General features: G+C 30.4%; 2 protein-coding genes across 6 annotated transcripts in view; one reads left to right on the top strand and one right to left on the bottom strand.

Moving 5' to 3' along the window:
* Window positions 1-56,414: 56,414 nt before the first annotated feature.
* LOC142323234 (homeobox protein cut-like) lies at window positions 56,415-349,892 on the top strand. Of its 2 annotated transcripts, XM_075362598.1 has the most exons (12): window positions 56,415-58,191; window positions 203,407-203,562; window positions 296,957-297,138; window positions 307,858-308,024; window positions 319,498-320,193; window positions 334,462-334,622; window positions 337,363-337,529; window positions 338,807-339,192; window positions 342,369-342,628; window positions 343,370-343,628; window positions 346,771-347,321; window positions 348,535-349,892. In XM_075362598.1, exons 1-12 carry the CDS (start codon window positions 58,111-58,113, stop codon window positions 349,672-349,674), a joined length of 4,206 nt encoding a protein of 1,401 aa, XP_075218713.1. In that variant the 5' UTR covers window positions 56,415-58,110; the 3' UTR covers window positions 349,675-349,892. The 2 variants fall into 2 exon arrangements, with proteins under 2 accessions (XP_075218713.1, XP_075218714.1); XM_075362599.1 differs by lacking the exons at window positions 56,415-58,191; window positions 203,407-203,562; window positions 296,957-297,138; window positions 307,858-308,024 and adding an exon at window positions 314,860-315,121.
* Window positions 349,893-408,975: 59,083 nt separating this feature from the next.
* Window positions 408,976-576,716, bottom strand: part of Lnk (SH2B adapter-like protein Lnk) — a 174,623-nt gene continuing 6,882 nt past the window's right edge. Inside the window, exons 2-8 of one of the 4 annotated variants that reach the window (XM_075362603.1) lie at window positions 494,582-494,683; window positions 473,755-473,882; window positions 466,942-467,171; window positions 465,698-465,912; window positions 455,300-455,584; window positions 449,606-449,730; window positions 408,976-412,636 (exon numbers count right to left, since the gene is read on the bottom strand). In XM_075362603.1, the coding sequence (XP_075218718.1) occupies window positions 449,725-449,730; window positions 455,300-455,584; window positions 465,698-465,912; window positions 466,942-467,171; window positions 473,755-473,882; window positions 494,582-494,683 (966 nt within the window). In that variant the 3' untranslated portion in view covers window positions 408,976-412,636; window positions 449,606-449,724. Of the gene's footprint in view, window positions 412,637-449,605; window positions 449,731-455,299; window positions 455,585-465,697; window positions 465,916-466,941; window positions 467,172-473,703; window positions 473,883-494,581; window positions 494,684-576,716 lie in introns of all 4 variants that reach the window. The other 3 variants (XM_075362602.1, XM_075362601.1, XM_075362600.1) reach the window with 3 other exon arrangements.

Consider the following 576,716-nt stretch of genomic DNA (forward strand, 5'->3'; position numbering starts at 1 on the left):
ACTTAATAACTGAGCAATCAAGATCAGAAGGATGTTCCAAAACAACAGTGCAAAACTGTGTACTTTATGATAAATAAGCATTATACTAGTGTCATATATATATATATATATAAACAGAGAGAGAGAGAGAGAAAGAGACGCACACAAAAACTAATTAACACTACTATCTGGATATTTGTTAAAAATAGATGAATTTGAATATTCTTCGACGTGATTACTCTATTTAAATAACATTTATCTATTGTGCATTTATATGTGACTTGTTTACGTGAAGACTATGCCAATTTACTTTACGTTCTATTATAACTATTACTATTTACAACAAAAAAGGAAGTTTCCAAAATTGATTAAAATTGTTAAGAGCGAACGACTAGTAAATGAAAATTTACTGTGAGGAAGATGGATTCGGTGGAAAATTCAGCCAAATATCTAGAATCAACACGTTAATGAAACTTTGAAGTAATTACTTGTTTAATTATATTAAAACTCTCCTCGGAAATTTATTTCAAATATAATGTACTCTTCAAAGGTCACTTGGGTCAGGCAAGTATCGGAGAAATTGTTGTCTAGTTTTCTTGTTCTTTATATCCTATTTTCTTAATCTTTCTTCAACACTGTTTCTCCTACTCATTTTCTCTCAATTTTCCTTCTGTTTAGTATATCCGATCCCCTCCTTTCATCACTTCTCTCGACTTTTTTCTTTCTCTCTTTACTTCTCCACCATCCACATAAAATTTCCTCCTCCGTCCCCTTCTCAGACTTTTTATTACTCATGAAAACTATTAAAGAAATTTTTCACTTAAAATACCTGAAACTGGCAATTGTAAATTTTGATCAGACCAATTATACTGTATCTGTCTTTTAGGCGTGATCGTCCTAGATAAGCCTGATAGTCATCAGCCTAATATTGTGATCTAAGAGAACGAAAGAGTTCCTTGATAAGTTTGGAGTTGCCCACTTCCCCGCCAGTATAATACAACTGGGATTCACATCTCGGCGTGAAAAAGTGCGGACCCGGTTACACGGAACTAAACCCGTTTCGGGGAAAAATTCCTGGATAAAACAAAAGGGTGAGCGGTATGAAAAACTTTCTACACAAAGTACGGAGCTCGATAGACAAATGAACCTGCAAAGAGACAGAGATTTACATTCAGGCACCCTCTTTTTAGTAGAGGTGTTTTTACCCATAAAGCGAGCTGTACGTTACCGATTGAGAATTAAAATAAAAATTGAATAAAATAAAATAAAGCAATAAGATGTAGAATAAATTTGAATACAAATAGAGATAGATTTCGCGTTAACCGGCTCAAATGCATGCTGTAACTATAAAAATATTTATCGGTTTTCCTTCAGATACTAGACCCATCTGAGAACGCGTTCACTGAGAAACGCCCTCTCTCGTTCGCAAAATCGTCTAGCGTGTAGAACTACCCGACGAAACTATAAACCATTCGGTTGGACCCACACTAGAGAGAAACACAGATAATACATACACAGTTACGATTTTTAAAAACGTTTTCAAGGAAGGAAATCTGATATTGAACACGTTATTTTGTATCCGTTAAAATTTGAAGTAAATAGTCTTGCGGCATAAAAATATAATTTTCATTCTTGTCACAATTTATTGTTATATATATTCAAATACATAAAATCTTTTCCTTTTCTGATGACGAATAATAATATAATAATATAATATTTTCTTCACTTACTGATTTATCATAAAAATGAATGATTTTTATATACACAGAAACATTTATATCATGTAAATATACCTACTTACTAAAAGTGTTTACTGATAAAGACCTGCTGACCTCAAAAAAATAAATCATAATCTTGTTTGTACAGTTACATTGATCCATAATTATAATAATAAAAAAAAAAAAAAAAACAATCAGAACAGTAATAAACTGCATCTTTCTTTTTTGCAATTTTGCAGATAAAACAGTCAATCGAATTATTACTTAAATTATGTACAGAAATAAAGGAAAGATAATCATAGTTTGCATGCAAAGTTCAATAATTGGTAAAACAATATCAACGTATTATACGAATTTTTACTTTTTTCGTTTAATTTCCGTGCTGTACAAAAAAAACAAAATAAAAACATATATAATAATAAACAGTAATGAAAAGAAATATATAATATACGTGCAATCATTTTATTTTTAAACGATTTAAAAACCAATGAGTTTTTCTTAACTTAAACGACTTAACTTATTATTATAGATTTTATCTTAAATTATTTACAAAAAAGCTGTATATATATTTTTTTTTTCGTAACCCGCCACTACAGGACAATATTTAGTAGTTAATTCCTGGCTGATTTCCTTTTCTTCCAGCTCTCCTTAATTTTCAAACTATGTTGTTCCTTTCTTGCGATCATTTTTTACTGCTACACTATCCGGTTCCTTATTGAAAACCTTCAAAAACTTAGATCTTCTAAATGTGTCTCTTTCACTTATATAGGTTAGATTTATTCCTGCAATCATGAGATCTTCTTTCATCTGTATGAGACACTTAATATTCGTTTTGGTTCTATCACTTAATTGGCAAATCCTCTTCGTTAATCGGTTTTCATCCATTCTAGCCAAGTGAGCGTAGAAGGTCGATCTTCTTTTTCGAATGGCATCTGTGAGTCTGTTTAAAGGGGGGTAAATTTCTTCGATTTTCCGTAACCTCCAATCTCATCAGTTTTCGGTTGTGCGTAATTCCTTGCTGATTTCCTTTTCTTCCAGCTCTCCTTAATTTTCAAACTATGTTGTTCCTTTCTTGCGATCATTTTTTACTGCTGCACTATCCGGTTCCTTATTGAAAACCTTCAAAAACTTAGATCTTCTAAATGTGTCTCTTTCACTTATATAGGTTAGATTTATTCCTGCAATCATGAGATCTTCTTTCATCTGTATGAGACACTTAATATTCGTTTTGGTTCTATCACTTAATTGGCAAATCCTCTTCGTTAATCGGTTTTCATCCATTCTAGCCAAGTGAGCGTAGAAGGTCGATCTTCTTTTTCGAATGGCATCTGTGAGTCTGTTTAAAGGGGGGTAAATTTCTTCGATTTTCCGTAACCTCCAATCTCATCAGTTTTCGGTTGTGCGTAATTCCTTGCTGATTTCCTTTTCTTCCAGCTCTCCTTAATTTTCAAACTATGTTGTTCCTTTCTTGCGATCATTTTTTACTGCTGCACTATCCGGTTCCTTATTGAAAACCTTCAAAAACTTAGATCTTCTAAATGTGTCTCTTTCACTTATATAGGTTAGATTTATTCCTGCAATCATGAGATCTTCTTTCATCTGTATGAGACACTTAATATTCGTTTTTGTTCTATCACTCTTCTCGAAAATCCTCTTCGTTAATCGGTTTTCATCCATTCTAGCCAAGTGAGCGTAGAAGGTCGATCTTCTTTTTCGAATGGCATCTGTGAGTCTGTTTAAAGGGGGGTAAATTTCTTCGATTTTCCGTAACCTCCAATCTCATCAGTTTTCGGTTGTGCGTAATTCCTTGCTGATTTCCTTTTCTTCCAGCTCTCCTTAATTTTCAAACTATGTTGTTCCTTTCTTGCGATCATTTTTTACTGCTACACTATCCGGTTCCTTATTGAAAACCTTCAAAAACTTAGATCTTCTAAATGTGTCTCTTTCACTTATATAGGTTAGATTTATTCCTGCAATCATGAGATCTTCTTTCATCTGTATGAGACACTTAATATTCGTTTTGGTTCTATCACTCTTCTCGAAAATCCTCTTCGTTAATCGGTTTTCATCCATTCTAGCCAAGTGAGCGTAGAAGGTCGATCTTCTTTTTCGAATGGCATCTGTGAGTCTGTTTAAAGGGGGGTAAATTTCTTCGATTTTCCGTAACCTCCAATCTCATCAGTTTTCGGTTGTGCGATTATATTTCTTAGAATTTTTCTTTCAGTCAACCTCAATTTATCAATCTCTCCTCGGTTTAGATTACACACCGTAGTATACAGCACCGCATGTCTAACTATTGTGGTGTAATATCGAATCTTTCCCGTTCTTGATATCCTCTTTTTATAATAAGTCCTAAGAGGCCTTTTGTAGTTTATTTATTCTAGCCTTGTATACATCTCCATCTAATCCATACGGTTGTATTACTTTTCCAAGATATTTGAATTTCCCTATCTTTCTAATTCTTCCAAGGTTTGTTAATAAATAATTTGGTGAACGCCTAATGTTGGTCGCACACTCAGTTTTATCGATTGATTAGCTTCGATTTTTTTTTTTTTTTAGTCGTCTTCATCAAGATGTTCAATCCTCAGCCGTTTTTATGTACTCTGTTACGATTGCAAAATCATCTGCAAAAGCAACACAATTTATGTTCAGATTCTTTAGCATATGCTAATTAAACTTTTCTAATTTTCTTTTCTTTGCAGATTTTCCTGTACTCCCAAATGACCTTTGCCAAGACCATGAACAGAAGCAGGGACAGGCTATCTCTTTGCTTTACATTTATCTAAATGTTGAACGGCTGCGAGATTTCTTCTTTGAACTTAATTTTTTATAGTTTTCCTGTTAGAGTTACCGTTACAAGATTTAATATTTTATCATCTGTATTAAATTCTCCGAGTATGTTTAACAATGATGTTCTGTCGATGGAATCACATGCCTTCATAAAATCTACAAATAAGATCGATATAATTTTACTTGCAGTATTATATTTTCCAACTACCGATTTCAGGTTAAAGGTCTTTTCGGCGCAAGACCTACTTTTCGTAAAACCCCCTTGATATTCTCCTATGCATAAGTCCATTTGTTTTTCTAATCTGGTGAGAAAGGCTTACGATAGGATTTTACATGTAACAGGTAAGAGTGAAATTTCACGGTAGTTACTGATATCCTTCTTGTACCCTTTTTTATGAAGCGGATGAATTAAAGCGATCTTCCACTCCTTTGACAATTCCTTCTTCTCCAATATTCCCATGATATTCATGTTAAGCGCTTGAATAGTATTTTTTTTTTTTTATTTAATTTTTATGGGCATCGACTGCTAAGGTCATTAGCCCTCGTCACAACCTTTAAAAGAAACTACTATCACCATCTGGATCGACGTATGTAAGGGTGTAAAGGGCCCTTACATTTTATTTAAAAGCACAAACTACACAAAACATTTAAGACATAAAGACAAGGACAATCACAAACACTTACGGGGTGTAAAGGGCCCCAATATTAAAATTTGAGATAGGTTCCCAAAAGACCATTAAATTAAAATTAAATTAAAACTTATCCTACCATATCTTTCTTTCTTTCTTCTACGAGTCTCATTTATAGTTTGTTTAAGCACCCTCGGGGCGACCAGAACCGCCGTTGAGCAGTATATCAGTCGCGCCAGGGTGCCGTGGCAGTTGAATCCTTCTTATAGACAGGCTATAGGCATGCACAGCGTACACCCACAGCCTCGCGCGCTCAATCCACCCTTGAGGGTCCCCCATACCATCATCGGACACACCCCGACTCACTGCTCTTGAATGCAGGTGAGCCAAAATGGCCTAGGCAAGAGGGCTACCTCCCGTCACTATACGTGCCACGTTTCAAGACTCCCTTATGTATATATGCATACGTTTAAAATTAAAATTAAACTTATCAATACCATTTTTTCTTTATATATATATATAAACTACCGCTTAGAGTTTCTCACAGCTTAAACTTTCATTTTTATAGACTTTTAAGAAGTCCACTGGCGTGTAAAAATGCAACTATATTTTCTTCATTTCCATTATCCAGATCAGCAGTAATATTATTTCTAAAACGGAACCTCTTTTTGAGGTCCTCATATATGGTACACTCTCCTATAAGATGCTTGATTGTCAGTGTTTTATTACAAACACCGCACATTGGTCTCACTTCGCCGGTTAACAAATATAAATTTGTTAATCGCGTATGACCGATTCTAAGTCTGGTCACCGCTACTTGTTCACGGCGAGTCAACTTATAGTCGCTTTTCCATTTATAAGGAGAAGATTTTACTGTGTTTAATTTTGTATTTAATCTCCTCCATTCAGCATTCTACTTGTTTTTTACTATGTTTGTTAGACGGTTTTTAACATCTGCCACTCTTACAGGAAATGCATCCAAAACATCGCAGACTGTTGCCTTTCTGGCAGCTTCGTCTGCGATTTCATTACCTGTAATACCAGCATGCCCCGGAGTCCATACAAATACGCATCGCTGTCCTCGTTTTAGTACGTATAAAATGGACAGGATGTTTGCAATTAGGACATCCTTAATGTTCTTGTTCCGAATTGCGACGAGTGCACTTAATGAATCGGAACATATTAGCACTCTCTCTTCGCAATAGTGTTCAGTGTAGCGAAGAGCTTGCTGAATTGCAGTGAGTTCTGCCGTGTAGACACTGGCCACATCTGGCAGTCTCCAAAAGTGGGCTTCTTCATTTACATATATCGAACATCCAACATCATGTTCGGTTTTAGAACCGTCAGTATAAATTCTAATATGTTCTTCGTATCTACTGACGGTTGCCAAAAATTCCTGCTGGATGATCACTGCTGGTTTCTTTTTTATTTCTCCTTGATAGAGATCCAAACTTGTATTAACCGCTGGCAAGAGCCATGGCGGTAATTCTCTAGTAGAAATTGCCAATGTATCTGGAATGGAAACTTCATATTTATTTCTTAATTCGTGGTACCTAATTCCGGCTGGTCTGGAATAGGTAGCACGACGTTCGTATAATGCAGCCACGGGATGATTCGTAAACAATTTATTATTTATATGAGCAGGGAAAGCCCATATATTTGCTGCATATCTTAACAAGAGGATCTCTCTTCTATAATGTAGTGGCATTATTCCGGCTTCAGACATCAGACTAGCCGCCGGACTTGTGCGGAAAGCACCTGTTGCGTATCTTATTCCGCTATTATGAACTACGTCTAACTTTCTTAAGTGCGACTTTCTAGCGGATGAATATACGATACATCCGTAGTCTAGTTTAGATTGAACCAATGCTTTATACAATCTCAATAATGTCTCTTTTTCTGAGCCCCAATTTAAGTTCGATAAACATTTTATAATGTTTAGGGCTCTTTTGCATCTATCACTCAAGTCCTGTATATGTAATCCCCATGTAAGGGATTTATCCAATACTAGTCCTAAATACCTTACGCTGTCTTTATATTGTATTGGATTATCATCAATTGTCAACGCAGGACTTTGATGAGGAATTCTCTTCCTACAAAAGTGTACACAGCACGTTTTTTCTGGTGAGAATTGGAATTGAATAGTATTTTCATCTGCATTCTTCCATATTTCAACCACCACGGAATCTTCTCCGCAAGCTTTATTATTTTTCAGATCTTTAATTATTTAAATTATTTATATAATTATAATTTTCACTTACCAACATTCATTAATAGTAAGTATCTTCGAGCGCTTTCGGAGATTATTACTCCATCCTCAGGAACAATGATGTAATATTTATTATATATATTTACTTCACATATCAATAATTGTAATAAAATAAATATAACAATTGGTCATCAAAGTAGTAAAATAAAGTCAACGTTATCCGTCATGTCAGTAAGAAGGTCACAATTGTTATGTTTATTAGTACGAAACGGTTTAACCAACCTACGATTCAAAATTATTGTTTAATATTTGAAAAAAAAAATAATTTTCAAAATTCGTTTGTTCATTTATCAGTGTTTTATTATTTAAGTATATATAATATTTTTCTAAAGTATTTGTTTTATGAAGATTATTAGCATATTCAAGAATTTTAATAATATTATTTGGATTGTAATTGTGATATGTCTGGCAAAATTGGATCGTTCTATGTTTTCTTTATTTATACAATTAATGTATTCATTAATTCTAATCAAAAAAGATCGATTAGTCATCCTGATATACACCAGATCGCAGTTTGCACATTTAAAATTGTATACTCTCTGTTTATCCAAATTAAATTTATTTTTATGTTTTATTATTCTTGTAGGATCTCTTATTTATATATTTTGTTATTTGTTGTGTATGCAGTTTTTAATTCACACGATTTAAATATTTTATTGGATTTCTTGTAATTTATATTGTATTCAATTTTAGCATATTCATTTCCGTTATTGTTATTTGTTAGTTTTATACTATCTTTTATATAAATTTTATTTTAATATATAATTTATTTATTAGGTTTTCGTTGTATCCATTATTTATAGCTATATATTTGATATTAATTCATCGCTTAATTTTATATTGTTATGTTTTAAATATTTTATAGCCCTATACGAGTATATTAATGAGTTAAACGTTGCCATATTCTGATTCCAAGGATGAAACGAATTATAATGAACTATGGTGTCCTATTTAGTAGGTTTTCTGTATATGTCGATATCTAGTTTATTATTATTGTAATTTTTGTATCTAAAAATGCTATTGTTGTTTTCTCGACTTAAGGTGAATTTGATGTCATTATTTAAAGAGTATATTATATTTTTCCGCAGTAGCTTATTAAATTTCCCGTTCATAGTAGAATATTTAGTATTCAAAAATTTGTTAATGTTACAGTCAATTATATACTTCGCAAAAATCACATAACCCAACTTAAAAATTAAATCCGCGTGTAAAATGTATAGCTGTGTATTTAAGTTTTTTTTTAATATATATAATGCTTTTATTTCGGTCTTTAACCATTGTATTTCGCATTTCTTTAATTATTTGCTTAACTTCTCCCAGATCCGGTGACATCGAGTCCGGCTGATGCCGTTCTAGTAATATTTCTGAAAATCTGTTCTTTGGTTCCTCACAATTGAGCAAGCTCTCAAAATATTTTGCCAAAAATTCACAATTTTCCCTATCGTTGATCGTAAGTTCACCCCATTCTCTCTGCGAAAGCAAAGTCTTAGGGAGGGTGTTTTTTGTCAACTTTTGCTTAAACAATTTATGAAATTTGTAGTGTTATTCCTTTGAAACCTTTTATCTATCTTGTCTAAAAGTCCCACCTCAAAATGCTTTTTGCCTTTCTTAACCTTTTGCAAGTCGCTTTTCTTTGCTGCTGGAATTTTACAAGGTTTACTTCAGTGTTATTTGCATTCAAATTTTTCCACAGACGTAATCCTTCTGCAACAGCATCATCACACAGCTTATTCCACCAAATATGATTCTATTTCTTCGGTGAATATGCTACAGCTCGTGCAGCTTCAACAAGTTTTAACTTGAGTTCTTGTCAGTTTTCAGTTTTAAGGTCCCTAAGTTTTTCTTTGAATTCCTGTTTGTTATCACGTAATTACTGATTATCTATTCTTTGCGTTCTGTTTCGTGTCACCTTTCTGTTATTTTTGGGTAAAACAATCAGTTTGATTGCGGTGAGATAATGATCAGAATCAACATGGAATCTTTGTTTCACTTTAAGGTTCATCATTTCTCTTATGCTTATTTTCAAAATGGCTACATAATCTATTTAGAATTCACTATGTCTTTCATACGGAGACTTGGATGTCGACATGTTTACATCTTTCTAGGGGATCGTTTAAAATATGTTTGAGGTCTTCAGACTGACATAAGGAGATTAATCTTCCACCGTTTTTATCGGTTCTTTTATGTGCTGTATAGTTGCTTACTTCTTTCTCTTCCTTGTTTCTGTTCCAATCTGTGCATTGAAATCAGTTACGAAAATCTAAATATTATTCTGGGGAACCCGATTCATTTCTGCTTCTAAGAAGTTAACAAATTCTTCCCTTTTTGTAAGTTTCTCCTACTGTCCTCATTTATAGGAATATATGCATTGATGTAAGTGAATGTCTTGTTAGCACAATTTAGAGTCAGAAGAGAGAGACTTTCTGATGGCGATTTAAAATCTACAACTGTACGGTTTACCAGAAAAGTTGTTCCTAAGCGAGACATATTCTTCATTATCATCTTACCGGGTTTATCTTTATAGATCCTGAAATTCCTGAAGATTCCTGAAATATATAAGTAGTATTGATCATTACATAATTTATTTTATTTAGATCACACGTCATACAGAAGAAGACTGCACTCTTGTTCCATGGAAAGAACGAGAACTGATTTCGAATATGTTTTTCGTAAGTTAAAAGTAATTTTTTGGGGGTGTCATGAAGTAAAATAAAATGCTCAATTTTAGAGCGTACAATAGAAAGCAACACGCACGTTGTAGGGATAAAAAAACGTGTTTGCAATATTTTAAAATTACTGAAAACTAAACGATTCGTTTTGAAATTAATGAAACTTTCCTTCCAAAGGCTTTAGGCGCTAATTTTCGATATCTTCCTCGGTAAACCCTCCGGTAGCTCTTTAGTCAATGGCACTTTTCTTCAAAAACCGTGAGCATGTAGTCGAATAATGTATTCGATCTGTGTAATGTTTGTTTGTTTAACAGATAGTTTTCATTAAAATTTCTGTTTTGTAAATTTCATATTGTTCGAGTGTGTTGAGATCTTGTTTTTGTTCTATATGCAAAATCTGCTAGTCGGATTAATATAATTTTATTCGTGTTGTGTTTATAAGGTGATTGAAAATTCAGTTCTGTTGATGCGTACAGTACCTGTACCGTATTTCCTCCTTGTAACTGTAGGTGAGTGTGCGTCCATCCTGTCGGATGCAGTATTTAGTGCGATCGCTGCAGTTAAAATTTTTATGTCCCTGTGTTGATGTATTATTTAATGTGTTATTTATTCGAAATTAGTATGATCTTGATTATTATTTTTGTTGTCATATTTTGTCGAAAACGACAAAATTGTTTTCTGAAAACGTTAGAAATGTTTCATGACTTTCGATCTTTTCGTATATTTACCATCCTTACGGGCTTTTGATTTTTTCTGCATTTTATGTAGGTTGTCGTCTGCGAGTTTGTGAATAGATACAAAGTAGAACTTACATATACGAGGAACACACACAAGAACTACAGGCAACAGAATTAGAAAACACATACGAAAACATTAATTATAGAAATGCAAATTTGACATACAGCACGTAAAAACCAAAATGTTAACACGCTTGAATACATAAAATTTGCAAACGCATAGATTTAGAGAAAATAACGAGTTAAAAGGGAAAACTTAACAAACACATAATACATTATTTGTCTACATACTTAAGGGAGTTTTCAAACCGTTTTAAGACTGTCGTCATTAACAACAACAACTTCACTGTAGAAGAAGCTGCATAATTATATTCAAAAGGCGTTTGAAAATGGAAGTAAAAAAAGTTTCATTAATTTTAAAACGAGTAGTTAGAAATTTAATAATTTTAAAGTGTTTCTACCTTTCTCTATGCTCTTCAATAGGAAAATTTTAAAGGATTATATTTAATTACAAATCCTTAGTTACTTATATTTAAAACAATAAGCCGTTTTAGGCAGATTATCTTTTAATTTAGTTAGTATAATAATACAAGAAAAGGTTTGTTTGTGGAAATCTATAAAATAAAATTTCTTGAATGTAAGTCGTCTTTTGTAGGACCAAAAACATTATATTGAGAAATTATCATACAACAACGGTACAGAACATTTTTTATATAGAGTGTAAACCAGTTTATAAATGAAAAATAATTTTTTCACCTTTCCAATTATTGTAACGTAGATACACGGGTTTAAAATAAGATTTAAATTTCTGACTCGGTTCCGAGTTAGCAGAATCTGAAATCTAAAAATAAATAAATAAATATTCAAAGATCGATTATAAACATGAAAATGATGGTGAAACAGCTAAATTTTGCCTTTTAATTTAATTAATAATTAATAAGAAGGGAGGAAAATCACCATCTTCCTTCTGTTACTTGATTGACATTCCTCTATAGGATTCTCACTCATTATTCTGATAGGTCATCGTTTCTGAGTGAGATAATAGGAAGATGTAATTTTAATCAGAGAAGGGAAATGGTTAATTATGCATATTTTAGACTACATTGCATGATTTTGTAAGTTAAAGAAACCCGGTTGGAATCTTTGATACGTAAAATATTATTCAAATATTATTACTTTACGGTAGGAGGGTTCAGTGAGATATGTAAAAGGAAGATCTGGAATGTTGGATCCTTACCTCCAACATTCCTCCCACCATCAATCGTTCCCGTATCACTTTCAATATTTTCTATAATTTTTAGTAGTTATTTCAATTTTACGTTATTTGATCGACGGGTTTTGTTATTCAATATAAATATTCTAACAAGTACAACATGGCGTTAGTAATTTGTCCGAAGGTTTCTAGCTAGGTCGAACATTTCAGTGATGTAAACAGTTACGATAAAAAATTTACAGATTAGCTTTTGTGTACGTTTAGCTTTTTGTGAAAGTCAAGAGTAGAGACTGTCGATTTTATGCGGTTTTCTTGAAATATATCTCAGTTCCAGAAAGATTATAGGTAAATACACGTTACGCTTACACCCTAATAATGAAAGGGCAGGATAACGAAAAGGTAAACCCTCTTTAACCAGTTTTATTGTATGATCAGGTCGACTGTTCCTGATAAGTGAATCAGAACGATTAAATTTCACTGATAGCGTAGGAATACAATCTGAATTACAAATAAATATGATTTTAACTAGATCTATACCTCGGTCATGCGGCGTAGTAGCCGTTAAAACGAAAGTTAATGACGCTGACTGTTATAATTAAAAATGCATTTACTTAATTTTAAAATAAATGAGAATTACAGTAAAAAGGTTAGCTTTACCTGTGCTACATTTTATAAACGCTGCACGACATAAATTATATTTATTAGTTATTTTAACTAATTCTTTAAAAATTCACATAAGTATTCAAAATGGGATATAATATTTATTGTCTTTAATAATTATATATGTAGGAAATATATCCTATTAAATGGATTTAAATATATATAAATATATTTATAATGTGTGTATGTATATATATATATATATATATATATATATATTTATATATATATACACATATATTTCCTTTCCGACGTTTTTGTAATTAAGTATATATTGCAATATTTTTATAAGTTTTGTTTTCTTTTTTGTATAAATGCGGTTTGGTTTCTATTATTATTTGCTTTTTGAAGAAGTATTATGTTCCAAACAGAAAAATGTGTGTGGAGCGTAACCGAACGTAGACTCGTTTATTTACGGCTGACTGACGCTGGTATAATTATTTTTAATTATTAATTTTATACAGCGGCAATTAGATTTGTATATTCTTTACTCGATAATTTTGAAAACGGTCCGAATTAATTTATTTTTAGGCGCATACGCGACTCACACAGCCTGACGGTCACGGGTTGCAGGCTTAGGAAAACCAAATAATAAAGTGAGTTGTAAGTTGGACTCGGTCACGGATCTGTAAGCAATTGAATTGATAATTAGGAGCGGGTAATTGGTGGCAAGGAAGTAACCTTGGGCGGTGGAGCGTGGACAACCGAACTGAACTGACTGAATACTGACTGACTGGCCGAATGAACAGAACTCGAGACCCCGATTTACGTTCTCTTCCCACTCGATCGATCATTAACGATAATACAAACAGATTCCCATAAAATTTCACTTTTATGTTATACGTAAGGCTTATTTACATCGACAATATCATCGGTAATAATATGTGCTAAAAGAAATATTACGTAACGCAATAAACTTTTACAATAACATTTAGTCTGAATACTACTTTTGCTTTCGTATCTATCTATATATTCTATTAAATGAAATCATGCGCCTTAAAAAACAGTCGTATAAGAAATTAATATAATTCGGTTCGATCCTAAGTGATAACCGTGCTAAGTACAATAGGGATCGGTAATACTAAAATTAAGTGATTGATTTATAATTGATAAACTGAAATCGAATCATATTTATTAGACTCGTTTGTGAAGGCATTTTAAAATAATAATAATAATCTTAAATCCTAAATGATCACAGTAATCAAGAACTTTACTGGTGAGGAAAAATTAAATAAAAACATATATATTTTAAAACCTTTCATTCTTACCTACCTTTAAATTTTTTGTTTAGAAATTTCTGTTGTAATGGATGTTTGTCGATAGGAAAAACGAATAGTGTAATCTTTTCTGTTTGTTTTGTAGAATTGAAAAAAGTAAAAAGAGTCGTACGATTTTTGTAATATTTTTGTTTTAGCGGCCTTGATATTTGAAATAATTCGATAACTTTTCGTTTACTCACGAAATGTTTTACAAAGATTTTTATATCTGACGATACCGTATATCATGTTCTTAGAAAAAGAATATTAATTCGCAATTTAAAAATATAAACATAATGCGGTAATTTAAAAACAATCGGAAATCAACCGTTTTTCCTTTATGCGCGTTAAATAGTTACAACATACGTTTGAAACAGTCTAAATTGAGCGACTCCATAGGAACTTCGGCCGTTTAAGAAGAAAGCTGCACAAGCATTTCGAATGTCGCGTAACGGTTTAGAAAAGCATAAAAAAACATTAAAATCTATTTAAAAGGACCTCAGTGTTAGCAATTTTTTCGATTTTCCTACTTGTATACTGATATTTAATGTTACATTTCCTTTTTTGGTTATAAATAGAGCAAATATTTCAGCATTGGAAATTTTATCCTCTTGACAGAAAATAAAACACATTTCTAAAAATAAGTTTGTCCTGTACCAACTTAATTAAAGAATCTAAACAAAGGTTCAGTATATTTTGGTGGAATAAATAAAACCGTTATGAATTTGACGGAACGCATAGGCGATATTATGTGAACAAGTAATATCTCAAATCGATATCGACAGGGAACCTTTCAATAAAAGTAGAAAAATGAAGAAATAAAAAACGTTTAAAAAATCGATGAGTGATAATTTTATTGAAAAATGTTAATCGTTAAACTTTCAGAAGTTCTTGTAAACGTATTTTCCTTATGTTGGTCTGATCGTTTGTGTAGTCGTACGATAAGAAATGTTTTCATTTTCAGGGTCGGTAATTCATTCTAATGAGACCAACAATAATTACCTCCTCATCCGTTTTATGTAGTAATACTACGTACATACTAACTGGTTTTATAATACACAGTACGAAATACGTTCATTATACAAACAATTCATTCTTAAATTACTGTGGTCAACCGATGACGTAATAGTGTTTGACTCAAATAAATTTTGTTTTTCTTTTCTTCTGTAATATGTTAAATTTTTAGGAAAGATGCCAGGTTTAGAGTACAAACGGTTTTTTATTTTGTTTTTGTTCTACTCTTTTGCGTCTTTGTTTCATAATAATGTATTTTTTAGTTAGAATCGTAGAATCGATTGAACAATGTAATATATAGAATAAAAAAGTAAAATAAAAAAATACAAAAGTAATGTGTAAAATAAAACACAAATATTTATATCGATTAAAATATGTTTGGTTATTATTAAATAAATGTAAAAATATGGAAAATAAGTATTATTTACTCTTTTCAAATTATTAGAGGATTTCAATTATTTACAGTGATCTTTATATTTTCGGATTATTGATCTCGGACAACCGTCAGTGAATCCGGTTCGACCGTTAAGTCATATTACTCTCAACTAGATGAATTCTGAAACGGTTCCAATAGTTTACATACAATTATTAAAATATTTAACAGCAGATTTATCAAAATCGAATTAAAGATAACATTCGGTATATTTATACCTGAAAATAGCAATGCGGTCTTCAAGACTGACTAGCGTCTAATGTCAGGTCTCTAAAACATTTGCGACTGCGCATTTGAGTCAGATACCGAATTCCATAAACATAATGAAAACTAAATAGAAAATCTATTACAAAAAATCTAGGCGATCTGGACGTATTTTCAATTTGTTTTTTCCGTAATATATTCCTAATATCACACGGTTGTATTGTAATGTTAATCGTGTATTCAAAATATTTTACTAGAAAATTTAGGTAAATTTACATTTATTAAAAAATAAAACATTTTCCTATATTCAATACATCCTTTGATCGTGCACATTACTAGTATTTTTATCTCAATTATCTGCATATTTTATTTCTGTTTATTCAAGTTGCTTGGGTTTTGCTTTTGGGTTTCTAGGAAGCGGCTGTTTCATAAGATCATTGAGTTTTGTACACCTATCCGCATTTTAGATCAAAGTTGAACTGAAAAATGTGAAATAGAATAAGTTTTTAAAAAAATTTTTTTTTCTATCCCGTTTAAATTTAATTAAGTCGGCGCCAAATTAAAAACAGACAAATACCAACCCGTAATTTGTCCCATCTTCAAAAATAAAAAGAAAACGAAATTGAAAAATTATTATTTTTAAATTTGTGTCATTTAATGTTGTTTTATTTCTTAGTTATTATGCACTCGTAGTATATGATTCCTTATGTTGACTTTGGGAATTAAATAAATACCCCGATCAAAAATCTGAATCTTTTGGAACGCGTAATAAAGCCTTATTTTAAAATCTTGTTTTTTTATGACTTTTATAAAGTGCAAGGTCATAATTTTTATTAGTAAGCATAGTTGATTTTCATTTCATAACTGAAATATTTTTTTTACTATTTTATTCCTACGTATATGATATGTACGTACGATATTCGTACATATGTAGGATATGTACGAATATAAAAAAATATTTTTATTATTTTATTTACCGGTGATTGTGATGGTAAACAATTAGCTCTGTCGCTTAAATATTTTTAAAAACCGTTTTAAAATTTAATTCCGCAATAAAATATAATATTCTGATGAAGCATCAAAAAAAATTATTGATTTTAATAAATTTTTCATTGTTAAGGAGAATAATAAATTTTATTCATATTAATAAACATTTAAAAAATTATTGCCTAAAATTTATTGCCTAATAAATTTCTGTACGAAAACTTGGAATCCTTAATCGATACTATGAAAAAGAAGCGAATTTCTTTCTGTGCACCCTTGTTAAGATTACCGCAGGATAGGATTACTAAGAGAATTATCGATCGATTTTGGTTTTTTAAAAATCCGCCATTACGGATCAAATAAATTAAAGAAGACATGCAAGAATTAAATTTGACTTACGAAGATTTACTTAATAAATCCGAAAAATTAAAATTTGTTATTAAAAATCTGAATACCGACTTTAAAGTAAGAACTTTTAATTATACAAAAAGGGTTTATTCAGAAGAGGATCGTAAAGCAAGATCATTAAAACTTACTAAATATTGGGAGAAAGTAAAAGCTAAGAACTTAAAAGCCAAAAGATCGGCAAAAAAGACTTGGAAGAATTATTCTGACAACAGAATAATAATAATAATAGTCCTTTGCGGCCTTAAAGTAAAAAAAATTTAAAAAACTTTTCCCAATATTAATTTAAAGCTCTTCTTTAGCTAATATTCTACAAATATTGAAAAAAGCGATTTCATATTCATACCCTAAAACGAGTGTATTCGTACTCACAGATACCGACTCTAAGATACCGATTCTCCGGAAAGCACCCAGGAATGATACGGGATCACCACCAACCGGTTTTTTTTTGTTGAAAACTAATCGTTTTAAAGAAAATCTAGTGTTAGAACATCCCACGATTACAAACATTTGCCCCTAGATGATTATCATAATAAAACTGAGAAAAAAGAATATCGATTTTGGATTATTAATGTCAATGCCGCAGAATTTTCTGATATTCTATCATTATAATGTATTTAAAGAAGTCAGAAAGCCGAGTTAAGGTCATGACTCTGCTGATAATGATAAAAATACGTAATAATGCTTAGTAATGACGATTATGATAATTTTTATGGGAGTAATTGTAAAAATAATTATTATTTTATTATAACATTAATGCAACGGGGAATTTTACAGTACTTATGAAGTATAATAATTTCGAAACAAAATTTATTAATTATATGTATTTGTAATATCTAATGACAATAATATCTCTTATCCGGTCCGATTTCTAACAAATCTTTTATTAAATTTGTGCTCTTATTACGACTACTGTTGTAGATAACCTACATTAAGTAAACTGAGCATGCTAAAATAAAACATCATTAATTCGGATTTACTCGATTTTAAACGTCTTTTGTTCTTAAGTTTTGTCGATATTTCTTTTCTCTGAATTTTTTTATTAAATTCTTTGGTTGTTAAGTCCGTTAAATAGATTAAACAGGTCTCTGATATAACTAAAAATATAGAAACCATTTATGAATGTCACTGTATGAAATAAGGTGAGGATTGAAAAAAAAGCAAACAGCGAAAAAAGTTTGGCGAAGACGACAAAAGAAGTATTTCTCAAAGCGCAGAATGATATACAGGATGGTTTTTTATCAGTTATTTAACTAATTTTGATATTATTTGCTATCCTACGATAACATTTTCAACTTAAAAAAAATATTATATCGATATTCTAGTCCCACATTTACTATTTTTACATCCTGCATCAACTTATTACATTTATTGCTATATTAGGTGCTTCATGCAGAAAAAAATTACTGCTATAACCACTTAAAAAAATATACTATAGACAATATCTCGGACCGCTGCTGAGAAAATTAGTCGGCTAATAATTTTCATTCGTCGGTTATCGAATATCGCTCTCACTCACACGTAATATTTAATTGTATATACGTTCATTTGCCATAAACAATCTTCAAATTTACTTATCGATATCGGTTGCTTTTCTTTGTTCTATATATTTTCAGTTTTACTTACCAAAACCAAGCCAACAGTTGTTAGAATTTCTGTAATGAAAATCGTAAACTCATCTACCCTGAGGCTGGTCCATTCCACTATGTCCGCCTCCGTTCTCTTCTACGTATAGCTTTATTCTTGAGTTCTTGGTAACTTGTATCTCCTTTTAAATATAATCGTATAATTATTACTTCTTCCCGATCTCTCTTTTTTGCGACTTCACTGATCCTTCTGATATCGATTCTCAACTCCTGTTACGTCCCAGGCGGTTTGCTTTAATAATCTGAATCGTTCCGATTTAACTTCTATGTCGCTTATCTTTCATTACTCGCTTTGTCCGTTTTATTTTCTTTAATCTATTCCATCCTCTCGTTTCAAATATTTGCATTCTGCGTTTTTCCTCTTTCTTAGCGCTCAGGTTTCATATACGTATAGAAATACACTATCAAAGTAACAATTCGTAAGAAGCTTCTTCAATTCTAACTCTAACTTACTATATAAAAAGTATTTCGTTTTATTAACCGTTTCCGTAACCGTTGTTATTTTAGTTTTCATTTCATTTTACTTTTTCCGTTTTCTTTTTACATGAAATCTAATTATATATGCTGTTTTACATGTTTGATTCGTCCTTCTTTCGTGCAGATACTCGTCGGTTTACTCTCTCCTATCCTCGTTATTTCTGGTTCCTTAACAATCGTTGCCGTTAGATATTCTATCGTAATAGCCTGTTGAATAATCTGTGCTTCATCTCCTAAAACCACGTCGTCCGCGAACCTTAAACGAGTTATTCTCCTTCCGCAAAAAGCGATTCCTTCACCCTTTTTTGGAACATATCTTCAACTTACGTACTAAACAAGGCCGGAACCGTGACAGACACCGCTCTTGCTTTGCTCCTCTTCCTGGGATTAACCGATAGTTTTGTGCGGCTTCATAACTGATCGTCAAAATAGTCATTACTTGGAAAAAGGCAGAAAATGAGAAACGATAGTTATTACACGGTTAATAAGTATTTATGTTATTCCTGTATAAGGTTTTTTGCTCGTTTTTCTTGGGCGTAAGGTCGTGTTAGGTTATAAAATAGCCAAAAAGCAGACCGTTCTTTGGTTTTCCTTCAGTAAATTAAAGACATTTTAATTTTTTCAGCAGGAAAGCGTTCGGGAAACATTATAATACCAGCGTCGATTTTTTACCTTACTTATAAAGGGTTTTATTAAGTTTTAAATTCATCGGCGAGATATAACAGGATTAATAAAATTGATCGTTTATTTTACTACATTCTTTGAAAAAATCAGTCGCATTCTGCTTTGTACATGTAATTAAGTACATTACATTTACTTAATTAAATGTAAGTTTTCGTATCCTTTTAATTTTCTTTCATCCATTTAAATAAACGATATTTAGGAATAACAGCGATATAAGCTGATAACAATACATGACATCTATATTCTTTCTTTTATGTAATAATTTGCAGAGAATTATTATTCAACCTGAATCAGTGTGATGATATGTCGTCCCGTTGAAATTATTAATTGCGTGTTAAAAATCATTTCAATTCCTAAACGTATAATTTTATTTACTTGCGTTCTTAAAGAAAACGACTGAAATGTAATAATCATAATAAAGTTAATTATTACACATACCTTTTTACTTAATACCCGATATGTTGATTCACGCACGGTATGAGTTTCCGGGATGGATGGACGTAACTAATACGCATAAAAAAGTATATAATCTTAAATTATTACCTTATATGATTTCTTCTTTTATTTTTTTATTTATTTATATATTTTTTTGTTAATTAGATCCATTACAGACCTTGAAAATTATATCCATTGTCTTCATTGAAAAATTATTGCAGGAACTTTTAGATTTATACCTATCAACTTGACTATCAAGAATAAGAATTGTTATTTAGGCCTTGAATACTTATTTTTCTGTTTGTTCCTTTAATATTTTATGAATTGTTTCTTTCTTTTATCTCTGTTTTCTTTATTTAATTTTTCACTTAAGTTAATAAAGCGATTTGAGCTATGGGTTTACATAAAAAAGCGTCGTTTACGAAATATAGTTAAATAGTGAAAAAATTTGAACCTGTTTGTTTTTATAAAATTTAAATATAGTACGTCAAAGCTATATCAATACTAGTTGCTATAGAAAATTTTTACTCTAAGATCGGCTCAATTTTATATAAGCTTAAAAATGCTCAAACCTTAGATAAATACATCTTTCCCACAGTTTTCTTTTTTTATTTCCAATCTCTTTACGTTTTACTAGTTTAAAAAAAAAATGGTATCTGTCTATAACCTCGCACCCAAAATGAACTATTTGTTTCAGTAAAGAACAATAAGCATTAATAAACAGAAAATAAATTAAGCATATTTATGTATAAAACAATTCACTAGTCGCTTTCCAGATAACTTGAAATATCATCCTATTAAATTCTGGCAAAACAATGATCGAATTCTATTCTCAGCGATACTGCTGTAGTGCTGTTAGCGCTGCTCATTTAAAAGCGGTTAAAAAATCCGTATAATATGCAGTCATATCGTATATTAGACTTGTATTATGTTTGTTCCTCTAGTATTATCTTCTTTTCAAATTTTAGTGAGCTTGTAAACTTCGTAATGAGTGCATTTTAGTCGATAAATTTTACTTGCTACATCTGTAAAATCTGCACGTTGTGGTAAATAGTTAAATATTTCTCCATGTATACCCCGTTTCCCCGAGGTTGTTCATAAAGATCGATTACATTGTTTTGTATTTTTTTTTTTTTTTTTTGTTACAGTAAATGTGCGTCCGGTTTCTCCGATATAGTATTAGTATAGTTATTACTGTTTAACTTGAATACTTCTAGGTATTACAACGTTAACGGTGTGTTCTTTATTTTCATTTTGGATCTTGTGTACTTGAATACGGTTTTGAGATCAACACAATAATGTTCTGTTTTGCCATTTACTTAGAAATTTTTTATATCTTTTTAATGAACATCATTTTTTATAATCTATGAATTAAAAATGCGTCCCTTAGCCTTTTCGACTGCTTCAAACCTATTATTTTTTTTTTTTTGTTATTTAAGGAATTTTTTTACGTAAAAATAAATTAATAATAAATAATAGATCCGAAACATCTGCATGATATCTTGAGTATCCTCCAGCTATTTTATTAGACCGACTGAATTACATAGATATGTTGGGATACGAGTCGATTGCAATAATCTATATCATTAAAAATTTATTCCTGTTTAAATTTAAATACAACATTTTATGGAATATGTTTTTACATAATTTAATCGGTTTAATTTCAAAGTAATGATTTTATTTGCGCTTAATAAACTTTCAATCGATTAATCAAGCAAAAGTAGATTCATTTATTTTACTTCGTTTGTTGATCGGCTGGAAATCGTTACCTAATTCTATAATAATGTCGTCGATATAATTTTCTTAAAATCGTATTGGTCGACTAAATTATATCGGTATCAGAAATACTAAATTCTTACTTAAGAACTCTCTTGAGGAGAATGGATTTTTATAGCTATCGAAAAGTACGCCTGTCGCTAAAGTGGAAAGCTAGAATTTCAATCGATAGTTATTCCGTATAACTATCATAATTAATTTTTATAGAATTATACGGCATACGAATTCCTCAGTAAAAGTCTCCGAACGGTAAGGTTGTAGATTTCTAGGTTAACATAAAAGAAGAATGCAGCTTCAGTCGAGTACGGTAACCAATTCGAAGCGATAAAATCCGCCAGCAAAATGACAGGGAGAGCCGAAAATGTTACTCGAGCCATGTCTTCCTCTTGATCGTAGTGTGACGCTGTTGAAAGTTTACTTTTAGAAAGATTTATGCAATTTTACATTTAGTTGTCTCATAAGCAGTGTTCTGACAATTCCACTGCGCGAAAGACAAGAGTTATGACTTTGTACAACATTTCTACCGTAATTAAACGGTAACGGATAAGCCATTATTTCTATAAACAGCCGTGTTTATGGCGTATTAATCGTTTTAAAAGTTGATAACACATATTATTTCACTTCTGCAGTTCTCTTAAAGTACTTGAACATCTTATTCAGTCTATCTAAAGTCCAAAAGTTAAATAACGATTTTCGTTAGAGCTCACTAGATTCAGTGAAATACACCGAAAGTACCAAATATTAGTTCAGTTTTATAATTCGACATGATATATAAGCTGAGGTAAAGGAATTACCTCGTAAAACATTTTATAGCAGTTCTTTAGTTTCTGGAAGAAAATCGAGATTTTTAAGGTACGCGTTTCAACTCTTTGACGCAAAATCACAAAGGTTCTCTGGTCAAATTCATACCTCGCTACCTGGAGGCGCTGAATCTCTTATGGAGTCGTTCAAGTCGTTCCACGATTTTTACATTTTGGTAATCCTTTGCACGATGCGTTTTGGAGATGTGACATCTTCGATACGCAACAGTGTAGACTATGCACATTTTTAATTATCTTAATCTGCCCCGTGGGCCAGTCGCTACAAAATAAGCGTGGCGGTCGGGGTAAAGCCCCAGAAAAGCCGGGGCACGTAATTCCCTTTCGAATAACAGACTGTAAATCGTAAAGGGCAGAGTAGAGTATTTAGAAAATAATACTATGATGCACAATAAAGATAATCTCTCTGGCACTGAGGACGTGTTAGACGACAAATGAAACGGTCGTAAAAATTAGAAATAACATTTTGTTTGTTGTTTGCAATATTTCCTAGAAGAGTATAAATAAATCGTCTAAACCATCTTAAGGAACGTGAAACATTTCAAAATGTATGTATAGGCTATACACTTATTACCAAGCAAAACATAAATAAATTAATTACGTATTTTAAAGTAGTAGCGAGCGGCTATTTTATTAGTCACCGCCCACCACGCTGCTTAACGTCCCTCTGATCCTTTAAAAGTTATATATGTACATAATAACATTACATAACTGATCAAAAGACCGCTTGTTGTAGATATGTCGAGTGGATAAGACATACTTTGTCTTACAAAAATAAATATTATAAACGATGTCAAAAAGTGCGTCTAATATTAAAATGAAATGAGACGTGCACCGAGATTGGACCTTTTCTTTGTGCGTTGCAGCTGTGATCGTTTGTATAAATAGGTCTTCCATTCCCCACTTATACTAAAAACTAGTAGGTTATAGCGCTTTATGTGTCTCGTCCCTCATTTTACCCACAAATTAAACTTAAATGTGTACTGATAAAATATGTTTAATTCAGTTTAATATTATTATTACTTTTTTCGATACGATTAAAATTTAAGTGAAATAATAATAAATTACAGCGAAATAAATAAATTACAGCGTGATTATTTACGTACTTTAAAATATTGATTTTTACAAAATTTTATTGCTTTACTGAAATGAGGTTTTAAAAATATTATTATTATAAAATGAAATAAAAAACTGTTATATAATTACTATGTTGTAGTTTGTAGCCCACACATAGAACCGCTTTAAAATTAGCTTAGGAAAAAATTTGTTTTTAGAATATTTTTTTGAGAATTCATTTAAACAAAAACTAAAGTTATTGAACTAACTGATGTTATGTAGCTTTAAAATTATATGTAATAGAAACAAGTGTGAAAGCTATGTTTATTTTATATAACAAACGTTTTTTTTTTACTAGTTAAGCACATTTATTACTAATTACAAAAATAATTTAAAATCTGCATTATTTTACAAGGTAAAATTATCTAATTGTATTTATAATTTTTTTGGTTTTAAATTATAGCGGGTTAAACTTAAGAGTGTTTTCGTTATCCATTAACAGTACAAGTAATTAACGTTAATTTTATTTTAAAAAGCTTTATTATATCCACACTAAATCGTTAACATTAAAAATTTAATTAAATTAATAAAATATATAAAAATAGTAAATACAATACAGACTTTCTAAGATTACGTCTTATAATTACATTTTATTTTAGCAATTTTTCTTAAAGGCCTTAAAATTTGCTTCATGAAAGTAATTACGGACTGGTAATCGACATACATAGCATGCTAGACAAACTTATTATAACGGATATCAAAAAACTTAGAAAAGAAAAATCACAAAATTCCGTAATAATTTATTTTATATACGTAGAATTATCACTTTAAATTTCACTGAAAAATAGCTTTAGTCAAGAAATTTATGTGTATGTGTGTATATATTTTAACATGAGTCGAAATGAAGAGAAAATTGACTAGATGAAAAAGGATGTTTTTTCTTTACGTTAATATTTTGTATTCCGTTGTCACCATAAGTTAAGGATTCTACGTTTTCAATATTTTCAATTCGTCTGTTCATGGAACTGTTTTGTGTTCCATGTACAGCTATATCGAATTACTTTAAATTTCTCCTTGAATACTAAAACTCAGAAATACGGAAATATAGGTGGCTCAGCATCTGAACTGTGCTTCTAACAAGGTATGAATTTTTTTTTACTATTCATCAGCAAAATTGTTTTTGTTAGTGGCATTATTAGATTTTAACGAAAATCGTATTAATTCTGAATTATGTCATGACCTTCAAGATTAATTTAAGATCATTAATTTTTTGTAGCGATAATAAAATAATAATCGGTTGTTATTTAATGTATTTAACTGAAGAAAAATAAATCACTTTCACAAAATGGTCGTACATACTGGTTCAGGCATTTCTTGATCCTAAATTTAAACTTTCACTCCTAGCGATTCTACCCTATGGATATTTAGAGAAGAGTATTCCTAAACTTTTTCCATCGTGTTAAAAACTAAAGCTCTGTCCTTTTGGATTTTATGGAAATATAGAATAGCTCTGATCACTTAACTCCCAAAATTTTAATTGATATTAAAATATTATTAATAAAAACGGTGGAACTGATGGATTTCACAGTATTTACTCTTCATCACCCTGTACTATTTGCCCGCATAATGCTCCCAGCATTCATTACGGTAATTTTATTTTTTATTTTTTTATTTACAAGTGTAAAGTACTCTTAATCCTAGCCTTAATACCCTTAACACCGATCTTTTGTTCACTATTCTTTAGTGATTCGATATTCGTTTTGTTTTTTGTTTTTATTTATTTAAAGCCGTTGGAAAGATAAAATTCAATTAAATATTGTTCCTCAGTGTAATATTTCTCTACATCTTTTTGTAATTTCTAAGGACTTCATTTTAAGGTTTTCAATAGAGGTTGAACATGTTTCAAAACTACCTTTGTGGATGAAACTTTTTTGGATTATCTTATAGAGAATTCTTTTATTATTCAGTATCATGCGGTTCCCTTACAATCAAAACGAAGGAAATGTCAAAAGAATCTAAATCTCGGAGGAAATTAATTTGTCCCGTTTAAATTTACTGAATCGTTTAAAAGGTGTCATTAATATCATGAACATAATAAACCTACGAAACGACATATGAAGTACTAATATTCTTAGCTGTTACATTTGCTTTATTCGATAAACCGCATTTCAAACCCGCTGATTAGTTGAAAAGTTCACTGCACCGTTGACCAACTGTTATTACATTTCTGTGATGTTATAGGACCCGAGTTCAAGTGTCAATCGTATTACTTCGGTCGATTAGATTTAATTAATGACACTTTCTCGATATCGGTCGATTTCAGTCTGGACTAGACAATAGTCAAATTGCTAAGACCCTAAAAAAAACAAGTTTAGGTATATTTCAATAAAACTGACTTTTTTACATCTGGCTTTATTGTTATATCTAAAACAAAATTAACATGTATTTTACACCCATACAAATACGTGCATTGAAAGAATGTAGAGTAGTACGAAAAATGTACAATTGCGACTTCATTCCATTATTAATTATATCCTCTTTGGGGGATTTGATTGACTAATTTTGTAAATAAAATATAAGTGAATAAAGACATCTGGCAACTTATAATAAAAATATTGTTATTATTTATTTTTAATGCCGTCATTATCTGACTTATAATAATCATAATGATTAGAATTTTCCCACATCTATAATAAAAATGTACAAAACCATTTGCTTAGATTTACTAATAAATTAACGGTTGGTTATATAAACTGTCTATTCTCACTGTTTAATACTTTTATTAAAATTGTTATTAACTTAAAAAATAAAATAAAACAATACACGTAGAAGTTTATTCTTTTTTAAAAAGTACAATTGAATAATACGGTTGTGTAATAATTGTGGGTAAGTTAATAATTTATTGTGTTTGTATGAATAGGTTTTTTTAGGATGCATATCACTGTTTGAGATATATAATAAATTTATAGCATTAATATAGTAGTTTGCTGCTTAGTGGAGTTCATTAATTTCTGGTTATTCACCGATTCGTAGACTATGAAAGGAACGAATCCTTTACCCTAGTTTTCAAAATATGGAAAACCAGAACTGCAAGTTATGGATTCTGAGAAATGAAATGGTTTCTAATAAATTTTATTCCTATAATCTGTGATTATGTAAGCTGTTAGTTACGTTTCATAGCTAGAGATAATCTCATAAGCCATTATTTTTTTGAGTTCGGGGTACGTAGGTATATAACGGCATACTATATCGATTACCAAAAAAAGGGCGTAACAACAAATAATACTTATGGAAAATATTAGTGATTATGTTAATTATACTTGCGCAAAACGTAAAATGATTAATAATAAAGAACTTTTTAATAAGCAGCACGCATCTAGCACATCTCTTTTAAATTTTCCTTTGTTATACAAACTACAAAATAAAAATTGCTTCCTTACGTTTGGTATGAATATTCGCATTAAAATTTTTCGCTAGTTATTTTTTATCGACTGTACTGTCTTTTCAAAGTATAATCCCATATATATATTTTTTTAATTCTTTTTATAAATAGACTTAAGATATCTGGCCGATGACGATGTTTAAAACGGAGTTGAAGGCTTATAAAGGACTTGCGAGTAAAAATAATGACAATTTATATTTTACCTAAATGACACGGTCGTATTTTTTTTTTAATAAAAAAAAAAATACAAAAACATAAAAACACAATTTATAAAAATATTTCCTAATTATATAAAATAATTATAAATTAAAAAAAAAAAAAATATATATATATATATATATATTTGTTCATTCGTTTTCTTTTAACATCAATTAAGACAATTAGATCCATTATTATTATATACCGGTTTTTAGCAAAAAATAATAAAGTGATGGTCACCTTATTCAGTTTATTATCTTCTTTACATCTTAAGTATTCTGATTTACAACCGGCAAAATCAGTGTTCTTTTATTAGATTTTATGAAAAAAAAAGTCAATTATTAATCTATGGAAATTTTTGGCATACCTAGGGTTCAAACGTAGATTCTTTCTGATAATATTCGGTGGCGTCTCTGCTCGGATCATCAGTAAATCAAGTGTGTAGTCTTCTACAGTCTCAGGTCAACCGTTCCTGAGATGTGGGGTTAATTTAAACCCAACCACCAAAAACACCGGTATCCACGATCTAGTATTCAAGTCCGTATAAAAGTAACTAACTGCCTTTACTAGGATTTGATACTTGGAACTCTCGACTTGGAAATTAGCTGATTTTCTAAGACGCGTTCACCACTAGACCAACCGATGGGTCCTATCGGTATTGCGCAGAGGAAGCCCACGTTCCAACACTCCTTTTGAATACTGTTTACTTGTTTGAACAGGCTATTTAACGGAAATCGGTTAGAAACGGGTTTAGTACATTACACAGATACCGGTACAGTTGAATATGTACCCTATAACCGTATCATATCTTCGTATGATATATCTGGAACGTTTATTCGTCTTGACCTATTACTAGATAAACTGTAAACCCACCACGTAATTTGGTTTAGATATGAATACGAAACGGTTAAACTTTTTTTTTTTTTTTTTTTTTAATTTAGCAGCCTTTTGAATAAAATAGTCGCTTTAAGAGATACTTATATTATTATAGTAATAAATGATCGAATGAGATACTAGGCGAATTTATTTTTTGAGACGTATCGTATTGTTACTGTTTAAGTTATACGCTTTATAATCTACTATCTAAAAGAAATTTTGAAGCAGTATTTTTATTTCAATTACCCGATACGTGATAAATGTGGGGCAGAATTTTTTATGGAAAATTCCAGTAATTATATAAAATAATTACAAATTAAATATATATATATATATATATATATATATATATTTGTTCATTCGTTTTCTTTTAACATCAATTAAGACAATTAGATCCATTATTATTATATACCGGTTTTTAGCAAAAAATAATAAAGTGATGGTCACCTTATTCAGTTTATTAAATAATTATTTTTATTGAATCCGACAAAAAAAAATATTACATCAAAAGCGGGTCAACAATATTACAGCCGAATACTTTCCAAGAGACTGACAGACAGATAGAATCACACTTTCGCTTACAAAGATAAACTTTACGTTTTAATACGATGTAAAATTTTTAATTTTCATAACCCTTCGTTCCAGACGACCTGACATGAGACACAAATCGCTCAAAAAAAAAGCTTAGCTATTCTCTAGAGCAGCGGTTCCCAAACATTTCCGAGTCGCGACGGGCGCCCTTTCCGAGTCGCGGCCTCCTTTTTCAATTAAAATTTTCCATGCGTCCTACTCTAAATAAAAGTATGAAACTACTCGTAAGTAAGAGATAAAAATAAATAAAACTTGTGTATCTTCATTATTTTTTTTACTTTATTAACATTAAATTAATAATTATAAGTAGCCGCTGGTCCCCCGGGGCGCCGCGAAGCATAGTTTGGAAATCACTGCTCTAGAGTAACAAACATTCCGTTCAGGTTTACTGAAGAAATGGAGAGGGAAGTGGTTTCGCTATCTTTTTCGGCAAAAACTGAATGTATTGCGTCATATCTATCCACCGAGCCTATCGAAACGCAGAAAATTCAGCAGCAACACCTAAGTTCATCGCAGAGGTCAGACGTATTAGTAACATCACACTCACAGAAAGAAATTTTGACCGGTTTATCTTGTAACTCAGATGCTTTACGTAGCAGCTACAAGAAAGACCGGAGCAGAGATACTTTAATTTCTGTGTGAATGAATACATTATTTATACGTTGCTCTTTATTCACCGCATCTGTTCTGTTCACTGAGCAAAGGAAAATATTGGATACCTAAATTATATTTTTCGGCTTTAATCTTTACTTTTTCCCCCCGAATATAGGGTTTCCTCTTAGCAAAAAAGAAGATTTCTTCCAATTAGATTAACTTTATTATATTTAATTTAACTCGGTTTTTTTAAATTTATTTTGTTTGACAAATACAAGGATATATATTTTGTTAAATTAGCATATTTATTTATATATACACACCTATATGCTGTTTTGATCGAACGAATCAATATTTAAAAAGAAAAAATTAAATTAGATCGAAATACTAACTGAAAAATTAGAATAAACTTCCAAACGTTTGTTCCAGCCGGCTGGATACAGGAAATAAAGCCTTTGGTAAGACAGGTGTAAGCGATGAAGAATGAATAAGGAGATATGAAGAGAACGTAAAGAAAAGGGAGAGGAGGTGAAGCGTTATTAAAATACGATACTGAAGGAAAACCATGAGCCTATCAGACGAAGCAGAAACAATGGTGAGAATACGCCAAGAATTAAAGCAAATATTTCACATTGATCTTTGTCCAGGCTATAACCTACTGGCTTCAGTGAGCGGTGCTGTCCGGCCTTCTACTGGTACCTTATCGTATCTAGTCGTTAATTAACTTCCACTTTTATCAAAAGACCGCAATAAAGAGAGAACAAGAGAGATAGTGTGCGCGCGTGTGTGTACGAGCGCACTTTACATACGCAAATGATAATAAAATTTATATAATCAAAATCGCATGTGAAACGTATATTTTCTACTAAATTCGATTTAATACTAATTATCGCCTCTTCGAATTAACTCTGGATTAAACCGTATCATTCACGTAATCGAATTACTATAATAAATACCTCTTTAACTAAATAAAGATATTTAAAAAAAATTACAAAATATTACACTCACTAATGTACTTGTGTAATCGGGCTCTATTACAAAAACAAGAAAGCATAGAATAAAAAGTTACCGTGTCATTATTGAAAGCGTTAATTACGAAAAACTTGTTTTTTAACCGGTTAAATTTAATAGTACCCAAATATTCAGTTAATTTCTTTATTATATGATCTTAAATAAATTAAGCAAACTAATCGATTATAATAAAAAAAACCTTAAGCGTTATTTTCATAACACTTAGTACAAATAGAGGCTTCGATAAAAGAAAAAAAAAATTAATTAATATATAAGTGCCGAGTATAATAAATTTAAAACAAAATTAGACCCGGTTCTATTTTGTTTGAAGAGTGAAAAACCTGTTGCGATACAAATTTAAAATCAGGATCGTACTTATTTTTCCCATTTATATCCCTTATATAGGTACAATCCGACAAAAAAATGCATCATTGAAATTCTACGATGCAATTGTATCACTGAAGTTTATGTATACGATTGACCCGCAAAGCCTCGTTACTCAAAACAATCTTGTCTATTGTTCATTCTCAGTCACAAGTGCAGATTCGGACTGTAATAAATTTATGTTTCCTTGTAGTAGATAGTCATCTGCACATCCGGTAAAATGATGGGAATCTTTTTTTTTTTTTTTGATAGAAGCTTAGTATTTTTTTTTTTTTTTTTTTTTTTTAATAAAAGAAATTAATCTTTTTTAAAAATAATCGTCGATATAGCGCTCAATTTTATACCATTATTTGGCTTTAGGGAAAAGATATTATCAAGTTCTTCCTTCTTTCCTTCGCGAGGGATCACCGCTACCAAAACTCTTCTGCTTCTTTTCGCTTACTACGTTTCCCTGTTTTTATTACAGGAATAGCTTACTACGATTCATGTTATTAAAAAGAAACGATCGGTTCCTTTATTTCTGATAAATTTAATCCACAAATTAAACCTATGATAAAATTTTCCAGCGATACACAAAGGTTGTATATCGTTTAGATATATAGATGCCCTTCCTACTAATTATAAGTAATATTTTGATTTAAACGAATAAAGATTAATATATTTTCAGAAATTCAAGTCCCATAAATATATATTTATTTGCTGTAATTTCCATAAAAAGATTTTAAGGATCGCCTGGATAACTCATCTCGATATGATATTTAGTAATAAACCGTATTACGTAATTAAATCCTTGGGTAAAATAATGAAATTTAACACACAAAACAGGTCGATTATTCACATGAACCTTTTCGTGGAATGTGCCGATTAATGGTTTTGGAGATTTGCAAAAACGTCTTTTTTTTATTACAAACATTTGTAGATGGCGAGCAGCGAACTGATTTTTTTCAAATCAATTTATAGAATATAATTTTTTTAACGGGTGTTTTTACCACTCTCATCACGAAAACTTAAGGTCGTATCACAAGTTAGAAGACTGCGTTAAATCTTTAATTTCGCTGAAAAATGTTAGTAGTTTGGGCAAATAATTTTTCAAAGGAAACTGTTTCAGAGTACCTGAATCGTTTACAAATTTAAATTATTAACGACACAGTAAACTTATTCTGGATTTTTTTATTATCTGTTTGAGACTATTTATTGCAAGAACTTTTCACAACCGTGACTGTTTTTTCCCCTATTACGTAAAATTAACTCTGCAATAGTTACCGTATTTGGATATGCGAGTGTGTGTATGTATGTACATATTTATTTATAAAATAGCGAGCAGATTACTACATTTGTTATAGATTTGGGATTATAAATTAAGTGTTATAATTTTAAACGTTATTCAAATTCATAATGTTAATTGTGTAATCGTAGTATAAATGTGATTTTTACCAAGTTACCGATTTGATCATTAGGTCGAAGAGGACATAATTTAACGACTGAAAATTAAATAAATAAACGTAAGGTAGCGCTTCTTTGAATGTTAACATCTTGAGTACTTACGGTAATTCTATTCATCATCGCGATTCATTTCGACCCTTAAGAAATTAGCTTTGGAAGCGCAATCATTTACTGGAAATTCGGTCGAAATTATAAGTGAGAATACTTTTTTTATTTTTTATTCGTTTGGATGAGAGCAGCTAAAAAGGATTTTCGGTTTGGTTGTACTACTACTTTTGTTGGGGTTAGAAAAGCTCAAAACCTAGTAACCTTTTGAATTTTAGCATTTTTATTTATTCTCTGTTCCTCTTTCTGCACCTAATTTTTTCGGTCGAGTTTCTTATCCGTTTCACCTTTTCCTTTGAGCTCCTTGCTCTCGATATTCTTTGATCGAACGCAGGAATCTATGACAAGTTCTAGCGATTTAAGCCGATGCCATATTTTATGGCATTCACCGTCGTTAAGTCTTAAATAATGCATATATCGTAAAAACGATTAAGAATAGAAATAAATATTTAAATTATTATTTTTAATTTTCCCTCTGATTACCGAAGTGCGTTCGGAAGGTTTCCGTGCACTGGAATTAAGGAAGTATAATGACGAAACTTTCTTAATTATTACTTTGTATTTTTATTTCATTATTTTACCGAAATGGATATTACAGTAACTGTAATAGTTTATAAAAGAAGTTGAAAATGACTTCCTCAAACATCAGTACAACACTGCCCACGTTTCATTTTGTTTTCAAACAGTTTAACTAGCTGATATACTGGAATGTCTCGAACGTATGCTGTTATTGCAGTTTTAATCTTGTCAATCATGTCTGGTCTGTTGTGAGACACAACTTGTTTTGCTGCTCCCAGTAAAATGCAATCTGGGGGAGTCAGATCGAACGATCGTGCAGGCCATAAACCCCTCGAAATGATTCGTTCACCGAAGAAATTTCTTTAAAAAATCATTGACCTGTTAGCTAAGTGCGCTGTGACGCATCTTGTTTGAACCGACCGAGATTGATTTCCATTTCTGTTAACTGACTGTTGATGTTTGTTAAAACCGCACAATAATGATTACTATTATTTGTATTTTCAAAAAAAGATTGGACACAATGCGCGTTTTACTCACAGCGACTCAGACTCCAGTTTTCGCTTTGTGTAAAGATTGTTTGTGTAGTTCACGGGGGTCAATTGTCGACCACAGTCGTGTATTTTGTTAGTTAATCCTCCTACATGAAACCACGCTTCATCTGTAAAAAACGTAATATCAAGGATACCTTCGGAACTTTGGTCGATAAAACCTTTAAACTTTTGACGATAATTTATTATTTTGGCATGATCTAGTTCTTCAACTCTCATTACTTTGTAGGGGAAAAGTTTCGATTGTTTTCTTACAGCTTTGTGAAGTAGCACAGCCGGATCTTGCTGCTATGCTAACTTACCCGTCGACTTTAATGAACTTTCGTCCATAGCATCTGAAACGTCAAGCAACTTCTGTTCGTTAAGTTAGGTGGTCTTCCACTTCGATCAGCGTCTTCAGCAAAGCCTGTTGCCCGAAATCTTTTAATAAGAATTCAAACCGTACTGCGGGGAGGAAAGGAGTATTTGGAAACTTATCAGAAAACTAGTGCTTCACTAAAAATCAGTAAACTTTTTACCATCACGAAAGACCTGTTCAACGAAAAAAGTGCGTTACTCTACCGAAAGAACCGTTACGTTTCTCGCAACTATTGATTCCGATAAACGAAACGAAGCACATTCAGTCACAACTCAACAACTGACGTCTTGATTATTACTGAGCAAAGCCCTACAAACCCACTGGGCAACCGACCTAACGCCAAAAGAAGAGAATGCACCACATAATTCTAAAGCATACTACACATCGACTTTCCGAACGCACTCTATTTATTTATTTTTTTATTAAATTTACCTTAATCGGTAGAAAAAAATACATAATGCAATTTTGAAATTTTGTTTATTCGTCCATTCTGTATCGATTGTTTTTTGAGTCAGAGTTTCTTTTATTAAAATTAACTGTCTTTTTTTGCGATATCTCATTCTTAAATATTCTTAGATTTGCGTGTAATGGTGTATTGATAGCGAAATGAGTAGTAAGTAAACGGTGATTAAATTAAAAGCGCGAGCTCGATATCGAAACCGCGATCTTCAGTATATCGGTAGGTAGTCTTTCTAGATTGCGCACCCCTGCGTTACCGTGAAAACTGTTTATTTAATTTTCATTTCCTATAATAATATTCACTTATTTAATATTCATTCCTTTTTGTAGAGGTATCGATAGGTGATACAAAATAATTAATAGATTTAAAGATTAAAATTTAAAAAAATTAAAATGATATAAAAATATTTGTAGCAGTTAAATGCACATGTGCGTGTGCACATAATATTTATACACAGATGAATTTTTCCTTCTTTTTGTAACACTAATAATAAGAATTCTAGTTTAAAACATGCAATGAGTTACACTCTATTTTTATGTGTTTTCATAATACGAATAGCTTTTTTTTACAATTTCCCGTTGCGTAAGAGAATTTAATGGCTGTAACTGCGAACTGTACTTCAGTAATTAATATATACTTTGTTTATTTGTATATATCCACATATATATATATATATATATATATATATATATAGCTCAATGCCTACAAATATTTTATATATACAAAATAGCTATATCATCCGGCTTTATTCTTCCTATCAATTGTTAAGTAACAGACAAATATTTGAATATTTTTCAGGGATAATTGAGTTTTGATTTAATTATTTTCTCAAGTATTTATACTTTTTATCGGCGTTATTACACAGAAAATAGTCACCAGGTTGTTTAATCGCTCAAACATGAAATTATTAACTCAATTATAACTTACACCGACCGGTTAATATATATTAATAGCTTAGCATTTTCGAAGGTTAGTTGCCATCTGTAGAGCACTGTCGAAGTAAAATGTTATAAAAAAAGAAAATAATCGTAAAAACTAAAGAAAGCTAATTAAAAAGAGTTTGCATTTTAATCCATCGTCTTCTGAAGTAAAAGTAAATTTTGAATCGGCAATAATAAATACATTTTTAATGATATAAACATATTTACATTAATTACATTTAATTATAACAGGTCAACTGTAAACTTTAAGAAAAAAATCCACATAAAGATGAATAAAGGAAAAATGAAATTTTTATTACTTGTGGAAGTTATAAATAATATAAAAACCCTTTTTAAAACTCAACATATACATATATATATATATATATATGTATATAAACATGGCTCTAAACGTTATTAATAAAATACAGATTTTACATAAACAAAAGGGTTACGAATGAATTTATATGAAAATGTATTTCATAACAGCTTTATTTTTTAATTTATTTTTTAAAAAAATTAATACAAATACACAATTCATAATATGAATACATAATATCAACGTATAAAACATAATAATACAGAATATTCATAATATCAATACATAAAATACAAATAACATAGATACTTGAGTAATTTCGAACAAGATATAAAATAATCCATAAAAATTTGAAATAGTTGGGAAAATGTATTTAAAAATTGATTACATTATATAATAGAAAAAAAAAATAGACCGTTCGCTTTAATTTATATTCGTATAGTGTCTCGAGAACCAAGTAACCTACAATTAATAGAATTATCTGTAAAACGAGTTTTACAGATTTCATTAGATAGAAATGTTAAACTATTTTCCCTAAATAAGTTGCCTTATGTTAAATTAATTAGAAAATTACTCCCGTAATAAGGGCGAATCCGCGTTAACAGGAAAGATTGAACTTCTCCTCTTGAAGTATTGTTTGAAAGTATTCTTTACAGTTATATTACTCCAGGTTTGAAAATAAAGATTAAATCAAAATATTAGTCGGAAAACTATAATCGATTAATTAAAATAAACGTATAATAAGATACAATTATTATTAAATAAAGATGAGGGTTTAACAAATGACATGCTAGTCAATACAAAAAAATAGGCCGAAGCGAAAGGGAAAATAACGTAAAATTAATTATTGTTCTTATTAACGATCTTTAATTAATTAATTAGTTTTATCAAAGATTAATTTTAAAATTTATTTAAAATAATTTTAATTTAACTCAGAATATCAAAAAATTAACGTATAATTAACATCTTTAAAAGGGCCTATGATTGTATATACCGACCATCCATGCTGAATATTCTGAGAAACCTGGGCCTTCACCCTAAACTCGTAAACATGATAAAATTAACTTTAACCAATACCCAGTCCAGAGTGAAATTCAGAGGTGAACTCTCTCAACCCTTCTACATAAAAACTGGATTGAGGCAAGGAGACGGCCTCTCACCACTCCTTTTTAACTGCGCCCTCGAATTTGTCATGAGAAAATGGTATGAAATAAATCCCAAAAATATAAAAATGGGTACTAAGAAAAACTCCATCACACTAAATTGCCTAGGATTTGCAGATGACCTCGCTCTTTTAGCAAATAATATTCAAGAAGCCAAAACACAAATCATGAGCCTTCAAAACCTACCACAAAAGATAGGGCTTCATATATCTTTCGAAAAAACTGAACTAATGGCCATAGATCCTCTGGTAATAGAGTACATTACGGTAAACAATCAGAAAATTAAAATAGTAAAACAATTTAAATATCTAGGGGAAATAATAACTTATAATTTAAATGAAAAAGTAACATGGCAAAACAGGACAAATAAAATGATTAAATCCCAAAAATTAACTTGGTCAACATATAACAAAAAATGCCTTTCTGCTAAAACAAAACTTAAACATTATAAAACTGTAGTACAGCCAGAAGTCACATACGGAAGCGAGACCCTTTTCAAAATCACTCAGAAAAACCGAATTGAAAAAATTCTGAAAATAGAGAGGAGAATTGTCAGAACGTGTATCAATAAAAAACACCAAAAAGAAGGCCAATGGTGGATTGTGCCAAATGAGGTGGTGTATCGAGAAATAGAGCCTGTTACTGATACTATGCGGAAAAAAAGAATCTCTTTCTTCGGTCATCTCATAAGGACACCGGAAACAAGACTGTCAAGAAATATCATTGAAAAGCTCTGGTTCCAAAAGCTAGAAGTAGGATGGATCAAAGAAATTAGAGAAGATATGAAAGAATTGGGAATTTCCCTGACCGACCTACAGAATAAAACTGGAAAAATTACAAAGCTAAAAGATAAAAGCATTAGATTTAAACAAAAGACAGACAAACGACAAAACGAAGAGAGTGTTTACGGATGAAGAAAAGAAAGCAACTGAACGGATGAAGAAATACTGGGCAGCTCGAAAGAGTAAAATAACACGCTTTTCTCAGAAAAGATCCAACTAAAATTGACTTAAGTGGTCCCATGTTGGCCGTAAAAGCATAATAATAATAATTAACATCTAGTCTGCTTTTATATTTAGCTCGATCACTTTGTTAGAATAATGAACAAACTAAATGCCGATCCAGATATTACGGGTAGCCATGGAAAGCTCTTTGAAATTTAAAAATAAAATGGACATTAAGAAATAAATCGACTCATATATTAACTAATATACAATATATATTAGAAATAAATCGAGTTTCATATATTAGAATATACTTATTCATAATAGGCTTCGCTATTTAATACGCTAGAAATGTTGTAACCGAATAATTTGATATTTTAAAATGATAAAATAAAATTTAAAAAACATACTATTAAATGAATAAAAGACTTTCAAATAGCAATTTTTGTAGGTTTAAATGATTATTATATTTTCTTATACTTCGGTGAACCTTAACTCTTAGTGATTTCACGTAACAATCACGAGTCTATTTTCAGGTTAAAGTGTTTATTAGTTTTAATCGGGCTTTGAATGGCGCTACAGATTAATATGAACATTTTCCTCCCGATGCAGTGAGCATCCTTCTTCCCACACTCTTACTACGATGTAGCCGACACTTCCTTCTAGTCACAAATGTAACTTATAATACCCGCCTCTATCGCTCTCTCTCGCAGTACCTCGCTTCGTCTTATTATCTTTTTCATCATTACATCTCCTTGACCCCCGTTTTACAAAATTATAAATTAATCAACCTACTAATAAAAATGATACTCTTTTTACTTGTAATTTTGAAAGAAAATGTTCTCTTATCTCACAGCAATGCTTGACAGATTCGATTCCTAATAAATATTAAAATATTTATTAGAAATTATGATTTAAAGAAAAATTAATAAGAAGAAAAAATTAACAAATCGAGGTAGTTTTGGTAAACTTTTTTTTAAATTCTAACTCTGTATGCGCGGTTAAAAAACAACGTGAAAATATAAAATGTTCTAGTATGCACGCAGTTTACCGAACAAAATCATTTGGATTCACCTCATAATAAATAAAATGAGCTGCGGAATCGGTTGCTAAAATGTCCTGTCTGTATTTAAGGTCATCTCTAGTCCTATCATTTTCAAAACAGTACTATTTTTTTATAGTAACGGAAATTATTGTTTGGAAAAAAGAAAAGGGTAAAATATGTCTTTTATTACACTAAAAAAAACTGACAAATACTGATCGTCGAGTAAAGAATAAAAATATTAGAAAAGTTACCCCTCCCCCTGATGCAGTGCGGCTGTGTTCATTGTATTATATTTTATTCGAAAAAAAGAAAATTTTAACAATAAAATACATAAATCTAGAAAAAAATTTTTTTTAAATATTCAACGTACATATTATAAATAGATTGTATCGAAATAATTAAAATTTTGGTTGCTAGCAGGAAAAAGTCTGAAAGCAGAAATATAAACTAAAATTATGAACGAAATAATAAACCCAAATATAAACTAAACATAATAAAAATAAAAAAAACAAATTATATAAAACCGAGTAATTTTCTCTCATCACAAAGATATAAAAAATATATTAAGAATTTAAATTTTTTATTTAAGACTGAGTGACTCAGCAAAATGTGTAAATACAATATGTATATAAAATTTCGAAAAATAATATTATATCTGAAAATAGTCTGATTACAACAATAAATACACGTTTCTTGTTGTTTTGAATAGTAATTTTGTTTTACATTTTACGGTCGTATAACTATCTACTGCGAAAGATATTAAAACATTAATACTTGCATTTTCGGACATTTAATACCGGTGAGCCCAGAAATACAGAAATCTTTATCCTCACACACACGCACGCACGCATACACACATACACACACACATATATATATATATATATATGTGTGTGTGTGTGTATGTGTGTTTTTATCTGTTTTGATTAATACATCCGCAGCAGTTTTCTTTACAAATCATGCAAGCGAATATGAAAACTTTTTGTATTACAAAAATTGATTCTACGAAATTGTTTAAAAAGTAGAATTTAATAGTAAGAAAAATTGACGAAATATTATACCTCAAAGTAAGTTAAATTGAAAATTTAGTTCGTTCGTATTTTTTATTGAAGAAAACACTATTGTGAGATTTTATTAGAAGTATTATTTTTGTATTTCATAAAAATTCACCCCTTCCTTAAAAATTTAAAACCTAAAATATGAATAAAATTGTTTATAAACCCATCGATTTTTACATATTTTGAAATGACAAAATAAATGATTAATATAGGTCTTACAAGGTTAGAATAGTATCCGAACTGAGGTCCATCGCACACATCAGGAGAATACTCTTAATTTTTTTAATATAGTAATTTTTTTTTGCTCAAATGATTTAAATATTATAATTTGAAATTTCATTTTATGATGTTACATATATGATAATTTAAGACAGGATTTTTATTTTATTACTTCAGCTCAGGATCAGTTTCTGCAAATTAAGCAAAAATATTTACCTTTTAACAAACCGATTAAACAAGTTACTTTCTTTGATCCTAAAATGAGGAAATTAAATAAGATAAAAAAAACTAGGTCGGATTAAAAGGATAAATTATTTTTATTTTACCCGATAAATACATCAACTTCACGTCAGACCTTTTGTACATCCACCTGATAAGAAACACAATTCCTGGTGCTCCGTAAAAAAAAAAAACTTCTCGCAGTAAACCGTACAAATACGGAACAATTGATAAATTCCGCGGGAGAAAAAGGATCAAGTATAAAAAAAAGAGGTGGATGTGGATGGCGACAAAGAGGCGATTTATCCGAAGACGAATCACGAAACGAGATAAACGACTCCAACTAATAGAACTGCAGGCTCCCTCCCCGGCAGTAGGCTTCAATTTCTATCGATTCTTCGAGAAATCGAACATCTTTACTCAGGATCACACTAGCGCGTTACACCGATAGACTATTATGCGTAGATTGACTTAAATGTACGCTACAAAACGTTTTTTCCTTCGGATACAAAAGGAAGAGCATACAGTATAAATAGGTCAAGCTTAGGATTCCTTATGGAAGACCTTCGTTGGTTTTCACAATTGTGGGAGTATAGATGTAATAATAATTTTTAATTTATGAATTTTTTTTACGGTTTAAGCTCTTTGCAATTAAGTCCATCACATCTGTGCAACATTCGCTTTATCGTAATTATTTATACTCCTGATATAAAGCGATTATAGCCTCTGGTTTATATCTGTACAGGATTTTATGTTAGTTTTATCTTTTTCTCCATGTTGTGTATTCATAAGAGATTTTTTTAAATAATGGAAAAAAAAGTTATATTAGGGTTTTAGTGTCCGTGTAAGTTTAACCTCAATTTAACATTAAATAATTGATTTTTAAATAGCGGAAAAACAAAAAAGGAGATAAAAGATGTAGTACAAATCAACAACTACTTTTTTCTTCGATGTAAGGATGCAGTAATTGCCCCTTCCAGTATCTTATTACTGTGGAATGATATCTCTGAATAGCACTGAGGAATCGATCCTAATACTTAACCTATCGAACGCGATAAAAGGAAACTTGTGCCTGAAACGTCGAATAGGCTACCAAACGGATTAATTTATTTCTTACTTAAGGCGTTATAATACCTGGTTTATTATTAAAAAAGTACTCTACTTTCCTGTAATCAATCGTAAACGTATTCGCTTACTTCGCTAAAACAGCGATCACCTGGAAATATTATTAATAAGATGTTAAACGTAAAATGACGGTCGAATTAACCAACCGGAATAAATAAAAAAAGAGCAAAGGGTTTCTCAATTATGCGTTTACTTACTTACGCCCGCGCTCGCGTATGTGTGTTATTCGAAGTTAACTTTCGAAGACTATTCGAACTAGAAGGATGTATGTAACTGTACATTTTTCCAAGAGTTTGCCCCTTCATCTAGAAAGGTTATCTATCAGACAATCGGCTTTACACATTTATAATGATTTCACCATTTCCATTGAAAACATGATTCTATGTTATAAAAATGAGAAAAACTTCATCGATTTTGATAATTACGGAAATTTTAATGCGACTTAAAATCTAATCTCTATCTCAACGATAAGGGTAAAAACTGTTTTTATATTTACAAAAGCTTGTCAAAAGAAAACTCATAAATTAAATAAATTTAAAAATAAATCCAAATTTGATAAACCATCCTAAAAATTAAGAACATATTTTTTCGACTTTTATTTTAATTTTACTTTTAGATGCTGTACCGAATTAAAGATAATCATTATTTTATTCCTTTTAATCCTTGATTAAATGGTTATTAATTAAAGAGCGTTTTTTTTCAAAAAGTTTAAACTTAAAATATTGTAAATATATAACTTTTCAGTTTTTCTACGCGGTTTTTTGTTTTATATTCTTTAGTTTAGGGTTCAAAGAATGTTTCCGTATGTAAAATTTCGTTTACAAGAAACTCAAAAGGCAAGAAACCTGCACCTTCATAAAAATAAGAAAAGGAATGCAGAGAAACGACCTGGAGATATTTAATGATAGTGATCATTAATGCTCATTTGGATCACAAGAGCATGTACTATGTGATAGGCTATTACCCAACTTCTTTTCTTCAATTTTTGTGTGAATCTTTGTTTGGTTTTTTAAATTTCAAAATGATATCAGATCATTTATTATTAAGCAAGAAGAATCGATACCAAGCAACTACACGACCAAAAATTTCAAGTCGTAGGTGCAGCGACGTATATATATATATACATATAGTCTTATTAGAAAACTAGTTATACTATCTGAAAACATATAACTAGTAAAGATTTATACAATGTTAGTATTTATTAATAAAAAATAAAGAACTATCTTCATCTAGTGATTGAATGATTATCTCGTCAATGACCTAGTGACGAAAATATTTGGATTATTTAATTGAATTTCGGGGTAAGGTTGTATTTTTCTGATTATTTATAATTGATATGCTGTGTACATTTCTTTAGCAGAAAAAACTAAAAAAAACTTTAGCGAAAAAACGTTTTTGCATAATTTCAGTTTTTATTTCAGTCTATCTTGATCGTTTAATAAACCGAGTTCTAACGCTTACAGGTTAGATTTAAAAATTTGACGTTCCGTTATTTTTTTAATGTAATTAATTTATCTTACCCTAATAGCTACATATTTGAATTATATTTTTACAGAAATTTAGGCTACCCGAACAAATAAAAGTTTACACTGATGATGGGGTGCTGCACCCAGAAACTCGTAGAATATTTCCACGAACTCTTTCCGGTAAGACCAGTCAGTTTACAATAAATAAATTAGGTTTACGAGTAATTATTATACAGTTTTTTTGTATTATTTTCATATTTTGTACGAATTAAAAATATTACCGTCTGTATTCTGTTTATTAAAATAACAGAAAAAGGTTTTCGAAGGGAGGGGAGTAGATAATTTATGAACTATACGCTCTAGGATAAAGTAGAATAAAACACAGTAGAAGCTGTTGTAAAGTAAGGCCGCATTGAGAATTCACGTTTTCTTCGGAACGGAATATTGTACGGGAGACCCCTTAATATGTAAATAGAAACCAATATATCGCCGTTTGGCATTTATGAATGCCTTAAAATTCTATTTTGTTGCGTGATTTCTTGTACGTAGACTCACGTGTGTCTGTGTGTGCGTTGTATGTGTCGATTGTTGTTTCTCGTTCTACTTATCGTATTATGCTCCTGTATTATCTTTACCTAACGTCGGAATAAAAGACATAATTGCCCCTCCAGTATTAAATACGTTTTCGTTCTCTATCGTGTACTCTCTGTAACTATCTTTCTCATTCTCATGCTACTTAACTATCTCCCTCTCACTTCTAATAAGCGAACACAGTAGACCACCGCCCCTATTATTCTTTCTCTCCGATCCTTTCCTTTGTCAATACCCTCTCTTGTAACGTATAGTAGATTTCATCAATATCGGGTTTTATCACAAATCATAAACTTTTTATTACCTAATATACAATATATATAATAATGTTTTCTATACCCCTATTTATAAACATTACTATTTTTTTTTACTTTATCAAATCGGAATATTGCATACTATTATTATTATTATTATTATTTTTACTGATTATATGAGATCATATTTTATGATTCTTTAAATCTATTTGTTTATATTCTTTTAAGCGCTATTCCTATTTCGGTTTTATTTTTTACGTATTATTTTTACTCTTAAAATATTTGAAGAAGCTAAGTAGGGAAGGAATGTTTAAACCAAACCCATTAGTAATTCGATGAATGAGATAAGATATTAGTAAGAACAAATTTCACTCATCCACCTGGATTCAAACTTGACACATTTAGTTTACAAGTCGTTATTTACATTCGGATTTAATCGCAGTAAATGTTTTTCCATATCGTCAGAATGAAACAATCATTCGACCGAAAGTCACCGCCATCGATTTCCTTAGTTTTTTTTTCCAACTCTTGCTTCCTTATGCTATTACAGATAGTTACTGCTATTTGTGCATATAGACACTGCTAAGCGTTACAAAAGAAAAAGGTTTTTTTTGAAGAAACGTTACGTCATGTTAAACACTCGATGCAAAGAATTTAATTATTTACCGAATTACAACTTGGTCTTTAACCCGTAACTGTGAACACAAATTTATTCTAAGAAAACCTACAGGAATTTCTTTCAAGCGATTCATAAGGCAAAACTCTTCAGACAGGCTTTTTCTTGCACGACACATACTGTAGTTTTGCCATCACCATATTCGGAAAGCAAAACGTTTTAAGTTAACTTCTGACGTGAATATGTTTCAGACATCCAATAGTCTGAATTTTACACGCGCAGCGTGTGTGTTTTTATGAGTTTTTTTTACTCTTTACTGTTGTTGACTATATAAGCTGTGGGGAAGTATTTTTACCCACAAAAAAATTAATACATACGATTACTGTTGTCAATGGTTTTTTAATTTCTCTCAGTTCCAAAATATAAAAAACCTTTGTCCTTTTGTTAAAAGTGTAAGCAGGGATTTTATCATGTTTTCTATTGACGATGACTTTATTTTATTTAATAAAAAAAATATCATTTGCTAACACGACTGCAGCAATCGATGAAATTAAGATAATATTTAGGTACTGAATATCGCTTCATGAACTTGAAAAATAAAAATCCAAAATATTTCCTCACTTATTGTTATATTTCTCAGTATTCAACGATAAGTTGTTTTATGGTCACGAAGCGCAAGTGACGGCATTCGCAAAATAATTGAAGTGGTTACAGTTTGTGGTATTTCTGGTGAAAGTAGACCAGTAATGGTTTAGTACAAAATTTAAAGGAACGCATTTGCTTTTGGTAAAAGACTCCAAAACCCAGTTAAAAAATAATTTTGCACGCGTATGGTATTTTGCACGGACGAGTGTTGGATTCTATGTTTTTTTTTGGTTTGTCAAATTTTAGGAACATTTTGAACTAAAAATGTTGAAATTTTTCCCGTACATAATGATTTTAGATTTTTATTTTTTGATTAACTGGATGAAAAATAATGATATATTTTGAAGTAGGATAGACGTAGGTATTCAAACCTTTAATAATGAGTTTTTATTAATTAAAAGATAGTTTCATTAATTTTTTTTTTTAATTTTAATTTTAGAAAATGCAAATCGACTATTCAACTTATAGCTCTTTCTACCTATCGGCTTTTTATCATTATTTTTAATGATCACGCGTTGTCAGAGAGATAGTAGATTTCACTTTCTGTCAGAAGGGTAGAAATAGTTTTTTATTTCAAACAATTTATTACCAGTATTCCAAAATATTGTCATTCGAGGAGTTTTTAACTATATTTCATCGCGTCATACGATAGAAAGGTATGCACATTCTTTATTTTTCCTTATACTTTTATAAAAATTCAATACGCAATTTTTTTTTTAAATTATTTTTCATTAAATAAATAATCGTACATTTTTGTTATCCAAAGAGATAGATTAAAATTTAATCTCTATGAGATAGCGTAAAAAGTTTACGACTCAGGATCTTTATCTGAAAGTAAGAATACAATGAAATCACTAATTGAACGATTATCGTAACGATTTATTGAACGATTATCAATTTGTACAACATTTTTATACAAAAAGGTTATTTTAAAGATAAATAAAAATAGTTTCTTAAAATAGGCGAATTAAAAGCTTTGTCGCCCTAAAAATAATAATGCAATTCAGTATTTCATTGCTTTAATTTAATTCATTGTTAGATACATCTGATTAATTTTTTTTTCTAAATGATGATTTAACCGTATAAATTTTACTGATCATTATTTTACTATTTATTGACATTATTGCTTATTATATTTTTTCTTTTTAAAATATTTTATTATTTAACCTCACATTTTAACTATATTTTATTATTATAAACTCTTATCTCATTTTTATAACGATAAAAAGAGATGTATACTGTAAAAGTTGTAACGGTTTATAAAATTTTAGTGGTGTGATAACTTGTTAAAAACTTTTTATAATGTTTTTTTTTTTGTGAAGAAAAAACAACTTGTTTAAGTGAATCTGTCTTTCATTGTAAAATTTAATATTTTGTATTAGTTATTTAACTGAAATTAGAAGAAAAGATAAAATCCTCTTCAATTCATTATTGTTATACGGAGTTTTACAACAGGCTCCTCTTGTAATTTCATAGTAAATTTAAGGTGTAGTGCTTTTAGTACTGATATTATAACCCTTTATTGAGAATATGTTGCACACTTGGATATATTTAATTAATTATTTTTTTGCGTTTTGATTGAAAATCGTAAAGAAAAAAGCTTATAAAGGATCAAAAAATATCCTTAACGTAAAAAGAAGTCGGGCGATTAATACGCCTTATTACGTATTACAAATATAATCTGGAAAAAGTAAAAGAATCGTTTAAATGGCTTTTATATTCCTAAAAATTACAGTTTAGTAAAACGTTTCAGATTTGGATTTTTCATAAATCATTGCTTTTATTCCTTAATCGACATGATAAATAACAGCCATCAAAAATAGTTAAAAAAGAATACAATCTCGGCTCATTTAATTGTCGATCATCAATAAATACAAACATATTAGTATAAAAATAATGTCTTAGGCGACATATCCGAAAATGTTGTAAGCTATCTAACGATACGAGTAATGTCTCTCCTGTAATAGGTATAATAATTCTTTAACGAGCATCTTATGCCAGGATCACTAAGGAAAATGAGGGTAGGGCTGTTCTCCATTGCATTCATCGATGAGCAGGACATACACGGTTTCGCACCTCCACGCTAAGACCACCGAAACGTTTGAGATTTTCAGCTTTACAAGCGACACTTTTACTCCTTTTATCACAGTTAATGGCTGCGTAATGAATATCTTGAATCTCAGAGAAAGCGCCTGTGCCCGGTGACTCCTCTTATAGCCGAAGTACTTCATACCCGTCACAACCATAAGAAAGACTGGGACGGACGATGCTAAGCGACAAATTAATGTACCCTTCTGTCAGAAAACAATGTTGTATACATTGGCCAAGTAAGGAAAAAGTAAAAGCATATACAACAATTTTTATTTATTTATTCGATTTTAATCATTTTTAAACGATTATAGAGCATTATATTTTTTATTTGATTCCGACAACCGTTAAGCAATATATATATTGTTATACTATTCTTTCTTTAATGATATCTAGTTTAACTTTTAATTTTTTTTTATAGGTTTAATTGCAATAGTTTTCGTAAAACATTTGGAAAAATATCAAAGATTGGCGCTGCCTCAGTTTAAAATAAACAAACAAATTAATATATTAAATTGGGACAATAACTCTTAAATCTTGTAATATGTTCTCGATTCAGTACTACTAAGATTGGGATGATTAATTCTTACATCGCCTTCAAATTATTATTTTTTCTTTTCTTATAGGCCTAAGCCTACACTATATCCACTTCGTTTTGTCCTAAAACATGTAATTAGATATTACTTTCAGGCTGATGAAAATGTATTTTAAAAAGGTGAAGCGTTGAAAAACCTCTACAAGATTAATTTACAGTTAAAGCACGTTTTTCTGATACACGGTCTCTTTTTTTCAGGTTATTTTTTATCAATCGGATAGGAAATAAGTAAATTTGTAGAATGTTTTTCTTATTTATCTTGTGAATGTTTGATGCACTTTTGCGGTCCTTTAGGGTAATTTTTTAACCTCCTTCACTCATCGTTATATAAAAATTGTAGAATTTATCGTATTCCATGTACATGCACATTATATCCGAATGACTGTTTCCCTACGTCAAGTCAAATGATTTTTAAAAAACCAATACCAAAACTTCGAGTGTTAAATCCAATTCATACCGGTTCATTTTATTTTCTTCTTTTTGCGGTAATGTTTATTCTGTTTCATATTTTTTTACTTTCGTTTTCTTATATTTGTTTTTGATCGTAGATACCTTTGGATGTTTCCGATGGATTTCACCAATCATTTTTGTGGGTTGTTTTCTATTATACCTTTTTTTCTAAATTTCTCATTCAAGGTCGTTCGGCAAAGTTTATCGTGTTATCTAATTTTTGAAATTCTCTTGAACCGCTGTTTCAAAAGCCTCTACTTTTTGGTTTCCTAGCTTCTCTATTATTCATCTTTCACTTTCATAAAACTAACTACACCCATAAAAATATGACATAAACGTTTTAAAATGCAAATACATGCAATAAATTATCATTATACATCTCGATAATTTAGCATCATATCAGATATATCGATATAATAACATGCTCTGATAAGTAAAGCTATTCAAAGTTTAAGAATAATATTCGATCGTAATCACAGCTTATCCTGAAATAAGCGATATCTCTTAAAATATCACCTAATATGTTTCGCATACTTCACTAAAATATGCGCTAAATTTCTAAAACGTTTGAAGAAATTAAAGGAAAGATAAATTTTGAAAATTTAGATTTTAACAAAGATTCAAAATGTACATCTTTAGAAGTTTAATAGAAAGGTCAAATTCTTTTTTGTGCCTCAAGTATTTAAATAAATTATCTTAAAACGAACACTGACACGCTCTCTCCGATCCCTTGTAATATTTTAGCTATCGAGGGTTATTCTTTTATCTACTACTTCCTTGTGTCCGTTTATTTACAGCATCGTTGTATATATTATTCTTCGTAAAACTGAAAAACTAATTTCCTTTTAAAAAATTTGGCACGGTGTACTGTGCGGTTAGCAGCGCCATTTCCTATTTGCTGGTTGTAGGTTTGCATTCCTGTTCTACTCGACTTAATTTTACCAGGTTTCATTTTGGTTTAAGAACGTGAAAAAAATCTCGATTTCTTATACCTGTTTCAAAGTATTCGAATTTAACAAATTAAACTTGACAAAACCTATGAAATAAATTGACAGAATATTTTATCGTTCAAATTTTCACGATAGAATTATCACGATAATATATACTCATTATTTGATAAATACTTAACACAAACGATTTAATATCCATAATTTTTTTAATATCTACTATTTTACCCTCGTTCATCCTTAATAACGCTACAATTCCACGACAAAGCCTATAACAATTTTATTTATATTCCATGCTCTCATACTATCATACTATCGATAGACAGATAACGGTCGTCTATAAATAATATTTAGTGAATTAGTATAACCTTTATTTTTAAAATGCCTTCATTTCAAATGGAAATTTCGCAAAAAAGTGCAAATTCAATTTCAATATACCCGTTGTCGTTTGCAATTCTAAATTATCGTTAACCTGTAATCAATTCTCTCTAAATTATTGTAAAGTCATCAGCTCTTTTTTTGTCAAAAACCAAAAAACAATACCTATTTTATTTAAAATCAAAATTGACAATCGTTATTACCTATCGATTTAGAAGTATATTTTTTAAATTAGAAATATAGAAAATAATGCGACGTCGAATTTTTACTAAATCGATCCGGTTAAAAAAATGACCAAATTCTATCTTAAAGAATTGCTATAAAAGTGAATAACCTGCTTCATTAATGTTCAAAATATAAAATTCGACTTTTTTATATTCTTATAGTATAATTGGATGGCTTCGGATCATCCAAATTTTTTATTTATTATTTTCTTTATTAACCACTTTTAAAGGATATAATTTTTAGCAATGCAAAGTTACAGGGGCACTCCTCGTGGTCGTATATAAAAATAGAAAATAATTCATGCGATAACAAATTTGTTACCGGTTTTTTTTTCTTAGAATTACCGAGCGTTAACGAGTACGATTCCATATTAGATAGTAAAATGTATAAGCTAAAAAGTAGAAAAAAACACTTGGTCGGTGATTTTTATATTAGTTTTATTTATTTATCGGGTAAAAAGATTGATAATATTTTAAACTTGCATCTTTAATAGAATCTTTCATCCTTCGGGAAATTTAGAAATTGATGGGGCGTTGCGATGTGGGAAACTGTAGAAAACAAAATCAGATTCTTATAAGAATATCTGTTACCATTTCCCGGAACGATTGCATAGGTAACTGTGCGTTAGAAAATCGTCGAACTATTTAACTAATTACTGCAGCAAATAATTCGTGGTCTTATTAGAAACACCGAAAAGCGATTAGTTCCGAGTCGTTTATTTTACGTTTGGGGTTATACAGTAAGAAGTAAGAACTGTAATCTCAATAATATAATAAATCTAATACTGACGCTTACATACACGACTATTTTAGAAATTTAATTTGCTATCCTTATTCAAAGTTATGTCGGCAGCGACCGAAACAGTTTCAACAAAAATTTTACCGTGTCTTAATATGAATATATCTTCAGTTTATTTTATTATATTTAATTTTCCCAATAATTTTTCTCTAGGCAGAACCCTTTTTGATGTTTTTTCACTCTGCATATAATTCAAAGAAAAAATACAAAGACCGATATTAAATCACGTACAGTTTTTCTTCATTAATACTTATGTATAATCTCTCTCTCTCTTTCTACTTTCCTCTCTTACTCCTACCTCTCTCTTTATTCGTAAATTTATTCGAATGCCTTTCGTAGTAACAATGATGAACCGTATCAAGAAAAACTGTATTATAATAAAAATAAGCGATCGATTTATATTTAGTTATTTTAAACCGGTTTTATTAATATAATTAATGCAATTTTAACGAAAGCCTTAGTTAAATCTAATTTAAGAACTTCGAATAATTTAATTAATAGGTGTCGGGACGGGCCATTGGGCGAAACCCATTCTACAGTAATAGCAAAAATTAGTCGTAAAACGATACATAAACTAGATTGAGCGTAACCCTGTTATAGTGTATCGTTTGTTTTTATTATAATTTAATAAAGCGATGAACAAAATCCATAAAATCGTAAAAAATCTTCGCACATACGAATTTGTAATATTTTTTAACGAATAATGAAGCGATGAATCAAAATAGACTTTTCCGGAATCAACGTTTAACTAAAATACAAATCTCCTGCTATCAGCAGTAGGCTTTTCATATTAAATACAAAAAAAAAATAATAATAATAATATAAACATCCTAATTTTTTAATGGCAGGTTACATTAAATAAATAAGTTGAGCGGCCTTCTGGAAGGATAAAATTGAAGACAAAGAAATTTGTAAGACATATTAAAAAGAAGGTAAATACCACTTCGATGAAATTTATGAAAGAGATTAATTATTCGTCAGTCTGTGGTATTAAGATGATTTGTGTATATTAAAGAATGTGGAGGATGGGGTTAAGATTTTATAGTAAAACTCTCTTTAAATTAAACAAAAAAAATTATATATACACATACACATTGACAGAGAGAGAGAGAATGAGAGGGATAGAGAGGGAGAGAGGCGGGAAGACAGATAAAGTTTCCATTATAAAATATTGCTCCTTTTGTTTGTAAACTGCATATATGCGATTTTGTGTAGGCGTGTTCTATGTAAGAATGGTATTTTAAGTTTTCATAGAAGCTACATGAATTTAGCTAATAAATAAGAAAACTGATTTATAAAATTTTGCATTTTTTTTTTGTTTTTTACTAATAATGTAAATCTATTTTATTTAATTCTTTTATCTTCTGGTAGGAGTATTTATGTGCTTAAACAAACTTTAAGCGTACTCTGATTTCAATATAGTAATAATAGGGGCTAATAACCATAGCAGTCGATGCCTATAAAGATTCAAAAAATAAATAAATAAATAAAGTTCAGTGGATTTTAACTACTAAATAATTATTAGTGCTCGTAATATGTGATTATTTTAACAACATTAATTAAGTTATATTTTAATTTTTCAGCATTATTACTATTTAAATATGGTAAATTTATCCCGCTACGCTCTTCTGAATGGATATTTTTAAGTAAAAAACATGAAAATGATAAAATGTTTCAATACTGTGTATTCTGTTTTATAATACTTATAGATGATAATTGTAAAAAAATTAAAATTTAAATGGGTTCATTTTAGATTTTATGGTATTACTTCGTCTTGCTTATATTTAAATCAAACCAAAAGCGGTTACCTGAACGACAAAAATTAAATAAAAGGAAGTACGGTTTAAATATACGTAAGGGATATGGAGACTGACTTTAGTAGTCAGAGGATCAAAGGAAAAGGTTAACAACAATTTAGAAGGAATATGAAGAAGAGGAAGACGGAATTAAAATCCAGCTTAATACACGTCCTATATCTACAAACCGTATTGCTAGAGTTTTTTAAACAGAAAAGAAATCCGCTGTTAGCAAACACAGATTTACGAATTAGAAAGTAATTCTTTAAAACAATCGTCTGAAGTCTAGTCGTTTATGATAGCAAACACATGGACAATAGGAAGGCTAAAACGTTTAAAATAGCTATTGAAATGTGTTACAGAAATGTGTTCAAATTAGGGGTATCGATTGAACACGAAATGAAGAGATTTTAAGACGAACTGGAAGAGAGAGTGGTTGTGGTAGAATTTTACAAGATCGATGAAACGTGTATTAAGACACCTACGTTTATGAATTCGTTTCTAGAAGAAAAATTAAAGGGTATAAAAATAATTACAGAAGTGCGTGAAACCATTCGACTAAAACATAAAAAATGGTATAGTTAATCAAGGTTGGTTGAAAGAAGTCAATTCAATTTTTTTTGTTTTTATTTTAATTAAGATTTAATTTTTCCCATTTCAAATCGATAAAAGTGTGTGTGTGTGTCTTAAAAACTAATAAGTAAACATTAATGGGAAGTAAACGAACCGACGGGAAGTATCGTTTCAGTACTTAATTCAAACATACAATTTATTTTTATAAGCTCTAAAAAAATTTTGAAATTTTACGCAAAATTTATAATTTTTTTGGGTGTGGTAACTGAAGAGTTTTTTATCCTTTCCGCTTTATTATATGATATGATACTGTTGATAAAAAAATTCAAAGTTTGTTTTCATCAACAAATTGATAAATAAAATAAAATTATTAGGCTATCGTAGATTCTAATTTAATTTGTTGGGCTAGATTAAATTAGACGTTTGTAGGTATATCGATTTCATTTTAGTTTAAGATAATAGTAAACAAATTTAAAAATAGTTTAAAAATTCATTTAAATTACGAACTGACAAAAGTATCGAAGGTAAAATATATAATCTTGCTTAACCAAATGTCGTTTCTAAAATTCGTTTAAAAGATTGAAAATGTTTTTTTTTTTTTTATATCGATTCAGTTAAAAATAAATTTTTAATTAATCCCGCTATAAAAATAACAGATTTTTACAAGTTACTTTCAGTCAGTGACTACATGTTTTCGACTACATTTTGTTTTCGTAAAACAATTAGATTTTTCTTATTTTTATTTTCCTTGTATGGAACGTAATATTAACAAGTATTTTAGCAAATATATTTATTGTTTAGAATACGTCTATCCTAAAATGAAACAATCAAACTAATTTATCGTTTGACAATTTTATTTTTTCATATATTATCATAATTCTTATTCGAATATTTTAAGATTGCACTTCTTAGATGTGCAATTTTTTTCGCTCGAAGATAAAATAAAAATAAAAATCAAAACAGTCGTTTTATTGTTTTTTTAATATTATTATTATTATTATAATTTGTTAATATAGTTATTTTTCCTTTTATTATAAAATATTTTTTGGACTATCTATTAATAATTTATATGTATATGTACTATAAGTAATATTTTTAATATTTATTTCAATATTTAATATTATTTAATGTTTAATTTTTAATATTCTTGTACTATAATGTTTTTTTATTGGTATATTATAATCGTTATTTTTGTTTTTATTATAATATACGTGATGTATGTATTATTTATTTTTTTATTTTATATTAAAATATGTAATCTGTAATACCTAAGAACAGTCTAAATTTAGATGTGTACAGGTACTAAAAGTTATCTTTACGAAAACTTTTTTTTTTAAATTAATTAAAGCTTAAAATATTGAGTTTTTTTACTGAAATCTATTTTTTACTTTATAAATTAATCTCATATTTAATTTTTATTTATATTGTATTAGTTTCTGACGCCAGCTTAACTAAGTATTTGATAGAATTTTAACTATTTACTAAGGATAATTTTCATTGTATTTTTTTGTGTTGCACTGTGTAAATAACTTATATTCAAATTATGTAAATACGGGAACCTGTTGATAAAACTTATGTCTTAGCGGGACCCTATATTGTACAATTATATGAAAATATATAAATAAATAAATAAAAATTATTATTTATTATTAATATACATTATAATTATAATTAATATACATTATATTATTATTATTATTATTATTATCATCATCATCTATTTTTTGTTTCTTTAACAAGCACAAGATGGTGATTTTGGTGTTTTAGGAACCTGAGTGTGAAAATAAGAACAAACTGAACCAAATTTAAAATAACGGAAATATTTTTAATTTACATTTGAATGTAAATTTGTTCTAACAAATTAATAGTTGTCATAATATTTATTATAATGATAGTATATTTATTAATATTAATAACAATAATAATAATTAACAATAGTAAAATAACCATCAAAAATTAAGATGTCATTTTAATTTCTCAAACGGTCGTTAAAAATGTACTCGAAAATAATTTTTTGGATACGTAAAAACTAATGAATTAGCTTTGGTTTATTATTGCATATATTAATTTTTAATAAAGCAGAGGAAAATATTGTATTTCAATAGCACCTATATAATATTGTAATTTAATATTTTTAAAATAACATTTCAATTAACTTAATTTACTAAACTAACTAATTTTAATTTAATCTATATTTAAACATTTTTAAAAAGCTTGCCTGTGTTTTAATTTACGGATTTAAATCGATTTAATTATATTAAGTTAAAAATAATTTTTAAGTTAATTTCTTTAATTTTTTTTTAAATTATTAGTTTGTTTGATTGTGCTAATTTAAAATAATTAACGTAAGCTATTTGTTCTTAAATTGCAGCAGGTCCGAAAAAACGTAGATTACATATTTAACATTTATTCTAATAAAATAAATAATTATTCATCGGCGAGGCGTAAATGAAATATATCTACAAGTAAATAAAGAAAAGAAATGGAATTTATAAACGCATTTGTACGCTATTTATGTATCTATATCTTATAACTTTTCGTTCTATGCAATATAAATAGGCCAGGAATAAAATTTCAAAAATAAAAATCATTCAGCGATTTCGTACTTTCAGACACAGATAAGCCTGCCTTGCCTTTTATTAACTGCGTTAGGTTTAGTACTTTTTCCTGATTTTTTGCCCTCTGTACATTAAGAAAAAAGTAGAAGTAACAGTATTTGAAAACGTTTAATTTTTACTGAAACGGTAGTGTTGTAAAATATTCTTTTACGCTATTAAAATACGTAATAAGAAAGTCCCTGGGTGATAAAGAACTGTTGTTGTACAGCGTTGTTACTATTACCTTCTTTCGTAAAAGCGGAATTATATTACGTATTTACGCTCAAGTACTTAACACGTGTTAATAGTTATAATTTAGTTAACCGTTAAGATTTGTTATTATCTGTTCGTCCATGTATTGTTACCGACCTAGCGGACCGGTCGAACGATGATTATACGGGCACAAGTTACTTTTTTAAAGCAAAATAGGAAGGAGACCCGGTTAGTAGTTTTGTGCAGGAAGTTTGATGGATTTTTTTTCGACCGTTAAGAAGACAGTGGACACGTGCTTGCTGCGCCACTGGCCGGAGGAGGAGTGTCTGCAGTCCGCGCCAGCGCCGCAGCCTGCGCACCAGGAAAGAACGGGTTAAATGGCCGTGTGTAGAAACGATAGAGAAAGGGTTGGATGCTGGGAGACAGAGAGAGCAAGAGGTGACGATTCGGTGAAGAGAGATAGCGATGACGGGCGGTAGGGAGGGGTAGAAAAACGAGAGAAGAAATCGTAAAAATGTGGCGAAGCGCGCAGATCGTCCCGTGTCAAGTCCGAAAATTTCGCGTCGCAGAGTTTGCGCGAAGTTCGATTTTTTCCCTCTCCTCCCGCACGATCGCCTGCAGATCCGCTCTCCTTCCGTTCCTTAATCCAGAGCCCCCACCCTCCTATCGATACCAGAGAGGGGATCGCGTTTGAAGGTTGCTCCGCTAGAGCGCAGCTGAGTACGGGGCTACGCGCGCCCGCGATGTGTTTCAACCTCAGACCGGCAGTCAGTCACTGCGAAGCGCGTTTAAGGTGCAGGTCGCTGTGCCGCCCCCTGTCGTCACCGCCTCCACTAGTACCTACCGCCGCACCGTCACTGATCGACCGCCTCTGTTCTCTCCGGCATGGAGATGTTCGAATGTAGACGGTCTTATTTCGATTACAAATCAACATTTTAGTGTCAAAAATTGACCGGTGTGATCAGTAGTATTTATTACTGATAATATAAGTATCGATTCGTTCGCATAAAAAGTTGTAACTTTTAACCGTCGATAATATACAACATTTTTTCTTAGTTTATAATATTTTTAAAAACATTTCTGTGATAATTTGCAATTTTTTTGTAGTAAAGCGACAGTTATAGGTAAAATTTACGTTTGTTTTTATTTAAATATAATTTTATCGTAAGAAACTCGGGGACAGAGAAGAAATCCGTTTTTATCAAGAGAGAGGAAATTATTAATACAATCAAAAAGTTTAATTATATACAAATATTTAAGTGTCGATATAAATATTACTTAAAAAATTTAATAAAAATTTTTATCGATTTTTTTTATAGCAGAACGAAAATAATTTCAACACAGTTACAGTTTTAATTTTTTTTTAATATTAGGTATAAAAATATTTTACTGAAAATTTTTATGAATGTAATACTTGTAGTCAAAGACTTATTCTGCAATTCATATTGTGTGTTAATGAATTTGATTATAAAAAATACGGTGCAAAAAGCGTTGTCATCTTCTACAAATCAGTGAAGATTTACCACGTTAATAATCGGCGTAAGAAGAACACGGCCAACGAATCTTCAAGAAAAGTTTTAACATTAGCGGCGTTACACCAACGAAAATTAATTAACTGTGGTTCATGAACGATTTATTATAAATTGTTTTACGCAAGTATAAAAGAGTAATTACTTCTTTGTGGGGCCTTTATACCCGTTACTGTGCGTTTGAAGTCGGACTTGAATAAAAGTTTTTACGATTCGATGTCTACTGTTACTTTCAGTGTTGTTTAAATATTTCACGTCGCAAAGGCTGTCATAACTACTTATCAATTTTATATATTTAGAGACGGCTTTTTATCATAATCGAGGTACGCTGTATAAATTAATTATTAATTCCATTATAAAACGAATTTTCATTTTATATATTTATTCACACCTATTAATAACAGTCTTTATTAGGTTATCCAAAAGACTAAAAACTTTTCTGTTGGATTCTAAGTCCTTACAAATTAAGCGGTATTCTGATTAATTACACAGAATTTTTTAATTTCTCTTTCATTCGATGATTTTCCAACTGTTTCTGTGAAAAAAGCTTTTCAATTTTTTATCGATTTCGGATTTCAAAATATCGTTTCGAGTCGTAGCTTTAAATTTAATAGGGAATTTTTTCTTAATTATTCTCGATAATAATATTTGTAACTTTTCGATTTAATATAAAGTTTTTTTTCCAATTTTATAATCTATCACCGATATTAATCGAACCAATCGGTCGCCTTGATAATGGACCAATCGCACAGTCGCTCCGCCCCGAACGATAAGATATCATAAAAAAAATATGAAGAACAGTGCCCTCGGGCTGATATGGCTTAACTGCTTTGAATACTATCTTTACTGTCGCTTCAGCTGCTACCGCCGCTGTAGCTACTACTTCAGCCGTCGAATTTTCCGTCTTCGAATATCGGCCGCTGACTAAGGACAATGGACACTGAATAAGTTAAGTGATGGATATCCAAGCCATGCAGTCCATGGACTGGTTATTCAAGAAAGAACGTATCTACCTGTTGGCGCAATTTTGGCAGCAGGTGAGTCGGAATCAGCATTTTCATTTATTTTTAAATAGAAAAAGAAATAAATTTAAAAAAATGTTTGTGCACATTAAGTTATGTTTAAAAAATCGGTGACGCTAACTGTTACTTAATTGTAACAAAACGACCGATTATGAGATATTTACAAGAAATTTTACTACTACCCTCTTATCAGTAAATTGTTGTTTTATTTTTTTTTTTTAATTAAAAAAACAAAATCGAACGCGAATCAGTGCTAGAACTCACCTGCTTCTAAATGCCAAAAATTCTATTTCGTACTTAATTCAACATTCTTCATATATATAAAAAAATAACTTCGGTTTTCGTTATTACCTAAGGCTTCTTCAATTGTGATGTGATTACTTAAAAGTTTTGTGCGAGAAACTTGATGAGAATTTTTTTTTAAATACTTCGGAAGAGTAACAAGTGAAGTTAAGTAGGCAACTTCTGTTTGATATGAACTTACATTAAAAAAAAAATCATGTTTTTTTTGTTTTGTAATTACGAACGGTACACATATTTTTATGAAGAGAGCCTATAGGAATTATCGGCAATATAAGTGAAAACATCACTTCGCACTTCAAGGAAGGATGATCACATATTTATTACATCAAAATATACGTAATATACATATATTTTACTTATTTATAGTATTATATTTTTTATATTATTTCATTCAGTAATACATTTTAAAATAAAGTATTTTTCAAGTAAATTAAAGTTTTTGAATTTCTGTAATTTTTACATATATAAATATTTTTTTTTAAATTATTAAAGTTTTAAAATCTTTTATTAAAGAAAATGATTTAATTTAAAAAATGACACAAAAAAGATATCGACCGCACGGATGAAAGTCTGGAAGAAGATCTTTTAATACATTTTTACTAAAGATAATTAATTAATTAGATGTGTCTGTTTTAAAATTTTGTATATATATTTTTTTAATATTTAATAATCTTTTAAATTATTTAATTTTAAAATTTATAAATATTTTTCTATAAAAAAATAACAATAAATATGACAAGATATGTGAAGCGGATTTTCAAACCGGATCTTCAATGAAAATATCAACGTTTGGATTATGGAATCATTGTTATTGAAGAACAGAGAATAAAGTACGAGATAGCGTAATTGGCTGTATGAATTTGCAGTGTAATCGTTACTAAATAATTATTACAATTACAAAAATAAATGCTGTAATCATAATTAAGAATCAAAGATTATAATTTACATATAATTTCTACTCTGTGAAACTTGCACTGATGTCTTTTTAATAAAATGAATTTATAAAAAAAAATAACTTGAATTGGAAATGATATAAATTGAAATAATTCTATTAAGAAAATTCTTTAAAGAAAAAACAAACTATGTTTATTTACCGAAGAGGGTGTTTAAAAATATAAAGTTTAGAAATAAACTTCATTTGTTATCGTGTACGAGAACATTTAAAGAAGGGTCCGTACACCAGCCTCGTCAAATTCCGGTAAATTTGTAGTTTCGTCGTTCCATCAAGAGGATTTTGTTACTAATTCAAAAAAAAAAATATTACATACGTACATTTATAATAAATAAAAGAAAAGCGGATCGTAAAAAAGAATAGGCCGACAGAAGAACTTTTATAAATTATTTGAAAAAAATAAAATTATGGATATGGAAAAATATAAACAAAAAACGGAGAAACACAAAAATACAAAAATAAATGGCCTTTTATTTCTCTATCGAATGGCTTTCTTTTTGTTTCATACATTTGGTTTTATTGTGTAAGTATTTTACCGCAATGTTATATATTTATTTTTTTAGGTCTTGTTTTAGTTTTAGCGTTAGACAATTATTTTTATTATTGTTATTATTAACATTGTTTGTAATTTTATTTTTTTCTCACTCTTTTGTCAAGTGTTAGAGAGTACGCGATATGCTTAGTAAAAGGCCGTGCTCTTTTAAAAATAACTGATTGTGAACTTTGCTGTAGAATGAAATAATAGGCCTTTTATTATGTATCGATCCTATTAACTTAATATGATATTCTATAACAACAAATATCGTACCCGATTTTTTCATTCGATAATAAAAAAAAATAAAATAAATAAAAACTATTTCGGATATAATTTTTTTTTTAATTATCACTTGCTTTGCGTGCAACAAATAAATTTCACACCGCTAAACAATTTTTATCTATTACTTCTACATAAAAAATTTTGTAATTTTATATAACGATACGAGTAATTCGTTCGTTAAAAGTATTTAATTTTTTAAAATTCAATCGAAGAGGATATTAACGAAATAAACTGTCATTTCCACACTATTTATTTTAATTTAATGTGAAAGTAACCGATAAAAATTTATACTGTTATCCTTTATCTCGATTTATAAAATTTATTTTGTACAGCTATTGAAATAATAAAGTCACGACCAATATTTTTCTAACCCCTCGATTACAAATGACGAAAATTGAAAATATTTATTAAATTGTTAATTATTATCAATTAATTTTAGCGTACATAATGTGCACAACATTCTTTCGCATGCATGTCGATTAGTTAATTTTTTTTATTGTTACTATTTCTTGTTTTAAGGTAGTTTATATTCTAGGAATTTATAATTATTATATATATATATATATAGCGTATTTCTCTTTTAATTAAAAGTATAGGGGTATTTATAATTAATATATATTATACCGTATTTCTTTTTTAATTAAAAGTATAGGGGTATTTATATATTTTTTTGTTATGTGTAGTTATTTTAACGGTTTATTGTTTTATCGTATATTTTTTAAGTGTACTGCATACAATAGATTAAAAATTAGTTAACTAATATGGTACATTATTCTGAGAAAAACTTTTTTTATGAAATATAAAACTTTTTAAAAAAATAGATCAATAATTACCGATCTAAAGTTTAGTTTCAGAAGTTTATTTCCATAAATTATACAAATTTTTTTTAATCGTATTAAATAAAAATAAATTTAGTTAATTTTGTAATATTTCTGGTATCTTTTGTTAATTAGTCTTTTGTTTAAAACGAATTAAGCGCGTAAGTAAACCTGTACATGTAAGTATTAATTAATAATTTATTTTTGGAAATAAAATATAATTTTATCAAAAATTTGCAATTTATTGGGTATTTATTTATATTTACTTAAATTTTATCGTCAGTTACGATATAAAACACACACACATATATTAATACTAATAAATATTATTAATACTAATAATAATAATAATAATATATATATATTGTTTTTATAAAAAAAATTATGGTTTTAAATGTATATTAATTAACAATATTTTATTAATTTGTTTATTTTAAATTTAATATGTTAGGCCTATTACTGTATAACAATATAATTTTAATAATACAATCACTACAAATATTTTTATTATTATTATGATTATTATTGTGATTGTGATTATTGTTGTTGTTATTATTATTTGGCAACTTACACTTGATGGTCTGTAAAATCTAGAAGAATCTATGTTCGGTGATACACATTAAGCACAATCTTTCATTTTAGAATAATAATTTCATATCATTTAATTAAATTCGATGTTTTTTTTGTTTTTTTTTTATTATTTTTCTGCTTTATAAAATTAATCGGCATAATAACAAATCTTTTTTCATGAAAAAATAATTTTAAACATATCGGTAATTTGTATGTAATTGAAAAGATGTAAAATAATTACCTCCTTCAAAAAAAATAATAAACAAAAAAGTGAACAATGTGTTGGAATTGTGTTTTCTAACAAAGCAACAAATATACGATGTTCGACTGCCTGTAAATGACATGAAAGGAAAACATACAATTAAAAACATATACCAGAATATTATCCCTAATAGCTTTTAGCGACATAGTTTGTACTTATTAAATATTGTTGAGATAATTAAACGTAATTGTAATAACATAATTCAAAATGAAGTCGTAGGTGGTTTCTTAAAAATAAAAACAATTTGATTTTTGTTGTATTACTTAAATTATTTGTTTATTTTTATTTTTTTATTTACATTAAATAAAGTAAGCTTCTTAGTCGCCTAAATAATTTTAATTATTCTCTTATAATTCATTCTAATCTTCTATTTTTACTATTTAAAAAATTATATAACTCCTTACTGTAAGCGTCTTACAATCAGTTTCATTTAAATATAATCTATAAATTATTTAATTGCTAATAGGTTTTTGTAAATATAAGTACACACACACACTACGAGAGTTAGTTTTAAATCTATACTAAATTTTTACTGAAGGTTTAAAAAGATCAAATCAAAAACTAGATATTAAAATAAAAGATAGTTTAAATATATTACTATATGTTCTCTTACCTTTTATAGAGCCGATTATCTAGTTGGTTTCTTTTCTTTTAATTACAATTCGATTTTAATCGTATCGCATAATGTTAATTTTAAAACATGTTAACATAAGTTATCTTATTATCGGTTATGCGAGGTCATGCTTATAAGTCATCTACATTTTTCTTTTTATATCGTATGATTAAAACATTTCTCGTCAGTTTTCTTCACTCTAATTTAAATATATATTATCTTTATTTAGGAAATTCTAAAAAAAATTAAGTTACGATTTTTTTCCTTAATAAATCACGTTTTGTAGAGTTTTACATCTATAAAAAATAAGGCGAGATAATGTTTGTTTACGTTTATCGAAAAATTTTTTCACGCGCGGTTATCTGTATCGGAAAGTATTATAAGCTTAATGTGTTTATTTGCGATCGAAACTTAGCAAGCGACGGCGTATCAAATCGACGGTAACTTTTTCAAAAGCGATTCGTCCGTTTAATTTTAATGAGAATATTAAAAAAATATCTTAAACCGACTTCATAAAATTAAAATTTATAGCAATATGCGATTATCGTAAAAAATTGTTTTATTTTTATATTTGTTTCTTACGTTATCGATAAATTGTTTTTCGGATAACGATGAAAGTATGAATACGAATAAATATGTTTTACGGGGTCTTAAAATAACGAAAGATACAATAATAAACGATAAATTTGTCGATAACTATTTCTAAACCTCCACAAAAAAATTACAGATCTCAAATCGTAAAGTATTACGAATTTTTAAGATTTTCCTTTTACAAACAAATTATTTTATTTAATTTAAAATGTTTGAGTGCTTTAAGGGGTGTGATCAATTGTGCGATACAAGTACCTAAATAGTTATAATAATCAGAGAGAATAATGCAAATATTATACTAGTCGTTTTAAACTTTTAAAATATCAAATTCATTTAACACAAACTATAAAAAAAGTAATTATTTAAAATGTATACCTAGAAAAACGTAATTTCAAGTATTTTTATCAAATCTTTCTACGTTAATCTTTTGTCATTTTAGGTTTTTAACTAAAAACGTAATTTTTTACGATCTATTGTTTAATTCAACCGGGCTTATTTTCATATTTTGAAGTACAGATTGAACATTAAGTTCATGTACCGCACAAATAATAATACATTATTATTTTTATTTTAACTTATCTAATTTTACCGTTTAATTTTTTTATAAATGGCTGCACGGTATATTTATTTCAATAATTTATTTTCTTAATTATTAAATAAGGATATATTTACACAGCCCAATCTTATAAAGAAGTTCCATAAAATGTTTATTTCTCAATTTTTAACTGATAGATTTCTAAATGTCAGTTAATTATAAGATTTTTATTAATAAATAATATAATATAAACACAAATAGACTACATTGCTCTATTAACTTTTTTCTTTTTTTATGAAGTTTCACTACATTAATAATTATTGATTGATTTTAAAAGTTAACTTCCCCAGTTTTTTAATGATTATTAATCGTTTTGATTCGATTCTATTTTGAGCTTCCTATCCGCAAAACAATTTATTAATTGATTTAGTTTATAATATTTTTTGTTTTTTATTAGTTAACCGTAAAATATGACAAATTATTATTATTATAATTATTATTATTAATTATTCGCTTACTCTACTACTTTTTTTTTTGTTTTTCTGGCATTTTAGACCATTATAAATAGATTACGTTGCAATTGTTTGTATAACAACATTTTTTTTTTGAATTTGTAATGAATTTAGTTATTCATGAATAATATGCTTGTGCGTGCGCGCGTGTGTGTAAAATAGCTGCATAATAAGGAAATCTAATTCATCATTTTTCATTCATTTACTATTGTGTGTGTGTGTGTGTGTGTGTGTGTGTTTGTTTGTGTGTGTGTGTATGTGTGTGTGTTTTTGGCCTATATATATTGGCTGTGTATTTTAGATGCAAATTTTTTTACATTGTTTTACTTGCAGTAATATAAATGTGTTAATTTTTTAATTTACTTCAATTTTTTAAAATTGAATTAAAATATTTTTAAAGGTTAGCAAATTAATATAGGCTACTTATTTTATCGAACTATAACCACCTTTTATTTAGTTGAAAATTTGTAGCTACGAATGAAAATTAGTTCGCTTAAAAATGTAAAATTTAAAAAAATAGTAGACGGTTTTTATAGTAATTCAAATAAATAATTCGTTTTAATGCAAAAATGCTACATAGATTTTTCCGTTTATGTAAATCCCATCCCAAAATTAGATTTTTCTAACATTAAATAAAAAGTAAAAAAGTTATGTTTTTGAACCTTTAAGTAAAAATAAAATTTTATTTACTGTTAAACCGTTAATTAAAGTGGCTTACTGTTTTTAAAACAAACGATACGATAAATTTATGTAAAAGAAATAAAAATTAAATAATAAAATCGAATTTAAAACTTTTTCGATATAATTTGTAAGTTTAAAAAATAATAATATTTTCGTAATCTAATACAAATCATTTTTATAAATAAATTTATAAAAATGTAAGAACTTAAATAAGCTTTTAATAAGCTTCAACGAGCTGCGTTTTACATAAAATGGTCATATATTTGAAATGTGTGTGTGCGCGCGCGCGTGCTCGTGTGTGTACAGAAATTAATATATATTAAAAAAGTAATATTTATGTACATATATATTCATAAAAGATTAGAAATTTTATACTTATATTTTTGAAAAGTTAGACCTTTGTAATTTGCTGGTAAGATATTAAAAAAAACTGACATACCTTATCGATAGAATTGTAGCATAAAACACAGAATGTACTTTGATGCAAAAAAAAGAAGAAATTATGCTAACATTATCATAAAAGATTTTTTTTATATCTTTTTATTGAATTTTCTTAATTATTTTTTTTAATTTTTTTGTCGGCTTAAAACGATTAATGTAATTAGTTTATTTTGTTATATTTCTTTAACGTATATATGTGCTTTAAAGGATTATACAAAAGCATAAAAGTTAGGAAAAAATGATATTATATTAATTCTCATTTTCACGGGAAATTTTGATTGTTTTAATAAATCAAAAAATATGTTTTAATTAATAAAAACACAACAGCAGAACCAACACAATTTTTACCTCAATTCAATACGATTATAATTATATTTTACAGTCTATAAACATAAATATGTCTTGAATAAGTTATAATTTACTTCATTCGGCGGCGAAAAACTATGATAAATTAAACATTACCTTTGAAACCGGATTACGAGCAAATTTAGACAAAATATTTTAAGCCTAACATGTAACCAATATTTCTGGTTATTTATTGTTAATTTTATTATTATTTTAATATTACTTTAGTAATTTTGTAAGCGTAAATCAGTTTATTTTAATTTTATTTATGTATTCTTTTACTATTTCACAAACTTTTAGCTGAAGTTAATTTATACGATTTATATTTTAACGTATTTTATTTTTAATTATTATATAAAATTAAACGTTTTTATTACGTTTTATTATTATAATACAAGAAGATTGCATAAAAAACTATCATTCCGGATAACGTAATTTATCCTGTAACTAAATAATTAACGCCATTCCATCTCCAAAATAGATAACAAGTTCTAACAAACAAAGAGGGAAAAATTATAAAGGAATTATTTATCTTATAAAAATATATAAATAACACATTAACATCTCCGCCGCGGCTTCGCCCGCACTTGCGTTTCTTCGTGACGGGGCTGTTAGTGGTTAGCAAGTAAGTTATAAATGTATAAAACAATTTATGTTTTTTACCCCTTAAATTATAAAAATTCAAAACCACGAAAATTGTTTTTAGATATTTATCTTATGAGTATTTGCAAGCCCAGATCGAGTGAATATCTCGTTTAGTATAATCGGAAACGGGGAGAATTTGCAATCGTTGATCGAAATTGTTTTACCTTTCCTCACCACTATAAAGTTCGAATTTCAAAAAATCTAGAAATTTACTTTTAGATATTCGCAAGAAAATTATACACACCAAAATCAAGTTGATATCTTCATTTGTTATCGAGAAATTAAAAAAAAACAAAAACAAAATAGTAAAATTCTTTATTCCATTTTAACCCTTTAAACTAAGAAGAATGTGTACACAAATTTTCATAAATTTATCTTCATTAGTTTTTGATGGGCATCGATAATGAAATGAATTACTTACGACTTCCTCTTTATAATGCTCGATATATATAATATACTCAAATTAAAATTGCGAAAAACAAATTGTAAATGTTCATAATTGGAATGTATAAGAAATAGAATGTAATTAGAAATTTTACTAGAACATTCCATACACATAGTCTTTTCAAGAGATAAGGAAGTAATATAATTTATCAATTGTTTATCAGTTGCCACAAAAAATTCTAGAATGGTTGAAACAAACCCGTTTCTTTTACCATAATCCATGTATTTTTTCACGATACAATATCGATATTATCGTTCAAATAATTAATTTTTTACTGTAAATATCCTAAATATATCGTCAATATTTAACAAAAAATAAAAATTAATCGTGTAATTTAAAGAAATGAAAAATCTATCGGAAAATAAACAGTTCATATTTTAAAGGGAAGAGGAAGGAATTTAACTGTTTTTGATAAAAGAAAAATTTTACGATATAATTTAAAATATATATACTTTCATTTCGACAAAGTACCGTTATATTTTTTGCTAAAATCCCGAAAAACTGTTACTTTAACTTTCTTTTTTAAGGAAAATATTTTTGACCAGTATAGGAAAAATAATTTAATAAAAGTAATAAAATGAGTAATTAAAATAAATATACCGTTTTAATTAAATAATTTTTAATGAACTAATTTTCTTATTTTAAAAATTTTATACTGTAATAAAATATTTAGGTTTTATTAGCCGAATTTTATTTATTTATGTACAACAAAAAAACCTTGACCGATTAAAATAACATTTTTTTTTACCTACCGTATATGTTAACACCGCTTATTTTTATCCTATTTAAAAAAAAAATGTGCTTTGAGAAGCGCTTAAATTTTAGTATTAATAAATTTACTATAAACCGATGATGATATTTTAAACTTACCTCGTTTAATTATATCTAGTTAAAATTTTTATAACCGATAAAAAAATTACACGATGATTTCATCGGAAGGCCGAGTCAAAGGGAGAAGATTTCAAAATTAAACCGTATGTTAAATTAGTTCTTGTAGTATTATCGCTTTATCGTTAAAGGAAAAGCTATCGATTTAAAAACATATATAATAGTGAAGGTGGAAAAATATATGGGAATATAATAGTTTTCTTTTTTTTGGCACCGGAGTAACGGAAATTGAAAGAAAATTCGTATTTGTCGTTTATTCTTAATTTACCGATCGGCATTTCTTTCATTCGGTATCGATTTCAATATTTTTAGTAATAATTACTTATTTTTAAAATTTTACGGTTTTATTTTTAAATCGCAGACCTTTTCTTTTTTATAAGTTAAATACTTTTTTACTTTAATTCTAAGTTCCAAATTTTTATCGAATAGATTAAACAGCGGTTTCTAACGTACAAACAAAAAGTTAACGGCTGAAGCCATAAGTAGGTAAATCGAATATACTTTTAAAACCGAATATTTTGTCTAGTAGCCGCAGTTTAAAACACTTTATTACCTTTTTTCGTAGAAAATATAAGCGACTAGTACGCTTAAACCAAATGTAATTTGTGAGCGATAAACTTAAAGATATATTTATGCAAGCGTGTAAATGCTTGCGCGTGCGCGCTACTATATACTAACGCATATACATAATATATATAACATATTAATTTTAGTTTTATTTTCGATATTAAGCGATTAATAAATTTCAGTTTCGTTCTTTAACAACAAAATCTGTTTATGGATTTATTTTCTTACGATTGGACAATGTCCAAAGGTGTATCGATGCGCTTAAAATAACAATATTTTACTGACGCTCGGCAAACTAGCTTAATATTCACAAACACACACGAACACAAGTCGACTCAAAGAATATTCATTTTGCAACATTTATAGGAATTATATAAAATCTACCGGTCATACTTAGAAATCAGTTAGTCCGTATAATATTTTGAATACAATAATCTATTGAATATTTTAAATTAATTTTTTTTTATAATTTTTTAAATAATGAATATTAGGATACGCAGGGCGATCGTTTCGTTCGTTAAACTTTCTTAGAAATAATGTATAATATCTTCAAGTTATCTTTTAAAAGATCTGTTTACGTATAATGTATATAGCTTAATCCCGTTTTGGTAAATTATAATTCATGACAACGTCATTCCTTTTTTCCTGAAAAACGTATAAAAAATGTTAATTACTGTAGTGTTTTTTTTTTTACATTTAAAACGGTACGATTTATGTTTTATATTTATCTGTCACAAACAGCTTTGTACAGTTTAGTTGTCATTCATAAAGTCGCAAGAAGTATTAGAATACAAAAGACAGCCGATAGTAACCGATAATCTTTCTTTTATTGTTTGGTTGATTTGCTTTTTTTCTTTCAAAAAGAAAAATAGTTCTTGATCCTACGTTTAAATTTGATGTATTCCATAATTACAATCAATGTATTTCGTTTACAATCGATCTTATTATTATTTTTTGTCAATACATCGTACGTATTTGAGGTTGGCTCGTTTCACATTTACTTTAAAATTAATAATTTTATAGGTTTCGCTGCAACTTTTACGTAGGCTACATATTTCAATAATCTTACTTTTACATCTGTTTTTTTTAGTTTTATATATATATATATATATATATATATATATATATATATATATATATACTCATTATCGAAAAAATAAACCCCTTTAAAAAATGTTAATCCTAACTGACCGTTAGGGAAGTTTTACGATTGAAAAATTCAGATTATTAAAAAAGCTTTATAAATCACATAAAGAAATTGTTTTCAAATTTACTACTCATTATTATTTTTTTTTTAAAGTAAATTAATTATTAAGTAGAGTGTCGATTGTTATTAAAATTTAACTTTTATACATTCTACATAAAAACGGATTTTATCACTAATTCCTATTTTATCCTTAATGTAGTGAATAAAATTTAATTGTCATTTTAATATTTAATGACAAGAAACATTTTTAAGATGGTATTTAACCGATCTGAACGATCGGCAAGAGATTAGTTTATATTCAAATTAGTAGATTTGAATTGTATTTGTTCCTTTCTTTCCTGATTTTTATTTTAACCTTCCTGATTAATTAACATTATTTCTAAATATTAGTTAATAATAATAGTAATAGTATGGTTAATAGACTCTCTGGAAAATACACCATATGAATGCGCTTGGTATAAAAATAATGTAGGTATGATACGGTGATTGTAAATTAAAAATCTCCTATTAATCAGCCACGGATAGCGAAACCAATTTTACTTTATTTGAAATAAAATATAGATAAATAAATATATGTTTATATATAAGTCTACAAGTTTATGTAGGTATATAAGTATCAATTTTATTTTAAATAAAAATATACATATATATTTTTTTTATTTTTAAAAAAATTCAACTTATAAGCCTACGCTTTCCTTTGTTATTAGAGTTACATTCCAGATTTATTTAAATGTACTTAGTAGAAGTAAATAAATAATCAGTTATTAAATCGCTTAAGGAACAAAGTGTATTTAATTACTGGAGATACTCATTCTCTATTAAAATTTATTTTTCGGTTCAGCCTCTCCGGCAATCTAGTCACATTGAAGAGGAATTTTTTTGGGGGAAATATGGATTGAATAACCGATAAAAAAAATGTTTCCAACATTCAATATTTATCCTTATGCTTGCTATTAAATTAAGTAGACGATTGCTGTTTAAAAGAATAAAATGTTATACTTTATATCGGTGAACGTTGTATAAAAATAATTTTTTAATGTACAAATGAGCTGAGATATGAAGGATTATTTTTTTACTTCAGAAGTCGGCCTGCAGGTAAATCAGAATACGTGTAAATTATTCAGTTCTTGATTCTTTAGTAGACAATAACCCGTTATTCGTTAATCTTGTATTTTTGAAAAAGTTTTATTCGGAGGGGGCTAACGTTCGTTCACGAGAGATCAATTCGAATAAACTTAAGAGCTTCTTCCCTTACTTCGTTATTTTTCAGTAACTAAAGGCTAAAAGTGTCATAATAAGCTCTTTATACAAAATCGTAATAAGAATTATAATTAATTTTTAAAGAAAGAAACTGTTTGAAGAAAGACGGGGAAGTTACATAAATTTGATTCTCTCTGATTTAAATTTTATTCCACCCAGATTTAAATTTAATGGAGCTCTTTTCGTTATCGTCCTCCTTGTGGGGGAACAAATAAGCCTTAAATGACAAAGATCACAAACCCGTTACTTAAAAATCATAAATCTCATTTCGATTAAAAAATATGCATAATTTTCTTACTCATTTAAGTGACAAGTAGCGTAAATTACAACGAAAGATTATTCTATTTTTGATTCGTACGTTAAATCAAAATTATTATTTTTTTTAGGAATTAATTACATTTCAGTTATATTAGTTTTTAATTGATTAATTTTTTTTTTATGTAATTGCAATTCGTTGTGTAACAATTAGCGGAGTCAATAATTTGCGGGTATAATTTCGTAATAATATACTAATTAGGTTAAAATAATAGAGTGTGTTAAAAACATTATTTTATAATTAAATTTATTTTATAAAATTAAGAAATTAGAAATATTGCGGTATTAATTAATAAATAATTTTTGTATACCGTTAATTCCATTGCAAAACAATGAAGTGTAATAAATTAGAGAAAGAAAGGAAAAGTGTGAGAAACAAAGATAGTAAGTATAACGGGGTAAAAAAAAAAACAAATTAATAAAAATAATTGTACAATGTTAACCGGTATTAGACTTTGTTATTTACTCCGAAAACGGACTTGAATTAGGGTGAAAGCGACAACACTTTTTTTAAGGCCATTTTATCGGGGTTGGCGTCAGTTTCATGAAATGCCACCAGAGCGTGCCACGTACTGGTTTTCACCCCACGACCGACCCTCTCTACTATTATAACTAAAACATCTTCCACCACCTTATTTCATAGTATTTCACAATGCACTTTATTCTTTATTTCTCTCTTATTATTTATTTATTTTTCCTTCTTCAATTTCTAATACCGAAAGTTTATTTTATTATTTCATCTCTACTTTTCTCATCTTTATACAAAATTTATAAATATCGTCAAACATTTCTTTGTAACTTTTTAATTTAATTGCATTTTTCAGACTATAACGTTTAAAAAATAAGATTTAACATTACAATTCTGTTATTTACAATTTAGAGTTAAATTATTTCGCAAAAAAAAATTAAAATAATTTGCATGAAATTGTCCTAAATAGACTTAAGCTCATGATATAGTTTTCATTATCTTTGAAGTCAACAGCCACTGGTTCGTTTATTGTATTACTTTAACCACTATTCTTCTATATTCGTTTGTTTATCTCATTTTTTTATATGCTATATTTGTTTTCAAAGAAAAATTTAGAAAACTTAAAGTAAAATAAATATTACTAAATAATATACGCGCCCACACTATTTTACTAAATATAAATTTAATATTTCGTAAAATTTGCATCTTAGCGATTGTAAATGAGAAGATGTAAATAATTGTGCATAGGCCAGCCGGTTTTGATGGATTATTTTGTGCATTTTAGTAAATTTAATGCATAATTTTATTTTTTAGTTTCAATACTTAATTTTATTTGAAAAATAATACATATTTTGAATTTAGATAACAGAAACACCAATTGCTAATTAAAACATATTTAATAACCGAGATGTAAATGTGATTTGCCTAAATGAATAATTTGAATTATCACAATTTCAAAGAGCTGCAAAAAATATAACGTTAAATTGAATACTAGATGAAAAAATACACATATATATATATATATATATATATATATAATAATAATGAAGCCTTGTGTTGAATAACTTTCTTAATTAATCTTCCTCCATTTTCATATTAATTGCTCTGACTAACCACTTGTTATATTTTTAAATTAGCTTATTAATGACAAAAAAATTAATAATTTTTTTTCTTTTCTGGTTAAATAATATATTGTAATATGACAGATAAAGGAAACTTTTAAAGTTGTGTATTAATAATCGTTAATAAAATAATTTTAATTTAAACATTGATTATAGGAAATTTCCATACTTGATCGCATTAATAATGATAAACAATATTTTACTGCTTTTCAAGGTCGTAAATTAAATTTTATTACGAACTCCCAGCAATGAAAATTTACTTTTCTTTTACCTAAATCTCAATACAATCGATTTATATCACTACGTTAAGAGTTACGAGGAACTAGATAGATTTTAGAACCGAGCCCACCGGGTCGGTCTAGTCGTGAACGCATCTTCCCATATCAGCTGATTTGGAAGTCGAGAGTTGTAGCGTTTAAGTCCTCGTAACGTCAGCTATTTTTATACGGATTTGAATGCTAGATCGTGGATACCGTTTTCTTCTGCGATTGGGTTTCAATTAACCACACATCTCAGGAACGGTCGAACTGTGACTGTACAAGACTACACTTCATTTACACTCATACATATCATCCTCATTCATCTTCTGAAGTAATATCTGAACGGTGATTCCCAGAGGCTAACAGGAAAAAGAAACGAAAAAAAGATTTTAGAAACGACTTTTTTCTTTTTCTTTTTAAATATAATCCTAAAAGATAATAGACCGTATTTTAATAAAATTCTCTAGATTATAACAAACTTTGTTTTAATTCGATGAAAATTGCACTTAATTTAAATGTTCTGGCTAAGTAAGCGTTAACTGGTACATTTATTTTTACAAAACCTGTAGATTTTTATCGGAATATGTTGCTTATTAAATCACTATTAACAAGTAATTATTTATTCTTTTAAGTAGGTATTTAGACGTTTACATAACACTCAGATATAATCTCGAGGTTTCCTTATTTATTTAAAGTATATTAGATGGGACGTATTAAAGACGATGAAAATTATATTTACCGAAAAATTACATTAAAAAAGAATCTAAAATCTGTAAATTAGTGTCCTTACTTTTAACGCTGCACAACTATTTCTGAATAAATACAGGTTCCATTATTACTTGAAGATCCATAATTATCGGGTAAATTTGAAAGATTTAAATACTAAATACCTTTCGACTTGAAATGATCAACCTTTTAATTTGAATTTCGCATCTAAATCTGTTTATCCTTTAGAAAGTTATACGGGTAAAGAAAAACAGATAAACAAAATCACACCCTAAAATCTTTCAAGGGTTTTCCCGCTACGTTTTCCTTTCAAGTGGAAAGATAAATACGGTACCTAACTTAATTTTTTAAAGGAACGTTTCCTTATTATTTGTTTATACCATCAAAATTATTTAGGCTTATTTATTTATTATTTTCTTTATATTAATTTTTTTTTCAAAGGTGTTTATTTCTGTAAGTAAATGATTTAATGGATCGCATATTTTCGTCAATAAATATGTTTTTCATTCGAATATGCAAAAATTAATAACAAAAGTTATTTAAAATTCTGATTATACTTTTCATAAATCGTATAACAATATGACTAAACATAGCACAATATTTTTACGCTTACTCTAAGAATAAAGGTTTTAATTACGAGTACATAACCCTGTACTGAGGTAACGCGAAAGCGTCTCCCATACAAAAAAAAAAAAAAATACGAGTAATGCGGCCTTATGATTAACTGAGTTAAATTGTCACAGTAGGGCTGAATGTCACCTACGTATTACGTATTATATTCGGCTCGGTACAGAAGGAAATGGAAAACTACTACACCCCTCATTTTTATTCATAATCTATACCAAGTAATCCCAATAATATGCATGCTATTCTTAAAAATAGATTTGTAGTTTACGAGAGTAAATTGATTTTTTCGGATTTTAGGAGAGCTGACATGTGGATAGTCAATATTACATTGCACGATTTAATTTTACGGCGAGCAAAATGTATGTCTTAATAATTTATTTGCATCATGTTTTTAATTATTTAAGTTACATCCTAAAATTTATTTTCACACTTTACTTTTCGGGTAAAATTTCAATTCTATCTAAAAAGTTGTTACTTTTAATACGCTTGTTAAAACTGGCTTGACTGTTCTTAATTAAAAAAAAAATATATTTTTAAAACTTGTAGTTTAACGCGTAATTAGAATCAAAGAAATTAGTTATCTTAAGACTGTATTTGCATTATCAAAAAGTTATTAAAATAACTTTTTATAACATTTTTTTTCTTTTCTGCAATATACGTATAAACCGACCTGTACCTGTAATTTAATAAGTTTACATTATTTAATCGCCGAATTTTTTTTCAGTATGTTTCATTTATAAGTTGCGGTAAACTTTTCTGGCTTTTTATATTAATGCAAAATACTGCTATTTTTTTTATAAAACTTTAACAGGGATCTATATTTTCTAAATTTAATGACTAGTATGATATCAAATTACTAATTCCGGAGGAAGAGAGGTGCGAGAAAAGAAATTAAGTTTTATTAATAACGTATAAATAATTGCCGACTAACTTAAGTAGATATTTTAAATGCGCTTTTTTTCATCCTTTTTTTTTCTTTTTCTTGTTTAGCCTCCGGTAACTACCGTTTAGATAATACTTCAGAGGATGATATGTATGAGTGTGAATTAAGTGTAGTCTTCTACATTCTCAGTTCGACCGTTCCTGAGATGTGTTTTTTTTCATCCTGACAACGGTAAGCATCACGGTAGTTCTGCGATGCAACACCGAGGTTGGATATCAGAAAAAAATTTAGTTACTTTTAATTAAATTTGAATGCCCGTATTACTGGCCTAAAGTATAGTACTGTTAGTACTGTATAGTATAATACTCTAGTACTGTGGCAGTACTGTATAGTACTGTCTTTTTAGAAGTTCAATTAAGTTGAAGTTCTGATCCGGAACGTTCTTCGGGTCGATCTGCCAGTTGTATGAATGTTTGTGACAAGTGTGTCATAATAATTTTATTAAATAAAATATTTTGGTTTAAAGTTCAATTTTATCGAAATATTTGAGTTTTACTTATGTTTCCGTATATTTAGTTCTTCTGAATTTCTTAATAATTTTTTTTAAATTTTATTTTAACCGACATATTAAGAAATGTTGATAATAATTACATAAAATTTGGGTAAGTAGAACTTGAATTTTATTTTACCAACCAGCCATTTTATACGTGTTCATATTTAAAATATAAATGATATAAATATATGTATGTATTTATATATATATATATATATATATATATATATATATATATGTATGTATGTGTGTGTGTGTGTGTGTGTGTGTGTGTGTGTGTGTGTGTGTGTGTGTTTTATCATTTAATTATTAATATTGATCCTTTATCAACTAAATTATGGTATTAGAAGTCAACGAATTTCCGATATTATTATTATAATCAAAGCGAATGTGAATTGCTTTGATGATTACTTGATACTTCAGCGGGACATTTATGAAGAACAGAAATAGGCGTCAGACAATTGAATGAGAATACATTTTGAAAAGACGGTTGTCATTACATTTTCCAGGAAAACTGTGACTGTGAAATACTACTGTACAATATGTAACAAAACGATCCGTCGTGTTGTTAGCGTTTTTGATCTGGGCTTTACCTTGATTCAAAGATATATTTCTCAAAACACAAACATAATATCATTTATAAGGCTAAAAGAAACGTAGGATTGCTTTTCTAGGCGGCTAGAAACTTATAAAGTATTAAGACCATATTGCATTTTTATTAAGCACACAGACCGATTTTGGAGTGTTGCTCGGCGGTGTGGAACAACGATGTAGACTACTTGTGTAAACCCACCGGGTTGATCTAGTGGTGAACCGTCTTCCCAAATCAGCTGATTTGGAAGTCGAGAGTTCCAGCGTTCAAGTCCTAGTAAAGCCAGCTATTTTTACACGGACTTGTGTACTACATCGTGGATACCGTTGTTCTTTGGCGGTCGGATTTCAATTAACTACACTTCTCAGGTATGGTTGAACTGAGAATGTACAAGACTACACTTCATTCACACTCATACATATCATCCTCATTCATCCTCTGAAGTATTATCTAAACGGTAGTTACCGGAGGCTAAACAGGAAAAAGAAAGAAAGACTACTTGTGTAAACAGGTAGAGGCGGTACAAAAAATATTCTTGTTTTATTTGCATTTCTGCGGTCTAGTCTTGAATCACGACTCATATGATGATGATTGCAGGCGTCTTGAGATTGTATCTTTGAACAGAAAGAAAATTCAGGCTATTGTGTTCCTGCTTTAGGCAATCAACAGTTATGTAGAGGTGAATTTGACTTTGCCGGGTTACAGAGTACCGTACGTTGCCGGTAAGTGACATAACTTATTGAAATATATGTTGCGGTCTTCACTGTCAACGATATTAATGCGCTTAAATGGCCTTAATTTAATTGATGAGAGGTCTGAAGTTGATGATTTTAGCGTGAAGTTATATGCTTTCAAGAATTTTGTCTGTTCATTTTTAAATGAATAGAGTGCGTTAGGGTTCAATGCTGTGTGCGGGGGACAGCTGCCGTTCTGGCCAGCCGGCCGTTGAACCGAGTAGGTGGTCAGTGTAGGGGCGGTGGACTCCCTTGTGTCGGAAGGTTTTAAGTTAAATATGTCGCTAGCACTTAGTAAGATACTTTGCGACCTCTCCAGTTATGACGACGTTGCTTTTAAAGTTAGAGATTAATACTTACATCTATCATTATTAAATTTTTATTTGAAACACCTCCTTGAAAATATATTTTAACTGCATGTTCTGTTAACGAGCTAATTTTTGTTTTTGATTACGCGTTTAAATTTTACGATTTTTTACATGTTTAATTGTTAGGCACTAGATGTTAGGTTTTGCGTATTTAGAGCTTCTGGGATTTCTTTATTTATATTCCTCCCGACCCAAGTTCAGTTAGGTAAGTGCGATACATTAAGGTATTTCTTGACTGTTCTACCGCATTTCTGCTCGTTGTCGGGTCATCCCGCTTCCCTGCTTACAGTAGGTTTCGTCATGGCGGTTGAGATGCTATAGTGGGAGAGAGAGGCCTTCGGCCAAAAAAAAAAATTATTATTACGATCATCATTATTATTTTTATTAGGGTGACTATTTTTTTTAAAGGGCTATATTAGTTTCGACTAGAAAAAACATCGCTGAACTTTATAAGATATGTTCGGTTACTCTTCTTTTGATGGTTTAATTTTGGCATCGACATACTATGTTCTGTAACCGCCCTAAAATGCAGGAGGGAATGACTCAAGTGAGACGGATAGGAGTGAGTAAAGTGCGAGTGAGAAAGTGGCAGGGCATTTGGAGGTGTGGGGGGGGGCGAGAAGCCGATTAATAATGACAAATTGGCGAGACTGTAATATTCGCGTACGTTTCGTATTCGTTTACCCTCTTTTCTGCCTTAGAAAGAACTGAACCAAAAGTATCAACACTTTCTTGTTAAACGTTATACTATTATATTATTATTAATAATTAAGTGAGTCGCATTAAAATAAAGTTATTTTAAAATTAAATACCGAATTCAGGGTAATTTAACCCTTGCTATAAAACCGTTTGTTTTAGTATCAGGATATATTTCCATTCTTAATATAATATTTTGGAAACGCATATGGTGCGTGCATAGCTATTTTAGGTAATTTTTAAAGATAGTAATAATGTTAATTTTAATCCCTCGGCTTATTTATAGAATAATAATTGCCGAACGACTATTAACATTAAATATTCGTCCTGAGGGTAATTCATTTATAATACCGCAATTACCGAGTGAAAAGTGATAATTTTAAAAGTACGGTAAAAATATAATAAGATAGTTCTTCCTTCGTTTTATTTCAATGCTGTCATTTGTATGACTGATTTTTACGATTTAAAAAGCATATGTATAGATTATTACAGTGCTTCGCTTTAGGTTATATGATGAATGATATTATGTCATGGCGACTAGATCGACGGCAGGCGGTGTAATTTCACTGATTTCTAGTCTTTTTCTTCTTTTTTATTTTCTGATTCGCAGTTAGAACTACATCAGTCACTAACTGACCTTCCTAAAAAATTCACAATTATAATCATACAGCCTACACGTCCAAACGCATATAAGCGATAGACTCTACGAGTTTATCTGTATGATTGAAACTCAGATCGGGTTCATTGAAAGGCCAACACCCCTAATTCTAAAGTAGCTTATAATTCTGTACTATTAAATCATCCGATATATTTTTTTAATACTGATGCTATTGCTACTATTACTAGTACTATTATTGTTATTAATACTATTATTTTGTAAAATAATACTCATTTTTAAGCTTATTTTCTTTTCTAATAATTTTCTAATAAAAAAATTCTAATAAAACGACATTAAAATATCGTTTTACGTTTTTTTCTTTTCATATACTTTTTTAGGAAAATATAAGTAAACTGTACCGGAATTTGTGTTTAACTAACGAAGGCTGATTGTGTATTACACTGCATTTTGCGGTTAAAAATTGTAAAGAATTAATAATAATTATAATTTTAAAAAAAGGACCTGTATTAAAAATTCAGTCAAAGGTTTATATATAAGTTAAACATCTCAAACTGTGATTGTAATATTCATGTCTATACGCTTAACACTACAATTGTCTTTGAAAATGTTTTGATGTAATAAAAAATATTTTGGTTCAGTTTCTCATTAAAATCTATTAATATATTTAACAGTCGTCGTAATTTATTTATTTATAGTTATAGATTTATTAGAATTTTAGATATACATGTATATATTATTTGTATTTTAAAACAGAAAAATGATTTCTTTTTCATATGTAGTCGGCCGTAATTTTCCTTGTCTATAACTTGGTCGAGACCGCATAGTTTTACTGTTTTAGTCGATAATATGGATTCTTTAAACTTTTACGGTTAGCGTTAACTTATTCGAAATATTATAATTTTACTTAATTTTTTTTCGGCTCCTGGTCGGTGTGTACTTTACTCCGAAATACAGTTCTATTCGCACATCGCAGCAAGCTTACAAAGGATAAAAGGTCTAACTACCTTTTTGTATACGGGGTACAGTACTTTCGAGTGCAGTAGAGGTTTGCCTAGAAACATTAAAATTTCGTGCGGCTAATATTAATAGAAGATTGCATATTAAGTTAAACATTATAGTTTATATGTACCGCTACCGGAAAGGCCATAATACGGTTTACTGCAATTAGATATTCTACGTAGGTGAGATCCATATATGTAAATGTTACTTCAACCAATTTTGATCGTTTAGTATGATTATTTTAATTTTTTTATCGTTTATAATAATAATACATACGAATGACTTCTAAACAAGATTTATAGAACGGAAGCCGATATTGTGAAACGCTGTCTTACTTAAAATATTATTTTATATAAAGTATTATTTTTCTAAAAATATAATTTTGTGACAATCGGCTGTAATTTTGTGACAATCGGCTGAAAGGTCAAGACATTTAATATTCTACTTAATAAATAAGAAAATTAAGATTTTATCGAGTTGTACGTACAGTTTTTCAGAAACTCGACTACAAAATTTTGTAAACTTGCGGTAGTGATTATAACTTAAAAAAAGGAAAATAATTCCAAATATAACGTTGATTTCTTAAGTTTTCACAATAATTTGTCCTCAACCTTTTGTTTTTCAAACTCACCGCTTCCATCCGTTTCTCTTCTTTTCGTCTGATTTCCTGCTTTTGATTAATTTGTATTTATAACATCGGTGCGAGTGTTAAAAGCGTACGAATACACCGCAAAACAGTCACTGTGCGGTTAACGATTAATACGGAATAAATTATGCATTTACTGCAGCGTTAGATGCGAGTTTAATATCGTCATCGTATTTGTAGAGACTAGAGTATACACTTTACGAGTAGCGTACATTTTTTGCTCGCTGTAGGGTAATTCGTGCTCCGCGTACGTGTTATGTATCGACAATTGTAAAAGCGTAAAATTTACTCGACGTATTACTTTTCCGAGTTCAGCTTCTTCATTAGAAACCCAGACTACAGTATATTCTATTTAGCGCGTACTGTTATATCACTCCTGAAATAACACTCGTTTCTAATCTTTTGTAGCTCTTTCCCGTTTAACAGAGCCTCGCTTCCCCAACCGAATTTCTTGTTACGCCGACCGACTTCTATTCCTGCATACGAAAATATACACATTTCTATCGAAGGTAAATACTATCGGTAGAGTTAACCTTCTAATTAAACCTTATAGACATATAAAAGGCATATACGATGTAAATTGTATGTAGTCTAATTAAATGCGTTTACGTTTGCGATTTAGATTTTACGGTCAGGCTCGCTTTCTTAAATTTTACGTATTAATATCTTTCTTATTAATAATATCTTAATATAGGTATCGCATATTTTAGTCGGTGTATTTATTTTTAATCCCGTATTTTAAAAATCGTAAGAAAGCCGAAAATAAGAATCTACGTTTATTAAAAATAAATGTACGAACGATCGGTTATTAAGAAATAAATCGTATTTAATGAAATATTTTAATGTCAAAAGGAACAAGATGGGCGTTAACATTAGTCCTACGCAGGAAAGTCTTGCACCGACATTTGGCATAATTCCTCGAGCCGATCGTACGTCTATAGTCATCCAATTTTATTCGGTTAAAAAGAAGAAAAAAATAAACTAAATTAACGAACTTATTTAATTTTATGTGCTTACTATTTTAGTTTTTTTTTTTTTTTTGTAATAGTATTCTTTTTATGGACACTGTCCAAATTAATTAAAATAACTTTTACGGCAGTACAAATTATTCATAAAGGGTTTGTTTATATTTAAAAGAGCGAATAAAATAAAAAAAAAGAAAGATTAAAAGAAATCTATCAGTAAAATGTTTAAAGAAAAAATATAAACCGACTAACAAAAAGAATAACCTATTTGACTTAGACCGTACCGATACGGCTCGTGTTGTCGATTTGTCACCGAGGCTATGCGATGCGGTGGTACGTATGTTGTTATATTATAGGCCCCTAGGTGCGATGGAAGCTGGAGCAGTTATTTAAAATTTGGAGGAGAGATTAGAAACAGGTGTTCCGTATATACATCACGCTTCACGGATCGTCCGTGCTACGTACGTACACGAGCAGCGGCTCATTTTAATGGCTATACAGTCAATAGCAAACACCGACACTAATACCTACAATTGTGGAACGATTTAAACGGATTTTTATTTTCGCGTCCGCTTCCGATTAACAGGCGGACAAATAATAACGATTTACATTCTTGTTCGATATTCATTTTCCCCCTTATGTTAATCTCGATCTTTCGTAAAAGGTAATAATTTTTTTTAAATCCTTAATCGATTTAATTTTTAGCTAACGCATTTGATTATTACGAAATAGCTGATTATGCAGATCGCAGGTTACGGTGTACAGAAAATAAATTATAAACGATTCTTTTTTATAAATCAAATGTAATAAATAGGTGAAGGAGTCGACTAACAAATTATTCAGAGTAAAAGTACATACAGAAGAAGATCTATTATCCAATATCTTTTTAATGAGGTTATTTTATTTTTTTAATTTACAAAAAAAAAATTAACGATAAATAAAAAACGATAGGTTAATTGTTGTAAAATAATGAAATTACGATAATTATCACAATATCGCAACAGTATCATCCTATTGAGGTTACGCGGTCAGATTTATACCTCACGAGAAAAACGTTTTATGTGCAGATGAAATTAGATTTTCCTAACATCAGTACTACGATGCGCCCCATAGTATAAGTTAAAAAGATTTCAAATAATCGACTGCGATGATAATAAAGTTTACGATACGATTCGCTCTACGATATTACCATCTTGTAATAAGGGTGGAAGGACAAATCAGTTTTATAATTATTCTTTAAATAGTCTTTAATCTTTATTTCATTTTTCAAGATCTATCTTTCTGTTTGAAATAATAGCTTGAAGGTGTACTAACATCACAGTGTTTGTGACAGAAGAAAGTTATTTTTTACTGCGGTATTAAACCTGATAAAGTACTTATTAACAGAAATATCTATAATAAGTGATACAGAAAGTGCAAAAAGATAATTCATTGGACATTAAGCGCTGTGTTTCGTCCTACAGATTGAATTCGTTAACTGGTCTCACAAGGCTTAAATTTAAATAAGAAAAAATTGAAAACTACACGATAATGTCACTTTATTCACGATAGTTTTCCGTAATGAAAACGTTCATATTTTGTATCTTTTACGTCATCGCATCAACTCTCTGTAATGCAGAATAATGATTTACCTGCCGGTATTTTTTTTTTCTATCCGTAAAAAATATGGCTACTTTCAAATAAAATGAATCTCGATTCATTTTATTTGAAAGCAGACTCCATTCCTAAGTAAAAAATCAGTAGATTAATCGTCCCCTAAGCATTAAAAATCTTGTTTGATAGTTTTTTTTTATGAAAACCATACTAAACTATTCGATCTTAACTCGTGGAATCACAGACTGAACTGATATCTTCCAAACACAGTCTTCTACATTGACCTCTGTAAAGGGGAGAAACAAAACACTTCCTGAGATAAATACCTAGAATTACCTGACTTTTTTATCCGAATTCGTTTCCTTATAAATGTGATTTCTTTATTTATTTTCTTTTAAGTAGATAAAGAAGATGAATAAAACGAGAGATAAATGAGGGTTAATTATTTAATTTATATCGCATGGAATTTCAACAAAATCTCACTTTGAATAATTGTGACTTCGGTGTAGAGGTTCTGATAAAGCAGTTTCTACTTTGCTTTAATTCCATATTAATAGAAGGAAATACTCGTCCGTTCACAAGTACGTTTTATTAAATATCTGCATCTTAATATTAATTATTTATTTTTTTAAACCGTGTGTGTATAATTTCTTTCGATTCGACCTATAAAAATCTAGCCGATATTCAATATCACCTACGATTTCATAGAATTTACAATATGTTTCATTAAACTATTACCAAATCAAATTAAATTTATTATAGAAAGTTTTTAAAAGTTTTAATAAATCTAAACAAACTTTAATAGATTTCTTTTACTAAATTATTTGTAACTAATTTTTTAATCGGTGTTGCTTCATAAATTTATGAATATAATTTTATTTTTAAATCGATAAAATCAATTGATGATAATTAAAATTAATAAAATATTGATTTCAATATTACATTGAATATGGATTTACAAACTGATAAAAAAAGCGGTAACCCGGGGTATCTTTAATCTCATGTTTTTTTTTTTTGGTTTTATTTTCCTTCAGGGTTATGAGCATCGACTACTTTGGTCATTAGCCCTTTTCACAAAAAAAAAAAAAAAAAAACAGAAAAAAAGACAAATTCTTTCACACTGACATTAAATTGATGACTTAAAAATCATTCCTGATAAAAAAATATTATAAACTCTTAAAACTTTGATTTCTAAACATACCAGTTTTGTTTATCTCCTAGGCTTTCCTTTCGGTTATCCTTTCTTTTATTTTTTCTCGAATCGTCTTACAGCCTCACCTTGTGATGACAGGGTGCCTGAGGCCTTGGACATGGTATCTTATTCCTTTTCAGATGTCAGTGATGTTCTGCAGCCGGCAGAAGGTGATGCCGAACTAAATGAACCGGTGAATCTTGATCCACTCTCCGATGACAAATTTGGGGCGGCAGAAGCACTCGCCCTCTCCTTAGGTGTCCTGTGGGATATTGGAGGTTCCATAACTTCGTGTTATACAGCCTCTGTATCCGGTGTTTTCTGTTACTTGCACTTGCATCGGACCGATCTCAAACGTTTTTGCACTCTTGCCACACCTTCCTTCGCCTTATAACTGGTCGAAGGAAAGATGTTTTTGGCTTTTTCAGATGTCTCCTTATCTTTACGGACAATCCGTACGTGGTTGCATCTTCACGGGTTTTCCTCATTCTTTTCCTTGAGCAGGTTCGATCCTAGTGTTTATGAGTTTCTCAATCATGGGGTTGCAAGACTTGGCCCAAGAGCAGAAATTAACTGCACTAAGTTAAATTTATCATAGTCCTTCCGAGCAATCATCTTAAGCTTGTGCATCGGAAAGACGACGTCCGCAGTTACTTGTTTAATATGGTTGCTAAAGAGCAACGTTTCATCAAACAAAACACCTACTACTTATGAAATCTAACTCGACTGATTACACAGCGTTTATATTTAATGTAGGGGTTTCAACTGTACGATAATTTGTCTGCGCCTTCGGAAGCATATACTTCGTCTTGGGCACAGAAATCTTTAAATTTTAATTGTCCATCCAGCCCTCTCCAGCTGACAAGGCCGAGGTCATACTCTCGAAGACGCTTTGGTATACCATGTACAAATCACGACCCGACAGCCCGTAATCCTTTCGAACAATCCTCTTAATCTTGTGCATCGTAGAGACCACGTCCGCCGCTACTTGCCTAATGTTGTTGCCAATCAGCAACTCGGCTGATTACCCAATCTTTATACATAATATGGAGGTTACGATTGTATTTGTCTGCACCCTTGAGAAGCATACGCTTCGTCTTGGGCACAGAAATCTTTAAATTTTGCATTTCCTTCCAGTCCTCTACAATTGACAAAGCCGCCTGCGCCCGGTCTTCTAGCTGTGGTCGTGAATTACCACGAACTAACAGGAGACAGTCATCGGCGAAAGCCTGGGCCGTGACCCCTTCTGAGAATGTCAATCCCAGAAATCTGTCGAATACCAGGTTCCACAGCAAGGGACCGAGAACAGAACCCTGCGTGCTTACCCTGGTGACGGATTTTTCCACTACTAGTTGCGCATCCTTCAACAGAGCCGTGCGGTTAGAGAACTAGTCATATACCACGGCCTGAAGGGCTACGGAAACACTACGGAAAGTTGGAACGCCGTAAATTCCAACTCATAGAGGACAGAACTCCAACACAAGGAAGGAAATGCTGCCTCTATGTCAATAAAAATTGCCAAAACATGTTTACAGTCGGTGCTTTCCACCTCGGCAAGTGAATTTAAGATTCAATCCTCGGTGCCAACCCTTTCATGAAGCCATATTGGCCTCGATTTGGAAAAAAGTTCATATCTATGTTTTCTCAAAGCCGTTCCACAACCATTCTTTCAATCAACTTGCCGATTACTGGCAAGAGGCTGATTGGTCGATAACTGCCGACCTCACTCGGATCCTTTTTCTGATTTTGAGCATCCTCACCAAAGCCACCTTCCAACAAGTTGGAAAGCAACCCCAGCTAAGACACCCCGAGAACAGCCTGCCAAGCGGCTATCTTATGACATGCAGCAGACAAAACATATCGGGGTTATGCTGTTCAATCCCCGGTGGCTTACTCAGCTGGTCAATTCCCGGTGTCTTTCTCAGTGCCATTCGAGTAACCACTCGGTCTATATCTATGGAATCCACAGCACGTGCAATGGCTTGAACGGCTGTTAATGCAAACTTTACACGGATCGCGTTCATGAGTTTCCACTCCACACACATAGACTTCTTGTCTTTCAAATCGGATAGCAGTGTGTTCGAAATGTTGCCACTTAAAACATCGCATAAGTTGCGGAATGAATGCGCGTACATCTAGACGATATTTGGTAGCACTTATTTCCTCAGGCAGATTAGGTCTGCTGAAGGATAACTCATGCGGCGCATAAGGAATTACCACGACACTTCTCCACATGGTTAATCTGCGGGATTGAGTCATTGGTTGACATGATATTTCATACACTATTTCTTCTTTGGTAAAATTAAGAAGATTACGGCAAACGACAAGTTCTTTTTGATGAGTTAAGAGTACTATGTGCATAAGCAGACACTGGGAAGTCACCAATCAAATTGAACGTTTTGACTTTGCCTGTCGTTTACGGTTTCGATGTATAAACCATTGAAAGTCATGCAAATTTCCTGAACAGGACCACCAGCGCAATTTGTTATCTTTTGAGAAATTAAGAATGGGCTGACCTTTTGGAAGTTTTCATTCTCTCTCCTAATCCCTAGATGGCTTGGGTTGGGCGCATTGTGGCTAAAGAAAGCTTGTCGACTGCTCAAATCTTTTCTAATTCTGTCAGTATCTTTACTACGTTTCCTCTTCACTTCCAGAGAATTGGCTGTTTCTAAAAGAGGGTGTTTACGTGCACCCTCTGTCACGTTGAGTTGTTCAAGATTTTGCATGGCAAAATGGGATTTTGCATGTAGCAAGGCTAGCCACCGGTTACACCCCCACTCCAGGGCTACTAATCATGGAGGTCCGACCCGGCACTCCGGTGGAACCGGCATATGTCCTGGCAGAGAGCGGACACGCAATCTCTGCACTGACTCCAGGTCCCTATTCACTGAAGCTTTCAAGACTCCCATGCACCAGCATACATGGGCACCTTAGCTACATCCTTGCCATCGCGGGAGGCATGTGTACGACGGAAGGGTTTCCGTTACTCCTGTAATAAAATCGATCCTGTCCACCACATCGCCAACTCTAAATGAGGTATAAGTCTATTTCCAAAACATTTTCAATGTACATGATCTGGAGGTGACCGCAAAACCTAATTCAACAAGGTGGAAACACGTTAAAAATGATCACATTTCCGAGGAAAATACTCGAAGTCCCGTTAGGCAGCTATATGTATTGTACGTATGTACATTCGTTGCCGCCCTGGACGTAAAACGTAGGTGGTGTGTTCCGGACGTGGAGATTATCTCTACCTCAAGGCTTTTCCTGTTATTGCTGGATATCTCCATGAATCCGCAATAAAAAAGTTATTTTCATTTATATTTTTTTCTTTCGCGGCAAAAATAAGCTTTTTTATTTCAAAAATTTTATCGATAGAAATATTTTAAATTTAATCAACGTCTTGATTAAATTTAAAATGTACCGGACAATTACGCACTTTAATTTGATAAAATATGTACGGTATATTTATAATCTATTTCTACAATTCCATTTATAAGGTACCATTAAATTCTACATCTACGAATACAAGTACGACGATGTTATATCTGGAATAATTACAAAATAACCGATACTTTCTGGAACAAAAAAACACACATATGTGTTTGTGTGGTGCCCCTCCCTCGAGTTATTATAAGAGAAATTATCAATTTCATAGTAAAACAAAATACCTATCACCCTATTCTGAAATGTTATAAAATACTGATATGAACGTTATGAAAGTACGGTAACAACTATGCGAGAAAAAAAAGAACATCATTACTCTAATAGTAAGCGACTACCAATGTTGATGAACATCAATTGTAGATTTACTATTTAACATGTATCACAATCAAAACCTTATCAGAGATAAATCAGTAGTGCTGCATTTGTGTAAATCACATGACCTAATAAAATCGCTGAAAAGTGTGGGTAAAAGTGGAGAATTAAGAATTTCTTAAATGTGGAAAAAAATAAACATATACATAAAAGTTCAAATTCATCACTTCAAAAAAGAAAACTATCAATTTTTAAAAACAGATTTATTGTAATTTTGAAATGGAATTTTAGAATATATACGAGGAGTGTCAAATAACTGTTAAACTTTTAAAAAAAAGTAATTTTTAATAAGCTGATTCAATCGACCTACTAATTGTAATCCCTGTTGACTGATATCAGGTAAATTTTTATTTTTATTTTTTTAAATCTGGAAGATTTTTTCAATAAGTAATCCAAAGTTCTAGTATAACGGAAAAGCGAAAGGAACTTTGCGCAAGCACGTTATTTACGGTGATTCTATTCGTATATGGCCAACTACAGAGGATTTTAGGTTCATTTTCTAATAGTTGTTTAAGAAAAATAAATTATTTCTTATTTTCTGTATTACGACATAAAAGTTCGGAATTTAAGTTTAATAAACTTTTCACTTTAGTTAAATTACAGAGAGTTACAATCGATATAAAAAACAAAATTGACAACAAATTATCGACGGCTTAAGTTAACGTACTATCAAATTTAACTCCTCGTGTTAATCCGACTTATCAACCGACATTCAAAGAGAATTTCTAATTATAATTCCTATAATTATCTTTCTATAACAGAAAAATAGTTATAAACCGATACGAAACAGTGCATCAAATAAATATACCACCGATGGGACGAGTATGCAAACTATCGGGCCCGGTTATTTAGGAATGCGTTTAGAATTTTGAAAGGTTTTCTTGAGTATTTAAATTATTTAAAATTTTTTTCCTTGTGTACGAACCAACATAAAAAACAAAATAATAATGTCAACAGATTTGTTTTGTTTAATAAAAACGGAGAACTGTTTTCCTCCTCTGTATAAAGTACACATAATAAAAGTATAATATAATACATTGTATAATAGCAATCGACGTTTTATAATGACTTCACCGTCGGTAAAACGTGAACCGTTTACAAAGCGCGAATAAAAATTGTTTATACGATATAGGTCATGATTTATTTTTTATAACGATGAAAAATAAGGAATATACCTATAGGAAAGGATAAACGTAGATTAGGTGGTCTTACTCGAGTTCATAGTGAAGTAGTTTCACTCTATGCAGTATTGGAGTCGGATCATTTGATGTAACGAGGAGAGAATAGAGGCATTTTTATGAGTAAATAAAACCAAGGTTACCATTAGTTGTTAGTTATTAATAACGCTTATATTTAAGTGTTATTAAGTACACAATACTTAGGTATAAATTTTAATATTTTATCACTATTTGTTTAAAAATATTTTTTTCTTTAACAAAAACAAAGGTTTTTATTTCTTTTATGAGAGTTTATACGTTAATGTTAGCTGTATGGAGGAATTTAATTACATATTAATTTATTGTTTCTTGGCTTTATAAAGATTTAACCGTATTATTTCAAAATTGTATACGCTTGTACTAAATAAATATTTTCTTACTATTTTTTAATCGTTGACCTTCGTTATCAAATGATATTAACATGTTTCTTTGATGTACTAAAGACGCTTTTGTTAATCGATTGACAGATTTCTGGCTGTGATTCCATAGCTTACTATAGCCGTCCGTTTAATTTGAATTAGCGTCCTTTCTACATCATCGTTAACGATTAACTTTGCATCTAGTATTCGTTCGACCGATTATATTTAATAAACATTCCGCATGACGATTAAGGGATTAAAAAATCTCTAATGACCCATAAACGTTTTGAAAAGCACATGTTACGGTATAAAGAACAGATAGATCGTATAGAAGAAGACCGGGCGGTAAACTTTTAACATCGGATAGACGTTCTGGTCTTTTATGATGAGTGCGAGTTTATTTGAGAAATCAGAGAAAATAAACGAGAACAACTCGTGTCGGGATCGGTTAGATTGCATAGAGAAAGACGGGAAGAAAATAGGTACAGATATATAATAAAATATTATTTCATAATATAATGGAGGGTGGAAACGGGAACGGGGAGTGTAAGCGAGAGGGAAAGACGTACAGATGGAGAGAGAAATAGATAAACTCATTTGAATATTCGAATTGACTTTGTCTGATGAGAATCGAACTAACCGGCGGACCGCAGAAATTTCTCAAAAGGCATACAGACACACACACACACACACACACATATATATATATAAATATATATATAATAATAATATACACATACACACACACACACACACACACACACACTCACTCATACACATACAAAACACGCACTCGTACGTACAAAACGCAACCCTTCTGCTTCTCCTTGCCCCGCACTCCCATATCAGCAGCCACAAAACTCATTCAGTTCTCTTCGCTGATGAATTTTCGAACCATCTCTAAAATATAGATCTGTTCTCCGAGAGAATGTCTGTATATATGAGCGTGTGTGTATGTGTGTGTGTATGAGACGAAGGGGTTTGGGATGATGAAAGGGTTGAGAAGGAGAGTGAACGGAAAATGGGGGGGTATTGAGCCTTAGAAAATGAGGCCTGATGAGAAATATCAGAGGGTTTGAAAACGTGGAGGGAGGGTAATCAATAATATCTCCTGTACACAATACCATGAGATGAAACATTATATATAGCTTTGATTTTCTCTTTTGCATCTATTCCCGTCTTCCTCCGATTCCTTGACTTCCCCCTTCCCTACATCAACCCCCCCTCGCCGTCATACACAGTCGGTCTCCGTCCCCTAACCCTTCAAATTTCACAGTCGCATCAATATTCAGCCCGACTTGGGCTGCTTGCTTCTATACGACTGCAGATAGATACAGAAACAATCCCTCGGCGCGAGCCTCACCACGCTAAAGAGCGTTCATTACTAATCACCATAAAGTCAGCCATCTTTGATTTTAGATAAATGCTCAGCGATGGTATTTTGCGCGTAATTCTGAAAGGAGAACACTTTCTGCACATCTATACAAATACGAGAAGGGCGGGCGGGTTTAGGTTAGGTTATTCAATAAACCCGCTACGCCACCATCCTTTTATCTGACTACCGGATTGGAAATTCGGTTTTTCAATTACGACGACTGACGGTCTCTTTTCAAAACATCTGTTCGACTTTCAGTCAATCACCTTGGAAAAATTAACGTTAATACTTGAGGTTCAAATCGATTCGCTGTTAATAGCTTATTAGTGTAAGATTAAATTATAATTAAAGAATACGTTTAACCTCTGTTATTCACTCCGGACGAATTAATTTTCAGTGATATCCAATACATTCCTATTATAAATATTGTTTTCATCGCTTATTAAATAATTTATTAAAAGTTAAAATAACGATTTTATAAGCGTTCAAGATGTAAGCGTTTAAGTGTTCTCCGTTTAGATTCCATTAATTCCCACTATCTGTAGTTAATACTACGTCCCTGAACTATTTTGTGTACAACATTCTGTCGTAGAATACTATAAATTGTTAACGTAATATCCTTAAACTTGATCAAAGGAATCGTCCCTAAAGTACGTCACAGATTATTTCCAGCTACGGATCCTGCTCACCGTAACTATTTCTAACTAGGACATCGCACCAAAAAAACTCCACCTGAAATAAACAATTAAAAGTTTTAAAAAAATATTATTAAAGTTCGTAAATTACTATCGAAAAATATACCGATCGTAAATTCAGGATTGTTTTTTTACCTGAAACTTCAATAATGGAATTTCTTATTAAAAAAATAATTATAATTATCGACAAACAGGGGTTTTTGTAATTATCTTTAGGTAAACTAATATTTCCATAATCTAAAATCATTATGTTACTGATTACATTTACTTAAAACTGTTCACTTATTAAATTAAAGGACAGAGTTGGAAGCTGTTTATATGCCGGGTCCACTTCTGTAGTATTAACTTATAGAGCATGTAGTTTATACGATGTTTGACTTAATGTTACAATGAAGAGAAAACTCATCAAAATTTTAACTACGAGTATTTAGCCCAAAATAATTTGCGTATGTTGTATTTATTTTTAGATACAAAATATTAAAATATGAATATTAATTCACGATAATTGCATTATAAAATAATTTAAAACGGTTTATTAAAATTACGTACTTTGATCTTATTTTTACTTTTAATTTTTTCAGTATAATCTTCATAATGCACTTTTTAATGAGTCACCGTTAGTAACTAGGTTACACTACAGTTTTACTTAGTCCTACAAGAAATATCAAATCATTTCCTTCCCTTTCTTCAAAATATTGTGCTCATTACCCATTACTATACAGAAAATATAATTTATATATATTACCATAATATAATTTATTACATGATATTGCTTTAATTTTTTTTTTTTATCGTAAGGAAGATTTATTTCTCAAGGCATGGGTTTCTCTTTTTTCTATACATTAAAGTGGTGATCTAAAATTACTTAAATACTGAATAAATAAAATCATAACTTTGTCAGGTAAATGCTAATAAACCGTTTGCAAGTACGTAAAAATCTAAAACTTTATATTAAAAATTTTTAATATTTTAAAACCTATTTTTCGGCGTTTTCTACTTACTATTCTTCTTTTTATTCTCGTTAAGCACTTCTTTGTATTGAAAAAAAAGTTTTCAAAATAAATGACTGTTGTTTACAATTGTTCTTTTTGTTTTTACAGTTAAATACATCATTAACTTATAGAGCATGTATTAAAAGTAGAAGTTAATTATCGTCTTTTTTAATTATAGCCTGTTTTCTTTTTTTTGTGCAAATTGAGTTTTTCTTATAACGTTTCCTTACAACCCAGACCGGGTTGACAAGAAACTTTACATGAAAACGGAAAGTGTTTCTTCATTATTTTATTATTTTTTTTATAAAATAATTACTTTTGTTATTTTTTTCAAAAATGTCGTAAAATATTAATACACAGTTTATCTAAATAATTCAATTGGCCCAAACTAAATACATTTCTTCTACAAATAAATATTTATATTTTTAATAATTAAATGTCATTTAAAGAATATGCTTTGACGTATTATCTGTATAAAATATTTATAATTTATAATAAATTTCTTCGCAAACAATTGGATAATAACATTTATTATTGTAGTAAAAACAAGATCATTTTATGTTTTGTGTCAGTAAAACAAGAAAATCTCTCATTTCAGTTGATGTTAAAGCCTAAACAACACAAGTGTATTCCCGTTCTATTGTGGGTGGAAACACCCACCACCCTCTGTTTTAGCGGGAGAACTTGCAAAATCTGCGGTTTCTCGAATACTCAATAGATATGATGTACATGAATACATTGCTTTAATTTATGTATTTACACAATTCTTACGTTCTTATTAATATTTTTCAATAAACTCTGTATTTTCTACTTTTCTACGTATTTATTTAACAATTTAATAACAGTTCATTTGAAACTTAACAACTTAATATTGATTTTATATGCAGCTGTCGTAAACGGTTTAACCATGTTGCTTCTTGAATTTTTCTATTTTAAAAAATTACAATCTTTTTGTTGGATTTTTTATTTATTTATTGCTTAATTTTGCATTTGGTTTCATGAGACAAGTTGTGGTGATTTCCTAATAATGAAGGAAATAAATGAGTAAATCAATTTATACATATATGGGGATGATATATATATAATCATATATATATATATATATATATATATGATTATATATATATCATCCCCACAAAAAAATCAACAAATTGTAATATTAAGTTAATAACAGTAATAATAATTGGTTTTGGGTCGTCTGAAAGTTTCAAGCGTTCTTAAGAGATAGCTCTCTCTCTCTCTCTCTCTCTCTCTCTCTCTGTCTATGTGCACGCACGTGACTGTGTGTGCTCTAGTTAAACAGATATTTACTGGTTCAGTACTATTATGAAAGCTAAACAATAAAATTTGTAGAAATTCCGGTATTATTTAGAATTCTCGACTCGAAGACTTCAAAAAGATTTATTTAATCAAACTCTTCCGCAGATAATTCTCAAAAAAATTCAACTTATGTTTAATTTAGTGTTTTTTTTTCTTCTTTGTTTAATATAAAATGAACTGGATGAAGACCATCGATTGATTTTTCTGATGAATTCCATTTCACTTAGAACTTAACCGACAACCCTAACAGATGTGATTTTTTCGACTATCATCAGAAAACCAATAAAAAGAATGATGCATGAAATTCCAAGTCGCCCAAATATCATCGATATTCTATAATTTCATTTACGGTACGTTTCGAAAGCGATACTACACCGGATTAGAAACGATCTATTGTGACACTGTAGCCTTCACCACCGTTACACTATTACAGTTTGTATTATACGATACGGTTACTGTATTCCGTTTTCATTATTTATTATTTTCTACAAATTTTCCGAATTTCTCATTTATGATTTTATTTTAAGGCAAAATCTTATCTTTATTGCGTTATAGTTTAAATCATTTTAAAACATAATACAATATTCATTAGTCCCGTTACTCATCAGAAAAAAATATTTCTGAATATGATTCAATGGAATAGTTCTGTAATATGTTAGTGAGTATTTTTAGTGATGTGTCAAACAAATCGTATGATGTTGATAATAGTTAACAGACGTTCATGCTGGTATCTGACCGGAAATATTGATAATTTTTTCTCGTCATTTTTGATCGTACACAATTGTACAGAACTGCATTTTTATCACTGTAAATAACCGACTTATTTTATTAATAAATTATTATATTACATATCGGTTAATACAGAAATAATAGAACATGAAATTACGAAAAAGAAAGCAATCAATCGTACGGTTATAACAGTTCAATTAAATATAGTGAATAGGTTTTCATTAATTCTGTCCTATTTAAAAAAATGTATTTTAACAGTCGTTACAGAAGTTTTGCGGTACATATAATAAAAATAAATTATTCTTCAGAAAAGTTATAGTTAGACAGATCCAAACATTTATGTTCGTTCTGCGTCTAAATGTCGTATTCAATTCGGTTTATAAACTACTGTTGAAAAATAACAACATCGTCTCTGAGATAATAAAGACAACCGATCAGAAAAAACACTGATGTAAGGTAGACATATGTATACGCTGAGATCGGTTATCGTTACAATTTTTACTTAATGCATATTATAATTCGAGTGCGATTTGTATTCCAGTTTAAAGAGAAACATTTATAGGTAAGTATATAAAATTTATTACAAAAACCGATTCTATTATAATGCTACTAGTCTCGTGTCTTATAACCTAAAAGAGAAAAAATAAACCCTTTATTTAAAACTAGTATTTCTAAAAATAGTATTTTTCATCTCACCTAACTCAAAGAGTACTTCATTAGCACTCTTTTGGCGAGTCCGTGCGTGAAGCAGTTCACATATTCACTCGCTTTTTTAAAAATTCTGTTCGACTGTTACCGCTAATAATATTTTAATTTTTAATTAACCTTTGACGTAACACCCTGAAAAAGTAATGCATTTTCCCTGCAATAAATACGTCCTTGATAAAATTTACTAGTATAAATACTCGTTACAAAAAAAGGGTTACGCTTCTGAGATAATCTAGTTTTAATATTTCTAGGTGCTTAAAAATACGGGAAAAAAATTTTTATTTCACGCGATAACGAATATATTTCACTATTCAAAATGCGTACGATGTGTTTATGACAAAAATGCAGTCTAAATTTTATAAATTTCAATAAATTCTGGAAAGAGAACCTTTTCTATCGACAAATTATTTTTAAAGATTTTTTGTTAAATTTCGATCTTCATATTTTTTAAGGGAGATTGTTATCGATAGCAGTAACGCTATCGGTTTAAAAATTATCTCTTCAGAAGGTTTTGTATTCATTGGCAGTTTGCGGTCCATTGATGTGAAAATATTTAAACCTAGGTTAAAAAATCTGTATGTACGCACGAGCGTCAATCTTTATTTCCCGGTATGTCTTAGGAACGGTGTAACCTAAGATCGTGAAACTCAGCGGGGTAAATCGAGTAAAAGAGGAATTTTTTCTATTAAATGTATTAATAAATAATATAAGGGTGGAAAGCTATCGATAGAATACTGTATTTTAAAGAAATTTATAAAAACTTTATCGTTCCGATAATCACTATAACTAATAATCCCTACCTCTAAAATTTTTGTTTTTCGATAATTCAATCTCTATCGATTACAATTATTTTATTATTATTCCCTAAATCAGGGTGTATCAGTATATCTACCGTTGCCAGACATTTAAATGGTAATATACCACGCTATTAAAAGTTTAAATTCTATGAATTTTTTATTTTAGTTATTTCTAATGAAATAATAACTTATTACTTTTCCTACCTCTCCGCTTCATAAAGGTTTATCGGCCGTTATCATTTAAGGAATTTTCCAAAGGTGATAGCAATCCCACCTCTAAAAACAGAGTTCAAGATATTGTATTTAATATTTTGTTGATTCGATCCGTGTATTGTAGATTAATTTTACTTTTTTCCAAACAATACATCATAAAAGTTGAAATTTTTAAAACTTGATCGTAGATTAAGACCGGGTAATCTTTTAAATATGAAAAAATGAGTGCATTCACACAAAATACTTCAAGTTAAGGTTTTTTCTCTAAGTTTTATGATTAAATTATTAAAATAAAAAAATTTACCACTTTTTAGTTCAGGACTAATTTTAAAAAGCGTTCTACAACTTTTTTTCTAAACTACTTTGCTTTAGTTTAACAATGTCGTACGGGTTACAAAGATTTTCAGTTTTATAGCTATGGATAAAATTAACCTCTATGGAGATTGTAAAAAGTTCAATAAAATCGTCGCTTGCTCTTATTACCGATCAAAGTAGTAAAGTCTTAAAATTTTACTTCTTCGATGATAATATTTTACTACGTCCGACAGCTGAAGCTTTTGAATTTTGCTTTTAACAGATTAATTTTATTAGTAATGTTTTTTAAACTCGTTGAAGAAGTTGCAGTATACAGAGAGCAAATTTTTAGTTTTTTTTTTTTCGAGTTTCCCACATAAAAAATAAGCTGCCGTTATAAAACTATTACATGGTTTACAAAAAATATCGAACTGTAAAAAACAATTTATTACAGATGACATAACGTTTAAAAATGTATAATTTATTTATTTCTTTATATTAAAAAAGAGACGTTTATGGTATTTTCATAGAATTAAAAAAGTTAATTTCATACCTTACAAATCGAAGCCTGAAATCGCTAGATTATCGTCTAAAGTCATTAAAATAGTTACAGGAAACATTAAAAAACGTTAATAATCTTACGGAAAAAAATTGTACTTGTTATTTTTTCGAGATACATTTATGTTACTTATTTTAAATAATTCAGTATCTAAAAAGATTAATTTTAAAAATATTTTTTAATGTAGTTGATTATATTCAACCCGTAGACTACTAACTAATGCCTTTTAGCGCCGCCTAAGGGTCGGTGTGGTAATTTCTAGTGGGATGAAGTGTTCATTGATTATACTGTAATTAGAATTATTTTTTAATAAACAAAAAACTTTAGAAAAGAAATAAAAGTTATTACATAGATATTTTTGATATCTGATATAAAAATATATTTTATGAATTAAGTTTGTTCACGAAAGCGCGACATTCGCTAAGATTGTATTCTATATTTCATAACCTGTAATTTCTTGCACAAATAACAATAATCATCTTATTATTATTATTATAAAGAGTGAATAAAAATTATGTCGAAATATATTTTCAACAGACTGCAGATTAGCTACAGCACTACTAATAGTTGTATGCTAGTTGCTGCAATATATAAAAATAATTAAGATGGAAACGAATTAATTAAATTGTTGGAGTATTTCTTTTTAATTAATTTCAATTTATAATTATATTAACCTGCTATAACAATGATTAAAGGTAACAATAGTTGTAGTTATAGTTAGTATATTAAACAAAAGTGTTACGGGAAACATTCACTAACTAATAATACGTTCAAATATAAATTTCAATTCTCATTTAATCGTTGATATAATACACACACGCGCACACACAACTAGTTGAACTACCCGGTGTTCCTCTGAGTATCAGGTCTTCTTTATTATTCGAAAGTTAACATCAATCAAAATTCCTCAAAAAAAATATTTCCGTGGTAAATATTTCAAATTTTATTTGGTTTAGTTTTAAACTAATTGTATTATTAAGGCTTTAATGCTATAAATTACCATAACCGTAACTTTTTTTGACGTTATAACACCGCAACAGTTCGCTCACAAAAATGGGGCAGAGCCATTTCTAAACACGTTATGTTTATTATTGGTGTGAATAAAAGATCATCGTACCAGGCTTACTCTGGATAGCGAAAATGTTTTTCGATGCCTAAAGAATAAAGTTTTTGTTTTCAGACGGGCCTATATTATCTCGTTCTATCTAAATAAACCTAATTCACCGTTGTACCTACGTCACATTCCGTTTCATTACCTTCACTTTGTTCTGATCTATTTCTAAATTGAATTTTTCTTCTATCAGAGAATCCATTCATTTCCGTTATGATCCCGCAGTAGTTAATTTTTATATTCATTCTATAATCGGTTTCATGCAGCAAAAGGAAAAGGGACTGTTATTACATAAGACAGATTTTTTTTTAACGATTATTAAGGTCGTTTACTAGGAACTATTTTTTTTAAATATTCAAGGATTTTGCGTAAGACAATTTCGTTATTAATTTCTTTTACGTAAATAGACTTGATACCTTAAAATTTTTAAATTATTAAACCGATACACTTTGTTGAGATCTTTCCCAATAAAATTGTTAGTTGCTTAATTTAAACATACATTTTATGTATCGAAAAAACCAGAGAAAATCGGATTAAAGAAAATTAAGTAGTGGTAAAAGTGTAATATTTTTAAAATAATAGTTTTTTAATCGTTTATTTCGATAGCTCTTAAAACTTAAATAAAAACATAAAGTTTTTACCAGAGTATAAGCAAAACAATTATCATACATATTTTTCTTTTTTTTCTTTTTAACCTTACTCAATTTTATAACAGTTTATTGAAAATCGACAGGCTCTATGAAATGTAAATAGTCAACAACTAAAATTACATCAGATTTAGTCATAGATTTATTATTACACTAATTTTTTTTATCAGTTACGGTCACTTTAAATTCAGTTAAATTTTTCATTAAGTTTCAGAATTCTTACCGGCATCTTTAATAACGCTTAGAAGTTATAGCTCTACGATTTATAAGCTTAATTAGATGTAAAATTTCCAACTGTCAAACTTATACAGTCCCATTTAAGCCCAAACGCTTGCTAATAATAATGATCGCCGATTATCTACGATATCATCTTTAGTTTCATTATTCATTAAATAGTAATCTAATTATGAAAATATCTTTATTGAATAATTCAATTATACTTTTGACGTTTGGTCATCGGTTTCGCTATCGGATAAAAAAATTTACTCAGAACTGTTATTTCAAGATATTTTCTGCTTCCACATCTCTAGATACATTTTTTACCGGGCACATTATAATTATAGTCTTCTCGTACAGTCTTCGCCTCCTAAATATTTCTTGCGATGCGTATCCACTGAGTTTCCGCATTATTTTACCGAAAATTTTCCACAAGTTTTCGTTTTCCTCTGTTTCGCTTCAAAATCTTTTGGTCGCAATTATTTTATGAGTGCGTAGGAGTTTTCAGCGGATTTTTATAACGATAAAATAGATTAGATGGCGACAGTGTATGCCTTTTTTCATTATTTTTGACGATAAACTTATAGGTTTAAAATAGTTTACGAAAACGAAAACATTTCTCGATAATATACATGACATTACTTTATTTTCATTGTTATAAAAATTAACTTCCCTTCCAAATAATAGTATTACATATTAATTCGTATAAACGCATGAATGGTTGTCACAAGTTTGCATTTTTATAGTAGCCATTAGTTTATTTAATGAATGATTTTATATTCGTGTAATATGCATGTCGTATATGTATTTATAAAATTACAGTAGTCTTGCTTTTATTATTTTACTTATTTGTGTGTTTTGTATCTTAATAATCAAAATCTAGCATACCGATTTCAATCGATTTTTCATTAACAGAATTATTTTTTTATTATAACATATCAAAAATATCGTGAAATTTTTTAATAATTAACGTATTTCTTCCATTAAAAGTAATTAAAGAAATGTTCTTACTCGGCTGCATTTTAATAAAAAAATTACCGATCTACTATATAAAATTTTCAACAATCTAATTTTATATATTTTCTGAAATACGGACGTATCTGTCGATAAACCCTTTTTTATTCACATATTTTCTTGCTCGAAACACATTCTAAAAAATAAATAGACGTAAAATTTATAAAACTGGAATTAATATTTTTTTTTTTAGTTTTTTTTTTTTGGAAACAGTTTTGAAATCGTATCGTACTGCTCTGTTGGAATACAGAGATCGAGAATACATAATTTACATTTTATCACTTGGAAAATCTTTTAAATAAATAAATAATTTACATAAAATTTGTAATGGTTTTTTCAAAGAAAGATGTTTATCGTTACCCAGAATTCCATTGTTTTTTTTTTATTTTTTATTTTTTTAATAAAGATTTTACATCTGAACTGATTATTGAGAAAAGTTTTTGAATGATTCAGTAACTTTTTTTTAGCACGATATATTTTTGTCCTAAGAAAGGATAAAAACAAAATACAGATAACTTATTTTGCAACGATAGTCATTTACCTCGTTTCTTCGACTAATATATTTTTATGATAACAAATATAAAAAAAGAAAGGTTAGACACGTATCGAGAAAGTATAACTTCTTCTTATTATTCGATTACCTATATAAACTCATAGTAGATAGCTTCAAATCTTGAGTTAAGACAAAAGAAGTTATATCGAACAAGGAACACTCCGGAGGCGATTTTCAATCTCAGATTTACTTCGGGCATAATCTTATTCAAGGTACATACGACATATTCCATAGTAAAAGACGCTATCTTAATATTCCCAGCTTGATTCTAACACTCATCGACGACAGACCAGAACGGGTTACATTAGCGTTTCGGGGGTGAATAAAAAAGCTTTATGTTAAAAACGTCACAGGATTTTGTACCTATTCAGGCGTGCAAAATACAGTAATAGGCACGATCATGAAAATGATGTTATGATCTGAGGAGCATAAAAAAGTATAACGTTTAAAATTTGTCGGTTATAAAACAAAAGTCCTTTCAGGTAAACCAAAACTGATCACGGGTACTGACGGAGTACCATCGTCAGCCACACGGACTACATGGTATTAATACATTTTTTTGAACAGATTGTTCTGAAAACTTTGCTATCGTACGAGTATAAAGTCCCTCCCACCTCTTTTTCTAAAATGACAGTCGATCTGATAAAGCTATTTAAATATTCATTTAATTTATTTTCAATGTCGTATACGAATGCTAATTATGTGTACAAACACTAAAAGTTTGATTTGATAATAAATTATTAGTGTATTATAAAAACGGTACCGGTTTCTTCTTAGTATTCGACTAATTTTATTAAACAGCGGTTGAGACTATCGCGTTAAACGTACATGTTTTAAATTTGAATCGGTTAGGTTTTAATTTTTATATAAAACAGTTACTTGTAGAAGGTTAACACGGACTAACTATTATAATAAGGAAAATTGAAAGATTAACTTACAGAAATCAGCTTCTTGAAACGATCAGTGGTTAGCCTAAATTTACATCGATAAGAAATTAATAGCATTTAGGTGAACATTTAAATAGCACATACAAAGGCGTTAGTTGCTTCGTTTACCGTCGTAAGCTCAAATAAAATCTAAGATCGATTCGTTAAAATATTATATATTATTTTCTTTTATAAATGAAACTTTAAAAATGTAACGGTTACATTAATCCGCTTATAACCCGAGAAAACTTAGAAATTTAGTCGGTTTGAACAGGTGCATATTGAATTTTTACGATCGGCACTGCTTTCTTGGTAATAGGCTTACACGATAATAAGATAATATTAACTTCAAATATGTGTAGAAGAGAGTGCCTACTGTAAATAACGACGATTATTTGAGGAATGAGGTATCACTTTTCCGAATGTCCTATTTTAAATGAATGAATCTCCTTTCAGAATTAAGGAGGGATTGTTTCATTAACTCGGTGTTCGCCCGGGTGGTTTTCCTAAGGTGCATTTACTTTCATAATACAATTACAGTAGCTTTAGCGGTAAGAAAGGTACTGTATGCCTGTATGCTCCAACAATTTAGCTATGTTTCCGAGCACAGATATCTTCCCCTCCCGATCCTACTCTCTTCACACATCTTCGTACTCTCTCTCTTGCCCTTCCTCTTTCTCTTTCTCTATTCCGAGTAACTCCTTATGTAGAAAGTTTAATTACTGCTCGAGTAGACAGGAACGGATTCTTACACGATACAGATTAGAGGTTTATCACAGACGGTAGGGTTCCACCCGCAGGAGTGACTAATATTGTCACTCTTAAAAGTATCGGTAACGATTGTTAAATAACCGGTAATAACTTCAATACTATGCCGGAATATTTTAAATGTCACGCTAAATTTTATCGGACTGAAAATTTTGTCCTCGGTTCGTTACGTTAATGTCTTCTTATTTTAATTAATTTAATCTATAAAACAGAAAATAATTCCTGAAAAAAATATTTTAGATAAAATAAATAATATGTAAATATAATAATACGTAGTAAGTATAAAAATACGTTTTAAATAAGTTTTTAAAGATGAAATAATATTTTTACTATCGAAGAAATCTACAAACATGAGATACGAATATTGAGGCCATGACCCGTAGATAAAACTTAGTTTAAAAAAATAAATATTTAAAAGTAGGTACTAAGTATTTAGTAGTAGTATTTTTTTAGGAAAATTATGATGTAAATATTTAGATCTCATTATCGTAAAATTAATTCAGAAGGTTACTCGAAAATAAAAATATCCTGTTCAAAGATAAAATTTAGAAAAACAGTATTTGACTTTTCAATTTTCCTCGTAACTCTTTATATTCTTTGAATTACGAACACGCAAAGAGGATCTTTTAAATAAAATTATACTCATAAAAGTTTTTAAAACTACTGAAAATTAGGGAAAGAGGTTTAGCAGATAGTAAAGTAGCAGGAATGTGTATGAACTTTAAGCAAAATCTGCAGCTTCCAGATAATGTCCGTCCAAAAGATATTCTGTATGTGTCAGTTGACGCATATAGAAAAAATTCACGATATAAAAATCAAGAAAACCAAATTTTATATATATATACATCATGAGGGTCTGGCAAAGAAAGGCCCAAATTAAATATACTCATTTTTTGTTAATTTGTTTATGTTCTTGATGTAAACGTGAGACATCTTCATGTTTTTTTGTTTTTTTTTTGGATGTTGCGCAGGACAGAACAAAAACAACGTTGTTGTGAGGCTTTTCCTTGCTTAATAAAAATAGGGCTATATGACAGCATCCATCATTACTTTCTTATACGAGGCCGTTCGTACCTTCCATGCGACTGGGACTTTATTATCATCAAAAAGAAAATTAAAAAACCTGATAGGATTTTTACAATGAAGCTATATTCAGAACTAATGTTACAATAAACGGCAGTTAATGTCAAGTTCCAAGTAGAATTTGTAGAAAGTGAAAAAGTAAAGAATTTTAAACTACGGTGACCTCAATTTTATAAAAAGACTGTTGTATCGACTGATCAAGGAATATTCCAAGAAAAAAGAAAAAAAAATTCAACATTTGAAGTTTGTATGGAGCTAACATATTCTACAAAACGTACGGGTAAAGTTATTACTAAAACTATTATCGATGGACTTAATGAACCCGATGGACTTGAAAAACCGCTCGCCGGCTTTCCAGAACTTCCAAAAATCTGAATTTACCCGCAAAATTGTGTACCGACAAACACAAAAGAAATTAGTTATCTCAAAAACTCAAAGATTATATTCTTGCAAACACTTTTAATGAATTTTATTCAAAATTTACGACTGGCCAACTATCGATAGGGAAGATAAAAAAGATGTGTAGTAAACAATGATGAAGGAACACGTATAGTAAATTGTCAGTAGTGTTATAACATTATATACGTATGGTTCAAAATAAATATTGTTTCAAATAAAAATGTTTGTACTTATTATAACTTTTATAAATTGTAGAAAATTTTTGAAATTATGCAATGTATATATCTAACCATCATATTAAGTCTTACGCCAGTCATTTGAGCAACAATACATCTCCAACGGTTTTTTTTATTTTTACGCGTGAATTTTAAGTAAATATTTTTTTTCTCCTTAAACAGTTACCAGACCCTGCATAGGTGCATTTCAAAAGTTATATATGAATACTACTTGTAATATCTTAATAAAAAAGTTTTTTAAGTTTTCTGAAAATTTACGTTTTTGGAGATAAGCTGTTCTCAAATTACTGATTCGACTATTTTTTTACCCGATAACTATACTAATCTTTTGTAGTTTAATTATTTCATCTGATTATGAGTAATATGTTACACATACTTTTTTTTATGAAATAGAATTTTTTTATTATACATAACCGCTATTTTTTTTTTTAAAGATGAAAAATAAAATAATATAGAGTAATTTTATCGCTATTACTATATAAAAACAAACAGTTTTAATTCAATACGTATACTCCGCACTCTCTTTAGTGACTTAATTTAAACGTATGAGTTTAATACGTATTAAAAATATTATTTTCCGACAATAGATAAACATTCTTACACACCGTTAATTTTAATCCGTCGACTTAAATATGCAAAAATAAATGTATTGTAATAATAAACACTTTAACAAGTCGGCTTTGAATGTATATTTTTTACTGCTCGTGATAACTTTAAAATTTGTCTAATAGTTTAAATTTATTTATATTACACTTTTAATCAACAGAAGCTGACTAACCTTTATTTTACATTGTGAAAACACAATGAAATAATGACGCTAAATTCAGCTATAAAAAGCAGAGTAAGTAGAGAAAAGAAAATCATTGCTTTCGGGTAAGGTGTTACCGTTTATGATTTATTTGTCATAGAAGGAAATTCGTTGAAAAATAAATTTTTAGAACGAATAGTGCATATCATGAACAGTTTGTACAGCTCACAACCAGTTAAGTGAATACTGAGCCGAATAGTGAATACCGAAGTGAACGTAAGTGAATACAGAGTTGGATAAATACACTCGGTTCGAGAATATATTACATCTTCAAATTCTGTATTGTAAAATGACATCGTTGTATTGTAGCGATGAAAGTTATTACGACTTTGAGTATGAGTTTGTAGAATATTAAATAATAATTGTGTGTTTCTTAGTAGAAACGTAAAATTAAAACAAACCGTTATAGTGTGTTGTTTTTTTTTTTTATAGATGATCGATTCTTCGTGTAAGCTTTAACTTGTGTTTAGCGAATTTAAAATATCTTTGCTGACCGGGTATCGAACTCACAGCTGAGACTCTACCGATCTACCATGAAGGCGCCATACATTTATTAATGTAACATATATCGTGTTTTTTTTATTCAGTAGTCGTTCTGATTACGACCAAACATCTCATAATCATAAGTTGTGGGATGGACAGCATAATAATTTATTCTGTTCACTGTTAAATCGAAACAAAAAATCGGATAAAATAGCCTTTCAACACATCGGTGATTGTTTGAAATGCGACTCCAAAACCGTTAAAAAATATTAATGACAAGATTACATAAATCAATTAGTCTAATAGTTTAAAGTCTAATCAGCCTAATAATCTAATCTTATTGTCTGATAATTTAAATTTATTTATATTACTCATAATTTCAACAAAATCCGCTTAATTTTTATTTTACATTGTGAAGACCTAATGAAATAATGACGCTAAATTCAGCGATAAAAAAGCAGAGTAATTAGAGAAAAGAAATCATTGCTTTCGAGTAGGGTGTTACCGTTGCATTCTTCACTGTACATAAATATACTGTCAAGAATGCGATTTTTCTCTTCTATTAGCTTCTTCCCACTTTACAATCCACTTCTCTGACTTAAGATTATGTATTATAATAGTTCATATAGAAAAAATAATAAATATAATATAAAAGTAAAACGTTTTAAATTTGTAAAGAGATCTCAAATATTATTTAAATTTAGGCCATTTTTTTCTTGTAATTACACATTTTACTTACTTGTATGTACATGTTTTGTATGTGTGTGTGTGTTTGTGCGCGCGCGCGCGCGCGCGCGCGTGTGTGTTTACGAGTATGTGAATCTGTGAATGTTTGTGTTTCTTTATAATGTCATTCACTTTTATTTAAAACAATAATTTCCTCTGTTTATCATATCTAATATAATTTAATGCTTTATAATAAATAATAGTAAATAAAATAAAAATTATGAAATATTTATCAGATAACTAAAATCTAAAAAAAAAAAAAAAAAAACACCTACATGATTTACTTATACATTCATATTACCTACGGGGTGTGTATATGTCATTTTGTGTATTTTAATCTGTGTGAAAGAAATAAAGACTATATATAAATGTTAAAGATATATTCTAGTTTGTTATTTAATATAAAAAAATAATAAATATGCAAATTATGCTACTTTATAGCGTTGAATAAATTATACATATATTAATAATGTTAAGCAAATAAAAATATAGATTGTACTTTATATATAAATATATAGACACACGCACACACATTAATGGTGTATATGTAACTATTTATTACATTGAATTTATAGAATGTATATGTACTATAAGCGATATTTATTTTAAGCGATAGGCTATAATTTTTTATTAAAACTCGTCTACCTGACGATATTAAATCTGTAATTTTAAAATATTCAAATATTAAAGTTTTGTTTATGTATAACCAGAGTTTTCAAAACTTTTTTCATGAAACCTTTACTTTTCATTCGGAAAGAGTTACGTTCCATTTGAAAATTATACTATTACTCGGTTCCGGTTTACCAAATTTGAATCGATAAGTTGTGATATAGTAGAAGAAATATTTTGGAATTACTAAACGAGCGGCGTTTTCCCGTAATATAAAAGTAGAAAATAATTAGTACCTGTTCACTCAAAAACGTAGGATCGGATAACTTGTAAAAAAAATTATTTGACAAGATATTTTTTCTTTATATTCTTAACAAAAATAAATCTTTTTTTTATTGTTAATCCACTTTATTTACCCCTATTTCGTACGTGTATGTTTTCAAGTGTCTATTTAAGTGTTTGCATAAGTCAATCGCCGGTAGCTTTTAGACTTGTTTTGTTATCGGTATTATTTATTATAAACCCGTAATAAGTTAAAAATATCACCGAAAGTATTATAAAAATCCAAATATCAGTCCGTGTTTTTTTACTTCCCCCGGTAACCCGATGTGCAGCAGTTAGTTTCTTTCGACACTGACCGACTACTGACCGATTATACTAATCTTACACTAATAATTACCCTCTCTTATAAACTAGTCATAACTAGATTTAAAATATATTATTACCACCATATAAATTTAATAGAGTAATAATAACGGCATCTATTTTAATCACAAACCCAAAATCTGCTTTTATGGAAACAGGAAGCAACAAGTGGAAATAATCTGATAAAACATTGATTGCAGGCGAGAGGTGTATTTTATTATTATTTTCCAAGAGAATTTACCCTGTAATGTAAGATTTCAACATGATGATAGTTTATGGTTAATCGGCTTACTCTTCTACACACACGCGCGCGCGCGTACAGATAATAAATTAGGTGTTAGGTTTGTTTTTTGCCTTAAAAATTCAGTTTGTAACTTAGCATAAAAATTAACAAAAAAATAATTTTCTTATGAGATTTAATAAAATATATTACGATATATTTTTTAAAATCTCATAAGAAAATTATTTTAAAGTAATGACTTCAAACATAATGCGTTAAAACCAACTTGTGTAGTAATGACTTGTCTGTAGAAGTTTTTTTTTTTTTTTATTTACTTACCGAATACTGAAAACTCACGGGCATCTATATGTTGTTATCCTCAATCGCAGTAAAAAATAATTACGGCAAGAAACAGAGTTTCTTTTTATTTTAAAATTTTCAGAAGTTTTATTGTTTTAGTTAAGTAAAAGATCATTAAGCCTATATTCTTTCTTTAACCTGTCCTTTTATTTTCTAGTTTACCCCCGTGTGTTACATCATCTCAACAAACGTTTTAAATTCTTCGTTATTATATTTTATTTCTTTTCATATTCGTAATTTTTACTGACCGTTATGTATTTCCTTCTTCCGATTCCCCCTAACCACCCGCGTCATATCTTCAGGATACCTTTTAAAATATAATTTGTCTTCTTCCACGATTGAAAATAAAATACTATTAAATTTAAACGATTATAGTTTAAAGAATACCGATGAATCGAAATTATACTTTTGTTCAAATAAAAAAAAAATTATTCAAGATTTTTTAACCGTAAATATGTAAAGAACGTATTCGATAAAAAGTTATAAGATCTGATAATATTAATTCTACTGTTTCTAAATGTTAATCTATAATAAACTATTTAGGGATAATTTGTTGAGTGTGCGCGTACGCGGAAATGTGTGCGAGTTGTTAGTGTATGAGGTTTGATGTTTGTGGAATATTTTAGGTGAGGTTAGATATATCTATTGTCTTTAAATACTGTACGCCTTGACAAGTGAATGCAACCTTTGGTTTTAATTAAAGACAGCAGATACACAATGCCGTATTAATATTTAATAACATACGCCAATCACTGTTAAGTTATTGTACTTTGAAATGATTAACACCGAACAAGATGCCTTGTATTTACTTGTATGTATATCGCTCGAGCTTGTACTTCCAACTCCAGGCTCTATATTTAATAGTGCATGTCGTTCGATAAATGAGACCTCCTCCCGCTCCTCCTCCTCCTCCAGCTCCTCTCCAAATTGCTCTCTGTCACTCACTTTTACCCCTCTTCTCACACTACTCTATCTAACTCTGTCTCTTTCTCTAACTGTTTATCTCTTCCTCGCAAAAGTACAAACTTTTACTGTAACGATGAATATTAAATTGAAATCAAAATCGAAAATAAACAAAGAGATTCGAGAAGCAAAAAGCGATATTATCGAATCAAAATCAACCTAGATTAAGTACTTACACTTAAATAATTAATTATTAACTAATAATGGATGAAGCCGTCACGTGATGAAAATTCATTATAACAAAAGAAAATAATAATATTGTAGAGAAAATTGTTACACCTTAGATTAATGGAAGCTATGAATGTTTGTTATATATATATATCTATATTATCTGAACCAGATATATATATATATATATATATATATATATATATTGACTGATAATATAGATTGTCAGTCACACGGATAATAAAATACCATTTTAGGTAATACATCATCCAGATCCTCATGAACGATATCATCATCAATCGAAAATCCATTAGGCCGGTTCTGCGACGGTGCAGAACCCTAATTTACTAGGTTCAAAGTAAAAGCTTTTGTTACTTTTCCAAATCGTCTTGTGTTTATAACGTAAATTAATCCTTGAATCTTTAGATAACGGAGATCTTTTTGGGGCCGACCTAAATATCGATAAAATATTTCAGGACAGAGATCTCCTTGGGAAACTAATATACATAAATGAAACACAAAAAAAGTTTGGCATAAGTTTTTATATAGATTTAGTTGTTTTTCATGTCGTATCAAAGCTTTTATCATAAAAAGTAAGGAGTTAAAGATATAGCGGGAAGATCTACGTTTGTAACGGTGCCAGTTTTACCGATCTTAGACACCTTTAGCCATCGACAAAGAATGTAGGTTAGCCAAATAAGCCTGAGTGCTTCCGTACATATTCTCATTAATTCAAACTTAAGAGCATCTTGATATCACCGTGATGTGAAAAAAGAATTGGTTCTTTATAAACATTTATCGAATATACAAACAAAACCAAAGAGTGAAATTCAAAGCGCTCGGCTCGGTAAGACACAAAACAGTAAAAAATCAGCAAAAAAAATAAAAAATCACGCGTCTAGACACTGCAAATAAGACCGCGTCTAGATTTTATAACATAAAATAAAGGTTTTACATAGTGCAAGGGAACCGGTAAAAATTTATATACGCTAGAATGTTACGGTACCCCCTTTATTCAGAGGCACATTTAGTTTCTACACTGCGATAATAAAGCGATGCCTCTGGAAGAACCTTAGAACCTTGAGCTACCATTAGGCCATCCTTTTTTCTTACGTAACATTTGACTCTTATCTGGGTATGCCTAATTTAGGTTCTTGTTTCCTAAAATTTACTTTATAACTTGAAAAATGCATTTTTTTGAAAACTTTCAATTTCAAATAAAATACGAGTAGCATTGAATCATTTGAAAATGTAAAAAATAATCTATGGAGTTATAAGAAGTATATGTTAGCTTTATTTTATTAACACTGATTTTGAATGGATTGTTATACGAATGGGATATACATCGATGTGTACACCCTCCAATTAATATTCCTAACAGTAATTTTTTTCAAATTATTAATGAAAATTTTCGTTAAATTATAAAAATATGTGAATAAATGTTTACATATTATTTACAAAAGAAAACACGGAAAGAATCGTAAATTTTAAAGATTTTACACGTTACATTAAATTTTTTGTGTATACATGTTGAGTGGAGTATAAAAATTTTGGTATGTATATATTTAATAGGTATTTATCTAAATAAAACACAGTTGGTAAAAATACATGAAGTTTATATCTACTTTGCTTAAATAGGCCCAAATCTTTTGTCAGCAACGTAGTAAAATAATTAAAAGAAACTTATTTTATTTAGATTATATTTACAAAATATTTATGTAATAAAGTTAATAAGTTACTTAATAAGACTAAAAAACAGACAGACAAATTGATGGAAGATATCATATATATATATATATATATATATATATATATATATATATATCTTTTAAACTTGATAATTTAGCTCAAAGAAACGACGCACTAACCTTTCTACTTAATACTTTTCTTACTCGTTGAAATATCTTTGTTTTCAAGAACTTTTGAACGTTTAATTTTCAAATAGTTTCGTGGGTTTTAGTACTCGAGTGGGAATACTTTGAAATCTAATAAATATGTTAAAAACATAATGAGTTTAAGACCGTAAATTACTATTACTTATTATTTATAAATTATAATTAACATTATGCATATAAAATATTAATTTAAAACAATCTAATCGTGTACCTGCATTGAAAAATGTATATTTAAAAAAATTCCTTAGTTATCCCTCTGCTATCATAAAATCTACTTATTCGCTGACCTATAATTATAAATAGGCGTATATTTTATTATACGTTACAGTCTAAATATATGTATACCGTAAAGCAAAAATCATCGTAAAAAAATTGAAAACTATGAAAATATTATTTTTAACCTTTTCCTCTCCCTCTAAACGTTTTTTGATTTTATGCCTAGAGATTTTTTCTGAATTTAAAAAATGTTTTTGTGGCTTAATTTTTTCTCATATAATTTAATTAATTTATTACTTCTCCCTTAATCAAAATCATACTAGATTGAAGATATGAATCATCGTAGGATATTAAGTATCTCTCAAGGCCCCCCATCTCATTAAATTAAAAAACTATAATACTACAATATTTGGGCTATTTTTTTCTCAAAATATACATTCATTACCTTTACGATAAATTAAGAAATGTAATGATATCCGACAGGATAGTTCTATGGTTCATATGTATTCGATCAACATACTTGGAAGTGTTCATTCAGAAACCGTAATTATTTTATTGAAAGAAATGTTTTTAAATATATTTTATAAGTACCAATTAATATCAGGTTATAGATTTAATCGATTCATTTTTCATGGTAAATACCTTGCGTATATATAATATAAATCGTGCTTTATAATATTTATTTATCAAAAATGAAAATATAACACGTTGTTAGATATATAAAATAGAAGTTAAAAAATTGTTTCAGCTTATATGGAATCTTTCTTAGGTAGAATTTTTTTTTTGTAATTACACATTTCCACACTTAAAGCATATCCGCTTGACTGATGCTGATTGTTTATATATTTTTATACATTTAATAGAAATAATAAATCTAAAACAATACTAAACTATAATTCAATAACACAAATATTCACGAAATATAATAGCATAAATAAACAAGACGCAGCAGCTCGGTTTACTGTAAAATCAAGCTTTAAGTACAAACTAAGAAAATACTAAATTAAAATTTTATCCTTGAAGCGAGATAGAATATGTTAAATTACGTATTTAATAATAAATTCAAACAAAAATATTATCAAAAAAGATATTTGGTTTTAAATTTGAAAGAAAGAGATCTTGACAACTTCCCTCATAAAAGGTTTAAACAAAAAAAAACTTTTTGAGTAAAAGCAATGCATTCACTTAATTATTAACCGTCAGAAAAAGATATATTAATTTGCTGCTTAAATTACCTCTCCTAGTGTTTATTACGGCCGTGATACATCGTATAGTTTTACAATAACAAGTAAACCGGCACCGGTCATAGCTCCTGTCTCGTAGAACAATGACGTTCCGTATACAGCCAAATTCCTGCGGTAGAGTGGAGGTGTCATTTATAGGGCTAAATATCACTTACGTTTCTGTAGGATCGAATGCTGATAAGCGACAGTGTATTCGAGTTGGTGAAAAGGGTAACGGGAAACCGCTTCGCTCCTCGTTTTCCGAATAAATAAATATACCGAGAGATTCTTCTTATTCTTCTTAAAAATAGCTTTGACATTTTTAGGGCTGCCTTGCCTCACGTATCGCGTCACTCGCTACTGTTAGTGTTATGGCACTCGACATAAGACATAAAGAGAGTACCGAACGTAGTACTAGTGACAAACGATAAATGCGTTTACCTTAAGGTACTCGTGGCGTTAAGTGTTAATTATCTGCGAAGAAAATTTTACATTATGAAATCCATTCGTGTAAACTTGCTTCGTAGAGGTTTATATCACAAGGGTTTACCCTAAGAAAAAATTTATATTTTGCCATTATTTGTTTTTTTAATTGCCTACAGACATTCAAAATATATTAAATATAACGTAAAAATATGTTTTAGTTTAACGATAATCGTACATAAGAGTGTATTATAGATATAAAGTTATGAAAAAAAAATTTTTTACTAAAAATAATTGAGAAATAAGTTCTTTTACTTACCCGTGAAAGAAATGCCGTAATACATATCGATGAAATGAACTGATCTGCGTATACTGTTTGTAACAAGCGGATGAAGCATATAGTTATCTAATATAGTAACATTTGTTATTACTACATGCGCAACATACTGTCACCTTATATAAAATTTAACTGCATAGAAAGATTACTTCAGGATTTTTTTGTAAATAAAATGTTTTAGGGAGTTATGATGTTTTGAAACACCACACAGAAGAGGTTTGTTTAATACGATTTATACAAACATCAAACAATATCTTAAATATAATATAACGATTTTCCTTTGCTAAACATTTAAACGAACACATAGACCGCTGGAACTTGTAGTTATACGTATGTAGAAATAAAAAACCCATTTAGAGTAGCAATTAATTATTAAATCAAGCGGTAAATCCTCTCTTAGTGCATATTTGAGACAGTGTTTGAAAACTTGCGACCCACGTGACCGGGTCTCCCATCTCGGGTTATTTTAAGGCACAAACCTAGTGAGTCAGATGACACTTTACTAAATTAACGTCATGTGTGGCTGTTCCCTCCGCTTCCCCGCTCATCTACACCCCTCGTCACACTGTTTCCCCTTGTCGTACCCTGTTCTATCCTTTCCCTCCTCTTTCCACCCACCAGACGTTGCTCTCTTCATCTACATCACCGATGTATTTTCGATATGCCTCTCCTTCTTCGATGTCTCGGCACCGAACGACGAAAAAAGAACAGGACCGTTCGCTGTGGGTGGAATACAAGTCATTCGGAAATCGAATTTCGTCTGTTAACGACATTTTATTTTTGTTTTGTCTGCCGTCAAGGGAACGTAGAAAGAAAAATAATAATACTAAAAATAATAATCCGCGCTGTCGAATTAACTTTTTTAAAAGATTCTTTAAAACGTTTACTTAACCGAATTTAATTAGTTATAACTTACACCGTCACGAAAACAATATTATCAAATTAATATAGAAATAAAAAATTAAAAACGGTGACCGCAAAGAGAAAACATGTTTTTGTTTTTAATCTTAATCGCAATATCTGTCACGCCGTTTTCTATTATTATTTTTATTGAAATAAAGACAATAAGTCTTATATGAAATTAAAAAAAGTTACAGCTTATAATCGAAAATAATTAAAATAACTAATAAAAATTATTTTAAACATACCCGTTTTTGTCACATCATTTTTCCACTTTATTAAATTGTTTTCTTACCGTATTATTTAAGATTTTCAGCAGAGCAAAAAATATTTTTTGTTTATATATTTCAAAATAAAGTTCTGTGTAATAAAAAAAAAAATATTTAATCGTTAGATAATAAAGTAAACTTTTAGAAAAAATTAGTTTCAAATCTTAAATACTCATATATCCATAAGGTAAGAACTTATGAAGTACATTATTTGCAAAGGTTTAATAGAACAAAAAAGTGTAAATTTCCAACCGACTTTACATTATTTGAAGCTTAATTTTGTAATGAACCTTGTTCATTTTTTGGTTATTTAAATCATTTGTTACTCATTACTGATTTGACTGTTTAGCAGTTGATTGTTTTTCTAGAAGTGATTCCTATACCATTACCGAAGAAGTTTTTGCGAAAATTATTGTTGTTATTTATGAAGATACGAAGGTTTTGATTTCGCTTAAAATTCTTGTAAGAGATCGTAGAATCGTACAACAATATTTTTTTTTAGAGAATCACACCCGTATTAACTTGAAATCGCGTAGAGTTAAGACATTTACCGTTTAAAACATTTCAAGGAAGAAAAAAGTAAACATATTTTTAATTTTAATAACATGTTCCCTACGAGTTGAATTTTTTATTTTTACAATGAAAGTATAACATTAGCATTATTTTTTGATCCGTCTTTCAAATTCGTATCTTTACATGCAATTGCACGTTTCAAGTCCCACACCGGGTTAAAATTGTTCACTCGTGTCCAATTTGTCGTACACTGTCGGCCGATAATAATCAGTATAGAACTATTGTTTATTTATCACCTACTGATGAGGATTATTTTATAATTTACGACAAAGTAAAAACAAGTGGCAACAATTTTAACTCGATGAGAACTATAATCTCAAACCACCCAATTATATATAATTAAAGAGGTAGCAAAACAGTAAAAAATAAATAAAATTAGTATTTATTTTCTATTGTACAAATGAAACGATGCTATAATAAATTAAGCTAGCTAATAATACTCAAGAAATCTCTCTAATTTTTTTTTTTTTTTACCAAAATCGAGAATACGTTTTGCACTTCAAAACTAAAAATAGTCGACACAAAATTTACGATTTAAAACATCACTGGTTTTTTTCATCGTAATTTTTGAACAAATCGTAAATAATTTTTTTTTTCACTTAATATTTCAGCTCTACTTTTTTTTAAATTCAACATGTTATACGAATCAAATTTTTTAATCAAAATCTTTTTCAAGATCAAAATATTCTACGTACTTTGTTTCTGCAACCTACTTTCATAAAGAAATCGACGTCACTCCAATTTTTAGTTTTATCTGCTGAAGAAATTTTACTAATGAAGTAATCTGACAGCCACAATGATGTTATATATATATACATATATATATATATATATATATAAAACATTAAGTATTACTTTTATAAAAAGAATAAATAAATAAAAATAATAACTGTGTTATTTGTGTCTATGTAAACGGGAATAAGTGTTACTATTCTGTAAGAATGTGAAGTATGGGGCTGTGGTACATATTAATACTTGTACTTTCGTTCGGAATTCGTAACGTGAATGTGACATTAAAGAAACGCATGGTATTTCTTGTTTAAGTCGAACTAATTTTAATAGTAATTTTTTCTTATATCACACTTCATCGAGTCAGGAAATTAAAAGTAATGAATCAAATAAATGATGCAGAAAATCATTTAAAAAATATATTAAAGGAAAAAGATAAGTTTAATTGATGACCATTATTTTTAAACTATAGGATAAAACATTTAAAACGATTTTAGATGAAAATATTTTTAAAATTAGATTGCAATGAATTTCAGAATACATTCTGAACAATCATTGATTTTTATTTCATCGATAGTAATTTATTATTATTTAGAAGAAATTAATTGATAAAATATTTTATAAATAACGCAAAACTTGAATCGATCAACCGTCATCAGAATTCTTTTTTTGATTAAGCTTCAGTGTAACATATAACTCGGTAAAAAATAAAACTATCCGTGCAGTTTAAAGTACAGTATACAGTTTCTGAATTTAAAAACCTACAAAATAAATTTTTAAATATTGTTGATATAACTAACCAGGCCGCCTTTTTAATTATTTAATAAACCGTTAACTAGCTAGTTTGTTTATTTATTGCCTCGGAAACCTAGTCATTTTTCTCTGAAAACTATGATAAAGTCACGGTTCTCTTATTTGGTTTCAAGTTACTTCTTATAAACCTATTTAAAAATGTTATTTTCAGATAGACTTAAACGGTCAGACATGTGTCTTCTAGAATCCCAGTCGTAAATATCGTGGAAACCTATCGTGTATAGTCTGTTTCTAGACTATAACTAACATAAGTAGAGGTATTGATGTGATAATATTTACACGTGTTACTCTGGACGCATCGAATGCACAAAATTCGACAGACTATACACTGTCGGAAAGTAGACGCAAATTATAAAGGAGAAAAATGTTTGTTAATATTTTCAGCCGCCTCGCTATTATAATCGATATCTAAAATTTTATGAACTAGGACCAACTCAACAGAACTAGTTCTGTTTTTATTGTTATCTATACCGACCCGTATATCCGAACACAGACATCCGTTAAGCAGAGACAGCCTGCAACTAAAATTTACTTAGAAATAAAATCAAATTAACTATTTAAAATACAATAACTTATGATATAAATTAATGAGAAATGTAAAAAAAAAGTTGTAGAAGTATATGTATAATACTTTATATATATATAAATATATATACTTTATATTATATATAGTATATGAATAACAATTTTTTTTTTATGCTTGTAATGGTCGTAATTTTTGTACCTATTTTTAGTGTCTGAGACGATTTCCACAAAATTATTGAAAAACAAAAAAAAAATATCAGTTAAATATTCAAGCATTTATTTTATGGTTTAAACAGCTTTAAATTACCGGCTACCACAGTTTTAAAAATATTGATTTCAAAAAGTTTCATTTTGATGAAATATCTCATTCTCACTACAAGAATTATAAAAAAAAACGATATAAACAATTGATACACGAGTGAAAATATAGATTTCATCTACAAAAATAAGAATAGTTCCTGGTTCTCTTACAAAATCAACGTATTACATTTAGAGGGAGGTTTTGGACCATTCAGAATTGAGTGCCTTCTTGTTTTAAATAAATCATTATCGTGAAATTGTTTATGATGATAAAGTTATAAAGCAAATCTACGTGTTCGTGGCTAAAAACTTAGAATTTACAAACTAATGAGCGAGTCAAAATTATATTTCAGTAACATTAACACAGTTTCTGTTTAGCGAGCGATATTAAATCTTAAATTTATAAATTCATCCCCTGTCAGATTATCGTCGGTCCCCGGCGATAGGACCAATGAAATACAAAATTACGATAGTGTGTTACTGGGTTTTAAAATGTTGATAAAAGCACGATCAAATGGAAAATTACTCTTCGGAATAAAGACGCATTTATTATTCCGGGATCAATATCCAATATTTTTATCTAAACGCTACGTTAGAATACGCATAAAATCATTGACACCGAGATGTTCAATGTAAACTACAGCACTAAATACCTGTTTCTTAACAATTTATAAGTTTCAGCAAAAAAAACTTGCAAACTTACATATTACACGTAAAAATAAAATTCTCAGTCTACTAGCTACTTAATTTAAAAAGTTCTTTATTCTAAGCGGTTCTGTAGAGATCAACAACCTTTAAATGAATATCATTTTTTATTACCGATTGAGATGATAAACATACCTGGCTATATTTTAACTATTAACTGTGATTTTAATTATATTTTCATATTTTCTGAGAATATAGATTCTATGTAAAATTGTTTATATTAAAAAATAAGAAAAAAGTAATAAATTAAGCAATAAGAAAACTGAGAATTTTATTTTTATAAATAGTTACAGTGCTGCTAGGATGCAGTTTGCTGCATTATTTGTTAAAAATTTTACAAAAAAAAAGTACGTGGTTTTTTTTTAAGATAGATAGATAGAGGGAGTGAGAGGGAGAGAGAATGAGGAGAGAAGCTGTGTGTGTGTGTGTGTGTGTGTGTGTGTGTGCGCGCGTGTGGTTTTTTTTCTTTTAATTAATATCCGTTATCTATTCAAAGCTTTTATATACGTATTTACGTCCTACTATTCTAACCAATACTGGTTTTATTCACGTAGAACTAACTCTATTCGTATGTTTCGTGACATGTTTTTCGACCGGTTCTGTAGACTAAAAAGCCGAGTTTTTCACTCCTTTATTAAATATTACATCATTTGATTTGATTACAATATTTGAAAATTTATTTTAATCCGTAGTTTTTTTTTATTTCATTGATACGACGATGTAATTAAACTACAAAAATTTATTTATTTTTTTTTTACTTGTGATCAGAAAAAGTAATCCGTAGTAGAATATGTTAAATGCGTCATTTAAATAACTAAAACGAGATTAATAAATTAGGTTTATTTAAAATAGCACTTAATCAATAGAAAGATGTAGACATAGTCGGTATGGATTTCTTTCAGAAGAAACGGTAACGTAATTTTTATGTTAGTTTTTTTTTTTAACAACTTAGTCTCCTTCAGACTGTGATCAACCTCCTCCCCCTTTTCTCCTCAACCGCCGCTTCATCCTCTCCTTCGCACCGCACTAACTGTTATTCACCCCTCCTCCGTTTCAACAGACACATTGGGATTTTGTTAATGACAAGCATCTGGACCCGAATAGAAAACAAATCCATATGCTCCTGTACGTGTAATGTTTGTGTGTGTTTTCGTGTGTACGTCTATAACAGTCGTCTTGCATTCATAATTTTTGACACTTAGTTTATATTTTCTAGTTATCTTTATTACCTGTGAACCCTGAGTATTTTTATAATTTCCCGAATAATGTTAAACGGAAAAAATATTTGTATATCGTATTTTATACTTTTCAGAATTATTTCTTTTCACGATTTATTTAGTTCGTATAGGCTGTAAGAAAGCGTATAAATTTAATAACATGTTAAAATTCAATAATTTTCTTTTATGAAATAAGATAGTTTTTTACTATGTTTGAAATTAAATTATTAATAAATAAATAGACATATTAAAAAAAAAACATTACTAAACCGATTTTTTTGTTATAGGAATTTATTTTAAACAAGAATTTTAGTAAAACTTTAAAGACATTTGTCAGCAAAACGTTTAATAAATTTACATTCAGCTAGTTAAATACGACGGTAGTTATTGTTTTCCACATTTTCTAACAAAGTTTGCGTTAATTCACATTTATATTCTTTAATGTTTTAGTAAAAATAAGGGTTTAATTCGTGTAAAGAAAGTATTACGAATAGTATTTTGACATCTTTGAAAATTTAAATTTAATTAAAAATTGATACTAAATCTAATAAATAGTGTATAACCGGGTCAATCGCTTAACCGAATTCAAAACTACTTAGTTATTTAACTATCACTTTACAAAACGTTTTGGGGAAAAATAAAAATACTTTTTTGCGGAAAAAAGTAATAGGTTTAAAGGTATGACAAAATGCATTAACAATCTAAAATTATTAAAAATTAGGTTCGGATTTTTTTCAAATTATAAGGACTCACAACTAAAAGCCTTTCAAAGTAAATTATTAGAGGTTTTTGAAGAATTACTCCGTAAATTTTGAAAATTAATCGTTTGACATTTTATTAGGTTTTAACATACAAGTATATCGTTTTAAACTCAAATTATATGCAAATCTAATTTGCGCTGAATTTACGCCATTTTATAAAATTTAATGTTTATTAAAGAAAAGAACCCTATAACATTCTTTATGCGACATTCTCATTACAAATAAGACAGGAAATCTTCTGCGATTATTTCTACATAGTATCAGTAATGTTTAATATATGACACAGTTACAATTCGTCGATAGTAGCGAATAATTTATCAGAGCATCCGATTCGAATTTACCCTAAACATTGACATTTATTCCTTTACATATATATTCTAGTAAAACGTTTTTAAAAAATATTAACTGATTTTTAATTCATTATGCAATACTCAAGTATAAATAACAAATATATATATATATATATTTTTATGTGTATTTGTACGTAGCTTATATAAATTAAGCAATAAAAGTTACAGTCTATTACATTATTAATGGTTAATTAAGGACTTAAATCTTAAACTTAGTTAAAAGTGAGTCATATTTCATTAGAATTTCAGAGTTGTTTGTTCGTAAAATTAATTACCAGCTGGGAAATGGCCCGTAATTTCTTCTTCTTAAAATTAAAGTAAACTTCCTTGAGGTTAAATTACACAAATTACACAGTTGTTTTGTAATCTATTTATCTTTGACAAATTTACCATTAGATATAGGCTATTTATAATACTAAAAATACTTCATTTTTTTGGAAATATCAAATCCTCCAAAAAGTATACGTAGTTTCCACATTTATTTTTTCTTGGCCAAACGTTAAGAAGAAATATTTTAGGATATAACAAACGTATTATTTAAGTAAAATTTTAACTATTTTTACTTCCCTTGCACTGATTTTACAAATTAATAAAACAGAAAATGTAGTAATAGAAATCTGTTAGAAATTCTTAAATGATTCTCCTTAAACGATATGAGCGATAGTATATTCTCTGTAGAATTTCTCAGTAATTTCTCCATAGAATTTAATTCATAAGTAAAATTAAAAAGTTTCCAAAAACTAGAAATAAATAAAGCGATTACATTGCTAGAAAGTTATATAATTAGAAAGGTGGTTTTTGTTGCTCTCCAACAACGATGGATAAAACTTAAAAAATTACAGATAACGTATGATAACGTATTCATAACGTATGAAAAGTAGGTGCAAAGAAAAATATTTTTGCTTTATATAGTCCACGTATTTACCGATTTTTAGTCTGTAAATAGGCTTTCATCTTCTTTTATAGAACTTATTGGTTGGCATTATTCCCACCACCACCTCTCTCAGTCATCCCTAAAGCATTAGACCGAATATCCGTGCCACAAACGGCTACAGGGCATCAAAACGGTTTAGTGGCCAATATCCTAATTAGCTTCTAGAGCTTACCTAACTGCGTGAGCAGAATAAGGGTGGTGTCCTATACCATTCACATGCGTGTCCAACCGTCCACTTTTCATATATTACTAAAATAGGTAGGCGCACCCCGTCTATGTACTAAAATATATAACTTGTCAATAAACTAAAATTTATTCTGTCAAGGACAACAATTTCCTGCCACGCCTAGGTCGCTGAGTGCCAGCAAGTACCTGTCCACCATATTATAGCGCTTGGAGCTATGTTTGAGCGACGGCCAACCATTTCTTGAGCAAGCGGTATGAGTCCTACATCTCTTAAACTACTGAACCTCCCACACGGTTCGAAAATGCGACACACGCCACATTGACTCCGCTTAAGAGTGGTCAATTTTCCCCTTGACCTCTAAGTTCCAGAATGGCCTGAGTTCTGCCCCCCTCCCAAGAGCTGGGAAATCGAACATCAAGTGTTCGTTCGACTGGACCTTCCTGCAGACGAACAGCTACCAGGCGGAACCGAAACAAATATCGGTTCATATTTGCGTGATTGGAAAGCCCCGTTGACCTTAAAAATGACCTACAGGCGTACCCTCCCCCTAGTCCTGTATAAATCTATAAAAACCTACTATTAGTCGTGGCGTGCCATTCATGCTGCCATGCTTCCATCGCGAGGTTGTAAAGCCTCCTCCGCGGCGGGAGATGAGCAACTTTCGAAATTTAGAACTGGTACATTGCAATCACTCTTCCGCTCCGGTTCAGGCCCGGCTCGAAACTGCATCACAAATACCCCGGCCTCTCTACCACTTTGAAATTTCTACATGCCCGCCCGAACTTTCACCATTAAATCGACTGGCAGAACCTTTCCCAATACGGTGGTAGCCTTGTAGGAGGCTGTTTAAAACACACCAGTGCATACGATTAAGGCTCTGTGCTGGGGTCTTCTTAAATTTTGAATAAGTGCTCGATTTCTTTCCAACCTACGCACCAAACCGACGCAGCATAAGAGGTCATACTTTCGAAGAACACCATCTACCAAAGACGGCCCGACAGTCCGTAATCCTTCCGAGCAATCCTCCTAAGCTTGTGCATCAACGTCCGCCGTTACTTGTCTAATGTGGTTGTTAAACAGCAACTTCTCGTCAAACAAAATACCTAGGTACTTATGAACTCTAACTCGGCTGATTACACAGCCTTTATACTTACTATGGAGGTTACGACGGTACGATAATTTGTCTGCACCCTTGAGAAGCATACACATCGTCTTGGGCATATTAAATTTTAAATGTCAATCCAGCCCTCTGCGATTGACAAAGCCGCCTGCGCCCAGTCTTCTAGCTGTGGTCGTGAATTACCACGAACTAATAGGAGATAGTCATCGGCGAAAGCCTGGGTCGTGACTCCTTCTGAGAATGTCAATCCCAGAAATCCGACGAATACCAGATTCCACAGCAAAGGACTGTTAACGGAACCCCGCGAGCTTCCCCTGGTGACGGAGTATTCCACAACTAGGTGCGCACGCTTAAATAGAGCCGTATGGGAGAGAAATAGTCACATACCACGGCCTGTAGGACTACGGGAAGATTTCGGCGTTCCAATTCGGTCGGAACTGCAACATAAGGAACGAAATGCTGACTCTATGTCAATAAAAATGCCAAAACATATTTACAGTCGGTGCTTTCCACCTTGGCAAGAGCATTTACGATGCAATTCTTGGTGCCAACCCCTTTCATGAGGCCGTACTGCCCTAGATTCAGCAAACCGTTCATATCGATGTTTTCTCAGAGCCGTTCCACAACCAGCCTTTCAAACAAGTTGCCGATTACCGACAAGAGGCTGGTGGATCGATAACTGCCGACTTCACCCTGATCCTTTCCTGATTTTAAGAGCACTGTCACCAAAGCCACCTTCCAACAAGTCGGAAAGCAGCCCCAGCTAAGGCATCCCGAGAACAGCCTGCCAAGTGGCCCTCTTATGACAGGCAACAGATGATAAAATATATCTCGGTCAAGCTGGTCAATCCCTGGTGCCTTTCTCAGCACCACTCGAGAAACCACTCGGTCTATATGTATGCCAGGGAAAGGTTCTCACTTGCCCTGACGCCGACTTCTGCTTCACCCTCTGGAGCATCAGGAAACAAAATATTCAGGAACGCCTGGTAAGTTGCCACAGATGTTATTGTGTGGTTCCGACCACCAAACCCGCATCGAACACTGGACAGCATGTGCAATGGCTTTGGCCAGTAACATTACTTAGCAAGCTTACAGGGGGCGGGGGGGTGCGTTGCAACTCGCGCATAGAGTCTGGCCAAAATTTGAGTTTGGCTTCCTTTATAACATGAACGTACTCACTATGGGGGCGCCGGTAGATTCGCAGACCCTCAGCGCGCACGTCATCAACGATAATCCCCGTTACGGGGCGACGCTGGTATCTTCTACGCGCGGTTCTAGCTCTTGTCGCAGCATGCTCAGGTCAGATGACCACTACTTCTTCTCGGGTTCTCGCCTGCGTCTAACAGACGGCTCCCCGGAAGCGGAGAAAGCGGAGCCGCACACTCGCGCGGCAGCCTGTCCCGATCCAGATCCCTTAGGTTATAGTAACCCGAATCTGGAGCTCTTAGACCGCTTCCGTTAGCGATCTCATATGTTATAAGCCTACGATCACTCACACCGGCCTCAGGCCAGACAGTCCAACTACTTGTACTCCAAAGTAGATCGCCCGTCACCAAGGTGACGTCCATGTAACTTTTCCCCAGTTCGGAAGAGAAAGTCGGCGGTTATTCTGCTTCGTTATACAAGTAGAAGTTCCTGACTTCAACGAACCGTGCGAGACCAGCGCCTCTGGGGTCAGTGAGTGGTGAACCCCAGGCGGAAGACTTGGCGTTAGAGTTCAGAGCAACCAGCACTCTGGTGCCTATTAGACCGTCCAAACCGTCCCAACTTCGCCAGCAGATCGTCGAGACTCCGTCCAAGCTGGAAGTATCCCGATACTAGAACGACGTCGAGCGTACCCCTCGTGACTCGCACGATGGTGTCACATGCACTATATTTAATATAAATCACACTTTTTATATGAACTTATAAAGTTAATACGAAATAAGTTTGTTATTATAATATAAGTTTGTTAATTTAATATAAGTTTGTTTCATAATGTAATATTATTGTATCTCTTTCTTTTTTGAAAATTTTATCGATCGCAGGATTAACCGTTATAAAATAGAAAATAGGCTATATACATAACGCGCGCGCGCGCACGCGCGTGTGTATACATAAACAACCCTTCGAATTAAAAAACCCGTTTAGATAAAAGAAATATTCGATCAGAACGATCGTTTTCTTCATCTACCTTCCTGTTAACTACTCGTACTCCGGTTCAACAGCTTAGGGGAGTTATTTTTTTATCAGATAGGGTATAGAAAAGAAAAAAGATTATCTAATCAAATATTATGTATTTCCGGATCTATGTTGTGATTATTTTCCGTTTTTCCGAAAAAAAGGTTGTTAGGATTATAATTAAGACTAGTACTTGTTTATTGATATAAGATGTGAAAAAAAAATGAGAAGAAAAATACAGAACAAAAAAGTAAAAAGAAAAGACCTCCATAAGGCCCATTAATTGTAAAATGAAATTTTCTATAGTGCCAAATGTAATATTTATAATGATAAAATTTTGTAAACTAGACTTTTACAAAAATCATATTTTGTTCCAAAAATAATATACGTTAAGAATTTTTACATGACTAAAAAGTTAACACCGTGTAACTCTATTATGTTAACGGCTACTTACACTTTCATTATAATACTTTTACAACACGAAATTTTATTCGAATCGTTTATCTCCCCCCCCCCCCTCCTAGACAAACAAATTATTGAAAATTATATGAGTAACCTTTTAAAATCCCTATATTACAGCGATAGTAATTAATCGTTCGTACGTACTGCGGTTACAAGATATGGTTTTGATTTTCAATAGTTATATTATGCAGCATTTTTACACTAGTGCAGTAATTATAATTTTCTATATTATACAATAAGCTAAGTTATTCCAAAAAGTTATAAGACACTGTATAAAAATACGCCCGCAGAGATATCTGGTCCGTCGTCTTTTACGGTACGCGTATTGGTAGACACTGATTAGACACACATTTGTTTCACAGTTCTGTTCGCAGTGTTTCTTTAGAATCGTCCCCGTTTACTGGTCGAGCAAAATCATGCAGTAATTATTAATGAGACATCGGACCAGAAACAAAGATCGCTATATGAATTTTGGCCGAGGAGTATGAAATAATTGACAACCTTTCATTTAATAATTCACGGCGTTTAATTTTATATTTTTTACACCTTTATCCTACTCTTTATCGACCTCATTTTTCAGATAAAATACGAGCTTCAGCCATATCCTGGCATCATAGCTCTAGAACTATGCTGCAAGAAGAAAGTATAGTAATCAGCTAAAATAAGGGTACGGGTTTTTTTTCTTTTCTCGAGGTTTCATGACCCAGGGTCCCCAAAAAACAAAAACAAAAAATAGGGGGTAATATTTGAACGTACGTATGTACATGAGTTGGCGTGTTTGAAGCTAAATAGAATTTGAATGGATGAATCGATTTTGATAAACTTTTTGAACAGAGACTCGTGTACTCGATTTTTGGTAAACTTTTAGGTCAATATCTCAATGGGGTTGGATAGAAAATATTTTGGGGAAAATTTTCTCAAACTTTTCAAACACAAACAGCTTTTGTATTAAGCTCAGAACCTGCATAATAATCAGTACGTGATGTAATATTATTATAACTCTTACGTTTATATGAATATTATCAAATAAATATAATTTTAACAATTTAAAAAAAATTTCAAAATTCCCCTTTCACCAAAAACTGAAAAGGTATCTTTTTATTTATTGTATATTTTTTAACTAATTTTTTTTTTTGTGTTTCTAGGAATAGTTAGTAGTAGTGCGAGTGACAAAAAAAATATATTTTGGGGAGAAAAATCGGGGTGTGAGGGGGCCGATCAAAAGTTTAAAAATAAGGTTTTTTTTTAATATTTAAAATTTTTTTTTTGTTTATTTATGTTTTTAATATCTTTATAATAATCTTTTGTCATAATTCACTATCCCAAAGAAAGACATTTTGGAGGTGAGGAGCAAAAAAAGTAAAAAATTAACGACTGTGAATTTTTTAAAACTTTTTTCACGTATCATTTATTCTTTCACTATATAATAAAATACAACCGATGCCAGGAAAGTATAACGACTTTGTTGTCGCCTTTTTTTTTTAATTAATGCTTTTGATTGTTACGATCACGATCCATCGTGGCCTCGACGTCAATTTTCTTACTCATTTAGATGCCGTTGTACATCAAAGCTTTTCGACTACTGCGTTTACTCAGATGCTGAAAAAAATAGTAAGATATGTTTTTGAAAAAATCGAGTAAATATTAAACGTAACAAAATTTTAAGAGAACAATATTCCTTTTATTAATATGTATTTTAACGGTTTACAGATAAGTAAGGATTTCGCCTAAATGAATAAATAAAAACTAAAGTTGAAGACTGATTTAAGGACCTTTATGAATATGTTAGTGCAGTTTTTACCACAATCCTCGCATATAAAACCTCAAACGTTTGAAATATAATAAAAATGCAGTTAATTATTTTCCTAATTATTATGTCGGTTAAAAAAAAACTTTATTTCCGAGTATAAATTTTCAAGCAAAATCGTTAGTAAGATCGATTCTTTCTATTAAACGTTTATTAAATAAATATCTAGCGATAGACGACAATATATGTCGATAAAAAGTATCTAAAAAATGAATATTCGATTAACTAAATAATGATTCAACGTTTTACGTCAGTTAATTAATTTACGATCGGATCTCCCATAGTAACCGTAGCCTACAAAGATTAAAAAAATCAAACACTGGAAAGTTTTAGTTTATTTTTAATTGATTTTTCTGTATTTTTTAAATAGAGAATGCTAATAAAAACAATGATGTTTGACTTACGGTTTGCTTTTATAAGTTTTAACGTTTCCCTCTTCTAAAAGGTATATGATTATTAAATGATAGATTGCAATACTTTAAAGTGAAGTTATGTATAAAATATGTCTGCTTAAGAAGTAATAAATCTTTCCTCGTTCTTTTTTGTAACTTTCATCATACGTATATTACAAAAGAAATAATAGTTAAATATTGTTAAATTAAATTTGTGAAATCTAATCTAGTTATCCGAAAAGCACCACCATATATATTTTACAAGAAGAAAAACTTTCTTTATAAACCGCGAATAAAGTACATTCGTAGTTATAATTTCTGTTTACAGTAAATTGTATATATGCGTTTAAGAACTCCGATTTACCTAAACTTCTAGGCGTTATCGAGTGAAAAGCATACAAATAATATTCTTACTAAAATATCTTTACCGTTCAAATTAAAAGGATGGAATTTTAGCGTTTATATATTACATATTTAGTATCGTAGCAAACATATACATATAAAGCTTTTGTACTCGATAAAGCTTAGGAGTTTAGGGCAGACGTCGTACATTTTTAAACGATGTATTTTATGTTATGCGAGTGTTTGTGGTTTTTTTTTTAATCTATTTCTTAGTCACCTTAATGGTAAATAAAGACCGCATTTTCAAATAAGGTCCTTATTAAAAATATTTGGAAAATTACAGTTATTATACAGCGAACTACACTCCGTAGTAAATTTTATTTTATATAATTTCAAAATCCTTGACAGGAACAGAATCAAAAACAAGCGACCTATTATAACCTTACTAACATTACTTTTTTTATAATTATATTATTTTCCCATTTTAACGTAAATGACACGATTTTAATTTTAGGTCTAATTGTAATTTAATAACGATTTTATTTCAAATATTAATTTGCTAAGAATTCTTGTCGGTCGGAAAAAATTTAACAGGATCAGGGGAAGTATACGCCGTCCCGGTACAGAATTTATTATTTGACAGAATACATTGCTCTCCCGTTTAGGCTGCAATTTTATTAACAGCATTCGGACCGTATCGGATGTATTCAACAGTCGCGTACTACAAGTGTAGGTCGTTTCTGCCTTTCCGTTTAACTAACAGAGGGGATGGCGCACTCTTACGTAACTACCGTATCGTTTAACATCGCAGTTATCGGTCGAGAGACGGGTTGAACTTCACCGTCGACAAGCTTTATTTACGAGATAAATTCGTTTAGAAAGCGATCGTCTTCTTCTTTCCAAAATATTATCGATTACTTACAACGACCGATCGCATTAACCGAATTTCAGTTTGATAACAACCCAGTTACCATTGTCATACGACTTATATCTCGCGTGTAATCTGTCAACTCGTTGCTAGAACAGGCCTACATGTATATTTCTGATATAAATATATTATTGTTTAAAATACTTACACGTACGGTATACTTATTCGTAGTAATTATTATTTTATCAATTTCTGTTAAACGCACATGTAAATTAACAATTTTATTATTTCTTAGAATCCCAGTGGATTTCAATTATCTACGTTCTAAGAGAGTGTTAATTCTTTTTATTCTATCGTACTCTATACTTACGCTCACGCGTGCACAATTATCCGTAAATACACAAACTTATAATTTTAACGCTCACGACGTATCTCTTTTGCGTTTATGTAAGTCTATCTGTTATGCAATTGTAGCATAGATAACTTTTACGTGATGATATTTAGTCGTAGACGGGGATTAGAAATTCATTAATCGTTTAGCAATGAAAGTTAAGAACTTTCCTGGAAGGCAAGAAAATTTATATTTTATTACGGCTAATGCAATCGAAAAGTTTTATTAGAAAAAATGCGATCGTGTGTCGTTTGTTTTTTCTATTCCTGCTTGCAAAAACAGGTAAAAAAAAAAATCTAATAAAATTTGTTTTGTGCACTTATATTAACATACAAATATCCTTTTTCAAAGTCGTTATACCGAAAACGATTTTAAAAAATCTTCAAATTGAAAAGGCCATTATGGTACGTAAATCAAGTCCACATAATTTGCAAACATTTGAAATTTGTTTTCTGACCGGGATCTCTAAGTCTTACTTTTGAGTTTATTTATTTAAATCACAAATAGAGATTAAATATACGTAAAAATACGTATTTTTCTTTCTTTATTTTAAAATTTTAATTGGATATAATAGAAGTTAAAGCAAATTGTTAACGATCGATTTGACGATGGACAAAATTGAAATATTAAATAATTTAGAATGCATAATCCCACCGAGTTGGGAAGTTTTTAATCGGTAGTCTGATTATAAATATTCTTTTAATAGTCGTCTGTAATTTAATTCACAAGTTAATTATACAATGTGACGGGAGCGCATAGAAACGGTAAATATATATGCATGAGGTTGTATTTACACCGATCGAGAAAAATACATAGATCGAGATGGAGTGTAAAAGATCCTGTTTATTCTTATTACACTTACAAAACAAAGGATAGTTATTTTTACGAGAAATAACTCATTTTTATGTTTTAATAAAACTGTAATCGTATAAGTGCTAGTCTACTTATGCATTTACGTGTGCGTGCGTTTGTCTTAAAAAAAATACTTAAATACTTCGTGTAGAAACTAGAGAAATGTACATTATATCTATAAACTGTAGCTGATGTTTATGAAGTATGTGTGTATTTTATATTTTTTTTTCTACACATATTTGACGCGCAGGCAAATACACACACAAAATGTATGTACACGCAAATTTTCTTTCGATTGTAGAATCGAAAGAAAAATCTCGGTGACTGGAAAAAAGAGTGTAAAAATACTTCGCGATGATATAATTATTTTTACCTTTTAAAAACGTACATTTAACCTTATCTCACCAAGCAGATGTTTACACAGCAAGTGAACTAAGATATTAATTTAAATCCCCGTTTTTGTGATCCGTCATCCGTTTTTTAATTCCGTTATTAACCGGACGAATGACAACTCATCTGATAAATTAAATTTTTTAAGACGTCGAGTACCATCCTTTTTTCTTGCGGGTAAAAGAAAAGGAAACGACAATAATAATGGTTTTAATTTAACCTTCAAGTTGATCGGCTGGAAAAAAAGAAAAACAAATTTATTTGTTATCAATTTTAGCAGATCGGTGGAAGGCTTTTCTCCGTGTTTTTATTTCCGTGTGCGCGTATACTGTATAATAAGATTTGTATTCCAGACAATGGTACAAGCTTAAATTTCACATTTAGGGGCTCCACGTCTTTTTTCTTTTAAAAGATAAATTAATTAGGCTATATCTTACGATTAAACTAAGCCCTGTATCGTCAATATTCATATCGTGAATCTTTGTTTCACAGTACAAATTTTACCCTTCGTTCGATTTACTTAATCGCTAAACTTAAATGTTTTAATAGATAACCCGATGACATCTTTCTTCTTTTTATAAGAATTATATACCGGGTTCTTTTTCTCTAATTCATCTTAGAATCACATTTTCGTCAGGCTTATTGTGTTTCTGGTTCTCGTACCGTCCAAGTTTCACCGTATTAAAGGTATATACTATACGGTCGTTTTCAAAATGTGTTTCTTTCTTGTTCTACAATTGGTACTAGTAGACTTGTTTTTTGCTCGAACGGTTTACCTTTGATATAAGGTATTTCTTATATCGTTTCTTCTTTGTAATCTCGCTGCTAAATAAAAAATTTATCGGGTTCCGGTATTATATTACGCTCCCTTATATTATATTAGCGTAGCGATGCGGCGAACCGTCGCCCATCGTGTCAACACTAAAATCAGCCTTCCGAGTGACTCCCGGGATAATCAGTTTCCCCTCTATCCAGTGCTGAGGGCCTCTAATAGGGCGGAGGAACGGATAGAGGATCAGAGAACTCTCTTGCCTTCGGTATGTGATATACCTAAAGGCGGATGAACCGCTAGATGGTCGACGGCTTGAGAATGTGGATGGCGACTAGATACCACCGCATTATAATCCCTCGGGATATTCTATAAGAGTCATTACGATGGTGCTTCATGTAAAATATTCGGGTGGTAAAATATTCTCTCGATCGGATCTCGGAGAGGGGAATTCAATGAAGCGTGTTAGTAATGAACAGAGAAAAAAGTAATGGGAAAAACGAAAAAGGAAGCTAAGAGAATGAGAAATGGAACTTGGAATGTTCACAATCTTTTATAGGAAGGGAAATTTGAAAGTGTAAAGCAGGAGATGAAAAAAAATAGTTTTGACTTTCTTTGTATACGCAAGGTAAAATTTTGGATAGAGGGTAGTGGAGAGTTTGAAAGTGGAGAATATCAGTGTTATTCTGGACAGAAGCGTGGAAGTCTGGGAGTTGCATTTATAGTTAGGGAAACTTCTTCAAAGTTTCCCTAACAACAATAAAATAACGGGTAGAAATAAAGGACATTATGTTGATTCAAGTTTACATGACAATAAGCCAACACCCTAATGAAGAAGTATTTAGAGGTGTGCTATATAATATATATCAAGAAGTCATGTAAAGGGAAAGAGGAATACGTTTTTTATTGTTATGGGTGATCGGGCTGCAACGGTCGGAGAAGGAGAGGAAAAAGGTGTTGTTGGAAATCATTGACTTGGTGAAAGGAATGAAAGAAGAGATAGATTAGTGGACTTTTGTAAAGAAAACTCTTTGACAGTTAGAAGTACTCGCTGAGAATCACAAAAGTAAAGGGTATACTTGGCCTTCTCCATTTGAGGTAATGAAGTATCAAATTGGCTACAGATTAATACAGAATGGGTACAGAAATTGTCTTAAAAATACAAAAGGGCATCCAGAAGCTGATGTTAACTCGGACCATAACCGGTTGTGGCTGACGTACTCGTGGAATTAAAAAGAGTTTTGAGGGGTAAGGTGGCCGCATAGTTTAATATGGAAGCTCTCAAGGAGGAATCACAAGCTAGAGAATTGGAAAGAATGTTCATAAATTATTGGCAGAGAGGGAGTTATACCGCGGATTTGGATGGAAAATGGATCAAGATGAAAGAATGTGTTGCAAGGGCTGGTAGAGAGGTAATTAGGGTTTAAGAAAAGTAGTAGAACAAAGAAAGAATGGATTACTGAAGCCACGGTACAGAAGATGAAGAAATAAGGAAATGAAAAAATGTACACCGCGATGAAGGGAGAAAAAAGTGTAAGTGATTAAATTATGAGTTAAGGAAGGAACTTGAGAAGGCAAAAGAGAACTGGATGAGAAACAAGTGTGATAAGGTAGAACAGTTGGAGAGAGAAGGAACATTTGACATAATGTACTGAGAGACAATGTAGATATGTTTTCAAGGAAAAGGAATTGTATTAAGGATGGAAATCGAAAATAAAGATGCGACAATAGCCAGGGATTCTCAAGAAGTACTGCGAAGATGAAAATAATACATAGATGGGTTGTATGATCTTGAACACGGACCCAATGAAGTTAGAATAGAGGAAAAACCAAGAGTATGTGAAAAAGTAAAAGGCTATCATATTCTGGAGGTGGAAGTGGAAAACGCTTTACAAGAAATTAAGAACAGAAAAACCTGTGGGCGTGATAAATTACCGGTAGAAATTTTAAAAGGTTTGAGAAGTAATGGAAGAAAGGAAGTTGTACATTTCTGTAGAGATTTATGAGAAAGGTAAATAGCCAAGAGAATTCATATCAACTACGATGATACCGATTGAGAAGGAAAATATGCAATCAAGTGTGAGGAATTCAGAACTATATATTTGTTGTCCCATTCAGCTAAGTGTTTTTGAGGGTTATAAACAGAAGGACATCTAGCAGACTTTCCAAATTTATTGCTGAAGAACAGTTTGATTTTCAGAAGGAAACGAGTTTACGAAATGTTATTGGATTAGTGAAAGGTATATTGAGAAAGGAAGAGATGTGTATATAGTTTCGTAGATCTTCAAAAGACTTTTGACCGAGTACAGTGAGATAAACTAATAACCGTTCTAAAAAATAAAGATGTTGAGTGAAGGAAAGAAAGGTAGTAAGTAGTTTGAACCTTGAACAAGAAGTGAAAGTTCGAGTAGGAAATGACTTAACGGAGGAATGCAAGATTGGAAGGTGCTAGACAGGAATGCTGTCTTTCACCTACCCTGTTTAAAATTTACTTTGAGGAGATCATGGCGTTGGCGTAGATCAGAACTATGCTAAGTCCAAAACTCATTTTTTTTCAGGAGAGCTCAAGTAGGCTACTTCTGCACAAAGAAAATTAGTGTTCTTTTATAGAATACTTTTGTTTTTTTACAAAAATAGCTTCTTTGTTGAATATTGGTCTTAGAATAGTTCTGCACTCAAAAGGTATGCAACCAAAGAATATTTTCACGGAATATCTCTAAACTGAAAATTTTGGGCTTAGCGTTGTTCTGATCCAAGCCAACGATTAAGAAAGTGCATGAAAGGAAGTGGTGCGTGATATGTTGGAAAAGAGAGTAGAAGGCATCAGATTTGCCGATGACACGGCAATATTATTGCTAGCAAAAAATATCAAGACACTTACAAGAATGCTGGAGAACTTTCGGAGAGTGTGCAAGGATTTTGGTACGAAAATCAATAGTAAGAAAACCAAATGTATGACAATCGGCAAGGATAAGAAAATTATGTTAGTTCTTTTGTAGTTCTTTTCGTGTAAGAAAAGAATGCTAGAAAGATAAGAAATTGAACAGGAGGAATGGAGTCATTTAAATATCTTGGAAGCATTTTCTGTAATGATATGGGACGCACAAAAGAAATAAAAACTAGAATTTCAATCGCCAAAGAAGCTTTCAATAGAAACAGAAGCTTATTTTTCAGTAAGCTCGATAAACATCTGAGGAAAAGACTTGCCAAATGTTTTGTATAGAGCATAACATTAAACGGAGAGGAGAAGTGGAATTTATGCTAGGAAGATAAGAAAAGATTAAAAACGTTCGAAACGTGGATTTGGAGGTGACGGAAAAGATAATGCGGACAGAAAAAATTAGTAATGATGAGATGTTAAAGAGAGTGGGAGAGAGCAGATCACTACTGCAGACTTTGAGACGCTGGAATGTACATGTGTTACGGAAGGACTGTTTTGTAAAGATTTTCTTAGAGAGTACAGAGAAAGGGAGAGGAAGTCGAAGACGGAAACCGCTTCATGATATTAAGGAAGAAAGAAGTTACGTTCGTACAAAAAGGTTAACTGAAAATAGAAAAGAATGGAGAGCCGATGCTGTGTAAGGACCTGCTAAATAGCAGAAAATCGAAGTTATCTTATACATTCAACATATTTCATCACCTTTTCACTTACGTTTCATCATTTTTATATTATTCTTATTTGTTTTAATACAGAATTTATGTTCTAGCAATGAGTTAGTACGGTTCCGTTTAAAATTAGTTCTGGTTTAACCTTAAAATACGGTATCAAAAATTTTTTTTTTTTAAATTGTTAATTCTCTCTTTCTTTGTTTTTTTCCTTTCGATGATTTCTAATACTTGTATTATTTAAGTCCTTTCTGAAGTAAAGCTTATCTTCCTTGACTATTTTGACATCGGATACCAATTCTAATATAAATTTTCTAGACACTCGTATTTCTTTAAACCGATCCGGTAATATAACTCAATTTGCTATACCATTTTTACGATAGCTCTCGGTAATTCTTTCAATAAAATTAAATAATAAATCTCTCTTTTAACTCTTAAACGTTTTACATCTACACGACTTATGACATAAAGGTTAAATTTTAAAACGTTCGTTAATACAAAAAAAAAATATCGACACAATTATAATTATGAACTCAGATACGACGAGTCAGCCGGCGATTGAGAAAGTTGTATTTTAAATACTCTAAGAAGAAATCTTTGCATTTCTAGTAATGCAAAATATTTTTTTCTTTTTTCAAATTTTCAGGAGACAAATTCATATATTTGTATTTTTATGTGACTTCTAGAAGAAAAACCGCCTCTTCTTAAAGAAAAAAAAAAGATTTTTATCTTCTTCGTATCGGTAAAATTATACTCCAGTTGCGATAATTACTCTCTCTTCAAACTTCTAGTGAAATAATCATTAACATTATTTAATTTATTACTGTTTATACCTTAAAACTGGATTTTTTTCATTTATTTTCTTTAATTAATAAAATCGTAAAAAAGTTGATATTTTTTATTTTATTTTAATGTTATTTAATTTTTATTTAATATGTATACTTAATATACAACGGTTCTTCCTTTAACAATATTTTTTTTTCTTTCTTTCTAGTAAATTTTCCTTTATTTAATTGTTTCAAAATTTCCAACAGGATTGGACTCAATGACAAGAGAACGTTCTGAAGTTGGATATTCTACTCCGGCTATTGTGTTACATACTGAAGCGGATGATTATCTACAGAAATCAACAACAAAGTGGTTATTTATATTGAACCCAGCACATCCCGGTTGAAAAAGAACACAAGAATATTAAGCTACAACAATTTACTCGGTAAAAATAAAGATTTAATATAAATTTAAATAGGCTAGGATTATCAAAAATGAAAAAGTTTTCTTTTTTTTATAGCTTAAACGAAAAACTCATTTTTAGTCTTAACGATTTTATCCATTTCAACGTTGTTAATATTTTGGTTACTATAGATTTATTTTGAATTTTATAAAGATTTTATATATTTCAATTTTTTTAACTTTTCAAAGTTATATTTTCTAATAGAAAATATAGCGGTCGTAATATTACTCTATTGTAGGTTGTTATGAACATTTTCTTAATTTCTTACAAATTTCAGTCGTTTAAAAAAAAATTTAATTTTTAAGACTTCAGAAGTCGAATGCATGTAAAAAAATACAGTTTAGTCCGTTTTTATTTAGCGTCCTTCCCGGGCATATTAATAGTTCCGGAACTGGGTTTTTAGGTTGTCTATCGTAAAATTTGGTACTGCTTAAAGAAAGATTGATTTTTCGTCTCCTCCTCTCTGGCTCTTTGCTAGATATTCATTTAAGAGTAGTTTAGTATCCGTTTTTGAGTTTTTAAGATGCTAAAATATCTGAAGCGGACTATACATTTTACCGACTCAAAACTACCTTGTCCGATGAAGTTTAGGATTACTATTTTATTTATTTACTTTGGAAATAGCGCCAATGAAATATTTACGGTTTTTCCATTCGCCGTTTTTGGTGAAAACATAAGTCATAAGTATTTTGGATTTGCAGGAAGGACTTTCTAGAACATTCAATTTCTAAAAACCGTCGTCGATATAAAGATAGATATTGTGAACAACATCTAAAGAAAATCTTGATCGATCGATAGTTTTAAACCGATTTAATCCTTTGAAACAATAGTTTGTAACATACGGTAGAAGTCTCTATAATGGTTATTGCATTACCTACTTGTTGGTATTCGTCGTTTTTTTATTTGGGAAATAGGTGGATATTCTCATATTTTTTAAATTCTCCTACCGATGCGATTCTTTTTAATCAGTACTTTTTCCCGTAATTTGATGAAAATCAATATCTTCTGATAATCTCCCAAATAAATAACTCCATTCTTGATACAATAAAACCAGAAGACGTGTAAAATATCTTATAGGTATTTGTTTGTTTTTTTTTTTACAGAAAAGTCGGTGAAATGTGTGTGATTATTATCATAAATAAAATTTTTCATCAAAGATATTTAAAAAAAAAAAAAAAAAACGGTTTTTTTTAAACGCAGGCTTGGGTTATCTTAAATCATCTTGTATACGGTCGACTATGATGCTATGACTTGTAGTTCTACCTGGCTCACTGCTACACTTCTCTATTTCTTAGCGGTTACATTCTTCTCTTAATATGGATCCAGCCGATCCAGCGATCGCTGGATCGGCTCTATCTCCCTAAGTATTATGAACCGGACGAGAATCTGCTGCTGCCCGAAAGCAAAATTATATGTAGTCGCGGGACTTGAAGCATTCCTTCTGGTAGGTTTCAATCGTTTTTCGTGAATGAGGTTAGATCGCCGCTTTCTCACAATCCATCCCGTTTTCTTTATTCTTATCCGTTCTTATTTGGTGTGTCTTAAGGGTTCTGGCCCGTTAAATCCATACGAAAAAAGTGAAGACCTGTAGAATTACCGCATCATTTGTATTTGTACCGTCCTATGTGGAAAGCGGTCCTGTGTACGGACCCGTCTAGGGACTCTATTCTGGTGCAGAATGCCTTATGGGCCGATGAATCGAGGGCAAGATAAGCGATACGATGTAATGAATACTTATATAAACAGTAAAAGATCGGGAACTAAAATAAGACTACTCTTGATTTATTATTTTTATTATGAGGCGAGTAAGTTTCAAACTCATCGACTAAGAAAACGACACGACTATAATATAACCTTAGGATAAATCTATATTATACTTACTAGATGCTTTTTAAACTCGACTTAATAATGAGATATAAAAAGAATATTAATTAAATAAATTATACTTTCTGGATGATGGTCGCGTCAAACAATAATCTTGATGATGTATTCCTCTTCTAATACGAGTATAACTTCAGTTTATTAGACTACACCTCACTCTGTATGTTGTAGATAGACCGAACTAATTAATAATAAAACAAAAGCGTTCTTTGAAAAGCGGCAATAAAACGGTAAAACGACCCTTTATAGAAAGTAGTAGCCTATAAGAAAACTCTCAACACAAATTGTAAATGATTGTAAGACATCCGTTTTGTCTACGACTTACGCTCGTGGTCTCTCTGTCAGTCGGTCGTTTTACTGCAGCCGGTCATATTATAGTCAAACAGTTTTAACTACTCTCTTCTATCTATCGGGCCACACGCAACACAACAACGTTATATCCCCGATTTCCTTCTAGACATAGCTTATAGGCTTACACCAAAGCGAACCCATATGCCACTCGACTATTAAACTGTGTGTATTACGCTCTATTCATTCGTTCCGATGTTTAGTACGGTCTATTAATTTGAGGAAATTATATTTCATAAAATCTTTTAACGGACTCTTTTTATTTATTTCAACTTCTTTTTTTCGTTATTCATTAAGACCTCTAATTTATAAGAGTGTGTAATATAGATAAAAATAAATCGCTCGGATCGAAAAGGAACTTTTCTATTAAACAAATAAAAGCTTTATTCAGATCAGTACACAATTATAGATTAAACAGATCACTCGTGGGCTTAGATGAGCAATATTTCCAGGATTACAAATAGGAACGCGGCTTCGACATCTGCCTTGAACTGATCCAAGGCTAACCGTGGAAAACTCTCGTGTTCGTAGCGATAAAATCAATATAAATGTAAAACAGGAGGGGTTGTGGTCTATATTGATATATAAAAATAATAATTATTTAAAATAACGTGATAAATAACGGGACGTATTAAATAAAATTTATACAAAATAAAATAACAATCTGTAAAGTATTAATCAATAAATATTCGAGTTCGTTCATAAAAGGCACAAAAACTCAGATTTACCTGATTAGTGTCGTTTAAAAACCATCAACAGAATAATATTATTTCTTTTTATGTTTTTATACGTAACTTTAATCACATTTGTCTGAAAAACGTTAGGTAATTTATTAAAAACGTTAAAAGTGTAACAAGTGCCTTCGCCGTCGACCGAAATACTACGCTGTGTAACGCAAAAATAGTTCTGGTATCGGGTATGAAAGAAGTAAACATTATTTTTTTCAGGAATAAATGACGGTCGAGTTCGGATAAGGTTGCGAATTCATGGATATAGACCTTTAGAAACTTGTCGGAGTTTTTAATTTACTAAATATCGGTCCTTACGTATCGTATTTTTAACGGTACCAAAAGTGCGATAACCAACCTTATATCCTGAAATATGTCTTCAAAGTAGTTCCGGATGTAATATCAGTCGATATTTTAGACGGAATTATACGTAGGCGAAGTAATTATATAATACGTATTCTTTTTCGAATCAAAAATCTTTGTTTTACACAGTTTTATGAAACCCTTAAAACAGAGACGGTTATTTTATTTGTTACCCGGCAAAATTACAAGTAACGGACAATGTAAGAAATACATTGAAATTAAAACGGTCAAGGAAAGCTTTCATTTGGAAAAAAAATTTGCTAGAACGAAGAATAACTTTAGAAAATAAAACGAAAGTTTTGAGAGTACCTGTTGCCTAGTGTTCTGTAGAAGTGAAATACGAGTGACAGGGAAAATCTTCAAGCTATAAAGACAAATATTGAGGCTTTCAATAAATGGCGGTTTAGAAGAATATCGATAATTATTTCGGTTTACAAAAGAGACGGAATGAATGCATTTTAAGATGTACTGTAGAAAATAGAAACTTTTATAGTATTTTCAAAACATGAAAGACTCGACCGGTAGAGAAATGTAGGCTGTATAAACTGTAGAAGTCAATAGTTAATACTAAAATAACAAATAATCTATGATCTAGGGTATTTAACAATCTGAAAACGGTTTACAGATTATAAATAAAGTAAGACAGGTATGAATGGAGAAAATATAGTCGAGTGACTTCGATTCGGTGTTTGTGTTGAGTGTATACGCAAATGATAATTTGACGGCTAATTTTTTGCCCTGTTCCTACGATCCGGAACCAAATCCTTAAATTTTTCGATTAAGAAATCATTCTTACCACCGTTTGTAGGATAATTATAAAACTCCATACCTAATTATGTATCAGATACTTCAATTTCCTTATTTTACAAGTTTTATCTATTTAATTTTTTTCTAAGCCTTTTAAACATTTCAATATTTTTTACCTGATAGGTTTAATATATCATCGGTTCACTTCTTTTAACACACGATTCCAACAGTTGTTCATCCCGGTCACAGTCAACGTCCATACCGTTACTTCATAAGGCAAAGCTAAAAAGGTAAATATATGTTCCTTAGTTCAGTCGTCAGCTTCTCAAAACATGTTAGTAAAGACGTGAGTCTTTACAAAGACTCACGGCTCTTTACAAGACTCACCAAGACTCGTTCGAAAATAATCGTCGTACTACCCGACGATTATTTTCGAACCGTCGATCCGACAGTAGGTTCAAAGAGCAGTCGAAGAGCTCTTACATCGACAGATTTCTCCCGTAATCGAGATATATGAATTTCTTCATCTCTCGATCTTTAAATTTTCCCAGAATCATCTTCATATTATGTCATATTATTTTTTAAATGTTAAGTACAATAATGGTATTTAATTGCCAGTGTAATCAGTGTATTTTTTTATCGTTATATGACTAATTGTCTTTTGCTTCATCGATCGCTTCGCATGTAACCGGAAGACGGTACTATTAAGACGGTAAATACAAATACAATATATTTATCGGTTCCAGAAAAAAATAGATGTTAGATATTATTTTAATATTTACGATAGTTTATTTATTATTCATTTTTCAGCCTACATCAAAATTAAGTAAAAAAGAATGATGTATGGGAAGATACGAGTATAATTATATTTTAAGTGAACGATCGACTGAGAAATAAAATAAGAATACTTTGATTTACTTCTTTTACTAGATAGTAAACAACAAATAACGTGATTTTCCGTTTTATCATGACCTAGACGGCCAGATTACACTGATTACTTCGTATCAAAATAGGAATAGGTTTAATGAAAAAAATATCTGCAGTACATAGGCGTACAATACCTTCTGATTATTTTTCTTTACCAACAATTTTTATAATATCGATATCGATCGGTTGATCGATGCTTTAACATACTCACTATTATAATGCACAGAAGTACATTATCATAATCGTGTTATCTCAAATAACATTATTAATCAGACCCTTTTACTGGACTGTAAAAGCTTGTATTGATAGTGGCTAAATTCACAGTTACCCATGTATTCCGGTTCTTCCGTCTTCATATATAATATATATATTTTTTTTTTTACCATTTTATGTCACGGATAACTAAAAACGTAACGTGTAGTTATATCACTATTGAAGAATAAATTTTGAAAATCGATAACGTATATAAGCAGAAAAAAGATAATCATTATCCCGGTGAATGAAAAATAAAAAACACAGATGAACATGTTAAAGCCTAACAATTATTATAACGATCGATTCCAAAATTCCTGTAAAATATAACGTTTATGAAGCTCTTAAATACGAATATCAATGAAAAATATTTTTAAGATTAAAGGAAATGTACTTATCTTTTTATAATTTCTGTAGAGTTATCAATTATTCGATCCGTTCTATACTATTCGCTGTCTTTTTGTGTTGTATGTTGATGGTTTTGTATTTTGCATACGGCTTCTTAAAAAATATTACCGTGATGTTTTTTTATTTCAACCGTTTAATTATTAGAGATTTTGTAGTTTCTGATTAATACTTATTACAAGATGAAATACTATAAACTGAACCGTACTTAAAAGTGGCAAAAAAGGCCTAAATCAAAGGGAATTTTTAGTATTTTCTACCACGGATTATCAACACTGTTTTCTCAGATAATATTTAGTCACGGCTGTTAGTATTTTTATTCACTAGCTATTACATTATCTGTAAAAAAAGCATAATATTATAATTAGAATAACATTAACGATTCGGTCGAGGGCTTTAAAATATAGACTCTCTTTATGTAGAATCATTAAAAAAATATAAAAATTTGATTTATAAAGAAAATTTGATTTATAACGTTATTAAATTTGATTTATAATGTTACTATGGTTGATTTAATACGTTATTTAAGTTATTTGTTTTATCGTTAGAAGGATAAATTGATATAACATTGCATATTTACTACTGTTATTACAGTCAAATAATTTCGTTCATAATTTGTATAGTTATAATTTGCGGTTCGACATAATAAACGAAATCGAATTAACAATTTGGAAAAAGGTTTTTGTGCTTTATTTAGTAGTGTTAGTTGTTTTTATTTATACTGTTTACTTTTTTCGTTCTTTAGCCGGTCGAATATCTGATGGTAAGGGGTATAATATTCAGAGGGAGAGGTACTGTAGTTTGATAAAGAAGAAAGAACGAGTGTCGGGTAAAGAGAGATGTAGAGTAGGTAAACGACAGAGACGGCTAGCGGGCCGACAAGTGTTAGTACGAGTACGAGACGGTAAGGAGAGGTGAACGCGTATAGAGACAGGACAGGTTTTGATCGCCGGGCTATCTGTATACTGGAGTTTTCATTGTAATAAGTTACGGCAGCGGGAAGGCGTGGCTATATTCTAGTGGGGGAAACGGGTCGCGCCTCGCCGGGCCCTGCATTTTTATACGTTATATCGAACCCCACCCACTTTTATAGATATCCTTTTACTTGTTATTTTGCTTCTTCTTGGTCCTCATCGTCTTCTTCTTCATCTCCTACTTCTTCTTCTTCTTCGTCCCGCATACTTTCATAGATGAAACCGGGAATGAATTTTATCACCCCTCCTTACTTTTCTGTTTATCCATACCATCACACACCGATACACAGTGACACATTTACTCGCACGTATATTTAACACAAAGAATTCTTTCTAGACTATCTATTTACTTTTTTTTAGTGTTTTTACTTTTTTTTTTATTCTTACGTCCTCAATCTCTTTCTCTTTTTTTTATTCCGTCCTTTTTCATAAACCTCTATGTATCGTACACCTCTTATCCCGTTCGTATTTGTACTTTTTCTACTCGTCGATTGAACTTAAATCATCTGTATTTTCCGATCTGCTATCTGTCGTATTACATGTTCGTAGTTTATTTTATTCGTTTCCTATTCCGTACTTCTCGTTCCGCATTTTATATGTGTGGAACACATTTACGAACACAACATAACATTGTTTGTGCTGTACTGTTTGTGGATAAAGGTGTGCACAAAACGGATATAATATTTGCACTCCTGTGAATCTACACATATCGATGGCTTTATGATATTTTTTTGTTGTTTATTTATATACCTAACTACTTCTATTATTTAATTTTTTTAAATTTATTTCTTATTATTTTATTTACATGAACGTAAAACAATTGAGGTAAATATCGCATAGGTCACGAACCGCTTACTCTGAGATCGACGATGTTCATTGTATAACCAATCCGTGCGGTATATAGAGTGTTCCTTGTAGAACAGAATATCAATTGTTCGATTCGGTTCTGGTTTGCTAATAGCAACAGTTTATTACCCGGTTCGATGAAAAAAGTGACAGGAAACCGCTTCGCTCCTCATTTTTTTTTACTTTCACCTATTCACTTTTAATTTTTTTGCCCGTCACGGTATCCTTGTTATACTTGAAAACATAACCATTTTTAGGAACAACTGTTTTTCACGGATAGCCTTTTTTTTTTCTTTTTTTTATTTCACTTATCAGACAATCGATAGAGGTCAGACTTACTAAATAAAAATACCGTTTGCTTCTTTAGTTATAAAATGAATAAATAAATCGTTCAATTAATTTGCCTAGTTAACTAAAAAAGTATAATGAAAATTGAATGTGTTTTATAGCCTGGACATAAAAAAATAAACTCTGCTAATAAATGTAGTACAGTACAACATTATTTTCCTATTTATAAACTGGACTCTTATAATTTTAAAATTTTTTAAGTAATTATTTTTTTATTCGGACGTTTAGTGTAGAATGTTATTAAAGTTATTTTTTTATCGAACAGATTTTAATCATTTTAAAACATCATGTGGGAAATGTTTTCTGTAAATTTTTAGACGCTTACTAATTCGGTCGGTGAATTTCAGCCCTTTGACGTTAGTTTTCTTTTATACATCAATATTATCACAAAATTCAAAATTATTAGCAAAGAAATAGGCGATCGATTTTTCGGTCTAGAATTTTATCAGGGAAAAAATAAATGCGTTATCGTTTTTAATTTTTTTTTCTTCTGACGATTAAAAATTAATACGAAACTTAGATGATCGTTAACCAAAAATAATAATTAGCGTATAATTTAAAATTATTCTGTCGTCTCGACCAAGAGACAATTTAAAAGATTTGGTTTTTAGTGGCAGTGATTTTTTTGAATCCGGTATACTCGACAGTATATTATATATAACATTTTTAAATTCGATACACATATAACTGTGTTAACAACAAAAAGTATCCGGGGATGTTTCGATCGAGGTCTCAAAAATTGAGTTTTTGTAAAATATTAATTACCTTCAGTAATTTCATCAATTGGTTATTCTTTAATATGTAAATTGTTACAATTATAAATAATAATTTTATACTACATAAGCGTATAGATGTCAGAAATTGAATGTTAAATTTTTTAAAAAGTATTAAACATTCATTTTATAGAAAAAAATGTTATCTTTTCGATAAATGTTAATTTATTCCATATTTACTGTTTTGAAATATATAACTTAGAATGCAATGTTTTACTTTATATTTTTAACAATGTCTTCTTTTTTTATTGTTTTATTTCAATTCTATAACCCGAACGAAATAATCGCGTTCCTAATAATAAACATTGATTAGATTTTTAATGTGGACTAAAAATAGTTATAACTTTAACTAAAAGAAAAAAGTAATAAAATAAGTTAAATTTCAATCGGCTTGATTTTAATTCAGTAATGCTTACCCTGCTGTTTATAAATTAAATATAGGGAAAAATTTAGAATATCGGAAAAGTATAAAAGTAGATTAAAAAAAATTTAACTATCAATATTATTAATATTTTTTTAAACATCATTCGATAAAAGTTTACCTTTCTATTATTTACCCGGATCTAATGGGAACACTAAAAACAATTCAAACCATATTTACATATTTACACGATTCTGAATGGTTAAAATAAGTAAAAAATTGACATTATAAAAATCGTTCTAAAATATCCTGAAGATTTACTACGTTTAATATAATATATGCAAATATTCCTGAAATAAAAGTTTAAAAAATATCCTATACAAATTACTGCGAAATTAAACAAACGGTAATGAAATTAATTTCACGATTAAACCGTGGAATTAAACAAACGGTACGTAGCCTGTGTGCGAATGCGTATGTAGAAGTATATCTCATGAAAGCGAGGATGCGCAGAGAAAACATACTGTAAATTTGACACGTCTATTTGAATCCTGAATTCTGATCGATTCATAGGGTAAATGAGAATTATCAAAATTCAAGTAATATCTTAAGAGGGTAGATTAAGTTACAATAGAGGTTATCCGATGTCAGAGGTTAATACACACACAACAGCGGGTAGTTTAATAGGGCGGCAATCATCGCTCCACACGACCGGTGGATTTCAGATAGCGGCATGTATGTTACGTAGACTTAGCAACGATTCAACTACTAAACGCTCGTAAGCCGCACCAATTAGACCCTCACAAGCGCACAAACAGGGTGGGTGGGTCGGTTATATTGTATTGTATACACATATTCAATCTCAATGTGTGTGTGTGTGAGTGTGTGTGTGTGTGTGCGTGTGTGTGTGTGTGTATACACCTTTACCTACCTTTGGAGTCGCCACTCCTCTCCTCTGTCTGTTCAAATTAGTATCAGCACAATCACATATTCATCTATCTTTACTTTGTGCTAGACGTAATTATATGTTATACGTTTGTCAGCGTAATTAATATTTAACAGTATTTAAGGATTAAATTTATTAATTTACATTGACAAATTTACTAATACATGATTTTGTATTTGTAAAAAATATTATATAAGATTTGAAATAATCAAAATATTGTAATAATACTTACAAAACTGTAAACCGCCCGGTACCTTACATAACGTATAAATTGAAACCGTAATAAAAAATATACTTACGTAATAAATGTGTATAATTAATTGTGGTATTTCCTATTCTTCATTCCTTTCAGTTCCTAAACAAATATTTAATATCGGTATATCTATTATATCCTACATCTTGAATTATCCCATCGATATGTTGTTTTCTTTGTGTTCGCTTGCGGTTTTTAGCGAAACAACTAAACCCGGATTTCTTAATATGCGATCCACAAGCCTATTTTGTATTTTTACATACTTCTGCTACGACACGTTTTCTCCTCTCTATTTGTCTAAAGACCTCTTTATTTCGTACTTCACCGTTTAAGATCCGGAGGGATCTTAAACGTTCTTCTACCTAACAACTCGTTACAAAATCTCCTCCTATCTAGTCGGCCGATTTTCTGTGATTTGCTAACTCCGACGTTGTCGTTAAAAATGTCTTTCTAATTCCTATATGTATAATTTATACTAGCAGAATTATTTTTCCATTAAAGAGATCTTTCCTTACGCGTTTTAATTTATTTTTATGACGTCTAACTCCGTCAAACATTTTGAAATATTACAACCTAAATAATAAAATTCTGCTACTTCTGGCGTTTAATGAACACCCTCATCCGATATTTATGTATACTTTCGGTCGTATTTCAATTATTTTTATTTGTATTTATTTTATATTGAATTTCTCTCTAACGATGATTTTTTAGGTAGTGGTAATAGGGACAGGCATCACTCTGCCCCTACATCCTATTTTATCCCTTACGATATATAGAACAAACTACACGAATAATAATTAAGAGTCACCGATCGGTCTCCTTTAATTTAAATAAATTAAGAGCGTAATAATCCTTAGAATTAGAAAAATTTAACAAACAAGATTACCGTTTGGAAAAATGAATTTACAAATTTTTAATGCTACTCTTGGTTTTAGAAGCGTTTTATTTTTATAAAATAAAATAAATAGAATTTAAATCGATAGTTTTGTGAACGTATCGCTTATTTTTCCACCGTAACCTTTTTGATACTCGTTAAAAGTAATAACAATCGTCCTTGAAATATCTTTCCGCCCCTTCTATTTACAATATAGGCTCTACGCAACCCCATGTAATTATGTAGAGGCAGCAAAATAATGTAATTTATGTTATTCGTGCCGTTTATGCCGTTCGTTAATGTACTCGTTCTTGTTTTTGTCGAGTTCATCAAATAGTAGGATTTTATTTCTACAATTTAAAAAATTTTTATCCGTGTATATTTTGCGCCAAAAAACCGTGACGTTTTTCTCTTCGCTTTAGGGCAAACATATACCGGTAATCAGTGGTGAGATAAGGTGGCTACGTTTAAAATCTATAAGACGGATTTTTACCCGTGGTTTCAGCCACCGGTCGAAAAAAAACTGTTCGGCCACGTTTTGTCAGCCGGCCGAAAAGTGAGTGAATCGATATTTCAATGAAAAATGCAGAATGATTTTATCACATTCGAGATTAAGTACTAATATTTATCTTAAAAAAGTTTCTTTGTCATTTATTCAGGTGGATTATAAAAATAATCGATGATAAATAACCGTTATAAAATATTCAATTACCTGTTTCTCAGAAAGCATTATGCAAGAACTATCTGCTTCTTTCATCGGTTTTAGGAAATTCACTGATACGGTATTTCTGTCAAAATATTGTCAAGAAAATAATTAAAGGATTAATAAATAATTATGATAACGACTGCAGTCTAAATAATCTTTACAAACGTTTTCCAGCGTATATATAGAACTTATATATATCTACTATATTTGAACTAATTTTGAGCTCGATTTTAATTCATTTTTCACCGAAACATATATTTCAAACGTCCTATTATAATACATAAATTCAATTATAAGTGCATAATATTTCCTCAAGATATATATATATATATATATATATATATCGTTTTTTTAATTTAAAAGTTAATAATTTAAGCACTTTTCTCTTGATCGTAAAAATCTTTTTTTGCGACGGATGAATTGAAAAGAAAATCACATTATAAACAGTTATTTAAATTTATTAATTTTATCTCTCGCTTAATCGATTTCTAAAAGCTATTAGGCCTCGTTAAGTTTAAAAAGAAAGAGATTCTTTATTTCCAACTATTAAATATTAACTCTAATTATTATATAGAACACGTAAATTTATTAATTATTCATAATACAGGACTAAAATCTAAGAATATTTAAGCGTAATTAATAAGCAAAGTAATAGAGAGATATAAACCAGGCATTTGGGCGAATGTATTTACACACGGGCACGTGTGTGTTTATGAACGTATATTGGAAAACAAACAAGTTTGTCTTGTTCACAAGCACGTATTTTAGGTATCTATTCTATCATGAATATGCAAAGTCGAACGCTGTCCTGACAACGTTGTTGATTCGTCGAATCGTTACACTATAATATATTATTAAATAAACAAGATCAGACATAATAAAGTTAATTTTAAATTTCGTACAAAACCTGACTGTAAATAAATAAATTGATAAAATTATTACGAAATAATAGTAATAATAATAAATAAAAAGACAATAAGAATGTTATGAAATTCGTGTATGTTTTTACATTAATTTATTTATGCGCTGTTGAAAGACATTTTGTTACTTTACAAAATTATTATTATTAATAAACGCCTACATAGGTAACGGAACACACGTTTAAGAATACCGTATAGCAAACCAGGACTACAATAATTGTAAAGCTCGTGTAGACAGACGCACTTTATCAGAATAGTATTAGTGGATTAATTTTCTCTTTGTCGATTCGTGTATGCGAATAAAAGATATAAAGGTAAAAATGGAAGATCCAGAATAAAATCATTAAATGAGTGCGGTGGTTATTTCAAGTGTCACGCGTCACTATAAACAAAAGAACGCCTTATTAGGATCGAGGTTTCGAAAGGACGTGCACAATTTCCCCTTTTCTTTCCGCTAAACTAACCCCCTCGACTTAATACTCGGCTACGCGACAGAAAAGCATAATAATAGCTGAAAATAAAATGAAGGAAACGAAAAAAATAAATAAATAAAAGAAAAACAATGAGAACTGTCAGTCGGATTAGATGCATGAATAACTCGTATCGGTGAGATGTAGTCAAGAGGCGGTTCTCTGACTGGCCGGTCGCGTAGTAGAGCAGTGCTGGTGTGTGGTATCGGTTCACAGTTTCGATACTCGCAGGCGCACGTCCGTACGGCACGGCGCCCTCTACGACCGGACCTAACCCTTCCAACTGCTTATACCGAACGCGTTACCTGCAATTAATCCGGAAGAAGTTTTAGTATTCACTCCATCTTACTTGTACTATAACAACCGAACCTTCCTTTCATCCCTTAAAACGATGCTCGTTGTCTTGCCTAATAAGTTATTACTACGAGAAAATACTTAATTTTACTTACGATACTTTTCTAAGTAAATTTATTTATCTTTTTTATTTAATACTATAATATAGTTAATTAATCGAGTTGATTAAATAACTCTTTTTAATCGATTGGCTTTTTATTAAAAAAATAAAAATATTCGATTCGAAAATGCGCAGCCTTTTCTCCTTAACATTTTTGTTCAACGCGATACGGAAAAAATCTTATATTTTAAAATACGCTCATTTTAATATTTCTACAACTACAATTTTTAAATTTAATAACCGGTCTTCTACTTTCATTTATTTATTTATTTTCTAGACATCCAAAATATTTTTTATTTATTACTTTTTCGGTTATCGATCCTCGTCAGTATGGTAACGTATCGTTTTAAATTCGAGGATAGCGGTTTATTTTGTAACATTTCAGACTTCATCTTTTCATGAGTACCACAAATACAAACACTTACTCTGATTCTCTATTACTCTGTTACCCTTTTGATTGGCTCTTAATTTTTCCGGTTTATGTGTTTTTTTTTTACGAGGAAACCTTTTCGTAAAAAGTTATTTTTATAAAAGAATGCACTATATCTTTATACAGGCCGTAATATGTTAAATTTTTTCTTCTTTTCCAGTCTTTAATTTTCTGATCGACGAATGATTCTACACACGTTTCCTTCATTAGATATTCCTTTTCATTACCGTGTATTTAATTTTACTGAATACGGGTATTGATATTCCTGTCGACACGTATCGGTTCTATCGATGCGTACACGGGTAATTTATTGATATTCCTGTCTATACGTATCGGTTCTAGAGATGCATACACCGGTTAAAATCGTGAACGGACCGAAAAGACCGATGTAGTAGTTGGTTAGTGCTAGTCGTATGAAAATTGTTTTATTTCATCAGACACCGTATTCCGTGTATGCCGAAAGCTACTACCTATTACCTTTGTGGAAACTCTAGTGCAGATATGAGCAGCTTTCTGTTCTCAAATTTTCAATTATTTGTTCGGTAATTTTTCCTAGATTTTCTTCACCGGTTTCCTTCTATTATAGACACAAATATTAAGGCTTAACGGTTATGAAGCTTTTGGTTCTAATCTACTTCTTGTCCACACTTTTTTTTTGTACAGCGCTAAATTTCATATCGACTCGTAGAACTTTTATCTTTATCATCAGGTTTAGTTTCTTTGACGTCTCATAATATTGTTTCTTCAAAAACAATTATATTTAATGCTATTTAACATTTCATCATCTAAAAACTTTTAATTCGATAAAAGTATTACGAGTCGTGTAAAGTTTTACGATTTAAAAATTAAAGCGATAAAATTAATTTCAAGTAATTTTTAATTTTAGAAATTCTCCTTTATCGTGTCTCGTATTGAAACTATCGAATTTTTTTCAGTTATTCGTGTCAAACACTATACGTAGGTCAGATTTTATCTTCTTATGGTACGAGAATTATCCTTTATTTAGGAAACGGTGAATAGTAAAGAACTTGATTTAACGTACATGAAATATAAACTACGTATATATACGTGTATTTTTACGTAAACCTACTGAATTAAAACAAAAAGAAGTAGAAGCTACTATATGATTGTTTTTCCCCAAATATGTTATTTTTTTCACAAGCATGTATAAACAATATTTTAAATGACTAAAATTTAAAGGGGAAAACAGAGAATTTTTTTATCGGCTATTATTGTTAAGATTCGAACGGAAACAGTGAAGATGTGAGAACAGAAGCAGTCATTATGATCAACATCAGTAGTGATATTCACTGACGTTACAGCAATAAAAGGAAAGAAACTTTAATGACTTTTTGATGTCTTATTATGTTTTTTCATCAGAGCGGATCCCTTATTCGTCCCATTAGGTACGTCAAGCCTACGGAGAACATTATCAGCTAACATTGTATTTTGTATAGACTACTAATATTATTATTATTTTTTTATTATTATTATTATTTATTACTGTTGGTACTATTGTAGGCTTTAGGCTATCGCAGCTTATTCGTTATATACGACGCCATAGGCGATTTCCACATCTCGCCTGCACTGATCACAGCTACAATAATGATAATAGTAGTAATAATAATAATAATAATAATAATAGTAATGGATTAACCAGTTGTATTGCGTTATAGGCTTACTACACATCCCTGAAAAGCTACACTATCGATGTATTTGTACGACAGCACCTGTAAAGTTTAATTATATTTATTGAATCGATAGAATTGAGTTCTCAACATGTTTGTAATCGTTTATTACCGAGTTGACAATGTAAACTTCATCGAATCTATCGTTGTCGTTATTTATCGATTTAATTTATTTTCCTTCGCGTTTTAATATTGCAATAAAATTTCTCATCGCATTAAAAGTATTCCGCGCCTTGACATCATTTAATGTTTTTATTTTAATTAACGGTAAATAGGATTAGCTTTCACAATAATTGAGATAATTTACACATACTAATCGATTAATAAATTCGGAAGTATTGCGTATTATTGCAGAAGTCGTCAGTGATGTTTTCATTAAGATTAAGGGAAATGTTTTGTGAAACTTTAACAGTACAACATGTTTAGATTAATTGTTTTTCCGACTGAAAGATGAAAATTTTATCATTAAATATAATTATATAATAATGTTTGGTATTCCTCTATAGAAACCGGTAAATAAAATAAATGTACAGATAAAACCTGAAAAGATTTTATTTATCAAAATATCTTCCGTATTGAACGTGGACGATGCATGTAATGAATCGTTTCCCGCATAAAGAAGAACGTTCATCTGTTGTTTTACACTATCTGTCACAAGCTTTCTTATATGCTATGTGTAAAGATCTTAGGCAAAGATGAGAATTGCTTTTTGGAGAGAAAGATGTTCATTACACAGCCTGTCCCTGTAGTGTACAGAGTGAAGGTGTCACTTGTAGGACCGAATATCATTTCAGGTGGTTCGGCATGCCGATATATATTCGTCTAGGTAAAAAATGTAACGGGATACACCTTCAATAGCTACTTTCATTTTCTTTTTATTAGCGGGAACAATTATTCCGATTTTGATAGCGTGTGATCTCTCATGCCATGCCGTCCACAAAAATTACGGTTATGGCGCCGCACATATATAAATACCAAAACAAAGTTTCAGGTGCATTTTAAGAACGATCTGAATATATTTTGTAGATGTTATATATAAAGACGGTGATAAGATACACAATATCGGTAATTTTAGTTAAAAATATCTTAGGATACGAATAACAGATCTTTAACAAGTTATTAAACAATTAATTTCGTTTTTAAATGAACTACCGCTTGGAAAATGGTACTTTCAATTCCCACTTTTTTTTTATAGCCTACATTAACTTTTTAATTTAAAAAATAAAACAGACTTATTGGTAACATCGGAAACCTTTAGAACAAGAAATAAATTTAATTTAAATATCTTTAATCGACTTAAAAAAAAAACAATTGTTAATTCGACCTGTTATATTTTATTATATTTTTAATTACATTATTTCAAGCCTTATTTTTAACAAACTACGTTGATTTTGATAATATTTTTATTTTATTCTATAGATGAAATTCCTTTGGTAACCGCGTAATAATTTTCCTGCGTGGAATTTAAGCGAAAGATTTTTAAAATGAAAAATTACACGGCCTAAGTAGAGGATTTTAAGATACTTTTTATTTGTTTGATGTCACCATCCTTAATTATGGGACTGTTATTATTGATTTATGCCTTGAAACTTTCTTTTTAAAAAATCGGTTAAAAATAATTTAGAAATCAGTCTTAAAAATCTTTTTTTACGCGATAATTTATATAAATTTCTTTTCAGAACGGATTATTTTATAAAGTAGCTTTAGAACCGTTTTATTCTGAACAAAAAATAAAAATTGTTAATAAATATGCTTTCATAGAACTAATAAAACCGTTTCATTAAAGGTAAAAGACTGTAAAATTTACACTTTAATTGTTGTTTTTTTAACTATTTTTTTTAAGTCGCCACCAAACTAAGAGTCAGTAAGTGTTTTGAAGTCGTTTATTTTTTAATTTGTTGACTTAAATTCAAAGAATTTCTAAGTATTATTTTTTTACATTTTCTTCGTTATTTTATTAATAGGTTCTTCCTTTTGCTATATTTATTACATATATATTGGAAAAATTTTCTTTATAGCCCATCGCTAAAAAAATCTCACCTATCTCTTGTGAAGGACATTTTTGTTTGTGGATAGTAATTCTTATAAATTTTTAACCATTTTAAAAGTTTTGGAATTGGCTTTTCGCTTGAAGTTAGGATTAAGGTATGGTCCTAATGAATTCCTCACTGTTCGTTTATGAAAGTAAGACATTTGATATTAGCAATATGTTTAGGTAAAGGGAAATCTGTTGAAAATTTCAATTATTTAGTACGTCAAAAAATTTCGTTTTTGCTACCGTATATGATACAAGATTGAAAAACTGGAAATTTCAATTTTGATACTGAACATAATCGCTGGCTCCTCTGATCTGGAGATGCTGATATTTTTTTACAGTGCATCTTCTTATAGCGCAAAAAAGTAGTCTTTAAAATTAAAATGTTTAAAAGAAATAACGAAGAAGATTTAATGTTCGTTCATTTCCTTTTCGTTATTCCCGATTCGGTTGATCACAATTCCTAGATATTTATTGGGAGGCGGTTTCCCGTACCTCGCTTAGTAATGACTATTGCAGGATGACTTCTGAATCTACTGAATTTTTAACTAAATATTTTCCTAAGTAATCGATTTAATTTCTTCTTTTTTTGTAAGCTAATTTAAAGTTATTTGTTATAAAATAAAGTTAAAAAAAAGAAAATAGTTACAGATATGCACATTAAATTGTAAAATATTTAGAATATACTTGAAGCAAAAAGCGGTATTCATTGCAAAAAACATAAAAACGTGTTAAGAAATTCAACTACGGCTACACGGAAAATAAAATTGTCATTGGTTTCTAATATATCCAAAAAATAGCTCATAAAATCTCATAAGATGAATCATCAGGTTGCTTCTTCTTTTCATTTGTAATATTTTATTTTGTCTGAATCAATATTTACTAACAATAAAATATTATTATTACCGTTATTTTTTTTTAGTATTTTCTACTTACTTTACTTTTTTTTTTATTCGGAGCGTATCTTTTTTTATTATATATATTTTTTAAACCAGGCATTCATTATTTTTTAATAAGAAAATTAGTTATTTAAAAAATCATTTTAAATCGTTGATTTTATTTTAAAATATAAGTAAAACTAAAACAGCAAATAAACCAATTCTGACTCATGTTCTAGTCTCTCCTTATCCAAAACTCTTTTGTACCAAAAGTTGAGTCTATTCGACTTAGTAATCTACAAATATAGTCTGCGCGTAAGAGCTTGCCGTAAACCCAGTAAAAATGTACTTTTTTCAATCGATTGGCCAAGAGAACTACTGAAAACATTTAAGAGAAAAAAGCTAATTTTCGACATTTTGATAAAATTTATTAGTTTCATCAGAATAAGAGATTTTATTGTATTTAAGAGATAAACATTTAGGTTAAAGGTATTACACGACTTAATAATACGTATAACTTCACACTTGTTATATTATTTATATTTATTATTGCGATCTTTCGTGTTGGAATCAGCAATAGTTTCTATGCTTGTCTTAAATGCAAAGAAGCTAAAAATAAACGTGTCCTCAATAGTTTATCCCAAAGAAAAAATCATTGCGGTCAGAAAACTGGATAATAAATCGTATTTTTACCTGATTACAGTGAAAGTGCAATTCATGAATGAGATCGAGTGAGGTGACATCTCATCGCTAGCATTATTTTTAAGCGATATTTTTAAAAAGTTCTTTTTGTTTCTATGTAAATCTAAATAAAACTATTGTCAAAGTACTTTATAAGTTTTTAATACGTACTTGTTATTGTAAGCTAAGTTCTACGGAGATCGTAATATTTATATTTGAATTAGAGATGTGCTTTCTGCAAGCTTATTTCGTGTTGGGAATGGGCTATAAAATGTCTGTTGAAACCTTTCCTTAAAATATAATTCACGGATAACTAACTTCGTTGTTTTTCCCTCCTTAATGTATATCGTTACACTTGTAAAGATCTACTCTTGTAATATAAAATGTATTTGTTGTACGATTTGTTTCGAGATTAAGGAGCGGCTTATAATTTTTTAACAGAAAAAACTGATCGATCTTGAAAGTGACATGTTTTTAATAATATCGATCGGTTGATTTTGAATTTTCCTAGAGTACTCTAATTTTTGAATCCTTTGAGTTCTTTTAATGTAAATGAAAGAACTATTTTCCAATGGAGTTAACTACAACTAAGACTGTTTCTCATGAACATAAACATATTAAAATTTTGGACTGTTTAACATTTTCTATAAATACATTTTTTTAGAAATTTCACTAAGTAAAATCGTAGAAATTTGTATAACGATATTTATAGTTGTTCATTTTTTAATATAGTATTTATTTAAAAATATAATTTACAATAGATAAAATTTTAAATAAATTGATATATTTACATATATTTATTCAATCACTTTCTCATTTATTTATTAATATTTGTTTTTTAAGTTGAAAGAGAAAAAAGTCTTACAAATGATAAATTTTTATGAAAAATTATGTGTTTTGTAATGTCATACGGTTAGTTTATGGAAAGTGTGGATGCGTGTCCGAGTGAATGAGCGGTAGGTCTAATTTTTCTTTTAATAAGATCTCCAGTTTAAAGAAGCTCTAAGTAAATTAAGAACCGATTTTAGAATAAAATACCAAAAATAACATCAATTTATAAATGAAATGTTTCCTTGTTTTTCAATTTTATAGAAAATGTAATATCGTCTAAAATTTCGTACACAACCGACAAATATAGAAATATGAACCAATAATAATGTAATTAAATGAATTCTTTTAGAAATAATAATAATAGTTTAGCAGTTTATAAACTTGTATCCCCCAATAATCCGCTACAGGTCAAGGAATTAAAATGTGTACTAACCGATATTGATATTGAAAATTAACTACGCTGTTAGCGACTATTGTTCAAAAAAGGTTTTTTCTTTCCTTTTTTACGAAAAATCGGGTGGATTATCCTAGCCAAATTTTACGATTATACAACCTTTACTTAAGATTTATAAATTAACCAACGACTTTTTATAATAGTTTTTCTCATTTTAATGAATAATTTTGAGAAATACATACCTAACGAAATAAACATAATGCATATCAAATGCATACATTCGCCTTCTCTATTTACACCACAGAAATCAATTTTCCGTATTTTTTGTAATTACTTCAGGAAACAAGTAATACTATCTGTAGGGAGGTTCTATTGTCGTTATTGTTGTCGATTGGGGATGTCAATCAACAAATTAATGTCCATCTGTGAGTGGTAGATCGTCGGGTCGGGTGGGTGGATCGGTCGGAAGGGTGGGAAACGGTATAACACCGCCGGTATAGAGCAACAGGTCTAACTAAACAGGCGCAGGCGATGTGCGATGAAGCGATGAGACAGAAGGTATGGAAGTGACGTGATGACTGATACGATAGGGTCGGTGGTCGGGAGGGGTGGTAACCGTCGGCCGGGTGGGGGGACGCGGTTCGGTAGGGTGTCAGGAGGTTTGTAGGGAGAGCAAGAGGAGGGTATCGCTACGATGATACGTCCGACTGGATTTGAAATTGTGTCACAGGAATATGATTGACTTGCGAATTATTTCAGTCCGACAACCGTGTGATCTATACCGTTTCCTATACTGAACATCGTCTACTACAGCAAGATCGCTGGCGACCTCATCTACTGATAGCTAGTTTGTGTCAATTACATAACAATCCCTCTCATGACCTTAATCTCTTACTGGAACCTTGTTATCGCTACTAATCTATCTAATTATTATATTTTTTTAATAATATTATTTAAAATTAAAATCCTGATTTAATTTTTAATTTTATATAGTCGATTGAAATCCATCTTTATAAATAAAAACTCTTAACGAACCTTAAAGTCTTAAGCGAACGCAAATTAAAAATAAGTTAATTAAAAGAAAGCATACATTGCATTATTGAATAAATTTTAAGGATTTTGTCGGGTAGAAGTGAATTCGGTGGGAAATATATAAAAAAAGAAAACGGAACTATTTTTACGTTCTAAATTCGTTTCTTGAAACTAAAAATCATTAAACGCACCTTGTATTACAAGAATTTTTCTAAATTTCATTATTTAAAAATATATATTTAAAATATTTTACAAGGATGAATAAACGTCTGGAAGCAGAAATAATTTAATCTTTAACGGTTTAACTCCTGAAACCATTTTATGATTCGTCATAAACTTTGCCGATATACTCAAAAACATACTCGTGAATGTCTCCTTTAAAGGTCAATTAGGATTAGAAGAACTCTTACTCAATTTACGGTTTTAAAGACGATTAATTTGAAAAACAGATTAGAAATCGAATATTTTTCTTTTAACTGATTATAAATATAATAATTGCTATAAAGTTCAAAATTACACGTAAAAACAATATGTAACAATTAGATTTTAAAAGAACAATCATTAAAAGTAAAGCTATGTGTAGAATTTTATGATTTTACATTCATTAGGTGTGACATTCTAAACTGGATTTCATTTTTCATTATACAGAGCATAGAAGGATTAGTTATTTACATGAAAAACTTATTCGGTAAGTTATGTTTTATATAATTATTTTCGTCTGTATTTAATTCTTGCGTTATATTATACTGTGATTCGTTTATGTTGTATTTCATATGTAAACCGTTATTATAATTTTATTTATACTCAGAATTTATATATATATATATATATATATATATGCATAAAGAGACATCAAAGATTCGCAGTTTTTTACTTACAGTGAAATTAAATAAACTAGTATCAAATAAAGGCATTTATGAGAAATAATTACTAGCTTAAAGCCATAATACATGCGTTCAACTGGAACGAATATATACATAGATGTAAAGGAACCATCGTAGTACAGGAAATGAGATACATCATCCGGATATAGCGTGTGGGAGCTAAAACTAAGCTAATATTTCATGGAAAGGAAAACTAATAATTGTATTATACTCTATAAAAAAAAATCAAAACCGGAAATTCTAAAACTATTCCTTGCATCTGTCAGTTAGTAAGATTCGATCTATAGCCTTCGTGAATATACATAGTCTATTGTGAATAAAATCATCCCCCCTATCATTGCATTCAGAAACAAGCATCACAAAAAACAACGAAACAAACGAATGACTTTAATAAAACTTCGATTTTTGTTTTTTTTTTTCTTTCATTTGCCTATTTTATGTTTCCTTGACATTAATTGGATCGAACATATATCGTATGGCGTGTGTTTTAGATTATTTCACATCTGCATATTATTACCAATAGCTATACATATGTTTAGAATTACTACTGACAGACTTTGAGATGTTTTCACGTCAATATATTTTATTCGACACGTTTTGTTTGTCACTAATATATCGGGGTCTTGGGACAAACGACCGGAAAGTTGGATATTACACGTGTTAATCTTGAGAATTTTAGCTCGTAAAATGTATTTTGATCACAGTTTTATAATTTTTTTGTAATTTGACATTTATCCAAATAAATAAATTGGACAAATATCCAAATTTAATGGAAAGGAGATTATATTCCACAATTTGTTTCCCCCTCGACCGATTTTATTGGTCCTAGTCCCTTCCATGATGCTTTTTGGGAGGTGCCGGAAGGCATCGGCAAACCATCGAAAAACCGAAAAAATCATCACTGATAATCGAAAAATTTTAATTGATAATTTGTTTACTCTAGATAATCTTTTTATTCGATTTAGTTTTAGGTTAATAATAAAGATACGAATTAAAATTTTACCTGAATCGGTTTTTTTTTGTTCAAGAATTATAGTCGGGTTTTAAAAAACTAATTTATTTCTTAACATAATTTATCGGGACCCCGCATTCTAATTTATTTAGAAAAATTAATTTGCCAGTGAATAATGAAAATAAAATCCCGAATCGGAATGAAATTTATTACACTAAAAAATTTTCCCTGATAAATTATTTACATTGAAGCTATGTAATACAAATAAAGAAATCCCTCGGCAGATAACTGCTTGACGTAGACTCCCTATACCTTTAATAGTTACAGAACAAAATAAACACTAATTAATGCTATTAAATACATTTTATTAAATTTCTTACATTCGTATTTAAAAGCGTATTTATAAAATTATTTTTAAGTTTATTCTTGATTCTGACGAATTTTAATTTTTAATTTACCATATAATACTCGATATTTGTAAGGCTAACTTTATATTTTAACGGTTAATTAATTATTTTCATTTTAATATTGTATACATTTTTAAATTAAATTTATTATGTCAAAGATTTATAAATGTGAATGTATCTTATTAGTTTTTTTAATGTAGTCTACATTTTTCGTCAGTTTATTCATGTAGGAGCCATAATTTTTAGTAGCCAATACATGCAGTTATTTGAAAATTTCAGATTTAGTATTTTTAACCCTCCATTGTTGGGGATTTCTAAGAATGTAATCATTAAAGTTCTTTCATGGACAACTACTCTTGTTTTTGACAAGCGTAGACTATTTTTTTGGTTCTACGTCTGGAATATACATATCTCGCTCTCTCTCTCTCTCACCCTCTCTCTCTCTCACCCTCTCTCTCTCTCTCTCTGTGTATGTATATATGTGTGTGTGCGTGTGTGTGTGTGTGTGGTGGGGGGCGTTGGTGGGGAAGAGGTATAAAACAAAGAGGTAAACATTTGCGCATAAGGTTACCTACATGCTTTCATGTAAAGGAAGAGAAACGAAGTAGAAAAGAAACTAAACGGGCGCTTTTAGACGCGTACCCAGTCTATGGTAATAAATTAAATTAGATACGGTCTTTTATTCATTGTTTCTTTTGTTAATTGTTCTGTATAATATTTTTCATGTGAATTAATTATAATAATACATAGGATTATAATAAAAATAAATTAAAAATAACAATTAAACTTTTCATCTGTAAATGTTCATAAATATATCTATATATTTTTCACATTTTTTTGTAAGAAAATAAAAAATAACGATAATATAAGAACAATGGTAACGTTAATTTTTGAATTTATTATTAAATTCATAATAATATTATAATTTTATATATAATACTGTTGCGTAAAGGACATTATCCTTTTATAAATAGATATATTTGATATCAGCATAGATTCGAACCGATAGTTATCCTATATCGTCATCGATTTGAAATAATATTTTTTGTGAATAAAAATTAATAATTTAAAATAATTTATTTTAATGCACTAACTTTTACTCTAATCGAAATAAGTCGATAATGTCACCGTCTACGAATTAATATTTTTTATAATTAATATATATTTAAACTGACTTTTTAGGATGAAATCGTCTAAATTAAAAGCATTATACTTAATAACCATTTATAATAAGATAAAACTTATTAAGTTTACCGCGTATATTTCTTAAGTTACGGTAGTATCCCTGACTTACCTATTTTTTTAAAAGATAATCTACAATTTAAAACAGGTAAGCGTTCATAGTATAGAAAATATATCTTTAATATAAATCTCAAAGTTCAGCAACTAAAACAGGATTAAATGCACAGTAACAAACAAAATCTGAAGAACGATCAGAAAGTGCAGTCGAAAGCATAGCATAACAAACAAGTAACTTACGTCGTATTCCAAATAAAATAATTAACTAATTTGGTATAAGTAATTAAACCGCAATTATTTTCTTCGGAATAGCCTACCTCATTAGGGACTACGTTAACATATTTAAGGATTGTTATTGGTTTTCAACCAAAAAACCGTTGATTCCATTCTTAATTTAAAATCACTGTAGTAAACGCAGATTATATACCTATATAAAAGATAGAAATATAGGTATATACCTATACAAATTCTGTACATTGCATCGATATGTGAAGTACCTTCAAGTACTATTTCTAAAACGGCTTCGGATAATAAGTTAACTGCTTTTAACTGGAAATGTTTTTATTTTTTTTATTGTAAAAGGGTTTTTTTTTATTCGCAAATAGTTCTATGATGATTATTCTATAAATGCTGCTTAAAATATTTGCAGATTTTTATTATTTACAAGTAGCGACAAATATCGAATGATCAATAACCTTTTTTTTTTAATAACTTCAAATTTTTAAATAATTTAGAAGAGAATTGTCGGCTGAAACGTAATATTGAAATTTATATATAGTCAAAAATATCTTAAATTTTAACGACTAGCTTACGAAATGATTCGAAATCATTATTTTAATAAATAAAAAACGATCACTTTCCATCATCACAATCAGAAAATTCATACTTTCCAGCGCACGTTATATAAGAACGAGTATGTGTAAACTACAACTGTTAGCAGTAAAATTACAAAAATGTACCTCCGTAATAATTTTTAGAATTTCATTACCGTTATATTGGTACAACTAGAGGTGCATAAATTTCTTTGCATGTAGAAAAGTTTACTCTGAATTACCATTGTACATGAAACGATAGAAATTTTTTAACCCGTCAACGATCGAAAAAGGAAAGTTTTGTAAATAAAATTAAAAAAATAGAAAGAATTAAAAAAAAAATTTTTTTTTTTCTCCGCAAATCACGAGTAAATCCAAACACGATTAAATATTTTATGTTTTTCGTAATCTCATTTAAATTGAAAGGACATTATTAAAAATATGAACAAATATAAATGTAACCGAAAGTAGCACTGTAATTTTAACTGTGGCTTTGAAAAAAATGGGTAATAGTCTTAAAGGATTAAATCGCTATTATACCGAGTAATATTAATTATATATAGATTTTACCCGATCAGAGATGAACGATGACAAATTTCAGATACGTAGCGAAGTCCGAATTAACAATATTTTACTGTATAATCCATCTTCTTGACTTTGTAATTTTTAATACGTATCCTAAATTATTATCATCGAAATACGTTTATATTTATGTTTCTTTAATTAATTAATTAATGTACCGGCCTAATGTAGGAATGTTAAGAGAAAGTTTTGAGGTACATGACGGTGAGGTAGATGACTCTATGCGATAACACGGTTTTTGTAGTCGTCGAGCGGGGAGGCTTGTGCCAGCCGCTGTCGAGTATAAGAAAGGAAAGGAAAAGGGTCGGTGGTGGCTAACTAGTAGAGGTAGTCGAGTATGAAGGACGAAAACTGCTGGGTAAGCAGCGACAAATTCTGTTCTTAAGAAAGGAAAAACTCTTAACTCTTTGACGACAACTTTATCCGAAAACTTTACGTGTATTAGTACAGAAGAAAGTACGTCGGGCGACAGGATTTGGATTCAATAAAGTCTAAAATTAAAATAACTTATTTCTTATTCTTATTCCTTTCTTACTTTACCTCCTCTTTTTCTCCCTCTTCTTCCTATTCATCTTAATTAATTAACTAATTGCTTTTTAGTGGAGGTTCTACAGTTACTCTTCAAATAATTATAAAATGTCTTAAAACAGCTCGACGAATAGATATTACTTCTACTTTACCATTCAAATAGCCGTACGAATCGAATGTATGTCTTTTATGACAGTAAATTTTCAAAATTTAATAATATTTTGACGTAAATCTTTCTAACTTATTATTTAATAGCGTAATAATAACAAATTTTTAATAAAAAATAATTTCCCAAAAACTGAAACGAGATGATGAGCTACCTGTAGCTCTTAAATATTTTGATGAGTAAATGTTTATTACAACCGAATGCAAACTGTTTATATATATATATATATATATATATATATATATATATATATATATATATATAATACAATATATTACAACAGACAGGTAAATTATCAAATTAAATCTGTTAATCGTGGAATGTATTAAAGGCTTTTGATAATGAATCAATCTATTATGAAAACGTACGTGAATTATTATTATGAGGCACTTCGATGTTTAATATCCAAATAGTCCATAATTTCTTTCTTATCTTTTGGATTATGTTAGGCAGAATCATATATTATGTATTTAAATTATTTTAAATATTTTGTTTAATTCAGAAGTTTATTATAAGTTTATATTTTTTAAAAATACAAATATTTTTCTTGTTTGTATGCCTATACTAAACATTTACACTTATATTTATAAATTCAACTTTCTTGTTTGAATGGTTCAACTGCATCCCTAATAAGAAGTGTTGCTCGGCAATTTATTAAGGAATTAATAAGGTTTGTTGGTTCAGTATATATATATATATATTTATGTATATAAATATCTATACAAAGTAAATAAAAGAACTAGAGATTTTTTGAGACTGTATGTTGAGTCCCATGATCATTGACAAGAAGAAAATTTGTTAGTATGTAACCACTACAACAGAATTATTTAAATAAAATCACCGAAACGATATTGTTTTCTCTGAAATTAAAAAACCACCCTTCGAACAATTTTGAATTGCGTGAGTTTTAAAATTGTTATTTCATGATCCTTCGATAAATTGTTGTACATCAGAGCTAAAACGATAATAAAACATATCAAAGTAGTTTCAGGAAATGTCCTGAAAGTTTTATTTATTTTTTTGCGAAGATTTGGTAAAAACAATTAGGTTATCAACTGAAAACCTTTGGCTCGTATTCAATTTTTGGTGAATTATTATTATTATTGAGAAAATTTTTTTAAAGTATAGATTCCAAGGATAAAATTTTAAGATGTGATATGTACCTATCCGAAAATTAATTAAGCTAATTTAAATAAAACCCCGTCAAATCGGATCAGTTTTATCGGACTGCGTATTGCCAACCGTTTCATGAAAGGACAACTTTACTTTTATGTGCGTTTAACCGTCAATATAACTGCCAGTTCTCGACACAGAAATATAAAAAAAATAATTAATTATTTTATTTCTTAAGTTTTTTAAACAAAAAAAAATCTTAACCGTCAAATCTGAATTAATAATAATAATTGAAAAGCATTAAATAGCTGTTAGATCTGTGTAGACTGAAGTTAGCAACATTTAGCAAAAGTTACGTAATAAGTAAGTGTGTTGCTTACTAACTTTACAGCGGTTTTCTATTTGTGTTCTACAATTTTCGCTTTAAGTTCGATATTTGCCTCGTAACTTGCTGAACTCAATAATTTACGGAATAAAATTAATACTGTGATTATATTTTGGTGGCCTTTCTTTTCTCTACCGGGTTTTTCTTTTGTTTAAATAGTATTATTGATTTTTTGATTTATCTTTCTGTTAGATTATCCCTTAAAAAAATTATTTACAACGTAAAACGAAATTTATATACATATACAAGACCCAAATATACAAAGATGAAACCTCTAATTTTTTTTTACGTAGGTGACGAGTAAACCGAAAATTAAATTTATGAGAAATAATAATAGTGGAAATAATTTTCTAGCTTGAAAAGATACACATTTCTGTCGAATTTATTTCTTGCGATGGCTCGGCGAATAACAGCGTTAATTTCTCCTCCCTCTCGTCACTTACATTACATTTGCATTTACTAAAGATACATCGCTAATGATATTATTTCATGAAAATTTCCTTTTTTAACAATTACTTCATTTTGTTAATAATATAATTATGTTTTTATTTTTATCGAAGTGCAAAAACAAACATTTTATGAACTTGAGTAGATCCGATTTAAACTTTTTTACAACCTAATTACAACGATTAACATCTGTTCATTATGCGCAATTCAATCCGATAAATGAATTTTACAAATAATTTCCATATGTAATAAAATAAAATGAATAAATAAACTTAAAAAAGGTTCAAGTAAACCGATCGTTTAATGAATTTTATCATTTAGATTTTTATTTAGGAAATTAGTAATGAAATCTATCGTACCTCGGTTTCTATTTAGTCTATAGTGATATTTCTTTCACTTATTTTTAGAGCAAGCTTTACGATAATATATCGGCTTGTAATTTATAACTCTGTAACACCAGAGGACATTCCAGTCAAGGGCGTTGCAGTAGCTATAAAAGTATCCTCTAATAAGATCTATATTTTTACTGGCGATATACTGTTAAAAGATATTTTAACTTCCTTGTTTTTATCGGTAGAGAATAATTTATTGTATAATTTTGATATGAAATATGTAAAATAATATTTTGTTTAGAAAGAGAAAATAAGATTTTCCGTTATAAGTTTTCCTCAAAATGAACTTTTAGTTGAAACGAATTAACCGATCCTGTTTTACATTTAAAAATAATATTTTCTTCCAAAAAATGTATTTTATGTAGATGAATAAAGAATATAATAAATAGTAAATTGAATCGATGTTATATCGAACGAGATGGATTTCCATCGGATTTTTATTCTTTGTAAATAATTTTCTACCAGGAAAATTAAAAATAATTAGTCGTTAGCAATGTCGTCTGATTAACGCTTCTGCGTTTTTCTTGTTTACACATCAGTTCGTGTAGTTTAGTAGCGACAATTAATTCGTTAAATAAATTTTGAAATCAGTTCTGTAATACTTCATTTTTTACTCAACTCGTAATTATTATTTCCACTCTTTGATAACCGTTTTTTTAATTTAGTTTTGTTTTGTTTTATTTTTTACATTAAATAGAATATAAAATTTACAATTAGACCGTATTATGAAATCATTGTATGTCATTACTAGTTTGACAACAGCATCCTTCACGTACGCGTCAATCGCATTGTGCTTTCATTTACAAAACTTGTTTCATGACCAGCAGCGAGTAATTATTGTCGGTTACATTGATTTTTATTTTTTAATTTCTGGCATATTCAGGGATGAGTTGTTTATTTAAATAAATAATAAAACAAGACTGGCATAACAGTTATCCTAACTAATAAACAACTGCACGACTAAAGAATTTTTCGTAGAATGGATATCTCTGAAACGGACTGTCAGGTTTCCATAAAATGAAAAAAAAATGCTTACCTTATTCAATTTTAGACGTGTTTATCGGCTTTAAAATATTTTCAAATACTTTATTCGACAGGTTTTTAAAGCAAATCTGAACAAATAACGTATTTTTATAGTTATACGTAGGGTGACAATCTGGGTGACTATAATTCGCACGATCCAAGCGGTCTCTATTTATGCAGCTATTCACAATGTTTTAAATAAATTTGTTGATTCTCAGGTCATTGACTTTTACAGTATCGTTTTTATGCTTTTTTTGAAGAATTTTTTACCTTTGCGACAACTCGTAGTGTAATAGGAAGTACTGTAATGGTTTCGTTACGAATTCCTGATACCAGATAGGTTCAAAATAAAGTTGCCGCGAACAAATTCTTTTAACTGCATATTCTATTAGTTTATTTCATGACGAATGTGGTGGGGAAAGGGTCCTGATTCAACAGATTCGTTTCGAATAAACTTTTAAAACTAAAAAATATAGTAAAATCCGGTTGCCCAAAAAGTAATATTTTGAAAAAAAATATCACCATTATGAATTGTTTTTAGTTTTTTCACTTTATCGCAGGTAATTGCAGTGATTCCGGAACGGTGCAAGTAATTTTTCACGGGGTGTACTACAATAGGTAAAATAGGGTGTACTAAAATAAACAAAAAATTATCGCTTTCAAAATGTAAACTCTTCCTTTCGAAAATTATCGAAAGAAAATAATGATTCCACCGACTCGATGGAAGGAAATAGTTTGCCGCATCCGATTTTCACCCGTCTTAAATAATTATAACGAGTGATATTTTATAATTTAGATTTACTTTATTTATGATAGACAATCAACATTTTACTGCTAATTAATAGAATAGTATATGGTTATGCATTTATTATGAAACATTAAGTCGCTTGCAGAAATTGTAGAGATTCATTTAATTGTACTTATTAAAACTGAAATGTTTATAATTAATTTGTTTAATCTCTTTAAATAGATTATTTGTACTAATTACTTCCAGAACTACAATAACTGTTTTAATTTGTAACAGAGAGAGTAATGACTCGCCACAGTCTACTAATCCAGGGGCGATAAAAAAGTCCGCTGAAGTTTCTCCTACTGTTCGTCAACGATACAGCCCCCTTTTGGTTTCTTCCTCTTCTTATCTTTGATCGTAGCACACATAAGTCCCGGCCTCCTGGTTGCATCGCTGTGAAATAAAGAATGTACAATGACGTAGGGGAACTGTTACATCTGTAAAGTGAGTTAATCTCTTTTAGTTTCCCCTATAACCCCGTTTCATTGGCTCTCCTGTGTATTATATTCTATAATTTTTTTTTATTACGGCTTACGTGTATTCTTTTCCACGGAATTGTGATAGGATAAAAATATTATTTTAAATTAATAACCCTAATTTATTTATTTACATAGATCGATCGATAATTTGTAAAGAGATTTCATTATTTTTTTTACTGAATATACAACACTAGAATTGTTATGTCCTAATTAAAAACAACTTTAAATAACGAGTCAAAGGTAGTTAAATTCTAACCAAATAAAATGAAATGAAATAATTAATAAACAGCGAACAGGAAATAGTAAAATATAAAACAGTAAATAACTTACAGAAACCCTAAATTCCATTAACGTTTAAAACTAAACAACGATGTGAACGCGGTATCAAAGGCCCTTTGTCTGTTACACGATTTAAAACGCTACAAAAAAATAAAAATTAGAATAAATTTCTACTGATTAAAAACAATACAACGATATGAATGAAGAAATAAACGATTCTTCAGTCAAGTTAAACATTGAAAATATTTTTCTTATGAAACTATTGCATGAACTCAAACCGATAAGAAGCAGAATTACATTCATTTTCGTGGCAATAAATTCACTGATCAATTTGGATTTATTGTCATAGATCAGTGATTTATATTCATAATCTATATATATATATATATATATATATATATATATATATATATATATATACATGTGTATATATATACATATATATATATATATATATATATATATATATTATATATATATATACAAGGGAATCTTATGTATATAGTTACATAACAGAAAGATTTCCATCACTGAAGAAATATGAAATTTGTCTAAAAAATTAATATTTGTCACATATTCTTACGACAAATATTTTTTTTATTTATTAAAATTGTAATATATTTAAATTTTGATAAAAATTTATTATATTCGATATTTATCAAAATCATATGAACACTTTTTTTGGATCTTAACTGAAGATTTTAAGACACTTAAAGAAAAAAAAAAGATAATTATCTTGTAAAAATTCCTTAAAAATGCTAAAAGTATGTGCAAAAACATCTTTATTTAATATATTTTATTTAACAAAAATCAAATTAAATTTTTTAAAAAGCAATAACTTTTTAATTAGGATTAAGCAAGTGCTGACGTCAGCAAAAATTGTTTGTTTAGGACTAATTTAGAAAAAATATTTCTCGTTCGGGTACGGAATTAACCTGAAACATTTTAAATTAAATTCTTTTTTAATAAAAATCAATTACTTTTCACAGTTTGTTCTAAATATAACAGAATAATCAAACCGCTGTTAGAGTGATGGACTTTACCTCTCCCCTTTATCGTAAATACAAGTCCATCGTCGAATATTCTCTATCAAAAAGACCCCTGCCTGTACCCTAAATTAACAGAACTGTTACTGATGCGAGTAGCAGTCGCATCAATACACACATACACAAGCCTATACGTTTCCCTCCGACTATTTCTCACCCTACGTGTTCCCCTACTGTCCATCATAACTGCTGATTGACACGTTATCTGGACAAATTTGACATTTTACTAACGTGTATACACAAAAACGTATTCATCTCTTTGTATTTTGTAGGTTATACTTGTTGCAAATTAATATTCTTTTAAAAATTTTAAATTAATTTCCCGTCTTTATCAGTTCATTTGAATCTACCTTAGACCATTTATATTTAACGCCCCAAATAGTAATTTTAATTGTTTTCCATTTTAAGAACTGCACGATTAAATTAACAACATTTTTATTTTTAAAAAAACTTCCATCGCGAAATCTATTATCAGCCGTTCATTTATCTGTAGTCTATACTTAATATGACTTGGCATTTAAACTTATACCTGAAATACATCCGTGTACTTAAATACACTACTGAAGAAAATCATCTTCATCGTAAATAATAAATGTATAATATTTATCGTGCGTTATTTTTTTCCTAAATAAAAACAAACTAAAATACTAATCGTTAATAAGAAAGAAACATCAGTAACAGAATTCGTCGGTACCTTTTGGATCGGATCTGCGAACGTCAGAATTAACTTCAACTTCTCATTTTTTATTTACAGTTACAATATTCGAACTTTATCACGTCGATTATTACACTATTAGAGAAAAATTAAAAATGTAACATATAATTTATTTATTCTCATTTAGATTAAAAGGACCCGATTAACGCTGTCGACGACTTACGAAGAATTAAATGAATCGTTTTCAAAAATTCGTCATACAAATACCGTTAACACGTTTCGGTGCACCGGTTTTAAATAGTTAAATTTGGTCTCTTGTAAAGGAATTATTTTTATAATTTCATTCATTATTTTTTCCTCGAATTGCATTCGACCGGCACGGACTACCAGAGTCTGGATTACCATGTTTGTTCTGTATTTACGAATCCGAAGTGTAGCGATAATCATAAGGTTGAATGGGAGAATAGGCTGCGTTATTCAGACGTTCAACCGATCTCGATACTAAAATAAAGAGTTATTTGGTTTTAATTTGCATCGTAATTAGTTCCTTATAAATTTCACGTTTATAGAACGCAAGTCGTTCTCGCTAACACTCCATCTATCTTTCTCTCTTTAATAAATAGGCGCTACCTCTATCTTTCTTTTGCTCCCTCTCACTCTATCCTCTTTCTTCTTGTGAAACGTTTTAAAAGAGCGACATTTAGTGAATATCAATTAAAGTTTGTTGGAGGGGGCAAGCGGATTGAGTCAATGCCAATCGTGATACGTTTAACAATAGTTAAAAAAAATCAATTGGTACTTCAGTATTATTTTTATTCTTTGATATATATTCTTTATATATATGTATATATATTTGTGTGTGTGCGCGTGTTTATGTGTATGTGTAACGTGGCGTTAAAAGATATCAAAATGACGGTTAAATAAATATCTACATCAAAAATAAGATTAAGATTATATATAATCTTTTTATATTTTATTTCTATTTTCTAAGGTTTTTTTTGGATATTATTACAAAAAAAAAATTGAAATTTATGTATAAGAAATTGTGTTTGCTATATTATATAAAATATTAAATTTGTACAAAATATATTGGAGTGTTTGGGACTGTATTTTTCTTTTAGATAGAAATATGTATCCGTATATATTTTTATATAATTTTAATAAAAATTTGTAATAATGTATACATAAGTGTAATATACCTACAATTTTATCATCTTTTTTATAAAAAAAAAGATTCATTTTTCAATTTAAAGCGGAATGTGAATATAAAGGAATTGACGCGGCTCTTCGGAAAAAGAAGGGAATTAAATGAAGGCTTTTAAAAGTTTTTTCCTTAAGGCTAAATACAGTAATTTGATATTCGAAAAATATATTATTTTCATTCTATTACAAAAGTAAGTTATAATGGTTTTATTTTCGTTGGTCTTTTTTATTTTTTTATTTCATAGATATAATTTATTTTTTCATGAAAAAGTATTATAAAAAAAATACATTTTTGTATAATTTAATTTTTTTTAAATTTTCAATAGATGAATATGTTTTTTTTTACTTCAGTAAGATTTTTAAGTTTCATTTAGAATTTTTAAGTTTTCATGGATTTAAAAAACATCTAAACAGAGGGCATAGCCGAATTATTTTAGAACGTTTCAGAACTTATAAAATTTTATTATTACTGATTAGAACAAATTAGATATAGTTAGCTAGAGTCGTCCTCGATTTTGGGTTATTTTTTAATAAATTTTGTTCGCTTAATTTTTCCTAGAAAATTAATTTTATCCAAAAATAAGTGTGAATAATATTTTAATTAAATTATATCGCTTTAAAGTATTTTTGATATTAAATTCTTTACAAGCTCATGTATATATAAGGACATATCGTAAGTGATAAATAATCAAGGCCCAGAAAAACTAATGAATATAAATTGATGAAAATTTGAATGCACGTTGTTCTTACGGTGTAAATGCACACTAAGATAATCATTTTCTGAAATTCCGAGTTGAAAGGGTTAAAATGGAGACACAATGAAATTTCCTATTTTTTTAAAATTCTCGGTAACAAATGAAATATCAACTTCATTTTTGGCGTGTGAAATCTTCATATGAATATCTAAAATGTAATTTCTAAATATCTAAAAATTCCCAGTTTAAAGGGTTATTTTGTTACCCCATTTTAACCCTGAAATATATAAATGTATTCTCATTTTAACCCTGAGAATGTTGAACGTATAAAGACTTTCAACATTCTTTGAATTCCTTTACAACAAATGGATATATCAACTTGATTTTTGGTGTGTGTAATTTTCATGTGAATATCTAAAAAAAATTCTAGATTTTTTTATATTTTATTTCTATTTGCTAAGGTTTTTTTTATATTTTTTGCAAAAAAAAATTGAAGTTAATGAATAAGCAATTGTTTGTCATAAAATATTAAATTTGCACAAAATATATAATGTTAAACTAATGAAAAACCATGAAAGGGGTGAAAAAAAGTAAAAGGATTTCGAATAATGATTCCAAATTTTCCTGATTTCCGAATATACTAAACGAGATTTCACTCGATTTGGGCTTGTAATACTCTTCAGACAAATATTTAAAAACCATTTTCGTGTTTTTTGAGTATTTGAAGGGGGATAAAATATACATTTTTTTTTTATATTTCTGCCGTTTTATGCTACCGCTATCAAATAAATATTTGAGATTTGGTAACACTGTGATAATAATTTCTTTCTTTTTCCTGTTTAGCCTCCGGTAACTACCGTTTAGATAATTCTTCAGAGGATGAATGAGGATGATTGTATGAGTGTAAATGAAGTGCAGTCTTGTACTGTGATAATAATTTATGTTTGTAATTCTGATCATATATTTTGCGAGAAAAACCACGACAGGAAATCAAAAAAACAATTAGTGGGTCCGGTAGTGGAACTGTTGCTCTAAAGAAATTACAATGCATTGATAATTCCTATAAATTGAACAGGCTTTAAATTTCATTTTTAATACCGTATAGCGCCGGTGAAGCCGCGACGGGGATGCTAGTGTATATATATATATATATATATATATATATACATATATAAATAATATACAAATATATATACATGTATTGTAAAATTGCTCATGTATTTATTTTCATGAACAATTTTTTCTCTTCTACCTTTTTGTTGATTTTATCCAATTCTCCACTGTTGTGCTGCATTCATATTTTAATATCGTATTTGATACAACTTCTATCATAAGTCATTTGCTTTATACGTTCTGATCTCGGTTGCCCCTTACAGTTTTTACCTTCAACATCCCTAATTTTTTCCAAATTATCCAACTCTAGTTGTTCATTTCACCCCCTATCGACCTTTATGTTATTCATAATTAATTCCTTATTTTTCCTCACCGAACATTTTTTTCCTTACAGTATCATCATCGCTAATTCTTAATTTTTTTTTATCGTTTGGAGGAAGGAAATTATTATTTATAAGATTTACTTCACGTCGATAATATTTACAACCTAACTAACTAAAAAAATACCTTTTAGTCTCGTTGAAGGTATGATCCGGTTTTTTTATTATTTAGAAATATTATTTTTTAAAGAGGCTAATGAAAAATGTTGTTTATTAATCGTTAAACCGTTTATCTTATTTCTGGGGATTTCTGAATTATGATCTCAAATTTTGCGTATCTTTTAAAAATTTATGAAAAAGTTTATCGAAAAATTATTTTAGTCGTATAAACATAAAAAATTAAATAGACCAATTTGTATTTTTTTGCGAGTGAGATTTGTGGGGGATAAGCATATATTCAAGTCTGGGTATGACAGTACGTAGTGCTATATTTATGACATACCTAATTTTTTTCAAACATTTTATAATTTCATATTTTATTCAAGTAAATGATTTGTTATCATTCATTATATAATTCTCATTAGCATGATTCGGTTATTAATATGTAACAAACAAAATCTAATAATAATATCTGCAAAACTATTCATAATAATGAATAAATAAATTAATTAAATATATATATATATATTTATTTTTATATATGCGGTAATTTAATATATTCAAAGATGAAACTTGTTTTCACCACTCGACCGACGTAAAGGGTTAGTAACTAAGCCTCTTCGCCTTACAGAATTTCAAGGAGTGGGCTTAATATTGTCAACAACAGAGTGAGCACCGCTTCAATATTTAAGAGAGAGGCAAGTCTGAAAGCAATAGGGAAGTGGCCCTTCTCTACATTTTCAATTTCTCCCTTTCCCGTCACTCTGTTTTCGACTCTGACATTCTCTCTTTATGTATATATAGATTATAAATTTTAAATAAGAATAAAACAGATTCTGGTAGTGATATTCCTTTAAAACTTAACCGTTTTATGTCCATAGTTACTGTATATATGAATTAATAATAATCATTATTTCATATATTAAAAATTTCGGGTATTGAATAAAAGATGTGTTTTAACTCTCACAAAAACAGTAATATTTTGGAAACAGGATATTCTTTAAAGCGAATTACAAAAGTATAATTTGATTTGTATTAATCGACATCTTTTAAGCAGACTATAATAATGCCCCGGATAAATCCAACCCCACGTCCGTGCAACAACATCTATGCACACGTTCGTGGCGGGCAAAGACATGGTACTTCGGTACCTGCACTTACGTCGGTCAACGGGGAAACGGACTTGCTCAGGAACTCCTTTTGGAGTAACGGATTAGCGGCCCCTGAGCTATCCGAGCTGGTTGCAGTTGTGTTTCTTGGTTTCACTGCTTGCAGCGGGGGTGGGAGACATGACCATGATCTGTTTTCCCGACGTCGGGCGGAGTGCGGATGGGAAGTGGTCTTCCCTCTTCCGGTTGTGTTGCCGGGTCGAGGGTGGGTTGCTGAGAAATTGCTTTGCCGAACTCCTGCGCCGTCCAGCGTGTGTCAGTAAATTCGACCCTTGGCAGGGATTGTCCTATGGATAAGGTATCGGAGCCCTTACTGCTACATGTGAGCCCTAGGATGTCGGTATTGTGGGTTAGGCAGTACCTGACTCCCCGGCCCGAGTTAAATTTGTAGAAGATGGCTGACTGGGGGAACCCAGGCAGGATCTACAATCCTGGGCACGCCCAACCATCTCTCTGCCCGCACCTTACGACATATTGTCTGGCGAAAAACTTTTTTATGGAACAATCTACTTCCGCATTATCTGTGGCAGAGAGTCCACACAAAAACCCTCGTCTTGGAGAGCCTTTGGCTTCAGACCCGAAGGGAAGGGTGAGTTTCGATGTTAGTGATAAGGAAAAGTCGGGTCGAACTAAGTTTCGGCCGAAGAGTAAGTCAGTTATACCGAAGTATTTGGTTGTACAAAGAAGTGAAGGAGATTTCACAAAAGTCAGTCCTTTCGTGATTTCGGATGGAATCACGGAAGCCGCCGGAGGACCAGTCAAGGAGGTTAGAAAGACAGTTGTCAGTCTGTTTGTCGAAACTGTGAATGATTTACAGTCTTCGCGGCTTCTTAAAGCTAAGAAGATCGGCGTAATGGATGTTGAGGTTTCACCTCATAGCACTTTGAATACCACTAAGGGAGTAGTTGTGTGCAGAGACTTATTAAACTGCACTGAAGAGGAAGTAGTAGAAGAAATTTTCTAACAGGGTGTTGTAGCGTGTAGGTGATTGAATGCTCGACGCAAGAAAACAGCTAAAATTACCCTGCAAACGTTTTTGCTACATAATAAATTGTTAGTCAAAATGTTGAGCCATTTTTTCGTCAGTTTGACGTATAATCGACGTAATTCGATAATTATATTAAAAAGTAATACTGCTTTAGTAAATATCAGTAGAAAAAAGAGGAGTAAAGGTATTTAAATGTAAATCAAAATGGAAACGGTAATGGAAAATCGCAGAAATTTCAACCGATGACGAAAAATGGGGCCACCTGGATATTGTTAATTATTGGTAGATAAAGAAGTTAATTACCGGTATATAAAGTTTCATGTCTCGCAAAACAAAAGATACTACGAGTGCGTCTTACATGCGTACTTCCACCCGGAGGGCAACTCGTCTTTCTGTTACCTTTTTGTTCGACCGGTTATTTGGTGTTATAGATTTATCTCGGTGTGATTTCATAACCGTTCAAATTGAAAAACTTTTAGTAACGGTCGACGAGTACATATTTTGTATGATTTGATGATTCAGAGGGTAAAAACAATAAAAATGAAAATATAATTTATCGAAAGATTTCATAAAAATATATACTTTTTATTTTACGATTTGCATATTGTAATTTGTTATTTTCCGACATTAATGTACATTACAAATAAAGGTCGGCTAAAATCTTTTTTGTTCTTGCCGGTACTATTCTTGCGATCGTTTAAAGGTTTGGACGGACAATTCAGATCCCATTTTCCGGTTCGAATGATTCTTAACGCCACTAAAGTAACTACTTAATAGGGTCAAAGTAGGGGTGTTGTAATATTACCTACGTCGACCGCCGTAATTCCAAGTTTGTGACCGGAGTAATATTACGCCTTCACCATCCAAAATGTGAAATTGTAAGTTCTTTGTTTTCCTATCGGTACTTATATAAGTACAGGTTTTAGATTTTAAAATACAGAGTGCCTAATTTTTTTAAAATAAATAGTCTTTCCTTTTTGACAAAAAATTTATCATATCAAAATTAACCGTGGTCAGCAAAGATTAGCCATCGTGTTTCCTTCGAATAGCTCTCTATATTAACTTTCTTATAAACTTTTAATTTATATTTAATTAACCGATAGATCTGTAGAAATAAAATTCCAAACATCTCCGTGACGGTAACCCGATTCGGTACAATCAGGATCTTTGAGTAGCCCAGAGTCCATCGTGCGACTGAAAACTACACGATGCTGTATTACATCCTCGGTTAACTGGCGGAAACGATTTTACGATCGTCAGCCAACAAAAAACTGACGGCCCTATCGAGATACCGAAAAAGTAAAAATGTAATTAGTTTGACCGGGTAAGTCTATCGACCTTGATTATGAAATATAATAGATAATAAAAATAATAATAATAATAATAATAATGAAATATAATAGCGATCGATCTCTTTCCCGCTTCGTTAAATCGTTGTTATTCGATCAAATATTCGTGGTTTTTTTATTTCCTTTTCCTTTGTTCTCTTTTTATGCAAAAATTTATTATTTTAAAACGTATAACTCGTTTGAATGTTAAAAAAATACGTCGCAATATATCGTTTTTTAATTTTTTTTTTCTTTTTATTGTAGTTCCTATTATTATTGCTTTTGTCATTTTTATATTCTGCTCGAATTAAATCATCGGTACGATGAGGATTTTATCAGTATTAAAACCGGGTGAATATGATAGGACGGTTAGGTCTCCTTAGAGGAAATGTCATTTTGAGAACATCGGTGGTGGTGAAAAAACCTCTCCCCCGTCTCATTTCTGTGAACGGCCCTTATGGTATCACCCTTTGATAAGTAATTAGACACAAGAGTCATTCGGTCGCACCACCCTTTCGTTCTCTAGCTCACTCGATCTTATTTTCTTTCTTTCTTACATCCCCTTACCGATTGAAATCCCTCTTTCAACTTTTCACCCTCCCTCTTCGTTCGGGACTGATATGTATCTGAAAATCCTTCTGTCTGCCCCCGTTCATATCTTTCGTTTTCTTCCTAATCGATTGTCTTTCTACTCGTTCTCTTTTATTATTCCACTGCCATCCACAATTTGATCGTGAATTCATGTTAATTATTTATAGGAAATAATTAGTTTAATATTGCGGAATGCATCACAGAAAAAATAACACTTGCAAAATTACACGTTCAGTAGCCAGCTAGTCTAGATTTTTCTTTAAAAAAATATCTATTGATAATAAAAATAATAAGCAGCCGAATAAAAATGATTTGTCTCTTTTTCATATATACGTGAAAAGTTAAGATTTAATCATTTATACGTTCGTTTAGATAAATATCATTATCTCTCTTAACGATTTCACTTCGATATCAACTACTTTAAATTTAACCGTATTGTCATCGGTTTATAACTTTTCATAAATCCCAGTTTTCCCGAATCGATAAGCCGAAAATAAAATGGAAATTGCACTTTTTTATCAGAATTATTATTCGAGATGCTCATTCCATTAATTTTAATTTTACGTCTTATAATTTTACAAGATATTTTTTTAACTTGTATTTTAAACATATGAAATTCAATATTAAATGCAAATGAAACATTTTCGTGATGACTGAAAAATTCTTAACTTTTACATTTTAGCATACTTTATTCTAATCGTAGCGTAGAGAAACTAAAACTTTTAAAGAATATCATCTTATTTTAAATAACCACGTTGGTTTTGGGAAGCATTAAACAATCAAGATTGTGCATCGTCACACTCGTCATAAAAAACTGAACTATTCCTTGTTTTGCTCTCTCTCTTTCTCTGTCTCTCTCTCTCTCTCTCTCTCTCTATATATATATATATATATATATATATATATATATATGTAAATATATTTATATATATATATATCCCTTTATTTAATTACAAGAGTATAATCAGTCTTCATAGTAAAATAGATTACGGTTATGATTTTTAACCAATACGGACGTCTATTTAGACCTCGACAAAGTTTTTTTCACATATTATTTTATGTTAGTTTAGTATGAAGACTGAGGATGCTGTTGCTAACAGTAAAAATTGTATAATGCATTGTATTGTAATATACTTATGCATATTGTGTCGGTTAGAAACAAATAAAATATAATTTATTTATATAAAAAATATCATTAATTAAATTAGTTTTTAATTGTGATAAGTATTTAACTCTTATAATATACTTTAATAATAAAACCGGTAAGTTTTTACCGTGCAAATTTGGTAATGAAGAAATTATACGCCGAATTCTTAGATCGTTATAATCGTCTTTTCGTTTGTACTTTCCACATCGCCATTATAGGATCAAAAAAGGTATTTTTTAAAATTAAAAAATGTACTATTATTTTTAAAACTGGTTTTATTTTATTTTATATTATAAGATTTTAAAATGTCTCCCACTAAATTCTATTTACATTGTTCATCGACAGAAAAAAGTTAATAGAAATCAATGGGACTTAGAAAATTAAAGACATTTTTAAAATCAAAGCTTTTAAATTTTAAATACTGGAAACATTTTTTAAATAGGTTATTCAAATAAGAAAATATATTTTACAAATTTTATAACATAAATCTTCCACTTTCTTTCAAATGATATTATTTATTTTAATAAATTGCGCCGTCAATCGGGTACGGTCCCCGCTAATAAATTCCATGAAACTCCATCCGTAGTTATTTAAGTTTTGCACCGCTTCCTTATCATCAAGTCGTAAGAAGTTACAGTTTACCGTTTTATCTGAGATCTGTTTTTAATTTTCAAACGGTTAATCATCGATATTAGAGTACAGTTACGTACGTTTTAATTCAGGATATAAATAAATATTAACATTTATATATTTGTAATATTTCTTATTAACGCCGCAAAAATGCAAACGACATCTGTTAAAGTAGTTATACAATTCTTATAATATTTTTCAGTTTACATACTCAACTCATCGACCGATCGATGGCGTTATCGAATATATTTTTAATGTAAATTGTGTTTTATCGTCGGTCATATAATATTTTCGATATATCAGTAAACACATTCAGATGTTAAATTAAGTTATTATTGTTATTATAGAATCCAAAAGACACTCTGCCACCGAGTTTATTCGCCGTTTGTTCCGCGTATCGTACGCACCTTAATAACACCGATGAATGTTCAAAGGCAGAATCCAGCTGGGAAATATAAGGGGAGTTAGAATTGATATATGAAGCTCTTCGATCCTAATAATAATAATAATAAATAAAACGCAGGAAACTTTTCGTTCTTCTATATTACCAGTCGGCAGATAGGTAGGTCTAAACGCGGAACGGGGGTAGGCAGATACTGTAGAATAAACGCATAATTATGCTGTAATATAACCCGATGGGCTCACTCTTACGTAATACTCCTATCTCCTTCCCCTACCCAAAATATTTTCTTCCTTATTCTTCTTACTTTATCTTTTAACCCACCTCTTTCCCTTTCATCCTCTCTTTATTCTTTCTTTATACTATCCCGACCGTTTTTACCGTAAAACTTACCTTAAAGTGCACACATAAATCCTGATATTCTTCGATCAAAGTTAAATAAAGACTAGAATCCTACCGCACCTTTTGACGGATTCACCGTTTTAAAATAGCCGGATATTTCAGGATTTACTTTACATTACGTTTTAAAGTTACTGAATTTAATTATTCTCTTTTTTCGGAACTTTTTATTTATTATTTTATATCGACTTTAGCATTTCACTTACGATCTTACTCTTCAGAATGTACACCGATTAGAACTGGATGAAGGGTCTGGAATAAATAGTTTAGTTTATTTACGTTCGGCTTATAGTCTCGTACTATGAACTGTAAAAAGTTGATCGATGTTAATATAATTTTAAAACGTGCAATTCGTAACAACAACCGAGTAATAAAATTGATGTCAGCTAGAAAACAGATATAAAACTAACCTAATATCTATTATCTTGTCTTCAGGCCAGTCTCGGGATCCTGTTTTTTGTCTGGTAGCTGGACAGAAGTATACGATAGCGGGCGTTTTAAACCTTTTTAAAATAATAAAATAAAATATAATATTTTCTACGACCGGACGAGTAAAAGAAAGTATGAGTTTCATAAGGGATGTAGGAACAGTTTAAGTTATGCGAATATACCAGAATAATATATAAATGTTTTAGGAGGGGAATGACCAAAAATTGAGCGTTTTCACATTGTTTATTTGTAAATTGTTTGAAAATTTAGAATTTTTGTTTTAATATTAAATACTGGCAAAAATTTTTATTTTTTTTTATTTTTAACAAATATAAAAAAGAAAGATTAACGTCTTACTTTTCAGAAGAGCTTTTACTTAGAAGGCTAATATAAATTAGATCATTAATATTTTTTATATTTATGATTGGGTTTGAAGGTACCTAAACTTACAAAAACAAAAAAAAAATTAATAATTGGCTATAATGAGTAAAATTATATCCGGGCTGTTGTGATCTAGTGTGTCAGATCTTTGAAAAATTTCCTGATAAGAAATCAAAAATATTAACAAATCCTTCATTAATGTCGTATGGAATCGAGTAATAAATGCATCTTCAATGAAAAAAATACACAAATCGAATGTGTAACGCTTTATTAACTATCGACTAACAAAACTGTCCTAAAGCTTTAAAAGAGAGCACGACCGCATAAACGTATTCTCTGGTGTAGTCGATGTTCTTAATAACGCTGTTTAGGGCAAAAGAAAACACGATAGAAGCTTTTCGGCCAAACAGAAGGATAAGGCAGATTATTATTCGGTGATATTTTAATTAATTATGAAATAAATAAAAAAATAAATTTAGCTTTTAATTGTTTCACATAAATTAAGTAAAAATACACAATATTTAAGTTCATTTTTTTTTCAAAAATAATAAAAAAAGTCTTCAAATATTTACACAATATTAAACGTTCATGTAAAGAAAGCTATAAAATACCATTATACCGAATTAATAATATAAAACTGAAAAAATGTATGTAAATTGTGATGATTCTAATGCATAAGATGAAATTTTTTAAAAACAATTTTGGATAAGTCAACGGTTCAGGTTCACTGAGAAGGGAACGTGAATATATTTTCAGAATTTTCCTTTTGTATTTAAATCGGTTTTGGAGACAAAACTCAACAGATATTAATTAAAAAGAATGATAAATAAAATGTGTTGGTTTTAAAACAATTTTACGTTCAAAATCCGTTTATAAGAATTTTATTTAAAATATAAAACTAAATGGTTATTTCGATGGCTAAACCGTCATTATCGGTAGATGCTGAAGAAATTGTGTATAGAAAAGTAAAAAAAAACATGAAATAAAAGAATAATCGACAAATAAAATAACACGTATGGTCCACCTCGAAAACAGTATTTCTTACCCTCTTTTTATAATAATAAAATAATAATAATAATAATAATAATGCCCCAGACAATCCCAGCCCCACGTCCGTGCAGTTACATATTACTCACACGTTTGCGCCGGGCAACGACATGGTACTTCGGTATTTCCACTTAATTCGGCCAACGGGACAATGGTTCTGCTCAGGCGCTCCCTCTGCAGTACAGAATTGGCGGTCCGGAGCTGTCCGAGCTGGTTGTGGTTCTCGGTTTTGTTCTTTACAGCGGTGGTGGAAGTCATGACCGTGATCTGCTTTGCCGACGATTGGCAGAGTGCTGACGGGAAGTGCTCATCTCTCTTCTCAGTTGTGAAGCCGTGTTGAGGGTGGGCTGCTGTTAGCTTGCTTTGCCTAAATCTTGCGCTGTCCAGCGTGAGTCGGACTCTTCGACCCTTAGCAGGGATTGTCCCATGGGTAAGGGTATCGGAGCCCTTATTGTTGCGTGCAAGCCCTGGGATGTCGGTATAGCTGGTTAAGCAGTACCTGAATCCAGCCTTGGGTGAAATTTGCGGGAAGCGGCTGCCAGGGAACCCAGGAAGGATCAATGATCGGGAGCAGGCCCAAACATCTCTCCACCCGCACCTTGTGACATACTGACTGGCGAAACTATATATTATGGAACATTAAACTACCAGAACTTCCGTCGCAGAGGGTCCACGTAAAAGCCTTCGTCTTGGAAAACCTCTTTCTTCGGAAGCGAAGAGAAGGAAAAGCGTCGAGTTTAGTGACAAAGAAGAATTCATCGTTTTGAAAAAGTAGAATCGAACAAAATTTCGACCGAAGAGTGGCGAAGCAATTCCTGAACACCTTTTAATAAAAAAAAAGGAAAAAATTTTTCGAAAATGAGCTCTTTCGTGATAGCTCGAGACATCACGGAAGCAGCTAGAGGACCTATTAAAGAATTAAGAAAGACTGCAACAGGATTATTTCATAAGACCGCCAACGACCTAGAGTGGTCACGGTTACTCAAAGAAAAGATGTGAATCATCGATATTAAAGTTTTCCCACGTAGTAGGTTAAATACTTCCAAGAGTGCTGTTGTCTGCAGAGATCTACTAAACTGCACAGAAAAAGCAATTGTTGAAAAGCTTCATCCACAACAAGTCGTTGCATGTCGAAAATTGAACACACAACGCAATGGAAAAGTGTTACCCTCTGCGTCGCATGTCCTGATGTTCAATCGACCTAGTGTCCACAGAAGATAAAAGCTGATCATCAACGAATAGATGTTCTCCCATTCATCCCAACTCCGTTGCGGTATTTTGGATGCCAGAAATTTGACACACAGCGGCCCAACGTACAAGAAAGCAAATCTGTACGTATGGTGAGCCGTTTCACCCTGATGACCCATGCAGGGACTCACCTGTGGGCGTCAATAGCCACGACACCACTCAGCAAGATCGCGTAACTGTCCAGTTTATAAACAAGAAGTAGCTAACCAGGAAGTGAAGACCGTATAGAAGGTCATTCCAACCCCCGTAGGGAAAGACATCCGCCTTGTGACGATTCCGGTCTCCACCCACACCTTTACAAGCCCTGATGGGCTTTAACGGAGTACAGAAGGTCAGCTACTACTATGCAAAGAAAATTGTGACCAGTAGATCTCCGAAGACTGCATCCTATGCTGCTGCATATGCCTATGATACTGCATAGCATAGGATGTTATGAAGTATCATAGACATATGCTACGCCTGCAGCATAGGATGCATTCTATGCTGGAGGAGCTCCTGGGCATCCAGCAGCTCCCTTTAAAACAGGAGACGTAATATCTGAACTGGTACCGGCATTAGTCAAGATGGTCGAACCCATCGTTGATGAGAAATTTAAAATGAAACCAGTCAAAGAAATAAGTCGTAAATCGTTACAGATGGCAGCGGATGTTACTAAGCTAGTGACTTCTTCTCCATCAAGTATTGGGGCTTCGAACAATTCTAATGCGTAGCCGAGTGAAGTAAAAGCTCAGCGAAAGCCTGAGCAAACTAAATCAGAAATTAAAGTTCAGATTGAGAAAATCCTCATTGAAGGATCTGAAAAGGCGGAAGTAAAAATGTTAGATGAAACGGATTTCGAAAAAGCAATAATGGAGCCTCCGAAAGCAAAGAGACCTTTAAACGAAAGGGCGAGCATTTCGACCGCCCCACGTGTTCCAGCGGTGAGTGCATCAAGTCTCGACTGTAATGTACTGCTGCCCGCGCCATCGGAGCCGGTATCATCTGATGCAGGCAGCAGGAGATCCTCCGTGATTTACGGCGAAGGATCAGAAGAATCCATCTCCGAGGCCTCTGACACCGTAAAGTTGGACTTCATCTAGGCCTTCAGGGAGACGGAAAAATGAAAGAAGAAAGGATGGCCTAAGGATAAATCTAGGCGATAAAATATAATAAGAAATTATTTTATTTATTTAAAGAACAAACTGTGCTTGTTTTTTTTATTGTTTTTGACAACATTTTTTTTAAATAGTTAAGTATTTTTAGAGTCTATAACTTATGTTGAAGTTTTTAGTGAGTTAATTTTAAGTAATTTTTATGTGGCGAGAGCCTCTTACACCCTCGTCATTTTGTGTTCAATTGGGGTTTTTATATCCCTCTACAAGTCTTTTTTTTTGGAGGATCTGACATGACAAGACTAGTCTGTCGACTATGTCGCTAGTGATTTTGTAAGGGAGAAAATAAAAATGTTTCTTATTTTTTTCCTTTTTTTGATGTGGAAAGGGACTAATGAATACAGTAGTCGATGCCCCTAAAACTTCGAAAAAATAAATAATAATAGCAAATAAGCGTAGATATAACCGTTTTCGTTTTAAGCAATCCCAAACGAAAGCACACATTTTGCTTAAAAACATCTACGTGTAAATCTGTGAAACCTGACTCAGATTGCCCACCACGACTTAATGCATGGCTTTTGTGTAGGATGGATATTACAAAACTTATCTTAGGAGAGATGCATATAGCATATAATACTTAAAATAAGAACCCCCCCCCCCCCCCCGTAAACAAAAATTAAGGGAGAAAGCGAGAGGTTTTCAATAAATGCCCTTTTACTCTATTTTTTTTCATTTCATTCTTTCTTTTAGTTGGCTCTACTTATAAAATATTGAAGTTATTTTCCTTTAAATTACAATTATTTAATTTTATAAGTAAAATCTTTGTTAACAATGTTTGAGACATTTTATTTTCTTGCTTTCAATAACCGTTTAGCATAACTCTTTATTTGAATGTAATTTTATAACTGACTGGTTCAACTACTAATAAGTAATAAAAAAGCTGATTAAAGAATAGATAAAGCAATCTTTTCTTACATAACCTGTAGGATTTTCATCTTCCCTTGAAGAAACCAAACTTTTTTATTATATTGTGAGAATTTATATGTATGTTTAGTGAATTTTATGCGTTTAAAGTTTATTTTTTATTTTTTATATTAATTGAAATTATAACTTAAATAATTTTTATTAATTTCTATTAATATTAATAATAAATAAGATGTAAATTTAGTGTAATTTTTTGATTATTCAAACCATATAAACCCGGTTTATTATCTTTTTGTAATATATATACACGTGCGTGTGTGTGAGCGCGTTCGAGCTTGTGGTGCGCGTGTGTGTACACTTTCTTGTTTCTTTTTTTACTTCTAAATAGCCGGCATATAATAGTGATTCTGTCTACTTTTCACGGTTGTCTGTCATTTAAAAACGCGGCCGTTCTCAAAGCAAAAAGGTTTACCCTTCAGACCTTGTTGATCGGTTCACGCTACTATTTTAAATGCTTTTTAAGAATAATTCATTTATATTGTAGGTTTATTATTCCCCCACCGTCATATCTGTACGGTTCAAACCATTTGAAAACTATTTCACATGTTAAATATTCCACATTTGAATAGGTCGCCCACTGCTTCGAATCGTATAGTCCGTGTACGTTATTCAACACATTAATCTGTATTTCCTGCCTCAGAATTATGCCGGTTAAATCAGTCGTTTCATAAACTTTTGTTACCACCAGTTTCTTTTTTATATTTTCTTTAATTTTTTATTAACTTTTTTAAAGGAAAATAAATAAAAATTATTCGTTTTTTCAGTTATAAATTTTAGCTTTTCAGTTTCAAAATGTAACATAATTTCAATCCTAACTTGAAATAATTAGAGAAAATATATTAGGATTTTTACATACCAATTTTCAAAAAAAAAAAAATTATCTTACGTAAACAATTTTTTTCTTCGCATAAGTTACGCAGATAAGGTGTTTAGATCTACATGCAAATGTACGACTGACCGTTCCATCAAATATTTTACGAATATTGACTGTCATTTTGGAATGATATCTCCTAGTAGAAATGTATTAATATATACTCTTATCGCTTGGGAAATACGATAATTAAAAGTATTTATGTTGTAAAACATTTAGAATTTACATAAGTACAAGTAAACAGATTTTAGTTTTTGTACCTCAGGATTGGAAAGCTTAGTTTCTGAAGGTTGTATTATTATTTATTCGACGGTTCCTTTAGTTTTTTTATTATTTAACATTTATACTTTGTCTACATTTATATTTATACCGATCGGCCAAATATTTTTTATAAACATTATCATCCTGCTCCTTTGAATTTAATATTTTTACTTGGATTTATGTAACGCGGTCGAGTTACAGAGATCTAATTTTATAACGTGGCTAATAATTTTCTTTTAAAATACGGACTCGTAAAAGATTCGAGGTAAAGAAGTTTTATATAGATATATTTCTATTTTATCATTAAACGAACGATGAGTAATTTAATACATTCTATTGGTTTCAACAAACAGATTAAAAAAAGAGGATTTGATGTGGTATTTGCTAATAACCAATGAATTCGTAATAAGACTGAAACAGGAAAGCGTTAAAAATGGGTAAAACAATTTTTCCGCAAAAAATAACCCTAACGATACGGTGGTATACGATAGAAGCAGGAAAAGAGTTGACGCACCGTAAGGGGAATATGAATGTATAAATGAACGAATGAACGAGTATCGTTCGAACCGCTGACTGCTCACTCAATATTCATCACCTCTTCCCTTTAACACATGAAGATTTACAACCGATTTGAATAACTTATTTTAATGTTAGGAAAAGTAATCAAGAGAGTTTCAACACTGCCCCCCACCTGATGCGATGCGATGCGAGGGGATGAAAAAAAAACAATATGAAAAACAACAGTTGTCTTTTACAATTCGTTAAAAAAAACTCATACGATCGCATTAAGTTAATAAAGATTCATTGGAATCGGTTTTTTTCTACTATTGATATTAATGTTTCGTTGGTACATCTCCGTTTATCCGTTGGTTCAATTTCACATCATTTTTCATTAATTATTTTCAAGTCACATAATAATAATTTCTGGATGTAAACACAAATATGCGAAAACACAACACACCCGCACGCGTGTGCGCGCAGGCGCGCGCGTACCTATAAGAGTACAAAACGTATAGCCCTGAGCTAATAGTCGACATATGTTCATCCCATTTCATTATCTTATTTTATTTCTTCGGAAGGGGCTGGACGCAAATTATTTTAAACCGAGAATAATATACAATTAAAATTAATTTACCATCTTGACTAATTAAAATAAGAAGCTAATATTTGTTTACATTGAAGGTTCACGCAAAACCATAAAGTTGATTATTATTAAAGCTTTATTGCAGTCTTGAACTACTATTCGCGTTTAAATTGTTTAACAAAGCTTTAAAATACATCTCTTAAAAAATCTTTCACCCTTAATTGACTGACCGAGAGAGTAAATATTTGAGACGTAAATTCGTGTAACAATTTTTTATAAAATATTCCATTTTGAGATGACGGCTGCTATTTTCTTAGACTCGGAGTGAGAAGTACAGTGAACTGGACGATGAAGTTTTCATTGCCAAGCCGTTAGCAAGTGGTCTCCCTGATTAATGATTCAACCCTACTCCTGCCGTCACTCGTCGTTTACCGTCTGTCTTTCAGCGGCTACGATTTAGATACTTCATTCTTTTACGTTTACTTCATTTTTAATTTGACTCTATTTCCGCTCACTTCTATAAACCATCAAGTCTTTCATCTCGCTGTTTACTTGACTTCTGTATTGAGTTGAGATTTCAAAAGACTTTGATTTTGTCGTTTACTTCTCAGTCGGACAACTAATCTATAAAAGATTGGAAAATTACAAAATTTTAAAAATGATAACGGGGGCTATAACAGAGTACCTCTTTGATAGTTATCGGTCAGTAACATCCGATATTCGAAAAATCAATTACATTTCTACAATATTTGTATTATAGTAAGTTTATTTTTGGTACCGGTAATCTGTCTATAATCATTTAGATCGATATTCCGTTTTATACTATAACTTGATTTTCACTCTATCGATTTGATTTCGTTTCAGAGCTCAGTTAGTTAAATCCAGTACAAAATGAGCTAGGTCTGCTGTTTCGAGAACTACGATAACGAAATCGTATACTGTTTTTTATTCTAGTTTATTTTCTACTCTATCTGCCTGTTATTCACTATAAAGTTTGAAGGCAACCTTAAATGAAATACAACTTAATGCTTATGTAGATATAGCCGTTATCAAAAATAACAAGTCTTTTATACCAATCATTCTACGTAAATTTTATTTATCGACTTTATTTTGCCGATTGTATTGCTGCGCATCATCATATCAAGCCGACCAGAATACCAGTGTCACTTTTCAAAGTGATACCTCACCGTAAGAACAGGCTGTATAGCGTGCATCGTTACCCTCAGAGAAAGTAATCTTGGCCTTTTTATTTATCAGCCATATTCAAAAATGGACTGTATATGTTATATGATGTAAATTTAACGAGAATTTTTTAAGTTTATCACTTTAATACCAGTTTGTATCACTTTAATACTGCAATATCTTGGCAGTTCAAACTAATAAAAAAAGTCAAACTGTTCTCGATATGATCAAAAAAAAATTAATATCCTGTTAGTGAGTGATCGAATAAAAACTGTTTAAATGTTTTCTAATCTGTTCCCTGAAATATAGTGTAATAATATATTTAGGAACCTTTTATGAAATAAAAGGCGTTTAACGAAAATTACATCAAAATCGGCTAAAGTTATAAATCTACTCCCATCAATGATAAAAATATAAGAGAAACAAAATTTTCCCGTTCTCTCACTGATGATAAGGATAGATACAAAATCAAAGGCCTTTTTAAACAGAAAAATTCTTTTTTTTGTCGTTATATATTTGTTTCCAGGCGCCCACGTATCAGTTTTCGAAATGAAAAATATCTTAAACTCGAAATGTTTCCGCATGATCTTTTATTTATTATTTTAAACCAATCGAATAAAATAATACCATTATCTAGCACGATATCTCATAGCTCAGATCGTAAAAAATTGATAAGAAATTTGTGTTTTAATTTAAACAATTTCCTTCTTTATTCCCGAATCCCGAGCGAAGAGCAAAAAAAATATAAAATCTTAATTTAAATTTGTATAAAATTAAATCTGAGTTACCAACGCTAGATTTCGTTTCCATAGACACTGATGTTACATTAAGTAACATTTTAATGCATAACCTGCCGGGTAATCGGACAAGCATCACACTTTGAGGTAAATTTAGAACGTCTAAAAAGTGTTCTTTGCGTATACTTTTCAACAAAAAATCTTTAAACCCGCCAAAAGAAGAAAGAGAACGTAAATAAATGATTCTGAATTTCTTGTATATTATTATTTATTAGCCATGTTGTCTATTTTCTTTCGGGTTAAAGCATAACAATGACCCACGCGTTTATGAGACTATAATTTATTTGTTACATTATCTCTGTATGTATAAAGTTCATTTTTAATCTTAAAATCTAATAAATTACTTGGAATTTTTATTTACTTATTAAAATTATGAAACTTAATTCAGTTAACTACAAAATCACAAAAACTTTAAATAAAAAATAATTCTTGTGATCTTTCGCAGCCTCCTTTAGTTACTCGAAAGTGAGTCCGTGCGTATGTAAAAGTTAGTGATTTTGTAAAGTTTTTTTGGACCGGTGCTAATCAAATTTTTAAATAGATTTTTTTTTTAGCAAAACACTGACTACCTACACTGAATATGAAGCCCATTAAATCAGTTTTTCTAAATTAGTAGCCGATCACGTGAAGCGTGTTTCTTTTAGACTGTAAAATCGGTTGTTTTTTTACGAATTATATGAACCATTTCAGAAAAATATGATTTTAAAATGTAATATTTTCAAAACAAATAAAAACATTATTACTTTCAAATCTTTTTTTGCTTGCAAACTTAAAAAAAAATTACGATTGTGTAATGTTATAAATAAAAATATTAAAATTTTGTCAAGATCGTATAAGATCGCTTTTGAGAAATTAATCTGAAATTTTTCAAAACAACTTATCGTGTAAAAGTTATATCTTTAAAACTGATTAAATGATTTATCTGGATGGAACTATTTTATATATCCTCTTTTTATCTAAAAAAAAAAAAAACGATAAAAAACATGTTTTTGAACTATATTTCAATGAAAATATATTTCTGTTTTTTTTGTAAAAACCGAAGGGTATTATGAAAAACAAATAGAAATTATATATGTATAAAAAGAAAATACTATCGGACTGTAATATATGCATTTTTTTAAATTGTTAATATAATATTATATTTCAGGTTATTTCTTCATACCACAACCTAAAGTAATTATATTTTTTAAAAGGTCACCTTTATAGTAATAAAAAATTGTTTATTATTTGTCATTAGTTCTACAATGATGAAATAAAGAATAAATTTATTTTTAAATTCATAATTCATTATAAAATCATTGTAAAAAGACAATATGGTTTTCGTTCAGATGCACATTACAGCGTTAAGAAAATATTGAGAACAGTTGGGACATGAGACAATTAGACAGAGATACCGATATAAAGAGAAGGACAGAATACAGTGTCGAGGGACAATTAAAACAGTTAATGTGAGAACATAATCCGCGTCCAAATGATGTCTTCACTAGACAGAAATACATTAAAGAAACCCAGTAGCGATTTAATGAAACATCTACTGGCAAGTATAAAAACCGACTTTACGGTTTTGTTTTTTTATCTGTATGATACATATTGTGTGTGTGTGTGTGTGTATGTGTGTGGGCGCGCGCGTTAAGAGGAAATAAAAGCGGTTAGTTGGTTCTCTTCTGTATTTGTTATTTCATCAAAAAATCAAAACTGAAATATTGCCAAGGAGCTGTGGCATTAACAGATCCCTCCTCATGCATATAAAATTCCCGAGTGTCATTTCACTATTACTTCGTTCCTCATACATTCAATGCACCCTCTCTTGAAGTAATTTTTTTATATCCGTTTCACATTTACACATACACACAAACGTGAAACTAAATTTGAAATTTTGCTTAAAGATTAAGAAAATTCGTTTTCGAAACGCTGCTGTTTAAGAAGTACTGCAGAATTTGCAACATTTAAAAAAAAATTAATGTTAACTCTGTTTATTTTAAAAAGTTGTTTTAAATATTTTATTAAAAGCTCCGTATAAATTTTCTCAACAGTATGATTTCAGAACAGATTTTTCTAGTTTTCTAGTTTTTCTAGTTTCTAGTTTCGAGTAAGTGCACCTTTGTTTCTGAACAGAAAGGCTGTGACGTATTAGATGTATAAATTGATGTATTTGAGCGGTAAAACCTTAAGCGCTTCTTCCAGATGCGATTTTTGTGAACTCTCATTCCTTTAGGAACGAAGGTTCTATTTTAAGCCCGATTATATACTTCTTAAAAATACTCGTACTCTAGGCGTAAGGGTCCTTCTGTCGTACCATGTTAGGTAATCGTTTTTGAAAGCGTAGTCGAGGTACTGAATGCGTTTTCTTTTCGTGAGGTTTCCTCTCCACCGTATATTTGTCAGTCTGTAGAGAACGTAGCGTACATGCTGGTTTCCATCAGAGATGAGTAAATCTTAAAATATTAATAGTGCAATTAGCGGAACTTATACCCGTTTTATCGGTACCCGGCCAAAAGAAGACCTTTATAGCGGATCTTATCGACGTACAGGTCTTGAACGGTTTGCCGTTGTCTTTGATGTTAGGATGAGCCTACAAAAACAGGGATTACTTGTATCTACTATTTTGGATAAGGTAATTCTTTGCTATTTTCAAATTAAATATTTGGCTATCTAAAATTCAGGGATTAATTTCGCCAGGACAGAGATTATAGCAGAAAGGACTATCTAACAATCTTAAGTTACAATCTTTTTTACGTTACCTTTTTGTAGCTTTCGTTTTAAAAATTATATTTTAATATTTAATTTCTATTACACGATAAGGAAAATAATTTCTTATATTTATTTATTTTTCATCACTATTCTGACAAAGAACATGTAGTAATACCCACAGCATACATTTTTTATTTAGAAAATACAAAACTATGAATTAGCTTCGCTTCTATCTTTTTATTATCGTTTTCCATAAAATTTTCGGTAAATCATGTTTTTTAACACGATTATCATACGATAATAAAATGTTCGATTCACTTTTTTTTTGTAGAATAATCTACATAATTTTGAACAATTTCAAGCAAGATTCCGTTTTTATCTTATTAATTAAAATCTTTATTTAAGAATCCGGGAAGCGAACAGGAAAATTTCATTATTACATTCCTAAAACTCATCGGTTAAAATAAATAAATATAAAAAATAAAAAATGAAATAACATGTAAAACGTTAAAGAATAAAAGTAGATCTAGAGCGTATTCAGTTTCAAAAAATTTCTATTTATAGAATAAATCTTTTTTACAAATAGAAATTACGACAAAGTAATGCCGAGTAATTTCTCTAGTTAAATTACATGGTACTGCGTAGGCAATACTATTATGGCAAAAAGTATATGCAGAAAGAAAATAATGAATCTCCTTCTTGTAAACGACATACCTGAAGGTGTAATGATGGGCATACTCGGTTCTGTTATAAGCTCTTAACTACGGTTATTATATGTATTCTAATACATAGTCATAAAGACATAAACAAACACCCTCGCGTACACACATACATTTTATAAGTTTTCTTTAGATAATTTTTAAAGATATATTATGACAATATGAAGGTTTTCAGTACATAGTCGAGACTGTATATCGATATTAGCAAAGACGTAATAGAACGGTTGGTTAGATGAGAGGGTTTGCTGGAACGGGAAATTTTCATCCCCTACCGAATAAATGTACGTTGTACTCGACATATAGTAGTAGTCCTTTCTGATGAAAAGTCTGTTCTGCGCGTTGTCGTTGATACTGCGGTTATCGGATATGAAAACAATACTTCATAAGTCAGAGTTATTATTCAGAACCCCTCAACATACACACACTCACACTTTAGCGCTTGTATGTGTGTTTAAAATCAGAAACAGCCTATTAAAAGACGCGTTTATGATAATATAAACGTCTGACTTTTAGCATTATTCACCTATTTAGATGAAACATTCAGCGTTTATCGATATTCCGTAAAAGGATTTATTTATAAAATATACTGTCAAAGTATAACGATATTAGTTTAAACTAAAAAAAAAAAAAAAAAAAAATTATATACAAAATGCAGTATTTAAAAATAATTAAGTAAATCTAAAAACATAACATACATTTTCTTATATTACAGTATTAATTCTTAAACCGGGTAAAATGGCAAGATCGATGAGGCTGATGCGATCGTGTGTAATTTTAAAATTACGGCTTTATCATTAAAATATATCTTGGTAATACAGGACTAAAATTCTTTTTCACTTAAAAAAATAAAATAAAATAAATTTTACGAATAGAATTACTTATATGATCTCAGTTTACTTATAATTTAAAACTGATCGATGTAATTTTGATGTACAAATCAATTTTAAATTTTGGAAAAAATTAAAATTATTTCTTAAAAGTATAATATTGAAATATGCTATAAGAATATTTATGCTAAAATACGATTTAAAGAATATCTTTGGTTAATAGGCAACACCAATATCTATTATTCTGATAAATAGACATCAATCTAGTATCGACAGATAGCAGCTGCTGATTAGCCGAAAATATTTTCTGCACGATTCTCAAATATTTCATTACATGAAAATACTTACGTCTGTCCGTTTCACCATATAAACGATAATCCCAGAAAGAGCTCATCTGATCGTCAACAAATCTTTGCGACATTATCGCGGTTGAATTCAAAGAGGAACTGAATTTTCCCAATATTAGTTAGTTTAATACAAAATATAAGCGCATTTTGATTATCTCTGCAATTGATCTAAAACAATTCACTACCTGACATCCGATTATCTAGGTAGCTAACTGATATTTTGCTTAGGAATACCGTAAACATAATTGCAGACGAGATCGCCTCACATCTGATTTTTTTTTACATTAACACTAATTTACTTTTTTATTTGTCTGTTTTCCGTTGAACCTGTGCGATTATTTTGAATTGATTGTTTGTCTGAATTCTTATCCTTATGATTAAAACATGGATACCCGTTTTCAAACTTTCAGAAAGTTTCTGTGGTTATTATATTCGTATCGAACCTAATCATCTTAGAATTATCGGAGATCTGATACTTTTAGTCTAAATCTGATCTTATGGTAAGTCAATTCTGAAGATAACTTAGGCAGTCAAAAAAGTAACAAGAAAGCTAGGCTTACTAAGAAAGCGAGACGTTAATTTATTTCCGGCTTTTTTAAAGAATTTTAAAATTCTTTAAAAATCAATTCTATTTTGACTACGAAAGGTTAAAATTTTTCTTTATTGCGTAATTTTACAACCAAAATCAAAAAAACGGAACGTATCGTAAACGACAGTATAACAACTAAATAAATGGCCGTAAACTGAAGGACTCAAGGAATCCATTTCTATTTTATTCGTAAACTTTATTTTATTTTTTTTTTTTTAAGAGAAAAAGTGTTATATTTTTTCACCTTACGATTATTTCACTCCCGTCACTCGATCTAAACAACAGTCTTGTTTTAATTTTTTTTTTTATTCCTAACCTACCTACTTTTATTTATTTTATTACATTTCTACTTTATATATATTTTCCCGATTTTTTCCTGCGGCAAATATTTCTATCGGCTACCTTTCAGTCTTTTTTTTCATCGGCAACTAAATTTCTAGTATTAATAATAATAACAATAATTATATTTAGAATTTTTGCTCGGCTTTAAAATCCGAGCGATAAAAAGATTATATTATTAAAATTAAGATGATTTTATCTAATAGACTGTATATTTTTATCCTTACTTTTCTTTTGATATTCGTATATTTATATTATTAAAAGCAAGAATAATATTAAAATTTTTAATTGACTCCAAAGGACGTCAACTAAGTATATATATATATATATATATATATATATATAATTTACGGCTTTGAATTGATGTTAAATAACATTAAACTCTCTGTCAAACATTGCCAAATTCTGTTTATAATACATTATTTTGTTTTAAAACATTCCTTTTATCATCATCATTTATTTATTTATTTTGTATTTAATTTTTTGCTGAATTCAAGTAGATATTTTATACTATTAATTACTTAACTCAGTTCGTTAAGCGTATTAATATTTACATCTTGTTAATAAAAAATGATGATAATATGTATATAGTAATTTATGGGATATTCTAATTTAGACGATCGGATACTGTTTATATAAATATATAAATCATCTGCTTTTTGACGTTCGTTGTTCTTTTTAAAACTTAAGTATATTTTGTAATTAAAATTTGTATATTGTACGTCCATTTTGATTAAACTTTCTTCAGAAATTTTAATTGCACGACTTCCCAAAAAGGAGAGTAATGTATTTAGGGTATATGTAAGTTGTAACGAAGTAGCTAAAAGGCTGAACCGATTTAGATGTATGACCCCGCGTTGGAATCCTTTCAGGAAGTGTCAAAGATTATATAAATGTATATATATATATATATATATATATATATATATGTATTTATTAGTGGAGATTTGCCGGTTGAAGCACAAACTTTAATGAATTGAATTAATGAACTGTGAGTCTCTATGACATTGTTAAATGGGTTTTAACTGAATGATTCAAATCAAACGAATGAATAATATTACAAAAATAATAGAATTAAATCTATGTTATATAAAATAAAACAATATTAAATAAATTCAAAAAATTTCAGTTTAATAATAATAATGGGCTTGCCATGGGGGACTACGAGTGAGGCTAGGGTGGTGAGGTGATGCGAGTACCTCGTATGAGGGTAGACTAATCATCACGATCAACTGGTAACAAACTGAGTGCTCCTGGGGCACTGTTTTGGGAGGTGCAGTGGGGTGCTCTTTTAATATATTTGCAGACAATCGTCCGATTCTCAAAATTCAAACGGGGTATTTTTAATTAGGTTGAAGTCTAATGTTTTCATGCATCAGGTACACTCTTGATCTAACAGATCACAGTTATTCGGAAATGTTGTTTTATCATCGCAACTGATGTTCTGATTTTCAATATTCAAACAGGATATTTATTAGTATAATACAAAATTACGACGGAAGCAAATCAGAACAAAAATTAATTTATATACTCAGAAAAATCGAGTGGCCTGCGCTACGCTGAGATCCAGCTTTAGCCCGGCGAGCTCCCACAAACGGCCTTTGTAGAGTTTGATGAGTACAATTAGAGGTAATGCTGTCGGCATCGGATTGAGGATCGAGCCCGCTACACTCGAATTTGATGCTTTAGTGGAATGTGGCAAAGTGGAACGCTGTATGCTGCCACTAATATTATGCTGGGCTATATCGGTGCATAAAGTATAAGAGATTACTCTGGATAGAACTGTCGTAGATCTGAGCACTCACATTTTTGCCAAGGGCTAGGACTACGTAGCATTAAGTCACGTGAGACAATCAGAGAGTTTAGTTGTTTGGATCCCAGAAAATTGTTATATGATTCGTACGATAAAAAGTTTCTCGAGGAACTCAATCGCTTGAGAAATTTGTAAGTTTAGATTGATATACGCTAATTAAATAAATAAATAGAAATGTTTACGGTTTCCTCACTTGTCTTAGTACGTTAAATACGTTACCCAGAAGTTTTCAAAGTTTGAATTTTTCTCGATGATCACTAAAATGTGTTAAATAATAATAATAAAAACAAATATAAAAATTAAATAAACACGACTGCCAAAAAAAAAAAATAAAAAAATAAATTGAACTAAAAAAACGACAATAAATCGAACAAAGAAAAAAAAAGGTATACAAATAAAGGACTAAACATCGTTATACAGTATTAAATAAAATAAAATAACGAGTGACCAATCAATTATGATACAGTTTTAATTCGTTTGAATATATTTTTCATGTTGTAGAAATAGCAGGCATTTAAGGTTGTCTAATGATTAAGTTTTCACCAGGTCTTACATCGATGAGAAAATTTTGTCCAGCGAAAATATTTAAATGCAGTCGGGGGCTCTTAATATAGAATAATTACTATTCAGAGCTCTTTAATATAGAACAATTACTATTTGAGCCCCCCCGACTACATTTAAATAGTTTCGTTGAAGGACAAAATTTTCTCATCGCTGTATGACCTGGTGAAAACTTCATCATTAGACAACCTTAAATGCCTGCTATTTCGACAACATGAAAATATTTTTAAACAAATTAAAACTGTTTGAAAGCTGACTTGTCACAGATTATTTTATTTTATATAATACTGTATAACGATGTTTAGTCCTTTATTTATATACCTTATTTTCTTTCTTTGTTCGATTTATTGCCTTTTTAGTTAAATTTTTATTTTAATCTTTTTTTTCAATCAGGTTTTTTAAGTTTTATAATTTTTTTTATTATTTTCTATCGTATATTATAAATTATTAAATTTATCGATTCGTATAATCGCCCCCGAATCCACAATTTCCATATACTAAAATTGTATTTTGGAACGAACATTTTTTTCAATAATCTGAAAATCGTACTTCGATGAAACATTTATTTATTTATGTAAATAAAGATTTATTTCCGTATCGATTATGAAAATTATATCGGGCAGTTTGAAATTATATAAGGGTACTGAAAATATCAACGCGGTCGGCATCTACGCTTATATTACAATAACTAATTTTCCTAAAACAGAGCACAGATTTTTCAGTTTTTTAAAAATATGTTCTAGTATGTAAAAAAATAATTGTACGGGATAAATAAAACAGTTACTGCGTGAAGGGTAATACAAGTCTTAATCGATTAAAAATCGTAATTTTTGTAGTTACAATATAGATTAACTAATTTCATTATTGGCGAGAATTTAAACGATAAAATTGAAAAAGAATTTGAAAACGGTATTAATACTCCCATACTTTATTTTCGTGTTTTTTTGTTTTTTTTTTTTTTTTAATTGTTTTTATTTTAAATGAAACAAACGATTTAGTATTACGTATTGCAGAGATTACGTTAAGGAAAGTTTAGACTATTTTATTTATTTATTATTTATCTCGACTATCTTAACTCAGTGTTCGGGTTTGCAATTCTTCAAGAACTAAAAGCGGTAATTCTTTTACGGTATAACTAAGTAGTTCGGTTCCATCGCCGTACGTAGTTCAACTTTCCGTAATCTTGTGCCTTAATCTTGTATTAAATTACTTATGTGCGGTAATAGTTTCGGTAGATAAATCGTTTTTCTGATCTTGTGTGTGTTTTTTGTTGTTATTAATTAATTTACGTATTTTTACTAAAAATAATGTAGATAACGTAAAATTATAAATCATTTTTGCATGTATATGTACGCGCGTGTATTTTGTATATTAACTAATAGAGGTAAAATAATATTTCTATTTATTTATTTCGTTTTTATTTTTTGTTCTATTCCCCTTCTTTCTTTAACGGTATATACGTTCGCATCGGCTAGCATCCCGTAATGAATATATACATATATAAAAAATGTCGTAAAAATATCCTTTCATGTTTTCTGCTTTCAACAATAAATTTATATTTGGGTGTAACGATATAAAATACCCCTATAAAATGAGTGGCGATGTTATATAGAAGTAACAGTGGCACGAGTAGATAAAGAGGGGGGAAATATAGCAACTTTAAGAGGTAGAGGAGCGAGAGCGGGAATTTTTTCAAGCTATGTGTTTAGGGGCAGGAATAAGTGCAAATAATAGAAACTGTAGCCGATCACAGCGGTGGAATACTCTCTGGCACCCCCCTCAACTTCTCTATTTCGTCGGCTTATAAAAACAATAAAATTCACCTATAAAACGGCGCCGTGACCCTGCCCGCTCTTTTCCTAACCCCGTCATTTGTTTTTAGCCTTCTCACCGTTCGTTCCAAGACCTGCCAGGTGAATTTTCCTAGTTTATTGCTGTATTATCGGCAGCCGTGTTACCGCATGATTTTTCCAACATTTCCACAGCTCGTATAAAACATTTTTCCACTGCTTACACTGAATGACGACATCGTCTATTCCGTGTAATACTTAATATTAGACCTACAGAACACGATATATTAATCTCGTTCACCGGCAATATATCATCTCCTCAGTTTACTTATTACACCATTCATACACGAAATAATGCCTAGCGTGTAAGTATTTACGTCTTTTCTTCTGTGACCGTACCTGAAAGTAAAAAATTTTCTTGATGTTCCCAAAAAGATTAAAAAGTAAAATCCAGATTTCTTTAACTTTAAGTCGAATAATTATTTTAATTGATTAAACTTTGATTCGAGAACTTTTTTTTTATAAATAATAAGTTAACCATCGTATCTACCGCATTCAGCGGTGGTCAGACCGAACTGTTAATAGGTCGGTTGAGTGAATGCACGTGCTAAACACTATTTCGGAAACAAGGAGAAATTGTTCTTTTAGGAATCCCCGTTCCTTTTTTCCAGCGATACCTTCATTTCAGAAGACAGTACAACGTTTTTGGGGTATGCAGCTAAATCGTTCGAAGCATGACCATTAATTAGTAATATACTAAACTAAAGTGAATAAAACACCCCGATCTCTGAAAGGTTTATGGGCGCGATGGGCACATTTTAACTAGAAAGGGCCCCCCCGTCGGACTATTATGAATCTTACTGCTGTTCCACTAACTCTCACCGTCTACTCCTTTTTCTTATCTTCGATCCTTTCTTCCTAATTTTCTGCTCCGGAGATGTAGGTCTGATGATGCTTAGGTATATGCCGAGTTTACCGAAAACTACAGAGAAGTACATCCTTTTGTCGACCCGGTAGGGAGATTGCCTGTGAGCTGATCCCGGAAATGAACTATATATCTAATCACCTAATCTCCAATGCAGTGATTTCCAAACTGTGCGCCGCGGTCTCTTTACAGGGGCGCAGCGAAATATTGTAAAAGCTTCATAATTAATTGAACCAGGACATTTATTATTATTAATTTAATGTTAATAAAGTAAAAAAAATATTGAAGATACACGAGTTTTATTTATTTTTATCTCTTACGAGTAGTCGTACTTTTACTTAGGGTAGGGCGCCATGGAAAAATGTAAATTGAGAAAGGGCGTCGCGACTCGGAAAAGTGTGGGAACTTCTGGCCTATCGGATAAACTTAGGCCTCCAAATCCCTCATAGAAGATAAATGCAAATAGCTTCTGTAATATTTTAATTTCCAAAGAGTTTTTAAAGTTTACTTATAATTTTATAAAAAGTTAGTCGTCCATATTGTCGTGTGTTCACGGTTCGACCAGGATATTGAGAGACTATCATACGTAAAAATTTCTTACAAATACAATTTATTACTCTAAAAACATAGAAAATAAAACAGAAGTACCCTACTCTTTATTAATGAATGGAGTGCTGTTACTTTCACAACTGTTTACCAGTAACTTACCGAACAACTTTCTGTATTCAATCACTGTCCGCACTGGTAACGTATTCTTCACTCGTTGTTACTACACTCATACTGATACTGATATCACCGTCACCGCAACCGTTTCGAATTCGGGCTTGCAAAACTCCTTACTGTAATCGATTTTTATCATGACTGCGTTGAAGACGGCCTCGCTAAACTACTGACTCTCTATGCTGGTCTCTGGCAGTATTTGTATCCTCTGGCCTGCATAACCAGTACCTGCTTCATCCCTTTAACTGTTGAAGAGTAATAATTTTCATCATCTGCGCCATTACTTTTCTATAAATTCTTTTACCGGTCCGATAACCCTTGTGGTCAAACAAAATCTTTTGGAGCTGTCATTTTCTGTATTACAAACAAAAGATTTTTAAACGGACCCGTTACTTTAACTAAAAAGATCCCTTTTAGTTCTTTCTGGATTTTTTTATTTTATATTATCTTTATTTTTTCTTAATTGGAAATAATCTGTTACTGTGGTTCGTTATACTGGTCCTATTAGAATAATATTTTTACAAATTACTCACCTTAAAACTTTTCCTTTTAATTTATTTTTTTTGTATAAATAAATGATTGAATTCGTTATATTTTAAAATCTTCTAAGAAATTGAAAATTAACCGGTTGAAGTCCAACTTTTAAGCGATATATTTTGTAAACACCGGTAAAAAGTGTAACGTAATATTTATTTATAAATAAAGAAGTCCTACTGCCTTCGATTATTTAATTCGCTTTGCTTTAAGCGAATCCCTTTCGTTTGACTAATCTAGTCACAAAGAAAGGTTAAATTCATAGAAATGCGAAACGATGATACTTTTCCAAAAATAGCTGATTTACAAAAGAAAAATTTAGTTCTGGATATTTGAGAATTTTCTATAGATATCGGATATTGTATTATTCTTATTGTTATTTTGTTTCTTGTAGGTATAAATATCGATTCTTGTAATTCTTTTAAAGTTTTTTTACGGTAAGAAATTGACATTTGATTAATATGAAATCCAAATCATTCCTATAATATCCTATGTTGCTCGGCAACCAATAATATAATGTAATTTATTCTATTAAATTTTTTTTCCTTTTAATAATTTTGGGAAATTTCCTACAGCTTTTAAAGTATGAACAAAAATGTTATTCTGTACAACATTAATCAAAGTCTTATTATAATTTTAATTTTCATTTGGTTTTAAGGAATTCAATTTTGACATTTTTATTTCAATAGATGTACAGGAAAACATTGTTTATCAAATATCGTGTTAAAATTGATTGCAGGTGGAGAAAAGGTTCAAGAATATAGTGGTTCAGATAGTTATAAACGTATAAAAACGTTATTAAAATACTAGCGACCGTTTTTAATAAATTCGGTTTTAAAATTTTTGCGATTAAGTGGTCGTGCCTATCGTATACAAACAGCTGTTCAGGATTCGGTAACTGAGTTTCACACACTTGCAGATTCCGCTGAAAAAATTTGTTACAGTCGTATATCGCACGATCCTTTCATACCCTTGAGGGTCGCATTCCACACTTTGGAGAATAACCAATCCATTTTACGCAATGTTCCTATTTAATTTAATTTTCTTAAAAAAATTCATTTTAAATAAGATGCGCGTGTTAAATATAATAAAAAAAAACAAATTTATTTCGTAAGTCATCATAAATATACATATTTAATTACTCCATTGTATTTTAAATACATAAATTTATTTATATTATAGGGATAATAGGGCCGGTTTGGGTTAAATTCGTCGGCGGCACTTACTGTACGTAGTCTCAGGCAATGTTTAGCTTAGTATTATCTTAACAGCCCAAATGCTTCAATTTCATAAATTTAATTCCCTCGGCACTGCTATCTTAGATACTTCGCCAACACCACCCCCTACTTCTCTCTTCGTCGTTCTATCAACTCATCCTTGCCCACCCCTTTCTTAGTCACCCTATTCACCCTTTCTACCTCATACTGTCTCATTCCTCCTCCCTCTCACACTACATTTCTCTCACTTATTTACTTACTTACTCACACTCAAACATGTCTACGTACATGCATACATACGTGTGCGTTTATATATATATATATATATATATATATATATATATACACATACACACTCATACTCATATACGCACACGCACATTCTTATGTTCTTACTTAGACCTAATACTAAATTCTACTTTCGTATCTTGTACGGATTATCCTTCTGTAAGACATGGACACATATAATGTTGTTTACAGCCTTAGAATACAAATTAATGAGTACCAAATACTAGTATTTTCTTATCCCCTCCAAAACAGACTCATTTCGAACACCCCACACTCTGTAATTCCATTTTCAACTTAATAAGAATGTTGACATTTCGAAATACGTTGAGCTGTAGTCCTACCCTTCTTCGAGTTCATATACACTACTTATCTTTCTGTTACGTATTATTTGGAACGCGTACTATACGTGTATAATAGCGGGTTGTGGGGGGGAAGAATATAACACAAGTAACCGCGATTAGTAAATGTTACAAGTTAAAAAGAGGTTTAATGATTAAAAAAAGTTTTAATGAGCGGTTGAGAAATATATATTTTGATTTATTAAGTTCTATGAGAAAGATGTTGTGTACATGCGTTATTAAATAGATTAGCACGTAATAGAACGGAATGGATAATCGCAACGAACCGATTTCATGACGATTCCAAAAAAATAGCAAGTAATTTTACTATGTTACCGTATGCAAAATAAAGAATTTTTTCGGCCTATACGGGTGTATAAAAATTACCAAAGGATTAGCAGTTTATTTTTCGATAAATTTCTTTGATTATTTTTACTTTTTTTTAATATATTTTTATGCGTTATGTAATATGTATTTAGCGTTAGTCGTATTTAAAATTCTTTGATAATTTTTTTTTTTAAGCGGAAAATTCTTGTAGGTTGCAGGTTGTAGGTTCTTTGTATCTTGAATTACTATCGGAGTAATAACGTAATTATTTAAATTAAATTAAATGTTTCCGTATAAACCGTGCAAATACTTCTATTACTAACAAATAATTTAAATTATCTATAATATTATCTGTATCTGATATTTTTTTATTTATTTATTTTAATGACACACAGAGAGCGACCCTGGCCGAGAAAGAGGTGAGCGCGTTGAAGGAGCAACTTGCTGTCGCCAACCAGAATACACTCTCTGACTCCAAGATGGCCGCCGGTACTGGAGAAGACGTCAACCGTTCCTCTATCCAAGTGGAACTCACTGCCAAGGACAAAGAGGTAACCTCCCTTCTTTATCTTCTTTTATTTCTTCTTCTAGGCCATTCATTACGTGTAAAATGAATTATTAATCATCCTTAAGAAATTCTTTAAATAACATTAACCATAATCCGTTTACATGCTTATATATATAATTTTAATTTTTTGTAATATTACACGAGACAAGTTTAGATTCATTCCGTCCATTAGTTTGTAGACATATTTTATAAATCTTATAAAGACTAATTTAAAATACTTTTAAGATCTTTAATTTAGGCTAATTCTTATCCAACAATTAACTGAATAAATTGCATTAATGAAAAATCAATGTTTTTTTTTTTTTTTTAAACGGGCCTTATATAATAATTAATACGTAATATTAATTAGTACACAATACTGAAAACTAAACAGATTATTGTTCGATATGAGAATACTTAAAAAAAGTCTTGCGGTTCTGAATTACTCATTTTTTAATTTATTTAAATTATTGGATATACTCGACAAAACTTCACTGACTGATCCGAATTAATTTTAATATGTGAATTTGTTTATTCGAAGAAAGTAGATTTTTATCTAAATGCTTTATTAACGATGCTTGTTTAAAAATACACAATCAGTTCAGATTTTTATAATTGTTTCAAATGATTCTTAAGAGTTTCCGTTTGCTATTTGTATTTTAATAACCGTTAAGAGGGACTCTTTATTTGTTTTATTTAATGCTCTTAAAAAAGCACAATAAAATAATTTTATTGTAACTCTCATTTTAATATTCCTATATGTTATGGATATTTCGATAAAATCGATCGTTATTAGTGTATATTCCCATACGATAAAAAATCTTGTAATGTTTCATTTTATATTTTTAATAAATTAGTTTACTATATAAAGAATCTTCAGATTATTTGTATAAAATTAATTTTAAAAATAAACTTAAAAAAAATTTCCCATCGATGAATTTTTTAAATAATAGCTGTAATAAGATAAACAGGATTTTCTTTTCCATTCTCGTTTAATGTGTACATAAATACAAACACAAATATTTAGCAATTAAATTTGTTTTAAATGTTAGTTTATTATGACCGATTTTATTGATTTATCTTCGCGTAATTACGTCACTATTGTTTCAAAAAATTATTATTATTGTGCATTAATATGAACTATAACCATTTATTTTTTTAAATTTACGGTCTATTATATTGATAAGAGTATCAATATCTTTGATAACACCAAGATCTTTCTACGGTTTCTCTTGATTCTTCCAGGCAAACACTGAAGCATTTATTTTTATTTTTTTTTGCTTATGCAAAAGCAATATTTTATTTACGAATCGTTAGTTAGGTATGGAATACCAAACATACGATGATTTCTGAAGTGGTTATATATATATAGTATATAAGAATTTTTATTTTTAGAAAACTATTTTTAATCCATTTTAAAGGAATAGAAATAATTTTATGTTATAATTTATTATTAATATTATAATTATTTTTATTATTTTTTTGTCTCGGAAATTCACATCCGGAATTTCAGTATGAGGGGCCATTGGGGCATACCTCATTCAATGCTGTGGTGTATTTAACACAGTACGTACAATCCTGCACGTCTCCACCGATTTTTGGGCTTTTCGAATTATGACTTTAGGATCCAGGCCAACCTTTTCTATGTACTTCTTTAAATTTTTGTTAATTAATCCGTTTGCTTTTATCACAATGGGAATAACTTCTAATGAGTTCAGTCTGTAAATTTCTTTATATTCTATTGCCAGAGGTTTGTATTTGGTTATTTTATCTGTTACAGCCTTATTAATATTCTGAACTGACGGGTGAGTGACATCAATGAGAAGAGTAGTTTTTTCTCTGATGTGTAGAACCGTTTCTGGCCTATTAGCAGCAACAAATTTGTCAGTATGTATGGGGAGATCATAATACAGTCTACAATGCTCATTTTCCAATGTAGGTTTGGCCTTATATTCATAAAAAGGACAATACTTCCTGTCATCTACAAGTCCTAATTTTAATGCCGATGCCTGATGAACGATATTTACTGTATGGTTGTGGCGATGCAGATATTCCGTGTTAGCCAAGTTTGAGCATCCAGTTATCAGATGATTGATGGCATACTCTGCACTAATCACTGATGTCTTGATTTTCTATTAACTTTTTGTAATTGTTTGTCGCAACGACCTGGTCCTGGGTGGCATGGATAAACCCTTCAGTTTCTCCAAATAGAGACTCATCCTTTACTCGACGCGTAGATGGATCCTATCACTGGTTGTAATATATTGGGGTAGAAATTTTCATCATTCAGTCTTAGAGGGGAGTAGCCCTTGTCAGATATAACTATTGTTTTGTGCAATGACGATGTTTCAGATCGGGAGAGAAAATATCTCTTCATTGATGCAATCTGTCTGTTACAAAGCGACTTCAGGTCGAGGAGGCTTCTACCACTTTCTTTACGAGAGATATACAAACGTTCTACTGCGGATTTAGGTCGGTGCATCCTGTACTTTGATAAATGAACAACTCCAAATGAGTATATGAGAACTGGCACACACCAAGAGTTAATGGCTTTGATTTTTTTTTTTGCATTGAGTTCTGTCTCCAGAATTTTGCGGAGTCTTTCTCTGAATTATTTCTCTAACTGCTGTTTGCTTGATTTATTGTTTACGATGAGGGTCTGTTTGAAACCAAGATATCTGTAAGTGTCCTCTGCGTCTAGTGGCCGTATTTCTCCATTTCCCGGCAAACTGTAGGTTTTTGGAACATCCTCAATTTCTCCCTTTCTAACCTTTAGAGTGGCGCATTTTCCGACACCAAAGTGCATCTGGATATCATTGCTGAATATGGCTGTAATATTCAGCAAACATGTAAGCTCTATAGCATTGCTAGCATACAATTTGAGATCGTCCATGTGCATTAGATGGTTAATAGTGTACACACTTTTCTCTTTGTCAGTCATTTTGAAACCGCGTCTTGACTGGTGGAATATACTTGAGCGAGGGTTCACAGATATGCAGAACGACAGGAGGCTCAAAGTATCGCCCTGAAAAATACCGCGTTGAATTGGGATCGGTTTTGACTTATTTCCTCCTCCAGGAAGCACTAATTCTATACACCATGAACTCATTAACTTCTTAAGGAGATCAATAATATTTTGATGAATACCGTATATTTTTAAAATATGTAACCCAACAATGTACCTCAACAATTAGGTACCGACTCATAGGCGTTCTGATAATCTATCCGTGCAACTGACAGATTTTTGTTCTTCTCTTTGCCTTTTTCCTGTTTAGCCTCCGGTAACTACCGTTTAGATAATACTTCAGAGGATGAATGAGGATGATATGTATGAGTGTAAATGAAGTGTAGTCTTGTACATTCTCAGTTCGACCGTTCCTGAGGTGTGTGGTTAATTGAAACCCAACCACCAAAGAACACCGGTATCCACGATCTAGTACTCAAATCCGTGTAAAAATAACTGGCTTTACTAGGACTTGAACTCTTCTCTTTGCCTGCCCCCCCAATTATCGCATCTATGATCAACTGCTCCTTGCAACCTTTAGCGTTCTTCCGGTAACCCTTTTGTTCCTCAGCGAAAATTATTTCAGATGTTACATAAGTAGTGATCTTACGAGCCAATATTGAGGAAATAATTTTTAACACTGTGTTCAAACATGTGATTGGCCTGTAGTTTTTTGAATTCTGGGTTTCCTTAGATTTTGGTTTCAGGTATGTAACTGCCTGGGAGATGAAAGTGGGTGCTTCAGAAGAATTGCGGAGCAAATCATTTAAAATCGTCACCAAAGGGGCGTGGAGAGCCACCAAGTACTTCCACCAAAAATTCTGAATACCGTCAGGTCCTGCTGTTTTCCAGTTTTGTAACTTTTTTACAGCTTGTTTGATATCATCGGAGGATATTACGGGTGTGTCCATGACTGATATACATCTCCTTGCCTCATTCTGTATCCATTATGCCTGAGAATTATGGCTCACAGCACCGGTTCACAGTCGGCTCCAATATTCTACGGTAGTATCCACGGTTGGTAGACCGCCAGTGCAATATGCTTCATTGAAACTGTTATAAAACTGTCTCTGGTTGAGGTCAAATTTTCTGTTTTCAGATTTTCTCTTGTTCGACATGTTATATAGTCGTAGTCTTTTCCCAGAGCTGCAATCTTTTGGTTGAGAGTGTCAATATGCAGGTCCATTTTTGTTTCGAATTCTGGGTCATCTTGACTGATTTTTTTTAATTTGAGAATGTGTTTGACTCTATCCCTTAATTATTGTTTACATCGGTCGCGTCTTTCCTTCCACACTAACAGATTTGCGATATCACTTCTGAATCTCTTTATTTTATTCTCAATTCTTCTATTCCATTTTGGTACTGTAATACTCTTAGTAGACCTGAAGCCACCCTTGGTTCACGATTGATGTTCTGGACACTTAATACTGTTTTTGCAGAAAATAACGCGTGTAACTGTAAGGATTTCAAAGTGGATATGGTTCTTCTGCTGAGAATTTTGTTAACCGTACTCAAGAATTGAAAGTACTCTTATTTGGGTATAATTTTGGTAGAGAATTTCTGTTGTTTGGATTCGTTCCGGCATACAGAGAGACATTCCTCTCCGATTCTTCATTGATTTTCGAGGTCTCCTCATCTGTGTTGGGCTCTTTGCTAGATAAACTGCACTCTGCTGCAAAAACTAAATAATGCTGATCGGTGTCTGCATTTAAACATCAGGATCAGTAGAGGTAACTAAACTATTGAAATACTTAATAAAGATTTCATTTTTAATCGTGTTTTGTTCATTAAATGTGATAAGGGGCTTGCTAAGAATATACCTAAATCGATCTCATATGTTTTGTTCAGTAAATTTGCTCAAATCCGGTCGAAGATTTTTGAGTTCACGGTACATCTTTACACGATAGTTAATTTTGTCTTTCCCACACTGTGTTACTATTTGATATGCTTCAGTACATCACAGTTATCCTTATGACTTCATTTAAAACGGGCTCGTGCAGAAGTTTTGTTAGGGATTCTGACATTCAACGATCGAGGCATACTAACAGGAGATAATGGTACTTCAGCGCTTTGTTGTTCCAAGATTTGCGATCCAGTAGCACATTGTGGTTCTGCCGTAGGAGTTGCTGGTCGTTCCCAAACTCCTACACTGGTGATTCGCATGCTGTCGCACCCAGCACCAGCTCCAGGTACGCCCTGACGATCCTCAGGCAGCGGCCGTTTCCTCAAATTATACTTCTTCAGAGACTCATCATAAAATGGGGAGGTCTTTTATACCTACGGCCAGGTTTCAAAGAGGGATGAGGAGGGGGTTGAGCAGGATGACTTCAGGAATTGGGAACGGGAGCCTACGAGTTACTCAATCCACCCACTGGCTCTCGTTGGAAAGGGAGAAAGCTGGGAGGAAAAGATGGGACTATCAGGGGGAGCGATAGCAGACTGCTACTCCGATTAGTCGTCTCTTATGACAGGGGGAGATCCCGTGGCACTATTCTCCAGATGGTCCCGGTACCACACGGGGGATTTATTATTATTATTATTATTATTATTATTATTATTATTATTATTATTATTATTATTATTATTATTATTATTATTATTATTATTATTATTATTATTATTAAAGAAGGGAATAATGTGATAGTTAAATTATGGTATAACATCTTCAGTTTTTGACGTCAGAGCCGTTAACCCACCTTTAACTCTAACAGATAAAAAAAAATATTCTATGTGGTACTGCTACTCATGGAAAACGTATAAGAAATACCTAATTCCGTAGTAGGGGTATAATTCTGTTACAAAATGGAAATATTCGGTAGAAATACTAAAATCATTTTTTTCATACGTAGGATTATAAGAGAAATAGAGATATTTTGTGTGTGTGTGTGTGTGTGTTTCGTTGTACTATGTAAAATTCGTGTGTCGTTTGTAGTGGGGGAACCAACGAAAAGCATTAAGTGGCCTCTCCATTACACTTATTTATCACTTGCTTTTGAAAATAATGTTGTACCGCAGGTGCAACCACGGATAGGCCGTCTTTATATTCCAGTATAAATAAAACTTTTTCGTTTTTCTTTTTCTTCTTAATAATGATTTAAATTTTTTTTTAATACATGAAATTAATTATCGCAAACGTTTGTAGTTTATTATAGCTTTTAATAAGCTATTTAAATATTTCGATCCAATTTTATATTATATGTATATATATATATATATATATATATATATATATATATATAATAGAAAACATTATCGTTATGAAGGAAAGCTTTTCTTTTCGTGTTAAATAAATGTCCTGTTGAAGAAAGAAAAAAGGATTGATAACAAAGAGAGAGTTAAAATGAGCTGGAAACAATAGAAGCGTGAAAAAATAAACTATCAATAAACTGTAGGATATAGAAAAATATTGCTATAAACTTTATATATATATTCAGTTTTTATATATCAGTGATTTAATTATACATCTGGTTACGGTCAAACTTTCTTTAAAAGAAATATTTTTATTTCTTTTTCTACATTAGTACAAGCGATTTTATTTTTCTAATAAACTCTTGCTGAGTCGGCTAAACGTTGATGAGCTCGGCTCGGCTACAGAAACGTACTTGCAGCGATAGGAACCGGTACATTTTCGCATACTTATTATTTTTGGTATCGAGTTGGTCGGTTCTATTATCGGGTACCTATACGGTCGTTAAATCGGATCGTTTCCTCTACGTTAGTTTATTATATTAACATTGGTACCGTAAACAAGAATGAGTGGAACGATTTTATATTCGTTTAAACGGCATAGGTTTCACACGTTGTTCGTAATAAGTTTCAACGTTCCACAAGATTAACGATGAAAGTGGCGGCCGACTTTTGTATGTATACCGTATCAATAAAACAGTATTTACATCGACCGACTAGTATGGTGTAGTATTCTATACATTTTTTCCAGACTAAACTTTTAATTGTTTAAATTTTCTAAATTATATTATTCATTTTATATATTAAAAATGTTTTGTCTCTTCAGTTTTTACGTTATACGCTTACGTTCAGTACTAACTATCGATACCCAAAATACGATTCGCCGATCTAGGTTTCTTCTGGAAAAAACTTTCGGTTTTTTCGTCTTTAAACCTCTTTATTTCCGACTTTATCCCACCTAGTCTGTAATTTGCAACGTTCTTATTCAACATCGTATTTCAAAAGACTTCTTCTAAGACTACGGTTAGACGATCCTATTCTCAGATTTTTACTATATTCTCAATAAATATTATTAAAAATTTCTTTTTAATTCGTTAATCGATGTTTCGTACTAGCAGATTTGTTTCATTTACAAATTCTCTTTCCATATGCTAACCTATTTTTGATATCTATTCGATAATCCATCCTTTATATGCATGTTTGTAATGTTCTTATAAATTTTCTTATTTTCTTTTTGTTGTATAGAACACTTCTTTTACACCGTTCCCTCACAATAATCGATCCGTACTATTTGTTCTTCTTACTCTATATTAGAGGATTTACTGAAAGAAATTTAAAAAAAAAGATCGCTTTTTTTTCTTCTCGGATTATTATTCTGGAATTTTTTTATTTTGAACAGTAAAGTATCAAAATACTATTAGTTATAATATTGTGAATTTAGTGCTTTAGATAGAAACGAGCATTTTTTTCTAGTGTTTTCTAATTCTGTAAAGTTAATTTTCCTCAAAATCTATCGGAAGAAAGCTTATTTCCGCTTACCTTTTCACGATTTATATTTTAATAAATTAATTATAAGTATATAAACACGGGTAAACTTTAATTTTCTGCTACATGTATCGGTTAAAAGTAATTTCTTATTAACAGAATAAATTTGCTTAAGTGGAAAATAATATAGTTTCAAACATTATAAAAGCTCTGATGAATATTTTACAAACGTCCACAAAGTAAACGTTCTGTCGTATTTTAAGTACGTTCTTTCTACCCGTTTTATTTATATGTGCTCTATCCTATATCGAACTACAACTCGTGCTTGCGATTTATTTTCACATTTTAATGGTTTCAGAAATACAGGATAAAAAAATATAATTCATTTCTTTTACCGTATCGGCCGCCGTTTGACTAGCTCGATGATATTCTTTATTTTTTCTTTTACGTGTGATAATAATCTTTATTCTTTCAACCCTATATCCTAAATTAAAAACTTTATTTATTCTAATTATTGGCTTCCGATGCAGTTTTTATTCTATATAAGGCCCTTTATTATCAAATAAACCGAACCTTCTAGATCCTAATAAATGGCCGTCTGACTAATATCTTTTTACGAGACTACCACATTTTTTTGTTCCCTTCAATAATTTATCTTATAAATCTCTTCCTTAAGTGTTTTTCCGATCTGCGTAATTTTCAATACTTGGTTATAACACTAAATTTCAGAAACTCAACTCTTCTTTTCTGACCTCCGAACGCATACCGCTGCCTAGAATGCTATACGCCAGACAAATAGTTTAATGAGCCTCTTTTTAATTCATAAATCTGTATTTAATAACGGCATACATAATTTCTGAGCGAAATCTCTTCTTATTTGTAACAGTCTCCTTCTGATGACTATTTTACTTCGTCTGCCTCTAATAATCTTTAGAATTTAAATAAAAGAATTCTTGAGTTCTAGTAATTTATGTTATCACCTAATAATAGAATATATAAAGATAATTATTTAATCCCGTAATTAATTGATTTTTTAACAGTTTTTATTTTAATTTTTTTCATTACGGTCAAAAGTCGAAAACGTTAATAATTATATTGAACTAAAGTAATTTTTTTTTATTTTTTTTTAGTACAATTGCAATTCTATTTCTAGTTGTTTATTACCTCTAATATAATTTTTCACGCGCATTATATTAATATTTTATTATTATTATTGTATTATTTAAATGCATTACGAACATAATCTACTTTGTATATTTTCAATACATATTATTTTCATCTTGTAATTTTTCTTATTTTTTTAATATAATTTATAATTCTTTGTTTCTTACATTCTATATTATGATATATTTTAGTGTTATGATATCAAAATAAAATTATATTACCACTAATAATTGTGTTAATAAATATATTATGATATTTATGAATATTTTAAGCTTGAAAAAACAAGAAATTTTAAAAGATTTTTTAGTTTATAGGTAAAGAAGTTTAGTCGCAGTAATGAGTGAAATGGGTGTTGATATATATATGGAAAATGTGTAATCTGACTTATACAGGGGAATGTAAAAACTAAAAAATATATAAGAAATAAAAAAATAGATAAAATAGTTCTAAGAGTTGTAAATAAAATGTGAGAAAGGACATCATTGAAATGTTTTCTAGTAGCTTTAAGTCATTGCACAAACATTTTGCAGGTTTTCATAGACTTCTCTATGATTATTTTTTCTTTTATAACAGCATCTACTGTCATTTCGAGTCACTAATAACTACCAAGGTTATTTGATGACATGTATATTAAATAAATAAATAAAACATGTTGAATCGTTCGTCGTGGTCAAATATGTGTGTGTGTGTGTGTGTGCGCGCGCGCGCGCGCGCGTGCAATAGAGAGAGAAAATAAGACAGAGAGATATATCAACAGAATTGTAGCTTACTGTAAGTTTACCAATATTATATTATATACATGTAGACTACAGCGGTGCAGCGCGCCACGCGATGATTTGCGATATTTCTGGATTACGGTGTGACTGGATCGCATCGTTGGACCTACTGACGGTAAAGCCTGCGTCGAAGGTTTGGTAGGAGTTTAGTTTTGTTCCGTTGAGGCCAGAACGCCCTTTGTTCGATCCAACAGACGACTATGTTTTATTTCCAATAGGTCGGTCCCTCATCTTCTATTTTTGAATCATCTAGTTAGGTCGCCAGTTAAGATAGAGAATGGAGAGGGGGGCGGAGGAGGAGATGGTGGAGTGCGGAAGAGGAGTAATATTATTATTTTATTTTGTGTAAATGATGGGCGAAAGGTCGTTTCGCCGGTGTCTTTTATATTTTCATCATCAAGAGAAACTATTCGCTTTAATGCCAAGAATTAAATTTAGCCACCGGTCGCAATTTTCTTGTTATTACAACGATTCTGTATGTAACATAAGTAGACTGTGTTTCTTTAGATCCATATATCCCTCAGTTTTCTTTCTCTTTATTACAAACAAAAATAATAATAATCCATTCCAATGAAACAATAGGTAATCAGTTAACCTATATATTTATTTACTTTAAATTAGTCTAAACAGTGACATTAATATACCATCTGATGGTTACGTAAACCTCAGAAAAAACAGTGTGGTATTTTGACGTGATAGATTCAATTTGGCATAAGCGATGTTTGAAAAAATTAATAGATTTTTGTCTTTATTTATTTGTTTAATAAAATGCTGCAAAACAATAGTTAAGGCTAGATGTAAAAGCAAAAGTAAAAGTTAAAGTTAGGTAAACTTAAATAAACAAATTATATATATATATATAAGCATATATTAAAACATGAGGGATGGATAATTGCTTGTAATATTTCAAGCAAACCAGTGAGAAAAGAAGAAGTGCTTTATAAATCCATATTAATAGATAAACAAATAAGAATGTTAAGAAACATCGAATCAAATTGGCCTGTGTGAAGATATTAAATAAATAAAATCCGTACGAACTCAAGTAAAAATTTAGAAGTGACTGAAATTATTTAATTGAATATTATCTGCGTACATTAAATGTGAATGCAGAAATCTCAGGGTGTGTTTAAAAATTAATACTATTTAAAAACCCATCGATATATTAATATTAGTTTAATTTTATGTACAATGTTAGGCAGTTTTTAAAAATCTATAGAATTTTTTAAAAACTGATAATAACTCTTATTTCATACGCGTAATTATATCGCCAAATTTCAGAAGAATATGTATTAGGAGTAATTTTTACAGTAAAGAAAGGCAGAAAACATTCGTAGAATATTTTAAAAACATTTAAATTAGTTATTTTAATACGGATATAAAGCAATTTACGTTCACAATATTTTAGTTATTTTTTAATCGACTAAATTAATTAGTTGTTTATTTGTACCGCTTGTTTTGGTACAGATAATGAAAAGTATTCAGGTTAAACTGTAATGCTTATAGTAGTCGTGTTTTCAACGGGAATAATTACAAAGCTAATGAGATCGGTACATAGGAAATAAAAGATAAATCTAAAAGAAAATACCGAAAAAATTTACTAAAACTTACTGTAATCCTGTCCTTAAAAAGTAATGAAATATTGTTTATATATATATATATATACACACGTCTTCTTGATCGTACTCAAAATTTAACAATCTGTTGTAATAGATCTCCTGTGTCGAAAAGAAGTTCTTCATCGATCGTTTCATTACCTTCAGGAAACCGTGCAACTTTACTGATTTTAGTCGCATCAATTTTGATGGCATTTATGAAAGATTGTTTGCTCGATCCGTTTTACGATTTAAATCTGAATTTATGTAGACGCACAGATATATCTAAACGATCCATTATATCTAGAAAATTAATCGACAAATAAAAATCTAAAACATCGTTCGTCTAGTACTTCCTAATTACTTATATTTCATTATGTACTTTTTTCTTTCAGACACCGTATTCATTGAAATTATAATAAAATGTTTCAATGATTACAGCATATATTTTCTCAGCCGATTTCATTACAATATTATAAATTGAATAAAATAATTAAAAACGTAAATTGTAAAGTTATTATATATTCTTTTTTAAATATAATAAATACAAATAAGATAGCGAAGAAATGGGTCAAGGTAAATCAGCAATAAACTTAAGCCTACTTCAAGTGATACAAAATTTGAAAAAAACTTATTTCCTTTACATAATACATATTTTATTAAATGTGATAACAAATTTGATATTAATTTATTCAAAATATGTCAGTTATTTACTTATTATACGTTATGAATAGTACGATAATTAAATAAAACTTTGGCTCTAGAACGAGACGGTTTACCCCGTCCCTTGATTCCTCCAATGATTCCGAGATATCGGAAAATACCTCAAGAATTAGTAAACCCGATAAAACGAACGGGTATGAAAAAATAACACGAAAACGAAATCTTGTGAACGACCAAATGTATACAGTCAACGTTTTGTTCCTAGAGTTCGTAAAAAGCGATGCCGCTCAAAAAATAAAAAAATAAAATAATATCATTCAATACAGCTTTTTTATTATCATAGTAAATAACTATAAAATTATACAAATATTAAAAAAAAAAAATACATAACCTTTATGGGCTACGAATAACATTTAAGAGTAGTCTTATTTTTATTTAAAAATATACGGTTAAGTTTTTATTGCTTAAGAATTACCTATAGGAAAATAAATTTATAAGAATTGCAGACTAATAGCATGGAAGAATGACCATGAACATTGTATCTTCAATGGGGAAGTCATGCTTCATAGGCCTGTAAGGTTTTTTGCTTTGTCTTCATTGAATTAGAGTTGAATTGAACTATAGAATCATGATAGATTTCTATTATAAAGTTATATAAATATATATATAATGATCGTTAATAGTAAAAGAAATTGTTTGTGGGTCTATATATATATATATATGTGAAATAAATTATTTGTTTAGAATATACAAAAAAAAATCATTAATATCTTATTCTTATATATTTTTAATTCTAAATTCCAGTTTTTAAATTACATCAGTGTAATTTATCTTGAACCTCTTATAAGATTGCCTTAACTTTTCTTTAAGTTTGACGCGGACTTGAATATTGAGTTACGATTGATTTTGTAGATTTACTCTGAATACGTAATTGCTGATTCGTCTAACCTATTAACTCTACCCTCATCGCAAAAAAAAAAACCGTAAACCCACAAAATATAAATTTGATAGATTTATTACAGTCGTTCCAAACAAATGTAAAAAGAACTTGTTATGAGATTTTTAAGCGAGGGTAGCGAAAAATAGCAGATTTTCATTTTAACATACTGTAAAACTCCAATAATCATAAACTTATTCGGGAACTGTTTATTTAAAAAATTAATTAAAAATAGATATAGATTTTAACTTTTCCAAAATAAAAATGAAATTTACGTTAAAAAAATCGTCTGCGCTTTAACCAGGAAAAAGTACATTTCTAATTCTGGAGGGTTTGAAGTTATTACAGGCCGAACCGATGCGAGTAGGCTGATCGTAGCAAAACAACTTCAAATTATTAGTTTTGATTATCTCAATGTTACTGATTATAAATATTTCTGCAGAAAACAAAAAGTTGTACACGAACACCAGTTTTCTTATAATACTGCGTCTGTAAACGATGTATGAGGATCTAAAAACTGCGTTTTTTTCTAATCATATAAATATATATATATATATATATAATTAGAAAAAAACTGTTTATATATATATATATATATATATATATATATATATATATATAGTGTTAGAATTAATCTTTTGAAAAAAGGTTTTTAATGCGAATTGTTACAATCGTTTTCGATTTACCCAGATTTTTATTTATATATTTGTTATTCCCTAAAAACATAATTACTATATAGCTCTATAAAAAAAAAACTAAATTATTTTGGTGTTTAAATGAATTCTAAGTAATTTCGGTAAAAACAAAACGGTGAACACAGATTGCCAATTATACTATTTTTGTCTGGTACTATGCGTATAATATAATGTTCGTGTCAAGTCATATTTTTTTTTATTTTGAAATAAACTTTTCATTTCCTTTTTTCAAAGCTGTGTTAGAATAGTTTACTAAGGACCAACTGAAACCTAGAATTTTTCCTCAGTTATAATTCTTCATTTTGTTTTGTAAATATAATGCACTAATTTTAGCGTGTAAATTACTACTTTTTTAAAAGTCTATTAATTGGAAAATAACTAACGACATTAAAAATACTCGGTGTATTTTAATACTTTATTCGTTGAATTTACAACTGAAAGAAATATAAATAAAATATCTTAAAATTAATGATCAGAACAGGCCGATCATTTTTCTTTTTTATCTCTTTTAATAGTGATAGTGGTAGTGATTGAACAGGCTAACTCTTTTTTCCTCAATCACTCTTTACTCCTTCTATTTGCGCACACATACACTCTCATACATACATACGTGCATGCATGCATGCACGTAAGCCATTTATTTTTGTCAAAAATACATATATAATATATCGCCTGTTCTATGATGTAAAATATTAAAATTAGCATAAAGATAATTTAGGCTATTTACACATAGGTTATATATATATTATATACATATATATATATATATATATATATATATATATATATATATATATATATACATATAATTATTATCCTGAATTCATGTGTATTGTATACGTAAGAATTAAATATTTATGATCGATATGTTAACATGTAGTTTCACTCAATGTTGCTGACATGCCGTGACGTCAAAAGTACATGTCAGTTTATATGCAAATTTCTATGCCGAGTTTTTTTATCTCACACTGTTAGTCCGGTCAGAACACGGCTATCAATGAGAAATAGTAGTATGAGAAAGGTGAAAAGAAGGGTAGAAAGGTGGTCTGTCAGTCGGGTGCGGTGAGGCAGCAGAAATAGGTTTATATTTTTACGCCATCAACTCGGTGCAGAATCAATACCCTGCTATTATCATTTCTTTGATTTCTCGCTTTTGTTGGTCACGATAACAGTAGGGAATGTAACAGTACATTCACTGGTCGAACGAACTTCTCTCGTTCGACTATCGCGAGGTATTCTAATCGTTTTAAAACATCATTATGACGTCGATGTAATAATATATTCATCGAAAACGATACACCGTGTTTCGACATCGGTTGACGTTACGTAATGAGCTTTTGAATTAAATAATAACAATAATATTTTTTAAAGAAATAATTTAAGTTTGTATTTTGTTGTATCGGTCACGGAGTGTAGGCTATATTATGTAAATACAAGAAGTGGTTGAAGCATAAATTGCCCTCAGCTTTGGCTATTCAACTTACCTGGCACGCAACTTCCGGTTAGACTTATGGGTAATAAAGGCAACACGCGAATATCTCTCTCCTTTACGTCTTGCTCGCTCTGTTTTTCATTCTGTCTCTTTCTACTTAGATCCGCACTCATTGGCCCTCTCTCAACGTATTTCTCTTATATTAACTACTACGACCCTCCTCCTTTCGTTCTATCTTCTTCTCCCACACTTCATAACTCCACAGTCTTCCCTCTTTTTCGTTCAACAGCTACGTCGCTTCATCCACTTCCTTTTATTTCTATAGTACAATTTAGCTGTGAATTCAATGTTAAAGAAACAATATATATAAAACAAATTTCTTACGCACACTTGTTACTTACTCTATTACAAAGAATTAAGTTTTATATTGCAAAACTAGCAAATAATAATAAGTATAGAAAAAATATTTGCTCGCGCCTGCTCACTTTTAATAATTACATTAAGCATTAAAATAATAGACATTATTCATGTTATGATTTTTTTCCCTGTCTTGTCAATAGTTATAAGAACGATTTTTTTAGTTTTCGGTTACTTGTCCGGTTTAATGGGTTTCTAGATCATCTACTACTACTCTGATCTAATTTTAAAATCTTATGAATCCTGTAACTTCCCTCGGAAAAAAGGCATCGCTCGAAGTATAGGAAATTGAATTGTAAATATTCAAAAAAATGGATTCGGCAATAACAAATAATACCTTTAGTTTTATCAAGTTTATGTCGAATTCTGAACAGTAAATTATATTTTAAAAACTATTCTTAACTCTTGAAATCAAAAGAATGACCAGCTTGAGTTGAATTTTGCGGGTAGTATTTTCAGACCTGAACACTACGATCGTACGATAAATAAATTAATCTGTATTTAAAGTACACAATCAAATAAAAACTTTTTTATTTTTTTGTTTAATGTAAACGAAATCGATTTCTTCACTTTTATTTTAACTTAAAAAGTAGTGCTCTACCCCAGAAGGACTTGTTTTTCTTTCGCTTTTGTGATTCGTTTTTTCATTATTTTATTAAGTTTTAAACGGCTAAAGATATTATAGTTTACCGAAAATGAAACGATAAGAAAATGATTCAGATTTAATATAATCAGCCAAATATTCCTTTTTTGCGAAATGTGCGCGTAAAAACCTTTCTTCATATTTTTTGTTTGTGTTTGTTTTTTTCCTTTTTTCTTTGCTTTCGGACATAAGCGCAGAACATAAATAAATCAACCAAGGCAGTCGTATTGTGACAAACAAATCTTTAAGTGCGATTGAATATCTAATACCTTTTCACATTCATACTTTTACATTCTAAATGTAATAAATACCATACACACATGTAAGCTTAATCTACTATAGCACTTGACGTTTAAATAACGTTACTCCAATGTCTATTTGTATAACATTAATTTGGTTTGAAATCAAAAAAAGAAAACAAATAGGGATTCTCATTAAAGTAAGGTAGGGGTGAAGCCAAACCGATTCCCATTTAATATTTAACGTTATTGGTGATGTGAAGACTACCTTTATTTTTTGTAGAATTACGGCTTTACCGAATAGACATTTTGGCCACTAATACAGCTACAATGATGAGAAACAGAGACTCCGAGTCGGTCCGTAGGTAGACTTTATGGCTAGATCGCATCAATAATACACCGGGTCTAAGGATATAACTTCAACGTCGATCTAACTCAGCAATCCGTTCTATTCCGCAGAACCCGTAATAGAATACAAGCGATCTGGAATAAGGTGGGCGTTAAAAAATTACGATTTCCCACAACAGAACAGTAGCGCAAGAATAAACTACCGCATCGTGAAGATCGCCACATGAGCCCTGAACGCCGTGGTTGCCCGTCCCGTTTACAAATCCTCAGGAGTTCGAGGTATTTTTACCTGGAAAGGAAATAGTAAGACAAAGGTCTGAGGATTAAATGTCAATCGACTTAAATATCTGCCGCACCCGAGTTGTTTTTTCTACGGGAATAAAGAATCCACCCGAATACAGGTGCAATGTTACTACAGAGAAATAATCGGCTATCCTAGTAATTATGTGGCTTACCTTAGTATCAGACTGAATTATTAACCGTTTTCGGAGTGTTAATATAACTTATGCGACTTTAATTTTCACCGTTCAAGCTATAATTAAAATTTTAAGATCTACTTTTTTTGAAATTATCATAATCATAAGTTGTATTTTAAGGAAAAGGTTTAAAATCACGTTTATGTTCGTATATTTTTAAAGTAAAATAAACTACAGAGACTTCAATAAATACAGGAAGAGATAGAAATGTAAAATTAATATCCAATCGTTCAGATAACTTGCGTGTGTATATATCGGGTAATATATATTTTTTTTCAAAATAAGTGTTTCATTGTCTTAATTCTTAACTTTTGTAGGCAAAGATTTGTATTTTTATTTAATATGGGAAAAATTATGTTATGAAATTAAATAAATCACAAGACATTTATTTTTATTAATATTTAGAAATACGTGCTTATGGGCACCTACTCAAAACTGAATAGGGCACATAAATTTTCTGCTGATGTACATAATGCAATCGTAATTTCCTACAAAAAAAGAAAATAAATAATAAAAGCTAAATAATTTATGGAGCTCAGTCTTTATATGACAGTTGATTTTAGTACATATATATAGTTTCATACATACACTAATATCAAGAATTATGGCATTTATATTCAACTAGCCGATTACAGGAACTGTCAAACCTAATTGATTTTACATGCTCTGTGAAATATTGACACATAACATGAACATATAGGGTGATATAAATAACATTCAACGTACCATATATAAAACTATTGATAAATCAATCAGATATTTACTAAAATAAATATTTATAATAAAAAGGCGTAAAACATAAACGTTTTCCAAATCGACTAAAATAAATTAAATTTCGTCAACTATCTTATAATTCGTCGGTTAAGATATTCTTGCAAAATAAATCTTTCAGATACGATAGTATTTTATACACCAAATTTCTACGCGTGATTATATTTTTATAAACCTTAAAATGACACAGCGTGGCACAAAATAGATTTAAATTTAAACCAATTATGTTAGATTTGTTTCTAAATTGTTTAAATCAATTATTAATCGTAAAAGACAATTTTAGAAAAAATAATGTAGATATTTATTGCTACGGGAGTAATTTTAAAAAAAATTGAAACCAATGGATGAGCGACTGTTTTCTGATAAAATGCTCATATTTTCCCGGACAGCGTTATCTCTTAACCGAGTCATTCCCTTTAAGAGTCGAAAATAAAACACGGTTTGATGATTCACTGAATCTTTGTGAACAAAAATCCCAAATTTAAAACCGAACCAAACCTTTATGTTGTCAATAGTATCACCTTAAATCATTTGTATATTAACTTTTTTCTTTAGTAAGCCCCTGTAGTTATTCCTCGTAGCTTTTAAAATAAATATGATGTAAAGATACATGCGTCACTGAAAACTTATATGAAGGTTACCGATAAATATCTTTTCCTTAACGAATAGGTACAATTATATTGTCTTTTCAACAAAATGAAAAAGAAAATATAAAAGACACGATCAAATGGAAAACACCTCAGCACGTGTATTTATGTGATGAACCTACGAATTCGTCTGCCTCCAAGGTTCGTTACGTAAATACGTGAACCGGTCAATTTTTAATAATTTCATTTTTAGATTCGATTGTGCGATGCTATGTGCTTTTCTGTAAAAAAAAAAAAAAAAAAAAAAAAAAAAAATATTTTATCACCATTACTCAATAAATAGATCATTTTATCGGTTAACTTTCATGTAAGAAAATAAGCACCATAAAGTGATTATAGTATAAAAAATTATTATTTCAATTTGTTTATACGAGTTAAAAATACTGAACTTGTACTAAAAAAAAAACTGATTAAGATTTTTTTTCTAAGTACTTGCTTTTATATGTAAAATTCTGCTAGTTTGAAATAAGCATAAATATTAAAATTTTTTACCAAAAACGTTTATGTAATGATACGAAAAATAAAAATCATTTCGTTTTTTATAAAATTGATGTACTAGAAAAAAGTTTACATTAGAAATATATGATTCGATTAATTTGTATCAAATATCTTGTCTTAAATATCTGTTTTTTTTTTTTTAATTTTGATCTTATCTTACTCAAATCTCTTTTAAGCGTAATATAATGCGATAGAATACGACATCACTATCCTAGGCCTTTATCTATAGAAGTTCTTCACTATCAGACAAAAGTTTATATAAAGATTCGATTTTCATTTTTGAAGAAGATCCATCTGTTCTGATTTCTAAAATGAAACATACATACGTTTTATTACACAATTCAGTATCTTATCAAAACAATAAGAAACCATTAAATTCGTTCCTTAGTTTACCTTGCTGGAATTTCAGTAAAGCTTTATTTAAGCGGAGGAGCAGAAATCAGGGAAAAATCTTTCACCAGCCGTAACTCGGTGATGAAGCGTTTTCGGAACCATGTTTATACCAACCTTTTTTATTATTTAATGAGAGAAATACGCCTATGAAATTTAGCAGAATCCTTGCGGGACATTCTGTATAAAATTGTAATAAAATAATTATATATACTTATATATTAATCTTCTTTCAGGTAATTGAATCGACGTAAATTAGTAAGATTATGTTATAGTTTAAGCTGGCTTGAGGAAGATAAGGCTAGATAATATGCTAGATAAAGGGTCTTATATTTATTTACCATGATAAAAATTTTTACTGTTTGATTATACTTTCTTAAGACTTTTATTATATATATATATATATATAAAATAAAATACTTTGCATTATTTTCTACCAGGTCATTGCCATTACGTTTGACATAACTATTGTGTATACAGACTATATACCACATATCTTTTAACATACTTACACTCATATATCGTAAAAAATCATTTTGAGCTTAAAGTCTTATTAAACGATGCGTAAACTATATGAAGTAGTTTATATTTGAAAGTCCCTATTTCAATTTATAGCCGGTATAATAAAGTATAAAGTATATTGCGCGAATGAAAATTAACGCGTCTATTTTATAAGTGAAATACTTTGTACGTTAATTGTAGAATAGAGAAATACATTAGCGCTGCGGAAACATTAAATATAAATATATTGGTTAAAGAAGTTCTGGATGACAGGTACATACTTCTACAATTAAAAAGAACTTATAAGAATATGGCACATCTTATTTATTCTATAATATTCCCACACTTCTTTCTTAACAATGCATGCTTCTTACTATTTTATAACCTATAATTTCCGGTTTGTTTTCTTTTATTTATCTATTTATTTGTTAAAAGTTTTCTCTTTAGTTTCTTTATTTATTGTAATGTTCATTAAAATTTGTTATAAAATTGTGTTACCGGTTTTGTAATTGCGTTGACTTCTTTGTAATTTTTTTTTAGTAAAGTGTGTAATACATTTATTACTTCTGATGATATTTAGACAGTTAAGAAGAAAAATAATTTCATAATAATAACGTTGCTAAGAACAAACCGTAATCCCAGTATATAATATTTTTAAGAAATCTGGATCATTATCGATATCAATCTGAAGCCTTTTCCTTAAAATAAAATCAATTTTATTTGATGGCTGAATAACTGAACTGTTTATCGAGTTATAAATTAAACTGTAATTTTAAATTATTCCGTTTTCCAACTTTCTTCGTAAATAGTTTTCTGACTGTTTTATTATTTGATTTTGGAAAATATGCTTCCACATTAACGCAATTTTAAGTAATTTAAATTCTTTGGAAGCGGTAATTTTCGATGCTCGGATAGAAAATTATTTTTTCATTGCTGTTCTCACAATCGAATCGGCGGCAATCTTTCAATAAAATGAAATTTTTTGCGTAAACGTGAAGTGGGAAGAGGAAAACGAATTTTATATATAAAATATTTTGTTTCATAAAACCAAAATTTATATACAGATGTAAATATGGAGGAAAAAATCACGAAAGTGTTTTACATCGGAAAACTTTAATAAATTATATTTTATACCCTGCAACCACTTTTATGAACGTGAAAAATCTAGATTTTATGCCTAGTCCGTATATTAGTTATCATGTTGCTTTCTAGATCAGATGGACTTCGGATTTGTTCCGGGCGTTTCATTCATCCGTATAATTTTACACATTTATGAACAACCTTAATATAAGTCTTTAAAACATATCCGAAGTCGCAGTAAAATAAATAAGTATTCTTAGAGATATAAAACGTTTGTCCAAATATTTTGGACCGCATCAAATTAGCACCCGATTTTCAAATTTTTAAATCCGAATTCAACACTAGATAAAGAAGAAGTTTTATGTACATATATTACGGTGTACAGAAACTACGGTAAAGAATAAAACAAAGTTCTTGGTAAAATTGTGATTGAAAAATTTATAATTATTTAAGTTTAATCATTGTCATCGATGTAAAGACTACATTTAAAGTATAAAATAAATTTTTGTTCACTTCATCAGGCAGTTCTATTCGATCAGTTTATCTGTTTTAATGATCATTTTTAATATAATCTAAAATTCTTTCTTGGTTTCTAAAATGCTTTAAAGAATTTTAAATCCCATTTAATTCATTTATTATTATATGAGGAGTTTAATAATTATAACCGAAGTAAGAATGACGGGTAATGTATTTAATACTTAGAATAGTAATTGATAATATCTTTTCTAAATTCGTTTAACATTTAAATTCATTTCTATCTACGTAATTATCTTTTTAACTGTACTTACGATGATTATTTTAATATATATAATTTTTTAATTTTAATAAAGAAGATACTGTTATTGTTTTTAGAGTAATAATGTTTGACAGTTGAACACACAAAATAAATATAAATTCATACAGTATCAAGACTAAAATCATTGTTATAATTCAACCTCGACGTCAATTCTCCCGCCTCCAGTCCATCATACGGGTCTCATTAAAACTGAATAATTAAGTAGGAGTCAGTACGTGTAACATTAGATAATTAAACAGACCATCCAACTATTGAAAACACAACACAACACAACACAGACACACACATATAATACACCATAGAACAACGAAAAAAAACTTCCCCCACTATTTCGAAACCATCACTCTCTCCCTCACACTCTCTCTCTCTCTCAACAGTATTTTATACGTACTAGAAACAATGGAAGCATGGCCGGTTATTAAACTCATTAAAAATATATTTGAGGGAAAAGATTACAACAAACATTGAATTACTTAGCTTTGTGTGTACGTGTGTATGTGTGTGTGTGCGCGTGTGTGTGTGTGTGTGTGTGTGTGTGTGTGCATGTTGCGTGTTTTTCTGTATGTGTGTGTGTAATTATTCTGTTCAGATTTATATAAATACGACTCCGTAGATGTGATAATTATTTTCTTTCCTTTGAGAGCGAGTAAATAAATAAATATATTTCTTATTTCTTTGTTCAACTCGGTAGGAAAATTTATGTGCGTATGCTTGTCCACATTAAAAACTTATTAATATTAAAATTGGTTTCTCACGTATGTTGCCCGTATTCTGATAAAATATAATTTATAAAATATAGCTGGCTATTCATACCCTTTGCTTAACTTATCTAATTTTTCCCTAGCATCAAAATTACACCCTCATTGCAACGACTTATCGCACAGGTTATCTTCGATTTTTTACAGTACTGTAGTACAGTAGCTGTAAGTCTATCGCTAGTTTTATCTCATTCACTCTTCTGTTGCTCGATCTATTTGTCTCACTTTCTTTCCGTACACCCCAGCATATTTTTTTGTTGAATTTTCATTTAAAACTTTTACTTTTCAGTCTGTTTAAATCTTTTAAAAACGTTTATAATGTCCATTTTTTGCCAAAATGATGTTGCTGTAAGATTTAAATAACAAATTTTTATTTTTTTTGTATTTAATATACTTGTATAAACCAAAAGTTATTTTATAGGCGTTGATTTATCAGAAGTATGAGTTGTTCTAAACATTTATTTTCTAAGAAAACCTTTTAAATAATATAAACTATGTAAAGCCGAATCTTCTGCGACTTCCCTCGACGTATAATATATATTGTGCTTCTATAAATTTTTTCAGTTATTACTCTCAAGATCGATATAACAATACTCCTTAGCGATGCTAATTATGTTATGAGTGTGAATTAGTAGCAACACTATCATTTCATAAAATTACTATTTTCATTGATAGCATTAAAATTGTAACCGCTTCTACTTTTTATTTACTAAAATATTATTGCTTTTGCCTTCAAGCTTTTCTAAAGATTAAAAGATCAAATATTTTTCGTTTTATAACGAGATAAATGACCGAGAAGTTCCTATCGGTTACCTGGAAACACCTATTTGATCTCGGACGTTATCTTAAAATATATAACGTATAGACTGATCTGATTTATTTTTTATTTTTTTTCAGGAAAGAATGACTTTAAAATCTGCTCATTCAGTACTTCTGATGTCAGAACAGTAAAATTATGATTAATTACAACATTCGTCGACCGGCATTAAAAATATTATAAATACATTTTTATATCATAAAAGATTTGTTTAAATTAACTTCAAACTTTTTTTAAATTTCAAATTTATGAATCCAAAGAATTATTTTACGTTCGTTTGTATTAAACGCACATAGAATAGTTGATGGTGAATATTTTTTTTTTTTTAAATAACATTTTTTTTAAATAAAATTTTATTTTTAATAACGTTAAGTTCGTAAACTATATTAACTACCTCGTGCACTAAAATAAATAAATAATAAATTTTCATAAACATATTGACGGATGATCCGCAAAAAAAAAGTTTATATAAATTGTTTTCTTTAGTGCTTTTAACAAATGTTGTGCCGCTAAAGTAAAAATGTTTTAAGAACTAACGGGAAGAGGAGACGCGATACGCCTCCGGCGCTTTCCCCGCTAAGTATTCGACCAACGGCAAGATGTACAACTATCGACCTAATATTCGCCTTTAACTTCTTCACAAACAGCTTATTTAAAGGCGATACGTCTTTCGGCTTTGCTTCTTGGGCGTATGCGCCACAAGCGGAGAAGTTTGATTGGGTTAGCGAACACAGATCGTGCAAAAAGTAAAATAGTAACAGTAGAATCGTCTTCTTTTATAATTAGTTTTCAAAAATATTGTCGTCAGTGTTTTGTTTAATTGTGTACATCAGATATATTTAAAAATGTTGAAAGTATCTTGAACCGAGTAGCCTGACCGTAGAAACAATAAACCATATTTATTTGAAGAAAAATAGATTTCCAAAAAGATTCATTTTTATATGACGGAATTATTTATTTATTCCTTATATATTTTTCGTTAAAATAAAAATAATCTCTAAAACAGTAATAGTCTTTCGTTTATTTTTATTGGTTGAGTTAGTAAATTTTTATATTAATTCTTGGATAATAAAAATATAATTTTCAATCCCCGTTTAAATTTATCGATAATCGTAGGAAAATGTACGTTTTCAACATTTTATTGCTTTGTTTTAAAATTGTTGTTTTTTAACATCATTAAATATACTTCTACTTTGTAAAATATAGATTTGCCAGCAGCAGCTTATTACTGATTTTTTTTTTATATATGCACTGTCGTTTATGCTGTTATTATAACATAAAATTTATAACAATAACATTTCATTTTATACGTTGCGTACGCAGATTGTAATGTTATTGTAAGCATCGTAATCTTGCAAGAAATGCGTTTATGTTTCTTAAGATTTAGTAAATATAAGTGGAATTCCTAAAATTTTGATAGTAATTATAAATTTTAGCTTTATTTGTCTATTTATTTTTATATTCTAAATGCGAATACAAGCTAAAATATATAGGTAATGTATTCGCATCAGTTTACTTATACTCAGTTACGTTTACATTCAGCACACAATTGAGTTCTTGTAGGCCAGCATACGCCGTATTCATTTCGTCACTAGAATTACCAAAAACGCGTCATCTGTAATATTTCATCAACATTATCAGGGGATGTACCGACAAATACCAGGTTGCTGATCCTAGAAGTTAAAATTTGCAAATAATTGATTGTTTAAACGCTTCTTTAAAATTTTTCATTAGTTAGTACGTAGAATTTAAAAAAAATTGTATCCTAAATATAATATTTTCAGAGTTAAACTATCGTCAAATAAATTAGATTAATCAAAAATGGAATTTAAAAAATACATTGCCGAAACGGAATAGACTAAAAATTATTTGATTTATAGACGGTATTTGATAATTTAGCGATATTAGTAACTAGGAGTCATTTAATGTACGAAGAAATGCAAGGGAGATCAGATTATCAAGTAAAAGACAGTGTGTCACGTAGGAGAATGACTGATTAATGTAGAAGGGAATTCTATTTATAGTGTCCAATCATAACATAAATTTCCTTTCTCCCACTGAAACAAAATAGTTTCAGTATTTATTTATCAAGGTCAAGCGAATTGAAACATTTGACTACTTGTAATAGGAATTCTCTTTTATATATATATATACTCGTATATGTGTGTGTGTGTTCAAGCGCGCGCGTGTATGTGTGTGTGAGTGCGAACGCGCGCATGCGTGATAGAAAAAATTACTATTCTTATTTCTTATTCGCACACTCATAACGTGTCTCATTCCAATTAACCCACGCACAAACCGTTATATCTACAGAAGACAAGAAAAATAAAGAAACCTAGTAATAAATATATATATATATATATATATATATATATATATAAATTTATGTAAAATACACACTCACACATCACTTCCTGTTCCGCATCTGCGAATAAAAAAATATAAATGAATTAGTAGTGTTTAACGTATTTAAATACTTTTGTTCCATTATGATTTTGTTTCACACGCATCAAAATATCATCGTTTTTGTAATGTATTTGAGTTTATACGAGTATAATTATTATTACTCCTAATTTAAAACGCAGTGATGTTGCACTGATAAAAATGATCTTCATATTTTTTTTAATTATTAAATTATAACGCTATTTTTGATTCGATTGGTGAATCTGGGCGATTCTAGACTTTAATGAATTGTTCTATATGTAGACTTAAAATTTTAAAAGTAAATAAAAAATGAGCAAAATATCATAAAATTAATATCTTGTTTTTACGAGAGAGGAACCGTAATTAAATATAAATAAATTATACACAAAAGGTGCGACAATTCCTTTCTTCTCTTATTTTTTTAAAACGAAAGACGTCAAAAAGTGTTTCAATAACAAAATGGAAATTTCGTTATACATCGTTTTCCAAAAACATGTAAAACTTGTAAAGTTTATAGTATGGAATCGGATTCCTTTAATGATTTTTTAACATTAAAAAAAAATCTAAAAATAAACAACGAAAAATCTCGTTGTTACTGAATCTTTTTAAACGATGTACATAACATATAGTTAGGTACGATGTAAAAAGATAGTAATTACAATTAAATATATTGAAAATAGACTGATGAATAATTTAAAAGCAAATAAATTAAACAATTTCCATAACATCAGTACAGAAACTAACTGACGTGTATCTGTACTAAGCTACTAATATAGTATAGAATATTTTGTATATAATGTATACATTATGTTGTATAATGTATAATATTATATTATATTCATGGAGTAACAAAAGTATTTCACATACTTTAATAAAGCAAATTATTATAAGCAAAAAAAAATAGTATAAATATATATATATTAAAGTCGGTTTATCTGTTTATGCTATTTAAATTACAAAAGCAATTTGTTTGTTGACTCCGTAGCAGACTTCAGGACCAATTTCCATATTTCACTTTTGCCAGATATGATACTCTGTAGTCGTGTAGTTACTTTACCTCGTTTTCTTTACAAAATAAAAGTAATAAACGGTAAGTTAATAAATCCATTAAAGACTACGCTGAAAAGATTTTTCTTGCAGCATTATCTTTCTTCTTTTATTTTTTACCAACGATCAAAACGATCACTTCCGATAGCTGATCGGTATGTTTAGAATAATTCCTTCAGTTTCATTTCAAAAGTTAAAAAGCGATACATTATCCAAGGTGCACGGAAAATCAAACGCTACATAACATTTAAAATTTTATACTTACTACAAGTACTTTAAGAAGTTACGCTAGGTTTGCTTACATACGTTTTAGATAAAATGGTATAACCCACCGGGTTGGCCTAATGGTAAACACGTCTTCGCAAATCAGCTGATTTCGAAGTCGAGAGTTCTAAGGTTCAAATCCTAGTAAAGGCAGTTACTTTTACACTAGATCGTGGTTACCGGTATTCTTTGGTGGTCGGGTTTCAATTAACCACACATGTTAGAAACGGTCGACCTGAGACTGTACACTTCACTTACACTCATATATATTATCCTCATTCATCCTTTGAAGTAATAACTTACGATGATTCCCGGAGGCTAAACAGGAAAAAGAATATAAACATGGTATTGCAAAAGTAATTTTTTTTCGGGTTGTTCTCAAGTTTTATTTTTTAATTTTTTTTTTAATTTATCTGTGAGAACTATTGAATAGATTTAGTATTTTTATTTTGTATTTTTAAACAGTATACAAACAAAAAACAATATGTAACGACTTGAAATAATAAAAACGACATATATATATAAAATAGGAAATAATTTTAAATCTAAATAATTCATTTAAATTCTCTACAACTCTCCGAGTTTAGAAAATAATTATAATTTTAATTTATTTATTTATTTATCATTAATCTCGTCTTGTAATGTAATCTATTCCTTCCTGCTGATCGTTTTACTAAGTTTTAAGTATCATATCTATCGTACACAGATAACCGTAATGCCTACACAATTTTGTACTTCCTTAACGCTTCCACTATTGCCGTAGAATATGCTTGCACACAACAAACTCTTTTTAAATCCGTACTATTTTTGAAAAATTAGTTCTCAAATTTTTTGCGGTTATTTACACGCGTGCGAAAATTTTCGTTTTTTTAATGCTTTAATAACCGGTAAAAAAGGTGATAACATATAAAATGCACGAAAAGGAGAACATTTTTATTAAAATTTAAACTAAGGAAAATCGTACCGAACACGATAATATACAAATAATCAATCTCCTTTTTTTATTTTCGGTTTTCGTGCGGCATCCAAAAAGTCACATGACAACATAATTTGATCGACTGCCAATTTTTTGCATTGAAACAATAACTTTTAATTTATTATCCAGGATTTGTTGAATAAACGTTTTTGATAAGAATACGGAAATTTTACTAGAATAGTCCCAAATTATTATTTTTTTTAAAAAAACATCAGTTGTTTTGAAAAACAATTGATAACGAACTTTTTAACACGTCAAAGTAACTTAAATTTAAATAAATATTTAAAAAAAGAAATAGCGCTTATTTACCGATGAATCATTTATTCTGATACAGGATATTTATGATGTTACTAAATTCATAAAGACCGCTTAAAAATACACACGTGTACTGATTAACGAAAAGGATTGCTGCACGATATAGTTTGAAATTTTAAAAAATCGTAAATTTTAAAAAAGGCATTGCGTTAATTTTAACATCTATGCGTAAAAACAAATGAATGTAATCGCATTTAATAAGGAAATTCAAAATCTATCGAAGGTACTACTGCAGTAGAACAAGGATGCTAACATGTTGTGTAGGAGTCGATCTTGCATCAGCGCAGCTCTTTTGCAATTTAATTAATTTTGCACTTAATTAAAATTCATTTTTTTTAAAAATGATATCTTTAATCTAACTATCTTTAACTAAGTGTAGCGATGCAAGGAGTACAGGAAGAGAAAAAAGGTAAGGTACTAGGTAGACCCATTCGGTCTAAGCGGTAGCTATAAGATGCTCGTACTCAGAGGAAAGGAGAAAAGAAACGCGAAGAAATAAAGTAGATTTTCGCAAGAGAAACCGCGCGACGTAGCTTTTCTTCTGCCCGCCCATCGGGCGACGGATCAAAGAAGCGAAGCGCCACGTTATTTCTGCTTTCTTGGTACGCGTTCGGGTCCTATCGAGTGAACCTCCACTGCACTGCTCATCAGTAGAAAATAAAACCGATCTAGCGTAAACCACACCGGCGTGTTTTCTTTACTCTTCTCCACGGTGTAGTAGACTCAATGGAAAACGACACGTATCTACAGTAATTTATCTAACAGGCTTCGGGAGTTGTTTCTTTTTCTGACCACTTGCCGCTAATTTATAGAACTGTAGCCTTTTTTTGTTTCTTTAAGGATAAATTTTTGTGGATTGCCGATGAACGATGTTTCCCGGCCGGGCCGGAGTCATTCTGACTTAGGGTTACGACACGCCGGTAAATAATCGGCGCTATTCATTGATGGATGGCGTCAAATATTCGTACATTCAATCTACATTTCCAGTTCGTAGCTGAAATATAGATCCATTTTTGGATACGTACGTATATATTTCTCTCTCATTTTATACATATATAAAATAATATTTTTGAAATTAATGCGAAACATAACTACTCTGCACACTTCATCAACTGATGCTAACGGGTACGTGTATTATATTTCAATTAACTTTACAATTATAATAATCATATTTATCATAATAAACTAATCCCTTTTTTATTTAAGTTACATTTATTTGAATATATTTTTATTCATTTTTAAAGTAAAACGTTTGACAGCTATATGTATTATATATTTTTTGTCAATTGTGAGAACTTTCCCACAATATATAAGAGAACTTTTTTTTTTGAATTTTGTCCATCAATTTATTACATATAACTTTTATAACCGTTAGTGACTGTCATAAAATAATTTATTCTTTACTCGGTTGCAATAAAACACACTGTCTAGATTTTGTAAAAAGATTTCTGTAATAATACTAGTATTAATAATAATTAATATCCTATCTCATAAATGTTATAATACATTAATTGATTTTTGTTACGTTTCCACGATCGTAAATTATAAATTTAATTAAATTAAAAAGTTTATATATATATATTCAAGTTTAATAATGAGATAAATGTAAGTAGGTCATTTTTATTGTTATTACAAACTAATAAATAATCCTATAATTATTATAAGAAGTAAGGGGTATCTTTTAACAAATATCGCAAAAGAAATAAAAAATTTACCATTTATTTACCATTTAAGAAATACTCAAAAAAATCGTTCGTATAATAAAATTCTGGTGTATTACATTAACAATCTCATTGTACCGTATGTAAATAATTTTTAAACTTTGAAATAACCAAACATTTAAAAATAACTGAATTATATTTAAATTCTTCTAAATAATTTTAAAATATACAGTAAAATAAAAAAAATTTTCCATTAGCACCATTAGCGACACACACACACACACACACACACACACACACACACACTACTAGATCACATTTACAATAAAATTTTTAATAAAAATATCGTGTACAGTGACTTACCATATCTACCCGTACTTATTTTCAACGAATTCAATTCGATGTTTTAAAACATTAAATAGAAAGAACTCTTTCTCTGATTTTCTTTTTCTTTTAACTTTGATTATTTTTTCTTTTCCTTGGTGTTTTGTTCTTTCATTTGTTCATCAAACAGCACGTGCTGCTAGCCGATCCAGACGTTCCGTTAAAATAGTTACCGTCCAGAGCGAATATTGTGAAATTTTCAAAATATGTAGTCGGCAAATGACGGACTTTGTAATGAGAAAAAAAACTTACGGCGAGAAACAATTCTGTTATTTAAACCCGTTAAAAGGTACGTAAATCGGTTTTTAGCATGTCTTTTATTCATCTCGATATATAAAACCGTGATCGGTTTTTAGAACGTAATACGTTTCAAATTGCAAAAGTTTTTCTCGGAAACTTTGGATACAATCGATATATCCTCGAATTCATGACATCTCTTTTTATTTTTTTTGAAAACTTGTAACAGTTTTTAAGGAAAATTGAAGATATAGGATTCCGTATATGTTATGATCAATATTTTTACTTTTTTAAAAATAATTACGGAAAATCATAGATTAATTAACATGATACTTAAACTCGATAGAATTTATAAGCTATTTAATAGGCTATTAATTAATTATTATTTTGAAGTATTCTTTATCCTCTTAGAGCACTTATCTCGCTATGTTATTATTTATCTGTTCGATTAATGTTACCGATAAAATGAGATATCGGCTTAAATTTTATTTATTTAAATGGTAATTACCGATCGATTAGACTATCTTATTTAATCGTTATTACATCGGCTTTATTGCGATAATAAAAATTAAAAAATAAAGTAATATTTTGTTGTCGGTTATTTGTTAAAGAACCGATAATTTTTGTTTTATAGAAGATCCATAATCTATGTAATAATGTTAACTGAACTATTTTTTTATTGAAAACGTAATAAAATAATAACTAATCGGTCTTTTTGATTCGTTTAATTAATTAACTCTATAATAATCATTATTATTAGTATAAATATCTATTTATTTATTTATATCAATTTTTATACGCTTATTTATTTGCTCACCTTTCATGGCATTATGTTCCTTTATTATTTAATCTTATCGAATCGATTCTGTTACGACAGACGTGAAAGGATGAATTTTTACAGCCCGGGGCAATAAAACTTTCATTTTTTTACTTTCTTGTCGTTCCTTACTTTTCCCTACTGTGAATGAGTAAACACGCTACAGGTTGCTCTTGTTAGAGGAGTAAGATTTTAGAGGGGTCGTCGTTCTCTCCTACTGCTTTTACTTGCTTTCTTTCTTATTTTTTCTCTTCCCGCTTATAAGGTCCCACTCATAAGAGGTTAAGAGGCTTCCAGCGGTGGCGTAAAGATGTTATACACTCGTTTCATTTTCCCGTCCCTTCCGTTTTCAAACTGCTCTTATACCTTTGCAGTACCGATTTTACTGCTTCCAAAGATAATCCCTTTTTGAATCAAACCAAAACCGTGATCAATAGCTATTATAGAATTTCTATTACGTTGTAAATGTTAGTAACTGTGAAAAACATCTAAGATGGATAAAAAAAATCATAATTTTGTAACGAAATATGTATTCACCATATTTGTAATATATGATGACTTGGTGCGTGAGATTATGTATTTATGTGTGTGTGTGTGTGTGTGTGTGTGTTGTGTTGTGTACTATATTTTCACACCTGTAGTCCTTTTCGTCAGATTTTTTTTAAGATACAGATCATAGAAGCTAATTTCCTACTTATTAATGAATGCAATAAAACGATATGAAAATCATAAGAATCGCTTAAGAGATTTCAGCTCTGAAATTCTGCAAAACGTAGTCTTGCTTACCGTAAACAAAGTAGTAGTAACTTTCTTCAGTCGGTTCCTTACTAAAATACTAGGCGCATTAAGAAAAACGCTTTATATTAAGAGTATCTTTCAGTTTTATATTAAAAGTTCAGTATTTTGTGCCAGCATCACTCATTTTCTGCATAGAACGGAAACGTACTGATAATTTACTTTTTTGTAAATTTAAATATTCTAAAATCTATAATCATCTATTAAAAAAAAAATCTCATTAACCGGTTAGCTTCGGAAATGTACGAATTTCGTAAAATAGTCTTTATATAATTTTTGAAAATACTCAATAAATTTATTTCGTATAATAAATTTAAAGGCAAGAATAACGATGCCCTTAAAATTTGTTATTTAAGTCGATTTAGAATTACAGCCGCTGCCTTCACTTAACGAAAGGAAGTAAAAATAGTTTTTTTAAATAATTTATTTTCGAGGGTAAAAAAATCATGATATATAGAGGTTTCGTTTACTGTAGAAATATAACGCATTAGTATTAAAACAAAATCATTTTAGAGTATGTGGATGAGGCTGAATAGACATCTATAGCCGGATGCATCTGTTGTAGTATACAAAACACATACTTTATGATCCCCGATCTTTGCCGTCATCTGTTGCTATAGATATTAAATGTCTGTCTATATAATAACATGCACAAAAGACACCAATAATAAGAACATTTTGAAGTGTTATATCGTGCTATAGTTCAAATTAACTAAATTAAAGTAAGAGGAATACTTATCGGTTTAAAATTTTAGATGCAACATATAAATATCTAAAATCGATGTATTAACTCCATTAATGTATTCGAACCATCAGACAAAAACTTACGTAACTAAATTATTTAGTAAAAAATTTCAGTTTTTAACGTTAGAAAAAAAAATATTTCATGAGACCCGGAATTCTTTCATGTAGTGTACAGAGACTTTTTACGCCTGTGCGTGAATATTTATCCGTTTTGACCACGATTTTCGATACACTTTTTTTATTAAAACATTTAGTAGAAACAATAAATATAAGTTTTACGAAACGCTTTTGTTTTCTAGAGTTTTAATTTTAAGACTAAGCATCCAAAAAGATAAATAGATGAGATGGGTATTATCTATAGCTAAAATTGGATGACTATATCGGTGTTCCGATAACAACTGTCGTACTTAAGGCTCTGTAATCGGATAGAACTATTGCGCGTAGATAATCGTAAATCATATCGTTAAATAACGTGATTATTAATAGTAAATTATTCACATTCTTAAATAGATTTATAAAAAAATTAACTCTTAAAAAAATAAAAAAGTATGCAAAACATATAGTATTATACTAAATTTATGTTTTCTTACATGCTTATTATTGTATTCTATGCCAGGATATTTTAACATGTTTTCGGTTTTGTGTGTGTGTGTGTGTGTGTGCGTGCGCGTGCGTGCGCGTATGTGTATGAATCTTAGTAAAATTTCTTTGTTGGATTACTGCCAATAATAATAAAAACTATGTTTATGATATCACATGTTTATTTACCTTCCTTACCGGTAGTTGATTTCTTTTACTTTTTTCTAAAATGCAAGATATAATTAATTTATTAGTCTAGACACTTAAATCATGCAATATTATGGATCAAAGGGTTCCGATCAATAAATCTACCGTAAATGTAACACCTATGTGTGAATGGATTATAAGCCTTAATAAAATTAAATGGATCCGATTTCTTTGTTAATTACAAAATACCGGATTTTATGTTGCTTTGTCGTAGTACAAAAACAAGTCGGTAGTAATTTATTTTTTCAATGTATGAATACGAGTAATCCAATAAGCTTTTAAGTAATTTTATTATGTTTGATTTACGAAATATAAGAAATCGGAAAAAACATTTGAAATATTTTGTACCCTCAGCTCAGCGATGAGTTAAATAATCGACGAATGTTCGCCTAGAACCGATTAAAATTTATTTCAGTGTTAGTCCTACTATTATCAAAATTCAATTATTTGATGTTTTTATTCATTTTATCAAAATATGTGTATGTGTTTATTTTAAGCAAGTTTTTAAAAAAAATATCAATTTTTATTATTATCACGGAATGAAAATAATTGAATTATTTTTATGTTATGGGACATGATATTCCGAGATTAAGGTACATTATATCGGAAAACATCTTTTAGGACACGGATGTATTTCCAGACACGGTATCAGTACCGTGTCCGAAATCTTCTAGGAAATTATTATAATTTATTTATTTATTTTTTTAGTATCAGGGGCATTGACTACTTGTTTGATGTAAAAAGGGGGTCATTAGCCCCTTTTGACATCAAAAAAGAAAGAAAAGGAAAAATGTATTTCCCTTTCCCTATAAACTGCTAGCGACTAGTCAGCAGACTGACTAGTTTTATCATCTAATAATAGACTTGTCTAAAGGTTTATTAAAACCCCAAACGAAAACACAATATGAGAAGGGTGTAAAGGGCCCTTGCCACTTAAAAATAAAAAATAATGACGACGTTTTTATCGAAATTTTATGAATTCTACTACAAAGTCATATAGTTATTAAAAACTGATCCTTCATTAAATTCGTCTTTTTGCACGGGATCTCTTAAAACTCTTCACATACTTATGTCTTATCGCCTAGCTATTCTCTTAGGCCATCCTTTCTTTCTTCTTTCTCCCGTCTTCCTGAAACCCTCAATGTTAAATTTAAAGGTATCTGAGGCCTCTAAGATGGAATCTTTTGATCCTCCGCAGTAAATTACGGAGGATATCTTATACTCTTCCTTAGTTAGTCTATACTCTTCCTTATTACAAACTTCTACGACCTTCCTCCTCTTCGCTTTCGAAGACAGAGGGTCTCCAAGTCGGGGGGTTTTACATGGACCCTCTGCCTCATAAGTTGCGGATGTTGAAGTACCCATAACAACTGTTTCGTCAGTCAGTAAGTCGCAAGGTGCCGTCTGAGAGACGGTTGGACGTGCCCCGGATCATTAATCCTGCCTGGATTCCACCAGCCAGCCAACTCCCACAGATTTAATCCGGGCCGGGGAGTCAGATACTGCCTGACCTACGATACCGACATCTCAGGGCTCCAATTCCCTTACCCATAAGACAATCCCTGTAAAGGTCCGAAGTGACTGACTCACACTGGGCGGCGCAAGACTTCAGCAGAGCAAGCTCACAGCAGCCCACCCACAACCCGAATCCACAACTGGGAAAAGGGATGGGCACTCTCCGTCTGCACTCCGCCCAGCGTCGGCAAAAACAGATAACAGTTATCCTTCCCGCCGCCGCTGGAAACAACGAAACCGAGAAGCACAACCGCAATCAGCTAGGACAGCTAGGGACCCCCAAATTATTATTATATATTTTTTTAAGTTTTAGGGGCATGGACTGCTATGGTCATTAGCTCCTTCCACATCAAAAAAAAAAACTTTTTCCTTCCGGTAAAACACAAACGACATAGTCAGTAGAGAAGTCTTGTCACTAGAGATCAATAGAGAATGAATGTGTGTCCGAAACACCGCAATGGTGTTGGGATGAACAGACGCACATTTAGCCTATAAAATACTGCCTTTATTTTTTCCGGACATGTAGGTTTATTGAACATTAGCATACGCGATGCAGAGGGTAGGAGTTCTCCGTTCCCCCGAGTGTTCAACTGTCGACATGCAGTAAATCCCTGTCCATAACGTTCATCTGCAATTTCATCTTCGGTGCAAATAAGCAAATCTCTACACACAACTACTCCTTTAGAGATATTTAGTGTAGCATGTGGTACAATCTCAACGTCGATAACTTCAATCTTCTTTGCTTTCAATAATCGGGACTACTGTATGTCGTTGACGGTTTCAACAAATAATCCCGTGGCAATCTTCCTTATATCTTTAACCATTCCTCCAGCGGCTTCCGTGATGCCTCGAGCTATCATGAAGGAGCTGATCTTCGAAAAATCACCTTCCCTTTTCTTGATAAATAGATAATTTTGGAATAGGTACTCCACTCTTAGGTCGAAGCTACATTCGATCACTCTTTTCTGTTATTGTAAACTCCTCTTTGTCACTAAACTCGACACTTTTCCTCCTCTTCGCTTCCAAAGAGAGAGGTTCTCCAGGAAGAAGGTTTTTACTTGGACCATCTGCCACAGAAGTTGTGTAAGTTATTGTTTTCATGGTTCTATGCTTCGCCAGTCAATATTGCAAGGTTCGAGCGGAGAGACGGTTGGACGAGCCGCAGATCATTAATTCTTCCTGGGTTCCCCCAATCAGCCGCCTTCCGTAGATTTAACCCTGGCAGGGGAGCCAGGCACTGCCTAATACCTCATACCGACATCCCAGGACCCGCATGTAGCAGTAAGGGCTCCGATATTCTTACCCGTGGGACAATCCCTGCCAAGGGCCGAAGTGTCTGACTTACGCTGGACGGCGCAAGACTTCGGCAGAGCAAGCTCACAGCAGTCCACCCTCAACCCGGCTCCACAACCGAGAAGAGGGATGGGACTCCTCGTCCGCACACCAACATCGAGAAACAGATCACGGTCATACCTCCCAACCCCGCTGCAAACTGCGTGACCGAGAAGCACAACCGCAACCAGCTCGGACAGTTTGGGACCGCCAATCCCGTACTTCACAGGGAGCTCCTGAGCAAGACCATTTCAATATAAGTGAACGTACAGAACTCCCACATCGTTGTCCGCTCCGGACATGTGCGTAGGTGTTATTGCACGTACGTCGAGGTAGATTTTTCCGGGGGGTTATTTGGTAGTACAAAATAAATTTTTACTACCAAATACATTTTAAAAAGTTAAGGTTAATTGAATTTATTGTTTTGAAATTCCCGATATCATACGCTCGGAATGTTGTTGTTATCGTTTTACGGATAGATAAATATTTGGTCTTGAATTCTACACCAAAAGTAAAATGAAGCTGTAATTAAATTCTTGGAATCCCAATTAAGGTGCATATTTGTTGTTTTTACATCGTAAAGTAAATATCAGGTTCCAGAACCGTACCTCTAGCAGTTGGAAATCCTAAAAATTTGAGCCGAAAAAAGTGTTTAGTTTTATGAAATGCTTGATTTGTTAAATTGCCGATAAACAAATAAAAATCTCTTACCAAATTCGTTTAAAATTTAATTTTGGAAGAATTTGTATAAATAATGGATTGGTTTTCTTATATAGTTGTCTGGAATCGGTTCCGTAAGATTTCTCGTGCAATTTTGATTCTCTGCATTTTATAAAATTTAATTTTAATTCATTTTAAAAACACACTATTTTGCTTCTTTTATTTTTATAAATAAATTACGATCGTATTAACAATTATATTCGGACATAATGATAGTAAATTAAGAATTATAAATTGAAATCATTAATTTTCGATCGATTCCGATAAAATAACTAGCGCCTATTTTATATACTTAAATAACGATATGTCGTCTAGTGTTTTAATATATTATAGCTCGATTATAATGATATCGAAGTCGCTTCACTATGTCTTGGGAGTATTACTCTGTACCGAGTACTGTGTAAATGTAAGGATCTACTGTACTATTGAAACTATCAAATCGTTCAGGTCTAGTAACTTTTAACAGGAAACGTCTTTCTTACCAATGACAGGAATTGCCTTTTATCGTATATTTTAATCAATTCATTTTCCATTCTGTAATTAACTTAATTTTTTTATATCGGTGGATCGTTAAGTAGATAAATGCCTAAAAATGTGGTCAGGAAGGTCTTCAAATGGTTATTTTTCAACCGTAACAATTTTTGTTTAAATAAATACGTTCTGCATATCGGTAATCGGTGGAACTTGTACTACTATCTCTGTTGCATTATTAAGTTACAGTACAGACTTAAACATTTTCCTAATACTAAGAGGAAGATTTACAACCGCTTGGAGTTTCTTTTTTATTGACCACCAGGTTTCAGATGCATATAACAGGATAATTTTGTTAATTTATTTGAATTACTCACCTAATGAGTTAGAAATCTACGTCTCTCTTGTGTGTAGATAAGTAATCTTTAATAGCAGTTTATATTTAGTAAAAAAGAAATAAAAAGTTAAAGTTTTCTAATTCCCATTTTTGGATTTTTTCCGCTTCAATGATTCAAAACATATCGTATTCGGTTCAGTGGCTCCTACGTAATACAGTTTCGATTTAAAATGTAGTAATATATATGTATATATAAAAATGTAATTTGTGCTGGAAACTAGTCTTAGCTTTCTCAAGTTATAAAACTTACTCTTTATAATTGTACTATCAGTCACCGCTTTCATGAAGTTTGGCTCAGCCGTTTTTTATAAAATGATAAAACGCACTTATACGATCCTGAAAATTAAACTAAACATATTATCTTCCTTTTGTGAATTTTAAAAATTGTTCTGTATGAGGTTATTTTTATTTTGAGAAACAATAAGATTTTTAAATTAAAAAAAAGAAAAGAAAAACGTACGGTTTTACTGACGTACACGGAAACGATTTCGTTGTTCGTTATAAGAATGAAAGGTAGTTTTTTGTTTATATTTGTTTGTAAGGCTTATATTTCTAATTTAAATGTACGTATGCGTTTCGTAAGGACGACTATTTGAATGTATACGCGTAATAAATTCGTATACGATGTGTGTATTTCTAAGATCACAGTCGCTATTATTGGTGTTACTATTGTTATGCGTAAACGTAACACGATTCACTGTCTCTTTCTTAGGCCGCTTGTATTTCTATCCATCCCTCTGTACGGTTCTCTTCCCTGCCTTCTCTTGCTCATTAAGTAGATTGATTCATTTTAAAGTCACGTGATGCGGAGGCAGAGGAGGAATTCTCCCCGCATCTCTCACACACCCCTTGAAATCGCTTGACCAAGTCGTTTCAAGTCGATATGACCAATGAAACCCCGTCCTTCAGTTCACCCCCTATACCCTTCTCCACGTAATAAAGATTCTGGGGATTGATCAATATGCAAATAATGATAGGGAGGTTTGTTTTTGCGCGGGAGACATGTATGGAGGGTCGGGAGGAGAACGTCGGACGGGTTGTGCCAAAAGGAGTTCCTTTTAGTTTCCGTCCCTGTTAATAAAAGCAGCGTTTTCCCTTAAGGGAATATCGGAACACCCTAACTTCACAACCCTTCCGCTGAATTTCGATTTAACCCCGGCAAAATCGGACGTTGTTTAAAATACTGACGGTTCAAAATTCTTTTCGATAAAAAAGTTATAAAAATTTTATTTGCATCCGAGAATACGATGTAACACAAATCTATAATTGTAATTTACACGACCTAAATTTTCCGCAAGAATTATCTTACCCGGGACACAAGAAATGAAATTTATATAATGAAAATAAAATTATAATTTAAACAGAATAAAGATAAAACAATAATACCAATTAAACGAACTCTTACAAATAATGACTAATATTTATATATCGTAATTAATGCTGTTAATTAAAATTATTACCATCTTTTAAAAACATTCACCCTATAAGCTAGATTAACTTCTAAACCGTTTTTTAGTTGACAGAAATTCAATTATTTAATGAATTCATTTTAATTTTCATAAATTATATTTACTGTAAACAAACGGTGAAACATATACTAACAATGTTAATCAGTGTTTGGTTCTTGCAATATTTTTTAGAGTTTCTTTTAAATCTTTTTTCCTCTATTCACCTTAATCTTAATTCCTTTCACGGTCCATGAAATACAGTGTGTATCAGTTTTTCACGCCAATTGCCGTATAACAGTTAGAATTTTAATATTTTAATTGAGATATAAAATGCGATTCATGTTTGTTTACTACAACAAACATGTCGTGGCCGGTCGATGATAACTCCGAAGCGTTTTTCGCCAAGAATAAACAAATAAAAAGAAATAATTTTAAAATTATTCATCAACTTGTTTTTGTACAGAATCTTAAAAGTTATTATCACATGAATAAAAATCTGCACCTGAACTGCTGAAGTCCTACGACACAACATCATTTTTTTCATAATTCATTCCGGGTAAAAAGAAGAAAAAGTTTACTCGCTTAATTTTTTTACGAGGAGCAATTTAAAAAAAAATTAATTAGAGAAAAGACAAAATTTATTTTTCAGTACGAAATTACAGCCTTTTAAACGTGTTTTTTTGTTATACTTTTTTATATAATATAATAATAATGATAATAATATATATTATAATAATATCTTCCTATCATAAACAATTACGCTGTAATAATATAACCCGAAGGTAATTGTATACAGAAACGAAATTACGGTACTTGACTCGTGTAAAATTAAAAATCTATAGGTGTATGAAACAAGAATTATTATTACGGTAAAAAATTGTTAGTTATTTTAAATTACTGAAGGATATAAATTTATCATTACTTTTATTAATATTTTTCTACTGCTTTTACACTATTCAGGTTATAACTATCGGTTGAAATCCTTTGTCTACATTTCTTTGTAATACCGTTATAAGTGTGTGTGTGGGTGTGTGTGTGTGTGTGTGTGCCCGCGCCCGCGTGTGATTTTTAATTTCTTATAAAATAAAATAAAAACCAAAATCAGTTATTGTAAAATAACTGATTTCAATTATCATTTTGTATCATTAATTTTTTTCAGTGTTTTTCTTCATTAGGAGCGAGCATTAATAATAATTATAACTAGTCGGTATCAGTTGTTGAATATTTTTTTCCTCTAAGTATAACTTACTGTTAGTTGCATAGTACAATACACGTATAATTATTTCATGTTTGAATTATTTTCTGGAGCGGTGGTGAATAATTTTAAGTGAGGTAGCAACAACTGTGTTTCTACAAACATAAACTAATTATGAAATGAGCAAAAGAGGTGTGTCGGTGTATATTTGTTAATAAATTACAGATATATGAGTACACGTAAAGAGATGGAGATCTCAGATCTCAGTGATTACTATAGGCGTGTAACTCGGGTACGTACAGATTAAAATAAATAACGAAGGTTATACTGCTCGCTCGTAAGACATTCAGCGGCAACTAGTAAATAATTCTGCATTATTATTGGATGATCTAACATATCGCATCTACGTACGGCCCAGTTGGACTTTCTCCGGTGCGCTATTACTCGGTACACTTGTAATGTAGGCCGCAATTAATATTATCTCTGCACTCGCATACACATCTTGAACTGTTATATCGCATAGTTACGTAACTTTTCTCATAGATAAATAAATAAAATAAGAAAGACTACGCGCCACGAGTCCATTTCCCCAAAGATTTCTATGTAACCTTATTCGCTTACGGGTAGGTAGTACCTATGACGTTCTGTTGTCTCTTTTAACTCGGATACAAGTACAATTTTAAACCGACTGGGAAAATTCATGTAATATCTCATTATATGCATGTCATTCTTACTATAAATTTCTATTGAAATAAAGTAATTTATCTTTAATAAACTCATTTAATTCCCTTTGTTCAACCGTACACGTTATCAGGAATTGAAGAAAATTACTCTTTACGGCATTTTATCGTACACTATTTTTACACCGATTAATTCTAAGCGTACATGTATTAGTCTTTACTAATGCATGTGTGCTTAGAATACATAGTGCGCTGATAAACATGATATAAATTACTTTGTGAAATTTAAATACTACATGCGTAAAGATAAATCGGCTAAAACCAGTAGAATTAATTATACAGTTTAAGTAAGCCGCGTTTATTGATTTACGATATATTTTTTTTCGTAACTAAATATCATATTAATGCTGTATTTTTATTTTTATGTAACTTAATAATTAATCAAGTTTCTTTCTAGAATTAATTTTATAATAAATATAGGTTACTTCTTCCTTAGATTTCTTGTACGGGAATCGACGAGATGTGAATTAATTCCCTTCGTTAACTAAAATGTATCCCTTTCTATATTTTACATGGCGCTAATTTAGAATTTTTTCTTTATCTTAAAGTAAAAAAAATTCTAGAATAAACTAAAAAAATCAAATCGAAAAATCTATCCGAGTAAAATGTATCTCTCTCTTAAAAAGAAATTAATTTAATAATTAAAGAATTTTTCTGTAAGGCTGTAAACCGGTGCTCGAATGATTTTATATAAAACTAATAATATATTAACATAAATGATCAAGTCGTGAAAAGAACTACTATTTTTATTTTTTTCAAAATATCGTCGCTATAAAATTACGATGAAAAGAAATAAATAGTCGGCATCAGCACGTTTTGTTATGTATTGGACAATAAATTCCTTTGCGTCCTGGTTACCCTTTTATAAAAATAAAGGCCGGGACATTAAAATCAGAAACAATTTGGTAATCGCTGATAGTATCAGTTATTTAATAACGAGCTGATTATCGGTATCCACGATCTAGTATTCAAATCCGTGTAAAAATAACTGGCTTTACTAGGACTTGAACGCTGTAACTTTCGACTTCCAAATCAGCTGATTTGGGAAGACGCGTTTTAACCACTACACCAACCCGGTGGGTTATTTACGTTATACTAAACAAAGTACTACTGTTGTTTCTGTGGAGAAAATAATATCGTCATAGATTTTCATCGATAAAACACCGGCCGGTGCGTTTTTAAAAACGCGAAATATAATTGAATTACCATCACAAATAATTTAAGTAATTCACTTTAGCGAATCGTTATGTAAACCCGTCCGAAGCGCTACCCGTTGCTGAAAATTGTAAACTATAATTTTAACTCGACCGCTTTCTAATTTACTAATATATTTTTAAAAATTTATAAACGGAAACGGTTATAATTTTACAACGATGAAGATTTCAAAATAATATATTTGAAAAATATCGATAACGATTTCTTAATTCGTGTGTTATGTGTTTGTAAAAAAAGAAACGTGTTAGAATTATTTATGTATTTCTCATGAATGCATACATACATCTTTTCTCAGACAACACACACACACACACACACACACACACACACACACACACACTCATACACAATCTGTTTTTGCACACAATAAACTTATTTTGTATTATAAAACACACAATAAGTAGGTTTTCATTTAATATAACCATAATAAGTATAATTATAATAATTATACATCTCTGGTTAATAATTTTCAAAATTGAATTGAATCGAATAAATTTATTATTTTATTAATAGACTATCTAGACTGTATCGCATATAGAGTGAAATGCTGTAAAATATTTTGTACGACTAACCTTACACGTTCTGTACACAGTATAACTTTAATAAATATATAAAACTTGTACGACATAGTAAAGTTTTATATAACCTTAATTATTTTGATATACCCTAATTAATTATTATAAAACTTTCTCCTTATATATTAGTTTTTATTGCTTATTTTATAGTATAATATAAAAGTAATAATAATAGCATAATATACATTAATGTTTAGGATACGTTATGAAATATTGTGCAAGGTGGTTTGGTTTTAATAACAATAGTGAAATAATGATGGTGATGATAACAATAATGAATGCAACATTTGTCTTGATTCACGGTTCACTGCTCTGCTTTGGTCTGCAAACATCAAGGACACCCGTTGATTCACCCAACAAATTATAAAATTTTTACTTTAATAATTCCATTTTCGTTCGTATAGGTTATATTATTATAAGGTAGTACGTACGTATGATTTATAAAATTTTCTGTTTTACAAAGGAAAAAGAGATTACAGCTTAATAAATTATTCTACTGCTATAAAAAGATAAAATTTTATGATAAAACCGACATAGATAAGAATAAAATTATGAGAAAAGAAATATTTATATTTTCCAAACTGTAAGAAAATTCTGTACGTAGGGAAAATGCTGTTTCTGGTAAAACCCCTTTCCTTGGATTTTCCAACGTTTAAGAGCCCCAAAATATTTATAGTCTTAATCAAAACTGTAAAAAAAAACACCGGTTAAAAAATTCCATATATACATTTATGCGGGTTTGTATGAGTCAGTGTCTATTTAAATTTATAGCGTAAAAATCGTTCGACCTAAAGAAACAAAATTCTGTCGAGCGACCAGGATTACAGGAGTATATATATATTTTTTTTCCTTTGTATTTTAAATACCGTAATCTTAACACAAGTCTCTTTCAAGATTGACATCTTTAAGAATTACAAGCGTTCCGTGCCGAGCTTACCGGAAAAAAGAGGAGTCAAGCGGCTTTCCGATGTCTTTTTTAATGTGTCAAATGTACGGTCGTATACCACTATGCCACCGAATTGCAGGCGATATTTAGCGATACAAGTGACGCCTTTAAATAAAACTCCAGGGACCGAGTATATACTATATCTTTACGCTGAGACAAATCTGTTGCACCTTTTGTACTTCTAGTGCTACGCCCGTTTGAGCCTAAGAAAGACCGATATAGGTAGCGTAAATCTGTTAATGTAGCTCTTTCTGTAGTGAAAAGATACATTGTATATAGGGCCTCGACTCGGCAGTTGAAGTATTTTCTATTAATTTATTTTTCTTTTTTATTTGATTATAGAGCGATGTATCTTTACGGACGGGGGTCTGAATCGAATTAAATCTTTTCTCGTTTAGTTTTTAGCCGTTAAAAAATTATATCGTTAGAAAAAATAGTTTTTTAATCTACCCATTAGAAAAAAATAACAGTCGATAATGTTTTACTGTTTCACGAATCTTTCCTTTTATTTTTTTCTCGAAATAAATACTTTACCAGGATGGAAATAGTTTTCTGTACTTATTAAAGAAATAATTTAAAAAATTCTACAATACCATAAAATACTATCACAATCGGAACGTCAAAACCTCAATAAAGAATTGTAAGATAAGTTTCTAACATTTTACCTGTTTAAAGAATCGATATTGAACAATTTCAAGATAAATCTCTCGTAACTATAACAGTAAGTAATTTTGAATTTGTACAGTCGGAATGAGTTACATTTTAACCTCCCGTCAGAAAATTTCAGTAATAACAATGCATAATATTTTTGTCGATTTCGTTAATGTTTAAAAAATTAATAATTAATAATTGACGTGTGAAGTGTTAAGTAATGTAAATGAGTTGCAATTATATTCGATTGTCCTTTTTTACCCGTCTTTTTTAAAAGAGTCTTAAAAGCGATAAGCAGTGAGTTAAAATAAAGGTATACAAAAATTGTTCATATCTTTGAAAAGAGAATACGACATTTATTTTAGCTATCTTTTATAGAACCGTTTAAAGATTTACTTTTCATTGAAACCTTTCTTTCTATTTTAAAATCTTTTCTAAAATTATAACCGCGGTAACTTGATATTTTGTAAAACGAGAGAGTCCCTTCTCATCAGTCAACTCATACTGCAAATTATGATTAAAAATATTGCACAAATTTTTAAAATTTACAATTTTAAAAAATCCATGTATTATCAGGTATGGAAATAATGTTAAGGTTTTTTTTAAATAATATACAGTATAACTAATCATTAATTAGATAAGTACTAACTGCGAGATATTAATAAACTTGCGTGCAGGTAAATAAATTTGCCGATGTCTATTCAATTTTTTGAATGGTAAAAACAAATCGGTCGATTTGTGACGTTTATACGTAATTTTTTTTTTTCTATTTCATCGATATAATATTTTAAATTTCAATTATAATAACGCACAATTGCACTCTTAACAAATTTTTTTTAATAAAATTAATAAAAACACCGACATGTTAAAGTACATGTCTGTTCTTACGGTGTTAGCATAACAGGAAATTTTTAATTAGCTATGAATAGATATTTTTTCGCGTGTTTGCTACAGTAAAAGGTTCCGTTTTAATAATTAATTTTCTTTACTAATTAGATTATATTTTGATTTAATAAAAATAAAAATAAAATTAATTTGCATGCTAAGTTTAACCTCCTATTACTGTTAATGATAAAATGTTGTTTCCAAATTTCGTTTATAACCCGATTAATACACGATAATAAATTTTTCAACTACCTTTTAAATAGCTAATTAGCTCGTAAAGCTAAAACGGATTATTTTAAATTGATAATTATTTAAACATTAATCTAATTATTGGCATACGCTAAATGCGATTGGGTCCATTCCAAATCGCTCTATGATTTGCCGCAAATGATCCGTTAATATATTTTAATGAATACTTAAGGAATCGTTTAAATAGAATCATCGCTTCAGCTTTTATTTATCTAAAAAACAATTAAAACGCACAAACACACTTATTCGTCTTTACAAAACACAAATACAAGTGTGATCCATGGGTTTCGACTAATGATAGCCGTAGTAAAACATCTTGAGGAAAGAAAAAAATAATGCGATATTCATTCTAAATCGGTCGTTTAATTTTAAAACACTTTTATTCTATCCGACATTTTTACGAGCTACAGGATGTTAATATTAACTCGTCTTGGAAATAACAACTTCAGATATAATGAGAATTTTTCTATATTATTAGAATTTAGCGAGCTAATATTTTTTTTAATCGACCTGTAGAATTACGTATCCCAGTGGTTTCACTAAATTAGAATTAAACCTATCTTTAAGTAACTCGAGAAACACAGAAATAAAAAATATCAGTCGCTTCAATTTTTGAAATAATAAAGCGGGCAAAACAGAAGTTTTTAAATAGTTGCTTTCTGTAAAATGGATAATAGAAGAAATGAGTCTGTCAGCGACGAAATCGGGCAATTCGATGTAAATTAGATCCTTTACGTTTCAAAAAACAAATTCACCTCGTCACAGCAGTAAATATAATCATTATTTATCTTCGATATAGCTTCTAAACCGAGATCTGCGATTAAACCCGACGTGACCGAACCCCTAAGATATTTAGATTTCAACATAAATCTAAATCAAGAAAAATCCAAAGTTTTTTTTAGAGAAAATTTAATTACTTTTACTTTAAAACGAGAAGGAAGATGTCACCAAAAAAAAATCGACTAAGGTATTTGGATGACAGCACTGTAATTTCCGTTCGATCTGTTCAAACCGGGCAATTACTGTACATCACTTTCGAACAGAAGTAATAATACGTAGGATACTGAAATTACTTATTTATTAAAGATATTTTGCATTCTCGCCCGTTTATTAAAGTTATTTTAAATACCTTTATTATTATAATAATATATATTTTTTTTATACGAATTAACAATCAATTTCATAAAGTAACAATGAATAATAGAATAAAAAGTTATTAAATAAAGGTTTATAAACATCGTGACCTATCGTTTACGGCAATTTGTATCGGGTTCGCCGAGATAGAAACGGAGAAGCACAACGGTCGTATCGAGACCTGTAGGATGAAGGGAACGGAAGTAGAGAGTGTTTGAAAGCTGAAGGCGGGAGGCAGCATCGCATGCCTTCCATAACTGCGGCCTCCCACTGCCGCCACTATATACCACCGACCGCCTTCGGTCCCTAGTCACAGATTCAGAAAACATTGCAAGAATTGAACGATCCGTTTTCCACAACCTTGTTTTCAATTCCATTCGATAAGAACTTTTAAAGGTTTCATTTTTACTTCAAACATTCTCGGTTTTATTTTTTATTTGTTTTTCGTTTATCACCGCTGCTTTTGTTTATTTGTTTAATTGTTATTCATAAATATTTTTCACTTTATCTATTATTTGATTTTTTTATTTCGTAGGGCTATATATGAAATTATATAATAATAAAATTATATAATAAATAATTTATTATTATATAAAATATTATATAATAATAATAATAATATTATTATTATTGTTATTATTATTATTATTACCTCTTACATGTTGAAAAATCGACGAAATTTTGCTCCTGTTAATTTGTTGATAGTTTAATCGACTCGGTTACTTGCACCGATATCTCTTAGCTGTCATAACCTCGACGGTTGTAAGCTGCGTAATAAACGTACAAGTCGTCTAAAAAAATCACATGCTTTACCGAGATCATCAAGCATTCCGTACCAGGGGTATCAGAAAAGTTGGTTTTTTATTGTATTCGCTATAGAGCCGAATATACTGTTGTTTTTCAGCATAGCAAGCCTACTTTTATGAGCCAAAATTCTGTATACCTTAATATCTAAAAATGTACCTTCCCTTTTTTTTATTATAAGAATAGTCTGTAAATCAGCCGATTAGTTAATCGGGAAATTGTTTCCATAAGTTTATTTACATTTTTGATTATTAATATTAAGAAAAAAACAGTTTATACACTTTAAAACTTTTATGGGTAAAATTCACCCTATAATTGAAACATCATAGTTTTGCAGTGTATAACATTTTTTCATTACCGAAAAAAAAGGTTTGTGTGTGTGGAGTTACTTTTTAAACAAAACTCAATCGTTTGTGTTTATTAAAAAAATATATATATATTTCATTCCTTGTGGACGGTAAAAAGATTAAAAATTTGCTTAATGAATTTTTCTTAATTTTTTTTGTTCATACGGAATTTAAATCTAATCCAAATTTTCACTATTTCACTAGAATTTTATTTACCACGACACATAAAGTTATTTCCATTCGAGAACAACTCACAGACTTACATACTTTATACGGTGTGTAGTATTAGTACATAAATCGAAGGATTGTGCTTTATCATTTTTTTCTTAATTTGATACTTTTTGATATTTTAAATATATTTCATATTCCTTTCTTACGAAGTTATGAAACGATACGGGAAAACGTATACCCCTATACACTTCATCAGTAGAAATGAATAGTAAAACCGTGAAAAAATAATGTCGATGAATGTCTTATGAATTTAAAAAGTTCAATTTTTGTCTAGAGCGAACTAAAAAATAACTTACTAATATATATGTATATAAGTTACGATCACTGAAATGCGTTTCGTAAAGAAAAACGCTTGTTTAGAAGCAGCGAGTGCCTGAGTGGGACGCATGCAAAGAATTACTACTACTCCCCCTTACGTATCAGACTTGATGTTTTCCCCTCCAATATACAGACATCCCCTAAAGTAAAACGTGAAATAGACAATAGGAGTGATTAGGTACACCTTCCATTAGTCATGCTTGTCACAGCCGCACAAATTCCCCCCTTTCCCGTTCATTCTACTTGCTTCAAGACATTTCATTTCGGTAACGTAAAAGAAACTTCGCGTCAGATTGCCTTTAATTTATGTAAATTTTTGGAATAACTTCAAATTTTCTTTGGGCATATGTTCAATGTTTTTTTTATATTCCCAATATAAAACAGGTTTTAATACGTATAATAAATGAACTTTTCTTTAATTTTCCGATTTAATTTATATATACATAAATATATATATAAAACTAATGTGTGTATGTGTGTGTGTGCGCGCGCGTGTTTATATTCATACACACGTTATGTATGTCCATATACGTTATATATTAATGATTCTGCCAGAACACTTACTTTATCTTAATTAGTGCTACAGCCTATTATTGCGTAAGGCCTATGTAGTACTAATGACCCATTTTTAGTTAAGAGTTACGGGTAGACCAAAAGTTTATTTTCCTTTAAAATATATATGACCGGAAGTTACCGATTAACGCATAAGTAAAATACATCTTCAATGTAGCGAATGACTGTTACCGATTAGACAGTAACGTGATCTGAGGGAATTTGTACAAATTCCCTTAGAACTAAAACACGGCAACCGATAATAATTTGTGTTCTTGCTTTTATTTACCTTTAATTAAATGATTTACTCGCATACTAGTGACAACTAAAGCTGTTTAGGCTTGACTTCAAACAATGAGTACCTTATAATCTTGGAATCACTACTTTACTGGCAATGTTGAATAAATTTAAACAAATTCGGGTGATCCTGAGCCTCCCTAAGGTATTTATCTATTTATTATTTTACTGCTGTAGCTATAACTCGATTCAAATGAAAGCCTTTAAATGGCAACGATAAGAAGTTTATTGTTCCATAAAAAAAATATGAACATTTTATAAAAATCGTGTGAAGCGGTTTTAGAAAATTAAATTTGAAATATATAATTTTTCAGTAACGATTATTTTTAAATTAATTTCTGAAACTTGTACAAGGGGGAGTCGATGAAGGTAGCAGCTTAATAAACAGCTGCACGAAAATGTTAATAAAACAGGACACGTTCGGTTTAAATCTTATTGTTCCCTCAACGATAAATTAATGTAAGACTAAAACATTCCTCAAATTTCAATAAATTTAACGATAAAACAATCATTCATATCAGTCCAGCGGTTCCTGTATTTTAAGCGAACAACGTTACAAACTAATATAATTATAAATAAAGATATTAATGTCAACTTTTCAGATTAAGAATTTACGATCTTTTCACTGTTTTAGCGATTTATTTTTCAAAAAATTTTTTTTTTTCTATATTCTCAGTTACAAGGTAAAAGTCTAACCTACGTTATTCCTATTAAAAATAAATCGGTATTTAAAATCTCTTTTAGATATAGCTATCTACAACTTTGATTTTGTAAATACCATAAAGTTTTAAAAAAATTAACTTATAACTTCATTGTATTTCTTTTTCGTTTTTTTTTTTTTAATTATCTATTGTAAAATAAAATCGAAGCTAGTTTCTGCCCGTTTTATTTCTTCCCCTACATACATTTTGAAGAAAGAAAACTTGATTTATTCTCCCTCGCATCAGGCTACCCTCTCCTCATGACCATATATATGCCATTACATCGCAGTAATGTAGTATCGCCCTAAGTCTTATTCAGTTTTTCAGATATGTAAATCGATTGAGCCCTTTTTGTCTTCATCTTCCTCTATCTTATATTTCTACAACACGCTCCCTCTCTTTCTTTCATTCGTATACTTTATTTTTTATCACACACACTCGCGCGCGCACACATACACACACACTCATATGTACATACAGTGATAGGATGTATGAGACTCTTTCTAAGTATGAAACACCCTGATTATAATTATTATTGTTCCCAAGGTACGGTGTGACAGAATCATGACTCACTTCGCTTATATTCACCGACCCGCTACTAACTGTAAGTTACACACGCTCATGTAACATATATTATTTTTAATAACTTGATGAGACTCACAAAAAAAGAAACACTTTTTTTTTCTCATTATAAACACTTATTCATAAAATTATTGAAATTAATGTTTGATTAATCTTTTTTAACGATTTACTTTTTATTAATTTTACGATCTCTTGTTATTTATTTTTGGAATTAGGAATTAAAAGAAAGAAAAAAGTTTTAGAATGATACATAATTTTATTATTCATCGTCAAAATATGACATTACATGAAAAACGGTTGTTTAGTTTTAAAATCATACTTCGGTCGCTTCTTGGAGGGTAATTAGGTCAAATAACTTAGGAGGGTGTCCACCGGATGCTGAAGGGTGTGCTAATAGTGATTCCATCTGTCGACTTTTTTTTACCCATCCTCTTTCCCAGTATCTTCTCACAAACTGGTAATATATTTCTTTAATATAATATGCAAAATATATACATACACACACTCAAATATATTTTTGTATAAATTCCATATTTCCTAATGAATACAAAGCATATATATATATATATATATATATATATATATATATATCGTAAATTTTTTAACTGGAAAAATATAAATTTAATTTATTTTGACATTAACATAAATTAATTTGAAACGATGCCTGCAAATTAATTATTTGGGAGAGAGAATGCCACAATATGAGATGAGTTTATTTATGTTTTATTTGTTTATTAATAAGGAAAAATGAGGTGGCATCATAAGACAAACAGATTTAAAAGAAGCCTAAGTGAAATTAGAATCAAATTCCTCGTAAATTATTCTCATCAGAAATATTGTATTTTTCTAGTTTTATTGTTAGCGAGTTGAATTTTCAGAAACGTATCCTCATTAAAAGGCCGCTTCCCTAATAGAAAAGCGGTTTGTTAACGTCACTTCAAGCTAGGACAGCGATTTTGAAAAAATAAATAAATTACAGAATTGAAAATTAGCACTGCTTATCTAACTTTTACAATTATAGATGGCTACCTGTTATCTTTATACGTACAAAAACATATTAGTTACATAAATTTCAATCGTGAAACAATCTGTTTAATCGCGGTAAATGATTACGCTACCAAAATAAGCCGTGTAAACGGTAAAATATACCTTTTTAAAAGCTGAAGTGCTTCTTTCGATTCTCTATGTAGTTTTGTAAAACTTTAAAAAAAATAATTTCAGTAATTTATTTTACATTTAGAAAGCCATATTTTAATTTAAACGTGTAATCAATAAAACAATCGTATCAGGAATTTGTTCGTCCATTATCGTATGACAGGATGTTCAATAACATAATGATATTTTATTTACGTATTATTATTGTTTTTCCTTTATTTTTATAACAGAGGATATATTTAACAAGCGCTGTCAGTGGCATATCATTTTAACAATAGACTCAATCCCTTCCTGTACGACCAGAAAACTAAAATACACAGCTTCCCTCTTCCTACACGCGCACACGTAACCGTTAAACGGGTGAATAGGATCAAAACCATAAAATTCACCCCTGCCTTTGCCGAATTTAAAATTACAAATTTTTTTCCGAAAAATCTTGTTCTACAAAATGAATATCTCTGTTCCGAACGATCGAGTTGTGTATCACGAACTTCTCTCGCTCGGATAAACGTTTTTCTTTAAACGGTCCGGTATCTGTGAAAAAGCTACAGGTTAAGTTACAGTGTAAAAGAGATTTAGTACTACCGGATAGGATGTTCATTAGCGTATTATCATTTTTTTGCTTCCTATAGGCAAAAAAAAAAAATACCTAAAGAGTAAAAAAGGTAACCTTTGAAAGTTTCAATCACCTAAATCGTTCTTCAATGTCGGATGCCGATTACGAAAAACTTAAAGCGAGTGGCAAGAAATCGAACGGAATTATATCACAGAAACGGTGATAAACTCCAGAAATATAAACGAATTGACGAGCAGATAAGCACAGCCCCTAACAGTTATACGTTTGAGACGATCGAAGGTAAAGTCGAGTTTAGTATTAAAAGATTCATTTCTGCTATTGTAATATTACGATGGTGAATCCGAGGTGAATTAAAAAGGTTATATCAGCAAATAAAAAAAAGTAATTGCTGATTATAACCGGTTTGTCCGAGATTGTAAGACGAGGAAATCGATTAATAATTCACATATAAAAAATTTATTTTAGATTATAATAAGATAGTGATATTAGAGAAGGAAATGATATTGTAAATGCATTACGCTAGAGATGTAGTTTTAGGTTAGATCGTCATCTATTTGTAGATACAGATTAGCTAGATTAAGGTTTTGTTTTACGGTCGCCGGCTAAATAAAAGAGATGAAAGATTTTGGACGAAAACGAAGAGTTAGATACAAAAATTAAAGCCCACATAAAATTAGGAACTTTTTGTAGAATATTACTACTTTAAAATAATAATCTGCGAAATGGCGGCACTGTTAGCAAAAGACAGTTTTACTTCATTTGTTTCTTGTATTATTTTTTTTTGGAAATTTTGTATTTTTAAAAAATTGTACAAGCTTAGGTAAAAAGGTTTAACAAATGTATATATGTTATAATAGTATGAAATTTGCTATTACGTTATAAAATATTAGTATAATTAAATTTAATATACCATTACATCGATTAATATGGTGGGATTCGAGGTAAAATTTTAATTAAAAAAGAGAAATTGTTGTGCTAATGATATGAAACATTAAATATTGCAAGTTTTTTGAATCCAAAAAGCATAAATTATAAATAAAAGAAGCTAAATTTTTAAAATACAAAGGAAATAAAATTATAATAGTTAATATCAAAAGAAAAAGAAAGATTATAATTATTCTTAAGTTTGAAGTTTTGTAAAAAACGGTAGATGAATAAAAGAATAAGAAACGATTAGCGGTCGAGCAGATTATCCTGCTTCCAGGACTGCGGTAATATTAGCGATGAAATTTTATTTTTGAAATGAATTTTTGTTAATAATAAAAAAAAAGTATAATTACCTGTATCAGCCGAAGCGGGTGTCAGGCTGGAGTTGTCATAATGATGGCCGCCGATCGAAATCTGTCAGGAACGATATGAAGTTGTGCAGGGGGACGATACTTGGATAGCTTCGGATATCCTTGTTGCTTCCTGTCGCCGGCGATCACGGCTGTATGACCGACTGACTTGAGCCATGTGTGTGTGAGTCTGAGAGAGAGTGCAGACAGAAGGTTTTGTTCCTGGAAACAGCCGGGGCTTGCACATTTGGGGTCCTGATTCATATAGAGTGTTTTCTAAACGAATAATTTAATAATACACATTTATATGGTCGAACATTCACTCGATTAATTAATATTGATCGTCTCAGGGGATTAATAATAATTATTAAAAAAACAAAAAAAAATGGCGATTTTATTTAATTTGACTAATTAGTGTGGCATGACGCCTTATGGTTTTTTATTTTTTTATTTTGTAAACAATAAAAATTAGAAAGTACAAAAAGTAATCGAGTTTTATAATGCATGTACTTGACATAAGTTTGTGGAACATTAAGTGCGAAGAAGAATGATCAAAATACATTTCATAAACCGAGTTAAAATAAAAAAAGATAAAAATAAGAGTAAATATAACAACTTCCTTTACTAAGCGCAAATTAAGTTTAACAGGGGTGTCCCGTGAAGAAAAATTCATGGAATAATCCCTCGGGCTTAAAAATTAAGTACCTTGATAACTTAATAGAATAAGTGATAAAAAATAAAAATAAAAAAATTAACGCGGAACTTTATACTCAGATTAAGTATAAAGTATGAGTAATTAACTTTTTGTAATATCTCTCGTTGTAAGAAGTAAGTATTAGCTGCTGCTTAATATTTAGTAGTTAATTAAGGCTATTAATTACTAAAATTTATTAATTAGGTATATATGAATCTGTAGCTTAATTTACTAGCGTAAATTGATTTATTTTCGTCGTTATGTATAGAAACTATTTCTAAAATCATAAAGATTCAATAAATCCTTTTGAAAGTTACATTTCTCCTTTAAAAAAAAAAAATTTAATTTTCAACTGTAGACGATGATACGCACTAACATCTCTACTTTTTAGTCAAGTAACCCCTTCGTTGTGCCGGTTGATTCTCTTTCCTTTCTTTTTTAAAAAAATAATGTAAACAATTTTATTTCAAAATACTTAATATACTCGTAAAATCCTATAGACATCACATCACGCTGGACAAGAATAAACATACATTCTATCTAAATTAAAAGGAGAAAAACGACTTAAAATTTTTATTCGTTTATCTATTGAATTAAATATACAATTATAATAATACGCAATTGATAATATACGATTAAAATAAAATAAAAGATTAACAAAAATAATAACACAAAAATAAAATAAAAAGTTCTTTGGCGCTATCAACGGAAATCAAAATCAAGTATATACAATATACTATATTATAATTCTTTATAATTGTTTGTTTAATTGAAATTGTTTACTTAATCGAGTGTGAGCATGGGAGGTGTGGTGTTTGTATATAAATTTCTTTAATAAATATTGTATATTCAACAATTTTATACATTTTGTAAAGTGGAAATATTGCTTATATTAGTTTTATTTTTACACCTTTTATAAGCGTAATTTTAACCGCTTAGGTGTATAAAATTATTACATATTCTTCTTTATTAATATTATTTTTTAATACGATAATAATAATTTTTAAAAAAATCAATCCCTGTTGAATTATTTTAATTTTAAATATTTCTATGCATATTATAGAGCACGTTTTACTTCGATCGTATAATTTTGATTTTATTTTAAGAAATAAAATTTTAAATAGTAGTAGATATTGATTTCATTATATTAATTACTTCTCGGTATGGTATGAGAGGCGCTCGGATCAGAGACGTTGAAAATATGTGGTGAAGGAGAGATATTTTAAATGTCTTGCAAAAAGGATCGATCGCCGAACGTCGTCTACAGCTAATTGGGCGTAATCAAGCGTCCCGACCTTCTTTCTACGTCAGTCGATGCGATGTTGAACGGGTGACTTGCGGATTCCGATACGTCATCGGACACCAGATGCTGCCGTTTTATGGATGCACGCTATCTCCTTTTTCCGTTGATTATTGTGGCTTGCTTTAGAACGGCTTCTATCGCGGTCCATTCGCGGAAACAGGAATCGTTTCTTACAACGCTATCAAGATGCCTTCATGATCATTACGAATTGTATCACATGATTGACCCGCTTAAAACCGGTAATAGTCTTTTAATTCTTCTCCGGCTCTGATGCCGTACGCCACCTGGCTTTCTGGCAGTTTTTTTAAACTTTCCCCCTTTATAGGAATTTTTCATCCTCACTTATAACTCTACTTTTTACTTTAGTACTAGTATTAGTATGAAGCCAGTAAAATTGTTTTCTGCTGCGTAGTTTTTTAGTTATTTTATTATCCTTAGTGTAACATATGTTCAATGCAATTTAATGTTAAATGTTACGTTAAAGTAAACAAAATAACAACAGCCATTATAATTATAAATGTTATTTACTATATTTATACGAGTAAAATTTAGTAATTTACAAAATTTCTTCGAAGGTGTAACAATATTAAAGAAATGGAAAAATAGAACGATGAAAAATATTAAGATTATGCTGGGAATCGAATTTGGTACGACATTGTGTCGACCGGCACTTCTAATAACCGTACACGCTGATCCTATATTCGTTAATTTCGTAACGACTTGATATAGAAAATTCCTGAATTACCGAAACAATATGGATCGGCATATAGGCTGCTGTCAAATTTAAAGAAATTATACGCATACAGAATTTACATCAATATATTCAGATCGATATTAAAATATTTTGAAACAGAAAGAAATATGAAAATTTTTATATTTAAAATCACCCATTTTTTTTTGGACATTTTATTACAAAATATTTCAGGAAATAAAAGTAAATCTGAAAAAAAAGTTGTAATACATACGTGGTATCGGTTATATAATATAATATCGTAAAAAAATAACGTTACGTAGATACAAACCAAAAAGGTTTTATAAAAAATCAAAAAAATCTATATTTTTAAACTTTGATCGGCTTTCCCACACCAATATTGTCACAAAGTATTTTTTGGGTCACTTACACTACTACTATGCCTAGAAAGACGTAAACAAAAATTTAGCTAAAAAATTATGCAATAATAAAAAATATAGTTTTTTTCATTTTTAGAGGAGGAATTTTAGGGTAAATTTAAACAAAAAATGTAAGATAAGCATGCACACATGTACTGAACTTATAAAAAGGTGAGTTATGTTTGCAAAGTTTTGAGAAAATTGACCCCAAAAATCTATCTACCGTCTCTAGAGATATTGACACCAAAATTTCACCAACCAATTCCCTCATATTCCCTCTGTAAAAAATTTATTCAAACTCGTTTAATGTAGTCTTGTTATTAAGCTTCAAACACGCCAACGCAAGTACGTACGTGCGTACATTTCCCCCCACTTTGTTTATTCTTGGGGTCCCTAGGTCATGAAATGTCGGTAATGAACTTATTTTCACAAAAAGGATTCGGAACCGATGATCGATTTTCTTTTACGTATGTATATATGAAAAGAAAGGTTTGTAATTCTTTTTTGTACAAATTTTTTATCAATAAATTGATCTCTTTTAACTCAATACTTTAGATTAAAAAAGAACTCCGAAGAGAGATGTACTCATGAGAGATTTACCTTACAGGAAAGTTGTACTCCTGTAACTGACAAATCGTTTAATACTTTACGCCTGTCCACTTTAAGTTTTACATGTAGCATAAAAAAAGTTGTACATTTAGGATTTTCTAAACATCGATAATATATACATACCTCATTTTTACACTGATTACCATACTTTCCTTCTTTCCGCATAGCTTTAGAGCTAGGATGCCAGGAAAGTAAAAATCTTCTGAAATTTTTGTCAAGAGAAAAACTGTAAAATTCCAACTTAGTAAGAAATAGGAAAGTATCTTATTTCGTGGTTGCAGATTAACAACAGCACCTAAAAAAAAAAAAATATATATATATATATATATATATATACTTATATTTATATTTGTCAGAATACCAAATATATATATATAGATTTGACAGAATACAAATAATTATTTATTACCCACCCACCCCCAATAAAAACCTACAACTAAAATTTCGAATTTTTATTAGGAAATTAGTTTTTATTTTTTTATTTACTTTTATGTTTATTCTCTGAAATTTTTTGTTAGCTTGAAAATAAATTATGAAAACCTGTATTCATAAAAAGGATTCGGTACCCGCGATAGAATGTTTTTTATAAAATATTTTTCCTACAAAATTTCATAAAATTCAATATATTTTCATTTTTTACATTGATATTTACCCTAAAATTCGTTCTCATGGAATGAATTATGGAATGGTTTTTTCCATAGCAGTAAGGCAGGATTCCATTTCGTTATTTCAAAATTATATTCTTAAAGTGAGGGTAAGGCTTTTGCAGTTATTTTAAGTTTAGACTTATCTAAGATTTTAATCGGCAAGATAAGTTCATATTGTTAGTTTCGTTAATACCGGTTCGGTAGTTCCTGACTAATTCCCGAAAAAAATAGAAATACATCGAAATAATTTGTTTCGTTTTTGAAATGATTTGATATACAGTTGTATAATTAAACTTAAGGGCATACTCAGCAGTGTAGAGCCTAAATTTCAATTTAGAGTTCAAAATCCGCCGTAAATACATTTTTAATTTAATTAAAAAATGTCCTTTTCTATAGATTTTTAATGAATTAATAGTTTGGTGTAGTATACGTAATAAAAATTGATCGTAACATATATAACAGGAAGCACTAATCATCGTATATAATTTGTTATTTATTGATAGCTGATATAACAGAGCGAGCGGAGAATTGACCGCGGTCGTAAGTGGGCGCAATGGGATGGATGTATGGCTGTGTAGGCTATGTTGATTGAAAGATTGGCCAGCGTTGAAAGAGTAAGAAAGCAGCGACTGATCGCACAGCAGCCTATTACCATTAGGCGCATTAGGCACATCTTGCCGCTCGTCTATTACTAACCGTTAAGAACTCAGGTCCTGACTTGCGAGTCCAGTCGTTCGTTCTCTATATTGACTCTAAAATGACATCATTATAAAAAAACTTACAAACTATCTACTTCCCTTTTCCGGCATTAAATGCTGGTCGTTCTCCAAACTCCTACCCGTATTCTATTCATTACAGTTCATTTCCCTGGCTGACTACTTTACTTAATAGTTTTCATAATATTTATCTTGTTTTGTTTTCTTTTGAAATTTAATAATGAGATGTCATTTCCACGTAATCAAATTTCTATGACTCGTAATAACTTTAAACACAAAAATTACTAACATTTTAAGCGTTTCCTCATTTATAAGCTATAAATGTATCAATATTCACCTAAATTCCAAAAAACTGTGAATCGAATGTAGATTGTTCGAACTCAAAACCATTAAAATATAAATTGTAAGCGGTATATTTCTACACGAAAATCTATGCGGCATAAAAAATAGAATAATATTGTAAGTATATCACTGAAAAAATATTTTTGTTACATTTGCGTTTCATATGAATTGAAGAAAGTTAGCTAAGAAAATCAGGAGTAACTTTTTCACTTCTGAGCTCATGCGAGATAACGGTTTTTAAATTTTCAAAAATGTAACCGATGGATGAACATTTTACTCGGTGAAAATCCATAATAACAAAAAGAAAATGAAAAAATTATATAAAATATAAAGCCGATAAATTAAAAAAATCAGGAGTTTATAAATTTGAATGGGGTTCTTGTGATAAACTTTATTTTGGACAGACCGGAAGATAACGTATAAAGGCCCGAAACTTTTGTTTTTTTAATAACAAGAGGGATTCTAATTACGCATGTCATTTAACTGATGTAAATCATGTTTTTAATGAAAATTTCAAAGTATTTCATGTTGAGAACAAACTGAACTTTTTAGTCACTGGAAATTAATAAACTTAAAAATTCAAATTCACCTTTAAACGATCGGTTTAACCAGAATAGTTCACGGTTATTAAACTTATAAATGTAAGACGGGCTTCCTATCTTATTGCATGTATGTACTTCCCCTCTTTTTGTGTCGACCGATAGTATTTACTGTTAATTTATATATTACTGATAAACATATACACACCCTGTTTTTGCTCTTTATGCATTTTATCTCTGTAGGTTTTATGTATTTAGTTTTTTTTTATATCGTAATTTAAGGTTTTTTATTCTGTATGTAACATCTGAGGAAGGTACTGTGTACAGAAACAGCTGTCATTCGTTAAATAAGTTTTGTGAAAATCTAAAACATATTTTTGTTTTCATTTTATTTTTGTTTTAAAACTGTTATAATAGATTTCTTAGTTTTCAAAACCGATGTTCAAACGATATACTATGAAACGTAGATAATTATGTTTAAGTTTTAGTAGGAATTAATAATCAGAATTTTGTTTTCTCATTATTTTATTTTATTTGCCTCTCCCCCGATTTTCATCTTCATCTGCGATTCATTTAATCCGGGATCTTTATTTTCTCGTCTCCATTTAAGTTACTGTAAATATAATCCATATTATAAAATATAAAAATGATTTTTTTTTCAACAGAATTGAACTTAAAAAATTTTCTTTTTATAAAAATCTTATTTATTTATTTTTAAATGAACTAATTTAAAAAAATAAACGAGTGTTAGAATCATTAAATTTGATAAAAGCCGAATTATTGTATATTTATAAACTCTGAGGAATAATCGGTTAATGTATGTATTAATAAACAGGCTATATGGTAATCGGCAAGTTATTAGAAAAAATTATACCGCACCAAAAAAGCCGCAGGTGCAATTTCTTCTAATAATAAAAGTTTCATAACTTTACGTTAATTATAATAGTTTTTCTAGTTTGATTATTTTTAAGTAAGAAACACAATACATTTGGAAACAAGAAAAAGTTTTTATTAAAATTTATATTTTGATACCGTTCATAATTATATTCTATTTATTCTTTTTTAGCGATTATTTAGTAGTAAATTAATTCCTTTTAATTTATTGTCTTTTTTCTTGTTTTAATTCCACATTTAATACCTAGACAAAAATAACCTTTATGCCACTAGTAAACAAGGCGAATGATGAAAATATTAAAAAATATATAATCTATAATATATCATTTATTTATTTCATCCAAGTCTTTTTTTAAATTTTTGTTTGTTTTATGTAAAAATATATGAGGTCGATTTCCTGATATCTCGCAGTTTTTTCTTTTTGTAGGTTTATTAAAAGACCTAGTTAATTATGAATCTTTTATTGCTTAATTAGATTTCATAATTTAGTTAAATAAATTATTAAAATTCTCGAAATAAATTTAAAGTAAAAATAATTTTATAAAAAATAAAAAATAGAAAATAATAATAACAAACGGAAGAAATATTTATAAATAATTAGCTGTTTCTATGTAAAAATAAAACTTTTCTTTTCATTAATGTTTTCTTTATTTTTGGTAAAAAATTGCAATATCAAAAATATATAGTTTAAGTAAATTTAGAGCGGGTATTTAAAATAATTTTATAATTATTATAACTTATAAAATTATATAATTTCATTAATTTATATAATAAAAACAAACGCTACTAAGTTTATATTAATATTATATTTACTTGTACCATCTCTCATTTTTTAAATATTAATTTATGCTTATTTTAATTCAAAAAGTAATGAATTTTGATGGTGGATTTTATCAAATTAATAATACTATATTTTAGTTTTAAAGTGACACTGAAGGAATCATTTACATAAACGATATATCTATACATTTTAATATAATTTAATTAAACAGATTTAAGCGCTAATCGATAAATATACCATATAAAGTTACACAGCTGTATATATATTTTATTTATTTTAGATACATCTTCGAAATTCATTCGATTACATAGAAAACTATCACACAATGCTTACTCTTTATTTGACTAAAAATTACGCTGTTAATCGTTTCTGATATAATATTCATAATATTTTTTTGTGTAGGGTACCGACCGGTATGAAGCGATTTCCTTTCCTCTGTTTTAAGCTATTTTTTTATCTCTGACGTATTTTATGAAATCTTCATCTCCACTTATTTTCTTAATATTTTCTGTATTTTTCTCCCCCGTGACATTTAATTTACATTTTTTTCAATTACATAGAATATTAACTGTCGGTGCTCGCTTGCAAATACGACCCACCACCCCAAGTCTTATTCTAATCAGAATATTACACTGTTGACTACATTTTTTCGGCAATTCGACTAATATATAAACACCGGATTTTCAACATTTTTTTTTTCTAAATACCGCATTATGTAAACCCCTATTACTTATTTTTCTGCATTTCTTACTCGAGATAATCAGTAAAGCGATAAACTACAAACAAATATGTTTAAAAATTTCTTTCTAACTTCTTAGCTTGCGTTTGATACAAGCAGATTTCTTTCTGTATTTGATATCTTCTTATTTGCGGTAATCTTCATCCTATATCATCCGTGCCTATATAATATTTTTTCCTAAATAACATTTTCTTTAAAATTCTGCTACTCATAGAAATCTTCCTCTCTTCCTCCGACATATTTTCCTTTTTTCGTTCTTATTTATTCTCAAAATTGATTGTCTTGTAGTGATGAGTCCTTACCTTTCAATACATCTTTTAATTCAGCATATATTTCTGTTTAAATGACACTGCAATAAGAAAGTATTAGATTATGCCGAATACACTCGTACAGTCGATCGATGTTAAAAGAAAAATCATTCTCTGACGTTAAAAATTAAACAGTAAAACATTAAAGTTTAAAATTAAATGTTAGAAAAAATATTCCAGTAAAAAAACACGTTTGTCGACATAAAATTATTCGAAATTTTTCTTTTACAGATTAGACTTATTCGAAACGTATTATTATGAAAAAAAACTAATGGTCGGTTTCGAATCCAATCATTTTTATTGTCTCCATTAGTTATTCCAGAATTTAAACGCTTAAACTATATTTTGATACTAGGTTATAAAGAGGAAGACTTAAGACCAGCCTTGAGAATTCATAAATTCTTTTTAAATAAATACTATTTTTTTTTATTTTTTATTAGGTGCCAATATTTAATCTAACATAAGATTTGTAACGCTTCTAAGTTTCTTATTATTAAGATTTTCTGATGCTCGGAAAGATTTTTAGTTGTTTCTAATGAAATTTTTCAATTTTTTTATGAAAAAAAGAATAAATGAAATCGGATTGAATTAAAAAGAAACTTCAAAAACTACAAAAAAGTATAGTAAGTAAAGTAAAGGATAATAATTTTTTAATTCCTTAAATTTCAACTTTTTGAAGTCGATGCCGAATTACATCGAACAAAATTAGTATTCCTTAATTCGGCGCAGATTTTCAAAAAAATATAAATTTAAAGAGTCGAAAGAATACGTAGATAAGAATAATCCAAAAAGTTAAAATTTTTAATTTACACGCATCCTAATTTATATTACATACATTAATTATTTCGCATTACGCACATTATTTTGAGAAGATATGAGTCTTGGATATGGGTAGGGATTACGAAGGAAAAATAATAAAACACATCAGCATTCAACTGGCGATCCAAAGTTGTATACATTTTATTATCACCACACAGTTTTACGTTTAAACAAACAATATTAATAAACAATTCAAATTACAATCCAATTTAGATTCATGTAAATCCAGTTTAATCGTTAAAAATAATATTAAAGAAAGAGCGTTACCAGTCAATAACAAAAAGAGTCCACAAAATAAATAAATATAAAAAAGATTAAGAGATAATAACACCATAAAAAATGTAACATCATTATAGCTGAGAACTATTTGCGATAAACAATATAAGAGCCACAACTGGAAGGTAAAAACATGTTCTTTGAAAACCAATCCATGTAACCATGCCAATACAATAAATAAACATTAACATTCCAATTCTTTTTTTACATTTTTCTAAAACAAAAATATCAGCTGATACCAGTCACTAAAAATAGAGATTTAATAGGCCTTGATTTTCAAACCAAAAACTGAACACGCATCCTAATTTATAGCAATAAAATGATAATGATAAAATATTCTGGGGTAATTTTCCAAACATCTTGATTTCTACATTTAACAAACTATGTAAATTTTGATATTTAATTACTGTTAATACAATGTACACAACAGCGTTTATCAGATTTATTTAGTGTCACTTTAGTTTTCGAACGGTGTGATATATCGTTACGTTCGAATTATTATAGATACTATTTTTTTATTAATATACAGCTAAACCTGTGTAAAATTTAATATTAATTAAAGTACTGATAATTTGATAGAATGATATAAAGAAAATCGTTAAGAAAAATTAATGGCTGTAAGACAAGTAAAGTGAACATCGTTTATAGCGGTAGAATATATTAAAGTGAAGTTTAAAAATTGAATCCAGCGTCCTTTACGTCACTCCGTTCTGATTAGAACAGTTCTCTCCGAACTTCTCATCGTCTATCCCGTATCCCTACTTCACCCAGTCCATCTACAAAACGTATAAATTACACGAGCAGGAGAACGAACGACTTGGCTCGAATCTTGATTCTGTGTTTTAAATTGTCCACTGCCGAAACTGTTGTACGGTTTAAAATAAACGATTATATTTATGTCACTCATTATTCCAGGTATCTTTCACGTAATTAATACTTAAGATCATGTGTAGAAGCAGCTGTATAATCGTATTACTCTCTAGCTTACTCCCTCCCGATTTCCCTTTTCAACCCATCCTTACCATTTACCCCTATACTCTACACAAAACCATTACGCACGGGCACACAGCCCAAACTATCGTTTGTTCTGTCATATTTATTTTTGTTTATGCTCCTTATCTTTGACTTAATTGTTTTTATATTCCTTTTGATATATATAAATAATCCATAAACAACAGATCAAGTCACAAAAAGGTAAATAATAAAATATCTGCCTTTTTAGAATACAAACGAAATAGCGACCTCATAAAATGAAAATCTAATTTTCAAACACTTTATTTCCTAAAATTATTTGTTTTTATTGGGATCCTTGCGTCCTTGATTATAGAACCCCCCCCCCCCCGAGCGATTAGTTAAACTATTAGGTTATCCGAATCTTACGGTTCCAGATTTGAGTTTTGTTTAATCCATTAAGACAAGTTTTCGCCTCATTATGTGCACTGTCAAGTTGTTAAGCAATTAACTGCACTTAATTATTGTTTCCTTCGCGTCCTTTCTTTGGATCGGACGCGATGGTGATTTTTTGGACTAGCCATCGATATTGTTAGATTTAATCGTTTCTTGCTTTGTTTTATCGGACTGCTTGAAGAAAAACGTGTACTAATTAATCTAAGTACAGAAAAAACATTTTTCAAGTGTAAAAGCTATATTGAAGAAATAATTTTTTATCATATCTTAAATCTGAAGATATGAAATTCTTAAATTCTTAAGACTTATTTCAGGCACGCTTATGAAGCGTTGCCATTGACGTTTAGCTTTAAATTTACTTCGCTTTAACTGCTTATTCTTTTTTTAAATTATGTAAAAATTTCAAATTTATTTTTAATTAATTAAATAGTATAAATAACAGCAATTCCAGCTTATTACTTGGTTCTGTTCATTACTGGTTGTCCGAGACACTCGAGGAGGCTTGCGACAACTCGATGGAATTTTTCAGTCATTAAAACTTCATATATATATATATATATATATATATATATATATATAGAACATATATTGGATACAATTATCGAAACCATAATGCCGTTATTATTTATATAATAATTTATTGTAATATTTAATAAAAAATGTTTATGCACATATAGAATGGATAAAAATTTAATAATTCAATAACGATGTTGATTTCCTAATTACTTGAAATGTTATGCAATATGCGATCGCCTCATCCTCACGACATATAATCCTTACGCTTTTTTTTTTTATTTACACTTTTTTTTTTCATAGCCACAGCAATATTTTATTAGATAAATAATACCCCAACACTACCATTTCGACTGCTAATAGTTTGATCAGGAGTTAAATTTTTCCGATCGACTGATAAATTAAATATATTGCGGTATTCACCTAATTTTTATAAATCCGTGTTAGTTAAGTCATTACTTATAACCAGACAGTGTTAGAACATTTTATCCGGTTCACCGTAAAACTAACTAGTACTTCGTTTTAACGAAAAAATGTTTAACGATTCATCTCTTTTGTTTTCCGAATATGGCCAACGAAAATAACGAATTATAAAACAGCTGGTAACAAAAAACGGTGTTTCTTTTTTTCTAACATAACATTTCTTTTTTTTGTGAGATCGCTTCGATATATATATCTTTTGTGATATACGTATCGTATGTATATCTTTTCGATATACATACGTTTTATAATATTTTAAGAAATTCTTTAACAAATTATATTAAAAAGAAGTGTAGCATTTTACGATAATGTAATATAGAAGATAAAAAATTCACTAATATGTAAAGGGATTTTAACGCGATGTTAAGGGAGTATTTTAAAAACTAGACGGGTCGATAACGAGATGGGTTTGAAATGAAAAACTTTTAAAGTGATTTGGAAAGGGAAGAAATTCAGAGCAGATTTTATAGAGTGAAACCAATAGCCGGAGATACGTATATTAAGGCGTTTGGAGTCGATTAATTTGACAATAGATACAGACTTCAAATCTATTTTTTTTATGAAAAAGTTCTATGAAATATAGTCTGTCTTTATCGTCGGGTGTTCAGACGTCAATGCCAGAATCAGAAGAAAAATATTTTTGAAATATGTAATATAAACGTTTGCTACGGTTTCAGTGTCGACTGAAATCGAATCATCCGATTTAAAGTTCAAAGAATTATATATTTCATTCCTGTAATCATTTTTAAGATATTTTTGAAGAGTGGATACGTCTTTAGAGAAGTAATATGTCTAATCGATAAAAAAATTCCAATTTTGCATTTATCATCAGATCGATAAGCGATCGAATCGCAATGCGGGTCTGGCCGAACGGTTTGAATGAAAAAACAACTTCTATATGTCTTGAGGGAAACAAATTAGAAAGACATACAGTTTAGTTTCCGTTAATGATGTTTTCTTTTCTATACAATATATATCATTTTATGGCGTAATTTTCATCAAAGGAAAATTCTCAAAGTAAGTTTTAAGAATTAGGGTGAGCATTATATACCAGTAAGTACGATAGATTATAATACGTAACTGCGTATTTCATTATTTTCGTTTATGATATATAGGTCTACTACTCAGACTTTATATATTTATTACTCCTTATCGATACGGCATTATTCCTTTTATTCCCTTTCCGCTATTATCTTTGAGTATTACTAAATTTCTTTCATCTTTGTTTCAAATATTTATATCATTATAACTTACGATCGGGTATTAAGTATGTTAAAATTATTTATTATATCGAAGTTAATGAAAAAAAAAAAAACGAATAAGATAAGTCATGCTGTAATCATACTGCGTAAACAAAATGATATGTCCTCTTTTAAAATACAATAATTATTCAGAAGCGATAAATGTGTGATATCACTTTAAGTGGCATGAGATTATTTTTATTGTTATTATTATTATATATAAGCATACTTATTTGATTTTATATATATTATAGTAACACAACCGTTATTTAATCTTAGAAGGCTCTGCTTTTAATGGTTCGACATAGTTATCTTTATTTGTGGTAAGTGTATTATCAACCAATGAGGTGTTAACAAGTCTTTTATGTTACCTTTAAACTATAACCATATATAATATATATATATTTATAATAAGTTATATCTAAGATGTCATAAATAAAAACCTTATTACCAAGTGTCTAGTTAATAATATTGTTTGTTATTTATTAAATACCTGTTAAAAGCTTATCTATTGTTTGAGAAATACTGTTTTGCTTGTAATCAAATGCAAATATAATACTTAAATTCTTCAGATACATAAAACAGTTTATTCCTACCAGAAATATAGCGTGTTATAAAGTGTACATATAATTATATTTGTGTATATATTGTATATATTGGTAAAAAATAAATCTCTAATTTTTTTTTCATTATTTTTTCTTTACTGTTCATTGTTACTCGGTAATAAAATTTTATTTAAAAAATGATAATACTGTAATATTGAATAGGAATTACATTAATGTCAGTAGTAATCTATTATTTTTTAAATAACAAGACCCCTCGCCCCCAAATATTTTCACTGGATGACCGAGCAAAATACCGCACTATGAATTAAATAAATATTAAATTAAATATCTACTTCAAAAACAATTCACTGTTTCTGAATAAAATTCATGTTTAAAAGAGTGCACTTGTTCAGCGAATTAATTAATCTTTAGATTGGTTATATTTATTTGAAGGAAATTGAAATATAAATTTTGAAGTATTCACTATACCCTGCGTTCAATGCGAGAACAAATATGATCCTCTTTGCTTCTCGAGTCAAAGAAATTTAACGATATTTTATATTTAGAACTAACAATTAGTAATAATAAAACTGTTCTTAAAATTTCTCTTGTTTAAATCATAAATAATAAACTATTCTATCGCACAGGTGCCGAATAGGAAAATCATATTTTATTTCAAAAACAACACGCAAGATGAAAAATGTGGATCGCACCGACTATATAGATATTTCTTCATTCGGTTTTCAATTATAAGATCACGATCAGAAGTTTAATTCACATGCACTACGAATATATTTTCTACTATATACTTCCGATAACTATCCTCCTGCAAACTTTTATTTCCTCTTGAGATACAAAAATATTAACCGTAATAAACTGAATATTTATAGCACATTACAAAAACAATTATTATTTTTTAATCCGTTTTATATGGCTGTCAACTGATTAATTATTTTTTTTTAAATCAGTGATAATTCACCTTATTGTTTATATAAATAAATATATACAAAGTTTTAGTAATTTAAAAAAATGTTCAATCCACCCGAAAGAATGCCTTAAGATTATTCCGGGGAACGGATGAACGTACCGTATGTTATTCTTAAGAAGTTCGATATGAATTTTTAATTGAATTGAAAGTAAACCGTCTTTTATTTTTTATAGATAGTAGGGAAAATCTAAAAGTAGTGCTTCAACTATGGTTTAATTCTTCTGTCCATACAGGTTTCATTACATAAAAATTTTCGTAAAGTCGCTTTCAATAAAATAACGTTTCCGAAGAAGTGAAATTACCTTAAAAATTTATTTTTTATAACTAAAATTTTTTTTGACAAAAAAGTCAATTATTTCTCTTCTACCTATACGTTTTAAAAATAATTTCATACAGAAAATCAATGAAAACAAAGATTTTTACAATGTTTTGCCAACTATTTCTTAATTCTTTTCTATACATTATTATTATTAATATTATTTTATAAGTAATTAATCTTTATTAATAAGTAAAATATATATTATGAATAATGAAATGAAAAGGAAATAATTTTAATTACTACAAAAAGAGGAAAAAAAAGAGAAAAACAATTATTATTTTTTTATTCCTATTTACACTGATGTATTTGTAACTTGAAGAATGAAGAACAGTTGATAATAACGTACCGTACTGGGAAATGCGTTTACTTACATCGTACATCCAATATTACATATATTATCTAATGATGTGTAGTTTTATATATACATATATATATATATACATAAGATAATTTGAAAAGTGAGAAGGATGGTGGAGAGACGAAGAGACATGAAGAGATGGCGGTGTGCTCGTTTGAATTACTTATGGAACCGAAGTACTACAACACTAAAGCTTGAATAATCCTTTCAGCCGGCCAACCCACCTCTCCTTCTGTGTGCTCTTTATTTGAGTATTATTATTGATTATCGGGAAGACGGGATGAAGGGATAGAGGGCTAGATGGAAAATCGGAGGGGGGAGTGAGTGATTAAGCCTCTACAGTCTTTGCGAGCTGCTTTGGCTCTGACAATTAGACAGATACGCTAAGTCTAACCCCCTCTTGCATTGCTGCCACCCTCTATACTTCTCTCTTACTCGCTCACACTTTCCCTCGCTCACTCACTCGTTCAATCGATAGATTCAATATTCCATTCCGTGACGTGTTGTTATACTGTTCGTATCGCTTCGTTCATGTACGACCAGGCGAAACCTCATAATCGTCTTATATTCTTAATCGTCTAATAAATTTCTTTCGAACGCGGAATTTTAATTTTTCTACGATATTGTTGTCTTTTAGAAATTTTTCTCATTTTTTTACGATTTATTTCTTTTTCGTTCGCGAACCCTGATTATAAAAATAATATATAAGTTTGTACATATTTGTTCATCTTAGAACTAAAACAAAAAACGCGGGAAAATAGAACTCTTTCACACGTACATGAGAAATCACGCGCTCTTTGTTTACGGTTTTCGAATACCTTTTACTCAGTTCTTGATTTTGTAAGTGTATATGAATGTTTTTGTTTATAAATGATCAATTTAAATTTTTTATAATAATAATAATAATACTTCTTTCAATTAAATCTTACACCGATAAAAGATTTCATTTAAATGAAATTCTTAAAAAAAAAAGTTTTACGCCGCGCTTAATCTGCCGACAGTTATATCGCGTTCTTTCAACACGATGTAAAATTTTTTTCTAATTTTATGTCCGACGTATAATTCACCTTTCCTAACGACTTATATGAAATTACATATTTTTTATTACTTAAATATAATCCTTAAGATAAATATGTTCAAACAAAATATGTTTACACGGAAAAAATTTATTTATAAAAAAAAATTGTGCACAAAAACTTTTTTCAATTTTTCCATTAACTTTTTTCGTACTTACCGAAATATTTGTATAATATTTAGTAAAACCTAAATTTACAAAAAAGCTTAAATTTTCAAGAACAAAAGAATACTTTTTATATTTATGTTTTGCGAATATTAAACAAGTAAATACAAAGTAAAATGTTAGTCGAATTAGTTTTTAATGTAGTTCCCTAGTGATTTCGTATCGCTTTTCGGTTTCATTTACTCTTAATTGTGGAAATTCGTATTTAAATGTGTAAATTTGTGTGCGTGAGTTTATTTACTAATACACTGCCGTTAAATTAAGTAAATAAGATTTACATTAGTGTGTTGCGTGAGCCTGCAAATGCAAGCGTGGGTTGCATGCGATATGGACCTGTTTTATAAGTTGCCTACACGGCCGGCAAACGTGTATAGTAGTCTTACCGCTCCTGGATAAATCATTTTTAAACGCCCGCTTCATTATCATCTTACATTCACCAATCAGTAATGTATAAAGTAATTTTATTACACATTAATATAACTAGTATTTCTATAAAGTATAAATATTTGAGCAATAAGTGTAAATTTTTTTAAATATTTTTATTAATGATCTGAGTCTGTTAATTGGAGTAGAAAAAAGTATTAGTTTATACAAATTGTATTAACTATTATAATTCTCAAAAATTATAAAAAATCATTATTTTAACTTCATTTAAATTTACTGAATGCTGCAAGTATGGAAATAGTTTTATATAAATTAAAGATTTTAGGGAAAATTTCTTAGTAATATCATCTTAAAAATTAAAATAATTACACTGATAAACATAATTTTTGTTTGATAACGTGCGATACATTATTTTAATCTGTTTTTTGATGCTGAAAACCAATATGAACTCAGAATCTTTCTGTCATCCCCAATTGAAAAATCTTTAAATTTTAATTAAAGGATTTTTTTTTATTTTTCAACGTACAGTTAACATTTTAAGCTCCTATATTGTATTTTGTTAGCTCATTTTTTATTGTTAACTTTGTTAACATAACATGAAAGCTATAAATAAACAATACTAGACAAAGAATTAAATCATATCATAGTAACATATTATGATATATCTAATACTGAAGAGTGAGCCTTCATGGACAAGATTAATCATGTCCGTGCAAGTCAATACATGTAGCTGAAAACACAACTGTGTTGTTTGTATTAAGCACTGAATTTAGGGATGAATTAATTTTGTTCTATCTTATTGCTGTCTTACGTTTGTTGACAGTGCAGTGTCATAGTGCCTCGAAATTCTGTGTAAATTATGTGGATGCCTTTTGTTATGTATGTGGTGAGTTTAACGTAAAATCAGATCGAAAAAACATTACACCTTTAATTAAAAAAACATATCGTTTGTATTTTCAGTATAAAATTGGTGATTAGGATAACACATGGGCTCCTCATATAGTATGCACTAATTGTCTGTATATTTAAGAGGATGGCTGAAAGGTACACAGAAGGCTTTGCCATTTGGTGTACCTATGGTTTGGCGTGAACCAAATCATGTAACCGATTGTTACTTTTGTTTAACAAGTGTGTCTGGAATTTTTAATAAATCTAAACATACTGTAAAATATCCTTCATTGCAATCTGCAATCAGTCCTGTACCTCAAATAAAATAATTTCAGTTCCTGAGCCACCTGTAAATGCATGTTTCGAAAGCAGCGATGAAGACTCAGGCAGTACTGAAGAAGATAACAATGATTTCTATCTTGAATTATCTTCCAATAAGCCACATCTTATATCACAAGATGAATCAAATGACTTGGTTAGGGATTTAAATTTATCAAAAAATCAAGCTGAACTGTTAGGATTACGACTGCAAGGTTGGAATATACTTCAAAAAGATACAAAAATTTCGAGCTTTCGAAGCCGACAAAAATAACTTTTTCAGTACGTTATTGATGAAAATAATTTGGCATATTGTAAAAATATTGATGAGCTTATGTTGCAGTTAGGACAAGTTCATAAACCTGAGTACTGGCGCCTTTTCATAGATTCGTCCAAGTACAGTTTAAAAGTGGTTCTACTACACAACGGTAACCAATATCCTTCGTTACCAATAGTATTAATTTGAAAGAGACATACAATGTGATGAAAGACGTTCTTGAAAAAATAAATTATAAAAAGCATACCTGGAACATATGTGGTGATTTGAAAGTTATAGCTATTTTGTTAGGCATGCAGTTACGCTATACTAAGTGCATGTGTTTTCTTTGCGAATTGGATAGCGGAGCTAGGGATAAACATTACGTTACCAAAGAGTGGAAGAAACGAGATAACTTAACTCCAAATGGAAAACATGTTATTCATGAGCCCTTAGTTGAACCCAAAAAAATATTTTTACCCCCTCTCCATATCAAGCTAGAAGTAATGAAAAATTTTGTAAAAGCAATGGAGAAGGATAGTCCCGGATTTTTGTACATCAGGCAGAAATTTCCGAATGTAAGTGAAGAAAAAATTAAAGAAGGAACATTTGTTGGTTCTCAAATAAGAGAGTTGGTCAAAGATGATATTTAACTCAATGACAAATAATGTTGAAAGTGCAGCTTGGGCTTCATTTAAAGACGTTTGTAAAACATTTCTCGGCAAACAAAAATCCGACTATTACCACGACATTGTTAATCAACTTCTTACTTCATACAGAGCTATGGGTGTAATACGTTATTGAAAATACATTTCCTCCACTCACATCTGGATTTTTTCTTGGACAACCTCGTAGATGTAAGTGACGAACACGGTGAATGTTTCCACAAAGACATTGCAGTGATGGAAAGCCGCTATAAAGGAAAATGAATACTAACATGCTAGCCGATCACTGTTGATCATTAATTCGTGATGTGCCTGAGGGTATTTATAAAAGAAAATCATCAGCGAAATCATTCTACCACAGGTATGGCCATGCAAAATTATTAATTTTAACTATATTTTCCCTTAATTTTTTTTTTGAAACGTAATTTATTGAAATAAGGGTGATAGAAAAATTATTTACAGATTTGTAATGTACGCAAAAACGCAATTCAATAAATGGTATCACACTTAGAAAAACATTAAACTTTTTTTTTCTATCAGCGATTGTACAAAAGGAAAAATTTGTTTTGTAAGAAAAAGGTAATACTTTTTTTAATAATTTTTTACATGAATAAAATTTTCGATAAGTCAGAATTTATATAAACAATTTTTATGAAATTATACATATACGTGTGTACAATTTAATAAAAATTGTACGAATATATATATATAAATATACACACTTACATATAAAAAACTTTATTTTTATTAATCGACCGATTGAGAAAAATATTAATTATATTTTTAAGTAAACCACCTAATCGGTCATCTTAAAAGGCTTGCCTTTGAACGCGCTATCATATTTTTTCAAAACATGTTCAGACGGCTTTTAAATAATTTTTTTCACGAATAGAATTCAATCAAATGCAAATACTATTAAAAATTTTCACTGAAGATATATGAAAGCGCTTTCAAAAATGAACCCTTCAACATAAGTGATTAGTTGATATAAGCGGTATATTTAATAAATTGTATGTATTTATTACAAAAAAAATTACGTATACATAAATTGAATTAAAAAAAAAAAAAATTGTGCAGAACTCTTAAAAATATTTTTTTTCTTTTAATAATGTTTATATATTTTTTAATTTACTTTTATGGAGGAAAATGTTTCTATTAAAATAAATTTAGGTAATTAAAGATAAATAATATATATATATATATATTATATACTATAATACCATATATATATATATATATATATATATATATATATATATATATATGGTAATACAATCTTTATAATTAACAAAATTACAGTCTATGTTGAAAATTATATATTTACACACAAATAAACTATGAAGCTTTATTTAAGTAAAAAGCGTTTCACATTAAAAAAAAAAAGGTAAATAATCACTCTATTTTAATTCAACATCAACCTAAAATTTAGGCAACAACACAACGCCGTAAATGTATCTTATCACTCACCTTACCTTCTAATGCAGCATTTCTCAACCTGAGGATGACGGTGTTATGAAAGGGGGGTCGCGAAATTAGCCTAAAACTTTACACATAAACAATAATGAAATAATTTTGTGAGAAAAAGAACATTTATTATAAACATTTCACTTACATTTATAAGTACACATGCAAAGAAGATAATTTAATGAGATGGACGTATTTGATTTTCATTTAAAAGTTTTTCCATACGCAGATCTATTTTAGAAACACACAAATTCAAATTGTTTTCAAATTATAAAAGACGATCCTTATATTTAGTTTTTAGCGAAACCATGGACGAAAAACCCTTTTCATAGAGGTAGGTCTTGGCGAAAGGGTATATTTCATATTTTCAACGCTTCTGTAACGAAATTTCCATGTTTACTTCGACGAGCAAGCCAAAAAATATCTAAATCTTCACATGTGAATTGTAGTTGTAATGTTTGATCGGCAGACATATCGCTGGTCTTGAATCTTAACCGGTAATTTAGCAGTTGCAATAACGTTTCCACTAAATGGATTCAATACCAATACGGTTTGAAATACTTCTCCGACTAAATTTGTAGCTCACGTAAATGCATTTTCATGCTATTCATACTGCAGTGAATAATAGTGTCTTCATTAAAAATTTTCTCAGTGTAATCGGAAGCGACTGGAAACATATCAAAATGTTTGCTTTGCAGGCGTATAATCCAGATATCAAGCTTCTTAATGAAAGCATGAACTTTTTTTATCGTTAATAAAATGTTTTTATCGTGTTCTTTTAAAATCACATTCAAGTCGTTTAAATGCGATACCGCATCAGCTAACTAAGCCAACAGCAACATGTACTCGTTTATCTGTAAAAATATTGAGAATGCAGTTTGTTTATCCTAGTAAAATATTATTAATTCAATTCGCAGTTCCAATAATCGGGTTAACACTCTCATCCGCGGTAACCATCTGAATTCTGTATGGAAAAGTAGAGAATTTTTTCTTTCGCCCTTTTCATCGCATAGTTACCAAACAGCCTATTCTCTAATGGTCAACTTTTAATAAAATTAAACATTTTTACAGCTTTACAAAGAAAACAAATTTTTCAAAGAAAACAAAAATCTCATTTTTTGGCATATTTTTTGTAGCAAGAACATGTCTCTGAGGAAGCAGTGCGTCCGTTCCGTCCTTGATATAAAACAATGTTTAATTTTTTTTCAAAAATCCACTATTTTTTTCTATTATTGCCATTGCATCATCACTACATACTGCGATACATTTTTTCCAATCTAATTTATAGTTTTTAGTAACTTCATAAAAAAAACATCAAAAAGATACCTTGTTGCACGACCAGGTACTGATTTGCAAAACGACATATTTTCTTCGATCAATCTGTCCCTATAGCATTCATATCTCACAAAATATAAGAACGGAGAAATGTGTGCCACAGCTGTTGATTCATCAAATTGAATACTACTAAAAAATTCACTTGAACTCACTTGCTGAATTATGTGATCGCGAACATCTGTACCAATGTCATCGATTCGCCTTGATATTGTGTCATTAGAAAGCGGATTTTTAAAAAAATTTTTGCTTCTTCCACGCCTATTAAAACACGGACCATATCAATTGCAACAGGTAAATATGAGGTTTTTACTACGATTGTATGGGGTTTGGACATTTTAGCTACTCTAAATGCTACGAGATAAGATGCTTCAAGTATACTTATCAGTACAGCTTGATTTACAAATAGAAGCTTATTGATTTCTCAAAGTAAGTAATTTTATTTCGAAAAATTTCAAGGGTTTGATTTTATGATCCGGATGTTTACTTTCCAAGTGTCGAATTAATTTCGATGGCCTCATGCTTTCATCGGAGAGGACCTCTAACAAAGCAACGCTCTGTGTCTTTCCATCCGATGACAAAAAAATGTAATTTACATTACTGTCATTGTACAATCTTATCTTTTTACCATTCGATTCACCGTCTGTAGATGATACTTAATTTTTTTACAAATTTATCCATTTTGCATAAGAATTTAATTAATAACATTTTTTGACCGCACACTAAAACCCTAAACCTCAATTATTATTATTTTCAATAAATTACACTTTTAAAAAACTTAAAGGCACCAGACGCACGCTTCGCATCGAACTAGACGTTATGCAATTCCTTACGCCTCTTTTACCCTGCTGACAGCACGACCTTTTCAAACGCATCATACGCATGTTCGAATATGACGCTATCACAGTGAATATTATGCAAGCAGATCAAATTACAAGGAACATATACACATCAAGTTGGAACCTGTAAATTGCTCATATCTGTACACTTTATACGTGCATGTTCATACCGTAGCAACCAACGCAGCTAAATAATTTTAATTAGATTCCATTGGGTTGTGGTTGGCGGGTTAGCGAAATATTCATTATATATCTTTTTTACTTTTTGGGGTTCCTGGAGCTAAAAGATTGAAAAACACTGTTCTAGTCTTTCTGTTTTACAACAAAATAAGCTTTCCATTATGTTAACAATTTTTAAATTATTTTTAAATATTTCATTCCTATCTCAGATTTCATAATACAATTCTATAGTTGAGTTAAAAAAAAAAAATTAACATTTATTTAATCCCATAATTTTCTTTAAAATTGTTGTCTCTCGTATTTACTTATTAATTACTTTTATTTTTTGTAAGTTATCTAAATTAAAATTCTTAAACAAACATATTACAATATTTCTACACTATATTTCAGTTCTACACTATTAATGCATATATATATATATATATATATATATATATATATATATATATATATATATATAGTATGCAGTAGTATCCCCACGTCACGGCTTCGCCCTCGCTGAATGGTTACTTGAGTTTCCCGTCGAGGTCAATTTTTATTTTATTTTTTTTAATGTTTTTTAGTCAATTAACCAAAGGCAGGTTCAGCCAGTCGCATCACACACACAGTCACAATGACAGTGGCTGTGTTGGTTGAACGGCCGCGCCGTACACCGTCGCACCCCTTAAAAACTCGAAATTCATGAAAACCCGAAAATTGTTTAGATTTTTATCTGAAGTGTATTTGAAATCCCCAATCTAGTGAATATCTCATTTATTGTAGTCGAAAGTGGGGAAAATTTGTAATCATTGTTCAAATTTTGTTTACCTTTCTTCACCCCTTTCAAAGGTGAATTTCAAAAAATATTACATATTTACATGAAAAATTACATTAAAAATACAGTTGATATCTTCATTTGTTACCAAGAAATAAAAAAAAAGTAAATTTCATTTTACTTAATTTTAACCCTTAAAATCATATTTCTCATATTTTCAAACTAATTTCTAACTCTATACTAATCTTCAAACTCTATTCTCTCTTTCAAACTCATATTTTTTTAATTTCAATAAAATCTTTTCTTAGTGTGCATTTACACCGTAAGAAGAACATGTATCCAAATTTTCATCAATTTATCTTTATAAATGATATATATACACAGAATGTTTTTAAAATTGTGAGCTGGCTATACTTTTTCGGATTCTACTTGTAAAACTAAACAAAAAATATCCTTAGGAAAAACGGTAATTTCTCCTTCGTTCTCTTCCTGTCCGACATTTTATTATTCTTATATAAAAATTTATATCTCAAGTTCGGATAGAGAAACCACATTAATATTTCGTATGGTAATAAATTTTTAAATTAGCAAAATATTAGGACTTAAATACTTTCACAAATTACAAAATGGCGACCATGTTTATTTTTCGATCCGTTATATGTCCGTAAATATTAGTTTTATCAAATTGTATATTTTGATAAAATATTAAGCCCTTTATTTTGAACAAAAAAGCATTTTATATTTTTAAATCGGTTAACAAATAGCTGAGTTATGGCAGAAAATTCATGTTGTAATTTTGTGTCTGTTTTCATGTCCTCCACTTTACGTTCAATTGAAATGAGAGATAAAATTGCCATTTTTCTAGAAGAGGAAAACCGAGCGGAAGCCGAGAAGTTTCGAGATGGTTTATTTGTGACGGAATTGAACTACTTGGTCGGCATATTAGAGAACCTTGAATCTTCAACTAAAAGGAGAAAATACACATATGTTGGATACAAGCGATAAAGTTAATGCTCTTTACAGAAAATTGGAATTGTGGAACAGAAATTTAAAGCAAAAAACCTAGAAATGTTTGCAAACATGGATGGTGTTAAAACTTACATGGCTGAAGAACAACATGTAAGATTTGTTTTTGTAACAACTGAAAATCGTTTAGCCATACTGGCCAAGAATTTTAAATTTTCTTGCTGACGACAACTTAGTAGCAAGTTACGAGTGAGTAGGGATCCATGTCAAAATACTCCCGAAAAAGAAATCTTCATAGATTCACGGCAAGTCATAAGACAATTTAGTAATAAACCGCTCTTTGAATTTTTAGCAAGGGTGGATGATGAATTTTCTGCACTGAAAACAAGAATTTCGTATACTATTACCATTAATATTGAGTATCTGTTTCTAATATTAACCCTTCCTTCAAAAACCTTAGCTCTGCAAGACAGGCCCAAGGGAGTCAATAATAATTATTAAACTTCTTTTTAATTTAGTATTGATAAGTTAATTATTAAATACATTGTGCAATACGCATACGATCCTATTTAAAAGTTTATTATATGTATATTTAAAGTGTAAATGCGTAATGTGTGTAAATGTGTATTTTATTATTTATTATGTCAGAATGTATTTTGTTTTGCTTTCCTTTCAGCAAATTAATAATTTTTTTTAATATTTTCTTTTCGATATGCTGTGTCCCCCCTCATTTATCACGGCCCCTAGGGGGGGCGCCCCACAGGTTGAGAAACATTGCTTTAAATGAACGGTAGATTTTTCTTACGAAATCACGCGGTTAAATAAGCGATTTAACTTATATTCACAGAAGAAACTTTGATTTCTGAAGTGACCGTTTCAAGAAAAATCATAGAAATAAAATTATTTTACGGTTTTGTATGAATCGTTTTGTTGTTAAACCGTCAGGGTAAAATTGAAATCGCGGAAATATTTGTAAATCACTTATTAGCTTAACAATACTTATAAATTAATAAATTTAAACGATACTAAATAGGACCGAAACATTTCATTTACACTTAATTTAAATAATTTCATTCGCATTAAAAACACGGTTATCGTAAAAAATATGTTTTTAAAAGTAATAAGTACACGATCGCCACCTACACGATTACACGATTCCAGCGGATTGTATGTAACGATACGTTTTCATTTCATTTTTAAAGAAAGAAATAATCAACAAATAACCGGGGAAATACTCAAAGCTGTTCCATCTCAAAAGCTTTTGCAATAGTCACATCGCTCAACTCATGTTATTTTAAGCTACTGGATGCAATTTCGATTTATAACGTTTTATTAATTTCTGAAATATTTAATTTTTTTCGTCGTGTAAATATATTACTACAATAATTTAACCGCTATAGTAGAGTTATATGTGAATTGAGAGTGTAGACACTGTTAAATTCTTCTACCAATTATTTTGATAGTTAAAATAAAATAATCGTAACTTTATTTTTCTTTAATCGCATTTTATTATTTTCGATCCGTATATAATAATTATTTAATATCATTTTTATAACGTTAAAATGACAAAATGATATCGACTGATCGAAGACATCATTATAGATCTCGAAATCTAAATCTTTCAGAAGAATAATTTTGATAAATCTATTATTATTCCGTTCCGTAAGTTAATGCAATGAATAGTAAAGTAGCTCAATATTTATCGTGGAAAACCACATTCCAAGCTTATACAGAATAATTTCCTATATTCTCTACTTTAATCGGTAATCTGCTGCATATTTTTCCAAAAATAATTTTAATATAAAATAAAAGAAAAATATTTTGACCATTTTTATGCGGATGCTATGTATCTTTCTCCATTTTGGAAAAAAATATTTTTCATTACATCTTCGTAATTTACCTTCTATAAAATATATTTTGACACGAATAAATTAATTTAGAATATAAATTAAAATTGAAGTGTTTACCTTACGAGTAAAAAAAAATTTCATTATGAATTTTTTGGAACGCGAGAAATATTTTTCGAATCTTACTATAATTTTTTATCAATTTTAAACGCATTTCGTAGTTAAACTTTCGTAACATTAATAGCTGAAAACTTTTTAGTTAATTAAACGAGAATTAATTCTCATAAAATTGTGTGTTAAAAATACTCGTATAACAAAAAACAGAAATAGATTTTAATATACTTTAATAAACTACGACCATCTTTTATAAAGAATTACAAATTCTAAAACTGAACTCCTCCGTTTTATACTATGCAGTTAACGTTTCCTACAGCTAAAAAATCTATACTATTATATAGAAAGGAAAAGGGTTTCTGTTTGCTGGGGATAAACAAAAATACTTACTCGATCAATCGTAACCAAATTTTTACTCATATTTTTTGGCATTACTGAGATGGTTTTTAGATATATTTCACCTCGAAAAATAAATACATATATGTCGTAGCAGAGATTTGACAATTAAAGCACAAACTTTAATGAATTAACGAACTGTGAACTGTGAGTCTCTATCACTGTGTGAGCTGGGTTTGCACTGAAAGATACGAATCAATCCAATGGTTAATAATACAAAAATAACATAATTAAATCTACGTTAAATAAAATAATATTAAATAAATTTTTGTTTAACAATTGCTTCCCCTGGGGACTACGTGAAAGGCTATATTGGTGAGGTATGAAAGCACCTCGTGCGAGGCTAGGCTAATCATTACCATCAACTGATAACAAACGGGGTGTCCGTGGAGCGCTGTTTTGGAAGGTGCAATTGGGTGCTCTTATAATATCTTTGCAAACAAACGTTCGATTTTCAAAATTCAAACGGGGTTTTTGTTAGTAGGTTGAAAGCTAACTTTTGTGTGCATCAGATATACTCTCGATCTAACAGGTCACGGTTATTCGGAAATGTTATCTAAAAATAAAAAATTATTTATTAAAATGTGTAAATATTAAATTTGCCGTTACGGTGCTGTACTTCTCATTCGGACCGCTAGGTGACGAGCCACTAAATTCTTACGCTACTTTCTTATAGCGAGCCACTACCAATTATTTTTCAGTAGAGATATTTTCAATAGAGGTCTTATTGAGACTGAAGACAAATTATCGTGAGTGATTCATAATCAACGCCAAGCAAAAACTATGGAAGATAAATTAATGAAAATTTGTAATATATTCGTCTTACGGTGTAACTTCACATTAAGAAAGGATTTTTCGAAATTCCGAGTTTAAAAAGGGTAAAATGGAGTAACAATAAAATTTACTATGTTTTTTAATTTCTCAGTAACAAATGAAGATATCAGCTTGATTTTTTTGTCTGTGTAATTTTCAAGTGGACTGCATTTTTTTTAAAAGCATACAGTTAAGTAATATTACATCATTAATAAAATTATTGTTTATTAATTTCCTTTCTGTTTATTGGGACTGATCTCTTTTACTACCTCTAGCATTCGGTTTCTGTAGCGGATGAGTGATGTACAATATATTTTTATTATATTTTATTGTTTTCCGTATCTTCATAAGAATTAAATAAAGTAAGAAAACGATTGTTATTTAAACCGACCGAAAGAGATCAAACGATAAAAATGATCTACGTGTAAAATTTCTATCTTTAAGATTATAGGATTTAATGTCATCTTTAAGGCCTTAAGATTTATTTCAAATATATCAGAGTAAATCGAGACTGTGCATGTATATTGTCGATAATTTAAAGTAGATTTTTTTAATCCGGTAGCGATAAATAATATCGCGCATCGCATTTATGTAGTGAAGCCGATATATCCGTTCTAAAACGTCTATAATTGTTTGCATGTCCATCTTTGAGGCCCGAGATAGGAGATTCATTAGTAGAAATGAGCGGGGGAAATATTCTGCGGTTTTTTTTACAGTCTTGGATATGATATGCGGGGGGCTATAAAAAACAAAATAGAGACGCATTACCAAGAACAAAAAAATATACGCGCGATCCGGTAGAATAGGATATCGCATGGAAAGGGTTACTTCGGCTGCTGTACGGTTGCACGGCAGGGAAGGACGGACGGATGTAGATCGTAAGAATGATGGAGGGTTAAGCGCGGGTGTAGTGGTGCGGGCTTGACGTTCGAAATCTGTTTCCATTTGCACCAGAATATCTCTTCCTTCAGTTACTCGATAGCCTCCCTACTGGTTTTTATGCGCTACGAATAAGGGTTGTTTTTTGGGATCCGGTTGTAACTCGGTGAATGAAGAGCCGAGAGTGGCCGGAGTGAATTTCTACTTATCTCATATTATGTCCCTTTTATATTCTATCTCATTCCCTTTTCTACCCCTTCGTTTTCTTTCATTCAGGCTGTTTTAATCACTTAAGAATACAATAATCGTGTGCACGCATCTCTCTCTTCCTGTACAACACTTACACTCGCTCTTTCTTTTTCTACTTTGTTTGTGCACAATTTTGTGAAAATGTAATCTTTATGTTCATAAATTTTATTACGGCCTATAATATTGTTTATCGTCAGGAATTTCACAAGTATATACAGAACTAATCATAAGACCTTCCATTAAGTAATATATAGCAGCTACAGCTTACCCTACAGATTCAAATTAATAAATGAATTAAATTCAAATGATGAGACAACCCGTTCCAAGAACGGGGAAATGGACGATTTGAAAAACGTTTTGGTTTTTTCACTAAATACGAAATTATTTTTAATTTAAACTTTTACTTAATAAAACTTAAAATGTACTCGTATTTATTTAGAAATGCGGATCATGTGTTTCTTTCAACTACGATCCGGTTTGATGTTTTATTTTTCAAATTACGTTCAGGATATGTATGGGAATAATTAATACATGTAGCGCCTTAATCATTTTCTTAGATTTGATTGCTTTCTTATATCGTCTTAACAAATATTAAAACTCGAAATTTCTTAAAAATAGCTCACTAAAATATTTTTTTAATTATCAGCAAGAGTTGTAACTATTAATTCATAATTTTTTATTGCAATTTCTTCGTTCCGAATGTACTTTAATCTAAATATCATGCGGAAAAATTCAAAGCCCGTAAACTTTGTCGACTACTCTACTGCTTTCTTAAACGTTATTTTCAGTTTGTCGGTTATAATACATTTTAACAACGATGGTATCTACCGTAAAGATTTTTATTATAATTTCTACAAATATTTATTTTTAGTTATTAGTAAAGAGCCCCCACCCGTTTCTAAGCAAAAAATTATATATTTGTGTAATTTTTAATATATATTTATAATTGCAGACGCTTGGTAATTTACTAACGATCTTTTTAATCGATTAAGCCATAAAACAATTGTTAACGTATACATTTAGTAACTTAACATTCGGCACGGGATAATGTACATAGTACTCGTATTTACACATAAATTAATACATACATTAATGAAATACATACCATCTTTTCCTCAAAAACTTATTTATATATTTTTAATATTATAAGGATTTATATACTGAAATAAATTCATTTTCTTTTATAATTACACTTCTAAATACACAATTTAGTTTTGCACAATAATTGCAAAACAGTAGCCATTCATTTCAACATCTTTTTTCTTTTAAATATAAAAAAAATTCAATTATGATTTTAATTAATGTGCATGAGAATTTTTTTAAATTTTCATTTCTTTAAATTACGTCGTCTTTATATTAAAAAGTAATAAACAATTTTCTTGAAACAAAAAAAATTACTTATAACTTCTTATAATTTAACAAACGTTAAAGAAATGAAGTTCCACTTGCCTGGCGAGAACAGGTGATTTCCGTGCCTCAATTAAAATTGTAGGTTTCCAGATGGTTGAAAGCAGTGGAGTGGTATGTGCATTTGAGTGCGAGTGTAAGTTTATAAGTATGTGTGTGTGTGTGTGTGTGTGTGTGTGTGTGTGTGTGTGTGTGTGTGTGTGTGTGTGTGTGTGTGTGTGTGTGTTTGTCCGTCGGTCACTGACTTCATACTCTTTTGCCGTCATTATCTTTTACTTTGTTTTTATTATGCTTCTTTTAATAATAATTGTAAGTTTTTTTTATTATTATCATAGTTCTTATAAAAAATTCTTTAATTTCATTCAAATGAACAGTGAAATATGTAGGCTAAAATAGACAAAAACATTGTACTATGAAGGGTCCCAATATTAATGAACTGTAAACTTACCTTCTGCATTATCCCTTGCTTAGAGTACCATTTAATAAAAACGGATAAGGCCGTATAAATAAATCAGTGTGTGATTGTTTTAAGAAATAATATATTAACAGTAATCTAGAGGTTTCCAGGAAACAGATATTTCGAAGTTTTCATTTATTAATCGTGTTGGTATTTTATTATTTTAAACTTTTAGATTGCATCGTAAAAATGTTCAATTTAATTACATCTCAAAAATTATTTAAATACATTATTCTAACCTCAATAACACGTTTTTGTAATATAATTTACATATTTAGTAGCTTGCAAAGTGCAAAATATTTGATCTTTTAATGTTTTGTTCGGTTCATCTTTCTGTTTTGACCACAACAATCCCTTCTATCTCATAGAGTCCCTAACTAATCCCCCTACAACCCCTTAGCGACCAATATTCTCTCTCTGGTTACTTCCGATGAATTCCGTCTCCCTTATCGCTTAACTTAATATTAACAGAAATAAATATATATAAAGGGCCTGTACAACGTTTACTTAAAAATTATCGTAAATTAAAGGGCTTTATAATGTCGGAATTATTCGTCAATTTTTTGACGACGTAAACAAAATTTTTTTTTTAATACAGTGAACATATATAAGATAAGAACAGAATTATGACTAGATATAAACAGCGATGTATCTTAAATGGATATAAATATATAGTATGTATAAAATACACGTATATTTTTTTTTTATAGACGGTTAGAATAACAATTTGTAACATGAAAATATCCCAATTAAACATTTTCTTATTAAGACTTACCTCATTTCTCTATACAATCGCCCTCAAAATTTGAACTAGCATCCGCGAACCTCAAAATACCGTCGTCTTAGTCCGTTCCGCCGGTCTATTTAATCATACCTGTACCCGAATTTGAACCCCCAGACCTCATTTTAGTCTAGATCTTTGTATACGATTTTTTTAAAAGATTATTCTCAAAATATTTCGAAAATCAATTATTCTAAATCGGAATCGGTAACTCAACGATTTTTTTATTTCGCTATCGACTCACTTTTTCCCCCGGTAGCACCACGTCATGCATTCGTTCGTTTTATCATTCGGAAACATTTCACAGCATTCTCGTACATCTTTTCATTAACGAAATTATATGACGACAAATTCTCTACAATCTTAGTCCAAGAAACATACCGATGCTCAAATTTCATAGTCTGATGCGACGCCGAATGTTCTATTTATTTTAAAACTTTACGACTTACACATCTATGACCGCAGAGAAGTGCGAAAAGCGGTAAACTGCAACAATGTCGACGAACCGGTCGACTTTCAGTCCCGTATGTATGTGATCTCAACAATAAAAATTACTGAGCCGTTATACATTTTAAGAATGCTCTCATGTATCGAGAAGTTGTTGTATACTCTCATGTATACCTCGATAAAGTTGTTGGAAAATTTAACGGCATCGGCTAGGGATGGTTTTTATAAAATATTAAATATTTTTAAAAAATCAAATATATTAAATCACTTAATGTAAAGATTTTCACTGATTTAATTAATTTGACTGCTCTATTTTTTATAAGTAGGAGTAGTAATGATTATCTATAGCTTTTCTTAAACTCACTACGGCTTTATTTGATTTAAAACTGACAAATTTTTTTTAAATAACATTTATATTTAGTGTAAGATTAACACCCGCTTAGAGCCTTTCTTCCGAAGTAAATGTATCGTAAGTAAAGTACAATAATTAATGCTAATAAAATGAAAAAAGTTCATAATGATAATTTACGTACAAATATTTTTAAGTGAAATCGATTTAAAAACAAGAAATATTAGCTTATAAATTTCAGTTATGTAAACACATTCATTTAAACAGCAAAGATTCAACAATACCTGGAGACTCATACTATTTTACACATTTTTTTCTTTGCGTGCAAGTGCAATTTAACAACAGCTTTGCAACCAAAAATAATAGCCACCTTTTTTAATGATGAAATAAAGTCATTTAAGTAAACTTAAATGATTTTTGTGCAAGTTTTGAAATTAATAGATAAAAAATACAAAAGGCTAAAAGCGTACATTTTATACTTAAAATCATTATTACAAATTGTTATTTTAAGGAAATAAATGCTCTATACGAGATACAGTCAAATAAAAAATAATTGTGAATTAATAAGCGCATTCGCTCGGTATAGATTTCTTAAACCTCTATTATTATATTCTTATAAGCCCTTCAATTAATTTAAAATTCCTACACTTTCATATAGTACAATTATTATGCTCGTATTACAGAATTAATAATAACCCGTGAGAAGCAAGGACGGAACATCAATTTAATTAGTTAAATCGTACGATTAGTTAATTAATTAATTAAATATTTCGGATATTGCAGGTAATATTTTTTTAACATTCATTAGAACTCCTTTGCTTTTAAATCACGGACTTTCATCGTCGGGCTCATAATCGTTGTCGGTGTTGCCCATTCCCATATTACTAATAACAAACTATTAAACACGTTTTATAACAATAAAATAATAACTGGTTTATAATAATAGATGACCAGAAAAATATGATTAAATCATTCAAAAAACCGAGGGACGTTTTTTAGAAATGCTAATCGTTTAAGTGTGTATGAGAAACAAGTAACTACCACGATAAGGACCGTTCCTTCATATAAAGATTATAGCACTAGGTAATATAATTCCGGATCTAGAAAACAGTCTTGGCTAGGTGTATACCAATTTTTGATTGTTTTACCCGAATTTGATTTTTTCACGATACGATCTTTCGTTTACGGCAAAACGTAAACGAAAAACCTTTCGTTTCTTCCGTTTCCCTGATCGCAATGAGTACAAACAATAATGATGACACTCTAATGAAGATGACACTCGCCTGATAAGAGTCGGGTCCGGGTGAACGGTTTATCGTATAATTAGATATATCCACAACCGAATGAATTCTTGGAAAGGGCGGTAGATTTCATAAAGGGAATCTGAAATCGTTCTCGGACGGGTGTTTAGAATCTTGAGGTGAACCTGCTTTTCCTGCATATATTAGAGCCGGACGATGAAAAGCAGTCGACAGCTCTTCATATTCCGAGTAAAGATAAATTCCGGTACTTTCAAATAAAATGCGGGCGAGATGGGAGTATACAACCTAACGGGACTTCGGGGTACCGGTTTGAACGGATTTGTTCTTCTTCACCGTATATTTTTTATCTTTGTATATTATCACCGTATTCTTTGTTTTACCATATCTTTACGGTCAATCGTTTCTTTCTTTGTAACTATTCCTTTCCCTTATTCTTGATTTATTCCAAACCTTTATTATTCCAGGGTTAAAGGTAAACACATATTCGTTTTTTATTAAGTGTTTGAGCATGTTTTCAGCTATTACGTCTCGTTAATCTATGCACGATTTAATGGGAACGGCTTGCCTACGAACCGATACTGGGACTAAAGCTGTGGCATTCGTTTATCTGATGGCCGTCAAAAACCTGAGAACCCGAATCGGGTAAAGTCGGGCATCCTGATCCCTTTCAGTAGATTCATATACACATACAAAACTAGATGTTCGTAAATGAAACTCTAAGAATAATGGTAGTAAAAAATATAAAGATACACTGCAAGAAAAATAACTGTTTAGGTTTGAAGTTTTTTCCATGTTTTTCGATTTCGGCTTTTTCGAAAATTTATTATCGGTTCACAGTAGGGATGATTTTAAGATAATATGTAGACGGCATTAAAAATACATTTTACAATAATAATTATTATAAATTTAATTTGATTTAGGTTTTCTTTTCGAATAGTTTCTGATTAAAAAAACCCAATAATTCTTCCGCGCAAAATAAAATATCTACGGAAAGAATTTTACAATTTTTAGTGTTATATTTAAGTACGATACAAAAAAACTAACACGATCGGTAATAGTGAACAAAGTTTTTTCTTTAATTGAGAAGAGGGATGTTTGAATTTTACGTGGCAATTCCGAGGGGACTGCATCGAGCTTTATCTTTAGTAACGGAGTATATAGCGATGAATGGAAAAGTAGGGAGAAAGAATTAAGAAAAGGTAGGATAAGAAAAGATAAAAGGGAGGTGTTTAATATTTTCAAGAATAAATTATTTCTTATTTTTAAACGGAGAAAGAAAGATATACATCCAGTGAAATATTTCTTGGAAGAGAACAACAGAAATGAATATTATCAAAGATGTGGCAGCAATAGCAGCCTGTACATATAAGAGGGCTCAAAATAATTTGCATTAAAGTGCCGTTAAAATGTATCCCCTTAATTGCATCGAGGTACATTCAAGCTATAGCCAGCGTTCCTTTTTAATTTTACCTCATTAATGAAAATATCTTTATCAGAAATTCAATTTTAAATAAGTTTTAATCTTAAATTAGAATGATTTAACTTCACTTATGGCCATTAATCGTGGTTTTATACAAATATTTTAACGCCGTTTTTTTAGTATTTAATTCTAACCGATTATACTTTTTCGTTTATTAGTTTCATACTCAAACGAGTTAACTAAGATATATCTCTTCGAACGAGTAAAAAGTCACAATGCTTTCAAACGATCCCCATTATTGTTGTACGTAATCTCTTTTGAAAATGAAGCTCGCAAATTCACTTTCTCCCGTTATATATTTTTGCATAAATGTTTAAGTAAAGCGTTCTCTTCTTAACAAAATATATTGCATAGTGCAATAATTCACGAAGTCGAAGTGAAAATTTCTCAACTACTATTATCTTCGACACATAAATTCGGCTGTTTTTACTTTGACGAGCGTGAGTATATTGTTTCGTATTAACAATAAAATTTACTTCGCGTGGAAATCTAAATATTCATTTATAATTCGTATTTGTTTTCGCTAAAGGTTATTTTTTTAAATTTATTCGGAAAAATATTTTGACTTCGGCTCGCTCTGACAGAGAAAAGATTGCTGATAATTTATCGACCTAACATTTTAGGAAGGTAAAATTAACCGTAGAAGAAAAGATTCTGAGTAATATTTTTTACTTATAGAAAGGGAGCCTCAGAGAAAACTTCCATCAAATAAAATATTGAATGCAACTTACTCTTGTTAAAATAAAAAACCGTCATGTGTTTCGTTAAAATCTATTCTACCACTTTTGAGCTCATTCAATCGATTAGATAAAAGTTCGATTTGCGGGTACTGGATGAATCCATGTACAACCTGCCCGGCGGTTAAGGTAAGAAAGATAAATTTTATTGATACCGCCTATTGTTAGAGTATTTACTACGTTTTCTTAACCGTTCTATTAACCTGTTTTTTTTTTTTTATTGTTACGTACGCCTCAGAAAGGGCAGTGTTGGACTCGCAGCAGGTTCCGCTAGATGTAATTGAAACAACGTATGTGTTCCTGCGCCCTACCGACTAAACCTAACCACCTCACCAACTTCCCTCCACCACAGGCCCTGACCCGCAACAAAGCATTACTCAGCCCCGGGAGGTGCCTTTGAGCTCGGGGGATCAGGATTTCCCGTACTTCATCGCCATCTTCCACCTATTCAAGCCCGGATAAATGACGGCTCCACAGGGGGCTATCCATCCTCCCTCACTCACCGGTCTCGTTCTTCACCTCTTTCGTGTCTTGAGCTCTTCACACAGGCTGTTCCTGGAAATCAATCCTGATTTTCTAACTTGACGAAAATCCATATCAGCTATGTTTGGTCTGAACCCCAAATCCTATACTCTTCCTCCTTGGTTTTAAGTATTTCCGTCACTATCCTCACCACATTGGACCATTCTTGCTGTCTTCGCAACATAAACTCCGTAATGTTTGCAAGGATCAGCCCTTCAATATTGACTCCTCTCGTTGCTCCCTCCCACCTAGGAGAATCAAGATCACGCAAGATAGAAAAAAGTATCGGCCGATGGCCAGAAGCAACCTCATCATCCAGAACATTCCATTTCACTATTTCACTACATGTGGTCTACCTCTCTTAGAGATGGCCGTAACTTCTACAACCGAGCCGTGACCCCGACCAATAAAAGTGGGTACTCCAGGCAAGTTAACGGTTATCATCCCAACTGTCTCCAACATGGAGGCAAGTGTGTACCTACGCCTAGTAAACCTTAAACCTCCAAGCTCTACACATTCAGAATTAGGGTCTCCGGTTAGTATAACCGGTTTGCTCGGGTTTCTTAATATAGATTTTAAGCTATGAATGAATCCGTCAGAAGCATCATCACCGCAATTAGGAGAAACATAGGCAGAGACCAGGGAGCAAGTGGTAAGCTCCGCTGCCAGATAACCATCACCTCGGAATATGTTTAAAACCGCATGGAGACCAGAAATGTTACGGAAAGCCGCATCTCCATTTCTATCTACAAGCCAGCCCTCAGTGGCAACCACCTTTCTGTTTGGTTCTGTTATAAGTAAAATATTAACACCGCAACCAATGGCCAACTTCCACACTAAATCGTGAGCGGCCATGCTTCTATTAACATTAATTTGCAGGTTCTTCATTTTCGGCATCCTCGGCAGTTCCTGGCCCCCATTGTATGTCCAGATTCTCCGCAGACTGCACACCTTTTCTGCTCTTTACAATCTATTTTAATGTGGCCTTGAGTACCGCAATTAAAGCAGCGCCTTCTTCGATCCAGTCCTTTGCAGAGAACTGCCGAATGGCCACCCTCCTATCATCCAAAACACTTCGTTCCAAGCATTAGCTGCTCCATCCGACACGGCTGCCAACCAACAAGAAGTCGTTTAACTGTAGTCAGTTTACTGTCTTTATTAGGGGGCAGCATAATGGTGGCATTTTGAGTATCACCCTATGCAAATCTTAATGAAGTTATCTTGGCTAAGGTAGTACCATTAACGGACTTACTAACCGCAGCCAAGATCTCCTGTCTCGTGACCTCTGCATCGAAATCTTTAACGTGTACTGTAGTAAGTCTAAATGCAGTCTTATCAGCCACCATAGCAGTCGGCAGAACCGTCGTTATTCGTTTCTTAAGAGTTTGAGATCTTTTAGAACCCTCTTTAATCCGAAACTCCAGGTCATCACCTCTGCCCCGCCGTTCCGACAAAATATCCCCGGCCAGGTCCCCACCGACGGTTGTTTTAACCTTCCAAAGGAGGTCGGCATAAGAAAAACAACCAATCAGAAAAACAGGCCAATTAGAAAAAAAGCCGAACACAGAGCACAGAAAGAACACGTCAATACCGCGCGAAATCTCCAACTCAACTCCGTTCTATTAACATGGATTCAACTAAGGATCTGAATGAAATTAATGATCAAAAAAGGCAGCGAAAGTGCGTTGAAGAGCAGAACTTTGTTCCAAAATTGATATTGCTTGTAAATTGCGGTGGGAATATAGCGCGCGCGCGCGCTATTAACATAAAATATGATCGAAATGTGAGCTTTAGATAAATATCAAGAAAGTCCACATTCAAAAAGAACATAGAAAACAATACTTTTTTCGGTATAGCGCGTGTTCCTCCCGAAAATTAAAAAAATGTTGTGTGGGTTAGAGGCGTAGATTTTCAGATATTCTAGTTAGGTAACAACAGAATATACGTGGGTTGTCTGAAATGTTTTTAGCCTCAACATGAAGATGACAGCACTAGTCAACAAAAGTTAGGGAATGTATTCGCGCATACGTTGAAAGGTACTCATTAAAATTTCAGCCACTTTGGACGCTCAGTTGTTGTTTGATAATTGTTTGAGTAAGACATTGTAAATGTGTTTGTGAAAAAGGAAAATAAAGAATATTGTGCAGTGATTAAATACTTGCATTTAAAAGACAATAGGCCTACGCAAATTAAACCGTTTAAATTTTGAGGTAAAACATAATAATTTTAGAAGATTTCTGACCTTTTCTTTCTCAGGAGGTACGTTACAAAAGAAATTATTCTAATACCAAATATAAAATGTTCATCAGCTATAACTGCAGAGGCTTAGTTAAATTTTTCTTTTTTTTAATCGATCTCTCTTAGTAAATGTTTTGCTTACCATTTGTTTTACTTTTTTTTTTAAATTGCGTAATACATGTTTTTTAAAAGTTAAAAATGCATCGGTCATAAAAAGTATTTCAAAATTTATAACACCGAGAGAGCCGGTAAATTCATTTAATTACATTAAAACATCACCGTGACCCCTTCCCGTCAGGTGAGACACCGTAGTATCCCTGTTCCTTTCCCCGAGGAAAAAGCTTATAATATAATTTTTTGCAAAATATATTCTTAACTTTATTTTTCTATTATTATTTTCTAATATATATGTTCACTTTGTTTCCAGATTTCCCAGCTCGTTGAAGACGTTCAAAGGCTGCAATCCAGCATTGGCAAACTTCAAGAAAATTCTTCGAATCAAATCGCCCGTCTAGAAGAAGAATTAGAACATAAAAGACAACATATTTGTAGGCTAGAAGCCAGATTAGAAGCTCAGAGAGACTACGAAGATTTAAAAAGACAGCTCAGGTAGATTTATAATTTTTTATTTATTTCGATCGTTTTAAAGACATCAATTAATGTTTTTTTTTTTCTTTGACTTAATGTTTTGTATAAAAATAATTATATCGAGCATTAAAGTTCGCTAGAGTAATTCATAGTCGAGATTATAAAATCTTAACGAAGCAAAAGACTTTTGTGCAACAAAACTTAATGTTACTGTAAATAGAGGATGCTATTTTGTATTAGCCTTCATCTAGTAGGTAATGCTGAAAACATTTAAAAAATACAGAACTAAACATAATCTACAAGCGACCGGATAAAATACAGACGCGAATACTCTCTGAGGAGATTTAAGATAAATAAAATCGCTGCGATCGTATTCGATCAAATGTAACGGTGACAGCACACGAGAAGAAGAAATTTATATTCGCCTCCACACTAACTTTCATAAAAGTTATTTTTTAAGGGTGCCTTTCTTTTTTAAATGGTTCCAAAATGTAGTTTTAATACGAACAAGTTTCTCTTACAAGTTTCTCTGGTGGCCTATGGTCGTTCCACTTGATAATTTAACCCTTCGTTTTCTTTTTTGATACGCATTTGATAACATTTTTGGCTGTTATTTATTTATAAATTAAATTTATTTGACTAATTGATCGATTCCGTCTATTATTTCTTTAATTTATTTTTGACAAAGAATTAACAAAACATACTACTACAGATGAGAAGAAATATCGGATTACTTTGCAAGTTAAATTTACAATTATCAGGGTGCTATTTTCTTGGCTGATGTTTACAATAGGATTTTGAAAAAAAAAAATTTAATCGGTAAATTTTCTCTAATAAAACGAGAGAAAGATTAAATAAACCGTCTCTCTCTTTTATAGATACTAAAATTTTATTTTCTCTACACTATAAAGAAGGAATAAATAATTACAAAACTATAACGAAAACTTTAAGCCTGAGCCTTTGAAAATTATTTTCATAAATCAGTACCAATATAAAAAAACGTTAATTTTAAAATAATTTGTTAAAATTGATAATAGTTTGGGATATATTTAGTATTTGTTTCGATGGAAACAACTTTATATTTACGCCTATGGAAGTTCTATCAAATTCTTTGCGTCTGATGATACTTTTATAATTCTAAAATACAGTACTAATAATAAAAACATTTTGTGTATAAATAACACCCTTACACGACAACAGTCGTTTTATAAAATTTACACCGGGAACAGGTTATAAAAATAATTTTCAGCCGATATCAAAAAAGGAGGAATTTTTCGATTCGTATCGCGTACATATCTTTTTACGTACGTTTTGAAGCCTTACTTCGAACAAAATGAACTTATTTCTCAATAGTTCTTTATTATTTTGTAGAGTAAGTCTCTCTAATCGAGTAGTTGTAAATTTCTTTTGCGTAATATCAGAGAACGTTTTTTATTTATGAAACGTTATATTGACTTCACACATAATCTAAAAATATATTTTTCATATTTTTGTCTATATCTTCACTTAGTGCTCACCAACCATGTGGATTTGAAGCAATATCTGTTTCGGTTTCGCCTAGCGGCTGATGAGTTGTGTGTCTGCGGGAAGGTCTAGTCGAACAAGCATATGATGTTCGACTGCCCTCCTCTTGGGGAGACCAGAGACCGGGCCACCCTGGAACTAAGAGGTCAGGGGGAAAACTGGCCGCTCATAAACGGCGAGTCTGTGTGGCGAGAACCGCATTGTCGGACGGTGTGGGAGTTCCTCGATGAGGTTGCGAAGTTCAACCGTCATCGCTAGAGATTTTTAATTAATCTGGGTTTTTTGATTCCTATAGCGCCGCTGTGGGAAGTTTTTCCTGAGATAATGGCTGGCCACCAGCCAGATGCAAGCTCCAAGAGCTTGAAATGGTGGACAGGCACTAGTTGGCATACAGCGACCGAGGCGTGACAGCCTAAATTGCTGTCTTTTATTATTAACTTTAATGACTTTTAGTAATTAGTAACAAGGGGTGCGCCTTCCCGATCTAGATTTAGTTTGACAAGTGAGCGGTCGGGACACATAAGCGTGTGGTGAATAGCACCCTGCTTAATCCGCTCACGCTGATAGGTAGCTCACTAGGAGCTTTTAGATAACGAGGTCGCTAAACTGTTTTAGAGGCACAGTAGCCGTATCTTTGCACTGACATTTGGTCTATGCTCTAGGGCGACCGAATGGGGTGGTGGCGGGAGAAATGCCAGTTAACCCCAGAAAAAATATATCTTCACTTAGTATCAGGTTTCTATGGTGAAATGGTGTATAACCTTATATCATTCTGGTATTCAGATTACTTTCGGATGAAGATTCAAAAACATCAACGAGAAAATTTAGTCAGAAACTAATATAAATTATTGTATTTCGGAAAGCCTTTGCTCGTGGCGGTCTCGTTACGTTGTTTATCTGTATTCCTTTTCTTATTTTTATCGAGACCCAGGTTTTTAGACTTTTGGATTTCTTATGATCATCTTTTTTTCATAAGAGCTAGATTATTTTGCAGTTTTGTGCATATTTTTAAAATGGTAACAGAACCGACTTAATTCTCACTGTATAACACTTTTCCCAATATTCTTTCGATTTCGTTTTTTAAATCTTCGTCAAAATTAGAGTTGTCGGTAAAATAAAAAGTTAATTTAGAGCCGACTTCTGAAAGTAAAAATTAAAAATCTAAAGAAATTGAAAAAGCATAATTTTCTAATTTTTAGTGATTTTTGATGTAATTTTTGTTATTATTAATACAATTGTTTTTTTGTAACTAATATTGTAACCGAATTTTTTGGATAAAAACAGAACGTATTTTTATACCTAAAATAAATAAAAAATTTGGAAATTTATTGATAATCAATCTGAGATGAAAACCAGTTTTTTCCAGTTAACCGTCTATAAGAACCTTTACTAATAAATATACATTTGGGCTACAAAGGTTAAAATTATTTATTTTATTACGCATTGAAATACGATTGTTTATTTTAAAGATTTAATTTTTTATATTCTCAAACACCTGCACCTCCTTAAATATTTTTGGTCCTTTTTATTTCTGAGTTCTCAAAACGTTGTGCTACTGAATAATTCTTAAGAAATAAGTATTAAAAAGTTAAGAAGGTACGGCACTCGTCTTTTACAAAGTGCCTAGTTTTTCACATTATATATTTTTTTTTGCAACAAAATCATTGAGAAAGTTTATGGGATTTAAAAATGATTTTTTATTAAGTTATTTTATAGCTTTCCTTATTATTTTAATGTATTATTTAAAGATACCGATATGATATCGGTAACAAATAATCGAGATGCACAGTTTGAATCACTCAAAGGAAGGTCTAAAGTGTATTAACTACATAGCTCTCATCCTTTGTCGTAAGATACCAGAATTCTGGAGTTATTCTATGCTGGTTAGATCTGTAGGTATGTATGTATTACTTGAAATTACAATAAAACGATTTATTTTTTTATTTTTTTTTTTTTTTTTGAGTGTTAATGGCATCGATTACTAGTCGTTAGCCGTTTACCAGAACCAGGGACCGACTCTGTTCCTATTGACTTTCTTATTCGTAAGTTAAAGCTATATGGCTTTCTAAGAGAAATATTGCGTGGATAAATTAGTACCAGAAAAATAGAATTTTTCAAGTCAAAGTATCAGGTAAAGTCTCAAGTTATTACATTCCAACATCTGGCGTTCCACAATGATGTAACTTCGAGCCTGTATTATTTATATTGCAATGAAATCGGAAAAGGTATTAAGTCAAATATTTTAATGTTTGCCGATGATGCCAACTTATAATCTAAAATTAATAGTTGAGGACTTTATAGCCTTTCAAAAGGATATTGATATATTTTTTGTATGTCCCAAACGTAATGAAATGACACTAAATTTGGACAAGACAGTAGTGATAACCTACTCCAGGAAGAATTTAATGATGAAGTACCACTACCTAATAAATGATACGGTAATTCATCGTAATGTTTAATTACAAGATACTACACGGATGTAAGGATTTTGATATTTCTGTAGCGGATTAAGAGTGCCTTACGTAAATATTCGGAGTCACGAATTATTTGTAAATGAAGGCGAGATACTATGTCGCCTACGGCAAGATGTATTGTGATGGTCATAGATGTTTTTGACCAAAGTCTATGGTAAAAATAGTGTATTTGTAATCGTTTTTAAAAATAGACTTAAAGCCATAATGTTTTGTGACAATTAAGAATTGGTTTTAATTATATTGATGGTTTTTATATTTTTGACGAATTTCTTCGAAAGGATATTTTTTAGATTATATATGACATAAATCGATTAAATTGTTTAGAAAGAAACAACAAATGAAAGAAATGATACAAGAAATAAATAAAGTTATTATGTGAAGCGATTGATGTTGGATTAGTTTAGGATATAATCCAGTAATTGTTTAAGGTAGTTTGTTTTAGATTATTCCCCTTCCTATTTCCGGTTAGATAGGGTGCATTACACTAAGGAGCGTCTGTTCAGTTCTATTGCACCTTCTTCCGAACATTGGATAGTTCGCGTCGCTTCCCTCTATTAAAAGGGTTATCTTCTTGGAGAAATGTGGGATTTTTATAAGGAGAGATGTGGAGGCATCCTATTAGAGAAAAAAATCCAAAAAAAATATTATTACTATTGTTATTATTATTATTATTTTCATTATTATGAGTAAAAATCCCACGACCTGGGAAAAAGGATTCTCCTTATCGGTAATCATTATTGTCCTCCGTTTATCACCCCAGCTTATATTGAGAATTATTTTGATTCCTTGCTTCAACATTTAAATTTTTTTCCTATTAAATTGCTGTTCTGGGTAATTTTAATTTTCCTGATGTGTCCTGGTCGTCACTAAATTTACGCTGAAATATTAATTTTTATGTAAAAATGAAGTCCAGAGCTACTTTCTAATTTGTTGATCTCGTTTCTCTTAATGCATTTACGCCCGATCTGAATGGGAGTGTGGTTCCATCAATTCTTGATTTGGTCTTACAAATTGCTCTGTTGAGCTGAGGTCCAACGTTCATGGTTTTGTTAATCCTCATCATTTTCATCTTCCTTTTTCTTTGTTGTTAAAAGTTGTTCATTATGTTACAACTAAGGATCATGTCAGTTACAGAAATTATAAATTTGGAGATTACAGTCAACTGCTTTTACAAATAGTCAACACTCCATGATCCAACGTATTCGATTCTCCAGATATTGAGATTGCAACATCTCAGTTCCAGAGTATTATAAAAAGAGGAATTAGAAGAATTGTTCCATTGTCTTAGCATAAGAGAGGGAAATATCCGCCTTGGTTTTCGGGCAAACTTATTTGTCTCGTATAAAGGAAAATCAAGCTTATAGGAGCTACAAGACTTCTAGCACCCGGGGGAAGACACCCGCCTTGTGACGATTCCGGTCACCCCCCCCCCCCCGTTCAAGCTCTGATGGGCTTTAACGGGAAATGTTTCGCTCCAGTTTTGTCTTCCATTTTCTCCTAGAGCCTGTCTTTAGGCATGTTTCCTTGCATCTGGAAAAGCGTTTATTCATTCCGATTCCTAAGCCGGTTCTTCCTACTGATATTCGCCGACCGATCTCGGCCTTTTGTTCCGTCTCCAAAGTTTTAGAGCCTCAAAATTCGTCAATTCAACATGGTTTTATGAAAGGCCGTTCAACTTCAACTAACTCGGCCTGCTGTTTGTCTTTAGTCAGACCTGTTGTTCAGCACAGATCCCAATAATAGGTGGTCTTCTTCAATTTTAAAAAAAGCTTTTGGTGAGATGCCACACCTCCTTCAATTGAAGAAGCTCCTCAATTTGAACTGAGCGAAAACTATGTCAAATGGTTTCGCTTTTACTTGCATAATACATGTTTCTTCTTAAGATTCGGCGGTCTTACATCAATTCTTCATATTATGAAATCTGGTGTTCCTCAGGGATCGATTTTTGACTACTTCATTATTTATTATTTATTAACGATCCTTCTTCTACTATCGATTGTCAAGCCCAGCTGTATGCTGATGATCTGAAAATAAACATGAAGATTGACACAAAGTTTGACCATCAAGTTCTTCAAAACAATATTAAAATTTTTGAAGGTGGGCTCCGTCAAACTTTAATTCCGCTTAATATTAAGGCAATTATATTAGTTTTCTTTTCTAGAAAATTTAATATTTTATTTTTTGATTACTACTGCTCCTCTATTGTAATTGAAAGAGAATAGAGTATCAGAGATCTTTGAATTTTTCTCGTTAGTAAGTTCTCTGTAACTCAGTGCAAGGATGGTATCACCGGGAACGCGAGAAACAATTTGGGATTAATTCTGTGGATGGCTAAAGGTTTTGAACACCCGCTCAAACCTTTGTTTTATTATAAAAAGCTCTGGTGAGAAACTATCTCAAGTTTTCCACCACCAGTTGGAACCGCTCTAGTGTGCCTATACCTCTAATATGTTTGAGAGTGTGTAAAACCGATTTCTCTCCTATCTTCGGTGAAAATTTTGTCACGTTTTAGATTTCTCCATTGGTAATGTTCAGAAATAATTTAAATTACCATCTTTGACAAAGAAGAATAATATTCGACTGGCGTTATTTCTATCGTTTACTTACGGCAACCTTCCTGGAAATGCTTCTATCTTTCTTCGAGTATCTATCTCATCAATTTTTTTATCTTTTTACCAACAGCGAACGTTTTCCCAATCAACACACTACGGAAGTCGCTAGGAGATATAATTCTGACACAGATTTCTGAAAAAATGAGGAGAAAGAGTTTATTAAGTGGCTGCATGGCATTGTTAATTAGTGATAATTAAAAAAATATAACAAAACAAAACACTTATTAATATTTTATATTCTTTGCGCGAGCGCAGCATACAAATGATTTAAGAAGCTTTCATTTGTTTTGCTATTATTGTATCATACCTACTACTGTATCGTTACTATGTAATGATAATATAGATGCTATTCAGATACTCAGATTAGTTTCCTGCGAAGATTCAAGAAAATAGCGATTTTTTCTTTTTTTTTTAATAATAATAAATATATATTCTCATATTTTGGAGTCATAGCTCATGTTCGGTAGCCCTTCATGTCGTTTCTCTAAATTCGTTTTCTTATATTTATCAAGACGAAATGTTTTCGCCTTGCATTTTTTACAAACGGTTTTTTTCATGAAGGTGCGTTTTTTATTGCTCTACCCGAATTATAAATAAATAAAAAATCTACCTTGCATTTATCATATTTTAGTTACTTTTATTATTTAAAAAAATTAAACTAAAAAGTGTGACAAAACACATTTTTGAAAATATGGAAACCAACTTTAAAAAAATTATTATTTAAAAAGAATAATAATACCTCTTCGACTGTTCTTTAAATTTCGAATCGTTGAAGTCAGTGCGGAATTAAGGGATAGGAACTTCTAGTAGAACTGGTAACGACTATTATAGTTAAAAATTTCTAAAAGTATTATATATCGCTTTTTATTGGGGAATTCTTTTGTTAATATATCAGAAAATTAACAGATTTTGAAAAACGTTTAAATTTCCTACCTCTTCATCGTTATAATTTTGAAATTTTAAACAAATTGTAAAGAATATTTACAGACATGAATTTTAATTTTCCAGGTATGGTAGCACAGGGCAAAACGAAACTGATGTTAAAGATCATATTACACCGTCGGCTTTTTTGGGGGTTTTTCACGCTTAGCTATCTATGTCCGTTTATCCATAAATATCTTCGTTAAACAAATATTTGCACGAAAACTTCTATATCGATTTATATTTTGTTTATATCTTGACAACGGATAAACCAACAAACAACACGTTTTTTAAAACACTTGTTAAACTTTTCATTATCTTTCTTTAGATAAGATGTCACCAGAGCGGTACGATTTTTTTACCCGTTATAAACAAGTTATATCAGGGCGGTAAGAATACCGCCCTGATATAACTTATTCCGTTAGGGAATAAACAAAATTACTCCCAAATAAAACATCTTCGACTAGTGTCTTTTGTACATTTAGTTCTTAACGAACTTAATAGTGACGAGGAAGGCTGCGATGCATCGTCTAAAATAAAAGATATATGTACTTATCAGTAAAAAAACTACGCATTATTTTTAATTATTTTACTCTAAACGAATCATCACACGGAGATAGAAATAATTTTAAAATTATTGCAGAGTTACTAGTAAACAGATCGTTCTAGAATGTTTTTGTTTTTTTTTTCTTTCGATAAGAAAATAAATCGGTAAACGAGGAAATATTAAGAATAAATCATAATTTCTAACTCGATTATACAATAAGGAGAAGAGGTTAAATTTGAAGCTTCGTGAAAATTTTGGAAGAATTCAGCAACATTAAACTACCTTTATTTAATTTAATTATTTATAAATAGTAAATTCCAAATAAGTTGTGAACTATAAAAATTGTATCGTGTAGTCAGCATTCGCTTTACAGCAGAGGATTTTCCCCTCTTTTGGCCGTTTTCCTTTAGAATTTTCAAAAAATTAAATTAAAACACATCTGTGTATAATATCGAAAGGATTATTCATAAAATATATATAATAGCGAGGATCACATCCGTTACTGGATTAATATCGGTACGAATAATACCAACATGTGCACGGAATGAATAGCTTTTGTTGACAAACAGAGATCGATAATTTATGTTAACAACGAGATTAATTATTGCAATATATATGTAAGTGTTTGTGTGTGTGTTTTTTCGTTGTTATTTTAGTTAATGTAAATGGAAACGGTATAAATTGAAATTTTACAGGATCGGTTTGTTTTATAGCAACAACACTGAAGAACGATATATTAAAAGTTTACAATGATTAAAAGAAAGTAAGAAAATATTTATTTAGTTTACGTCGCTTCACCTGTGTGCTCATTGTTTGTCGTTACGGTCAACCGTGTCTTAAAACCGTCACCGTTTCTCTATAACTCGCGTCTATACTCCCTATTTTTCACCGTCATCTTTCGCATAAATATATTTTGGCTTTGTTTAAGCGACTCATTTCTCTATCGCTTAATCGTTTTATCTCCGTCATTTTCTCCGTACTACGACACATTAACGAACGATTTAAAATAATCACACCCGCTAAACCTTTATTTACGTAACCGTTGAATAACTTATGCGAAAGAAGTCTAACGCAAATTTAATTTATAACAGATACTTCGAGCCAAAATAAGCAAATTCTAAAATCTTAGTCGAAATTTTCAATTTAGAAACAACTTTAAATAATATTTTTAATTTTTTGGTCGCGCCAAACTTTTGTTGTTTGTAAACTACAAAGAAAATATTTTAAATAAATCATTAACGGCTCTAAAATATGTTTTACACCGTTTTATTATTTTAGTTTACATTTCTTTTTAATTTATTATATATTTTTTACCGAATTTTTTTTTTGTGCAGTATTTATTTCGGGTTTATATACTATTATAAAAATATTTTTTAACGATATACATTAACCGGACTAAATTATAATCGACTTGCTTTCGTATCGGACAGAAACCGTTTTTTTCAGAAGAGCAGCTGATCGTCATCTTTTTCTTTACCGGATGATGAAGATGCTCCTTTATTAATGTATTTAGATAACCTTTATACAGCATAATTACCTACTAAGATTTTAAAGTGTTGTCGCATTTCGTTATGCCGTTCGACCAGTTTAAACGTAAGAATTGTAGAAACCGAAAGTTTCTAGAAATAATTCGTTTAAATTTCTGTAAACAGTATAGATATTTTACAATATTTATATATAGCTAATCGCTTTATTTAGATATAATAAATTTCACATTCTAAGTAAATCGGTAAATAATGGAATGCTACCGCTCTTCTTTCTTCTTGCGAGAAATTTTCTATAGTTTTGTCGTCCTTCAGATTTGCACTCTTGCCGGTGTTCGTTTATTACTTAAAAGAGCTGAGAAGTATTAAGGAATAGACATGGTTTTCCTGATCGTGCATGAAATAAAGTGTTACTGTTTTTCACAAAACGTTGTTTAATTTTAGAAAGTAACACAAAGAAGACTTTCCACCGATTACCCATACGAACTCTTAAAACGTCGCCGAATACGTTCTTTGACACGCGACCGACAGTGTTTAGGAATTAAGGATACCTTAATCTTTTTTTTACACTTTCATCATTTCCTTACAGATAATCCATCTTTTGTGTCCTTCAATCTCCTGTTTTTTCTCACCTTTTACTTAGTTTTCCTAAAGGCCGACTGATTTCATCAGTCTCGACGTACGGTTCTAAACTACATATTACATTTTTTCTTAAATTTTATTCGGTAGTCTACTATCCGCATTTTTCTGCAAAACCTGACTCGTTTTCACCTTCCTTTTTGCTTTAGATGTTAACGTTTTTCGCCCCGCTCGGTGTTTCCTTCCTTTTTCGTAATCGATTGAATCGTTAAAGCGTCACACCAAAAAAATGATAAAATTCTAAATAGTTGAAAATCAGATTTCTTCTTTCTTCGTTTTCCTTGCTTCCATAGATACACTTCCGAGTCGTTTTCATTATTTTTTCGATTTTACTATTTATTCTTTCAGTAACACATGTGATCGCAATCTAGTGATTAAATTATTTTCACACGATCGTCGTTATATGCAAAAATTGACACAGATTTAAAAAAAAAATTGCGAACGAATGCTTAACAATGATGAAAATTAATCAATTATATTTATAAATATATTTTATCGATTCAGTCTATTTAATTTTATTTATTTATTTTTTATTATAGCATTTTGAAATCACTAGAATTACCCAGAAGCGGAGAAACGAGTAAATCACTCGAAGCAGTATTAGCTGAAAGAAGTAAATCAGTACAACAAATCGAGGGTAATATTTCTACAACGTCTATTAAACCCCCATCTTGTACAACACCCTCATCTGAAATTACGAATCCAGGTAAATATTTTTAACAAATTTTTAAATTATTCTGTTTAATCATTTCTTTATAGCTTATATGGAAACAAAATCGTTTAGAATATTAGAGGATTAATTTATTGCCTGAAAATAGCGTATAAGTACATTTAATCTGTTCAATCTGTACGTAATCTGAAAATATTTCTTTATTTACTATTTATTTAGGTACGCATCCGGTTTCCTATGCCTGATTTAAGGTACAGACATAGTTTTCAATTTAGCCGTCATTTAACCCCAGGTATACGTCCTATTCTATCTGATTATTAATTCAATTAGAATTTGTTATTAATTATTTGTTGAAGTACGTCAGTAATTCGAATTTATTTGGAAACTTGACCGGTTTTGATTTTCGAAATTTCAAAATTAAGATCGTAAAACATAAAAACAACAGGTTTAAATTTACGTACGTTGTCATTTTACTTATTTTTTTAAACGTTTTGTTCGGCTAAAGAATATGTAGCTCAAAATTCTTCAGCTTTTACTACTACATTGTAAACTATATACAGTTAAATAATAAAATATAAAATGCATTTTACGTTAAATTTCTTTAAGGAATAATTATCTTCAATTTATCAAACGTGGTTACCGCTGATATATTTAATAAATTATTAAAAAATGAAAATCCACCTTACAGAAAATTAAGCGCGACTCGAGACCTTTCGGTTTATTTCAAAACCATAATCACAATAAAAAATTTTATAATTAAGTTAAAAAATTAAAATAATATTTATGCCTAAACAGTAAATTAAAATAATGTCTAAACAGTGTACTTTAGTATACTGTTAGAATGCAAACAGTCATGATTGTATAAGTATACAGTCCTTTGTACTTTAAGTATAAGTATAACTTTGACATTATTTTAATTTTTTAACTTAGTTATAATATTTTTTATCCTGATGATGGTTTTGAAATAAACCGAAAGATCTCGAGTCGCGCTTAATTTTCCGGTAAGATGGATTTTCATTTTTTAATAATTTAATTATCTTGAACAGTTAACTATTTTTATTATGTGTTACTATTAACACTTACATACAAGTTATTTATTGTATCATGAAACTCGCCTACAAAATTAAATAATATACCATTTACCATTAAAATTATTATTAATAACATTTAGATCGTGTTGTACGTGACGTTATATTATAAATTAATAATTTAAATAATAATAATCTTTTAATTTTTACATTAATTGAGATTAACCTAAATATTAAAAAATAAATAAATAACATAAGAAAGACCATGATTTTTAAGTTTGATTTTTATCGATTTTAATATTTCTTTACGCAGTACTCACACCCCTCCAACGGTACCCTCTTCTACTTGACCGTCTTACTACCTTCACATAAACCGTTTCTTGTAAGAAACGAATTACACAAATTTACATAAAAGTGGCTAATTTCTTGTCGGGTAATTCTCTAACATCCTTTATCGGCCATCCGTATTAGGGGAATAAGCAAGAAATAAAATATAAATAATATATAATATAAATAAAATATCTGTGCTCCACGAAACGTCTCTAACTGAATCTGTCCTGCATTTACGTCACATTCTTAATTCATAACGAGTTATTCATTTGTGTATTATTTTCAAGCCTCAATAATTAATTTAAGATGTTAAAAACCTTTTAAGTACATAAAACAGGTAACCGTGTGTTATAATTCTGCTGTGAAAAAAAATATTTTTCTTTTAATTATTACAGAGGTTAAAAATTTGTTCCACGATTTCCATTCGAATTTTTCACGTTCAGATGGCTGACGGTGTAACATCTACACAGGTTAATCACTAATTGTGATTACTAATTGACAATTTTATACTTCCGTCAGATTTATATTCCAACAATATAATTTTAGAATATTGTGTGTAAGTTTATTAATATATGTTGCACAGGATATTTGTATCTGTAGGCTTATTACTTATTAATAAGGGATACATTAGAAAATTATGGTATTTTTATAGGGTAATTCCTTGAGCATGTTTTAACTGTGACTTTATATTTTTATATAACTTGCACTCTATTTTATACCGTACAAATCAAACGAATTATTATTCGATATAACGAAGTAAGATTTTTTCTTTTGTTTTTAGATTATTTTCTATCGTTAAATGTTTAATTAGTTCATATTTTACGAAATTATAATCATTCATCGTTTTTCTTTTCATACTGAAAATTTTTGTGTTGAAAAATAGGTTGTAAGGTTATGTAAAATCGAAAAGTTTATTTTATTCTATTAATTACGATTATAAATTATTGTAATTTTTAATCTCTAACTTTTTGGTTACTTTTAGAGAGTTTTTAAATACTAATTAATCCGATTAATATGATCTAACCCCAGATATATTAATGTATTGTAAACGCATTTCGTGATGAATTATATCATCATCAGTTTATACTGTTAATCGATTAGATTAATTATGATATGAGAAAATAGTATATCGTAAATTAGATTGAGAATGAATACGATATTTTATGTGTTTTTATAATTTTATAAACGAGTTTTTTTCTTAATTTCGTTACTGCATTTTTTTTTATTCGAGACGGCCTATAACGCTTAGCAAGATCCCTCAGATTTCTTCAACTGCCCTTTCCTGAATTCAGTTACCGTAAATACAGTTTCATTATTGTGTTTAATTTTTGTTTATATTACACGAACTTACCGATATAATATTTTCGTTTTAATACACATAAACACTGGAAACATGTGAAATATGAATACTATAAGTAAACAACATATCAGGTTTTGCTTGTATTTTAATAACGTTACTTTAAACTCATTTATTGTTCTTTCAAAAAATCAAATATCCTAATAGTGAATTAAGAATTTTTAACAAGATCTATGAAGGAACTTGAATAAAAAGGCGTTACTTAGATCCAGCTGATTTTAAATTATATATGATTCAGTGAGAGTCGCCATAATGGTAAGGAGTTTAATTAGCCTTCTGTGTAGTAATGGGCAAACAGAAAACATTGAATCTTTCGCGTTGTAGATAATACATACTACTAGTGCGGGTCCATTACTGCGAAATGCTAAACGTTTTTCAAATTTTCAGAAACACTCTTGCTTGTTGAGTTTAATTATATAAGAAATCTATAATTTAACAATTAGTGGTAGGAGGAGTAACTGAAAAATCAATATTGTATTTAAAATTTTTGTATTAAATTTCATATTTAAGTGTAATTTATTTCAGTACTCATAACTTTATTTAAAATTTAAAAATTAGCAAATTAAGTAAGGCATTTTTGAACTCCATCAAAATTCTAAACTATTCGATGTGATTTAAAAAAAATGACTTTTTCAGAACGTTATGTTAGTTATCAAAAAGGAAACCGAAGTCTGTTTGTATGAAAGCTTGACCGAAACAAGACAGAAAAATGTTCTTAGATGATTTTACCACGCATATCTCGACTTTATCTGTATAAGAAAATCGGTCGATAAACTCGGATTTTTTTTCAGTTTACAGTAATTTTAAATCCCCACCAGAAGTTGATCACTTACTATCGAAATGCGTTAAAATGTTGAATTCTTCGATTCACGGGTTAGAATAATTCTATCGAACAACTCACATTTTACATTTTAAATCTTACTTATACGTTATTATTTTAAATTATTAATTTTTCTACAAATGTAGAAAAAAAGCAAAGATAGGCCTATTAGAAAAAAGTACATATATATTACGCATACAAATTTATAATATGTCGATTATAAATATGCACACTGATATATACCACTTTATTACTAAAGGTCCCTGGTTCAATTTCCGGCACAGGGTTGAAATCTTTTCATTAGTTATGATTTCCTTCCGACCTACAAATAAGAAAATATTTATTTTTTTTTAGGAATCATCTGCTAAAAAGAAAACACAATATAAACAAAGGGAAACGAGAAATAACTTGCGACTCTAAAATCTAGTTTCTTTCCAAGAATTTTGACAATTTATAACTTATTGTCATTAATAAGTTAATAAGTTACAAACTTTAGTAAGTTTCTGAAGCAATGAGGTCAGGTTTAATTAATTCAAATATTTATTTGAAATTTGACTTTGAAACTGTTTTCCTAAAATACCTTTTCTAAGATTATAAAATTTATTCGCTAATTTTTGCCTTTTTATTCAGTATATTTTTATTGTTTTATTGATATTATTATTACTATTATAGTGGGAATTTATAGATACTTTTATTAACCTACCACTCGTTTCTATAACTACATAACTCGTTAGTTCTGTAAAAATATTTTTTTTTAAATTACATAACGATTAAGTTATTTTGTTTTGATTCAAACCGAAGAAATATCATCATAAGCGGTTTTCTTCTTATATATATACACGTAAAGTAATAATAACAACATAACAAAAACAGAAGAAATCACACAGCTAGGATTTAATTGCGCATATATCAGGAAAACTATAAAATTAATTTGTGTCCATAAACCAGCAATTATCGTCATTGTTGGTCGGCTATAAATTTCAGCAGTTTTTATTTTTTAATAATAACCTTTTAATATCGTCCAAGGATATTTCTTTTAGCGATGATCTTTTTTTTATACTAAGACTGCATTCACAAAACCCATTTATTCTTTGATTAAAAATCTTGATTTTGGTTTTCTTAAATAATTAACTAATTTCTTATGATACATTTTTATTTAAAACGATTAAAATATTTTTATTATTTTTCATTCATTACATGCTACTTTTTCGGTATCGTATCTTTTATAAACATGATGATTTATTTTAAAATAATCAATTTTAGAGTTCCATATTTTATAACATTTTTATTCAATTAATGAAATTTAAACTTATTATCAGTTTCTTAAAAGTTTTAACTGAAATAATTGTTTTTTAATAAACGCATTTCTACACGTACAAAATTGTAATAATTCTCAATCCTCATTAGCCTTATTGTACAGAGCGTTCGGAAAGTTGTTGTGCACTGGAATTATAGAAGTGTAATGATGAAACTTTCTTAATTATTACTTTGTATTTTTATTTCATTAATTTATAGAAACGGATTTATAGAAACCGGAATAGCTTTTTAAAAGATGTTGAAAATGATCTCTAAGATCAATACAACACAGCGCACGTTTCAATTTGTTTTCAAACACTTTAACCAGCTTATGTACTGGAATGTCTCATACGTATGTCGTTATTGCGGTTTTTATTTCGTCAATCGTGCGTGGTCTGCTGCGACACACTGCTTGTTTCGCTGCTCCCCATAAAAAGTAATCTGGGGGAGTCAGACCGGGAGATCGTACAGGGCAAAAACCCCTCGAAATGATTTGTTCACCGAAGATATTTGGTAAAAATAAGGTCATTGACCTGTTAGCTGTGTACGCTGCGGCGCCATTTTGTTAGAACCGACCGTTATTGATTTCCAGTTATGTTAACTGACAAATGAAGTTTGTTAAAACGGTGCAATAATAATCACTGTTAACTATTAATTATTCAACTATTATTAACTATTAACGCGTCGACTTTGATGGACTTTCGGCCGTAGCATCCGAAGTATCAAGCAGTTTCTGTTCGTTTAATTTAAGTGGTCTTCCACTTCGATGAGCGTTTTCAATAGACCGTGTTGCCGAAATTTTTCGATAAGCGTTCGAACTTCATTGCAGTGAGGAACAGGAGTATTTGGAAACTTTTCAGTAAACTTTTTACCTTCATGAAAGACGTGTTCAACGAAAAAAGTGCGTTACTCTATCGAAAGAACCGTTACGTTTCTCGCAACTATTGATTCCGATAAACGAAACGAAGCACATTCAGTCACAACAATTGACGTCTTGATTTATTACTGAACAAAGCCCTACAAATCCACAGGGCAACCGACCTAACGCCAAAAGAACAGAATACACCACATAATTCTAAAGCATACTGCACAGCGACTTTCCAAACTCACTGCATTATAATAAAAATCTTAACTTAATTCCTCTGTAAAAAATGTACAGCCTTTTTACCGAGTTAATTTCAAATTTCAGATCATCGCTTAGTACTCAGAAATTAATAAGTTATTTGGAAAAGTTTATTTTTTAATCCGAGAAAGCATCCCTTTTACAAAGCCGGCAAGGCCGGTATTATAAAATCATTAAAGAAACAAAATATATGTCATGAGATTTCTTCTTAAAAGTATAAAATTATTAGAATTATTAAATTTATTACTTTAAAGCATAGAAGATGTAAAGTTTCTAATACATTTTTATTTTAGTTTTTTCTTCGAATGTTTCTATCGTTAATAGAGTATACTCACGAACAACAATTTATAAAATTCGCATTACATATTAAACAAATTCTCTAATATACCTAGTAAATAACTATTTTATTTAAAAGACCTTTAATCCCATTCGTAATTTTAAAACATTGATTAGCTAATTTTATCCCGTTCATTATTTCAAAAAATATCTGAAATTATGTTTTCTCTAGTGATACGTATCGATTGATAAAAAATTAAAAATTAAATAAAAATAATTTTAACCGTTTCCTGAAAATAGATAATATTCTCTTGGTGTGCGATCTGCTTTTAAAACGATATTTACGACTTTTAGATTTCCTATAATTTTAACCGCTTATGATAATTAACCGGTAATGCTTACCTACAACAAAAAACAAATTTTTAAAGTTTTTCCATCGTAGTAAAACTACAATGCGATTCATTTACCGATTCGTTTCATAATTTTCATAATGAATGATTAATTTTGAACGGAAAAAGTAAACGTTAGGATATATTGAAATACAGCATAATATTTAACACATAAGTTTTTTTTAAATATTTGATACGGAGCGTGTGTATGAGTGTGAGTGATGTGTCGGTACAGGGGAGGTGGTACATAATCCTACTGACACCGGAGTGCCGCCCCTTATGTTTTCTGCTCCCGCGCCGCCTCCACCACCCCCTCTTCAGAACGTTGAAACGTTCGGCTCATTCTTGGGAGAAGAGATTGTGGCCAACTGGAGGCGATCTTTAGAGCGAACCATCCTGAGCCAAGGCGCGGCAGCCGCTCCGACTCCCGTGACTGCTGGACAGCAACCGCCTCCGACCCCGACGCCGACGCCTCCACAGCATGCACAAGACAGCTCCGAAGAACCATCTTCTGGTACTTTATTTTTTAAATTTCCTCTAAAAGATTATTTAAATAATTCCATTTTTATGGGATTGTAATTTTAATTGCAATTTGCAATGCGATTTTAAATTACAGTTACTTTAAAAATTAAAATTATTTCTGTAATGAATTAAAGCCTGTATGAAATGTAATCTTCACACTCAATAAATAAGTCCTGAGATATCTCTACATAAACTGAATAAGTAAAAATGATATATTACGTATCTATTTATCATCTTTTTGTGGTGTGTTTGCCGATGCGGATGAAATATAAAACTGAAGTAAATCGATGTCGAAATAACACAACGATTCAAATCAGTACAATTTATAACTAATGCTACTCATACCTCGAATATTTATATTTTGCAGTTATTTTATACTTACAGGTATATTATTTCGCAGGTATAATAATACTACACTAACATACATAGGTGTATGTTATCGTCCGAGTGTATAATTTTGTTATTTCATAGAGTAGAAGAGTTTTTTAATGAAGACGCAGTAATGATCGTAAAATAATATTGTTTTTTATATTTTCTTATACAAAAACTCGTTTTTATATATAGAATTCACAGTATCCATTTTTTCGAGTCGGATACCGTACAAAAGGATATCCAGCTCTAAATATTTTATTTTCTGGAACGAACCACATTCAATACACCAATTTATATCGCTTTAATTATATACAGGAATTTTCTTAAAATACATTCATATTTATAGAAGTTATTCTGGTGTATACATTCACACGTTTCGGGGAATAAATTGTAAAATATACGATCAAAGTTTATTAAAAGTTTAAAAAAACTGTGATTACATATTTTAATGATCCGTTTCGGCTATTTATCGAGATTATGATCGTCATCGACAATATCATCAGCTGTATATAAAGCCTATCGCCACTATTAAGGTGTATTAAAAATTACAGAGATTATTTCCTTTATAACTTGTAAATGAACAACGGTTGAATTATTAGCACGATAAAAATGTATAACAAAAGATTTAACAGTCCTATACATACACGTCAGATTAACTAAATGTTAACTGGTAGTATCAACCAAAGAAACAACTACTTTAGTTTTAAATAGGATTGCGAGTTTTAAAAGATATCCTACTTATGTATTATCCGGTATACGTATTATCTTCTTTTTTTGGCAAGAACATCCTAATTAAAGTAAAACTGATTTGTAACATTAGAAAATAGTAACTTATTTTTACATCGTTGACGCTGTCAGTTTTATTTTCAGTTTTATAACCGGCGTCGTGTGCAATCTTCCTTTGTTTTAGTCTTTGATAATTGTAAGCTAATTTGTAACGATATAAACATATATGAACTAATTTGATGAAAATCATTTCTAAAAAATATGTATTTTGTATCGTAATAAAAGTAAACATTTAACTTTATTTAATCGATAAATATTATTTTTATTTAGGCTATAACAAATATGTATTAATTTTAGGTGTACATTTTTAAAATTTAATTTTAATGATTGAGTGTGAAGAAGACCTTTCTTATTGACAATGTACTGTTTTTCACCATAATATTTTCTCATTTTTTCTATTGTATTTATTATTATTACTATTACTATTACACATGTTTGCAAATCGATAAAAATTTTGATTGTTCTTTTCATTAAAATTCATTTTTATCGTGATTATTATTTTATCTATCTATAATCGACTATAATCATAGCTTGGTTTTTATAACTTAAATTACAAAAAAAAATTCAACAAAACCTTACTGACGTTTTTTGCGTTAAATGTTAACCACAGCTTTTTTTTAACATAAGAATTAAACAAGTATATGACAGTCATACCCCGAAATTATAATAAAATCGTTCCTACATCGGTTATAATACTCGGAACTTCTTTACAAAAATGTTACGTTTGTTAGTCACCTTATTATCTTATACTCACTGTTCATCAGAATTTGTTTATCCTTGAATTTCTACTCCTGCTAAAATTGAAGTCATTTCTTGTCGACTTCATCACAATAGCTATTTTCAACAATAATGGTGAGATTATTACACATATCCGTTTAAAATTTTTAATTTTAAACGCTGATATAAAAATAAAGCTGCAATTACTATAATTTTAATGAAAAACAAAAACCGATTAAATACAGAAACCTGAGTTTTATAGAATATATTATTACTTAGCACTTACATCTTATATCGTCCCGTTTTTATCACAAGTGCAAAATAGTTAGGTTTTGATTTATGTCATCGTTACAAACCGGCGGATGGTTTTGTCTTCTTTGAGTTTTGACTCGAACTACTCTTTTCTATTTAAATTATTTTTCACTCGCTTGTTTAAATTATCTGTTTTCCTTTTATTCGGTTGAGAAAATTAAGATTTTTTCCAGAAGAGTTTCAAATTAAGTTCTGTCATAGAATAATCTACCACAAGTGTTTTTTTCTGAACGAATTACAACAGGGTAAAACAGTAGGGTTTATTGCGCATCCGCACCTGTTTATTCAGCGACTGAAAATTAGTCGTTCCCGAGTCACTCTACCGTTTTACTATAATCGACTCTAATTGTATTCAATGTTTTTAGTAGGGTGAATAGCTTGCTGCTGCTTCTCTGTCTTTCACCTGCTGAGGATGATTTTATAACATTCAGTATCCCTTTGGTCACTCCTATGAAGCTGATAAACAGCTTCGGAATAGGAAGAAAACGTGAAACGGGGTATGACTATAGACAGCGTAATAAATAATAAATATTATTTTACGTTAAAATTGTATATTTAAAAAAAAATTTCATTCAGTAGTATTTTGTATTATTTACATTTATATTGAACGGCTGTAGACTAACACAAAAACATTTTATTTATTTGAATGGAAGCATAATTCGGTTTATTTTTATAAAAATAATAATTATTACGCGGTTACTTACAACTCGAGACTAGTTTTTAACGTATAGACTTTATAGAAAAGGCTAAAATGCGTGTTCAAGGAGTAATAATTTAGCTACATTCAATTACCGTTCCTCGTATAATAATATAATAATAAAATATTTCTAATAGCTTTTACTATTGAACAATTTTCTGTAATATTGTTAATATAAGTATTCCTTATTTTCGAACGTGTAAATACGAGTAACTCACTTTAATAGAAATTCATCTTTACGATGAATTTTTCTCAGCCTGCTCTGAATATGAATAAATAAGATAATATTTAGACCAGTTAGTTTTTTTTTTAAAAAAAGCACTGCACGTTGAATTTCTAATCTGTGTACATAGAATTTTTCTTTAAATAGATAAATACGCTTTTGTTTATAAATTTTTAATACTGTGTGTGGAAGTGTATGTTTTGCGCAAGCGCATATGTATATGCGGTAGTGTGATTGTTACATGTTAGTTTAATTTTGTTATGGTAGCTATTACTATTTTAATATATGAGTATTAATTCTAACCGAAGTTATGGTGCTCTTTTTTTTAATTATCAACAAATTATGATACTAGAATTAATCGATTTTTAGTTCTGTTAATTAGTTTATTGAAATAAATTTTATGAAATCTTATTAGTAATAATCAATTTTTACTTAGTAACAAGTTTTTTTTTTGTTTTTTTTTTTATTATGATATCCCGCAATATTTCCTATAAAAGTGATTACTTTTTAATGTTTTTATCGATTTCTTTAGTAATTTAATTTTTATAAATGATCAATATTTTTAACTCGATTGACTGTTCATTTGTTATTCAATTCGGCTTTAATAGTTTACGTTTGCCCAATTTTTTTTACGGCTTTTGCTGTTACATAAGCTGCATAATTAACAGAATTCCGTCATTAATATGCTATTATCGTTTCAAAAAGTATTTCTTTTCCTGTGTAGAATTTAAAAATTATTTAATTATAAAAATAACACAAATTAAATTCACATATTTGATTATTTTTTTTTATTAATATAAATTATTTACAAAGCATGATAAGTAATTTATTACTTTTTTGTAACATAAAAAGTATATTGTATAAATATATATATATATATGTATGTATATATATGTGTGTGTATATTTATTTATTTATTTATTTATACATACTATATTTGTAGCTTATTTCGGTAGAAAACGTTTCATTATTCAATACTATATTCCCCCTTTGTAAGAGTGTTGCTAGTTTTTTAGGTATATTTGTTTAACTTGTTTTAGTTTTGAAGTAAAATTAAGTATTTTTATGTGTATACACAAAATAAAATAACATGCATCCTTACTATGTAGCTGCCATAACTACTTAATGTTAATTATTAACTTTTTTTTTAGTTTTACGGCAGCAATTTAATTTTGTAAATGTTAGTTTAAATCATTTTTTTTCAAATCAATTTAGAAAAAATTATTATTTTTATTATAAGGATATGTTTAATGGTGTACAGGAAAACCGGACCCGAAAGCAGAAACTCCAGAAAGAGAAGGGGATGGTGAAACACCGGTGCCAGCGACTTCTTCGCCGGTGGCGATGGATTCTCAAATAAACGGAGGAGGATCTACTACCCCTTGTAAAAGTCCGGCGACCGAATCGGATGTGTGTTCCAACAACAATAATAACAATACCAATAACAATAACGTGCCACCCGGCCTTGTCAACGGTATGTGTGGACTAAACGTCGGACTCAATAATAATGTATTATCGTCATCGACTCCTATCAGCTTTAACGACGTAATAAAGAGCCCGTTCAGGTTCGACGACAGATCTCCATTCCGTTTCAACGACGATCCCGGTGCGATCGTCGGTAGGTTTGGAGAGTCGTTGATCCCAAAAGGAGATCCGATGGAAGCTCGTCTTCAAGAAATGCTTAGGTATAATATGGACAAATATTCAACCCAGAATCTTGATACGCTTCATATAGCGAGAAGGGTACGCGAGTTACTCTCGATACATAATGTCGGACAACGATTGTTTGCCAAATACGTTCTCGGTTTATCGCAGGGTACAGTATCCGAATTACTTTCAAAACCGAAACCTTGGGATAAATTAACAGAAAAAGGACGAGACAGTTACCGAAAAATGCACGCTTGGGCGTGTGATGAAAACGCAGTCTTGCTTCTCAAGTCGCTTATACCGAAAAAAGGTAAGAGACCAAAATTATAAAAATTTATGTAATTTTTAAGTTCTTTATATGTGTTCGTGACTTGTATTTAATTTTTCCCTCAAAAGATTATTTTCACATCGAATTTTGGTGTCCGATCCGTGAGCATTAGAAACGCGTTCGTAATTTATTAAAGAATATCTTTAAATTTGTTTTATAGTAATTTACAACGTTATTAATAGGATGCATATTATTTTGTATCGGCATCTTTCCTTCGATATTCAGCACTCACGGCAGTAATATCAATGCAATAATTACGTATTTGTTTATTGAAATCTCACAATAAATAATAAATCCTAATACACAACACAGATCATCCACCGTTTAAAAGAGCCTAATATTTAAAAAAAATAATTACAAGCTTTTAATCGATAAATCTTTCTGCCTTGAAATATCAAATAAAAGAGAGAAGAACGACTTAAAAAATAGTGTCTATATAAAATATGAATATTTACATTATTTCCTGTTTTAAAAAGACGCAGATTATTGCAATATTTCAGGAGAAAATACCTAATTTTTAACGATTCCAATTGCCAAATCGTCCCCGCTGCTTTTAGAACGTTCCTTACTTTTTATTTCTTGGCCGTTTTTAATTTTTTTAAACAGGCTTGTCTGAGTACGGTTTACAGATTTCAGCTGTTTATTTCGGTTTATAGTTTAACCGAATTTTCTCAATGAATGATTCCTTAGTCTTTATTGTGCACTTTCCGGTTTTTTCTTTTCTTTTTTGCAACCGCTCTACTAAAACAATTTGATTGTCAAAGATTCAAAACTAAAAATAGCCAGATATATTTTAGGCTTTTCTTAATCGTTAAATTCTTAATAAAATTCTCAAAATCTCCATTTCCACCAGCGTATCATTCGATCTGTGTAAAAACTCATAATAGCAACTTCATTCAAAACTTCAAATTAACCCACCTAATAAAAAAAAAATTTCAATTTCGGAAAATTGACTTCATCGCTTCGATGATATATAAATTACGGCTGATTGTAAATATTTTCTAAAATAATTTTCCCCCCCTACACGCTTATTAGGTGAAAATAAAAAAACTACAAAAGCCTTCTGAAAACTGTAGCTCTCTTAGTAAGTATCGGTATAATAGATCGTATTTGTATTTTAATAGGAATCATCTGGACCGGCAGTGGACCTTAGTATTTCTTAAACTGGCACTTTTAGCTGTTAGGCTTATCCGACTGCTATCGTGTAGTTCAACAGGTAGCAACTCCTTCCGAATTCAGGGGCTGATTGCGACTATAAGTTTCCAGATCGTCAACGTATAGTGCAGGGGCCGGCCTAGCGTACGCCCGCAGGGCCCGTAAAAATAAAAGGATCGAGAGTAAGGTAAAGAAATAGATGGTGAAAACACTCCCACCCCGTTGTGGATGGGCGATCTTGCGGTGAGGATTTGCAGCGGCGTGATAAACAGCTCGCTTCGAGGGGGACGGAAAACCTGCTTCGATTTCTCCTCGAGTTGTTCGGGGGACTTTAACCCGGAGTGAAAGCGTCGTGTTACCGTTTATAGATTTCCGTTATAAAGCTTAAATAATGCTGAAAAACAATTTGTTCTCCTTCAGAAGATCCATAATACTAGTCTTTCGATTATACATTTGGAGTTCCTAAAGGAAACTCGACGGAAAAACCGTATCGTTTATCAAACGATAGTGTCGATATCACTTCACTTCGTTATAGAATATAAGAAATAGTTAATGTGTTCTTTGTTTTGAACTAGAACTAATGATACTTAAATCTTTTCAATCGAGGTGATTATCAATGACAGCGAGGATCTGAATTTAAAACTTGATTTGTGTCAATGTAACGGTCTTTAGAGAGTATATATATATATATATAATCATTAATTTTCATTATTTATTTATTTTGTGTTTTTTTCATTAATGTTTTTCTTTCGTATTGTTACATTCTTGCTACATTCTTCCATCTGATCGAGTTGATTACAATAGTTTGTAACGGTTTTTATTAGTATTAAAGTAAACATAATATGCTATTAAGTACGATTAAAACTAAAAGAATGTACAATAAAATACAAACGTATTCATTGAAATAAAAGTTTTTTTATGATTCGATGGTTGATCTTCGGTTTACTTATTTCAGTTTTGTTATCTCTTGATTGGGCTTAATCACCGACCGCCTCAGTCTATATATAAATAAAATATTAAAAACTTTTAACGTTTTTAAACGACAATAAATGCAGAAGTTTATTACTTTTGATTTTGCTGATTCTTTATTGCAATCAGACCATAAAGAACAAATTCTCCTGATTACTAGCAGTATGTAACTATTTCTCGTTACGGTGCAACCGCCGCCGGCCTCGTTCCAAGTAAACTGTTTTTAATTGTCTGTGACCTTGATAAATATATAAAACTCCCACATAAATAGAATTCCGGATCATACATATTATTATTTTATTTCATGATTTAAAACAAATATATGGTTTTCGTTCATAGAGTAAGCTACTATTAAAAGTAATTTATAACTCAATTTCATTTCGTAATAGTTTTTTTTTTTTAATTTAGTGTGTTTAAATAAAGGAGTTTTCAGAATTTTATCATAAAATAGTATGAGATTGTAGTCAACCCAAATATAAATATATTTATCTAGAGAGGTAGATACTTCCACCAATGAAGAAAAACGTAACGATCATTATATTTTAGTTGGAGTTGAAAAAAATAAGTGATGTTCTTTAAATATTGTTTCTAAAAAAATCGTTATGAATTTTAGATAAAACGTTTATGCTAAATAAGTCGACAAAACATTTACGCTTCTACGATGTGAAGCATTGATGTTTAAATATAAAATACAAATTAAACTGGGAATAATATCGGTTAATAGAACAGTATAAAATAGGTAATGTATGTTCATATGTTACTCGAAAACAACTACTATTATGGATTACCGAACGATTGGGAACTGACTCGTAGAACAAATATTTCTATATGTTTTAGGCATAAACATTCCTTCCACATTTCAACTACTTCCCTTGTCAATGTAGCTCCCATTACATTGACAAGATACTTGTTGTCCCTTGTCGTATTAAAACATGAAATGTTTAAAAAAGTTAAAAACTTTAAAAGTTTTCAACTTAAAAGAGGGCCCATAACTTAGTTTAGTCTGTAAATAACAGTTTATTGGCAAACACTTATATAATAATTTACAGAACTTGTTGAAAATTACATCCAACCACTTCTATGAACTTATCAACACGTTTAATCACGTTCCTGGCTACTCTTGTTAACTGTATACTGTCTATTTCCTGGATGGCATGATAATATTTGTCTTCGATTCCTGCACGGTGTGTAGATCGCTTCTATAAACAATTTCTTTTAAGTAATCCCGCAGAAAGAATTCTGGACTAATCAAATCAGCGGATCTTAGTGGTCACAATCCTTTAGAAATGATTCTTCCACCGAAACAATCCTATAGCATCTCCACAGTAGAGTGAGCTGTGCGGCAAATTGCGCTGTCCTGTTGCAACGAGCAGTCACGCTCATCCTCTTGCAGTAAAGCTATGAACTGTTGGATAACTTCTTGGTAGACTGCAGCATTTATAGTTTTTTTAAAAAAGCGAGGGTCCTATTATTCGTCGCCTTGAAACCGTACACCATACGCCTATTTTTTGTGGGTCTAAAGGAGATTCAAAGAAAATGTGCGGGTTTCAGCATCCCGGGTCTGGTAGTTTTGACTATCAACATAATCACCTAGGTAAAACCACGCTTCATCTTGAAAAATACTTGATGGAAAAGGCCAATGTTACCTCTGATGAAGTTCTTAAACCGTTTTAGCATGATCAGCATTAGTTAATTCATGGAAAACTTGCATTGGATATGGATATCATTTCAGCATTCTCCTCACTGCAGTGTGGGCTGAACCTAGTGAAATATTCTTTTCCCAGCTTAGTCACCGCAAAGATTTACAAGAAGATATTGTCACTGCCACTTTAATGTCCGTTACGTACTGCGTCGTTAAAACTTACCTGTTTTGGGCGCGTTTTTGGTCTAACACCGAACCTGTTTCACGGATTTTTTTAACTAACTCACTGATGCTTCCTTTTCAAATTTCTCCCCGATCTTTCGCCCACACACTATATGAAATTTTGTCTGTAAATAAGTTTCCATCACGAATACGCGTTCTTCAACAGTTAACCTCATTTTAACAAACAACAACATGTGCAAAAGCCAGTGCACAATACAGACTGGCAATACTCAAACTTACAGATAATAAAGTCCTCCCCACTCCAGCTTCAGTTTACTGACATCTTCCATATTATTTTACCCATCTCACACCAAAATAATCTACTGAGTGACGGGGTCTCTTTTACGTCGAACACTCTGTATAGATTTCAGGAAATAAGAGATGAAAATGTATTCATTTATTGTCTAATAAACATATGAATGCCGGTTAAAGGGATTTTGAGGGGAGCCTCAAATTTTACCTGCAAATAGCAGATTTATTGCCGTTTCTTCACAGCAGGCGCTTGCCGCAATCAGCCTTATATAACTCTGTACCCGACCAACCTTCATTGAAATTAACTTACTCCGTGAGTGAGTATACGTACCTTCCCTCTTGTTTACATTTTTTAAATATATTTATATGGAATTGATTTTTTTTTTAATTTATTTTATTTTATTTATTCTAACAACTCGTTTGAATGAGGTTAATAATGAGATAGAAATTACTCGACAGGTAACTGAATTTTTGAAATAAAAAAATACAAAAGAATAAGTTTTTAAATAATGTATGATCCTATACGATCGATAGATTAACAATAATAATACTCTTACAAATCTAAACTAATTTACATAAATCGAAGCTCACAAATTAATTTAATGATGTGCTATTTTTACGCGTTAAGTAAACACGTGTAAACTTCAATTACTCGTACTGTAATAGTTGACAGTTAACAATTAAGTACGATGTGATTCCTGCTCGGCAAGAGCTACCTCTGAAGTTATTTTAAACGAATTAATGTACTAAACTAAGTACAAAACACAGAATTTGTTTTTACAAGTGTAAAAAATGTATAACATTTATTTACGAAAATAAATGAAGAGGAGGGTGATATTCAGCCAAAATCGAGTAGGATAATTTCTATATGAAGGTCGATCGGGTTGAGGATTATAAAGGTCAATTTCGACACACCAAACGCTTTAAAGGGCTGCCCTTAAAACCCCATTAACCTCGTAAAGTTTCATTAAGATTGATCGGCCCTATAGTTAACGTCTTCTTTTGCTTTACGTTTCTTTCTTTTGTTCTTTTTCTGAATTTCAATTTGTATATCTTTCATTAAATTTGTTTCGTAAAATTTGACGAATTGTCCTCAGAATATATTTTTATAAAGATTTTTGCGGTATATACTCAGTATAATTTCTTTTTAACACGCTATTAGTTTATAAACAAGTGAGATATATATTAGGGTATACAGTTGAAATCTTCCTACAGTTTTGGATACTAGAAATTCTTTACAGTAGAGACCGAAGTTTTTGCAAAATTTAGTACTTTTTAACCGGATCCGAATTTTCGGATGAAAATCGCAAATATCTCGAAAACGGTCGGTCCTAGCGTGTGAAAAAATTGTTCGATCCCCCTCGACGATCTCTCATACACTCTCAGTGGTACCCGTCGGATGATAATATTTTGAAATGCCCCTGCGGTGCCGTTCGGAAATCGGAGAGGGGGTGTGATGGGATGCCACCATTACATCTCGGCAACCGCTCGTCCGATTTTTACGATTCAAACGGCGTGTGTATTAACAAGCCGATTGCTAACTGTTTAATGCATTGTGTATACTCTTGATCGACCGGATCTTGGTTATCCGGAAATTAGATCGTTTAGCCCATGTTTTGATTGCACTCGCCCACCGTAAAACGTACCGATCCGATCTTTCGCTAAATGCGCTCAAACCTGTCCGCTAGCGCAGCTGTAAAGTATTAACTTATGAAGATTAAAAAGTTGAATAAAAAATATATATAAAAACAACTTTTTAAAAACCACTCTTAAATTAAGCGCACTAAAAGGTAAAAAATAATTTTAGGACGGTATTTAAAAATGGATTTGACAACAAGCTTAGATGGTGATATGTAAGATTATGTGAAATTTATAGCTTCAAATTAAAAATTTGATTTTTTGCCAATTTTTTCTTATGTGTGATGAATGCCCTAAATAGTGGGGTGCAAGTATGAGCATCCTAATCCTTTAGGCTATTCATCATGTTCAAAAAAAGTGGTAAAAACATAAAATCTGTAATTTGAAGCTATAAATTTCACATAATCTTACATATCACCATCTAAGCTTGTTGTCAAATCCATTCTGAGATACCGTCCTAAAATTGTTTTTTACCTTTTAGTGCGCTTAATTTAAGATTACTCTTAAATTAATTTTTTTTCATATTTTTTTTTAAATACTTAACGTAAAAAAAAATAATAAATATAATTATTACCTTACATGTAGGTATTTCTCTTTTTTTGTGTTTTTATAATTATTTTTACTTGCTCGGCAATCCTTTTTTCAGTAAAACATTTACACTTCATAATGTATTTCGTTATGAATTTTCTAACTAGCACTAGCATAATACGAATAACTAAAGTAAAAAATTATAAAATTGCCGAATATATAGCACTTCGCTCCCTACTTCGTGTTTTCGTTTTCTTTTGACGATTCTGATGTACTTTCGCTTCCCAAATTGATGATGACACGTTTAATTTGTTGCTCTAGAGGTCCTTGCAGCTTGCGATACTCATCTTCGTTTTTTTAACATGTTTGCAACTTTATACCCGTCCTCGACTGAGATTTCTGCGAAATTTTTATGACAAATTTCCATTGTTGCAGCTATCGTAAATTGTACATTTTCGGCTGCGACCCGGTTCTTCACCCGTGCCTATATAATCTCGATGATATGGGGGAAGGTGTAAATCAGGGAACCCACCTTCCTCCAATATCTTATCTATTTTATATGTTTTCAGATGATCTTAATTTTTTTAAATTGTTTCATACAACTTAAATTTCGTCAAATTTTCATGGAATGGTAAGCTGTTAGTCCGCAGCCAGTCAATCAATGGTTGTTTTGTTGATGCTGAATTCGGTGCTCGGCTTCTGCGTTGTGATAAGAAGCATTATCTAAAATAACGACACTGCTTACTGGCAAGTTAGGCATTAATCTGTCTCTTACCCACTTTAAAAACATGTTGCAGTTCATCTGAGAATGATCATCACCTGAAGAAGATTTGGTTTCCATACTCTCAAGCAGTTGAGAATGAATCCTATTTCACTACCGGCGTGGATAATTAATATCCTTTTTCCTTTTGAAATTGGCACAGCAAAACACTCAGGCACATTTGAAACACTCACCAGCATTTCAGATAACAATGAGAACCTAAAACATAAGTCTCATCGATATAGACGATTCTTCCTTCAACTCAATCTACGTCTTCCTCAACTTTATTCAAATACACAAACCGTTTGTACTGAATAACATTTTTTCCAATAAGAATTACCCTGTTATTTCTGATTCTCTTCCATTTGAAGTCCATGCTTAACAAAAATGTCCGTAAGCTTCTCTTTTGCCCATTCCGTACCCCATCACTTTTTAGTATTGCGGTAAGTTTTCTTAAAGAAGGCAAGCAGCCCCCGTTTAAGTAAAATTTAACACTTTACGTCGTATGGTATTTCGATCAAAACTGTCAGGGTTTGTCGCTTCCTTTCTGCGTTTTATTGCTTTGCGAGGAGAACTGAATTTTTTTCCGAAGCTATTTCACCAGTTATACGTTAAACTGTTCTTTTTGAAACTCCTGTGGCACATCCAACACGTTCTACAACTTTTTTGGGGGTCACAAACAAACATTACAGTTGCAGCTTCTCCTGCCATGTAATTAAAAACGTTGTGTATAATGTCTTTCCCTTGGTGGTGAATGTGTTTTCCACGTAAATTAGATATAATATTCAAAATAATAGAATCAGTTCACTACCAAAAGAATAGCCGACAAAAAATTTAATAATAACGCGAATAAATTACTTTTCACTTAAGACTTCAACTATTTTCATGAAGTGAAACTCAAAGAACGCTAAAATCGGATGATAACCTTATTCTTTGGATATACACAATTAACTAGACAAGTTTTAACTGCAAATACAAGTTTATCAAAAACATTTACAAAAACAAGTTAGTCTCTGAATGAATCAGGAACGGTTTGCATAAATAGAGATTTAACGTTTCATTTGAATGTTTAGGATAACATCGTTCGGTTATTATTTACACAAACTTGATTAAATAAATTTTCTTATGTATGACTCATAGCTTAGGCTAGCGTACGGTTGTTCGCTACTCCCAGAACAAAGGGCGAAAGAGCGTAGCATAAACAGTAGACGTCAATCTTGCGTTTGTTTGGTTTGGGTATTTTATACAGTTATAAAACTATAAATAAATGCATTTAGGGCTAAACAGTAATCAGTAACAGCCGATTAGTCCGCATAATATTGCATAACATATTTATTTCAGTACCTAATAAGGAAATAGATTATTAATTTAATAACATAAAAACTCAAGATTAAATAGTAACTAATAAATAGAAGACGTGAATTTGTTAATCGATTGGAATAAACAGTAGTCGTACCGTATACATACTGTTTTTAATCGAGTAGGCAGCAAGATATACAGTTACAGTATGCTGTTCATCAGATCTGTGCCAATTCGGCTTGGACAAGCTACAGTATAAACATCTACATTTCATTCGAGCCGGTATGCCGATGTACAACCGTATGTTCGGTACTGTAAAGAAAGCGACGGGAAACCGCTTCACTCCCCGCAATCCATAGTAAGCCTGGCGTGGGATGCTGGTTGTATTTAGAACTATTTCTCCGATTCCAGGAGTGATTTTTATCCAGTTTCTTCGCCTACAACCTTTTTAGTTACGACGGCTCACATCGTAATCCTGTTTAGAGACCTCAATATCTCTGAAATTACTAACGCTTACTCCGTTTAACGCAAAGAGAAATTTTTTTGCCGTAGTTCAGTTTTACAAGTACTCGTAAAAGTTCAATACCTTAAAAATTGTAAGAAGGGTTATAGGTTGTATTTATAGATCTCTTAAATACATGCATAAAAAACCTCTAAATCCGATAGAGATTTTATCAAGTGATAGTAAACATTATGAACAAATAAATAATTTTGTTCTTATATCTAGCTAAGAGTCAATATTTAAAATACATTTTAAAGTACATTTTTTTATCCGTTATTGTTCTTTTTTCTGGATAAACAGTAGGTAGAGTTTCAACTTTACATACACCTTACATGTAAATTATGAAAATTACTATGAAATTACTAAAATACTAACTCCCCGATCAGTTAATCTAAATGTCAGTTATTTTTGGTAACCGCAAAAACATTTATACTCGGATCCGAAACCGTAAAGCAAAACTATTTACTCTATTATAATTTATGTCATTTTTTCCGATTTAATTGCTTAATAAGACCGTGAAATGTTATCTCATAGAAATAATTTTTTCATAAATAGGATTGAACGGAAAAACAGCACTAAGAATTTGAAAATAAAAATGGATCCAATGGGATTTTTTTATACAAAAATGAACGTCCAAAACCCGATAATGTAATTTATCTAGAAATTTATTTAATTATATTAAAAAATTATCGTCAACGGTTGTCATTACCTCCGTCATTATCAGATCATAAGGTTGTTGTTAAGTTTAACGAAAAAACGTTTTTAATTATTTTAATTTCCGTGTGTGTGTGTGTGTGTGTTTGGGGGCGTTTGTAACTTTTTTCCTAATTTTAATAATTTATTTATAGAAGCCTCTTTTTCTTTTTTTTTTTGTTATAGAAATTCTAAATCGATTAAAACAAAAATGTCCTATTTGCATTGGATGGAATAGAACTAATGGAAATCAGGTGGATCGGTTTGAGTTTCATAAAGGCATATTTCGTTTAATTCGGTTTACTTTTATTAAGCTCAAAATAATTTTCCTATAATTAACTAATTTTTAATTGATATTTTACAATACCTTTAGATTGGATTTATTCCGACATCGTTTATTTTCCTACCTACGGTCTAAAAAATAACTTTACAATTTCAGTAAAGGGCTAGTAGCGTATTTTATCGAATATGTGGTGAATCAAATCGAATTAAAATTAAATGAGAATTCCCCGAAGAGTGAATTTACTCGACGGGTTTAATTATTCTAAGAGAGATGATCAATCACGACGTTTCGTGAGGGGGCACCTCTCGCCATTGTAGAAAAGCAAACAGTAAAGATCCGGAAATAAACCGGTCAAGCGTTCGCAAACCGTCACTGTTTCCGACGACGGACTCCGTTGAGCTGCCGCTTTACTGCTGTATTCTCTCGGCCCGGCTTTGTTAAGACTCATTCATTAACGCCCCGGCACGAGACTTGAAACAGGACAGAAGGCATCGGCACTTGTTCCGATGGCCAGAACGCCTCCCCGTAACTCTTCTTCTCCCTGACTGCCTAATGACTTTGTAAGTTTAGAATAATGAGCTTGCGATGACCCCTTCAGCTTTGCCCCGCCCCTCTCTTGACCTACGACCCCTTAGTTGTCTGCTAGCAGTACATTACTCTGCGACCCTCACTCTAAATCTTGTCCAAGTATGTGTTTAACTTCCCTCCCTCCACTCGTACTGTGTCTACCGATGTCTTCTCGGCTCGTTAAAACCCCGCTGTCTTTCTTAGTTCCCTTATTTTACGAGCTCCTCGCATCACTTTACTTCTTCTCCTTTACGGTACGCGGTTAATAAATAGATAAACATTTTTTTGTTCGATATATTTTACGATATAATCTTTCTTTCAAAACATCAATCGTAATAAGGATATTATTAATGTTAATATTTATTTAATTATAGATTATTTCTCGCATTTAAAATAACAAAGGAACGCGTTTATTTATCGTGAATATTTTCCTTTTTCATCGGTCTCTAGAACGTATAGATGAAATTCTACATTCTTTAATATTCTTCGCTTATCTTAAAATCTCATAATATCAGTTAACCTCGGCGACTTATACGACGAGTATATCTATCGTAATTTATTTGCCTTATGTATTCTACGGCGTGTATCTAAATATTCTACGGCGTGTTTCTAAATCTGAGCATAAATATCTTTCAATTTTTCAGAAAGCATATATAAACATTTAGCCTGTTGAGTTTTGCGTTTGCTGATGGCCTTAAACAATTTTACAGACGCTCGGTTAATGTGTCCGAAAAGTATAATCGGCCTGAATAAGGCCGATTATAATTCCCGATTCGTTTAAAATGTTTAAACGTTATTCGTCATAGTGTTTTATATGAAGCTCAAATAGTTATTATGATATGAAAGTAAATAATCTTTCAAATTTAACAGTCAACTATACGAAATCGGTGAATTCGGTTACCCTTCTCGATCGACTAATAACAAAAATAATTTTTTACATTGTAGTAAAACATTTCGTCATCGCAACTTCAATTTACTGTTTAATTTTCAACGGTGAATTCATAAAGAAATCAATAGTATATCCCCTTATCTCCTGGAGATGAATTCGCAGAACTATTATCTCTTCTCAAACAGAATAAGAAGTGGAAAATTTAAAAGGTTAGTGATAAAAGAAACCATAAATCCATTTAAAGCATAACAATGAAAACGTTGGAAAATTTGAAACGATTTAGTAATGGATTTTGTAATTCGTAGTCGGCTAAAATAGGCCTTCGCAATCACACAAAACAAATTGTTTTTTTTTTAATTCACAAACTTTTATATATAATTCGTATATTTCCTACCGCTCGCATAGCGTCTAAAAAAATTTAAACGATCGATCGACGCAAAGTATAATGGGCTGAAGTATTATTATACTTACAAAAATCTGTCGACCAGTTTCCGAAATATTTGTCCTCAAACTCGACCGGAAGTAATATTTCAACCGATAGCTATCTTTATCTTCCGTTAAGTTTTTACGTTACATAAAATTCGTTCGTTACCGAATTAATTTACTCTAGATGGAGGCACATACATTTCACTAAAAAGTTTTCATCTTGACTTATTAACTAGAGCCTCTTTTCCTCCGATTAATTCTAAAAACCTTTTTTGTTTCAAAATTGATTAGATCGCTTAATTTTCAACAATTTTCTGCTAAACTACGTTCAAACCACGTTTATTCTATAACTCTATTATTTTCTGCGATGTCACAGTTCATGGCACAATTTGTTAAAAAATGAAATTTTTTATGGAAAATTTATAATATAACATATTTTTAATTATAGTCATAACACCTTCGAAGCCATTTATGGAAACTTGTTGCTTTTTTCATTTTGGTGTCGGCAGTTTTCTTTCTTTTTAAGTCAGGAAGACGGGTACTTAGTGTGCAAAAGAAAAGTGTATTCAATTTGAATTATGTCTGTTCATTTTGTATATTATTTGAAAAAAAAAGTCATAACCGCACTTTATTAATCGTTTACCTTAATCATCCCCGATTTACAATTGTATAATGTATTATACACCGGTTATGTATGAATACCAAGAAAAATAAAAGAAAACTAAACGGATCTTTAATTATCAGAGGAGATTCTATATGTTTTCGGTTAGTTTAAAAATATTGCGGAAGATAATTAAGGTAATGGAAAATAATGACATTAAAGATATGTACCTTGGAAGAACATTTTCTGGCGTTTATTAAATAGTAAACAGTAATCATTTAATTATACTGAAAATAATTTTTTCATAACAATTTGTTAATAAATATCCCTTTTATAACTGTAAAATGTTTTTTACAGTTACATGACGTTATCTTTTATATAGTTTTATAAAACATAAAATTTAGATAATATTTTAAAAGGATTTATTAATTATTACAAGTAAAAAGAATATTACGAAATTACATTATCGTAAAATTACATGATCATTGATATGATATATGGTCGAATTTTAATTATTTTAAAAAATTTTCTTTTATAATGGGTATAATGTACATCTAAATACAATTCATTTTCCATTTTGTCAAAAACATGATCGAATTACAAAGATTTCGAACAATGAAATTTATAAAATCGAACTTTTACGTTATAATAAATAGAGGTATTTAAATAAAACATCTGAAATGATCTCCAAAACGTTAGTATTCTATTGAATAATCCTAAGAATTTATTTTATTTCTTTTAGAAGATTATTCTGTTTCTTCAACAACTCACAGTTTAACCTTTATGAATTTATAGCTGTGAGAGTTAAAAAAAGGAAAACCACAAAATCCTTGTTCAGATAAAAGAATCAGAAAATATTTATCAACTTTCATATAAATACTGAGTTTATAAGAAATATTGTTTAGCATCGTAAAGAATTTTATATGAACACTGCGTTTAAGCATCGAGCATTGTAACTTGAAACTGAATGAATCTGAGAGTGTTCTTTAACGTTGTATGTGGCTAATATCCTGTAGAAAAATGGCGTAAGGATATAATCCGCCTGTAAGATTCCATGAAATTCTATAATAAATACATCTCCAGTAAAAAATGTTCGAGTGCCGGTTTTTTTTTGCTTTTTTTTAGCTTCTTATAGTTAAATTATGTTTACATGGTTGTGCAGTGATTTAAAATTAGCGCGGTATCATTTTGAATGTATTTCCAATTAAAATGATTAATTGTATTTGTATTTCAATCCCTGGCATGTTAAATTAATTAATATTCTCAATAAAATAATATAAAGTAAAAATATATAATTAAGTATAAATAAAGTATAAAATAATTTAGTTATTATCAAACGATACTTAGGAATAATGAAGACATACATTTAACGATCGATCTAAATTACGAAATAGAAATCGAAAAATACCGCGTCGTAGAGAATTGTTCAGATCAAAAGTAATTTTATCAATATGAATCCATTAGAAACAATTGGACTCCAGAAAATGAAAATTTGTGATTTATAAAAACGACTTAATAATAAACTAAACAAGCGTTTATAATAAAACTAAAATGCTGTTTTTTTTCCTTTAGAAGATTCTGAAGCTATGCAAGTACCGGAGTACAATGTTTTCTTATAGATAAATTTATATTTTTTACAAACTTAAAAGGACACAATGCATAAAATTGCGTATTCTAACGATTATTTATTTAAAAATTTATAAAACTATAAAAATAGCTTCAGTAGTACGTATTAGAAGTACGTATTAAAATTTACGGTGCCTTCTTGTTTTACAAAGGTACTCGTAGATACTAATCCTTGTAATTCGATGATTACTTTTTCAGGTAAAGATACGGGAATCCCGTCTGTATTTTCTCGGGGAGATCCTGATATTACTGAAGAACGAATCGCACACATCCTAAATGAAGCGAGTCAATTAATGAAGCCTCAATCTCATGAAGACAGTCATAGCAACGATGATAGCAAATCACCTAATCACGGACAGGTAAATCGACCCCGTAATATCTTTAATTAACCTTGTTTTTGTTTAATTTAAGAATATTACTTTAATTTTATTTTAATACTTTTATATTTATTTATTTATCTGTTATTTCAACTCGACGGTTACACGTAATTACAGCTGTAGTTAGCGATTCAGTATATTAATGGATCGATGGATTACAAAAGACGATATCCTCTCCGCTGACATCAGAGCCAAAGTGAACTTGAAAGAAGAACGGGGACGATGATTTCCATTCATAGTACTATTATATCGCCCCTATATAATAATATATACAAATAAAGAAATTAATCTAAGCGAGTATAGTCATTTAAATAAATTTTAAGACAAAATTACGCTCAGACCGTTTTTACAAATCGTTTGCTTATAATCTAAAATTTCAATCGTTAAACAATTATCATCTGTAGAAGCTGAGGAAATCGTATTTATGAAAAAATAAGAAAATAAATTAATTAAATAATTTAATAAGAAGAAATAATAATAAAAAGTATTAATCGATTAAGACGCATTTTTTTTTGGGTAACGATAGTTTAACGATCAAAACGTCCATCTAGTTGTACATTTTTAAGTAAATAAATTTCATAATCGGTTTTTAAGTTTAATTTTATTTTCCAGTACAAGTTATAATTTCAGTCGTATAATTTTCCTTCTTTCAAATATTAAAAGAATCTGGAGATCGGTCATCGACTTCAGTAATTTTTGTTCATCGCAAAGGTGACTTCAGTGATATTAGATTTCTCGCGAGAGATTGTAATTATCTAACTTTAAATACAGATAAAACAGTCGTATCTGCTTCTCAGGTAGACGTTACATTACTGTTCTAACGGATAGAATTCCTATTAACGATTACGATATTATTTCTGTTATCAGTAAAGCGAAATTTCTGGGTGTTTTATTACACAACAGGTACTCTTAGGACGGCCAAGTTCATTTTGTTTGCAGCAAAATCAGACCGTACTGTTTTGCTTTGAAGAGCATTAACAATAAGCTAAGCTTGTCATCATTACTCGTTATTTATTATACGCTTACTTTTATTGAAAAGCATTCTAAACTATATCATACCTCCGGGGTCTCTCGAAACCTCAGAACGAATTTTCAGGATGTCAATGATCTGACACATCTCAAAAATCGGGTGAAAGTACGAATCATATAGACCGATATTTATTAAATTAAAAACGTTAACTTGTCCTTGTTTTTATTTTCACGAACGTGCAATATTTTCTAGAAAGAATTTATTCTTAAAAAATAACAAACAATATTCACTTAAGTCTATCAAACCTGTCGACAGAACGATTTCAGTGTAATTCAATACTTCGCGGTTTACAAGAAAGGGGCTTTATTATACTTCTGTTATCATTTTAAATTACCAAATTATTTAAAAAATCTTTCCACTGATTTATTTAAAATAGAATTAAAAGATTTTCTTTTACCGAAATAATATTATTCTGCCGATGAGTTTTTAAACAGCGCTAATTAAAAACTTACCCTATATTTTCTTCAATCCGTTCGACGTATAACTTATATGTACTCAAATCATTTTCATTAACGCCTTCTGAATCGGAGCTTTATTTTGTCGCATTTAGTATCTTTAATACTTTGCTAAATATTGCTTCCGTGTGTTAAAATAATAATTAATAATGAATTTTAATAGCGTCTATTTTTTATGTAATAATTAAATATGTTTGTGTACATTTTGTGATGTTGCTTCGATCGGTCCTTCGATCTACCCTGGTAAATGCTGTGGCAGTTCCGGCTGTGGCTCGTTTTTTATTTACCCATTCCTGACATAATGTAAATAATTTATTATTATGTACCGATCAGAACAAAAGAGTTATTTACTTGATTTAATAAACTTGTGTTAAATTTCAGTGTTACATCTGTACTAAATAAGCCGATAGTACCATAAGACTGGTCAAACCGAAAATCGTTCTGATAACTTCATATTTATTTATATAATAATAATTATAATTTTTTTAATTAAAAAGTTCATTAAAGAAATATACATAAATTATAGACAATATAAGTCTTTCTGGTATTTTATAACCTAAAATTGGTTTAATCTTTCTCGTGTTAATTATCTCTAAATCTTAAATCGTTACTTCAAACAAAACATGTAACTCCATACACGTTAAGCGAATATATGTAAATTAATATAACATACGAGTACTCGTTTGAATTATGAGACTTTATTACTCGAGGATTTTGAGAATTAGTCAATCCTAATTATCAGGCGATTAAGTTATTCTACAAGAAAAGATTTTGTCAACACCTCGTCGCCCGTTACGATTAACAAATGAATCGACGTTCTTTATTCGACGGTAGGTAATTCTAATTAGATAACGCGATCTTTATTTATGAACAGAAATAAAAATAAGAATGAAATTTCTCACGAATCGGGCAACGTTTATAAATTCGCCTCGATTAAGTTAATATCTTATTTAACACTCTCTATGTATAGAAAAGAACTCGTGTACTCATATCGTTGAGGAAAAAATATTCATAGTAACGGTTACAATATTTCATTTCGATTACGGTTGGCGCTAATAAAATAAAAACCGACAGTTATTCCTTACGACTGGTCAGATATTACGACATTTTGACGTCGTACGATCCAATAGATAGATTTTATTTCGGTATGAAACTGAAATCGATAGAAAGCAAAAATCTTAAGGTAGAATTATCGATTTTGTTGTGTTTAATAAAACGATTTTATGTTATTTTGCAGTGTCCGTCACCGCTCGGAAGGGATAGTTCACAGAATCGACGGCTGAAAAAGTATGAAAATGATGACATTCCTCAAGAGCAAGTAGTAAGAATATATCAGGAAGAACTAGCAAAACTGATGGGCCGTAGAATTGAAGATTCCATGAGAGGAGATCAACCGTTCCCAGGGTAAACTCAATTTATTTTACGATTATTTCGCAAAGAGTAAAATTTGGACTCTTCTGTTTTCTATTCGTTTAATTTCTTAAAATAGGTCTAAATTACTTAATAAATAAAGCGGTTCTTATAATCGTTTAATACTCCTTTGATTCTATTAAGTAAACTTCTAAGACCTACAATTTTCTTCTGGCTTTACTAATATATCTTTAACTTTATCCGTCAGATAAACACGACAATTACCTCGTATAATTATGTTACAATCGTTACAAAAAAGACAGCTTGACAATTATCACAGAAAATCATGTTCTAAGATTTTTTAGCCGAAAAATTCAAGATGCGTTTCACCGGTCTTCACCCGTTACCGTTTTTCATTACACAGTTTAGTCGTTGCAATTTTTTACTTCCGATGATATGGATTCTTTTACCGTTGCCTAATCGTGTTGTATTCGGTTATATTCTCTCTTTTTTCTACGAATGAACAACATAGATTAAACATACGGTGATACTGGCTGGTATAGATAGTACCAGACTCCTACGCGCGTAGAAAATGTCACGCTCTCGTGTTATCGGTCGTATGAAAAATTTCGCCCCGAGGACGACACAAAGCAACTAATGACATACAATGCGGTGTAAGCGAATGGTTCATACGATAAGTGTAAGTAAAGTCGCAACCGATCAGTAGTGAAACGAATGTCAAAGCGGGATTTGCCGATACGTTGAAACTAGACATACGACGTCGTATATATAATTATGTTAATGTATGTGTTGCGGTTATGATAATCAAAGAGTTATTTTTAGCGTTTATGTTCCAGGCGCTTCAGACTCGGTTAGCCGACCGTGATGTAGATAATCGGCACGATTTCTTAGAGTGGACTGAAAATTTGTTGAATTTTTTAAAAGAAACAAAATACGATATGACGGGCATATAAATTAAATTAGATTATTTCAAACTTTTTGTCGAACACCTTGTTTAGCCAATCGATCGAACAAGATTAGATAAAATATTTTAATCGTTGAATTCATTAAAAAGAAAATATTACCTCGAAATACTTTCTTGTTGGTCTTTCATTCTATTACGTTCACGGAGAATAACCCGAAGGTAGTTTGTCTCGACTAGAATTCTTCTACTTTGTCCGTTTCCATCTCGGATACGGACGCGGGGATTAGACTACAGAAAACTCGTGAAATTTACTTATTTATGATTATCTATTCCGGTAGTTCATTAATAATAATAAAAAAATAAAATAAAAAACATGTATGAACTTTAATTTTTCTTTTCTTTTCAGATTGATTTTCCCTCATTTCTTTGGTACCGGTGGCAGCGGAGAAGAGATTCGTATGGCGTTGGACGCCTACCACAGGGAGCTGGCCAAGTTGAACGCTCAATGCCCAGGAGTAGCGAACCCAGGTCTGTTTGCTTTGCAGCAGCAAGTGCTGAACCAGCATCAGCAAGCTGCGTCCTTGACAAACCCTCAGAACGGAATGGCCCAGGATCTCTCTTTACCTAAATCGGAGAAGAAGAACGATCTGGGAAAATTACCGAACGGTGAAATAATATCGGAACAGGGATTGAAGAAAGAGGGTACGCCCGTCGGACAGATGGATTCTGTTGCAGAAGCAATCCGGCATGCCGGAAGTGCATTTTCTCTTGTCAGGCCGAAAACAGAGCCTGGTATGTGTGATAGCCAGCCTAAATTATATACATAAGTAAAAGAGGCGTAACACTGTAGATAGTCACAAACAAAATTATTTTTATTTAATAAATAAAATATTTAAAATAAGAAAACTTATTCGGCTTGAAGGGACGATTATTAAAAACAACATACGTATATATATATATATATATATATAGATTACTGATCTATTATATTTTCACGGATGTATTCTCTTATATCTATAAAGAATTAAAAATATAAAAATATTTCTCAAACATTTGTTTAAAAAATATATATATATATATATATACATTACAGGCTATTTTACTTACAGTACATTAAATTCTTTAATATATTTTCCACTTCTTACACTGCTGTAAATGTACCGATTCGTTTTAAAATAATTCACTGTAAGTCACTAAACGCTGTTTAGTTTCTAATCGACAACTTTCATTATTTGGCATCATGCAGAAAGGGCTCGGGTGAATTAGTATTTACCGGTTTACGAAAGCCGGTATCGGTTACTTATAGGTAGAGATGAGATATCGGGGCTTCGCTACGATTTCAAAATTGTAAATAAGCGCATAAATATATGAAATACATAACAAGTAATACATGAGAGATACAAAACTTCATATATAGAGATATATGAAGTTTGAGATATACGATTTAATTAGTTGTTTTTTCTTATTACAAATAGAGATTTGTAATATAAAAAAACAACTAATTAAATCGTATTAATTACCATTTTTATCAAAAAAACTGACTGGAAATCGGTAATAAATTTTATTTTCCTTTTTATTCAGACCGTGACAGATGAATAAACACAAATAATTGATAATTATATTATGTATAACAACAGAACGGTACAGAAGTAGTAAAATAAATAAATAATCAGCGAATACAAAAGAAAGATTGTGTATGATATCAACTTGCTTTATTATCTTGAATCTTTATTTTATTTTCTGATGACTTTAACGCTTTTGAAAACCATAAACCGTATTAGTTCGACTGTAGACTACACGGTCGACGATGCACACACCCACTTGGTAGAAGTAGAAATACTAATAAACAATTAACAGACTCTTGAACTGAAGCCTAATTATTCTTAAAATTTAATATTACTCGATAGTTTTTACACATTACAGCGCTAGCCGGCTCGATGCTCTCGGTTTAATATTTTCAGAAAGCCACAACGAACGGAATGAATACGCAAAGAAAATTCTTTTTTACTTGTTACCGATCAGTAACTTCTTGACATCTACACCTCGGCATTACAGGCTGGTTCTTCGGCATACGCAGTACAACCTCGGCACATTTTTTTAATCATGTTATCAAAACGATAAAAATAATTCATATAATAAATAGTTAAAATACGACATAAAATAACTACTCGTGAGACCGCTAAACGTTAAATTAAGGTTTATAAGCTCGGCGAGTCTTTTTAAAAAAGAATATTGAAATTAAGTGAATTTTTCGCTTTAGTCATTAATGCAGAATGTTCAAAGGATTTTACAGTTTAGAAATCATTTTAACAGTGATATCATTAAACCGAACCTAAATTCGAAATAATTTAAAACCAAAATGAAGAACCGCATACTAAATATGATTATTTAACTACCACTCAAACTATTGTAAGTAATAACATTTTGTACAAACAACAAATTTAGTTTACTGAAAGGATTTACAGAAAAAAATAGTCGACAAAATTTATTTTTATCGGTACGGTAATAAAATGTTTTAGCCGATTTAATTTTTTTAATTAAAATTGTTTAAAAACTTAAATAATATTCGGTTTACATAAATTCTCTTAAAATAATTATTATTTCTTTGTAGCAAAAAATAAAACCGATTACGTAAATACAAATTAACTACTATATTTAAATAAAATTTTTCTCTCTTAATTTTTCCGTTAATACGTGTCTGCCATAATACCGTGGAAAGAAACACGGCTTCCATGTAAATTCATCAACGGTCATCCGTAATTCTACGTAATTACACCTACATACAGATCGATTCCGTCGAACAACCGAAGAAATTTTATCGGTATAATTATAACCGATAACTATTTTAACAATAACCAGAGATTTTTAAATAAATCCATCTAAATCGGTACGCTTTTCCTTTGCCTTATCGATCCAGAATTACCGACTTCTAAATGAAGTTTTGATGTACAAAAGTTCTACGCAAAACTATCGCGTAGAACTTAATCGTTTTTCATCTCGTTAAGAATATAATTCGCTTTACTTTACTTTTCTGTACGAAGTAGATTTACCCATCGTCAAAACCCAAACTTTTTTTTTTTACTTTTTGTTTTCTTTTAACGGCTACACGTCCATTTTCTCTCGACTTCAACCGCGATTAAGTTTTGTAGAACGCTCAACCAAAAAACTGGATTGACGTTTTTGTATTTTTTTTATTCATTATTTCTGGGCTTAGTTTGAAGGGACTATTCAGTATTTTAGCCGACAAAAGACCCTTTTTGATGACTCCAACGACCGAGAGAATCCCAGAATTGTGTGAAATAAATAAAAAGGGGCTATCTGTTTATTTATTGTGTTCGGTGTAGCTTAAATTTTTAATAACATTTGTTTTAATAGTGTAGATGTCATCGGATAAGTATTATTCGAAAAAATGCTGATTTAATTTACGTAAAAATTATGTAGCAAAATCTCTTTGTTCTTTGAAAGCTCCTTCAAAAGACTTTTTATCAATTTGTTATTTAAAATACATTTACTTGTATCGAGAATTCAAAAAAAATTAAATATTATACAAAAATAAAAATATATGTCGAAGTAGTGTAATAATATTCAGAATTAAATAATAATCATAAGCGTTAAGGCTGAATTAAGTTACCGCCCCACCTAACCGATCGATTCGGAGCTAGAATGAATTGTAAATTGTTTTAATTTAACGACAATTTACAATAATAAGATTGTCAAACATAAACCGACAGTTTTGAAAGAAGCACCCGTTCTGAAACTTAAAACCATATTAAACTTAGTTTTTTAAGCATCGTAGTTTTAGTTTTTAGGAAAGACTTTTAAAGCGATTCAAATATTTTTTTTTATATCGAGTCTTAAAGTAAACAAAATATACCGTAACGAATCGTTTGTATAACGATTCTATTTATCAAAAAGATTTCATCAACAGTTCAACTTTAGACGGTATAAATTTTATTTTTTATTTTCAGGTATAGGTCACGTTTCAGCCGGTAGCTCTGCGAGTTCACCTTTGGGAAACTCAATCCTTCCTCCGGAGGACTTTTCACCGTCAGCAGCTGTAAGTCCACTACAACGAATGGCTTCGATCACAAACGCTCTCATTTCACAGCCTTCAACACCGCACCATCATTCTCCTTCACAGCGCCCGTTGAAAGCAGTTTTACCACCGATTACCCAACAACAGTTCGACCAGTTTAACAATCTTAACACAGAAGAAATCGTTCGCAAGGTAACTTGTTTAAGTTTAGCGATAAAGTACTTTTTGCTTATAATGTTTACAAGTTATCGTTATTATTAGCATTTAATATTAATAATTATGCAAATTTATTTCAAGCCGTAATTTATTAATAACCTAACCGTAAACACCGTAACCGTTAACTGTAAACACAACTACTGTTCCAGACCTTCATTTTTCAAAATTACGAGTTTAACTACTATTTTCTTTTAGGAACACAGATAATAAGTTCTCGTTATTTCAAACTTGTAATTATAAAAATCTGAAATAGCTGTTTACATACACAGACGTAAACATTTTTAAAAATATCATGAAGGATTAAACTTTTGTTAATTTCTCCCTATTTTCTCATTCGCTTGCACTTACTACTCTGATCTGTCCTTATTAAATCATAGAACACCAACAGCTTATACTATGATACCGATTGCTAAAACAACTCCAAAAACCAATCATTAAAATTAATTTCTTGCAAGGGTCTTGATCTTTACGGTAAAATCTACTTTTTACGGTGAGAAGCATCGACTCTCATACCTTACAAACCTGCCATTTTAACATTTTTCTCTCATCTGTAAAAGTGGAATAAGTTCAGAGCATATCTGATCCCAATTTGATTTTCCTTATTAATAAATGCGTGAAATATTAATTTGAAAATGTCTTGTACTTTTATAATCCCTTGATTTAGTAATAATTATATTTTATTGCAATACAGTATATTAATTTATTGACATTTTACAGGTTAAAGAACAACTAAGTCAGTTTTCTATTAGTCAGCGCCTATTTGGTGAATCTGTCCTCGGGTTATCACAAGGCAGCGTCTCAGATCTTCTTGCTAGACCGAAACCGTGGCATATGCTTACACAAAAAGGTCGAGAGCCCTTTATACGAATGAAAATGTTTCTTGAAGATGATAACGCTGTCCATAAATTAGTCGCATCTCAGTATAAAATAGCCCCAGAAAAGTTGATGAGAACTGGAGGTTATGGAGTAAGCACAAGTAAGTTATTTAATTTTACGAGTTAATTTTGAAATAACATATTGTAAATGTGATTTTAAGCGATGTAACTCTAAATTTTTAGTTTAGTCATTTTAAATTTACAAACTACTTAAAATAAACAGGTTTTTCCATCGCATTTGATAGTTTTATTTTAGTATCTAATGATGGTTTAAAACTATATTTCGCGTTTAAGCAAAGTAGCTAAATTATATTATTAGAAATATGTTAAAATCGATATTGAAATAAATCACGTGACTACGTGTTTAATTAAATCAAGAAGCTCGTTAGAACTTCGCCGGTTAGAGTCCGCAGAACTGGACGGCACGACGAAGTCAACGAAATATGTTTACAGTTCTAAACATAACCTAACCTAAAAGTGAAATGAAAATGGGGGAAAAAATTAAAAAATAAGCATGAAAACATTACATTTCGGTTCAATTAGATTTGTAATAAAAAATACTTTCAAAAAATATCTCGAATTTTGTTAGACAACGTTTTTTTCTTCCATTTGATAAACCGTGGGACTCGAATTTGTCACTTTTCCTCAAAAAGGTGGTTTTACGAATCCCATCGCTAGGTAGCAGTACTTAACGGCGCCTTTGAATTTAAGAATGATATCGTACAAAAACTTGATAATGTATTAGAAATAATAAAATTTAAAAGAAAATATACTACAGCTTGTTTTAATGCGAAGATGAAACATTTTTTTAATTCCCATCTCTTCATTAAAAAAAAATAAAAGTGTTAGTTTACAAGAGATTATAGCTGCTAATAAAATACAAAAAACACGAACAGTAGGAAAGTGTTACAAATGTAGCAACAATAATTTGTTACATAAAACAGAAATAAATTAGATTGGTAAAATTTTTATTTTACAATTAGAACTATGTGAACTAATTGATGAAGAAATAAATAAAGTTTATTTAATAACAGTAATATAAAAAGTGTGTCCCTGGATACAATAAAAATCGAAGGTTCCACTTACAAAGTAATAAGTGCAATATTACATCACGAATCTTCGATTCATTAAGGTGGCATGTGGCATGAAGTGAATGATATGATTATCAACAAAAAAAATTGACCAAGAAATTAAAGAAATGTATATTTGTTTGTTCTAGAAAGGCAATAAATTTGAATAATAAATCCATAAGATCAATCAGTAATTCATAAAAAAAAATAAAAGAATAATCTAACAAAATGCAGTGATATCAAAAAAAATTAAATGAAATTGTAAACTGCACAGTAAGATTCTCACAAATATCATTCCTTCTGCTCAAAAAACAAAAATTTCTGTAATATAAATAAAACTCTTTTTAACAAAATGATACTGATATCAAAAAAGGTAAGACAGTAGTACATTTCTATTATCAAAATCCGTTATTAATTTAGAATATTTAAAAAGAAAATACTTGTTAAATATATGCAATAGACATAGATATACAATCATAAATAATAAACAATGTTTAAGTGTTTCGTATAATAAGCAAAAAATAGAAAAATTTGTTACAAAACTCTTACCGCCCCGATTTAATTTATTAAACTACGATTAATCATAAGAATTATATTATTTATGTAAATGTGATATGTATTACAGTACATATAAATGAAGTCGGGCCAGTAAGAGTTTTGTAACAAATTTTTCTATTTTTTGCTTATTATATGAAACGCTTAAACATTGGTTTATTATCTGTTATTGTATATCTATTGTCTATTACATATATTTAACATAAATTTTTTTTAAACAAAATTCTAAATTAATAACAGATTTTGATAATAGAAATGTACTGTCCTACCTTTTTTGATATCAATATAATTTTTTTAGACAGCTTTATTTATATTACAGAAATTTTTGTTTTTTGAGTGGATGAAATGATATTTGTGAAACTCTTACCATACGGTTTACAATTTCATTGTAATTTTTTTTTATGAAAGAAATTACTGTATCAAACAAATAAAGAAAAATAATTTATTTTTTTCTTCAGTTGTATTTAGATATAAGAACTCTTACAGAAGACTAAAACATACAATAAAGTTTATTGTATTAAAGTTTATCAGTTATCATAAACTAACCATGACTGTCAATAAAATGATGTTAAGAAATTTTACCATTACCATTTTCTGCATCAGTGTATATATACAATTATACATGACTTTAAAAGTTTTTTAAGATCGGTAAAGTTTCAGAAGATCAGTAAAGAAGGAAATAAATTACTTTTTTCTATTCTATCTGTACTTTTACAAAGTGAAGTGTGCAAGTTTTACTGAAATTAGGGGTTGTAAAATACTTTACCGGTTTGCAGATAACAAAGTGTGCCTAAAATATTCTAAATATTAAAAGATTTGAAATAAGATGTTTGAACAATTTAACAATTTGTAAACTAGGAATTAAATATTTTCTCTTTTACTTAAATTAAACTATCAACTGTGTTGTAAAAGAAAATGTTATTTGTTTAGTTTGTAAATTGAATGAGTAACTGTAAACTATTTTTCATTACCAGATTTGAATCTGAATTCTCAATTTCGTATTTCACTTTCAGTGAAATACAAAGATTAGCCGTACATAAGCTGTCTTATGAAAGTATCTACAATGGTTACTTGTAAATTCAGCTAAATTTAAGTACAAGTTTTGTGCATGAAATTTTTATTGGATAAAGGAAAACAGCCAAAATATTACAATTACTAAAAGTTTTCCTTAAAGATAAAAATGTATGGGATGAGGAAATTCACATCCTATGTGAACTGGTGTTAAAGTAAGTTTATTTTCAGACAAAAGTTTACATTTGCTCACTTACTATCAGAGAGATTTATAAGCAGCCCATGAATGCCTAAGTAAAAGTGGATTAGAATTAAATAATGTGCCAGAGCACATATGGTTAATGATATCTTTCCACACAGAAGGTATGACATATGCATCATAGGATAAATATGTTGATAACTTATACTGTAGTGTAGTACTATGTTGTATGGTTTAGGAAGGTTTGCCAGAATGATTAATAAAAAAAATCAAATATTTTTTTTTTTATAATCGAGGGTTAACGGATGTAAAACAAATAATATTCTTTTAAACTTTTAATTCTTTCAATTTGTTCAATTTTTTTATAATTTGGATGATTAATAGTCAGTTTGTTTGTTTTGCTTTTAGCAGCTTCTTCAATATCAAAACCGCTTCCTCCTGCACCTGGAAAACTGCCTCCGATGCCTCCATCAATGGAAATGAAGCCAAATGATGGAAGTAGTATGGGTCCTTTGAACTACTTACATCCTCCACCACAAGTTCCCCCTCCCCCTCCGCCGCCTATACATTTGTCTGCAACACATCACCTACCCCCAAATCAACAGGCAGCTCTTGACCAAATTAAGAAATCCCATCACTCCATGTCCTTACAACAGTGCAATAACCTTCAGCAGCAACAGCAGCAGCAGCAGCAACAACAACAACAACAACAACAGCAACAGCAGCCACAACAGCCACAACCCCCTCAACCACAACCACAGACACAATCACAGTCACAGCAAGCACAACAGCATCAGCAACAGCAAAGCCAGCAACAGCAGCAACAGCACATGAGAAACCTTAGTCAGCATGTTGCTCCTTCTGTGTATGAAATGGCAGCTCTAACTCAGGATCTTGATACACAAGTGATAACAACAAAGATCAAAGAAGTTCTTCTTGCAAATAATATCGGACAGAAGGTAAGACAAACATATTAAAGGTACATAAACATTTATAAATTATTTCCCTCATCCCCCCAAAAAATATTTGGCTGCAATAATATGCCTATATCCATAAATAATATAGTATATAATATTTAGGGAATTATATATTATTAGGATGTAATATAAAATATTTATATTAGGAATTATATATTTAGGAAATCAATTATAACGATAAAAAATATTAAACACACATGAAACACTTTGTGAATGTATGAGTATGATTGTTTAAAAATATTATATACCTGTACATTTATTATTTTAAATCAGCTTCTTTAATAATCATTCTGATTATAGAAATTACATTGAAAAATTATTTGTAATCAAGAATAAATAATTAAATTTTTTTAGCGTTATCTGCTTAATACAGTTGTGAGCACTTTAAATTAAAATTTATCTCAGTAAGTTACAAAAGCATAATGCAAGACGGGAATTTCTCATTGAGTAGAGATTTAATTTTTTCCAAGTATTGTGAAAATGGCATTTATTAAAAATTTGCATATAAACAGGTTTCTTTTCAATTGTGTTCACTAAACTATTCTGGGTTAAGATTTTTCAACTAATATTCTGCTCATTAAGTAATTATAAAAACCTAGTTTAAGTAATTGTTAAACAAAACTAATTGCAACTTCTATTGGAGCAGAAGTACTTGAGACAGAGAAATGTGGAAATGACATATATTTACATGTGTGTCTGGGTACCACATTTCTTAGTTTTTCTTAATCTGAACTCTGAGTTTCTTAATAATGTTGTTCACAATTAGTTGGAGGAAATAAAATTGTAATTTTTTGTTTTTCTAACATCATAGACATGATCAAATATTTTCTTAGTACTGAGAAACGTATAAATCATATTCTTATAACTTTATATGTGCATGCATGCGCGCACGTGTATATATATATATATATATATATATATATATATATATATATATATATGTGTGTGTGTGTGTGTGTGTGTGTGTGAAGATGGTTGTGTGTAGGATGACATTTTAGTGAGGGAAACCCACTTCATATCACACAAAAAATATCTGGTGTTTTACATCAAAATTTCATTTGAAAAAAGTTAACATAGAATTATTTGGATTAAATTATTGTACACTCTATTGAAACTCTTTTTAAATTTTTTAAACCAATTTATAAACCTATAATTCCATAAAAATTTCAAGACTAAAATTCATATTTCTTTGCAGATATTTGGTGAAGCAGTACTTGGTCTTTCACAAGGCTCTGTCAGTGAACTTCTTTCAAAACCTAAACCATGGCATATGTTAAGTATAAAAGGAAGAGAGCCCTTCATCAGGATGCAGTTATGGCTGACAGATGCACATAACATTGATCGACTACAGGCAATTAAATCTGAAAGACGAGAATTGAACAAACGACGGAGAGGGTCAGGTCAGCAGGACAACAGCAGTGACACTTCCTCCAATGACACCTCAGAGTTCTACCATAGCAGTGCAAGTAGTCCTCCAAGTACTAAAAAGCAAAGAGTTCTTTTCTCAGAAGAACAGAAAGAAGCCCTTCGATTAGCTTTTGCCCTCGACCCCTACCCTAGTTTAGCCACAATTGAATTTCTGGCAAATGAGTTGACTCTTGCTTCACGAACGATTACAAACTGGTTTCATAATCATAGAATGAGATTAAAACAACAATCACCTCATAGTAGTGACTCAAGTCAACCAAACAGGGAAAATCAAGGCTCAGGCTTTGATCCTGTTCAGTTCAGGATGTTACTCAGCCAGAGACTGGGTATAGGAAATATAACAGGTCTACCATTCCCACCCCCCTACTTTCCTCCTAATCCTGAGCTAGCAGCACTTATTTCTCGAGGGATAATTCCCTTACAGGAACAAGTGTCAGGGCTTGATCTCAGTGTTAAACATGAAGCCGGTACAGATTATGAGGATAATGACAGCAGATTAGATTCTGAAGAATCTGATTCTGGTGTTCCTGAAATGACTCCGGTCCCTGAGCCAAGAATCAACAGAAGAAAACCTGCAGCTCCACAATGGGTGAATCCAGATTGGCAGGAAGAGCCAGAAGTTATTAATGGAGTTTGTGTAATGCAAACCGAAGACTATAATGAAAGAGAGAGAGAAGATGAAACGGTTAGAGTAGAACCAACTCCTGTAATGGAGGAGGAAGAAGAAGAGGGACAAAGTGTTCGATCTTCACCTACATCTACTTCTGCAAATAGAAATTCTCCAAATCCTATAGATGTTAAAGTGGAAGTTAAAGAAGAACCTCACCCTGAAGATGAGAGAAAAACTAATGAAGAACAAGAAGACAGACAGATTATTAAAGAAGAAAAGTGGGATAGTGAATTTTAAACTGGAATTCTGAAGTTTTTAAGGACCTCAATTTTAGGTTACGAGGTCTTTTTGAAACGGGTCAGTGTTATTAAAATTTTATTAAGTGTTGTATCTGAAATGTTTCTGTTCTCATCTAAAATCAGTGTATAGAATTCTTTCTTTTATTTATTTTTTTTAAAGTTTTCCATGAATTTATTATCGACCTTAGCAGTAACTTCACTTCGGTCCAGTGTATAAATTTATTACAATAATTAAGACTAATGTTAATTGTAAATTGAATTAACTTCATAATACGTTATGATCTCAACAACTATTAAAACTCAGTGAGGATTTTATAAATCCACATTTATTTGTTTCGTGAGACTTTGTGTTGCAAATAACTTAATAATAATGATATATTTATAGTTGCTGTAAGTAATGTTTTAATCTGAAAGACTTTACATAAAAGTAAAGCATATAAATATTAATGTTACATGAATATGTGAAAGAAAATTCAAAATCATATCAGTTATTCATTTATCTTGTGTGTCTTATTAGTGAATGAAAATGAATGTGATTGTTGAACACTGATAGTGATCCTTCTTTTTATATTATTATTATTTTTATTATTTTTTTTTTTTTTTTTTTTTAAATAATTTCCACACAACATAAGGCAAATATTTCATTATGGATTGTGGTAATTTTGTGTTGTATTTAAAAATTTATATTTGTAAAGTATCTGTTAATGACTTACCCATTATATCTAAAGCAAATCATTCTCTTGTGCAGAATAATTTATTGTGAATATACGAAAACAGCAAACAACGAAATTGTTTTTAATTATTACTGTTTACTTTGTTTATTGTTGTGTAATTAATTATTTTGTTTAAACATTTTTATTCTATTTTTATCATGTAACTGTCCTCTCTCAAAAGGGCATTTATTATTTTGTACATAATTTCTAACGGTGTAAGATTATCATGTGTAATCAGATGTTTTTGTTTTTATGATGAATTTTGTTAGAATTGTTGAAATAATCAAAGATGAATAAATAAGACTGGTTTATGCTGTTATGTAAAATCAAATAAAAATTTGAATAAGTACGGGGAAAAAGTGCAAACAAAGATCACCTTATAATTTTCATTGTTTGCCCTTTTCATATTATATTATTAATCATAAAACTATTTTTTTATTATTGTAATTATTATTATATTATTATTTTTATTTTTATTACTATTAGTACTAATATTTTTTGAGTTAATAGTGATTAAGAAAGGTCGTCTTTATATGTGCTCTGTTGGTTTTTCAATCAGAAGTGGTTTTATTTTATCGTTTTAAAAAAAAAAACAAATGGGATCTATGTAAAGAGCAAGTTGTCTTCTATTTTATAATTACACTAAATTTTAATGTGATTTTATACATGTTTTTTTAATGAAAAAAGTAAAATATTTTTGTACTAAAAAAATGTAAAAAAATTTCAATTGACTAATTTTATCTTGGGCTTTAGTAGGATTAATCTATTAATCTGTCAATGGATCATTCGGTAGGCATCAGAATTAATTTAATATCAAGATTTAGCTTCTTGTTTCCAGTTTATTGACAAATAGGTAGTAAAATAAGTAACCGGTTAATATGTTGCTTTTGTCCAAAATTACTATATGAATAAGAATTTATTTAATATTTCTCCTCTTTATAATAACAAAAAATGCAAAAAAAAAAATTCTTTCAAAATGTAATAAGTTGTCACATTTAAGTTGTTAAATTCAAGAAGAATCTATTTCTTGTGACAAATAAAGTAATAATTTACATGTCACCTTCAGTTTCTGCATAAAAGTAAAATAACAGGTTTATTAAGTACAGATGTCTAAGGAAAAGAATTATTAGGATTGATGATGATACCAAAAATAATGGGATAGTGATTTTATTGAATTGAAAGATTAGTAGAGTGGATGTTTTAATTTAATTAAAATAAAATATTCTAATATTTGAAAATATTATAATTGAATTTTTAAGTGAATGTGAAATTTTTTCAAAAAAGTTAGTGAAAACAGGATTGATTTTAATTAAATACTTAATATTAAAATATTATTTTTATATATTTTTTTCTTTCATTTATCTAGGCTTTCATCACACTTACTTCGCTTTGCTTTATTTTAATATTAAAAATATGTTAATAACTGCAACAGAAATAAATATTAAACAGAAAGATTTTCTACATTCAACTGGATTTTTTGAATTACAAAAGGTTTAGAAATACATCAAGGACATAAAGAGACAATACTTAAAAAATAGACAAGAAGTGAAAGCATAAACTGTGATTCGGGCGATGATAACGCCCAGGCGTTTTTCACCCACAAACCAAAAAAAAATAAAAAATAAACTGTGACTGATGACAAAAGTCCTGATATTTCAATTTAAAGAAAAAAAATTACATGGTGAAAATTATAAAAGTAAAATTTAGAAAAGCCCATCAATTTTTACAGTTTTCTGGAAATGATTTATTAGAAATAGCTGAAAATTCCAAAAATAAGAAAAAGGAATATACGTACAAGTGTTTTTTCATACTTTATGAAATATTAACTGATCCAGATGCCTGTTAGATTAAATTAAATTAAAGATAATTCTCTTTTTTTATTACTAATAATAATGTCTTTGTTAATTTGATATTTGATAATTTTTTTTGTTTTATAAGAATTTTTACTGTTTTTTATAAGTTAACATTTTTATAAACTATTATTATATAAATTATCAGTATTTTTATTAATTAATTAAATTTCAAACTTCTGGTAAAAGGGAGAAATTGTAAATTTTTAGAAGAGCAATTTCTAAATGACAGTATTTTCAAGTAATACAGTTTTATTGGATGATGTTAGTTGTAGATCAGTTTACGCAATAATGAGATTCGTAAATTGACATAAGAAAACTTAACATATTTCTAAACATTTAAAGTTATTAACTTCTCGCTTTCAAATTATATGGAAATTTTTCTTCCCAAAGATCTTTTCAATTCATGCAGTTTATTCTTTACTGGTGGCAGCACTACCAATAACTTTGTTATTGTGCAGCTAGTACAGCACCGCCACTGAAAAAGTAGCTTTATAACTCCAATGAAGAGTAGCTGCACAATTAGCTCGGAAAGAATCTCCTGGAAGAATAATTTCCACATAATGTGAAGGAGTGACGTTAATAATTTTTAATATTTTAAAAAAGTAAGATTTGTTTCACATTTTTGGTGATGTATAAAACCCCACCTTTGAATATAAACAACTTGTTATGTAACTTTAATTCTGTTTATAAATCACAGTTTGTTATAATAATGGAATTTTTAATTTGATGAATAACACTACTAATGTCCATAACCTTCATCACAATAATGTTATGGCTAGAGTACAAAATTATCAGTCTTGTGTAGTTGAAAATAAAATTGTTGATTATTATTTTATTGGTTTCTCTTTTAATACTATATCTAAGATGAATCAAGAAATCTTATAATTCTTATAGATTCTATGAAAATAATTTTTTCTGTTTTAATATAATTTGCATCAATTACCATGATCATTATGAGTCACCAGTAAACAGTGTACCAACTGAAAGTAGAGAAACTGCTATCAGTTTAAGTTTGTTGATTGCAGGAGCTTGTTCATTTAACATTGCTCTGCCACTGGCATTTAACCTTATTTCACACCTTTCTGTTCTATGATGTTTCTCTCAGAAACTTTTTAGACATTGTGAAACCATCAGGTTTTAAGAGATTTAGTTTATTTTCTTAAACAGGAATGTAAAAAAAATTAATTAATAGCTTAACAAAAATATTCAAAAAAGTGATCTTTGGGCATCAATAGATATTCAAAATTCAAACGTGTTAAAAAAATAAAATTTATGAATTTTTATTAGATACATAATTCCATCAAGCTTAGTAAAAATAAATCAAAACAATGTTCATAATAAATTCATTACAAGCATATTCTACTAACAAATTAAAAATCATTAACATCTGAAGAAATAAGTAAAAATGGATAGGAACAATAAATAATACTACTGTGAGTTAACCTACAATACTGAAGTAGAGAAAAATATTTATAATCAGGAAATCCTAGACTTATTGCAATGATTAAGCAATAGTATAATAGTATAAAAAAGGTGTGGCCATGTACAAATTCCCTTCTTAATAAAAAGGTTTTTTCCATAATGAAAAAAATTAGTGACATTACTTATAACAAATAAAATCAAACAGATTGCTTATTAATGAGTTTAATAAAATAATAAACAATTTTATTTTTAATTGAGGGATGATTTAAAAGACAGCAGTTTCAATTAAGAAGGAAGTTTAAAGAATACTACCTATACAACTGAATCTGCAAGACACCAAAGTAGTTTTTGAAAATATTTTTAAGATGATAGCAACATTTTCCCAGATTTAGTGAAAATTCAGACTAAAAAGTACAGAAAAACTAATGTAACATTATTAACAATTCTTTTGTATTTTGAAAATTTTGGGCTTTGGAAAATTAGTAACTAGTACCATTCCTCTATGATTAAAGTTAACTGCTTCAAGATGACTTCATAAGTCATTGCTAAAAATAATGTTTTAATTACAAACCAGATGTTTGACATTAAATTATTGTGATGTATAACTTCAAAGATTGGCATAAGACAGGGTTTGCTAAATTGTTTTAAGAATTATTTTTTAGACAAGAATGATGGATTTTGAATCTTTACCAAAGTATAATTTATTAAAACAATATTACTGTAAGGAACAGTAATAGTTCATTTCAGTTTACAATTATTGTGAAATGAAAATCAGTTGGAATGTAATTTTAACAACAATAATTTTTTAGCCAATAGATATTTTAAGATTAAATCGCTTTCAGAAGTTATGATAACATAATAATTAAGCTATTTGCCAGGAGAACTCAATACTAAACTGGAAACAAAAAAGGCCAAAGATTTTTTTACAAACAATTGATAACCAGAAACAGTTGCTCAGAGTTCAATTGTGAAGAATTAACGTTTTTAAATTTTTGTTTTTTTCTATTATTCTGTTAATGTACTTGTTTTTCTCTTTTTTGAATGTATTTTTTCTTTAATTGTAAAAATTAACAGTATATTGTTATATTTAGGTGTTATTAATAAAAGATGTTATGTTAATTTTTTGTTTAAGTTTTATTCTCAGATGAAAAAAAGAGATATAATTCCGTAAGATTAGCCTCAGTACCTTTGTTGAAAACATAATCTTTATGTTAAATATATTACTCAGCAAACAGTGAAATAAGTAAGAATATTATAATTAAAATTATTATTATTGTTATTATTATTATTATTATTATTATTATTATTATTATTATTATTATTATTATTATTATTTATTTTTATTTTTTATTATATGGGCATCAATTTCTAAGGTCATTAACCCTCATCACATTCTTTAAAGGGGGTTCAAATCACCAATAAGTTCATCATATGTAAGGGTGTAAAAGAGCCCTTATATTTTATTTAAAAACACTAAAAACAACACAAAACATTTAGGCACACACATATATTTACACTAAGAACACTCAAAGAGTGCAAATGACCCTGATATTAAAAATAAAAAAATAAATCGAATACAAAATTTATTAATTTGTGAGTGGCCTCACAATACCAACATTTCCTTTTTCCTCGCTTATATTATTTTTAAGCACCCCCGGGGCAACCGGCAATGCCATTAAGCATTACATCAGTCACTGCAGGATGCCGTGGCAGTTGTGACTTCCCCCCTATAAATTGTACTTAACTCATCGGGGTCCCCCCCCCCCGCATCATAGAAGCAATTTGACCACCTGTTCAGGACGGCCAAAGAACCCCTCGGCAAGAAGGCTGTCCTTCCCAGTCCTGACCTACCTGGCTCCAGGCATGCCTTGCACATACCCTTTGCCTCGCACACTCTATCAACCCTCAAGGGTTCCTCATACCATCATCAAATACGCCTAACTCCCCAACTCTTGCAAATTTTTTTGCAATTTTTTGCTGCAAACGAGCCTGTACGCCCCAGGCATAATGGCTACCTCCCGGCCCTATATGTGTTGAGCTTTAAGACTCCACTTTTGTATACTTTATTATATGCAAAATTAAACTACATCCCTTAGAGATTCCTTAACACAGCTTTAATTTCCTTATAGACTTGTTAATAGTCCACTGACAAGCAGATACGCAACTATTTTTTCTTCATTTCCATTTTGCAAATCAGCAGCAATACTATTTCTTAGACCGAACATCTTTTTATATCCTCATATATAGTACACTCTTCCATTAGGTGCTTGACTGTAATTGGTTTATTACAAACACTATACATTGGTCTTTCTGCGCCGGTTAACAAATATAAATTTATTATTCATGTGTGATCGATTCTAAGTCTGGTCGCCGCAACTTGTTCTTGGTAATTCAGCTTCACGTCCATTAATCCACCGGTTTCTTATTGTATTGGTTAGACAATTTTTAAGATTTGCCACTTGTACATGAATTATATCCAGGTTAACATAGACTGTCACCTTTCTGGCAACTTCGTCTGCACTTTCATTCCCTGAAGTGTCAGCCTGCCCTGGAGTTCACACAAATACGCATCACTGTCCTAGTTGATTTAAAACATACAAAATGGACAGGATGTTTGCAATAAAATTCTATTAATGTTCTTGATTTGAATTGCAGTCAGTGCACTTAGAGAGTCGGAATATATTAGCACTCTCTCTTTGCAGTAGTGTTTCGTGTAGCGAAGAGCTTGCTGTATGGCAATAAGTTCTGCAGCATAAACACTTGCCATATCTGGCAGCCTCCAAGAATGGGCTTCTCCATTTACATATATGGAGCATCCAGCACCATGTTCGGTCTTAGAACTGTCAATATAAATTTTAATATGTTCTTCATTACTGCTGACAGTTGATAAAAATTCTTGTTGGATGATTACAGCTGGCTTCACTTTTATTTTTCCAGGAGAGAGATCCAGTCTTATGTTTACCAATGGTAAAAGCCATGATGGTATTTCTCTTGGAGAAATTGCTAACGTCTCTCTGGTAAAGTAATTTCATATTTTCTTATCAATTCGTGATACCTTATTCTGGCTGGTCTGGAATAGATAGCACGATGTTTATATAATGCAGCCAAAGGATGATTGTTAAAAATTGTATTATTTATATGGGTAGAAAGGCCCATATATTTGCAGCATATCTTAGCAATAGGATCTCTCTTCTGTAATGTAGTGGCATTATTCTGGCTTCTGACATTAGACTAGTCACTAGACTGTACAGAAAGTGCCTGTGGCATATCTTATTCTGCTGTTATGTATTACGTCTAACTTTCATAGATGTGACTTTCTAGCAGATGAATATACAATACATCCGTAGTCGAGTCTTGATTGAACCAATGCTTTATATAGCCTCAGTAGTATTTCTTTATCTGAGCCCCAGTTGATGTTGGATAAACATTTAATAATGTTTAAGGCGTTTTTGCATCAAATACTCAAATCCTGTATATGTAATTCCCATGTAAGGAATTTAATCAACAATAAACCTAAAAATTGAAGATTATCCTTGTATTCTATTGGATGGTGTCAGTGGTCAAAACAGGACTTCAGTGAGGAGTTCTCTCCTACAGAAGTGTACACAGCACATTTTGTCTGGTGAAAATTCAAAACCATTATTCCTCGCTACTTCAATGAGGGCATTTATCACTCGTTGCAATTTGTGCTTCACCATAGCTGTCATGTTGCTGGCATACGCAATTGACAGATCATCAACATAAACACTTTCGCTGATTTCTGCTGGAATGATTAATATTAGTTTATTGATGGGGATCGTGAAAAGGTACTGCTCAATGGCGAGCCTTGTGGAATGCCACTTTCCAATCTTTTTTCTGATGAATATTCGTTGTTGACACGTACTTTGAAGGTACAGTTGTTCATATAGTTGCTGAGTAAAACTGTCAGAATGCCGCGAATGCACCATTCATGTATTTGAAGCATTATTCCATGTCGCCAGGTCATATCGAATGTCTTCTACAGATCAAACAAGATTCCAACACAATGTTTTCTTGTAATGAAGCTGTTATATATGATGTTCTCTAAATTGATCATTTGATCAATAGTTCAGTGGTATTGTCGAAAACCTGCTTGATGTGAGGATAAGAGATTTTCTCTTATCTTAAAATCCAAATGAGTCGGTTATTTATCATTTTTTCAAAAATTTTTCCCATAGCACAAGTCAAAGAAATATGACGGTAACTATTGGGATCTGTCAGAGTTTTATCTTTCTTTGGAACTGGAACAATATGTGCTTTTTTCCACAGCTGCGGGTACATTCATCCTGCCATATCTGATTATATAGTTCTAACAATCTATATTTTTCAGTGGTATTCAGCTTCCTGATCATAACATAATGAATTTCATCCGGTTCAGCAGCTGTGTTGCCGGCTTTCTCCAATGTTTTCAAAAATTCTTCTATTTTAAGTAGCACATTACATGAATAATTCATTTCAGTTGTAAAATTTAACAGACCCTCAAGTTCTCTTTTCCATGTTCTGAAATATTCATTGTAGTTATTATTATTCATAATTATTATTATTTTTTTCTTCAATCATTTGACTGGTTTGATGCAGCTCGCCAAGATTCCCTATCTAGTGCAAGTTGTTTCATTTCAATATACCTCCTACATCCTACATCCCTAACAATTTGTTTTACATATTCAAAATGTTGCCTGCCTGCACAATTTTTTTTCCTTTTACCTGTCCCTCCAATATTAAAGCGACTATTCTAGGATGCCTTAATATGTGGCCTATAAGTCTGTCTCTTCTTTTGACTATATTTTTTCCAAATGCTTCTTTCTTCATCAACAAACTCTTTGTTGAGTTTGCCGCAACAAACTCTTCATTTGTTACTTTATCCAACCATCTGAGTTTTAACATTCTCCTGTAGCACCACATTTCAAAAGCTTCTAATCTTTTCTTTTCAGGTACTCCGATCGTCCAAGTTTCACTTCCATATAAAGCTACCCTCTAAACATATACTTTCAAAAATCTTTTCCTGACGTTTAAATTAATTTTTGATGTAAGCAAATTATATTTCTGACTGAAAGCTCGTTTTGCCTGTGCTATTAGGCATTTTATGTCACTCCTGCTTCGTCCATCTTTAGTAATTGTAATTCCCAAATAACAAAATTCTTCTACCTCCATGATATTTTCTCTTCCTATTTTTACATTCAGTGGTCCATCTTCTTTATTTCTACTACATTTCATTACTTTCGTTTTGTTCTTGTTTATTTTCATATGGTAGTTCTTGCGTAGGACTTCATCCATGCTGTTCATAGTTTCTTCTAAATCCTTTTTACTCTCAACTAGAATTACTATATCATCAGCAAATCATAGCATCTTTATCTTTTCACCTTGTACTGTTACTCTGGATCTAAATTGTTCTTTAACATCATTAACTGCTAGTTCTATGTAAAGATTAAAAAGTAATGGGGATAGGGAACATCCTTGTCAGACACCCTTTATTACTACGGCTTCTTTCTTATGTTCTTCAATTATTACTGTTGTTGTTGTTTGGTTCTAGTAAATGTTAGAAATTGTTCTTCTATCTCTGTCTTTGAACCCTAATGTTTTAAAATACTGAACATTTTATTCCAGTCTACGTTATCGAATGCCTTTACTAAGTCCATAAATGCCAAGTATGTTGGTTTGTTTTTCTTTAATCTTCCTTCTACTATTAATCTGAGCCCTAAAATTGCTTCCCTTGTCCCTATACTTTTCCTGAAACCAAATTGGTCTTCCCCTAACACTTCTTCCACTCTCCTCTAAATTCTTCTGTATAGAATTCTAGTTAAGATTTTTGATGCATGACTAGTTAAGCTAATTGTTCTGTATTCTTCACATTTATCTGCTCCTGCTTTCTTTGGTATCATGACTATAACACTCTTTTTGAAATCTGATGGAACTTCCCCTTTTTCATAAATATTACATACCAGTTTGTATAATCTATCAATCGCTTCCTCACCTGCATTGTGCAATAATTCTACAGGTATTCTGTCTATTCCAGGAGCCTTTCTGCAATTCAAATCTTTTAATGCTATCTTAAATTCAGATCTCAGTATTATTTCTTCTCTTCCATCCTGTTCAACTTCCTCTTCTTCCTTTATAACACCATTTTCTAATTCATTTCCTCCGTATAACTCTTCAATATATTCCACCCAACTATCGACTTTGCCTTTTGTATTATAAATCGGTGTACCACCTTTAGATTAATTAGATTAATCGATTAATTAAATAGATTTTAATTTATGTACCCCAAAAGTTTCCTTAACTTTCCTGTATGCTCCATCTATTTTACCAATGTTCATTTCTCTTTCCACTTCTGAACACTTTTCTTTAATCCACTCTTCTTTTGCTAGTTTGCACTTCCTGTTTATAGCATTTCTTAATTGTCGGTAGTTCCTTTTACTTTCTTCATCACTAGCATTCTTATATTTTCTACGTTCATCCATCAGCTGCAATATATCATCTGAAACCCAAGGTTTTCTACCAGTTCTCTTTGTTCCGCCTAAGTTCGCTTCTGCTGATTTAATAATTTCCTTTTTAACATTCTCCCATTCTTCTTCTACATTTTCTACCTTATCTTTTTTACTCAGACCTCTTGCGATGTCCTCCTCAAAAATCTTCTTTACCTCCTCTTCCTCAAGCTTCTCTAAATTCCACCGATTCATCTGACACCTTTTCTTTAGGTTTTTAAATCCCAATTTGCATTTCATTATCACTAAATTATGGTTGCTATCAACGACTGCTCCAGGGTAAGTTTTGCCGTCAACGAGTTGATTTCTAAATCTTTGCTTAATCATGATATAATCTATCTGATACCTTGCAGTATCACCTGGCTTTTTCCATGTGTATATTCTTCTATTATGATTTTTAAACTGGGTGTTGGCAATTACTAAATTATACTTTGTGCAAAACTCTATAAGTCGTTCCATTCTTTGATTCCTTTTGCCCAGAGCATATTCACCCACCATATTTCCTTCCTTGCCTTTTCCAATGCTTGCATTCCAATCTCCAACTATTATTAAATTTTTATCTCCTTTTATGTGTTTAATTGCTCTGTCAATTTCTTTGTACACACACTGAACCTCATCATCATCATGGACGCTTGTAAGCATATAGACGTTAACAGTCGTTTTCGGTTTAAGTTTTAATTTTATCCTTATTACAATGATTCTATCGCTATGCTTTCCTTTTTAAATACTCTACAATTTTCCCTATCTTCTTGTTCATTACGAAACCTACTCCTGCCTACCCATTATTTGAAGCTGAATTAATTATTCTAAAATCACCTGACCAAAAGTTGTTTTTCTCTTCCCACCAAACCTCACTAATTCCTACTACATCTGCTTTTATCCTATCCATTTCCCTTTTTAAATTTTCTAACCTATAACCCTTTTTTAGACTTCTAACATTCCACGCACCGACTCATTGGATGTTATTTTTTAATTTTCTGAACTTATTATTTTTCTGAATTTATTTATTATTATTATTATTATTATTATTATTATTATTAATATTATTATTATTATTATAAATAAATAAATTATTATTATAATATTATTATTATTATTATTGTGATATAAAAAGTAAATAACTTTCAATTTATTTACAATTTGTTAGAGAATTAGTGAAGATAATAATCTTCAAAGGAAGTGTGTGATATGTTAAAGATATTTACAAAATAAAGTTCAGACAACTGAATAATGTCTATAAAAAGAAAAATCTTGCACATTCAATTCTACTTTTTTGTAAAAGTCTAATCTCAGTAATTTTTCGTAAATTAGCATTATGGGTTTTGAAAATTAGTCACATTTTAAATTTTAACAATTTATCATTAATATTAATATTGAATTAACAATTGTTTGATAAGTATGAAACAATTGATATCTTTTTTGTATGAGTGTTTTTGAATGTGTACATGTATGCATATGTATATATTTATCTGTGTGTACGTGGGCATTTTTATCTGAATGTTTCTGTATCTGGCTGTATACATAAGTACACATTCATGTAAGTTTTACATATTAGATAAATAAGTATTGTAATAATGAATGACTGAAAAGTGTGATTGGGTGAATATATGAATTTTGTAAAAGTGTTACTTGCCTATTTGTGTGAATATATTGTATGTTTTTACAAGAATCGACAGAGGCCAAACAAAAATTTAAAATAAAATATTTACAGTTATTCTTTAACTTGCCAAATATTATTAAATATTATATATATATATATATATATATATATATATATATATATATATATATTTATTTATGTTGAATAACTCTCATATCTCTTATATTATGTAAATGGACAACAACAAACATATGTTATCACAATAAAATTATTTAAAAATTTATCGACCCATGATGCATTTTTAAACCATGTCAGTAAATAGTAAACTAGTTTATTATTTACAAGTAATGTAAATCTAAATAAATTCACATCATACAGGCTTTCCTTGTAGGAATATTTATAAAAAATTATATCACCCACAGCTATAGAAACATTTACAGATCCTGTTTCCGTAATAAATAAAATCATATCACGTAAATACCTCATAGAGCAATTTTATTCTTTATTATTATTAATATTATAATTATCTTTATTTTATATTATTACTATTAGTTTTATTTTTATTATTATTATTATTATTATTGTTATTATTATTACAAAAATAATATACTTCAGTTCTGTGTAAATATATTATTTTATAAAGAAATTATATTTCTGTTTAAATGAATGTATTTAAATGTGAATAAAATTACTGTTTCTATTGAATAAAAATAGGAAGTTATATTACATTTCTTATGGGCATTGAATCATTCCTGGAATAATCTCTGGAATGTTTAGGTTAGATTAATTATCAAATATTTTTTTATTCAAATCCTTACAATGTGCAGGAATAGTGACATTTTAACTTTTATTTTGTGTAGAAAACATGAACTTTATATTAACAATAATTTGTCCGCAATCTTTAATAATGACAAGGAAAATTTCTAATGTCATAATATATTTATAAAACATTGCATAAATAAAATACATTGTAATTAATAAGAGCTCTAGTCTTCCGATCATTATCTAGTCGACTGCAATTTTTGAGACCAGTTTAATAAACTCACTATTTACAGTAAAATGATGTCTTTTCTGACATAAATAATACTTTTTAACGTTTTTATTTATTTTTTTACTAATTTTCAATTTTCCATTTTGTAAATGCATTTATAACTTCAAAAATGAATTTCACATTGCTTCTTTATATGTATTTTATTAATAATATATATATCCAAATTGATAATTGTTCTGGAATTTATTTAAACATTTATAATTATTATTTATATTGTTACTTTATTATCAATTTTTGTTGGTTTTATAAAATGAAGTAGTTAATGAAAGTTTTTTTTTTTAATTTTTACTGGTAGTATATTTATTTATTATTTTATTAAAGTAAAATCATATACATATATTTATTTTTTATAAAGATGCAGTGTGTATTGTTTCTTTTTTTTATTTTCATTTCTAATAGTTTGATTATTGATATGGTTTTCTTTTACAAAGTTTGTGTGTAATAAATAAATTTATCAGATAATGTCTTATTAAAATGAATTATCAAAAATTTTCTTTTCAAATAGTATTCTTAGTTTTATAAATTAAATAGATTAATGAATTTTATATATATATATATATAAGCATAGTTGTTATTTTTAAAATTTTATTATTATTATTATTATTATTATTATTATTATTATTATTATTATTATTATTATTTTCTTGGTTATGTTATATTAATATGTTTTATTGATAAGAAATTAAAAAGTGTTCTGTTTAACATATTGGTCATAAATAAATACCACAGTTATGAACAATATGGTATTTTATTTATACATATATGTATATCATTAATTAATTTATTTATTTACTAATAAATACCTTCAATGGCTTAAAAATAAAGTTAGTTTTTTATCAAAATATTTTTTTCTGTGAATATATTTAAAAATATGTATTCTATTAATATAATGGAAAAGCATAATTTTTTAGGCTTAAAGTTTATACTTGACCATAATGGCTATATTATAATGTATGTTTTATATTAAAGGACATTTTTCTTTCAAAATTACATCGAGGTAATTAATGAACTAAATTTTATAATTTGCTTTGTGTAAAAAACTTTATTACATTAATTTATTCCCTTTTATCGTCATATTTTATAGAACTTTTATAATATTGAGTAAGGATTATAATATCATTAAAAACTACATACAGCAAAATTATTAAAAAGAGAACAAATGAAAAACATACCACATTTATAAATTATAACATACATATAAACACACACACGCGCATGCAGAGAGAGAGATATTATTAAAAGAAAATAGTTATGAAAATGTTTTTGATATGGTGTTTATTTTATTAAGATATGAAGCTTTTTCTTTGGCAAATTTTACCTCTCCTTCTCAGGTATGGCTTAGTTTCAGTGACAGGAGAATCCTAACCTAACCTTAAAACCTATTTCATCTTGTATCTAAAAATTATCCTGGAGGGAAAGCAACAGTATAAAGGGCAAGCTTTAAGCCTTAATAAACAATTATATTAATTTAAGAATTTTTATTATTTGCTATCAATTTATTATATATTTATTAAAAAAAATCTTAAAAAATACAGCAGATAAGCAGGCTAATTTCTATTCTTTCTAAATATTACTTATTAGCTTTAATTATTAAGTGATTTTTAAACAAAAGTAATCAATAAGTTTATTAAAAATAAAATAAATGAGTGATAAAATTACTTAAAATGATAATGTACAGTTACACTTGGATTGTAGTTGTAAATAAATTCCAAAGATTGTTTATTTATAAATATTACTATTATTTTTATGTAATATTGTATTATTTTACAATTATGTTTTATAGTATATTGTATATGTAAAAAACTACAATATATTTTTATTATCTTTATTATTTTTATTATTATTTAGTTATATTTATTAATTTTATTTTATCTTGCCAATACAATATCAGTTTTTATTATCTAATGCCATTTGTAAAGTAAACTGTAACCGCATTAAATGATGGAAGGCTTCCTGCGATTCAGTTTTATTATTTGTTAATGTGTATTATTAAATTCTTTAAATAAGATATGTTTACTCTATCTGTTAAGGGTCAATTTATTGTTAATATTTAAGTGAGACGAATACGAAACATTGCAAATATAAATAACAGATTTATTTGTTACTAAATAAATAAATAATCAAAGAAAGACACTGTAATTTTGTTTATACCATCACTATTTGTAAATTTGTTTAATACTTGTCATTCAAGTTTAATTACTGAAAATATATTTAAAAGTAACTTGTTTTATTAGCCAATTTCCTTCATTGTAATTCAAATATTTTTCTCTTCTATTCATAAAAAATAATTATTGCCACCTTACTGTAAATAGATTTCCTCATATCATTGTGTCTTCATTAATAAAATGAAGTTTATAAGTGAAGTAAAATCTTAAGTTTCTTAACCTTTCTCCCATGTACATTATGTACATCATGTTCTATAAAACTGAAGGGACTCAGCCCCTGCTAGATTTTTTACATCAGTCTCACCAGACATTTTTTCCTATTCCACTGCCTGTCTACCTTACTGACACTATAATTATACTCCAAATTCTATTAACGTTACACATAATTGTTTAACTGAAAAAGTTTTAAATCTCCGTAATTCATACTTCTCATAATCATGATAAGACAGGGTTTAGTTTTTAATGAATGAAAAGTATAAATAAAATTTGAACTTTTTCACATAATTAAAGGTGTGATTAGTATTTATAAAATTTCAATTCACAAAAACCATATTTCATTTTTAGTTTTTTTAAAAATCTAAGTAAGTTCAGTGACTGTATTACTAATGGAACTGAAAGCCATTTGCCAACAAGTGTTGGTAATTGCAGTTAATGAAATTGTAAACAGGAATTGGGAAAGTGCTATTGGTAATGGAGAACCATTATGATCACAGGGAAATGACCACTACAAAAACCATACTCAGTTCTAATTGTAAATGGCTAAGATACAAGATAAATTATATTTAATGAAAAATAAAGCTCAAGAAAAATTATTGTTGAGATGTATACCTGATTGAAAAGCCTTATTTAAACCTGTTTTTCTGTTCATCCCTGATAATTAACAATGATGCATGACCTTTATTTAGAAGATATATCTATAAATTAAAAATGGTATAAATTAAATTGAATTATTAAAATAATATAAATTTAAAATGTGCTTTTTTATTGACTGGTTTTAATACCTGAAATATATATATTATAATGTTAAAATAATTAAATTATAAAGAACACAGTATATAAAATACTTTACAGGTTCTAGTAACAGTAGAGATTAAGAGATTAATTTTCCAAGGCAGCAGTACTTTATTAATGCTTTGATTTTGATATCGGCTACAACATTATGGTTTACGTATACATTTAGTGTCACCAACTGTTAAGGTAACAGTACAAAAAAAAGTGAATAATGTGTTGTTACACAGTCTAATTTAAATTCCACCATGGGTAAATTTTATTCTTATTCAACTTTATTTCTATTATTTAACTGTGTAAAGTTTTATTAATATTACTTTTCTAAAGTAAATGGTTTATCAAACATGATATCAAAGCCATTAGTATTAAATTTTCATTTCAAATCCTTTTATTTTGTAACATACACACACACACACACACACACACACACACACACACACACATACACATATATACGCACATTCAACATAAATAAACATTAAAATTAATGTCCTTTCTAGTCATATTGACCACCATTTGATTTCTTTTGATTATTATTAAAAAAATAAATGCTATAAGGCTTAAAGAGTCTCTTGGAATGTATAACTAACTCGTCTAGTCATTGCAAATTTAATATTGTACAAGATTTTTAAAAGGTAATTCTCTTGTCCTGAATAATTATTTAGTTATATTCAAACTTAATTTATTTTATAATTTCATAATTTGTTGATAAGATGCACAACCCTCTGTAGGATGAGTGGTTAGCATTATTACTGAATAGTTTCACAGTCAGCAATACGCAGAATCTAAGATCAAATCCAAAAAAGATACAGCTACATTTATTTTGATTTGAATATCCATTTTAAAAGTCTTAGGGTTCAGATTTAATTGGACTTTAACTACTCTTCAACTGTTTAAGAATGGTCAACCTGAGGCTGGACTCTATTAAACTGCCTTATTAGGATCAGACTAACAATATAACCATTTATGAAGGAGTAAAAAATTAAAAAATACATTTGTGTTATAAGTAAATTTACTAATTAGGCAGTCATAAGTAAAATTAAGGTTTCTAAAAATCATTGAAGGTGCTAATTGTCATTCCTGTTTCCTCCCTTCACTTTTTTTCTACTGTGGGTGACAGAACTCTGTTATCAATATGACCTGTGTGTGTGTGTGTGGGGGGGGGGTGTATGTACACACACACACACATATCAAAACTTATTGGAAAATGCAATACATTAACAATTTACTGAAATCAGAATTGGCAGTATGTTGGCTAATACAAATTGTGTCAAGGACTATGTAAAAATATGTAACAGTGAGGAGTAAAGCAGAAACCATTATTATTGCAAAAATTGTAACTATAGTGAAGACTAATCATCAGTTTACATATGTCTGTTACAAAATCTTATCCAATGTGAACGATGATGCAATAAAATATTAAATGATCCCCTCCCATCAATCTCTACATATAAGCAACAGGCAACATACCTGCACATGATATAGAACTGTGAGTAGTGAATCACATTCTTCTCCATGCACACCATGCAGATGTTCAGATGAGTTACTAATTTTATAAATGTTATGAAATATTATATCCAGTATTATTAGTGATTCTGAAATTGTTCCTCGAATTTGTTTTATCTATATATACTAGCTGAAGTACAACTCTTTAAAATATGGAATATGAAAATTCCATTTATTAAATGGAAGAATTAATAATGAATAAATCACAGCAGGCATTCCAATTTATAATATATATATTATTAAATAATTTAATGTGTAATTTTGAAATTTTAATTTTAATCAATTGATGATGAGGCATTCCTTGACAGCACTATTGGTATATAAGGGAGAATAACAAAAATGAAAAAAATATGTTAAGAGCTCTTATTTGGTTCTGTATTGTGGTGGGTTGCTGAATATTTTTTTGCTTTTGAATTAATTAGTACAGAGGAAAGCATGAACAATTTAAAAATTGGTTTTTACCTAATTTATATATATATATAGAATTATCTACCAACTGATGATGAGGGAACCCGTGAAAGTCAACTTTTGGTATTAGTTTTTTAGGTTTTTCTGTTACTGTGTTTGATGGTTAATTATTTATTTTTGATATATATACACACATAATGGCTGTTCCAAATGTAATTGTGCACCTAAACAAAAGCATCTGGATCTGTCAATATTCTGTTTGATTGAATCAATCAATAAAAAAAATCAATATTCTGGTTTGATCGGAATTAGCCTGATCGTTAATATTCTTGATTGATGAATAATCATCATGAGATCTTGTAACAACCATTACATGACAAGAAAAACTGGAGTTGAGTGCTATATCACATAAGCAGATAATCATTTAGTTTTTCCAGAACACTTTAAACTTAGAATATATATATATATATATATTAAAATAAATATTTTATTTTATGACAACAACCAAAGTACAGAATAAATAAAGTAGGATGACTTACCCTTATTACACTACACATGCAGGAGCGCCTTTGTGATTTACTTACATCATCAGCTGCATTATACATTTATATATTCTTAAATTGCATTACAAACTTCATAAAATATAATAACTTATCATGCATTTATTTATTTTATTTAAAATTTAAAACCTTTAAGCTTTTTATTTTAAGAATTTAAACTTTTATTTAGTTAAATTAAAAATTAAAACAAAATTGAACTGTGAGCATAATTGTAAGAGCATAAAAATGATTTTACAGAAGTAATGTGGATAGGAGGGGGATATCTGATGGTGACTTTGACAATGATCTTGAGGTCCCCTTTGGAGGTAGTCTCAAGGTCATTGGAGTTTTTCAAATAGAATTACCTTTTTTGATAGCACCAATGGAAAAAGTGAAAAATGTCTCGTCGACATACTTGAATTTAGTCATGATATTTTATGATTATGTTTAATTTTTTCCAGCTTCTTGAAGTTCATGGTTTAGGAGTTAATCACGTATGGTATCTGATTAACACAATTTGCTGATTCAAGACAGTATTGTGCATAGTTTACGAGAAAATCGCCCCAGGCGATTGAAATGAAACACCCTAACAAATTTCCAAGGTCATATGTGTGACCACATATTTCAATGTAAAATTTTCTACTCTTTTCTTTTCTATCAGGTTCAGAATGTATATCAAAATCACGGAATAATTTAATTGTGTTCAACCCTCCCAAAAATGATTTTAAAGGAAATTCCTAAACTTGAAGAATTTATTACTTTGAGTATTGTTATTGTCATTACTCCTAGCAAATTTCAGTGTTGTAAGCTGAAGTTAGAATGCAGGTTTTGAAAAATCAGTTTGCATCCCTTTTCAACCTTCTAGTGCAGAGCAAGTATAAAAATCTCTCCTTATCAGTAACTTACAACCTAGAGGGACATCCTTGCTTGGTTTTATGTTTCCAGCTCTTTTAATCCAGCAAAATTTCAATTTCCTTTTTAATTTAATCCCTTAGATGTTATTGATGAAAACAATTTTTGCTTACTTTTACTCAATAACTTTACAGAACAATTACACAAAATTTTTGTTTTCTAGCTTTTTAGATCAAGGAATTATTGACAAGTGAATAAGAGTTTTCCAGTTTATAAGTAAGTATAATAGTTAAGCTGAATCATCTAGCATATTAGTAGAAGGGAGAAGGTAATACTCTTTCACTTTATTATTAATTCCCCGAGCCGGTGAGAACATGTAATTTCTACTTATGTTATTGAAAACATTGAAAATCCCAATTAATTATATTGCAGCTCAAGGTGGATGCCATCTCAATTAAGCTTCTTTTGTACTCATCACATCTTATAACAGCAAGTTACAGACAAGTAGAAAGAAGGAACATGTACTTCTCTGCTGTGATACCATAGACATTTAAAAACATTCTTATGGAAAGTCAAGTATCACACAAGAAAAAAGAGAAGGTAAATTCCCAACACCATTCCCCTTTACCTTAAACACTGACCTAATAAGACAAAAAATCATCTGGCAATCAATGAACACCATACATCTCTCATCATGTAGAGATGTTGAGTAAAGTAAATTACTAGAAAATTACACACAACTACAAAACAGGACTCCACATAATACAAATGGTTAGACAGACAGCTGTCAGTAGATTAAAAAAAAATTGTTCTAAAGAGAGTAAAACTCATGATTGTTACCATTCTAAAAATCCTTTAAGAAGTACTGTGATCTGCAAAAGCTAAGATATATGTCTTTTATCTTCCATATTCATTTATAATGATTACCACTCCTAAATATGAATACTAGTAAGTTACAGAAAGATCCAGCAATAAGGGAAAAAAGTCCAAACTCTGCAAGATGTAAGATAAATATATTCACTGACACTATAGCATTCCACTCTGATATCTTGGAGTTTCTCATAAAACTGAAGTAAAATAATTCATTACGTCAATTTGTGTCTGTTTGGCCGGCATCATATAAGGATTATCAAACTATTATAAACTTATCAGTTTCTGATTGAAATTTTAACTTAAAATATTTTTATTATCATTTCAGCGGTCATATGGAACGGTTGTGTTCTGCTTGTGGTCGATTGGCTTTGTCTGTTTACCATAACTATGATGTTATTGAAATGAACTTTCATGTTTGAAATTAAAATTTCTTGTTTAGATTGTTTTGTACATAATGAATGAAGTTTTCCTTTGAACATGTATGTATAATAATTCTTTTAAGTGCAATTTGAAAATTGTGACTATGACATGTAAGAAATGCAAATCTAAATCTTAAAGAAACGGAGCTAGTGTGGAAGTATGATGCTCTAATTGCTTTGCAAAATTTAATAGTATTTTTGTAAATGTAAAAGCAAAAGAATAATAAAGAAATGGAAATGTGGAATGCGCAAGAGTGAGAAAAAACAACCTAACTCCAGTTAGTGAAGAAATATTTGTAACTGATATACTGTATTTCTTGTTGATGTATTTAAAATGTTGAATGAAATGAGAGATGGAACAGCAGTTAGGAAACTCAATAGAACAATATCATACTGATATAGAAGTTGTATCATATAAACTGAAGGTAACAAGAAAGACAGATGTGTGTGTGTGTGTGTGTGTGTGTGTGTGTGTGTGTGTGTGTGTGTGTGTGTGTGTGTGCATGCACACACGCGTACATGTCAAAAATTGAAGTGTAAACAGCTGAAATACCATTGCTTAAAAAGGAAAATTAAACTTTACATAAAGCTGTTTTAGATTTGCAGCTATATACTAGAGAAAACTGCACTGAAATTCATAATTATCCCTTGGAAAGAATGAGAATATTTGTATTGTGAAAATAAATGCAGATGCATTAAATGTCCAATCACTGAACAGAAAATTGACCCATACCATGGTTTACCAGAAATAATAGTAAAACTTACAAGGAGAATAGACAAAGAAGAATCATTGAAAAAAGAAGAATAGAGTGAGATTTTTCAACAAGTTACATGGTCCTCTCTTTGGAAGTAACCATTTACAACAATGAGACCTTATTATCAGAAAGAATAAGGATTCTGACAATAGCGAAGAGAATGGAGAAAGAAAAAGGATTAAATACTTATTGATAAAGAATGGTGAAGCTTTAGTCAGGAAATCTGAAGATCAGTCAATCATCACACCTGAACATACAAATGATTTAAGTAAACTAGATTAAAACTCAATTAAAAAACGAAAAAAAAATTGATGTAACGAATATAATTCTTAACATAAGAAGTAGTGAGTATTTAAGTAATTGATATAGTGAGTATAATACTGCAAAACATAAGAAGTGTGAGAGAGAAAACTTTACTTTATTTCTTGAAGAAATTAAATTATTGAATAAAATGCCCAAAATAATAATACTAACTGAAGTTTAGTTTTTTAAGTTATTTAGAAACAAAATAGATAATTATAAATGTTCAGCAAATTGCAACTCAAAATATAGAGCAGGAGGAGTTAATTACATATATTAAGCAAGAAATAGAGTGCATAGATAGAACAGTGTAAATTGCATTTTGTTTCAGCCAATGTATTACTAGTAAAATGAAAAAATTGATTGTGTATTTAATACAATAGGTATTTCTAGATTAAATTTGTATTAAAAAGATATTTACATTCAAGAATTTGAAAAATTATTAAGTGATAACAAAGATGATATCAGTTCAATTTATGGTGGAGATATAAATAAAGATAACTGAAGAATGATAAAAGTAAAGATAATTACTTATACATTCCAAAGTTATGGTTTTAGTTTGATATCCCAAAAGACCCAGTCCCAAAAGACAAATTTTTGCTTTGTGTATAGGCCATATAACCATAAAATTTAAGCGTAAATAGTTCTATAAAGTTAATCAGAATTTGGAGATGAATGATTTGGGAATTACTGATCATCCATTAATTAGGTTAACACTAAATAACTTTCTTTTCAATAATAAGACTAAAACAGAATTAATGAGATCATACTTGTAAGTCGATATAAATAAAATTAAAGCACAACTTCATGATGAAAGCTAGAGTAATATTTTTCAAATATTACTCTAGATGTTGAGAAAGTTTTTGATTCTTTAATTAATGTTCGGATATAAGACATGGATTTGGCAAAAAAAAATTTGTTATTAATAAGCAAGAATATGTCCTTATAAACCAAGGTGACCATAGATTTAGTCTAGAATTAGGAAAAGAGATATGCTGTATAAAAAAATGAAGATGCAACCAAACAATATAAAACTTAAGAATTATTACAAGATTTTAAATTCAGATTAATGGATGATTTAAAATCAAAGAAAGATACATTTTTAAGGAATTCATTGAAAATAGTAGAAATAATGCTAAGCTATGGTTAAATGTAAATAACACTCCCCAACAAATATTTTTTTTTTATTGTTTTTTTACTTCATGAGTCAAATCTTCCTAATTTTGGGTTGAGAAAAATAAATATGACAAAGAGAAATTTTTATTAGCTCTAATTTTGGTGATATACAATAGGTGAAAGTATTTTATTTTAATGGATTAAGAGAAAACGATACATCTTAATTACAAATACCAAAAACATAGAAAGTCCATTTGACTTTTTTTTAAATTACAGTTACATTCTAATAGTTCTTAATTGGTGGAAGAATACCTGGCAGTTGGTTGGATGTGAAGAGAATCATGTGGTGGCTACATGAGAGCGTTGTCTTTTGTCTTTCCCCTTGTGAGTTCTGGAGCATCCCTACACACAGACCAGCAGTAATCCATAAGCATTGCTTCATTCCAACGACCCTGATATCTTTATTCTATTACAGAAATATCCTGATGGAATCTTTCTCCATGTTCATCACTAAAAACACCACAACTAGGAGGGAAAAAGTCCAGGTATGATTGGGGAAAATGGATTTTAAGAGACATGTTGCATCCGTGTTGATAATATTTTTGCAGAAGTGCTGTCACCAACTGACTGTAGTTTTCATCTCTTTCGTTGCCTAAAAATCCATGAATGATTCCCTTTAAAGCTTCCTTTGCTTTCCCCTCCAAAATTCAGTCAAACACAGGCTCTATAACTTTACAAGTTGTAGAATTTGTGGCCCAACAAAAATACCTTTCTTAACTTTTGCATCACTTAATGTAGGAAATTTGTCTCTTAAGTAGGTAAAGGCCTGTCCTTCTCGGTTCGTACTTTTGTCAAAAGTTTTCATCAAACCCAGCTTTATATGAAGAAGTGAAAGAAGAACATGTTTTGGGTCCATGAGAGGGTCGGCAATGACATTTTTCTTGCTAGAGTTAAGATGTCTTGCAGGCCAGTCTGCTTGAATATAATGTGATTTCCTATCCCTACTGTCCCACATACATAAAAAGCAGCAGTATTTAGTGTACCCCAGTTGCATTCCTAAGAGTAAAGTGATGACTTAGATCCCCACAGATTTTCCACTTGTGTTCAGGATATTTGATTGAATCTAGGAGGATTACCATAAGTTCATATCCTTGATGTGAACTATCCATCCATAATATATATTAAACTGTTTACATCAAATTACTTACTACACTCAAATTTTTCAAGGTAAATATAATTTTTATTTTTTTCATTTAAAAAATTAAAAATAAATCACAACATTTTTAAAATATAAATTATAGATATTAAAAATTAAAAACTGCATGTATAAAATATGATGTCAAATTTGGTAAAAATTAAAATAAATAAATAACTAGAATGAAATGCACCATGTAACTTGGCCAGCCAATGTTACAGTATTGTGTGGATTTGAACTAAATTAAATTGAATTACACATTATCATTTATAAAAAAAAAAAACCACCTTATTAACAATAAACAATAAGGTGGTCAGAAACATTAGATAAACCCAATTTTCCATTTTTATACTGTCTAACATGTTCAAGAAATCTAGTTTTAAAAGATCTACTATGTTTTCCTCTATAAATATGGTCACAATAATTGCATTTTATTTTATAAATTCCACACAAATTGAATAAATAATATGAATCAGTATGATTACTGTTTTTAAATTTTTTTATTATATGGTTATTTGTCTTGTAGGCAGGTTTTAAAATTTATTTTATCATAAACCTCAGTTATATTTTCAATTATGTTATCAGTGTATAAATATTTTAAATATACATTGTCAATTTTTTGTGTCATTTATCGGTATTAGAGATGTAGTATTGTTAATTTTTGAAATTTGTTTTTTTGTAAATATTATCAATGGGGTACTATAACCATTATATATAGCAATTTGTTTTATAATATCTATTTCTTTGTTTAATTTATTTTTATTATATTGTGTGGAATTAACTGCTTTATTAATCATTTTGTATATGTATTACTTTTGTGTGACCAAGGATGATTTGAATATTTATGTATTGTGGTTTTAATGGTTGTGGGCTTCCTATATACTGGTGTTATAAATTTATTATCCGTATTAATTTCAATAGTAACATCTAAGTAATTTATTGTTCTATTCATATCAATTTCAAAAGTATATTTCAAATAATATGAATTTAATTTATTTAAAATTATTAGATATTCATTCTATACAATGAGATTATTAACAACAAAAATATCATCAACATACAGAATCTGTAAAACAATATCATAAGTATGAATAATGCTTTTCAAATGGCTACAAGCAAATAAACTCATACTATTGAATCAAAACTAATTAGCAATATATCATCTCCCTCAACGGGTGCATTGAGCACCTTGGATCTTACTTTGGAATGACCTAAAATGTGGAGTAGGATTGAGCACTGGGCCATTGGCATAAACCTGGGAAGTAGTCACTTCCCAGTATAGAGCAATCTAACATTCTCAAAGGCACAGGTGCAAACCCAAATATAGTGCACACCCTGACCTTGTAGGGGAAGACACCCACCATGTGACACTTGCAATCACCACACCACCCCCTCTGTACATAGCCCTTATGGGCTTTACCTGAGATCATCTTCAAAACCTCTGCAAAAGGCAACTTTCAGCCTTGTTCTTGCCTTGGTCAGGATGCTACCAATGCAAATTCCACATGTGACATTCCCATCAGTGTAATACTACCCCCAACTAAAAAGAAAACACATCTTATTTTAGTCTCAAACAAGACTGAGTAAACAAAATAAGGAAAGGAACTGAAATTCACTACCTACCAGAAGGTAAAAGAAGAGTTTAATACGCAATTACAATAAAACAAACCAACAACAAAAACTTAGCAACTGCATAACAAACAAAAGAAGAATATGGGAAAGCACAGCCAGCACCCAAAATGCTCTCAGCAATCCTTTCTTTTGCCAAACAGTGTATGAAGCAAATACATATCAAAAAGGCTGATTGGACAGCATTTTATAATGTAACAAAAGTTGGTGGTAGCAATGGCTCTGTCACCGCTGATACCATAGAGAATGCGGCAAATAAAACTATTTGTAGAAAAACGCAAAACAAATAGGCTATATGAACATCTGGTGGAATGATAAAATAAACTTCATAGGAGTTTTATTTATGAAAAAGGCCCAAGCTTTTAACGTATATTACAAGACAACATCTGGCACCAACATACCATGGCCTATGCAGGTGACCACACAAGAGCAAAATTTCATAAGCAGATTTGAAGAATCCTTCCAATTATCCACTGAACAATCCATTCATATTGACAGAATTACTTGAAAGCAACTCAAAACTATACAGTGCAGCACTGGGTTCAGATAATATCCAAAATGAAATACTGAAAAAAATTTGTGAGAGACTTATTAGGAAAGCATTGATTCTGTTCAATGACATATGGGTTCTTTTCCAGATGGGTTCCGTTCATCGTCGAGGCGTCCGGTGCTGCGATCTAGTGGGTGCTAACACTCACTGGAGTGTTAAGCCGTACTTGCATTCTACGGTAGACCCCGCGCAGTGCGGTCGCATTTTTCATTTTGTCCAGATGGCCAATTTGTGTTACAGTTACTAGCTTTCGGCGCTCGAATCTGATCCAAGGCGGTCACGTCATACTCACAGTCCGGATGGACTACATTCTTTGTTCGGATGAACGTTAGCTTTAATGTTGTATTTAATTTTTATTTTTTTATGTCAAGTTATTCGTTATGTTACAATTCATTTCATTAACTGTCAAGACAACAATTTATTAAATCATTATTCAACAAGCAACAAGGCGTTGTCTTCATTCATCACCTATGAACATACAGTCCAACCTCGCTCTAAAATCTACCACACGTTTCATTTTTTACATAATGTACACATTCTAAGAAAGAAATGAGTTGTTCTAACTTTGAAAATTCATTATTTTTCAATGTTTTTTCCCAGTCTCTTAAAGTATTTAAATTCAAGTTTTGAGTAATTAACTATTATAATAAATTCTAAATAGTCAATATTTAGATTCTCATTTGAATTAACTTGGTCAATGAACTTAGATAAATTTTCAGAATTTTCCTTTTTTAATGGTTTTAAATTAATGATTTCTAAAGCATGTTTAGCTGCTATTAGCCTGTTGTTATCATAACAAGCTTTAAGTAGTTGATTGCAGTTTCATAATTTTCCGGCGTTACTGATAAATTTTTTATTACGTCAAGAGCATTGCCTCTTAAGAAATTTGTAAGATAATAAAATTTTTCAACATTAGAAAATTCTTCTTGGTTATGAACTAAACTATTAAAAAGATGAAAGAATTTATGCCAATCCTTCACATCACCGTGAAAGGGCTCAAATTGGGTAGATTTTAAAGAAATTGGATTAGGTTTGTTAATCACTTTAGTTGCATCAGTTACCTCTGAAATTTTGAAACAATTTTCTAATTTTTTATGTTCTAATTTAAGTTAATCAAAAAGGTTATCATAAGTGTCTCTGACTTTAAGGTCCTTATCAGTCGCATTTTGGCGCAATTCGTATTCTAACAATTTATCAAACTTATGGTAAATAGATCTTAATAGCCTGAATTAAGATCAAAGTTTTCAATGAATGTTTTTAAATTTGCTATACTATTCTTCATAATGCCTCATTTTTTAATTAAATCCTTGAATTCCATTTTTATTGGAATCATACACAAAATTAGTATTAAATTTGAGTGTAACAAAATTATTATAAAATAAGGTTAAAAGATAAATATCATATACAACAATATTGTTAAAGTATAGCTTATGCATAAAGTTGAATGAACTGGCTTGGTTGTAAATATGATACGATATTGCTAACATCTGCTGTTCGCAGAACAATAGTAGAAAGATTGCCTGAGATTTGTGCGCGCATGTTTTGTACAGAGCGATAAAGTGAAACTTGTCCAAACTGGAATCGAGGGTTAGTTCCTTATACTAGCTTCATAGATACAATTTAACTGTATTATAAAACATTGAAATATTTAATTATTGAAATATTCACGAACTTGAATGCTTTACTAATTAATTTTTAATTGCACTTTTAACATACACCTTAATTTTTTGATGCACTTTTTATAAATATCGTGTTGTTGACCTTATCGAAACCCATAGATGAATGCAGTAGAACGGCTAAGTCCGTGTCGTTAATACAGCGACTTGACGATGAAATGTTGGTTAAAAGATGCGATAGTCAATCCGGTAGGTACGTTGACTTGACCATCTGGTTCTTGAATGTGAAGATTAATGACCATAAAGAAATGTGGTAGATCCGTCGACTTAACTATCCGGCCTTACCCGGCTATCCGCTTGATTTATCCGCCCAATTAACGATCCGACCCGGGGACCATGAAGAGTTGGTAGATTTTAGAGCGAGGTTGGACTGTATATTCATAGGTGATGAATGAAGACAACGCCTTGTTGTTTGTTGAATAATGGTGTAATGAATTGTCGTCTTGACAGTTAATTAAATGAATTGTAACATAACCTATAACTTGACATATAAAAATAAAAAATGTAAAATTAAATACAACATTAAAGCTAACGTTCATCCAAACAAAGAATGGAGTCCATCCGAACAAGAGTATGACGTGACCGCCTTGGATCAGATTCGAGCGCCAAAAACTAGTACGAGCGGAACTCTCCGGTGAGCGCTAGCACCCACTAGATCCACCGGATAGCTTGACGTGGAACGGAACATCCTTATTAAAATGATTCTATCCCTATGCATTTTGAAATACTCTACTCTCTTCCCTATCTTCTTGTTCATTACGAAACCTACTCCTGCCTGTCCATTATTTAAAGCTGAGTTAATTATTCCAAAATCACCTGACTAAAAGTCGTTTTCCTCTTCTCATCGAACCTCGCTAATTCCTACTACATTTACATTTATCCTATCCATTTCCCTCTTTACATTTTCTAACCTACCAACCTTTTTTAGACTTCTAACATTCCACGCTCCGACTCGTAGAATATAATTTTTTTTATTTTCTGGTGACCCCTTTTCTTAGTAGTCTCCACCCGGAGATCCGAACTGGGAACTAGGTTACCTCCGAAATATTGTACCAAGGAAGGCGCCTCCATCATTTTTATATGAAAATGCAGAGCTACATTTTCTTGGAAAAAAATCAGCTGTAGTTTTCCATTGCTTTCAACTGCTCAGTACTCAGAGGATTGAATGATGTTGATATGGTCATTTAAGTCATCCTGACCTACGCCCTTAACAACTACTGAAAGAGCTGCTGCCCTCTTTCAGGAATCATTCCTTAGTCTGGCTCTCAACAGATACCTCTCCGATATGGTTGCACTTTCGGTTCAGCTATTCTGTAACACTGAGCACTATTGCTATTATGTTAATAATAATAAACATACATACTCACATCACAAACATGCTTACATAAAAATAAACATACACAGAAAAGAAGAAGCAAAACAGAAACTTATAAAAAATCAAATTTTATAATTTCAGTCCAAAAAAAATTTCATAAACAATTAAAAAATGTATAAATGTACACAGAACACAAACTAAGAAATAATTACTCCATATCTTAATGATAGTAAGTTACCGCATTTAATACAAAAATATTATAGGTAACTCATTAAAAATGTGTTATTAACATCATGTACATTAGTGAAAATCAATAACATTATTAATCTGAGGTAATAACATCATACAGTTCAAACGTACCTGGTACAACAGTCCTGTACTACGTACCAATGCTGAATTTCATTCCTTTATATGAGATTATTCTGGAAATTTATTATGACTAATTTGTACCGTTAACCTTATTTTATTATCATTCTCATGGCAGAAATACAATTCTGAAGTGAAATTTACATTCAAATACCTAAAACAAAGATTGTAACTTGAACGTTTTTGTACAAGTCACTTATATAACTAAAAAAGGTTGCGTTAGCAACAAATTTAAGGAGATTAGTAACAGGTTAATAAGAATAACTACTATACTTGGACACTACGGTGCAGTATTTTTTCGAATAAATTTTTGACTATGTAAATTTCTTTTATCTGTAGGATTTGCTAAACTTAATAAATAAACATCACAAATTAAATATTTTTAGAACGCAATGCCATTGTATACACTCTATCATGCAGTTATATTGTAGAAAATTTGTACAAATTTTTCCCAAGATTATTTCTAAACCTTACATATTACTTAATAGTTTTTTCTAGAAAATACCATGTCACTGATTCAACTGTCCATTTCATAAGATATAACCATATACACTCGTATATAAATCCATCACGATCTGTACAGAAACTCGGATAAATTCTCAGTAAATATATATACTCGTACAGAATGTATCTCGAAGTTCTTCCGCAACTTTCATAACCTACTACACGTTAAAATAATGGCAAAAGTTAACATAAACATATGTCCTAAAATGCTTCGTTTTCGAGTTACGGCTAGTGAAAGATTTCGCTCGGATTTCAGCTAACCCGGTGAAATGAGACCGTACTGAAATTTTTAGGACGTTAATTAAGGGAGAGAATTAGTGATATCTTATGGTCTTTGATCTGAAAATAAATAAAATAGGTCCCAGAACTGCTTCTACAGTAGTTTTTGAGAAATCTGGTGTGAAAACCAATGAATTGGGGTAAAAAACCCCTGTTTTTTATGTGTGACTTACAATAACGTTGTTAAATGGGTAATAAACTCATAAAACGTTTAAACAAAACTTGAAAATCTAATTCCGAACAAAATGGTGTGAGAAGTTGAATAAAGCAAAGAAAAATGAGAAAAATTCGAATTTTATTTAGAAACAGATACGTTCCAGTGCCCGCCATTCAACAAATGAGCCCGCCATTTTCAACATATTTCTTGGCAAGCTTCTGTAGTGCTTTTGTTGCTCTTTTTAGTTCTTCAGGGCTGTCAGCCATATCCATAATGGGAACAATTAATTCCTCACGAGAATGAAGGTTTGTTTTCAATATAATATTTTTCATCTATCTCCAGACGCAAAAATCTAAAGGTGTTAGATCCGGCGATCTTGGTGGTGAGAAATGTGGACCTTCACGACCGATCCATTTCTCAGGAAAATGATTTAAGTGAGTAGAAACGGTACAGGAGAAGCGGGGAAACCCGCCATCGTGCTGGACGTATACTTTGCGTCTGAGCGCTAGCTAGAGGAACATCTTCAAACAGCTGCGGCAATTCTTCTTGAAGAAAGTGCAAGTAGACCTCAGCATCTAAGCGGCAAGTTAATATGGACAGTCCAAACAGCTGATTGTAAAGAAGGCGGTACCATACATTGACGTTAAATCGGCGTTGAAAATTGCCTTCCACCGTTTCATGAAGATTTACTTCTGCCTCAAGTATGCTCATCGAGTAAGTTGTTGACGCCATCTCGAGTGAAATTTGCCTCGTCGGTAAAATAAACATAATTACCTGTAGAGTTTTCGATTTGTATTCCTCCAGTTGCAGAACTTCAAGAGAATCGGACAGTCTCCTGGGTGTAGAAGTTGAACTGGCTAAGGATAAAACATGTTTTGTGTAAGTGTCCTCCAAACCATGAATAAGAAACTTCGATCCTCTCATAAAGACGTTGTGTACTGACTCCTGGACCGCATCGATAATATTTCATCAATAACAGCGTCGTGTTGGAGAGATCATTCGTAGCTGAACAGATCGTTCGTCCGAATACTTGGTAGTGAACCTGTTTCCCGAAGTTGTGAAAAGTCGCGCTAATTGTTTTGGCATCTGAAATCCTGCTATTCGGAAAACGTGTTTCATACTCTACTACAGCAGCTGCAGCATTTCAGGTACATTACCCAAAAAAACCCACACATTACACATACCCAAAATGATTCGGACCGTCAAATGTATCGGTTGTCGGGCCGTTAAATGTACATTGTATACTGAGATGTCTTTGAGAGCATGACCGCTTACGCGGCGCCCGTTTGGACCCATAGGTTGGATAAGAATAGAGCACTACTTCAAAATTTAAGGAGTGCCCAGCGCAGAGCCTTGATAGTATGCACTGGTGTTTTTAAAACAACCTCCTTCGAGGCTATTATCGTATTGGGAAAGGCTCTGCCAATCGATTTAGTGGTGAAAGTTCGGTCAGCCATGTGGAGGTTGCGAAGAGGTCGGGAGGCCGAGGTATTTGGGATGCGGTTTCGGGCCGGGCCAGTACCGGAACGGAACGGTGATCTCAATGCACCAGATCTAAATTTCGTTCAGTTGCCCATCTCCCGTCTGCGGAAGAGGCTGAAGAGCCTCGCGATTGATGCATGGCAGCTGGAATGGCACGCCACGAAAAAGGGAAGATCCTTGTATAAATTTATACAGAATCTGGGGGATGGTATACCTCAAGTTCGTTTTTAAGGACAACGGTTGCCCAGGTGCTCACCAACCATGTTAATTTGAACCAATATCTATTTCAACTCCGCCTGGCGGCTGATGAGATGTGCGTCTGTGGGGAGGTCCAGTCAAATGAGCATATGGTGTTTGACTGCCCTGCTCTTGGGGGGGAGGGCAGCGACCGGGCAACCCTGGAACTTAGAGGTCAAGGGGAAAATTGGCCACTCACAAACGGCGAGTCAGTGTGGCGAGAGCCGCATTGTTGGATGTTGGACGTGTGGGAGTTCCTCGATGCGGTTACCTTGTTCAACCGACATCGGTCGTTTATCTAAGAGTATAAAAGACTCCTACCGTACTGCTGTGGGAAGCTAATCGAGAGATATTGGCTGGCCACCAGCCAGTTAAGACTCCAAGCGCTTTAATAAGGTGGACAGGTACTTGCTGGCACTCAGCGACCTAAGCGTGACAGGAAATTGCAGTCTTTTTAGTATAATAACAAGGGGTGCGCCTTCCCGGTTTTAGTTTTAGTTTTTAACAAGTGAGCGGTTGGGACACGTAAGCCGGTGGTGTATGGCACCGTGCTTAGTCCACTCCCACTGTTAGGTAAGCTCATTAGGAGCTATCAGATTATTGGTCCCTAAACTGTTTGAAGCTCAAGAGATGTTTGTGGCACAGACATTTGGTCATATGCTTTAGGGCGACCGAATGGGATGGTGGCGAGAGAAATGTCAGTTAAACCAAATACCCAAAATGAATACCATATCAGCCCATTTCTCACGTCGTAAATAAATGCAGCATTACTTCAATAGCAAACCGATCACGTTCAAACTAAAATTCACAAAAACCCTCGCTAACGATAGCACAATTCACACTAACCTGGTAAACTTAATGTACCTTACAGAATGATTTAAACACTAATACATTATTGTGCATTGTTGATCAGCTGTTGTTATTTTATTTGCCAATTTTGAAATAATAATTTTTCAAATAATTTATTGTATTTCTGCCATTAATAAAATATATATATATATATATATATCTAAGTAATTTTTATTTATTTATTTTTATTTTACAACTATTGTGTAACTTTAAGTTTTTTAAATATTTTAATAGAAAATTTTGTTTTTACACATTTTTCACTTCACCAAAAAAGAATTAGGTTTTTTTTTACATTAAAATTTGCTTTTCTGACAAAATATAGTAATGTACTGTTCTGAAATAAAATTCTAATTTTTCTAACTTTTCTTTGTTTTATTAATTTATCTCACACCATTTTGTTAAGAATTAAATTCTCAAGGTTTGTTCAAAAGTTTTATGTGTTTATTACCCATTTAACAAAGTTATGGTACGGCAAACATAAAAACAGGATTGTAAAAAAATAAACATTTTATGTTTTCATAGGTTAGCAAGAAAAGCTGATCAAAAATTAAGTTTAGCGTCTAACATCTGAATATTGTTTGAGCGGTGTTTGTGCTGCTATTGTTTGGTCAGTCATTCATTGTGGTATCACAGTGGGTGATACCAGAAATTTGTTTTCATTTGGAGAGTTGACGGACATGTTGTTAATTTATGACAAAGTAAATAAAAATAAATTGGTTGCTGCGCGTGAATACCGAAAACAATTATTCAGGTCGATGAGTACAGGATCGTAAAACATTTGAGGCTTTGGAAAGGCGAGTTCGAGAAACAGGTATGCTTCCCGAACGTTACGGGAACAACAATTATATCCAGTCCATACAATTCGTGCACAAGAGTTATTACCAATTGATTTTGATAAACGGATGAAATTCTGTCGATAATTAATTAGAAAATGTGAACATCATTCCGATTTCCTAAGTGATATTCTAATTGCTGATAAATCCTGTTTTACAAGAAACGGCATTGTAAATTATCGAAACCTCACACTTGAGGTTTCACTTCTGAGGGCAGAAGAAAATCCCCATGAGACTGCTACAAGACATTTTAAACGCACGTTTTCGTTTAATGTGTGGTATTAATCTCATAGGCCCTTTTTTCTTACCGCCCAGGCTCAGTGGAGAGAGGTACAGACCGCGCGGTGTAACTTGATTGCAGCCCACCATGCAAGGGGCAGTAAAGTGCACATTCTACTAATATCGTCCCGCATCATCGAAGTGCGACGTATATCACGGTTATAGTTGCGAATCTAAATGCAAACATTTATATTATAAATTACAGTTCATGATACACTGAAGCTGTAAGAGGTAATTTAAGTATTGAAAGAAAATCAAAATAATTTAATTAAAATGTAGTTGTAATTTGTAGTAACTTTACAAAACATTATGGAATATAAAAAAATCCGTGAAAAAAACACAAATTATTGTTAACATGTTAAATAACGGAAATGTGTTATTTAATTATTACAATGTTTTAATTATTCAAATAATCTAATTTAGATAGCCGTATAGATTAAATATTTCATTAACATTTGAAATAACCGATTTGTACTGATTTTATAGATTGTACCGATTTGTGTTCTACATTCAGACTTTATGAAATTTCCATTTCTTTAGTTCCAAATATATGACGTCACCTATGGAACGTCATCGTCAGTATCGCTCGCTGTTTCATCAATAGAAGTTTCTCCATTTAGTGTGATGATTGTCAACTTCAAAATACATGATACATTCTTTACGCCAGTAGTCGTTTTCAATTTCAATAACTTTCTCGCAACATTTTAACCGCATACTAGCATCAATAGAAGAAACTGTTTGTTCAACGAGGGCAATAATATCTGCTGTTTCAAAGATTAAGTTTCGATCTCCCATCTACTCTTTTATTATCCCCCAAATTAGTTCTATTGAATTTAAATCCGGGTGATACGAGGACAATCTAAGAACTGTTTGACCCTTCGCATTTAAAATGCTATCGAGAGAATAAGTTACAACCGGATTAGACGCTAATCCGGTTGTAACTTATTCTCCTAATCCGGTTGTAACTTATTCTCTCGATTAAAAGTAATTCTCTTTCAATAAATTTTAAGCTTTATCAAAGGAAATATATTCCGTCTCTTTAGCCACTCCTGCATTTCTATTTTAAGAGTTCCCGCACTTAGAATTTTTTCTAATTTGAAAAAATGGTCTGGAGCGTTATTGAGAACTACTACAGAATTTTGTTTTAATTTTCCCAAACTTTTTCGGAAACCCATTATTCGAAGTTCCTGTGATTCATATTATCGTTGTAGTCGCCTGTTTTTGAGTTAGCGGTGTATGTTAATAAGGTATTTGGAACAAACCCGTCTTCTCCTCCTGCATGAGTTATGATGACCCTTTCGCCTTTGAAAATCGATGGATGAAGTCCCTCACCGATGCCGTTTTTCCACGATTTAGCGGAAGTTAAAACGTAACTTTCATTTAAATATATGATCAGTCTACTTTCTTCCCGAAATTTCTTAACGGCATTCAAATAAAAATTCTCTTCGTAGCTATATCATGTTTCTCTGCCAAAAATTTTCGGTTATTCATTGTTTTCAGCCGCTTAAGTCCTAAATCGTGTAATATAGTCTTTAAACTTGTTTCTCCTCCTTGTCGACCGAAATCATTTTGAAGTTTATTTTTATTTTTTTTGACAGTAGGTACTGTTTTATTTATGAAAGGAAAAATTGTGAACGATTCTTCTGACAGCTGAAGAATTATAATTGTCAATCATTGTATCAGGTTTTTGTCTCTTGCTATTTTTATCCGGCGTCAGAAACTTGAGACACCATTTTCATTTGCCTGCAGCTTCCCTTTGTATACGCGTTATCGCACTAATAGATACACCGGTAACTTTACTACAACGAAACTTAACTTGCTGCAAGGGAATAAGAAAACTGTCGTCTGATTTCTTAGATTTGTTGAGCTTAGCTTCTTCTGCCATAAATTTTAACACGCTATGTACAATTTCTTTGCTCTGTACATGCAAATGTTTTATTTTTTACTTTGCTTTTAATTACACGACTCATCGTTAACGAAAAAATGTTACTAAAATAAATTATATTGTTTCACGTGAATACATTAACACTCTTAGGTCGTAGACAAAAAAGAAACTACAATCTGTTTTCAAAACCCACGCATAATTTTCTTTACAAATAGAAAAATGTTATAATTCTTAAAAAGATGTTTATTATAAATTTAAATAAAAATCGCACAACCAATCTGATATAACCATTCTGATATTTAATAATTTTTAGAAAAAAAAAAACTAAAATGTATCTGAATTTTAATTTTTTAAATCATTTATTTTTTTCTGTTATTGATAAGTTTTCTATTTGAGTTAATTTACATTATGTTGTTCAAACACTGATGAAAATTTTTCTGTTTAAAGTCGTACACGTTTCCGATCAAATATGTATGTTTTGTTTCTAATTTATGTTGAACTGTTCAAATCTGTATTTAATTTTATAGACTGTATGTACATCAATTTTTTCAAAACTAAATTCTCTACAATTTTAACAAAAAACTTTTATTGCTTATAGGTAAATTAGCAAATTTATTTTATTCCAAACCTAAAAAAGCGTATTTTCCGGCAAAACTTTTTCTTGTTTTACCCCGTTTTTCTTAAAGCCTAAGTGAGATAGAGGTCTGGGATCACTTTTATTCAATTTTTTAGAGCAAAACCCATAAGAAAACCCCAAATTTACCACTAGATTTATACTCTAAGAATTTTAGTTAGGTTTAATTTCACAGAGGGAGCAGAAAGCAGGGGCTAAATGTTTCGCGAGCCAAAACTCGCTAACGAACCGTATTCTGACCTATGTTTATATTAACTTTTTTTTTTTTGGAAGTAGAATCATCTCCCGAACGACTGCCGTGCAATTTGGAATCACCTGTATATAATTCAAAATTAAGAATTTGTTTTATGTAAAAAACAATGACTATCAGATTTATTATTCCATAAATACCGTTGAAAAGGTTGGCACTAAAAGAAACGGATAAACAATTAAAAATATTACATGTTTCCCACAAATCTAATCATTAGTACTATTTATTCAAATTAAATACTGGAAATATAACTGATTATGATTATTTATTTAATGTTACAATTATGAATTATAAACATTTATACACCACCGAAGTGGAAAATTAATAAATACAGTGGAATTCCTATAATTCGAATATTCAAGGGAATTTACGGAAAATTCGGGTTAGAGAAACATGTTACGAAATTACTACCCGCTGTAAATTCAATCAAGTGAATTGTACGGTACTATTTTTAAAAAAATATTGCATTTTTCCCATATACAGTCTTATTAAATCACAGCAATATCACTGAATTACATGATTCAGCAGTATACAGGTTGTACTACTGGTTAGAACGTATATATATTATGTATGTAGTTAGTAAGTTAAAATTATTTTACCTGAGGAGTATTCTAAGACACTAAACAATATGTAGGCTAATAAATACTGCATACTAATCAAATTACTACACAAAAATCGTTAATGAATGAAAAGTACAAAAGGCTAGTAAAACATATTTTTGTATTGTTTATAAAACACGGTTCAGTTTTAAATTCAAGGATTGTGTTTTTAAAAGTTTTTCAGATAAAATAAAAACAATATTAAAATTATAAAAAAATAAAATAAAAAGTGAAGAATAATTGGCTATTTCGGAAAAACTGAATTTAATTAAAATCGATTAAAAAAATTGTTGATGTTTCTTCTGATGCAGTGTAGTCAACCGTTTTCCTATATCTGTCACCGCCGAAAAAACCGATTCTGGTACATCATCTTTTGAGTCAACGAATCGTCGAACACTCAACGTTATCTGCAACTTCCATTAAAGTTGGGGGCGGTACGCAGGATAGTTCATCATTGTCGTTATCCATACCAGTCTCTATGGTGTCATTCTCATTTGCCTTTACGTTAATCGTATTGATTACAATATCTTCGTGTCAGTAGGTTATTCGGCTATTACCAAATCTTCGTCTATAGAAACATAATCCCGAAAAGTTACGTCGCTAGGTACTTGCAGAACATCGGTAACTGACTGCCATTCATTATCATTGACATCGTCATCACTATTACTGTTGCTAGAAAAACGGTTTTCACTACTAGTTTGTTCACATTCCAACAAAATAACGGGTTGTGGTGGGATTTTAAAGCCAGCATTTTTAAAACAGTTAAAAATTGTTGGCTCAATCACATCATTCCAAGATTTTTTAACTTCCCTTAGACAATGAGAAAGATTAATTTCTGGTTTTTGTTTCTTTTCAACCGGCTATAATGTTTTCACTATAAAACGTTTCCTGTAAATTTGCCTCAAATTTTGTTTATGTCCTGAACCATTGGTTGGAGTTTAGGGGTAACGTTTGGTGGAAAGAAAATGCATTTTATCGATAACAATTCCTGAGGAAACGATTTTGGAAGTGCCGGACAGTTGTCAGTAAACAGAACAAGCTTTCAATTTTTCGAATACTAATGATCCAATTTGAATAAATATTTTTCGAAATTTCACTAGTAACCCACGCTTTTCTATTGGTTCGTACTGGTTGGGAAAAGATTTAACGTTAGCGAAACAGCGTGATTTTTTCAATTTACCAATTATGAGAGGTTTCAACTTTTCTGTCCCCGACATGTTTCCACCTAAAAGAACTGTGACGCGGTCTTTACTTCGTTTCCTACTATGGCATTTTTCACCTTTAAAAGTTAAAGTTTTGTCAGGTAAACATTTGTAAAATAGTCCAGTTTCGTCAGAGTTAGAAATGTCCGATTCGTTGTATGTGGTCATAATTTCTTTTAGCGTACTCTTTATTCTCGTATTACAAACTTCTTCATTTACACTGGCACTTTCAACACAAACTTTCTTAAAAATTACTCCATGCCTACCTCTAAACTTAAGCCAACCCACACTAGCTTTGAAATCCGTACAATTGAACTGTCTTGCAAAGTACTCGGCTTTTTCACATAAAATTGGTCCACTGATAGGTAAATTTTGATCGCGACTGTTTTTAAATCACTCTAAAACGCTATTTTCAACATCGGGATATTTGAAGACTTTACTCTTGACAACGCCTGAGTTACAAAGGGTACGATCTTTCAAAATTTTTTCACGGTTTTTGTAAATCATTGTAAGCGTGTTGGTTGGTATACCGAATTCACGTTTTTATTTTTTTTCCCTTGTCTACTTTCATTATGAGCCTAATTTTATCATCTAATGACAATGTTTTTAACATCCTTTTCGACATTTAAAAAAAAGAACAGAAAGAGTGAAAAAACTAACCAAACTGAATAAAAACGAAACCTAATTATATAAAAACTAAATACATAAAAATCGTTATAAGGAAAGAATAAGAACACCCTTGTTTACAGAAACAAACCCAAACAGACATACGAAAACTATGCGTGCGAGCTGCGGTTATAAAGACACATTGATCGACACTTCTTAAGACAAATGAGTTCCAGTCAATACTGACCCGTGATGTGTAAGATTTTTCTTCCTTTTTACTGTTTGTTGATTCAGTCTTTTTTGTTATCGCATAGTACAGCAAGTGAATCATGCTTATTTCATATTTTTGAACTGAAAATAAGATCGGTATTATAAGCGTAATATTAAACTTGGGTTTTTTATTTTATTTTTTGTAATACACTCGAAGTAGAAAATCATATTTTTTACTTCGACTTATAGAGTTCTTGTTCAAGTTAAAGGAATTACATAATAACAATTACGTAATACAATACCGCCGGTAATTAGAAGAAATTTCGAGTCATAGGTATTCGAGTTACAGGATTTTGACTGTAGTTTATTCATTAAATACAGGTTTTATTTTTGATACTATTAGCTTCAGAAACAACTATATTATAAATACAAATCAAAATTAAAAAATATCTCCTTATATGCAATTAAATGTTGACTTCGTTGTAGCATCTCTACTTCCGGTTTTGGGCTTGAATCCAGGTCAGGTTTGGTATTTTTCATGCTGCAAAATTCATTTTCATACGAAAAAATAAAGTGGCTGTAATTGAATGTTAGCCTGTAATTTTGAACGTAAATAAATTATAAAAATTCTTCAACATGGCTAGGTGAAGAATAAGCCTGGAATAAAATGTTGTACAATCACTTTAGCAGTATTATCAACTTAAGGAAACCCTCATAACTTATTTGGTGCAGATAAATTAAAAATTTATTGAAATTAATTTTTTAAGATTATTTTTTTATGAAAAATTAGGGTAAAATATGTCTTATCTCAATATTTTGTACTAGGTGGTTTATTTAATAAAATTTAAATATAAATTTTAGAAAAAAATGCTTTGAAAAATTGTCTCTTTAATTTTTGTAATTTTACGTTAAATAAATATAAAGATTAAATGGAACCCCCAATTAAAATGTCATAGTTTAAGTCATAATTATTGAAAATAATACTAAAAAAATTTTTATACTTGCTTCACCGCTCATGTTAAAGAATAATTTTAATTTTGATTATTTTTATGTACAAGACAGTTGAAACTCTGACATACGTTTTTAATAACATAATTATTTATGAAGATGGTAGAGCCATAAGAACATTTTAAATGTATATTTAGTGATCAAACCATCATATTTCTGTATTGGTTGTAAAGAAATGTACATTCATCAATTCAGCAAAGGTGATATATTTATTAAAGTTACATGCAAATTAACTAACCTTAACTAAAGTATATTGTATACTGCTTCAAGTCAACATTAATATACCTAACAGTTAGATCACTTCAATCAAACTGCATTAATACATATATATGATATTGGTTGAAAAAATTAATTGTATTAATGTATTATTTCAATTGCATAGTTTTGCTTAAATTATTACAACAAAGCCAGATAATGTAAATCGGTCACAGGTTCAATAAGAATTTAAAACATAACCATTACTGGCTACTTATCTATTTCATAGAGGGTTAGATTCGATATCACATAACAAACACAGAAAATATTACAACCTACACTTTGATAGCTGATTATGAAAAGTGCAATATGTGCGAATATAACAACTTTTAAGCTCAATTCATTTGCCCAGCCAGTGCTATCAATACACAGCCTGGTATGACTATCACTTATTTAATTTACATAATAACTTATTGCTTATTTAATCTTAGAGTTAATTTTCATCGGTTTCTTCTTGAAAATATTTTCTTACCTCTCTTCCAACATTTCCTTTCCAGTTTAGTAAATTTACTTTCACAATTTATGGGAATATTTTTTGTGGCTTAGGTCCTCACTAAAAAAATATTCATCTTATAAACCGGTCAACAAAATTTTTTTACATACAATTAGTAATATCAGTAATTCTATTATAAAATAAGAAATAGATAAAATTTTTGTTACAATGAAGTTTCCATTTTGTTAAATTTAATTACTTAACACAAAGGATGAAGTATCCAGTGTTATATGTAGTTAATACATTTGTTATCGGGTAAACCAATAAATAAAGAAAATATTTTCTTTATACCTTTATTTTTATAATTAGAATAAGCTCAGTTTTGGAAAAAAATTGAACACAACTACTTTCTAACTGATTGCTCCATTACTCTGGAATATTTCAAGGAGTGAACTGCTGAAAAATAAAGGGAAATGAGTAAGGACAAAACTCCACTCCGATATCACGCTAAAAATGAAAGTAAATGGTTCTAAGAGTGAGCAACTCTAAAATTAATCAGTTCTATCCAAATTTACTCAAACCAGAGGCTGTCACTCTGTGGGTTATTGTCCCTTTCCTCCACCCTCCTCTTGGATAGGAATTGTGTCACCTGCCAATCATGACTCGGTTGTAGCATCATACTGAAACCTTCTAGTGGTACATAAGGCAACCATTTCTTTACTCGATAATGGGATCTCTTACTTTGAGACTGTTTAGGGACTCATTTTCTACTCCTATTAATACATATATACAAAACTATATAAAATAAATTATTTAAAAAAAAATCATAATTCACATTTTCCAATAACTGAAAGTTTCAAAACATTTATGAAAAAGTACAATATGAGGTATCATTTTTTTACCTTTCATATTTATAAGTAATTCTAGTTTTTCTTTAATTAACTCCCAGCTTTTCTGAAAACATTGTCAGTTAATAAGTACAAGCAAAAGAGGTATAGCCGAAGTATAGTTATACTAATAAACATGAGTCAGAGGAATATTCAATACTGACATCCTGAACCTAACCTTTTTCTTTTTCCTGTTTTAGCCTCTGGGAATTACCGTTCAGGTATTACTTCAGAGGATGATATATATGAATGTAAATGAAGTGTAGTCTTGTACAGTCTCATGTCGACCATTTCTGAGATGTGTGGTTAATTGATATCCAACCACCAAAGAACACTGGTATCCATGATCTAGTATTCACATTCGTATAAAAGTAACTGCCTTTACTAGGACTTGAACGCTAGAACTCCAACTTCCAAATCAGCTGATTTGGGAAGACACATTCACCACTAGACCAACCCAGTGGGTTAGAACCTAAGATCTGAATGAGTGAAAGTTAATTGTATAAAAGAGAGTAGGTTTATTCAGTGTCTAGGAGAGAAATAAACTAAGCACAGACATATTTAATTTAGTCAGTTTAATTTATTCTGTAGAGAAAATAATGCAAGATAAACCAGGGATAAGTTGCACACAAGATTTTTAGAGTAGTTTCTTGATATTGATTCTAACACTTGAAAGAAAATTCCTACATACCACATTTTTCCTTTAACCATTTACTGTAAACACAAATTCCTACATACCACATTTTTCCTTTAACCATTTACTGTAAACACATTAACTTATGACTTTTTAGAGTTTACTGTTCTTGAAAGATGAAAAAAATGGAAGAAAAAGGAGATACACATACAGTATATGATTCTGAAGCCAAGTTCCAATCTTGAAGTCCAGTTAGATGGGCTCTACTTTACAGCAATTGTCTAACCAATGAGTGGCTGAAAATAAATGGCAGTATATCATAAAAATATTCTATAGCCTGGTAATTTGACTGCAAGTTGTACTACTGCTAATAGTTGCTCACAACTATTGTATATTGTGTGCCTTGGACCTCACCATATCTATTCTGTCTTCTGAACAAATACCCCACTATTTCAGCATTCATCAAATAAGCATCATTGATGGATCATTAATCCTCCATCAATCGCTCAGTAATTAGATATCTTGCCATATGTGCTTTGGTTAGTTTGTTATTTTGTGTATAATTATTGAACATTTTCCACTTTTGCTAGTAATTTAATTTAATTTCTAAAGTATTGAGTATACAAACATACAAGACAACACTTACCTCATAAGTGCAATTCATTTACTCCCAAAGTTATGTCAACAAGTAGAATTACAAAAAAATATAGTTGGCACACTACGGGTTACTTAGCTTTACCTAGCAAAGAAGTATATAAAGATTTTCAAGAGTGAAAAATCACTTTCAGGCATTCGAGTAAATATTTTTGATAGATATTATATAAATTTAATAACATCAGAAAAACTATTTACCGTTTCAGTTGACTTAAATAAGAATCTATGTGAATTAAAATATAAAAAAACTGTTGGTTTTACAAGCTCAATCAAGTAACAGTATAAATATTGCAGTTGTAAGAATGTTATCGCTAATTTCATGTGTTTTTTTTTTCATTACTTCAATCCAGTACATGAAAAGAGTCTGTCAGATTAAACACACAATCATATGGAAATATATAACTGTAGACACTGCTGAACAATACTGGATGAAAATACAGTCCATCCCAAACATGTACATGAGTTATCAGAATATTGCTGATCAATGATTTAGTGAAATATTGCTAGCAATGTGCAATTTAACTACCTATCTAAAATGCAAACTTCAATGTAATGTAATCATCTTTATAAATAACAAGTAATATTTAATAAAGAAAAACAATTAATACTACTAACATCAACAATTAGAAAAAAAAGATTTAAATATTTTTGTTAATATGATATGAGTTTAATTATAAATTTATTAATAGACAGCACATTTTAATTTTTATACAATTATATAAAAAATAGTGGTAAAATACATTAAAACATATTCAAGAGCATCTTTTACAAAAGAAACGGTTTGCATTTTTACCTTCTCCCAAAAAAAAGTAATTAACACTTTAACAGGGTAATGAGAGCAGATAAAATATAAAAAGCTTATGCACTACACAGTGACAACTATAATACATACAGCGATTCAGCTGTAGGGTATTAGTATTTAAAAAAAGATAACTCATTTGCATTTTCAAACTGGTTTACCCTATTTTAAAAAAAAATAGTCATATATAAACACAAAAATTACTACTTTTCTATAATAATACTCGTACCTGCAACTTTGAGAATATGGAAAACATAAATTATATATGTGGTGACAAGGTACGAGAGGTGTTGAAGAAAATGAGAACTAGCCAACCTTAGGAACATGAAGGAGTACAAAATTTCTGGTTGAAAAGATAAACCCCCTTGCATGACAGGATAGCTCACTCAAGTCTTCATGAAGATATTGAGGAGTACTAAAAAAAAAGGTGGGGGAATATAAGACTCTCCGAAGAACTATCGTCCCATAAGATGTTTGCCAGTGATTTACAAGTTACTCACTTCAATTGTCTCAAATAGAATATACACTTAAACAGGTGCAATATGCACCTAGACAGGAACAGTATGCTCCCAGAGAGGTTCATATGGATGCAAGAAACTGCTACTTGTGGATAAAACCATAAGCAATGTTGCTAGAGGGAAGAGGAGGAAATTGGTGGTGGCCTTGATCGATTACAAGAAAGCTTTCAACAGTTTGCCTTACGACTGGATGCTGACAGTTGTGTTGTTGAAAGAGATGGTTACGAAGTTGGAGATGTTGAAAGTTGATTTTGAGATCATCAGATTGTGCCGAGAAAATATGAGAATGAAGAACTCAACTATTAATAAATGATCAGGCCGGCACCATGAGAATGATCTTCATATGGAGAGGGTATATTTCAAGGTGACTGATTATCACCTCTGCTTTTTGCATAGTGCTAGTACCGTTTACATTCGTCTGAGGAGTACTCTATTGAGATATAGAATGCACAGAGACAAGGAACTCATTTCGCACTTATTATACATGGATGACTTGAAGCTACTCACAAAAAGTCCAAAGAACTCGATAGAATGATCCAAATTGTCCAAGAATATAGCACCAACATTGAAATGGAATTCGGGCTAGATAAGCGCATAAAGGTCATTCTCAAAAGAAGAACCAAGGTTGAAATGCCCAGAGAGGAAGAAGAGATGAGAATGATCATAAGACTGCTGAAGCACAGAGAGGGTATGGAATAATACCTGGGATACCAGGCATAATACCCGGGTATGGAAGAGAAACCTAAAATCAAAGACAAGGAAATCAAGCACAAGCTAGTCAAAGAATGCGTAAGGGGAGTTAGGAGCGTTCTGAAAAGCAATCTAACCTCCAAAAACAAAATAACAGTGATCGGCAGCTTGGGTGTACCTGTGCATAATTTCTGCATCGTAGGGTGGATGAATTGGTCGTATGACAATGTTCCTCATGATGTTTAGAATGGTCTATCCATGAGTGCATGTTGATAGATTGTACATCTCATGGGAGAAGGCTCCTTTGATAAATGATCAGGATAGAAAACAAGGTACGTGGGAGTCCTATCAAAAGCCCTGAGAATTACCCACATATGGACCAGACACTTGGGAGAAGTACACAAATTAGAAATGATAGAAATGCATATGAAGAAAATCAAGCAAGCATTTCAACCACACCACACGTTTTAGTGAGGAGTGCATCGAGTCTTGACTCCGATGCACTGCTGAACATACCATCTGAGCCAGTATCATCTGATGCTGGCAGCAAGACATCCTCTGTAATTTATTGCAGAGGATTGGAAGGATCCATCTCCTTCAACATTGAGGCCTTCAGGAAGATTTAAAAAAGATGCAAGAAAGGTTGGCCTGAGGGTAAACATAGGCAATAGAACTTAAGTAGTTAATTCAAATGTGTTTTTGATATAATTACTTACTATGTGTTTAATTTATTTTTATATTTTTTTTACATTTCGATAGTAATGGTTTGTGTGCTTTTAGTGTGTTAGTTTTAAGTGTTTTAAAGTGGCAAGGGCCCTATACATCCTTACCATCTCTTTGGGGTTAGTTACATAGTTTTGGGAATTAGTTACATAAAAAAAATAAATAACTTATTTAAAAATTTTATTTAAATATAATACAAATATAGCAAAGTAGCCAATCCATCAGGTGAATTTTCCAGTTATTATGCCAGAGCATTGATCTTAATAAAGAAGCAAACTAACTCTTAGATTTCAGTAACTATCCCAATACACATATTTTTCATGGGGACACAAAATCACAATTTAATACATTCACTGTCATTAATAATAATTCCTTCCTTTTTTTTATGCTAGACAAATTCATGCCTGACATTATACAAAGTCTTTCAAAAAGTCTGAACTCACTTCTTCTTTCTAATGTATTTGCACGAAGTGGCAAAACTCAACATGACTTGGTACAGCAGTAGACCCTAATGAAGGTACATGATTTTTTTGTAGCCTCATAGATAAAAAATGATATAATTAAATATAAAATATTTAAAAAAAAGAATTATAAACAATTAGATGTATAAATTAAAAAAAAAAATTAAATTTAACTTAAAAGTTAATTTATTACAAGATATTCAGATTAGTTAGTTATAAAACTAAATTTATATCTTGAAAAATAGAAAAGGACCTTCATGATAGTGTCTTACTAAACAAACACTACATAATATAACGAAACAAATCCCTTTTGGCACGGTGGAAGGTGGAGGTAGATTTCACCGGTGCTAAGTAGGGGATAAAAGAAAAACAGTTAAGAAAAACTTCAAATTTACTCAAATACGACAATGGTTGCATGTGAAAAAAGTTTCACATGTTTAGCATACGACAAGCCTCATCTTCTTACAATTCCAGCAACATTTTGGTGATCCATTGCTCTAAGGGTTGGTCATATCAAAAATTGTTACAGTCAAAAGTTTTTGGTAATGTTTTGAGGACTAATGACCACTTTAAACTGATTCGATACTGTGCCTATTAAGGGAGGTATGATTTTTTTCTTTGAAACCCCATTTTTTCTACCTCCTGGGCCAACGGTTGGGGATATCAAAAAACTTTACTAAAATAAGTTTTAGGCCCTTATCCAAAGAATAGTAGGAACTTTAAACAAATTCAATATTTTAATTAATAGGAGAGTTATAGTGATATTTTTGTTTTTCAAAAAAGCCCTCCCATTCCCACCCGCATGGTTCGATTTTGCCCATTAACGAACTTGACCAAGGTTTTGGGTCATATTTTATGTATCAATTTGAAAGTAATTGGCATAAAATTACGGCAGTTATCGTGTCCACGATATATAGTGAAATATATATATATAAACTTTTGAGCTGACGGTGGTTTGGCATATATTTGGTTTCACGAAGATATGCCAAAATTTTCCAGAAGTCAAATCATGGTACCCATTACAATAAGTAGTTTTTTCCAATGAAATCTACCTAATAAAAGTCTTGTTTAAGAAATGAATTTAATTCCAAACTCTATATCAAATCAATATTATTTTCCTATTCATAATAGAATTTATAATGATGTAAAATTTTCAACTTTTTGTAAATTGTCTAAACAATATTATTTGAAATATTCATGAACAAATTTCATTAAGAAATAGATAAAGAAATGCAATTAAAAGCTTCAACAATAAACTACACTGCATATTTGATATTATAAAAATGTTCATGTTTCCTATGAAAATGAAAAAGCCATTACAGTTTTTTCCATTTCAAATGTATCAAATATCATTCCGTACACAATACTCGTAACCTATGCATAAGTATACAAATACCTCATCACCACATAATGCTGCACCTACAAATAAAATTTTTTTCCTATAAATAGTGCATACCTTTGTTTAAAAAATAACGTTTCATAAAATCAAAAATAATTTTGCTTAAACTTTACTTAAAAATTCTATAAAAAAAGCTTTTAGTTCTAAAAAAATGAAATATGCAATATTACCTGTGGTCTAGCAAATTAAAGAATTCGCCTGGACTTAAACTGTAATAATTTTTCAATAAACCCTCATAAAAAATATGGCAGGCCTTTCAAAATAAGTTGCTGTCTCTAAATCCTGTTTTGGAATATTGAAATGTTTTTTTTTTTGTAGTAATAAACAATTTTGCAATAGAAGTTAAAAATGTAACAGTACATAAAATTAGACCGGTCATTAAAAAGAAAGAGTGAAGTTAATTAAATCCAGATTCACTTCAAACTTTCTTCACTGGTATATTCCGCTGTATGAGCATGACTTCTTGTGTGAAGGTACTCTTACTGCTCAATAATAAATACCGTTTGCTATTTTATTACTGACATGTAACTGCTTGAACCTGCATTAACATTTGTAAGAGGACTACCTCAGTATTAAATAATTTAAATAATACTGATTATTATTAATAATAATAAATAATTTTAATTAGTTTTTAATAAATAATTCATATTTTATAGTTACTAAAAACTATAAATTATTAAGCATATGTGAAAAGATAATTGTTACCAACATTGGTTTTATTTACACCAGCATTTTAAAGAGTGCAATGGTTGTAAATTTGTGTTTTATATAAATTAATTTATTTAAGAAAAAGTATAATTAATAACAGAAGTTACACAAGTTATAAAATTTCACAGTTATATGCACTGATGCACTGAAATTGGCTACTGTTATTCCCTTCTATAAGAAGGGTGATGTTGAAAATCTGTCAAATAGCTGACCCATTTCAATAAGCACATTTTTGTTAAAATTTTTGAAAAAGCCTTGAAATCAAGAATTGTTTCTTATTTTGAAAATAAAAACCTTTTTCTGGGACTCAGTTTGGCTTTAGACAGAACTTAAGTACCAGTGATGCTATTTTGAGCTTTTTCAATAAGACCCTTTGCTGTTTTGAGAAACTTCTTTTTACTATTGGGAACATTTTTTCATCTTAGTAAAGCTTTTGACTGCATTTAACTTGGAATTTTAATTGAAAAATTAAAACTGTATAATTTTACTGACTGACCCATAAAATTAATTATATCTTATTTAAGTAACGGACACAAACTGTAAAATTTAACAATGTTCTATCAGATTTTTTTTACATTTATTTTGTGTTGCATCCCAGGGCTCAGTGCTTGGACCTATATTATATATAATTATTACAAATGATTTGAATGTAGGCTTAGGGTTAAAAAAAAAATCACATCTGGTGACTTCTGCTGATGATACAACAAAGATCACATGCAGCTCATTAAATGATATTGTTTATATAAATGGTGAAGTCAGTGATATGATAAAGGGTTGATTTCCTGATAATAAATTACCTAACCTGGAAAAATCTAATTCCATGATTCTTGCTTTACAAGACATTGAGGATAGTGTAAGTTAAAATTCTTAGGTAATTCTTATTGAATTCTAGGTAAATTATTATCGATTCAACTCTGAACTGGTTACCACATATTGAGTTCATTGGTAAACATATAAGTGGTGGTCTTTTCTTGTTTCATAGTTTAAAGAAATGTGTAAATTATGTCGTTTTGAGGCTTGCTTACTTTGGATGTATTCAGTTACCTTAACTATGCCATCCTTGTCAGGAGCTGTGCTTCTCATGTAACTTTGTTATTTAAAAAAATAATTTATTTTTTTATAAATAAATAAATTATATTATTTTTAATAATAATTTTATAATAATAATATAGTGAAACCTCTACAAAACGGAACCTCCAAAAAACTAAAAACCCAAAATGTACATTTTCCTAAGTCCAGATACATTTTAATAGAAATTAATCTCTTCAAGAACGAAAATTCTGCAATATGGAAACATGGATTTTACTTTTAATTTTATGCATTAATCTTGTCCCATAAGAATAAAAGAAAATTGGAGAAAAGATTGCACACTCCCACAATTTGCAAATTATAAAGACAGTAGAGATGATTATAATTATATGAATACAATACTGTAACTGTTGTTTATCTAATTATATGCTGTCACATTTTTGGCTCCAAACTTCCAGCATATATGCCATGCTCATTAATAAAATTTGATAGCAAAGGGCAGCTTACGTAAACAATCCATGTACAGATCTGAGAATAATTTTATTCAGTCCCTTAAACACCGTGGTAAGCAAGAGTATAGTTTTTTTCATTTTGCAATAGAAGTAAATTGTTATAGTTTCGCGTTTTGTTTGTTATCTGTTGAGTTTAAATACAGTACATGTGTGCCTTTATTTTTAGTTTAATATAACACTTTAAACACTGTAACTTATTTTAGTTTAGTTACGTGCGCTTTTCTTCTTTTAAAATTTTGCTCATAATTTTACCAAGAAAAGATACTTTACATTTAAAAGACAAAATAGAGGTTATTAACTTAATTACTAAAATGAATGTTAAAGAACTTAAAACTTATAAGTTTAACTTTAAAGTTTAATTTCGGAAAATCACATATTTACAAAATTTTATAAATTAAAAATAAAATAAAGGAAAAATAGTTGAATGGTGAAAGGAATGCTAATTATAGATGGCAGACTAAAAGCAAACATGAAGAAATAATTCAATTTTGTTTAAATGATTTACACATGCAAGATCAAAAATCTTCCTATTTCCAGGCTTATCCTGAAACAACAGGTGGAAGAAATTGCAGCTAAGTTAGGAGTTACTAGATTTAGTGCTTCTAATGGACGGCTAGGAAAATTTTGTGTGAGGCATCCTATTTCTTACAATCAAATTTCAGGTGAGTTTAAATACATAAACACAAGAAATAGTTATCGACTGGAAAAATATAATTAAAGAAATAACTGCAGGTTGTGAACCAAAAAATATCAGTAATTGCGATGAAACCGGTTTATTTTTTTGAACTTAACCGAACAAAACACTGTTTCAAAAATGAAAAGTGTATTGGAGGCAAAGAATCCAAAGAAAGGCTGTTCTGGTGTGCAGTTTTGCAGATGGCATGTTGTTTAAGCAATTGGTAATAGGAAATCTTGAAGCCTCGCTGTTTCAAAAAGTCGTTCAGTTACAACTGGAATGGTATGCAAATAAAAAGATTTAGATGACATCTAACACAATGGAAAAACGGCTGTATAATTTAAATGAAAAAATGATTAGTGAAAATAGAAACATTCTACAGTTTTTAGACAATGCGTAGTGTCACCTTTATGGAAATTATTCTAACATAATTCTTGTGTTCTTTCTTCCAAACACAACTAGTGTAACTCAACCAATGGATCATGGGGTTATTAAATTATAAAAATTCATTATCGGAAACACATTCTGCAGTCGCTAGTCTCCAATATGGATTCATGTTCATCTGTTCAAGAACTTATGAATAACTGTTCTGGCTGCACTAAGATGGCTCTCTTCATCATACAAACAAATTACAAATAACAGTGTTAAAAATGTGTTTAAAGAAGCTGGTTTCTGCACAGAAACTGATGATTATGTTCCTGATACAAATACTTTGCGCAGTACAACAATATTGCGTGAAGTTGAATTTCTTTTGCGTAGAAAGTGGTCAAACGTCACTTCATGCTGAAGACTGTGTGGGTATTAATAGTGATTTGGTAACCGTAGAAGGATTTCAGACTGTAGATGAAATTATTTTCTCTGAAACTAGCAAGATTAACAAAAGTTCAAAAGAAGAACACAGAAAACTAAATTAACAGTTTCAAGAAGCATTGGGTATGGTCGCACAGCTGGAAGAATTTGCGATTCTTATAAACAGCTACGATTTGCGACAGAATATGTTAACCGCTAGAAGTATTATTGAAAATGAAAGTTCCAAGAGTAAATTATTGAAACAAAAAACTGTACTTGACTATTTTATAAAATGATTTTATTATAGAATTAGTGTTAGACTACTCTAATTCTAAAATATAGTTTAAATAGGTTTTATGTTAAGTGAATTTTTTCTATTTACTTGTAATACTGTAGTGTATACTTGAAGTGAAGTGTATAAATTATTGAAAACGAAAGTTCCATGTGTAAGTTATTGAAACAAAACTGTACTTTATTATTTCAGAAAATGATTTTATTTTATTTTTAGGCTAACTATATGTCTTCTAATTAAACGTAACGTAAATGAAAAAGTACTAACTTGTAAAAATAAAAAACACCCTCTTTTAGTGTAACTGAACAATTTTTTTAAAATTAGTGGTTGATGTTCTCTATATGCAGTATAATTTCTGGATTATTCCAAACATTTATCCTTGTCTAACTTCATTTTATATTTGTATAATATTCATAGCACAGGACTTCATGATAAATTAGCTCGATTTTTAAACTCTGCAAGACCGAAACCTCTTCAAAATGGAACTCTTACTCAGTCGTGTCAGATTCTGTTTTGGGAAGGTTTTATTGTGTGTGTGTGTGTATATATATATATATATATATAATATATATAATATATATATAATATATATATATCACCTTATAAATAAGAAAAATTGTACATACATATTGATATACTCCAAACCCAAGAACCACTACACCAATCTGAATGATTGTTTCCAATGTTTTTATTGAAATTTGAGGATGGCATAAGAGATTCTGATGAAAGCTTAAACAGCAAAGACCATGTAGGTCTGATGTTATTTTTCACATAATAATATCTTGAGTTGCTGACTAAATAATGTTATGATAACTATGTGGTTCTTGAGTTAAATTAAGAACAAAGACTAAATTTAATTTTAGTACTTTATTCATCAAGATCAGATAAAATATTCTCAAGATACTTGTTTTAACAAAATATAAAAAATAAATTTGGTTTAATGACACTGAAAATTTACAATTGTTTAAATCTTAGCAATATCTGCTTTGTCTTAACTTGAAATATTTAACAGTGAACTATTCCCTTTTGATGAAAAATTGATGCCATTTATTTCTTAGGAAGCAATTGTATAAAAACAAGTTAAAAATTATACCCCTTTCCATTTTGGTGAAACTTATCTTTAACTTATATGCTCAGGAATGTAATTTAGTAAAAACTTTAATTTGTTGGAATTTGGACTGAGAGCTCTCTTCTGGGTACTTATTTTAGTATCTGAAGGAACACTGAGTTGTTGCAGTTCAGCTTTTACATGCACTTACGTACAAACTGTAAAATATATTAACTATATACGTGTATTCATTTAATTTATTAAAATTATATAAATAATTAAGGAATAGTCTTAATAACCAGCATATTCAACATCACACTGACACTGAGCCCAGGCTAAATTGTATAAGACTACAAATTAGATACCAACCTTACTAATACTGTACATATATTTATTTTTGCTGTAAGGAGGGATATTTTATTTAAATAAATAGAGAAGGAATAAGGACATTCATTCCTTTACTAACAGTACTTTGTAATGAATTTTAATAAATATAATTTACACTTACATAAAAAGTTAAATGTTTTTCTTTCTATCTAATTTTTAAAATTTATTATTAGTTAAAGCAAGTAATGTATAGTGGAGATATCTGAAAACATAGATTATTTTTAAAAAAAATAAAGAATGATGTCTATTTGACAATATTTGACATATTTCTATACAAGAAAAATTTCAATGTATTTAAAAAAAGAAAAGTGTGTAAATCACCATCATTCTGTTAAATGGAAAAAAGGTATAAAAAAAGAATGATTCAATTATGTTCATAAACAACAGATAAATACAAAATTGAATTTTTTGAATTGTAGTCCTGGTATGTGTCTGTAAATTATGAAATGGAATCATAAGATTGCATTTTTTAAGTAGGAGAACCATAGGAGATTTTATTAAGATGTTAATTAAGAGAATACTATTTTCTACAGTCAACTATCCTAAGACCACTAAAACAAGCCATGTCCCATGACTATAATATGCCCACAATTTTGATATGATTAAGAATATTTCTTGTAAAGATAAAACACAATTTTTCCTTCTGGGAAAGTAATTTGTTTATTAAGTGGATGGCTTGTAAATTTATGAATTCTTAATAGCAGTAATAAAAAAAAATGGTATTAAATTTCATGTAAAATACAGGCTGACCACAACAGGAACATTCATAACTTCATGTCTAATTTAGAATCATAACAAATGGAATAAAATTCAGTAAATACGAGTATAACAACAAAGTTCATGAAATCATTACTAATATTAAAAAAAATATTAAGTTATTAAAAATACTTAAAATTATTTTATTTTAAAGATATTACATAAATTATAACATGTCTTTCCCTACAGTATTACTGGAAAGACCGGTAACTTACTATTGAACATTATTATTATTATAAAACAGTGAAAAAAGGCAAGAATTTAGTCACAGCCAACTTAATTTAATAACATATACTCATTAATATAAAAGAAGGTAAAATCCTGAAAAATAACACTAATACCTACTATTTATCGCTTACAATGATAAATACCTGGTAAATCCAATGCTAAAAAAAAATAACACCACTGGCAAATGTTAAAAAATTTCAGAAATGATTCATCATAATTACTGTCTGTTTAAATAAATTGCAGATTTTTAGAATTTTATTATTTTTTTATGATTGTATTTAGAAAGTTAGATTAAAAGTTAAAAACATACATTTTTTAAGTAAATTTTGTTATTAAAACCATTTTATAAATATATAAACATATTTAATACATCAGCTGTTTTCTTCTTTATTATTGAATTTTATTATCCAGAATACACAAAATGATAATATTTACAGATAATAGCAAAACCAAATTTATAGTATTAAGACTGCTTATATTCTTTCTTTCAACAAACTTCTCTGTTACACATAAAACCTCCAGTTGTGATACTAAATCCAGTGGAAGATGATGTTGCTAATGGTTTTTTTGCACGGCAACTGAAAAAAGTAATTTTTCTTCAATTTATGAAAACTGTCTGTTGCTTAAAACACGTGGAAAAATGTAATATTCCAGTAAAATAAGTATATTAAAATTTAATTGAAGTTCTTGGAACAGTATGTGAGAAATTCACTCTGAAATTTTGCAGTATATTTGTTCTATCTATTATGCAAACGTAAGTACTTTTTTCATTTTGCTTATACCAGTTTAACCGTTCAATATCATCAGAATATATTGATCAAGAAAGTATGTTTATTTTGCACTACTTAAATGTATGTAGTAGAATCTCTAAATTACTGTTAATGTTTCTGTAATTACTTTTTGTAAGCTAGTAAGTAAGAGATGAAACTATAATTACTACAGGATAATTTTATTATTTGAAAATAAGCCTGAAATTGCATCTCAATTTCCTGAAGTACAAGAAATCAGATCTTACCAGTAAATAAAAACACCACCACTGATAAATTCTAATGGAACAGCATCAGCTATTGCATATGAATTTATCAATTTTCCATAACTTTTTTAGCAATGAAAGCTATAAATGCACAGCTGAAAACTCTATATGAGTAAAAAATCCTTAATTAAATTAAAAATCAGGTTTATCCATCCTTCAAAGAAATTAATTTTATGTGACTTTCCACTGACTGTCAACAACAAAATATTTTAATATAACACCCCCCACTACTTAGCACTATGCTAAATAATGTTTAGAAACTCCTTATTTTAACAACTATCAGTGAGATAAAACTGCAACAAAAAAGAACTTTGAGGTATTAACATAAAATATTAACACAACATATTTTGTTAGCTTTTAATAAATAAAGTTTTCTGAATATATGAGTAAATAGTACTGTATTTTTTTGCAATTATATCTTGCTGATAATCTATAAATAGAACAGGAGTATAGATCGGTTAATTATCACAAAAAATATTTGTTCATGGATTACATGTTATTTTTCTATTATTCAGTAGGTCAGATTGTAGATAATAGAGAATAGCCTGTATATGTAACAGAATACTAAATTACCAACTGTTCACCAAACTGTTAGAACATAACCATACAATATGCTTTGTGTTTAGCAATACAAACCCTAAAGAATTTTAGCAGTTAAAAACTTTAATCAAACATATATTTACATTCATTAAGAAAAATACCATAATATTTTTTCGGATGAATATATTATTTATACTTCTATTCAATACATTGTAATTTATTAGCAAAAAAAATTTACTGAATTTGAATTCTAAAACCGATTTCTAATGTGTACATTTACTTAAAAATAGCTAAACCAAAAGCAACATAAACATCAAAATGTAGGATTACAGCAATCCTACCTTTTCTGATTATTATAAAATTTTAGAACAGAATCTAAAGACCATTATCAGTGTCATTGAACAGACAGAAACCACGAATGTACTTAATCTGATTTAAAAACAAAAAACAATATCTAGAGAACTGAATAACTAACTATACTGTGATAAAAAAAATTAACAATTTACAAACAAACAGCTACATATTACAACATGAGTATTTAAATATATTTAGCTTAGTTTGTGAAATTCCTAACAATCTTCATTGGTTTAAATCATGATATTAATGATACATTGTGTTTTTTTTTTTAAATTACTGTAAAATTATATTTATTCTATGATGAAAAACATAATAAGCAAACTTGCAGACACTAAGAAATTTGAAGAAAGTCTATTTTTAATGTTACAATCTGTTTAAAAATTAAATAATAAAAATAGTAATAATAATAACATAATAAATTGCTTTAATTCACAAAAAGAAAAAATATATATAACTAAAAATAGACTAGTATTATTTAACATAATTTCCAAAATCATTAGGAGGTAAGGTTCAATTGATAAAGACATTCTTCAAAGGGAATGAAGATGCTCAGGGCTACTACAATACTATTAAAAGCAATAATTAATATTACACGCAACAAGGTGGTTATATAATAACAAACAGTAATAATAATGAAATGTTACTGAAAGATTAAAATAACATTTCAAGTTTTACGTATATCAGGAACAAATTCTGACTTTTTTTACCGATTAAACATGTACTAGTATTATGAGAAATTAATGACATAAATTTTATCTTTTAAAAAAATTTATATTTTTCACCACATACATTAAATTTTATAACAGAAATCACTTTAAACTGCTTATAATTAAGGATGAGTAATCATCATAGTAGTAATGAATACTTCTATTTGATTAACATTGTTCCCAAAGTTTATTGCTACGGCAAAAATATAAAGAAAGGTTAACTATTAACTCTCTTAAATGCTACCATCAGAAGCAGTAGCAAAAGCTTACTAACCTGTCTGATGAATTAAAACATATCGATCTGGTTCAATCTAGCACCATTTTCTGAAGTGAAATTTGCAATTATTCAATATTATATTCTTCTCTTTTCTTGCTTTAAAATTTAAAAGAAACATTATAGTAACAAAATAATATTTAAATTAGTAGAGCAAACCATCAGTGTTTTTTAAACTCTTTCAAATATCTTTTACTTGTGAATGCAAAGTTTCAATTTAGAGTCCTATAAAACTCACACTTTTTTACAGTATATATCAAAAATTTCCTAAATTTTTAAATTAAAACATGAAAAGGGGTTTCTCATATGAAAATGCATCAATGTTTTTCCCTGAAAATCAATCCAAAATTTCTAACATATATTCAAGAATGAAGGCACAATTATTTTTATTTCTACTAAAAGGAAAAGAAAAACAGGTGTAATGTTTAATATCACCTGAGTTATTCATTATTTAGAACAAAGAGAAAATAAATCAACAGTTATCATAAATTTATTATTTTCATTTTAAACACATTTTTGTAAAATATGGGAGAACAGCTGGCAGTTGAAGGATTTTCTATAGGTATATATGGTTAACACTAATAGGTTTGATTAACCATTCAAATTTTCAAGAACAAACACTGATTAGGAAGCTAATCCATTTTGATACCATTTACTAGTAAAATAAAGTAATGTGTTTTTTAAGGTTAACAAAAATGTTTTTTTTAAATTTTTTTATGAATGGTAATTTAAAATCACTTACATACATTTAGATGATACAGGCATGTGTACTAGCCAGTGGATTTGGCATAAATGCCAGTAAATTTCTAAATACAGGCTGGTAAAAACATAAAAAAAGTTGTAAAACTTCCTAGATGCTAACTGCATACAACAAAAATGAATTAACTTGTCAACAGAAACATTAAAATTTATTAAAAACTTCTTATAAATGCACAAAAACAACAAGATAATCACGCTATAAAAAATATATTTAATTACACTTATTGCTTTCAAAGTTCTGAATTTTGGACAATGGTAAATTAAATCTTAGACAAACTATTCGATAATTATTTGAATTGTTATTTTAAAACTACACATTTTACAATAAGAAAAAGAGCACACATTTACAACATGCAATTGTGACAGAGTAAGTTTTTTAATTACTTGAAAATAATGTTTACTTAACTACAATTATAACTTTCCAGAACTGAAATCGATACAAAAATACATATAAATAAATTTATACTTGAAGGAAAGACATTTATTAATACTTACAAATCCAATCACAGAACACTCATACAATCAATCATAAATAATTATACACATAGAATGTATAAAAGAACAAACAGAATTGATCTAAATGTAAATACAACAAACATTTGCTTAAAGTACAGAAAATATATAAATACTGATATGTTAAATCCACACATTCAATAAGTTTTATTTACAATTTAAAGCAAAATGTTTAAAACAATATTAGAAATAATAAACTAATTTTAAATGAAATTCATATATATAAATGTAATTAAATAATAAACTACTAAAAAATAAATAATAAAGCTTTCTGTAAAATCAAAAAATTGAGCAGTTGAAGCTGCATTAAAAATCAGACTTGAATAAAACACTAAAAGTTTTCTTTTATTTAATACATATTATAAGTTCATATGCTTATTTGTATGTGTACATATATATATACATTTAAATAAATTAATCACCCATAAAAAGACAGGTAAAAAAATACTGTTATAACATATTTAATACAGGAATGATAAGTAAATATATGACTTCAAACAGATTTTAGAAAAATAGAATATTCTCAAAATTACAAAAAGCTTATACATAAAAAAAAACTGCTGAAACATTTTTATATAGAGAGAGTATGAAAATATTTATGATGAAGCAATCACTTATTACAATATATATATAAACATAAAAAATTAAGTTAAAATAATTTTCTTTTTCATCATTCTAAATATGACGGCACCACAAAGCAGTAAAAAAAAATTAGATTCATCATGTTTTTTACCAATAAAACAAATAAAATACGGCAGTGGTATGTAAACTTATCTGACAAAATATCTATTTGCATAATCAGTTCTCTCTAATATAATATGACTAGTGAAAAAGTGAAGATATTTCTAATTCCATATTCATAAAACTCCTATAATACAAGATGATGTTAAGTATAAAACACAATGTTCTTGAGTTTACTTAATTTAATTCTGTGATTTTTAGATACACTACTGAAAGCAAAGTGCACCATTTCTATAAATTAACTAACAATAATACGTTTTTTACAATGTTTTTATCACTAAAAATAAGATTATACAAATGAACAACTGTTAACAATTTTTTTAATGATTTTTATCTCTGAACCACCAAATCATTAAATTAATTATGATAAAATAAAATCAAACTATAAAATGTAAGTAACTCCTAAAAATTTGAGAGGGTTATCTTTTTCACTATTACGTGAGACAGTAGTGAGGAATAATTCCATTTAAAAATTTGGCACAGATTTCAGAGTATGCTACTTAAAACAATTTTCTTAAACAGTAAATCAAATAGCCTTAGAACAAGTTATAATTTTACTTACAATAAACATGAAGAAAATTATTTATAAATCATTTTCAAAAATCGATAATCCCCAACAAAATGGAATTTGAAATGGATGATTCTACTGGGAATATGATATAGAAATTTTTAAGCGAGTAGGAAAGCCATGCTCGACTGGGATTTGAATATGGACGCTTCTGGATGAAAGGCTGAGGCATACTAATGCTAAGTCATAAAGGTTAGGAGAGTGGAATATTATAATTTAGAGATTACTTTAAAGATTATGATTTATAATCTTTAAATATAAATTAATTTTACTATTTAATTATAAATAATTTAATTATTTATTAACGTTTTATTGACTAAATAAACTTACTACTAAACTTCATTTATGAATATCACACTGCATTAAAATAATGAAGTTTTCATGAAAAAAAATTATTTTCTAATGAAAAATATCACTTTCTGATAATTCCATTCTTAGACTATGTAGAAAAAGTTATCTTACAAACACACACACACACATTTTACCTTATTACTTAATTGTTGTACTAACAATAATTATTCAAAATAAATAAACACATAACAACCAGATACACTCAAACACTAATGTTGGAGCACACTTTTAACATTTTTAATAAATACCACTTTTAAGGCTTTTCTACATCTTTAGCAAGTAACAAATTTATGAACTACATATTATTAAAATGATATCTGCAATATTTATAAAACACAAACTGTAAAACAACATAAAAGTAAAAGACATAGTCAGTAAAATGCTGAAGATGTTGAAAGTCAGTAAAGAACTATTTAACAGAAATGTTGCTACGTGTCCTAACTATTTTTGACTGTATCAGATGGATATATTCTGTTTTCAAAACAAACACACACGCACACACACACACACACAAAATTATATTTTGGATAAATATAAATCACTTCTAAATAACCTATGAAAATGAACAAATATTTGTAACAAGCTTAATTATACTTGTATATAAATAATGATCCACTATGAACACTGATCAGGAATATATAACTAAATGATGACATCAGTACAGTACATCAGTAAAAATAAGTGACCAAATTAAATAAACAAATAATTGCAACTTGTTTGAACTCTTAAATTATCATTCCTTAAAGATTTTTATTAACAAAAAAAAAACACACATATGTAACTATCATTTAACTGACAAAACACACATATATCTGTAACACAAATTCAAGAAAAACAAGATAACAAAAGTATTACAAAATTTCTAAATGAAGGAACAGAAAAATAATTTTTTGAAATTTCTATCTGTTCAGTAATTAAAATGTTTATATAAGTTAATATCAAATTAATTCAGGGATTCAGAAAATTATTTATCAACACCTTCGCTGCTACATTAGTGTATCCCCCAATATTATATGTAGCCCATTTGCCAATATGTTTTTGTGTTTTCTGTTTCAGATAATTCTGAAATAGATAAACAAATTATATACACATACCTGTATATATATATATATATATATATATATATATTAATTATCTTTTATGTTTGAAAGAAATATTTGACAACTTAATATTGAATTGAGAGACACTTGAACTGCAGGAGAAATCTATTTCAGTAAATTCACCTAAATGTAAACTGTTTTTTGATAACCTGCAGAATGATAAAAATTAGTTTCTGCGCTATTGCACAAGCTGGTGTTATAAGGTAAAATAAATAATATAAAATACAGAGATAGAAATATAAATAAAAATTAAGAATAACATAAACAGCTATAATTAACAGAAAACTAACCTGATAAGAGTTTTTAACTAAAATTGAAAAACGATATAGGAAAAAGTTAGAAAACAACTGTAATATAACAAAAATGGTTCTGAATATGATATGTCGTAACAAAAAACTATTCTAAACTTGCTGGTCCTACCACAGTTAATGGAGACAGAAACATGCTTAGCTCATAACCATCCTGTCCACATATTTGTAAGTGTAGCAACAAATTTGTTAATTTAAAAAAAAAAAACTAGAAAATCATTTAGGTAGTAGAAACAAAATTATAAATTTATTCATAAAATTGCAAAATTTTATTATTTCAATAATTTCATAAGTTGTACAAACTTCACACATTATAAAACTATATTGGTTGGATAATAAATAAGTTTGTAAAATTTACAAAAGCTTGATTGCACTTTAATTCAATATACTGGTTAGAAATAATGTGTTAATTTTCTGTAATGCAATCAAAATTATAAGATGTTTTTAATGTTTCGAAGAGAATCACTCCCCAGATGTACAAATCAAAATATACACAACCACAGTAAATTTATTAAAATAAAGTTAAATATGAGATAAATTACCTTGTATATTGCATTAAGTAAATTAATAATAAAACATGATAAATATTGTTTAAAAAGAATGACATAATTCATATTATACAGATATAGATTTCAAAATTAAATACATTTGTTTGCATTGTTAGATGTAAAATCAAATGTTTAAGTACACAATACTAAATAACTGGATACAAACAGGTAGGTAATATAATCTTATAAGTACATTAAAGGTTTTGAAATGGGTAATGAAAAATACAAATATTTATTAAATGTACTAACAAATTATGCAGCAGTGATACAGAAAAATTTAATATAAAAATAATTTCATAAATGATGGAATGTAGGGGAAACATTTATACAAAGCTGTATGTGTTTTCAACAGCCCTATTACCGGGTCCAGAATTTAAAGATCCACCAGATCCGCCATGATGCTGAAGTCGTTCCATAGACTCTGTACGAGTACGAATGGACCCACCTACTGTTAAAACCTGAAACAAATCACCTTTAATACATTACTAATAATTTTTAACTACTATAATTATTTACAAAGATACTTTTTTTAATTTCATATTAACAGTATAGATTCATTGTCAGTATAAATGACACCTCTTACTGCAAATGAAGATTCTCTGAGAAAGTTACTTTTTGGATATAAAATGTCCATGTTCTTAAAAATTAAAAAATGGTTGTAGATTAGCAGACAATTATATAACTTAATGCTACATATGTCACATAAACATCATATTTTTATAATACAGAAAATATCTGATTATACAAGTCATCTTAGGTAGCAACAACCTTTTATACCAAAGTTATTTATTTATATACTATAAGAAGGAGGCCAGGAAGTGAATTCAATTACCAGATTATAGAGCGACTCCATTACTGTCCATGTTACCAAATCTATATTACTATAAATTTATAGTATGTCACAATGCTCTCAAAGTGTAAGACCAGTCAGTATACATCAAGCTACTCTTCTATTAAAATATTCTAAATAATTAATTCAAAATTATATTTCTCTTTCAGTTTCAGCCACAAGTTTTTTATCTTCATTATAATTGTTACACCTTCTATGCATCGTAATATTGCAAATAGGCATTATTTTTTTTTTTTTATTTTCAGTTCAATTAAAGAATTTATTAATTTTAACTACAGCTTCTAATAAAAAAAATAAAGTACTATGCTAATATAAAAAATAAATAGGAAGTATTAATTCACATTGAGGGGAAAGCAAGAAATATAAAGAAAAATATGTTAAGTCAAGTCTAAAAGGACAACAAAGACAGAACTACGGTTAAAAGAAGGCTTCTGATTCACATTAAGAAGATTTAGGAAAATCTGAATTTTTAAAATGCCACACAAACCCTTTATGACATTAGAAAAGATAAGGGAATGCACAATTCATAACATAAATTCTTTCAGAGCATTATTATCTTGACAGTACTATCGAAAATAGCTTGGAATTTCTTGATTTCAAATTTTAGAATTTTATCATGATTTTTTAAATATAAGTGATGAGTTTACAACAAAAATACCTGGAGAAATTATTATAGGATAATATGACAATCAAATGCATCTGTAGAAAAACTATCTAATGATGAATGCTTAATTAGATTTTAATGCAATATTTATTTAAACTAAACAAAAATCTGGGTAAGAAGTTATAATTTATATGTTTATATAATTTATATGTTCATATTTATACAATTATATTGATAAAAGATGTGGCTAGAAACAATATTATAAACATGCTCTTTAAAATGGTTGCTACCATAAAGAAACATTTCTACAACTTTAAAAAATAAATTGACAATAACAATTACTGCATATAATAACTAAGCGATCATAAATTATAATTGCTACATCTTAGAAACTCAACTAAATCCACAATGTTGAAGTTACAAATATCATTATTCTTTTAGTTGCCAATTAATGGATTTTTCATGTTAGCTAAGGTCTCCAGTCGAGATGAACTTGGATAAACAGGATTTTCTACACATTTGTCTATGACTTGGCTAATTTTTTTGTACATGTATCACTGGCAGGAGATACAATCATAAATAACTCATTTATCACTCGACTGTCAAAAGTAAATTTTCTCAAATATAAGAAAAAAGTAATTAGAGGACTCCAAATAAACTCAATTAATACAATAAAACTTATAAAAAATAAATTAAAAAATACAGAAAAATATCAAAACATAATATAATGAAATTGTTTCTTCAGACAAATAAAAATTAACTATCAACAAATTATAAAGTAAATAAAATAAAATACACATAAAAATATCAATGAGAGAAGAGGAAAATTAAATCTGGTGGTATGAGTCAACTACTTACATTACTAAATGAACAATGACTAAACAGGAATCATTAAATCAAGTAATAAACACAAATAATTACAGATACAATGTAATGAATATACATGAATAAATAGAATAATTAATATAATAGTCATCATAAATTTTCATAAATAAATTATAATAAAATTTTCAACAACAGTGCTAAAAAAATATTAATAATATTATAAATAATAATAATAATATATTATTAATATATAAATATTAATAACACTGAGGTTGTGAGTCTTAAAATGAAATAACACAATTACAACTTTATACATAAACACAGCACACTTTGCTCCTCACAAAAAGACTATTATTAGTAGGTGACAGACTACAATCTGAAAATAATTTCACCTTTAACCCTTTGTGATCAGAAGCCAATTTTTGCTTGAGCCCTTTGGCTTAAAAAAACCATATTCGGTAACAGCTTCAGCTATTGGTAAGTAGCTTTGCTTTATCATATCTGCTGTTAGATGACCTGTAACCAAGTAAACTGGAAATTTACTTGAAGAGAGACCATGAAATATAAAAGGTGATATCTTCTTATTCTAATGAGTATAATGAAATGAAATTCTTCATCGATTATTAAACAACAAACACACTGCTGTTCAACTATAATCAGAGAACCATTACTGTGCCAATTACTTTTTTTTTTTTGTTTATAGTAACTCCTTCGTACAAAAATAGGCCAATAATGATCACTGCAGATGGCCCTTACCGACAAGAAATGAGATTTAAAATTTTTTTTAAGCAGTAATGTAATCAAATTTTTATAGCAAATAATAAAGTTCAGTCATAAATTATGTAATTTCCTATGCAAATTAAACAACGTTATTTCTATTATATCTTACACGTCTTATCTATTTCACATATTTTAATCTTCATCTACCTTAGAGCTGTAAGGAGAATAAATTCTTTCGTTGCTGATTTTACTTTCTGCACTTTCTTCAAGTAAAAATGAACTAAATCTGTACTAAACCTGCATACAGTACTACCAAACAACCTAATTCTTCTTTTACAGACTCTTCCCTGATCTACTCAATTTTCTGATTCATTGTAAATCTCTTTACTTACAAATTATCTAGCGCCATAATCAAAAAGGATGATCTGTTTTAAGTGTACACATTTCATATAATTATGAGAGGATTTAATTCCTAAATCTACATAACTGATTCCAACAGTTTTCTTTTGCAAATGAAACATTTGCTTGAGCTAGTCTAATCTTTATTTTTTCATTACTACTATTCAACATAACTGTTCACAACACTTCAGCCAGTTAACTTAAACAGTGACAGCTTGATGAATCTCACTGGAACACCACTGCTAGCGTACTGAATGTTCCCACTCACACTTTTCTGTCACTTATTCACACAGAAGAAAAAAAAAATATTAAGAGATATTTTCATAGGTGTTATATAAAAAAAAAAAAATTAAAAACTTCACTAGTAAGCCAAGGATAAAGGACTGTTAAGACCATTAATTTCTGTATACACATTAAAAATAAACAAATTCACATAATATCTGAAATCATAACATGATACACCAAAAACCTGATCTTGAGGGTACAAAACAACATAAAAACTACAACTAGCAATTCATTCTTTATAAATCACATACTCACAAACACAAACTTCATTAATACTGGTGAACTGTTTCAAATGGCATGCATTATTGCATCTAACAGAAACAGAAGAATACACCATCCATGGTTTTAAAGCAAATTTAGAAGGCAGTTTACACTTCTCTTTTCAGTGAATAATCATCAATTCCTATAACTGTACCACAAGCATTTTTAATTTATTCTATTAACATAAAATGTAATGAAATCTTATATTTTAGACAAAATGGTATCAATGCATTCCCCAAATAAAATGTATTTTTTCAAATCATTGATTATCTTCTAATTTCTAACTTTGTTACTGCCCAGTATTACTCATTGCAATTTTATTTGTGTAAACCCTTTTCTGTTCAGAACACGTTATAGTATCTGTCTCCAATGAATATATATATATATTTTCAGTTGGACAATATTTCCTCCATGCATGTGAAGGATCAGCCTTTACCCCTACCACATATTGACCTACTTCACGGTGTTAGGACAATTTTTTATTTCAATGAATTTCTTCTTTTTTTTCGATGCAGTATTTATATAAAGCAATAGTTTGTGGTGATGTTTGTAATTTATATTACAAATGCATAACCCATTACTATTTTTAAATCATAAAATAGTCCCCACAAGACATGAGAAGGAACCCCGATTTGAAATTTCAATAAAGATTATGTAAAAATTGTACATAAAATTCAATGGCTTTAATTTATATCGCTTGAAATTCTTTGCTAAAAGCAACAGAACATAAATTTAAAAACATTTACCGAAATGTTAACGGTTGTAATTTTTTCACTAATACTTTTTTTTTATTTTAGTAAATGCCAAAAATTTATTTTTAATTAGACATTGCTAAGATTTCTATCAATGTGATTTGTTTATGTTTAATTAATAAGTTCATGTTCTGCAAGATTCAATAAGAGATTATGTCATTTATGAATAATTCTATAAAAACAATAGAACAGATGATAATGTGCAAAAACTAAAAAGTTATTGAGGGAAAATTCATTTTGCTTTAATACTGTATGGCCGGAAAGATAACATGAAAGTAAAATTCATTTTGAGATTAGTATATAAAAGATAATCATGGTATAACAAATGTCTATTTAAATGCATACCTTGACAACAACACACCTGATAAATTAAATCTTATGTAAAATTCAGTATTTTTTCAAAATTTCTTTTACATAATCATAAGCTACTTCTTACAGAATGTGATTTATTCAGCCATTCAACCTACTACATTAGAGATTTTATTATCAAATATAACAACACACTACGATTTTCGCCCAATGAAAGAAGTTTGTTGAAAATCTACATCTAAAATCATCCTGAAATTTCTATAAAAACTTGGTAAATGAATTTTTCCAACTGAGATAGCAGTTTTTGAGCTTTAAGTGAACATTATTAACAAAAGTACATGCAAACATATGGATATTTTGATTTACGTATAAAGATGTAACATGTAAAATTAACATTAATAGAATAATTATTTTTGGTGGTACTGCAGGCTTATAAAAAAATATTACTAATGTGTAGCAAAATAATTTTTAAAATAATCTTATGATAAGTAGACCTGTGTAAAAAACCACTTATCAATCAAAATATCTACCTATTGGGTTGGTATAAAAGTAATTTTGGTTTTGTAGTGGAATAAAACTCATTTTTTTATACCAAGAATAAACTTCAATCAATTATACAAGTATATTTTCCATTTTGTTCAGTAACCTTTTGCCATCTTTCTGGCAACTTCATGATTCCGTGCTCATAGAACTTCTGGTCTTTATCAGCAAAAAACTGAGTGCAACTTCATATCATCATCGTTAATGAAAGTTTTACTATTCAGTTTTGTAAACTTCAAAATAAATGTTAATCTGATGGTACAAGATCAGGACTACACAAGAGATGATACATCACTTCCCGACCAAGCTCCAATAATTTTCCATGAATTACCAAAGATGTGTGAGGCCTTGTATCATCTTGGTGAAACACAATGCCTTTGTAATTTGCCAATTCTGGCTGTTATTCTTTGATTGCTTCCTCCAGTTTCATTAGTTGTTGACAGTAAACATCTGAATTGACAGTTTGATTCAGCTCAAAATACATAAACCTTTGTAATCCCACCGAATTGACAACATGATATTTTTTTGATGCGATTCAGCTTTCAATGTGCTTGTGCTGATTCATTATGCTTGGACCATTATCGTTTTCCACTGATCCCTAAAAAAGGGTCGACTTCATTATGTTTGAGATGCATACTGCAAATATTGACTCGTGTTAATTTCTTTCAATTCATGTAGAACCCAAATATCGAGCTTCTTAACAAGTCCAAGTCATTTGATGTGATTTTCAATTGTCATATACAATATATTAATATATTAAATATTAAACCTCTCTGCCATCTCTCGCACAGTTATATGATGATCCAATTCAATTATGGGTTTAATTTGGTCTACATTGACTTTGTATGTTAACCAGAACATTACAATGGCCAACTTCACATACTCTTTCTTACCTTTATGGAAATAAAAAAGTAAAATATGTTGAAAATGTTCATTTTTGCACTCATGTTAAAACAGAGCATAAATTAACAGGTGCAAACAAAATTATGCACAAATCGCTTTTAAAGTATGCTAAAAGTGACAGCTATCAAATGCCAAAAGAAAAAATCATAACATTGATTTCCTTCAAAACAATCATGTAATCTATTCATGAAAACTGGAATCATTCTCTTACCAATCCCAATATAAAGCTTGGATATCTACTCATATAAATACAAAAATCAACCTGTTTTTCTTTTTGTTATAAATTTGTGTGAAAACAGTCATGTACTGGACTGACAATCACCATGAATGTTTGATAATATCAGGAATTTTCAGTAATAATGTTTGACTACATTATTATAATTTATATTTTCAATCATACCATTTTTAAATATTTAAGTTTGTAACTATTTTTTTAACTACGCATAATATATTAGTTGTCGAGGTTTCAAAGTTATCAAGGATATTAATTTGGAATTAAGTAACATTTTTAAAATTGTTTTCCAGGTATAATCTTGTATATTTATAACAAGAATATAAATATATCTGGAAAACGTGTAATTCGATTTTTTAATTGCCTGAAGATATCATAGAATAACAATTCTTACAGTTTCGAACTTTCTTAACTTAATAAGGTTTAGAAAGTTAGAAAATAAATTATAATCAATTCATATAATAAAAAATTCAGTCCAATAATACGTCTACTACATCAATAAAACAAATATTCAAACAATATATATAAATATATATTTCTTCCTAAGTTTGTACTTCTGTGTTTATAAATTTCAATATTTAAATTTTCATTAAGACAAACATAATTATTACAAATCAATTGCAAAAATATAAAACAGTACGCTGTGAAAAACAAACAACTGCAACTGTGAACAAAATCAAACAAATTTTTTTTAGTTGTTTTTTACAAATCTACTTTCAAATTGCTACATAATTTGCAATTTTATCTCTCTCTATCTCTTTGTAATATAGGCAAAGATTACTGATATTTATAATTTGAAATAAATTATTGCTTAACTATCTCACAAACACCTTTTGAAATGCTCTTCAAATCCTGTTTGTTTATTTCTAATTTTATTGTTCATTAAAATGTATATACGAAACAAAGAATACTGAAGGCATACAACCCAATTTAAACAGTACAGTGTATATGCCTTATTTGAGTATAACAATAATGCAAGCAAATCTATGTTTTGGATTATTCTCCAAAACAATATACCCTTCACATGGTTATCTGTTCTGATTCCAGATATAAATATTTATTTTCTATTCTAATATAAACTAAACTAATTCTACTTTATTCTTCAATTAAAACTTTTGTTTCTGCCAAGTTCCTTCAGTATTTGGAACAATAATGGGTGATATACACCTGTATACAAGTGTAACTATATAATTTTAAAAAAAATATTAGCATTGTACGAGTACATATGTAGATAGCAGTGTGTCTGTTGCATTTTTGTTTAGTTCTTATAGGACCAACACTGATCAAAATACTTTCACTGTAATTCTTGGAGATGAAAAAGTAAGTATGAAGTCGGTCATGAGGTGTATGATAATTTTTCATGGAAAAAAGCTGACAACAAAGTTGTTATACTTTCCTGGCATTGGTTATTTATTTTTATATAGTGGAAAAATAATACATATGAAAAAAATTTACAAAAAAATCAATATTTTTAAACTTTGATCAGCTGCCCAACCCCAAAGTATTTTTTTGGGCTACATGCACTACAACTATGCAAAGGAAGACAAAAAAATTCTGTTAAATATATGTGATTAACAAAAAGATATTTTTTTTTATTTTTTGGGGTTAAATTTTTTTTTTAAATAGTAAGATAAACACGTGTGCATGTACTGAGCTTAATATAAAAATGGAGTTATGTTTAAAAAATTATAATAAAATTAACCTCAAATAAACCATCTACACCATCCTTGGGAGATATTAACCCCAAACCTTTACCAACAGACTGCCCCACATACAAGAGTTTCTGTGCCAAATTTCATCAAAATCAGTTTATCCAATTAAAAGTTATTAAATTTCAAACACGCTAATTCATGTACATATGTACAAACATTACCTCCACACTTTTTTTTTCTGACCCATGGTCATGAAATGTCGAGAAATGAAAAAAATACATTCCTCATTTTTTGACTGATTATCATACTTTCCTTGATCCCAGGAATGAGAAAATTGTTTAATGAATAAGATCTCATTAATTTTATATTTATATCAAGGCAAATATAATTTTAAATAATGAAATCCTAAACTTTTATTATTATTTTCCTTGAGAGATGTATGGGCATTGACTTCTAAGGTCATATCCCTTGTCAAATTGTTTAAAACTATGGAAAAATCACCAATAGGCTCGTCAGATGTAAGGGTGTATAAGGCCTTTACATTTAAATACGAAACACAAAAATAAAATTAACATTATAAACATTTAAATAAAATATACAAACTACTAGACGATACCAAACAAAGAAACCCTATGCTCAGGAGTAAAGAGCCTTCGCACAGAGGATTCACAGTCATACATAACACAAATCTTAATTTTTTCAAACTGTACTACAAAAGTGCTAGCATGAAGATAAGCAACTATTTTTTCTTCTTTACCGTTTTTCAAATCAGCCCCAAGATCAAATTTAATCTACACCTCTATCTTAGGTTTTCATGCATTGTATAGTCTTCAAGTAGATTCTTAACAGTGAGCAGTTTTGTCACGTACACTACATACTGGTCTTTCTTAACTGGTTAGCATATATGAATTTGTTATTAGTGTGAATGATTCTCAATCTTGTAACCGTCACTCGACTAGTCAGTTTCGCATCAATCTTCCATTTATATAGAGTAATTTTAATTGCATTCAATTTGGTGTTAAATCTTCCCCATTCATTACTCCACAACCTCAAAACCAAGGTTATGAGGGTAGATTTCTGATAATTAATTGGTATAAAAAATATTGTAATGGTATTGACCAATACTGGTTTGACAATTTTTGACATCTGCCACTCAAATAGGCATTATTCTGTATGTATTCTCATAATTTGTTGCCATTCTGGTGGGTTCATCTGTACTTTTTTCCAGAGATACCAAGATGCCTTGGAGTTCATACACACTGCTGTCTCATTCAATTTGATATATATATAGAATGGACAGAATGTTTGTCCCAAGGGCATACTCGCCTTAAAGAGTCAGAACATATAAGCACTCTCTCTTCACAGAGATTTTCTATGTAGAGAAGAGCTTGAAGTGTAGAAATGAGCTCTGCCTTGTACACAGGCCATATCTGGTATTCTCCAAGAATGATCTCACGATTAACATATATAGCAAATCTAACACTATGTTCAGTTTTTTGTATAAACTTCATAGCTGCTGAGGATTGTTGAAAATTCCTGTTGGATGACCACTGCTGGTTTCTCTTTTATTTTTCCATAACAAAGATCTAATCTTGTAGTTATATTTGGCAAAAGGCATGGAGGTATTTCTCTTGTTAAAATTACAGATGGCTTAGGCAAAGAAATATTGTGTTTAATTGCTAACTCATGGTATCATATTTCGGCTGATGTTCATATAAAGCAGTCAATGAGTTTTAATTAAAAAATGTATAATTTATATAGGTAGGATAGACCCATATATCTGCTGCGTATCATAATAATAGAACCTCTTCTATAATGCAATTGCGTTATGATGACTTCAGATATTAGACTAGTCACAGGGCTTGTTCGGATAGCACCTGTAGCATACATAATTCCACTATCATGTATTATATCTAACTTCTTTAGATACAACTTTCTAGCGGATGAGTAAGAAATAAACCCCTAATCAAGTTTCAATTGAACCAATGTTTTATATAATCACAATAATGTCTCTTTATCTGAGCCCCAATTGATATTAGATAAACATCTAATAATGTTGGGGGCTTTCTTATATCTAACACTCAAATCCTATTGCTGAAATCCCCAACTACGGTATTCATCAACTAATAGGGCTAAAAAGTGTACACTATCTTTGAACTGAATTGGATGGTTATCAATAGTCAAAACAGGACTATGATGTGGGTTTGTCTTCCTACAGAAGTGTACAGAGCATGTTTCCTCTAGTGAAAGTTTGAAACCATTATACTTTACAACTTTATTGAGGATTTTTATTGCTTATTGCATTCTCTACTTTATCATAACTGTTTTGTTACTGGCATATATGATAGCTAGATTACTGACATAAAATCTTTGCCGATTTCATCTGGAATGGCTAATATTAGTTTATTAATGGCGATTGTGAACCAGTAAATGGTGAACTATGGTGTATGCCACCTTCTAATTTTCTTATTGTATATGTTATCATTATAAACCTGTACTTGAAAAGTGTTGTTGTTCATATAGCTGCCAGGCAATACTGATAAATTGTCACGACAGCCCCATTCATTTAATTAGAAGCATTATTCCATGACAAAAAGTCATAAAAAGTACTTCAGAAGCCTTCTGCAAATTAAAGAAGACTGGAACACAGTGTTTCTTTATGATGAAACTGTTATATATAATGTTTATAAAACTGATCATTTGCTCAGTAGTTGAGTGGTACCATCAAAATCCTACTTGATGCGAGGATAAAAGACCTTCACTTTCTAAAATCCAGACGAGTAAATAATTCATCATTTTCTCAAAATTTTTATTTATTTTTGGAACTGGAACAATGTATGCTTTCTTCCACTGCTGTGAATACATTCTGTTCTGCCATATTTGATTACACAATTCTAGAATCTAAGTTTTGTGGTGGTATATATTTAGCTGTCTGATTATGACATACTGTATTTGTTCTAGACTGGGTGCTATAATGCCCATTTTCTCCAATGCTTTCACGAGTTTGTCTGTTTTAAAATGTACATTGTATGAAAGATTCATTTCTGTTCCAGAATGTAAGTGACCCTCAAGTTTTGTTTTTTTGATTCTTGAAACAATCATCACTATTAATCATTTTACTGATTCCTTCAAATTGGTTGTATAATAATTCAGCAATTCCATTTGATAAACTCATTAGATATCTTCAGAATGAAGGCAGATATAGGGGTAAAATTTGTATGCCCAAAGATGTCCTTCACTTTCTTCCAATCGCCTGTTACAGTCATATTTATACAAATGGATGCCACATATTGTTGCCAGAATCTTTTCTTTGAACCTATTATAATTCTCTTTGCATGGAGTCTGTGGTTTTTTTAAAGGCAATACAGTTTTCTAATGTTGGACATGTTTTGAAAGAGTTGTATGCTTTTTTTCCTTTATATCATTTCACTAATTTTATTATTATTCCATGGCAGAAGGTAATTTCCTAGGTTTATCAGATGTTCTGGGAATATATCTTAATGCTAAGTCAAATATGACATCAGCATTCTGTCGACATCATTTTCAATGATTCCAGTTGTTTCACGGAATTTTGTGTCGGCAATGAATTTCATCCATTCTGACTTGAACATTTTTTAGGAATGAGATATACTTTCACTGGAGCATCAGTTGAAATTTTCCCAGGAAAATGGTCATTTCCGTGAAGATCTTTTAAAACTTTGAAACAGTACCTCAGTGCAATCGCTGCACTTATAAATGTAAACCTATAGAACACATCAATCTGTCTCTCTCATTAAAATAAGTTCTTCTGTCATTATTTAATATAATTAATTCAGAATTTAAAAGAAACTTTTCCAGTTCTCTTCCTTGAGGATCTATGCAATCAGACTCCCATATAGGACTGTAGAATTGTGTGCATTACTCAACCATTAGTAGGTGGGTGATTAGAAGCTAAATTGAATTGATCTTATTACGATCATCTTCCTTCCAATCAAAATTTGGTCAGTATATGATACAGGTGGTAATCTGTAATAGATGCTTCATTCTGATAGCAACTGCTTGCAGTTCTGTATGTATTTCAACTGCTTTGGAGGTAGCTTTTGTTGAAGTTACTATAACTACTCCACCTCTAACTCTTATATTTGTTGGTTGATCTTGACTGATAATTATTATAATCTCTTAGCTTAAAAATTACATCTTGGCAAAAATGTGTTTCTTGCAGAAAGATACAAATAGGGTCTACATCATGTACTACTCACTGGAGTTCAAGGATGTTTAACTGCAAAATCAACTCACTTATGGTAGAGACTTAATATTTGAGTTTACCTTTCGGCCAACCCTTCTTTTTGTTCTTTACCATATGCGGTACTGCATCATTATCTATTATAATGTTGTCACCCGTCTAGCTTCCAGCCTTTGATTTGGAAATGGAAGTAGCAGGTGAGAACAGGTATGGATCAACACTTCGAATAGGTGCCAGTTCATAGGTGGAAACAAGAAAGACACCCATGATACAGGTTATATCAACTCCTGCCTTGGAAATGGGAGAAAAATTATCCTCTTGTGTTGATTCGAGTGTTCTCTGTGATTTGGGTTGTCAGATTGCTTGAGAAGAGCTTAACCTTTGACATTCAGTCACACTTTCAACTTGACATTTCTTTTACTAATTCTTCTTCAGTACAATTAAGATTATAACAAACAATCCCTTTCAGTGAATTATGTCATAGTCGCAGGAGACTTCAATGCAAAATCTAGAACTTAGGGCGGTTCAGTGGACAACCCTTGGCGTTTTGTATTGAATGATCTGATGTGTGTGGTGGAGTTGGTTTGTCTAAATGACAGTCGTCTTTAATGATCACCGCATCACCCTGTTTGAGGTTCACGCAGTGACCTTGAGTAGGGATGGTGACAATTGCGTGGTGGTATCTATTGAAAGCTGCATTACATTTAAGGATTTAATCACAGTAAGGCTACATCAAGAGGACGAGGCCAGACGTGCTGGTGAAGGCGGTCACAGAGATCTCTGAGAATGCAGGGGTTTCTGTTAGAACCAATTGGGGTAGTGGGTCTACTGGTGGTCAGCTGAACTGGCCGAATTGAGGAGGTCTTGTTGATTGGTATGGTGGCAGTTGCAGAAGTTGAAGTGAGAGATTGACCCGGATAGGAAGGAACAGGATAGAACTTCTTTCATCGAGGCCAAAAGAGTTTATAAGCTGGCTATCATCTAATCCAAAAAGGATTGTTGGAGGCAGCTGTGTGAAGATATTGATGGTGATGTCTGGGGCTGGGGATATCAGATCATGGTTAAGAGATTCAAACACAGATTGCTGCTCCTTACAAATGGTCAGTTGCGTAGTTGTGAGCAACTATACAACAATGTCACCACCTGTTGCATTCCTCTCAGCAGATGGTGACATTAGAAGAGAGAAGATTATTGCCAATGACATTCCTCAGTTCAGTGTGGAAAAGTTGGATTGCTGCCAGCTGGAGAATCAAGGCCGGGAATTGTCTTGGGCCTAATAGTCTTCCAGTTGAAGTGATCAGTATTGTGGCTGATGCAGCACATATAGGGTGCTAGATGGGTTCAATTACATCCTGATCAATGAAAAAATACCGGAGGTCTGGAAGGAATCTAGGTTAGTGTTGATCAGGAAGGAGGGACATCAAGTTGATGACCTATTCCCTTATAGACCTGTTTGTCTGATAAACAATTTTATGAAGTTGTTTGAGAAGATGCTAAAGGTGAGGTTTGCCGATAACATTGAGAAGCGATAGACTAAGCCTGCATCAGTTCAAATTTTGAGCAGGTATCTCGATGGTAAATGCAGTGAACAACATGACGAGTATGGTGAACAGGGCGACAGCTGGGTCAAGAACAGGAGGAAAATTCAGGCGCTCATCTTCTTCGATGTCATGTATTGGTGGTCCACAGAATTGACAACACTAAGGAGGAGGTGCGTGGTCAGCTGGCAACGTCTGCAGTGAGCGAATAGAAATGGTGAAGATCTGGAGGAGGAGCTCCACCTTCTGTGAACACTCAGGAGAGAATTTAGGAGTGCAATAGTAATGGCCAAAAAAAAAGAAATAGCAACAGTTGTGCAAGTCAGTCGATGACGACACATGGGGAGATGCCTACTGCATTGTGACTAAACGATTTGGTAGGAGCCTGCTGGTACTGTCAAAGGTTGATATGATAAGAAATATGATAAGCCATCTTATAGAAAAGGATGGACCTGTTGGCGCACAGGCCATTGTGTATGCTGGACTGTTATGCAAAACTCTTTGAGAAGATGCTTTTCAGGATGATAAGTGAGAGAGTGGAGGCATCTGGCGAGTTACATCCAGATCAGTATGGTTTCCAGATCGAACATTCAGTGATTGATGCCATAGTGCATGAAGGGCATAGTGAAGTCAGTCAGGTAGAGGGAACGTAGAGAACGAGGAGGATAGGTGCCGTGATGTTCCTTGACATCCGTAATGCTTTTAATGAAATACCATGGGAAGTAATTTTCAGCGAGCTCTGAAACAGGAAAATTCCAGCATATATAAGAAGAACAATCCAAGAATATTTTAATAAAAGATATGCGATTGGGACATTGAAAGATGATATAAGGTTTCTAGTAGAAAGAGGTGTTCCTTAGGGATCAGTTCTAGAGCCGACAATGTGAAATGTTACATTTGATGGTATATTGAGACAGGATTATATGGGTGGTGGGGGGGGGGGGGTCACGCCAGTGGCTTTCATGGATGATCTAGCTTTGGTGTTAGTGGCCACGATGGAAGAGGAGCTAACAGCTACAGGAGAGGAGGCAGTAAATCTAGTGAGGAGATGGCTTACTGCAAACAGGTTCAGGTTTGCAAAAGAAAAAAGTAAAGTGGTAGTCATGACAGGGTATCGGATGTTGAAACCACTCAGGTTCCGGGTGGGCAAAACGAAACATTTGTCTACCCTAGCCTGGCAGCGAGATACCTGGGGATTTGGATGAACAGACATAGATCCTTCTCCATTCATGTAGAAGAAGCAGCAAGAAAAGTAGACAGAGTGGTCCAAGCGCTGGCAAGACTGATGAGTAATAGGGGCAGACCCCGGAGGGCTAAGAGACTAGCGTATACTCATCAGTAGTGCTCTATGGGGTGTCAGTCTGAGTGAGCTCATTGGATAAGGCCCTATGTAGGAAGAGACTGATAAGCCAACAGCAGAGGCTCAATCTGAGAATGATTTCGGGGTAACAGACGATAGAAGCAGAGGTGGCATTGGTAATAGCAGGAATACTTCCTATTGACTTACAGGCAAAAATGAGATGCTCAATTGCAGTGGGAGTGAAAAGGAAGCAGCTGTTGAAGAAATGTACAGTGCCTGGAGTGAAAGATGGAATATGGCAACAAGGAGGTGGACCCATAAAATCATTAGGGACGTAAGGAGCAGGGTGGAGAGGAGGCTGGGTGATATCACCTATGAACACACCCTTTTCCTCTCTAGACATGGGTGCTTCCAGGACTACCTATATCGGATGAATAGGAGTAATGCTAGAGCTTGCTACTACTGTGGGAAACAGGATCATACAGTATTTTCGTGCCCAAGGTGGAGGGACTTGAGAGCTGATATGATGGATCATGGTCCAGTAAATGCGGACAATGTGATAGGTACGATGTTAAAAGACAGGGAAGCTTGGACAAGAATAACGACAGTGGTGACTGCCATAATAAAAGCTAAGGCAATTGATGAAAGAAATACGCAAGCTGGGAGAAGGTAAAATACCTGAGGCAGAGAAACTAATGCCGGGTAGCTGTGGGTAGCCAGCCTCGGGAGGCAGGCAGCAGGGGCTCTTCAGAGTCGTTGTCCGTCAATGGTCCCTTGGGCTAATCTAATTCGGCCATAAGAGTGCCCAGTTGATCGCATAGGAACTATGCGCATACTGAATGGATTAGGTCCGGCCCCTGTGTGACTAGAGGGGAAGGTATTTAGTGGGCGAGAGTTCTGCACTGCTGCCAGAGCAGTGGCTGGTAGAGCTTTTCTCCTAGAGAAAAGAAAAAAAAAGGATGCTGTACAACATATTTTCTGCAATACTTTCACAAGCTCATCTATTTTAAAAGGTACATTGTAAGAAAAATTCACTTTTGTTCTAAAATTTAAGTGACCCTCAAGTTCTATTTTTCAATCCTTGGAACTATCATAATTAACTATTTTACTGATTCCTTCAAATTTTTTGCATAATAATTAAGCAATCTCATTTGATAAATCTATCAGATCGTCTTCAAAGGGAATGCAAAATGTGGGAGTAAAGTTTGTACATCCAAGGATGTACTTACTTCCAAACATCTGCTGCAATCATATTTCTGCTAATGGAAGGCATGTATTGTTGCAAGAATCGTTTTTTTTAATCTATTATAAGTCTTACTGTATACAGTTTATGTCTTTTAAAGGCAATTATGTTTTCTAATGTTGGACGTGTTTTGACATTGTAGGCTTTTTTCTTACTTAAAATCACTTCACTAATTTCATTATTATTCCACCACGGAACAGTTGTTTCCTAAATTCTTAGATGTTCTTTGAATATATTTTGATGTCAAGTCAAATATAATATCAGTTATTACATTGACATCATTTTCAAAAACTTCAGCTGCTGTGGAAAGTTTTGTTTCCAATCCAATTCCAAATCACATTCATCCAAAAAAAAAGATTTTGAGGATTCTCAATTGCTTTAATATAAAATATTAATATTCATTTTTAGTAGGAGACAAAATAATTTGAACACTTTAACTAAATTACATAATACAGATTTTTAAAATAAACCATATAAAGAAAATTATTTTTATAAAATAAAATTTACTCAGAAAAATGTTTAAATTTATCTAAGTTAGGAATATCAAATTAAAATAACGTTTCTGTAAAGATAGCATTTCAGTCATATAAATTTTAATTATCTTTACCTATTAATATTAAGGTCGTCTGAAGTTATATCCATTATTGCATTAATTTTTTCTTTCTGTATCGCAATTTCTAACTGATTGCATGCATTATTTTTATAAAATCATTAAGAGCGAACTAATATTTTTCTGTCATTAGTCTTTCATAACTCCCAAAATTTTGAAAATTATTTTCCAAGCTTTGTAACTGATATAAAAGAATTTGACTTGTTATGGAAACATGAATAAATATAAATTCATACATTTCTCCTATTTTAATGAAAAAAAATACATACTAATTGGTGTAATACAGTATTTTCTTGATATATTTTCCAGCTAAGTTAGTTTAGATCAATTTTTATTATTTTCCAGTTTTATTATAATAATATTTGTTATAAGAATAAAGCAATTCTTTTCGAAATCATCTCCTAAAGGATTTTGCATTTTTAATAAACATACTATTCAATAATACAATGAAGCATATGTAAACAACAGTATAAAACAAATTATCAATAAACATAATCAGGCAAAATTCTTAGTCTGATCGGACTAAAGTCAGTTGATACGTAATTAAAATAAAACTTCAAAATATTTTATTAATAAAAATTCATTTTTTTTATGGTAACTGACCATATATTTATTAAATTATATAAATAATTAATTTTACAATGTGCATTTCCCTAACAATTTTAAGCTTTTCAAGGGCATCATATAAAAAAACTAATTTGTAAAAAATTTACATACAACCTGAACTATTACCATTACTAAAGTAATACTATAAAAGAATGTTCTAGAAATTATACGCATAAAAATGAAAAAAATAACTCATTTTCTTTAATAAATAAATAAAAACCATTAAAATTACAAGAAAAAAATGCAAATGCACACGCGCACACACACACTTCATTTTTCTAAATTGAATTTCATTCGTTTCACTTCTTTTTAAAATATGTCACAAGAATTTCTTTAAGTTATGTAAATGTAAATTATTTTTTTGTAATTATGTAAATGTTATGTCATATGTAGTGAGAAACATACGATTTAGGGAGGAGGGAAACAAATAGGATTGCAGGTAATTTTAAAAGCAGAAGTAGAGGTAAGACATTCTATTGGAGATATTAGATGATCAGTGAAAGTTGACAAATGAGTTTTTCGGTGTATGCACTTGAAAAAAAATTAAAATTATAATCAAAACAAATTGTAATGTGTTTTGTGATTGTATATGTAGATTATGGTTGGTTACATTTAAAAAAAATAATAAGAAATTAAAATAATTTTAGCAATATTATTACATGCCATTTTATTTTTTTAAATATACAAGGGATATCTCTAAAATAAAGATCACTGGGAAGTTTTTCTCCTTAAGGTTGGCGAACCTGTTTCATTCATGGCCACACTAGTAATGTACATACTGCATTGTTGTCTGTAAGTTATCACATTGTAGTATCTTTGATTACGTGTGAGTTATTACATTATAATATAAATAGGAAAATCGATGTTTCCATCGACTGTGAAATACGTGGATTCATATGTTTCATATGTTTTAAACCATCAAAACGTTAAGCTGGTTGAAATTTATATTTCAGTATTTTGAAACTGGTGTATCGCTACAACAGTTGTCTTAATTCATGCGGTGATTATATAGAGAAGTAATATAAGGTATGTAGTTTAACAGAAAAAATATTTATAAAGTTTACAGAATAAAATTTTTTACAATGAAATTGTCTACTTTAGATAACCTCTCATATGTAGATATATATATATATATATATATATATAACTAAACAGGTTAGAAAATTATCCAAATTAATAGAAAATTTTCTAATGCAATTCATTAGGTCAACAACCAACCAAACAAAATAAAACAACAAAAACAAAAGCAGAAAACCTTCGACATTTGTGGTTTGTCTTGATAAAGTCCTACATCTTGGACGAAACGTCGAGGTTTTCTGCTTTTGTTTTTGTTATTTTATTTTGTTTGTTTGGTTGTTGACCTAATGAATTGCATTAGAAAATTTTCTATTAATCTAGATAATTTTCTAACTTATTTAGTTTTTTTTTTTATATTTGTCTAACCAAAGAATATAGTTTAGTAATTTTTTAAATTAAACTATATATATATATATATAATATATATAAATATATATAAGATGTAAAAAAAGTTGCTCTTTGTTGTACAAAAAATGCAATAAAATTTGTACATTCATTTCAGGACACTGACTTTGTACAAAGTGTAAAGGATTTTATACATACATTTTTTTATATTAAAAAAGAGAAACTGTGCACCACATGGTATCACCACAAATGAATTTATAATTCTTTTATTTTATACGTTTACATTTAAAGTTATAAATTATACTTCTTATTTTAAAGTGACATTTTTCTTAACTCTTAAGTTTTAATGCATTGTAACTTTGTAAACATTATATCACTACTATCCTTTTAAATCATGAATTCTGTAAATAATTTTAATTGAAATTTATATTTGATAATAATTCAATAAATTTAGATCATTTACCCGGTTAAAATTCACACATCATTGTTTATAGTTAATTAATCGTTCTTTTTGGTTTGCTAGCGCAAATATTATGAACTGTATTATTTTAGCATTTCTTTATAATAAAATTTACTCCATCGATAGATGGTCATCAATAATCAAAATCAGAGAAAAAATTACAATAAATGAAATGTAGAACGATTATTTTTAAATTTATAGTAATTCATTATTTACATTTTTGTGATGGGTAGATGTAATGCAAGAAGGTGTTTGTAATGATAATGAAAGTAATATGACTTGTAAAAAAACAGCAGATCCATGCTGGAAATCTAACCCAAAACTGGTTGAATACAACATGAAAGCTATCATGCTTTCCTTTACATCAACTGGTCAACATTATTTTTTTAACAAATGTGTGAACTGAATTTTACTTAAATGACCAAAAAACTGAAGTGAAAAAGTTCTGAAACTCAATGTTTTTATTTGTACACATAAGTGCACCCCATAAGAAAAAACTGAAATTCATAAAATTTGTTTTTTCCAAACAAAAAAAGCAACGCTCTGTAAGACAGTAGACATAATGCAGTCGCATTACTTAGTTTATTTTGTAGACATTTGAACTATGAATTGAATTGTTTCTGCTATAACAAGTATTGCTTTGAAATAAGTTTATTTTGTTATTGCTGCGACCAAACAATAAGTTGTAAGCAGCTAATACGTTTTAATATAGTTAATTTATTATTAGTTTATGTATAACATGTACATATATTTAAATTACATGTACAAGGATCATTCAATAATTAAAGAGACAAATGGTATCAATGGCGAAGTTATTTCCATAAGTGGAGGTGTTGCCATTTACAATCCTGATCTCACACCATCAATTTTTTTTGTTTCGTGCTCTCAAAGCGATTTCATAAGGCACAGAGTTCTGCAGCAATGAGTGAGTCAAGTAAGTGATACAAGAATGGCTCAGACACTGAGGTGAACAATTCTTTACAACTGAAATAAGAAAGCCTATAGAAAGATGGGATAACTTTTTAAATGTAACTGGAGATTATGCTGAAAAGTAGCATCAACTTCATTGTTTTTGAAAAAATAATAATTTGTCTAGTTAACTGTCTAATTATTGAATGATCCTCATAATATGTATAATAAGCTTATTCATTACTTATTTATTTATCATATAGACACCATTACAAGCATTATGATTGTCATAATATCATTCATAGAACTGGTTTAGTAAACTAAAACAATAATAATAAAATTATAAAATAAAATCAATTTCAGATAAAATACATCACACTAAGAACAAAAACAACGGCAACAGTTGCAATATCACTTATATTTCAATTTAAACAAAAATTCCATTTGAACCCTAAGAACTCTTCCAAAGAATAAAAAGCTACTGTAACAATTTTTTCTTAACTTTGCTTTTAAATTCCCTTTGCGGTAGCCTCTTAATGCTATCATCAATCTTGTTATAGAATTTTAAAGCAAAGAATAGGTCTTTGTTGACATAGCACGTTGAACTTATATAACACACCATCACTTCTCTTGTTATGAAAATGAACATCACAATTTGCAATAAACTTATCAGGGTAATCATAAACATACATTACTGACTGCAAAATGTGCACAAGGCAAAGTCATAATCCCTAATTCTACAAATTTACATCTACAGTCGACTTGTAAATCCAATGGAGGTATTATATTTACAGCTTTTCTTTGTTTTTTTAAATAAATATTTTTATTTATTAAAAAATAGTACATTTATTTTTATTTACAGTAAAACCTCCCCAGAACAGAATCTGAAAGGATTGAGTAAGAGTTCCATTTTAAAGATGTTTACATCTTACAGAGTTTAAAAATCAAGCTAATTTATGGTGAGGTCCTGTGCTATGAATATTATACAAATGTAAAATGAAGTTAGACAAGGATAAATGTTTGGAATAATCCAGAAATTATACTGCATATAGAGAACATCAACCACTAATTTTAAAAAAATTGTTCAGTTACACTAAAAGAGGGTGTTTTTTATTTTTACAAGTTAGTAATTTTTCATTTAAGTTACGTTTAATTAGAAGACATATAGTTAGCCTAAAAATGAAATAAAATCTTTTTCTGAAATAATAAAGTACAGTTTTGTTTCAATAACTTACACATGGAACTTTCGTTTTCAATAATTTATACACTTCACTTCAAGTATACACTTCAGTAATACAAGTAAATAGAAAAAATTCACTTAACATAAAACCTATTTAAACTATATTTTAGAATTAGAGTAGTCTAACACTAATTCTATAATAAAATCATTTTATAAAATAGTCAAGTACAGTTTTCTGTTTCAATAATTTACTCTTGGAACTTTCATTTTCAATAATACTTCTAACGGTTAACATATTCTGTCGCAAATTGTAGCAGTTTATAAGAATCGCAAATTCTTCCAGCTGTGCGACCATACCCAATGCTTCTTGAAACTGTTAATTTAGTTTTCTGTGTCCTTCTTTTGAACTTTTGTTAATCTTGCTAGTTTCAGAGAAAATAATTTCATCTACAGTCTGAAATCCTTCTACGGTTACCAAATCACTATCAATACCACACAGTCTTCAGCATGAAGTGACGTTTGACCACTTTCTACGTAACAGAAATTCAACTTCACGCAATATTGTTGTACTTCGCAAAGTATTTGTATCAGGAACATAATCATCAGTTTCTGTGCAGAAACCAGCTTCTTTAAACGCATTTTTAACACTGTTATTTGTAATTTGTTTGTATGATGAAGAGAGCCATCTTAGTGCAGCCAGAACAGTTATTCATAAGTTCTTGAACAGATGAACATGAATCCATATTGGAGACTAGCGACTGCAGAATGTGTTTCCGATAATGAATTTTTATAATTTAATAACCCCATGATCCATTGGTTGAGTTACACTAGTTGTGTTTGGAAGAAAGAACACAAGATTTATGTTAGAATAATTTCCATAAAGGTGACACTACGCATTGTCTAAAAACAGTAGAATGTTTCTATTTTCACTAATCATTTTTTCATTTAAATTATACAGCCATTTTTCCATTGTGTTAGATGTCATCTAAATCTTTTTATTTGCATACCATTCCAGTTGTAACTGAATGACTTTTTGAAACAGCGAGGCTTCAAGATTTCCTATTACCAATTGCTTAAACAACATGCCATCTGCAAAACTGCACACCAGAACAGCCTTTCTTTGGATTCTTTGCCTCCAATACACTTTTCATTTTTGAAACAGTGTTTTGTTCGGTTAAGTTCAAAAAAATAAACCGGTTTCATCGCAATTACTGATATTTTTTGGTTCACAACCTGCAGTTATTTCTTTAATTATATTTTTCCAGTCGATAACTATTTCTTGTGTTTATGTATTTAAACTCACCTGAAATTTGATTGTAAGAAATAGGATGCCTCACACAAAATTTTCCTAGCCGTCCATTAGAAGCACTAAATCTAGTAACTCCTAACTTAGCTGCAATTTCTTCCACCTGTTGTTTCAGGATAAGCCTGGAAATAGGAAGATTTTTTGATCTTGCATGTGTAAATCATTTAAACAAAATTGAATTATTTCTTCATGTTTGCTTTTAGTCTGCCATCTATAATTAGCATTCCTTTCACCATTCAACTATTTTTCCTTTATTTTATTTTTAATTTACAAAATTTTGTAAATATGTGTTTTTCCGAAATTAAACTAAAGTTAAACTTATAAGTTTTAAGTTCTTTAACATTCATTTTAGTAATTAAGTTAATAACCTCTATTTTGTCTTTTAAACATAAAGTATCTTTTCTTGGTAAAATTATGAGCAAAATTTTAAAAGAAGAAAAGCGCACGTAACTAAACTAAAATAAGTTACAGTGTTTAAAGTGTTATATTAAACTAAAAATAAAGGCACACATGTACTGTATTTAAACTCAACAGATAACAAACAAAACACGAAACTATAACAATTTACTTCTATTGCAAAATGAAAGAACTATACTCTTGCTTACCACGGTGTTTAAGGGACTGAATAAAATTATTCTCAGATCTGTACATGGATTGTTTACATAAGCTGCCCTTTGCTATCAAATTTTATTAATGACCATGGCATATATGCTGGAAGTTTGGAGCCAAAAATGTGACAGCATATAATTAGATAAACAACAGTTACACTATTGTATTCATATAATTATAATCATCTCTACTGTCTTTATAATTTGCAAATTGTGGGAGTGTGCAATCTTTTCTCCAATTTTCTTTTATTCTCATGGGACAAGATTAATGCATAAAATTAAAAGTAAAATCTATGTTTCCATATTGCAGAATTTCCGTTCTTGAAGAGATTCATTTCTATAAAAATGTATCGGGACTTATGAAAATGTACATTTTGTGTTTTTAGTTTTTTGGAGGTTCCGTTTTGTAGAGGTTTCACTATATTATTATTAAAAAATATACTATAAAATTATTATTAAAAATAATATAATTTATTTATTTATAAAAAAATAAATTATTTTTTTAAATAACAAAGTTACATGAGAAGCACAGCTCCTGACAAGGATGGCATAGTTAAGGTAACTGAATACATCCAAAGTAAGCAAGCCTCAAAACGACATAATTTACACATTTCTTTAAACTATGAAACAAGAAAAGACCACCACTTATATGTTTACCAATGAACTCAATATGTGGTAACCAGTTCAGAGTTGAATCGATAATAATTTACCTAGAATTCAATAAGAATTACCTAAGAATTTTAACTTACACTATCCTCAATGTCTTGTAAAGCAAGAATCATGGAATTAGATTTTTCCAGGTTAGGTCATTTATTATCAGGAAATCAACCCTTTATCATATCACTGACTTCACCATTTATACAAACAATATCATTTAATGAGCTGCATGTGATCTTTGTTGTATCATCAGCAGAAGTCACCAGATGTGATTTTTTTTTAACCCTAAGCCTACATTCAAATCATTTGTAATAATTATATATAATATAGGTACAAGCACTGAGCCCTGGGGTGCAACACAAAATAAATGTAAAAAAAATCTGATAGAACATTGTTAAATTTTACAGCTTGTTTCCGTTACTTAAATAAGATATAATTAATTTTATGGGTCATTCAGTAAAATTAAACAGTTTTAATTTTTCAATTAAAATTCCAAGTTAAATGCAGTCAAAAGCTTTACTAAGATGAAAAAATATTCCCAATAGTAAAAAGAAGTTTCTCAAAACAGCAAAGGGTCTTATTGAAAAAGCTCAAAATAGCATCACTGGTACTTAAGTTCTGTCTAAAGTCAAACTGAGTCTCAGTAAAAGGTTTTTATTTTCAAAATAAGAAATAATTTTTGATTTCACGCCTTTTCAAAGATTTTAACAAAAATGAGAAAATTTGAAAGGGTCAGCAAATCTGAAGGGGATTTTCAACATCACCCTTCTTATAGAAGGGAAGAATAGCCAATTTCAATACATATAACTGTGAAACTTTATAACGTGTTATTAATTATCCTTTTTCTTAAATAAATTAATTTATATAAATCACCACTTTACAACCATTGCAGTTTTTAAAATACTGGTCTAAATAAAACCAGCATTGGTCTTATTACTTTTATTATAACATTATTTTTACGAAAATTTTGTAATTTTTATGAGTAAATTGTTTCAGCTGATTAATTTTAATTATTTATACTAACAGTTTATAAATTTGTTCAAGAGCTATATTCAGGCTTATACATTAGGGTACAAATTTTTAAATTAATTTTGTTCATAAGTATTAATTTTTCTTTTTCACTGTAAACATTTTTATAAACAACATCTTCACTAAATTTAATAATTCTTTTCTATTAAAATTTTTAATACTGCACTTATTTTTTATTTGTCATAGTTTAGTGTTATTTGTTTTCAATAGATATTTCATTAAATTTTAAATCATCTTTTATTTTACACATTTTAAACTTTGTATTAAAATAAACTTAAATAAACTACATTTAAGTTAATATTCATATAGTAAGTGGGTTAAAGGCATCATAATTTAAGTATTTTAATTGAATGCATGAAAGAAATTATTGGTTAAATTTTTTTTTATGAAGATATCACTATGAATTATGGATAGAGTACAACAAAAGTTATTAAGTATAATACAATAAAAAACAAGCAGATAAAATACAAAAATCGAAAAATATTTTTACGTAAAGTTAGATCAAATAATATATTTGAAAAATTTATGGGAGTTCAATTTCAAGCATATTGAATTCCAAAGCAAAGATAATGGAGGCAAATTCAATAATAATGTACATAATTTTAAGAAGAAAGTTATAAATTTGATAATAAAAGATATAGTGCATATTGAAAAATGTTAATGATGATATTTCTAAAGAAATAAACCTTAAAGGATAGTTTATCTACACAAATATTTGAAAGTTTTATGATTTGGAAACAACACAAATGTGAAAGTAGTTTCAAAATTATCAAAGAAAAAAATATTAAAATTTCAACCACTTAAGAAATAGATACACTAAACCTAACTTAGTTGAATTCAATGAAAAATGGATACAAAATTTATTAACATTACCGATTCCTGAATATATAATTAAAAATGTATCGTTAGAACCTAAATTTGCGTTACCGCTAACATTAAATAATCACGACCTAGATATAGTTACATACAAGCCATTACCAACAAAAAACCTTATTATAAATATTGATAACGCTGTTAGAGGTGTTGAAAACAAAGAAGAAAAAAATAAAACATGTAATAATGTATGCAAGGCATTACAAACATATAAAAGTAATACTAAGGCATGTAATAATAAAATCAAAATCAGAATATACAATAACAACATAGTAAATGCAGAAGTGGAAAAAATAATAAAAATATCTTCATAAACGCATCAAAAACAAAAAAATTCATACAGCGTAATAGTGAAAAATCATAATACTTAATGCTAATAAAAGTAATAAAACAGTTACTATGGACAATAAAGATTATTCAACAAAAATGGAAAATATGTTAAATAACAGAACCACATACACAGAAATAAAAAGGAATCCGACCAATAAATTACAGCTAGAAAATAATAAAATAGCCAAAAAGTTGTCTGCACATGGGTATATAAGAAAAGAAGCCAGTCTGTGTCTGGCTGCTGTACAGAACAAACGTGTGTCGCTCTATTCGCATTCCTGTTCAGAGTATAATAGATAAGCAGTTCTTATCTTAAATACACAACTGTATATTTTCTTGAACAATTATGTTGTATTTTATATGCCAGTGTTAAATATTTTATTATATTGTAATCCTGTTTGATAAAAAATATCTGAAAATGAAGAAGTGCAATACCTGTGATAGAGAATTACCGATTGATGGAACATACGTTATTTGTCGGTTTTGTTTATATGGTTACCACCATAAATGCGTTGAAATTACAGAGAATACATATCAGCGAATGTCGCAGAAAAAGAAAAAAAGAGTGGATGTGTTGTGAGTGTCGCAAATCAGTCAAATCTACTGACAACAAATCAGTGGATTCGTCTAAAGAAATATTAGATTTCACCAGTATTAATGAATTAAAAGTTATCATTTTAGAACTCAAAGCTGAAGTCAGAGCTTCTTCCAGTAGGACCGAAAATAAACTAGGTAGGCTATCCCTGTTCTATGACGATATTAAAAATGAAATTAGTGAATTACAGAAATCTAACAAGGATCTTCTCCAAGAAGTGAAACAACTCCGAAAAAGCGTAACAGAGAAAGATAAGAAAATCGCTTCGCTAGAAGAAAAAATCATACAGCTCGGACAATATGGAAGAAACAAAATATTGAAATTCACGGGCTAAAATTACACCCCGATGGAAACCGTAAGGAAAATTTACATGACTCTCTTCAGAAAATCGCTGATAAACTAGATATTCCTTTCAGCTTGGACGGTGTGAAGCGGTTCATAGACTACCTACTAGGAGGAAGACTGATTCACCCCCGATCATAGTGCAATTTAGCAGCAGAAAAACGCGATATTTCTGGATCAGCAAAGAAGCTAACAAATGATATGGTTCTTGCAGATGGAAGTGACAAAAAAGTGTACATTAATGAAAATCTAGTAAAATCAATAAAAGACTTACTTTATAAAACGAAACAAAAAGCGGGTGAACTTCAGTACAAATTTGTTTGGGTACGAAATGGTAAAATATTTGTTAAGAAAAGTGAAGATGTGTTTGCTATTAAAATTAATACTGAGGCGGATCTGTAAAAAATTAAGTGAGTTATATAAATTTGTAACTATGATAGCGTTATCCCTAAGAGTATAATAAAACTGTTTCGTAATAATATTATTATGTACATTACATTCAGTTCTGTAAATGTAAGTTCACGTGCTAGTTATTTCTATCTTTTTATTGCATTTTATATTTATTATGTTCTGTTATTGATGACTCAAGATTCGTTTTGGTATTACTGTTCCAATAGTATAAAAAAGGAAGACTTTCACTTAATTTAATTTTATGCCAATTCGGCAGCTGCTTTTCTATGTTTATAAGCATCAGTTTATTTCTTAAAGTGAATCATAGTTTAATGAAAAATATTTTATTTTTAGAAACTGGCTTTAAATTGATAAGGATAATTGACTTGCATAATGATGTATTTCTCTTGCGAGCCTATCTCAAAAATGTTATCTCTGTTATGGTGACGACATTGATATCAAATAATATGATACTGATATCATTAAGTTACACCTACGATCTTATTCGAGCGTTTGTTCTATTGAATATATGTTCTCCCACCCCTTTAACAAAATCGGTTATACTGTGTTTTTGCGTAGATAAGACATTAGTCATAACAACGATTAGTATTAAATTAGTCTTTACAAATAAAATTTATATGTTTCTAAATAAAATGTTTATATTATGTTTGGATACAAATTATAGCTTATGTAATCTGTGCGTTTTAGACATATTTTCGAATCTCAATTGAAATGAGAATAATGAAAATAACATTAATGAAAATATTTTTAATGGCTGGTTTTTGGCTATTGATAATTACTACTCGAACCTAGACGAATTTTCGCAAGATTACTCCAGTTTATCGAAACTGAGTATACTTCATTTAAATATTAGGACTATTCACGGTCATTGGGATGAATTCTTGTTTCACCTAGGTAATAGTAATGTAGATTTGATAGTTCTCACGGAAATAAACATTACGGATAATGAAATAAGTTTAATTGATTTTTATCAGATTAATGGCAATGACTCCTATCACTGTGTCTGGAATATTAGATCTGTGGTGGTATTTTAATTCTTTGTCATAGCACACTCAGTGCTGAAAGAATAATGTTGGATTTGACTGTCTCAAGTTGTGAATTATTATGCATTCAGGTTTCAGTGAAATTGGGTGTTAAGACCGATGATTTTACGATAATATGCTTTTACAGGCCGCCAGATTTAAATGTTCATGAATTTTTACATGATCTTGAAAATATTCTACATAATTGTAATAATAATAATAATGCTGTCTTAATTGGAGATATGAACATTGATCTTATTAAGGAAAATATTGTAGTTAGTTACTATCAAACCTTATTACATACAATGGGATTCATGTGTTGCATATCTGATATAATGAGGGAGGAAATAAGAGATGGGGTAATTGTAAGATCTTGTATAGATCACATTTTTATTAGAGGCTTTCCTGATTATGTTTTTTCTGGAGTAATTGAAACTAAAATTTCTGATCACTATGTGGTAATAGCAGATCTGTTGTACAAGAATTCATCCCAACGACCGATGGATGACAGTCTTGGTTCATTTTACTTAGATAATGCCTTAATTAGATATAAGTTAGATAGCATAAATTATGACACCTTAGATAATAAGATGGATAATAATCCATCTGCATATGAGAAATTCATTGATATAATTAATTCTGTGTATAACAGTTCTTTAGTTCGCAGAAATACTGATAGGATTAAAATTCAAAATAGAAAAAAGCCATGGATGACGGATGACATTCTAAATAAAATAAAGTATAGAGACACACTGTTCAAAAAATGGAAAAAAGCACCAGCTAACCTGGAAAATCAAAAAGATTACGTATTACATAGAAATAAAATTAATATTGAAATACGAAAAGCGAAAGAGAAGTATTTTAATGATAAATTTAAAAATGTTCAAAAGAATGATATTAAGGCTAACTGGAAACTAGTTAACTCTTTGATGGGTTACCCTCTAAGCGTAACTTAGACGATACTATAATTAAACATGTAAGCAGTACATCTAATGACGTGGGTAAGGTCGCTGCAGACATTATCGGTAAACACTTTGTAACTTCAGTAGATGATATTAAACATAATTGTATACATAAGTTCTTGAAATTCACGGGTGTCAATTGCATGCAGCTTGTGTCTTTTCATTTACCTTTAAGTTCTCCTAAACAAATAGAAAACATAATTTCATCTATGAATGTTAAAAAATCACCGGGTGTAGATGGCATACGGATCAAAGATTTGAAATATGTTGTTAATAAAGTCAGCCCTTTAATTTCAATTATAGTAAACAATATAATTAAATCAAGGAGGGTTCCTGATCTACTGAAGATGTCTATTGTTAGACTTATCTATAAAGCTGGTTCTTTAAAAGATTTAAATAATTATCGACCAATTTCTATACTCTCATGTATCGAAAAAGTTTTTGAACGATATGTCTCTATGCATGTTACCAAGTACCTTGATGATAACAAATTAATCAATGAAACTCAATATGGTTTCAGAAAGGGGATTGGGACTAATGATGCTATAAATTATTTATCTGATTTTGTCAATATTAACTTAAATAAATAAAACCATGTAATCTTACTTTTTTTAGATTTTCGTAAAGCCTTTGATACGTTAGACCATCATAAACTTCTAGATGCCCTAAATAAGCTAGGGTTTAATGGCCCTTTTAATAATATGCTACAAAACTATTTAAGTAACAGAAAAATTATTGTTAAAATTAAAGATAAATATAGTGATAGATATTTAACGGATAGTGGCGTGCCTCAAGGGTCTATCTTGGGCCCAACACTTTTTAATCTGTACGTTAATGATATGTCTAGCGCGATCTCTAATTCACGTTTTTTGCAATACGCTGGCTGGTGATAGTGTTTTAGCACTTGGACATAAGCAATTGGAAGAAGCAGAGTTTTTAATGCAAGAAGATTTTAAAAATCTATTAAAAGTGGCTTCATGACAAAGGCCTAATTATTAACGTTAAAAAAACTGTTGTTTTACATTAAGATCTCCTTATCTTCGATCCCAAAGACCAATAAAGATTATTTGTCATACATGTGACTGTATAAAAAATTACCACATAAACTGTAATTGTGAACATCTCCAGAATGCTGACAAATACAAATATTTGGGTGTATATTTTGCCTTTTTTTTAGATGGGATCACCATATAAAACATATATGTAAAAATTTAAGAGTGGTTGCTATGAAATTCCACCACATCTCACGCCTATTACCAATTCACTGTAAATGCTTACTCTATTCATCCTTGTTTGAATCTGTTATTCGATACGGCTTGACAGCATGGGGATCAGCCGCAGAATATCTCATAAATAAAATAAATTCAATACAAAATAGGGTCCTCAAAGATATTGCTTGTTATGATTCTGATAACAATTATGACACCAATTTAAATAATCTTACAAGGTTTCTGTCAGCTAGAGGTCTATTTAAATTCTTAATTATTTTTAAGAACTTTTACAACAGCGAATACAGGGTAAATGTAGAAAGTGGATACAATTTGAGAGCAATTAGCTTTATTACAGATAGATATAATAATACTTATGGTAAACGATTAAAGAAGTATGTTGTTCCTGCATTACTTAATTCTTTACCGAATCACCTCAATAACGTAAAAATTAAAAAAAAATATTTAAAAAACTTCTCATTGAGTGGGTATTAACTATAACGTAATAGGTACTAACAGGATTCATGTTGGATTTATACTGGCAGTCCAGACAATTATAACATGATTATAGTTATTATTTTAATGTTAATAATTATTATAAATCAATAAATAATGTATTGTTGAATGGTTAAAGCTTAGTTATTTATTTTCTTTATGTAACTGTTGCAACAAGATATTGATTGTGTAATTAGTTGTAATTAAGTATAGTTTTGTTTCTTGAATATAGTTTTAGTTACTAAATCTAATACATAACAAATATTAAAGAAATAATTTGTTCATTAGTTTTTAAATATATAGTTTAATTTTGTTAAATTAATTTTTATAATTGTACTACTATTATAACTACTAGAAAAACTAATAATATCTTTAGTTGTTACATAAAATTGGTTATTGCATTACCACTTAATAATGCAATAATAATTCTTTAGCATATCTGTCGACAGACTTAGGTCTGACAGATGATCATGTAAGTTTTAAATTGTAAATAAATAAATAAATAAGAAGCGAAACTAATAAGTATCAAAAACACAATACCGCCAAGAATCTGCGGTCTAATAAAATTACATAAAAATGATTATCCTATAAGACCTATAGTAAACTGCCTACAAATTCCGATGTACAAGCTATTCAAATTTTTGGTTAAAATATTACAACAAATAATCGGAAAAAATAAAAACAACATCAAAGATTCATGGGAATTCCATAAATTTATTAATAAGCAAGTAATACCCACACACCAAAAATTAATTTCATCACAAATATAATTTCATTATATACCAGCATTCCAAAGAATTTAGGAATTGAAGCGATAGAAAGCAAATGGAGTGAAATTGGAGAAATAACTAAAATTAAAAAAAACAGAATTTTTGGAATGTATAAGTATTTGCATAGATAATATGTATTTTAAATTTAAAAATAAATTATATGAACAATGTTTATAGGTTTAGCGATGGGCTCATCATCTCAGCCTGCTTATCAAACCTAACTATGGAATATTTAGAAAATAAAGTATTAGAGAAATTAAATACTAGTCTCATTCTATAAGACACATAGATGACATTCTAGTACGTGCACATGAACAGGATACTGATTTAATTTTAAAAGAATTTAACCTATTTAATGAACAAATACAATTTACAAAGGAAGTTGAGATTAAAAATGGTATAAAATTTTGGATTTAATAATAACTCATTTTGAAAAGAAAATATCAACAAAATGGTATATAAAACCAACATCTTCAGGCACATGGGTATATAAGAAAAGAAGAAGCGAAACTAATAAGTATCAAAAACGCAATACCGCCAAGAATCTACGGTCTAATACAATTACATAAAAATGATTATCCTATAAGACCTATAATTTCCTATAACTGACAATGAAGAAGAAAAAATAAAACACGCATTAATATATGCAAGGCAATACAAATATATAAAAGTAATACTAAGGCATGTAATAATAAAATGAAAATCAGAATAACAATAACAACATAGTAAATGCAGAAGTGGAAAAAATCCTATATTTTCCTATAATTTCTTATCAACACAACCATATTACATAAAAAATCAGTAAACAAGAATCTTGCAAACAGAGTTATAAAATTTACAAATCCCGAAGATAGACCAGCATATATAAAAAATACAAAAATTTTTAAAAACTTGCTTTATAGTTTTTATCATACTTTAATCAAATTATTATCATAAATTGCGTGAGTTTAATTTTGATTTCAAAAGATTCTTTACACCTGCACTCTTCATTTTCACCCTAATTTACCCCTGTACAGGGGAATGTTTGCAAAAGTAATGGTTGAATATTGTATTGTCACCCGATCCTAGAAACTGTGCAAAATTTCATCAATCAGCAATGTCAGGGAATATTTTAGATTAAAAATTCAAGATTTGAGGACAAACATGAAAAAAAATTACTGAAAAAAATTGAAAAAAAAACATTGTGAGTTAAAACAAAGCAAGTAATATCAGTTAAGTATTGTGGATAATAAACAACATTTATCATACATGTGTAAACATTTAATTAACATAGTATAGATTACAAAATTAATACCCGTGAAAATATTAAAACGTGAAAAAATCCATCTCAGTATCTGGGAAAAATAATTAATACTAAACAATAAAATGCATAAAAAATTAATTAATGTAATAATAAATATTGATAATATGAACATAAAATTTTAGTTTTGATGGTGAATAAAGAAATAAATTTTACAAAATTAAAAAAGTAATAAAGATAGTTTCAGGATTATATTATCTAAAAAAAATAAATATAATGATCATAACAAACTGAATAGATAATAAACCTTTTAATTATTTTATTATAAGATAAGTAAGTGAATGGATTATAAACTGTTTGGCAATCATCTTACAAAAATGTTTAGTCTTTAAACTGATGATGATGATGCTATGTTGAAAATTTATTGTTTTAATAAATTTAAAAACGTTTTTATTAAAACTTATTTAAACATGAGATTTTTTTAAAAAAAACCAGGTAAAATTTATATTATGTAAGCAGATTTATCTTTAATTTTTAATACCTTTCTTGATTAGCTTAGAAATAATATTCTAAGCAGCATACAAAAATGTGTGTGTGTTTATGTTATTTGGTAACAGGCATATTTTTTTTATCTTCTCAATTTCAAGTAGAGTGGAACATGCTAAAAAATTATATTTGTTTGGAAAATGGGTTATAAAGAAACTGGGAACATAAAACAATGGTTCAAATACCTTTAATAGACGAATGACTTCTCTAATACTAATCACTAGCATGAAACAATATATTTTATCATAAATCTGAAACAAATATACTTCAGGAAAACTTATGGCAGAAGGGGGAATGCATAAAGATTCCAAGCCTAAAACAGTTAAATTAACAAAAAAAAAAGTATTATAAAAGTTTTTATTCCATAAGTTTATATTAATAATTTTATTACTATGAAGAATATATACAAATATTAAAAAAAAAACAAAAAAACATTAAAACATGTGGAAAACAAAATCTGCATCATACAATTTAAACTGAATTGTACTCCAAATTTATCACCCAATATAGATGTAATAACAGTATATACACACAATTACACAAATACAATTCACACACATACATGCAAAATTACAAGTAAACACCAGTGGCTTAATAAGGGGTAATGCAGTCTAGAGTAAATAATAAAAAATGCTCACGTTAAACCTTATTGATAATTAATTAGGCTGATTTCTTAAATTGTAACATCAGGAGTGTTAAGTCAGAGAATATACCAGTTAAAATCATAAAAACAAAATACATTTTAATTCTTAAACTGTTAAAAGAATAAAGGGGTTAATTTTTTTTTTGTAATCAGTCACTGAATTGATTTAATATATTCTTCCATTACTTTCTGTTTCTAAATTGATTGGTCAATAAGTAAAATCAAAATTTTGCTTTGTTATTGTAAAAGTTACTTTCCACTTCCCAGGTCTTAATCTCAACTTCACTACCATTTTTTTTTTTTAGAGCATATTTCCTGCACTCAAACTATGTGCACAAAATTATAAGTTTTTCTAACATGGCACCATTGGCAAAATGCAATTATTATATATACAATATAAACTGCTTACCAATATATTATCCATTTCCATCAAGCGCTTTCAGCTAGCTATTCTGCCATCTTCAGGAGGGATTATAATTTATGATTAAAATATATAAAATAAAAATAACAAATTTAAATTATATATATATATATATATATATATATAAAACAACTGATCGTCATTTTGTAAAAGTTAAAGTCGTAAGTCATAGTAACTACATCCGTATGTAGATTGTGGAATCAATGTAGCCAACTAATAATTATTGTTTATTATTTGGTTATATAAAATATCATCATTGAATATATTTTGTTCATTTATTAATTTATGATTATTGTATATATGGAATTTTTCGAGATTAAAAGTAATATAATTATTAGAATAACCCAATAGTTCCATGAATTTATTTGGATCATAATTATGTTTAGTTTCTAAAATATGTTTAGCGAAATTTGAACGGTCTTTATATTTATATTTTTATATTTCTTTGTTATAAAATTAATATGTTCTTTAGTTTCAATTAAAAATGATCGATTGGTCATAACAATATATTGTAATTATAATCTTCACATTTTAAACTGTATGCGGCCTGTCCGTTCAAATTATATTTAAATTTATACATAAGAGAAAAATAAAACTAAAACATAATAACTTAGAAAACGATTATGTAAAAATGGAATGTAATGTAAACTATAGAAAATTTAATAGAATATATAAATCATTTAATTTAAAAACAGTATATACAACTAACAATAAAATCATAAATTATACCAATAATAGAGATCCAACCAAAACCCTAATAAATGGTAATAAATATAATTTGAACAGACAGTATACAGTTTAAAATGTGAAGATTATAAATTATGATATATTGGTATGACCAATCGATCATTTTTAATTAGAACTAAAGAACATATTAATTGTATAACAAAGAAATATAAAAATAAAAATATAAAGACCGTTCAAATTTCGCTAAACATATTTTGGAAACCAAACATAATTTAATCCAAATAAATTCATGGAACTACTTACTTATGGAACTTATTACTTTTAATCTCGAAAAATTCCATATATACAATAATCATAACAAATTAATAAATTAAATTCAATGATGACATTTTATATAACCAAATAATAAACAATAATAATTAAGTTGGCTACACTGATTCCACAATCTACATAGTTCACAACAATTGTGATACTATTACAATACAGATCTAGTTACTATGACTTAAGACTAACTTTTACAAAGTGACGATCAATTGTTACATATATAATTTAAATATGGTAGTTTAATACTTTTATGAATTTTAATCATAAATTATAATCTCTCCTGAAGATGGCAGAATAGCCAAAGGCGCTTGAGGGAAACGAATAATATATTGGTAAGCAGTTTATGTTATATATAACAAAATTATAAGTTTAGCCCATGCTGTAGGGTCAGTAAACTAATTCTTCATCATCAACCTCAAAATAGTTAGAACAATTCCACAAAAACTTACACTATAAAGAAATAAATTATAACAAATTTTCTGAAACTTACACTTTATTCTCCCTTTTTATTCAATTAATAGAAGCTGGACTACAACTGTTAAACATAAAAAAAGAAAAGAAAGCAATAATGAACCACAAAATACAGTGAAATTATGTGGAAATTTTAGAGCAAGTCACTACGACATTATGAGCAATTTACATCATATATATATATATATATATATATATATATATATATATATATATAAAAGAAAAGGGAGATTTTTACATTTTTAATTACAAAAAAAAAACACCGATAAATCTGACAAGAACATGTATCCACTTGTCACACCCTAATTACACCACTGGTACACGCAAATTGACAAAACACAAATACTTATTAGAAGGGAATATAATATTAGTTTTATTACACTAAAAAAAATTCTAATAAAAAGAAATGAGATTAAAACACTGGTGTTATATTAATGACAGTAGGAATAAATTTGTTATTATTAAAAGTAATTCCAAAATCTCAATGTAGACATATATATCATAAAGTAAACAAAGATTAATCTAAACAAAACAAAAAAAAACTGTCAAGTATCATTCAATTTAGTTTGTAATATAATTTTAATTAGACGTAAACAAACTCATTAGAGATGTTAGAAAGCAAGATGGGCAAACAATTAACTTACGAACTTACAACACGTACTCACATAAAAACTGCCCACTGGATTGGAGTATAAAACACTGGCCACTGAAGCAGTGACGCAGTGAGGTTACTACTTGACAAATCATTTCTTAATGAACTTTGGAATTAAAATTATCCACCCTTTCAAACCTATAAATAAAAAACAATAACACTTACTACTTCACACCATTGCAACTGATAAATAAAAAAAAAAAAATAGAAAACAAAAAGGTTTCTAATTGCCAAGGATTTAAAAATATAAGATATGAATGTTTTCAGCAGTCCCTGCAAGTTATAAAAAAAATAAACATAAAATATAGAAAACAAATAAAAAAGTAGTATTCAAAAAAATAAAAAATTACCGTCAGTAAATAAAATTGATTATGACTAATTCGATAAAAAAAATAATAAATGTGAAAGAAATACTGTTACAATCTATTCTAAAAATATTTAAATAAGTCAAGTCATAGACTAATGTAGTGTCATAAACACTGTCATTCACTTTAATATACTATTATACGTAACTGCTATTTCAAATTAGCTACATTAAGCTATACATAAAATTAGTTAAGTGATAATCCAAGCACCACTCAACTGCAACAATACAAATATTAACACACTAATCACAAATGCCATTGTAGTTTGTAGCTATATGGATGACTGATAACATATCATAATCATATTAACAGAAATGATATTATTAAAATCGTTTAAATAAGACAAGTCATAGAATAATGTAGCATCATAAACACTGCCATTCACTTTAATATACTATTATACATGACTGCTACATCAAATTAGCTACATTAAGCTATACATAAACTTAGTTAAAGTGATAATCCAAGCACCACTCATCTGCAACAATACAAATATTAACACACTAATCGCAAATACCTTTGCAGTTTGTAGCTATGTGGATAACTGATAAAATATCATAATCATAAAAACAGAAATGATACAACAAAAACTTAATGCTGCTGTGTTCATCCTCTTCCATACTTTTCTGTAACTATCTAGTTCGCTGTATTCATATTTGTTTATTACACTGCACAGTTAACGGATTTCAACTTTTACTCTTAGAACAGGCTGGTTCTCTAGATATCTTGTGCACTTTTGCTGGATCAAGGCCTGCACGTAGCTGCATCCCACATAATAAGTGCACCTATAGTTTCTTACTTTCCTGAAATTACCAGACCAGATATGTTAATAAAAACCCAACAACAAAAATGTGGCTGAGAGACGTTACTGAAGAGCTGATATTCTTTATTAATTAAATTTTATTAGATATGGTGGGAATGACTTTACTATAAATGAATATTCTTTTATAAAAAGATGAAATCAAAAAGTGCAGGATGGAGTTTACTGTACAGAGTAAACAGAGCAGGAAAGAAAAAGCAAAATCATGCAGAAACACAAAGCAATTCTGAAAGGAAAAACATTAATAAAAATCAGATATTTTTAGGAGTATCTTTCTCAGAGAATGGAAACTACAAAGGGTGCAGAAGGCTACTGCCTTTTTCAGAATTAAGGAATCTAATCTAGGATAAGGAATCCTGAAATAGTGCAAGAAACTTGTGCATAGCACATATTCTACGCTTGTAATGACATTTGAAATAGACACAAGACCAGGGGAGAGTATCATGCATTATGTGGAATATGAAGATCAAGAGGATTATTTTAGAGAAAACAAGAAGAGACAGATTAATGAATTGCAAGATAGAATTAAAATTGTATGGTTTGATGCACAAATTTGGAAGATCAAAATTGCCTTTCATTCACTTAACTGAAAAGGAAAAACTTCTACAGTTTTAGAAGCATATTCTGTATTTGCATTCATTTGTTAACAGCTGCACTTAGGTCTTAATTTGAAAACAAATTAGGAAAAAATATAAACAAACAAAATGACACATCGATGAGGTATGTCAGTGATGTACTTGAGATTTTAAATACGATTATATAGTGGTTGTAATGAAAGAAAAAAATATCTTTGAAGTTATAAGGTATTAACTATTTGAAAGAAAAAAATCCAACTTTGTGCCACATAAAATCTTCTTTTTTTGCATTATTCACTTGAACAAAACCAGTAGGAATTACGGAAAGTTACTTATTACAAGTACATATTTTTTAAACTGTTTTTGTGGTAGTGAAATTATAACATTTCATTAATAGTTCGTATAAAAAGTCAGTAAATTAATATATTTAAAAAGTTTTAATTATCATTTCAGTAATTTAAATTTAATTCTCACGGGTTTTTCAAGGGTTGGCGTAAATAACGGGTCAATTTAAAAAAATTACTATTTTGGCTTTCAATAAAAACAGTAAATTGTATTTTTACGTTGAACTAAATTTTTTTGGAAAAGTTAAAAAACAACACTTCAAGGACAGAAAATATACTGTCCTTAAATCTATTTAAACACTAATTTTTTACATAATCTATAAAGAAATTTATGACATTTTATAATTGCACCATTGCATAAACAGGAAAAACACAGTACATTTTATTTACAATTTGTACATATTCTTTTCAAATAAATTGAAACTATCAAAAGTAAGGCAAAAAAAACTATGTTCAATGTGGTACAAAAATCTATTTTTCCATTAAGCAGTTTGTAAGATATAATTCAAAAGCAAGCTTTTTTCTTTTGTGATGGATGCTATAGCAATGACAGTTGCTATAGTATGCAACAGTAGACAGCAATGACAATATATTATCATACCTAATGCTTCTAATTTTGACACTGAAGAATTGGAAGAAGAAATAGGCTACAGTAATGTACCCAACCACCTAAATGAAGACACTTAGAAAATGTTTTGTGAAGTTTATTGTGCACACTGTAGAACTGTGCACTACCCTTTACATTTTCATTAAGTAGTATAGATAAAAATTTCATAAATACAGAGTAAGTTTTAATTACTTATGGCGATTTAAATACAGAATGAGCAGTTAGCTACTTTTATAAAGTAGGGGGCTAGAATAAATCCCTTACTGTTAGTTTAAAATCAAAACAAAGAGGTTAAATTATATTATCCTGATAGCATCAGTTTTTATGAAAAACTAGTATTCTCTGCTGTATTATAACAGTAATTATACTCAGAGGTCCAGGCTAAAGGTATCCAAAAGTAATGGCTTATATTTAGAAAACCAGTTGCTGTAATCTCTGAAACGTAGGCTCAATTGATAGGAAATATCTCCAAGATTTGTTCTGTTTATTCTCAAGATCAGCAGAATAAGTATGCGCAGGTAAGCTGACTCACAATGCAATTGTAGTCAGTCGAGATGTGGACCCTACACAAAAGGTTCAGTGTGTGCTTTGGTTAGCAGAGTTTCAACCAGTTATGTATGTTCAAGCCCATGAACAAACTGAATGGAATATCGATCCTCCTACATCCAAGTCTATTTGTCAGTGGATATGACTTTAAGAGAGGTTGAAAGTTTGGTTTTGCAAACTAGAAATCATCCACAGTAGATGATGTACGTGATGCTGCACTCACTGTCAGTCATGGAAAGTCAATAAGGCAGGCAAATTATGACCTGCAAATTCTTCATTCACTGTTTGTTCATATGCAGCTTAGTTTGCAAGTATATAAATTATAACTCCATCACATTAAATCAAATGATTGCTGTTTACGATATCAGTTTGCAGCAAAGGTAATGTTCATGTTGAAAACATCCTAATTATGTTGATACGTTACTATTTAGTGATGAAGCACCTTTCATATGTGCGGGAAAGTTAACAGAGACAATTGTCAAATCTGAAGTACTGAAAATCCCCATACAGTAATTGAAAATGAAAGGGACACAATGAGTCAATGTCTGCTTAGGACTGCACAAAAATGGCATCATCGGTCCGTTTTTTTCATGGAGCTCACTGTGACAAGATACACATACCTTGACATGCTTGAGAACTTTGCTGTTCCACAGATTCCTACTAGCTTCAGTTTCCAACAACATGATGCTCTACCACATTTTCATCGAGATGTTACCATGTTCTTGAACAACACTTTCCCCAGATGTTGGATTGGACAAGGAGGTCCAAATCACAGATGTTCCTAAACACCTGGCAAGGGTTAGATTACCGTCTGGATATCTATCCAGCTACAAAAGATGTCCACATTGAATTTGACTAACCTATATTAAAACTTGGTGAATTGCTGTGTTTATTAAAAAAAAATATTATTAAATTATATTAACTGGTTCTCTTAATAAAGTTTTTGATACCGTTAGCCTGGACACCCTTATACGTATAAATAAAGTAAGTAGTAACAACTAAAGGTTGTCATCCACAACTTTCTAGCATCTAGGTGCAATTATTTTTCCCCGAAGGATTGGATCAATGATGTTGAGCCCACACAGTGTTAAAAACAATGAATATAATCATGATAAAATGCGATTTTAGATTCTTATTAGCGATTAAAGTGAAATGATTTATCACTCTGACTACTAAAATTAATAAATAATAAATGTGCAGTAAATAATTACACCCAAAATAACACATGGTTGTTTATAGGTGATAAAGCACCGAATACTCAACAGCAATTTCAAAATCAGACATAGAGGATATTATGATAAAGATGACATGAAAAAAATATTAAGAAAACAGAACTAATACTAATGATAAGGCAATAAATAAGGGATGTCTACACAAAAGAAAGAGGAATTGTATAAGTAAAATAGCACAATACTTAAAAGCCTGTTAACAAAGGATTTTAAAAATGAAATAGAGATAAAAACCAGAATAGCAATAGTGATAGAAACACTAAAGAGAAACAGTTGTTACGTAGTAAGATGGTTATTCTGACTTGAAGCATCCTGCAGTCCTAAATTTGGAGTGCTTTTTGATACAGATGTGAAACATAGAAAGAATGAGGAGATACATTAGAAGCATTTGAAAAGCGGGCATAGAGAAAATTAACTGGACAGACAGAGAAAAATAAAGAAATGAGGAGAAAGAGAATAGAAGTTTAATTGGAATAGAAAGGCTGACCAGCTGGGAAACATCATGATAGGAGAAGGGTTGATTAAAACAGAACTAGTGATCATTAAGTAGAAAACACAAAGAACAGATAGAAAAGAATAAAATTAATAGACAATTGAATTGATTACAGACAATCCAAATAATGAAACTATCAGAAAAAAAAAATAGAACCAGACATAGTGAAAGAAATTCTACCACAGGTGATAATGTGATACTGATAAGTACCAACATACTGCATATATTTTGAAAAGATTTATTATAAAAGAAAAGAAGGTATCAGGTGAACTGAAAATTAATCAAAATAAAAGCTAAACTGTTCATAAGACAACTATTAATAACAATATTAGCACAATCACCAATTAATAGTCTCTGTAAAAAATTAACTTTATAATTTGATATAACACTATCAGATACCCACATAACTCTCACTGGATTGCTTGCGATGAATCTGTTAACAATAAAATAAAATTTTAATGATGTATTACTGAAAATTATTAAACATAATAAAAGATTATTAAGAATGGAATAAAAATGATATCTTTCAACAAGAAAATTAATTTAATTATACACTGCATAAAAATTTAAAAAAAAAATAAAATCAAATTGTTAAAAATTACTCATTAACTGTATAAAACGCAGAATAAGTAAAAGACATTATCAAATACAAAATGGTAGTAAAAAAAATTACAAAATGGATAATACATTATACATAATGTAATCGCTCACAAAATAAATAGTATTACCTCTCTGGGTTCTGGAAGAGCAGGGGGCCGTCTGTCAGGAGCATTAACAATAGGAGGTATATTACTCATCATTATGGAAGGTGCAGATCGAGCAGGACCTGAGCTGCCTCCAACTGCACTAACTGCAGGTGTCACAACATATTCAGTCAGCATCACATCTGCAGTACCACCAGATTCAAGAGGTATTGGATGCTGCCGGAAATGTTCAAGCATATCAAATATGGTCGGAAACCACAAATGCTGAACCCTACACTGTCCTTGATCATTTAGAGTCATTCGAAGGTGCTATCAAAATTACAAATTGAAAAATCATTAACAAACATAATAAAACAAACAGTGAAATAAATTAATTAATCCACTAACAAAACAGAGTTAAAATTTAAATTATTTCATTCTTCTGTATACTTAAAAAAAAATCAAATTTATGGTAAGAAAACTACCACTGAATCCCAACTTTGACCAAGAGAAACTCACTCAATTATTCTTTTGTATAGCCTCATGGGGCTTCTTACTACCACCACTATCATCATCACTTCAAAGTACAGACAAAAATAAATTTTTAACTTAAGATAAATAGTCAGTTCTTATTGATTGTTTCGTCTTCATGTTTTGCTTGTTTACCTTTGTTTTTAAAAAAATGAAAATAAATTATAATATTAATGATTTTGATATATTTATATGAGGGTAAGTCAATTATTATCCACAATTCAGTTATATTTTTGTTTATGTTGGTAGTACTGTCGTGTTACATAGATGACGCATGCGTGGTTTAATTGTTGTTATGTCTGTGCAGGTTTGATGCTGCTAGGTTAGTTCCATTATCACTGCCCTGCCGTTAACCATAGCTGCTACACTTTCTGTTTGCACCAAAGAAGAGCAACATTCAGTGATCCGTTTTTTGTAGTAGGAAGGTGTATCAGGGGCTGAAATTCATTGAAGACTTTCGGTAGACTCCGTTTCGCAACGGAGTGTTTACGAATGGATTGAAAAATTAAAAAATGGTCCATAAGTGTTATGCACAACGAAGGACCCGGAAGACTGTTTGCCGCCACAAATGAGGAAAACATTGAGCATGCACGTGACATGGATTTCTTAGACAGACAAGTAACTATGGATAAAATGGCACATCGTCTGCAAATTAGTCACGGTTCTTTCTACAAAATCATCCACAACAGACTTGAGTTTCATAAAGTGTGTGCAAGGTAGGTCCCAAAACAACTCACACAGTTGCATAAACAAACGCGCTTGGACATCTGCCAAAAACATTTGGATCGCTATGGTAACAAATGGGACATCTTCTTAGACAGAATCATCATTGGTAATGAAACATGGAGCCATCATTACGAGCCGGAGAGTAAACAGTAGAATATGGAATGGAAACATTAAAATTTTCCCTGCAAACAAAGTTCAAGACCCAACCACCCACAGGAAAACTGATGATTACGGTTTTTTGGGACTCACAAGGTCCAGTACTGGAACATTATGAGCAAAGAGGCACGACAATAAACAGCGCGCATTACAGTGAGATGCTTACTGCCAAGCTGAAGCCTGCAATTCGAAGCAAATGCTGAGGACTGCTGTCGAAAGGTGTGTTGTTGCACGACAATGCCCGTCCACATACTGCTGCCCACACTGCTGAAATGCTCCAGAAACTCAATTTTGAAGTATTGGCACATCCTTCGTATAGTCCTGATGTCGCCCTTTCTGACTACCACTTGTTTGATCCACTCAGAGGCATTAAGGGGCCATCATTTTACCTCGGACAAAACAGCGAAAGAAGTGGTGCATTCCTGGCTCGCAACTCAACCGAAAACCTTCTTTTATGAGGGCATAAGGAAGCTTGTGCAATGATGGATCAAGTGCATTGAAATGCATGGGGACTACGTTGAAAAATGATGTACATGTAAGTTTCCTATTTGTATTGCAATAAAATTTATAACTACATTGCGGATAATAATTGACTTACCCTCGTATATATATAAAAATATAAATGTTCTTTTGTTAAAAATCTTAAATCTTCAAAAGTTCTTTACCGATTACTTTGAAATTTTGACACAACGTTGCATTCGCTTACGCACGGGGTTTTATTAACCTACTATTTATATACCTAAGATGTCATACCTGTGACAAGTAAAAACATGATTTTTTTTGTTAAAAACAGCGCTATCTGTTGGACGTAAAAGCAACACACGCTAAACTAAATATTTTATGATTCCATTTCAATGTTTCCGATATGTGTGTCAGCTACAGACTAAAAAACTACTGGACCGATGTACACGCGGGAAAAAGGGAAAAAAGAATCAAAAAGGGGAAAGAAGAACAAGAAAAGGGGAAAGGGGGAATAGGAAGGAGAGCAGTAAATAAAATAAAGAAAAATGGGAAAAGGAAAGGGAAAGGGGATGAAAAGGGGAAACAGGAATGGGAAAGTGGGGTAAGGGGAAAATGAGAATGTGGAAAAAGGAAAGGAAAAAAGGGAAAAGGGTAAAATGGAGAAAGGTACAAGTACAGGGCAAAGTACAGAAAAATTTCTTAATAAAAACAAAGCTGTCCGTTGTAATATCAGACTAAGTAAAAAATTTCTTAATGGAAAATTACTTTTTCAATCACTTCTTTAAAAATTTTCTAGAACAGAAAGAACTTAAAAAAAATATCCAGTCACAGAATTTTATTAAATCACACTGTTTACCTTTTGTTGTTGATATCATATTTGTCATGAGCCATCAGTTACAAAAAAAAAAAAAAAATGAAAATAATTCTTTTTCATATCAGGAATATATAAATGTGTGTTCTGATTCTTTACATCAATATCAATTAAAATTTTTCAGACAGTAACATCAATGACTTGAAATCTCTGAACTTTTCCAATAGAAACAATGTTCAGATTGTTAATAATTTACCAGAACATTGGTTACCTTCTACTATAGTTCAGGCACTTTTGAAACTGATAAATCTTCTTTTATTTGTTTGTCACCCATCGAATCATTACCAAATGCTTTCTAAATCTCACATTAACTTCAGATTTAGCATCACTAAATCTTTAGCAAAAAGCTTTATGTCATAGTGTAGTTTAATACGTTCTTTTGTGCGTTAAATGTTGTGATAAAAGAGTTTAATACTTTTTATACATAAGTTTAGAAGGCAGTGGTAGTGACTTTACAAACAAAAAGAAAAAATATGCTTTGCAAGTAAAATTAACTAAAATACTGCACTAAGCCCAATCTCTTGACTTAGCTGCTTTTCAAAAAAAAAAACAACCTCATTTCATGCATTTCAGGTTTTAGTGAATATTTTACTGAAAGTGTGTTGTTTGAATCTTTAGAATGGAATATGTTTATGATATTATAAGTGCTTAAGTGTTTAATGAAATTTTAGAGAAAATAAAAATTACATTTAAAGAAAAATCAATTTATAACTGAAGGAATACTTCTGCTAAAATATGCCAGTTAAAAGTGCTGTAAATTCCTGTATGCCCTGGAACAGGCTAGTCAAAAATAACCTTGTATTAACTAACCCTTTGCACTCTTTTGTCGAATACAGTTCAACATCATAATTTACTAGTACTTTTCAAGTTATACTCAACAATAAAATTTACACATAGCACTCCTTTGTAAAGTATGTCTCGTCATTTTCAAATTAACTGTAGATATGCACAGAGATTCAAAAAATGAACTAACATCTATTTGAAAGATCGTAAAACCCATGTAATATCAATATTCAAGATTGATAGAATAGAAAATAGATCGTTTTATGCTTAATTTCATTCTTGATGTGAGACTATGTATTCCATGAGTCGACATGGCATCTACCAGTCGTTCTAGTAGTTTTTTAACCGATTCTGGTATTGAAACTGAGTTTAATTATGATAGTGATGAAGATCCTGATTATAATTTACAAGAAAGTGATAAAGAAAATGCTATTTGGGCTATTTTGTTTCAAATATTTTATATTTACGACCTATATATAACAACCATTTTAAAAAACGGCTCTGTAACAACAGATTTGTTAATGAGGCCGGAACTTTCATTCACTGAACAGATTGCTCTCCAGCTAATCATGAACATGACTAATGTCACTCAAACATCAGTTATCTATATTACCAGTTTTATATTTTAAATTGATATTATAGTGAAAATGAAGGTTATGAAAGAGAAGAACCTCAAGGTAGGCTTACTCCTAACATTTCTGCTGTCTCTCAGTCATTATGGGATCTGTCACACGACTTAGATATTTTCAAATTTACATTTAACAAAGCAAATACAGGTTAGAGACCCCATTGTGGGAATAAGACACCAACTTCACCAGCAGATTTTTATGTGTTATCTTTTTCACTAGATTATATAACTTCTGAAACAAATCAGTATATGAAGGAAAAATGACTCGGTCAGCATTCAATTTGGTCTAAATTCTCTGATATTACATGTAAAGAAATGACTGCTATGCATGGTGTTTTACTGAATATGGTTCTGAAAAGGAAAAAGGAGTTGCAAGAGTTTTTTGCATCTCAATGTCTTGACTCATCTGAATTTTTTCAAATCTATTTTCTTGTCCGAGATTTTTCAAATCTTTTGGGCTCTTGATGTGTCACCACTGCTTCAGCAGCAAATTTAGGATTAAGTAAACAAGTTAGATTAAGGTTAATTAAAGTAAAAGATGTTTTAGATTACATAGAAACCAGATTTTTAAATATTCACCAAGTCAATGTTTATCTGCAGATGAGTTTACTGTAAGTTTCAAGGAACATGTTCTTTTTAAAATGTACACAAAAATAAACCTATAGACTGGGGACTTAGAATCTATGTCATATGTGATGCAAAAAATGATTATATTTGTTCAGTTATTCGATATTATGGCTCTGTAACAACATATTTGTTAATGAGGCCTGAACTTTCATTCACTGAATGGATTGTTCTCCAGTTGATCACGAACATGACTGTCACTCAAAAATCTGGTTACCATTTATTCACGAACAAATTTTATACTTCAGTTAATTTAGCCCAGGAATTATTAGCAATGAGAGTCCATTTAACTATTACTGTTCAACCATGCAGACAAGGAATGCCTAAGTCACTTGATGAGACAGAAGAGTAGCATGCTATGAAATTCACTCCTAGTGCCAGCAAAAGAATGTGAATGTTTCATCCTGTTAAGACAAGTAATACTCAGTCCAGATCATTTCTTAGAACTAAAGGTTCAGTGGTGTACTCCTCAAAAAGATTGATCATATCTATAAAATGATACAAAAAGTTTTTTTTTCAGATTTTTCAGTCACTGTTTGTTAACTGATTTGCCATTCTCTACACGTTTGGAGTTTTATGACTAATTCATCATAGCCTTGCACCAGAATGCAGTGACCAATATGGAACCATCAACTTCTACAGCTTCAAGTAAAATGTACTGTTGCAATCCATTTGTAAAGTAAAATCAAAATTCCAGTAAAAAAACCTAAGAAGTGTAAGCAAGAACTTGGTGCAAACATTCACTCTTTTTAAACAAGGTTACAAAATTTGTGATACTTGACACAAACAGTTAGAAGCATCTACTAAAAATAATGCTCCAGAATCTACTGCTAATGAAGAATTTCAACAATTAGATCCTTTGTGTTCACAAGAAAATGATGAAGCTGTATTTTAAATGAATCACCTATTCAGAAAAAAACGACTATGTCAGAGAAAATAACCTCAGGAAAAGCTTAAGAAAGCAACAGTACTGTTCAAAAACGAAATATTGAACACATGGATTCAGATTCTCAACAAGAACTATTGCTTTCTCCTCTGACTGTGAAATCATCAACCAATTAAAGGAAATATTTAATACTACAGAAGATAAGAGCATCAGGATACAAATGTTGACAATGCTCCCTAAAAGCTGGATTTTAAAAGACATTCAAGATGAATTTTGAGTATCAGACTGCACTGCAAGGAAAGCTAAAAGCCTGGTTAAAGAAAAAGGTGTCATGTATGTTCTGATTCTAAACCTGGTAGAAATTTAGATTTTGAAACAGCAGAAAAAGTAACTGATCTGTATGAGAGTGAGGAAAGAAGTCAAATGATGCCCGGAAAAAAAAGATTTTATCCAGTTACCTCACCCATCTGAAGCAATCTCTGAAAGAAGGTGAATATCTTGTAATCTGCGACTTTGCTGAGAACTATTCTTTCTTTTTGCAGCATGAAAACCAAGGTTTCCACTGGAACAATGCACATAGGCAACAATTTACCCCTTTTCAATCTATTTCCAAGATCCAATAACAAAAAAATTGATGCATATATCTCTTGTCATAATTTCTGACTCTCTCAATCATGACACAATAGCAGTGCATCTTTATTATAAGAATATTTAGTTGGTTTCATGCAGTCTCATTTTACCACAAAACCAAACCTGATCTATTACTAATAGATCAGAATAGTGCTGAGAGGCAGTACCATCACTAAGAGATGGTACTGCCTCTCAGCACAAAGCAGACTTAATTTCCTCAACCTCAGTTACCATGAATCAGACTTTGGGATCAAAGCAGAGTGGCATTTTTTTGCCATATCTCATGGCAAAAGTGCATGTGATGATGTGGAAGAGACTGTTAAAAGACTTGAAGCTAGTGAAAGTCTTCAAATTACCTATAATGACCAGATCATGACTCCACGACAGTTGTATGTATGATTGGGCAAATGGACACATCGAATAGATACATTTCCATTACAGTATAATTGAACAGCATAAAGGAGAAGAGGCTTTGAAGAGTAGAACAATGACAGCAAGAACTACACCAGGTACTCAGAAACTCCACTCTTTTGTTCCACTGAACAAGAATCACGTGTATGTGAGGGTGTTATCATTTTCTAACAACTCAACAGTAGCAAATACAACACATATTGAGAATGATCTTGAATTCACAGAAATGGCTGGGTTCTTGATCTGCAGATATGATGGACACTGGTGGTTGGGGTGTGTTCTAGACTCAAATAAGGAAAAACAAACAGTGAAGATGAAGTTCTTACAATCACATGGACCTTTACCTTCCTTCTACTACCCAGACTTTGAGGATGTTCTTTATGTACATAGGAGTGATGTTATTTCAAAAGTAGATCCCAGGGAAATCCATCAGGAAGAGTTTATAACCTCTCAAATCAAGAAGTGGACAATGCTAATCAGAAGTTGAAAAAAGAAGTGTACACTGTGTAATTCTTTTGTAAATATCTTTGGAAGCTATACAAATTGCAGTTAAGTGGTGAGTACATAAAAGTTCATTATTTTATTTCACCATGCTTACATTGCAATCCCATTACAAAATGTTTACCACATGTACAACGCATTAGAAAGCAAAAAATGTTTTTCCCAAACATAAAAAAATATACTTTTAGATGTATTCAAGATCAAATAAATGTTTTGGTTACCTTGAACTATTAATGCCATAAAGCCTTGCCAAGTGATAAATCACATGAAATCACATTCCAAGAGCTTTAAAATGACACCAAATTGAGCTCTCTAGCTCTTATAGGAGCTGAGAAAATCAATTTTTTGTAGTTACCTGAACCTTGCTTTTTTGCAATTTTTTTCACTTTTTTACAGGGTCCTACACAAAAAACTGAATGACCAAAAACACTGAGGAAAATATCTTTTTGCAACACTTTATAGATATGATCAATCCTGCGAATTTTGTTGAAATTGGTGATGGTCAAGTTGTGAGGCTTGTTGATTTGAGATGGAATGACCCAATTTCAACATGGCACAATCAACGATTCTTGAGAAATACATTTTTTTAACATAAAGTTATGGATATTATAACAAAATGACAGTTAGTTTACACTAAAATCAATTATTTAAAAAACAAAAAAGGGTCAAGAAAAAAAGACTTCAATATAAAGATAAACTATTCAAATAATCTGGTAAACTAAGCATTTCCGGACATATATTGATGTAATGTTTTTTTCTTTATTTTGACATGTTATAGTTATATTTCTTTTAGCTACTTGCCCTTTCATTTGACTCCAAATCATTTCAATGGAATTTAAGTCAGGGTAATAAGGTGGCAACAGTAGAACTGTATGACCATAATTTTCAAAAACTTCATCTATTATAAATTTCTTTCAATTTTCTTTGTGTAATTTTATAAAATCATATAATTCAGTCTTCGTCATAGCAGGTGAACTTGTTAATTTGTTATTCGGCTAACCATTTTATCATATTGCTTTTTACAGAATTAGAATTTAGCTGCTTTTGTAACAGAACGTTGTGATATGACACATTATCTAGTACAATGACCGATCAAGGTGGCAAGTTTGAAATACACTTCTCCCACAACCATTTTGTGTACTTTTCAGAATTCATCAATTTGTGATAATCTCCTTTCTTATTTGACCCATACATAAATAAAGTATTGTTAATGGATCCTTTATTACAACTGGCATGAACAATTATTAATAGTGAGCTCTTGGATACTGATGCTTTCAGTCCCTTGTGAAGGTTTGTTATGTCTACCCACGATTTTGATGTCACATGACTACTGTGAATGTAGGTTTCATCTGTGTATACAATTGGTCTTCCTTCTTCGTGTAACAGGGAAATTTGTGGTAGAAATTTCATTCTTTACATTTTAATGTCCTGCCGTTCTATCAGTATTATCTGGTTGTCTTCTGTTTTTTCCATCTAAATCCCATTTTACATAATTTTTCCTTAAGGATATTTCACTCCCTTTGAAATTAATTTCAATTTTGTGGGCATTTTTCAGTTACATAAAATTTAATTATTAAATGCCTCAAAGTAACCGTGTCTAACAAATCTAAATTGCACACAGTATTGGGGTAATTTACACGTTTTTTCGGTGAAACGAACACAGATAGCTTCTCAGTTTCATTTGATTTCCGTTCTGCTATAATTCTTTGGACCACTCATTTTGATACTTTTTTTGCTTGAACAACCAAATTCAACACTTCAGTTTTCCTCACTGTTCTGTTTCCAGCATTGATGTGTAAAAAGAAATTGTAAACATTGACTACAATTTCCCTCGCCTGACTATGAACTACTGTACCTTTTACTCATAACTTGGAACAACAAATGTAAAAATAAATCACAGCTATTCACTTCATTAAGTAAAATATACACTGCAGTAAATTTTTCTATAATAACCACTTGTAGAACATAATTACAAGCAATGTGTGACAAACGATTTTTCACAGCACAATGATTAGAGAAGATAAAAAATAAGTAAATAAAATTCTTAGAACTGCATGTTGTCTTTACAATTTATAAATAACACATTAGTTAAATATGATTCAGAAAGGATTCTACCATTATTAGTTGCTTACAACAGGAAATTGGCCTAGAACAAAACATCAATATATAATTTAGAATAAAACTCAACAACTACATACACTATAGGAAGTTCATGAAACCTATTTTTATATACTACCATACTACAAAAGACATATCGAAAATGACAATGTTTTTTAGTTTGCTTGTAACAGAAGTCAATACATGCAAAATAATGGTAAATAGGCTTTCAGTCCCTGGGCCAACATATGTGCCGGCGAGTCTAAATGCAAAATAATACATTTTATTTGACATAAGCAACATCTTTAGAGCCACACTGTGTACAAGATGTTACAAAAACTTCCAGGATTATACCTAAAGTTAAAAATACCATGCCTTAGCTAAAAATGGTTGCCATGCCCTTTAAAATAATATCCTTAGAAACTCATACAGTGATCCATATTCCTCTTCCATGCCTCTAAAGCAGTGAGAAACTCCTCCTCAAAATTATACTTTCCTCTGATTATGCTGGGATGTCTTCTAAAGTGTCGAAAATGTGGCTGTTGTTCCTACTTCATTTTGAGGAGCAAGGTAAATTCCCAGGGAGCTAGGTTAGAAGAGTATGGAATGACCAGTATGCTGTTTCCTGCCAAAAATGTTTTTGAGATTGATGTATATTTTGAGATATCATCGTTTTTGAAATGCCAATAGAATATGAACAAGACCACAACTATTAATTATAGAAAATTAAAAAAAAAATACTATATTTTAGTGAAAATTCTATAATTAACAAGGTACAACAGTAATCAAAACAACTGTACCTTACAGGTTATATCACTAAGGTCAGGTGCTTGAGAAAACTGTAAAACATTCTTGTTTTCAAAGCACTACAATAAGCACACCATGATAAAGCAACTCAAAATGCTTCCAACAGATAGTAGCAATAACTAGTAAAGAAGATGCACTTTTGAATTAATTATAGAAATTAAATATTAGGGTCATTTATAACACTAGTGGATGTAATAATCATGTATAAAACCACTGAATTAAATACATAATGGATTCTGTTATGTAAAACAACACTGACAAGAAAAGAATCACCATTCCACTTCATTAGTTAGTATTTAATAAAATGTTATTAACTTTTATCATACATACCTTGGCTCTACCCTGAAAATTAAAGGTAAGAACAAATTCTCCCTTTCTTGTTTCACTCTGTCGAACTAGGAAGACACCATGACCAGCAGTTCCACCATGTAAGACAAGAGTTGCAGCATCAGATCGTGGCAGTGTTCCATGAAACCATGGGTATTCACGCAGAGTAACAGAAAGGTCAAACTCAGTCTCAGACGTAGCACAATCACGAGCTACCACTGCTATTGAAAAAACATTGAATTACAATTTTATTTTATAATTTAAAAGATGACTGCTTTTAATACCTCATAAAAGTTCTAAAATTCAGATTACATAACTAACACTTGTTCTCTTTCCAAGTCAATCTTTATAAAATATTCACAGCTTTTCCACACTAAAAAAAAAAGAAAATTGTCTCTCATGGTTTTATTAGTGTATGGCAAGTTTTTTTTTTAATCAAATCCATAATTTTCTAATTCAGAACAAAAAAATAACATTAGATTAACTGTGCAAATAGGAATTTTAAATATAGTACTATGATGCCTGTTAAAATTTTAGAGCTAGGATGGACTGTATTAATTGTTGAATGAACGAATGAAACAATATTCTTCTATGATAGTTGAATTTAATTTGTAAAAGATACTAAATAACATATTAGATAACTAAACCACATAAGTCACATTAGATGAAGAAATATATGACCACGCCAGACAGGATTCTTAACTTGAAATGAATCATATGAACTGGCTCGCAGGCCAGCGCTAAAATTAGAGAGCAGCACTAGCTGGCTTAAACTAGGAACGGAACAATGCCAATAAAAGAAATAATCTAATAAATAAAAGCAATAATAGTAAAATAACCAATTAAACACCAACTAAAAACAACAGTACAATCTCACCAAAAAAATATTCTAGTAAATGATACAATAAATGTCAAGTGAATGAATGGAAAGAGCAACTGATGACTTCTAAACAATAAACAAATATTTTAACAATGTAACTGCAATTGGTACTTTTTAGAGACATAATAAACTAAAGAAAGTAACCAAAATAAATAACATAAGATCACATAATTTAACGGAGAAAATCAGGACAAAGACAGAAAACATTACTTTTTGACAACATTGCCGAGGACATAAAAATTACATCAGAGACTAGAAAGCATGTTAACAAATAGTAGATTTTCTACTAAGTAAGTAACAGAAATTTCAGATAATAAATGGCATAGCTATACTAATTACACTCTTTTAACAGAAAATATTTACTCACATTGCTCTATATCCGTATGCGATGAGCACAATTCAAAATTGCTGTTACTTGACAATCTATCTGAACGCAACATTGATGAACCTGAAGCAGAGGTAGCTTGAAGACGAGGAGGTAGTTCAGGAGGATGCTCACCCATATCTAAGCCTTCAACTTCAACTGATGAAGGCTTCATAGGCACACGTAACCTATTACTATCCATACCACCTTCACTGACTGTTCCAAGTAAACTTCTAAAAACAATATTAGAAAAAAATGAATTTAATAACCTATTCATCATAACAAAAAATAAATTTTTATTCTATGCACTCTTAGTTTCTGAAATATAGTTAAAAGCTAAATAAAACTTCCTTAAAAAACATACAACAATAAAAATCATATAAAATTCCATAAATTAACTCATAAAATTTAACCCTAACATCTAATCATCAAATTGGCCATCGCTGTTTTTACAACAATGTTCTGTGTTCAACTGGTAGCAGAAATTAACCAGATTTGCTTTGCAGAATTTTATTCAATCATGATTTTAGCCAAATTTTTGTCATAGAAGTCTTATTAACAGTCGTTCATATCAGAGTTTAGTAAAGTAAAGAGTACATTTTTATTATACAATACGATGACTTTTTATTTTTTTGCGAAAAGACCTCATATGAGTGTAATTTCTTGATATTTCTTTACTTTTGTGTAATGAAATATACTTGTGTGATTTTATATATTTTAAAAATAATATTGTTTAGAATTTTAAAATGTGCATTTTCAATTCTGATATTAAAAACCTTATTTAAATATAAGAATAAGGACTTTGATTTTAAAATCAAATTCTGTAATGTTTATTTTTTTGAAATCATCTACATTTTTTGAGATACTTCTTTTAAAACGAATTTTAATTTTATTTTTTATTTTTTCTCTTATAAATTTATTTAATCGGTAATGAAAAAAAATACTGTACGGATGTCAGTATGAAAAATAAAACTTAGAAACTACATAGTCAAGCATGCAAAATTATTTTTAATGTTAGTGACTTTATAAAAGATAGATTCACATATTACAAACAAGTGAATTTATTGTATTAATATATAAATGTGTTTACAGAACTGCAACCGTTTATGGAGTATCAATAACTACAATTGCAAACACTTGCACAGAAAAACAAGAAATTATTTCTATGGTAGGGGAAGACTCAATTCAAAAACTCATTAAAAAAAAGAAGATTACAGCAACTTAACCAGACAATTTTGACAGATGTGGGGTTAGATCTAATAGATGTGTTCTGCTAACAGAAAAATGTTACCAAGAGCCTAAAATAAAAAAAAAATGGAAAATGACACTTATTTCCACAGTGATATCTAAAAATCTCTTGCTTTCTAGAAAAAAATCGGAATGATGACAAAGTAACAATTGATAACACAAAAATTAATGAGAAAGAGTATCATACTTATGAAATATCAGATGATATGATAAGAAAAGATATTTAATGTATTTCTCAGTGAAAATAATATTTTCTTTAGTTATGCAGCTGATAAATATTGGTCAAATAATTCCAAAAGAGAAGTGCGCAAGCTGGTTTCAAAAGAACAGAGTTGCCGGACAACTAATACATCTTCAGTCGGTCATGAAAAGAGTTTTATCCTCAAGTTATGTTAATGTGGTGAGTTAGAACATTAAAAGATGATTATGATAATCAAATGAAGTGTAATATTTTTTTAAAGCAGATAAAAAAATAACTTATTGACAATTTATCAACAAATTCTATTGTAGTGTTGAATAGCAATCAATATCAAAATATGGAATCATACAAACAACCTGTTTTAACCACCATGAACTGGTAGTTAAAACAGTAATTGATTTCTGCCATGCTTAGGGGAAGGGGTAGACTCACTTCTCATTTTCTCAGATTCAGTGGTAACACGTGAGTTGCATTAACTAGTTAGAAAACATAAGCGTATCGTTTTAATGAAATTTTGTATAGCAAAGATCACGTACCACTCAGGCTCAACTGTAGCACCCTGATCTCAACCCACCCAATACAGCTCATCTAGGGAATCACAGAAAGATATGTAGCTAAGAGAAGCATTATTTTAAATCAGGATAAACAAATGGTAGACAGTGTGTGCAAAGATAAAGAAAATTGAAAATAAATATCACAAAAGTAAATTCGTTACCGAAGGTATTTTAAATCAGCTTGAAATTAATATTGAAGTAAATGACAGTGACAAACATAATGAAATGAGAGACATTGATAATTTTGAAATCCTGTTGATGCTTATGCTTCTTTCCTAATTTATACTAAAATTTTAACCTATAAAACATTAAGAAAGACATACGCTGGAAAAAGTGAATGTAAAAACAGAGTTTATATTTAATTTTACTGGCAAATAATAATAAATATAATTATAAAAAAGTTAGTCACTTAAAATTACAAAAGTTGCCGTGTAATATTGTTACCTGTTAACTTATCAATTTTTAGATACTTATGTTTAAATAAAATATTTAGGTTGATCGGATATATACAATTTATGTTTAAATACAATTATTTTTCTAGATAATTTACTTTATTTTTATGTTGTTATTTCATTATCATAACAATAACAAACAATATACAAAATAATAAGCAATAAAAATCATGTTAATTCTTAATAATAAAATCTAAATAATTATTTTAAGTATTTATTGTGCTGTACAACAGTACAGGAAAGTCAAATACAGAAAAAATACCCTTACTTGATTCATCCAGCTGTGTGTGCTGGTCACACATGTGGTCAGAGCTATTATTAAAGCAAAAGTGGTTTAATAACTGTTACATACTAGACAGTTGTATCTCTCACAGAAATACCCTCTGAGTGTTATTGGATTTTGTTGTAGAAGACGTGTTTCTTGGAAGCACATGATTAGTGGATCATGTGCGTGCTCCAATACACTAATATCTTCAATTCATCCAGCTGTGTGTGCTGGTCACACATGTGGTCAGAGCTATTATTAAAGCAAAAGTGGTTTAATAACTGTTACATACTAGACAGTTGTATCTCTCACAGAAATACCCTCTGAGTGTTATTGGATTTTGTTGTAGAAGACGTGTTTCTTGGAAGCACATGATTAGTGGATCATGTGCGTGCTCCAATACACTAATATCTTCAATTCATCCAGCTGTGTGTGCTGGTCACACATGTGGTCAGAGCTATTATTAAAGCAAAAGTGGTTTAATAACTGTTACATACTAGACAGTTGTATCTCTCACAGAAATACCCTCTGAGTGTTATTGGATTTTGTTGTAGAAGACGTGTTTCTTGGAAGCACATGATTAGTGGATCATATGCGTGCTCCAATACACTAATATCTTCAATGCGGGACCGAAGAGCTCTAACGTTCCACTGAATAATGTTCATAAAGGTAGTTAAATAAAGAAATACAGATAAATAAATGGAAAATTAGTTCTACGTTATCTGGTTTTTCTTTTTTGTATTTTTAATTTTAAAGAATTCCAATGTCCTCAGCTCAGGTGGTTCCTCAACCATATCCTCCAGTATACAAGGTGATAGAGGAGGAGATTTGGAAGAACGGGAGTCGAAGATGACATTCCAGAAGAGGTGGTTGTGTGGGTTCCCTTAACAGGGAGTTTAATTGGTGGCTTACCATCAGCTGTATTTACTCCTGTCCAAAGGTAAAACTTTAGGGACCGGATCTTTCATATGAATCGAACTGTTGATTTCACTGGCTGCAACTATCGATTTTTTATTCATTTTAGTAAGTTCTAATATAGTAGCTGTCAGTAAAGAAACTTAATCAGATAGCATCTGCACAAGCTTCTTCAACTCACTGCAGGATTCGCATTGTTGGTTACCTGCATTTAAAGGGGCTTTGCTAGATGTCCTGGTGGTGAAAGAGATATTTAGTTTAACTAAGTTATGAGAGTTGATTAATTTTCTATATTCTCTTCATGCCGCTGGAAAGGATAGTTTCTGCTTCATACAGATTCTGAGAATTGCATTCTCTTCTTTAAAAGTTGGACAATCCCGGAAGTGAGCTCTATGTGATCCACTGCAGTTCACACATTTATTGTTTTCTTAGCAGTTAGTGTCACTGTGGCCTTTCTTAGCACATCGAGCACAGATCTCTGTTTTTGAGCGAGACGTAGTGTGTCCATACCCCTGGCATTTGAAGCATTGTCAAGGATTGGATATGAATGGTCGTACTTGAACCGACAGATAACCTACATTTACCTTCTCTGGAGGTAACGGAAGGTTAAATGTCAAGATAAGGGAAGGTATACGTTCTTCCTCACCACTTTGCCTTTTCATTATTCACTTCACCTCCACTACTTCCTGAGTACAAAACTCACTAGCTATTTCATTAACATCTATCTCCAGAAGTTCCCAGCAAAAGATTACTCCTCGGCTAGTACTTAAAAATTTATGGCATGCCGCCTTAATGTTTATATTACCCATATTGGAAAGGCGTAAGAGAGATCGGCTCTGTTCATTACTTAACATCTCAACCAATATTGATCCATCTCTTAACTTCCAGACGTTTTTTGGGGAACCTATCATCACTTTATTTATCAGGGAGGGAGAGACCTTTTGAAAGAAGCCTCCTTCCTGATTGTTCTGATGAATGATAGATCATACAGTTTCTATATAGTGGATGGGATGCATCACCATTCAAAGTATTTTCTTCAATACAGTTTTTATCCTCATCAGACAATGCCAAGTGAGATCTTTTCACATGACTAATATTGGTGGTTTTATCAGATGGACCACCAACCATCATAATATTATTTTGTGGACTAGAAATTTTGGTCCCACAAGTACTGGTGATATAACGGACCACTCCAGCAGAGTGCACGCGTACTGGAGCTAGAGCTAAATACAACTGGGTTTACCCTGGTGCCCAGAGGACATCGTTCAAGACACTACGAACAGCCATTCACCCATCGACACAATAGTTCCCACCTTGGGTTACGGTTGCATTTCATAAGATGTTGCAACATACCGAATGTAACTGTAAGAGAAAACAGTGTAGGATGTTGTTGTGTAGTTGTTAGGATATATGTTGTAATTTGTGTAGTGTTCATGGTGTAGCGTATGTGTATAGTGTGGAGTGTTCTGCAGCTCTGGCTGTAGTGTGAAGAAAAGCTGCAGAGGCTAGAGCCGTGGAGATGCCAATCCCAAAGTCCACATGATATTGGCCACATAGAAAAAGTAACATGCAATATTTCTAAATCATCAGGAAGAGCAAAATTATTGAAAGAATGCAGTCTCATTGTTTAGGATGAATGCACAATGTCTCATCGGAAAGCTTTACAAGCACGTAACAAAACATTACAGGTTTTTCAAAATAACATATCTCTGTTTGGAGGGAGAGTATTATTACTTGCAGATTTCCAACAAACCCTTCCTGTTATACCAAAATCAACAGCAGCCTATGAAATTGACATGTGTCTAAAGAGTTCACGTCTTCGGAGAGAAGTTATGGTACTATCACTTACACCTAACATGCGAGTTCATCTTTCAAACAACTGCAAGGCTAAACAATTTGCCGATGAACTACTAAGAATTGGAAATGGAATTCATCCATTTGATAAAAATCCTATCACCTTTCCCAATAATTTTTGTGTTTGTGTACCATCATCAAATAAATTAATTGAAAGGGTCTTCCCAAATTTCGCTGAAAACTACAGAAAACATCACTGGCTTCGAGAAAGGGCAATTTTGGCACCTTACAATGAAGACGTTAACATTATAAATTCTAATATTACGTAACTCATTCCGGAACCATTAAAGATTTTTCTTTCTACAGATACTGTAATGGAGCAAGATGAGTCAGTTTTGTATCCAATAGAGTTTGTGAATTCCATCAACATCAACAGAATGCCACCACATCACCTGGAGCTAAAGATAGCAATTACTGTTATGCTCTTGTGGAATCTGAACCCACTGAAACTTTGCAATGGTATTCGCTATATATAAAAAATGTATCAAGAAATATCACAGAAGCAACATTTCTTAATGAAAAAAATATAGGAGATGATTTCATACCAAGGATTCTAATAATTTCAACCAATCTTCCATTTCAATTTAAACATTTGCAATTCTCTTTAAGACAATGACCATCACAAATCACAAGGACAATCCCTAAACACGGCTCGATTACTGTTGAAAAATAGTTGTTATGGTCAATTATATGTGGCATACTCAAGAGTTGGTTCATCAAGAAATTAATTCATTCAAGTTGAGAATCACCAGACAATCAACATAGTTTACAAACCACCTAATTGGCTATGTGGGATAATAATCGTTTTATTTTTTTTTTTATTTTAATGTATTGTAATATATTTTACTTGATTTTACTAAATTGTAATTTACTTTGTTTTTATTGCTCAGCAACATTAACCCAACATCCACATGGTGTCACTGGTAACATGTATATAAGTCAAAATAAGTTTTAATTAATTTGATTATATTCATAGCTAATGAATAGAATATTAATAAAAAAATCTTACAGAAATTGTGGTTTAAATGTTTCCTTCAATAAGTAAATCATTTACTCCATGAAAAGACTACTGGCGGGACAGCGAAGCTAGCCCAGTTGACTTTAAAAATAAAAATATAACCCTTTCCCACCCCGAAGGGCTAGCTGCCAGGCCAGCAGAGCCGGCCCAGGCAGCTAGTTAATTCACAAAAAATAATAAATTTTCCACCAAATATTGGAAAGGGACGATAATTTGATAATTTAATTTACAGCAAAGGACTACTTCCTCAGCCTCATTACCTACAGTACTTGGGGCGAATTCGAAATCTCGACCTTGAACGGCTCTCGTACCTTGTATCTGAATTGTCGCCCCAGTTTTCAGACTGAGTTGACCTCATGCAGTACTTAACGGTCGCTAACCAAGACCTCATATCATCAGTATCATGAGCTTCTATCACATATTCCATATAGTTTTCTGCCTGAAAAATAGAAAGAAAAACTATTATTATGTTACAGGATCTGTAACATGAAATTTAATCACATATATAAATGTGAGTATATTATATGCAAGTGCACAAACACATACACATTCACACAAGTGCATGAACATGCATGTAGAGAGAGTACCAAACCAACATCTACACAAAATGATTACTTACAAGAAAAATCAAACCAAAATTTATAAAATGTTAAATTGTCTTATTAATTAAATATTTTAAACCACAAATGGTTAATTAGGAAGATAAATAGTATGAATATGTTTGAAAAGTGTGCCAAATCTGATTCGTTCAAATATACATTGTGATCTGTTACAAGCAGTAGGTGTAGGCAAAATATGCACGTTATAATCTATATAATATATTGCTGGGCAATCAGCCAATCCTTCATCTTGGTATTAAGATGGTAATCATTTGGTAACGAGTCCAAACTGTAGGACTTATGACCAAAAATCTCTTACCTGAACAAATTTTGCGAATATTTTTAGGTAGAGGTTATTTGGAATCATAAGTTTGTTGCCAGTGAGATGGAGAGAGTGGAATGTCGAGAGAGAATGATGAGAAATTGACTAACAAAAACACGTGAGCTGTGGCAGGTTGAGTCATCATGACCTGTTCCTTACTAACAAATGCTTACTAGCATTTTTTTTGTCTGTATCATATTCATTATCACCATTATATTTAAGGAGTAAAGCAATTTTACTATTTTTAGTGCTATTTACATTTTTAGTGTGCGTGCTGTTTTCATACTCTTTTGTAGTGCATTGTAGAGCAGGTGGAACTGTTCATTAAGTTTTGTGTACATATGTATTTTTATTTTTTTTTAAATGTTTTTTTACTTATGTCTGTTTTGTTACTGTGACTGAATATTCCACAAAAAGATCTGACATTAGCTGAAAAAGTTTCTTTACTAAAAGAAATAAAAAAATTAACTGCCAAACACCAGTCAACATAGCTGGCAGAGATTACTGGAGTACCAAAATCAACAATTGCACACCTACTAAAAAGTACAGACAAAATACAGTGAGAAGAATGGGCTATAAAAGAAGAGATCCAGATACATGTCAGAAATAAAAGTGGGAAGGTTAGGATTCAGAAGCTAAGGAAGCATTTAATGAGTGGTTTGCAGTCAAAACAGGATGAGGTGTACCAACCACTGGTCCAATGCTTCAAAGTAAAGCGAATGAATTAGCTCAGAAATTAAATCATGATGACTTAAGAGCTACGTATTGGTGGCCGACTGATTGGAAGCATAGACAAGACATTAAATTTAAAAGAGTGCTCGGCTAAAAGGACAGTGCAGATGCAGAAAGTGCTGGAGATTGGAAGTTAAAAAAAACTGCCTAGATTTCTTGAAAAATATTCAGCAGATGACATTTACAACACTGATAAAACTGAGCTTTATTATAGAGCCATGCCAGATGGGTCACTGACTTAAAAACATGCAATACTTTCAGGATTGAAAAAGCAACAGATCATCTGACAGTATTGTGTTGCACAAATACATCAAGAATGACAAGAAAAAAGCTGTTAGTTATAGGAAAGTCAGCAGAACCATGTTGCTTCAAAGGACTTCAAATTGAAAGGTTACCAGCTGAATATTTTTCCAATAAAAATGATGGATGACTAGCACAATTTTTACAAAATGGCTTAAGAAATGGGACACTAAATTAAACATTCTTCTGATCATTGATAACTGTTCACCACATCCAAATTTAAACTGTTTATGAAACATTCAATTACAGTTTCTCCTGGAAAATATGGGTTTGATACTGCCACTTGATATAGGTATCATAAAGAATTTAAAATCATTGCATCCTGGAAGATTAGGCACATTTTTGAAAAAATTGCAAACATTTTTTTAATCGCACTCATGGCCAAAGAAATAAGCACAAAAATGAGCATTCTACAAGCTATACAGTCTGCTGCTGATAGGTGGCTACAAATAAGCAGCAGTAAAATTAATAACTGCTTTGTGCACTGTGGTTTTAAGATTTCTGATTCTAAAACGCCAGATGAAACCAAGGTTGAAAATCAACCTATGGAGTTGCAATTTGTTACAAACAATGGTAAGTTCTCTCGTATCGATGAAAAAACTTGATTGTTATGAAGAAAAGGAATGTGAGGCCACAATAATTGAACAGATTAAATCCAAAAATGAAAATACACTAATTGTTGAAGAAAGTGATGATGATGACATTGAACCTGAGTTAGAAATTTATCAGTAAGAAATTCATCAGTGGACTGCAACAATTTTTTATGCAAGAAGAAATCAAGGGTAGTGCATTACAACACATCCTGGATGACTGTGCTAATTTTGTTAATAATCATTTAAAATTGTAAGGCAGTTAAATTGCATGACTTTTTCAGAAAAGTTGAACAATATGAAAGTAAATTTTTTATTGTCTGTTAAAATGTGATAAATTTTAATACGTAACTATTTCTGTATTCTTTATATGTACTCTAATGAGAATACTTAGCACTTAAGATTTTGTTTTCAATGTACTGAATTTTTGTTCTTTCTGTAAACCGGATGTACTTAATACGGAAATTTTTAAACAGATCAAGTTGGTGCTAATTCTTATTACAGTATTACTGCATTATATTTCTTAATACAGGTAATTTAATGTTGATCACACATTATTATGTACTGTACTTTACTGTCAAAATAAATCCAAAATTCCACTGCAAAAACAATTTCTTCGATTCATGATTTCACACCACATAATCAAAAAAAACATTCTGTAATGGATAGAATAAACAAAATACCCCGAACAGGTTTTGTAACAAACATTACAAAAACATTCAAAAACTAGAACTGATTCAATCTCTATATCAAACAGCCAATTTATAAAAAAAAATGCTACCTCAAATATCACTCTTCCAATATTACTGATATCGGTCATTGATATCTATCTTTATCAGCAACAATACTTAGTATGAATGAAATAGAATACATTTTATTCAAAGATAAATATGGAGTATGAGATACCCTGAAAGATATAAAAGCACCTAGCATATTTATAAAACTCTACAATCCTGTACGGTATCTACTGCAAAACAGCGTAGTATATAACCAGCAAGCATCTGGCTCAGCAGTTGTAGACTAATAAGATTAGATTTTTACGTGACAAAATTAACTTCCGTTAGGTAAGACATGTAAAAAACAGGAAAAATTCCTTAGAATTGAATAACTACTTTTCCACCCTTCAATTTTTCTGTATCATTTTCAAAATGGCGTCCAAAGTTGGCGAAAAACAGTTTTTATTGTTTAAAAAAAAACAAAATGTTTTACAATTACAATTTTTTACAATTTGATTGGCCTATTAATGATATATATTCAAATATGTGCTGGCTGTAACTACATAAGTATTCAATAGGTAGCTGAAAATAATTAAAACATTTAAAAATAGCTGAGAATATAAAAATATCATTATATAATTGATCTTTACTTCACAAGTTTTTACATCACTACTTTCTTAATTAAAAAACATATAACTTCATATAAAACATTACAAATTCTAATAACACTGAATAAAGACACATCTATAATAATCTCCTCTAGATTTAACATTTTGTAATTTATTTTTAGATGATCTTCTAGCTAAAAATAAGAATACATTTCAGCTATCCGTAATGTCTATTACACGAATTAAATAATAGTCAGCACAAACTATATTTTTTGAGAAATCAGGCACCACTAAAACTAAGAAAATCCCGTTTTGAGATAACTGTACTTTGAATCGGTTAGGAATTTCCTTAGATAGATGGATAAATAAATCTTTATTTTGATCGGCACATAATATTACATTATACAGATCATGTCAGAAACAGGTATGTATGCTACTCTAGAGATAAAAAAAGAAACCACCTTGGACCAGGTGGATCGAGGGGAATCATGGTAAATCCTTGATCAGAGCAGCATGACGAAATAAAATATTAATGAACAAAAAAGAGAAGCGATTACAGTTCATATTAATAAATAAAAATAATAACAATATGAAATAATAATATGAAAATAATTTGGTTAAAAATAAGATAATTTGTTAAAACAAAACATTAGTGTTAAATATTTGGATATTTATTTAAGTAAACATTAAACAGGTTTTTTTTTGTCTTCAGTCATTTGACTGGTTTGATGCAGCTCTCCAAGACTCCCTACCTAGTGCTAGTAGTTTTATTTCGGTATACCCCCTACATCCTACATCCGTAACAATTTGTTTTACATATTCCAAACGTGGCCAGCCTACACAATTTTTTCCTTCTACCTGTCCCTCCAATATTAAAGCGACTTTTCCAGGATACCTTAATATGTGGCCTATAAGTCTGTCTCTTCTTTTAGCTATATTTTTCCAAATGCTTCTTTCTTCATCTATTTGCCACAACACCTCTTCATTTGTCACTTTATCCACCCATCTGATTTTCAACATTCTCCTATAGTACTGCATTTCAAAAGCTTCTAATCTTTTCTTCTCAGGTGGAGTACCTGAGAAGGAAATGAAATGAATGTTAATGAAACTTGGACGATCGGAGTGATCGTCCAAGTTTCATTTCCATATAAAGCGACGCTCCAAACATATACTTTCAAAAATCTTTTCCTGACATTAAAATTAATTTTTGATGTAAACAAATTATATTTCTGACTGAAGGCTCGTTTCGCCTGTGCTATTCGGCATATTATATCGCTCGTACTTCATCCATCTTTAGTAATTCTACCCAAATAACAAAATTCTTCTACCTCCATATCTTTTCTCCTACTATTTTCACATTCAGTGGTCCATCTTTGTTAAACACGTATGAAGAAAATTTAAATTTACCTAATTAGTATTATTAAAACGTCGTTGATAGAGTGATATTGTTTTTTTGAAAGGAAACATTTCATTTATTTTTAAATAAATAGGTGGGACGATCTTTTAAATCGGTCGGTAATTAACGAAAAACGGTAATGGAAGCATAACAAGTTCCTTTCATTCAGACAGAAACTGATAGATAGGATACTTTCTACAAAGAAGGAGACAGTAAAATCATGATTTTACTATTTACTTCTTTGTAGAAAGTACATACTTCCAAGGATGGGAGTCTGCATACACATGAGGGTAAATATATACATTATTAAATAAAAATATTTAATCTGACAATAAATTTATATTGTGGAACATACCATTTTTGATAATATTTTAACATTGCAAATGTTTTGAAAATCAATTTAATAAAATTACTTTTTTACAGAGAAATATAATATATGTATAGAATGTAAATAATATTACAAAGAACATTTATGAGCACAACCCCGATAATTCAAAGACGTTTTAGAACATTTTCGTTAAAGATATTTAAAAAAATAGATGAATTTTACTTACACATATCTCTTAGTATTATTCTACAAAATATAATAAAGTATAATAAAGATTTACTAAGTCGGCTAGTATAACACGCGTGTTTTAACCTAATAAAATAAGTTAACAATAGAATAAAAGCAGTAAATTATTTTGAAGTATTTGATCGATTGTAAATAACCTCGATGAAAAATTATAATTCAGGAATTTCATAACTATATAATATTTAAATTAAAACTCCGAAATGGTATTGTATTTCTCATTCTCAATTAACCAAACAAAAAAAAATTTCAATTTTTTTAAAGTTTCTTTAGTTAGTAAAAGTGCTTATCAGTATTGTTACACCACTTTTATTTTTAACAAACAAAGTTTTTATTATTTTACACATTTCACAATTTTCTGCAATTTTTGTTTTTCATTAATTCTCCCAGAAATTAAAGCAACTTCTTTTAGAAATACTAAATTAACGACGCTACTTTTATTAGTTACAAAATAAATATATATTTTTTTTTATTAATAATAAATGAAACACAATTGAAAATTAAAATTGACCGTGATGAATTCGATAATATTTTCTTACATACTAAAACTGCATAGCAAGGATTAAAATATGTCCTCACATTTATGGCTAAAAATAGTTAATGCTATGACAGAATGGATCAATTTATGAAGAGATGCACGACAAAAATCCACCAACACTACCAAAATGCACTAAAATAGTAGTGTCTTTTGATGCGAACTGAGATTACGTTGTGTGTTCTGAATCTTTTCAGTGCTATTTTGAGCTGTTGGTCAGGTGAGCATCTTCCCCAGTTCCGAGTTTTTACTGTACCAAGGCTGCAACGGCAGCGTCAATGTATCTTAGACTCATTATTTCAAATTATTCATGCGGTTCAAGGCGCAACATTTTTTCGGGCACCCGCCTTAACGCGGGGATAAGGTGGCAACGACTTCTGGTCGTAAGCCCCTGTTACAAGTAAAAGAGCATCCCTTAGTCCTGCTTGCGTTCTTTTAAGAACGAGACCCGTAATCTGCGATTGCGTGCTAGTATCCGTACTTCAAGCCAACGATTCAGCAGCGGAGAAGAGGTGCAAAGAGCGACAGGAGAATATTCCATGTCTCCGGCTGCCCATGGCTCGCTGCGGGTAGTTGTCACACCAGTGGCTTGCCAAATTATCGGGCAGGAGAAAGACAGCGAGTGTCATTTAGTTCTATGAGCAGGCAGGTTAGGGAAACCCCAGCCATTGCAGACGTAGGATTCCAGGAGGTAATTAAGAAGTCCAGGAGGTAACTAAGAAGTCCAGGCGGATGAGGGGACCGGAGCCTTTATCTTCGACCTCCTCGACTTCAGAGGATGAGCTTTCGGAAATGGAAGTAGGGACGTACACCCGGGTTGAACCAAACCGTTCGTAGAGGCTTTCAAGAAAGCGAAGGGTAGACCTGGCAGTTCTGCTCCGCTGGTCAAAGCGGTCCAGGGCGGCGTGGACTATTTGGTAGAATTTTTAAAGCTCTCGGCAGCGTGAGTTCAGGTGCGAGGAAGACTATTCTTCTACGCTTGGCTAAGATAAAAGAAGTCCTTTCTGCTATGGCAAAAGGGTACGAGACCCTGGTCTTCAAGCCCAAGCTGCTTCAAAAAGCAGTTCCGGCCCCAGCACAGCCCAGGCGCTATACAGAGGTAGTCCATGGCAAACGCGAAGGTAGCCAGACCAAGAAGCCAAAACTGTTTTTCGTAAACAAGCCAGAGGGCTCCAGCAAATCAAGTTTCGATCTTAAGGGCTTTCAGGCAGTCCTTCGTGACAGCCGAAAGGGCCTAAAGATTAGAGGCAAAAAAGAGATCAGCAAGGGGATGGTAGTGGTTGCAGATAACAAGGAGACTACGCAAGTCATCCAGAACTCTCCAGCGGTTAGGAAACTTGAAGGCAAGGTGGACCCTAACGCAGGCGTAGGCTCCGTGTCATAGTATATGACATTAACCGCAGCCTCTCTGATGAGGATGTTCTGACTCTGATGAGGGAAGAGAACACCGAATTGAACGAGGCTACGCTCAAACAGGAATTCAGACAGGGAAGGGTGATTGGTCTGTCTGGTATTTATTCCCCCCCCCCCCCCATTCGGTCGCCCTAGAGTATAAGACCGAATGACCATGGCACAAACGGCTACTTTGCCTCAGAACGGTTTAGCGACCAATATCCAAATTAGCTCCTAGAGCTTAGCTAACTGCGTAAGCGGAATAAGGGTGATGCCTTCTACCACACGCTTGTGTGTCACACCGCTCACTTGTCATATTACTAAAATGGGTAGGCGCACCCCGTCTACATTCTAAAATATGACTCGTCAAAAAATTAAAAATTTATTCCGACAAGGACAGCAATTTGCTGCCACACCTAGGACGCTGAATGCCAACAAGTACATGTCCACCATATTATAGCGCTTACAGCTATATTTGGCCGATGGCCAACCATTTCTCGAGAGTAGCTTCCTACTCTCGATATATTCCAAGCGGTAATAGACTTATATCCCTTAAACTACTGATGCCGGCTGAACAAAGGGACGGCATCAAGGAACTCCCACACGATCCGACAATGCGGCTCAAGTCACATTAACTCGCGGCTTGAGTGGAAATTTTTGGCTTGACCTCTAAGTTCCAGGGTGGCCTGAGTCAGGCTCCCCCAAGAACCGGGCAGTCGAACATCATGTGTTCGTTCGAGTGGACCCCCCCCCCCCCCCCGTAGACGCACAGCTCATCAGCTGCCAAGTGGAACAGAAACAAATATCGGTTCAAATTCGCGTGGGTAGAGCACTCGGGTTCCCGTTGCCCTTAAAGACGCAAACCATTCCCCCAGATTCTGTATAATCTATACAAGGACCTTCCCTTAGTTGTGGCGTGCCATTCTTGCTGCGATGCTTCCATCGCGAGGCTGCAAAGTCTCCTCTGCAGGCGGGAGAAGGGCAGCAGCAACTGTTCTAAATTTAGAACCGGTGCATTACGATCACCGTTCCGCTCCGGACTGGCCCGGCGTGAAACTGGATCCCAAATGTCTCGGCTCCCTAAATCTATGCAACTTTTACATGGATGCCCGAACTTTCACTACTAAATCGATTGGGAGAGCCTTTCCGAATACGGTTGTAGTCTCGTAGGAGACTGTTTTAAACACACCAATGCATACGATTAAGGCTCTGCGCTGAGCATTCCTTAAATTTTGAATAAGTGCTCGATTTCTTTCCAACCTATGTGTCCAAACGGAAGAAGCATAAGAGGTCATACTTTCGAAAACACCTCGGTACACCATGTACAAATGACGGCCCGACAGCCCGTAATCCCGTGCAATCCTACTAAGCTTTTGCATCACAAAGACGGCGTCCGCCACTACTTCCCTAATGTGGTTGCTAAACAGCAACTTCTCATCAACAAAACACTTACGTACTTATGAACTCTAACTCGGTTGATTACACAGTCTTTATACTTAATATGGGAGTTACGACTGTAACTCCCAATAATAATTTGTCCCATTCAATAATTTGTCTGCACCCTTGAGAAGCATAAACTTCGTCTTAAGCACAGAAATCTTTAAATTTTGCACGTTCATCCAGCTCTCTGCGCCTGGACTTCTAGCTGTAGTCGTGAATTACCTCGAACAAAAGTAGACAATCATTGGTGAAAGCTTGGGACCTCTTCTGGGAATGTCAGTCCCAGAAACCCGTCGAATACGAGATGTTACAGCAAGGGACCAAGAACGGAACCCTGCGGGCTTTCCCTGGTGACGGAGGTTTCCACAACTAGTTGGGTTTCCTTAAAAAGTACCGTAAGGTTAACAAATTGTCACGTACCACGACCTGCAGGACTACGGGAACATTGCGGCGTTCCAACCCATAGAGAACAGAACTCCAACACAAGGAAGAAAATGCTGGTTGTCCGATTCTGATAAGGGCTGATGCGAATGCAAAATTGCCTCTTAGGCAGTGGGATCACGGATGATGGCGGCGAACTGATCGAAGGTTTCATCACGCAGCATAATTTTGATGTCTTCAATGTTGCCGGCGAATTGTCTACTTTCGCCGGAGCGGTCGAAGGACGGAGGCCTTCCGTAATACCAACATCGATGTTACCATTGGCATGGACATCCTTGGTAGGATTCAGAACTGATCTGTAGTCGATGATTGTGCGAAAGATCATCGACTAATAGTGTCTGATTTGGTAGGTTGGCTGCGCGATGTCTATAAGCGGTAGGTCCCTGTTCAACAAAGGCATTTCTGCACAGGTGGGCTGATTGGCCCAAGTTTTCTAATATTCTTGCGGCCAGGCTTCAGGTTTTTGCTCAAAGACTGGACGAGATTCCGTTAGAAAACTTAGCAGAGAATTTTTCTCCTGCGGTAGTTGAAGCCGCTGATCATTCAATTTCCAGAGGTACGGGTCAGGAGAGAATAGCTGGATGGTGGACTCAGGACTTAACCGCGATGAAGCGGACTTTGGGCCGGCTCAGGAGAGCCGCACAACGTGAGGGTGATCCTGAAAGGCGTGCGGACTATCGTCGGAAAAAGTCCGAGTATTTTCATTAGGTTAGGTTTCCTAAGCGTGATTCCTAGCGCTCTTTTGTAGAAAAGCAGGGAAATAAGGACCCATGGGAAGTCGTTTATAGAGTTCTTGGGCACAAGAAGAAAAAAGGCATTCTTCTGTCGGCTCTCTCGACCCAGGACTCCATCCTGGGTCGAGAGAGCCAGAGAGAGGCCAGAGAGAGAGAGTAATAGATGAAGATCGTGTCCTCAATCTTATGATGAACGATCTGCTTGCAGATGATACAGAGGTTGGTGATGTGTCCGAAGGGAAGTCGTAGGTTTTTGCTGAGATTACTATGGCGGAAGTCCGCCAAGTAATTAATAGCCTGGCTAGAAAAAAAGATCCGGGATACGATTGTATCACAGTCAAATTCCTTGTTCGCACGTTGTCAGTGATTCTTGGTCCCCTGACTAGGGAGTTTAATAGGATGTTTTTTGCTGGATATTTTTCAGCGTGTTGGAAACGTGGCGAGTTGAAACTGCTCTTCAAAGGTGGCGACAAAGACTCCCCTGTAAATCCTTCTTACCGGCCTCTGACGCTCTTGCCTGTTGTAAGTAAGGTTTTCGAGAAGGTCTTGTACCTCCGCATTAATAATAGGTTGACTTCAAGTCGTTCGCTAATAGATAACCAATGTGGTTTTCGCCCTGGAAAGGGTACAGAGGACGCCATTCTAAGGGTAATGCATACGACCAACGAGTGCAAATATGTACTTAGCGTCTTTTTGGATATATCCGGGGCCTTCAATAACTTGTGGTGGCCCTCTGTCTTGTTTCAGTTGAAGAAGCAGGGTTTACGCAAAATGATATTGAGACTCTCTCAAGCTATTTCAGCAATATATCCGTTGTTCTTCGTGACGGCGGTTCGAAAGTAGGAAAGACCCTGTCAAAAGGTTGTCCGCAGGGCAGTGTTCTAGATCTCCTCGTCTGGATTGTTGAATTCGACTCTAATACGGCTGAGGATGCGCAGTGGCTACCACATCGTGGCTTATGCCGACGATGGGTTGTTGCTGATGGAGGAAAACTCGCGGGATGAGATAGAATTCAGAGCGACTCAGGCATGTAAGGTACTAAGGTTGTGAAGTTTTCAGCATAAGATGGTTTTCAGGACAGGGAAAACCACTATGATGTTTCTTAAAGGTCGTCTGGCCGCGACCCGTCACCCGCGGGTCGTGATGGACGGCCTTCCAATTAGATATTTCACCGTTCAGAAGTATCGGGTATAATCCTCGATGAGAGGCTTCAATTCAAGGAGCACTTTCAGTTTGTCGGAAGGAAGGTTATTGATGCCTTCTTTGGTATTCGTAGAGTCATTCATCCCGATTAGGGTTGAATTTTCGTACCATGCGCATTCTTTACAAAGGTGTCTGTGAGGCCATAATGTTGTACACTGCGCCCGTCTGGGCTCACTGTCTACAATTCCACTGTTATAGAGATATTTTATCACAAGCCCAGCGTCTTCTTTTGTTAGCTGTTGTCGGGGGCTACAGAAGTGTCTCACAAGAGGCAGTTTGTGTGATCACCGGCATGAAACCAAATGACATCCTAGCTACGCAACGTAGCAAGCGGTATATCTCTAAGTAGGAGGGCCTTCATACTCCTGGGCGTATGCGAGAGATTGAAGACCAAGGTTTTGACGCTTGGCAAGTTAAGTAGAATGAATCTTCTACTGTCGATACAAGCATTGTATATTTCCAGATTATTATAAGACATAGAGTAATAGTTAATGTGTTGAAAGGACAAGTAAAGAGAGGATAAAAAATGAAAGGGGGAGAACCAAAAACAAGGAGAATTTAAACAAATAAAAAAGGAGCAATATACAGGGAGCAGAGGAGATGAGATTTATGTCAAGTAGAAAAAAAAAAAAAGAAAAAAAATAGTGTTGTACTAATACCAGTTCATCAAAGTTATCTAATTCACACCGGCTCACCAACATTATTATCAAAAATTCATCAACATTACGTAACTTAAATTCTTTCCATCAGTTTCAAACTTCAAAATAAGTATATTTTCTCAAAATGTATGTAATCTTAATTAAATTCAAAACATATTTTCCCCAGATGAAGAGTCTTATTCTTTAAGACTTTGTGGGTTGGCGGAGAGTCTTATTCTTTAAGACTTAGTGGGTTAGCGTCCCCACGGCCCTAGCCTCTGCAGCTTTTCTTCCCACTACACCCAGAGCTGCAGAACACTTTATACCATAACATACAATACACAAAGAATACTACACAAATTATAACATATACCCTTACACGATTACACAAAATCCTACACTGTTTCTTCTTACAATTACATTTTGTGTTGTTGCGTCATCTGACGAAACGCAACGGTAACCAGAGGTGGAAAATATCGTACTGATGGGTGAATAGCTCTACGTAGTGAATCTCGAACGATGTCCTCTGAGCACTGGAGCGAACCGACTTGTATTTAGCTCTAGCTCCTGTACGCGTGCGCTCTGCAGGAGTGGTCCGTTATATCGCCGGTACTCGTGGGACCAAAATTCCAAGTCCACAAAAACGTCTTATGATGGTTGGTGGTCCATCTGAAAAAACCACCAATCTTAGTCTTCTGAAGAGACTCCGTTCGGCTTTGTCTGACGAAAATAATAGCCTAGTAGAAAAAACTGGTAATTATAAAAACATCCGATTTGTTGCTCTCCGCAATAATCAGGAAGGTGGCTCCTCCAAAAGGTTTCGCCTTTCTCGATAAACAAGGTTATAACAAATTCAAATGGTTCCATAAAGAATATTAAAAAATTGTGAGACGGATCGATTATGATCGAAACAATTAATGAGGAACAGAGTCGATCTATCATACGTCTCCACAATATGAGTGGTATAAGTATAAGTGCAGAATGCCACAAAACTCTTAATACGAGCCGAGGAATAATTTTCGCCGAGACCTTTTAAATAAGGATATCGTTGAAATAGCTGCTGACCTTCGTCCCCAAGGTGTTATGGAAGTTAAGCGTATAATGAAACGGCAGAGCGGAATAAAAGAACCGACATCGTCTCTTATACTGGCATTCAATCTCCCTGTTCCACCAGAAACGATTAAAGTGGGTTACCTGTAGGTTTGAATACGAGCATTCATACCCCACCCACGGCGATGTTTCATATGCCAAGGATATGGGCACACTACAACATCTTGCTCGAAAACTGAGATCTGTACTCGATGTGCTAACGAAGGCCACAATGATACCAACTGCCAAGAAGATGAAAAATGTGCGAATTGCAGTAGTTCACATACAGCTCGCTCCCGAGATTTTCCAATTTTTAAAGAAGAAAAGGCAATTCCCAGAATCACTACCGAGCAGAAGCTATCTTTTCCGGCTGCACACAGGGGATATAAAAAGAATATACTCACAGAACCTGGTTAAACCAGATGTATCTTTTACCACCGCTACATCAAAGCAAGCTCCTACAAATGAAGATAATCAGCAGTGCGGATCCTGCAATGAGCTAAAAAAACTTCTTCAGATGTTATCTGACAAAGTTGCTTCACATGCAGCTACTATTTCTGAGCTGACTTAAACAATAGCTGCAGTAAGTGAAACCAACAGTGAGACCCTTTGAAAGTAACTATACGGACAGGAGTAAATACAGTTGGCGGTAAGCAATTTAATAAGATCCCTCTTCAGGAAGCCCTCACAACCACCCCTTCTGGGATGTCATCTACGACATCCCATCCTTCAAAATATCCACTTCCATCTACTCATTTAATAAAAGATATGGTTGCGGAACCGCCTGACCCCAGGGCAACGGAGTACTTTAAAATCAAAAAAACAGAATCACCTACAACTACGTTTTGCATATTTGCCTAAAATTGTGTATCTATATCTAATTACACTCGTGAACATTATTCAGTACAACGATGGAGGTCTTCGGTCCCGCATTGAAGATATTCGAGTATCGGCGCGCACACATGATCCACTAATCATGTGTTTCTAAGAAACACATGTTCTACAACAAGATCCAATAATACTCACAGGATATTTCTGTGAGAGATACGACAGTCTAGTAGACAGTAGAAAGAGTGATGGAACTGCTATTTTTATGAAGAATGAGGTGTCGGCTACAAGAATTCCACTGAGCACCCTTTTTCTACTGTTGCAGTAAAGGTCTCTATCCCCTTCAAATTGCATATTTTCAATTTGTGACTTCAATGCCCACCATATTTCCTGGGGCTCATCATTCTGCTCCTCTCGAGGAAATATGATAAATAGAGTGAGACAAGACTTGGAGCTTTGTCTACTGAATGATAGGTCACACACAATCTTGTCTTTATCTTCTGGTACATTATCTAACATCGACCTCTTCGTATACTCACCGAGTTATACCCCCTCATCTTAATTGGTCTGTTGACCAATTACACGGCCTGTTGGTACATTGTTTGTCGTTACATTGGTCTGTTGGTCTGATGACTTACACGGCAGTGATCACAGGCCAATTATTATTTGTTTCGGTGTCGACCGCGAGGTGATAAAAAGGCCACGGAGATGGATTGTTGAAAAGGCGGATTGGAACAGGTACCATAAAGCCTTCCAATCGCAGTATGAGGATGGTGCAGATATCCTTGACCAACTTTCCTCTTTTACGTCCATGATACTTAAGAATGCTAACAGATATACTATCCCACAAACATCGGGTATTCCTAGACGTCCTTCCGTTCCATGGTGGAATGATAATTGCCAAAACGCTATTAGCAATCGACGGCAAGCACTACGCAAATTTAACTGCAGGCCTACAACTGAACATCTAAATTTATACCGCCGGGCTAGTACGGTATGCCGTCGAGTATTCTTGGACGCTAAGGGGAAGTCATGCAGAAAATACGTGAACACTATCTTACGCACTATTCCCACGTCTACTGAGTGGAAAAAGATCCGTGCAATTTTCTGATTACCGAAACAATGTATTCTCGGTCTTATTGATGAAAGAGAACTCCTTTCATCATCTTCCGCAGTGGCAAATTCCTTAGCAAAGTCTTTCCGCTCGGTGTCTCTTACTTCATCATATAATAACGATTTTCAGAAGTACAAAATACAAATAGTAGTATTATCGTTAAACGTTGGTGATTCGGTTAGCAAATTAAACGCCCCATTCGTATTCAAGGAATTATTATACGCACTTAAAAACTCACGTAACACTTCCCCTGGACTGGACAACATTCGCCTCGGTATGCTTTCACACCTTCCTAATTTGATGCTATAAAATCTATGGAACATTTGCAATGGTTTATTTTCCGAACAAGTGTTCCAGCCCGGACCTAGTAACCTGGTAAAGACAAATCCAACCCCTCAGGCTACCGCTCTATGTCCTTGACAAGCGTTTTATGCAAAGTAATGGAGAGAATGGTAAACCGCAGGCTTACATGGTACTTGGGTAGACCTGGCCTTTTATCTCCAGAAGATTGTGGTTTGCGACAAGGACGATCTTCCATTGGCAATTTAGTTTCAATGGAAACAGCCATACAAAACGCTTTCCTACTCCTCCACTCCGCCAGCACCTCGCCGCTATCTTTTTTGATATCAAAAAGTCGTACGACACGGCCTGGCGACGTGGTATTCTTAACATCCTCAAAGAATTGGGAATCAAGAATAATATGCTTGCTTTTATTCTGGGTTTCTTAAATCACAGAACGTTTCGTGTTCGTGTGTAAAATTCTCTTTCAGGTAGCGTCATCTTGGAAAATGGAGTGCCTCAAGGTAGTGTATTAAGTGCCACCTTGTTTTCTGTAGCCATAAACAGTATTATCAAATGTCTGCAGCCACCTGTCTCATGTTGTTTATTTGTTGACGATTTTGCTATTTACATTCCGACCCGTTCAACAGCCACAACAGTGAGACTACTAAAGAACACTACATCTCAACTTGAAGCATGGTCCAGGGTTACCGGCCTCACGTTTTCATCTGAAGAAACAAAACGTGTAGTCTTTTCTCGGCTGCGGAACCCTTCCTTTCAGCAAATTTTTCTGAACGGAGAGTTTACGGCTATCTCCATGTCAAGTTTTTAGGTTTATTTGTTGATAGCCGACTTACTTGGGTCAAACATATCAGAATTAAAAACAAAATGTTCCAGACTTTTAGATATGATGCGAGTCCTTAGCAACATCAATTGGGGAGCCGATCGGGCAAGTATGACACGTTTTTATTATTCCTTAGTTCGTTCCCGTTTAGAATATGGTTGTGCCACCTAGTCTACAGCTCGTCATACCGTGCTTAAAATGCTGGATTTTGTACATCATGTTTTCCCTCGGATTGCTACTGGTGCATTTATATCAATTCCTGTCTAAGCTTACTTGTTGATTGTGGTGAGCCATCACTTTGGGATAGACGGGACCAACGTTTAGCATCTTATTCTGCCCGTCTCAAAGGACAGCCAAATTACCCGGCTTTTGACACAGTTCTTAGGAATCCTAATTTAGGAAAGTATGAGGACCATCCACGTTTTACTGCACCTGTAGGTGTTCGTACCTGACTTCTACTGCACCATATAAATGTTGACACAATTTCATTCGTTCCAACGTATACGTGCTCATATCCTCCGTGGGGAATAAACCTTATAAATTTTATGTTTGACCTTACGATATAAAATAAATAATCAATACCACCTACTGTCTTCCAGTAAATGTTTCAGTGTGTTCTCTACAAGATGGACCCAGACTCGGTGGTATACACTGATGGACCGAAACAGAACTATCCCGTTGGTTGCGTGTTTTTTGTCAATGATAATACTTATATGTTTGGTCTATGTGGTATTACGAGCGAGTTTACTGCTAAACTATACTCTAAAAATAAGGGTCTAAATATCATTAACCCTAAGTACCGTAATATCCTTATTTTTAGTGGCTGGTCTAGTGCTCTCCAAGCCTTAGAAAACATTTACTCCAGACATCCTATCGTCATTGAAATCTACAACGCAATCGCCGAGTTGAATAATCGCAATACACAAGTAAGTTTCTGCTGGGTCCCTAGCCTCGTAGGAATTCCGGGTAATGAACATGCAGATTCCGCTGCCAAAGACGCATGTAATCGTCGACCTCCTTTCACGACTCGAGTTGCTACTTCTTACTTTATTAATTGTATAAAACAACCTCTTTGAGCGAAGTGACATGGTGACTGGACGGCTACCGTTGATAATAAACTCCGGCACATTAAAGATTCTGTGTTGTCATGAAACTCCTCGTGCAGAAAAGCTCGTCGTGATGAAGTGGTCCTCAGTCGATTGCGGATAGAACATACGAGAGCCACTCACCGATACCTGATGTCAGCGGAAAATGCACCACTATGCGTAACATGGGACTGCCGTTTAACTGTGCGATACATCCTTGAGGATTGCGTTCGTTATGCGGCCTTAAGTCGTAACTTTAAACTACCCATTAACATTCGCAGTTTCCTGGGCAATGACAACAAAGTGTTAGATGAAGTACTATTATTCCGAGTATAAAATGATTCAGGAAATATAATATCTGCCTAGTTCCAGTACTTGTAATCTTTATTCATGAGCAAATGTTTTTTTTATTTTAATTATAAACTTACATATTTTGTTATCCGTGAAGGGGCCCTTTACACCCTTTACACCCCTTACATTTTTGTTAATTTTTTTCTTCTCATTTTTGTACTCATTTTTGTACTTATTTTTAAATAACTTTATTTTACTGTTAAGATTCTGACTGTGATATTAATTGTAAGAAGCTTTTTGTGATTTTAGTTTTAAGTTTTTCGTGATAATCTGCAATATTTGCTTTACGTTTTAAATTTTTCCTCTTTTTCAATATTTTAATTTTAATCTAGTTTTAGTTTTCAGCTTTTTATTTTATTTTTTCTGTTGTATGTGATATTAGTCGTAAGTTTTTAATGATATTAGTTTTTAAGTTTTTTAGTCATGTTTTATATAATTTACACTCATTTTTGTTGTTTTTCTTTTATAGATTAATTTTAATCTTGTTTTAGTTTGATCCAGGCGATGATAACGCGAAACATTTTTCGCTTTCAAAAAAATAATAATAAAAAAACATTTTTTCTGTTAGTAGTACAAAAGACAAAATATAATTTTTTAGTATTAAATACTTTATGAGAGTTTAATACATAATTATTATTAGTCTAGATGTGAATAGTCGTTTTATTTCCGACTGCAACAAAAAGATGCGCAGGTGCAAATGTGCAAACATACCACTTTTATTATTTTATCTACTTGCAAAAGAAACTAAAATAGTATCTTAATAAGTTTTATAATTCAAAATTAATTAATTTTCTTTGAACTCGCAATAACCATTGATAAGCATGCATATTTACAAGTAATTATAACCATTTTTTTCTTAATCTATCTAACCTGTGCTCAATAACAGAGGCAGTTAAGATTACAAACAATTTTAATGTTAATTAAGCTCATTGATAAAATTTTACATTTAACTGAATTTATCATTCTATTAAGATATTATTTTTATTCAGAAAGTGCATTGATTTTAAACTTGTCATTTACTTCTTACTTTCTGCTGTTATATTTGTACTACGGTTTTTTTTTAATAATTTATTAATTATGATATATTTTCTGTTAGAATAGTAAAAACAACTCATCCAATCTATTACGTATAACAAAAGACAAATAAATACAATTTACACAAAATACCCTCAAACCATCAAGTAACAGTAAAGATTTAGAATTTCTTTCTGATATCATAATATGCATGTTAAGAATTAAAAAAATAAATAAATAAACCAAGTAAATATCTGACTGAGTTGTACTTATATAAAATAAAATATTTTAAATTAAATTAAATATTTTAACTGTATAAATATTTTACTAATTTACAGAATTTAAGATCTGTTAAATATTATGAGATACTACCAAATATTGTTATGCAATAAGAAGTTTGTAAACAATAAGAAGCATTTTGCATTAAATAAAAAATAAGAATTATAGTATCAAAAACAATTATGAACACTTTAACAAACTGATAATACATGCTAGGCAAATTTCAAGGACACGCGATTTTTTTTCAATTTAAAGTAATCCCTCAGGACTCACAGATGACAGGCCAAGATCTACTGCAGACACCTGTAACTGTATATCGGTGAATTCTGTAAAGAGTTATATATGTAAGTTTGATTAGTTTTATTTACTGATTATATGCTGATATGGGAATTATAATGCACTTACACACTACAGTAAAATATTCATATAAGTATTTACACACAAAAATTCAAAAACAAAGTAGTAATAATGGAATCTAATAAAAATTAAACAAATATTTTTACGTACAGAGGATACAAATATTCATCCAGATTTGAGGAGTTTGTTCCTAAACATCAATACAAGAAAAAGTAATTCTAAGAAAAATTAAGTCGGTAAAAGCCTTCTTAATCTGTTTGCCATTTTGTGGTTTTTTAAGTAAAAATTTAAAAATCTGTAGAATGGACAGTCATTTTAATGAAATACAGATACACCATATCTTTTTAAACCGGTAGCCTCTACAAAATAAATAAATATAGTAATTTTATGTTCACAAATTTCAAAACGGGAGCCATCATCATTTTTCATTCAGCAATACAAGAACTACCAGTTATTAAATAAATTAACAATAATGAAATTTTAAGCATTTCGTTATGAACTAAATGACATTTTGTGTTTTTAAATTGGACTTCTAACAGCCAAGTTGTTAGGAAAAATGTTAGCGTGAGAGTATATACAAATCGCAAAATAATTTTGTATCGGTTTTCATCTCCTCCAAGTGACAATATCACATTAAGAAATACACACAGTGCTTGGTAATTTTTGCACTAGTTCATGCGATATCCTTCTCATTGCAACTTGAATCGGTAACTTTATTAAATATAAAATCAGACTGTAAATATATAGATGTAAGATACTTATCATCTAAGTGCCTTATCCCCTATGAAAAAATACACCTTGATTATATGTTTTGTAGGATTAATTTATTTTATCTACAGATTTTTCATTTGTAATTGAAGTGTGATAATTAAACGTAATAACAATAGTCAGCACCGCATTTAATAAACCGGTTCCTGTAAAATTGTTAAAAGTTCAGTAATGCTGGCTGCAGTTTCACTGCTGACTAATGGCTATAGTAAAATAATTATCATTTCCATCACAAGAAAGAAGCAAAACATTCATCAGTGAGTTTAAAGATTACAATAATTTTATGAAGTTGCCTTCATTAAGCCTCTGACTGTTATGTTTTGAGCTTGAAAATAACTAGAAATGGAAACAGTAACTCACCTCCTCCTACGATTATATTTTATTTACATTATAAATACATTTCCATCAGTTTTTTAAACAAACATCTTAAAAGTGTTTTAATTCTTATTTTGATTATCATTTTCTTCTTCTCTTCTGTAAGCGTCTATTCTTAAAGTTCTTCCTTACTGAATTCTTTGGTACGGATTTCTAGTGATGAATGAAATTCTTTTTTCCCTATATTTATTACATAAATATAATTTAATTTAATGTTTATCTTTCAATTGATACCTAATAGTTCACAATCAAAATTATTATTTTTTTGCGTAGATTATTACCTTAAATGACAACTTTTCTTATATTTATTACAAACTAACTTCTTGCAACTTTTTTGTTAAAATAATAACTTTAAAAAGTTGTTAAAATAACAAATTTATCTCAAACAGAAACAAATTTTACCATCAAAGTGTAAAAATTTCAATAGTCTTTATCTGTTTGTTAGGTTACATATGTTATAACTGAAAATCCAACTGTTCGGAGTAAAGGAAAGAGTGAAGATCAACCATTCTTTGGTAAATTAATGTTAGCAACATACCTTGAGAACAAAAGTATTCTCATGATCAGGCATTTCTAATGCTGTTGTTTCTCTTGCTTCCGTAATCAAAAAACAAAATACTCCACTCTTTGGTTTCACTGCCTGTAACAATAAAATACAATTTATTTCATATACAACTAGAATAAAATATAAACCTTATTACTAAATATTAATTTTTATACTTATTTATTTATCGTATATATATATATATATATATATATATATATATATATATATATATATATATGATATTATTTTAGAGACATTCACAGATAAATTCTATTAACAATTTTTGACTATGATTTCAAAAGTAAAGTATTACTTTCAATTACACGGTGGGAATGATGGTGTGGGTGGGGGGGGGGGGGTAAAAATGCATTTTTTCTTAACGTTTTGAAGTATTAAAAGTACAAAATACCATTCACTTAAATTATGGTTTCCATATATATTTATTTAAATATATATTAATTTATAACAAATTTTGTGGCTCGAAAAACTCCAAAACTACTAGATCAATTTCACTGAAATTTAGATATGCTGTAGAAGTGTATCTGAAGTTTGCTTGTGAAAATTATGTAAAGAACGGTCGAGTATTTCTTGAATTACATTCAATTTAAGCTCGAAAAGATTTGAACGGGGCAAGTTAGAAACGTGGTTCGTTATGGTACTGCAAGTTGGAACGCGGAAACCAAATAAAATAACGAAAAGTCGGTCGAACTTCTTGCGCAGAACTGCACAAGATTTTTTTTTATTTACTTATTTTTTTACATAAATACTATTTTCTTATTGTTTACTGATGATGACTATATAACAATCAAAATGGGTTTCTAGTTTTAGCTTTACAAAAAATATATGTAAACTGTATAAGAAATTTTGAATAATTATAAAATATGATATGCTACAATAAACAATCCCGATGACACGATGAAGCACTGTAAATTGAAGCAGCAAATAAGTAACGCGTTCTGAACGCAAAATTAAATAATAAAAGATTCCTGGATTTTTATAATAATAAATTATATTTCATGAAGTATTCAAGGTCTCGACAAAAGCTGTATAAAGTAGCTGCTGACTTTTGCAGCAGACGTCATCGAGGTCGCGACATCCGCAGAACATGACAGTTACCAGTCGGATACTTAGTACCTGCATACACGAGAGTCGGTCTGTATACGGGTATTAAGAAGGAAGTCAGAATATACTTCAATAATGATTTTACAGAGTCCTTCTTTCTCCTGAGCGGCAAGAAAGTCAATTTTCAACTGTAATACAAAATGAAATCTCAATCGACCGGAACGCATATCGTTCGGGATGGTTAAAAACGCAATATAAATGTTTAAAAATAAAACCGCGGTTACAAAATCTGCCATCCCCAAACAGTGATGCGAAAAATCGATCTACAGTGGAAAACATACACACATCAAAATTCTTATCAGAGACAAAGTTTTTTAATCATTTAAAATTGTTTTTAACTCCTCGACGAAGGGCGTAACAATTTTTCCATTATTTCAGCATAAAAATTATTTAATAAATTAGCTTAGCATTATGCCGGTTAAACAACAGAAAGTTATTATAGTAACACCTAACTAACAACACACAGTCATTTATTTTAATTTTATTTTAGATATACAGAGCGACTCACGTAGTGTTGTTACCGGCGCATTCTGAGCTCATCCTACTAGCGGAAACAATGAAAAAAATTCAAAAAAACGGGAGTCCGTTAGCGATTTACGGCTAGCGAAATATTTCGACCTGGTTCCTGGGCAAGGTATGAAATAAAACCGTACTGAAATTCTAGGAACACACATTACGGTGCAAACTTCATGGTTTCTTAAGGTTTTGAACCGACAGATTAAATAAAACAGATTCCAGAACCGTATATCCCGTACTTTTCACAATATCCGACAAACAGACAATTCTGTTGTCTAAAAACATGTTTCTTTACGTTTTTAATACAAAAATAACCCGTTTCGCATTACGTACCAATTTTGAGAGAAGAGACATGAAAGGAGCTAAGAGTATGACCGCGATCATTCCTTAAACAGATAAAGTTACAAGGAAATTTTACTCGATCCTAAAGGATTAACAAATTTAGCAACAGATGCTGATGATCGTTCGATGCGCAAGATTGAAATTTAGGAAGGGAACCTAAATGGGAACCTGCTGAAAAGTTCAACGACTAAAAAACGTTTCTCTACACTCATCTTCCAAAAAATAGTCCTGATCGGATGACATTTATTATTTTGTCAATGAAACATCATTGCGAAGACCGCAAAAGAAAAATGTATACAGACTAGAGAAATCCCTTTCCTAAACTACAATTCCTACCGTCTGATGAAAATCAGCGCGGTGCAATAAAAAAGATCAACCGGAAACAGTTTTCCGTTCGACTGAATAATTTTGTTACGTAAGAGTTCGACCGTATTCTAGGCTCGCTTATATAATGTAATTTTGTTTACTTTTATTTTCGGTATATATACACAGAGCGATTCAAAATTGCACGGCAATCTCTCGGGAGATGATTCAATAGCCACAAATAAGAAAAAAGTTCATATAAATATAGGTTAGAAAACGATTCGTTAGCGAGTTTTGGCTCGCGAAACATTTAGCTCTGCTTTCTGCTCAATCTCTGAAATTAAACCGTACTAAAATTCTTAGGATATACAAATCGAGGGATAAATCTGAGGCTTTCTTATAGTTTTCGATCCAAGAAATTGAATAAAAGTAATACCAGACCTCTCAGTTAGGTTTTAAGAAAAAACGAGATAAAACACGAAAACGTTTTGTCGGAAAATACACTTTTTTAGGTTTGGAATAAAATAAGTTTGTTTATTTATCATGTTCGGTCAGTCATTCACAACGGGTGATATCACAAATCTGTTTTCATTTGGAGAGTTGACGGACATGTTAATTTACGGTAAAATAAATAAAAATGGAATGGCTACTGTGCGTGAATACCGTGAAAATTATCCATATCGCCATATCGAAGGGCACCGGATCGTATAACATTTCACGCTTTGGAACAGCGAGTTCGAGAAACAGGTATGCTCAAACGAACAACGATTCGATGCTGGTCTTGAACGTCTTGTGAGAGATGCCACTGAAGAAGCAATATTGGATGCGGTACAATTATCTCCCACCTCAAGCACCAGAACGTCCTCACATCGCTTTCATGTTTCGCAATCAAGTGTGTAGCGAACGTACGGGAGCAACAATAATACTCATTCCTTATAACACGTGTAAAAGAGTTATTACAAACCGATTATGATAAACGGATGAAACTCTGTCTACGGTTACTTAGAAAATGTAAACATCATCGCGATTTCCTAAATAATATTCTAATGACTGATGAATCCTGTTTTACAAGAAATGGCATTGTAAATTATCGGAAGATTCACACTTGGACAGAAGAAACTCCCCACGAGTCTGCTACAAGTCATTTCCAACGCACTTTTTTGTTTAATGCGATAATAAAAAAATAAAAATGTAATAAAGTTTTACTTCATGGTGATAATTTCATAAGCCCTTTTTTCTTACCGCCAAGACTCAATGGAGAGCGGTACTTACATTTTTTGCCAACAAATCTGATGGAACTCTTGGAAGATATTCCACTTGCAGATAGAGTGCAGATGTGGTTTTTCAATGATGGCACACCTGCTCACTACTGTCGTGATGAGATGAATCATTTAACTAACACAAAAATGGATCGGTCGAAACGTACCAGTAAAATGGTCACCTCGATCTTCCGATCTCACGCCAGTGGATGTTTTCCTTTGGGTTTGGATGAAGTCATTAGTCTACTCGGCTCGTATCGGCACACAAGAAGAATTGAAACATAATATAATAGAAGATGGAGTTACTATTAGGAATAATAATGATACTATTAGACGTGCCCGGCTAGCATTGATTCGCCGAGCTGAACTATGCACTGAACAGAATGGTGACCGCATTAAGCAACTGCTATGAAGAAATGTTTGCAGCTTTATCAAGTTTTTCATATTTGATATTTAACAATGATTTATGATTGATATTTAATAACTTTTAGAAAAAAACTAAAAAATACGTGATTTTTAATTTATTAAATGTATTTTTTATTGATTTTTTTGTTGTCGATAATATTTCTATTTGTTTTCATTTACATTATGTCGTTCAAACATCGATGAAAATTGTTCTGTTCAAAATCGTATTACTTTTCCGATCCGGTTTGTTAAAGCTGAACTTCTCAAATTTGTGTTTAGTTTTAACAGACGTTATTTACACTAATTTTCTCATAATTAAATTCTCAACAAATTAATTAGAAATTTTTATTTGTTTACTGATAAATTAACAAAGCTGTTTTATTCCAAACCTAAAAAGTGTATTTTTCGACATTTCAGATAATCATGACAGATTAAACGCTGACTTTACGTTTCGTGCAATTTATTGTTAAAGGAGGTAATCGATAAAGTGAACAAAATTTTACGGTAAAATCAGTCTTTGATAAAAATTTTAAATTTATAATTAATAAAAATATTAAGTAATTTACAAACAGAACTTTTTTTAATATTTACATTAAATCCGGTTGATCTTTTATATTACGAACAATAGCAAAATTATTACGTAAAACCACCAAACCAACTTAGCAACTTTTGTTTCTTTATTTTATTTTGTCACGATAGGGAGGAGGTTCACGCTAAAGAAACCCTCCTTACTTCCCATTATAATCAGTAATTATATGCACGCAAAACAAATTTGTTTTATTCAGTTTCACCGGTATAAAAAAAGAGTTAATGCCATCTAAACGTAAACTAAAAATAGAAAGTAGATCGATAGAAAATTATATCCTCAAGCGATGAATCCGTACGTAAAATCTATCACTGTATTAACCGTAAAGAAATCAAAACTTAATCGCAGCTACTTTTTATATCGAATAAAGGAATAATGTACCGCGCAGGCAAAGCTTCTATAACATTTAAACGTTTTTCTATCGCGCATCCTGACCCCAGTAGGAGAAGACACTCACCGTGTGACAATTCCAGTCGCAAACCACCTCCTCAATTCCTAGCCCTGATGAGATTTACCGAAGCTCGTCTTATTGATCCTCAAAAACTGATTACATATACAGTCATCAGCTAGGCCTCTGTCAGGATACCACCGATGTAAATGCCTCGGTAGACATTTCCACCAGTGTGTTTTAATTCAGCTTTTGTCTTCGCTGTAGGCTTCGGATATCTTCGTTCTTCTGTCTTACTTCGTAAACCTTACAACTATTTAACAGAGTCCACGGAAGCCCGATCGAGCCCCTCGCTCTATCACCGAAGAATACTAATTAATTATTCAACCAACAAATTTTAAATCAGCTACACTGCAGTGACAAAAACTTTAACTTAATTTTAGTCTGATAATATCAAAGGTCTTACTCTCATACCTTATGTGCAGACCTGGATCGCCATCCCTGGGGGCAGGCGTATCGTATAGTAACGAAAAAGCTAGGAAGACGCCTGCCCGTACTTACGGAGGAAAGTGCAATAAGAGAAGTCGAGAAACTTTTTCCCTATCGGGGAACAAGGCATAGACAGACCACAGGACTCTGAGGCACGCAGATTCACGATGGATGAAGTGGCCTGGGCAATTGGTAGACTGGGTGACAAACGGAATCCTGGACCTGATGGAATTCGTGCACTGATTCTCGAAAGCCTTGTGAGACGGATCCCGTGGGAGATCACGGATGTGGTTAATAGCGGTCTGGAGAGTGGCCCCTTCACGGTTTGCTGGAAGGAGGCACGGGTAGTCTTCCTCCCCAAGGGTGGACCAGCTGGTCGGCCAGCGGAGTATCGTCCTATTTGCCTGTTAAATACCATGGCTGAAACGGTGGAAACGATGCTGGCAGTAAGAATAATTGATGAACTAAAAGCTAGTATTCAGCCAAACCATTATAACTTCTGTAAGGGGAATTCGACCACCCAAGCGATATCAAGAGTGATAAACTGGGCTGCAAGAGAAGAGAGGGCACATGGAGAACGAGGAATATGCCGACGATGACTTTGCTAGATGTAAAGAATGCATTCGGTTCCATACCGTGGGGATCCATTATGGAGTCATTGAGAGAGAAAGGCATTAGTAATTACGTGTGAAGGGAGGTTGGAGATTATGCAAAGGATAGGTGGGCCACAGCTGATACACAACAAAGCGGCTACCGGTTTCAGCTATTTGGAGGTGTTCCGCAGGGGTCGGTGCTGGGCCCCCTGCTTTGGAACGTAGTTTATGACGGCGTGTTGAACCTCCATCTGCCAGCACGGACGGAGACCATAGCATACGCCGATGACCTTGCGGTCCTTCTCAGCGGAAGGACGGAAAAGGAAATACAAGCAAGGGGCAATTCTGGATTATGTTTAATTGACGAGTGGATGCAAACATATGGGCTGAAATTGGCGGTTAACAAATGCGAGTTCCTTACCTAACTGGGAGACGAAAGGTGGAGCCAGTAGAACTGAAAATCGGTGACCAGCGGTTGCATCGGAAGAATAAGGTCAAATACCTTTCATCCGGAGGTCCCGGGTTCGAATCCCGGTCAGGCATGGCATTTTCACACACGCTACAAATCATTCATCTTCATCCTCTGAAGAATGCCTAACGGTGGATCCGGAGGTTAAATAAAAAAAATACCTTGGCGTAATAATAGATAGAGCATGCATATTCGGTGAACACGTTACAAAAGTCTGTAATAAGGCGGAAAGATCAATGAACGCCTTAAATAGACTTATGTCTACGCGGACTGCTGCTGGTTCGACAAAAAGAAGAGTAATCATGTCGGCCGTAGTCTCAGTTCTTCTGTATGCGGCGCCGGCCGGGGGCAGGGCAATTAACATCAAGCGAAATCTCAACAGGCTTCGGTCCATTGGAGAGCATTACTAGGAGTTGTTAAGGGTTATAGAACACTTTCATACGATTCCACGTGCGTTCTTTCTGAGGTTCCTCCGGTGGACTTGCTCATCTCGGAGAGAAGGGAGCGGTTACCAAGAGTGAGTAAGGCGGATGCCAGATTGTCTGTTATACGATGATGAAGTGAGAGCGGAGGACTACTGTTAAAGCAAGCTGGACCAGAAGACCTATCCCTGACCAGGGGAAATGGCTCGCTAGGAAACACGGTGAATTAAATTACAATCTAACGCAGGTCATGTCTGGACATGGTAATATCGAGGGGTCTTATACTGTATGGAATAGGCAGCAGGGAATTGCCAAAGTGTATGTACTGTCACGAGCAAGATTCAGTGGAGTACACTGTGTTCCATTGCCAGAAATAAAAAAACCCTCGGGTCAGGGCGGGAGTTGCTGACCTAACACCAGAAGAACTAGTAGATTATATGCTGGCTTCAGCAGCAAATTGGGCAGCCGTCGACGGCTTGGCGAGGACGATTTTGAGGGAAAAAAATTACGAAGGACGTCGAAGGGGATTTTAGTTTAGGGTAAGGCGGACAGCCCCGGCTGGCAGGACCAGCATGCTGAGGTGTGTCAGTTCCGAATTTTTTTATTTTTTTCCTTTGGGGGGGTGAAAAACGTTGTAACGTTATCGTCGACCAGGAAAACAAAAACAAAAATAAAATCTATACAATTAAAACAAAAAAAAAATTTAAACCAAAAATTAAAAAAACAAAATTAAAATTTAAAACTAAAATATTAGAACAAAAAAATTTAGACTAGAAATTAAAAAACTAAAATATTTCAACAAAAAAATAACTTTAACTAAAATATTAAAATCAAAAAACAAAATATTGAACACAAAAACATACAACTACTATCACAGCTAACATTATAAAAATTAATTAAAACTACTACAGAACAAAAGAAAAAAACTACTACAGACAGAAGAAAAAAACTACATACATACATATATATATATATATATATATATATATATATATATATATATATATCATTAAAATAAAAATACAAATATGAAAATAAAATAACTCTAAAGAAACTCCGAGAAGAGTGTAATAAGATCCTTCTCGGATAAGAACAAAAATAATAATTTAACATGATAATCATAATTTTAACACTATTAAAAAATATGTAAAATATTTACACGTTCGAGAAATAAAAACAACCGTTCCATAATGTCCTTATCATTGCCCAGGATTTGACGAATGTTCCTAGGCAACTTAAATTTACGACGCAACGCCGCATACCGTACGCAATCTACAAGGTTGTGGCGTCAAGCGATAGTTGCATCGTACGCATATTGGTGCATTTACGTTTGACATTAGATGTCCGTAAGTGGCTCTGGTACGGCCAAACCGCAATCGACAAAGGACTACTTCCTCTCGACAGAGTTTTGTGAAAGACGAATCCCATGGCAACACAATGTATTTAAAATATCGGAGTTTATTATTAACTGTGGCAGTCAAATCCCGCTGCCACGTTGCTCGAAGAGCGATTTACACAATTGATAAAATTGCGTGTAGTAGCACGATTGGTGAAAGAAGGTTGACTACATGCGTCTTTAGCAGCGGAATCTGCAAGTTCATTACCCCCAATTCCTACGTGGCTAGGGATCCGGCAGAAACCCACTTGTATGTTGCGATGGTTCAACTCGGCGACTGCATTATATATATCGGTGACCAAAGAATATCTAGAGTAGAAATCTTCTAAAGCTTGGAGTGCACTACAAGACTCGCTACAAATAAGGATATGACGATATTTTGGGTTAACGATATTCAAAGCCATATTAGTAGCGTACAGTTCTGCAGTAAATACACTTGTAATATTAGGTAGACCAAAAATATATATTCCGCTATTAAGAATAAATGTGCAGCCAACGTTATCATTCTGTTTCATTCATTTGTGTATACTATTGCGTCTGGGTTTATCTTGCAGAAAATTGGTGAAAACTTTGCTGAAAGACGAGGTGGTATCGATTGTTTCCTGTATGTGGTAAGGTCAAAAATGAAATTTATAAGATTGATTCTCCACGGAAGATATGAACAGGGATTCGTTGGAAAAATAGGAGGTATGTCTACGTTTAAAAGCTGTTATTAACCGCCGAGTAAGTGCATTCATAGGTGCAGTATAACGTGGATGATCTTCATATTTTTGTAAATTAGGATTTGCAAGATCTGCGGTAATTGGTTTACTTGGCATTTCTCCCGCCACCAATCCATTCGGTCACCCTAAAGCATAAGACCCAAAGTCTGTGCCACAAACGGCTGGCTACTGAGCCTCGAAACAGTTTAGCGACCAGTGTCCTAAATAGCTCCTAGAGCTTACCTAACAGCGTGAGCGATCTAAGCGCGTTGCCAAATACCACCGGCTTACGTGTCCCAACCGCTCACTTGTCATATATTTACTAAAATGGGTAGGCGCACCCTGTAAACTACTAAAAACATATATGACATCCATAAATTAATATTTACTTTGTCAAGACAGCAATTCGCTGCCACCCCTAGGTCGCTGAATGCCAGCAAGTACCTGTCCACCATATTAAAGCGCCTGGAGCCCTAATTGGCTGGTGGTCAGCCATATATCTCACGGTTAGGAGTCTTTCCCTTAAGTAAACTACTGATGTCGGTTGAACATAGCAACCGCATCAAGGAGCTCCCACACGGTCCGACAATGCGGCTCTCGCCACATTGACTCGCCGCTTGTGAGTGGCCAATTTTCCCCTTGAGCTCTAAGTTCCATGGTGGCCCGGTCTCTGCCCCCCTCCCAAAACAGGGCAGACAAACATCAGGTGTTCATTTGACTGGACCTCCCCGCAGACGCACAGCTCATCAGCTGCCAGGCGGAACCGAAATAGATATTGGTTCAAATTAACATGGTTGGTGAGCACCTGGGCACCCGTTGCATTTAAAAACGAACTCGAGGCATACCGTTCCCCCATATCCCGTAAAAACTTGTACACGGATCTTCCCTTATTCGTGGTGTCCCATTCCAGCTGCCATGTTTCCATCGCGAGGCCCTGCAGTCTTTTCCGCAGGCGGGAGATGGGCAACTGAACGAAATTTAGATCCGGTGTATTGTGATCTCCGTTCCGTTCCGGTACTGGCTCGGCTTAAACCGCATCCCAAATACCTCGGCCTCCCGGCCTCTTTGCAATTTCCACATGGCTACCCGAAATTTCACCACTAAATCAATTGGGAGAGCCTTTCCCAATACGGTGTTAGCCTCGTAGGAGGTTGTTTTAAAAACACCAGTGCATACAATTCAGGCTCTGCGCTGAGCACCCCTTAATTAATTTTGAATAAGTGCTCGATTTCTTTCCAACCAATGCGCCCAAACGGACGCCGCGTAAGAGATCATACTTTCGAAGGCACCTCGGTACACTATGTACAAATGACGGCCCGACAGCCCGTAATCCTGTCGAGCAATCCTCCTAAGCTTGTGCATCACAGAGACGGCGTCCGCCGTGCTAATGTGGTTGCTAAACAGCAACTTCTCATCAAACAAAAAACCTAGGTACTTATGAACTCGAACTCGGCTGATTACACAGCCTTTATATTTTATGTCGGGGTTTCGACTGTACGATAATTTTTCTGCACCCTCGAGAAGCATAAACGTCGTCTTGGGCATAGAAATCTTTAAATTTTGAATATCCATCCAACTCTCTGCAGTTGACAAGGGTGTTTATTTCTTTATAAAAACACTTTTTATATCTGAGAATTTTTCGTTATTTCTTTTGTTTATAGCCGACTATACGTGAGGATATTTTGTCAATTTAATTAAATTACAGTAATTACAATCATCGGTAGTACGAAAAAATTAACTCGGAACAACTAATAAGTCGAAAAAGTGTTCTGTTTTTACAATCGTGATTAATTCGCGGAAAGTAGCTGTTGACATCCGAATAAATTTACAGAACTCTTCTTTGGTCTTTCCTTATTTCAGAGAGCATATTAAAAAAATGACCTTTCCACAATTAAACGTAACCCACAATCATTGCTGTTTAGTTCTTTTCCACTAATCAAGTAATAACAGCAGAAATACTTTCGTATATTTTTATATATTTTCCCGAACATCAATATATCCGCTTCCCTTCCACGATCGGACCAGCTCTGTAATAATCTCTGTCACTGCTATAAAGAATGAATCGATAAAAGTAGCTGTGTTATCGTTATTCTTAAAAGATGGCTCGATAAACACTTTAGTCACAGTATCCGCGTGTCGTTAATCTAAAACACAGCGTGTAAGTCGAAGTTAACTTAAGAAAGCGACTTGGTAGGTCAAATTTAGATCGGTCGTATAAATAAAATACATTTTTAATTTTAGGTAGAATCTTACGGTAAATATATTTATCACTTACTTCAGGGCTGAGACGGCAACAACGACCTCGACTCGATACCGCAGACTCGCATTGTACACACTCCCGAAAGCGGTTACGGCGTAACCTATACGCTAATACTAATGGTTACTCCGAATAATGTAATGTAATAGTTATATTAGTTATTATGTAATGTAACGGTTACTCGAAGTAACCGTTACGACCGGCGTACCCCAGATTAACGGAAACGAACATCGTTCGTAACGTGAGTGTTTCAATCTGCGTTATCGAAAATCGCCTTCGTACAAATTCGTTCGTCTATAACGGACCAGCCTTTGGTTTCCATTTATACACCGATAATTTTTAATATCAAATTTCGTTTATACGGTCACGAAAAACATAAATGTATGAAATGCTATCTATTTAAGGTAAAAGTCGTACTCTTTAAAAAAAGTCTAACGGTAAACGTCAACCTTGGTAAAATAGCGAATGGAAAACTGATTCGTGATCGGCGGATTATATTGTAAAAAAAAACCTCCTTCAAGATACGCTATGCGACCCGGTAGATCGTACCGACCAGAATCAGAGAAAAATAATTTTAGAGAAAAAGGTAATGAAAAAAACTTTTTCTTTTAGTAATGTATAGTAGTATTAAGAACAATGCCAAAAATAATTTACCGCCGACCACTAATCCCGTTAATTTAAATAAAATATTAATATAAACGACCGTTTCAATAGTCTAGAATATTCACAATTTAAATTAAACCCTGGCGTGTAAGTCGACAGTAACTAATTTAACTAAATTATTAGTTCTTATATCTTAACTAAAACCGTAGGAATTTACAGTAGTTTCAAATCGAAGTCGATATTATCAAAAGTACCACTACCAAATATAAACCTTTCTTTTTCCTGTTTAGCCACAAGTAATTACCGTTCAGATAATAATTCAGAAGATGAATGAGAATATGTATGAGTGTAAATGAAGTGTAGTCTTCTACAGTCTCAGGTAGACAATTCCTGAGATGTGTAGTTAATTGAAACCCAACCGCCAAAGAACACCGGTTTCCACGATCTAGCATTCAAATACGTATAAAAGTAACTGCCTTTACTAGGATTTAAACCTTAGAACTCTTGACTTCCAAATCAGCTTATTTGGGAAAACGCGTTCACCATTAGACTAAGCAGGTGGGTTACCAAATATAAACCTAATTCTCCATTTACTAACAGTTGGCGATACAAAGAATATCCAGGACGAATATCGTTAGAAAAAAAAACATCGTATGCAGATATAACATGAAGCTTTCTCATTAAAACCTTGTTTACGTATAAAGAGCGCTTTGCGACGATTCACAACGGGCAGATAATTTTAACGTAGACGTAAAAAAAAACACGTTCCAATTCGGAAGTCTACGCGTTCATTTTTCGCAGATTGCAGTCGGATAAACGTTTACATTTAGATTTTTGTTACGGGGGTAACAAACACCAAACATACCCGATTAATTGTTTTCGGATTATATGTACCAAAATGAAAAAAAAGGCGATTTCCCTGTCGTTTTCCTTCTGTCCGTCATTTTGTGTTTTAAAAAAATATATGCTGCTCAAGATCAGAATTAAAAAATCGCTAAAATATTTGCTACACAAGTTTACATTTACTGCCTCAAAAAATTACGTTGTAAACTTGTTAGTAAATTTTAAATTTAAAAAAAAAAACATACCTGATTATTTGTTTTCGGATTATACGTACCAAAATGAAATAAAAAAGCGATTTCCCTGTCGTTTTCCTTCTGTCCGTCATTTTGTGTTTTAAAAAAATATATACTGCTCAAGATCAGAATTAAAAAATCGCTAAAATATTTGCTACACAAGTTTACATTTACTGCCTCAAAAAATTACGTTGTAAACTTGTTAGTAAATTTTAAATTTAAAAAAAAAAACATACCTGATTATTTGTTTTCGGATTATACGTACCAAAATGAAATAAAAAAGCGATTTCCCTGTCGTTTTCCTTCTGTCCGTCATTTTGTGTTTTAAAAAAATATATGCTGCTCAAGATCAGAATTAAAAAATCGCTAAAATATTTGCTACACAAGTTTACATTTACTGCCTCAAAAAATTACGTTGTAAACTTGTTAGTAAATTTTAAATTTAAAAAAAAAAACATACCTGATTATTTGTTTTCGGATTATACGTACCAAAATGAAATAAAAAAGCGATTTCCCTGTCGTTTTCCTTCTGTCCGTCATTTTGTGTTTTAAAAAAATATATACTGCTCAAGATCAGAATTAAAAAATCGCTAAAATATTTGCTACACAAGTTTACATTTACTGCCTCAAAAAATTACGTTGTAAACTCGTTAGTAAATTTTTAATTTTAAAACCAAACATACACGATTATTTGTTTTCGGATTATACGTACCAAAATGAAAAAAAAAGGCAATTTCCCTGTCGTTTTCCTTCTGTCCGTCATTTTGTGTTTTAAAAAAATATATGCTGCTCAAGATCAGAATTAAAAAATCGCTAAAATATTTGCTACACAAGTTTACATTTACTGCCTCAAAAAATTACGTTGTAAACTCGTTAGTAAATTTTAAATTTAAAAAAAAAACATACCCGATTATTTGTTTTCGGATTATACGTACCAAAGTGAAATAAAAAGGCGATTTCCCTGTCGTTTTCCTTCTGTCCGTCATTTTGTGTTTTAAAAAAATTTATACTGCTCAAGATCAGAATTAAAAAATCGCTAAAATATTTGCTACACAAGTTTACATTTACTGCCTCAAAAAATTACGTTGTAAACTCGTTAGTAAATTTAAAATTTTAAAACCAAACATACACGATTATTTGTTTTCGGATTATACGTACCAAAATGAAAAAAAAAAGGCAATTTCCCTGTCGTTTTCCTTCTGTCCGTCATTTTGTGTTTTAAAAAAATATATACTGCTCAAGATCAGAATTAAAAAATCGCTAAAATATTTGCTACATAAGTTTACATTTACTGCCTCAAAAAATTACGTTGTAAACTCGTTAGTAAATTTTAAATTTTAAAACCAAACATACACGATTATTTGTTTTCGGATTATACGTACCAAAATGAAAAAAAAAAGGCAATTTCCCTGTCGTTTTCCTTCTGTCCGTCATTTTGTGTTTTAAAAAAATATATACTGCTCAAGATCAGAATTAAAAAATCGCTAAAATATTTGCTACACAAGTTTACATTTACTGCCTCAAAAAATTACGTTGTAAACTCGTTAGTAAATTTTAAATTTAAAAAAAAAACATACCCGATTATTTGTTTTCGGATTATACGTACCAAAGTGAAATAAAAAGGCGATTTCCCTGTCGTTTTCCTTCTGTCCGTCATTTTGTGTTTTAAAAAAATTTATACTGCTCAAGATCAGAATTAAAAAATCGCTAAAATATTTGCTACACAAGTTTACATTTACTGCCTCAAAAAATTACGTTGTAAACTCGTTAGTAAATTTTAAATTTTAAAACCAAACATACACGATTATTTGTTTTCGGATTATACGTACCAAAATGAAAAAAAAAAGGCAATTTCCCTGTCGTTTTCCTTCTGTCCGTCATTTTGTGTTTTAAAAAAATATATACTGCTCAAGATCAGAATTAAAAAATCGCTAAAATATTTGCTACACAAGTTTACATTTACTGCCTCAAAAAATTACGTTGTAAACTCGTTAGTAAATTTTAAATTTAAAAAAAAAACATACCCGATTATTTGTTTTCGGATTATACGTACCAAAGTGAAATAAAAAGGCGATTTCCCTGTCGTTTTCCTTCTGTCCGTCATTTTGTGTTTTAAAAAAATTTATACTGCTCAAGATCAGAATTAAAAAATCGCTAAAATATTTGCTACACAAGTTTACATTTACTGCCTCAAAAAATTACGTTGTAAACTCGTTAGTAAATTTAAAATTTTAAAACCAAACATACACGATTATTTGTTTTCGGATTATACGTACCAAAATGAAAAAAAAAAGGCAATTTCCCTGTCGTTTTCCTTCTGTCCGTCATTTTGTGTTTTAAAAAAATATATACTGCTCAAGATCAGAATTAAAAAATCGCTAAAATATTTGCTACATAAGTTTACATTTACTGCCTCAAAAAATTACGTTGTAAACTCGTTAGTAAATTTTAAATTTAAAAAAAAAAACATACCTGATTATTTGTTTTCGGATTATACGTACCAAAATGAAATAAAAAAGCGATTTCCCTGTCGTTTTCCTTCTGTCCGTCATTTTGTGTTTTAAAAAAATATATACTGCTCAAGATCAGAATTAAAAAATCGCTAAAATATTTGCTACATAAGTTTACATTTACTGCCTCAAAAAATTACGTTGTAAACTCGTTAGTAAATTTTAAATTTTAAAACCAAACATACACGATTATTTGTTTTCGGATTATACGTACCAAAATGAAAAAAAAAGGCAATTTCCCTGTCGTTTTCCTTCTGTCCGTCATTTTGTGTTTTAAAAAAATATATACTGCTCAAGATCAGAATTAAAAAATCGCTAAAATATTTGCTACATAAGTTTACATTTACTGCCTCAAAAAATTACGTTGTAAACTCGTTAGTAAATTTTAAATTTTAAAACCAAACATACACGATTATTTGTTTTCGGATTATACGTACCAAAATGAAAAAAAAAGGCAATTTCCCTGTCGTTTTCCTTCTGTCCGTCATTTTGTGTTTTAAAAAAATATATGCTGCTCAAGATCAGAATTAAAAAATCGCTAAAATATTTGCTACACAAGTTTACATTTACTGCCTCAAAAAATTACGTTGTAAACTCGTTAGTAAATTTTAAATTTAAAAAAAAAACATACCCGATTATTTGTTTTCGGATTATACGTACCAAAATGAAATAAAAAGGCGATTTCCCTGTCGTTTTCCTTCTGTCCGTCATTTTGTGTTTTAAAAAAATTTATACTGCTCAAGATCAGAATTAAAAAATCGCTAAAATATTTGCTACACAAGTTTACATTTACTGCCTCAAAAAATTACGTTGTAAACTCGTTAGTAAATTTAAAATTTTAAAACCAAACATACACGATTATTTGTTTTCGGATTATACGTACCAAAATGAAAAAAAAAGGCGATTTCCCTGTCGTTTTCCTTCTGTCCGTCATTTTGTGTTTTAAAAAAATTTATACTGCTCAAGATCAGAATTAAAAAATCGCTAAAATATTTGCTACACAAGTTTACATTTACTGCCTCAAAAAATTACGTTGTAAACTCGTTAGTAAATTTAAAATTTTAAAACCAAACATACACGATTATTTGTTTTCGGATTATACGTACCAAAATGAAAAAAAAAGGCGATTTCCCTGTCGTTTTCCTTCTGTCCGTCATTTTGTGTTTTAAAAAAATTTATACTGCTCAAGATCAGAATTAAAAAATCGCTAAAATATTTGCTACACAAGTTTACATTTACTGCCTCAAAAAATTACGTTGTAAACTCGTTAGTAAATTTAAAATTTTAAAACCAAACATACACGATTATTTGTTTTCGGATTATACGTACCAAAATGAAAAAAAAGGCGATTTCCCTGTAGTTTTCCTTCTGTCCGTCATTTTGTGTTTTAAAAAAATTTATACTGCTCAAGATCAGAATTAAAAAATCGCTAAAATATTTGCTACACAAGTTTACATTTACTGCCTCAAAAAATTACGTTGTAAACTCGTTAGTAAATTTAAAATTTTAAAACCAAACATACACGATTATTTGTTTTCGGATTATACGTACCAAAATGAAAAAAAAAGGCGATTTCCCTGTCGTTTTCCTTCTGTCCGTCATTTTGTGTTTTAAAAAAATTTATACTGCTCAAGATCAGAATTAAAAAATCGCTAAAATATTTGCTACACAAGTTTACATTTACTGCCTCAAAAAATTACGTTGTAAACTCGTTAGTAAATTTAAAATTTTAAAACCAAACATACACGATTATTTGTTTTCGGATTATACGTACCAAAATGAAAAAAAAGGCGATTTCCCTGTAGTTTTCCTTCTGTCCGTCATTTTGTGTTTTAAAAAAATTTATACTGCTCAAGATCAGAATTAAAAAATCGCTAAAATATTTGCTACACAAGTTTACATTTACTGCCTCAAAAAATTACGTTGTAAACTCGTTAGTAAATTTAAAATTTTAAAACCAAACATACACGATTATTTGTTTTCGGATTATACGTACCAAAATGAAAAAAAAAGGCGATTTCCCTGTCGTTTTCCTTCTGTCCGTCATTTTGTGTTTTAAAAAAATTTATACTGCTCAAGATCAGAATTAAAAAATCGCTAAAATATTTGCTACACAAGTTTACATTTACTGCCTCAAAAAATTACGTTGTAAACTCGTTAGTAAATTTAAAATTTTAAAACCAAACATACACGATTATTTGTTTTCGGATTATACGTACCAAAATGAAAAAAAAAGGCGATTTCCCTGTCGTTTTCCTTCTGTCCGTCATTTTGTGTTTTAAAAAAATTTATACTGCTCAAGATCAGAATTAAAAAATCGCTAAAATATTTGCTACACAAGTTTACATTTACTGCCTCAAAAAATTACGTTGTAAACTCGTTAGTAAATTTAAAATTTTAAAACCAAACATACACGATTATTTGTTTTCGGATTATACGTACCAAAATGAAAAAAAAAGGCGATTTCCCTGTCGTTTTCCTTCTGTCCGTCATTTTGTGTTTTAAAAAAATTTATACTGCTCAAGATCAGAATTAAAAAATCGCTAAAATATTTGCTACACAAGTTTACATTTACTGCCTCAAAAAATTACGTTGTAAACTCGTTAGTAAATTTAAAATTTTAAAACCAAACATACACGATTATTTGTTTTCGGATTATACGTACCAAAATGAAAAAAAAAGGCGATTTCCCTGTCGTTTTCCTTCTGTCCGTCATTTTGTGTTTTAAAAAAATTTATACTGCTCAAGATCAGAATTAAAAAATCGCTAAAATATTTGCTACACAAGTTTACATTTACTGCCTCAAAAAATTACGTTGTAAACTCGTTAGTAAATTTAAAATTTTAAAACCAAACATACACGATTATTTGTTTTCGGATTATACGTACCAAAATGAAAAAAAAAGGCGATTTCCCTGTCGTTTTCCTTCTGTCCGTCATTTTGTGTTTTAAAAAAATTTATACTGCTCAAGATCAGAATTAAAAAATCGCTAAAATATTTGCTACACAAGTTTACATTTACTGCCTCAAAAAATTACGTTGTAAACTCGTTAGTAAATTTAAAATTTTAAAACCAAACATACACGATTATTTGTTTTCGGATTATACGTACCAAAATGAAAAAAAAAGGCGATTTCCCTGTCGTTTTCCTTCTGTCCGTCATTTTGTGTTTTAAAAAAATTTATACTGCTCAAGATCAGAATTAAAAAATCGCTAAAATATTTGCTACACAAGTTTACATTTACTGCCTCAAAAAATTACGTTGTAAACTCGTTAGTAAATTTAAAATTTTAAAACCAAACATACACGATTATTTGTTTTCGGATTATACGTACCAAAATGAAAAAAAAAGGCGATTTCCCTGTCGTTTTCCTTCTGTCCGTCATTTTGTGTTTTAAAAAAATTTATACTGCTCAAGATCAGAATTAAAAAATCGCTAAAATATTTGCTACACAAGTTTACATTTACTGCCTCAAAAAATTACGTTGTAAACTCGTTAGTAAATTTAAAATTTTAAAACCAAACATACACGATTATTTGTTTTCGGATTATACGTACCAAAATGAAAAAAAAAGGCGATTTCCCTGTCGTTTTCCTTCTGTCCGTCATTTTGTGTTTTAAAAAAATTTATACTGCTCAAGATCAGAATTAAAAAATCGCTAAAATATTTGCTACACAAGTTTACATTTACTGCCTCAAAAAATTACGTTGTAAACTCGTTAGTAAATTTAAAATTTTAAAACCAAACATACACGATTATTTGTTTTCGGATTATACGTACCAAAATGAAAAAAAAGGCGATTTCCCTGTAGTTTTCCTTCTGTCCGTCATTTTGTGTTTTAAAAAAATATATACTGCTCAAGATCAGAATTAAAAAATCGCTAAAATATTTGCTACATAAGTTTACATTGACTGCCTCAAAAAATTACGTTGTAAACTCGTTAGTAAATTTTAAATTTAAAAAAAAAAACATACCTGATTATTTGTTTTCGGATTATACGTACCAAAATGAAATAAAAAAGCGATTTCCCTGTCGTTTTCCTTCTGTCCGTCATTTTGTGTTTTAAAAAAATATATACTGCTCAAGATCAGAATTAAAAAATCGCTAAAATATTTGCTACATAAGTTTACATTTACTGCCTCAAAAAATTACGTTGTAAACTCGTTAGTAAATTTTAAATTTTAAAACCAAACATACACGATTATTTGTTTTCGGATTATACGTACCAAAATGAAAAAAAAAGGCAATTTCCCTGTCGTTTTCCTTCTGTCCGTCATTTTGTGTTTTAAAAAAATTTATACTGCTCAAGATCAGAATTAAAAAATCGCTAAAATATTTGCTACACAAGTTTACATTTACTGCCTCAAAAAATTACGTTGTAAACTCGTTAGTAAATTTTAAATTTAAAAAAAAAACATACCCGATTATTTGTTTTCGGATTATACGTACCAAAATGAAATAAAAAGGCGATTTCCCTGTCGTTTTCCTTCTGTCCGTCATTTTGTGTTTTAAAAAAATTTATACTGCTCAAGATCAGAATTAAAAAATCGCTAAAATATTTGCTACATAAGTTTACATTTACTGCCTCAAAAAATTACGTTGTAAACTCGTTAGTAAATTTTAAATTTTAAAACCAAACATACACGATTATTTGTTTTCGGATTATACGTACCAAAATGAAAAAAAAAGGCAATTTCCCTGTCGTTTTCCTTCTGTCCGTCATTTTGTGTTTTAAAAAAATTTATACTGCTCAAGATCAGAATTAAAAAATCGCTAAAATATTTGCTACATAAGTTTACATTTACTGCCTCAAAAAATTACGTTGTAAACTCGTTAGTAAATTTAAAATTTTAAAACCAAACATACACGATTATTTGTTTTCGGATTATACGTACCAAAATGAAAAAAAAAGGCGATTTCCCTGTCGTTTTCCTTCTGTCCGTCATTTTGTGTTTTAAAAAAATTTATACTGCTCAAGATCAGAATTAAAAAATCGCTAAAATATTTGCTACACAAGTTTACATTTACTGCCTCAAAAAATTACGTTGTAAACTCGTTAGTAAATTTAAAATTTTAAAACCAAACATACACGATTATTTGTTTTCGGATTATACGTACCAAAATGAAAAAAAAGGCGATTTCCCTGTAGTTTTCCTTCTGTCCGTCATTTTGTGTTTTAAAAAAATTTATACTGCTCAAGATCAGAATTAAAAAATCGCTAAAATATTTGCTACACAAGTTTACATTTACTGCCTCAAAAAATTACGTTGTAAACTCGTTAGTAAATTTAAAATTTTAAAACCAAACATACACGATTATTTGTTTTCGGATTATACGTACCAAAATGAAAAAAAAAGGCGATTTCCCTGTCGTTTTCCTTCTGTCCGTCATTTTGTGTTTTAAAAAAATTTATACTGCTCAAGATCAGAATTAAAAAATCGCTAAAATATTTGCTACACAAGTTTACATTTACTGCCTCAAAAAATTACGTTGTAAACTCGTTAGTAAATTTAAAATTTTAAAACCAAACATACACGATTATTTGTTTTCGGATTATACGTACCAAAATGAAAAAAAAAGGCGATTTCCCTGTCGTTTTCCTTCTGTCCGTCATTTTGTGTTTTAAAAAAATTTATACTGCTCAAGATCAGAATTAAAAAATCGCTAAAATATTTGCTACACAAGTTTACATTTACTGCCTCAAAAAATTACGTTGTAAACTCGTTAGTAAATTTAAAATTTTAAAACCAAACATACACGATTATTTGTTTTCGGATTATACGTACCAAAATGAAAAAAAAAGGCGATTTCCCTGTCGTTTTCCTTCTGTCCGTCATTTTGTGTTTTAAAAAAATTTATACTGCTCAAGATCAGAATTAAAAAATCGCTAAAATATTTGCTACACAAGTTTACATTTACTGCCTCAAAAAATTACGTTGTAAACTCGTTAGTAAATTTAAAATTTTAAAACCAAACATACACGATTATTTGTTTTCGGATTATACGTACCAAAATGAAAAAAAAGGCGATTTCCCTGTCGTTTTCCTTCTGTCCGTCATTTTGTGTTTTAAAAAAATTTATACTGCTCAAGATCAGAATTAAAAAATCGCTAAAATATTTGCTACACAAGTTTACATTTACTGCCTCAAAAAATTACGTTGTAAACTCGTTAGTAAATTTAAAATTTTAAAACCAAACATACACGATTATTTGTTTTCGGATTATACGTACCAAAATGAAAAAAAAGGCGATTTCCCTGTAGTTTTCCTTCTGTCCGTCATTTTGTGTTTTAAAAAAATTTATACTGCTCAAGATCAGAATTAAAAAATCGCTAAAATATTTGCTACACAAGTTTACATTTACTGCCTCAAAAAATTACGTTGTAAACTCGTTAGTAAATTTAAAATTTTAAAACCAAACATACACGATTATTTGTTTTCGGATTATACGTACCAAAATGAAAAAAAAAGGCGATTTCCCTGTCGTTTTCCTTCTGTCCGTCATTTTGTGTTTTAAAAAAATTTATACTGCTCAAGATCAGAATTAAAAAATCGCTAAAATATTTGCTACACAAGTTTACATTTACTGCCTCAAAAAATTACGTTGTAAACTCGTTAGTAAATTTAAAATTTTAAAACCAAACATACACGATTATTTGTTTTCGGATTATACGTACCAAAATGAAAAAAAAGGCGATTTCCCTGTCGTTTTCCTTCTGTCCGTCATTTTGTGTTTTAAAAAAATATATACTGCTCAAGATCAGAATTAAAAAATCGCTAAAATATTTGCTACATAAGTTTACATTTACTGCCTCAAAAAATTACGTTGTAAACTCGTTAGTAAATTTTAAATTTTAAAACCAAACATACACGATTATTTGTTTTCGGATTATACGTACCAAAATGAAAAAAAAGGCGATTTCCCTGTCGTTTTCCTTCTGTCCGTCATTTTGTGTTTTAAAAAAATATATACTGCTCAAGATCAGAATTAAAAAATCGCTAAAATATTTGCTACATAAGTTTACATTTACTGCCTCAAAAAATTACGTTGTAAACTCGTTAGTAAATTTAAAATTTTAAAACCAAACATACACGATTATTTGTTTTCGGATTATACGTACCAAAATGAAAAAAAAGGCGATTTCCCTGTCGTTTTCCTTCTGTCCGTCATTTTGTGTTTTAAAAAAATATATACTGCTCAAGATCAGAATTAAAAAATCGCTAAAATATTTGCTACATAAGTTTACATTTACTGCCTCAAAAAATTACGTTGTAAACTCGTTAGTAAATTTTAAATTTTAAAACCAAACATACACGATTATTTGTTTTCGGATTATACGTACCAAAATGAAAAAAAAGGCGATTTCCCTGTCGTTTTCCTTCTGTCCGTCATTTTGTGTTTTAAAAAAATATATACTGCTCAAGATCAGAATTAAAAAATCGCTAAAATATTTGCTACATAAGTTTACATTTACTGCCTCAAAAAATTACGTTGTAAACTCGTTAGTAAATTTTAAATTTTAAAACCAAACATACACGATTATTTGTTTTCGGATTATACGTACCAAAATGAAAAAAAAGGCGATTTCCCTGTCGTTTTCCTTCTGTCCGTCATTTTGTGTTTTAAAAAAATATATACTGCTCAAGATCAGAATTAAAAAATCGCTAAAATATTTGCTACATAAGTTTACATTTACTGCCTCAAAAAATTACGTTGTAAACTCGTTAGTAAATTTTAAATTTTAAAACCAAACATACACGATTATTTGTTTTCGGATTATACGTACCAAAATGAAAAAAAAGGCGATTTCCCTGTCGTTTTCCTTCTGTCCGTCATTTTGTGTTTTAAAAAAATATATACTGCTCAAGATCAGAATTAAAAAATCGCTAAAATATTTGCTACATAAGTTTACATTTACTGCCTCAAAAAATTACGTTGTAAACTCGTTAGTAAATTTAAAATTTTAAAACCAAACATACACGATTATTTGTTTTCGGATTATACGTACCAAAATGAAAAAAAAGGCGATTTCCCTGTCGTTTTCCTTCTGTCCGTCATTTTGTGTTTTAAAAAAATATATACTGCTCAAGATCAGAATTAAAAAATCGCTAAAATATTTGCTACATAAGTTTACATTTACTGCCTCAAAAAATTACGTTGTAAACTCGTTAGTAAATTTTAAATTTTAAAACCAAACATACACGATTATTTGTTTTCGGATTATACGTACCAAAATGAAAAAAAAGGCGATTTCCCTGTCGTTTTCCTTCTGTCCGTCATTTTGTGTTTTAAAAAAATATATACTGCTCAAGATCAGAATTAAAAAATCGCTAAAATATTTGCTACATAAGTTTACATTTACTGCCTCAAAAAATTACGTTGTAAACTCGTTAGTAAATTTTAAATTTTAAAACCAAACATACACGATTATTTGTTTTCGGATTATACGTACCAAAATGAAAAAAAAGGCGATTTCCCTGTCGTTTTCCTTCTGTCCGTCATTTTGTGTTTTAAAAAAATATATACTGCTCAAGATCAGAATTAAAAAATCGCTAAAATATTTGCTACATAAGTTTACATTTACTGCCTCAAAAAATTACGTTGTAAACTCGTTAGTAAATTTTAAATTTTAAAACCAAACATACACGATTATTTGTTTTCGGATTATACGTACCAAAATGAAAAAAAAGGCGATTTCCCTGTCGTTTTCCTTCTGTCCGTCATTTTGTGTTTTAAAAAAATATATACTGCTCAAGATCAGAATTAAAAAATCGCTAAAATATTTGCTACATAAGTTTACATTTACTGCCTCAAAAAATTACGTTGTAAACTCGTTAGTAAATTTTAAATTTTAAAACCAAACATACACGATTATTTGTTTTCGGATTATACGTACCAAAATGAAAAAAAAGGCGATTTCCCTGTCGTTTTCCTTCTGTCCGTCATTTTGTGTTTTAAAAAAATATATACTGCTCAAGATCAGAATTAAAAAATCGCTAAAATATTTGCTACATAAGTTTACATTTACTGCCTCAAAAAATTACGTTGTAAACTCGTTAGTAAATTTAAAATTTTAAAACCAAACATACACGATTATTTGTTTTCGGATTATACGTACCAAAATGAAAAAAAAGGCGATTTCCCTGTCGTTTTCCTTCTGTCCGTCATTTTGTGTTTTAAAAAAATATATACTGCTCAAGATCAGAATTAAAAAATCGCTAAAATATTTGCTACATAAGTTTACATTTACTGCCTCAAAAAATTACGTTGTAAACTCGTTAGTAAATTTTAAATTTTAAAACCAAACATACACGATTATTTGTTTTCGGATTATACGTACCAAAATGAAAAAAAAGGCGATTTCCCTGTCGTTTTCCTTCTGTCCGTCATTTTGTGTTTTAAAAAAATATATACTGCTCAAGATCAGAATTAAAAAATCGCTAAAATATTTGCTACACAAGTTTACATTTACTGCCTCAAAAAATTACGTTGTAAACTCGTTAGTAAATTTAAAATTTTAAAACCAAACATACACGATTATTTGTTTTCGGATTATACGTACCAAAATGAAAAAAAAGGCGATTTCCCTGTCGTTTTCCTTCTGTCCGTCATTTTGTGTTTTAAAAAAATATATACTGCTCAAGATCAGAATTAAAAAATCGCTAAAATATTTGCTACATAAGTTTACATTTACTGCCTCAAAAAATTACGTTGTAAACTCGTTAGTAAATTTTAAATTTTAAAACCAAACATACACGATTATTTGTTTTCGGATTATACGTACCAAAATGAAAAAAAAGGCGATTTCCCTGTCGTTTTCCTTCTGTCCGTCATTTTGTGTTTTAAAAAAATATATACTGCTCAAGATCAGAATTAAAAAATCGCTAAAATATTTGCTACATAAGTTTACATTTACTGCCTCAAAAAATTACGTTGTAAACTCGTTAGTAAATTTTAAATTTTAAAACCAAACATACACGATTATTTGTTTTCGGATTATACGTACCAAAATGAAAAAAAAGGCGATTTCCCTGTCGTTTTCCTTCTGTCCGTCATTTTGTGTTTTAAAAAAATATATACTGCTCAAGATCAGAATTAAAAAATCGCTAAAATATTTGCTACATAAGTTTACATTTACTGCCTCAAAAAATTACGTTGTAAACTCGTTAGTAAATTTTAAATTTTAAAACCAAACATACACGATTATTTGTTTTCGGATTATACGTACCAAAATGAAAAAAAAGGCGATTTCCCTGTCGTTTTCCTTCTGTCCGTCATTTTGTGTTTTAAAAAAATATATACTGCTCAAGATCAGAATTAAAAAATCGCTAAAATATTTGCTACATAAGTTTACATTTACTGCCTCAAAAAATTACGTTGTAAACTCGTTAGTAAATTTAAAATTTTAAAACCAAACATACACGATTATTTGTTTTCGGATTATACGTACCAAAATGAAAAAAAAGGCGATTTCCCTGTCGTTTTCCTTCTGTCCGTCATTTTGTGTTTTAAAAAAATATATACTGCTCAAGATCAGAATTAAAAAATCGCTAAAATATTTGCTACATAAGTTTACATTTACTGCCTCAAAAAATTACGTTGTAAACTCGTTAGTAAATTTAAAATTTTAAAACCAAACATACACGATTATTTGTTTTCGGATTATACGTACCAAAATGAAAAAAAAGGCGATTTCCCTGTCGTTTTCCTTCTGTCCGTCATTTTGTGTTTTAAAAAAATATATACTGCTCAAGATCAGAATTAAAAAATCGCTAAAATATTTGCTACATAAGTTTACATTTACTGCCTCAAAAAATTACGTTGTAAACTCGTTAGTAAATTTAAAATTTTAAAACCAAACATACACGATTATTTGTTTTCGGATTATACGTACCAAAATGAAAAAAAAGGCGATTTCCCTGTCGTTTTCCTTCTGTCCGTCATTTTGTGTTTTAAAAAAATATATACTGCTCAAGATCAGAATTAAAAAATCGCTAAAATATTTGCTACATAAGTTTACATTTACTGCCTCAAAAAATTACGTTGTAAACTCGTTAGTAAATTTTAAATTTTAAAACCAAACATACACGATTATTTGTTTTCGGATTATACGTACCAAAATGAAAAAAAAGGCGATTTCCCTGTCGTTTTCCTTCTGTCCGTCATTTTGTGTTTTAAAAAAATATATACTGCTCAAGATCAGAATTAAAAAATCGCTAAAATATTTGCTACACAAGTTTACATTTACTGCCTCAAAAAATTACGTTGTAAACTCGTTAGTAAATTTAAAATTTTAAAACCAAACATACACGATTATTTGTTTTCGGATTATACGTACCAAAATGAAAAAAAAGGCGATTTCCCTGTCGTTTTCCTTCTGTCCGTCATTTTGTGTTTTAAAAAAATATATACTGCTCAAGATCAGAATTAAAAAATCGCTAAAATATTTGCTACATAAGTTTACATTTACTGCCTCAAAAAATTACGTTGTAAACTCGTTAGTAAATTTAAAATTTTAAAACCAAACATACACGATTATTTGTTTTCGGATTATACGTACCAAAATGAAAAAAAAGGCGATTTCCCTGTCGTTTTCCTTCTGTCCGTCATTTTGTGTTTTAAAAAAATATATACTGCTCAAGATCAGAATTAAAAAATCGCTAAAATATTTGCTACATAAGTTTACATTTACTGCCTCAAAAAATTACGTTGTAAACTCGTTAGTAAATTTTAAATTTTAAAACCAAACATACACGATTATTTGTTTTCGGATTATACGTACCAAAATGAAAAAAAAAGGCAATTTCCCTGTCGTTTTCCTTCTGTCCGTCATTTTGTGTTTTAAAAAAATATATACTGCTCAAGATCAGAATTAAAAAATCGCTAAAATATTTGCTACATAAGTTTACATTTACTGCCTCAAAAAATTACGTTGTAAACTCGTTAGTAAATTTTTAATTTTAAAACCAAACATACACGATTATTTGTTTTCGGATTATACGTACCAAAATGAAAAAAAAAGGCAATTTCCCTGTCGTTTTCCTTCTGTCCGTCATTTTGTGTTTTAAAAAAATATATACTGCTCAAGATCAGAATTAAAAAATCGCTAAAATATTTGCTACATAAGTTTACATTGACTGCCTCAAAAAATTACGTTGTAAACTTGTTAGTAAATTTTAAATTTAAAAAAAAAAACATACCTGATTATTTGTTTTCGGATTATACGTACCAAAATGAAATAAAAAAGCGATTTCCCTGTCGTTTTCCTTCTGTCCGTCATTTTGTGTTTTAAAAAAATATATACTGCTCAAGATCAGAATTAAAAAATCGCTAAAATATTTGCTACATAAGTTTACATTTACTGCCTCAAAAAATTACGTTGTAAACTCGTTAGTAAATTTTAAATTTTAAAACCAAACATACACGATTATTTGTTTTCGGATTATACGTACCAAAATGAAAAAAAAAGGCAATTTCCCTGTCGTTTTCCTTCTGTCCGTCATTTTGTGTTTTAAAAAAATATATACTGCTCAAGATCAGAATTAAAAAATCGCTAAAATATTTGCTACATAAGTTTACATTTACTGCCTCAAAAAATTACGTTGTAAACTCGTTAGTAAATTTTTAATTTTAAAACCAAACATACACGATTATTTGTTTTCGGATTATACGTACCAAAATGAAAAAAAAAGGCAATTTCCCTGTCGTTTTCCTTCTGTCCGTCATTTTGTGTTTTAAAAAAATATATACTGCTCAAGATCAGAATTAAAAAATCGCTAAAATATTTGCTACATAAGTTTACATTGACTGCCTCAAAAAATTACGTTGTAAACTTGTTAGTAAATTTTAAATTTAAAAAAAAAAACATACCTGATTATTTGTTTTCGGATTATACGTACCAAAATGAAATAAAAAAGCGATTTCCCTGTCGTTTTCCTTCTGTCCGTCATTTTGTGTTTTAAAAAAATATATACTGCTCAAGATCAGAATTAAAAAATCGCTAAAATATTTGCTACATAAGTTTACATTTACTGCCTCAAAAAATTACGTTGTAAACTCGTTAGTAAATTTTAAATTTTAAAACCAAACATACACGATTATTTGTTTTCGGATTATACGTACCAAAATGAAAAAAAAAGGCAATTTCCCTGTCGTTTTCCTTCTGTCCGTCATTTTGTGTTTTAAAAAAATATATACTGCTCAAGATCAGAATTAAAAAATCGCTAAAATATTTGCTACATAAGTTTACATTTACTGCCTCAAAAAATTACGTTGTAAACTCGTTAGTAAATTTTTAATTTTAAAACCAAACATACACGATTATTTGTTTTCGGATTATACGTACCAAAATGAAAAAAAAAGGCAATTTCCCTGTCGTTTTCCTTCTGTCCGTCATTTTGTGTTTTAAAAAAATATATACTGCTCAAGATCAGAATTAAAAAATCGCTAAAATATTTGCTACATAAGTTTACATTGACTGCCTCAAAAAATTACGTTGTAAACTTGTTAGTAAATTTTAAATTTAAAAAAAAAAACATACCTGATTATTTGTTTTCGGATTATACGTACCAAAATGAAATAAAAAAGCGATTTCCCTGTCGTTTTCCTTCTGTCCGTCATTTTGTGTTTTAAAAAAATATATACTGCTCAAGATCAGAATTAAAAAATCGCTAAAATATTTGCTACATAAGTTTACATTTACTGCCTCAAAAAATTACGTTGTAAACTCGTTAGTAAATTTTAAATTTTAAAACCAAACATACACGATTATTTGTTTTCGGATTATACGTACCAAAATGAAAAAAAAAGGCAATTTCCCTGTCGTTTTCCTTCTGTCCGTCATTTTGTGTTTTAAAAAAATATATACTGCTCAAGATCAGAATTAAAAAATCGCTAAAATATTTGCTACATAAGTTTACATTTACTGCCTCAAAAAAGTACGTTGTAAACTCGTTAGTAAATTTTTAATTTTAAAACCAAACATACACGATTATTTGTTTTCGGATTATACGTACCAAAATGAAAAAAAAAGGCAATTTCCCTGTCGTTTTCCTTCTGTCCGTCATTTTGTGTTTTAAAAAAATATATACTGCTCAAGATCAGAATTAAAAAATCGCTAAAATATTTGCTACATAAGTTTACATTGACTGCCTCAAAAAATTACGTTGTAAACTTGTTAGTAAATTTTAAATTTAAAAAAAAAAACATACCTGATTATTTGTTTTCGGATTATACGTACCAAAATGAAATAAAAAAGCGATTTCCCTGTCGTTTTCCTTCTGTCCGTCATTTTGTGTTTTAAAAAAATATATACTGCTCAAGATCAGAATTAAAAAATCGCTAAAATATTTGCTACATAAGTTTACATTTACTGCCTCAAAAAATTACGTTGTAAACTCGTTAGTAAATTTTTAATTTTAAAACCAAACATACACGATTATTTGTTTTCGGATTATACGTACCAAAATGAAAAAAAAAGGCAATTTCCCTGTCGTTTTCCTTCTGTCCGTCATTTTGTGTTTTAAAAAAATATATGCTGCTCAAGATCAGAATTAAAAAATCGCTAAAATATTTGCTACACAAGTTTACATTTACTGCCTCAAAAAATTACGTTGTAAACTCGTTAGTAAATTTTAAATTTAAAAAAAAAACATACCCGATTATTTGTTTTCGGATTATACGTACCAAAGTGAAATAAAAAGGCGATTTCCCTGTCGTTTTCCTTCTGTCCGTCATTTTGTGTTTTAAAAAAATTTATACTGCTCAAGATCAGAATTAAAAAATCGCTAAAATATTTGCTACACAAGTTTACATTTACTGCCTCAAAAAATTACGTTGTAAACTCGTTAGTAAATTTTTAATTTTAAAACCAAACATACACGATTATTTGTTTTCGGATTATACGTACCAAAATGAAAAAAAAAGGCAATTTCCCTGTCGTTTTCCTTCTGTCCGTCATTTTGTGTTTTAAAAAAATATATACTGCTCAAGATCAGAATTAAAAAATCGCTAAAATATTTGCTACATAAGTTTACATTTACTGCCTCAAAAAATTACGTTGTAAACTCGTTAGTAAATTTAAAATTTTAAAACCAAACATACACGATTATTTGTTTTCGGATTATACGTACCAAAATGAAAAAAAAGGCGATTTCCCTGTAGTTTTCCTTCTGTCCGTCATTTTGTGTTTTAAAAAAATATATACTGCTCAAGATCAGAATTAAAAAATCGCTAAAATATTTGCTACATAAGTTTACATTGACTGCCTCAAAAAATTACGTTGTAAACTTGTTAGTAAATTTTAAATTTAAAAAAAAAAACATACCTGATTATTTGTTTTCGGATTATACGTACCAAAATGAAATAAAAAAGCGATTTCCCTGTCGTTTTCCTTCTGTCCGTCATTTTGTGTTTTAAAAAAATATATACTGCTCAAGATCAGAATTAAAAAATCGCTAAAATATTTGCTACATAAGTTTACATTTACTGCCTCAAAAAATTACGTTGTAAACTCGTTAGTAAATTTTAAATTTTAAAACCAAACATACACGATTATTTGTTTTCGGATTATACGTACCAAAATGAAAAAAAAAGGCAATTTCCCTGTCGTTTTCCTTCTGTCCGTCATTTTGTGTTTTAAAAAAATATATACTGCTCAAGATCAGAATTAAAAAATCGCTAAAATATTTGCTACATAAGTTTACATTTACTGCCTCAAAAAATTACGTTGTAAACTCGTTAGTAAATTTTTAATTTTAAAACCAAACATACACGATTATTTGTTTTCGGATTATACGTACCAAAATGAAAAAAAAAGGCAATTTCCCTGTCGTTTTCCTTCTGTCCGTCATTTTGTGTTTTAAAAAAATATATGCTGCTCAAGATCAGAATTAAAAAATCGCTAAAATATTTGCTACACAAGTTTACATTTACTGCCTCAAAAAATTACGTTGTAAACTCGTTAGTAAATTTTAAATTTAAAAAAAAAACATACCCGATTATTTGTTTTCGGATTATACGTACCAAAGTGAAATAAAAAGGCGATTTCCCTGTCGTTTTCCTTCTGTCCGTCATTTTGTGTTTTAAAAAAATTTATACTGCTCAAGATCAGAATTAAAAAATCGCTAAAATATTTGCTACACAAGTTTACATTTACTGCCTCAAAAAATTACGTTGTAAACTCGTTAGTAAATTTTTAATTTTAAAACCAAACATACACGATTATTTGTTTTCGGATTATACGTACCAAAATGAAAAAAAAAGGCAATTTCCCTGTCGTTTTCCTTCTGTCCGTCATTTTGTGTTTTAAAAAAATATATACTGCTCAAGATCAGAATTAAAAAATCGCTAAAATATTTGCTACATAAGTTTACATTTACTGCCTCAAAAAATTACGTTGTAAACTCGTTAGTAAATTTAAAATTTTAAAACCAAACATACACGATTATTTGTTTTCGGATTATACGTACCAAAATGAAAAAAAAGGCGATTTCCCTGTAGTTTTCCTTCTGTCCGTCATTTTGTGTTTTAAAAAAATATATACTGCTCAAGATCAGAATTAAAAAATCGCTAAAATATTTGCTACATAAGTTTACATTTACTGCCTCAAAAAATTACGTTGTAAACTCGTTAGTAAATTTTTAATTTTAAAACCAAACATACACGATTATTTGTTTTCGGATTATACGTACCAAAATGAAAAAAAAAGGCAATTTCCCTGTCGTTTTCCTTCTGTCCGTCATTTTGTGTTTTAAAAAAATATATGCTGCTCAAGATCAGAATTAAAAAATCGCTAAAATATTTGCTACACAAGTTTACATTTACTGCCTCAAAAAATTACGTTGTAAACTCGTTAGTAAATTTTAAATTTAAAAAAAAAACATACCCGATTATTTGTTTTCGGATTATACGTACCAAAGTGAAATAAAAAGGCGATTTCCCTGTCGTTTTCCTTCTGTCCGTCATTTTGTGTTTTAAAAAAATTTATACTGCTCAAGATCAGAATTAAAAAATCGCTAAAATATTTGCTACACAAGTTTACATTTACTGCCTCAAAAAATTACGTTGTAAACTCGTTAGTAAATTTTTAATTTTAAAACCAAACATACACGATTATTTGTTTTCGGATTATACGTACCAAAATGAAAAAAAAAGGCAATTTCCCTGTCGTTTTCCTTCTGTCCGTCATTTTGTGTTTTAAAAAAATATATACTGCTCAAGATCAGAATTAAAAAATCGCTAAAATATTTGCTACACAAGTTTACATTTACTGCCTCAAAAAATTACGTTGTAAACTCGTTAGTAAATTTTAAATTTAAAAAAAAAACATACCTGATTATTTGTTTTCGGTTTATACGTACCAAAATGAAATAAAAAGGCGATTTCCCTGTCGTTTTCCTTCTGTCCGTCATTTTGTGTTTTAAAAAAATATATACTGCTCAAGATCAGAATTAAAAAATCGCTAAAATATTTGCTACACAAGTTTACATTTACTGCCTCAAAAAATTACGTTGTAAACTCGTTAGTAAATTTTTAATTTTAAAACCAAACATACACGATTATTTGTTTTCGGATTATACGTACCAAAATGAAAAAAAAGGCAATTTCCCTGTCGTTTTCCTTCTGTCCGTCATTTTGTGTTTTAAAAAAATATATACTGCTCAAGATCAGAATTAAAAAATCGCTAAAATATTTGCTACATAAGTTTACATTTACTGCCTCAAAAAATTACGTTGTAAACTCGTTAGTAAATTTTTAATTTTAAAACCAAACATACACGATTATTTGTTTTCGGATTATACGTACCAAAATGAAAAAAAAAGGCAATTTCCCTGTCGTTTTCCTTCTGTCCGTCATTTTGTGTTTTAAAAAAATATATGCTGCTCAAGATCAGAATTAAAAAATCGCTAAAATATTTGCTACACAAGTTTACATTTACTGCCTCAAAAAATTACGTTGTAAACTCGTTAGTAAATTTTAAATTTAAAAAAAAAACATACCCGATTATTTGTTTTCGGATTATACGTACCAAAGTGAAATAAAAAGGCGATTTCCCTGTCGTTTTCCTTCTGTCCGTCATTTTGTGTTTTAAAAAAATATATACTGCTCAAGATCAGAATTAAAAAATCGCTAAAATATTTGCTACACAAGTTTACATTTACTGCCTCAAAAAATTACGTTGTAAACTCGTTAGTAAATTTTAAATTTAAAAAAAAAACATACCTGATTATTTGTTTTCGGTTTATACGTACCAAAATGAAATAAAAAGGCGATTTCCCTGTCGTTTTCCTTCTGTCCGTCATTTTGTGTTTTAAAAAAATATATACTGCTCAAGATCAGAATTAAAAAATCGCTAAAATATTTGCTACATAAGTTTACATTTACTGCCTCAAAAAATTACGTTGTAAACTCGTTAGTAAATTTTTAATTTTAAAACCAAACATACACGATTATTTGTTTTCGGATTATACGTACCAAAATGAAAAAAAAAGGCAATTTCCCTGTCGTTTTCCTTCTGTCCGTCATTTTGTGTTTTAAAAAAATATATGCTGCTCAAGATCAGAATTAAAAAATCGCTAAAATATTTGCTACACAAGTTTACATTTACTGCCTCAAAAAATTACGTTGTAAACTCGTTAGTAAATTTTAAATTTAAAAAAAAAACATACCCGATTATTTGTTTTCGGATTATACGTACCAAAGTGAAATAAAAAGGCGATTTCCCTGTCGTTTTCCTTCTGTCCGTCATTTTGTGTTTTAAAAAAATTTATACTGCTCAAGATCAGAATTAAAAAATCGCTAAAATATTTGCTACACAAGTTTACATTTACTGCCTCAAAAAATTACGTTGTAAACTCGTTAGTAAATTTAAAATTTTAAAACCAAACATACACGATTATTTGTTTTCGGATTATACGTACCAAAATGAAAAAAAGGCGATTTCCCTGTAGTTTTCCTTCTGTCCGTCATTTTGTGTTTTAAAAAAATATATACTGCTCAAGATCAGAATTAAAAAATCGCTAAAATATTTGCTACATAAGTTTACATTTACTGCCTTAAAAAATTACGTTGTAAACTCGTTAGTAAATTTTTAATTTTAAAACCAAACATACACGATTATTTGTTTTCGGATTATACGTACCAAAATGAAAAAAAAAGGCAATTTCCCTGTCGTTTTCCTTCTGTCCGTCATTTTGTGTTTTAAAAAAATATATACTGCTCAAGATCAGAATTAAAAAATCGCTAAAATATTTGCTACATAAGTTTACATTTACTGCCTCAAAAAATTACGTTGTAAACTCGTTAGTAAATTTTTAATTTTAAAACCAAACATACACGATTATTTGTTTTCGGATTATACGTACCAAAATGAAAAAAAAAGGCAATTTCCCTGTCGTTTTCCTTCTGTCCGTCATTTTGTGTTTTAAAAAAATATATGCTGCTCAAGATCAGAATTAAAAAATCGCTAAAATATTTGCTACACAAGTTTACATTTACTGCCTCAAAAAATTACGTTGTAAACTCGTTAGTAAATTTTAAATTTAAAAAAAAAAACATACCTGATTATTTGTTTTCGGATTATACGTACCAAAATGAAATAAAAAAGCGATTTCCCTGTCGTTTTCCTTCTGTCCGTCATTTTGTGTTTTAAAAAAATATATACTGCTCAAGATCAGAATTAAAAAATCGCTAAAATATTTGCTACATAAGTTTACATTGACTGCCTCAAAAAATTACGTTGTAAACTTGTTAGTAAATTTTAAATTTAAAAAAAAAACATACCTGATTATTTGTTTTCGGTTTATACGTACCAAAATGAAATAAAAAGGCGATTTCCCTGTAGTTTTCCTTCTGTCCGTCATTTTGTGTTTTAAAAAAATATATACTGCTCAAGATCAGAATTAAAAAATCGCTAAAATATTTGCTACACAAGTTTACATTTACTGCCTTAAAAAATTACGTTGTAAACTCGTTAGTAAATTTTAAATTTTAAAACCAAACATACACGATTATTTGTTTTCGGATTATACGTACCAAAATGAAAAAAAAGGCGATTTCCCTGTCGTTTTCCTTCTGTCCGTCATTTTGTGTTTTAAAAAAATATATACTGCTCAAGATCAGATTGAAAAATGGCTAAAATATTTGTTACACAAGTTTACATTGACTGCCGAAAACAATTACGTTGTAAACTCGTTAGTAAATTTTTAATTTAAAAAAAAACATACCCGATTATTTGTTTTCGGATTATACGTACCAAAATGAAAAAAAAGGCGATTTCCCTGTCGTTATCCTTCTGTCCGTCATTTTGTGTTTTAAAAAAATATATACTGCTCAAGATCAGAATTAAAAAATCGCTAAAATATTTGCTACACAAGTTTACATTTACTGCCTCAAAAAATTACGTTGTAAACTCGTTAGTAAATTTTAAATTTTAAAACCAAACATACACGATTATTTGTTTTCGGATTATACGTACCAAAATGAAAAAAAAGGCGATTTCCCTGTCGTTTTCCTTCTGCCAGTCATTTTGTGTTTTAAAAAAATATATACTGCTCAAGATCAGAATTAAAAATTCGCTAAAATATTTGCTACACAAGTTTACATTGACTGCCTCAAAAAATTACGTTGTAAACTCGTTAGTAAATTTTAAATTTTAAAACCAAACATACACGATTATTTGTTTTCGGATTATACGTACCAAAATTAAAAAAAAGGCGATTTCCCTGTCGTTTTCCTTCTGTCCGTCATTTTGTGTTTTAAAAAAATATATACTGCTCAAGATCAGATTGAAAAATGGCTAAAATATTTGTTACACAAGTTTACATTGACTGCCGAAAACAATTACGTTGTAAACTCGTTAGTAAATTTTTAATTTAAAAAAAAACATACCCGATTATTTGTTTTCGGATTATACGTACCAAAATGAAAAAAAAGGAGATTTCCCTGTCGTTATCCTTCTGTCCGTCATTTTGTGTTTTAAAAAAATATATACTGCTCAAGATCAGAATTAAAAAATCGCTAAAATATTTGCTACACAAGTTTACATTTACTGCCTCAAAAAATTACGTTGTAAACTCGTTAGTAAATTTTAAATTTTAAAACCAAACATACACGATTATTTGTTTTCGGATTATACGTACCAAAATGAAAAAAAAGGCGATTTCCCTGTCGTTTTCCTTCTGCCAGTCATTTTGTGTTTTAAAAAAATATATACTGCTCAAGATCAGAATTAAAAATTCGCTAAAATATTTGCTACACAAGTTTACATTGACTGCCTCAAAAAATTACGTTGTAAACTCGTTAGTAAATTTTAAATTTTAAAACCAAACATACACGATTATTTGTTTTCGGATTATACGTACCAAAATTAAAAAAAAGGCGATTTCCCTGTCGTTATCCTTCTGTCCGTCATTTTGTGTTTTAAAAAAATATATACTGCTCAAGATCAGAATTAAAAAATCGCTAAAATATTTGCTACACAAGTTTACATTTACTGCCTCAAAAAATTACGTTGTAAACTCGTTAGTAAATTTTAAATTTTAAAACCAAACATACACGATTATTTGTTTTCGGATTATACGTACCAAAATGAAAAAAAAGGCGATTTCCCTGTCGTTTTCCTTCTGCCAGTCATTTTGTGTTTTAAAAAAATATATACTGCTCAAGATCAGAATTAAAAAATCGCTAAAATATTTGCTACACAAGTTTACATTTACTGCCTCAAAAAATTACGTTGTAAACTCGTTAGTAAATTTTAAATTTTAAAACCAAACATACACGATTATTTGTTTTCGGATTATACGTACCAAAATGAAAAAAAAGGCGATTTCCCTGTCGTTTTCCTTCTGCCAGTCATTTTGTGTTTTAAAAAAATATATACTGCTCAAGATCAGAATTAAAAAATCGCTAAAATATTTGCTACACAAGTTTACATTTACTGCCTCAAAAAATTACGTTGTAAACTCGTTAGTAAATTTTAAATTTTAAAACCAAACATACACGATTATTTGTTTTCGGATTATACGTACCAAAATGAAAAAAAAGGCGATTTCCCTGTCGTTTTCCTTCTGCCAGTCATTTTGTGTTTTAAAAAAATATATACTGCTCAAGATCAGAATTAAAAATTCGCTAAAATATTTGCTACACAAGTTTACATTGACTGCCTCAAAAAATTACGTTGTAAACTCGTTAGTAAATTTTAAATTTTAAAACCAAACATACACGATTATTTGTTTTCGGATTATACGTACCAAAATTAAAAAAAAGGCGATTTCCCTGTCGTTTTCCTTCTGTCCGTCATTTTGTGTTTTAAAAAAATATATACTGCTCAAGATCAGATTGAAAAATGGCTAAAATATTTGTTACACAAGTTTACATTGACTGCCGAAAACAATTACGTTGTAAACTCGTTAGTAAATTTTTAATTTAAAAAAAAACATACCCGATTATTTGTTTTCGGATTATACGTACCAAAATGAAAAAAAGGCGATTTCCCTGTCGTTATCCTTCTGTCCGTCATTTTGTGTTTTAAAAAAATATATACTGCTCAAGATCAGAATTAAAAAATCGCTAAAATATTTGCTACACAAGTTTACATTTACTGCCTCAAAAAATTACGTTGTAAACTCGTTAGTAAATTTTAAATTTTAAAACCAAACATACACGATTATTTGTTTTCGGATTATACGTACCAAAATGAAAAAAAAGGCGATTTCCCTGTCGTTTTCCTTCTGTCCGTCATTTTGTGTTTTAAAAAAATATATGCTGCTCAAGATCAGAATTAAAAAATCGCTAAAATATTTGCTACACAAGTTTACATTTACTGCCTCAAAAAATTACGTTGTAAACTCGTTAGTAAATTTTTAATTTTAAAACCAAACATACACGATTATTTGTTTTCGGATTATACGTACCAAGATGAAAAAAAAAAGGCGATTTCCCTGTCGTTTTCCTTCTGCCAGTCATTTTGTGTTTAAAAAAATATAAACTGCTCAAGATCAGAATTAAAAAATCGCTAAAATATTTGCTACATAAGTTTACATTTACTGCCTCAAAAAATTACGTTGTAAACTTGTTAGTAAATTTTAAATTTAAAAAAAAACATACCTGATTATTTGTTTTCGGATTATACGTACCAAAATGAAAAAAAAAGGCGATTTCCCTGTCGTTTTCCTTTTGTCCGTCATTTTGTGTTTTAAAAAAATATATACTGCTCAAGATCTGATTGAAAAATGGCTAAAATATTTGCTACATAAGTTTACATTGACTGCCTCAAAAAATTACGTTGTAAACTCGTTAGTAAATTTTAAATTTGAAAACCAAACATACACGATTATTTGTTTTCGGATTATACGTACCAAAATGAAAAAAAAGGCGATTTCCCTGTCGTTATCCTTCTGTCCGTCATTTTGTGTTTTAAAAAATATATACTGCTCAAGATCAGAATTAAAAAATCGCTAAAATATTTGCTACACAAGTTTACATTTACTGCCTCAAAAAATTACGTTGTAAACTTGTTAGTAAATTTTAAATTTGAAAACCAAACATACACGATTATTTGTTTTCGGATTATACGTACCAAAATGAAAAAAAAGGCGATTTCCCTGTCGTTATCCTTCTGTCCGTCATTTTGTGTTTTAAAAAATATATACTGCTCAAGATCAGAATTAAAAAATGGCTAAAATATTTGCTACATAAGTTTACATTGACTGCCTCAAAAAATTACGTTGTAAACTCGTTAGTAAATTTTAAATTTGAAAACCAAACATACACGATTATTTGTTTTCGGATTATACGTACCAAAATGAAAAAAAAGGCGATTTCCCTGTCGTTTTCCTTCTGTCCGTCATTTTGTGTTTTAAAAAATATATACTGCTCAAGATCAGATTGAAAAATGGCTAAATTATTTGTTACACAAGTTTACATTGACTGCCGAAAACAATTACGTTGTAAACTCGTTAGTAAATTTTTAATTTAAAAAAAAACATACCCGATTATTTGTTTTCGGATTATACGTACCAAAATGAAAAAAAAGGAGATTTCCCTGTCGTTTTCCTTCTGTCCGTCATTTTGTGTTTTAAAAAAATATATACTGCTCAAGATCAGAATTAAAAAATCGCTAAAATATTTGCTACATAAGTTTACATTGACTGCCTCAAAAAATTACGTTGTAAACTTGTTAGTAAATTTTAAATTTAAAAAAAAAACATACCCGATTATTTGTTTTCGGTTTATACGTACCAAAATGAAATAAAAAGGCGATTTCCCTGTCGTTTTCCTTCTGTCCGTCATTTTGTGTTTTAAAAAAATATATACTGCTCAAGATCAGAATTAAAAATTCGCTAAAATATTTGCTACATAAGTTTACATTGACTGCCTGAAAAAATTACGTTGTAAACTCGTTAGTAAATTTTAAATTTGAAAACCAAACATACACGATTATTTGTTTTCGGATTATACGTACCAAAATGAAAAAAAAGGCGATTTCCCTGTCGTTTTCCTTCTGTCCGTCATTTTGTGTTTTAAAAAATATATACTGCTCAAGATCAGATTGAAAAATGGCTAAATTATTTGTTACACAAGTTTACATTGACTGCCTCAAAAAATTACGTTGTAAACTCGTTAGTAAATTTTTAATTTAAAAAAAAACATACCCGATTATTTGTTTTCGGATTATACGTACCAAAATGAAAAAAAAGGAGATTTCCCTGTCGTTTTCCTTTTGTCCGTCATTTTGTGTTTTAAAAAAATATATACTGCTCAAGATCTGATTGAAAAATGGCTAAAATATTTGCTACATAAGTTTACATTGACTGCCTCAAAAGATTACGTTGTAAACTTGTTAGTAAATTTAAAATTTTAAAACCAAACATACCCGATTATTTGTTTTCGGATTATACGTACCAAAATGAAAAAAAAAAAAAGGCGATTTCCCTGTCGTTTTCCTTCTGCCAGTCATTTTGTGTTTTAAAAAAATATATACTGCTCAAGATCAGAATTAAAAAATCGCTAAAATATTTGCTACATAAGTTTACATTGACTGCCTCAAAAAATTACGTTGTAAACTTGTTAGTAAATTTTAAATTAAAAAAAAAAACATACCCGATTATTTGTTTTCGGTTTATACGTACCAAAATGAAATAAAAAGGCGATTTCCCTGTCGTTTTCCTTCTGTCCGTCATTTTGTGTTTTAAAAAAATATATACTGCTCAAGATCAGAATTAAAAATTCGCTAAAATATTTGCTACACAAGTTTACATTTACTGCCTCAAAAAATTACGTTGTAAACTCGTTAGTAAATTTTAAATTTTAAAACCAAACATACACGATTATTTGTTTTCGGATTATACGTACCAAAATGAAAAAAAAGGCGATTTCCCTGTCGTTTTCCTTCTGCCAGTCATTTTGTGTTTTAAAAAAATATATGCTGCTCGAGATCAGAATTAAAAAATCGCTAATATATTTGCTACACAAGTTTACATTTACTGCCTCAAAAAATTACGTTGTAAACTCGTTAGTAAATTTTAAATTTTAAAACCAAACATACACGATTATTTGTTTTCGGATTATACGTACCAAAATGAAAAAAAAAAGGCGATTTCCCTGTCGTTTTCCTTCTGCCAGTCATTTTGTGTTTTAAAAAATATAAACTGCTCAAGATCGGATTAAAAAATAGCTAAAATATTTGCTACACAAGTTTACATTTACTGCCTCAAAAAATTACGTTGTAAACTCGTTAGTAAATTTTAAATTAAAAAAAAAAACATACCCGATTATTTGTTTTCGGTTTATACGTACCAAAATGAAATAAAAAGGCGATTTCCCTGTCGTTTTCCTTCTGTCCGTCATTTTGTGTTTTAAAAAAATATATACTGCTCAAGATCAGAATTAAAAATTCGCTAAAATATTTGCTACACAAGTTTACATTTACTGCCTCAAAAAATTACGTTGTAAACTCGTTAGTAAATTTTAAATTTTAAAACCAAACATACACGATTATTTGTTTTCGGATTATACGTACCAAAATGAAAAAAAAGGCGATTTCCCTGTCGTTTTCCTTCTGCCAGTCATTTTGTGTTTTAAAAAAATATATGCTGCTCGAGATCAGAATTAAAAAATCGCTAATATATTTGCTACACAAGTTTACATTTACTGCCTCAAAAAATTACGTTGTAAACTCGTTAGTAAATTTTAAATTTTAAAACCAAACATACACGATTATTTGTTTTCGGATTATACGTACCAAAATGAAAAAAAAAAGGCGATTTCCCTGTCGTTTTCCTTCTGCCAGTCATTTTGTGTTTTAAAAAATATAAACTGCTCAAGATCGGATTAAAAAATAGCTAAAATATTTGCTACACAAGTTTACATTTACTGCCTCAAAAAATTACGTTGTAAACTCGTTAGTAAATTTTAAATTAAAAAAAAAAACATACCCGATTATTTGTTTTCGGTTTATACGTACCAAAATGAAAAAAAAGGCGATTTCCCTGTCGTTTTCCTTCTGCCAGTCATTTTGTGTTTTAAAAAAATATATGCTGCTCGAGATCAGAATTAAAAAATCGCTAATATATTTGCTACACAAGTTTACATTTACTGCCTCAAAAAATTACGTTGTAAACTCGTTAGTAAATTTTAAATTTTAAAACCAAACATACACGATTATTTGTTTTCGGATTATACGTACCAAAATGAAAAAAAAAAGGCGATTTCCCTGTCGTTTTCCTTCTGCCAGTCATTTTGTGTTTTAAAAAATATAAACTGCTCAAGATCGGATTAAAAAATAGCTAAAATATTTGCTACACAAGTTTACATTTACTGCCTCAAAAAATTACGTTGTAAACTTGTTAGTAAATTTTAAATTAAAAAAAAAAACATACCCGATTATTTGTTTTCGGTTTATACGTACCAAAATGAAATAAAAAGGCGATTTCCCTGTCGTTTTCCTTCTGTCCGTCATTTTGTGTTTTAAAAAAATATATACTGCTCAAGATCAGAATTAAAAATTCGCTAAAATATTTGCTACACAAGTTTACATTTACTGCCTCAAAAAATTACGTTGTAAACTCGTTAGTAAATTTTAAATTTTAAAACCAAACATACACGATTATTTGTTTTCGGATTATACGTACCAAAATGAAAAAAAAGGCGATTTCCCTGTCGTTTTCCTTCTGCCAGTCATTTTGTGTTTTAAAAAAATATATGCTGCTCGAGATCAGAATTAAAAAATCGCTAATATATTTGCTACACAAGTTTACATTTACTGCCTCAAAAAATTACGTTGTAAACTCGTTAGTAAATTTTAAATTTTAAAACCAAACATACACGATTATTTGTTTTCGGATTATACGTACCAAAATGAAAAAAAAAAGGCGATTTCCCTGTCGTTTTCCTTCTGCCAGTCATTTTGTGTTTTAAAAAATATAAACTGCTCAAGATCGGATTAAAAAATAGCTAAAATATTTGCTACACAAGTTTACATTTACTGCCTCAAAAAATTACGTTGTAAACTCGTTAGTAAATTTTAAATTTTAAAACCAAACATACACGATTATTTGTTTTCGGATTATACGTACCAAAATGAAAAAAAAAAAAAGGCGATTTCCCTGTCGTTTTCCTTCTGCCAGTCATTTTGTGTTTTAAAAAAATATATGCTGCTCGAGATCAGAATTAAAAAATCGCTAAAATATTTGCTACACAAGTTTACATTTACTGCCTCAAAAAATTACGTTGTAAACTCGTTAGTAAATTTTAAATTTTAAAACCAAACATACACGATTATTTGTTTTCGGATTATACGTACCAAAATGAAAAAAAAAAAAGGCGATTTCCCTGTCGTTTTCCTTCTGCCAGTCATTTTGTGTTTTAAAAAATATAAACTGCTCAAGATCGGATTAAAAAATAGCTAAAATATGTGCTACACAAGTTTACATTTACTGCCTCAAAAAATTACGTTGTAAACTCGTTAGTAAATTTTAAATTTTAAAACCAAACATACACGATTATTTGTTTTCGGATTATACGTACCAAAATGAAAAAAAAAAAAAGGCGATTTCCCTGTCGTTTTCCTTCTGCCAGTCATTTTGTGTTTTAAAAAATATAAACTGCTCAAGATCAGAATTAAAAAATCGCTAAAATATTTGCTACACAAGTTTACATTTACTGCCTCAAAAAATTACGTTGTAAACTCGTTAGTAAATTTTAAATTAAAAAAAAAAACATACCCGATTATTTGTTTTCGGTTTATACGTACCAAAATGAAATAAAAAGGCGATTTCCCTGTCGTTTTCCTTCTGTCCGTCATTTTGTGTTTTAAAAAAATATATACTGCTCAAGATCAGAATTAAAAATTCGCTAAAATATTTGCTACATAAGTTTACATTGACTGCCTCAAAAAATTACGTTGTAAACTCGTTAGTAAATTTTAAATTTTAAAACCAAACATACACGATTATTTGTTTTCGGATTATACGTACCAAAATGAAAAAAAAGGCGATTTCCCTGTCGTTTTCCTTCTGCCAGTCATTTTGTGTTTTAAAAAAATATATGCTGCTCGAGATCAGAATTAAAAAATCGCTAATATATTTGCTACACAAGTTTACATTTACTGCCTCAAAAAATTACGTTGTAAACTCGTTAGTAAATTTTAAATTTTAAAACCAAACATACACGATTATTTGTTTTCGGATTATACGTACCAAAATGAAAAAAAAAAGGCGATTTCCCTGTCGTTTTCCTTCTGCCAGTCATTTTGTGTTTTAAAAAATATAAACTGCTCAAGATCGGATTAAAAAATAGCTAAAATATTTGCTACACAAGTTTACATTTACTGCCTCAAAAAATTACGTTGTAAACTCGTTAGTAAATTTTAAATTTTAAAACCAAACATACACGATTATTTGTTTTCGGATTATACGTACCAAAATGAAAAAAAAAAAAAGGCGATTTCCCTGTCGTTTTCCTTCTGCCAGTCATTTTGTGTTTTAAAAAAATATATGCTGCTCGAGATCAGAATTAAAAAATCGCTAAAATATTTGCTACACAAGTTTACATTTACTGCCTCAAAAAATTACGTTGTAAACTCGTTAGTAAATTTTAAATTTTAAAACCAAACATACACGATTATTTGTTTTCGGATTATACGTACCAAAATGAAAAAAAAAAAAGGCGATTTCCCTGTCGTTTTCCTTCTGCCAGTCATTTTGTGTTTTAAAAAATATAAACTGCTCAAGATCGGATTAAAAAATAGCTAAAATATGTGCTACACAAGTTTACATTTACTGCCTCAAAAAATTACGTTGTAAACTCGTTAGTAAATTTTAAATTTTAAAACCAAACATACACGATTATTTGTTTTCGGATTATACGTACCAAAATGAAAAAAAAAAAAAGGCGATTTCCCTGTCGTTTTCCTTCTGCCAGTCATTTTGTGTTTTAAAAAAATATATGCTGCTCGAGATCAGAATTAAAAAATCGCTAAAATATTTGCTACATAAGTTTACATTGACTGCCTCAAAAAATTACGTTGTAAACTCGTTAGTAAATTTTAAATTTTAAAACCAAACATACCCGATTATTTGTTTTCGGTTTATACGTACCAAAATGAAATAAAAAGGCGATTTCCCTGTCGTTTTCCTTCTGTCCGTCATTTTGTGTTTTAAAAAAATATATACTGCTCAAGATCAGAATTAAAAATTCGCTAAAATATTTGCTACACAAGTTTACATTTACTGCCTCAAAAAATTACGTTGTAAACTCGTTAGTAAATTTTAAATTTTAAAACCAAACATACACGATTATTTGTTTTCGGATTATACGTACCAAAATGAAAAAAAAAAAAGGCGATTTCCCTGTCGTTTTCCTTCTGCCAGTCATTTTGTGTTTTAAAAAATATAAACTGCTCAAGATCGGATTAAAAAATAGCTAAAATATGTGCTACACAAGTTTACATTTACTGCCTCAAAAAATTACGTTGTAAACTCGTTAGTAAATTTTAAATTTTAAAACCAAACATACACGATTATTTGTTTTCGGTTTATACGTACCAAAATGAAATAAAAAGGCGATTTCCCTGTCGTTTTCCTTCTGTCCGTCATTTTGTGTTTTAAAAAAATATATACTGCTCAAGATCAGAATTAAAAATTCGCTAAAATATTTGCTACACAAGTTTACATTTACTGCCTCAAAAAATTACGTTGTAAACTCGTTAGTAAATTTTAAATTTTAAAACCAAACATACACGATTATTTGTTTTCGGATTATACGTACCAAAATGAAAAAAAAAAAAGGCGATTTCCCTGTCGTTTTCCTTCTGCCAGTCATTTTGTGTTTTAAAAAAATATATGCTGCTCGAGATCAGAATTAAAAAATCGCTAAAATATTTGCTACACAAGTTTACATTTACTGCCTCAAAAAATTACGTTGTAAACTCGTTAGTAAATTTTAAATTTTAAAACCAAACATACACGATTATTTGTTTTCGGATTATACGTACCAAAATGAAAAAAAAAAAAGGCGATTTCCCTGTCGTTTTCCTTCTGCCAGTCATTTTGTGTTTTAAAAAAATATATGCTGCTCGAGATCAGAATTAAAAAATCGCTAAAATATTTGCTACACAAGTTTACATTTACTGCCTCAAAAAATTACGTTGTAAACTCGTTAGTAAATTTTAAATTTTAAAACCAAACATACACGATTATTTGTTTTCGGATTATACGTACCAAAATGAAAAAAAAAAAAAGGCGATTTCCCTGTCGTTTTCCTTCTGCCAGTCATTTTGTGTTTTAAAAAAATATATGCTGCTCGAGATCAGAATTAAAAAATCGCTAAAATATTTGCTACACAAGTTTACATTTACTGCCTCAAAAAATTACGTTGTAAACTCGTTAGTAAATTTTAAATTTTAAAACCAAACATACACGATTATTTGTTTTCGGATTATACGTACCAAAATGAAAAAAAAGGCGATTTCCCTGTCGTTTTCCTTCTGCCAGTCATTTTGTGTTTTAAAAAAATATATGCTGCTCGAGATCAGAATTAAAAAATCGCTAATATATTTGCTACACAAGTTTACATTTACTGCCTCAAAAAATTACGTTGTAAACTCGTTAGTAAATTTTAAATTTTAAAACCAAACATACACGATTATTTGTTTCCGGATTATACGTACCAAAATGAAATAAAAAGTCGATTTCCCTGTCGTTTTCCATCTGTCCGTCATTTTGTGTTTTAAAAAAATATATACTGCTCAAGATCGGATTGAAAAATCGCTAAAATATTTGCTATACAAGTTTACATTTACTGCCTCAAAAAATTACGTTGTAAACTCGTTAGTAAATTTTAAATTTTAAAACCAAACATACACGATTATTTGTTTTCGGATTATACGTACCAAAATGAAAAAAAAAAAAGGCGATTTCCCTGTCGTTTTCCTTCTGCCAGTCATTTTGTGTTTTAAAAAAATATATGCTGCTCGAGATCAGAATTAAAAAATCGCTAAAATATTTGCTACACAAGTTTACATTTACTGCCTCAAAAAATTACGTTGTAAACTCGTTAGTAAATTTTAAATTTTAAAACCAAACATACACGATTATTTGTTTTCGGATTATACGTACCAAAATGAAAAAAAAAAAAAGGCGATTTCCCTGTCGTTTTCCTTCTGCCAGTCATTTTGTGTTTTAAAAAAATATATGCTGCTCGAGATCAGAATTAAAAAATCGCTAAAATATTTGCTACACAAGTTTACATTTACTGCCTCAAAAAATTACGTTGTAAACTCGTTAGTAAATTTTAAATTTTAAAACCAAACATACACGATTATTTGTTTTCGGATTATACGTACCAAAATGAAAAAAAAGGCGATTTCCCTGTCGTTTTCCTTCTGCCAGTCATTTTGTGTTTTAAAAAAATATATGCTGCTCGAGATCAGAATTAAAAAATCGCTAATATATTTGCTACACAAGTTTACATTTACTGCCTCAAAAAATTACGTTGTAAACTCGTTAGTAAATTTTAAATTTTAAAACCAAACATACACGATTATTTGTTTCCGGATTATACGTACCAAAATGAAATAAAAAGTCGATTTCCCTGTCGTTTTCCATCTGTCCGTCATTTTGTGTTTTAAAAAAATATATACTGCTCAAGATCGGATTGAAAAATCGCTAAAATATTTGCTATACAAGTTTACATTGACTGCCTCAAAAAAATACGTTGTAAACTCGTTAGTAAATTTTAAAACCAAACATACCCGATTATTTGTTTTCGGATTATACGTACCAAAATGAAAAAAACAGGCGATTTCCCTGTCGTTTTCCATTTGTCCGTCATTTTGTGTTTTAAAAAAATATATACTGCTCAAGATCAGAATTAAAAAATCGCTAAAATATTTGCTACATAAGTTTACATTGACTGCCTCAAAAAATTACGTTGTAAACTTGTTAGTAAATTTTAAATTTAAAAAAAAAACATACCCGATTATTTGTTTTCGGTTTATACGTACCAAAATGAAATAAAAAGGCGATTTCCCTGTCGTTTTCCTTCTGTCCGTCATTTTGTGTTTTAAAAAAATATATACTGCTCAAGATCAGAATTAAAAATTCGCTAAAATATTTGCTACACAAGTTTACATTTACTGCCTCAAAAAATTACGTTGTAAACTCGTTAGTAAATTTTAAATTTTAAAACCAAACATACACGATTATTTGTTTTCGGATTATACGTACCAAAATGAAAAAAAAAAAAGGCGATTTCCCTGTCGTTTTCCTTCTGCCAGTCATTTTGTGTTTTAAAAAATATAAACTGCTCAAGATCGGATTAAAAAATAGCTAAAATATTTGCTACACAAGTTTACATTTACTGCCTCAAAAAATTACGTTGTAAACTCGTTAGTAAATTTTAAATTTTAAAACCAAACATACACGATTATTTGTTTTCGGATTATACGTACCAAAATGAAAAAAAAGGCGATTTCCCTGTCGTTTTCCTTCTGCCAGTCATTTTGTGTTTTAAAAAAATATATGCTGCTCGAGATCAGAATTAAAAAATCGCTAATATATTTGCTACACAAGTTTACATTTACTGCCTCAAAAAATTACGTTGTAAACTCGTTAGTAAATTTTAAATTTTAAAACCAAACATACACGATTATTTGTTTTCGGATTATACGTACCAAAATGAAATAAAAAAGCGATTTCCCTGTCGTTTTCCTTTTGTCCGTCATTTTGTGTTTTAAAAAAATATATACTGCTCAAGATCTGATTGAAAAATGGCTAAAATATTTGCTACATAAGTTTACATTGACTGCCTCAAAAGATTACGTTGTAAACTTGTTAGTAAATTTTAAATTTAAAAAAAAAACATACCCGATTATTTGTTTTCGGTTTATACGTACCAAAATGAAAAAAAAAAAAAAGGCGATTTCCCTGTCGTTTTCCTTCTGCCAGTCATTTTGTGTTTTAAAAAATATAAACTGCTCAAGATCGGATTAAAAAATAGCTAAAATATTTGCTATACAAGTTTACATTTACTGCCTCAAAAAATTACGTTGTAAACTCGTTAGTAAATTTTAAATTTTAAAACCAAACATACACGATTATTTGTTTTCGGATTATACGTACCAAAATGAAAAAAAAAAGGCGATTTCCCTGTCGTTTTCCTTCTGCCAGTCATTTTGTGTTTTAAAAAATATAAACTGCTCAAGATCGGATTAAAAAATAGCTAAAATATTTGCTACACAAGTTTACATTTACTGCCTCAAAAAATTACGTTGTAAACTCGTTAGTAAATTTTAAATTTTAAAACCAAACATACACGATTATTTGTTTTCGGATTATACGTACCAAAATGAAAAAAAAAAAAAGGCGTTTTCCCTGTCGTTTTCCTTCTGCCAGTCATTTTGTGTTTTAAAAAATATAAACTGCTCAAGATCGGATTAAAAAATAGCTAAAATATTTGCTACACAAGTTTACATTTACTGCCTCAAAAAATTACGTTGTAAACTCGTTAGTAAATTTTAAATTTTAAAACCAAACATACACGATTATTTGTTTTCGGATTATACGTACCAAAATGAAAAAAAAAAAAAGGCGTTTTCCCTGTCGTTTTCCTTCTGCCAGTCATTTTGTGTTTTAAAAAATATAAACTGCTCAAGATCGGATTAAAAAATAGCTAAAATATTTGCTACACAAGTTTACATTTACTGCCTCAAAAAATTACGTTGTAAACTCGTTAGTAAATTTTAAATTTTAAAACCAAACATACACGATTATTTGTTTTCGGATTATACGTACCAAAATGAAAAAAAAAAAAAGGCGTTTTCCCTGTCGTTTTCCTTCTGCCAGTCATTTTGTGTTTTAAAAAATATAAACTGCTCAAGATCGGATTAAAAAATAGCTAAAATATTTGCTACACAAGTTTACATTTACTGCCTCAAAAAATTACGTTGTAAACTCGTTAGTAAATTTTAAATTTTAAAACCAAACATACACGATTATTTGTTTTCGGATTATACGTACCAAAATGAAAAAAAAAAAAAGGCGTTTTCCCTGTCGTTTTCCTTCTGCCAGTCATTTTGTGTTTTAAAAAATATAAACTGCTCAAGATCGGATTAAAAAATAGCTAAAATATTTGCTACACAAGTTTACATTTACTGCCTCAAAAAATTACGTTGTAAACTCGTTAGTAAATTTTAAATTTTAAAACCAAACATACACGATTATTTGTTTTCGGATTATACGTACCAAAATGAAAAAAAAAAAAAGGCGTTTTCCCTGTCGTTTTCCTTCTGCCAGTCATTTTGTGTTTTAAAAAATATAAACTGCTCAAGATCGGATTAAAAAATAGCTAAAATATTTGCTACACAAGTTTACATTTACTGCCTCAAAAAATTACGTTGTAAACTCGTTAGTAAATTTTAAATTTTAAAACCAAACATACACGATTATTTGTTTTCGGATTATACGTACCAAAATGAAAAAAAAAAAAAGGCGTTTTCCCTGTCGTTTTCCTTCTGCCAGTCATTTTGTGTTTTAAAAAATATAAACTGCTCAAGATCGGATTAAAAAATAGCTAAAATATTTGCTACACAAGTTTACATTTACTGCCTCAAAAAATTACGTTGTAAACTCGTTAGTAAATTTTAAATTTTAAAACCAAACATACACGATTATTTGTTTTCGGATTATACGTACCAAAATGAAATAAAAAAGCGATTTCCCTGTCGTTTTCCTTCTGTCCGTCATTTTGTGTTTTAAAAAATATAAACTGCTCAAGATCGGATTAAAAAATAGCTAAAATATTTGCTACACAAGTTTACATTTACTGCCTCAAAAAATTACGTTGTAAACTCGTTAGTAAATTTTAAATTTTAAAACCAAACATACACGATTATTTGTTTTCGGATTATACGTACCAAAATGAAAAAAAAAAAGGCGATTTCCCTGTCGTTTTCCTTCTGCCAGTCATTTTGTGTTTTAAAAAATATAACCTGCTCAAGATCGGATTAAAAATAGCTAAAATATTTGCTACACAAGTTTACATTTACTGCCTCAAAAAATTACGTTGTAAACTCGTTAGTAAATTTTAAATCCAAACATACACGATTATTTGTTTTCGGATTATACGTACCAAAATGAAAAAAAAGGCGATTTCCCTGTCGTTTTCCTTCTGCCAGTCATTTTGTGTTTAAAAAAATATAAACTGCTCAAGATCGGATTGAAAAATAGCTAAAATATTTGCTACACAAGTTTACATTTACTGCCTCAAAAAATTACGTTGTAAACTCGTTAGTAAATTTTAAATTTTAAAACCAAACATACACGATTATTTGTTTTCGGATTATACGTACCAAAATGAAAAAAAAAAAAAGGCGTTTTCCCTGTCGTTTTCCTTCTGCCAGTCATTTTGTGTTTTAAAAAAATATATGCTGCTCGAGATCAGAATTAAAAAATCGCTAAAATATTTGCTACACAAGTTTACATTTACTGCCTCAAAAAATTACGTTGTAAACTCGTTAGTAAATTTTAAATTTTAAAACCAAACATACACGATTATTTGTTTTCGGATTATACGTACCAAAATGAAATAAAAAAGCGATTTCCCTGTCGTTTTCCTTCTGTCCGTCATTTTGTGTTTTAAAAAATATAAACTGCTCAAGATCGGATTAAAAAATAGCTAAAATATTTGCTACACAAGTTTACATTTACTGCCTCAAAAAATTACGTTGTAAACTCGTTAGTAAATTTTAAATTTAAAAACCAAACATACACGATTATTTGTTTTCGGATTATACGTACCAAAATGAAAAAAAAAAAAAGGCGATTTCCCTGTCGTTTTCCTTCTGCCAGTCATTTTGTGTTTTAAAAAAATATATGCTGCTCGAGATCAGAATTAAAAAATCGCTAAAATATTTGCTACACAAGTTTACATTTACTGCCTCAAAAAATTACGTTGTAAACTCGTTAGTAAATTTTAAATTTTAAAACCAAACATACACGATTATTTGTTTTCGGATTATACGTACCAAAATGAAAAAAAAGGCGATTTCCCTGTCGTTTTCCTTCTGCCAGTCATTTTGTGTTTTAAAAAAATATATGCTGCTCGAGATCAGAATTAAAAAATCGCTAAAATATTTGCTACACAAGTTTACATTTACTGCCTCAAAAAATTACGTTGTAAACTCGTTAGTAAATTTTAAATTTTAAAACCAAACATACACGATTATTTGTTTTCGGATTATACGTACCAAAATGAAAAAAAAAAAAAGGCGTTTTCCCTGTCGTTTTCCTTCTGCCAGTCATTTTGTGTTTTAAAAAATATAAACTGCTCAAGATCGGATTAAAAAATAGCTAAAATATTTGCTACACAAGTTTACATTTACTGCCTCAAAAAATTACGTTGTAAACTCGTTAGTAAATTTTAAATTTTAAAACCAAACATACACGATTATTTGTTTTCGGATTATACGTACCAAAATGAAATAAAAAAGCGATTTCCCTGTCGTTTTCCTTCTGTCCGTCATTTTGTGTTTTAAAAAATATAAACTGCTCAAGATCGGATTAAAAAATAGCTAAAATATTTGCTACACAAGTTTACATTTACTGCCTCAAAAAATTACGTTGTAAACTCGTTAGTAAATTTTAAATTTTAAAACCAAACATACACGATTATTTGTTTTCGGATTATACGTACCAAAATGAAAAAAAAAAAAGGCGATTTCCCTGTCGTTTTCCTTCTGCCAGTCATTTTGTGTTTTAAAAAATATAACCTGCTCAAGATCGGATTAAAAATAGCTAAAATATTTGCTACACAAGTTTACATTTACTGCCTCAAAAAATTACGTTGTAAACTCGTTAGTAAATTTTAAATCCAAACATACACGATTATTTGTTTTCGGATTATACGTACCAAAATGAAAAAAAAGGCGATTTCCCTGTCGTTTTCCTTCTGCCAGTCATTTTGTGTTTAAAAAAATATAAACTGCTCAAGATCGGATTGAAAAATAGCTAAAATATTTGCTACACAAGTTTACATTTACTGCCTCAAAAAATTACGTTGTAAACTCGTTAGTAAATTTTAAATTTTAAAACCAAACATACACGATTATTTGTGTTCGGATTATACTTACCAAGATGAAAAAAAAAAGGCGATTTCCCTGTCGTTTTCCTTCTGCCAGTCATTTTGTGTTTAAAAAAATATAAACTGCTCAAGATCGGATTGAAAAATCGCTAAAATATTTGCTACATAAGTTTACATTGACTCCCTCAAAAAATTACGTTGTAAACTCGTTAGTAAATTTTAAATTTTAAAACCAAACATACACGATTATTTGTTTTCGGATTATACGTACCAAAATGAAATAAAAAAGCGATTTCCCTGTCGTTTTCCTTCTGTCCGTCATTTTGTGTTTTAAAAAATATAAACTGCTCAAGATCGGATTAAAAAATAGCTAAAATATTTGCTACACAAGTTTACATTTACTGCCTCAAAAAATTACGTTGTAAACTCGTTAGTAAATTTTAAATTTAAAAAAAAAACATACCCGATTATTTGTTTTCGGTTTATACGTACCAAAATGAAAAAAAAGGCGATTTCCCTGTCGTTTTCCTTCTGCCAGTCATTTTGTGTTTAAAAAAAATATATACTGCTCAAGATCGGATTGAAAAATAGCTAAAATATTTGCTACACAAGTTTACATTTACTGCCTCAAAAAATTACGTTGTAAACTCGTTAGTAAATTTTAAATTTTAAAACCAAACATACACGATTATTTGTTTTCGGATTATACGTACCAAAATGAAAAAAAAAAAAAGGCGATTTCCCTGTCGTTTTCCTTCTGCCAGTCATTTTGTGTTTTAAAAAATATAACCTGCTCAAGATCGGATTAAAAATAGCTAAAATATTTGCTACACAAGTTTACATTTACTGCCTCAAAAAATTACGTTGTAAACTCGTTAGTAAATTTTAAATTTTAAAACCAAACATACACGATTATTTGTTTTCGGATTATACGTACCAAAATGAAATAAAAAAGCGATTTCCCTGTCGTTTTCCTTTTGTCCGTCATTTTGTGTTTTAAAAAAATATATACTGCTCAAGATCAGAATTAAAAAATCGCTAAAATATTTGCTACATAAGTTTACATTGACTGCCTCAAAAAATTACGTTGTAAACTTGTTAGTAAATTTTAAATTTAAAAAAAAAACATACCCGATTATTTGTTTTCGGTTTATACGTACCAAAATGAAAAAAAAGGCGATTTCCCTGTCGTTTTCCTTCTGCCAGTCATTTTGTGTTTAAAAAAATATAAACTGCTCAAGATCGGATTGAAAAATAGCTAAAATATTTGCTACACAAGTTTACATTTACTGCCTCAAAAAATTACGTTGTAAACTCGTTAGTAAATTTTAAATTTTAAAACCAAACATACACGATTATTTGTTTTCGGATTATACGTACCAAAATGAAAAAAAAAAAAAAGCGATTTCCCTGTCGTTTTCCTTCTGCCAGTCATTTTGTGTTTTAAAAAATATAACCTGCTCAAGATCGGATTAAAAATAGCTAAAATATTTGCTACACAAGTTTACATTTACTGCCTCAAAAAATTACGTTGTAAACTCGTTAGTAAATTTTAAATCCAAACATACACGATTATTTGTTTTCGGATTATACGTACCAAAATGAAAAAAAAGGCGATTTCCCTGTCGTTTTCCTTCTGCCAGTCATTTTGTGTTTAAAAAAATATAAACTGCTCAAGATCGGATTGAAAAATCGCTAAAATATTTGCTACATAAGTTTACATTGACTGCCTCAAAAAATTACGTTGTAAACTCGTTAGTAAATTTTAAATTTTAAAACCAAACATACACGATTATTTGTGTTCGGATTATACTTACCAAGATGAAAAAAAAAAGGCGATTTCCCTGTCGTTTTCCTTCTGCCAGTCATTTTGTGTTTAAAAAAATATAAACTGCTCAAGATCGGATTGAAAAATCGCTAAAATATTTGCTACATAAGTTTACATTGACTCCCTCAAAAAATTACGTTGTAAACTCGTTAGTAAATTTTAAATTTTAAAACCAAACATACACGATTATTTGTTTTCGGATTATACGTACCAAAATGAAATAAAAAAGCGATTTCCCTGTCGTTTTCCTTCTGTCCGTCATTTTGTGTTTTAAAAAATATAAACTGCTCAAGATCGGATTAAAAAATAGCTAAAATATTTGCTACACAAGTTTACATTTACTGCCTCAAAAAATTACGTTGTAAACTCGTTAGTAAATTTTAAATCCAAACATACACGATTATTTGTTTTCGGATTATACGTACCAAAATGAAAAAAAAGGCGATTTCCCTGTCGTTTTCCTTCTGCCAGTCATTTTGTGTTTAAAAAAATATAAACTGCTCAAGATCGGATTGAAAAATCGCTAAAATATTTGCTACATAAGTTTACATTGACTGCCTCAAAAAATTACGTTGTAAACTCGTTAGTAAATTTTAAATTTTAAAACCAAACATACACGATTATTTGTGTTCGGATTATACTTACCAAGATGAAAAAAAAAAGGCGATTTCCCTGTCGTTTTCCTTCTGCCAGTCATTTTGTGTTTAAAAAAATATAAACTGCTCAAGATCGGATTGAAAAATCGCTAAAATATTTGCTACATAAGTTTACATTGACTCCCTCAAAAAATTACGTTGTAAACTCGTTAGTAAATTTTAAATTTAAAAAAAAACATACCCGATTATTTGTTTTCGGATTATACGTACCAAAATGAAATAAAAAGTCGATTTCCCTGTCGTTTTCCATCTGTCCGTCATTTTGTGTTTTAAAAAAATATATACTGCTCAAGATCGGATTGAAAAATCGCTAAAATATTTGCTATACAAGTTTACATTGACTGCCTCAAAAAAATACGTTGTAAACTCGTTAGTAAATTTTAAAACCAAACATACCCGATTATTTGTTTTCGGATTATACGTACCAAAATGAAAAAAACAGGCGATTTCCCTGTCGTTTTCCATTTGTCCGTCATTTTGTGTTTTAAAAAAATATATACTGCTCAAGATCAGAATTAAAAAATCGCTAAAATATTTGCTACATAAGTTTACATTGACTGCCTCAAAAAATTACGTTGTAAACTTGTTAGTAAATTTTAAATTTAAAAAAAAAACATACCCGATTATTTGTTTTCGGTTTATACGTACCAAAATGAAATAAAAAGGCGATTTCCCTGTCGTTTTCCTTCTGTCCGTCATTTTGTGTTTTAAAAAATATAAACTGCTCAAGATCGGATTAAAAAATAGCTAAAATATTTGCTACACAAGTTTACATTTACTGCCTCAAAAAATTACGTTGTAAACTCGTTAGTAAATTTTAAATTTTAAAACCAAACATACACGATTATTTGTTTTCGGATTATACGTACCAAAATGAAAAAAAAAAAGGCGATTTCCCTGTCGTTTTCCTTCTGCCAGTCATTTTGTGTTTTAAAAAATATAAACTGCTCAAGATCGGATTAAAAAATAGCTAAAATATTTGCTACACAAGTTTACATTTACTGCCTCAAAAAATTACGTTGTAAACTCGTTAGTAAATTTTAAATTTTAAAACCAAACATACACGATTATTTGTTTTCGGATTATACGTACCAAAATGAAAAAAAAAAAGGCGATTTCCCTGTCGTTTTCCTTCTGCCAGTCATTTTGTGTTTTAAAAAATATAAACTGCTCAAGATCGGATTAAAAAATAGCTAAAATATTTGCTACACAAGTTTACATTTACTGCCTCAAAAAATTACGTTGTAAACTCGTTAGTAAATTTTAAATTTTAAAACCAAACATACACGATTATTTGTTTTCGGATTATACGTACCAAAATGAAATAAAAAAGCGATTTCCCTGTCGTTTTCCTTTTGTCCGTCATTTTGTGTTTTAAAAAAATATATACTGCTCAAGATCAGAATTAAAAAATCGCTAAAATATTTGCTACATAAGTTTACATTGACTGCCTCAAAAAATTACGTTGTAAACTTGTTAGTAAATTTTAAATTTAAAAAAAAAACATACCCGATTATTTGTTTTCGGTTTATACGTACCAAAATGAAATAAAAAGGCGATTTCCCTGTCGTTTTCCTTCTGTCCGTCATTTTGTGTTTTAAAAAATATAAACTGCTCAAGATCGGATTAAAAAATAGCTAAAATATTTGCTACACAAGTTTACATTTACTGCCTCAAAAAATTACGTTGTAAACTCGTTAGTAAATTTTAAATTTTAAAACCAAACATACACGATTATTTGTTTTCGGATTATACGTACCAAAATGAAAAAAAAGGCGATTTCCCTGTCGTTTTCCTTCTGCCAGTCATTTTGTGTTTAAAAAAATATAAACTGCTCAAGATCGGATTGAAAAATCGCTAAAATATTTGCTACATAAGTTGACATTGACTGCCACAAAAAATTACGTTGTAAACTCGTTAGTAAATTTTAAATTTTAAAACCAAACATACACGATTATTTGTTTTCGGATTATACGTACCAAAATGAAAAAAAAGGCGATTTCCCTGTCGTTTTCCTTCTGCCAGTCATTTTGTGTTTAAAAAAATATAAACTGCTCAAGATCGGATTGAAAAATCGCTAAAATATTTGCTACATAAGTTGACATTGACTGCCACAAAAAATTACGTTGTAAACTCGTTAGTAAATTTTAAATTTTAAAACCAAACATACACGATTATTTGTTTTCGGATTATACGTACCAAAATGAAAAAAAAGGCGATTTCCCTGTCGTTTTCCTTCTGCCAGTCATTTTGTGTTTAAAAAAATATAAACTGCTCAAGATCGGATTAAAAAATAGCTAAAATATTTGCTACACAAGTTTACATTTACTGCCTCAAAAAATTACGTTGTAAACTCGTTAGTAAATTTTAAATTTTAAAACCAAACATACACGATTATTTGTTTTCGGATTATACGTACCAAAATGAAATAAAAAAGCGATTTCCCTGTCGTTTTCCTTTTGTCCGTCATTTTGTGTTTTAAAAAAATATATACTGCTCAAGATCAGAATTAAAAAATCGCTAAAATATTTGCTACCCAAGTTTACATTTACTGCCTCAAAAAATTACGTTGTAAACTCGTTAGTAAATTTTAAATTTTAAAACCAAACATACACGATTATTTGTTTTCGGATTATACGTACCAAAATGAAATAAAAAAGCGATTTCCCTGTCGTTTTCCTTTTGTCCGTCATTTTGTGTTTTAAAAAAATATATACTGCTCAAGATCAGAATTAAAAAATCGCTAAAATATTTGCTACACAAGTTTACATTTACTGCCTCAAAAAATTACGTTGTAAACTCGTTAGTAAATTTTAAATTTTAAAACCAAACATACACGATTATTTGTTTTCGGATTATACGTACCAAAATGAAATAAAAAAGCGATTTCCCTGTCGTTTTCCTTTTGTCCGTCATTTTGTGTTTTAAAAAAATATATACTGCTCAAGATCAGAATTAAAAAATCGCTAAAATATTTGCTACCCAAGTTTACATTGACTGCCTCAAAAAATTACGTTGTAAACTTGTTAGTAAATTTTAAATTTTAAAACCAAACATACACGATTATTTGTTTTCGGATTATACGTACCAAAATGAAATAAAAAAGCGATTTCCCTGTCGTTTTCCTTTTGTCCGTCATTTTGTGTTTAAAAAAATATAAACTGCTCAAGATCGGATTAAAAAATAGCTAAAATATTTGCTACACAAGTTTACATTTACTGCCTCAAAAAATTACGTTGTAAACTCGTTAGTAAATTTTAAATTTTAAAACCAAACATACACGATTATTTGTTTTCGGATTATACGTACCAAAATGAAATAAAAAAGCGATTTCCCTGTCGTTTTCCTTTTGTCCGTCATTTTGTGTTTTAAAAAAATATATACTGCTCAAGATCAGAATTAAAAAATCGCTAAAATATTTGCTACCCAAGTTTACATTGACTGCCTCAAAAAATTACGTTGTAAACTTGTTAGTAAATTTTAAATTTTAAAACCAAACATACACGATTATTTGTTTTCGGATTATACGTACCAAAATGAAATAAAAAAGCGATTTCCCTGTCGTTTTCCTTTTGTCCGTCATTTTGTGTTTTAAAAAATATAAACTGCTCAAGATCGGATTAAAAAATAGCTAAAATATTTGCTACACAAGTTTACATTTACTGCCTCAAAAAATTACGTTGTAAACTCGTTAGTAAATTTTAAATTTTAAAACCAAACATACACGATTATTTGTTTTCGGATTATACGTACCAAAATGAAATAAAAAAGCGATTTCCCTGTCGTTTTCCTTTTGTCCGTCATTTTGTGTTTTAAAAAAATATATACTGCTCAAGATCAGAATTAAAAAATCGCTAAAATATTTGCTACACAAGTTTACATTTACTGCCTCAAAAAATTACGTTGTAAACTCGTTAGTAAATTTTAAATTTTAAAACCAAACATACACGATTATTTGTTTTCGGATTATACGTACCAAAATGAAATAAAAAAGCGATTTCCCTGTCGTTTTCCTTTTGTCCGTCATTTTGTGTTTTAAAAAAATATATACTGCTCAAGATCAGAATTAAAAAATCGCTAAAATATTTGCTACCCAAGTTTACATTTACTGCCTCAAAAAATTACGTTGTAAACTCGTTAGTAAATTTTAAATTTTAAAACCAAACATACACGATTATTTGTTTTCGGATTATACGTACCAAAATGAAATAAAAAAGCGATTTCCCTGTCGTTTTCCTTTTGTCCGTCATTTTGTGTTTTAAAAAAATATATACTGCTCAAGATCAGAATTAAAAAATCGCTAAAATATTTGCTACCCAAGTTTACATTTACTGCCTCAAAAAATTACGTTGTAAACTCGTTAGTAAATTTTAAATTTTAAAACCAAACATACACGATTATTTGTTTTCGGATTATACGTACCAAAATGAAATAAAAAAGCGATTTCCCTGTCGTTTTCCTTTTGTCCGTCATTTTGTGTTTTAAAAAAATATATACTGCTCAAGATCAGAATTAAAAAATCGCTAAAATATTTGCTACACAAGTTTACATTTACTGCCTCAAAAAATTACGTTGTAAACTCGTTAGTAAATTTTAAATTTTAAAACCAAACATACACGATTATTTGTTTTCGGATTATACGTACCAAAATGAAATAAAAAAGCGATTTCCCTGTCGTTTTCCTTTTGTCCGTCATTTTGTGTTTTAAAAAAATATATACTGCTCAAGATCAGAATTAAAAAATCGCTAAAATATTTGCTACCCAAGTTTACATTTACTGCCTCAAAAAATTACGTTGTAAACTCGTTAGTAAATTTTAAATTTTAAAACCAAACATACACGATTATTTGTTTTCGGATTATACGTACCAAAATGAAATAAAAAAGCGATTTCCCTGTCGTTTTCCTTTTGTCCGTCATTTTGTGTTTTAAAAAAATATATACTGCTCAAGATCAGAATTAAAAAATCGCTAAAATATTTGCTACCCAAGTTTACATTTACTGCCTCAAAAAATTACGTTGTAAACTCGTTAGTAAATTTTAAATTTTAAAACCAAACATACACGATTATTTGTTTTCGGATTATACGTACCAAAATGAAATAAAAAAGCGATTTCCCTGTCGTTTTCCTTTTGTCCGTCATTTTGTGTTTTAAAAAAATATATACTGCTCAAGATCAGAATTAAAAAATCGCTAAAATATTTGCTACACAAGTTTACATTTACTGCCTCAAAAAATTACGTTGTAAACTCGTTAGTAAATTTTAAATTTTAAAACCAAACATACACGATTATTTGTTTTCGGATTATACGTACCAAAATGAAATAAAAAAGCGATTTCCCTGTCGTTTTCCTTTTGTCCGTCATTTTGTGTTTTAAAAAAATATATACTGCTCAAGATCAGAATTAAAAAATCGCTAAAATATTTGCTACCCAAGTTTACATTTACTGCCTCAAAAAATTACGTTGTAAACTCGTTAGTAAATTTTAAATTTTAAAACCAAACATACACGATTATTTGTTTTCGGATTATACGTACCAAAATGAAATAAAAAAGCGATTTCCCTGTCGTTTTCCTTTTGTCCGTCATTTTGTGTTTTAAAAAAATATATACTGCTCAAGATCAGAATTAAAAAATCGCTAAAATATTTGCTACCCAAGTTTACATTGACTGCCTCAAAAAATTACGTTGTAAACTTGTTAGTAAATTTTAAATTTAAAAAAAAAACATACCCGATTATTTGTTTTCGGTTTATACGTACCAAAATGAAATAAAAAGGCGATTTCCCTGTCGTTTTCCTTCTGTCCGTCATTTTGTGTTTTAAAAAATATAAACTGCTCAAGATCAGAATTAAAAAATCGCTAAAATATTTGCTACACAAGTTTACATTTACTGCCTCAAAAAATTACGTTGTAAACTCGTTAGTAAATTTTAAATTTTAAAACCAAACATACACGATTATTTGTTTTCGGATTATACGTACCAAAATGAAATAAAAAAGCGATTTCCCTGTCGTTTTCCTTTTGTCCGTCATTTTGTGTTTTAAAAAAATATATACTGCTCAAGATCAGAATTAAAAAATCGCTAAAATATTTGCTACCCAAGTTTACATTGACTGCCTCAAAAAATTACGTTGTAAACTCGTTAGTAAATTTTAAATTTTAAAACCAAACATACACGATTATTTGTTTTCGGTTTATACGTACCAAAATGAAATAAAAAGGCGATTTCCCTGTCGTTTTCCTTCTGTCCGTCATTTTGTGTTTTAAAAAATATAAACTGCTCAAGATCAGAATTAAAAAATCGCTAAAATATTTGCTACACAAGTTTACATTTACTGCCTCAAAAAATTACGTTGTAAACTCGTTAGTAAATTTTAAATTTTAAAACCAAACATACACGATTATTTGTTTTCGGATTATACGTACCAAAATGAAATAAAAAAGCGATTTCCCTGTCGTTTTCCTTTTGTCCGTCATTTTGTGTTTTAAAAAAATATATACTGCTCAAGATCAGAATTAAAAAATCGCTAAAATATTTGCTACACAAGTTTACATTTACTGCCTCAAAAAATTACGTTGTAAACTCGTTAGTAAATTTTAAATTTTAAAACCAAACATACACGATTATTTGTTTTCGGATTATACGTACCAAAATGAAATAAAAAAGCGATTTCCCTGTCGTTTTCCTTTTGTCCGTCATTTTGTGTTTTAAAAAAATATATACTGCTCAAGATCAGAATTAAAAAATCGCTAAAATATTTGCTACACAAGTTTACATTTACTGCCTCAAAAAATTACGTTGTAAACTCGTTAGTAAATTTTAAATTTTAAAACCAAACATACACGATTATTTGTTTTCGGATTATACGTACCAAAATGAAATAAAAAAGCGATTTCCCTGTCGTTTTCCTTTTGTCCGTCATTTTGTGTTTTAAAAAATATATACTGCTCAAGATCAGAATTAAAAAATCGCTAAAATATTTGCTACCCAAGTTTACATTGACTGCCTCAAAAAATTACGTTGTAAACTCGTTAGTAAATTTTAAATTTTAAAACCAAACATACACGATTATTTGTTTTCGGATTATACGTACCAAAATGAAATAAAAAAGCGATTTCCCTGTCGTTTTCCTTTTGTCCGTCATTTTGTGTTTTAAAAAAATATATACTGCTCAAGATCAGAATTAAAAAATCGCTAAAATATTTGCTACACAAGTTTACATTTACTGCCTCAAAAAATTACGTTGTAAACTCGTTAGTAAATTTTAAATTTTAAAACCAAACATACACGATTATTTGTTTTCGGATTATACGTACCAAAATGAAATAAAAAAGCGATTTCCCTGTCGTTTTCCTTTTGTCCGTCATTTTGTGTTTTAAAAAAATATATACTGCTCAAGATCAGAATTAAAAAATCGCTAAAATATTTGCTACCCAAGTTTACATTGACTGCCTCAAAAAATTACGTTGTAAACTCGTTAGTAAATTTTAAATTTTAAAACCAAACATACACGATTATTTGTTTTCGGATTATACGTACCAAAATGAAATAAAAAAGCGATTTCCCTGTCGTTTTCCTTTTGTCCGTCATTTTGTGTTTTAAAAAAATATATACTGCTCAAGATCAGAATTAAAAAATCGCTAAAATATTTGCTACACAAGTTTACATTTACTGCCTCAAAAAATTACGTTGTAAACTCGTTAGTAAATTTTAAATTTTAAAACCAAACATACACGATTATTTGTTTTCGGATTATACGTACCAAAATGAAATAAAAAAGCGATTTCCCTGTCGTTTTCCTTTTGTCCGTCATTTTGTGTTTTAAAAAAATATATACTGCTCAAGATCAGAATTAAAAAATCGCTAAAATATTTGCTACCCAAGTTTACATTGACTGCCTCAAAAAATTACGTTGTAAACTCGTTAGTAAATTTTAAATTTTAAAACCAAACATACACGATTATTTGTTTTCGGATTATACGTACCAAAATGAAATAAAAAAGCGATTTCCCTGTCGTTTTCCTTTTGTCCGTCATTTTGTGTTTTAAAAAAATATATACTGCTCAAGATCAGAATTAAAAAATCGCTAAAATATTTGCTACCCAAGTTTACATTGACTGCCTCAAAAAATTACGTTGTAAACTCGTTAGTAAATTTTAAATTTTAAAACCAAACATACACGATTATTTGTTTTCGGATTATACGTACCAAAATGAAATAAAAAAGCGATTTCCCTGTCGTTTTCCTTTTGTCCGTCATTTTGTGTTTTAAAAAAATATATACTGCTCAAGATCAGAATTAAAAAATCGCTAAAATATTTGCTACACAAGTTTACATTTACTGCCTCAAAAAATTACGTTGTAAACTCGTTAGTAAATTTTAAATTTTAAAACCAAACATACACGATTATTTGTTTTCGGATTATACGTACCAAAATGAAATAAAAAAGCGATTTCCCTGTCGTTTTCCTTTTGTCCGTCATTTTGTGTTTTAAAAAAATATATACTGCTCAAGATCAGAATTAAAAAATCGCTAAAATATTTGCTACCCAAGTTTACATTGACTGCCTCAAAAAATTACGTTGTAAACTCGTTAGTAAATTTTAAATTTTAAAACCAAACATACACGATTATTTGTTTTCGGATTATACGTACCAAAATGAAATAAAAAAGCGATTTCCCTGTCGTTTTCCTTTTGTCCGTCATTTTGTGTTTTAAAAAAATATATACTGCTCAAGATCAGAATTAAAAAATCGCTAAAATATTTGCTACCCAAGTTTACATTGACTGCCTCAAAAAATTACGTTGTAAACTCGTTAGTAAATTTTAAATTTTAAAACCAAACATACACGATTATTTGTTTTCGGATTATACGTACCAAAATGAAATAAAAAAGCGATTTCCCTGTCGTTTTCCTTTTGTCCGTCATTTTGTGTTTTAAAAAAATATATACTGCTCAAGATCAGAATTAAAAAATCGCTAAAATATTTGCTACCCAAGTTTACATTGACTGCCTCAAAAAATTACGTTGTAAACTCGTTAGTAAATTTTAAATTTTAAAACCAAACATACACGATTATTTGTTTTCGGATTATACGTACCAAAATGAAATAAAAAAGCGATTTCCCTGTCGTTTTCCTTTTGTCCGTCATTTTGTGTTTTAAAAAAATATATACTGCTCAAGATCAGAATTAAAAAATCGCTAAAATATTTGCTACACAAGTTTACATTTACTGCCTCAAAAAATTACGTTGTAAACTCGTTAGTAAATTTTAAATTTTAAAACCAAACATACACGATTATTTGTTTTCGGATTATACGTACCAAAATGAAATAAAAAAGCGATTTCCCTGTCGTTTTCCTTTTGTCCGTCATTTTGTGTTTTAAAAAAATATATACTGCTCAAGATCAGAATTAAAAAATCGCTAAAATATTTGCTACCCAAGTTTACATTGACTGCCTCAAAAAATTACGTTGTAAACTCGTTAGTAAATTTTAAATTTTAAAACCAAACATACACGATTATTTGTTTTCGGATTATACGTACCAAAATGAAATAAAAAAGCGATTTCCCTGTCGTTTTCCTTTTGTCCGTCATTTTGTGTTTTAAAAAAATATATACTGCTCAAGATCAGAATTAAAAAATCGCTAAAATATTTGCTACCCAAGTTTACATTTACTGCCTCAAAAAATTACGTTGTAAACTCGTTAGTAAATTTTAAATTTTAAAACCAAACATACACGATTATTTGTTTTCGGATTATACGTACCAAAATGAAATAAAAAAGCGATTTCCCTGTCGTTTTCCTTTTGTCCGTCATTTTGTGTTTTAAAAAATATAAACTGCTCAAGATCAGAATTAAAAAATCGCTAAAATATTTGCTACACAAGTTTACATTTACTGCCTCAAAAAATTACGTTGTAAACTCGTTAGTAAATTTTAAATTTTAAAACCAAACATACACGATTATTTGTTTTCGGATTATACGTACCAAAATGAAATAAAAAAGCGATTTCCCTGTCGTTTTCCTTTTGTCCGTCATTTTGTGTTTTAAAAAAATATATACTGCTCAAGATCAGAATTAAAAAATCGCTAAAATATTTGCTACACAAGTTTACATTTACTGCCTCAAAAAATTACGTTGTAAACTCGTTAGTAAATTTTAAATTTTAAAACCAAACATACACGATTATTTGTTTTCGGATTATACGTACCAAAATGAAATAAAAAAGCGATTTCCCTGTCGTTTTCCTTTTGTCCGTCATTTTGTGTTTTAAAAAAATATATACTGCTCAAGATCAGAATTAAAAAATCGCTAAAATATTTGCTACCCAAGTTTACATTGACTGCCTCAAAAAATTACGTTGTAAACTCGTTAGTAAATTTTAAATTTTAAAACCAAACATACACGATTATTTGTTTTCGGTTTATACGTACCAAAATGAAATAAAAAGGCGATTTCCCTGTCGTTTTCCTTCTGTCCGTCATTTTGTGTTTTAAAAAATATAAACTGCTCAAGATCAGAATTAAAAAATCGCTAAAATATTTGCTACACAAGTTTACATTTACTGCCTCAAAAAATTACGTTGTAAACTCGTTAGTAAATTTTAAATTTTAAAACCAAACATACACGATTATTTGTTTTCGGATTATACGTACCAAAATGAAATAAAAAAGCGATTTCCCTGTCGTTTTCCTTTTGTCCGTCATTTTGTGTTTTAAAAAAATATATACTGCTCAAGATCAGAATTAAAAAATCGCTAAAATATTTGCTACACAAGTTTACATTTACTGCCTCAAAAAATTACGTTGTAAACTCGTTAGTAAATTTTAAATTTTAAAACCAAACATACACGATTATTTGTTTTCGGATTATACGTACCAAAATGAAATAAAAAAGCGATTTCCCTGTCGTTTTCCTTTTGTCCGTCATTTTGTGTTTTAAAAAAATATATACTGCTCAAGATCAGAATTAAAAAATCGCTAAAATATTTGCTACCCAAGTTTACATTTACTGCCTCAAAAAATTACGTTGTAAACTCGTTAGTAAATTTTAAATTTTAAAACCAAACATACACGATTATTTGTTTTCGGATTATACGTACCAAAATGAAATAAAAAAGCGATTTCCCTGTCGTTTTCCTTTTGTCCGTCATTTTGTGTTTTAAAAAAATATATACTGCTCAAGATCAGAATTAAAAAATCGCTAAAATATTTGCTACCCAAGTTTACATTGACTGCCTCAAAAAATTACGTTGTAAACTTGTTAGTAAATTTTAAATTTAAAAAAAAAACATACCCGATTATTTGTTTTCGGTTTATACGTACCAAAATGAAATAAAAAGGCGATTTCCCTGTCGTTTTCCTTCTGTCCGTCATTTTGTGTTTTAAAAAATATAAACTGCTCAAGATCAGAATTAAAAAATCGCTAAAATATTTGCTACACAAGTTTACATTTACTGCCTCAAAAAATTACGTTGTAAACTCGTTAGTAAATTTTAAATTTTAAAACCAAACATACACGATTATTTGTTTTCGGATTATACGTACCAAAATGAAATAAAAAAGCGATTTCCCTGTCGTTTTCCTTTTGTCCGTCATTTTGTGTTTTAAAAAAATATATACTGCTCAAGATCAGAATTAAAAAATCGCTAAAATATTTGCTACCCAAGTTTACATTGACTGCCTCAAAAAATTACGTTGTAAACTTGTTAGTAAATTTTAAATTTAAAAAAAAAACATACCCGATTATTTGTTTTCGGTTTATACGTACCAAAATGAAATAAAAAGGCGATTTCCCTGTCGTTTTCCTTCTGTCCGTCATTTTGTGTTTTAAAAAATATAAACTGCTCAAGATCGGATTAAAAAATAGCTAAAATATTTGCTACACAAGTTTACATTTACTGCCTCAAAAAATTACGTTGTAAACTCGTTAGTAAATTTTAAATTTTAAAACCAAACATACACGATTATTTGTTTTCGGATTATACGTACCAAAATGAAAAAAAAAAAAGGCGATTTCCCTGTCGTTTTCCTTCTGCCAGTCATTTTGTGTTTTAAAAAATATAACCTGCTCAAGATCGGATTAAAAATAGCTAAAATATTTGCTACACAAGTTTACATTTACTGCCTCAAAAAATTACGTTGTAAACTCGTTAGTAAATTTAAAATTATAAACCAAAAATACCCGATTAATTGTTTTCGGATTATACGTACCAAAATGAAAAAAAAGGCGATTTCCCTGTCGTTTTCCTTCTGTCCGTCATTTTGTGTTTTAAAAAAATATATACTGCTCAAGATCAGAATTAAAAAATCGCTAAAATATTTGCTACCCAAGTTTACATTTACTGCCTCAAAAAATTACGTTGTAAACTCGTTAGTAAATTTTAAATTTTAAAACCAAACATACACGATTATTTGTTTTCGGATTATACGTACCAAAATGAAAAAAAAGGCGATTTCCCTGTCGTTTTCCTTCTGCCAGTCATTTTGTGTTTTAAAAAAATATATGCTGCTCGAGATCAGAATTAAAAAATCGCTAAAATATTTGCTACACAAGTTTACATTTACTGCCTCAAAAAATTACGTTGTAAACTCGTTAGTAAATTTTAAATTTTAAAACCAAACATACACGATTATTTGTTTTCGGATTATACGTACCAAAATGAAATAAAAAAGCGATTTCCCTGTCGTTTTCCTTTTGTCCGTCATTTTGTGTTTTAAAAAAATATATACTGCTCAAGATCAGAATTAAAAAATCGCTAAAATATTTGCTACATAAGTTTACATTGACTGCCTCAAAAAATTACGTTGTAAACTTGTTAGTAAATTTTAAATTTAAAAAAAAAACATACCCGATTATTTGTTTTCGGTTTATACGTACCAAAATGAAATAAAAAGGCGATTTCCCTGTCGTTTTCCTTCTGTCCGTCATTTTGTGTTTTAAAAAATATAAACTGCTCAAGATCGGATTAAAAAATAGCTAAAATATTTGCTACACAAGTTTACATTTACTGCCTCAAAAAATTACGTTGTAAACTCGTTAGTAAATTTTAAATTTTAAAACCAAACATACACGATTATTTGTTTTCGGATTATACGTACCAAAATGAAAAAAAAAAAAAGGCGATTTCCCTGTCGTTTTCCTTCTGCCAGTCATTTTGTGTTTTAAAAAATATAACCTGCTCAAGATCGGATTAAAAATAGCTAAAATATTTGCTACACAAGTTTACATTGACTGCCTCAAAAAATTACGTTGTAAACTCGTTAGTAAATTTAAAATTATAAACCAAAAATACCCGATTAATTGTTTTCGGTTTATACGTACCAAAATGAAAAAAAAGGCGATTTCCCTGTCGTTTTCCTTCTGCCAGTCATTTTGTGTTTAAAAAAATATAAACTGCTCAAGATCGGATTGAAAAATCGCTAAAATATTTGCTACATAAGTTGACATTGACTGCCACAAAAAATTACGTTGTAAACTCGTTAGTAAATTTTAAATTTAAAAAAAAAACAAACCCGATTATTTGTTTTCGGATTATACGTACCAAAATGAAATAAAATGCGATTTCCCTGTCGTTTTCCTTCTGTCCGTCATTTTGTGTTTTAAAAAAATATATACTGCTCAAGATCAGAATTAAAAAATCGCTAAAATATTTGCTACACAAGTTTACATTTACTGCCTCAAAAAATTACGTTGTAAACTCGTTAGTAAATTTTAAATTTTAAAACCAAACATACACGATTATTTGTGTTCGGATTATACGTACCAAGATGAAAAAAAAAAGGCGATTTCCCTGTCGTTTTCCTTCTGCCAGTCATTTTGTGTTTAAAAAAATATAAACTGCTCAAGATCGGATTGAAAAATCGCTAAAATATTTGCTACATAAGTTTACATTGACTGCCTCAAAAAATTACGTTGTAAACTCGTTAGTAAATTTTAAATTTAAAAAAAAACATACCCGATTATTTGTTTTCGGATTATACGTACCAAAATGAAATAAAAAGTCGATTTCCCTGTCGTTTTCCTTCTGTCCGTCATTTTGTGTTTTAAAAAAATATATACTGCTCAAGATCGGATTGAAAAATCGCTAAAATATTTTCTATACAAGTTTACATTGACTGCCTCAAAAAAATACGTTGTAAACTCGTTAGTAAATTTTAAAACCAAACATACCTGATTATTTGTTTTCGGATTATACGTACAAAAATGAAATAAAAAGGCGATTTCCCTGTCGTGTTTCCTGCGGTCCGTCATTTTGTGTTTTAAAAAAATATATACTGCTCTAGATCGGATTGAAAAATCACTAAAATATTTGCTATACAAGTTTACCTGAGGCAGTCACATCGAGTGCCTCAAAAAATTACGTTGTAAACTCGTTAGTAAATTTTAAAACGCGCGTCCATGTCAACCTTTTATATCTCTGTAACTACTCGTTAATCGATTGTAAATTTTTTTTACGAGCTAAAACATTAGGCCTTTCGCTGTAAACAAAACGGTACCGTATTTCTCAAAATCATTTGACAAACAAGCACGTGTAATTTTCAGTCGGATTCCTTAATCTGTATAGGATATGTATGAATTATTTTCGTTATCTCGGCGCTAAATAATAGACGTATTATTTATCGAAGAAAAGGGTAGCATTTTTATTTATTTAAAAACAGTTAAATAAATTAATATAACTAAATAACGCACTGTTTTCCATCGTTTTACACGAACGGTTATTACTGTTACTTCTTGTTCGTTTATTTGATACTTAATCTCTGCGAATAGAAATGCACCCGCAAAATTTACCAAATCCGATGTTGATTTTTTCCCGTTTTTGCCTGCAAGTTGCCCTTTAATATACAAAAAAACTATCGCCGAAAACAATACATACATCCGGTTCATTTACAGCGATTATAATTTCCTGACCCGGTTTGAAGTTACTTACATCCGGAAAACATTTACGGTATTCTTTATATGTTAACGATTCGTCTCGACGTTTATATTTTTCAACACTTAAACGATTCGTTATAGAATCTACATTAAGAAAAATTTATTTTCAATTTCAATAGTGTATTGTTTTAGCCGCGGATAAATTTTATTTTTCCGTCGACGATTTCAAGTCCGAGCCGTTTTAACTTTTTAACGCTTTCTTCACTCGATTTGTAACGTTTTTTTTAAAAAAAACATCACCGTCATCACTCCCGAATATTGTATCTCCCGTACGTTCCGACAATGCGGCTCTCGCCACATTGACTCGCCGCTTTTGAGCGGCCGATTTTCTCCTTGACCTCTAAGTTCTAGGGCGGCCGGTCTCTGAAAGGGCAGGACAGTCAAACATCAGGCGTTCATTTGACTGGCCCTCTCCGCAGACGTACAGCTCATCAGCTGCCAGACGGAACCGAAACAGATACCGGTTTAAATTAACACGGTCGGTGAGCACCTGGGCACCCATTGCTCTTAAAAAAGCCCACAAGCGTATACAATCTATCGACCGATTCGTTTGCGTTCTCGCAATACTGACAGACCGGATTATAATTTAATTGCGCCTGCAGTAGCACGCTAACGCTAAACGATGTCGACGGTGTTAATTCGTCGAAACAAAATAGGTTCTTTTTGGAGGAAAAAGGTTTCTAATCGGTTCGTTCCATTTAAAAAATTTATTTGATTTTACTATACCGACGTCTGTCAAGTGCGCACCAGTACGGCGTAAAATTTCACCTTAAGTTTGCATATCTGCTGTTTGAACCTTTTTTTAAGTCTGGATTTTTATAAACTAACAACACCAAAATGCCCGGTGCGGCCGAATAGATTAAATTTCCCAAATAGATTTTGTCATTTACAAATTCAATCTCGGTGCAATCCAATACACTTGTATTAGTATTTTTATCATACTTCACGCCATACACGTGATCTACTGATACTTTTGGATCTGTTTTTAACATTTCTAAATACGGTTTTATAGTTTCTTTATATTCTTCGCTTGTAATTGTATCTTGCGTCTCAGATAATTGTGTAAATGAAATGTTTGCCGCAATATCTGTATATCTTATAAATTTAAGGAGTTCATCACATTCATATGCGGTTTGAGTTTATTAAGCCAGAGCGGTTTTTTCAGATGGTGATATCATTGTTAAATGTCCTACACCTTCTTCTTCTTCTTCTTCTTCTTCTTCATCTGAATAATCATGCGATAATCTACTAGAAGTTTCTGAGCCCACAATCAACTACAAGTTTCTTGATGTCTTTTAAATTAACCGACAATCTGTCACCTAAATCGCGATTTACTTTAGCAACATCAATTTCAGTATCAGTAAGCGGTAGCAGCGACGGCGGCATTGGTTTCGGTTAATCGAGTTTTTCCTTAATTTCTTGAATTAGTTCGATTATCCGTTTAAAGCGTTTAGCAAATAAAGCATATTGTTCGGCCAAACCCGTAACATAAGCTGCATTTTTACGTTTGAACGCTTTATTCAATCTAACAATTTCAACCGACTGTTTTTCCTTTTCAAACATGATTCTATAAAAAAAATTTTAATTCAAACAAATAGTTTATTTTCGTTTGACGTCGCGTTCGATGTATTATTGTACGGCGTTCAATCAACCATTAAAAATTTATCAATTTTGTTTCTAAAACGACCCTTATTTTTATCAGAATCTATACCAGTAACTAGAAAACAATACTGACTCTTGTTGGAAACGTGATTGTATAAAGATTTAAAATCATCAAATAACATGTGAACGCCCACGTGTTCTTTGTAAATGTGTTGTAAATTTAATTTGTCTAGTCTGATCAAAATTAAAAAATTACAATTGTCTCGTATCAGTTGTCTTCGTGTTTTAGAATACGTTAGCGCCAAATAAAAACAATCTATTTTGTTATGGCGACCCCTTGCAAAATACTCACCGATACTGCCTTGTTTTTCTTTGATCACGTCGTTGAAAACCATTATCGAATGCGGTTGGGCCACTTCTGGCAGTGGAACTTGATCAGTTTTCAGTATATTCATAGTAACCAAGTTCTGGATCGGTTCCGATGACGTTCTATACAGCGGTTGATGTAACGATTTTGAAAAATGTACAAACTTTTAAAGCGTAATCAATTTTGATGAATAAAAAAATTAAAAAACTACATTCGTCTTCCACAGTTTGAGGGGCCGCATATGATGCATCTTATAGTGTTTCGTAACAAAGAAACATGTTTATTCGACTACAATTACCACATCCCGATGTTGCATTCGTGTTCATTATAGAGAACTTTGTTTTCTGTTGTACTTCTTCATTATATCTCTAATTATGAAAATAATTAAACTGTTAAATATAAGCAATAAGTTGTTAAAATAAATACTCTCTTCAAATTCAACGTTTTTCAATTTGCCAATTATGGATATCATTTCATTTCAAATAGCCGTTTTCGGCATAGAATTAACCCACAAGCATATAAAATCTACCCACCAATTCGTTTGGATCGTCCCAATACTGTTAGATTGGATTATGTGGAAAGAATGAATATTCAAAAATAAATTTTGAACGAAAATAAAGAAAACCATCGCGACGAATAAATGGTCCGCTAATTCTTCACCGACAATTTTATTATTATCAAGCTTCATATTACCCGTTTATATAAATAAAAGCTACAAGCGACTTTTCAATAACTATTAATATTTACAACGATACATAATTTTCTCAATCAACTTGTCAAAATCATCAATTTTTATAAGATGATATGTTTACATCGACTTCACTAATTGGAAGTAAATGATAAGGATTTTTTGACAAATGATCATAAAATTCGTCAGGTTCAATTTAAACTTCATCTATTGCAACAAAATCGCTAAAACCATCTCCATGAGGAATTATTTTTATATGCATTCTATCCCAAGGAAAATATTTTTCATAAATATCACATGTTAAATTTTCAATACAATCTTCAATTACAAGTTTTAGTGGTGTTTAAATAGAAAAAATGAATAATGTTTGAGGATCACATTCAGGTTCGTTTTTAAAAAGCTCCACATCATCTGTTAATTATCTATATAGAAAAGATAAAAGATTATCAATGATATATTGGTTTTAGTTTAAATAACTAACTTTTTTAATACATTTTTCACGAGATATTTTAACAAGTATTTTACACACGTATTACACTTGTAAGGTCAAATAACACGTCAACGTAGAACATAAAACTTGAATCAATTCCAACATATCTATAAATAAAAATAAAAAAAATATGAATAAAATATTCATTCAACAACGTCACTTAAATTTATCCACAAATTGTAACTTTTATCGAATCCTAGCCATTTTACACAGGCCTGGTCGCCTTTTCTTTTGATTATTTTCTTAATTTGGTATACATCTTTAGGTTTCGTTTTGTGTAATTCGTGTTGGTAAAAGCGACCTTTTATCGTTTCACTTCTACCATCAATCAATTCATATGTAACTGGTCGAAATTCATCGTGTAAAATATATATATTTTGTCGGTCCAATTCGGCAAATAACCCTTTTTCAAATGTCTTTTTATATCTGCTAATGCGAACCGCATCGCCGACTTGGAATTTAACATTAATCGGTTTCCTACTGCATTTTTTATTTAGATTTGTAGCACTTGCAATTCGTTACTGCTATTTACATCTTTCGGTTTAAATTCTGTAGCTGAATGCACGCTACTGTTGTACTCGTTTACAAACCCTTGCAGCACATCGACCCACTTACAGCTTCCCTGTTCTGTAAACTTTGTCCATATCTTCGTTTACAACGTTCTGTTGAAACGTTCGACTATAGCCGCTCTTTTATCCGAATATGTCAAATAATGGTTTATGTTGTATTGTTTCAACAACGCTTTAACGTGCGGATTTTAAAATTCATTCCACCGATCCGTTTGGAGAAATTTCATTTTGCACTTTTCAAATATCGGTCGAAAGGCGGATGCGACTTCTATACCCGTTTTTTCTTTAACGGCACAGCGTATGTAAAACAACCGATAACGGTCAACAAATATTTGTAACCCTTATCGAGTCTGAAATACGGAATTATTTCGACTATGCTGCTTGTATACATCACCCAATTCTTTTGATCTCGATTTTTATAGTTCGATAATTACGCCTGGCGGTTTATGTAATTCTATCGCTAATCGGCTTTAACTGACATTATTCTACTATAAGAATAAAAATTATCGTATTAATATATATGTTATTCCCGAATTCAAGTCGATAAAATTTGATGAATGATATTATACATTATTAGAAGTATTTATAAGATACACTATCTAATTCCTGCCGTAAAGTATCAATATCCATCTGCGTATGAAAATGATAATATTTTCTTCCAAATTAAGCTCGCGCTGAATAAGATTGTAAAATTTTACACTGTTTGAATCTTTTACTTTTTGATATACAATTTCATAATAGAGATTTTTTTTCATTTAAATAATGCATCTGATAAATTTCTACATTGGATACGGACAGCATAATATTTATAATTACCATCTGGTTGATATTTATCTAAAATTACATGACAATTGTCTCTTTCATCATATGGTGAAAGTGTGGACATACATGGTGTGGGCATAGTTGTAAGTGTCTCTTTACTTAATTACTTAAGTAAATCTATCTCATCGGCCGAAATTTCGGCCGATGAGATAGATTGTAATAACTCATTAGATTGTTTATTTTCTAATCAATGTTTAAATTGTTTCCCACCATTTTGATATAATCTTGTTGCGTTAAAAAACTCGTATTCGTTTCGAAAATTAGCTTAAAATCCCCGAAAATAACATACAAAGTTACCTTTGATTTGTTCATAGCATACATAGATTAGACTCATTGTTGTGAATATATAAATGCTCTAAACTTTTTTTAACAACAATAGAATGTTAATTTTATATGTAGATACTTTTAGAAAATGATATAAGAACTTTTAGAAACATATAGAAAATGATATACTCGCACCGAAAGATGTCGAAAATTCATGATATTTGTAATCGTGTAAACGGCATAAATAAATGTAGAAAAACTAGCGAATTACAGTTTAATACGATGTATAAAACTAAAAGGTTAAAGTTGATAGACACTAAATTCGTTCCTGCAATTACTGCAGTAATTGAAGACTTCGGTAGCATATTCTTATCGAAGAGATTTAGCAAAATATTTACGCAATCCGATTTGGATGAAATCAATCAGAATGACGTTTATATTGTATATAATGGACGAAAAGAAACGAGACTCAAGTTGTTGAACGGTAATGTACCACCTGAAAAAATAAATAAGTCGTCACAACGCGCGCAAATCCCGACAATTAAGCCACTTTTCTTTTCTTCACCATATATTCATTGGCTTTTTCATGACCGTATGGGAGTGTGTCTATATTGTTTACCAATACAAATCTTTTATCATCCTATTGTGATGGAGCTTCTTTCCACTGTTCAAGCGAGGATGTCCGGACGAGGCCTACAGCGAAGGCAATAAGCTGAGTTATTAAATCACCGATGCAAATGTCTACCGAGGCATTTGCATCGGTGGCATTCCCAAGAGGCCAGGCTTATTACTATGAGATATAAAAAGTCGGAGGGCGATAGACAACTCCCGTTAAAGCCCAACATAGCAAGGAACGGGGGGGGGGAGGTGTGGCGACCGGAACGTCACTAGGCGGGTGTCTTCCCCTGCGGGGTTGGGATGTGTTCAAGCGAAGAAATTTAATAAACAAAACTACGTAATGATTTTGATAAGCAATATGTGACGTTTTTATTAAACATCTTTAAAAATTTCGTTATTTAAAGCTTTCAAACATCTATGATCAACAACAAATATAAAAGAAGATTTTTTAATTCCTTTGGCTGTTTTATTTTTTCTTTAAATAATCTACATCCTTTCCCAAAAGTATAGAATACATTTTTGCTCTTAACCCAACACACTTGTAAATAGGAACCATCCCCCCATTTCATATTTTAAAATATCTATATCGTATTTACTCGATGCATAAACACTTCCATCTGTTTGCTTCAAATATTTTACATCCCCGAATTTTTTGAAATGTTCATCTTTTGGTATAATTACGAATCTGTATCGGTTACTAGTAGTTTTATATTTTCATAGTCGTCTCTAGGTAAAAAGTGGTTGTAGTAATAATTACACATGAAATAATTTAGCCAAATTCTTTACGGTTAAACCTATATATATGGGTCTGCTTAAGTATATATTTTTCTTCAACATTGATACTCCAACCATATCGTTTCATTATAAAACACTTCGATGGGTGGCAGTTGTGTTTCATTGAAAACAGACGTCGATTTAATATACGTATAGGGATAAACGCCTTTTCGTTGAATTAACAAGTTCAACATATCTTACCATAATTTTTTTTCATCACAAATTTTTAATACGATTCGAAACTGTGAGTATGTTGTTTTAAACAATTTGTTTTGTTTAAATGTCACTGAATAACCAGTGGCAAATAAACTTTGCACAAATTCATCGAGACTGTAAGACAAAAATTGATACGAGTCTAAAAATCGGTACGATATTTTATTCTTGAGGGTTATCGATAAACGTGTTTCACTATTGTTTGCTATACACGAAATTTCAAATTTATTTTCTTTTTTTTCAACTCATCCATCGCCAATACAATGTGGCGTGAATCGTATCCCCGCAGGTTGTGAAACATGACTGGTACGTGTGCTACGCGTTTACAGTTTAAGTTGCAATTTTTATGTGCCGCTCTGATAAATTTACCGCTAGTATGAGAATGGTGTCTTACACATTCTCGCCACCAAATTCGTCGCCACAATTAACACATTCAGTGTCTTGTTGAAATTTTTTTATCATCTGCGGTCATATTTAAGACTTTTTCAGTTAATAATTCCTCCTTAAAATATTCAATTTTTTACATAAATCTTTGAGGAAGTTTTCAACTACTTTATCGTCGTCCATATGAGCTCTATATAGTTTTGATTCTACAACCGAACCGTTTTCATCGATTGCAGTATAACAACAACCGGATGGTTTATGAATGTCTGTTTTAGTTGTATAACTAGTGCCACGTATAGGATTCGGAATAATAAATGACTCAAAATCAGCGTATATAACAAAAAACACGCGTAGCGTTGAAGAAGGATTTGTATAAGAAATTACTGCGTTTCTGTTGCTGTCCTTGCCAATCCATTCAATAGGCTTAATTCTCTGAACCTTTCCCCATTTACAATTTTAAGCATGTATTTCAAGTCTTTTTTCGCTTCCGTTTCACTACTCCAAGATTCAAAACAGTACAAGCAACAGGGGCAATATTCACATTTATTTTTACTTTTATTCATATCGCCAAAGTTTTGAGAAACCGTTACTTCCATATTTCATATTTATTAGAGTATAATGAGATCTATTTTGAATAATATCGGTTAATAATAACAAATACACCACTGTTTTTCGATTATTATTCGCACTTTTTACATATACATTTTTAGAATTTAATGATTCATCATCTTCTATATCTTAACACAACAAATTTACACCGATGTCAGTGTTTTGAGCTTTAAATTTATCAATATCTTTAAACCCAAACAGGATACTCGATTCCTTCCAGGTTTAACCGATTTCCATATTGTTTAAAGAACGAAACTCGATAATTCCTACCACTATCGAAAAAGTGGGCTAAAATTCACCATAAAAAACATTTTTGATCATCGTTCTTTACAGTTTTTTTCTTATTTGAAGCATTCGGTAACAGTAAATATGAACTGTTTCCACCATAAAGCGGATCGAATTCGGATACCGAAAGATCCAATCTCAATATTTTATTCATCACCCAACCGCAACTCGTTTGAATAAACCTTTCAAAAGATTTGTTAATTTTATCATATGCTTATATATATCCTTCGTTCAAGTCAGTTTGATTTTCACAGACATTAAGCACATACCTGGTACTGCTATGAAAAGACTCAACAAAGAAATCGCATTTATCACCTACGCACTTCTTCATTTCGACACCAACAATATAATATTTAATATTGTTTCCTTTATATTTTTTCGCTTGAAATCTTATAGTATTGAATACCTCATTTTTCATACCCATTAAAAATTCGTAAATTTCTATAAGATTTTTATCGATGACATGCCACGTTTGTTAAAATATAGAACCGTCCAAAGCTCGTTGTTTATTTTTATTTCTATTGATACGCAACAACAGACCAGAGACAGATATATATTTTTTTAGCTTTTTTTCAATTCAAAATACTGTTCAATTATATTTTCAAAAGAGCTATCAATGGACGATTTATTTTGAACAAAAAGTTTTATTTTTTCCGCTTTGACGTTTATAAAAAGTCTTTTACCGGTAGAAACAAAAATAGGTTTAATTCAATAGTAAATTCAGTAGGAGTGTATTCTTTATATAAATTTTCAATATCTTGTATGTTGTCTAAGAATTTAATTAAATCATATTTGTTACGAGATAGATTTTTATAACAGAATACCGATACTATGGGGATCAGATAGGTTAAAATCGTTTGATAATTTTACACGTTCAAGTTTCATTATTTTTTTTTACTCTCCTATTAAGAATAATTTTCTTTCACATACAACTCTATATTTATGTTATCACGAATACGTTCTGCGCATGCGCAAAAGATTACTTTGATTGACCTGTAAAATAAACTGTTACATTAAAGAAGCCTGATGCTTAACGCACCAGGTGCTGATGCAGAACCTCAGGGTTCATTTCCCATGATGAATATGCGTTTATCGTTAAATTTACATAGTGAAAGAGTGAATTTACTGAAAAAATACACGGTGAGCAGTTGATGTAGAGGCAAAAATACAATAAAAAAAAAGATACATTAAATAAGCCTGAGGTTTAACGTACCACGTGCTGATGCAGAATTTCAGGTTTCCATACTACTCTTGAATAGAATTTAAATAACATAAACATTAAATTGACACAAATAATTTTACACCGGTTTTACTTTCAATTTCCCATCGGCAAATACTCCAAGCGGCCTCCAATGGTGACAATACACTGTAAAAGACAATGATTTTCCCAGTGTAGATCTGATACTTTTAAAACCTTTTTAATTCTGTGCTGAAGATCTTTAACGCTAAGCTTTTTCGGTGTAATGTAAACCGTACTTTTTAGGTGTTCCCGCCAAAGGATTCAAATCAGGTGATGAAACGGGTTAAGCTAGCGGCCCTGCCTTTCGGTTAAGACCGAAACGGCCTCGACCGAAAGGTTTGCGTGCCTGTGCACGCATGTGTTTTAAATTAACAAAAACACATTTTAAGCAATATGTACTGAAGATTCTGGGTTCAGAGGAAAAAAAGGGGAAATAATAATAAGTGCGTATGTTCAGGACAATAATGTAAGCGGTTCAGCCGATACCAATTTTTATCCAATTTTTACCAATACCATTTTTATCTTTGTTGGATTCATTATTTAAAGAGTACAGTACGGTCTCCGTTAGCTTGTATCTTTTTTTTACGGATGTGCAAGTAAATATATTAACTCCCACCTTTTAATAGACGTATAACTATTCAGTAAACAATGAGGAATCGAGGCTACAAAATACAAAATAAAAAAATGTTTACCTGGAAGCAATAGTAATAACCGATTTACATATACTTGTAATAAAAAAACGACCTCATCTAATCTTCAAGTCGTCAAAATATAATAATAGAAAAACACATTTTAAAACAAGGAAACAATAAATAGGATAAATTTACCGCATCGAAATAATTAATGACATAAAAATAATAAACGGCTACATTAAGTATTCGATAACTAATAATCGGTGTATCTATAAGGGAAAAAACAATTTATATAATAAAAAAAAAAATAGATAAGGTTTTAATATCGATTAGATTTTCTTAACGCAGCCTGTGCGATCCATGGAAATAATATTACATCTTTTATAGTAATAAAATTCACTAACGATAATTTTCAGCGGAATAATCAAATGTCAATTACAATACTAATAAAAAAAAAACATACTATTAAGGTAAACATTTGATACGATAAATTCATGATTTCACAAAAAACGATAACTTAAATTACGCTTAATTTTAATACGCCTTTCTTATTCGATTCGTTTCGCGAAAAGAAAACTAACGACGCCTCTTTAGCGAGTATTTTCAAGTAAATTATTTTAGGATAAAAAAAAAATTTTCTCAAGGCGAAAAAGAATTAAATAAAGTTTAACCGATATAAAAACCGTTTACCTAATAATACCTAACCGTTAACTCGATAATACTGTCGTTAACTGCACTGCGATTCGAATAATACCGTAATTACAACTCGACGATTAACATTTTAATGAAGAACGATTACTAAAAAATTAACATCGGCCGAACCGACTTTATCTACAGTATATGTAATCTCTGGTAAACTAACAAGCATAGCCGAGAAATGAAACATTATACCTAGAGATATATTGTAAATTCCATTTTAATATCGAGAAAAAATGCAAAAAAAAAATCAACAGATTTAAAACGCTTAATCCTTTAACAGAAAAAGCTATAAGCAGTACGTACTACTCGCCGAGATTTTGAAAGCTCAGTGTCGCGCAAGACGGGATCGATGAACCGGCGACTGGCTTCTTCCCGACTACGACATTCTCTCGCGGTATATTATCCCCTCTAATATACTCTATTAGCAGTGCCAAAAACACTTAAGACACCCCGAGCGGAAATATGGCGCATTTATGTATTTCTAGACTACGCTTTTAGACGAGTAATACACAAGATATAATGAAACACTACACGTATCGTAAATAAGCATCCGCTAACATAAGTATCATTCGATCCGGGCCGTTCCAAAATGTAGCGTAAGCGAGTAAGATTATCACAATTCTTTGTAGAACAAAGAATGAAAACTTACTTATTCTCTAAACGACACGAGCCGACTTCTGTTCGTAGCTACTTTACGAAAATGAATTTTGTAGCGTGCGAAAAATGCCAATCCCTGATGAGAATTTAAACTAGTAGAACCCTCCGAATGAAAGACGCAAAAGCTACCCTAGAAGTAGAAGCGGTTATATTATGGATAATGAAGTTAGGACTTCGAAATCAGCCGAACACACGAAGTATCGTGTATTTTATTGTTCTACCCGTACTAGTTTTTCATATTACTTTTATAAAAAAAAATTAACCGTATACGTATACTCGGATATTGTAAAAATCTGATGCAGATACGTTTTCTACGACCAGAATCATTTCCCCATAACAAAAATAAAAAGATGTCATCTGAAAGATACTTACATTTTTATTAAATAGAAATATAAATTTGAAGGATAGAGTACGTATTTTGAAATTAATAGTTTACAAATCATTCTTATTATAAATTAAAATAATTTTTCTAGTAAAGTAAATACAATTTTCTTCTTCTTTTTTTAATATTATTTTAATTCAAAAGTCAATGGTAATTAATAAGATAATTTTCAACAATCACTTAAAATTGAATAAAATTCAAAAATGTACAGTTAGTACCAATAAAACACTGTATTTTACTGTTCTCTCAAACAAATAAATAAATAAAATGATTTTTTTAAAATAAGTATACAATTTTTAGAAGATTTTGCTAAGAAATCCAAAAATAATAGGATTCTAAATTACGATTTTCAATTAATATTAAATAATCAGATATAATGCGCATGGTTATTA

This window comes from Lycorma delicatula, chromosome 4 (genome assembly GCF_047948215.1).
Source record: "Lycorma delicatula isolate Av1 chromosome 4, ASM4794821v1, whole genome shotgun sequence".
Taxonomy (NCBI): Eukaryota; Metazoa; Arthropoda; class Insecta; order Hemiptera; family Fulgoridae; genus Lycorma; species Lycorma delicatula.

What these genes read in the sequence shown, in the direction of transcription:
- LOC142323234 (XM_075362598.1), top strand. Translation starts at nt 58,111, where the DNA reads ATGGATATCCAAGCCATGCAGTCCATGGACTGGTTATTCAAGAAAGAA. An exon ending in GATTTAAAAAGACAGCTCAG is followed by an intron (nt 297,139 to 307,857) that starts GTAGATTTATAA and finishes TTTTTATTATAG; the next exon opens with CATTTTGAAATCACTAGAAT. An exon ending in GGAGATCAACCGTTCCCAGG is followed by an intron (nt 337,530 to 338,806) that starts GTAAACTCAATT and finishes TTTTCTTTTCAG; the next exon opens with ATTGATTTTCCCTCATTTCT.